Here is a 576716-nt window from a genome sequence, read left to right as displayed (position 1 = left end):
TCTCAGAGAAAGACAAGACTTAGCATGTACTTTGTCCTGGGCATGGGACAGCAAAAACACCTCATGGGTGTTTATGGCTCATGTTTAGCAGGCACAGCTGAAATTCATCATTGCCCAATTGTATTGCTTCTCTATGTCTGTGTAATAGTATTACTACAAATATAAGAGCCTAAAACAGAGCACATTTATGTCCCATGGCACAGCTTGACTGTGTTCTCTGCAAGGGTACAATCAAGGTATTGGCAGGGAGGTCACCTCATCTGAGACACATGATCCTCTTCCCAGATTGCTCAGGTTTTTGGCAGCGTTGGTTTCCTGACAGGTCGTCAGATGGAGGGCTCCAGTTCCTTCCTGGCAGCTGGCCACCTGGCCAAGTGGTTCTCTCCACAGGCAGCTTACAACATGGCAGCTTGCTCCTGTAGGAAAGATCAAAACTTTCCCTCTGAAGGTTTGAATTGAGTTTGCTGAAATGAACTGACAATAGGTAGATTAATGGTAGAAAAGCCATAACAAAATTTATTAATATACATAAGCATGGATGTCATACAAAACATGAATGAAACTCAAAAGAGGGCCAGATGGTTGAAACTTAAATAACAGCATCACAGGGGAGAGGAAAGTGGGATGTGTAGGTAATTTGCAGAAGTAAATGACTTTAAGGGAGATGAAAAGACCTGAGAGACAGAAATTAGCTTGTAAATTATTCCCTTTGGAACTGGAATGAACATAAGAGATAGACGATATCTTGTGACAAAGTCCAAAAGGTGTGAATATATTGCTCAGTCTTTTTTCCCTTCAATGGATAATGAAATTTCAGGGTCAGGGGGCATGGCAGGCAATTGTCTTCTCTTTGGTGGGTCTGGTCTTAAAGCAGATAAGGGAATATCAGAGTAAAGCCTCTTCCAGTATCTGCTGCTCTTCAAGGACCTTCAATTTAAAATAATTAGCATACCAGTGCCATATTCTGGGATATCATTTTCTGAGCTTCAACACTTCTTAAAGCCAGCAACAAGACAGAGGGAGACTCCAATAAGATGGATGTTCCAATTACAAAATCATGTACACATAATGTGACCTCCTGCCATTTTTGCCACATTGAATCTTAATTATAGGCAAGTCATGAGCCCCATTCACATTCAACAAAAAGAGATCATGCAAGAGAATGAACACCAGGAAGTATGCATCATGAGGAGCTGCCCTAACAAATGGCTGCCACACCAGCTACTATCAGGGTATACCCTGATAATTAATTATTTAAATAATTAATTCATGCAACATATATACACTGGGCATTTACCATACCTTGGCCTGGTTCTGGATGCTGGAGCATGGATAGACAAGAGCCCAGGTTTCTGTCCAGAAGCACTCAGATGAGCCAGATTCTTTCCCCAGTTCAGTTGTGCTCTCCTGGGGCTGGCTTCTCCCCCACCCTCATCACACTGTGGCTGGGGCTGAGCCCATGTTCAGTACTCCCCTCCACTTAGGGTTGATGATCCCTTAGGCCTTCAGAATGTAGTCCCCAGATGACTGCCAAAGAATTCAGTACCTCCCTGCATCTCAACTGTCCTTGCTTTGTGCTGATTTGCTTCCCTGTAGCCAGAGGCCTTCTCTGGAGTCCATCCAGTGCTTCATCAGTTCTTTTCCAGAATCTCTGCTGGTATGGTGGGCCAGAGTGGGAGGTGGGGGATACCACACTGTCCTGAGGTTTCTCTAGACCCAGTACATTCTCATCTTGGATTAGGTTCCCAGAAGTGGAATCTGAGGATTCATGTGAAAGTGATTTTGAGGAAAGACTTACAGGGCCATGCAGACATGGTGAGGTTCCTCACTGGTGTGGTATCAAGCTAAGCCCCTTGGAGAGAAACTCTGGAGACAGTGTGAACCATAACACAGAGGACTTATTCTATTTCTGTCCTCATCAGGTCAGTTGTTGGTAAACCCTCTTTCTGCAGGTCACTCAGGCTCTAGCAGATGCAGGGGAGTTTTGTGATGAGATATGTAGGCATACTTGTGAGTAAAAGGACTTGGGAACTGGTGTACACACAACATGATATAGAAATTACAGTGCTATAAGCAGTGTGGGTAGTTTTCCCTGATTAATGTCTCCTTAAATTCCAGCATTTCAGTCAGTCCTCTGTTTTCTCTCAAACCCTGATCAATATCTGCCTAAACAGTAGTCTGCCAACTTCATGCATCCCTCTAAAATTGTACTTAAATCCCCCATGTATGAGTGCTAACTTTTTCTTTAGAATTAAGGTCAATAATAGGTAGCTCTACCTTACACTATTGATATTGAGGCTGCGTCATTCTCTGTGATGGAAGCTGTCCTATGCATCATAGGACATTGAACAGCATCACTGGCCTCCACCTACTAGATGCCTGTAATAACCTCTTTCTAGTTGTGACAACCAAAAATATTTCCAGACATGGGCAAATGTCCCATTGGGTCAGAATCACCCCTGGTTGAGAATCACTGCTTTAGACTGCAAACCTGGCTAGACCTGGAATCCCTGTTTCTTTCATGACCCTGCAAGTGATTAGGAAGGTTTCTCATTTCACTATTGGGGTGGAAACTTCTTGGAGATATACCTTGTGTCTCATCCAATGCCCATGCTTCTTTCAAAAATAAAAAGGATCCCTATCAAGTGCAAGTTTAATCGTAATCATCTATTCAACAATGTTACACAGCTAGATGCCTTAGATATTTGTTGGTGAGCACAAGTATCTGTAGTAAGGGTGACAAGGCTCCACCCCATGCAATCTCCATTGGTTACTAAAGGCAAAGACAGTTCACTGCCTGTCTTCAGAAATTGTGAATGATGATAGATGAATGGATTAAAAAATGTGGCATATATACACAATGGAATATTACTCAGCAATAAAAGAATAAAATCATGGCATTTGCAGGTAAATGGATGGAATTAGAGAAGATAATGCTAAGTGAAGTTAGCCAACCCCCCCAAAACAAATGCAGAATGTTTTCTCTGATATAAGGAGGCTGATTCATAGTGGGTTGGGGAGGGAGAGTGTAGGAGGAATGGATGAACTCTAGGGGTGGGAGGGGAAGGGAGAGGGTATAGAGTTAGAAATGATGGTGGAATGCGATGGACATTATTATCCAAAGTACATGTAGGAAGACATAAATTGGTGTGAATATACTTTGTATATAACCAGAGATATGAAAAATTGTGCTCTATATGTGTAATAAGAATTATAATGCATTCTGCTGTTATATATAAATTAAAAATAATTTAAAAAAGAAATTGTGAATAATGGAGACCTTGAAGGAAGAAAATTGACTGCCTTTATATTTCAAAACCTGGAATCCAATGAATTTAAGTATTAGGATTTTCACTCCTCCCTCTTACCATCATACACACCACCCCTACAAATAGAAAAAGGAGAGGTTGAAACTTGGAGATATTTTACAGTCATTGTCCATAAAAGATTGACCACTCCACAAAGAAAAAGTTGATATTCATGCCTTTATTTGACTAAGTAGTGTCGAATGTGAATTTTTATGTGCATTGTGATCTTCCAAATTTTATAGTATCTTATTTTGACAGTAGAGGTGTGTCTTAAATAAGTTTCAAAACTAAGTTTTCATAAATCACAACAATTTCTTAAATGTATTTTCCCCAATAATTTCCACTTCCAATAACAGTGCTTTCTGTGAATAAATGTGGGTGAAATTTTTATTTCTATCCCCTTTTCTCTCTTCTCTCCCTGCCTTAGTCTGTCTCTTCCTTTCTTCCCCCTCCCCCACCTTCCCTCTTTGATTGTGTTTCTGAAAAAGTTGTTTACATCTAGGCCCATAGAATGCAAATATCACAGAAATAGATTCATTAAACTAAAACAAAATGAAGCTTTACCCATTGGGTGAAATTGGGGTGGTAAGGAGGAAGCCACCATCAGTTAAGCACCTGTGTAATACAAATGTTTTAGCCCAAACCAATGACCCTTCCATAAGCATCCATATAGTGATTTTTTTAATATTTATTTTTTAGTTGTAGTTGAATACAATACCTTTATTTCACTTATTCGTTTTTATGTGGTGCTGAGGATTGAACCCTTTCAATTTCAAGGATTGAACCTTGCACATGCAAGGCCGAGCACTCCACCACTGAGCCACAACCCCAGCCTCTTAGTGATGGTTTTTAAATTTTTTTCAGTTGCAGATGGACACAATATATTTATTTATTTATTTTTACGTGGTATTGAGAATTGAACCCAGTGCCTCACATATGTGAGGCAGGAGTTCTACCACTGAGCTACAGCCCCAGCCCTAGTGATGGTTTTTATAGAAGCATTAGGAAATGGTAGTGTAGTGTAGATTCATTAAAGTTAACTCTTACTTCTAGTATTTTTTAAATGCCTACCTAGATTTCAGATTGACTATAAAAGAAAATGAAGCATGAAAGAGGCAAAATGATTTTGGAGCCCTGTGTAATCCTCCCAATAACATCACTTGTCAAAAGGCAAGCAGGCAACATGAAGAGAGGGCCATGTTTGCTTTTTTTTTTTTTTAATGGTGCTGGGGATTGAACCCAGGCCCTTGTGCATGCAAAGCAAGCACTCTACCAACTGAACTATATCCCCAGCCCCAATGTTTGCCTTTGAGGGCCATCTGGCTCAGGCGTCACCATGCCCAGGTACTCTAAGCACCCAGCTCCCCTTGGGGCACAGATCTGGGTTTCCTCTCCCCTGTTTCCCAGGTTGTGCTGCTTCTTTTTGCACATCTTCAGTAGCCACCTGTGGAAAAGGTGGTTGGTCAGGGAACTTCATTTACATACTTTTCAAATCATTTCCAGCAAGGGCATCCTCTGCCTCCATCTCAGATATGGGGTTTGCTGAATTTTTCACTTTTCAGATTTGGTGCTGAGGATTGCAAACAGCTAGTGTCACTTTGGTTCCTTTTACTGGAAAATAGAAAATCTCTATCTTTGTATAAATGATGTTTACAAAATATTTTAGAATTTTTGACTAAGAGAAACTAAAATGTGAAAAGATCAGTTTCTCAAGTGTTTCACTTGACAACGAATTATATATTGATGCATCATTTATACATTCCTGCAAAAAGTCTGAAAATATTTGCTTGAAAATTTATGGGACAAAATGTATTGAGGTTGTGATGTAAAGCAGGCATCACACCCAGCATTGTGGGCTCAAAGATCCTGCCCTAGAGTGTTTTATCATCTCTTAGAGGAGTCCAGAAATATAAATATCCTTTGGGACTATAAGAAGTTAGAAGGCAGGGCCTAGTGCATAGAAGCCCATGCAGTATCTGTTACACATCATTAGAATGATCTTAAAAATTAGGCTTGAGTGGTCAAAATTGCCAAATATAAGGAACCTGACAAAATCATAACATAAAGTTCAGAAAATAAGCCTTAATGAAACATGAAGGAGAAAAAAAAGACAAAAGGAAGAAAGGAAGATATTTAAAACTCTTAGATATTTACTTCATTGAGGCAGAGAATTGGATCTTAAGGACTATTCTAGTTCTCATGGAAATTCTGCTGGCATCCCTAGTTGAAGCTCAAATTATCTGAATAATCATCTGACCACTTTCATTATTCAAAGAACCACCATTTTTTTCATTTGGAATGGATGAGTAGCCTCTAATGAGGATGTCTATAATGCAGTCACCAGATTCACAGTGACTCAGCCAATGAATACCCTTGTGAAAGTCAGAAGGATTCATTTTCACACCACCTATCAGTCTGGCTTGTTAGTGATCCCAACCCTAAAGTAACTATCCTACTCATAAAACAAAATGCCCAGGTCTCTCCTTTGCTATTTTGGTATTTATCCATAGTCTTTCATCACTTGGTGAAATTACCACAGTCAGTATTCATAGCCAGTATGCAGAAATTCTCAGTTTTTGCAGTTCTCATTTCCAAACCCTTGTCATCCTTAGAACTTTAATGAGTCCCAGCATTGGTATCTTTTTTAGCACATTCTTTCATATTCACTCAGAGAAGTCAGAGCAATATATTCAACAACTTGCACTTCCAACTTTGTAAGAAAATAAAAATCATTTTCTTAAAGTTCAAGAAAATTGAGTCCCTTTTCTTCTTTCTTGGAGGATATACCTTTATAAATGGCTTGGCCAGGTGTGCTTTAAATTAATAGCATACTGAGAAAAGTCTTTTCCATGCAAGAAAATTTCATCACCATCAAATAAGACTAGGGTTTCTTTTTTTCTAAAGTATGCATTGGTGAATTTGAAACAAGTTGGTTTTGGAGGTCCAGGGTGGTGTGTGTTCCCATTGGCATGGATCAGAGCTCGCATTATAGGGGGATCTGCCTCATGGTGAGCCGGCACTGGAGAATTGAGGCTGGACACTCAGATAAACATTCATTTCCCTGTGCTGTGGTCTCAAGTTGATTCTGGATGGATGCATTTTACTTTATGTTCAAGCTCCTTCAGTCTCATTCCTGGGCATCCAATTGTACTTGTCTCTTTCAGGTAATCTTTGAGGTAAACACCTGGTGTTTTATTTGAAGAGCTAGAACCTGAGCCTCTTAATTGGTCTCTGCATTTGGGCTCAGCAGCTGGAAAGCATGTTCACTCACGTTGCACTTACCATACAGGAAATCCTCCAGGGAATGCCGGGTACATGTGTTACCTTTGAAGTACCACAAGCAATTTTCTCTTTCCTATTTTTCCTCCGTGTTTTGTTACATTATTTTAATTGATGTATTTTGTCTGAGAGGAGAGCTTGAAGGATGATGTGTTTAGCATACAATGTCTATTATGATTAACTTTCTTTGTGGAAACACAACACCTCCATTAAGAGTCTGCTCACTACCCCGGTGCTGGGTTGCAGTGACGCAAAACAGTGCTTCGCATAGTGGCAGGAAAATCACTCAGACACCCATCTCTCATGTTACTGCCCCAGAGCTGGAAATTCATAGCTCACATTTGTTTCACCTTTAAAAATTCTAATATTTATGACATGTATTTCCTTCCTTTTGAGTCCTTTTTGTCTAGTGAAGCGTTTGATAATACAAATTTTTATGTATATTCATAAACAAATGTAGTTTGTGGGTAGAAATAGACCTATTTATGATTAAATGACAGGAAAGGCTCCAGAGCTCTGACAAAATTGACCTAATTATCATGTAATTTAAGTCCAAGAAGGGTAAAGACATACTGATGCTGCTAATCTGCATTTTTAGATTGGTTTAAATTTCATTTAATGGTAATTTCTTGAAACGGACAAAGACACCTCTATTCCCCTTTCTTCTTTACACTTTCATCATGCCCAGGGAAAGAAGAAATATCTAGAAGCATCAGTAAGATTCTCTCTGCTCCAGGGAAAAAAATTGAGACCTCCCCCTTCCTTTGCCATAAATATTTAAGTTCAACCAGTTCACAAAGTCACTGGAAGGAATCCTAAGAATAAAAACATAATGCTTATTTAAAACTACTAGATTTTAACCTGACAGATAACAGCAGAGAGGCATAGTCTTAAATACTATTTTACAAATAAAACCTGCAAAAGTGAATGAAAATGGTTTTGTATTTTCTGGCCATTTTAAACCTTTCTTTTGAAATTTCTATGAGTAATTTTTATGTAAATTGTCCTGAAATTAACCTAGAAACATGCATTAACCAATAAATCTCCAAATAATGAATTTATGATGATCTTCTCTCTGTTTAAGCAGTCAGGAAATCTCTGACCTTTGAAACGGTGGAATAGCTTTTATTGTGTTAAGTGAAGCACAAACAAGAGGCCCAGGAAGCCGATTTATGTTTGATTCTATCTCAAGCATGTCAGAGTTGATTCATCCAACCCAGATTAGGGTGAGGGAGAGGCTGAGAATTGCTGAAATTGGAACAAATAAGAGTATTCGGTCTGAGTAGTACACAAACTCCATAAAGAAATCATATGTATTTTTTCAGTTTACAGAATGAGATTCAGGAATTTGGTGCTATAGGTTGACATGAAATATAGTCTGGACTGCATAGCACAAGAGTCTCTAGAATTCACCAGATAAATGGACACGGGTAATTTTATGTTTACTGAGCTTTAAAATGGCCATTCCCCAGTCTGTATTCCAAGAATAGGTACAGCTGGATCCATCTTTTAGGGTTTTAAATCTATACACTTAATGGGAGTGTAATGTCAGAAAACTTAGAAAGTTATTTGATTTACAATAGAAATCCTCCACTGCATTATTTACATGAAAACTTCAGCCCAATTAGGGTTATTCATTTGGAGCCTTTTGTAGGATTCACTAGAATCAAGTATTTGATTGGTGACCACTATGATTTGAACATGGTTTGTCCCCACCAAAAACTCATTTTGAAGTTTGTTGCCAATGTAAGATGTTGGAAACTGTGGCCTTTATGAAGCATTGTTATATTTATCACATTACTGGCTCAGTTCTCCCAGGAATAAATTAGTTACCACAGAGTGGGTTGTTTTTTAAAGAGTCTGGCTCCCTTTGTCCCCATCTGTCTTCCACATGTGCCTTCTTCTGCATTCTTTCATGAGACCTTTACTGGAAGCCAACCAAATGTAGCCACCCAATGTTCGGCTTTTCAGCCTCAGAATTATGAATCATCTTTTCTTTATAAAGTACCCAGTCTGAGGCATTCTGTTATAGCAACAGAAAATGGACTGAGACAGGACCTTTCTCAGCAGCCTAGAATTAACCATCCCTTGGGACTCACTGCCGGCTTCCTACCTCTCTGCAGCCCAGCCTGCCCTTCTACTTAGGTATTAAGAAGTAGGACCATTTCATAGGTGTCTGTGACCATTGACTGCAAAATTTTTGGTTGTAGTTCTGAGTATGTCTAGAGAGCTCTCACAAGAAAAAAAAAAGAAAAGAAATAGGATTACTGATGGGAGGGAGCATGAAGGAAGGAAATGGGTGCAGTAGTGTGTTTCATGTTGCCCCTGGTTGTGTTTATGCTGGCAGCCTGTTTCTTCCTCTGCCTGCTACTACTGCATGGGTCATTATGCTATGACTGAGGGATATCACCGTAGAGGGTCTCTGTTAATAGGTTTCCAAGAATGCTGATTATTTTTTCATCAGCATTTTCGTCTCTGTCCAGAACTATTGTAAAGGTAAAGTGCTTTTGTTCGGTTAAAGAGATACAAATCTATTCTTGATTTCACCAAGGGCAATTTAGTTCTTCAATGACTTTAATGAAACAGTTTATTAAATAAATGATTATTAAATAACTGAAAGAGATTATCTTTTATTATAACCTTCAGTCTGGTTTTACAACCAACATATTAGTCAAAATGTGGCAAAATTCTGTTATCTCCTTCTTCTAGGGAAATTTAGAGTTAAGGCAAATCTCATTTCTGCAGGGGTGTAATGGAGAAAATACAAGGAATAATTGGTTCCATTCATTTTAAAATTCTTTATAATACCATGAGGAATTAATTCATATTCAAAGAGAACTGAACAAAGCCTCAGTGAAAGCCACTGTGTTTCATAGACTTTTTTTTTTTTTTTGGTGGGGGAGAGGTAAGCTTTTATCAGTGATGTGTAGAATTTTCCATAGAAAGTTTATTCATTAGAATTTCATGTCACCCAGGAATCTCTAAGCCTGGAAAAAGGTTGCCACCTCAGGATCCACATATTTTGTCTTATGAATGCAACCCATACAAGCGTGTAGATATGTTTTTGAGTGCTTTACATCCATGGTTCTCAATCATGATTGTGTATCAGAATTATTTCTGGGACTAAGTCTAAACAGGATTTGTTATGCTGCAGTAACAAATGGTCCCCAAGTCTCTTGGTTTACTACAGCAAACTTAGTTCTGACTCACAAAATGCATTTACTGTAGTCACCTGTGACACTTTTCCATCTTGTGTTCACTGTGACACCAAAGTGACCAAATAGACTCCAGCTGAAACATTGCTAGTTGTCAATGTGGGCACCAAAGTGAGAGTCTGGCAATTTTATTTGCAGGGTCAGTCACATGATATAACTTAATGGTGGATCTGAAGAGTGTGATTCTTCCCACTGAGCTATAGTGAATCTATATGAATAATAATATCATCTCCTGCAGGATTATTTAAGGGATATGAATGCTTGATTGACTTTCTAAGTGAAAATCTTGGAATGATACCTGAGGCACTATATGTTTAAAATTTCTCTAGCAAGTTTGATTAGTAGGCAAGGTTGAGGAACACTGGCTTGTAAGAAAAAAGTTTATGTCAGGTCATTACAGTGATTATTATCATTTTTTACATTTGTCACAAAAATATCAGACTGGTGCATGTTTTATTCTTATATAGTTATATATAATAGGGGTGAATTGGGGGATTTAGCAGGTTTTTTAACATTTCAAATATCCTTTTCTGGTGAGACAATCTTAATTTATAAGTGTAAAACAATCTTGTCATTGATGTTTGCTTAATGGAACATTGTGATTTACTTAAAGAACCCTTTCTGATTATAAAGTATGAAAACTCCATGGGTAATGGATGAGATCAGCATTGAAGCAAAAGAAAATTTGAATCCATCTAGGTTCTATCTGAGTGAGTGGCCAGTGGCCTTCCCTTCTAGAAGAGTATTTGTCTGGGATTATTGCTAACATTAGAGTGGTACTTGTACCATCTGTGTGGGTGAGGTAAAGCATCTGTATTTGCTTATAGGTTTAGAGACATCAGAGCTTTGGGTGTTGTGAGTAAATTATACACAGATTAATCCCATTGGAATTCTCACTACAGGTACATAACCACGTGAACCACACTAGTGCAATGGAAAGAAAACTGGATTCAAGTTAGAAATGTACTTTGTGGTTCAGCCATAAATACCTATAATACTTTGTTGTGATGTCTCTTATGACAGTTTTATCTTTCGTGTTGTATATTAGATATGTCTTTATATGAATATTGTGTTGTACACTAGGTATCATGGTAGACTTTCCAACATCTCTTCCATCCTTCTCTGTCCTATAGGAGTTATTCAGTTGGCAGTATTGACTCCACCCAAGCTTCAGTGTGGGGCTCTGACTGGCATATACCAATCCCAAACCCATGGCTTTAGTGATTGCTGTAGGTAACACATGCCTAAGCCAATCAGATTATGGCAGTATCTAACCATAGAGATTGATTCAGGAGTTGTCCTATCAAAATGAAGCTGAGGACTTTTTCTGGTAATCCAGGGATTCAGACTATGTTTCTGTCTCTGTCTCTATGTCTCTCTCCTCTCTCTCTCTCTCCTCTCTCTCTCATGGGATTTATTTATGAAACCTGAAATTCTAGAGTCATTTTCCCACCATGCTGGATATAAGCCTTAGAATAAAGTCAAAAGTGATTATTGAGCCACACTGGAACTTATACTACCTCTAGAATTTACAGAAACATATATTGTTAAATCTCCTTCATTGTGTAAGCCAATCTTGAGGTGCTTTTATTCTGTCATATGCTACCACAAGAAGTCTGAAGTCATACACATTAGCTCTTTGCACATAAACTACATGGATTTTGATCCATTTCTCAGTTCTATACCTAACACAGACCTACCATGTACCTTTGTATTCAGTAGGTGTTCAATAAAAAAATAAATCCAAAATCATGGTCTTATATAGCATTGAAGATTAATCCATTGCATACATAATTTGTGTAAACTTGCAAGTGCTTTGTACCATTCATCTGAATCCCATGTTCTTGGTTTGCTTTGCAGTTGAGACTCAACAGCTGCCCAGCAACTCCAGAAGGCTCTCCCAAGAATAGATGGTTATCCATTCTCTCTTGCTAGCCAACTCCTCTTTGAAGATAGTTTATTGAGTTCTGTTTTTTTTATTTCTTGCCCACTAACCAAATGGAAGTGTAGGGCTCTTTATTTTTTTTATTATTAGTTGTTCAAAACATTACATAGCTCTTGACATATCATATTTCATACATTTGATTGGAGTTCTGGTTTAAAGGAGCTGCTTAGTGATTCCAGGAACTCTCCCAAGAAGAGACAGTGGCCTATAGTATTGGCTTCATTTTTAGCCAACTTCTCTTTGAAGATGTTCATTAAGTTCTGGGATAAATGAGCCATCAACATGTCCTGAAGCATGTTTGCCACATCTACTCTGTACTTAGCAACTAGAGAGAATCAGAACCTTCTTTCACTACTTCATCAGCCTCAGAAACATTGGACTCATGATTGTGGGTCCAAAGCAGGGAGGAAGGCACTCCATTGGTGTTCCCCTACTGACTGCACATACCTGGAGTGACTTGGCCCATGTATACTGAGGTTAGCTCATGGTCAGTTTTCTTCTGCTGTTATAAGACAATAGGTGTGAGGAGCACTCATATCACCTGCACCAGCCTATTGTTGGATCTGCAGCTTTTATTGGGGAAAAATAGGGAATGGTAGAGAGAAGGATTGGAAAGGAACTTAGATAATACTAACTCTGGCCCTTTATTCTGACAGAACCCCAAAATGACACTCACAGAGATTAAATGTTTTACTCCAAATGACTGTAGAGCTAATAATTCTAGAGCTTATGCTCACATGTGGGTTCTGATTCTTTAGCTAATCCCTTTAGGAAATGCCATATACTGAGAAAGCTCTAGCCCAGTGTACCATTGTCCCTTATCTGTACTACAGCAGTGACATTCTCACCTCTATCTCCATATCTACCATACTGCCCCTGTTTTTAAATGGGAAACTTAAGTAATCCCATGCTTCAACATTTATCTGATTCTCCTGAAGGATTTTTTTTCCCTGGTGCCAACATCCTGACAACTATAGCCAATGCAGGTAACCCATACTGGCCCAATTCGTTGATCAACCTTTCTTTATTTCTCTGGGATTATATAGGTGCCGTGGGTTCAAAGACTCAGATGCGGAGGTATGGTCTACTACTGTATACTGTTTCTAGTTTTTTCTGTCACCATATTTATTGGTGAGGTAAATCATTCTCAAATGATCACTTAGATCTCAAAGACCCAAGTTATTGAGGTTATTATAAACATCCTTATGAGATACCATAAATAGATATCTTGGACTGATAGAGCCTATTGATTTTTGTAGTCAAGATAATTGGTACTTAGATAGCTCATGGAGAGTAAACAAAATGTGAATTTATCTAAGATTATGTCTGCTTGGGAACATTGATGTTCTATGTAGTATAGGCCAGTAGTTTCCAATTTGGAATTATTTTGTTCCCTGGGGGATATTTGGAGTCTGAAGACATATTTTCATTGTCACAACTATGTGGGAGGTGTTTAGCAGGCAGAAGCCAAAGATACTGCTACACATCTTATGATGTACAGACAACTACCCACAACAATGAAATGTCTAGCTCAAAATGTCAATAGTGCCAGGTTAATAAACCTTGGCATAACCATATGATTTCTGTGCTGGTAGACTAACAAAATATATAAGCAGTTATTTTATTTTCCTGATGTTGCCAATGTGAATAAATTAACTCTTTCCTTTTGTCAATTTATTTGACAGGAAATACGAGTCTACAAGCTAGCAAGAAGAGAGAGGCACAGAAAAAGAGCAGAGTAGAGAACATTTTCTAATTTATAGAGGATAAAATAATCATTAAATTATGGACCTTGTACTGCCCCTTCTTTTATGGAAATTAAAGCAGTCAGTTGCTCCAAGGAGCTGTTTGTGTCTGTGTATGTGTGTGTGTGTGTGTGTGCGTGCACACACATGCATGCACACACATGCATGGGAGGATGGATAGAGAGAGAACAGTGTCAATGGCATCGGGCTCATGATTTTCAACTTCTCTGGAGCTGAAAATGTCCACAAATTTGCCTTCAAAATCAATGAAAAAAAATTGAGTCAAATGCAGCACAGCTGAAAAATAAGGGCATTACGTAGAAAAACATATCTGTGATATTTTCACTTTTGAATCCTCTATAAGATTTCCATATGCAACAATTGTAATCTGTCTTTAAAGTCTTCCTGCAACATAGGGAGTCAAAGCTGCATTCTGGATGTTTCTGCCTAGACTTTTATGAGTTAAGAGGAAAAAACGTGGGTCCACACAGGCAAGCAGAAAGAACATGAAAGATTGGTGGAATGAAAGAGCAAGAGGGTGGGAAGATGTGTGGACATAAAGAAACAGAGATGTTCTTGCTGGCCCTGTGCAGAGGACAGAAGTGTCTGATTGTCCCAGGACTCTGAGATGAGTCCCTGAAGGTAAGTAAGCAGCAGGGGGACACTGGGCAGGGAGGTGAGGTGGAGACAGTGAAGCAGGCAGGAGGGAGAGCCAGCAGCCAGAGAGGCATTTATCATCTTGGAGGACATTGAAGGGCTTCTGCTGCCTGTCCGGGCAACTGCAGGCATGCTGTTGGCACTGCTACAGCTGAAGCCAATGTGGCTTTTTTAGCCTGAGAAAGCATTTCTTTCAGGAGTTTCTGAAAGAAGGCATGGGAGAGTGGGAGGTGCCTGGCAGGGACAGGGTGGGGGTGCTGGCTCTCTGCAGGCCTTTGGAAGCACACAGTTGTGAATGCTATGAGCCCAGGCAGCAGATCAATATGCCAACACCTTCAACAGCACTTAGCTTTGGGGATTTTCATTTTTTATCTTTTTTGCTATTAGTATTTCTTCATTTGCTATGATACTCTTGGAGTTACATATTGGAGGAACCTCATTTTAAAACAATTTAAAAGTTTCCTTCTTAATGGTAGTCTCTGAACATTGCAACCTTATGCCTACCAGAGTTCTTTGGCACATGATAGGTGTCTATTAATTGTTAAAGGAAAGTCCATTATTGTCCACTAACACCTTATCAGGAATTAATTCAGCACCCTAAATCACATGTCATACTAGACTCAGGAGCTGTGGAATTAGAAATCGTATTCCTCTAGTGAAATCAGACCATAAAACACACTAGGTGGGAATCAGGTACTGAAGATAAAAAGATAAATATAAGCAGTCCTTACCCTCCAGAATCTAGCTGTATTCACAGATTGTAAACAACGTTTGCAGGGACAAGCTTGGTATTCAGAGACTTAGCATTCTCCTTTCTCCATTGGCCTCCAGAGAACTAAACACACTGGCATTTCTAATTGTGTTGAAGTGCAAATGTAAACCAAACTTAAAATAAGGCTGGTGTGTGTGTGTGTGTGTGTGTGTGTGAACAGGCCTGGAGGCTTTGCTTTTATCATAGCATCTGCTGTAACTCTTGTGATGTGATAAAATATTTTGTGTATTCAAACAGGCCTTCACACTATGAATCAGCATATAAACTGGAACAGCCTTTAGGGAGGACAATTTGGCATAACTATCAGAAGCTTTAAAAGCATTCTCATCATTTGAACCAATAATTGCTTGTCTAAGAAATCAGAATAAAGAAATAAGGATGTGTGTACACGAAGGTATATCATCAAGGAATGTCATTAGCACATTGAAATTTTGGAAAAGCTGACCCAATTGCCCAGGAAATAGGCTATGTTGGACAAATAAATTCTGGACCTTCATTAGAGGAAATGCCAGGTCATAAAAACAGGCAGATAGATTTTCAAAGACCATTTAATGATGTGGGGCACTTTTCATGATACATTTTGTGAAGATGCAGTTTACAAAATAGTAGATTCAATGAATTATACTTTTTGTGTAAAAATCAGAGGCCATAACATACACACAAATGAGCCATTATGGAGCTTCCCTTCCAGGTGGTAGGAAGATGTTTCATTTTATGTTTTGTAGTCTTAGATATTCTGCATTTTTAAAAAATTAAGATGAGTTTCTTAGGTAGTCAGAAAAAATATTCAAAACTCAACGTGGCCTCTTTGCTTTTGATTGTGAAACATACACATTAGAAGAGCAGATTAGGCCATGGGATAAGGTACAAAATTCTTTGAGAACATCATTTATTGTCCCAACAACTCAATGGCATGACCACTACCAATCTCTCTATTTTACAGAGGTGGGTGCTGAACTGAGAGAAATTAGGCAATTTTCCTATCATACATGCACACAATGGGGCAAAGTTGGGACTTCTGAGCTGGCCTCCAGAGCTAGGTATACAATACTGAACTCATGTTCTATCTTACAAAGTGAGCTTTTAAATATGAACTTTCTAAACCCAATGAATATGGCACAGCATGTGTCTTAATAAAGGCAGTGAAGGGATATTAACCATGAAAACAAGCCCTTGAATTTGAAGACAGGCCTTCACAAGTCAGTTAATCCAGCCCTGCAGTGAAACATGCGATCCATCCCACTGCCCCAAGCTATTTCCGTGCTATATGAAAAGTGCTTTGCTTGTCTGCTCCTCAGTATAGAGTGGTTTCCTGCTTGGGTCCTGTCAATCTACCCAGGCTGGCAAAACATATTCTTGGCCTTCTACCAACTAATATGACATTGACTAAATTTGTAGCTTAAAAAAACCTCTAAACTTCATCTCCTTGGGGCCCATTATAACAAATGTTCTTTTATTACAAATTTGTGGAAAACATACACTTCAAAAATCACCAGTTTTGAGATTCCATGAAACAAAGGTCAAGGTGGAGTCTTTGAAGGCATTATAAAACTGTTGCCTAATGTGTACACGTGGAGATGTTGTTATTTGTGATATTTTAGAAAATAATAAATTAGAACAATAAAAAGGAAAAAGTTACAAACAGCTGTGCAAAAACTTAGGCTTTAAAAAATCCATTTTTTTTTCAAACTCAGCCAAATAAGGTGATTTTTATATGCAAGTCACTAACCTATTAAACTTGAAGATTTTCAGAAACTAAAAGTATAGCTTTCAAGAGAAAGCCTCCTGGTCTAGCAAACATTAACACTTTATTTATGAGATTTCAGTCCTTATCTTTACCGAGAACAAAACAGAAAAGAATGTATTGTATCCTGTGAATAATATGCTTCTTTTTTTGATGTGGTTATGGATCAACTTTACAACTGGTGACAATTTCCCTCATTCCTATGACTGTTATCAGCATTGAATACATATATTCGAGAGCCAGGGAGAGTCCAGTTGGATTCATCTGGAAATAAACCCTGTGACAAGGGTTTGAGGAGGCCCCAGGACACTGACTGGGGAGAGAGGAATCAAGACAGAGAAGGGAAGACAGAGAATTGCTGAATACAGTGTTTGATACCAAGTAGATTATCATTGTGGCACACTGTGGTTTAATTGTACTGGGAACTCTGAAAATCTGGATAAAACAGATACCTCAGAGTTATCCTATCTGAAGAATGGGGAAGCTGAGGTGTTGATATGCCAACTCCCATCCATCCTTGGTTGAGGGTTGTTCCCAAAGAATGGACCCGATTGCTATTGCTGCCGGGAAAGCAATACCATTTCTGGCAACCAGGCAAAAACCAATGCAAGTGCTGGCAGTTGGGAGCTGGCTGGTTGGCTGAACTGCATTGAAGTGGGAAAGCTGAGGGGCTATGGGTGGGTGCTCACAGCTTCTGCTATGGATTCATTTATCAAATTAGTATTTAGATCCAAAATAAATTTTCTTCTGATGTTCTTTGAAGCTAGAAAGTGTACCTAAAATTTTTCTATTTAAGGGAAGGTAAAGTGGTAGGACCACATTTGAGAGTAGTTTGTTTTCTAGAAACATTGAGGAGAGGCATATCCTATGACCTATCAATTCTCTCCTAATTAGAGGAAAGCATCTCACATGTGCGTTCAGAGACAAGTACCAAATTTTTATTGCCACATTTTTGGTAATGGGGAAAAATAGAAAAAAAAAACATATGCCCTTTAATAGAAAAAGTTGAATGTAAGAATGAAGGTGTTGAATGATGGATCCAGAATATCATGTATATAATGTTTAAAACATGCAAAATAGTATTATATACTGTTTATGAATGCCTACACATGTTGTAAAAGCATAAGGCATGCATGGGAACGATAAATGTCAAATTCTGAAAGGCAGTTTACCTCTCAGGAGAGTGGGAAACAGATGGGATGAGGGAAGAGGGACACCGGGTCCTTGAACTGCATCCAAAATTATTTTTTGAGATCAATTATCTGGAGCAAATATGGCAAAAGTTTAAGATTGTTTTTCCGTGGTTGCATGGATGTTCTTTAAAATACACTCCATACTTTTCTATATGTCTGAAACATTTTATACTAAAACAGAAAAAAGTGAAACCACAAAGAAGATTGAGCTTTTAGTAGCACTTATAATTTTGCCAATTTTTGGAAACAAACTTATGTAACCAAGTGGTAGAATTTGTTTTTCGGCAATGGAATTTCAGTTTGAATTTTATAGTTTCAATTTTGAACTTTCTAGTTTTAATTTTAAATTCTGATGTTGTACATGCTGTATGATGGTATCCACTTAAAATCTGTTTCCTTTCCCCTCTCAGGTTTTTGGGAAATGGAGTTCATTCTGTGAGATGTCTGACACTATTATCTGGTAGTGTTTCCAGTCAAAGCTGTCGATCAGTAGCACCAAACATAAAACACAGGGCCCAACCAATGTGATGCTGCAACCTGTACACTCAGAAAAATGAGAAATTATACCCCATCTGATTCAAATGTATGATGTCAAGATCATTGTACTGTCATGTGTAACTAATTAAAACAAATTTTAAAAAGAAAAAAGAAATGCAAATTTAAAAAAAAGACAATAACTAAACTATAGCTAGATGGTTGGTGGCTTCAATAAACAAGAGTAAGTGACTTCCCCACCCCCCCGCCAAAAAAAAAAAAAAAAAAGAAAAACCCACAGGGCCCAGGCAAGAGAAAGAGAGAATTGCTGCCCTTTAAGACTTTGATTCTTGAATTTTGTATGTTTAAGTATACACTGAATTCCTGTCAAAACACAATCATTTGTGACATTCCAAATTTCTGAGTGAAAAGCAATAAAACAAAGAGCTGGTAGATTCATTATTAGTTACCTGATGAAGTCAGGAGGCAGATCACATGGCCAATAAATCAGCACTAGCTCACCCAGTCTGTTTTGGACTACCTGGCTTCCAGATTTCTCCACACTCCCTCTCTGCTTGGAGTGAGAACAGCCTTAGGCAAAACCAAGAAGAAAGCCAAATTTGTCTTTGGCACACCCACTTCAACACTTCCTGTAGAAGGCCAACCACAAGCTAACAAACCCTCTTAAAAATAGATGATATAGCCGCATGGTATACAATTCAAAAAGTACAAAAGAGTTTGCAATGATAAGTCTCCCTCTCACCTTCCTTCTCTAGGCGCCCATGTCCCCCAACTTGGTGGAAGCCAACTATCACAGATGTCTTATGTACCATTCCAAAAATATGGTAGGGCCATATACACAAATATGTGAATATATATTTTTTTAAAAAATCAGAGAATAATATGCACACATTTCTAAACCTTATGTTTTTCATTGAATATATGTCTTGGGTATTGCATCATACCACTATATTAAAACTTTTTCATTTGTAAAAATGCATAATATTTTATTGTATGGACATACTGTAAGTTATTTAAATAGTTCTCTTTTAGTAGGCATATAAGCTATTTCAAAAATTTGGCTACTACAAATAATGCTATGATGAATAATCTTCATATGTACTAGTGTTTGTAGAAAAAAATCACAAAAGTAGAATTTCTGGGTCAAAAGGTATATGTATTGGGATGGGCTTGTGGCTCAGCGGTAGAGCACTTGCCTACACGTGTGAGGCCCTGGGTTTGATCGTCAGAATCACAAAAATAAATAAATAAATAAAATAAAGATATTGTGTCCAACTACCACTAAAAAATAATTTTTTTAAAAAAAAGGTATATGTATTTTTAATTATGGCAAAAATGGCTAGATTGTGCTCCATAAACATGGTACTTCCCCAAGAACTGTATGGCCCTACTTATTTCTTTAAACTTTTGTTAGTAATTCATTATCAAACTTATTTTTTAAAATATATTTTTAGTTGTCAATGGGCCAATATTTATTTATTTTTATGTGGTTCTAAGAATCGAACCCAGTGACTCACACATGCTAGGCAAGTGCTCTACCACTAAGCCACAAACCCAGCCCTCAAACTTATTTTTTATTTGCTGAATAAATACATGAGAAATGGAATCTCAAAGTGCATTTAATTCGCATTTCTCTTATTGCCTTTTAATTTGTTGTAAGTAATTTCTGACAAGGGAAGTTTGCTTTTCTAGGGAACTAGAAGCTCTAAAAAGTCCTGCTGGTATAACACATTCCATATTCTGGATAAATTATGACATACTTTTTAATGCAGCGCTGAGTTGCTAATAAAGGAAAGGAAAAATATAAATTTGAAATAGCATATTATTAGTAACAGAACAACAAAAGAAATCAGACCAAGGCATTGGGCAGAAAGAAAGCAAGTTTTTGAGTTGTCTAAGGCATGAATGTCATCATTTTGTCAGAAAAAGCTAGGAAACCTTGGGATTCTGGAAAATGAAGATGCTGGCCTTGAAACTCTTGTATTAGGTCAGGGCCATGAAAAGGGATTCTGGGTAAAAAACAATATCAATGACAATTAAGATAATTATAATGATGACTATAATGGCGTCTCTCTTGTAAATCTGCAGTCACAGACCTGATATCACTTAGATTATCATGTTCAAATTTATACTAGTCCTGAATGTGGATAAATTAAAGTAATTCCAGATTAGTCACTCCCAGAGTCCATCAAAAGTTAACCTAAATCTTTGTTAGAGGAAACAACAATAATATATGGTCACCATTAAAAACTTACTAGATACATGAGGAAACAACCAATATGGGTATGTCATCAAAAGAGTAACTAAGAAATACGTTGACTCTCAGAATTTAAAATATTATGATTAGCAGTGACTATCTTTAAAATGCTTAAAGATACAATAAGCTCTTATTATCAGAAAATAATAAGAAACATCCAAGCAGATTTTTAAACTTTATTTGTTTTAATTAGTTATACATGACAATAGAACACATTTATATACTTTGATATATCATACATAGATGGGATATTATTTCTCATTTTTCTGAGTGTACATGTTGCAGATCATATTGGTCATGCAGTCACATGTATACATACAGTAATAATGTCTGTTTCATTCTACTATCTTCGAGCATATTTTTTAAAGAACCAAATTGAACCATTAAAAAATAATTGAAATTAAAACTCTTTCTCTATGCATACATAGATAATAAAACTATATAGAAAAGCAAGGAAGATTTTGCAGGATATATCAGGGAAGTGGTTCCTGTAGTGGAAAAGTAGAAGGAAGGTAATTTAATAGTAATATGTGGAGATTTCCACAGTACTTGTCTTTTTTTTTCCTAAATATTTGCTTTTTAGTTGTAGTTGGACATAATACCTTTGTTTTGTTTATTTATTTTTATGTGGTGCTGAGGATCGAACCCAGGGCCTTGCACGTGCTAGGCAAGTGCTCTACTGCTGAGCCACAATCCCAGCCCCAGTACTTGTTTTAATTGTTGACTTAGGTGGGGGTTACAAAAATATTTGATTTATGGTTACTTAAATTGTTAATATATTTTATATAATTTTTTCTGTGTGTGTTGTATTTTATGATAAAGATGATTAAACTATAGATATTTTAAACAGCAAATTAGGGATGGGCAAAGAATTAGTAAAATTAAATAAATATCTGAAGAAATTACCCAGAATGACACAATGAGTGACAAAAAGCTGCAAAATATAAAAGAGAAGAAAGAGACATGGGAGATAAAGCTTAATTTACATCTAATGGAAGTTCCATAAGGAAAGAACAAAGAGAATGAAGGAGAGAAAATACTTTAAGAGATAATGGCTAAGACTAACCTGAACTGATGTGAATTATGAACTCACACATACACACACACACACACAAACACACACACCACATACCTCACATACAGTGTATGTTAAGAATGGTAAATTAAATAAAAATTCACACCCTAGATACATAGTTATAAAACTATAGCCATTAAAAAATGTTATCATCCTTAAAGTAATAAGATCTTTTAAATGTTGTCAGAAAACAGGACTCAAACTAGGATTGTGTTCTCAGCAAGACTATACTTCTGGAACAATGGTGAATGATGGAAACTTTAAAAAGTTTTATTTTAGGATAAAGGAAAATAAATTCAGAAGAAATGTTTGAGATGTAAGAATAAATGATGATCATATGTAAATGTATAAAAGCACACAGAAATACAAACTTTATATTTAATAATTAATAATATATCTCAAATACTCCAGAAAAGTACTGTGTCAGGAGAGAAGGAGTAATTAAAGCATTCTAGGCCTTTGAATTTTTTTTAGAAAAAGAGTTAACATATGGATTAAATTTACACTTTGTTGAATATTCATGGTAAATTTTTAAGACTTTAACTTCTAAGCCAGTAGGAGGGAGAATGACATTTAAAAAATATCAAACAAATTCTGAATTTATATACCCTTAGCAAAATATTTTAAGTTTTATTTCATACTTTGAAAAGTCTTTGACATTCTAAGACCTCAAAAATTACTGTGTTGTTTCTTGTACTACTTTTTATGTTTTTAGATATATATGATGTAAACATAAAAGTATATATATTTAATTTTTATATGGCATTTATCCTCATATGATGGATTAGTTATGAAAATTTTTGTACTTTTCTCTTTTTTTGATTTTTAAGTTATACTCCATGTATGCACACCTTTATTTTATTTATTTATTTTTATGTGGTGCTGAGGATCAACCCCAGTGCCTCACACATGTTAGGTGAGCACTCTACCCACTGAGTGACAACCCCATCTCCCTTTTCTTTGATTTTTAACCTGTTATACCTTGTCCAATTGATTGACTAATCTATCTCTTTTGTTTTTCATTAATTTGAGATGCCAACTGTATCAGATACTGAAATTTTTACATGTATCTGGGTCTGGATTTTTAATTCTGACTCACTGATCTTTTTATATTTTTATATTTCCATGCTCTACCCTATTTAAAGTGTTGAGGTTTTATAATGTGTTTTAATATGTCTTAGGGTTAGTCTTTATTATTTTTAAGAAACTTTCTATTTTTTTCTTTTTTAGCTTTCTATATCAACCTTAGCTCTTTTATTAAGACTATTGGCTTTAATACTTAGTATAACTCCTATACAAGAATATTGGCATTTTTATTGAAATTTTATATTTTTGGCTTAATCCAGAGCAATCTGACATCTTTAGGCTTTCATCCAACAATGATTTATTGTGCATTTATTATGTGTCTGTAGTGTTATGAATTCAGGGGTGGGGCAGTGAACAAAACAGAAAAAAAAATACTGCTCCTGAGGACTTCACATTTTAGGTGGGAAAGAGGCAATAAACAAGAAGAATGATGCATAAATATATAGTATGCTAGATGGTAATAGGAGCTAGGAGAAAATTGAAGCCAAGATAATTTAGTAGGAGTAGGAAGAAGCGGATTGCAATTTTGGGAAAAGTGGCCAGAGGTATCTTCATTTGTGAAGACGCTTTAAAAAAATTCCTGAAGGAATGAAGGAGCAGACGTGGATATTTTGTGAAAGAGAATTCTAGGCAAAGGGAACAGCTAGTGCATAGGTCTGGAGTCTTTGCATCTCTGGTGTGTTCATGAAAAAAGGAGGCAGTGTGGCTAGAGCAGAACAAACAGAGCAACAGTGGTCAGCATGATGCATACAGAGAAGAGGGGCTGGATCTTGGAAATGTTTAACAATCAGCTCTTTAAAAATAAATCCTGGGCTGGGGTTGTGACTCAGTGATAGAGTGCTTGCCTAGCATGTATGAGGCACTGGGTTTGATCCTCAGCACTACACAAAAAGTAAAGAAATCAAATAAAGTTCAAAAATTTAGAACAAAAAAATAAATAAATCCTGATTTGTAGCATTTCCCAATTTCCATGGTGCAGATACTTTCTCTATGGCAGCTTTAAAGCTACTAATATTAACTTCCTGAAGAGGAATTGGAAAGTGATGTACATCATTGGCTTCCATAAGCTCCAACACAACAAGTGCTATGGTTTGTACATGGCTTGAGCGTGTCCCCCAAGGTGTCATATGTTGAAATGCAATCCCATTGTGAATTGTTAAGAGGGTAGAAACTTAATCAGACTATAGTGTTTAAAGGTGGGGCCATTGGAAGGTGACAAGGATTTGATAATGTCATTAGGATAGGAACCCCCCTAACCCCAGTTTGATTTTGGTGGCTTTATAAGGGAGAAAAAGAGACCAGAAGAGACATATACATACATATGTACTCCTGTCTCCACCGTGTGATGCCCTGTACCTCCTCAGGATTCTGCCAGCAAGAAGCTACCACCAAATGTGACTCTCATCCTTTGACTTCCAGAATCCTAAACCAAAATGTACTTTATATTAAAACTTACTGAGTCTGTGATCTTGTGTTCTTAGCAACAGAAAACAGCCCATGGATTGGGTAGTTTGCTGAATCTAGAAGACTAGAGAGGCTTTATCTACATAATCAGGTTTAATATATGGTGACAGGGACTAAGGATCCAATAATTTCCTGGCAGAAACTCTTCTATCGTAACCTGTTCCTCAATGCCCATGTTGCTATGCAGCAAATGGAGCAACTTCTTAGAAGTTGCTAAAAACAAAAACAAACAAACAAAACAACTCCAAGTGGTTCTATTGTACAATTCTAGTTTCCTGAACATATCAACGAAATCATGTTACTTTTTGCTACCTTTCAGATCCTGGGCCAATTGATCTGTTGGCAGGATATTAGGTCCCATGCAAAAGCCAAGCTGCAAAGAATTTGAAAATTTTCATCTTTCCAGGCTTTTGTTACAGAAAGCCATCCAAAGGCAAATGAATGAGTGTTGGAGAGACACTTTTTGTACCTACTCTACATGGGAAGGGATGGAAGGAAATAAATAAAATAACAAAGTGAAAGATAATGCTGATAAGCTGAAAACCAGCCCAGGGTGTTTGTGGTGGGGGAGTAGGAGCAGAAGGAGGGTGGTGATGTTTCAAATGTAAAGGCCACTTTAAATCCAATTTAGTAATTATCAGGTAAAAATATATCCTACAAAAGAAATGCAAAGTAACCAGGAAAATTATTGGCCCTTTATACAAATAGTTCTGCACAAATGGAAAGAAACTGTGATAGGTGCGTTGAGGAAGGATAAGGGAAGTACAAAGAGAGATTGATTGGCTAATTCATCAGTAATAATGAGTTAATTGGCCAAGTGATCAATTTGGCTAAAGGTATAATTGCCTCAAATTTATATATTTTGTTAATATGTATTGGTTATCATAGGGGATGTGCATTACAGTTTTAACTACCCATTGTCTTTTTTCAAAATATTGTTTTTAGTTGTAGATGGACACAATACCTTTATTTTATTTGTTTTATTTGATTGTGATGCTGGGGATCAAACCCAGTGTGTCACACATGCTGGGCAAGTGCTCTACCACTGAGCCACAACTCCGGTCCCTACCCATTGTCTTTTTAAGAGCTTTTATATCCTTGGAAAAAAATCCATAGGTTATGTGTCCACAGAAGTGTATGACCAATTGTAGTTGTTTGCCTTGGACTGGATATTCCTGGGATGTGGGACTTTAATTGCTAAGATGAGGAAGGTCCTAGACCAATTGGGATGACTTGGTTGCTCTAAACTTTGCCCCTTATTTTGGGAATCAGAATTCAAATTCCCAGCTCTTTGGGGGCTATCAAGGTTCTGTCATTCAGAATAAAAGACACTCAGGACCTCCATTCAGAGATGAGGTAGGATGGAAACAGTGAGCGTTCATCTTGCTGGTAGGGCAACAGCCCAGCTGGCTGCCTTTCAGGGATGGAGCAATGGCTGCAATTTTGAGTACTGATGCAGAAGAGCCAGGGGCTAGAAGCTCTATCATTTGCAATCCATCTGAGGTCTTGGCACCAGGGCTTGGTAGTGGCAGTAGTGGCATCTCCCCCCACCCCCCAAATCAGGTTAATTTGCAGCATGGGTTTTGACATTTTTCCTGGAAGCAATGCCTTGGATTTGTTTCTCCAGCACTCCCAAAGATTCTGATCTACTGACTATCTTTCAATAAATCCCTTTCCTGCTTAAACTTGCCAGAGAATGAATTCCATTGTTTGCCAGTCAGAATCCTGACCAATAAAATAAAATTTGAGTATTTCATATATATAGGATGATGGATATAGCTCCTGTTAAGTATACATTCTTTTCAGTACCTATTCATATAAAAACATTTTCTCTGTAGCTATTTGGAAGAAGAGGTGAGTCAAACTGCCTAAGGGAGAGTCTGTCTTAATTTCATATTCATAACATATATTTATCAAATTTCTGTACCTATAATTATGATTCCTCATTCTTCCTTGTTCTTTTTTTTTCTCCTTTGGCTTTTTGACACTTGTGCCCCATTGAGTTTGCTCAACAAATAGGTGTCTGCTGTGATGACAGGGTGAAAAATGTGACAAATACATAAAGGTGTGTATATTTCCATTACTCATTTTTTCCATTTTTATATATTTAGCTCTTTAACTAATATTTGAAAAGTTTTTTCTTATTTTCCAAAATTTAAATCCATTTTTGTGTTTTTTAAACAATTTTTTATTTTGGAATAATTTTCAATTTACAAAGGTGCCAAAATAGTTGAAAGTGCTTATCTATCCTTCGTCTAAACCTCCCTAATAATCATGGCGTTGCTCCCAATTTCCATTACACCTGAATTATGAATGGAAGACCTTGAAATATCACATACTATCAGTGCCTGGAGAGTATCTTCTCACAATTAGAGGTCATTTGGATTTGAACTGAAACAACTTTGTTTTTAATTCTTTGCTCCTGATCTTGCTGCCTGCAGCCTTGGCTCTGTGTAGAACTCATTCTGGCTTGCTGTTTCTCATTAGCACCAATATCCTTGGATGACGTGTGAAGATCATAATTGGAATGTGAGAAGTCACCAGAGAATATAGTTTATCATTAACAAACATAATCCCAGCATTTTGAAATCTTGTTTACACAGACTGAGAAAAAGAGGAGTCCCTTAGCCACAAAAGCTAGATGTCCAACCCACCTGGCATAGATTTGAGATTCTCTGGTGTTATGTAAAAAAAGGCTTCTGTTCAAGTGCAGATTGTGATTCAGCAGGTCTTGGGTGGAGCTTCAGATTGTACATTTCTAACAAGCTCCCAGTGATGTTCATGCTGCTGGTCTGTGGACTGTACTTTTTCAGTAGCAAGGCCATAATACTGTGCTTCATTGGCTATAATGTAGCTGTTGTAGATGGTATTAAAGGAGGTTTCTTGGCTGGGGATATAGCTCAGTTGGTTGAGTACTTGCCGCACATGCCCAAAGCCCTGGGATTAATCCCTAGCACCACAAAAAAGGAGGTATCTATGCCATAGGTGGTGCTAACACCAATGCTAGAATCAAAAAACTCTATTTTCTTATAATATGGATTAGTATCACTAATTTGTATATTTCTCTTTGTATATGGATAATCTCTGAGAAGAGTTAAATATTACCCCAAAATGTAACATTTAGTTGAACAAATTATGATCATTTAAGTTTATCCTCTAAGAGCCTGGAGAGAAAAACACCTAAACATTTGTGGACCATTTTCCGTGGGACTCAGTACAGGGAGGATGTTAGAAACATTTATAGGCTGGATGAATTTCAGAGTTGAAAATGCCTTCCACAGTCACATACCTCATTTAAAGGTAACATGTAGAACAGAATGAATTATTTTGAATTAGGCCTAACTTTAACATTTCATAGACTTCCCTATAATTTGATAATACTCAGTGGCCAATTATTTAAGGAGTCTGTGATTATATGACAGAAGAGCACACACACAAAAAAAAACCCAGGGTATTTTAGGATATTTAAAAATTAAATTGGTCTGAGCCTGGTGGCACATGCCTGTAATCCCAGTGGCTCTGGATGCTGAGGTAGGAGGATCGCAAGTTCAAAGCCAGCCTCAGCAGAAGCAAGATGCTAAGCAACTCAGTGAGACCCTGTCTCTAAATAAAATACAAAATAGGATTTGGATGTGGTTCTGTGGTTGAGTGCCCCTGAGCTCAATCCCCAGTACTCTCCCCCCCAAATTAAATCAGTTTTCAATGTAAGTCAAAGTAATTTTACTACTGTTTTAGAATTTTTAAGCAAGACCATGAAATGCAAGCTCATGAAATGGAAGGTGCTGCCCATCATATAAAAATACAATTTATATTTAGAAATGAGACAAAACTTCCCCATGAGAGCTAAGGTAATTCTTTGTGTGTTTATGTGAAATTTGTTCTAAAGGAAACAATGTTTGAAACTTCATGCAACACTTCCATTTTCTGTAGGCTATTATTTTCAAACCAAGGACACTAGAATCTGTAGAATAACTCAAATGCCACAAAATGCTCAAGGTTATCATTCTTCAGAATTCATTCCTGTAGTTACTCTACTATGTGGGGAAAGGACATTTTCAGACTATAAACTCTTTGAGTGCTGTGAGAGTTGAGAGGTGTGCTTGAGGGGAACTTTTATACAGTAATTAACTGAGCTGGATAACCAGGCAGGAGTCTGTGTGGATTCATGTGACTCAGAGAAAGGGTGGGCCTCTGACCACAGGCTGTCAGTGCTGGGGACACCCCTGAGGTATTTCCTACTCTGCCAAGGAGACCTCTGGAGCTATGTGAATGTTATTTATATCACAGGAGCTGTGAAGTGGAAAAATCCAGTTTCTTTCTCTACTCAATGTCAAAAACCCACAGAGGGCTTCTCTCTGAATAGTACATACCCTATATGCTAATGTATTCAAGAGTGAAGCTGATGTTTATAGTTATCATAAGAGATTTCAATAGTGGGTATTGGTTTTCCTGCTGCTGCATAATAGTTCACCACAAATTTGGTAGCTTAAAACAACACAGATTGATTATCTCACAGTTTCTTTAGGTCAGGGATCTGGGCATAGCTGAGCTGACTCCTCTCTGCTCAGGGTCTCAGGAAGCCACACCATCAAGGCATCAGCCCGGTTGAGGCATTCTCAAGAGAAGCTTGGCTGGAAAATATTCTGCTTCTAAGCTCCCTTAGCCAATTCCCTTTTGATTGTAGGATGAGGTTTCTAGAATCTGCCTGGCTGTTGACTGGAGCCTGCCCTAAGGTTTCAGAGGCAACTGGTAGTTCCCTGCCAAGCAGCTCTTTCCCTTAGTGCCTCTGAGTTTACTTCTTCAAGTGTCTCTCTCCAATCGGTTAAGATGGAGTTTTTCGTAATATAATCGCAAGATTGATATCCTGGCACGTTTGCTGTGTTCTATCTGAAGCAAATCAAGGCTTCCACTCACAAAAAGGGAGAGAATAACTCCAGGATGTGACTCATTGCATGTCTATCACCAACAGAGAGAAATGGCAGCAAAAGTTGGGACACTGCATTGCTGTTTCTGTTTGAGTGCTTCTGCTTCATTTTACTTCCCCTTGGGGTGGTGCCTCATTCACCTTTAAGTGTCTGGCTCACAGCAAGTGTGTAATGAGCTGAGCGACAGCAATCCTTCTGGAAATGGCTTCCTTGTACTTTTTTCACTGAGAGGTGATGTTGGAGGCAAACAGGAGGGACTATAGGAAAGAAAGTGTTCTTGTGCTACCTCTCAAAGAAACACTGATTGACGACAACATCTTTAAAGACAGGGGAAAGCTTCAAAATCATAAGAAAAATGTCAACTCCATTATTTTCACTACCTCAGTGATTAGAAGAATCATTCTATTACTGTCTGAGTTTTTAAAAGAAATTACTGGGTGACACAATATTTTTTCTACTAACTTCAGTCAAGAACTCAGAGAGTATGGTGGTGACTCTTCACATTTTTGTACCACTTTTGAAAATCGGTTCATCAATGTGGCTTTTAGATGCTACCATAGGCAGTGCATGGGAAGTAAGGCAGCCCAGCATACAGCTGTAGAGATTGTGCCGTGTACAATCCCAGAGGTGCTGTTTACAAAGACCATATTGTCTCTCTCCTAATTTTTCCCCAGTTTCAATATTATTCTCAATAAGAATATTCTGCATATCAGTGAGTCATTTCACATACACATCCAACAGAACTTTGGAACCACCTTTAGAAGTATTGGGGTGCAGGTATATTAACCTTACTCTATAGATGAGGAAACTGAGGCTGAGAGCACTTACGTAAATTACCCAGTGTCTAGCAGCATTAGAAGAGAACAAAGTCTAGAACCCAAGACCAGGGATTTTCCCAAAAGGCCCACTATACTCTTTATAGAGCTGAATTTTTTGTTTTGATTTGTTTTTCCTGTTCTGTTCACAGCTCTTCTCCAAATAAGTCAGGGTTATGCATGCAACTTGTGAAGGTGGTTCCCTCTGCAGGTGTTAGACTCTTTCACCCTGTTAGAATTTCTTCACCCACCTCTAATCCATGAAACAGGGGCTGTAAAACTATATGACCTTCTTCTGGCGGGTGCTTCACCTTTGTTCTTCTATGTTCATTAAATGGCAGCTTATTTACTTTTGAGTGTCTGGCACATGGGTAGACAATGATCTTTATGGAATGGGTTTTCTTTTGATCCCCTTTCATAAGGACACTGACCTTGGAATTTGCCAGTTACCTGACATCTTGAGCAGAATCCATGTGCTTTCAGGTCAACAAACACCATGTTTGGCACCATGTTTTAGTTACCGAGCTAAGAAAAAGCTAGGCCAATGAAAGCTCTCTTTACTCCCACCATCAGGGAATTTTAAGTTGCTTTCTTAATGTCCTAGAGTTTGATGGTATTGTCCTTAGTCCTATAATGATTCCATAGAAGATACATGATTGATTCTTTTAGTAGTGGCACGCTTCACTATATCTTCAGGGAAGATATTTTTCTTTTTCTTTCTTTCGAGTTCAATGTGGTTAGAAAAATCATTGATGGGAATTTAAGAGAGTTTTTTTTCTTTTTAATACATTAGAAGAGAAAAATATTTGGTCAGCTTTTCAAAGTGGAAATAACCGTGGGAAAAAGTATAGCAGCAGGTATTTCCTTTGATTTTTTTTAAAACATTCATACTGCATGTGTTCTTTAGAAGTAGAACCAGAAAGGAAGTGTGGACGGAAATTCTTTTTGTAGGGCTTATCACATGAATATGAAAAGAATGACAAAAGTCATTCATAGGCTGACTGGTGCTCTTTTGAAATACCTGTAGTTTCTCATTTGATTACTAGTATTGGCCTAATAGAATTGAAGTGCATTTACTAGCTAGCATGTCTGTGCTGGATGCATTTACTCATTATCCCAATGCGGTATATAGGATTTTTGTTGAGCAAATATTCTCTCCCCTTCTCTCCACCTGGATCCTATCACCTCTTTGGTATTATATTTCTCTACTTCATTGGGCTTGGCCATGTGACCAGTTTGGGTTCTGAGGCTAAGCCTTAAGAAGGTCAGCCCTCTGGGAGTTTCTGATTTTAGCAATGAGAATTATAAGCCCAAGTAGCTGCCACTTCTCCAGCCCGAGTCCCAGAATAAAATGTATGGAGCACCCTTGGACTCAACCTGCCATCTGAAGCAGAGCTCCCCAGTCACACTGCAGAAGCAGCAAGCAAGCCAAGAGTGAGAAAGTACTGATAGTTGTTTCATGCCCCTGAGACTGGTGATAACATATTTCATAGCTAATGTAATACACCTGGTGATTGCAGGCTCACAAAAGTTTCCAAACAACTACAGTTAATCTTCTCCAGCAATTCTCAGCATTGTGCTCTCATCAAAGTCACTAGGGGGGTTTGTGAAATGCAGATTCCTGCCCTCCGCACTCCAATTGACTCCAGTCAGAGTCAATTGGTCTGTGTTGGGATTCTAAGATTTTTTCATACATCACAAGCTTCTCAGTGCTGCTGGTGCTGCTGGCCCAAGGACCCATTTTGAGAAACTCTGCTATAAACTACTGAATACTAATTGGATTAACCATTTTCAAAGTTCATGCTATACAGATAGAAATGAATGAGCTCTTCAGATGTAGCCATTTTTGATGTGATATAAACTGGGAGCTAGACCAATTATCTAGAGAAAGCAGTCTGAGCAAAGAGAATACAAGTAGTATTAGTGAGAGGGTGGTCAGGTGGTAGGAGAGGAGAATTTTATAAAAATGAATTTGACCTTTGAAAGATGAAGTACAAGGCCCTGAAGGCAATAGTCCAGAGGGGTAGCCCACATAAATTCAGGTACTAAGTGGCCAGATGGGGAGTAGTGGTACATAGACTAGCATTTTAGTCTTGTTAATATTTGTATGTCTTTTATCCTAATCTGAAGACATGGAAACTAAGATCAGAACACTTGGTTTTATTGAAACACTTTTAAAGTATACAGTAAAGATCATGAACATAGGCATCTTCACATTAAGATGAAAAATGAACAACTTAAGGAATCATCTGGAAGTTTTCAAACATCTGCAGACTTGGCCTCATGTTGATTTGCCTGAATACAATAAGCATGTAATTTGGAAATGGGAAGAGACAAGTGTAAAACATTAACTGTTGGATCATCTTGCACATTCTGCTCTCAATGTAGATGAGGTCCCAGTGGCCTGATGCTGATGTATTTATTGATACAATGGGGGTCCGGAAGCTGGTCACAGTTTGGCCAGGCACAATTCCTAGGAAAGTGAAATCAGATCACTTATTTGTAAAATGCTCCAACTCTCTATTACATGGATTCCCCTGATAGCCCAAATTAGTTATATAATGTAGAACATGTTATTGAAATCACTTGATAGGTCAATAGCCAATGTGAGTTTTGAATTAATATTAGCCTATTTGTATTTGCCAATAACTTCTTTTGAAAATAGTCATTGTTGATCCAACTCTAACTCTCACCTCCTAAACTCTAGAACATGGCCTCTCAAACCTTGAAGCATATTAGAACTGCCCAGGAAACTTTGAACATCTGGATGCCAGGCTGCACCCCAGATAAAGTCTGTCAGAATCTCTGGTGGTGGATGCATGCAACGGGATATTTTTTCAACAATTTCCCAAGGGGATTTCAAAGAGCAGCTTTATTTGGGAGCCTGTGCTCACCTTACTATTCAAACTATGATTTGCTCTAGCAGTATTGGCTTCTTTTGAAAACTGGCTGGAATGTCTCAAGCTCCACTCTGGACCTATTGACAGAATCTACTTTTTAAGCAGGTCTCAGGTGATTTACTTGAACATTCAAGGGTGTATGTTAGTCACACAGGATAGGACATCAGCCATGGACTTCAGCTCTGCAAGCTTTTTTCCTGACTTCCAAGCAAAGTGGATCTTTCTGGTACCTCTGCACTTGGCAATGAATAGAGCACTGATTCCCTTACCTGTCTGTTCTTCTCCCTTTGTTTACTGAAAGAATATTGGAATGTTTCAAAGAGAGGAGAAGAAAGAGGGGAGGAAAAGGAGAGGGCAGAGAGAATGAGAGGAATGGTCACCAATGTATATATCTTATTCTAATTCAAAACTTGCCACACCAAGTCCTGGCCATCACAGATCAAAGGAAAATTCCTATTCCTTTTTACCATTTCAAGGACCAGAAGAATGTAACTTTGGGTATGCATTAGAGCAAGTTCTGAAAGATGGAGGTGTGGTTTCTCCTATCCCAGTGGTCAGCAACCTTTTAATATGAAGAGCCCAATAAAAAATATTTTTGTCTATGTGGTTATATAGTCATTGTTAAAACTACTCAACTTTGCTATGTAGCACACACAAAAAAGCCACAGATAATATGTGAACAATGGGCACAGCTGTATTTCAATAAAATTGATTTTTAAAAATAGGCAGCTATTCCATTCCCAATTATACACTGAAAAAAACTGAAAACAGGTATTTAACAAAATCCCTGTGAAGAAATATTCATAGTAGCACTATTAATAATAGCTAAAAAGTGAAAAAAACTTAAATTTCCATTAATGCATGAATGAATAACAAAATGTGGTCTAGTCATACAATGGAATATTATTCGGCCATAAAAAGGAATGAAGTACTGATCCATGCTCCACTGTGAATGAACCTCAAAATAACTATACTTAAAGAAGTCAGACATAAAATGTCACATATTAGATGGATACACTTATATAAAATGTCCAGGATAAGTAAATCCATAGAGACATAAAGCAGATTGGTGGTTGCTAAGGACTGAGAGGTAGGGAATGAAAAGTAACAGTTTAATGGGTATTGGTTTTATTTTGGAGTAATTTGTTGACCTCTGAACTACGCCATTCAGACCCTGCTTTGATAGTTGATAGACTTTCCAACTCTGCCAAGAACCTGTTTCCAAGTCTTCCCTGTGAGTTGATATCATAGCCACATGGTGAAATTCTAGCTGGTCCCCCTCATTTTATCTCTACAGCTGTACATACTCTTTTGAGTACTAGCCTGGTCCTGGCTCCTTCAGTTGGGGAGAAGTTTCCTTATCTTAAAGTATCTTTCACTGTGCATCGTGACTGGTTTTGTAGAAGCCTCCTTTCTTTCCAAAGGCTCTTCATGTCTGATGACCTGCCCTAGCAGTGTGACTTGGCACCTCTCTTTGGTGAAACTCAGCATCTTCACCCCAGCCAGCCTTTAGGTTTCCAATCTGCCAGCCTTAAGGGCAGACAAAATAACTCAGTACACTCCAAGTCTCTTAGGGTCTCTGCTATCACACAACAGACTTCCTATTTTTTCTTTGTTACAAAGAAACCCTGACTAAGATTCTGTTTCTTCTCCAAGGAATTCTAATTCATAGGATGTTATCAATCTCTGTTGATCTGTTGAAGCCTGGCCTACAACAAGCACAGTGAATTACCAAAGATTTTCCAATGTGAGGTTAGGGAATCTGCTGATATAAAGGGTAGGAGATCCAGACTTCAGTATCAGCTCTGCCAATTCTACCTTTGTGGTCTTCAAGTATCATTTAACACTTAGCCTTTTTCTCATCTATTTCTTTTTCTGGTATCTAAATTAAATGCATTAATATGTGAAAAAATGATATCGATGTTAAAACTCTATACTAAGGTAAGTATTATAAACTAAAGATCCCAGGAAAGTAATTTATGGTTGTATATTAAGATTTTATTCTTCATGTAGTAATAATAGGCATATTTTCCAAACTTGAGAGAATAGTCATTCTCCCTATGTTAGTTAGGATAATACTATAGGCTATACTATGTTAACAAATAAACCTTGAAATATTTGTGATTTAATAACATCTTATTTCTTACATCATAGTCAATAAAGATCAGGACACTGACAAATAATGACTCGGGGATCTGAACTAGTTCCATCTTGTTGCTTTTTTATCAGAAACATAGCCTCAGTCTTAGATTGTTGCACTAATGACTACCCAGTGAATTATGTCTCCTTGTAAACTCCCTCCCTTTCCAATGTTTTCTAGTCTCTAACATATGAAGAAGCCCTGGTTAGCCTACTGGAGGATAAGATCACCTGGAGCCAAGATGAACAACCCAGCTATTGTCCTCTTAACCAGACTACCTTTCAGTCAATCCCAGCTGAGTATTGCCAAATGTATGATCCCAAACATGGTCTACAAAAGAACTACCTGGCTGAGCCCTTCTCAAATTGCTGAACTATAGAATCATGAGCCAGTAGAATACTTGTATTTCTTATGAGCCACTAAGTTTTGGGGTGGTTTATTATGCCACAAAGATGGACTGGTAGATATATCCTCTAAAAATTTTTATATTCCTAGCAAGGAAGAGAAGACCAAAGGGTTTGTGAGATATTTTCAAGGACTATGAAGAAAATAACTTGCGACTATATGATACTGCCTAAACTTACTCATATGGTCCCATTTAATTGCAAAGAAAACTGGGAAATGTAGTCTTGTTATATACCCAGGAAAAGGATACAATGTAGCAAAATCAGCTTTGCCTCTACTGTGTATCCATACTAACCACCATAGTTGTTGGTATCTCTTCTCCATATCAACATATTACAATTGACTCCTACGTATAAATAGGCAGAGAGAAGAGTGAGGCCACATTCAATTCATTTTAGGTTTATTTTTTGTTATAAGGCTAATTATCATGAATGGAAATGTCCTGAGAAGAGACAGAGCAATCAGTAAATGATGACTAGCATGATAAAAGTTCATCTCTATTGACTACGTAATCTGTTTTCGTATCCCTCCCCAACTGCATCACTGTAGAAATCCTCATCTTGTCATAAGTTGAGGGGCTGCATCTGTAAAGACTGGAGGAGTAAACCTGCAAATGATAATTTCATTCTCAACAGTTATTGAGGACCTGCCTTCTTTGGGCCCTTGGAAATGAGTTACATGCAACACCTCCTCCTTATTAAAAAAAAAAAAAGGCTCCCTAGAAGATTCTTACTATCCTACAACTTGTCTTGGAGAATAAAATTTAGATCCATGTGTTTTCTAAGTACCAACTACAAGAATATATACATTCTAAAAGTTCTAACTCAGATATTTAAAAAAGGTCATGCTGAGCACAGAAAGTCAATAGAAACTTAAATATAACAGGATGCAGGATACTTTGGGGAGCAAATTAAACATTGCAAGAATAATCCAAAGAAACAAAAGGGGAGAGGAGTATATGTCAGATAATTTTGGAATTTTCACTCTCCTTTAAGGTGAGTGTCCCCAGTTATGATTGTCCTTGTTGCACCTCTCCACTATTTCCCAACTTTTAATCCTCTTTCTAGTGTCTAAATCAGGGATTAGGTTGGGATTTTGAGAGTCTCACCTAACTGGACCCTCAATGTTCCCATGGTAGTCACATTACTCCTCACTAGGAGAACCTAGGAAGCTGAGTAGAAGTTGTTTTCCCTTAAAAACCCTGTAGAAGTATCAGTAGTGTCTTTCTGGAATCTCTAGCCATCTCTTCTTAGGCTCTAAGGACATTAGCTTACTTCAGTGCAGAAATGCTTGTTGATTTGTTCCTCAGTCACTCACCTGGCTCATGGTGAAAAGATCAGAGACCCACAGGGCTGGTGGAGGACATTGCCCACTCTCTTAGCCAGGTGATCCTTTCTTCAAAGGAAATAATACCCAGATGGTCTATGCAGGCCAGAGAATGGCTCAGTGTAGAAAAGTATAGCTAGTGGTAGGCAGTCACTATCCCATTTCCACCCTTCCACAATTCTGAAGAGATTCCAAGCAATTCTATCCAGATTCTTGGCTCAGTTGCCACCAACTTTGGAAGATGAGAGCCTCAACTTCTCTCTGCCTTCACATCCCCTAGGAATTTCTAAAAATCCCCGAAGAGGAGACTCATATGCAACTCAAGGCACTATGTCAGTGGCAGTGCCTTCAGGAGTCTCCAATTTTTCCTCTGGTTCTGGATCTACCTTATTCATCCATTGCTCACAAAGGCACATGGAGATATTTTATAGCTGCCACAATCCCATTTTTCAGAGGTCTGTGTCTACATCAAGGTCTTATCTCCACGTGCTCTCCAAATTTCAAATACTCTAGAGCTGGATTTATTCAGAGGTGAAGAGAAAGTATAAACTTATAGACTGTTAAAGCCAAAATAGACCACCATTTGACTCAGTGTGCATCAATGAAATGTAATAAATTGAAGTAATATAGACTATCTGAGTATTGAAAGATATAATCAGCAATAAGGCCCTCAAGTTCCCCAACATGAGTGCACCTGCCCCAGGGCCTGCCTGCTGCTTGCCTGCAAATGAGGCTCTTGAGTTGTTCTCATTTGCCCTCTGGAGGAAGGAACATGAGCTTGGTTCACTTCAGCTATAAGAGGAATGCTGCAATAGCACTGAGGAATCACATCTCATTTCTGCACTGAGACATCTTTCATTTATTACCAAACCTCATCAAGTCAGTGTCAAAAACTATTCAAACAAACATTAGAGTTAATTCCAATTCAGATCTGACATTTTCCAATGTTGATATTAGGAAATAAGAGAGAGAGAGAGAGACAGAGAGAGAGAGAGAGAGAGAGAGAGAGACAGAGAGAGAGAGAGAGAGAGAGAGAGAGAGAGAGAGAACTATAAGAATTCATCCCCACTCAAAATGAAAGCTTCCACCTTAAAAATTAAGAAGAGATACAGAAGATAGTATTAAAGTTAAATATATATTTAATTGGAGTCTCAAAACAGGGAAGGCAGAAAGAGACAAACTTTGAAAAGTTAATTTTTATCTTTCAGCATGTGAAGCCAATGTTTTAAAATGTGATCTCAGGTATATATCAAATATAATTGCATATTCTGATAAGTAGCTTTAAGCCAGGGCTCATGGGACCAATCTTCCCTACCATCTGTTTTTATAAAATTAATAAAGTTTTATTAGTACACAACCACACCCATTCATATATATATATTGTCTTCTATATCCATTCCTGTACTATAGTGGCAGAACTGAGTAGTTGTGATGGAAACCACATGACTTACAAAGCCTAAAATAGTTACTATCTGGTCTTTCTCAAAAAAAAAAAAATTGGCCAGTCCTTACTCTAAGAAAATGACAATTTCATGATAGTAGTCAAAGATAAATGCATATTCATATTTATCCTCATTATGAAGGAATATCTGGGGTATCTTAGCTCCTCTTGGACTTCCTTATTTTCAAGGTAGAGATTTTTGAGTGGGTGAAATTTCTTCATGTTCAATGAATCTGAGAGTACAACTTGACAATTTGGATATAGTTTTTAATAAGCAAGCATTCCATAAATTTTCCACTGATTTGTTTGTTTACTGGATTAAATCATTTCCAAAATTGAATCTGGATAAGCAGCTTGATAAGTGTAGGCAAAATAAAACTTTTCTGCACTGCAAGAATTTGGTCCCCTAAAAGGTCTGTTTGGTATAGGTTTTTCCGAAGAAAAGGTGTCATTTTCTCTACAAGGATTGATTGAAAACCAAAAGATATGTTTCCCTAAGGTTAGACCATAAGGAATCATGAAATCAATATTTCTAACATTTATGGATTTGCTCTCATTAGTTTTTGGCAATACATAACTTCTTCATTTTTGAAAGAGGTTTACAAAATCGTGCAGAAAGCTTCTGGGATATGAATAAAATATATTTTTTTATAATTTTAGTGTAAACAAATTCCAAACATATGGATTACATTTCCTTTTAAAAATAAAGGGTTTTAGGATTTAATGGGAAAAGCGATTTGCAAAATATGCTTTGGATTTTGCCAAAACCGAATCACTCAAAATGTGCAATTAACTCTAAGTGAAACCAAATTCAACTGTCCCTGCTTCAAATGACTAAAAAAGACATCTCCCTTTGCTGTTCATGCCTTTCAGTTCTCAGATCGTGAAAAGGAGGTCAGAATGTGCTGTGTAATGTACAGCTCTCTCTAAAGTCAGGCAACAAAACATAGTTGAGCAGGAGAATGTTTCGCAGGAGAATCTGTGTGACCTTCTCAAGTGTAAATCTATTTTGACTAGTTATGATGTTTAAGAGGAATCACCAAGAGGAAGTGACATGGTTCCTGGTGTGGGATCGAGCTGTTAATTTCCACCCACTATAAAATACTAAGTTTTGTCCTGGGAGCTAACTAATCTGACAAAAGTCTTCTACATTTTAATGAATTTTTAAATATTTGTAATGAAATCAGTACAGTGGTAATAAATGCACCTTTAAAAATACATTAGGATTTTTTTTATTTTAAGGTTTTTCCTCTTAGATCATATTAATTTGCAGAAATAAACACTGCTATTTTAGAATCAAGTGAGATTGACTAACTGCTAGGGTGATACACCCAAGACTGCTTTCCTGCTTGCAATTTCCAGTTACTCTCAGTTGTAGCAATCCAGCTGATGGGGGCATTGGTACAAACCCAGACCAGGAGCCCTGGGCTCCTGAGGATACTTGTAGCTACAAATCTCTGCTCTGCTCTTAAAATACTACATGGGCCTCCTTTGTGGGAACATAAAATTATGAATTAGGGGTGTTTTGGAATAGGCATGTGATTCTCATGAGAATTTAAATTTTAAATGGAAATTATGGTAGGAAAAGATCTACAAGCCATTTGCAAAGAATTGAAGATGGTAATAAAATTGAGGAGTACATTATAATGATGCAAATAAATTTTTAGTTCTAGACAGTATGGTAAAAACAAAGGGACATTATTTAAATATTGAAATCTAGGAGCATAATTAGAGCAGATGCAAACCCACTTTATACACAGAAGCATATACACAGAAGAATAAATAATATAAATTAATACTCATATGAGAGAGAGGAAGAAAATGATAGGAAAATAAAAGGAGGGAAGTAATGGAGCACTCTGCTTATTTCCTCCCAGCCTTGCATAGCATATTAAAGCATTCATTTTATTGTCTTGCAAATTCTTTCAATTTTCATTTTCTATCCAGCAAAGAGGAGAATTATATATTTTCATATACATTTCTTCAACTCTTTGATGTCACTAAAAGGGCATAATAGCAAAAGTAACATGTAAATCTGGCATCTCAAAGGTCTACTTCTTTCATGTTTCAATAACATATTCTTACAATGTTGGCACTTTCAGAACTCAGCGTGACTAACAATTCTTCATACTATATGTTGATTGTTTAATTGCATATTTCTTAGAAACATCACTGAGCCCATTAATATTTAGGGTTTTATATTTTCATTTTCCAACAAAACTGATCCAAATGCAGAACCTACACACAGTTGACAGAGGAGCGAGGCTGCAAGGGGCAATAATCACCACTGCTCCTTGTGAATCAAAAGCTTTTGCAGTTCAAGGGATTTGTCCCAGCAGTCACATCATTATTTCTTGAGTTGCCCATTATGTGGTTAAAATTTACATAAATATGAGGCATACTCAGTCCCTTCCCTGTGGCTTTTCCAGAAGGACCACATTCCTGTATATTTTATAAGCCACTTTCAAAGCTTCTTGTTGTTATAACTTGCAGAAAGGAGAAAGTCAGAAATATAAAGAAGCCTTAGAGTCACAAAAATCAGTGCTATGTTCACAGAAAATTTCTTAAGTACACACTGAGTTCTAGAAGGAAGTTGTGGTGAGAAAACCTTCATTTCTCTTTCTGGAAAATATTGTGTTATCCATCTCTCTGGTCATTACACACTTCTCCCCCTCTCTTTATTTTTAAGAGTCACTTTCCCTCCTGATGCTGTAGGACAGCTGATGACTCTCCACTTTCCATCAGAGCCCTCTACTTCTCCAGCTTTGTCTCTAACTTTTAACTTCCCTCCTGATTTTCCTGAATTTACATTTTATTGGGACTTATTGCTTACTTCCTCTGTCTGACTTACTCTTCCATTTCTGCTGTTCATGGAAGCATGAGAGCAAGGTCCATTAAACTATTGCCATTTCTTCCTGAACTATCAGAAGACCCTGGCATGGAGTGGGGCATGGATTTGTTGATGTCTGCATGATGGGTTTAGAGCCATGGTGCTGTTCACTCCTTGCAGGCATATCCTCTTAAAAATCTGAAATAATCATCCACCTTCACACTCTCTTTGTGTACTGGCCCAGTTTGGGAGGATTGAGTAGCATGGCTCAAGGTTCTTGAGGATTCTGAGGCTGTAGAGGTTGATAGAACCACAAAATAGAAAGAACTGTGTTGAAATAAAGCCTTGTGATGGAGACATCTGTATTCCACTCTGGGTCAACACAAAAACATCTATTAAGCCACTAAGATTTGGGGACTCTTTGTTACATCAGCTTGTCTGTGCTGATTATCACAGTCATCTCTTCCTGGCCTACAAGATTCAACTTAATAATCATCTCCCCTGTAGATACTTCCTTCCTATGGACTTCTAGAACACTTTGGTTTATATAAAGGTATACAATTTATCCAATCCTTTGAGTTGTTCTTCTTTCGTAAAGACAGTAACTTTGTATTCTAATGCCTACTTCAATACCTAGCACAGAGCAGAAAGATGCCCCTGCCTTGAAAAGAATATATCATACACAGGAGAAGTTCAGGCACTGTAGCCCTTAGGGATGGAGTGGGTTGCATGATAGATGAAGGTGTGTGTGAGGAGTCAGCCATGTGTCCCTCAACATCATAATCTTCTCTGTTTATTATATAAGGAATGATTTGCCATCACTCACTTCAGAGGGAGCATAAAGAAAGGCAAGTTTATACAATATAATGACTGTTCCTTCATAATCATCCATTCAACAGGAACATCTGTCATCTTTAGCCAGGCACTACTCTAGGTAGTAGGGTAAAAAAGGACTGAAAATGATAGATCAGGTCCCTGACTTCCAGGTCAAGCTTCCTGAGCACATACTCCAATGGTGGAATCTTACTAAGTTTATGAAGCTTTGCTCCATTTGCTGAAGATTCATACCTGCCTCATTGGTTTTCTCAGGTGTATTTTCCCACTCTTGCTCCAAAATTCCTTGGCTTCTCTCTCTGTAGGATAAGGATTCTTAACCCAGAGCAATGTTGCCCACCAGGGGTCAGTGGGCTATTTCTGGAGATATTTTTGGTTGTCACAACTGGGGAGAAGGGATACTACTGGCAACTAGTGGGTAGAGGCCAGAGATGCTGCTGCATGTCCTATAGTGGGAACATCTTCCATAATGAAGAATTTTCTGGTCCAAAATGACAATAATGCTAGGTTGAGAAAATCTGCCATTAAGGTATGCCCTTTTGATGACTTATCCTTTTCCAAGCATTTTCCAGGAGTGATCACTTTCTTTCACTGGGCTGTATAGGTCACCCCATCCCCTCTGCCTATCCCAGTCCCTTCAGCCTGGATGGGGGTCAGAGCTCCTCATACTCCTATTGGAGAGTCATCCTTTGCATTGTAAAGAACTGTCTTCTAGGCAGTGTTACCAACAAGACTGTTCCCTTTGAGAGAAATAATCATTTTCTATGGTGCTTTCAAATTCTTTATTTAATACAGATTTTAGCCTGGGAACAAAGGATATGACAATGTATGACCTAACCCTCTATCCAAGCTCCCAGCATCTAAGAAAATAGGCCTATGAATATGCACTTCTAGATAGACTCAGAAGGTGGCAAAAACATTTCTTCACTTTTTAAATGAGTGGCTTTTTAGTTAGGGTTACCAGATAAAATATAGGCTCTGAGTTGTATTAGAGTTTCAGTTAAATGAGTTTTAGTATATGTCTCATGCAATTATAAGATACTCGTTATGTTACAAGGCTATACTTGAGACATACTTATGCTAGGAAGTTATTTGTTATTTGACATTTACCTGTATATCCTGGTTTTTGTTATCGTCCAATTCTGCTGTTTTTTTCATTGTTTCTTAGCTAAATCTGGCAGCTCTATTTTGTCTACATTCAGGGAAGCATCATGTGTGAGTATCTGAGTTCCTTCTTTCCATAGTGGCTCCTTCCCACTTTTCTCTTCCCTACCTTGGATTTCCCAACCCCTCCTTCCTAAGGGGGCTGCAAACGATTTTCTTATAGGCCTCTAGAAAACAGCTCTGAGTAACTTTGATACATTTTAAATTTTCCTGCCCACCCAAAATGGGTATGGGTTAGGAGTGGTTGTGGAATAGACATAAACCTCATTCTAAGCCAATCCCCAAAACCAAAGGCCAAATGTTTTCTCTGATATGCAGTTGCTAATTCACAATGGGGGGATAGGGAAGAATAGAAGTACTTTGGATTAGGCAGAGTGGAGTGAAGAGAGGGGAGGGGGTATGGGGTAGGAAGGATAGTAGAATGAATCAGATATTAATGCCCTATGTGCATATATGACTACACAACTGGTGTGATCCTTCAACATGTACAACTAGAAGAATGAGAAGTTATACTCCATTTATATATGATGTGTCAGAATGCATTCTACTGTCATGTATAACCAATTAGAACAAAAAAGTCCTAAATTTTAAGAAAATGAGATGAATTGAAACTGAATGTAGCTGAACATGGTGTCATATGCCTCTAATCCCAGTGGCTCAGGAAACTGAGACAGGAGGATCACAAGTTTAAAGTTAGCCTCAGGAACTTGGCAAAGCCCTGAGCAACTTAGTGAGACCCTGTCTCAAAATAAAAAATAAAAAGGGGCTGGGGTTGTAGCTCAGTGGAAGAGTGCTTGCCTAGCATGTGTGAGGCACTGGGTTCAATTTTCAGCACCACATAAAATAAATAAAATAAAGGTCCATTGACAACTAAAAATTATTTTCAAATAAATAAAAGGGCTTAGGATGTGGCTCCATCATTAAGCACCCCTGGGATCAATCCCTGGTAAAGAAAAAGAAGGAGGAAGAGGGGGGAGGGGGAGGGGCAGGGGGAGGAGGAGGAGAAGAAGAAGAAGGAGAAGAAAGAAAGAAAGAAACTGAATGTAAACATCTTACTATTTTCATCTAACTTTTTCTTAGAAGTTATTTTTTTTACAACAGATACAAATAAAGAATGATTGAATTCTTCAGATAATTTTTTATATAGTAAACTTCCCTTAGACATTCAACATCTGATTTAATTTACTAATTGGATTATATCATTTTTCAAAAATACAGACACAAGGATATAGGGGACATAAATATTGAAGAAAATATATGGGAAAAAGAAATCTGGGATAAGTAAAAAAATTTCAGCAAAAAATTTCTTGAGCAGTAAATAAATGCCTCAAAGTAAACTCGATACTTGAAAGGGATTATTTGTAAGAAGTACAAAATGAATTTGGAGGAATATGCAATGTTTTTCTCTCAAAGGAGTGACATAAATAGATCATTGCATTCAATAAATGTTTGCTAAACTGAATTAAAGACTTTGTCCTTTTGTCTCCATCCTCATGGAGCTTTTAAGTATTTAAAAGAAGAAAAACAACACAAGTGGAGAAGGTAAATTATAAAGACATGTGTGAACCCTATAATCAGATAGTAGTGTCCTTACAAATGAAGAGTAATTGATGTGATACTAGCCACATGGCAGAATGCATGTGTCTTTTAATAGGCATAAGCAATAAGTAATAAAAGGAGAAAGATATTTTAGTTGAGAAAGTTACACGTGAAAAGGGCAAAAAGAACTGTGCTACAGTAGTTAGACAGGGTAAACTGTGACAGATGGTCTAGACAAGAGAACAGTTCAGTGAAATCCAGAGGTAAATAAGGGGCAGATTGTGAAAGGACTCAATTCTAAGGCTAAGACTTAAGGCCACTGACTCCAGAGATGTGTCTATTTTTAAGCACATTGCTATGCTCCTATCATTTAAACACAGATTTAGACGGTCAGGTTGGAATGTTTGACACTTACTAAAAAAACGATTTCTTAAGAATAAATCAATCCCAGATAAGATGAGAAAGAAGATGATACGGGCTTTGGGAAAACTGACATGAGTCAGAATTGGCTTGTGAATGGCAGCTGTTTCAACAATTAAGTTCAGCACAGTGATTCAGTTTAGTCGAACAAAATCAGGTCTTACATTTCAACTTTTTAATAGCTTCCACTCCTTCAGTGATCTAGGAGAGCTTGGTTTTGGTATAAGACACTGCCACTCTTGTTTAGTCAACATTAAGACAGCAAATCAGAAGGAGAATGTCCGTGCTTGCACTCTTGATAAAATAATCAAATCGCTAATGACTTAATCCCAAGCAACTGGAAGAAGGTAGGCACAGCTGACGCATCCATTGACATTTGTAATTTTTATTGTCGTGCCAAGTCTTATTTCTCATGTAAGTCAACAACTTTTGAAATATCATTAAAACAAGTAAATTTATATGAAATCCTTCTTTCCATCAACTTCTTTCTTTGAAAGTTTGTCTTATAAAAGGATATTTTATCATACAGATGCACTTTAGTCAGTAAATGCTTGTTTCAGACCAGAGGAATTCACTTCCTTCCATTGTCTCTTAGGGACAAAAGAGTTCTGCCAACACAGTGATCCATGGCACAGTGATGACTTAATGCCTGTATTCTGTGGGCACAGGTGTTTTTATAGAGACAAGATCTTGGTTTAAAAGCATCTTTATTCTCAGACTTACCTTCTGGATTTCTTTATAGAACACCAGTTTTATGAAACAAAGGAAATACAAAGGTAGAGGCAGATAAAGGTCTGAAACTTCTCCAGTGCCACAAAGTGACTGGAGTAGGAAAAATAGGTATGATATTCCAATTGTCACCAAAAGACTTGACCTGTGGCTAAAAATCTTTTATCTACCTTTTTGGGTAAAGCTGAGGAAATCAAAAACCTCTGGTTCTTTTATTTCCACTGTTGTTTGAAATGTTCACATGGAAAGAGACATTCTCTCAGACTCTTCTGAATGTGTGGGAGAACAAAAATACACCCACACATCTGGTATCAGAAGTGTTGAGTGACTGTATGAGAGTATAGAGCAGGAAAAAAACCCTGGTTTTTCCTGTATTACTATATTTACAAACTTAATCAATCTCTCTTTTCAGATTCTATTTTTCTAATAAAAAGAAAAAATTCCAAGTTATTGAAAAACTATTTTTTTCCAAATAGAAGAAAATGATAGTCAAAAAAGAACATTACTACTAAATATGATGTAATTGCCATTTGGGATTTTTTTTTTTTTTTTTTTTTTTTTTTTTGCTATTTGGGAATTTTCAAGGCTATAAGAAGCCTTGCCAGGCCAGACACAGTAGCTATGCCTCTAATCCCAATGACTTGGAAGGCTGAGGCAGGAGGATCGCAAGTTCAAAGATAGCGTGCGCAACTTATTGAGGCCCTAAGCGACTTAGGGAGACCCTCTCTCTAAATAGAAACTAAAAAGGACTGGGGATGTGACACAGTGGTTAAGCGCCCATGGGTTTAATCCCTGGTACAAAAAAAGAAAAAAAAAAGCCTTGCCAGGTTGTCTTAGAACACTTGCTCTGGGGACAGAATGCCACCATGCTGTGAAGCAGCTTAAGCTAACCTCATGGAGAAGCCGCCTGGAGAGAAGTACCTAAACAACTCCAACAATCCCAGCCATCCCAGGAACCATATAAGAGAGTGCAAAGGCTTTGGCTGACTCTAGCCCCAAATGCTACCTGACAACAATTACCTGAGACTCTGAGCAAGACCCATTAGCTGAGCCTAGTCCATCCACCAAATGACAGATGATAATGCATGTTTTTAAAGCCACTAAATGATAGGGTGGTTTGCTGTGCAGCAGTAGACAATTGGAGCAGTCCCTGAAATATCTTCAATACACGGATTTGATGTTAGCCAGAGAAAGATGGTACAGAGGTGACTAAGGGTCACAACTTCACTGCCAGGCTACTTGTGTTTGACTCCATGGATTCATATCCAAGAACCATCACCTTGGGAAATTACTTGCCCTCTAAAATACCTCAGCTTCCTGTGTGTAAAGTGTGTATGATGTCAATAATAGTCTCCATGAGTAGTGGTTGTGAGGTACAAACAAATTCATGTCAAGTGGCTAACATTACTTGTCAAAAAAACTAAATAAATTCATTTGTTTTTATTATTAACAAAACTGGCCCAGAGAAACTTAAGGGCCATGAGGAGAAAATAAATTGTTTACTTACTTAGATAGGTGGTTTTGATATTTGGACAATTTATTCTGCTGTTTGCAGTGGCTGACAGACCCTGTGGGAAAGAATCATCTCTAAGAGGCAGAGCATGAAAATGGAGCAGGCACACTCAGAGACTGTTTCTGGGAAGTGAAGTGCTCTGTCTTATGTGAAGGAAAAGCTTAATGTTTCTTTTAAAAACCAACCAATGGAAAAGCAAATACAGAAACGATTCCTAAGGTGTCTGTGGCAAAGTTAGCTCCACTGGGTGCTGGGTAATGTATACTGTGCATTCCAGGAATGGTGCTGCCTTGGAAATTTATTATGTGTAACATTTAATAAAGGGAAGAGTTTAAGAAAACACCCTGGAGACCTGCATTCTAATTGAGTATCTACTTTGATGTCTGACTTAGGGCAAGTCACTGGAGCTCTGTCTCTTATTTCCAACTACTATAAAACAGGATTACAAGCACATTTGTAGCACCCCCAGACAATAAAAAGTATAGTACAGGGGGAGCAGAGCATCTGAAAACATGAATGCAGAAAAGAGAATGGCCAGAAGGTATGCATGATAATACTGTCAACAACAGGTTGGTCTAGAGTCCCTCTGGGTTTCAGCAGGGACACAATGAGGGACATGATGATGTCCTAAAGATATGGATACCTTTCCAGCCTATCACTTATTGAACCAGAATGTTCAGAGACTAGAAAGGACTTCCTTCTTATCTGTGGAATGAATCTGTGCATCATACCATATGATCCATATATCACATATTTGGTGTATACCATATGGTCCATATACCATATTCAGGTATATGTACATCAGAGTGTCATTTTAAAAATGTCAATTGAAATCATACCCACCTGGTTCTGATGAAATACAAACCTTTAAAACCAGTGGAGCTTGTGGTTGACACCCTCTATAGGTCTTTGAAAATTCACCCTATAAAAAGTTTAGAGATTGGAGAATATTCCAATGGCTGGGAAGGTTATGTGTGTTGGATATAGTAATGAGAGGGTATCAACTTCAGAGACCACTTATGATATGTCACTGGGAAGGATCCCTTCCTTTCTACTTTGGGAGAACTGACATTTTGAAGCAAATGTTGACAAATATTTGGATTCTCATATATATATATATATATTATTCCAAGTACTGGTTATAGAATCCAGGAATGTTCTGCCACTAAGCTATATTCCCAGCTCTTTTTATTTTTTATTTTGAGACAGGGTCTCACTAAGTTGCCCAGATCAACCTTGAACTTGCAATCCTCCTGCCTTAGCCTCCCAAGTACCTGGAATTAGAGGTGTGTGCCACCATACTGGGCTTCCATATTTATATTTGTATTCTCATCTCCTATCTCTTGATTCATTGCTTAAGTCAGCTTTGTTAGCATTGTATTTCATTCCAACTTTGGCATATTCTTTTTGTAAAAAGTACCTCTTGCCCAAAATCACATGTCAATTTAGAGGAACTCCAGATTAGCTTGTGTGCAGCTGAACTAAATAAAATCATTTCTATTTAAATATTTTATGATGAAGATCTTTGTAATCGAAATTATCCCCTGAGACTACTAAACTGACCCAGACACTGGAAGATCACTGAAGGCAGATTCAAGTGCTTTGGGCTGTTCATAGCAGAAATTCCAGCACCTGGGACAGTGCCCAGCATGCAGTAGGTGCTCCATAAATACATGTTGAAACAATGGTGGCTTAAGCTGGATGTGGTGGCTTGTGCCTATACTCCCAGCAATTTAGGAGGCTGAGGCAAGAGGATCACAAGTTCATGGTCAGCCTTAGCAACTTAGCAAGATCCTTTCTCAATATTTAAAAACAGAAAAGTCTGGGAATATGACTCAGTGGCTAAGTGCCCAGTTCAATCCCCAGAACAACAACAACTAAAAGAATTGTGATTTAAATCAGGAGTAGGCCAGAGAAGCAGCTGTTTGGTGCAGGTGGAAATGTTAAGGATGTGTGAAATTTAAAGGTCCTTTGGAACAAACAAATGACCACAGAGGAAAAGACAGGAGTTCTCAGGGGCTCTCCCTGGGCCTTTGGGTTGTGAAAGGAAGATTTTAAGACAGAGAAATTGTATGGACAAACTCCTGGGAAACCTCCAGTTTAGGTTTCTGGTGTTTTGAGAAAGAATTTCATCCTGGAGTCAAGAAGTAAAACAACCAGGTATGGTGGTGCACAGCTGTAATCAATGTTACTCAGGAGGCCAAGGTGGTGCACAGCTATAATCAAAGTTACTCAGGAGGCCAAGGCTGAGGCCAACCTCAGCAGTTTTGCAAGACTCTCACAGACTTAGTGAGACTCCGTCTTAACATAAAAAATAAAAATAACTGGAGATGTGGCTCAGTGGTAAAGTTCCATTCCCCTGGGATTAACCCCCAGTATGAGAGGGAGGGAGGGAGGGAACATGACCATCTTGGGTGTGGGAGCTCATGACTGCTGAGGCCTGAGCCCAGTGGAGAAAGTTAGACTCATCCAAATCTCCCCTCAACATTAAAGAAGCTTTAGTTTCCAAAATGACTGTCTTGAGTGGAAATTGGGGAGAGAAGGTACTAATAAGAGAAGATAGGCAGATCCATAATCTTGGTTGGACCACCATCTTGATTGGGTCAGCATTTTTGGTTGGATCACCAAGACATTTGTGATTACTGATTTATCTATGTCAATCATCATTATCATCATTCTCTTCTTGATCTCTAATGGTGCTAAGGGGACTCTTCTAGCCAATGATTGGTTCCATATTTAACCATATTTTTCTAAGTCCTCTGAGTTATTTCTTTTCCTTTTGTCAAATCCTTTTACAAACACAATATTTGGGATTGCAGAACCTTACCATGAAATAAGTGTAAGATTTTTTTGTGGGATTTCAAAACACTTTCACACCATCACCACATCAGATGTTCAACAGATTTGTATGATCGTATAAGTGAGTAACTTAGTGGTCTAATCCAAGAATTGGTGAACTTTTACTGTAAAGGAACTGATTATAAATATTTTCAGCTTTGCAGGTTATACAGTCTCTGCCATGACCACTCAATTTCATGCTGTAGCATGAGAGCAGCCATCAATAACACATTCAAGAACAAATAAGTCTGTGTTCCAATAAAAATTTATTTGTTAAAAAAAACCCAATTTACTCATAGAAATAGACTATTTGCTGACCTTTGATCTATATTCTTGCTATTCAATATGTACTCCATGAACCACTTGTATAAGCATCCCCTGGGAACTTCATAGAATGACAGAATCCTAGTCCCAGACTTCCTCAATCTGAATCTGTATTTTAGCAAGAACATTGTTTGAGGAGCACTGAACTGAATGACATAGGGTTTCATAAGGAATGATCTATTTTTCTCCCAAACTCCTTCCATGTTTAGTCAGGTGGTAAGCAATGCATGGGGCCATAGGGTCAGTCTCAAATCACTTAACAAATCTCATGGAGAGTCCAGCATCAACTATTGTCTTCAGCTTCAGGCCCAGGCCAGAGTTGCAGACAGGGAAATTCCCATACAACAGCTATTCAAAGTGGGTTAATTCCTGTCCCTTTATACACATGAGAGCAGTCAAATTAAGTGACTGGCACAGAGTCAGTAGAACAGGGAAAATGAAAGACCTAAACCCTTGTCTTCAAGATTGGACTGTTCCCCTCCCAAAACTTATTTAACAAACAATTTCTTTTAATCCAAACCTTCCAACTGTTTAAGCCAGAGGTAAAGTTAAAGTTATTTTATTTCCACTAAGGAACTGCCATTACACCATCCTTCCACATATTATGGAGCATAATATGTAGCATAATGCTACAATGATCAGATAAATAAGGAGACAATTTAAAAATTTTTATCACTTAAGAAAATACATATTTTATTTTTTCATGTATATTTTACATATTTTCTGTGTCAAAAACCCAGGATTGAATTGATGGAGAAAAATGTTTGCTCTGGAAAAACCAAAAACAAACAGGTATCTGAACAGAATATATTACATTCTTTCAGTTTTGTTTTTAAAATATACCCACATGCTCATAGAAGTATCTGAAACCATATACATGTTTCCTGTTGTTGTTGGTCTCTGAGGTGGTTTATTGGCACTTCTCTATTTCTACCTATTTCATGCTCTTCTGTAGTATTGGAGATTCATTCCAATGTTTATGCTACTTTTAGAATACAAAGTAAAGCACATACTTATTTTGACAAAATATAGAAAGGAAGACTCTTTCTCTGTTTTTAGCTTTTGTTATCTTCCATTTTCCATTATCTGTAACTTTAGGATCAACCTAGAAAAAGAGAGCAAATTTTGGCAAGTTCTCTTACCTGGAATGTGTAACCTATGTCACGTGAAAAAGAAAAAAAGCAACTGTGAATTTGATTTTCAGGGAAACATGTGATTTCAGGAAAAACTACCCAAAATTCCAAAAAACACTTCATGAAGAAATGTCTCTATGTAGGTTAGGTAAATGTATTTGTGTTGATTCTGGGATGAGCAGGGCCTTAGAATTGGAATCTTCTATGTATCAAAATGAAGCAGGCAGGAGCATGACCCACCTTTATCTTGGATCTGCAGAGTCAAGGTTGAGACTTAGAAATTTGTTGATTTCTCTTCCAGCATTTATTTCTTTTTTCATTTATTTTTCTCTTGTTCTCTTCCTTCTTCTCCTCCTTCTCCTCCTTCTCCTCCTCCTCTTTCTTCTTTTTTTCCTCTTCCTCCTCTTCTTCCTCTTCCCCTTATCCTCCTCCTCCTCTTCTTTTTTTAGTGCTGTGGATTGAACCCAGGGCTTTGCACATGCTAAGCATGTGCTTGACCACTGAGTTATACCCCCAGCTATTTATTTCTTGGTTTCCTGATGGCCAGTTTGAGAACCACCAACTCAGTCCCAAGCCCATAAATTCAGTTTAAATCACCTTACTGAATAATTCTGGGTGACAGTCCATGTTAGTCATAAATTTGAGATGGTGAATGTTGGTAATGTTGAAGGGAAAGGACATCCATCTCATGACCGAATTTGAGTGCTCTTCAGCCTGTGTAGCTCTCCCCAACCTATATACTCTTCACTTGATCTTTGCCCCAACTCATCCTTCCTGCTAAAACATGCCTTTTCCAATGCAGCTGTCAGGCTAGCCCTACCCTTACTACCCCAGTGAGGGAAGAGGAAGTAGTTACTCCATTTTTTTTTAATTCTTCACACTGTGGCTGTTTATTTGCATCTTACCTCCTTTGGGAGTGCATTTCTTGAGCTTAAGAACTATATATTATTAATTATTGGGTTCCCCAAATAATTTAGGGTCTGATACAAAATACACACTCAACTACCTTTCTTTTGGAAGGTAGCTATTATTTTTCCACCGGTTTTGTGTAACTTTAAAAAGTTACATATTTCCACAGATTTGATTGAAAAGCAGAACTCTCCCAGCTTTTATTTTCTACTCCCTCAACTGACTCTTTCGAAAGTCACCTTCATGCCTCTAGGTAGCATACTTATACCACTATTTCTTAATTTTCCACTTTGTGCATTATCCATTAGCTTTCCACTTCAGAGACTGATAATAACAGCTCTCTTCGTGTCACTGCCTTACTGTCCCCCGATTCATACATACATGCCCTATCCTCCATCCTGGAATGGCCTCATTCTGGAACTGTGGTCAGATCGTGATTCTAACTTTGCATGATACAGAGATGGCAATGCTGGCTTAGCTGTTTGTTCTCTCTGGAGATAGAAATGGTCATTTTGTTTTCTGGTTAGCTTAGTTCTTTACACATACATATGATGTGTTCTCAAATACTACCCTTGTTGCATATCTCTCTTTGTGTTATATTCAAACACATCAGGAATTCTATCTGCTTCATCCTCTTGGAGAAATCTATCCAGAGTTGGTGCTTCCTTTGTCTCTCCATCACCCTCATGTCTCCCTTTCTGAATACCTTGGGATTCCCTCCACCCCTTGCCTTGGCTCTCCTGTTTCCTCTGTGTTCTCCTTCTTTTTTACACCCTGTTAGGTGAAGTGCATCCCTTGGGGATTCCTGAGAACCCATGCATGGAATGTAGGTATTTCAAGACACTGCCTGGCAGAAGCTGTCTTTGCCCATTATTGATAGCTTTATCATTCTATGGAATTCCATGCTGTATGTCATTTCCTTTAGAAATTAGAAGACATTATTTTACTTTCTTTTATTTTGAGTGTTGCTATTGGTAAATCCATTATCATTCTGGTTTCTGATCCTTTGAGTGAAATCACTCTTTCTCTTCCAGCTGAATACTTTGCCCATCTTTTGGTGCTTACTGGTCTCACATTTCATGATGAGATATCATGGTATGCTTTTGTTCTGTCAAATGTTGTTCCCTTTGTACCTGATACATTGTGGGGAAGCCTTTCAAATTGGAAAATCACATCTCTCATTTCTAGAGAATTTTCTTGGATTATTTATCCAATAATTTCTAATTGCCCATTTTCAATTGTCTCTGCTTTGCCACTTCTATATTTTGAATTTTATGTTTGGGACCACCCTTTTAATGTTTCCTCCATTTTCCTTGACTCTCTCTTTTACATTTATTTCATGGCAGATTTGTCTCATATTTCCTTCCAACATGTCCAGTCTTTCATATCTGCTATTTTATTTTTAATTTCTAATCACTGTTATTTTATTTGCTAAGTGTTCCTTTTCATAGCATCTGTCCTGTTTCATCCACACAATAGCATCTGTTATTTCTCCAAGGATATTAACATCTTTGAACTTTTACTTTCCTTACATAACCTCCTTTTTCCCCAACTGTTTTTTTTTAATGCTGTCCTTTACATTGCATGCCTCTTCCCTCCACTGTTTGGCAATCCTTAACTGCTTGTATATGAGTGGAGCCCTCAGACTGATAGGAAGCCCTAAGCACATGGTAGAGTTTTCTGTAGGCTTCCTTCTAGAGAGATATGTGTCTGGCTTGTTTTATTGGGAAACTTATGATGTCAGTCTCTTTAGATATTTTTCTCTATGCTAGTAAGATTTTCTGAGAGGACCCCTATACTCCTATTTGTCATGAGCAAGCTGAGGTCCCAGCATTGTGAGTGTGAGAAGGTGGCCAAAGTTACAGTGTTGGCATCTCAGCATCTAAAAGAGATAAAGTTATTAATTCCATTATTTTTAACATGAAATCCTTGCTGTAACCTGGAGATTCACAACCTTGGCACTAAACACATTTTGGGCAGAATGATTCTTCATTTTGGGTGGCTCTGCTGTGCATTGTAGGAAGCTTAGCATCCTTGGCCTCTAACTCACCAGGTGCCAGTAACATCCATTCGTCTGACTGGGACAACCAAAAATGTCTCCAGACATTGTTAAATGTCCCTTGTAAGGGAAAAATCACCCTGGGTTGAGAATTGCTGCTCTAAATCTACCAGACTTGAGGTTCTCTTTCCCTTTCTGAAGAATAAATATCCGTTTTTTGTTCTGGGCTTAGTGAACATTATATCCTGAGTGCTCAGAGGATCTGGGGTTTTAACTATTTCTTAAATAAACATTCCACTAACCCTTCTATCATTAGCTCCACATTTGCACTTTTTGCTGCAGTACCTGGACCAATCAATTCCTGAGCCTTTGGGGGTCTCATAATACTGGGTTTTCCTTAGCTTTTTCCATTGCTGATTTAGGTTCCCACTTTCTTGGGCCTGCTAAATCAATTAGCATATCCATCTGCTCACCAGCTGCAGAAATTCTGTTCCTGTTATCTCCTCTCCTTTTCTTTGTTGTCCTGAGTTTCTGCCTTTTGTTTTGCAAATGTCTTTACAGTCAGGAGAGTGAAGGAAAGGATTTCAGGAAGAGGTAGAGGACACAAGTGTATTCTAGTGAACTGTCTTTAATGAGAAGCTGAGTCAATCAAGTTGTAGAAATGCAGTCTACAATATAATATTTTAGGAGGGAAGGGGACAGGGAGCCACAGCTAAGGACTGTTGGAAGGAGCAGTGGCTACTACGTGTATTCCATATACCATGTTTAAGTGCTAGAGTCCACTGAATGGATGTTAACCTCTTTAAGTACTACCAAGACCACCCAACATGTCATGTTCCTACCAAATTATGTTGTCCACACACAAAGCACTAAAAAAAGGTGGGAGCTGTTATTTGGCTCCCACTTTAGCTCCATGATAAGATTCTTAGTGGATGAGTTTCTCTGTTCTTCAGAATCTGGCTTACCATAGTGAGGTACTAATCCCCTTTCATATTCCATGACTGGACTATGAGGATCTGTCAAAATTTTTCCTGTATGAGAAAAACAGAGAATTGATTCAGGGAAACGTGAACATGATGGGTATAACATATTAGTTCCAGAGGCTATGGCTTCAGACTTTTGCTGCTTTTCACACCCCGCCCCCAACTTCTGTCTATTACAGGAGTAGATGCTTCTTCCTGGCCCCTCCCTCCCTTAGCTCCAGATTTTGTCCTTTCCTTGGCTTACTCCCCCCCCCCCAAGCCATCCAGAGGAATACAAGGTAAAAGGATGAGTCTACTGTGGCTCAGCTGCTTTATCTAACCCAAGGAAACAAATTGACCAATACAGAGTAGACTTCTGACTAGGTTATACTGACTAGTACAAAGCTGTCACTGATGTGGAATATACTCATTGCCTGAATGCTAAATATTAATTTATCTTAACCTCTCTTCTTCAAAGAAAGAGAATCAAAATACTATTTTGTAGAAAACTTCCTCTATAGACTTTCCTCATCTTTTGAGACTAGATAATACCAAATAGAACTTTAAGTATCCTCCTATTAATGTTTTTATGGAACATTTCTCTGTGATTATAGCTTAAATAAATATTAGAGTGGTTATTAAAGTCATCATGAATATGCTATTCTCATTTCTTTCCTGTCAGGCCATAGGATTTCACTCCTAACTGATGGTAGATGTGGACAGATGACTTGCATCTATTAAAAATGATGTGTGGAGAAACTTTAAAATGTGAGTATATAATTTAGCATTTATGCTTACCTGCCCTGTCCAAATGGATTTTCCATCAGCCTGATTTCTTGAGTGACTACAATGAAAAGAGACCCTTGAAAACTTGTTTTGGACATGTAAATTCCATTTGGGGTGAAGAGCTAAGACTTGGAGGAAGCTGCTCGTTACTACACCATAATCTGGTATCTACTGATAATACAAATTAATGGTTAGAGGAGTTTGTATAATTCAGAAGTTTTCATGTTTTAGAGGAATGTGTGTGTGTGTGTGTGTGTGTGTGTGTGTGTAAAATAAGTGAAGCAAAACTTTGTTTGAGTGTGATTTGGAATCTGGAGAGACCCAGATTGGCCTCTTCTTTCCTTCTTGTGAATTCCTAAAACACCTTTATTTTATTTATTTATTTTTATGTGGTGTTGAGGATCAAAACCGGTGCCTCACATGTGCTAGGTGAGTGCTCTACCACCGAGCCACAATCCCAGCCCCCTAAAACACCTTGTTATAGTCTTATCCAAAGACAATTTGAAAACCATTACCAAAGACCTCCAAACTATTATCAATATATCTACATGATTAAGAGTTAGATGCTTCCTTTTTATATAGCAGCAATGTGAAAAATCCATTTCATAATCCCTAAATAATAAGCCCAAACTAATTATAATCAGGAAAAATGAAATAAAACCCAAAACAATGGGGATCTTTTCCCAGTGAATGTATGATAATCACATACACATGGGCTTAGTATGAAGGCAGGGTATGTGTTTGCATTTCCAAAAGCAGCAGAACTTTGAGAATAGGACTAAACATCAGTAAGGGACCCAAGGGATTCCATGTTAGTTTGTCTTAACTTGGGTCTGCTTTCATCTTCTCCTCCTCACCTGATTTCTCAGCTCCTTTGTCAGCTTAGTTATTACATGTTAGTCAAAGCAAAATGTCACAATGCTTTCAAGCATCCACAAACAATACAATGTCTTGGTCCTTTGAGAAACTGAATTAAACCATGCACTTTAGGGGAAAAAATTATATCTATACATTTAAATGTGCATCAAATTGCAAAGATCTTAAGTCTTTCCTAAACCCCAGCTTAAGAAGTCCTGATCAAATAGTTCTCCAAATTTATCCAGAATTAATTTGGCCTTTTCAAATTGTTTGGATTCCTGCACACAATCCCACATATTGTTTATGCATTCATTCATCAATGGATAAATATATTGCTCCTATCTTTTAGCTATTGTGAATAATACTACTATGAACATGAAGTGTACAAATATTTGTTCAAGTCCATGATTTCAATTCTTTTGAGTACATACCCAGAAGCAGACTTGCTGGAACATATAGCAATTCTGGTTTTGGTTTTTTAAGGAAGTGCTGTACTGCTTTCCTTGGCAGTTGCGCAATTTTACATTCTCACCAACAGTACACCAGAGTTCTAACTTCACATTCTTGCCAACACTTATTTTCTGTGTTTTAAAAAATTTCTTCTTCTTAAGATGATAGCCTTACAACTTAAAGGGTATGAGACATTATCTTATTTTGGTTTTGATTTGCATTTCCTGAATTATGTTGAATGTCTTTTCATGTGTTTATTGGTCATTTTCATATCTTTTTTGGAGGAATATATATTTGATATTTATTGCTTCTTTAAATTGGGTTGTTTGATGTTAATTGTTGAGTTGTAGGTATTCTTTATTTCTTCTCAATATTAACCCTTATCTGATATGTTGTTTGCAAACATTTTCTCCCATTCTATGGGTTGCTTTTTTACTTTGTTATAGTTGCTCTTTGATGTGCTAAAATTTAAAAATTTGATGTAGTCTAATTTTGTTGTTGTTGTTGTTGTCTGTGCTTTTAGTGTCATATCCAAGAAATCATTGTCAAATTTAATGTACTGGAGATTTCCCACTATTTTCTTCTAGGAATTTTATAGTTTTAACTCTTGTGTTTAAAGTTCTTTAATCCATTCTGATTTAATTTTTGTATATTGTATGAGGAGCCAACCTAATTCTTTTGTATATAGATATGTAATTTTCCAAACACTATGTGTAGAAAAAAACACATGAATGGTCTTGGCACCTTTGCTGGATATCATTTGACCATATATATGAAGGTTTATATCTGGGATCTTTATTCTGTTCTATTTGATTGAGCTACATATCTGACTTATGCCAGTTCCACACTATTTTGATTATTGATGTTTTGCAATAAGTTTTGAAAACTGGAAGCACAAGACTTTTAACTTTGTTTGTTCTTAAGATTATTTTGACTATTCAGTATCCCGTGAGATTCCATATTGATTTTAGGAGAAATTTTTCTATTTCTACAGAAAGCATTATTGGGATTTCAATATTGTTAGCACTGAATATGTAAATCACTTTAGGTAGTACAGACATCTTAACAATACTAAGTCTTCCAATCCTTGAACATAGGTGTCTTTCCATGTATTTGTGAACTCCTTGATTACTTCCAGCAATGTATTATAGTTTTTAGGGTATGAGTCTTTCACCTCCTTGATTAAGTTTACTCTTAAGTATTTTTGATGCTTTTGGAAATAAAAGTCTTTTAAATTTCCTTTTCATATTGTTAATTGTCAGTACCTAGAAACCCAACTGTTTTGTGTGTAGATTACTGAACAACTTTGCTGAGCTTCTTTTTAAATAAGTGCTGATATATATATATATATATATATATATATATATATATATATATATATATATATATGTGTGTGTGTGTGTGTGTGTGTGTGTGTGTTTGTGTGTGTGTGACACATGCACACTTGTAATCTCTAGGGTTTCCTGCATAAGAGATCATATAATCTGAACAGAGATAAGTTTACCTCTTTTCCAATTTGAATGCTTTCTATTTCTTTTTCTTGCCTAATTCCTGTGACTAGGACTTCTGGTACTATGTTAAATAGAAGTAGCAAAATTTGGCATGCTTGTTTCTGATCTTAGAGGAAAAGTTTTCAGTCTCTTGCCATTAAGTATGTTATTAGTTGTTGGATTTTCGTATATGACCTTAATTATGTTGTACTTTCTTTCTATTCCTGGTTTGTTAAACAGTTTTATCATAAAAGTATGTGTCAATTTGTCAAATGCTGCATCAATGAGATAAGGATGTAGTTTTTTTCTTTCACTATTTTAATGTGGTATATTACATTTATTGTGCATCGTTTTAAAGCATAGAGTTAAAAATTTTTCAAGTAAAATTCAGGCTAAACGAAGTTTTGATAGGTCATCTCATTGTTACCTGTACATCTAGATAAGGCTTCTCCAATCTTTATAAGAAGCACCCGCAGATTTTCTAGAGTTTTATCTATTCTCCTCATTTCCTTTGTGGTCACTTTCTTAAAATATACTTTTCAACTATGAAATATTTTTCTCTTGAAACAGATGCAAATCTGCAACCCTAAAATCACAGATGGTTAAGACTGAAAATAACTTTAGAGTTCATTTTGTCCACCTGGCCTAACACAGAACTTGTTACTTGTTTTTTTTTTTTTTTTAAATGTGCTACTGAGTATATTTTACTGATTTAAAAGGTTATTCTACAGTTTTAATAAGCAAGTCCCTTATTTATAAAGTATCATTTGTATCTTTCTCCCCATCTCCGGTAGTAAAGGCTAGATATAGGTAACTAAACAAAACAAATGTTGCCAGGAAAAGCTAGAGCTAGACCGAGGGAGACAGATAGATTAGCTCAGATAATCATACTCAGTAATCACATAAAAGGAGGATAGAAAAAATAAAAAATCCACTGACAACCATTGGATACTATAATGGTGGATATATGTCCTTAGGCACATTTGTCCAAAGCCTGAGTCATAGTGTACATAGTAGACTGGGTCATAATTATGGGTCAATGTATGTTGATCAAATATGTACCCCTGTGATGGAGATATTGATGAGGCAGGCTATGCATGAATGGGGGTAGTAGGTACTTTGAAAATCTCTGTGCCTTCTACTCAACTTGCTGTGAACCTAATACTGGTCTAAAAAATATAGCCGGAAGGACAGCAGAATAAAATAGACACTACTATTGCTGTATGTATATACGTGACTGTACGACCAATGTGATTCAGCAACCTGTACACTCAGAAAAAGGAGTATACCCCATTTGTTTCAAATGTGTGATATGTCAAGATCATTGTACTGTCATGTGTAACTAATTAAAACGAATAATTTTTTTAAAAAGGAAAAAATATATAGTCTGTTGAAAAAACACAAAACATACAAAAATTTAGGATCTAACACTGATATCATATTAATGGGATCCATTTTGATAATTTGAGAGTATTTAGAGTTTTAGAGTATTTGAAACAGTAGGAAATAATTTATTTTACATTATCATTTACTACTAGTTAAAAGCCTCACAGATGGGCAGTTTCATCATGTATAACTAAAAAGAAGCAATAATAAAAAAAGAGTCAACGGTTGGAATCAGCTGTTACAATTGAGGCAAAAAGGCTTCAGGACAGGAAGGTATTCATCTGGCATTCTGGACAAGATTATGAAATGTAAATCTCTGAAGGGAAAACCATTAAAAATAAAAAATAGGGAAGACCGGCAAATCCACAGAGACGGCTTGTAAATGAGCAGCTGATAGGCTAGGGGTTCCTTCAGCTCTCATTCAGAAAATTTATATAAGCTGGGATTTTATTTATGGTGTCAGAAATAGGATGATTTTTCTAGAATGGAGGGGGATGGATATATGGAGATTGACTATTAAAATGGTAAGAATTTTGCTTTCATGTCATCAGTACTACTGGGGTGAGATGATGTTCTTATCACCTGACACCCTGATTCCAAGATCAAGACCTGGAGCTTGTGGCAGGCATGCCAACAAGGTATATGAACTAAAAAACTTGGTCTGAGCTGCAAGTTAACCTCTTTCTCTATACCAGAGATTCCTATTTTTCTTTGGAGGATGTCAACACTCCCCTGCCCATTAAATCAACAAGGATCTCGGGCAAGGGTCTTTAATGAAAATAGAGGAATCAGAATTTCCTCTGGACATATGTAAGAAAAGCTCCCCAAGGGATTCTAACCCCCCTCCTACTTGGGAAGGACAAGTGTTCTCTGTTGTGAATAACACTTCTCACCAATTTAAGTACAAGGGCTTTACCTGTTGCAAAAGTTAAAATAATACTTTATGAAATAGCATGAAGAATCTGAGTTTCAAGGGGAACTTTTCATACAATTAAAAGTGAAAGAATTTTAAAACAGAAACGTGATGATTTAAATAATTAAATGGATTAACTAAATCATCTTACAGACTATACTCCAAAGTCCCTAGTTTTCTTGACATAGTTCAAATAATTCCACCAAATTCAGTTAAACTTCTGAAGGACACTACTATCATCAATGAAAATAATTCACTCAAATAAAGACTTGTATTTTACTAATATGGGTACTGCATTAAGAAAAATGAATGAAATGCCAGTAAGCAAAGGCAGGAATCTTTTATTCTTTCTATAATGTGCCTAAGCTAGCAATGAAGAATAAACTTTATATGCTGTGTCAAATATAGTTGACTTCCATAACTCCATTGGGTAGAAGATTGAGACACCCTTGCTTAGGGAATTCCAGCAGGCTATCATCAAACTAAAGATGTCTGCCCTGGACACCAACACACATTCCCATACCACACTAAGGGTTCGTTTCTGTGAAGTGATTAGAAATTGCACTCCCAATGCTTGAGTAACTTCCAATCTGGTTTGGGAATTGAAACACAAAAAGGTGAGGAAATAGAACATTTCTCAGGCAATATGGACACTTCCATAAAGCTCTCCTGTGGCCCTCTTGTGGGACTAATTGCTCCTTTCTTGTTACTTCCATTAGCATTTTATGAGCACAGTTACATGACTACTGCTTTTATTATTGTTCTTACAGGATTACTGCTCCCTTGTTAGTTTGCAATGCCCTTGAGGGCAGTGGCTGCGCTCCATTGCTCCATGGCCCTCAGAGCCCTCAGAGCTCTGCTCTATGCTTATGAAGAGGGTTAAAGAAAATCAGATAAATGGGGTGGAAATACCAGGCTTTGCTCTCAGTGACCCAGCACCCCCTTGCTGCCTACCACCCCTAGGCCTATTTCTATAACTTTCCCACAGAGTCTATCAGCTACGCTTGCAAATTCCAAATAAATTCCACTTCTCTTTAAGTTCCTCCAATGTTGTTTCAGTTCTTTGAAACCAAGCACCTTGCCTGGGACATTCCTCCCCAAATATCTAGTGTTTTCTCCCTTTATTCCCTGACTCTCATCACTCACTTCCTCTCTGATGTGACATGGCAGGAGCCACATAACTTAAGGACTGATGAAAATTCCCAAAGCATGGGAATTTCAGTCAAATGACTCCAGGATCAAATTCCAGCTCTCCCACCCACTGTGTGGCCTGGGGTAAGTGAATTCTCTTTATGGACACCCAGTTATCCAGAAAAAATGACTACCTCAGGAAGTAGCCATGAAGGTCAAGGTCATCACATTGAGTTACCTAGCTTCCCAAGCTCCCTTACTCAACTAGATATTTGTGTCATTGCCATGTGAATCTAGTATATCATGACTATTTAAATCCATTATTATTTATCTGATTATAAAACCAATACCTTATTTCCCTCACTGCAGGGGAAAAAAACCTAAGACCTTCACCCCTACCCCACCCCAGACTGGGCAGTATCCTATCCACAGTAGGTTCTTGGTGAATGTATACATTGTGTGAGAGCTTGTGATACATATTCACAGCCACAGGGTGGCCTCATCTTGCTTTACTTCTTGACATTGTACTGCCTGCCGTCTGTGGTCTTGCTGACTGGTCAGATTTATTGTCCGGCTCCTGAAGGGGCTTCTAAGGGTACTAAAGGACAGATCAAGATGATGTCTGGATTTTCCTGGTAGAGCTCCCTGCCTACTGACTCTGGACAGGACAAATGCCCTCTAGCCAAAGACCCTTAAGAACCTACTTTTGCTGAAGAAGTTGGATTTCTTAGTCCTTGCAGCAAGGAATACACACTTTGTGAAGTTGTGGAGTGTCTCAGGATGAGGGTGCTGGAAAAGACTTCCTGTATAGAAAAGAGCTACTATAGCAAGTTGGAGACTGCTATCCTTTCAAAAGCCTGCTACAAGGTTAGCCCTTGTCCTCTATCAGAGAACTTGCAATCTGGGAATAGTCTCACCATTCCCTAACTGGTAAGAATAGCTCCTTGTGCTTAAACTGTGCAAATAATGTGGTTTATGTGGAGCACCTGCTTTCCTTCTGAGAGTCTAAAATTTGGCCTGTGCTAGGCAGAAGCTGGCTATATGACTGGCCCCCAGTAAAACATTGGGCACTACATCTCTAAGGAGCATGCCTGATGACAGTATTGCACACTGTTATCATAACTCAGTGCTGGAGAAATTAAGCACATTCTGTGTAACTCCACTGGGAGAAGACTCTGGAAGCTTAGGCCTGTTTTTTTTTTTTTTTCTAAACTTTGCCCACATACCTTTTACCTTTGCTGATTTCAATGTAACTTTTTACTGTGACAATCACTATATGCTGAGTCTTGCGAACTTTTCTAGTAAATCACCAAATTTGGGAGTGGTCTTAGGGGTGTCTGACATACTTATGATAATATCTGAAGTTACATAAGTGTCTTTGGGGAAGGTGTAAAGGAGTGGGACTTGTTCTAAATCAAATGATCTCAAGGAGCAGGAGCAATTCTGTGATCTGGTATCTCAGGAAATCTTACCTAGGAGGAAAGATGAGAACAAGGCTGAAGCTGAAAGGAGCAGTTGTCACTTATATTAACCAGGAGAGGGGATATTTTGTATTTTGTGACTTGGACAGTGTGTTTTGTCTGTTCAAATGTGGTTATGGAGGAGTCTGGGTTTTGTCTTATTCCATCACAGCCACAGAGTGGCCTTTAAAGTTGATGCTTGGTGAAATTGCACTTGTTCAACAGGAAAACACCCAGACCCAGCTGTGGGTGCCCACCAGCTCCAGAATATCAGTGGCTGCTTTTCTCTTTTCCTAAACTGTAATGCAATCTCAAATCATTTCATCTTTAATGCCATAACTTTCATTTATATAGAAAATTTTCTTTATAATGGTTTAGATTTCTCAGGCCTTTATAATTATTGCAGGCTTCCAATTTCCCATACCTATTGAGTGCCTGTTACCTTTAGTTTTTTTTGATCCTAGTCTTACTGGGGTGAAGTGGTATCTCATTGTAGTTTTGATTTACATTTCCTTGATCATTAGTGATGTTGAACATTTTTTCATGTACCTGTTAGCTGCATTTGTGTCTTCTTTTGAGAAATGTCTGTTTAGGTCTATTGCCCGTTTTTAATAAAGCTATTTTTTTTTGCTATTGAGTTTTTGGAGTTCCTTGTATATTCTGAATATTAATCCCTTATCAGAAGTATAGTTGGCAAATATTTTCTCCCATTCTATAGGTTGTCTCTTCACTTTGATGATTGTTTGCTTCATTGTGCAGAAACTTTTTTGTTTCATGTAATCTCATTTGTCTATTTTTGCTTTTGTTTCTTATGCTTTCAGGGTGTTATCCATTGCCTGTTCCAATGTCCCAAAGCATTTCTCCTATGTATTCCTATTGTAGTGTCATCATTTCAGGTCTTTAATCATTTCTGTCTTTAATTCAGTTTGATTTTTGTAACAGGTGAAAGGTATGGGTCTAGTTCCATTTTTTCACATAAATATCAAAAATTTCTATAAGCACTTTTTGACCTCAGCCTTCAATATCTATCATAAAGGCCTCTTTGGCATCTTCTGGAATAAGAGTTGGGATGCTCATTCTACTGACAGGGCCCCTATTGGCATGTTCCCCAGGGGAGTAGGTAGTTTTGCCAACAGTTGGTAACTACCTCATGATTTTCCTTACAATGAGTCCTAATTTTCAGTTTTGGAGAAGGAGTCCACTCAGCACCTCACACCGGTAATTCTAACTTCATCAATCAGCAAAGTGGAAGACAAAGTCTTAATTTTAGGGAACCATTTACGACTGTGGCAAAGCATCTAAATCTGCACAGTGCAAAACAGTAGGCATTAGCCTTGTGACCATTGTTGAGCCCTTCAAATGTGATTAATCACCACTAAGTTGTGCTGTAATTGTATAATATATACTGGGGCGGGAGGGGGGCTGAGGATATAGCTCAGTGGTATGGTGTTTGCCTCGCATGCAAAGACCCTGGATTCAATCCTCTAGTACCAAAAACAAAACAAAACAACAAAAAAACAAAAACAAAAAAAAAAAAACAACAACCAACAAACAAAAACCAACAACAGAAAAACTACACACCAGATTCCAAAGACATGGTATAAAGAGATTAATAATTTCTGTATTGCTTATGTATTCAATTGGTAATATTTTTGATAAATTGGATTAAATAAAACATTATTGAAATGAATTTTATCTGTTTCTTTTTAATATATTTTTTAATTGGCCACTAGGAAATTTAGTTTTAACTATGTGTCTCACATCATATTTGTCACAGACAGGGCTGTTTTAAACCAGGAGTTGGTAAACCATAGACAACTCAGGCTGATTTATCATGTGACCATACCATTTGATTATGTTTTATCTGCAGCTATAGTGGCTGAGTTGAATACTTGAGATAGAAATTGTATGGCCCACAAAGGACTAGTTGGTCAACCTCTGTTCTAGCCTCTCAAATATAATGTGTTTTTTTAAACTTATGAAATCTATTGCATATTTTTATTCAATATTAAGTATGTACTATTTTATATAGCAGAAAATGAATCTACTTAGGCTAATCCTATCTTAAGCTGGGTAGTTAGATAACCATAACACCCTACTGCCCCAATTAGTGGATATCAGAGAATTTCCCTATTAGTTTTATCATAACAGCATCCTTATGAGACTTTGTGCTGAATTCCTCACTGATTATCACCTCCATACAGTGAAATAATACATGCCCATGGGTTGGGGACTGTACCTGGGGAAAATCCTGATAATAACTTTCATATAAATCACTAGCAGAGCTCCAAATCAAGATAAGTACCAACCGTATGTGAGCAATAGCCATGATGATGAAATGGAAATGCTGGTATCAGCCTCAAATCACAGGCTTCAAGGTACACATGGAAATTACAGTTACAAAGAAAGCAGTATCCTTTCAGAGTGGAGAATGAAATCTTCTGCATTATCAGAGAATCATATCTAACAACATGTGGTCTCCTTTCTTGAAATCGTGCAGCGGAGCCAATTGGCGCAAATGATTATACTCTTCATTTCCCTACTGACCTTTCATCTTTTTTATTCTTGTCAATTTTCCTTGTGAAGCGTTACCATTTTGATGGGGGTGTGGATGTCACGAAAGCACGTTCTGCATCACACTGAAAATTATGGCCGCAAAGCCTTCTTAAATTACACTCTAATAGTATTTTCTTGGAAGTCATTATGAATTTTGGTTCTTCCTAACCTTTGCCACCAGGGATCAAATAGCACAGCTCAACGTTTCCGTTGCTGCATTTTATAATGGCGGTAATGTAAGAATTTACTGGGGACTTTATATACAGAGACAAAAGCATGCCACTTTATGAAGCTATTAAACACCATGGATTTTCCCACATGAGAGATCAAGCTTATTGTATTTCCCAAGTTTCCCAGCAGTTACCCCTCAGCCCAGCTTCATTGTGCGAGATGGTGTGTTTGGCCCAGCCGTGCTCTAACCCAGGGTCATTAGCGTCTTGACTGCAACCCAGCGATATCACCAAGGCATAGCTGCAGAGACGACGAGCCACTCCATCACCATGGGTTGTTACTGCGGGACACCTGGCCAATAAGCAGGAGAGGTTATTATATTCCCTTTTGACAATAGAAGCTTTTCAAGGGCCAACAATACAATTTTTTTATAGCAGAGATTAAAGTTAAAAACACGACAAGCAGAGAGGAGTCTGCTCTTGTGTGCAGACATCCAGACATTCTCAGCCAAAGCAGGCAGTAAGCCGCACCATCAAAATTCTAACTTGAAACTCCCAAGGTTCTCCAATTAGATGCTTATCTTTTCTTTTATGGGTGAGGCTTTGTTTAAAGCAAAATTTCTTAACAGAGAAAATATGGTTTCACTACCAAAATGCATTTGCTATGGAAATGGAAGACTGCTGAAACGTAGGAGGAAAATGATTAACATGAAAAATGATTAAATAATATACCTTTATGTTCACAAGCTCTTAAAATGCAGAATGATATTCTTTCTATTTAGGGGGATCTGTGGTACTCATTAGGACTCTCTTTGGGGGTAATTTAGTTATTAAAATCAATTGTGTCTTATGGAAATCATGAAAACATTTCTTAGATTTGAAGGTTTGTGTTTTTTTTTTTTTTTTAATTAAGAGTACTCTGAATCTGGAGGTATTTACTGTGTGGTTTTAGTCACTGATATAACTCTAAAAATATGTGAAGCTGCCTATGAGATATAAATCATCCGACCGCCAAATGCCCTTGTTGCTTCTTCAATTGGGAGAAGAGGGAAGATTCCCTTTCATGGTCGTCTGGTGGACATAGTGGTCACTGGGGCAACTTCAGGACATCTACTTGGAAACTGCAGCATGCAGTGGCAGCTAACTACATATAAAAAGTGAAATATTGGTTGTATAGAGCTAAATCATGGTTGGGCAGGAACTTCTAAACTACTGAATGGACAGCTCATCAAGGGCACGAAGATTGTGCTTCCAATTCCCCAAAGTTTACAAAGCACAAAAGTTCACCCAGTGACTACTGATTCATGGTGTGATTTTCATTTCCTTTCATGGTTCCCCAGAGACCTGGGCCTATTCCTCTGTGAACCCGTAGGGAAAGCAATTGCACACTGAGTATATGCAACAATTTTGATAGCAGAGATTAATCCTTGTCCACATAAATTTTCCTTGGGATTCCATGTTCAGTCAAGTCTAATGGGAATGACTCTAAGCTGAGAAAAGTGAACACAGCCTTGATGGTGCTTAGATCTAGATGGAGTCACAGAACCTGCTGGGAAGAAATGGCTTCTATTGACTTATATTTGCTGACAGGATGCTGTCAGGGGAACGAAGGTGCTGTCGGAAGGACAGACTTGGCGAACGGGAAATACAAGACATTTTAAGGTCCGTCTCCTGAAAAAATAAATTCAAAAAAAGAGTGAAATGACGGAGGACTTGACCCAATCCTCCAGCACTATTTGGACTGCACATATTTTCAGCATCTGTCATAAAAGCTCACAGTGCTATGAGGGACTTGAAGTTTAATGGTGTGTAAATTTTTTTAACTCTCTTGTTGCCTCTTGGCTGCCGCCTATGAATGTGGAAAAGCATTTTTTTTTTGCATTTAGTTTTAGAAGCACAAAGAGGAAAACACAAAGCACTAAGTGCCTTGAGTTAAATACACTGAGAATTCTGTGCTCAAGAACACATCCAAATGTCAATTCAACTTGACTTTTGGAAATTTCCAGACCCGAGGTTTCCAGAGCCCTGATGCAATTTTTTTTGGCTTGCAAGACCTTCCTATTTGCACCCACCTATAGTCATTATGACTCCAAGTGATTGACTTTCTTATCCTTCAAGTTCTCTAGATATCTGGTCACTGGTGGAGGAAATCACTCCCACGTTCAGCTCTCCCTTGCTCATTTCATCATGTAGCCATTTTGGGAATGTGGGGAATTGAATTCAAGGAGAAATGAGTAGAAAATCATTTTTTAATTTCAAAGGGAATCCCAGGTATCTCTATACTTGAATATATGAATACTATGCAATTTATGAGGTGCTGGGAAATATACTACATTACGTAGAAAGATTTAATGCAATCCATGGAGCTCCAAATGCCCTTTGGAGTGTTTGAAGCCAACATTTACAAATACAATTTTAAATAGAGGATAACTAAATGGGTGTTATTATTCTGTTCTAAGCCTACTAACGAATTCTTAAGAATGTAGCATGAACTGGTTGTCAAGGTAATGTCTGGGAAGGTGGTAGAAACTGTCACTAAGCCAAGTGGAAAAATTAAACCTTCTCTCTGTCATATTCCAGCAATCCTAAAGCAAAAAGAAATTCCTAGACACCTCTCAGAGCCCTTTTGTATTCTCTTCTCTTTCATCCCTCAATCCTCTTTTCCATTTCCCCATAGATGTCCAAACAAAATAGAATGTTCTCCAAGAAAACTCATTTAGAGAAGTTGAGTTTGGGGTCAGTCTTTTTTATTTTATTTTATTTTTCCATCTATGAGTCTTTCTTTTAGTTTATACCCTCTGGGCTGATTCAAACTAGAAGAGCATTTTGGACTCTACAGAGGACACATGGTAGAGTACCCTAAATTGGAAATGCATGTTTCATGATAACAGACATTTCCACTCTTTCTGGGCATTTCCAATTGCTGTAAAGCACCTCTGTGACATTAACTAATCCATAGACCCTCTGGAGACTCAGCAGAGAAACTGAGGCCATGAAAGTGATTACAGGGCCATTAAGCATAAATGGTGGAAAAGAAATTACATTTGAATTTTTTTTCATGTTCTGCTTTCATATAAATTACATAAGACAATGGAAAGAAAAGACCATCTGGGTTTGGATTTCATAAAACGAGACTCACATCTGCTTTGGTATGTCATATAAATATTCCCTCATTAGAGAGTTCAGTCTATGAAACACTTTTTGTCAAAAAAGCACTAAGAAAAAAGGGGGAGAGATTGCATTTCATGGATGCTGATTATGTTTAAATCCTCAGTTCTAAATATCAACCAGCAAACACCTCAGAGGATTGTATGTAACTTTATTTTTAGAAATTCAAGTATCTTAGGCTGTGTCTACTTTGGCCAAGTAATATGCACTACTTTTTTATTTGTTAAGCATGGGATTTGGTGCTTTTCTTCATGAAAATTAAAGGGCCTTTGTGTTTAGTTCAGCTTTTAAAAAGAGCAGAGGATGGAAAGGTGCACAATTGTAGATACATCCTTTGGCCTCATCAACATGAAATGAATGTTTCCAACCATATTGTATTATTTAGCTCTCTGGCCACCATTTGGCTCTTCCTTTTTCTCACCTGCTATCTCTTGGCTCAATCTACTTTGAATTAGTTCCATCTCAAAATTCATGTGATAACAATACAGTGGCAGTAGGTCTAGAATTTGCATCCTCTTAGGTTCAAGTCCAGGCGGAAGAAAAGAGGTGCCTTTTCAAAATATTATTGGTGCTGAATGGGTGACATGCATATCCTGGAACTAATCACCAATCACAAAGCCTAGGGAAGGTAGTATTCTGATTGCCTGGGGCCCAATCACATGCGTCACTTCTGAATCAGGGAAGTGAAACTTACCCAAAGCTTATGGGCCAAGAATGAAGGAGGCATGGTCATTGTAGTGAGCAATTTCTAAGATGGCCCCAATGATCCATGTTTCCTGGTATTTATGCCTTTGAGTAATCCCTTCCCTGTGAGTGTAGGTTGGATCTAGTGACTCACTTCTAACCAACAGAATACAGTAAAGGTGATGGGATATCGTTTCCAAAATTGGGTTACATAAGATAATGACTTATTGCTGGCAGACTCTCACTATTCCCTTCCTGGCTGGCACACTTGGATGAAACAAGCTGCCATGTTGGAGGGACCCATAAGGCTAAGAACTGAGCATGGCCTACAGCCAATAGTCATTGAGGAATGGAGAACTTCAGTCCAAACACCCTCAGGGAACTGAATCCTGGCAATAGCCACCTAAGTGAACTTGGAAGCAGACCCATCAAAATTTCAGATGAGATCCCAGTCTTGGCTGGTTACTTGATTGCAGACCTATGACAGACCATGCAGTAGGGAATACAGCTATGCCATGTTCAAATTCTTAACTCAAAGAAACTGTGCAAAATATATGTTGGTTATGTTGCTAAGTTTGTGGTAGTTTGTCATGTAAGCCATAAATTGCTAATACAGTGTACCATGTAAATTTGGGGTGGATACACTGGAGAGGGGTAACTGAAGTGTGGGTAATAAAAGTAATAACTGCTCACAATAACATATTATAGGCATGATCTAATTAATCCTCCCAGAAACCCTATGAGGTGAGTAACAATTGCTTCCCCCCATGTTTTTAAGATGAGGAGATTAAAGCATAGAGAAATTAAATAACTAGCTCAAGCCTAATGTGGTGGTGCACACCTGTAATCCCAGTGATTTAGGAGGCTGAGACAAGATAATTGCAAGTTTGAGGCCAACCTCAGAAATTTAGCAAGGCCCTAAGAACTTACTGAGACCCAGTCTCAAAAATAAAACATAAAAAAGGAACTCAGTGGTTAAGTGATCCTGGGGTTCACCCCTGGTACCCCCCCCAAAAGTAGCTCAAAATCACATAGTCAAAAAATAACACTATTGAGGCTGGGATTGTGGCTCAACAGTAGAGTACTCACCTATCATGTGCGAGGTGCTGGGTTTGATCCTCAGCACCACATAAAAATAAATAAATTAAAGGTATTGTGTCCAAATACAACTAAAAAAAATTTAAAATAGCACTATTAAAATGAGAATTGAGAGGGTAGAATGTGCTATTGACAGAGCAAATTTTAAACCTTAAGTGGTTTGAAATACAATTGCTTCCTTGTCTTGTCTTTGCATAGATTAAGTTAAGCTCAGAATTTTTCCCCATTTTAAAGATTTTAAGAGCCACACTAAATAGAAATTTTTCTTGGGCAAACTGCTAATCCTTCAAGGTGGATTCAATGACCACACAAGGGGTCTTAAGAATCAACTAAATTTAGTAGCCGCCCCAAAGTAGCAAGAACAACAAATCACTGTCACCTGTTGCCAACCTTCCCTTACTTGCCTAGCCTTGTTCTTTCCTGAAAGTTTTTGGACCAGCCCTGAGCAGGACTGAGACTGTGGTGGAATCTGGAACTTGTTTTGCTTTCCTTCACCCACAGCCTGCATACCAGGGTTTGGTCATGAACACAATGTAACTCCTTTGTCACAGCTGTCCCCAGCCCCTCTTCTCTTGCAACATTATTTCCCTGCCAAGAACTGCATTTCCCTGAATAAGCAGGGTCCCTGGAAGTTAGTGTGTCTGCAATGAATCAAGAGCTCCCCCTTTCAGGGATGTAATAAAGCAATCCAAGCACAAGGACTGAGGTGGATCAGGTGGATTTCAAGGGCTCATCCCATCATGAGAAGATATAGTTCTATGATTGCTTGTCTTGCTCTGTCTTATATTACGGTTTTTATTCTTATTTTATTTCACCTGTGGATTGTGACCTTTTTGAGGTTTGTGACTTCCACATAAATGTTTTTAATTTTTAAAAAATGTATGATTGTTACAGTTTGGATGTGAGGTGTGCCCCAAAAGTCACATGTGAGACAATGCAAGAAGGTTTGGAGGAGAACTGTTTGTCTTATAGCCTTATCCTAATCAGTGAATTAATCACTGATAGGATTAAATGAGTGGTATGTGGAGGCAGGTGGAGTGTGGCTGGAGGAAGTGGTTCATTGGGGGTGTGGCTATGCGGTATATATTTTGTATCTGGAGAGTAGAGTCTTTCTGCTTTCTGATTACCATATGAGGTGCTTCCTTCTGCTACACTCTTCGGCCATGATTTCTGCCTCACCTCAAGCCTGAGTAATGGAGCTGGCCTTCTGTGGACTAAGATCTCTGAAACCATGAATCCCTAAATAAACCTTTCTTCCTTTACAGTTGTTCTGGTCAGATTTTTTAGTCATAGCAGCAAAAAAGCTGACTAAAGCAATGATGCTTGGGCTGGGGATGTTACTCAGAGGTATAGCATTTGTCTAGCATGTGCTAGACCCAGGGTTCAATGACCAGAAATTACATCATTCATATATATACATACATACATATACAAATATACATATATGATATATACATATATATATAATTATATATAATGAAATACATATATGTATAATGCTCATAGTCTCAAATTCTTACTATGTAATAGAAAAATATTTATGAAAAAACACATCCTGAAGAAAAGTAATCTCAGAAATAACCTTTTATTTTTAGAAATGTTTCCCTTTTTTGTTGCTCTTTTATATTTTTTTACTTTATGATTAACTCCAGAAGAACAGAATCATAATATGCTATAACTAATGATGATGGATGTTTTGTTTCAGGTGAAAACAGAAGGCAAATGTGTTCATTAATATTGTTGATTATTTGTAGCATATTATGTATGTCCTAGCCAAGATTATACTGCTTAGTTTTATTTTTAATCTAATGACTGAAAATTTTCACCCTGCTTAGAAAGAAATAATCCCAGATATTATTTCAGTTTTAAAATTTTTATTTGTTCTTTTTAGTTATACATGATAGTTGAGTATATTTTGAAATATTTATACAAACAAGGAGTATATCTTATTCTAATTAGGATCCCAGTCTTATTATTGTACATGATGTGGGGATTCACTGTGGTGTATTCATATAAGTACATAGGAAAATTATGTCATGTTTATTCTGCTGTCTTTTCTATTCCTGTTCTCCCTCCCTTCCCTTCATTCTCTTTTGTCTAATCTATTCCACATAGAGCAGAAGTTGGTAAACTATAGCCCTTAGGAAAATCTGGCCCTCTACTTGTATTTGTAAATAAAGTTTTATTGGAACCCTACCACACCTGTTTATTTACATATTGTCCATGGCTACTTTTGCACTACAATTGTAGTATTGAGTAGTTGTGACCGAGACCTAATGGCCAGCAAAGCTAAAAATATTTCTATTTGAGCTTTAACAGAAAGCATTTGCTGACCTTTGACAGAGTGTGGACACTGCTTCTTAACTTGAAAGGACATTAATAATGTCTAAGCTGTGATTTGATTTGATGGTGCTAATTTCCTTTTGAGCAATGAGCAACTGGTGTTTGTTCAGTACTTTTGTATGATACCTTCCTCTAAAGTATTTAGGTCTGCTTATAGATTTGCACATCTAGTACAAGGTTCATAAGCTCTTTTTCCAAACTCAAAGTGGTTAGTTGTCCTTCACAAGTTGCATATGCTGAGGATAGAAGAAACTCGGAGAACACTTCAGGTTCACAATTGCAAAGTCAGGCCCCTCGTGATGATGATTTGTGTTTGCAGTTGTGTTTTCTGCATTGTACCAAAACTAATGTAAAAGGAAGATATTTAGTTCATCACCTGTTTGTCTACCAGTTATCCTGAATAATACCAATACCAAAATCTGCATGAATACCAATAATCCCACTTCCAGACAGCACATCTTTTCAGAGGCAGTGTCATCTAGTCCATGATGCTTTTTCTAAGTGGCTAAGAATGTGACTTCTGCCCCCTGTGGATCTCCCCAGTCCTTATTCTGAGTCTTATGCTCCCAGGGTCCTCCTTTGTTCATACTTCTCCCCATGCTCAGGATTCTGTTGAGCTAAGTGGATGTGAAACCCATTTATAGATCATACCTCTGGTACCTGAGACCTAGGAATTCCCTGCCCAGGTGTCTTATGTCTGCTTCTGAGTCCATATGGATTCTTCCAAGTGGCCCTCATCTATCTAAGGGTAGGGTGAACAGTGCTGCTGGGTGCACTCCCAGGCCTAAGAGTTGCCTAAGGCAGTGACTATTTGTAGAGCATTCACATGGCAGCTGGATGCATGAGCTGGAGTATCCACTCTCATGTGCATGAGGCCTCTTGTCGTTTATGGTAGATCTGGGGACAAGAAAGAGAAAGGGCTGTGCTCTGGATAGGCTCTGAAAATTCATCATGTTTCTTAAAACCCAGTCTTGATCTTACTGGTTTACAAGCAGTCTCTCTTGACTAAACTGTAAATTCCTGGAATGCAGAGGCCACCTCCTATATTTTCCTATATGGTACTTGTTCGGTGGCTAAGACATCATGGGTGCTCAATAGATACTGGAATACTGAAAGCACCACACAATTGTGTTACTGAACTGACAACCCAATGAAAGTCAATGTTCCTCTTTTTGTTTTATCTAACATGCTAACCCAAACTTAATGCTGCAAAACCACCATTTTATTATGGTCACAGTTCAGTGGGCCAAGGATTTGGAGAGCACAGAAGGATGAATTGTCTCTGTTCCACAAAGTCTAAAAGATTCAAAAGCTGCGATGACTCAACAGCTGGGGCTGAAATCATCTGGAGACCCACTCAACTCATACATTTGGCTGGGAACAGAATAATACATGTAGCCTCTCTCTGTGGCTGCTTGGGCTTCCTTACAGCATGGTGTCTGGGTTTCAAGAATGATCATCCCCAAAATAACAGGCTTGGAAATCATTGCAGTCACAAGCTCAGCAAGGTTCAAGATAAAGGAAAATAGGCTCCCACCTTTGACAAGAGAAAAGGCTAAGATATATTTAAGAAGAGCATGTGGGACAGGAAATGTAGTTGTGGTCCTATCTTCAGTAAAAAAAAATGTGCCATAGTTATGTATTAAGTAGACATTCTTTTAGAAAAATTAACACATCTGCCTCCCAGACCTATGAAGAAGGAGAGTAAACTTTTTCAAATAAATTGAAACATGGAAAAAAATCTGCTTTCACCACACTTTTGTTTAGAGAGATTGCAGTAAAAGGTATGGACTGCCTGTATGAGGTGAGAGGTCTAAAATGTGCCCCACTTAAAATAATGATTAGGGGCTTGCAATGGTTTCTTTCCCACTGAGTGGTTGATCGTTTCATTGTATTCACTGTGTCCCTGTGGTATAGAGTTACTTCTATATGAAGTACTAAAATAGCTTTTCAAAAACAAGACAGGAAGTTTCATGCTCTAATGAACTAATATAGTAAAATGTCAATATCATTAACTGAAAAAAGTAGCAGACAAATGTTTCAGTTAAACTCAGCTAGGAAAGTTCTTTTCTTTGGGAACTTACTTGTATTTAATAATGCTTAATTAGACATTATCAAGAAACACAGTCATCATGATTAATACAAAGAAAATGCTATAAGTAAAGATGTTATGAGTAAAAATATTATAAGATTCTATAGATTTGTTGTCCAAATGGTTTATTTGTAGGGCAAAGAAATGAAATACAATGATTATACGCAGTCTTCGGAAATTTCAGAATGCATGTATTTTGAAAATAACAGTGAGTTGAAAGAGAAGGACCAGTATGAATTGGTGGAGGCCACTCTGACACACCATTGTAAATAGAGTAGCTTCCTACAGTTTCTTAAAGTTTTTAATTTACTCTTTTAGTTTCCAAAATATGCTTCTCTTAAGACAATGGAGACACGTGCCTCCAAGACAGAGTCAGGAGAGATTTTGAATGGTGTCTTCCAGGATCTCCCCTAAAAATATTTTGTTTCTACACCTCACCCTTCTACCAGCTTAACCCACTTAGTGGTTAAGAAATAGGGGATCCCTGATCCTATCATTTATTGAATATCAGATGGAAACCAATTCTTAGGTCCAAAAATGCCAATCTTCTTCCAAGATACCTTTCTACAAATGAAACTTCTGGCAAATACTGGCTTAACAAACACTGGCCTGCCAGACTCTCCAGGGTAAATAGGCAGAACAACTTTACCTTGAGATAAAAGGCACACAAAGATAAATTCAGAAGGACCTTCCAGTTTGATAACCCAGAGGTTTCCAAATCCACTCCACAGAATTAGTGCCCACACGTGGCCAATGGAATTCTGTGCATCCACCAATGTTGAAATCAAATTGGCTCTGGTTTTATCTATTTCATGGATCAGGTTTCCTTACCAGCTTTCATGGGAAAACATTTGAAAACTAGCAGCACCTCACTGTTTGTAACTCATGTTCACATTCACCTCAGTTCTTCCTCATAAATATTGATGTTACAAAACGGATTCTGGGCATCTCTAAATAATTTAGAGAGCTCACTTCATTTCATCTCCCAATCATGGTTTAGCTTAGTTAAGCATTTTTTAACACCATAAACTATTTTATTTTTTTTTAACCAAAGAGATCAATTATTGTTGGAGTCATGGGCAATGTAACAGTATCAAATGCTTTGGATCTCCTCTCCTCTCTTTGGTCCCTAGTTGAAGATTCTCAGGGTATAATCATTCTTTTACTAACTTATTTTAAATTGTTAGATCATTTGAGTATGAAAAATACACAGACTGATATATCTCAAGATGGTGACATATTTTAGCAGTGGCTTGGCTCTGACTGGACCCTTAATACATTGCTTGTTTTATGAGGCAGTTTGGGGAAAAGAACAGAGAAGAATTGAAATGATCACATTGAACCTCAAAGCTGCAATTGAGGAAGATATTGTTCATCTGAATTAAAAAATGTGCAGTGCGGCAGTCCAATTCTTTCCCTTGGATACTATTCTTTATAGTACCTATGGCTTGTTTGAGGTAACACTTTGCTGATTCCTCTATGCAAATCCCAGTACTTATCACAAAGGGGCAGAGAGGAATTTCTACTGCATTATTGCAACTACTTGATCTTACTTAGTTTGGCAGGCTGTCTCTAATATGGCTCCCAATGATCCTTGCTTCCTGATATTCATGCCCTTGTGTAATCCCATCCTCTTTAGTGTGGACTACCCTAGTGAAGTGCTTCTAACCAACATTATGAGAAAGGTTATAGGAAGTCACTTCCATAACTAAGTTACAAGAGATTCTAACTTTAACTTGCTAGCCAGATAGGAAAGGGCTGGTAAATGTTTGTGTGTGTCTCAGTCAGTTTGGACTGCTATAACAGAATACCATAGACTGGATGGCTTAAAAACAGAAATTTATTTCTTACAGTGTCAGAGTCTGGGAAATCCTGCCAGCATTTTCAGGTTCTGGTGAGGGCTCTATTTCTGGTTCACAGATGGTTGTCTTCTTGCTGTGTCCTCATGTGGTAGAGGACAGAAAAAGAGAGGAAGTGACCTCTTTCCTGTCTCTTTTTTTTTCTTTTCCTGATATTCATGCCCTTGTGTAATCCCATTCTTTTTATAAGAGAACTAACCCTGCTGTGAGGGCTCTACCTTCCTTACATAATCACCTTCCAAAGGCTCCATATCTAAGTAGCATCATATTGGAGATTACATTTTCAACATATAAATTTGCAGGGAACACAAATACTCAATCCACAGCAGTGTGGCTCACCAGATCATCCTAGAATGTTATCTCCTCTGGAGGTTCAGGTTTGTGTTGCTTTGGGTGGATTTATTGCTGAAACAAATGGCAACAAAATGTATATTGAATACAATACAATAGAAGTTGGTTTCTTGATCATGAAATAGTACTGGGCAAGTTCAAAGGTTGGAAGGATATCTTTCCCTCCCTCATACAATCATTCAGGGGTCCAGGGTGATAGAGACTCTGTCATCCTAAACATAAAACATTGCTCTGGGATGGAGAGAGTGGCTCATCTTTATTACAGCCAGCAGGAAGGGAAAGAGAACATGATAACCCATGTAGAAGATCTACAGGCCAGACCTTTATGTGAAGTATGTCTCTTCTGATCACATTCCATTGACTGTATCTAATTACCTGACCATATCTCACTGCAAGAGAGCCTGGAAAACGTAGTCTTTTGGCTGAGTGACCATTTCTTAGTGACAACTCCATACCAAGGAAGGAGCCTAAGAAGTTTTGGTGGACAGTCACACATTCTACCATACTGCTTTGGGGAAATTGAACATTTTTCCATGGAATAACCATATTAGTATTCAAATGTGACATGAAAAGTGTAATACTGTAGGCCCATTCAGTAAGGTCTGTTGCTTCCCAACCTTGCCACCAATCCTTTCACATTTTTTTTTCTTCCCACCTAAGAACAATCCAACCAAATCTTTACCTACCAACAATTAATTCATGTTGAAACCAATTCAGGCTGCCTGTATTCCTAAGAATAGTGGGAAATGTGATGTTCTTATTGACTGTACATTGAAGGGTGTCTTTCTTTACTGTTCCTCAGAGCCACCTGCAATTGGGACTGTAGCACCCAGTAATCTGCATCAAGCCAGTGCTAGTAGATTCCTTATGGACCTGCTCCTGAATTTTTCCTCATCATTAGAATTATTTCTTCATTCTCAAGTCATTTCTTCCTTTGGTTTCCTTGGATACTACCTTTTTCTCACTTCTACATTCTCTAATTTTAGATAACCGGGGGTACATTTCTCCTTACACATTTATGGTTTCTAATTTTCTATCTCTAGCCTTAATGTCTCCTTTGAGCTAAAAACTGCCCACTTGACATTTCCAAGTCCATGTTAATGAACAGCACACATATCATATGTTCTCCTCAATGATACCACTCCTGAGAACTGACATTAGCTAATCACTCTCACTCCTTGTCAAAAGTCTAGCTTTCTTTTCTTTGTAATTCTTATCCTTATATGATGTCACTTTCATTTACTTAGTTGTTTATCATCTATATTATATCTATGCACTCTATGGGTGCTAAGTCTTTTTCTAGCTTGTGCAGAGCCTAGCACAATGCTTGAAAGTGCCCTAGAGATATTTGTTGAATGAATACATGAAGAGTTAATTTTAGTGAACTCCCTGGAAGTCATAGGTGCAGGTCAAGGGACAATAAGGTGAAAGTAGCAGACATATTGGCCTGGTGTGTTAGGAATTACTTTCCCTTAAAGACCACTAACAATGGAGGAGAGCATACTGGTCTGCTATCTGATTGGTATACAGCAGTGAAAACTTAAAAGACATTCAGTAAAATTTATAATTATTGCATAGGAAAAAAAGACAGTATTGCATCTTTTCATCCCTAGGTCAGGGTGGGCAGTTTTTCTGTAAAAGGCCATAAATAAATAGTTTAGGACTGGTAAGCCGTAAGGTCTCTTTTGCAGCTATTGAACTCTGCCCTTGTGTTAGGAGAGTAGCCATAAACAACATGTAAGCAAATAGGTGTGACTGTGTTCCAATAAAGTGTTCTTGGAAACTGAAATGTGAATTTTATATAACGTTCACATATCACAAATATTATTATTTTTATTTTTCCAGCCATTTAAAACTATAAAACCATTCTGAGGTCACAGGCCATAGAAATAGAGGCAATGGGCTAGATTTGGTCTGTGGTCCATGGTTTGCTCACCCCTAACCTAGATTGTCAGACAGCTCAGTCTTGTATACATTGGGCATGTTTTTCCAGGTTTCATGGCCACTTTATAAATAATGTTTCATAAAACATTTTTCATGTAATACTCGGACTTGAGTCTCTAGGGGTGTTCTGGGTTGGAGAAAAGACAGTAGAAAAAGAATATCCCAGCCCTAAATGGTTAACATTTATATTGCAACATAAATTATTCTGTGCTCCAGATTGCCTGTAGTATCCATGCAGAATGATTCATGTCAAGATGATAAAATGATGCAGTCTCTTGAATTTGATTCCAGCTGTTCCCATCTTTGATATGATTTGTGAATGACATTTGTATTTTTCACTGGTGATTAGTTAATGCTGGGAAGGACGGCCAGATGATAGCTGTCTAGAATCCTGAAGGCAAAGATTTACTTGGCTGGAAAACTGTTCAATAGAATAGCGTTACAACATTTACCACAAATTCATTTAGCATTTGTCATTAGAAGGTGCTTAGCATCTGGAAAACAACCTGTAACTTGAAGAATTTCTTAGACTATTTGATTATATTGTGATTACTGAATGCTGGTAACCAAAAAAAGACTTCATCCACATGATGCATTGCTCTTGTTTAGAACTCAAATGAACTCTAAAGAAATGATTCCATTTTCTCCAGGAGCCGTTTATTGACTTATTCATGGCTAGAGGAAATCTCAGCTATGCATCACAGTTTGGAAATCAAGTGTCAAAAGTTACTGGATTTAGGTAATAATGATAACAGTGATCCATTTATTAGTTTACTCATAATGTGCCAGCTGCTAAACTATTTTGCACTCATTTTGTCTTCATACCAGTGCTTTGAAACATTATGTTTCCTTGCCAGAATTTTCATCCACCCACCAAGTCATGCGAAGGGCAGGTAGGTAGCTTCCAGTCTTCTATTTTCTTTGCATTCATGTAACCTCTTATATTATGATTCTCAGGGAATACAATGCAGTCAGTATAACTCAATGCTCCTCACCTTCAGTATTATTGACATTTGGGTTCAGACCATTCTTTGTGTGGGGCTGTCCTATGCATTGTAGGATATTTAGTGTGCCCCTGGCCTCAACCCACTAGATGCCAGCAGCACCATCTTTGTACTAGTTATGACAACCAAAATTGTCTTCAGACCTTGCAAATGTCCCTTAGAGAACAAAATCACCCCAAGTAGAGAACCACTAGTTTGACTCAATCTGCTCAGTGCAACATTTGAGTATGTCAAATTGTCCTTGGGGCTTGGCCTGTATTTTCACTTCCTAGGTGAAACCTTCTTGGAATGAGCTTCTCTTTACTTCAGGAATTGAAATGTGAGCTGCATCTAATTTATCATGAATTCTGCTTCATGAAAAACAGAGTTCATTATGATGTTAGCCATAGTGACTGAATTCTCGACTCTAGATCCATATTACAAAGAGGTATCAAGTTTTAAAAAATAAGTAAAAAGAGCAGATTATGTAGGACTCTCCCTCTCTCACACACTCTTTCTCTGTCTCTCTTTCTCCTCTCTCATCTTTGTATGGATCGAAATCTTCATAGCCTCACAGTAAATAAATGAAGTGTTTTCTCTGCATGTGTGTTCTTGGGCATTTATTTTGCTTTCCTTTGTGCTATTCTGTATATTCAAAACTGTCTGAAATAAACATTTAACATTTTTTCTTTTAAGTATGGAGGATTGAATCCGGGGGCAGATACCACTGAATTATATACCCAGTCCTTTTTAATTTTTTTTTATTTTGAGACAGGATCTCACTAAGTTGCTCAAAGTGTCACTAAATTGCTGAGGCTGGCCTTGAACTAATAGTCATCCTGCCTCTGGCTCCTGAGTTTCTAGGATTACAGGTGAGTGCCACCACACCCAGTTTATCTTTTTTTTTTTTTTTGGTACCAGGGATTGAACTCAGGGGCACTGAGCCACATCCCCAACCTTATTTTGTATTTTATTTAGAGACAGGGTCTCACTGAGTTGCTTAGTGCCTTGCTGTTGCTGAGGCTGGCCTTCAACTTATAGTCATCCTGCCTCAGCCTTCCAAGCTGCAGGGATTACAGGCATGTACCACAGTACCCGGCTCTAGTTTATCATTTTTGATAAGACAAAAATTCCTTTTAAACATGGAGTTACTAACCCACATTTAGCATTCTAATTGATAGTAACAATTTATTTAGATACTATGAGGCAGGTTTCTTATCAGAACATGATTGCAATTATATCTCCAATGACAAAACTTCTTATGGAAAACTTGATTGGTGAATATAGGAAAATAATATGTTACTGAATGAAGAAAATAAAATTAGAGCAATGTCCTAAAAATTCAAAATGCCAGGGATCTGCAAAAATAAACATCCCATCTGCCAATTTACATTTTTAATATTTTCATTAAAGAACTATGGAGGACAGGAGCAGCAGTTGCTTTGTATTACATGCTATCTGGGATCAGCAATAGTGGACTAACAAGGTTTTCCTACATTTGAGATGTTTGTCAATGATTGATTGTCGACATTCATATCTACATATGCTTGCCAGGCTCTGGGGGCACAAGGTCTCGAAATGGAGGCCAGGTCTTCTATTGATTTTGCACAAGAGCAGACCACACTGGAGTGTTCTAATGTGCTGGCAGAATATTCTGACCACTGATAACAATGTTCAGATAATTTAGCTTAGAATTTCAAGGCCAAGGAGGAACACAGCTTGGGAACACTGCCTGCCAAGGCTTTTGATGACTGAAAAGCCCCAAGCAAGCACACAGCTTGCCCACTCAGCACAGGCACTTGGCTCCAGCCTGTCATTAAATTGTGGGCATGGACCCAGCCCCAGGCTAGGAAAGCAGCCCCTCCTGGTCCATGAGCAGAGTAGGAAGCCCTGACCATGAATCCTCTGGAAGCTGGGAATGTCACCTCCTGAGTGGCCCTGATGCCAGCTCCCGCATACAGAAGTGGGAGAAGTGATGGCTTTCAGGCTGAGGCCTGTAAAAGCAGAATTCCCCAATTCCCAGCCAAAGAACTTAATCCTGAGGTGGAAAACAAATAAAATTCATACAAAGCAAACCCAACAATTCCCTTTCCTTGTGAGAAAGGAAATGACTGGGTGATGGTTTTGGATGAACACTACCCAGGACCATGGTTCCTCTCCTCCTTGTAGGGGAGGCTGAGGAAACTCTGCTCAGATTAACAGGGTCAGCAAGTTCAAGCTGTTGGTCCTTCTGATCAGCAGCACCTCGATGGGGTTCCCTATGCTATGATAGCAGATTTTGTTTGCTTCTTGATTTTTCTTTAGCTTCTGGTTCTCTGACACCAATAGAAGCAATCGGATTTCTTAACCAGAATTAGATTGTTAAGTCCCTTATTGCACAAGGGAGGAAATATTCTCAAGTAATTTTCATTCAGATGAAATGGGGATAAACCAGTCTTGAAATAGTTAGAAGGAAAGAATTAAAATAGTAACTCTATTCCCAGGTATGTTTTTCTCCCGTAGGAAACAGTGGTTTAAAGTTTATGGAGCAGGTTAATGAGTTGGAGAGCCTTGCCTTTTGGCTCAGGTCCTAAAATAAGACTTTTAAACACACTTCAAAACTATATAGCACTTCTCATTAATGGCAAATAAAGAATCAGGTCCTGAATCAGGATGTAAAGGCAGAGTGATTCATATAGTAATAAGTAGCAGAAATGAGGTTTTATGAAAATGAAAAATTTCATTTATTAAATGATTCCTGGAATGCCATGGGCATTTATTTTGCTGTGTTTTTTTTCCGATAAGCTCTTTGATATTTTTCAGAATTTTCTTCAATAAATATATATTGCTAGAGAAAATGGACTAAACTTAAGAGTTGAAAAACTGATGTGATACAAAAATGATGTTACAAGAAGTAGACAATTGCCTTCAAAAATCTGTAGAAAAAAATGTTTGACTTTGTTCAAAATTTTGGATTGAAGTACTTTTAAACCTATTTTTGTAATTCTAATTCTGTTTATCTTTAATGGGTCCAAAGTAGAAATCTTTGTTCCCTTTTCTAATATTTAAAGTTAATAGAAATGTGTATAACTTGAAAATCTGAGCATCTTTTGAGTTCTTATTGTTGATGACTTTTTCTTGATGTCAGTTTTCATTCATGTGTGCCTTTTGGATCACCCAAACCAGCACATTGATTCTTTTTGTTCTGCATGTAATGCTGGATGTCAGAAGAGATTTTAATGATAAAGCTACTAATATTTATATGGCAATAAATGAGAGCAGTTTTGGCTAACTTTCAATTGAGTAAATATTTTAGAATTTGGAACAAATCTGAATAGTACAAAATGCAAATGTAACATTGATGTCCACCCTTCCTCCCTCCTCTCCTTTTGTCCCCTTTCTTCCTATCTTCTTCCCTCTCTCCCTCCTAGCTTTGTTTCTCTTCCTCCCACCTTCCCTCTTTTCCTCCCTTCCCTACTTTCTTTTTCAGTTATCATTCACTAAAGACATACAACAAAGCAGGGAATATGTTAGGCCTCCAAGATATTAAAATTTGACAATGATGCATAATTCCTACCCTTAGGGAGCTTAGGTTCTAGTGGGGGAAAGTTTCTCACATAAAGGCAACAATTTACAGATTCTTCTGAACTGTGTAAAAGAGAAAGAAAAAAGAAAGAAGGAAAGAAAGAAAAGATGGAAAGAAGGAGAGAGAGAAGAGAAGAGAGCTGTATTTTGGGGCTACTATATTATTTTTAAAAAATACCAAAAAATACCCGCCCCCCCCAATGTCCCACCAGTATTCTAGGAAGGATATGTCTCCAAGATTAACAAAAACAATTATTCTCTCAAGTTAGCCATGGGAAGTGGAGCTTCATAGCAATAACAATGCTGCTCTTAACAATGGTAATTGTCTTAAACACTATTAATAGTGTTGCCTTTAACAGCACAGCAATAGTGCAGCAGAGGTGGCTGTGACCAGAAGTACCTCATCTCTAGATCTAATATAAAAGGTGAACACACCAGTATTTCCTGTGCTGCAAGAATGTCTAGAAATAATCCATTTTTGCAATACAAAAATATTTTGAGAACTTAGGTAGTCTCCTTTTAAGTATTTTTAAAAATACACATGGAAACCTCAATCTCTCTTTTTGCATTAATAATGATTTTAAAAATATTACTAGCAAAAGATCCCTCCATCTAAATTGCACATATGTGAGAAATAGCTCTCTTGAGCATTAGCTCATTGGCAGCCTCCACATCCAGGGAGAAGCTGGAGGTGTTTACTCTCCCCACATCCCTCCCTACCTTACTGGCATCAAATAGGTGGAGTCCAGAGACATTGCTAAACATCCTGCAATGCCCCCAAACAGGACCCACCACAAAGAACCATCCAGCCCCAAATGTCTTCTGAGATGGAGAAATCCTGCTCTAGAGAAAAAGACAGCTGGAGAAAAGACTGAACAACGAGGAAAAGGGGTATCAGAAGGCTTTCTCCCTATAACCAGTGAGGTGAGGAAGGAAAACTATTTATATAAAATGTGCTCAACAGATACTGACTTTCCTGTCCTGTGCGTCCATGAAGGTAGAAGATTGTACTTGGCAATTTCATTAGACCCAAAACACATAAGCAAACAAAGTCTGTAATATCCTGCCTAAATTGAAAATGAAAACTTGACACCCAGACTGTAATTAGCAAGAATGAACAACTTCCTCATTTTCCCCCAATTCACCAGGGCATTTTAACACTCAGTCATCTCATTTCCTCCCAAAGCTGTAAAGGTGTCATGATTTCAATCTCTCTAGTGGAATTTTTCTGCAACACCAAGCCTGGCCCTTCCACTTTAGAGATGTTTATGACGGCTGTGTCCGACAGCATTAAGGAAAATTGGCCACATTTGTGTCTCGGAAGCTGTCATGAGCTGTGTTGATTTTCCTCTAGTCAGAGCTGTCCCTGAGGGTTTCCTGGTTTTAAGGGCAAAACCCTCAGGAAGAACGGGCTGCTTTGAAAGTCAGCCTAGCCGGTAGCTCTCTGAAGTCGGTTCAGACAAAGTCCACTCACAGTGTTGCTTGGAGGCTATTCAGCAGGGAACAGGAGCCCTGTGGCCTTTCTCTCTGGGCTGTCCTCTATTCCTGGGACATCTCCTATGATGCTACGTGCCAGCATAATTTTATCCCCATCCCTCCATCAGCAAATGTTAGCCTTGCTCAAACAAGTCCATCAAGACAAGATTGATTGGCTTAGAATTTTTTTAAAAAATACATGTATATCAGGGCCTAGAAATGAAGCCCAGAAGGGAGCAGGCAACTGTATGTTTTGGACCCTGAATCTGGCGGCATTGCTTAATGAGGAGCGCCTTCCCGATGGGATCAAGGCTTCAGCCTCTGCAGGCCGTTGGCCCTGTGAACTCTGGGGTCAAAGGGTCACGCCCTGGCACTTCTGCTCCCAGTCAGTCATTTGAAGGTTTCAAACATGACCCTAACAGCCACCTTCTCCATTTCAGGACGTCCTGAGTGCTGGGTCTGGAATGCAGAAAGGGAGCAAGAGGCAACCGATAACAGATGCTGGGATTTGGCCACCCCCTTCCTTTCTCTGCCTGCATCAATTCCCTAGGGGCCCAGGGTCAGAAGCTTTGATTGGGCTCATCGTTCCTAGTTGACAGCTGCACGTTTGTTCTTGTCTGAGTCTCTTGCTGCTTCTCAACCTGGCCTCCGAAGATGGACTCATCCAAAGCCTGACATGGAGACTGACTTAGGGTATTCATCTCTGTCATCATCTACATTCACTTATTTATTGGGTGCTGACTACAGGCTCCAAGAAACAGTCGGACCACTGAAAGCTATGCAGCTAACTCCATCTGAATAGGCCTGCTCCAATTTTCCAACTCAGGACTATTTTTCTCACCTGACCCTGTCTTCTCTGTTACTCAAATTCTTTTGGGGGTGAAAAAATGGAAACACAAAGTAGGTAAAACCAAATATGATTTAGGTTGAAAAGCAATCAATTGAAAATTCCTGTATGCAGAACCATTGTCTTATTTAAATATATTTACTTTTTACATTTAAAAAATTGCTCATCAGAGTTTATTCTACCACTCCAGGTGAAAGAACCACAAGAAAAATAAAAAAATATTTTTAATTGACACATAGTAATGTATATATTTATGGAGTGCATGGTGACATTTCAAAACATGTATATTATGTGTGATGATCAGATCAGGGCAATCAGCATATCTGTCACCTCAGATGTTTCTCATTTCTTTGTGTTGGGAACATAGAAAATCCTACTAGCAATTTTGAAATATTAAGTTAGTTGTGGTGACCCATAGTAGTTTTGCTATGCTAGAGAATACCAGGAACTTTTCTTCTTATCCAAGTGCACCCTTGAATCATTAACCATCCTCTCTCCATCCTCCCTCCCAGGCTCTGGTAACTATTATTCTATTCTCTACTTCCACAACTTTTTAGCTTCCACATATGAGTGAGAAAATGTAGTGTTTGTCTTTGTATATCTGACTTATTTCACTTAACATAATGTCATTCAGTTTTATCCATGTTGCTGCAAATGACAGAATTTTTTAATGGCTGAATAATATTTCATTGTGTATGCATACCACATTTTCTTGCCCATTTATTCACACATCTGTAGCTGTTTAAAATGTGATGACTTTCTTGATTTCTTTCTTAGAAATTTTGTTGTTGGTATATAAAAAAGCTACTAATTTGGTATGTTGATTTTGTATCTCTCCACTTTATTTAATTTGTTGATCAGTCCTAAGAGTTTTTCAATAGCATTTTTCCCATGAATAAAATCATGTCACCTTCAAATAGGAATAATTTGAATTCCTCCTTTCCTATTTGGATGTCCTTTATTTCTTTCTCTCTCTTTATTACTCTGGCTAAGTGTTTCAACACTATATTGAATAAGAGTGATGAAAGTAGGCTTCCTTCTGGCAATATATGCATATCCATGTTTATAGCAGCACAATTCACAATACCCAGGCTATGGAACCAGCCCATGTGCTTGTCAACAGATAAATAAATAAAATGTGGTATATATACATAATTGTGTTTTACTCAGCCATAAAGAAGAATGAAATATGTTATTTGGAGGAAAATGGATGGAACTGGAGACATAATTTTGAGCAAGATAAATGAGATTTGAGAGAGAAACATATTGTTATGTTTTCCCTCATATGTGGAAGATAAAGGGGAAAAAGACATATCATAAAAGTAGAAAGGTGACCGTAGTATAGAGGAAGGGGGTCATGGGGAGGAAGGAGGGAAGGGTGGGGGCAAAATTGATCAAGTTGTGTTTCTATATATGTGGGAATATGTCACAATGAAAACCCCCATTCTGTATAATTGAGATGAACTAATGAAAACTTAATAATTTTTAAATGTTTAAAGATGAAATATAATAAAAATTAGTCAAACTATTAAAAAATGGACATCCTTATCTTTTTGTTTAATTTAAATTTTGAGACAGGATCTTGTTAAATTGCTGAAGCTGGCCTTGAACTTGAGATCCTCCTGCCTTGACCTTCTGTATAGCTGGGATTACAGGTGTGCACCATCTTGCCTGGCAGCATCCTGGTCTTGTCCCTGATCTTTGAAGAAAGGTTCAACTTTCCCCCATTCAGTATGATGTTGGCTATGAGTATATCATATCTAGCCTTTGTTACATTGAGGCACATTCCTTACATACCTATTTTTTAGGGTTTTATCATAAAGGGATATCAAATTTTATTGAACACCTTTTCAGCATCTATTAAGATGATCATATGATTTTTATCCTTGATGCTGTTGATGTGATGTATTATGTTTATTGATTTGCATATGTTGAGGCATATCCTTGCATCCCTGGGATAAATTCCACTTGATCATGATCTATAAGTTTTTTGAAGTGTTGTTGGATTTGATTTGATAGTGTTTTGTTGAGAATTTTCACACCTATATTCATCAGGGATATTTTTCTGTAGCTTTCTTTCTCTTTTTTTCCTAGTTGCTGCTGTGTTCTTGTATAGTTTGAGTATCAGAGTAATACTAGACTTATAAAATAAAATTAGAAGTGTTCCCTTCCTTTCCAATTGGAATAGTTTGAGGATAATTGATGTTAGTTTTTTTTTTTTTAAAGTTTTGGTAAAACTCAGCAGCAAAACCATCCAATCCCAGGCTTTACTTTGTTCAGGGACTTTATTACTGACTCAGTTTCATTGCTTGTTATTAGTGTGTTCAGGTTTTCTATGTTCTTGTGGTTCAATTTTTGTAGGTTGCATGTATTGAGAATTTACCCATTTCTCCTAGGTTTTCCAATTTGTAGGCTCATAATTGTTCATCGTAGTTTTCAATGAATCTTATTCTTTCTGTGGTATCAGTTGTAGTGTCCTTTCCTATTTTATTTATTTTGGTCTTCTTTTTTTCTTGGATATTCTAGCTAAAAGTTTCCTAATTATTTTTATCTTCTCAAAAAAGTCTTTTCATTGATCTTTCTTATTTTTTAGTCTCTATTTCATTTATTTATGCTTTGATCTTTGTTATTTCTTTTCTACTAATTTATATTTGGCTTGCTTTTTTTCTTTCTTAATTCCTTATGTTGCATTTTTGTTTATTGATACCTTTTTAAAAATATAGGTACTTGTTTCTCTGAACTTCCCTCTTTGTACTGCTTTTGCTGTACTCTGAACGTTTTGGTACATTGTGTTTTCATTTATTTCAAGAAATTTTTAAATTTCTCTTTTGATTTCTTCATTGACTCATTGGCCATTAGGTAGAATGTTGTTTAATTTTTACATATTTGTACAATATCTAAAGTTCCTCTTTTTATTTCTTGATTTATTCCACTAGAGTCAGATAAGATACATGATTTTGAATTTTTTAAATTTGTTAAGGTTTATGGTCTATCCTGGAGAATGCTCCATGTGTTGAAAAGTGTGAACTATGCAGCTATTGGGTGGACTGTTCTATAAAGTTCTGTTAAGCCCATTTGTTCTAATAGTGCAGTTTTACTTACAGTTTCACACATTTATTATCTTACAGCTTCTGTGTTTCAGGAATTCAGATGTGGTTTAGTTGATTTTCTGCTCAAGGTCTCACAAAGCTTACCTCAGTTTTTCAGCTGGACTACATTCTCATCTGGGGCTTGACTGGAGGAGGTCTGCTTCCAAGTTGGCAAATTTCATTTTCATGTGGCTGTAGAAATGCCAGTTTCTTTCTGGCTGTCGGCTAGAGGCTGCCTTCAGGTTCCAGAGGCCACCCAGAGTTTGCTGCCACATGACTCTCATAATATGGCCACTTGCTCTAGCAAGTGGATACCAAGTAAATACCAAGATGCTGAGTTAGGTGTGCTCTCTGTTTCAGTCAGTTACAGCCTAGGTGTAACAGACAGCTGGAAAGAATCTAACTTTATTTTGAGCAAGAACATTTTTATAGAAATCAACCTCTGCATTGTACACATGTAACAAATGTATTAATGTGTCACATTGTACCTTATATGTATGTGCAATTATTATATTTCAATTTAATAATTTAAAAAATATAGCCACTTGCTTTAAAGCCAGCAATGAGACTCTCTATAGAATATACCAGCGAGATGAAGCTTTATTTAAATATAGTATAATTCTAAGAATGAAATCCCATTATCATTGCCATATTATATTGGTTGCAAGCAACACACAGGTCTTGCTCATGATCAAGGGGAGGGGATTAAACAAGTTGTTAATATCAGCAAGTGGGCATCATGGGACCATCCTAGGTTCTGTCCACTATAGCATTCCAGATGATTCTCGTGTACAAGAAGGGCTGTCTGCAACACCATCTAGAGGATACTTTGTCATTATTGTTTGCATTTTCATTCATGGCATCACATCACTGATAATGCTTGTAGCTCATTTTTATGACTTTTTAATAGCTGTATAAATATTTTGTGGTATGGATAAATGACAATGACTCAACCTTTTCTCAGTCAATTTATATTCAGTTTGTCCCCAGGTTTTTTGCCACTGTGATTTACAGCTTTTTGCATAAATCCTTAAGAAGTGATACTTTAATTTTTAGCAGGCATTGGGATACTATGGTCCCTGGACCAAATCTGCACAGTTGCCTGATTTTGTAGTCTGAGAGCTAAGAAAGGGTTTTTATGGTTCTTTAAAAAAAAGAAATATATATTACAGAGACCATATATGGCCCCCAGTGCCTAAAATAATTACCATTTTGCCCTTTATAGAAAGTTGTCCAATTTATGTTTTATAGAATATATTCCTAAGGAGCAAGAATGTCATGCATTTTGTGAATTTATCATTACCAGATTACTTCCCCCAAAAGATTGCATCAATTCAGAATATCCTGGCAAAGTGCTGAGAGTGACAGAATCTTGATAAACATTGTATATTATTGTTCTTTTCTATTTCAGTTAATCAGTTGGAAGGCAAAATGCATTGGCTTGCTGTTTCATTTTGAACTTCTGTAAAAACTTGACAGAGAGGTTGAACTTTTTCAAATATGTATTGACTTTTGTAGTCAAACATCTATGATTTTTCTTGCTTAGGAAACTCTCCCTACCTCTATTTATACACATTTTCTGCTAAAATTTCTTTTACATTTTAAAATGATTTGACTGATCTACTTGACTATTTTGTACGACTACCCTAATATTTTGTACGACTACCCTAATATTTTCATTACAGAGTCTTTTCAGTACATTTTAATATATCATATGGCAAGTTCTTCTTCTTCTTTCTCTCTCTCTCGATCTCTCTCTTTCCTTCCCTCCCTCCCTCCCTATCCCCTCCCTCCTCCTTAAGCAACTTAGCTAGACCCTGTCTCAAAATAAAAAATAAAAAGGGCTGGGGATGGGGCTCAGTAGTAGAGTAGCCCTGGGTTCAAGGGTTCCTCCTTCCTCTTTTTATTATTAATTATTGACTTTTTAGAAATTTAGTTTTCTACATGAACTTGAAAAATAATTTTATCTAGTTATTTCTGCCCATAAAGATAATTTTGAGCCTTGTTTTTCATCATTTCGTCTTTATTCCTCTCATCCCATTGACAATAACCTAGAGAGAAATGCCATGTGGTGGTAGAACTGAGTATCCCTTGTCTGGCCCTGATTTTGAAAGGACTACTTTGGAATTGCTTCACTTAAAATCATGCTTGGTCAGGCACAGTGGTGCACACCTGTAATCCCAGGAGCTGGGGAGGCTGAAACAGGAGGATTGGGAATTCAAAGCCAGCCTCAGCAACAATGAGGCCCTAAGCAACTCAGTGAGACCCTGTCTCTAAATGAAATACAAAATAGGGCTCAGGATGTAGCTCAGTGGTTGCGTGCCCCTGAGTTCAATCTTCAGTATCAAAAAATAAAATTGTTGGCAGCAGGTCCACCTTGGCCCCTGGAGCCCTACCTCCACTAGTTTGTTCTGCATGCCAGTGTGGCCAGCTCACAAGGCCATGGCGAACTTGCGGTTTTTCTGTTCCTGCTTATCCGTCTGAGACATATGTATCCCACGGGAATGCCTTGACCTTTTCTGGTCTGATGGACTTATTGTTAAGGGAGGTTTCGGTACCTGACAATAATAGATGTTGAAACTAAATTTCTCCCCCCTCCCTCCTGCTTTTGGGTAGTTTTCCACTTCTGCTGCTTGGGGTATAAAAAAAGGTGTGTTAGCAATAAAGATTATTATTGACTCCTGGATGAAGAACCTTGGTGTCCTGTGTGTCTTTTAACCTCGCCGTCCCTCGCCGGACTCGGCTCCCTTGGCCGGACGCGGCATAAAATAAAATAAAATAAAAACACATCATGCTTGTTGTAGGTTTACAGACAAAAATAAATAGTTTTCTTCTATTCCTATTTAACTGAAAATTTATTATGAGTGCCTACTGAAATGTATTAGATTTCTTCTAAAGAATCTGGGTTTTTTTTTTTTTTTTGGTACAGGGGATTGAACCCAGGGCTACTCTACTATTGAGCCCCATTCCTAGCCCTTTTTATTTTTTTATTTTGAGACAGGGACTCACTAAGTTGCTTAAGGCCTTGGAAAATTGTTGAGGCTATCTTGCAGTTTTGATCCTCCTGTCTCAGCCTCCCAAGTGACTGGGATTACATGTGTGCACCACCATGCCTGGCTTAAATAATCTATTTATATATTTGTATTTTTCCTTTTCTTTTTAAAGAAAGTAAAAATGTTGATAGGTTTCATGCTGTTGGAACACTCTATGGTTGATAGGTTTTCTGGCCAATTGAACCCTTTATTATGTGATGTCCCTTTTTATTTCTGGAAATGTTCTTGTATAGAAGTTGACTTTGTCTTCTCTTAATAGAATCATTCTGCTTTGTTTCTATCAGTGTCTATGTACTATATCTTTGGTTACCCTGTTACTTTTCACTTACTATTTGCTGGGAGCCATTAGCCAAGTAGGTATGACAATTTCCTTGCCAGCGTACCCCATGTTGCTGACATGTTGCAGTGACATTGAATGTAAGTGACCTTGCTCAAGGACCAAGGCAGATTAGGGTGTTCCCGGTTTTAAGATAATCGTGTTTAGGGCGTTCCCGGTTTAGGTTCCAGGTTTAAGGTTTAAGATTATTCCTGCTGGGAATAGGGCGTATCCTGCTGCCTGAGTTCCCCTTGAGTTCTCACGGGATTTAGACAATATATTTTGGAGATAGAAGCCCAGTGGAAGTGGATTTGGGCAGAGAACGTGGATTTGGGAAGAGAACGTGGATTTCCCCAGAACGTGATTGTAGACGGCTGGTGTGAGTTCGGGAATAAAGAGTTGCTGTTTGAATCTACAAGCTGTGTGGTGGCTCGTGATTGTGTGCCCAGCCAGACTGCGGCATTTGTGCCCAGCCAGACTGTGGCACTATGTCTTCATTATTTCAAGTGAGGTTCTTATAGACTGAACATAGTTACCAGGACAGGTAAGCGTGGAGTTGTCCTTGAGTCACTGTGTCTTTGGGAAATCTGGGTATGGACCAGTTCATTTAAAGGGATTGAAAGAAAACAGATCTGGGAACACGAGAACAGGCTTTGAAGTGATAAAGAAAAGAAAGAAATCAGCTAATGTAAAGAAGTAGGGCAGAACCCGGCTGCAGTGGCACATGCCTGTAATGCTAGCAGCTAGGGAGGCTGAGACAGTAGGATCACAAGTTCAAAGCCAGCCTTAGCAATGGAGAGGCACTAAGCAACTCAGTGAGACCATGTCTCTAAATAAAATACAGCATAGGGCTGGGGATGTGGCTCAGTGGCCCCTAGGCTGAATCCCTGGTATCAAATAAATAAATAAATAAAAATTAAAAAAATAAGAAGTAGGGCAGAGCACTGAGTTGGTGACCTGAGATGTTGAGCAAACAAGCAACATAGGCATTGGATGGAATTCAAAGCAGACAGCTGCTGCCACCTGGGAAATCCAAAGTTTATACTAGAGATCAAATTAAAAGGGTTCAAGGCCAGAGAATACAGCTACTGAAAACTGAAGGAGGCTGGACTCTGATGCTGCAGCATAGGACAGGGAGTCTGTGTATCTGGGGAACTGAGTGGAGCTACTTGGCGGGGGCATCAAGGTCAAAGAGGACCTGCTTCAAGATGGAGTTAGTGATACCCTAAAGGACACTTCATTTTCACATGGGATGTTTTAGAGTGTGGGATGAGGTGATCCAGCAAATAGGAATTATGTAAGTGCAACTCTAGTCTTAGCATTCAGGTGCAGGAGCCAAGCAGGACATTATAAGATTGATGGGCATGTTTGCTTGCCCAAATTCAGGGTTTTGATTTTGCCTGGTGACCTGAAGATAAGAGAGGATTAAAACAGCCAGAAGGTAGATGTTCTAGATTTTATTTTGATACTATTTTTATTTTGAAGTATATGTGTTTGCTGCCAGTATGAAGCACTTTTTTTAAGAATACAAGTATTTTTAAAAAGCATGGTGGATGCTATGAATTTAACAGAAAGTTAAATGTAAAATATATTCACAAGAAATGGAAATTCTGCTCTAAATATTTATTGTGTACCTACTATATGGCAAACATTGGTCTATGCCAGTCCTGGTCTAAGACTTCAGGGATATTACAGTTTTCGTGCGGGCATATGATCAGAAATGGTTAACAAACATTACACAAACAAATGTTAAATTGCAACTGTTACAAACATTATAAAGGAAGGCACCGATTTCTTTATGAATGAGGGGAATTTGGCTCATACAGAGAGGTCAGGGAAAGATTCTCCAGGAGCTAATGTTGAGAAGCAATGTGAAATATTAATTAAGAAGGTGAGGGAAAAGTGGCCCAAGAAGAGGTCTGTGGCAGATCAGAGCATGGTTACAACAGCCAGTTTGGCCAGAGTGCAGGGAATAAGGAGAGAATGGTCCAAGATGATATTAAGATTTGCAGGCACAAATCCATCAGGAGTGCACTGCAGAAATTTTTCAGAGAAACTATGAGGTTTTTTAGTTAGTATAAGAAATTTGGGAATGAGGATGACAGTGGTGGAATGAGTATGTAGATGTGTGTGACATGATTCGATTTAGAGATGACCTTGGCTGTTCTGGGGGATTAAAAAAAGGAGAAAATGTGATTATAGATTACAGGTAGACTAGTCAGAGGTTATTTCAGTGATAGAGGTTAGAGACATGAAAGCTCAGACTTGAGGTTGTATGCAGAGGCAAAAAGAAGTAGATCAGTAAAACATATTTAAGAGATAAAGTCAACAGGACTTGGTGATGGATTGGACATGAGTGAGAGGGATATCAAACATGAATCTGTAGCTTTGGGTTCATGCAACATGTTGGCTAGGAGGTGGTTTGGGGGAGAGGTCATGAGTGCAGTTCTGGACATACTGAACTTTTTAGGCATTTAAAAATTATCACTAAAAAATAGGTCAATGTGTAGGACTGAACTCAGTGAAGAAATTGAAGCTAGAGATTTGAATTTGGGAGCCTTCTGCACAGATTAGTGAATGAAGTGATGATGTGGACGGCATTGCCTAGGGAGGTATTAAAAAAGAACTAGGTGGTCTATAAAAAAAACTGCTGTATGTCAAGATGAAGCCAAGTGAACATCTGAGAATGTTCTGGTTTTATTGACATGGACGCCATTTTTTATGTCAGCAAGCACTGTTTGGTGGAACAAAAACACTGAACTTCCAATGGGATATGGAGAGGTACAATGATAGGTGAGGAATCAGAAGCAGCAGGTGTGAACAGCCCCTTGAGAAACTTGACAGAGAAGAAAAGGTGAGGGAGGACAGTTGTTGAAGGGAGAATATGATTAGTGAAGGGGAAAATCAGCATTATTATTTGAAATGCTTTAGTTAAATTGAATAGCTTTTAATGACCATAATAAAAATTGAGCTTTGAGAATAAATAGACTGTGCAAAAGAACCAATGTTCATTAAATCATTTTTCTGTGCTGCTTCTTAATTGGTAATTGGTTTTCGGCCCTGACATATTTGCTCGTTAATTGCTAGGCTTCCTATTTAATCATGCTTTAATAATTCTCTCAGGAGGACATGGCTGAAAAAGATCCAAAGAGAGACCTGAATTCCTTTCCATAAATTGCCCATGCTAAGATAGGACAACTACAAGAAAGTTTTCTCTGTAAAATCTCAGCCCTGTTTTTATTTTATGCTCTTAAATGTTCACCCTATAGGGAGAATGATACTCAAGGGAAAAGGGATTTTGCAAGTTCCATGTGCTTCCTTTTTGTGCTCTTATTATAATTACAAGCAACTATCTTTTTTAAACATATTTTACTAGTATATTTTAAAAAAATAGATGGAATGTGAGCTACCCTGTGGAGTGTATGACATGCCCTCAAGTTAACTTTGAAAGGTGATTAATTATAGTGGTGTCTGTTCAGTTTCAAAGTTCAAATTAAATGTACTTCAAAACTCTTATCAAAGGGAATATATTTTACACACCTGTCACTTGTGAGAAGGGCTGATTTGAGTTGAAATTATGAAGGAGGTAAAGCTAATCACTAGAACCCTGGCATACCCCACTCTGGACTGTTGAATGAATGTATCTTCTAATACCCATTGAGAGGCCCTATCTTAAGCACTCCGTAACTAATTCTCCCCAAGTTTATGTGATTTCACAGAATTGATGTAATTCAATGTTGGAAAGGACTTTCAGAGTTCACTGAGGCGTGAAGGAACAAGGCTGAGTCCTGGGTGAGCAAGGGAGTAGAGAATGCCTGAGGGCTTTGGGTTGTCAGCTCAGCATCCACTATAGCAGAGGGCAGCAAACTAGAGCTCACAGGCAAGTCCAGTCCAATGCCTGTTCTTGTAAATAAAGTTTTATTGGAATGCAACCACACCCATTTATTTACATATTCTCAGTGATTGTTTTCCTTCTGTGGCAACCGACATAAATAGTTGCTGTAGAGACCATGTGTATTCACTATCTGACCCTTCAAGTGGCCAGCTATAGCACTGGTTGCCAATCCTGGCTGTACTTTAGAAAGTTCTAGGTTGCTGGGTCACATTCCTGACCTTCTCATCCCTGATCTTTCAGGATGGAATTCAGGAATCAGCATGTGTAAAAAGGATTTTAATGCAAAGTCAAGTGAAGAATCACTGCATTATATCATGCTGCCTCTAAAGCACATTTTGCCTTGAATATCCATTTCAGGTTGCAAGTGCCTCTTTTATATGGGCTGTGAGACTGAAAAAATCTCTCCAGAGCTATGCCCAGCAAACTTTTGCTGGTATTAGAATCTCCTGCCGTGCAGGTTAGAACTCATATTGTCACACCTCCAGACGTTCTGACCAGCAGACCTGGGGTGAGGTAGAGTGAGCCTTTTGAAGAAGCTCACAGTGGTCTTAATGCTGGGGCCCAGTGGACAGCGTAGACCTAGGTAAAAAGGGCTTGCATCTCCAAGATGCCAGAGTCAGGTCCAATAATCCTGGGATGGGAGTGGGCATGTATTTATTTATGGACCATCTGCTGGAACTGTTCTAGACTATATTTGTAAAGACAACCACTCCTCTGCTGATGGTCATTACTTTGCCCTTCTCTATCCCACCTCTGAGACTAAACTTCAAGCAATCTTTGCACTAGGTTTCTATCCTTTTCTATCCCTTAATCACTTATCTTTTATTGTTTTAAAATTGCCTGTGGGGTATTTTTAGTCTTTTTTAAAAAAGTATCTTTTTGACTCAAGATGGGCTGAGGGCAGATATGAAACAGTTTCAGATATTAAAGAAAATGAACCCTCGCAAAATTGTAAGGGAAATCAGAAGTTTGTAAAAATTGTAAATGTGAACACATAAAATGGCAAAAAGGCAACAGAGATAGGCAGAGATCTGTTTCGGTGCCACAAAATTGATTTTATTTTGAACCAGGAAGCAACAGCAATCAAGAGAATAGTCTGGACTAAGGGCGTGGCAGCGTGATTCAAGTACCAAGGAGTGACTTTGTCCAGTGCAAGGTGGAGTAAAGAAAAACAATTTTTCATTCCCAAACTAAGCTCCTCCAAATCATGATACTTTTCAGTGATTCCCATTTACACAGGCTTGGATTATTTTACAGATTTCGGATTTTGTTAAGTAGTTCGTAAACATTTTTGAAGGAGTCACTGCAGAGAACCTTTGAATTGACGACGTCCACTTTTTTTGGTATATCAGGCACTGAATCAATTATAGAAATATTAAAATGTATTTATGCATTAGAGTTTTGCATTTCAAAAAGGCCAACAACCAAGAACGTTTGAACTTGGAAACAAGTGATATTTTGGGCCAGATACCTCTTTGTGGTGGTGGAGCTGCAGGATGTTCAATGCCATCCCTGACCTCTACCCACTAGATGCTGGTAGCACTGCGTCCCCCAAGTTGTGACAAGCAAAATTGACTCCAGACATGGCCAAATGTCTCCTGGGGGGTAAAATAGAGCGCAGAATGAGGAGCACTATTTTCAAAAACTTCCTCCTGCCGTCGTCATTGTCTTTGTGTGCTTTTTGGTATTTCATGAAGGCAGACCAGATGTCAACTTCCCAACACCAGATATACATGTCTGTGAGCACATAGGCATGTGTCTCTGCAGGCAGTTGCAAATGTGCCTGGAGCTGGGATGGAATTCCACGTTGACTAGAGGGCACTAGTTCAGTTCCTCAGAAGTTAAAGGTCAATATAGCAGTACCATAATTAAAAGCCTGTTGATTCAGGCTATCTCCTCTTGTCCAGCAGAAACCATCATCCATATTTGCAGTCAGTTTTTGAAGTCACTTTCTTTAAAGCTGGAAAGAAAATCTTCGCCTAAGTCCACCCTCATCTTAATTCACCATTTAGATTCCTACTTGAATGATACAGCCAGCAATTTTCCACTTTGGATCCAGACTTCTTTCTATCCACTAGGAAGAGAGGTACCATGTTTCTGAGTTCTGCTATCAGGACTGACTACATAATTTGCAGGACCCGGTGCAAAGTGAAAATGCAGGCCCTTTGTTCAAAAATTATTAAGAATTTCATGACAGTGACAGAAGAGCATTGAACCAAGCTTAGGGCCTCTCTGAGCCCAGGGTTCTGGGATACTGAGCTATCATACAACCATGATGCCAGCCCTTGTAACTTTGGTTGGTGCCATGTCAATTTTGTTGTATTCATTTAATTGGCACTGCCATCTCTTTTGCTCCTATATTGAAATGCTTCCGGTGAAGTGAAGACCTCAAAAAAGTAAAATAAAATATTGTGACCCCAATCCATTTGAAGAGAATGCATTATTATACTGCAGCAAATGTTTACAGCATATATTTTTTTAGACTTTCAAAAAAATCCACATGGAAATTTTTTCTACACCATTACAGTAATTAAAACACTGTGGCCTTTCACCATATACATATTTTCCTGTAAATGTGACAACCTGGAAATAGTAGCTGCTACATCCACAATGGTTTTAAGTTAGCCAAAAGTGAGACTTTCACAACAAAATTATAACATAATCTCTTATCCTTATAAAAATAGCCAAAACATACCCTAAACAGCTTGGAGTGAAAACTTGAGTAGTAACATCTTTATATTGAAAAACATTATATTCATGGAAATAGTGTCCTTCCAGTAAATGCTTTCTGTTAACATCATAAGGCAAACTGTAGCATTTATTGGTACCTGGAGACCATGGTTTTAAAAACTCAGAAACTGAGTTTTAGACCCTTATATTCAGAACCTGTAAGTGTACAAAGTGCATTAAAATATCCATTATCCAGTAACCCAAAATGTATGTAAAAATTACTGAGAGAACCCTTTCTATTTATTCAGGGAAGGCAAATACACATTGTTTTACATTGTTAAACAAAAGAAAAAACATTTAGTTGCCAAAAAATGATTCGTTTTTTTTTCATTGAGGTGTCTATTTCTTAGATGTGTAATTGTCTTACATAGCTATCAAAATATTCATCTGGGTATAAATAATGTAGTAAATATATAGAATTTATCCAATAAGAAAAAGGACAGCATCTGCCAGGGAAGAGACAAAAGGACACAGGAAGCTGGCTTGGTCTCCCTCAAAGTCCAGTTTGGCAATCACATAAGCCTTGGCCATGTGGTGCTAAAACAATGGGTCTATTGACTTCAGGGAAACGATTGATTTGGTTAAAAGCAAAATTACTAAAAATGATGCCTAAATCTACCAGTCTGTTTATTTATTGGCTGACTCAGTAGCCCAGATAAATATTTTAGCCATCACAAATCTTTCTAGAAGTCATGCCCTTCATCAAGGTAGAACCAATAGCAAACTTCCAGTCCAAAGACCGCTCCAGAAAGCCTTAATTCAGGGACCATTACAATGTGTCAGAGCAGCATGCAAAGAACCCCATCTGACAGTTGATTAGCAGGTTCTATTTGCAGGTTCTTGCATGCAAATAGTGAGTTTCTTTCTTTTTGTTTTTGTTTTACAATTCTATGTTACTATACTAGAATATGGAGGGACTTCTACATCTTTCAAGATGTGTTTAATTAATGTTTGTTTATAATAACTTGAGACATATATTCTAGTGAATAGTGTTTTATGCAATGTTCCTTGCTATTACTAACTCATAAATATTAAGTGTTTTTCAGTGACTTATTTTTGGACATGGTAGTTGTGATCAGGGCCATGTGCTGATGTCCTAGAGAACAAAATCAATTCAAAGTGTGCTGCCATTCGTGACAGATTGTGTTTATTTATTTCCTCAGCCCCAGAGAAAAGGGAAAAAAATCAATTGGGGAAAGGGGAAATAGGACAACTATTAAATGTAGTGAAGAAATTTCATATGCCTAAAAAAACTATTAAAAGGATAAAATAGGATTATATCATCAAACAGAATCCTGCTTCTGAGAAAACACAAATCAGCCTAAATTTCTGAATAATCTGTAGGATTCAAAGTGACTATTTTCAATTGCAATCTCATTCATAATATTAGCCCAGAATCCTTAGCCCTGTGAGAAGCAGGGTTATGTATGGCCAAAGGTTTCAGAACCTTTCTTCCCAAAGTTATCCCATCAACCACCAGAGAGTAAAGATTGAGCCCTGGCTAAGTCTGAGGTTCAAAGTTCAATTCAAAGTCAATTTTATCCATTCTCCTTCTTACTCTATTCTAGTTGATCCACAAGTTTTTGACATCACAGTTAAAATACTTCAAATTACACCATAGTAAGAAAGCCTGTTTGTTTCCCTACTAGGTTAAAAATTATCTGTATTTAAAATAGCTGCATATTCTGTAATGCACTGTCAAAGTGACAGGACCTACCATGGGCTCAGTATGAAATATTATGTGAGAAAGTGAATAAACATACAAATCTACAAAAGGTTTTTTTGTTTTGTTTTCTTTTCCTTTTTCTTTTTTTGCAAGCCCATAGACAGTGATGAAATAAAAGTTGTAAAGAGCTGGCAAACTTATGGGCCTCTCAATGTGCAAAACCAAGTCATTCCTAACAGTTGTAATCCCGATTATGTTTCTTTTATAAATAATCTATAGGTTTTCCTCTAAATACAAAACAAATTATTAAAGCCTGTACTTAATACAAAACACAGTAAAAGAAAAAGAAATCTCCCATTTGAACCCTATTTTAGCTGATTTATGGACAGTTTGGGGGAGATTTAATCACACTCTTGAAACCTGTGCTTTCTTAATCCCCTAAATAGTGAATAATAGCCTCAAACTTTGTTACTCCTGGAAAGCAGCTTCATGTGGTCAGATGCTCACGGCAGCTGCTCTGTACAGTCCAAATGGTCTGGGATAGGAAGACCAGTTATAATCGTCAAACACTTGTTCCACAAGGTGAAGGTGGGGCACACAGGCTGTGCAAATGCCACATCGAAGGTGTAGAGGTGGATGGAGTTCAAAGCATCATAAAAAGCGATGGAGCCATTATCATAGTCTAGCAGGATGCCAACGCGTCGCAGGTGGGGGGCTGGCTCGATGGGGATCTCCTTGCTGTTGTGTCTCACCACCCAGTTATTGTTACAGCGGCAAAGGGCCCAGGAAGCAGAGTTCTTCCCAATCCATTCATGCTTTGGGGCTGATTTGTAAGCAAGGCCAATGGCATACCTGCAGAGACAAAATAGCAACAACAAAAACAGTGAATGACATTGCGTGTGTGTGTGTACTTAACCTGTTCTATGGTCAATTTTTTTTCCATGGGGTTATAAAAATGTGATCATCTGTTGTCTCTGTTCATTCTCTTTAAGTGAAAGATTAGCTAAGAACCCCAACACCTGTATTCCTCATCTTCTTCTCTCCTAAACATACTGTAGGCAGAAAGGGGCCATTGTATTTGTCCACAGTCTTGTTTTCAGTTCAAACACTGCAAAAGAATCTTCACTACATACTTTGTTGTTTTACTTTCTCTCATGAATTGCCAGTACCAACAGATACAACTTTCTACAATGATTGAAATGTTCTGTTCCATTCAGTACGGTGGCCAGGAGCCACATGGGCTATTCAGGCACTCAACTGGCTAGTCAAACTGAGGAACTCAACTATAAATTTATAGATGGTTCTTGATGGTCCAATTTAAAGATTTTTCAACTTTACAATGGTGTGAAAGTGATATGTATTCACTAGGAACTTTCTTCAAATTTTGAGTTTGGATGTCTTCCTGGGCTAGTCAAATGAAGTATGATCTTCTCTTGCAAAGCCAGGCAGGGGCAGTGAGCCACAGTTCCCAGGCAGTCACATGATCACAAGGGGAAGCAACTGTTCCTGTACTCTTCCATGAAATACATTCAATAAATTGTGCAGTTAATTATACAGTGGGCTTCATGTTAGATCAATTTGCCCAACTGTAGGCTAATTTAAGTGTTCAGAGAACATTTAAAATAGGCTAGGCTAATCTATGATGGTCAGTAGATTATGTGTAGTAAATCCATTTTTCACTTATGATATTTTTCCATTTACTATGGGGTTTTCAGGACGTATCCCCATCATAAGTGGAGGAGCATCTTATTTAATTTTAATTAAGATAATTATTTAAATAGCCACATGTGGTTTATGGCTATGATATTGGACAGTGTAACCTAGACTTGTCCTTTTGATCTTCTTTAAATTTTTCAATTGTAGTTTTCCATGACTTTGAATGCACTTTGCCAAAGGCAAGTGATGAGAATGATTTCCATTTATGAGGATAAATCCCTTGTCATCATTCAGTCTCAGTTTCTCATCTATAACACTGGGACAATAATAGTCTCCATCTCCCAAGCTTATTTTAAGAGGTAAAAGAGAAAAAAAAATGCATTTTAAATCCTGGGCCCAAGGCCTGACATGTAATATTCAGTAACTATTACTTCACTATAATGTCTGATGACACATTAACAGTAAGTACTGGAATCAGAATTTGAACCTAGGATGACTCAAAAGGCCACAAACTTATGACACTTTATAATGCCGTCCCTTACCAGAAATTGTACAAGTCACCACTGCCAAGAGCTCTCCTGATTATATTTCCTAATATTTTTAAATTTTAAAAATATCTTTGAGTGGAGAGATATCCAGTTATCCTAAATGCTCTCACTGTTCAAAACTAAAAATGTTAAGATTTTTTTCTACAATGTTCTAAGCTTCTTAATCTCCTTTAACATCTCTGAGACATGCCCTGTAATATTCAAAGCATTTCACAGTTATTAAGATAAGCAAAACACATCACTCTTAATAGAGTGAATGACTCATAGTTCAACTTTTAATATGTTATAGCAGAAGCCAGTGTAATTGGATATTGACATATGGTACCTTACCCAGTGAAGAGGGGAAAAATTCATTGGTCTTTGTTAAAATGACATTCTTTTAAAAATTACATGTTGAGTTAAAATACAGTCACTTTAAGAGTAGGGAGTTCAAATGAAACTTAATAAAACATGGCATCATCCATTAAATCAATGTGCCAGCCCATCTGTGATGTCAACCCCGCATCCTGTCTTCCCTCATGTTGATCCTCTTCTACTTGTAGAGAGAATTCTTGGTTGCATTTCCCAGAATCCAAAGGTCAGGTTCTGCTATTGCAACGCCCTTGCACAAGATGCAGAAACTGTGAGAGGAGGGGAACTCTGTTCTGATGGTAGACAGTAGATATGAGGCTTGTGGAAGCTTCAGCTGAGCACCTGGCAACACCTGCTTCAGTAGTGGGCAGCCAGTCATGGTGACTCCATGCATAAAGTAGCAGACCAGCTGATTTGTACTCCCAGGGTGCTACAGTCCCATAACTTTTGACTCCCTTCCTTCATGGAGCACCTTGATTGACTTCTGTTAATCTGCCAAGTCTTAACTCATATACTTTGAAATGGTTTTCATTTTGCAATTTAAAATATCTCTCCCAGTGATCTTCTGTATGCCCTGGCAGACGCTATTTCAAGTTTTCAGATAATGTGGGAACTACATTTGCATCACAAAATAACCACATCTGTGTTGTTTCCTTCTTGTTGCTACATACCATATTAATTTTTTATTAAAGAATTTTTATGTTTATTTCCCATTTGAACCTTAACTGAATTCTGTGTAGCTACATCAGGGATGGCTGTATTCAGCAAATAGGAAATATAGAGAAGGTTAAAATTAGGAGCAAACTCCAGAAATCTTCTGCTGCCCTTTTGACTTCTGGTCTAGTAATTGTGGAATGAACTCATTATTATAGGTTTAGTTAACACCATTTCATAAAACACCCAGTGCACATTAACAGCATTAGAGAATAAGAAAATAACCAAGTGCATAGTCCATTAGGCAAAGGAAAATACCATTATATTATCATTAATCTGTAAAACTATGTACATAATTCCATTGAGCTTGAAAGGGGCAAGCACAATGTAATGTTCCATTAAGTTGTGCAGTGAGACATGGAGAATTAAAAAATATATAAAAATTATGTTTCTCAGAGCAATGTTAACATGCCCCATTGCACGGATCATAACATACACGTTAATTTAAAGTCAGGACTATATTTCATGAGAAAATATATGTGTCATTAGCTGTTGTAAGTCAAGGTGTCATAAGCATTTAATAGTAGAGGAACCCCTTCCTTGCTAATTCCTCCCAGGAAATATGAAACTATTCTTGATATGAGGATTTCTCTGAAATTGACACAAACAGGTTTGTAAAGATCCAAAGTGCAGCAATTAATTGTAGAATTTCTTTCCCCCTCAAGAGTTAGTTTTGACATCTGGAGGATGTTTTAAAGGTAATGCTGATCTGTGTTTATGGAACTAAAGTGGTCTGGTGGAATTTCCAGCATTATTCATCAATGGCAATGAGATCATAGTGATCAGCTATCATTTATCATAAATAATTATTAATGGGGTTATAATCATTTAGACATTGAATTCCATCCCAGATTAATATAGCACATTAATTAACTAGAAATGATTGCCTTTTTGCAAGTACATTCATGGTATTTTCCTCTGTGCTTTTCTTTTTATCCAATGCAGCTAAAAATTGCAAATGCCAACCTAGCCCAGAGCCTAGTATGGTGAAGAATTTGCCCTCTACCTTCAGACAGGATGTTGAGAAAAGAAAATGTTCTAGACAAAGAGAATCATGAGGATTACAATAAATGAAATCTACTCACTCATCCAGTAATGGTACCACTATTGGGAGAAATGGGATGCCCAAGCTGATTTTTGCCCACACTAGGAAAGACACATATTGCATTATTTTCATAGATTTGAATTGAAAGGTCTTTTTAAAATGAGAAGTGTTCTATCAATGCCTACACCAAAAGAAACACTGTTATAATACTCACCATCTTCAGGTTATACAGTTTTCAACATTGGTTTTATTTTTAAAGCACAGATGAAGCTATCAGTAAGTATATACTACTATAAGCTCTAAAGAGTAATTAAGCCCTGTGGGGCATGGTGGTGCATGCCTGTAATCCCAGTGGCTGAAGAGGGTGAAGGCAGAAGGATCGCAAGTTCAAAGCCAGCCTCAGAAACTTAGTGAGGCCCTAAGCAACTCAGCAAGACCCTGTCTCTAATAAAATACAAAAAGGGGCCAGGGATGTGGCTCAGTGGTTAAGTGCCCTTGGGTTCCATTCCTGGTACCCCCCCCCCCCAAAAAAAAAGAGTAATTAAGCCATTTCACAAATATGCTGTAAATAGCAGCATAGCACAGTGGTTAAGAGCACAGATCAGCAAATTATAAGGCAGGAATCAACTCTGGTCCTCTGCCGATTTTTATAAATGAAATTTTATTGGCACACAGTCATGCCCATTCATGTATATACTGTCTGTGGCTGCTTTCCCACCACAACAGCAGAGCTAAGGAGTTGACTTGGAACAAAAATTGGCCCATAAAACCAGAAATATTGAGTGTCTGGGTCTTTTATAGATGATATTTGTGGAGTTCTGGCTGAGAGTTTGACCCCTGATTGTGGATTCTTGTCTCTGCCATCTCTTGTGAGTTTCATGACCTTGGGCCTGTGCCTCAGTCACTTCATCTGTGAAAATGGGATAGTATCAAAACCTACTTTTGTAGGGCAGTTAGGATGAAAAAATGAGTAAAATGCTTAGATCAGTGCCTTGCCTGGCACATAGCTGCACCATATGAGGGCTTGTTAAATTAAAGCAAAATAGGTCCCTTTTTGATCAATAGTAAGTCTGCATTTATGAGACAGATGGCCAAAGTAAGGGGTGGAGTTTGTGGCTATGGCGTAGGGAAGGCCAACTTTGCAGTCTTAGCTAATTCTAATGTAGACTTCTTCCTGACTTTGGCACTTAGTTTTAGGGAACCCAGCAGGCTAAGGTCACTGGGCTGGATGAAACAGAACTCTTGAAATTATTCACAAAAGCCTATAATCAGTGCTTCACCTCCACCCATTCTGCCCTTTACTATTTGCACTAATTTTCTAATCTTGAATCACAAAACATACAAGGTAACAAAAATTAGTTTTGTTAAAATAATGAAGAATAATGTTTTTAAGTAGGAATGGCTGATTTTTTTTCTCTAAAAGGCCAGAAAGAAAATATTTTTGGTTTTGTGAACCACATCATTGTCTTAACTACTCAACTCTGCCACTGTGGCCCCTAAATAGCCACAAACAACATGTAAATAAATGGGTATAACTGTGCCCCCATAATGCAGTTTTTAAAATTTATAAAAACAGGCTTTGGAGCTGGGGCTATAGCTCAGTGGCATAGTCCTTGCCTAGCATGTATGAGGCACCGGGTTCAATGCTTAGCATCACATAAAAATAAATAAAATAAAGGCATGCTGTCCATCTACAACTACATTAAAAAAAAAAAAAACAGGCTTTGGGCCATATTTGGCCCAGGGGCTGTAGTCTGCCAACCTGCATTTTAAGGCATCAAAGAACAGTATTTAGATACCAGAGCTCTTCCAGGAACCAGAACTCAATGATCTTGCCTCTAATTCCTGCCATAACTTAAACACACACACACACACACACACACTAATAACAAGTTTTTTTTCCTTATTGGCTGAGGAGTGGGTTAGATGATTGCTTGGCAAATATTCACTCCCTCCTCATGCCTCTGTGGGCTTTGGGATTGGCTATATTAATTTGGCCAATAGGAATTTAGTAGAAATTATAAAAGCAGAGGCTTGAAATGTGCTTGCCTTCTTGGATTCCTTGAGAAGAACATTATGTGGGTGGCCAACACATCCAAGGAGGCTGAAGAGACACAGAACCAGCCTAGTACCAACCTACAGCTTCAAGCAAAGCCTGGTTGAGATTAGCTCTGATCAGCCAACCCCTACATGGGGGTGTTAGTTAGCAATAATAAATGGTTGTTGTTTGAAGCCACTAAACTTTGGGGTATTTGTTATGTAGCATTATTATAGCAATAGCTAACTGATACAGCTTTTCTGCATTTGATTCTTCAGGATGGATGCTTAACAAATTGATGCTCTAACAAAGAACAGAATGAGGGATGGAGATGGGGCTCAAGTGGTAGTGTGCTCGCCTGGCATGCGCGGGGGCTGGGTTTGATCCTCAGCACCACATAAAAATAAAATAAAAGATGTTGTGTCCACTGAAAACTAAAAAATAAATATTAAAAAATTCTCTCTCTCTCTTTCAAAAAAAAAAAAAAGAACAGAATGAGATCTGCCTTTTAATAACAGGAAGAATATAGATAAAAGTTGCCTACCATGTGCTTCCACTTATGACTACTTCCCAGTAATGCCGGCCACTATCAATGAACACATTTCCAGCCACTCCATAGCTCCCTTGGCTGGTGAAGCGTTCAGGCGTATGACTCTTTTTGGATGATGACTCATCACGTTCTACTGTCAAGTTATCATGGGACACCTTTAGTTTTCGATGAGCAGATTTGGGATCCAGTTTAAAAGGTTGGCCTAGAAACAAGTTAAAAAAACAAACAAAAAAAGGAAATGGAAAAACACTGTTTATTTGAACATGACCAATGACATTTTCATAATCAGATTTATAAAACTGGAATAAGTCATCCCTCTCTGAATGATGCCTTCTGTGACAAAGCTATATCTTACATTTTTAAAGTAATTTAAGCATTATAAATAACTTTTAATTTGAAATGGAACCACCATTTGACCCAGCTATCTCACTCCTAGGTTTAAACCCAAAGGACTTTAAATCAGTATACTACAGTGACACAGCCACACTAATGTTTACAACAGCTCAATTCATAATAGCTTACGAATTTAGGAATATTACTTAGCCTTAAAGAAGAATGAAATTATGGCATTTGCCAGTAAATGGATGGAACTGGAGAATATCATGCTAAGAGAAATAAGCCAATCCCAAAGAATCAAAAGCCAAATGCTTTATCTGATATGTGGATGCTAATTCACAATAAGGGGGGGGGGGATAGAGATACTTTGAATTAGACAGAGGGGAATGAAGAGGGGAGGGGTGTGGAGGTAGGAATGATAGTAGAATGAATTGGACATTATTACCGTATGTGCATATATGATTATATGACCTGTGTAATTCTACATCATATACAACCAGAAGAATGAGAAGTTATACTCCATTCATGCATGATATGTCAAAATGCATTCTATTGTCATGTATAACTAATTAAAACAAATTTTAAAAAATAAAATAAAAATAAATAAATAACTTTCAAAGACATTTGCTTACAGTGTTCATGACATTCAAAATATAATTAGGGAGCAGCAACCCTGCATAAAGTATAATGCTAAGCAAGGTAAGAATTAGAACATGGCCCTCCCTTCATGAGCTTCTAGTCCATGAGCTTCTAGCTTCTAGATGGGATCCTGTGGTACTATACTAACTGTACAACAACAGTATGGGCAAGGATCATGGTATGGACTATCTTCAAGGATTCCTGCTGAATACGAGCATCACAGGTACATACTGGCTGTGTAGTGTCCTCAAAAGAAAGAGAAAATGGAGACTTTTTATTTTTAATAAGTACCATATTCAATTGGACCTAAAACATATTTGTGCTCAATAAACTTCAGAAACCAAACAGATCAAGATGTCACATCTTAACATGTAGAATATTCTAAAGGCTTACATTATTCTGAGACTGCTAAAAATTGAAAACCATGAAATTAACCCAACTCAGAAACTCAAAGGTCGAATGTTTTCTCTCATATGTGGAAGCTAGAGCAAAACAAATGAAAGGGAGAGGGAAGGATAAGATTACATAAAGAACCAATCAAATAAAAATTAATAGAAGAGCGAAAGGAAGCCTAGTAGAAGAGTCTAGTAGAGAGACAGGAGGGAGGACTGGAGGGAAAGGGGGAGGTAAAAGGCGGGAAGCATGAATCAATATAGTTTCATGCATGTATGAGTTTTGGGATGAACCCAATTGCTATGTATAACCACAAATCTCTAATAAAAGTTTTAAAACTACTCTTAGGAGTTTAGAATAAGTATAAAATTGTAAAATTTTCGTGTGGCTGTATAACCAATGTGATCCTGCAATCTGTACACGTGGAAAAATGAGAATTCATACCCCATTTGAATCAAATGTATGATATGTCAAGATCATTGTATTGTCTTGAGCAACTAATAAAAAATACAAAAAAATAAAATAAAAAAAATACAAAAAAAGACTAAGTCAATATTTTTGCACATATGCAACTACAAAAATAACAGTGGCATACATCAATAAACACTATTCCTTAGTTAAAAATATTTCAGGTCACAAAATCAGGGAAAAAATATGATAGTAACACTAAGGTTTTCTATTCCTGAGCTTATTCACATATATAATAAATAGGACCCTTTCTACTTCATTATTCATATTTGTATTTTTAAGATTTAACTATTAAAAAATCTTGGCAGAGTGATACTTGGACATTTTGTCATAGCTGTTTTTTCTCTGACAATTCAATATTGGTTTGTATTATTGCCTGTCATTCAACACCACATAGGGTACAAGGCATTTAAAGGCAGGAAATCAGTTACAACCGGATGCAGATACCACAGTATCAAAACTGCACAGCCACTACTGCAGTTGGGTGGCCTTTCTGCCCAACATGCAACTCCCTGACGATTGCAAGAAAAAGTTTGGTAAATCTGACTGGAGTGGGTTGGGGTTGTGGCTTAATGGCAGAGTGCTTGTCTCACACATGTGAGGCACTGGGTTCAATCCTCAGTACCACAGAAAAATAAACAAAGAAACCGTGTCAATGAATCTTTAAAAAGATATTTAAAAAAATTCTGACTAGGGCATCACATGAAGCTGGCTGAGAAATTGATCCAGTAAGCATGGACAGTATGCATTTTGTCATATGGAGGTAAGCCAAAGGATTACCAATGGCTACTTGGATACAAGCATAACATCAGCACCCAGCAGACGTTTTCTACAATGGGCCAGATAGTAAATATTTTCAGCTGTATAGGCCATGTGATTTCTTTGGTAACTATTTAGCTTCAGCATTGTAGTGAGGAAGTAGCTGTAGACAACAGATAAGTGGATGGGCATGGCTACATGGCAATAAAACTTTCTGTACAAAATCAGGGAGCCAGATTTGGCTCTTCAGCTATGGTTTGCTGATTCTTGTTTTAGATTTCTTCCATATAAAAAACAAACCCAAAAGACTTAAAGGGGGGGGAGATAAGAAGACCCTTAAGTGCAAAGTAAGTAGTACCTCACAGGTTGTAAGGACCTACATGTAGTTACACATGTAGTTTAAATTTTGGCTTGTCTTGTTTAAAAAAAATGTTCTAAGGGATGCTCATGCCATCAATTTTTAGGGATTAAACTATGGACTAAGACAAGAAAAAGTAAAAAGATAGCTTTTAAAGCTGAAAGATAAAAGTAAGTAAAACTGATTAGAAGCTAATTGGCAGAGCAGGAAGAAACTCCATCATGGTGCTCATCATTTAAAAAGGCAAAGAACTAGCTACTTGACCTCCTGCCCTTGAGGAATATCAGAATGTTATTGCCATCAGAAAAATTGGACCTGTAATGTTAAAAAACTTCCAGAAATATCTTGCTTGTCTCCGCTCACACTCTTGGCTACTCACACGCAGGGAATGACCCAGCCAGCATCAGTGAGGCCCAGCCCCTGCATTCTCAAAGAGCAAATGCTACCTGTAGCTAAGAAGTTTTCCCAATTACCTACCACTCACTCTTCACAAATGCCAGACTTTTACTTCAATAAGGACAATAAGTAAAGGAGGAAATTACTGGTTACTTCACTAAAGAATTTAATTCATTAGGATATTTGTATAGGGCATGACCCAATTCTTGCCACCAACTTACACAACTCTTACAATATTTCTTTGCTCAGCTGTCAGTCTCCCTTCCTTGGAATCTATTCACCATCATCAACATTATCAAGATCTTATATCACTGTGCAAGAGAACTTTGTTTTATGGAAATGTTCATCCTGCTTCTCTGATTTAAACTCTTCAACCTGCCCCCCACAAACCATTACTCTCCAATGGCCATTGAAGGTTTCACAATCTGGTTCTTGTCTCCAGGATCCTGGCTTGTCCATCCTCCCGACCTATGCCACACTTTCACCATACTGATCTATTTTCTGTTCCACGACATAATCTCCTTGTCTTTGGGCTTTTGCATTAGCAATTCCCTCTGTGTGGAATGCTTCCTCCTTCTCATACATCTTCCCCCACCTGGAAAAGCGCTCAATGCTATGCAGGGGTGCCCCTCACCCCTGTAAATCCAGCATATACATGGTTACTCCTTCATGAACTGAAAGGTAACTAAGCATTTATTTGCTTCATTCCCCCAATATGCTGTGAATCCTTGAGAGAACACATCTTAAGGAGTTGAAGATTCATAGTATTCTCAGCATCTTACACAGTATCTCAAATACACTATGTATTCAAACATACTTTTGAAGGATTAAATACACATTCAAATGCAAATGAAAACTATCCATCCAAGTGTGCATCAAGTATTGTTCTGTGTGTCATGTGGCCATAAAAAACATGCCATCATGTTATGTTTTCTTATGAGAATTATTTATGAGTTTGTCTTCGTGACAGCTTATAAATGAAACTAATATATTCCCATCTTACAAGTGAAGAAACACTAAATGCAACTGAGATTCTAGATTGGATGCTGGGACAGCAATTTAGTTACACCAATGGTGAAATCTGAATAGAATCTACAGTTTAGGTAACGGTAATACACCAATATCAATTTCTTGGTCATGGCAAAGGTATCGAGGTTAGGTAAGATTTTACCATTAGGTGAAGCAGGTGGAAGGGTGTATAGACCTCTGCAGTGTGTGCAGATTTTATGTGAATTTTTAATCTAATGCTCTTGTTCCATCCCTTGATGTTCTTCTAAGGGCCAAAACATGTTCTACAATGCACTGAGAAATCAAAGATATGGTTAAATGAGGGATCCTCTTGAAAGCAATTAATTGTTCCTGTAGACTGGCTGGCAACAGCACAATATGGCGTCATGTAGATACACCCTGATTTGCTTTCTCTGAGGAGGTCTTATGCACAGAAGTACTGTGTTACATTGCATTGCATTTCTAGATCAAAAAGCTGTAAAAGAAAGAGAGGATAAAACAAAACACATGTAGGCAGAGACAGAGACAGAGAGATGACAGTACCATGAGACAAAATTATAGACCAGATCATTCTTTGCACTGGGGGCTGTCCTGTGTATTATGGGATACTTCCCATCATCCCCAGCCTCTACCTGCTAGATGACAGTAGTGCACTCCCCAGTTGTGACAACCAAAAACATCCCCTGGACAGGATGGGAATTGAAAGGGCAGAATCGCCCCTGATTGAGAACAACATACCTAGACAGACATCTTGAATAAAACAGAGAATTTGCTTTGTTTTCTTTTCTCCATCCTTTCCTTCCTCTCTCTCTCCCTCTCCCCACCTGCTACCTCTGTAATGGGAATTAAACCCAGGGGAGCTCTACTACTCTCTACTACTGAGCTACATCCCTAGCCCTTTCTTTATTTTATTTTTATTTCAAGACAGGCAGGGTCTTGTTACATAGCCCCAGCTGGCTTTGAACTTATGATCCTCCTGCCTTGGCCTTCCAAGTAGCTCAGATTACACGTATGCACTACCACACCCAGCTTAATTTGCTTTCCTGCTATAGAAAACTGTCCACCATTTACAGAGCTCCTACTCTATGTCCCCTACTCTATATATTCTATTTCTCATAAGAACTCCTTCAGAATGATTTCCTTGAATATGAAAAAAAGAGAAGACTGAAGTGCTGAGAGATTAACAGCCTCATAGCTTTGAAGGCCTTGAGTCATTTTTGGAACCCAGAGGGAGATGATGCAAATCCCACTACTCCACACTGGTTCTGTATTTTCTTTTTTGAGGTGCCACTGATGTCCAAGACAGGGGGCGGGGGAGGGAGGGAGAAAGAAAGAGGGGAGGTGGGGAGGATGGACAGTGAGAGACAGAGTCAGCTGAAAGGTAAGCAAATGCAAGATGACAACTCTGCTAAATTCACAGCACTTACTGTTTGTCTTCAACTTCCCAGGCTCGCTGCTGCGGCTGCCTGCCTGGTTGATGGCCTTGACCATGAAGATGTACTTGGTGCCACTTTGAAGACCATGCACCGTGTAGTGATTCTGCTTGATGTTGGGCACGATCATCCAGCTATCAGCCGAATTACACAGACCTGTAAAGTCAAACAGATAGGTGCAAGCATGGGCCATGTTTGCATAGTTTTAGGATATCTGAAAGAGTTGGCAAGTAAAGGGCTTAGTCACTTTTTCTAAGGGACACCAATAAATGAGTGCTCTGTGTCCTATCTATGATAGGGGTGCAATCTGTATTACATATTCCTATTGTGTGCTCTGGATGGACCAGTCACTTAGAATTGCTGTATTGCAAATTCTGGTCTTTGTGAATTGGAGCAGCAAAAGTTATTCTATTTGGAATCTTAAGCACTAAACATGTGCATGGTGTGATTTTAGGTGCTGTGGGAATGAAGTGAAAGCAAACATTTATTCCTCCCACTCCACCCTCATCCCCAATATCATGCTGGTTGTCAAATTCTAAATCTCATCAATTCTGAGACACACAGCTCATGAGGAGACCTGAGTCATGGAGAAGAATACTTCACTAATACAAATGTTGTGGATTGTATTTTTGCCTCCAGTTCTTCACCCTGCTGTATCTAGCCCTTCGTGTCTTTGCAGCTGCTCCATCTAGAGAGGTGGGGAATAGTTCTTTCCTTTGACATATGCCTCAAGTCATGTAACTTGCTTTGCCTAATAGGGTGAGGCCAAAACTGACAATGTACCAATTGGAAGAAGAGACACTGCAAGGCCTTGAGGGTTTCTGTTGACCCGCTGCACCTCTGCCATTGCTATGGGGACAACAGTTTTGGTATAGTGTGCTCATCCCAACTGATGAAGCACAGGAACACCCTTACCACCAGGCCAATGTAGAAGCAAGCCCAGGAGAGATCAGTCAACCCCCTACCAATCTCCAATGGGAGAGCTAAGGGTAGTTTGTGATGCTGTATTAATGTGAACTCAGGAATCATATTATGAAAAAAACCCTGGAGCAGCTGCACCTATAGGGAGCTCAGGCCCCAGTGAAGATCTTAGGAAAGCATCCACAGGGAGTTTTGACCAGCTGCATCCTTGAGATGGCTGGTTCCAGAATGGAGAAGACTGCTCCTCTGGCTATATTCTGCAGGATGTGGATTGAGGAGCAGGCCAAGGATTTATGGCACTTGGAAGAACATGTAGGAAAAAGGAAGCTGGTTTTGTTTTGCAGCTGGCCGATGCTGGAAACATCTTTTTGGTATCTGGCCCAACTCTCCTCTCTTCACCCATCAATCTCCACTACAAAAGGACCTTTCCCAGCCCCCTGGTGACTGGGCTGTCATGAAGTTTCCTTTCTGTTGAATTTCCACCACCAGTTCCTAGGAGAGGGCTGGACCTCTTTACTTCCTGAGGTCTCCAAACTCACCTCCCCTATCCTTCCCTTTTGGTTGATTTGCAAGTCAAAAGATTAGTTTCTTTGATCTTGAGGCAACTTATACCTTACCAGGCTCTCAAGAAGCTTCCCCTTATTCTCTCTTTTTTTTTTTGTTGCTGTTTTGTTTTACCTCTGTGAATCTAATAAAAACTTTCTGAAAAAAAAAGAGATTCACAAATGCATACATACATTGAACTACTAATATTTACATAGCAAGATAGGCACAGATCCCTGAAGGCTGTCTTTGAATTGTATTAAATGCTTTCTCAAACTTTTGAGTTAAAATGATTTCTGGTATTCTCACAGATGAGAACTTTTTATTTGTATTTTGTCAGTTGTGAAAACTGACTTCATATGATTTGTACCTTGAGTGCAAAGTATTTTCAGGTATATTCTAGGGAGTATTTGGAAATATATATCTCCATATGGATATACATGGACAGAACATATATATATATAACATATATATCACATAATATATTATATATATCATATATATGATATATTTTATACACACACACATATATCCTTGGCCTTGTGAATTTCCTGTCACCTCTTTTTCATTTCCACCTGTGAACATTTTCACCAGAGGACTTCCAGATTTGAAAAAACAAGCATAAAGGACATAACGAGTTTGAATGTGTGTGAGAGTATGTGAGTGTGAGTATGTGTGTGTGTTGTGTGTGTATGTTTGGAGATTTAGTAGTTCAACTACAGGTACCACCCACTCTTTTCCAGTTTTCCCAAACTCAGCCCTGCATTCTCCTATGAAGTCCCATTTATCTAAGACCCTCCCCTAAAAAGAAAATAATACAGTAACATGGGAATCTCCCTATGATACATCCCTTTTGGGTCTTTCTCACTTTCCCTTTTCTTTGAACTTGTCTGCAATAAATTCTACTTCTGTATAGTGACACAGTGAAATATCAGATTTTAACCTAACCAAAGAAGGGTCATTTTGAGGTTTGAGCCCCAACAGGCCTATAACTCACTTTAATATTTAATAATATTAATATAATAGTAATAAAACAAAAAATTAGCCTTTCTATTGCCTAGGATAATCCAGTTAAATTCCCAGATCTTTGTCAACAGCAGTCAGGCTTGAATAAAAACAATAACAGCATTCAGTAGATTCAAATGAGAATCCTATCAGTGTCACTGGTTTTACACTATTCCTGTTTAATTTCGTATGTTACAATACAGTGACCATTGTGGTCAAAGAAAGCAAATGTAAAAATGTTTCAATAAACTTTAAATCACTGTACAACCCAAGGCTGGGTTTAATGTGGTGGGGAATGCTTTCAGCAACATCATAAAGCAGATGTCTAAAATGGTTGCAAACTGAAACTTGGCTTACAGTCCAAAATCTTAATGAAGATTTAATGTTTCAGAAACCTTTTCCAAACAAAAAAGGGACTCTGACTATCCTGATTATTTTGAAGAGGCCACTAATTTTTGCTTGAATATTAAAAGAACAAAATGTTTATTGAGTACTAAAATTTTATTGGCTAGCCTTACACTGAAGCAATCTACTTTCATAAATACTAACAATTATTACTGTTTCATCTTACCTTTATATTATTATTGCCAGGACATAATTGAGCAGTTGATTAAAAATGCCAAGAAAACATTATTGGCAATTTTCTCTTGGGGGATGGAGGTAAGTGGGTAACTTAACATGTGCTATTATTGCATTGCTAGTGTTGGTCTTAGGCCAGTACCATCTAACTTCTTGCATATGGCGCTGGATGCTGAGTGTGTTTAAGTGAGACGTCTCTGCCTTGACATCCCACTGTGTCAGGACTGGTGACCAGGTTTTATCCATCTTTTTATGAAACACCCACTCAATCATCCTGCCTAAAACTTCACTTTGTTCCAAACTCATTTTCTATCATCTTTGAGGGTGTTCCAATGCTCACCTAATTCAGCTTAAACTACTAAAACAACAATGGAACTTGGAAGATAATTAGTCCATAATGAAGTCTAATTGAGTTTTTCAATTTTGTACTTTTTTTTCATTCACAATGGATCAGAAGCATTTCCCTACATAATGGGTCTCATTCTAAGATCTTAATTACATTTGGGACTTCAGGGCCTTGTAAGACAACTGCCATCTTCCCACAAAATATTATGTATAAAACATCATGCAATATGGACACCTTTTGGAGAGGCTAACATCCTGTGTCTCTTGTAACAGATTGGACATAAATGAACATCCTTTTCCTTCTTTCTTGTAAAAATAGTATGTGTTTAATAACTTTCATGAATGTTTTCAAAATGACTACTATGCCATGATGGCTTAAAGAAATGTGGCTTTTTAAAATATATTAAGTGTAGCTTTGGAAAGCATTGTAAAATTAAATACCCATCTACATATTAATAAGCAATTCATCAACATCTTAATAAGCCATAACTCTATCAATAAAAATAAAAATAAAAAATTAAGATCATTAATGTTGCAATTGGATTGTACATTTCATTAGTGAGCCTATGATTAAACAAGCTTCATTAACATTATCTAATTCTTCTTCACTAAAGCCATTGAAGGCAATTAACTACAGCTCATGCCTAGTGAAGGAACCATGACCTAGTAATAATAAAAGATTTTCTAGTGGCATGAGGAGCAACAGCCAAGTTTTGAACATATCTTTCCATTTTCAGTAGAGTTTTACTGTTAGATCTTGTCATTCAATACAGTATCTGCAAACAACACTTCTCCAATGATACTATGGTACATTCAAGGAAGGCCTTTCACATGCAGATTATCCTGGCAAATTACACAACTGACATTTGTCATATGACATGAAATATCAGCCTTGATATTTTATGACATAAAATATCAGGCAATGGTAGGTGAGTGCAGTTTCTATTTTTCTAGGAATACTAACTTTGAATACAGATGTGTTACCACTGTGGCAAACACAGGGCTAAGGCCTTTACTGTTTATTATCTCAACTAGGTAAGTTAAAGCATTATCCTCTTACAGATGAAGAAACAGATTTGTAGGGCATTAATTTGCCAAAGATTACAGAGCTAGGGAGGTGCAAAGTCAGGTATTGAATGTAGGTTTCCCTTGGTCACTACAAATGCATATGATATTTAAGAAGAAAACAAATTCAAAAATGTTTGCATCTCAGATTTTATCTGAATTTATTCTCTCATTGTTGCAAATTTATCCTGTAGACATCAGGACTTCACTATCTTGGCTAAAATAAAGTATGAACCATCCTATGAGAGTGTCCCAGTTTGATCATCAGCAGCAGCTTTACGTTTTTTAGTTATCTCTAGAAAAAGGGTCTTTTTGGTAACCGTACATTCAACAAGGCAGGTCCATAGTTTTCATGCAGCCATTTGCATTCATTTTCTGGTGGTGACTCATTTCCAGGAACAAAATATCTCCTCTGGAATCACCCACCATAAAGTTGTGAGTTCATCATGGTGAGTAGTTTTGATCTTGTTGAATTTTGTTAGGCATGGCCTTTTTGAGTCATCTATTCCATTTCTGCATCATGGGTTGGTATTATTTTCCACACCAATAACATGAAGTCAAGTCAGTCATAGTTCAGCCAACCAAGAAACCTTGTTTCGAACAATACGTATCTTTCACTTGAATGATGCAATGCAGCACTGGCATTGAGTTAAGGTTCTAAAGTGAATTGCTTCTCAACTCAATTCCTTCCTCCTCACTGTATTCACACCTTTGTCATGTACCTTTACAAGCCCTCTCATTCTCACCTGGGGTGGAACCAGGGAACTTGCTTTGGAGGCTTGAAATGCATGTGTGCAATTGGGCCTGCCCTCATACCTTTACCTCTATAATCCCTAAGAGAATAGATGGAGCTGGATAGCGGGAGGATGAGACAGAAAGCAGCAGGTGAACTGTCCCAGTTATTAGACTGCCATGCGAAGCAGCCATGATCAATAGTCCCTCAAGACACATGAGCAACAAGCATTTATTATGATATTCTACTTAGGTTATTCAGTAAGAACCAAGTGATAAAAGTCCCCTCAGGTCAAGCCAAGACTATCTGCTTCTGAAATTCCCATGATAATCTGATTCAAGAAATATGGGGAGATATATAACCATATAATGTTTTATATGCCATCAAGTAGCCCACAGGATCCCCACTCCCTAATATTCATGACAGGATCCATGATCCACTTCAAAGCTACAGAATATGGCCAAGGGCAATGGTCTGTCACCTTTATTACTCCTGCAATTATATTACATTACATAGCAAAAGTGAAGGGAGTTAGTAGATACAATTAAGGCCCCTAATCAGTCGACTTTGAGCTAATCAAAAGGCAGGTTATTTTGGGTGGGTCTGACCATCAGGTGAGCCCTTTAAACTGAGTTTAGAAGTAACAGACTTGAAGTGACAGACTCTCCCTTGCTGGCTTGAAAAAGCAAGCTGCCATGAATACATAAGAAAACAAAGTTTGCCAACAAACTAAGGAACCTAGGAAAGGAACTCATTCTTAGTTGAGTTGCTAGACAAAAATGCAATTCAGACAACACTTTGATTTCTACCCCACAAAACCCTAAGAGGAGGAACCAGCTCAAATGTGCCTTGATTGCTGACCCACAGAAACTGAAATAATAAATGGTATTGTTTTAAGCTGCTAAGTTTTGATAAATTTATTTCACAGCAGTAGAAAACTGATATTGTTTTTTTTTTTCCTTGAACCAAGCAAAAGTGATTTAAGAGAAATATAATGTTCCACACAGGGGCCAGGAATCACCTTTTGGTATAAAATGACTCCAAATGTTTTTGTTTTCTGGTTGTACTATTCACTCTCCGTCTACCATCTTTTGAATTTCATCTTCATTATGTTGATATGATATCTGGTTTACTTTACCTAATACACTAGTAATGTTGGCCACACAGCATAGGGAAAATAATTCTTTTAAAGAAAAATATATTAATTCTACTTCCTTCTTTTTGTTGTTTTTCCGTCCACATGATATAGCAGTTAATGTGTTACAGTCTCCATATTAGTTAAGTTAGGTCTCAGATTTATTATGTAATTATGTAGATGTTACATGTTTACCTTGCTTTAAATCAGATTTCTTCTGTTAAATTCATGGTATATATGTCCAAGATCAGGGAAATATAAGCTCATACAGCAGGGAAAATGCATTTAAAAATCATATGTCACCTCTATGAAGGGCAATTTGGCAATGTCAACCAAAATTAAAATGCAAATAAATTTTTCCTAGCAATTGCACCTCAAGAGATTATACTAAACATAGAATCCCCCATGTGTGAAAGAGAAATATTCACGAATATTCATTGAGGCAATGTTTTTAAGGTCAAAATATTGGAAACAAGGTAAAGTAATCATCAATAGAACATGGGATAAATTAGCATGTCTTTATGATAGGAGACTACACTGCCTCAAAAATTAATGAAGAAATTGTTTATTTGTGCAGAAATAGAAAGATCTTTCAGACAATAATATTTAGTTAAAAAAAAAAAACACCAAGGCAGAGTACTGTGCATTGTCTGCACATCCACAAAGGGAATTTAGAGAATTAGTACTTCTTCATGATTTGCAGCAGTGTATATATACCTGGAGATTAGGAATGATATTTTTTAGAATTCAAAATCTTGGAAGTAGAATAAAATGATGTTGAACTGTTGCCACTGTAGTGCTTCTCAGACTTGCCTCAAAAAACACTTCAAATATCTGAGGGCAGAAAGATGTTTCCAGGGAAATGGCAAGAGTCAAAGAAGTAATTCTGGAAGTACTATTTCTGACTCAGTGCAACACTATGAATGTCTAGTTGCTATCTCTGCTTCTAGTTCTGCCTTGTTCCACTGCACTCTCCACAGTGCTCCTGGGTCAGTTTCTAATTGTACACCTGAAAAACTCCCAAGCACACAGAGGAAAACAAAACCATGGTGCAGCCTGGATAGTCCTCTGTAATAGAGCTCTTGCCTGTGAGTTAGGATTCAGTGACTGATGACTGATAACATGTGCTTTCTGGAGCAGACTGATATGGATTTGAGTTCTGGCTCTAGTTCTCACTCTTCATTTTCACTTTCTCACCAAAATCCCCAGTGAGCTTTAACCAGGTAAGGTCTCCCAGCAGGGTGCCCAAACTTTATGTCTTTCCAGATTCACTTCTGATGACTCTGCTCTCTGCCATACCCTTAGCTAGCTTCTGGGGAGTCACCGACTCCCCCAAGAATTCTTTTAACTATAACTTCCCCCAAGACTTTCTTGTCTCACATATCACTTCTTCCTCTCTATTGCTTACCTACTTCCAGCTTGCCAAAGCTGTTGTTCACGTGACATTTCATGACTTTCCCCCTTCCACTCAAAGCTTACACATTCTTGGAAAATGACAAGATTTTAATTAAAGTGTCCAAGGCAGAACAACTAGGGGGAGGAAGGTGAGAGAGTAGGGGAAAGGAAACTGGGAAAAGTGGCTTCTGGGATGTAGGGGGAGCCACTGGTTGGCACGGGCATTTACATTTGAGTTACTTACAAGCTGGGATCTTTTTGCATCACTCCTTTAATTAATTCTAAACCTAATTTCTATTTTAAGCATCATGTGCCTCAGAACTACTTGTGCTAGCAAAGAACAGTAAAGAGAGAAAAGATTTATATGATAAAAGCACATTAAGTTGATATGGATTTACTCAAAACATCTCTCTGTTAAAAAGTGACTGCTATTCTATTCTATTCTACTTTGATGTGTTGTATTTTTCATTGCTGCGGAAGTTTCAAACTTGCTCCCCTGAAAAGCCACTTCTTCTGGTCATTTACCATTTCCTGAATTGGACATAAATTATTGTTGGGTATAGGAGTGCTTCCTCTATTTCATCTGAATGGTTACTGCAATTTGAAAACTCCAAACTGTCCATGATGCCAAATATCACACAGGCCTCCACAAGAGTTGGGCCTCCTTGTGTTGCTGGTAAGGTGAGAAATTCTTCCCAGGTGGGGCTGGTTAGTAACATTTGAAGTGATGGCACCAAATTACCTCTGTAGATGACCAGATATTTAGTGCTATTCATTTTATTAAATCCTTTCTTTTTTTAAATTGTGAAATAACACCCCAAATAAGTACATAAAATCAAATGTATGGTTTAATGACTAAAGCATGTAATTACCACTCAGAAATTGCCATTAACCCCATGAACCACCATATACTTATTCCCAGAAATGCCATTCTCCCTCTCATACAACAGGTAACCATCATCCTGGTTAAGTATAGTTTTAACACCTATGAATGCATCTTTAAGCAAACCAGTTTATTTGGATCTTAAGTTACGATTGATAAAATGAACTCACACTGCATATATTCTTTTGTTTCCTGCTTCTTTCCTATAACAATATGTTTGTGAGATTCATCCATGTGGTTTGCTGGAGGTCATTAATTTTCATCGATATTTGGCCAACTATTTTTACTAGTGCAGTATAATTGAGTGCAATCACGTTCTTGGTCAGGAAAGACAAGCCAATAAATATTGTGCATTCTTTCCTTCATTGTCTTCCTTTGATGTTGAATTTCAGAATGCAATCCATCTGAAGACAGCCACAAAATAGAGAAGGAAATAGGCCATGAGATACTCACTAACAACATTGGCTTGCCCGGTGAATATGGTGTACTGAAGCTCATAGGAGACCACACTGAATTCATCATCAGAGGTCCAGTGGACAGTAATTGTGTCATATGAAGCCGTGCAGAGCTCTTCTCTGATTGTGGGAGGGTTGGGAGCTGTGGGGGTCAAGAGTGCTCATCAGTAAAGAACCAAACACCACTGGGATACCATTTTGGAGATGCTTGACTTAAAACAAACCTTTAAAAAATAAGTCCACCAGGATTACTATACGTAACATGGAAAAACTCAATCCAAAAAATATTCGGTTGGCTGGTTACTGCTTTTACTTTTAATAAGTAATGTGTCAAGAGCCAGTCAGTATGGATTTATGTCAGGTTATCATGGAAATATGTTTAGGAGATTTAAGTAGACAATACCTGAACATGAAGCAAGACATGTTAAAAAGTAGAACAGTTGTAGTTTTATTTTTTTTGTGTGTGTTGGGCAAGGATTCAGCTGGCAATTTTTTTTTTTTTAGTAAATTGACCAGTGGTAAATATTTTAGGCTTTCTGGGTCAGACAATTGCTATTCCAACTACTCAACTCTGCTGTTGTGGCATGAAGCAGCTGTAAATAATTTGTAAACAAATGGGAATGACCAGATTCCAATAAAACTTTATTTACAAAAACAGGCAGGGGCTAGATTTGGCCTGTGACCCAAACTTTGGCAACCACCATCTACATGGTGCCAGATAGTTTTATATTTAGGCATCCGACAGGAAAAATGCTGATTTTTTTCCTTTTAGAACTGGGGATTGAACTCAGGGGCACTCAACCACTGAGCCGCATACCCAGCCCTATTTTATATTTTATTTAGAGACAGGGTCTCACTGAATTGCCTAGCACCTTGCTTTTTGCTGAGACTGGCTTTGAACTTGCGATCCTCCTGCCTCAGCCTCTAGAACCACTGGGATTATAGGTGTGAGCCACCATTTATCATTCCTTAACAAATCAGACTAAAATAATTATATGTACATTTTCTTTTATAAGATATCTTTATGTCTTATTTTTTTTTAAATATTGGTACAGATGTATTTTCATTTCTCAATTTATGGGTGATATTTCAAATGCAGAAGACCATAATTAACAATCAATTGTACCTAAGAATATATATTTTCTTTCATAAGGAAAATGATTCCTTGGCATTTGGTTAACTTTATCACTGGGAAGGCCACTGCTTTATTTCTTTAACACATTCTCGAGGAGAGAAGTCTAAATCCTACCCAAACTGTGATTTTTAAATGACTTCCACTAGATTGATTTCAGTAACTGGTTTTATGAGAAGAGTATGTGAGTAAGAAAAAGACTAGGCAATGAGTGTTTTGAATTGGCCATAATATTTTAGAGAGGGGGTTGGCAAACTATGGCTGTCGGCCAAATTTGGCCCACTGCCTGTTTTTGTAAATAAAGTTTTATTGGAACACAGCCAGGCTTATTCAGTCATGTATTGGCTGTGGCTGCGTTCCCACAACAGCAAAGTTGAGTAGTTGTGACCATGTGGCCTGCAAGCCTAATACATCCACCATCTGGCCCATTACAACCAAAGTTAACTGGCCTTTGCTTTAGAGAATTGTCCAGGGCCCTTATTTCTGCTCTTCTGTGTACCAGAACCTGGCTTCAAATAGACAAACATGTGCTCATTCCATAGATCAGGAGCAACCTTTGCTTACACTGTTGCAGGGTTCTTCCTGCTCTAAATTCTGATTAGAATTAATGAGTCCTAAACAAATCCAAAGAGTGGAGAAAATTAATGGAAATGGCAAATTTGAAGTTTGTTTCAGTAGTCTTCACTTTGCACCTGAAATATATCCAGGACAAATGTCATGAGAAGCAAGGCTGGTGTATTAAGTCAATTACATTAGCTTTGCCTGGTGGCTATTGAATTCCACAAACATCACTGAGCATCTACAATGTGGCAGGCACTGCATTAGGTTGTGTGGTAAGATAAGAGGGCTCTACATAACCCTTAGAACATTCTTTCTAACACATATATTTGTACACCTGTCTCCTGAAGTATCCACATGTAAAATTTAGCATCATGGGGTGGAACTTGGATGTTCATGAATCAACCACACCAACCATGAGATGCATTCCCTGTAGGCCCAGCTGCATCGTAAAATTATCATCTGTGTGGTCCTGTTCATGTGGGATCACCCCTACTTGGATCAGTGAAGAAATACATATTCTTTCATAATTTAAACAGTTTGTTAAATTACTTCTCCATCAACCATTGTACAAAGATTCTGTTCTTTCCATATTGTAATATGTGATTAAATATAAAGAAAATGTTAGTTCAAAATAGGCAAGTAGCTGTGAGACACATGGCAGTAGCCGCAATCAGGAAGGAAATGTCACCTCTACGGGTTATTAACTTGACATACCACTTAAAGGCATGTCATAGGGGAAAAAAATCTTGTTTTCACAGCCAGGCAGGCTAACCCTGTTTTGATTGTAAACCCAATGGGTTTGTCCTGAAAAGTCAATACCCAATTTACTGTAAATGAGAACAGCAGCATGCTGCCAATTTCAATACCCACAGAATCAGTACCAGAACTGTTATTTTCTTGCCTTCATCACAAACACCATGCAAGAAATGGCAGGCTAATACTCTACAAACACTTCACTTCCTGCTTATAAATGTCTGATAAACTATTTGGACTCGGCAATATCAGCCAAGCATCATATGTTATGACCAGGATTGATGTTATGTCTAGAAATAGACTGAATTTGTACTTGGGGTTGACAGCTCTGAAGGCATAATACCAGGTACCCAGCATGGCCTTTGGTTTGGCATAAACAGTTATTGGCATGATATATGGTGTGCATGTTACAATTCAATGAAGATTCCACTCAGTTTCCCCTTTAATCAATACTTTTGCCTGACTAGTAGAAATTAAAATGGACATACAGTGTTGAAATATTATTAATTATTGGGAAAGGAGCAGGACACATTTGTCAATGGGACCCTGATCTGGGGCAACATACCCATGTGCCCAGGCAAATATTTAACTTTTCAGTCTTCTCTGACTTTGATGAACTTGTAACATGGATCTGGCCCAGGAGACATAGTTTGCTAGGTGAGTCTTTTGAGCAAGATTCTTGTTTTTCTGACAAAGACAAACTTGACTGGCAGAGCTTTTTGTCCATCATTCCCCTAAGGATACTGTCTTTTTGCTTAGAACTTCAACATATTGATTGGAGGGGGTCACATTATAGTCATGTGGCAAAAAAAACAACAAAAAACAAAAAACAACAAAATGGAGACCCCAGAGCCAGAAACCAGAAAAAGTCTGGTGTCTGAAGTCATCAGCAAGCCACTTCCCAATCCTGGACTGTATGCCTCTATTCTGTTTCTCTCATACAAGCACTCATTGATGGGTTTAGAAACTGCCAGCTGGGTTTTCTGTTGCATGAGACCAAACTCATTCCTAAATGATAAGAGAAAAGGGGTGTTTTGACCAGAATGCCATAATGAAAGCAGTTCAGTAGCCACAAGCTACACGGGGCTGCATTAATTCTAATTGAATTTAAATAAAAAGTTAATAAAAGTAACAATTTTCTAGGTACATTTCAAATTTTCAATAGTCCCATGTGCCTAATGTCTAATATTTTGGATAGTGCAGATATAGAACATTTCTACCATTGTTCTATTGGTGGGGGGTGTTAGTTTCAATAAATCACAGAATTAAAACTAAAAAATGGAGGGTACTATATTCATAAATATTTTAAACCAAGTGTGGTCCCTTACTGCAAATGTTTTTTGAGTTGATTTCTTTCTTCCTTCACACGAATGGTAAGTTTGAAAGAGAATTATATAAAATAAGAGGATACTTGTGGGATGACTTGCCTTCCTTGCAAATGCAGAATAAAGCTAAAAACAGCACGTTGAGTTTTCACAAGGAAAAACTGATTTTCCAGGTATAATGCTCCTTGAATATAGACTCCTAGCTTTACTACCCACAGACTATAAAAATAAACACTACACAACGTCCCCTCTCTCCTGCTCTATCTTTCTAGACCACTTTCCCACAAACATGTACACACAGGACTGGAGTTAAGAAACTGACACCAGGCTCAGTTAGGGATGTGGTTTCTGGAAGGCCACATGTCCTAAGTGCAGTACACATCTGGCTTAACTGTGTACCTTGTGCTTTCCTGAAGGCACAGGCCCTGGTGGCTTTGGCTAACACAAATACTGTTGTCTGAAGAGTCCATATTGTTTTTACCAGTGTTCTCTTAGTTTCTGCTTTAGAGGACAACAGCAAAGAAAAGATTAGATGCACTGCTAAGAATAGGAAAAGCCCTAGTTTTCTTCTTCTATTGTTGTTTTCTAAGCTTGACCAAAAATTTGCCATGGTAAATTTGCCAAAATAAAATTTGGTCTTTTTTTTTTGGGGGGGTCTTTTCTTTATCAGTGCTGGGGATTGAACCCAGGGCTTCATGCATGTGAGACAAAAGCTTTAACACTAATCTACATCCCAGTCCCTGAAATTCATTCAGTATTTTACTAGAAAGAGAAAAGGTCTTAGGCATCTGTACAGACCTGAGCCAAATTCTAATTTTGCTACTCCCTCCCTATCAGATCTCCAGCAAGATGGCTGACTATCATCATGTCCAAAAGAAGGATTATAACATTTTACATAAATTCAACATTGTGAAGGTGGCAAATACAGAGAGCTGGAGCAGGGTGGATACCTAATTAGTTATTTACTATTTTTCTCACTGCTAACATCCTGGGAGAGTCAAATGCTTTCCTAACATGAAATGAAATATACTTATAAAACTTATGTAATACTTATGCCTTTTTTTTTTTTTTTTTTTTTTTTAATATTTATTTATTTTTTTAGTTTTCAGTGGACACAACATCCTTGTTTGTATGTGGTGCTGAGGATCGAACCTGGGCCGCACGCATGCCAGGCGAGCGTGCTACCGCTTGAGCCACATCCCCAGCCCAATACTTATGTCTTTTTGATGGTCATTAGACATATTTATTTTAACACCCCCACATTGAGAGGGAAATAGTAGTAAGTATGCTTTTAATGATCGAGATTCTCTTTTCTCTCCTGTCCTCAACTAAGTCTTGGGCTCTGTTGTTTTGGTTATGAAAAAGAGTGCACAGAAATTGTTCCTGGAAACAGTATTCCTACCTCAAAAGCACACAACTCTGGTTTTCAGGAATCACTGATCTTGTGGCAAAGTGTATCACTGAAAGTAACAATATTAAACAGAACACAAAAGATAATACCTGTAAGGTAATCCAGACATTCCAGCAATTTCTTCTCTCGGGAAAAATCTAAGGCAAAGGTGTCAAATGTGTCATTGAGGTTGATTTCAGGAATTAGGACCTGAGAGGATGCAGTTGCCATGGAGACTCTGTAATTTAAACAAAACAACTTTTTAGAGATGTCAAGATGGTTTTCACCATCACTGTGGAGGCATTTAAAAAAAAAATAAAAGGAAAAGAAATACGATTCTTTTGAAAGTGCCTTCAGAAGAATCTAGATGGCACAACACAGGAACACAAAGAAATTGAATGCAAGCTTTAAAAAAAAAAAAGCAAAGGAATTGGGAAAAACAACAGACTGCCTTCCACCTCTTCCTTTTTACTATCGGAAAAAAAAGTCCCTGTGGAGGTGAAAGAATATTCATATTTCATGTTGCTGTATATTTAACAGCCTGGCCCCATCACATTGAACCAAGCAAGAAGCACATTGCTTCAGGCAGTTCTTCACACATCTGTCTGGGAAGCTGTTTGTTCCTTTCAGGCGCGCCCCTGCTCTACTTCAAAGGGGAGTCTCCAAAATTTCAAACTGCATAAAAGGCAAAGTGAAGATTAAAAAAGAATGTTTCCAGATATTGGATTAGTTTAATCAATTACTAGCCTCTCTCTAAAATAAACATTAAAAAAAGTTTTCGTCTGGCTCGTTTTCATTCTCCTTGTATTCATTTTTTTTGCACCATATTCCCAGCAGATGCCATGGAAAATATTCATAAGCTTTCTCACAAATTCCCCCTGTGGAGGCACTGTTTCTCCTTCTCACTTAGGCTTTCTGGTTAGTTCTCTTGTAAGAACTATAAAGCAAGGAAGGAATTGCTATGTATCAGTCACCTATGTGTCCTGAAATTGATTTGGAAAGTTCAGATATTAAGAGCAGAACATTTTACCTGGTTCAAAATGCAAGGGATTCCCTTAAAACCAAGAAAACTTTGGCCTGAAGTATACTACCTCTGAGTGATCAAACTATGCTGGACTTGTGATTTTTCTGAGTTGGTCATTTTGTTAAATTCTGTCAACATTAGGGCACTGGGAGTTTTTGTGCAAAGAAATGACTTTAAAATGATTTAGCTCTTAATATAGTTACTTATTTTCAAATAAATATCACTGATGCTCATTTATACAAGGCCACAAAGCTGGTGACACCCAGGAGAAGTTTGAGTCTGTATTCTTCCATTTAATCTAGAAATTTTTCAACCCAGTTACCTTCCAAGGGTTATATATTGTCTCGAGGAATACTATTTAGTCTTAAAAAGGAATGAAACACTGACATATATACATCATGGATGAACCTTGAAAACACTGTGCTTAAAAAAGCTAGACACAAAAGATCACATACTGTATGATCTATATGCATGAAATGTCCAGAATAGGCAGATCATTAAATTATATACTTTACAAAGGTTAATTTGCAAAATGTGAATTTTACCTCGATAAAAACAGAATACACTTGTGAAATGCTCAATATTCTTGGAAATACAGTTTCTACAGTTGCATTTCTGGCACATTTTCAGTGTTAAATAGGGAGGGAAGAGGTTAATCAGTAATGTCATAATTGGAATGCTATCGGAATCCATAGATAAACTAATGCTAAAGAGAAATAAACACTGGGAAGTTTTAAGTATATGAATGAGGGTGGAGAACCTAACTTTACCTCCTGATGGGGGTTACAAAAAGTAGTGAATAGAAGGGCTGTATGATTTTGCTGACTAAATATTGCACCTAAGTGAATTACGCTAATTATTGACACCAACAGCTGTTAATTTAGACTGATGTGTATGGGGCTGCTGCTAGTCAAACTACTTTCAACAAATAGTCAACAATCATTTATAATGCCATTAAAGTATCTCACATACTGAAAAGTCCAAGCCATTTGCATCAATACAGAAAAGTCAAAAGATCTGTTATTAGTACTCGCCCCCCCTCAAAAAAAATTTCAAGGGAAAAGCTCTAGTTTATCCTGTTTTATAAACTCTAATAGGGAAAACTGCACTAAGCTATTAGGAAACAAGCACTGAACTTCTGATTGCACTGCTTTGCTGCTTGATGTGGCAGTTTGTGCTAAACAGGTTCGAGATTGCTCTGAACACAGATAACCTGGCTTTGAGATTTCTCTGCTCAATGGCTGAAGCCACTTGTTCAGGCTCATCCCAAATAGACTTTGTTCCCAAGTTTCTCCTGGTCCTATGGCCAACAAACAATTAAATAAAGCATGTTTTTGTCAAATGACATGTTTAAAACAGCTGCCATCTTGATGGTGGGAACCAAAAGAATTAAAGTGCCTAGCCTGGGAGGCAAAGACTGACAACAAGAATCTTTGGAGATTACTGCAGCTTTTAACACCTACATTTTTTTTCCTTGATGGAAGAAGGAAAGATATTTATCTTTGGCAACAATTTCAATTTTTTAATTGGAATGACAGTCAAAGAGGAAATCTGCCAAATGCAATATTGTAGGTCATGTTTTTATTTCTCAAATCCTTAATACCCATCTTCTGGCCTTTTAGATAAATTGCCAATATCCGCCAAGGGCACTCAGGCTGTGCCACTTCCTCAGTTCTTTAAAGTCCTTAAATTCCTAGTGCACGTGTGTGCACATGTGCGTGCACATACACACACACACACACATGTAGGGGTGTGTGTTAAACTCTTCTTAACATATTGGAGCAAAGACCTTGTGTCCCATCATGATGCATAGAAGGTGAGTTGCACATTACTCCCTGTTTCTATTTCTGCTTTGATGTCCCTAATCCATGACACTTAGTTATTAGTGACTACATGGGGCCAGTTTTCCAAAAGGTCTATGTGTCTAGAGCTATACTGTTCACAGGGCTTCTGCCTAACAATGCACATCATCATGGTAAAACCCAGTGAGGTCTCACAGCAAGACAATGTGTTCTACTTTGGTTAGTTTAGGAATTCCCAAACACATTTGGCCCTGTAACTTTCCTATTGTCATAACCTCTCAACATCTTGCAACTACACTTCAAATCCAATGCACAAAATATGCTCTAATTTTTAAAACGAAGCAATGTCTTTCCAGAGTTGACAAATGGTGTCCATAGCTTTATATTCTGGAAAAGTCTGACAAATTTTTGAACTGCCTGTGGCAGATCACCTTGTGCTAGAGAACCTCTTAAGTGTTCTGAAAAATGGATTCCTTTCAGAGAGAATTTTCATTTCACCATCCTTTTGATACACATAATTTGTGATTTTAATTTTAGATTCTTTATAAATGGTAAATCAGCTTTCTTATGCTTGGATTTACCAAACAGTTTTGCTCATTTAGTATGTTAAAAGATGTCTATAAAATCACATCAAAGACATATATATTAATGAATCTATATGTATTAATGAATGTATAACATACTATAGTATATTGTACATTCTATTTGCATTCATCTAGTGAGTGGGAGGAAGGGAATTAGTATTTATTGCATGTTCACTTTGTAACAGGAACTGGACTAATGCTTTTACCATGTTATTTCATTTTATCCTTACAACAACTGGCCCTGTTTACACATCATTCTTTCATTCACTCGTTCATTCACATGGGGAAGTTTGCAATGTGCTGGGGTTATAATAGCCATAATAAGCTCACTAGGATTCCTGCCCACTTGGAACATATAAACAAAATTAGACTCAGAAGTGTTAATGAGCAGTTCCACTGCTATCCATAATTACTAAGCAATTAGCACAGTGCCAAACAGTTAATTCCAAAGCATATGCATCTCCTACAATGTAAAGCTTAAGTGTCTCTCTCTCTCTGTCTGTTTCTGAATTTTAGCCTATAGGAGAACATCTACTTTAACTGAAGTAATGAGGTTGAAAAACCTCATATAAGTCTCATTTTAAGAATGCCTGCAGGATTTGAAGTTTCTTCTGGGTGCCATACTTGAAGAATGAAGATGATTTGGAAGTATACAGGAGCCAAAACCCAAGATAGACACAATAGGAGACAAAACTAGGAAGTCATGTTGTAAAGAGGCATGTTAATCAGCAGGCTGAAGAACAGAGGCAGCTAGACAGAAAGCAGCATCGGAATAAAGACATAACAGGAGGGCTCAGCTGACATCAAAATATGAAAATATACATCCAGCTAGCATTGATGTAGTGTCTATGATGCTTAAGGCCTGTTCTGAAGGGATTTCAACAATGTTATCACAATAGAGATAACTAGTATGAACCATTTTCTAACTACAAAAGAGCTCCAAAGAACCACATTTAAATAGGGGCAGTAATGGGAGATTTGAACTCAGTACTCCCCACTTCTTATCCAAGCCTAGTGCCCCTTTACTACATCACAGTTGCTTCAAAGAAAAAGCCTCATAAATGAACCAAGGAGGTTGATAAATGAGAGATGGGAAGACAGGAGACTACAGAAATAGGGACAAGGGCTTCCAGCAGATTTTTATAGGCACTGTGGACTCAAACTCTAGAGAAGCATACTCTTTATGGAAAAAGAAATTCAAGTCATGTTTCCATTTCTGATAAGTTGGGCTTGTTTACAATGGAGCTGAATGAGACCAGACATGTCTCATCAGAATGGAAGGCATTCATGCACCCATTCATGTGCTTATGCTATGCTTCAAATGCAGGCCTTCTTTTAGCATTACTCTTAGAGGGTCAATTCTCACCCAACTGCTGGTGAGAATTTATTCATGTTTCACATGGTTGAATTTGGAGGGATTGCCGAGGAATGCAGCTCAGAGTAGCCATGTTATCTGGACATGTCCCTGGTAGAGAAATGGTCTTTTGGATCCCAGTTGGGAATCTTGACCTAAGTATAAATGCTATCTATATTATGGTGTTCCGGGTACACTGGAATATTAAAGCTGTTTAAAGTTTTTAACTTTAGGAAGAAGGATGAGCAATTAATTGGATGTGGTCCAGATGACAGCAGTGCAAACAATTAAACATTTGGAACCTGGGAGTCGGAAGGAAAGAAACTGGGCTCTCACAGTGGGGAGGACAGAAAATGGATAATAGCCAGCTGTTATCCATGTTCTTTAGAAGAGATACATATCTAACCAGCTGCAAAAAGAATTCTTCTCAAATATAAGAAATAACACAGTTAAGCTAGTAGACCAGAGTTGCAAAAATACTGTTCACTGATCTTAAAGAACAATGAAAATGGAATTGTCAATGCTTACCTCTAGATGATATTTTGAGAATCGGCACAATGCTCAACACATGCAAGCACTTAATACATGTTAGCTTTCTTTCTACTTTGAAGAAATTCAAGTTATAAGAGGGTGAGTATGGGACTGGGTTTATAGCTCAGTTGGTACAGTGCTTGTCTAGCATGCACAAGGCACTGGGTGCAATTCCCAGAACAAAAAACAAAAAAAATGATGGTGAGCATGCCCCCTCACCAGCCATGGGCTGGCAAAACAGAACCTGTAACCTGTTTGGTAAATTGTTTTACTGACATACAGCCATGCCCATTTGTTTCCATATTACCTCTTGCTGTTGTGAAGTTATACTGGCAGGGTTTACTAGTTGTAACTTAGACCTTATAACCCACAAAGCCAAAAAATTCTTATTCTCTGATCCTTTACAGAAAAAGTTTGCCAATCCCTATTTTGGAATAAACACCAGCATGAACAAGCTCTCTGGGATATTTTAGTGATAGGATTCTATTATCATTTTGCATAAAGGGCAGTTACCTCTGAAAATGAGAATGAATGAAAAGTCAAGGCCATTTCATTGCTCAGAAATGTCATTACATGGTGTTAGTTTTACTCAATCCAGTCTAGATCATCTCTATGGATCCAATGGAATTACTAGAGGTGTTTGCTTGCCATCCATGGAGATGAGTAATTTTTATGACAATCAAGTAGGTGTAGGAAATGAATACTCAACCTTGCCAGTTTCACAGCTGAGCTGACCACTGAGTAAACATCACTTTATAGTTCCCTCCCCTGAAATAGAAAGTATTTTAAAAGAAGACAGGATGAGGTTGACTGATTGGCCCTCTTTCTTCCATATGAGTCAGCCTTGACCTTTTCAGGTGAGGCCAAGCTTCTGAACCAAGTAAAAACAGGCCTCACACAATGACACCTGTGTGATGTTTTTTCAGACAGATGCTGAAGAGTGCAACAGAAGATAAGATCCCCTTTTATGCTTCTGCCTTCATTTTGTTTCTTTGTTACCAAGTGCACAATGAGATAGGGACTAAGATTCACAAGAAATGCTATTCATGTGCCATCAAAAGCTCCCCCTCAAAAAAAGAGGTTGATTTTATTCTTTATAACTGGTGGACTCTTGTTTCAAAGTCCTTGAATACTGAAAGGGCTGACATGTCAAAGGGAAGCATCTTTGGCTGGAGTGAAAGAGCTTGAAACATCTATTGTCTCTGTTCCTCAACCTTGAAAAACAAAAGCACTGAGAGAGCAAGACCAGCCAATCACATCCCATATACAAGGGATCAGCAGCCCAAGAACCTCACACTGGACCCCTAAACTTACCTCTCAGTGATATTCTTAGCAGTCTGTAGGAAGCGGGCATGATCATTCTCCTTCAGAGAGTGTTCTGCTTGGGAGATGAGGGATGCTGACCGCTCAATGCACTGTTTGCAGTTTGCAATCTGCTGAGCCAGTTTGCGAAGCCTCATCACCTTGAACAAAAGAGACAAGGACACATATGGTTACATGGTAAGCGCTTCCAGTGAAAAGGCACCAGACTGGACCATTGTGATGTGTGTGCTCTATAGTATGTAAGCCATCTTTCTATAAAAGTTCAAAAGTAAGCATAGAGATAGCAAAATCAGGTAAAGCCCAGTCATGGAACTCTTGTTAGAGATATACTTTCTCTTCTTGGAGAAGTGTTGCTAATTCATTTTATGAGGAAACACTGAATTGCTAATTGCTTCCCTGTTGATGGGAAAAAAAGGTGTTACCCACTGTCAAATTACAAAGGGTCATCAGATCTCTTCCCTCCACTATTCCACACAATTACTCCAAGAACATAGGGAACTCTGGAAGTTTATTTCAGGTTTTCTTCTGTTCCATTAAGAAAACAAAACAGCTCTATAGGTGCAAATTTGAGGCTTTAGCAAAAATCATTTTCTAGAAACTTCTTTGTAATTCATGTAATAAAATTGTGATATAAATGCATTAGGTATTACTATTTCCCACTCTACCTAAAACTCATGTATTAAATTAACAGAAAGGGAGCATTTTTCCCATTGATTAATATTTTTCCTGTTGAGCAGATGAGAGAACGCCAAAAAAAGCACAGCTGGGCCATTTCCCCTCGCTGGGAACGTCATTTCCAGGCACTTTGTGCTTACTTGATAACTAAGAACTATTTTGATAAGCATTTCCCAGTTGGGATAAAAATGCATATTTGCTTCACAACCTCCATTCCAATTCCCAATTCTGTCTTGCTTGAAAATGACTCTCAAACGTAATAGACCATAACCTCCCAGGCAGGCCAAGATAAGTCCAAGGTAACCCACTTGACCGTCACTCTGGTGCTTGAAATGTGCTGTGAGATGAAGCCCTCTGGCCAGAAGCCAAGTTAAAATTAGACCACTAATTGGAATTGCCGTGTGCCTAGTGCCCCCATCTACACACCCGGGGACAGATTTTGGCTGGCTTTATGATAATTCCGGAATGGAAAATAGCCTTGGGTGAAAGGGTAGGGAGGAGGCCGGTTAATCTGTCTTGCAGACAAGGCTGGCTCAGGCTCCCTCCAAATTCCTGCTAACTCCAAGAAATTTCTTCTTTCTCCAAGTCATCATTATCATCCCCGGACAACTCTAATCGAAGAAAAGGAAGGAAAGAGATGTCAGAACTCTAGGCCTCTAAGGAACATCCAATTCCAAGTATGGACTACAGCAAACAAAGGAAATTCATGCTGAATTGAGAGGCACCAGGCACAAGATATCAGGGTGAGAAAAATTCCTGAAAGTAAAGAGTCAAAGATTGAAATGTCAAAACTTTGGGGCAAATACTATGTGATCTTGAGCCTGGTAAAAGACATAACATCATGATTGTTGTTACTGTCCCCAGAACATTATCTGTGTACCTGAGTTGAATAAAATGACACTTATTTTATACCAAATAGAATTTAGCTTTTGTCATCCTTATACCCACAGGCAAACCCAACAAGGCATCCACTCCAATTCAAATTATTGAACACACCTATTAGAAACTGACAGAGGCAAGAAAAATTCCATGAGGAAAAATAACTTACAGTGCCTAGAATAAACCAAGTGCATGGAATACTTAATTACACAACATAAAGAATAATTTAAATTACATGGCAAAATAGAAGATATTTGATACAATTCTAACAAAAGAAAACAAGGTTGAAATATTCCTGTAGAATAATTTCATGCCAATCATTTATCATTTGGATATGTCTGAGAAGATGACACAGATTACAAATGTGAATGACTGCACTCCAGTTTCATCATTTTCTTCTTCTATCATGATACCAGAAATTAAAAATAACAAAAGAAGAAGAGAAAGAAAAAGCCCCAAATCATGCATGGAAACAAAACAAAAATAAGAGCCTCCTATGAAAATACCAGAATGTTCTACAAAGAACGATTTGGGGCTAATCTTAGCTATACATTAGTGCACAATTCCATCTCATATGACGGACGATCAGAGCTTCTCAAGCACTGTGCAAAAGATGAGTTAGGGATCTTTTCCAAAGAAAAACTGTAGATGTTTGGGCAAATCCTCCAATATTTTAGTTAAGGAATTGTAATTGGCAGAGCGGCAGGAATTTGCATTTTAACAAACAGTGAAGGTTTATTAATAAGCAGGAGATGAATAAATAATATGGTCAGAACATTAAAAAATAAAATAGAAGAAAATAGCAGAGCATATTTCTGGTGGAAAAGGCAAGTTGCATTTTGTAAAACATGTCATGTGTGTTTTACACTTGATTGTGATACCATATGTATTTCTTATGTGGGTTACATTATAAAAATGAGAAATTAAAAACACTGCTCAAAGTTAGGTGTTCACAAATATGGTGTATGGACCAAATCCAGCATCAAGACTGTATAAATAAAGTTTTATTGGCACACTGTCACATTCTTTTGTGTAGGAATCATCTGTGGCTGCTTTCATGTTACAACATTGCCAGAAGTAAGTTGTGGCAACAGAGACTACATGGCAAAACCAAAAGTATTTATTAGCCCTTCACAGAAAAAGTTAACTAACTCCTAGCATAAATGATTCTAGTCAGATGGCCCTGACTCAAACCCATTCTGAAACCCTGTGCTACACGCTACAGCACTTAAAATTCTAACATAGAGCACTGAGCAAAATACTTAATTTTTCATTATACAATACTTTTAATATTTTAGAAATCTGACAACATGAATAAAATCTGGTAATTTAAAAGAAATGTTAGAGCATGACACATAAGAGTCTACATATGCAAGTATCAAAGCCAGGGGAGAAATTTTTCAGCTGACTCTATCCCTTTTGCCTTTAAAAAGTGAGATTGCCACATTGTAACTTTTGAATTTCACTCTATACTCATCATGGAAATATTCTATTAGAATCTCCTTGTAACCAGGCATAGGCCTATTGATATAATTCTATTTTTGGTTTATTATACCTTACATACTGTTTTAAAAGCAGACTTAATTTGCTTTAAATGCATTTTAAATTATTTTAATATGTGCTTTTGTACATTTGTAGTATACACACCCCCAAATAGCTATATGCAATCAGCAAGTCCTCTCAGTTAACAGGACTACCTGAATTGACCATGAGAACTGGACTTAGCACCGTTTTAAGGCCATAAACAATATGACCATTTAGTCCAAGTGAATTCTCTTAAATTATGGAGAATTCGAGTACATAAAGGCAGTGCAACGTGTTTGCACGTTGAAAGAACTCACTTCCTTGGGAGTTTGTTGTGTCTTGACAAAAAATTCACCCTTGACTGCAGAGTAGAAGCAGCAGCATCTTTCTCAGGGAGTCTCATGTGTAGCCTGCAGACTAAGCAGTCTACACCCCCATACAGGCTAGGGAGCTCTTCCAAGAGCATAAAGCAGCAGTATATACTGATGTGCTCCACTATCACCTGCTGGCAACTTCCTTCACCTGCCCATTTCCAAGTGCTTGTCAAAGGGCCCCACTGTCCCTGCTCCTGACTCAGTGACCAGACTGCCCTGCAACTGCCCTGGGCTGCAGGGACCCACCCCACAGAGGGCCCCAGGTCCACACATGGCCTCCCTCCCTGGCACCTCAGATTTCCAGGGTGTTGGCCTTCCCACCCTTCCTCTTGGAAACATGCTTGTGATGCAACATAATGTGACCAGGGACTCAGATCACTGTGCATCCCAGGCTTTGGAGTCAACTAATCCTTGCTCATGCATCAAAGTATTAACCCAAGGGAAAGCCAAACTGTGCCCTCCTCCTTTCCAGTAACATCTGCCACATAATACTGCCTGCTGAGATAATGTCTCCAAGCAAATGGACACTTCAAAAAGTGTACAATTTTAAACATACAGAAAAAATTTAAAGTAATATGATAAACTATCCCGAATGTACTACCAAATCTCAGTATTGTCATAATACCAGCATCAAAATTTTGAAGAGAAGGTAACATCATCAATGGCACTAATGCCCCTGTGTGGCCCTTTCTAACCTCATTCACATCTCTCCAAGAGAAAAGAGCTCCTGAATTCAGAGCTGCTCACCCAAGACGCTTGTGCTTAAACACATATAGGATTTGGGGGTTAGCTTATGAAATCTTATGTAACTCTCCCTATTGTATACAAATCATTATAAGATTTGTTTATGACTTTGTGATTTGTCAACAGTAATTCATATCACTGTAGTTCATTAATTTTAATTTCTGAAGACTTTCACTACATAATTAAAAATCTGTGTCTTATAAAGACAACTTTATTGAGATAACTGACACGACATTGCAAATTTGAAAATTTGAAAAATTTTCCAATATGTATATTCCCATGAAAGAGTATGCTGGTGCCTAAAAAATTCCATTACATTTTTGGAGGTTCCTAGTGCTATGAAGTTTTCCCTTTGACAGATAGGTGATTGTTCCGATGTTTTAATCTTTGATTTATGATTTCTTGTTTTAATGTTTGGTCTCAGAAGTCCTTCTTAACCTGAGAGTATATACATGGTTTCTATTAAACATAGTTAAAATAATGTCAATATTTTAGGTTTGGGAGACTACATAGTATCTCTATCACATATACATTTTTGGTTTTATTTTTGTAAACAACCTTTCAAAAATGGAGGAAACTCCATTTTTAGGAGTTAGGCAATGGGTTGTACTTAGCTGACACCTGTTTTTATTGGGGTGGGGGCTTCTTTAATTTTTATTCTGTTGTGCTTTTTCTAACTTGATTTGAGAGCTCATTCCTTTTAATATGTTTTATTTGTCTTTTGTAAAGAATCGAAGGCAATCACTTTGCATTCAAATAACTTTTGGCTGCTTATTGCTTATGACATACAGCCTGTCATTGCAGTACATTTCTGTGGTTGAACTGAGGGACTCATGCATGCCAGGCAAGTACTCTTCCACTGAACCACATCCCTAGCCCTCATTGTGGTGCATTTCTAAAGTTGTTTTGAAAATGTATTTATTAGTACATTATAAAGTTTCCAAACATTGTAAAAAACATTATTTTCACTGCTGACAGTATCTAATTCATTTCACTGCGTGGTCTTAGAGGAGGGGTTATATGGTGTTCAGTCTTGAACATTTGCTTCCCTTCCAACCAAGTATGAGACATTAAAAGAAAAAAAAAAGAGATACATCTCTAGCAACTTGGGGGGGGGGGCTGAGGCAGGAGGATTGCAATTTCAAGGTCAGCCTCAGAAATTTAAGAAGGCCCTAAGCAACTTAGTCAGTCTCTGTTCAAAATAAACACTAATGAAAAGGGATGGGGATGTGGCTCAGTGGTTGAGCATAGGAAGGAAGGGATGGTGGAAGGGAGGAAGGAAGGAAGGAAGGAAGTCAATGTCCAATGTGCTGGGCATGGTCATATATGCTTATAATCCCAGCAACTTCAGAGGCTGAAACAGGAGGATTGCTAAGGTTAAGGACAGCTTCAACAACTCAGACCCTCAGCAACCTAGTAAGAACCTGTCTCAAAATAAAACACAAAAAAGGTTGGTAATATATATAGCTCAGTGGTGAAGCACCCCTGGGTTCAATTCCCAATACTTCCCACCAAAAAAAAAGTCCCATGTGAAGTTTATATATTACATATATACTTTCCTAGTTTTTGAGTGGAAAAATCAATGGGCATCTGCCATGCTTTAATGCCACTCAGTCTCATTTATGCCTTCTGTATTTATGGGATTCCTCAGGTGGATGTCAAAACTCAGTTTCCAAATTTCTTTTAGAGCTTTTTTTTTTTAAATTCAAGTTTATTTTCAAAACATGTTTACTTTCAAAACTTCTAGTTTGCTGGCTTTGATTTTATTTTTTCTAATTTCATGGTTTCACTTTTTTCTTTGCTTTTTTCGCTTCTTTTATTTTTGTTTTCTTTTTCAGTTTTTCTTTGCTTTTTAAAAAGTTATTTCTTCATTTATCCCTTTCAAATATTTTAAAACTATATCTTTTAAAGTATTTTTGTATTCTTCCACATAACTAATTTCCTCTGGAATAAGATAATAAGATTACTGTATTTGCTTTGGAATTGGGTTTCAGTTTTGAATGGGAGAAGTCATGTATGATTCTTTGCTTTCTCGTTCTTCTTGATCAGGCTGCCCTATCTTGATAGTTTCACAGTTGCCCTCTCCCAGTCTACAGGACATTCAGGAGTCTTATCTCTTTGTTTCTGAGGTTCCTGCTTTGTGAGATATCAGAAAGAGCATGACACAGGCCCCAACCTAGCAACTGACTTGTCCCATAGTTCCAGACCTGAAGTTTGTTAAAAGCTATGACACTAGGCAGAGGTTGGCAATAATCTTTTTCAGTTCCTTTTAATGATCTGAGAAGCCTTCGAAAGCCAGTGAGTAGCATTAAGCAATGATTTCAGTCCCAGTCCTATCTGGGGCACTTCTAGATCCTTTCCCCCAAATCATCAAGAATGACTTAGTGGGGTTGGGGTTGTGGCTCAATGGTAGAATACTCACCTGGCACTTGTGAGGCACTGGGTTTGATTCTCAGTACCACATAAAAATAAATAAATGAAATAAAGGCATTGTATCTATCTACAACTAAAAAATTATTTAAAAAGTATGACTTAGCCATAAGGGTTAAAACTGTACCTGCTTCAGCCTTTTCCAGACCAAATGATGCTAGCCTGTGTTAGCCACAGTCAGGGCTTTGCACTATTTTTATCCCATTTCTGTCCCATGGAGATACTTGTCTTGTTTCAGTCCAGCTATCTCGCTTTGCTTTTCTATTTTATTATGTTCTCTACCAATGTCAAGGGGTTGGGGTAGGGAGAGTGCACCAAAGCAAGTGCCGGCACCATCATGGCTAAAACGGGGACATCCTTCACTACTGTGAGATAAACTGAGATATGAGATAAACTCTCATAGTTCAAATTATGCAAGGGCAAGGCAGGCATGCTGACTGGAAAGTTGTGTATGCCATTGCAGGCCAAATACAGGATCCTCAAAAATGTGCACTGCAATCTTTGAATACATTACCTTACACAGCCAAATAGACTTTGCAAATGTTATTACATTAGGGATTTGGATATTGGGAGGTTGTCTTTGATTATGTAGGAGATTTCAATGTAATCACCAAGGTCTTTATTAAAAATACAACAACAACAACAACAACAACAAAAACAGGGAAGCTCAGGTCCATGAAGAAGGGAGGAGGGAAACAGAGGTCAGAACAAATTGTGGAGCCAAAAAATAAGAATGGCCTGAATGAGCTCAGAAAAGGCAAGGAATTGGTTCTCCCCCAGAGTCCCCCAAAAGAAACAGTGCTCCAAAATCGTGACTTTAACCCAGTGAGACTGACTGTGGTCTTCTGAATTATACAACACTAACATAATAAATCTGAATTGTTTTAAGCCAACAGCATGGTAATTTAGAAACTGATATGAATAGAGTTCTAAGCCTCAACGTTGACAGGAGTAATGAGCTTGTTTGTTTTGTTTTTTTAATTTGAGAGAGATTGCTTAGCTTGAACAGTAAATAATAACGTAGTGTTCATTTCAAAATTGCTAAAACGTTAAATTTCAAATATTCATACCACAGAAAAATCAGTATGAGGTGATGGATATGTTAATTAACTTGGTTTAATTATTCCACCTTATGCTCATCAGTCATAACATCACCTGTACTCCACAATACATATAGTGACAATTTACCTATTTACAATTAAAAATTGAAAACAAACTAATATAAGTATTGAGAGATGATCCCTTTTCCATGCATACTAATTATTACAATTAGTTGAGGCTGAACATCAGGCATCCAGGCATCTGAGAACCTAGAAGGTGTAAGAAATTAAGAGATGTGCCCATGTGGTACATGACAATGATGGAGAGGAAAAAGTACCCTTTAAGGATTCCAGGTGGACACTCAGTGCTCATATCCACTGGACAGCCAGAGTGTTTAGGAAAGTAGCTTCCAGCCCAGGTGAGACCTATTGGCCAGGGAATATTGTCATGTCAATCTGTTAATTCACTATAATAGCTTCAAGATCAATTAACTTGACTTTAATTTTTTGATTAGCATTATAATTTACATGTATACTTTTCAATCTCAATAGAGTAATCTAAAACATTGCACAATATTGGAAGGTACCTGTTAAATTTTGTAGGACACAGAGAAAAGTAACTACATTAGTCCTTGCATGATTACTGTTTTATTTAAGCATTTCTAATTTGTTTTAAGTATACATAGTTCATTAAAGTACAGCTATGAGAAGTAATAATAGAAACTCAAAAATTTCTTGGACCATGAATGTTTCTATTTTTAAAATATTTAGAAAAATTATCCTTTGAATGCAGTAGAAAAATGGGTAAAATGAAAAGGATCATAAGTGTTTCAATTAAATATTACTAATTTGAAAATAGAACAAAGTGAAGAATTCTAAAGTCTAACAGTTTTTGAATCAATTTTTAATAAGTGATTATAAAGGTGAAATATAAAATGATAAATTTCTTTTTGAATATAGTTTGCTGGAAAACCATTTTAAAAAACACAAACATTAGAAAAGAAGTACTACTAATATATTCACAAAGGAGTCTATGATATAATGAAAGTTTTGCCACTATGAGCTTATTTAACCTGTCTTAATTCCCTCAAGGGCATGGGAAAGTAGTTCATAATTTCTATATATATAAAGTTTGTTTCATTTTTAATTTATTTAATGCTTGTATTGATTGCTAGGATATTTCAATAAATATGAAATGAACTCTGCCTCTATGGAACACACAATGGCCAAGCCCTGGAGTTGGCTAGTGGTGCAGCCCTTGATTACAGAAGTGCATAGGAAATCATAATACAAACAAAAAGGGGTGGGGGAACAATTGCCAAACAAGGACCTTTGAACTAAGTATTAAAGACTGCTATGGATTAAATGAAATTTCATCCCCACTCAAACTCATATTGAGGCTTGATCACCACTGTAATGGTTTTGAGAGGTGGTAAGGCCTTTAAGAGGCATTTGGGGTCATAGGGAATACTACACTTAGAAGAGATTAATGGCCATCTCAAAGGAGTAGGTTCAGTCTTGTAGGACTGGATTAGTTACCACATGACTGAGTTGTTATGAAGGAATCCCCCCCCAGCCATGTACTTTATACATGCCTATTTCCCCTTATGCTTCGCAATAATGTCACACAACTAGGGGATCCTTCCTAGATGTGGATACCATGCAGTTTGGTCTTTTTAGTGACCAAAATCATGAGCCAAATAAAACTCTTTTCTTTATACATTATCCAATATCAGGTATTTTGTTATAGCAGTACAAAATAGACTGATATAAAGACGTAAAAAGGAAGTAAAGTAAGTGTAGAAAAAGAGGGTGTTTGTCATTTTCAAAGCCACTGAAATATATGGGAGTATATCTTCTCCAGGAGAAGATACCCTAGAAATCATACCTTCCCTTCTTTGATCTTGGTCCCAATAATTTGTCGTCTTTGCTGAATGATCTCAATGAGAAGATCACACTCCTCTGTCAATTTGGCTTCCTGACGTGATGCATTGACCTATAGGACAAATAAATTAGCAGTTAATTTGGCCTTCATTTCTACTTAGATAATATTTTTCATGTATACTAATTTGTTTCTAGTAATCTTTGAAAGTATATTTTAAATGTTAACTTTTTAAAAATACTTTTTAGTTGTCAGTGGACCTTGTATTTATTTATATGTGGTGCTTAGAATCAAACCCAGTACCTCACACATACTAGGCAAGCACTCTCCCACTGAGCCACAACCCTAGCCCCTAAATGTTAACTCTTTTCTTATTATGCAAGGATGGAAAATACAGGACCTAATTGCCTACTCCCTATCTTGTATCATTGGAAAACATTATTATCCAATGAGAATAAAAAAATTTCTGCTAGGCCAGAAGCAGCCTCAGAACCTTTAGGCATTCGAGGCAAGCACTCTACCAACTGAGCTATATTCCCACCCCACAACCTTTCTTAACATAAGAGGTAAATATCTATTACCTATTAGTTGGAAATTGACATGTGAAATGAAATATATTTGTAATTCCTGCTTTTATATTTTGGGAAAATGTGTCAAACTTGTCCTGTTAAACATAATGAGTAAATTTTCAACAAATCTTATTATTTGATGGAAGACAGAGTACTATCAGTATCTTGTAGAGAAATTTTCCAAAAGCAAATGTAGTCAGCTTACATAACATTTATCTTAAAATTTTTCATTAAATATGGATAAAATATGTAATCAGTAATAAAACACTGAAAAAATACTCAAAAAGATGGTTGGACGTTGTATTTATCTCAAGACATAATTTTAAGTTTCACTCCTGGTAGGCTGAAAAGCCAAGCTTCGAGGGAAGTGCACCATTCTTGTGAAAAGGTGGATCCTCGAAGAATGGCCAGCACTGGAAATTTTTGACTCATTATATGCAAGGGAGAGTTACAATTAGCTCATTCTTGGCAACTTGACTTGGGAAATACTCAGTACATGCTATTTCCTCCACCTCATGACAATTCTGAAAGGCTTATTCACCAACATAAATCACAGCTGTGGGAGATGGAGATAGAATGCACAAGTTTTATTATTTTAGCACAGCCACAGGAGAAGTTGAAATGTTACAAAGAATGACAATGGCACTGATTATTCTAGTATATCTCACAGAAGAGACAAGGCTCTCTTATGAGGCCATTTGATTTGGAGATTTTTACTACTGTAAACTTCATTTTTTATGAATGAGATGCACTGGAAGTAGGGTCATGAGTTCATGATAAAAATCTACAGATCATGGCTCAGAGAAACTATGTCTTGTTTCTAGAGGCTCAGGATCCCTTGAACTTTGTTCCTGGTCCTTATCAGACACAACATAAAGATTACTCAAGATATCTTATTAAGATATCATGATTTCCTGTAAATGGCTGCTGACCATCATCAGCAGCCATTTACAGGAAATCATGATATTATGTCCTACATCAGATTAGCACACATAGGTATTTGCTAAACATTCATTCAATTAACAAAGAAAAAATGTAAATGCATTGATTGACAAGTGCAAAATATGGAATTTATACCAATACTTCAAGAAAGATAAACCTAGTGATTATCTTTCTTGAAGTATTGGCATAAATTCCCATGTATTACTTTTATGTCATCATTTCTAGCACAACTTAAGGTTTTGCACACAAGTTTAGCTGTCTATTGAAATGTTTATTAGTTACCCTCAATAAATTTCTTCTTTCCTTTTGACCTCATACTGAATTTAAAAACTGATCACAGCTGAGCTATGAAAAGGAAGGGATCATACTGATAACATTAGCACAGTCTCAGGAGGCTGAGACAGAAGGATTGCAAATTCAAAGCCAGCCTCAGCAATTTAGTGAGACCCTTCCTCAAAATAAAAAATAAAAGAGCTGGTGATGTGGCTCAGTGGTGAAGCACCCCTGGGTTCAATTCCTGGTTTTAAAAGAAAAAAAAGCACATTATGATGAAGAAAATTAAATTTCTAGAAAGTAGCACTGACAAAGATTCTTAGCTTGGCCAAATTTTAGTCAGGCTCCTGCATCTCGTTCTAGGCCCATCTGTGCACTTCCTTGTAAAATCAACTTTTAGCAAGAAACTTGCTAAGCTGGTTTCATCAGAATCCTTCCCCATACCCAAGGTGATGTCTGATCACCTGGCCTGCTTTTAGCAAGGATTATTTTAGGTTAATTTAGTCAGAACCAACCTTACCCCCTTAATAGTATCCATTTTGCTCTCAAAATCATTGGGATTTGAGTTATTTTAGGTTAGAAAAAAAAAGTTTCAGTTGCCATTATAACACAAGGTTCAATTTAGTACAGATTCTGAATAGTTGATGTTTTGGGGATGAATAGGTTGACTTTATCAAAAAAGTAGACTGTAATCTACTGTGTTGAGCCAAATACATTTAAGAAACCTGATCCATAATCATCATCACCCCGAAATGTAATTCCCAGAAAGTTGGGAACATGATCTATTCATCTTAGGCCAAATATTTTCTCAAGATCATTCAAAGAATACAGGCTGAACTTTTCTTTGAAACCAGGAAGGCTGAATCTCTTTTTCTACTTTGATGAAGTTCCAAATTTTTGTTAACTCTAGCATTCTTATGTTCCTCAAGGTACAATAAAATAAGTGGAATATTATCCTATGTTTTTAAAAGTATTGCACGACAACTAGGTTTTCCACAGATTTGTTGTTTCATGTGTCATTTTAAAAAGTGTTAATGATTTGATTGGACTTCATTTCTCATATGAGCCATTAATTCAAATATAGTAGGGTTTACAGGTTACCTGCAATATGTTCAGGTGTTTCTGGTGCTCAGGTTTGGTTTGGAAACTAGCAGCTCCCGGCTATAATTTTAACTTGTATTTCAGATTCACATCACTTGATTTAAAAAAAATCACTGTAGCTAATGGAAGTGCTCTGAATGGGGCCAAAATTCCTTTCCTTAATCTACACTTAGCACTTTTGTGTCATCAGTCTCTTCCTAGGTCCCTCAGTACAAGGCAAGTGTGGAATGGAGATAATTAGGAGTGCTGCCCAGTCGTAGGTGATTACTATATACCACCTTTGGATCACATTGGAACTAGGGCACACTGTTCCTTTAGCACCCTTGACTTCTCAGGACAAAATTTAACTTAAAATTCAGTCCTCCTCCTATGACAACCTCCTCGATATTTGTTTTTTCCTCAAGTACACTGTTGAACAAATTTCACATCAGCCCCTCAAGTGAAGCTTGGCCATTTTTGTCTGGTCATTCTTTTGGCCTCACCTATTTGCTTAGAGTGCACAGCTCAACATCTACAGTCACAGCTCTCTTTCTTTTAAAAGGCATCATCTTTCCCCCATTGTTTTCTTCTATTCTTTAGGACTAATTTCATCTATTTGCAACATACTATACTTAATTCCTCTAAAGTTAAATCTGACCCAATCTCAATTCTTTCTATATTGAGTACTACCACCTCTTTTCATAGGCCCTAACTTGCTGAGGACACAAGTGCCACAGCCAATGTTGTGCCAGTTTGAGTCCTGACAACTTTTTTAAAATGCTTGCAGCTGGGCACAGTGGCACCCGCCTGTAACCCCAGTGACTTGGGAGGCAGAGGCAGAAGAGGCACAAGTGCAAAGTCAGCCTCAGCAAATTAATGAGGCCCTAAGCAACTCAACAACACCCTGTCTTAAGATAAAAAAATGAAAAATACTGGGGATGCGGCTCAGTGGTTAAGTACTCTGGGTTCAATCCCTGGTACAAAAACAAAACAAAACAAAACAAAACACACTTGCAATGATTCCTTTGAAAAAGCCAATCCGAACTGTTCAATCACTCATTCATTCAAAGGAGAGCTAAAGAATTCTTAATAGTGTATCAGCACTCCAACTGCTGTGCATACAGTGGGTTGCAAGAAAGACAATGTCTCCATTATCACAGAGTTTACACCCAAGTGTAGAAAACCCGCTGAATGAGTAAACAAATAAAAATTTCAGACTTACAGGTGGGGAAAAGAAGTTAGAGGGTAATGTGGTCAAGCATGGGTGAGAGGGGGTTCTTTTTTTTTAATTTTTTATTGTTGGCTGTTCAAAACATTACATAGTTCTTGATATATCATATTTCACAATTTGATTCAAGTGGGTTATGAGCTCCCATTTTTACCCCATATACAGATTGCAGAATCACATCAGTTACACTTATGAGTGGTCAGACAAGAATTCTCTGCTAATACCCTTGGGGGATGAAAAAGAGCCAACCATAAGATGTGGTGAGGGTGTTTGCAGAACTCCAGGCAGAGTCCAGCAGGTTAACCTCCTCCTCCATCACACCCAGTCCATCTGCCTTATTTGCAGATTCTGTATGTATAATTTTTTCTGGCTATGTAATTTAAAAAAAAAAAAATATTTGTAACAACCAAATAATACTTGGGTCCTCTTGCCTCCATTTGCAGACATACACAGAGTATCAAAACTGAATTGCCCTACCTGCACCCAGCTGAGGCTGAACAGGGCAATGCTTTGTCTTATGTGTCAGGTCTCATGCACAAATAACCACAGAATGAACATAATATGGAAGACTCTGGCTTGGAGTCCCAACTCTTGCACTTGTTAGTAGGGTGGCCTAGTAGGGTGGTCTCAGGCTAGTCACTTACTTCTGATCCTTGTTTGCTGTTTTGTAAAATAAAAAAAAAAAAATGGAATCTACCCTGATGGGTTGCTTTTAGAATTTAAGGTTATAATCCTGGTGTGATAGTCTGTATATGTATATGTACTCATATATACAAATTTCTCCTGGCAGCAATGGTTCAGTCCAGTATTCCATAGTTCAGAACTCACAGTGATTTTATAGAATGTAACTATTGCAAATAACAAGCATTGGTTGTTACTCTCTGGTGTGTCATCTTTGCCCTAAGTATTTTGGAAGCAGGGAGGGTAGAATAGGCAGGGAAATTACATAAGAAAAGCACAGTAGAAGAATCTTGCCTGTAGGGAGTTGCTGACTCACTTTCTACTATTCCTAGGGTCATTTTGCCACTTCTCCAATGAGGACCTTTTGATCTTTTACAGTCTGATTGAAATTAGAAAGTTGAATAAGGAAGCAAGTGCAGAAGGCACTCATGCTTGGCCCTCCTCTATCCTTTATCAGAGATCAAACTCTGCTGCATTTTAATACACATATCAGACACCAGTAATCAGTTAGAGTCCCATGTAAATTGTTACTGAATGCATGGTTTACCTTCCTTTTTTGAAATGCAATTACACATAATCATTCTCCAGATTAGTTAATGGTAACATAAATGGGTTAGCTATTTTCTCCAAAGCACTTTGTTAACAAGGTCAGGTAAAGTGTCTCCCTGCCAAGTTTTATGATATAACAACTATAACAGGATTTCATGAAAATGGTAGGGTAAAGAAGACAAATGTTTTTTTCTCGTCAAATATATATAAACATTAAAGGATTTAATTACAAAACACACTAATAATTGGACTACATGTCTAATGTTCTTCAGCAGTCTGTAAATGACTTCTAAGTATTATTTCTGAAAATTTGCTCATTGACTTGCATTCAACTGCAAAATGAGGTGTTCAGTGCAGAGCATAAACATCATTAGATTTCAGACACATGTGGGCTTAAAATCTTTAGAAATATTTTATGGAACTCTCAGAAAGGAACATTAGTGGGGGAGGGCACTATTTGGCCAGTTCTCACAGGTGAATTTGAACATGCATTTGAAAATCCTCATTTTCTCATTTTGCAATGCCTTGTTGAAATGAGTTAGCCATCTACAGACTTTCAGAATAGAACCCTCTAATTTTTCCTGTGAAAAGGCTACACTGACTTGATAGATCATTTCCTGTTTGTACACAGATGGAAACTCTGAAGTGAGCTCAGGACAAGATAAGCCCAATGTGTTGGAGACAGGAAACTTACTTCTGGTGTTGAGGAAAGAGGGGTGTTGTACTGCACAATTCACTTGAAGTTCTGTAAGAATGGTGACCCCACCTCTCCGAACTGTGCATTCCAGGAGCCCTCTGCCACATTGGCTCATTATTAATACATTCTTGAACTGGTCCTCAGGATAAAAGCAAAAGTTGTATCATTCCAGTGATTTAAATTAAGGTGACCTTCAGAAAGGTCACCTTATTTATACAATGTTATGTTAATGCTATTATTGTTGTTTGAATTGAAAAACACTTGTCTCTCTTATTAAGAATATATAACTCTGTCTGAGTCTGTATCCAAATTTAAAGGGGTTAGTGGTAATATCCACTAATCATGGCATAGTCATCTTATCTCACTCAAAAAGAAAAATGCTGAAGGAGTTCATTCCAATCTGGCCAGGGCTGTAGCAACTGAAACACAACTGAACTTTTAGATAAGCTGATATTTGGGCAGTAAGACAAGGATACAAGAAAAAAGTGTGTGCACGTGGGCTCTGTATCCTGCTGCATACTGCTGACCAGGTGCAAAGAGAAATATGAGGATCTGAGGGTGCTATGGGTTTTATTACCAAAGGCAGCTGTGATGAACATTCCAGACCTTGGGGCAGAAGTTAGACAGAGCTGCCAGAAGGAACAATGAAAGGGGTTCTAATGCTTCAGTTTGTATATAAAACTGAGCCAAGGAGAACTGAGTAAGAGCAGACAATATTACTGTAATTCATCTAATATGTTTATATATAATCTTCACCCTGAAACTTTCTCACACCAAAGTCAATTCTTGTGGACCTAGCTCAACTGGATGGGAGGGAGGAGAATGGCCCAGTTCCCACTCTCTGTCATTGGAGAAGAAACAAGAGTACAGGTCAAAAAATCTTAATGTTTAGTATATTAATTTAATATTTTAACTTTTTTTTCAGGGAAGGGGATCAAACCCAGGGCCTTGTGCAGGGAGGCACTTTACCTCTGAGCTACATCGCTAACACCTAATATTTAACATTTATAACTAAAGCTTTATAAACTCCAAGAACAACTTTTCAAAAATAAAATAAAATAAAACATGGAATCCCTTTATGAAATGCTTTTGGTGGGAAATAATACTAATAATACCATGCTTAGAAGCTATATGTAATCTGGCCTTTAGCATAGAGTACCATGGTGAAAGTAATTTGGCCCAGAGGAGATCAATTCTACATATTGATTACCTATCCAGATAGAAATTTGTTATATATCTGCTATGGGATTTTAAAAAAGAGCTCTCAGGAACGTTATGATAAATCCTCTTTTCTTGAATTTCTTAGAGTATGAAACTTGAATGTTGGGTAAGCTAGTGAGATGCCATTAAAAATGGCTACATGCTGTGGTAAGCATTGCAATAAAATTCTCATAAATGAAATACAACTGCAACAAGACAATAAAACTGCTTAGAAAAAAAGCCACTGCTCATGCCTTAAACTTTGAAACTTCACACAAAGGAGTTTTACTCCCAAGTATATCATTACAGAACATGCCCATCTGAGAGGTTGTGTCTAATTTTTCAGGAAAACAAAATCTTCAAATAACGTAAAATAATTTAGAGGGAGTAAAGGCTAAAGAAGCAATTGTTCCTTGCTCAGGGACTTGAGAACATCTTTCTGTGACTGAAATGCCAGGTTTTTCTTATTTATTGTATGTACTTGGGCATTTACTTAAAGTATTCATGTCACAAGTTCCCCATAACATAACAAGGAAAATATCAATTCTTAGCTGACAGAGCAACTGTGATGCTACTAAGCATTCTACAAAGCAGAAGGATAGCCCCTGCTGGCAGCTGGAAGTTTGCTGGGGCCCCTGCAAACTTCCAGCTGCCAGCAAGCCCCCACAACAGAGAACTGGCCATTCCAAAAGCCAGTGAAACATGCCTGGCACACAGGGATTACTATATTTGTGTTGACTCACAATGGTTCACAATCTCTGTTGATCTAGACTGTCCATGCAGAGTTAAAACTGCAGGTTCTAGAACGAATAAACCTGCAATGACTACCTAAAGACTTTCTAGAATGAATGAAAACTATATCTTCCACAGAATCAATGAATTTGGAAGCTAGAACATGAGGAACAACTAGTAGTTTTTGAAGCTACTTTCAAATTTCAAATGGATTCCATGAAGGCTGCTTCCTGATGCAACTGAATGGGAGGGTGAGGAGTAGAAGGACAGAGGAAATTCTTCCAGGGCATAGAACAGGAGTTGGGAAACATTTCTTGCAAAGCACTAGACAGTAAATATTTTAGTCTTGTAGGCCATATGGTCTCTGCACAAACTAACCAACTTTATTGTAGTGCAAAACCAGGCACAGACAAATATGTAACTAAATGGGTGTGACTTGGTTCCAATAAAACTTTATTTACAAAAACAGGTGACAATTCAGTTTGGGTTTAAGTGTCAAAGTTTGCCAACTTCTAGCATAAAGAACAGATTACAGACTTTGGAGTCAAAGAGCAGCAGGTGTGAAAAAATGTGTTGAATTTCTCTGAGTATATTTCCTTATTTGCATGCTTTTGATGAAAATGTCTGTAAACAATCTGGCACAAAGTAGGCACTCTATAACTATTGTCTTCTTTCAAGGCACAAATAGTTGTATTACTGAACTAATAGGATTTCAATTTTAAAATGACAATGGGCTTGCAGTGTGGTTTTTACTTTCCTCACAATATCCTGCTGACTTCTGCCATGGTAATAACAAATATCACTCCTCCTGCAATGTTTTTCCTAGGGCTACTCAGCTGACCCCAACCTTACATTCTTGGCACCAATACCACAGATTTCTTTTTTTCAATTATTTTAGTTGTAGATGGACAGAATGCCTTTTTTTTATTTGTTTATTTTTATGTGGTGGTGAGGATCAGACCCAGTGCCTCACTCATGCTAGGCAAGCGCTCTGACGCTAAGCTACAGCCCCAGCCCCACAGACTTCTTTTTGTGTTTAATGGTAACTTTGTTCAAAGTCTGAAAATGAAGAAGCAGATTGGAAGGTGTTGCTCACAATTCATTCAAAAACAATAATCTCCTCCCTTCCGTTCTTTTATTAATTGCACACTACAAATGATCCACACCCTTCCGTTTGGGCTGAGCACACAGAATGAAGAAAAATATATCTATTACCCTGTCATGGGCACTTATTCCTATCAAATCTGTTTCATAAAGTTTTTGACAAAATGTTAACGTTCTACTAAGCAATTTGCAACAATGTATCTATCAAAAATCATCCTTTTTTGAAGGTAAAAAAATAACTTGCAGAAGATGTTCACTGGTTAGGTGCAGGGGAAATGTAGAGGTGATATGTTTCAGAAAACGGAAGTTATTTCTAATGGAAAAGGAAACTTCTATTCCATGACCTTACATTAATCACTTTCAATCTTACATGTCATTTGTCATTCTGTGACATTCTTTTTAGTTGTGCCATGATTCATGGATACCGATGTACTGGAAAAATACAAAGTTCAACTGTATTCAGACTTTAGTTACTTAAGTACAGGTGCAGTTTACTCCCCTGCAAAGTTCTGGGGAGTGAGACCAGATCCCTGGTCTTTGGTATTCTTTACAGTGAGTAAAATATACTTGATTATACCACTGATAAAACTAGAACTTGGAGCCGGGGGCAGTGATACATGCCTGTAATCCCAGTGGCTTGGAAGGGTGAGGTAGGAAGATGGTTCAAAGCCAGTTCAAAGCCAGCCTCAGCAACTTAGTGAGGCCCTAACCAACTTGGTGAGACCCTGTCTCTGACTAAAATACAAAAAAAGGGCTAGGGATGTTGCTCAGTGGTTAAGTGCCCCTGAGTTTTAATTCCTGGTATTAAAAAAAAAAAAAAAAACCTTGAAAATATATTCTGCTGACTTCTGCCATGGTAATAACAAATATCACTCCTCCTGCAATGTTTTTCCTAGGGCTACTCAACTGATCCCAACCTTACATTCTTGGCACCAATACCACAGACTTCTTTTTTTTTTTTTTTAAATTATTTTAGTTGTAGATGGACAGAATGAAAATATAAGTGGAAAATTCTAAGCTTTGTCCTTTATGGTGTGTCCACAAGTGATATTTATGAGCCATCTTGTCTGGTTGTCACTCTAGCATACCAACAGAAGCTCCAGATTGATTATTAAGTATCTTTGCTGCCCGATGTTTAATATCCATGTTGATTCACTTATAATGAAAGAGAATAGGGTTTATAAAAAGTGAACATAGGAGCTATGGTCATGCTCAAGAAAGGGACTCATGCTGTCATTTCATTTTAGAAGCTGTCCACCATCCTGTTCTCCCTAAAGAGGGGAATAAAAGAAATATGGAAGTACAGATTGTTGCCAAAAAACAGTAAGAGGTGAAGAAGTGAGACAGGGAAAGGTATGAAGCTAATAAAGTGTGCTTTACCAAGAGCACTTAGGGCAACTGGAGATTAATCCCAATGGACAACTCTGGGAAAGAGTACAAAACATTCCAGCCCACGGGGAGGAAGTAAGGGACTTATTGAACCTTGTCCCATCAAGGCTGGCTGGAGGCTGTGGTGGTGAGTGATCAGTAACTCCCCTGTGTAATTTACTGGTCCTGGGAGGCATGGAAAAATTCCCCAGGCCAAGGGAGAGAAGACCAGTGACTGCCACATGGGCATGGCACTAACAGCTAGAGAAAAGAGGACTAATTTGATTAGGCAACTACAAGAAGGATATTTCTTAAGATGAACTCTTGCAGAGGTCAGAGGAAGGTTGTGTCAAAGTCATCCAATTTGTTCTGCAGCTCCAATGTCTTCTGACTAATTGTGAGGCTAAACACAGCCTGCATCTGATAGTGCTTTCTCTATTCACCTTGGTCATTCCTGACTTCAGGGCCACAATCTACCTACAAGTATTTATTTGCAACAGACCATAATTGGGCAATGGCTGATAGAGTTGCTTGGGAAAGAAAACATATGAAATTTAAGAAGTCAGACTAAAATATATATTTCCTTATCTAGACACTCCTTGCTTCCATCATTTCAACTCATTGTGAAATTATTATTGATTTTCTAAAACAGTTGTTTCAAAGTTTTAGGCCTCTGAAGTAAAATTGATTTTTTTAAAGCCTAAGTTAAGGACTGCTTGAAGACATTCACCTTCTCTCTCTTTCTTCCCCTCTCTCCCCATTATCTAAAATGTCAACTCTATTTCTATATACAAGCCTGACAGATGTTGCCTTCTCACCTTCCTACCTGGAAACCAGAAGACTCTGATCAAGTGTGTCAGGATCAGGGTCACGGTGGGGGCTGGGGAGGGCATCCTGCCAGGTAATGGAAACACTGCCTGCTTTAATTTTATTGCCAAGAACAAAGTCTTCTTAATGTTTAATAGAACCCTTAAAGGCGGGCCTCATTGGCATAGTTCTAATTTTTTTGAAACCACAAACAAGGGAAATTCTTTAAGGCCATTTCATGAAAAGCAGAAGGAAAAAATACTCTATTCTACAAAAGTTAAAGCAATCCTTTGTTTCAGCCACTGATCCCAGGTTAACATTTGCATGTGACATCTTTACAGGAGCATCTGTTGGCACTGTCTACCTGTGTGCCCACTCCTTCATTCAGATTAGCTCATGAAAGAACTAACTTATGAAAAAACTGGACAGAAACTATCTTCCTTTAGGATGTCATCTTGTAGCATTATTAGCTTCAGATAACAGGCTAAAAGAAGGAACAGTTTGCACCAGAAACCAACAAGCCAACACTCTCTTCTTGTAAACCACTGAAACTTAACTCAGTGCTTATTTTGATTCTGCCAGAAAACTAAACTTGCTATGGAGTCCTTGAATTCTTAGCTGCAAGTTTTACTTCTTTCTTTTTCTTTCTTTCCTTTTCTTTTCTTTCTTTTTCTTTTTTTGTCAAAGTCTTAATAACCAAGGAATGAAAGTGAGAGGAAATGAGGTCACTCTAGTTTCTCCATGAATGAGGAGGATGCCAGAGATATATATATATATATTTCTTTTTTGCAGTACTGGGGATTGAACCCAGGCATGCTGTACCACTGAACTATATCTTCAGTTCTTTTCAATTTTTTTTGTGATGCTAAGGATTGAACCCAGAGCCTTGTGCATGTGAGGCAAGCACTCTACCAACTGAGCTATATCCACAGCCCTAATTTTAATTTTGAGACAGGATCTCACTAAGTTGCCTGGACTGGCTTGAACTTGCAAGGCCTCCTGCCTCAGCTTCCCAAGTAACTCGTATTACAGGTGTGTATCACCAGTGATAATATGTGAAACAAACCTTATGGACTTCAGATGTCCTTTGGTTTCTGGTTTGAAGATTTTGTATATATGTGTTTTGCATGTATGCATGTGTGCATGTGTGTGTTTAGGGATCAAGAGAGTCTGATATGAAGACATGACCCAATAAGTCATCTTTAGACCCTATTTGACTAAACCATTATACATGCACCAAACATTTTTTTTCAGTGTGTCCCCAAACTTGGGTCAAAGTGGCTATTGGTTCATATCTTCTTTCACAAACCAGAACAGGCAGAGAGGGTGTCCTACAGCATCCAAACGTACAGATTTATAAGGGGAAGACCCACTATGACCTCCCTCAGGGCTCAGCAATGCCCCCATATACAATTCTCCCATTTTTTACTTCCCTTCACCAACTCCATCCAATTAGCCTTTGTCCAGTGGCAGAGCCCCCGTGCTGTGCAAGAGCTCCCCTGTATTCATCCATTATGGTACTTATGTTTCTAGGAATTTGTGGCCACTGAAATGAAATCACAGAAACACTGTCCTTGTACATTCTTCTTAAGAAGGGCCCTTTCTGGGGCTGCAGGTATGGCACAGTGGTAGAGTGCCTGCCTATTCATGTGTGAGGCACTGGGTTCGATCCTCAGCACAACATAAAAAATAAATAAAGGTATTGTGTCCATCCAAAACAAACAAAAATACTTAAAATTATTTTTTAAAAAAGAAGGGTACTTTCTGCCATTTGGGGTAAGATCTATGCAAATCAGCTAGCACTGGAGGGAAGAAGCAGGTGAACTCTGAGAGCATTCCATTCACTCACCTATAGCTAGTGCTGTATGTGACATTTGGGAGATTCTAGGAAGAGTGTCCCACTTTTCAAGTAGTCTGAACCACAAAGAGAGGGAATAGACATGAACTTACAGGCCAAGAGAATTTTTATCCAAGGATTACATCTACATGAACCATTCACTATGTAGTTTTCCTTGACTTTTAAATTCAAATTGTGAATTTCCTTATGTACTCATAAATCTGATAAATTTTTATAAAACCAACAAATAATCACTCATGGGGGTCCCTAAATCAATGTTTGATTAACTCAAGTTGAACAGACAATCAATTACATCTCAATTACATGAGGTCAAATTTATATTCAAGGAAATGTGTCAATCTTAAGGGACAGTACAATGGATTTGAATAACCAATCTAACAGCTCAATCAAGATACAACACATTTGTATAATGCCAGAAAATCCTCCCACCCCCAGTGATCATTTTTCAGATTTTTAACATGAAATTCCTGTAACATTTTAAACTGCATTTATAAATTTACCATGTTCAATTTATAGTATGAGCACTTCAAATGCCTAACAGGATAAAATTAAAGCCAAGTCAATCCTTCCTGAATCCTTAAGTAGCTCTTATAAATCAAAAAATTATTCAATTACAAAAACCATATAGGGAAACTCAAGTTCTCTTGAACACTCCAATATTGTTTTGACTCCCAACTTAAAATCCTAGGGCTAATAAAAATTATATATTTCAAATTTGGAACTTAAAAGCAAATCTATCAAATTTCTATAAGATGCCATTTTTTTCTCAATGCTACAAATTATAAACATATAAATATGTTCAATTCTAAATTCTAATATTGACTCTGTGGTATTGTTAAGGTCTTCATCTTTATATATATAAGTCTCAAAATTCCTGGGGAGAAGGAAAAATAAAAGAATCTGATTGTACTAAAGGAAGCATATTTTTCATCTCAAAGAAGTTGTACCTACCAGGTCTATGATTAACAGTCAAAGATTTGAGAACAACCTGAAGGTTCCCTGCTCTACTAGTACCATAGATGTATACTCACTAAGCCTGTGTGATGGTGGGTCCAACATATTTCAGTAAGAAGCCCCCTAGGACTTTATCTTCTTTCAGTTCTATTATCTGGTTTGGGTAGAAATTCAGTAGCTAATCCAGTTACCATATTTTATTAGTTAGTTGGATTCAACTCATTTCTTCACTGGTTGATTTTTGTTATGTCTGGCTTCAGGCCACATCTATAGTCATTCAAATGCCATTCACATCAAAAGGTTACTGGGATAATTAAATCAGGAAGTGATTGCAAGGGCTTGTCAAATGGTCATAATTGTTTTTACTGCACATTTGCATAGGCCCTACACTTTTGCTTTCCATACCCCACAATCTATACTTTGTTGTGGGACTGTAACATCTTTATACATTAATCTTCTCCTTATGATACCTGCAAGGATGAAGGAGGCGCCACTCTGATGAAAATGGACACAAAGCTTCCTTGAATAAACTTATCCGACAGCCCAATGCCAATATCTCCTAGTCAGGGAATTAGATCACGATGATAGTTTTCATTACTTCATATATGTGAACCTGATGTTCTATCTAGTGAAAACAGTTTTTCAAGTATAGTAAAAGTTCTATCATAAATTCCCAGGCTGAGAAGTTACCTCACTTGGTTGTAAAAACCTTTATGTGTTGCTCCTCACTGTGAGCCTTTTACATCAGTGGTAGCCCCAGGCCTTTTAAATAGCTGAATTTAAAATTTCATATTTCTGTTTCAAACAAAAATAACCAGTACTACAATTGCACTCTTGTTAATGGAAAATTTATATGCATGGCTCAATTATTTTGCTGTGGAATTTCAAAATTAGAACAAAGCTCTTCAGTTTTTCCTATAACACTTGGCAATTAAACATAGAAGTCAATTGAAAGAAAGTAAAAGATGTGTCCTGTTTCTCCCATAATCTATACTTATTTTATACCCAGGCATAATTTTGAGTTGATTCTCATAAAGAAGACAAATTTATATTCATTTTTTGAAAATAGGCTAAACCAAATATTCAATCCATTGATTCAGTGATACCATGCTTGTCTCTGAATAAAATGAAAAAGAGCCACAATGGAACCCAACATTCTACCTGAGAACCAACTGCACACCTGCAATCATCCTCTCTCACCTGGAACCACAAGCTAAGATCATCTCATGTTCAAGTTGAGTTAGAGCTAACTATAATGGTTAGTTTTTTAACATGTGCAAAAACTGTTTCTATTATTCTTTATATCAGAAACATCTCTACTGCTCTAGTCAGTCACATGTCATTATTTCATGACAAGAAAGTTGTGTGTGGAGCAGTATGAGGAAGATATGACACATAACCCTTGTATTGTACATTAAGATGCATCAGAAAAGCCATGCTTTCACTATTCCTTTCTACTGCTCAGCCACTGGCCACTCAATTAAGGCCTATTCCTCCACATCTGAGCGTGGAACTTGGCAATCTGTGCTACATATTCAAACATATCTGAGGAATTATCTTCAGAGGCACACACTAGCGATCAAACTCCAATGTGAGTCACTTAGTAGAATTCTGAATACAACACGATAGTTTATTCCACCCAAACTAGAAAGATTAACAGATGATGAAAAATTTGGATAATGTTTGAAGTTTCAAAGCTGAAATGGAGGGATATTATTCTGAAAGTAATATCAGAAAATTAAGCTTCATTTTTTTTTCATTGATAAGATTAATTCCTTATGCCAAAATACTAGAAGATGCTTCCTGATATCTTCTCATTATTCTTTATGAATATAAACAAGAAAATAATAGTTTTCAATGCCTGTTATAAATCCGTTTATTTTTAAGGCAATGGTGCTGAATCTAAGGGGGTGGGGGAAGTTCAGGTTACTTGTTAGATACTACTTTTATAAACAATTAAATTTAATATTCTCCAAGGAAATAAAGTTTATTTTATAAGCTGTCAAATTTTGTAAACTTGGTGGCATAAACTAGATACATAAGCATTATATACATGCAATAGCCAAAACTTATTTTTCTTCTGAAATGATGAAGTTCTATGTAGACTGACAGTTCATTTTCTCCTCTGTCATGGGAATCCTAAAACTTGAACCTGAGAAATCAACTTTACCATGGTGGTTATCTTAATCCAGTTTCTGAATGTTGCCATATTTGCCCTATCACATCATCATTTCAGAACCATTTACATAGAGAACAATAGCTGAATGGGGTGTGTACGGTATGGTTTAATAAGACCCAGGATCTGACTCTAAATAATCCCTTAAAGCAACCTTCCAGGAAGTGAGATGAGGTAGGAATTTGATCCTTATCTTCAATTGACAATGAATTATAACTTTGGATATTCGAGTTGGCCCCTAGCAGTATATACTTCATCCAAGATCACACATGTCTGTAAGACACATGTGAGTTTGGATGCTGGGCTTCTCTGAATGAAGCAATTGCTAAGGTTTCCATTCAGTCAGAATGCTTTGACATATGAAATTGCACAACAAAATCAATTGAAACAAAATAAAAAAGTTTATCTCACTTTTTAATTCAGTCATTTTTCACTATTTCAAAATTTACAAATAAATGCTTTCAGATCTTGGTCAATGACTTTGAAAGTCTTCCACAGACCCTCATATGTTTCACCAAGATATTTTAAACAATTTTTTATAAGCTACACATCACCCAAGATAACCCATACCCCTCAAACCTCTCAATTTATAGAGCAGAAACCTAACGAAAAGGCACTTAATTCACCCACAAGGAAGTTTGTTGCTCCACACACCAGCAGCACTAGAAAAACTCAGAAAAAAAGTCAATAAGAGAGCAAAACCTCTCATTAAAAAAATTAAAAATGTTTAAAATTTTAGTTAGGAAAACAGTGACAGAAAGTTTTCAAAAAGTGATTAAAAACAAAGATAACCCAGAGGGGCCAAGGCCAGCATTTTGACAGGATTCTGAATTAGAGCATGCTCTTCTAGGATGACTTGGCAAGGACCACATACCCTGCTGGGCCTCTATCTTCCCTAAACAGCTATGACAGTTATTCACCCTTTCCCAGTAGTTCTCTACCACTATTTCACTGGATTTATAGTCACGGTCACCTATAATTCCCAAAAGGTACATCTACTGTGTGTCAAGATGTTGTATTTGCTACAAGAGAATCTGATGAACACTAGTGATGCTAATAAACTAGTCTTCTGATTTTTCTAAGAAAATGGTAAAGAAGAATGGGATGATGAAGAGATAGTCCATATGTGACCTAAAAAGGTAAATTCTGCAGCTGATCCAAATTTTGATCGTTTTGCATAGCTTGTCCTAACATTCCATATAACCTTAACTCCAAACTCACCTGAGGGAACTTTCTACTATCTTTCTCTCCTACAGGAAAAAAACAAAAACAAAAACAAAAAAACAAAGCAGCTAAAAACTCATTTGTTTTTAGAATCCCAGCCATGAAGTTACACAAACATTTCTTGGGTAAACCAAAGTTCCTCTTTCAAAGCCTCTGCCTCCTCAGTCACAAAATGTCTTGGCCTTCATATCCTCTGTTCTCTAGTTTGAATAAGACTTGGCAATTACACAATCAAAAAGCCATTTTGGTTGCTTATCCTCATTTATAAAACAAGCTATGAAAACAATGAGGGTCAGGGGGAAGGCCTTCAAACTCCTCCATTTTAAAGAAAACCAAAGGTGTAAGCCCAGGAGGAGGGGTAGACTTATAAGGATGTGGCATTTCCTCCCTGAGTCCATGGGAAGGAATTCATTGATTTAATTTACAACAATTAGGAGTTGCCCCTGTGCTGGGAGTTTTTTTGGCTCCAGCTGGCATGGGAATTATTTTCTTGAGAAATGCTCAGACCCAAATACAAGGACACCTTCAGGAAGAGGAAAAGGAAGAAGTACAGTCTAGGAACCTCGGATGTGAATCAGGAAATTCTTTTCCACTTCAGTGATTTAAAAGAATAGCATGCTGGTGCCTAACAAATTCCACTAACTTTTTAGAGTTTCCTAGTGCTGTGAAGTTTTCCCTTGCATGGGTGATTGTCTTGCACAAAGACATACATATTATTTTCACACTAACTGAAATTATTATTTCCTCAAAAGAATTAGGGATTTCAATTGTAAGTATGAAACTTACAGAGGTCTGTGTTCCTTCAACATTTGTGAACCTTCAAGGGCAAAGTTCAAACTCAAATGCAATTATGAAAGGCATTCCAGCTCCCATCCCTTCAAAACTGGTTCCTACCTATTCTTCCTTCCTACACATTTTCCATTTCTCCAGATAAAACCATTTGCTCTATATTCATTCAGTCCTTGTTTCCTGTTCCAACACTGCAAGCAGTGTTGTTCCTCTCTCTCTTGGTAAATCCAAATGGTGCCTTCCCTTGAAGGAAGGCTAAGATCACATGTGCCCTCTCCCACCCCTAGCTGGAAGTAATTGTATATTACTCACACCTCACTCATGGCAATTACAGTTTTACTTTTTATTATATTGTAAGTAATCTTTTGTGTTAGTGAAGATAGCTCCCTGTGAACAGGGTTCTCTGCAACTAGCATGGTGCAACATACAGCAGAGTCCAAAGACCAACAGTCTCCACAATAGAAGGTCATCTTAAGCAAAATTAATCAAAACATGGAAATAAGACAAAGAGAAGACAGTGTGCCTTCCAATGTCATACTAGTAATACTCCATGAAGCCAGGCTCAGTCCGGATTACCTGACTCTCCAAACTGGAATGGAACACAGTCGGGCTTTGTATTTGATATTGATCATGGCTTAGACTCCACAAAGGTAGATATGAACTTAGAGAAAACTGGTGTCATGCAACTTACTTTACCCAAATGTTTTTGCCATGTTGTCCTATGGGTCACTGATCAGTGTTGTGGCTAATTTGGCTCTGTCATTCTCGCATTCTTTTTCCCCTACTGCTCCCTGCCCACCCCCACCCCCATGTATATATGGATCAGTTTCTGGGTATCCTCTTTTGAACCATCTTTAACACCATACTGGTTCCTTCATTAATGAGATAAATAAATCTGGTATGTACTCATTCAATTATTATATGAGAACTGATAGGGAATAAATGTAAAACTAGGTACTTCCACTATCATTATTTTTCTACTCATAAATAATTTAATTTTTGTCTAGAGTAAATGTCCTGAATTCCGAATTTACTCACCTGTAAACATTTTTTTCCATTCCAAAAGATTTATACAAAGCAACAGAGAAAGCTACAAATATTCTTTACTCCTTATCTAGAATAACTTCTGATGACATATATGTGTCTATTTGCAAAACTGCAACAATTGACTCAGTAATAGCTTCATTTTAAAAGCCCATATCTCAACTAAAATAATATCTGATATCTTGAAATAAAAATAGTCTGCTTGTCAATTTCTTGAGTTTATCTCTCATCTGAAATTACTGAACATGATAGAATGTAACTTGACATCATGTTAGGATGAATTGCATTTTGTAAATTCAAGTCATATTAATATTGCATTAGGAACAAGGCATTTGTTCTGAAATCACTACCAGTCATAATAGAAACCAGACACTAATGCCTTTAAGAAGTAACTAGCAGAAATTGAATGAAATAATCACCCTATCCATAAAGCATTTATAAGATTTACCATAAAGCACAGGTATTTTTTAACCAATGAAAAATTATTCTTTCTTACTATTCTAAATATCAAATGACATTGCATCATAAAAATAAAATATAGCACACGAATCATTCTATTTTGTTCATCCATTTATTTGTGTGCTACATATTTACTTTACCCTGCCATAATGAAAACATTATGCTTGTTCACTACTACTTCCAATGTTGTTTTATCAATAAGACTCAATGTGTTCCCAGGGGAGATTACTGACACAAGTAAATCCTACTGAAGCAGAAGAATAGAAAGGTCTGGCACAACATGCTGTCTCTGTTGCTGCTGCCTTCACACTTCCTACTTCATCCAACATAATAAAAAGATTGCCTCTACCTTCAAGCTCACATAGTTCTTTAAGTCAAGGGGCTCTATGACGTGAACCACTGAGCTATTTGACCAGCTCTAATCTAGTCTCTCACCACCATTTTGCTCTTATTGCTCCTCCCTTTTCATTGTATATGTCTTTCCATCCCCCACCCATCACAGCCTGCTCATCAGCATAGATTGAATGGCTCAGATAGGGGAGGAGGACACATCTAATTCCTACCCCTTAGATATTATCACAGAAAAGCATAACAAATTAGGAGTTCCAGCTCACATGTTTCTCAGTAACCAATTTTAAACTTTCAATCAAATGAGAGCACTTGTAAGTAAAAGTACAAACTTTATGAACCTAAGTATTTGAAACCTTCCCTCAAAGCACCAGTGTTTGCATAGTAGATATGCTTTTAAGCTGAAAGTACCTGAAAGCAGCATTTACTGATTTTTACCATGCTGAAGAATGTATCACTGCTAAACACCATTGTGTTGTACAAATAAGCTTACCCCCAATGCTGAAGTATTTCTTAAAACAGCTTGTGTGAAATCTACTAAAGTCTCACTCCCCACTAAACCTTCAGCTAAGTTGTGTTCCTCTCTTTTAATTCCCCCTCCACATATCATATTTATCCAATCTAGAATGCTGGAAAATATCTCACTCATATTTTGTGTTAGTAGGAAAGAAAAAAATGCCAACCATTTAACTTGCCCCATTATTAACTTTTTGAAGTTGTAATCTAATTTCAGACAAACTGGTTTGTGAAAAAGCATGCATCTTAAAAAATGCAATAATCTACTAGCTCAGGGCCTCACCTTCTACCACACTGTACTTTAATTGTTATTAGTGTTCAAATTGGCTATTTGCAGTCATTGTGCATATTTGTACAAAACAAATTTCCTGAGCTTTTTTTCTTAATTTTTAGTTGTAAATGAACACAATGCCTTTATTTATTTTGATGTGGGTACTGAGTATTGACTCCAGTGCCTCACATATGCGAGGCAAGTGCTCTACCACTGAGCCACAATCCCAGCCCTTTCCCTGAGCTTTTTTAAAAATTTATTTTAACTGATACATAAAAACATTGAAATCATACATATTTATGGGCTCCTGAGCTTTAACTGTATAAAAATTACTATGCAAGAATCTGGGATTTGAAGATAAACTGCATTTGTTTCCTGTTTTCAAATAACTTATATTCTAATTGGAAAAATGGAAGCAATACATGAAATGGTGATTAAAACTACAAGATTATTGATAAAATGTTATGAGATTCAGAGAAAGGAGGGATGAGTCTGGTTCAGAGAACCATAGAAATATTCACAATTAAAGTATTCCTCAAGTCAGAACTTGGAGGACAGATAGGAATGATTCAGACAACGAGGCATGGGGTACGGGTGAAGCTACCAGGCAGAGGGATCTGTTGGGCTAAAGGCCAGAAGGCTTGAAGGCAGGGTGAATAAGCAATTGTTTCATTTCAGTGTGTGGGGTGTGGGTAGTGGGAAAGCCAGGGTCAGAGAAGTTGGAAAAGGCCTCTAAAATTGCCATAAGCAACTAGCATCCATTTTTCCCATATGAGGTACAGTATCATTGCAGGTTGTTATTGGTGCAATTGTGGTTGATGTATGGAAACATGTTGCAAATAAGAAGCATTTAATATATATGTGTAGTTGGCTAAATTGTGCCTCCCAAAATATGTTCAATGGTACCTATGAATTGGGCCTTTTTGGGAAATGGGGTCTTTGCAGATGTAATCAAGTTACAGTGAAATCATAATGAAGTAAGGTGGGCTTGAATTCAATTACTGGAGTCATTACAGGAAGAAGGAAATTTGGACACAGAGACATATAGGGAAAATGTCATGTGACAACAAAAGCATAGATTCAATGCTGCAGCTGCAAACCAAGGAAGTCCACCAAAAGGTGGGAAGAGACAGGAGGGATCCTCCCTCAGACTTCAGACAGAAGGAGGGCCTTGAATTTTGGACTTCTGGCATCCAGAACTGTAAAAGAATAAATTTCTATTGTTTTATGCTGTCCAAGCTTGTGGTAATTTGTTACAGGAGCCCTAGTAAACTAACAGAATACCTTATAAATAGTGATTTCTTTGACTGTTCTTTGTAGAAGTGATTAAAATCTGTACTTAGGAATGCTATGCAATGCTGGATCAAGGAGAGCTATAAAAAGAGGGGAAACAGTCCTGGATGGGAAGAGATTCGCTGAGGTTCTAGTTCTTTCTAATTTCATCCATCTTATATATTTGGCTTCTTCAGAAGAATCAATTTGAACAAAGATGACTTTGAAATTTGAAAGCATGTGGATATAAAAACGCTGACCTAGAAGTTTTCACAAGGAATATGCCACACAGAGATAGACACTTACTTCGACATGTTGACAGGTTTGGATGAGTTTAGCCAAAAGGGTCTCCAGTTCCGTGTTCCTCTTAATAAGATTGGTGAGGTTACTCTCTAAGTTTTGCTGTTCAAAAAAGAGAGGAAAAATGTTATTCTGCATACTTTCATATTTTAATATATACAAAACTACTCATACTCAGAAAAACTGATACATTTTTCAGAAACCAGTGAAATGGATGCAGCTTCAAGTATTTATAGATTCAAACTGCATTTTCAAAAGTTGCATTTCAAATAACTTTGTAAAAGTACTCAAACTTCATCTTTTTGTTTCTACTTCTTGTACGAACTCTGATATTTAACCAAATAATTAGTTATGGGTTACTGCTAGGTGGTGAACTAGGGAAAAGGAAATAATTGGATTTTTATCCCTTTACCTGAATCTGAAATGGCAATAATATAAAGAACATATTCCCACATCAAATCACCTACTTCTGAATTTTTAGGATTTACCATTTTGTGGTCAGGCGGAGGTAAATCTCTTGAAAGGAAGTTAACTTGATCAGCTATTCCTGACAATATGCCCATTTACAGGCATTTATAAGACGTTCTTGTCTCACACATTTACTCATACTACATTTTATTGTACATGCTTCTATTCTTTGTCTATCAATGCCAAAGAAAATTTCCTTGAACACTCTATTTATATCACTGTCCTGTTTAAGATTATAGAATCATTCCTTATTCCTTTAGAGCATCAGATTTTTAAAGTTCCCTGGAATGAATATTTAATCATATTTTCAACCACAATAACCCTCTGTTCTGGGTAAGACTCATTTAAATTCCTTCTCATTCCATGAGTTCTTCATTTATAACATTCATTCATTTACTTATCCATTCACACAACAAGTACTTATTAAGCTTCTAATATATGTCAGACTCAGAGAATTACTGGAGAAGCAAAAATAAAAGCATCTACTCCCTATTCACAAGGAGATGGCTGTGCAATTGGGAGAGAGATGTTGGAAATAAGGGAAGGGAGAGAATCCATGGCTACTTAAAGGTTTCCCAGGGGGGCAAAGTCTTTTGTCTGAGGGTGGAAGGATGTGTAGAGACTTTTTGTTGGACCCAAATCGTCATTTCTTGGAGAGATTAAATGCAGATGGAAGTGAGCATATGGAAATAGATCAATATCATATAAGGGAAGTATAAGTATAGTGAAAATATATGCTTTAACATATAAGTAGTTCTACAAATACAGTGGAGATATGCAACAAAGGGAAATTTTGTGGAAAAGCTAATAGATCTCAGATTTTTAATGCCATCTGGGAAAGATGATTTGGATGCTGAGGGTGTACTTAGTGGTGGAGTGCTTGCACAAGACCTGTGTTCTATCCCTAGCACACACACCCCCCAAAACAAGATTTGTAAAGAGTGCAGAGAGTTTGAAAACTAAGATTTTCATAAAGGTGATAACCTCTGCATCAGGCTGAAGAATTTATGGAACTTTTAGCTTGTCCTACTTTCCAAAACTTTTTACTTAGAAAGGTGTATTGGAGAAAACAATCACTTTTACCTAGTGCTTAAAATGAAGTCAAAAGCAGAAATCTCTGGTTATAATAAATTAAATTTATTAATCTGACATTTTATTGTCTAGGATTTTTCTTTAATTCCAATGGCTGTATTTTCATTTCAACTAGGTTCTTATCACATCTCCCTTTGTTGAACTGTTTTCTGCTCCTTTTCCAAAGATGCAATTTCCTTCTTCATAATTTCAAGAAAACTAAACATAACTTATTCTTAAGCTCATTTGAGAAAGGGCAATTGCACATTTTCCTGTGTTTGCTTCATGTTTCCAAAGGATCTGATTTTATCTTGTGTCTTGTAAGTTTTGTCTGACAGTTCATCTGATGTTAACTTTCCTCCCCATACTGTGATTTGAGGATTGAGATATCCAGTAAAGTGAAGTGCACACTCTGAGGTTAGGACGTAAGGTTTTTTTCCCCACAAAGAGGGTGCTCCCCTCAGGACACCAGTTTGCCAAGGAAGCTCAGATCCTGGTTTGGCTCAGTGCCTCTATTTCCTTCTGAGAGAATTCCATGTCTGGCTTCAATTCCAGAGGTGTGAGGGGTCCTTTGAGCCTGGTGTGTGTTGGGGGGGGGTCTTTACTTCCAGTTGTATGGGGCTTCTACCACAGGCAGAGTACACTGCCCCATGTGTTCTCTGAAGTCCCCATTGCCCCATCTCATCTCTACTTCTTGAGAGCAGCCTAACTTCAGTTCCCCCCTCACCATTCTACAGTTTCTTTCATTTCTGGTTCCTGGATATTTTCTACTTACATTTAAGGTTGGTTATGAATTCTTCCAAATACACTTTAAAATATTTTGCCTATAATTCTCATGCATTCAGAATGCAGGGTGAGATTTGTGCCTATTTTATCCAGACTGGAATACCAACAAGAAACCATCAATTTTGTATTGGAAACACCAAAAACATCTCAAATATAACTATTTTGAAAGAGAAAACCCCATGTAGAGGATGGGATACAAAGAGAGGCCAGAAAGTCAAAGAGTGATTTAAGTAATGTTTGCATCAAAAATTTTTTTGCTTTCCAAGCTCTGAGGCTTTTGGTGGTGGGGTACCCTTCCCGCTACCCCACCACCAAAAGCCTTAAGTTTTTCTACTGCTTGGATTAAATGAACTCCAACTGGTCTTCACTTTATGGTCAAAGACCAGAAAATAATTCTGAGGTATTGCATTATTTACTGTCCTTGATTTAGATGTGACTATTATAAGGTATATTAGTCAGTTTCTTTTTGTGTGTTAATCTTAGGGAATCCTTTTACTTTTCTTGTTGGCTGACCCTTCATAGCAGGAAATTTCTAGGGAAATACATCATCTAACTGTTTACAGTTCAATTGTCATAGGTATGACTTTTCTAAAGCTAGTCAGAGAGCCAAATAAATGCAGTCCAACACATTAAGATTTTACAAACATCTGCTTGCACCCCCTCCCTTTATTAAGTATACATCATGTATAAAATCTGTTTTTAATCAACTAATACATAGACTAAAGCCTGTGATTTAAACACTTTGACCTATCCAGATCCGTTGGAGTTATTCAAATTTAAATAGTACAAGTGTTACTGAAGTCCGCAAAGAATTATCGAGTCAGTTAGAAGTATAATAAAGGGAAATTATGCTGAGAGAGAGACTTGTTTCCAAGTAGTACCAAAGGTGCTGACAACATCTTTGAAGAGAACGTGGGTAGTGGGAAAGGAAGAAAATCTACTTTTCACTCAGCCATGTGTCCACTTCCACTATAGAGACTTCTCTGGAACATTTTTGGAGGTTAACTCTATTCGTTAACATCCTGTATGGTGGTCAGTAGGTTCGATAACCTTTTGGTTTTGATTGTGCTTTATGCCAAAGAGAGAGAACATTTTTTTGGCATAAGAGTCTTAAGACTAGGTAGACATAACTATCAACTTCACTATGGAAGTCTAAAACCTTCCACAGTACAAAAACTTAAGTTTCCTGTTGTCACATTAAAAACTTCAATATATTTATGTCTCCTTATCAAGCCAAGTTTTTTAGAAACCCAAAAAGTGAGGCATGAGTGATCACATATGAAAGCAAAGAGACTTGAGTTACCACCCTAGCTGGATTCTCTTGGATAAATGATTAGACATGTCTTGGGTTCAGTTTTCCCATCCATATCGAGCAGATCATGATCAATCTACCTATGTATGCTATTTTTAAGATCACAAGAAAAACAGATACACCAGGAAAGTACACGTGTTTGCTAAAATTATGAATTTGAGGATAAAACAGTCTAATCTGGGTACCAGACACCAGAAGGGCCCACTCCTTTATCTCTGGCAGACATGACTCCCAAGCTTGCTGATGGAGTTTTCTACAAGCACCTGGGCCTTTCTGTACTAGGGCTGTGTCTGGCCCCAGGCAGGAAAGGCTGCAGTACTGGGGAGAGTCAGGGGAGGCCAATGCCCCCAAAGCAGCCCTCCATCAGAAACTACTAGAATTGAGGGATGAACAGCACAGCTTCCTCACCTTCTGGGTGGAACCACTCTGAGTCTTGGTCCATAAAATCTCATCCAGGGCCTCACTGGGAGGGGACATGGGTTCCACCTTAACACAACCTCTTTCCTCTTCCTTCCCTCCCATATTTCTTCCCCTTCCAGGTGCTTTCTGGATCACCTCCCAAGTCAAATTCTCAGAGTAGGATTCTAGGAGAACTCCCTTGAGACCATTTCCACAGACAACCTAATATGCTCTTTTCAAATATTCCTCCCTATGAGGAACTGTTACATTGAAAACAACTCTTGGTGCAGCTAGCTGTGGTGGCACATGGCTGTAGTCCCAGGAACTTGAGAGGCTGAGGCAGGAGGATTGCCAAGTTGGAGGTCAGCCTGGGCAACTTAGTGAGCCCCCAAGCAACTTTGTAAGATCTGTCCCAAATAAAAAATAAAATGATCTGAGGATGTGGCTCAGGGGTAAAGTACCCCTGGGTTAATCCTCAGTACCTGCCACTCCCCAAAATATCTTGGTGATACAGAAAGATATTTGCAAATTTCCTCTCTCTCTCTGACTTTTTCTAGATGCCACGTATCCTCCAAATTCCAGACTTTAGATCAGTACTGTCAACAGATATCTAATGTGAGTCAAATTTAAAATTTTCTAATAATCACATTTTTTAAAAGTAGAAATAAGCAAAACTAATTTTAATATTATCATTTCAACATTTAATCAATATTCAAAAGTTGATGAGAAGTTTCCATTCTTTTCCTTTCTTTTTACCAAGTCTTGGAGTCTGATATGTTATATTTATAACCCATCTCAATCTACACCACTCACATTTCAAGCACTCAGCAGCTACATACAGTCAATGGTCACCATATTGGACAATGCAACATTAGAGTCTAGATCTGGGACCTGCAAGCTTTTTATGTAGAGTAATATAGAAAATATTTTTGGCTTTACTAGCTATAAGCTCTCTGCCACAATGACTCAATTCTGTTGCTGTTTTAGAATAAAAGAAACCATAGATAATATGTAAATGAGTGGGCAGGGTTGTGTTCTAATAAAATATTATTTACAAAAAAGGATAGCAAAGATTTGGCCCATGACTATTGTTGGCCCAACTTTGGGCTAGAAGATAAAAACCAAAATGCTGACATTCTCTGGACTCTGGTATGTACACACCTACTCCTGTCAAATACTAACCTTTGTTCCTAACCTTCTGTGTAAGTCTAACCTAGATGCCACTCCATGGGCCTCAGAAAGGCTTTTTCTATGCAATACACTAAGAGATATTTTACTTATATCTGGAAATATTAGCTTGCCAAATTCACAAAAATTTCAAGAAAATTACACAGCATTATGACATATAGATACATTAATCTGAGGAACATAATGCTTAAGCACACAAAGTCTGTGACCAGTCTGCTTGGGTTCCAATACTAGCTCTAAGTCTCTCAACAAGTTCTTAACCTATCTGTGCCTCAGTTTCCTCATGGGGCCAAGGTGATTAGAGATTAAAACCCATGTGAGCCCTTAGAAGAGTTCCTGGCATGTGGTGTGTTCTGTCAGTGCTTTTTAAATGGAATAAAAAACTTGTTTTTCAAGTTTTAAAGTTATACTGACAAAAGCTAAATTTGAATACTCACACCATCACTGTTATAGTTCAGATCTAGAAAGTCCCCCAAAGGCTCATGTGTTAAAGGCTTGACCCCCAGCTGGTGGTGGTATTGGGAGGTGATGAAAACTGCAAGAGGTGGGGCCTTGTTGAGGTAGTGGGTCATTGGAGACATGCCTTTGAATACTTTTCTTTGTCCACATCCCCTATTTTTTTGCCAGCCATGATGTGAGGAGCTTTGCTCCACTAAGCATTTCCCACCATGCTGTTCTCCCTTACCACAAGCCCACAGCAATGGGGCCAAGAGACAACGGACTGAAACCTTTGAAACCATGAGCCAAAATAAAACTTTTCTCCTCCAAGAAAGTTGATTTTTCTTAGGTATTTTGTCACAGTGACAAAAAGCTGGCAAAATCACCAAACTAAAAGTATGCCCCAATATTTCATAAATGTTTCTTCAATAGATTTTCCAATTTAATAGCAGATGGTTACAAGAATATATCCTCCCATTACATTTCCCCAAGACACTGAATCCAATTTGCTCAATATTCTCATGATGTTATGATTACTGTCAGAATTTCCACTGAGACGGCTGGCTCCTATTTGAGACCCATGAATACATATTTTTAAAAGTCCTAAATTTCAATGAATACTAACATCGCCATATGATATCATCTCATCTGTGAAGTCCTCCTCATCACCTAATCCAATGGGTAATTTCTTTTCCTTTAATGCTCTGTCTTGCTCCTATGCTACTCTCCTACCATCCTGAGCCAGCTGGTCTGTGGAGCCAGGCTTGTTCCTAGGCCTGAGCATGGGCACATGCTCTTTGACCTGCCTGGAAACATCTGCATAACAGAAAATAATTCTACTATCAAAGAGAAAGCATAATGCTATACCCATATCATTTTATTCCTTTTATACTACCTACCTTTAAATACTCATGTGGGAATACTTAGCATACTTACAACTGCATACTCATTGGACAAACTTTCTGAAATCCAATGAAGTAAATCAACTCATGAGTTAATTAATTTAACAACTACTATAGATTGCTAAAATAATGCTTACTACTCTTTAGAGCTTTTGCATTGGTAAAGTTGAGTCTGAACCCAAGAGGGAGGGCCTTGGCAGTTTAGAAGCATTCTCAAGGAATGTTATGTAACTCCATTTATATCAAAAGATATCTGGGGAAGACAAATGCAATACCATTGAACAGATTTTTATAAATACAGTTTTATATAAATAGAGATAGTCTAGCAATTTCCATTATCACCAACATACCTATTCAAATCCTATTTAACACAAAAGCAAAGATGCTCCCATCCTTAATTCATTAATCCTTTCCAAGGTGATTTTTGTCACAGTGCTATCATTCTGTGAGAGAAAAAGATGTGGTAACAATGGTGTAATTCAATACCTCTTCCCCCAGTGATTTTTGCCAGTGTTATCATTCTGTGAGGGGAAAGGATGTGCCAGCAGTCATTGTTGATAAAGTAAGTGCTATGGTGTGGGTGTGGTTCAAATGTCCCTCAAGTGTTCACTGTGATTAAAAGACTGGTCCCAGGGCTAGGGATATAGCTCAGTTGGTAGAGTGCTTGCCTTGAATGTACAAGGCCCTGGCTTCAATCCCCAGCACCACACACAAAAAAAGGGTGGTCCCAGAATGGCACTATTGAGAAGTGGGAGGGTCTAGTAAGAGGTCATTGGGTAACTGGGGTATGTTTGCTCTTTCCAGCTTCCATGTGCTAAGGAGCCTGAGTGTGACCCCACCAGTGTGCACACTCTCCCTCCCGCCACCCTTCCTGGCTTAAGATGTTCTGGCTTCCTCCTCCAACATGCACTCTACCATTGCCATCTTCCATTTGCAATGAGGTCCTTACCAGAACTAAGCCAATGCAGGCTCCATACCCTTGAACCCCCAGGACTATGAACTAAATAAACTTTTGCTCTTCATAAAGTTAGCCGTCTCCAGTATTTCATTAAAGCAACAACAAGCTGACACACACAATAAGGTTTAGTAAGTGTGCTACTATTTAATGGAATTCAATACTACCCTCTCACCATCACCACTGAAGTGTCCATATGGTTCTTTGAAGGTAACAATGTAAGTGGGCAGTTTGAGTTTTTTAATATGAACCAAAAGACTGGTTATAGCACAAAGTTGTGAAAGATGAAATTGTAAAACATGTTGCTTAAAGAATGAGGCTCCCCTACCTACTTTATGCAAAAAGGAATGATTAATTTTCCTATCATTTTTGTTTTTAATGCATGCATTTCCAATGCATTCTCATGGCACTCTAATCAACCTCTTTTTCATTCTGTATTTTTTGGTGAGGTTTATTTGACTTCATAATTAAACAACCCATGATAGGACAGCTGATTTTATATCAATCTCAATATGGGCCTGTAGGCAGCATGGATAAGGACACAAGCAGAGAAGAGTAAATCCAACTTAACATATGATCTTTGTACTTCTATATACAGTGATACCCAATCAAATAGCAAAGTAAGCAGACAAATGCCCCTAATTTTAGCCTTTTGAGACCTGTACCTAAGAGTCATGTTGCTGGGAATTAATGACTTGACACTGAATACGACTATTAAAATGTATGCCTGAAATAGGAGATTTCAGTAATTCCTTTTGGGTTTGCCCAGGCCTTAAAGAATGTTTGCCCTTATTCCGAAGCCAGTACTTCAGAATGTCTTTAAAGTATAATATTAGGGCTGGATACCTTTCAAGGCAAACACAGATCTGGCTTGTTTCACTCCATAATATTCAGAACGACATTCAGGAACTGTGTTCCTAGCTCTGACACCCAACACCACCACTCTAGCACCATCAGGATATAGACACGTCGGGTGCCACAACCAGTATATTTTCTTCTAAGGAACTTTAATCACAATCCTTAATATGAAAACACACTTGAATTAACACATGCCACCTGCATAAAAGCATAAATTCTTTATATGTAACTAAACTCTTAAGATGTTTTAATTACATTGCTGGAGTCTGAGGCTATCTTCAGGTTCAACTCATGGCAGACTGCAAATACATGTGATTTATATTGTTTTAATTTTTTAATGCCCTTTTTCATTGGTTATGATAGTTACCATTTCCAAATACCCTGGCAAGACAGGCTGCCCTGGGAAGTTCAAAAACCTAATAAAACACAATCTGCATACAAATTTAAGTCTAATGTTCCATGGACTACAATTTAAGTCATTTTGATATGTGATACTGTATTTACCTTGTCAGGTTTTATTTGAAATTTCTATATTAACACTGCAGAATCTGCTTCATATATTTATAAATTCAATCATCAGGGGTCCAATGCTTATTTTTCTAACCTGGTAGTCAATAATATACAGAGAACAAACTTTAAATACTGTTTATGGTCTAGAAGAGGTTTTGGATTTTAATGAAGGTAAATATATATAGTTGCATAGTTGATGATGACTGGTTATTTCCAGGTATTAGAGATGTGAATGACCTTTTTTGTTCATTCCTCACCCCTAGTCCCATTTCTACCTTTTATTATTAGAGTGATAAGTGATTAATCAGTAAATACACTTGTCAGTTTTGAGAACTAAATGAAGTTCTCAATGAATGTTCTCAAAGTTCGAATGAAGCTGTACTCCTATGAATTTTCAAAATTTTCTGATTTAAAAATAATGGTCCTAGCTGCAAAATTTGTGCCTTGAGAGAAATGTTTCCAAGAATATGACTATAATTTTTTATTAGTGGAACATATAAGAAGCATTTTATAAGGTCACAACATAGGTGTAAGAGCCATGGGCAGTCCAATTTGGCAGCTCTCCTGATACTCCCTCTGTTCATTAGCCTCTACTCAACTTCTGTGTTCTTCTCAATACTACACTCTGGGCTTCTATGGCATATCAAAAGAGGCAACATCAGTTAAGAATTAATATGGCTCAGGAGGCTGAGGCAGGAGAATCATGAGTTCAAAGCCAGCCTTGGCAACAGCAAGGCCCTAAGCAACTCAGTGAGACCCTGTCTCTAAATAAAATACAAAATAGGGCTGGGGATGTGGCTCAGTTGTTGAGTGCCCCCAAGTTCAATCCCTGATACCAAAAACAAAAAGAATTAATATGGTGAAGAAAATATTACTTTTGCTTAAGTGAAAAGCTTTCAAATTGGCAATATATTTAATCTCTTAAACCAGAGATTGGCAAACTATAGTCCAGAGGCCATATCATATCTACTGCCTGTTTTTGTATGGCTTGCCAGCTAAGAATGATTTTTTATATTTATTTTTTAGTTGTATGGACACAATGCCTTTATTTTATTCATTCATTTTTATGTGCTGAGGATTGAAAGTAGGGCCTCGCATGTGCTAGGTGAGGTGCTCTACTGCTGAGCCATAACCCCAGCCCGAGAATGATTTTTACTTACATCTTTAACTAGTTTTTTTTAATGAAAAAAATTTTGTGACATATGAAAAATATTTAAAAAAATTATAGTTCTGTATCCATAAAGTTTCACATGAACAGTCATTCCTTTTCTGTCACACATTGTCTTTTGGTACTTTTGTGCTATACTGATGAAATATTTGCATCAAGCAAGTCAAAATATTTGCTATCCAGCCATTTACTGAAAATTGCTCTCCATATTTTAAAAACAAACAAACTTCTGTCTTTCTTAAGAATCCAAGTACCTTTTATTAATAATGCATAACATTTCCTCTGTTTACCCAAACCATTTAAAAGTGTCAACATAATTCAATTCACTTTACATTTTCAATCCCTACTATAGGAGGTTAGGAGTATGCCTCAAATTCTAATCCTTCAGGTATTTAACATCTAAAAGAGAAGAATCTTTTCCTCTCTTTTTGTTTCATCACCAAAATGATTTTTAACCTCTTATCGGACAAAAGTCACTTTAAATCATGGGTAAAGCCCAATTACTGAAGAAATTCCTGTTTTATGTGTCTTTTGTTCAGAGAAGCAAAAGATTCAGACAAAAGAAGAGTAAAAAAATGTTGATCTTAAATGGGACGAAGGTTACTACAGCAAGAACATGGTCCAAAGTGAGTAAGGCACACATGACACAGGATTAGTTCATTCTTTCCTTTCTGTGAATAAGTATATAGTGCTGGGTTGTGCATGCACACTAAATGTGGAATTATTCCACATTAAATGTGGAATTACTCATCAATTGCTGTCTCTATCAATTCCATTTCCCTCAGTCTCTTTTTTTCTTAACCATGAAATACCCCTTTCAGAGGGCCTTAGCATGCAGGATAATTAATGTCTATAAAATCCCCTGATATTGATGGATGTCATACATGTTGTTTATATATGTCACTTCAAGCTTTACTTCCTCCATCACTCAGGGTTGGAATAATGTTGATCTTATCCCCTTTCTTCCATTGTAAGTAGATGATGACATTGCCAGATACTCATTAATGAACATGTTCTGGCCTTTCTACTTAAACAGGGTTTTAACTGATACCTTCAAACATTTTTACCAGACATGAATGGCAAATTAGTCTCATAGTGGATGCTTATCCCTGGATAGATGAGCACACATTTTTTGTTTTGCAGATATTGGGGAAGAACAAATTTTTCTCTAAGCCAGAACTTCAGAACTGACAGGGACTTTTTATCTATTGAATTGAATATACCAAGTGTATTTCAAGCTAAAACAGTCAAAATCTTTCATCTAATAATGCTCCATAGGTAACTAAGATTTACTTTGTTTCTACAGCATTTTTTTTATCTTCCCAAATTTTTAGTTCTTGGAGGAAAGTAGCTTTTTGGGACCATCTGACAAAAATAATTATTAAAATTCAATACATGGACAGCTTTGCTCATGAATTTGTGTCATTCCCCCACCAAAGGGTCCATATTCACAATACTCTTATCCCCACATGGCTGGTGCAAAAAACGTATTTAGAGCCAATGGAAGTTAAACTCTTTGGCTCAAAAACTAGATTAAAATTCCATTCCATTCAAAGTGGGTCTGGTCTGTTAAGAATTTACAAAATCAATGTTATGTAAGAGAACTCCCCATCCGGGACATCCTGCAGAATCAAAGAAGAGAAAGCATGCCTTTGTTTTTCAGCCCTAAATAACCTTCAAAGACAGACCTTTGGGCTAGGGTTGTGGCTCAGTTGTAAAGTGCTGGACCTTTGCTAGGCCCTGGGTTCAATCCTCAGCACCACATAGAAATAAAAAATAAATAAATAAAATAAAGATATTGTGTCCAGCTACAATTAAAAAATAAATATTAATAGACAGACCTTTGCCTGGGGTTTAGAAAGTCTGAATCTCAAATTTTTAAAATTCATTGCATCCTTTGTTCCTAGACTTCACTACTTTCACTCAACCATTTCCACAAACTTTAGTCAGACTGAAGCTGACTTTGTCCATTCAACATGGTTTGCACTGAGTTGGAATTAAAGAAATGTGGAAGTTATGGAAGCAAGGAAGATAATGACTGACCAATAGATACATAGTTTCCTCCCTGACCTGTACATAGCAATAAGCTGGGGACCTGTGAAAATATGGCACATAGTCTACATCCCTTTCTTATACAGAATCTGAATAACCTAGTCTGTGGAGTGTCCAAAGGGAGTGAGATTTTTAAAAGCTCCTCAAGAGATTGTAATGTACAGCCAAGGTTGAGAACCATTGCTCAAAATGGAGAAACAGGTTCTGTAGTAGAATGAACAAAAGATCACTGATTCATTCAATTTATGAGTTTTGCATTAGAATTTACTTAGGCTAAAAATAATAGTTTGTCATGCAGCTTATATATTTACAACAAGTACAGAAATAAAAGTATATATAGACATACATAAGTATGAATTTATCATAGGAAATCCCAGAAAATTTACTAAAACAATGTCCAGCAGGGAAACACAGATTGTTGCTATTAAAAATTTTAGATGACTCTTTTTTACTTGAAAACATAGAGGAATGCATTGTAGAATCATTCAAGTATTTCCAATGCCTAAGAATAACTCCTGAATGATCACTTCTTTCTATACTTTGCAAAACCATTTGTATCATATAATTTGGTCTGTTGTCATTAACAATAATTATTTCACCATAAGTGTAACAGAATATACTACAGACGTTATAATTCAGCAATATTGTTATACATTAAATTGAAGATTTAGAGAAAAATAATTTTGTAAATTTGATAACAAAAGAATAGATTCATAGCCCTACCCAAATACTTTGAAAGGTCAACTCAGGTGAAACACTGCCCTGAAAACTAGAAACTTGGTAGTGTAAAATATTTGCAATGATTGAAACCAAAGTGATAACAAAGTATTTTTTTGACTTATGGCCACTTGCATGAAATTTTTTTCTGGAGAGTTAATTATTTAACTTACACTACCTTACAAAAAAAAAAAAAAACTATTAAGTCACTTTCCCAGTAAAGTTCATTTGTGTATACAATACAAAAGACAATTTAAGGGTCATTGTATTTCAAAAACAAACTACCTCTCTTTCTTTGGAATACATTTTAGTTTACACACACAATGTTTTGTTAATGAGTCAAAGTCACAGAATACATGTTCCTATTTAAAAAGTCATTTGCTGTTAAGCCAGTAAAGAGAAAAAATATTCAGAGAACAAGGAGGAGACTTGCCAGTTATAACAATTACAAAGTCTCATCTTTCCCACGGGGCCTTGGAGAAAGACCAGGATTTCTTAAAAGGTATCTTGGACAGTAGATGCAATCCCAGGGAGTTGGTGAGAAATACAAATTGTTGGGCCCCACCCTAGACCTACAGACTCCGACTCTGTAGGTGGGGCCCAGCAATCTGTGCTATAAAAAGCCCACCCAAGGGGGCTGGGGTTGTGGCTCAGAGATAGAATGCTTGCCCACCATGTATGAGGCACCAGGTTTGATCCTCAGCACCAATAAAAATAAAATTAAAGTTATTGTGTCCACTTATAACTAAAAAATAAAAAAAACAAAAGCCTTCCCTAGAATCCTGATCTGATTGGGGTTAAAGTTTGAGAACCACTTACCTGCAGTGTTGTGACATCATCGTGTGGGGGGTGAGAGGGGATTAAAATTTTTCTTAGCTTTACAAAAGGAAATTAGAGGAGAAGCTGGGGGTCAAGACACAGGTAAGTGATCCCTCTGCTGCTCTTTTCCCTTTCTCATGGATACTTTGTGATCCCATTATTTACTTGGCCTTTCTCATCAAGCCTTGTTCTCAGGCCTGTCCCCCGATCCTTCAGTCTCCATTGGGGAATAGGAAATACAATGGAAGAGGAAGCTAGCTAAGGTAGAGGGAGAAACATGGGGGGATAGGAGCCAATGCCCTAGAACGTAGAAGGTTCAGGAGTGGATGTGTACCTCGATCACCCATGGTTTTTCCTCTATCACCACTGGCAAACCTGAATTTCTTTTTCTAATAAAAACGCTGATGGAACTCAGATGTTCAGAATGTGTGTTTGGGGTGGGGGGGAGTCTCAGTGAGGTTGCCCCAGTGTATTCTCAATTACTTATAAATGTTGTTTTTAAAAAAACGTTTTTAAGTGGTGTTGAAAGGTGGAGAGGGCATCCAGCCAGCAGAGGACCCAAACTCATCTGTTTATGATGAAAAAATAATGCCCCCCTCACTTGGTTGGAGTCGGTTCACCACTCCAAAATTTGGCTTGACACAAAACATATAAAGCTGAAAGAAAGCACATTAAACTTTGCTCTCAAAAATTTTTAGTGTAACTTTTTATCATTTGATTTTCAAATGTATGTGACCTTGGTCCACAATTTTGTGAAAGGACTGTCTGGGGAGGCAGATGTTAACATGTGGCATCACAGACACAGCTTAATTATTAAGATACAGCTTGATAATAATGGTGACAGTAAATCATATAGAGGACTTCAGTCTTCCACAAACAAATCACTATCTTTCTCTAGAATATAACCCTTATTTGAATAAAGTGTCATAGTATAGCTAATGAACAGATTTTCAAATCAAACACATTTATTGTAATTAAAGGCATACTTATGCACCAATTTTGACTTAAGTGAGTTTTTCACAAATTATGTTAAAAAGATATATCCCCTCAGACAACACATTCTCTTTCACAGCTTCATGCTTTCCTCTGTCCTGATAATAGTCACATTTTGATCTCTGATTCTGACTCTGACCTATATTTTGGTCACTTGTTCCCAGTTCCAGATCAACTGTTACCCCTGGTGCTGCCCTGTTTCCCCCACCTCCCAGTACTGCAGATTAAACACATGACTTTGCACATGCTAGGAAAGCACTCTACCACTGAGCTACATCCCCAGTCCTTAAACTCAACTCCCTTAAATGCATCATCTGTCCCTTGACATGTTTTCCCACCTAACAGATTTACAAAGGTTATTACTACTCTCCATACTTTCCATATTAAAAACCTAACATATCTTTAGACCTTGACCTCTCTTCTACACCTTCTATCTAATCATTCTCTAAAGCTTTGTTGGGTTGTGTTTTTAAAGATGCAAGATTTCAGCCTTCTTGTTCCTTCACAAGGTTGCCATGCAGTCCATTGTCTTCTGAGAAATGCTAGTTTTCATTTCTCTCATTTTTGCCCAATCAGGTCCACACAGAGCCACCAAAGTAATCTTCCCAGTGAGCTTGTATTACTATAGCTTCCTTTTCTCAAAACTCCAATCTTTGTTTATTCTTAAAAGATCAAGTTCAAGTTCCTGAAATGGCAATGCAAGGTCCTCAAAACTATAGTATGTTGAGAATTTCCTCAGTAACAGCCAGCTATGATTACCACTGCACTGCAAAATGAACATGGAACTTCAATGAAACTGGGTTCTTTATTGGCCAATAAGTGCCCCATCTATTGTCCCTCTGAGTACTCACGTGTGTTTTTCCATCAACCTTGAAATTCTTTGTTCCCTCACAGTAGCTCCGCATGTGTCTGTGATGCCACATGTTAACATTTGCCTTAGGCCTAGCTATGCAAATAGAGGTTTCCTTGAAAAAGGATTTCTTGACTTATATTCACATAATGCCAAATCTTAATTCCATTTTGAAATTGGATAGAATTAAATCATATGGTTCTAAAGACACTGATACATATTTGAGGCATCAAGCCACAAGTCGCTCTACTATAAAAACACTGATTAAATTAGTTTCAGAAATTGCTCTCTGGCCAAGGAACTATCTACTACACAATGGACCATGCAATAAATCTTAAGACTACATGTGCTGACAGGTGTAAGATGATTTATTGAATCATGAAACAAGGGATTGTGAAGCATTACTAAGAAATACACACTCTCTTCCAATGCAACATTTGACTTAACACAAGCAATTTAAGTGGAAATCATGCAATTAAAATAATAGCAACCTCTTCCCATGCGCCTCTAATTCTATGTATTAAAAATGTCCAGGAATAAAATCATTAGATGATGCTACTGGCTCTAGATCAGACAGATGATTTAATAATGAACCATCTCCCTGTAACAAAGCTCTGTTAATAATCAGAGAAAGTACATTATCCATGACCTCCAATATTGCTTCAATCATGTTAGCATGAGGATTTTTAATCTTTTCTTGCATTTTTTATAGTGCTATTCTGTTTTACATAAATTAAAAAAATAAACCTCCACTAAAATGGAGATCTTTTTGTTTTTTTAAAACTGGGAATTGAACCCAGGGGTGCTTAACCACTAAGCCATATCCCCTGATCCTTTTTTTATATTTTATTAGAGACAGTGTCTTAGTGAGTTGCTAAGTGCCTCCCTAAGTTGCTGAGACTGGCTTTGAACTTGTGATCCTCCTGCCTCAGCCTTGCGAGCCACTGGAATAACAGGTGTGTGCTACCACATCCGGCTAAAGTGAGATTCTTAAAATTCAACTGTTTTTGAACTCAAAACAACCAACACCAGAAGAAAACCAAAAAAAAAAAAAAAATTGAACCGCACATTTAACTGAATCTTCATATTAAATTTGATTATAATGGTCTCCTGAGTTCCATTAACTAGTTTCCTGAAAATGAAAATCAACAATTTATGGCTATTGTTTCCCAAGAGGTCAACAATCTAAAGATCTGAAATTTTTAAAAAAATGTTGGCTTAATTAAAAATAGCATCTTGGTGCTCAGGACACAAAGGTAACCCACAGGCTAACAGGACTATGCCATGATATATAGGTGCCATGGCTTGGAGGTGTCCCAGTCAGAAAGGCACATTTTACATTGTCAAGATATTACTAGAGAAACTGATATTGCTACTCTTGGTCTTTAGTTTCGAATGAGTATTCTAGTCCTACACAAAATGTGAGGTCAGGAAAAGAGCCTCTTAGGAGCCTGCTCCAGGATAGGATAGCATTCTGACCCTCGATGGAAAGTACCAAATGGCTTATCTGTCTCTACCACTGCAAAAACCTCTAATTCTCTCCTACACTTGAGCTGAGAAGAACGGCCTCATTTCTACTCTGCCCAGAAAGATACCATTACATGTTAGCACATGAAGTTAACAGATGTTTGTTTTTGGATTACAGATAACACAGAGTTCAGGCGCTAGTCTCCCCATGTAACTCACAACTGATGACCACAACTTCTCAACCTCTGAAATCTCTAATTTAAAAACTTGTTTCTGAAGAAAATACTCTTCAGCATATTCTGAGAGAGGCTATGTGTGCACTCTTTTTCAATAACCAATTATATACACCAAAACTGAAAAACAAAAAGTTTAAGTTGTCCATTAACAAGAATTTTCTTTCCTCAATTCCTAAAATATAATACAGTTTAAAAATGAGGACTCTAAAGTAGTTTTAAATTCTTTACATCATGTAGTTTAGTATTTTCTAAACATAAAAACCTGGAATTGTAGTTCAGTACCATTTTAAGCAACTCTCTAGACATGTTAAAGAAAATTACAAAAATGAGTTTAAATCACAAAACACAAAAATCCCAAGTGTGAATTTTCTGAGCATGTGTAGAATTAAGTTAGAGGAATGTGGAGGGGAGTAGAGTTACAAGGGAGAAGCACTTTACCTGAAAGACTTGTGGGACCTTCTTGGCTAGATATTTCCACTGGATTTCCCAAGACTGGCTTATTTATATATAGGCAACCATTTTACCATACTTGAGTAAAATCGATCAGGGGAGTTTTATTCCCATTAATGGATCCTAGTGTGGACAGCATTTTTATGGCATAGAATGGAATTTGGCAAAAGCAATGGCCATTTAAAATGGTTAACAAACTTGGAACATATCAATTACATCCTTCATAGAATTTTAACCTAAATTAAACATTACCAATGTACAACTGGAAGGCATGTTAAAACAAAACAAAACAAAACAAAACAACCCTCAACTCTATACATTACAACTATTAATGTGTTTTGCAGATTTTTTAAGGGCTGGGATAAATCCAAATTGACCATGTGCATGCTGTCTTTGGCAATCATATGGTTTTCCAAAACAATTATAAAAATAAAGGAAACATTTGCTCATTGCTACTAGTATATACAATGTCTCCATAGGGTACTTTGTGCTGTTGGAATAAATGCTTGGGACCTTTAAAAAAATGTTATAGCTCATTACTTACCCATGTCTGCCAGTTGTAAGAAATGCCAGAATCATGAGGAGGGCTAGAGTGGGGAACTTAAGACCTAAGTACTGTGCTAATTAACATCAGAAAGAGTGTCTACACAAAAAGGGGAAAAGTAAAAGGAGTGAAATTGAACCTTTGCTACTCTATAATGAAAAGTAAACTTTTTCAAAAAATCATAAATTAAATAGAGTAGCCAGGTTTATTTGATAGTAACTTCCCTAATGACAGAAGAATCTTTGCACTAATCTTATTGCCTTACTGCCTGGACACAGGGTAGGATAAATATAGATTTGTTGAGTTGCCCTGGAGTATATATGAATGTTAGGGTGGCAGGAATAGGTGAAGTATTCCATTCTATTCTACTCCAAACTTAAAACATTTTAGAGATATTGCAACTAGGTCATATCAGAAGACACCACAATAATTGCATTTGAATTTATTTTTATTTTGAAATTTAAAAAAAAACTTCCTGGACTGGGGACATAGCTCAGTGATAGAGCACCTGCTTACTAGCATGCACAAGGCCCTAGTTATGATCTATAGCACCAAAACTTTTTTCTAATGCAATTACATACCAGTTTACTAAATGAAAGTCTTAACTATCATGTACCAAACACAAAATAACTCTTCCATATATGACAGAATCCCTGGTATATGAACGTTCATAATCATAGTGATACAACAAAATCTTTGAAGTGTGTTGGGTATTTATCAGCTTTGAAAGATCAAATATTGATCATGAGAGAAATCTCAACATCTATGACGATATTAAATTTTGGAAAAGCAATTTTCATGGATAAACAAATTCAACACTGGTAATAAACTCAGGCTCTCCTATCCTCCATGGTCCTATCATTCTTCATAAGTTACTTTTGGTTTTCTCAGATTCCAAAACTCTTGGGCATTCTTCTATAACTGCTAGTGAGGTGGGCTAGAAGGGGGCAATGACTCATTGTTTTGGAAATGAAGGAGGTCATCAATTCACAATAGCCAAGAAATGAAAAGAACCTGAATGTCCATAAAGTAAAGAATGGATAAATAAAATGTAGTGCCTATATACATTGGGAAACTATTCAGCCATAAAAAATAAAATTAAATCATTTACAACAACATGGATGGTTGAAGACAGGTGCAGAAGGACAATTGTTGTGAGATCTCACTCATATGTGGAATCTAAAAACGTTGATCTCATAGAATTTGAGTGTAGAACGGTAGTTCCCAGAGGCTGGGGAGAATAGTGGGAAAGAGTTGGGGAGAGGTTGGTCAATGGGTACTAAGTTACAGCTAGATAGGAGTTAACAGTTCTGATGTGCTTTGGCATAGGAGGATAAGTACAGAATACTGTACTGAATATAGAAGAAAGGATTGAGTGTTTTCATCAAAAACATCAATGTTTGAGGAGATAGCTATGTTTAACCTGATTTAAACATTACACAACATATAGATGTATCAAAACATCACATGGAACTCTATAAATATTATGATCTTAACAAAAGAATTGGAGAAAATAGCTGGGCATAGTGGTGCAGGACTGTAATCTCATGGACTTAAGGCAGGATACCAAGTTCGAAGGCAGCCTCAACAGCTTAGGAAGACCCTGACTCAAACTAAAATGTCTGGGGATATAGGTCAGTGGTCAAGCACCCCTAGGTTCATTCCCCAATACCAAAAAATTTTAAAAAATGGATTCAAAGAGGTGATTTCTCTTTTGCTAGTCCTCCTCATGTAATAGTAGAAGTAACAGGAATCATAATAGTAACAACACTATTAGTAGTTTAGTAGCAGTATTAGTAGTAGTACTACTAGTAGTAATGAAAATGCCAACTAATTTTCCTATTTTATGTCTAGTCCTCTTATTCATGCAATGAGGAATGTATTACTACCCTGCTTTTTATAAATGAAGAAATGCACTCAGATAGGCTCACTTTCCCAAGGTTGCACAGTCTCCATGCCAGTTCTGTAGAATTCCAAAGTTTGTTCTCCTCCTCATACTCCATCCAACTTGTGAAGTAGTTTGATTCCTTGCTTCTTATAGCATTTTCCTCTAAGAAGTCATCTCATCTCATTTGTTTGCTGCCCCATGTAACATCCATAGAAAAAGCTTGCTATGAGTATTGCACTGGTTTGACAGATGGAGAGGCCAAAGTAACAATCAGTGCATCAGAGGGAAAGTTGGAATTGCCATGGTTACACTTAAGGAGAAAGTAAATAAGTGAGATTCATCATCTAAGTGACACTAGTTAGAATCAAGAGGATTTCAGATCTTGGTAAACACTTAGATGTACTATGTGGAAAAAAAAAACTCTTGAGAAATAAGGGCATGTTGGAACTTCCTACCAGGACTTAATTTTAAAACAGCAATCTGATAAATATTTTTCTACCATGAATTGAAACCTTTAGCAGAAGACTGTTTAAAAGAAAGAAGATACAGTTGCACTTCAATATCTAACTCACTGTAAATAAAATTGGGACTGGGCATTGAGTTTATTTAGAACTTCACAAACAATATTACGACTGAATCAAATTTAGGAGTAGAAATTATATATATATATATTATTCTGTGTCAGCATCCCTTTAATACCACAGGTTTCTACCACATTCTTGTAATGGGGGCTTACCTAGATCTACACCAATTATAGGTGGATTTTAATTTGAACTCATAAGAAAATGCTATTAGCTAGGAACAATGGTATACACCTGTAATATCAGCTACTTGAGAGGCTCATGCAGAAGGATGACAAGTTGGAGACCAGCTTCAGCAATTTAGCAAGAGCCTGTCTCAAAATAAAATAAAAAGGGCTGGGGGTATAGATAGTAGAGCAATGCCCTTGGTTCAATCCCCAGCACCCCCGCCGCCACACAAAGTTACTAGATGAACTTAGACCAGGTGAAAAATGTTGCTGACGTGTACAGTAAAAATGCAACCTGCAAATCCATATGTAGCAGAATGAAATTGAGCACTATCTCTCACCATGCACAAAAACTCAACTCAAAGCGGATCAAGGACCTAAGCATTAGACCAGAGACCCCATGCCTACTAGAAGAAAAAGTAGGCCCAACTCTCCATCATGTCGGCTTAGAAACTGACTTCCTCGACAAGACTCCTAAAGCACAAGAAGAAAAATCAAGAATCAATAAATGAAATGGTATTGAACTAAAAAGTTTCTTCATAGCAAAGAAAACAATCAAAAACATGAAGAGAGAGTTTACAGAATGGGAGAAAATCTTGGCCACTTGCACCTCAGATAGAGCATTAATCTACAGGATATATAAAGAACTCAAAAAACTAAACACCAAAAAAAAAAAAAAATCCTCAAATAACCTAATCAATAAATGGGAAACAGAACAGATCAGGCATTTCACACAAGAAGAAATATGAATGGTCAACAAATATATGAAAAAATTGTTCAACATCTCTAGCTATTAGAGAAATGCAAATTAAAATTACATTGAGATTTCATCTCACTCCAGTCAGAATGGCAATTATCGAGAATGCAAGTAACAATAAATGTTGGCAATGATGTGGGGGAAAGGTACACTCATACATTGCTAGTAGGACTGCAAATTGGTGTAACCACTCTGGAAAGCAGTATGGAGCTTTCTCAGAAAACTTGGAAAGGAACCACCATTTGACCCAGTTATACCACTCCTCCATATGCATCCAAAGAATTTAAAATCAGGATAATATAGTGATGTGGCCACATCAATGTTTACAGCAGCTCAATTCACAATAGGTAAGCTATGGAACCAATTTAGGTGCCCTTCAACAGATGAATGGATGAAGAAAATGTGGTATATATACACAATGGAATATTACTCAGCCATAAAAATGACATTTGCCAGTAAATGGATGGAACTGGAGACTATTGTGCTAAAGGAAATAAGCCAATCCCCCAATCCAAAGGCTGAATGTTCTCTCTGATATGTGGATACTAAAACATAATGTGGGGGGCGTGGCAGAGGAAGAATAGAAGTTCATTGGATTAGACAAAGGGAAATGAAGGGAAGGGAGAGCAGATGGGAATAGGAAAGACAGTAGAATGAATCAGACATAACTTTTCCTATGTTCATATATAAATACATGACCAGTGTAACTCCATATCATGTATAACCACAAGAATGGGATCCTATTTAGAATATGTTATATTCTACATATGTATAATGTCAAAATATACTCCATGCCATGTATATCTAAAAAGCACAAATAAAAATGAAAAAACTATAATTTAATTGTGAAAATATAGGCTGTTTCCTTTCAAAGATTAGTTTTACATTACATGTTTACACCTTGACTTATTTTAGAATTTCAACATCAACAAAGAATCTAGGTATAAGTGTCTTTGTAAAACTCCAAATACAGAACATTAAGGAAAGTCTCACCCTTTCTTTCTTTGCCCTTCCTTCTTTCTTATCCTTCTTTCTTCCTATGTGGGCTCTCAAACTCAAATGGATTAGACTTTCATCATGATCCTAATGACAAATGGAAGGTATTTCTGGGAACCTGCATCTTTTGTCTTCCATGATTACAATAAAAAGATAAAATATTAATATTCATCTTTTGCCAACTCTATAATCACATACAGACTCATTTTCTTTTAGTACATCTAATGACCCTTTTGCCTGCTAATATAATGAAAAGTCACACCAATATTCAGCTCACGATATTAAAAAAGAAAGGACAGTTCCTGGTAAACACTTCAAAATGGGATGTTTGCCTGAATACTCTTTCTGGAAGAAGAAGAAAAAGGAGAAAATGAAAGGATAAACCCATTCTAAATAGTGCTAAATTAATGCCCAGTAATAAGTCTGTAGAAAAGCCATGCTCAGTGGTGCATGCCTATAATCCCAGCAGCTCAGGAGGCTGAGACAGGAAGATTGCAAGTTCAAAGCCAGCTTTAGCAAAGTGAGGCGCTAAGCAACTCAGTGAGACCCTGTCTCTAAATAAAAAAAAAAAAAAATAGGGTTGAGGAGGTGGCTCGGTGGTTGAGTGCCCCTTAGTTCAATCCCTGGTGCCAAAAACATAAAATAAAATAAGGCTGTAGATGTTTTGTTCCTTTTTGGAAACTTTTGTCAGTTCATAGTAGTCACTCTGATTGTTACCTTTCATTGCATGGAATTTATTATTTTGGAAAAAATTTAAAAGATATTTAGGGCAATGATTATTTTCAGAGTAACAACAGTAAAAACAAACAGGTTGTGGCTCAGTAAAGTGCTTGCCTACCATGTGTGAGGCACTGGGTTTGATTCTCATCACCACATATAAATAAATGAATAAAATAAAGATCTATCAACATCTAAAAATATTTTTAAAAACAACACAAACAATGTTGAGACACTGTAAAATAAAGAATTGCAGAAGGGAGAAGTTCTGTTTTTGTTTCATGAAAGTTGCTTAAATTCCAGTTGTTTTTAAATCTTCAAGAGTTCTGGGGCATTTAAAAACCATACTCTATAGATTCATATCTTTTTATATATCTTGTTTACAGTTGTTTTCACAATGATACTGTGAAACTACCCAATCTATTTTGTTTGCCACATTTCCTATGGATCTCATCCATTTTACAAAGACTACCTCAAGTGCAGAACTTCCTAGGATAAAGATCAATTCAACCTTCGACAGCTGTCAATTAATACCCCCTTGTCAAAAGAAACTTTCTAAAAAGATAAAATTTACTAGATATTTTTCATCTGCTTTTTTTTTTCCAGAAAAAACTCTTGGTTTTAACAAATATCACTCATCTTCTACGAAACTCCCTTTGGATTAGTTTATTTCATAAAATCTCTTAGGGTTATATATCTCTCAACAGCATTGACTTCCCGCCCCCCAGACTAAGATTAAGGCAGCAGCAGAGCTACTGTCCTCACATATGTGCGAGGGACAGTCATATTCCAGTGTGTCCTTCCTTCTTGCATTTATCCTAACCTTAGATGCTTCCTTGACAAAGGCACAACTTGTGGTCTAGGGTGCACTATGGCAATGGTAGAATAACAATAATGGCCCTGAAGATAATAATTTATCATTCTGTATTGAAAGTCACTGGATTGCCAGGCATTCTCCTCAATTCTTTATGGGCACAATCGCATACATTCCTCATATAAACCATGAGTGGCAGATGTCACTGGACTCATTTTATAACTTGGAATTCAGAATTAGAGATGTTCAGAAACCTTCTTGAGGTCAAGCTTAGCTGAGGCAGAGCCAAAATTCAAATTAAGGTAGAAGAGACTGTGAATCACTACTAAATATGATTAAGGTAAACTTAATAATCCCAGAAGGATTACTGCAGAAAACCTCATAGAGAATCACTTCATTGCAACCACAATTTCTAGTGCCTTTGAAAAGTTGTAAGCTGATGACCATGCATATCATAAAAACCAGGCAAGAAGAGGGAAAGTAGCATGACTTACATGTAAAATGATCTGTTATTATTATGCATATTATAACTGTATGGGCAGGCTTCATAATCATTATTATGTATAGTAATAATTGAGTATTGGATTATTTTAATGTACCCCTGCTGTGTTTCCCATGAACACAAGGTCCCTCTCTGTGAGCATCTCTCTACAGTGCTATTATCAATGATGCCAAATCAATTATGTGATTATCTATGATGGCTCTTTTATGATATCATCATGATGTCCCTCTATGGTATCCCTCCTTCAGTAAACCCAGTTCAATGATGGTATGATAGTGAGGGACATCAATTTCTGGGGAAAAAATTGATTTTGTTTTTCCATTTCCAATGTTTAGCCACCAGAGAAACTATTGATGGAATGCTGTTTTACACTTGTAAATATGACAGCGATTTTTTTTTTCAAGATAGGAAGCACTTTTATTGACTATATAGACACAAAATAGAAGAGGTAGAATTACTTTCCTGAAAGGCATCGATATGAAGGTAACTATTGAACGGAGATAAACCCATCTCCAAAGGAAAAGACTTGACTCAATGCTTTTTTAATCAGGAAACCTATTATAGTGAATGTATTCTGGGGGAAAGGTTACAGAGTGAAAAGGGCCCAAACTGTGATAAGAGCCAAACACATAACTCTCCAAACAACTGTGGTGGTTCATTTCCTCTACCTCAGCCTTAGTCCATGGTCTCTTCCCCAAACATCTCTAGCTATTAGGTATAACACTGTGGGGAGCCATTCTCACACGTGACTGGGCAACTCCCGGTTTAGGTCTGAGGCGCTCTGGCTAAACACTCAAATTTTCTCAGCTTTATTGAGAAGAAATCTGAATAAATTATTTCCCCATGGGTCATCAGCACAATAATAAAGAATTAAGAGATCAATAAATGATTTCTAAACCAAGGGAACAGAATATCAGGTCCCTATTTCCCTCAGCAAAATGTTTTTCCCCCTTCTTGTTTTGATAATCTGATCACATCATCTCATTTTCTGACTTTATGACTGAAACTAAACACTTCTCTTGGATAGGAATATTATTGTCTAAGTTATTCCTTTATTAGCATAGAGAAAGTTATTGTTATTTAAAATGTGGTAAATACATTCAAAGGAAAGGCAGAGAAAATGAAAAAAAAATACAGAGAAAATGGAAATTTCTGCGCTCTAGACTAAGTACCTACACTAAGCAATTACCTAAATCTACATACAGGCATTTATTTAACTTCTGCTGAAACTGGGTATGTCATAGATACTCTCTACAACAGGAAACTGCCACCAAGTGGGAGAAAGACCAATTGTTGATGAATGGCATATCTGTGGTCTAGCAATGGTAAGATCAGGGCTGGGGGTTGGCAACTGGGGCTGATAGATCAAATCCAACCAGCCACCTGCTTTAATAAAGTGTCACTGGAACGAAGCCATAGCCATTTATTTTTGTGCCGTCTATGGCTGCTTTCAAGCTATGGCAGGATCTAGCAGTTCTGACAGAAACCTTATGGCCTACAAAGCCAGAAAGAATTAGTAGCTAGCCTTAGACAGACAATGTTTATGGGACTCCTGCCTTTATGAATTAATCTGGGGCTCAGTTTCCCTTTTTGCAATTGAGAGACTAGAAAAGATTTAAGCTTTTCCACAAAGTTGGCACATCAGAGTTATTTTGGGCAAGTTTGGGGGGAAATTCCCAAGCCTAAGCTGCAAGGCAGATGGTCATGCTCTGTTGGGCTGGGCTCCTGCTCAAGGTGATCCGTGGGCAGCCAGATTGAGAAATGTAGGGATTAGACAATTGCCAGGGCCCTTCGAGCTCAGTGCTTTCAGGACATTGAACTACTTGTGAAGTAAGTAGTATCCGCCAACAGGAACAAACACTTGGAAATTATGCCTAAACAAATTTAGCTTTTGCATTAAAGACTTGTGCTGAGTCTCCAACTAGAGGAGTTTAGAATCTATGGATTTGCAAGGATAAAGATGCAGTATGATATAAATGATTTCTTTGGAAGACAGATTTAAATTAGACTAACAGATTTAATGAGTTAACTTTTGATCTATGAAAATAATTCACTTGTAATATATCACAATTAAAACTATTATATATCAAATATAAGCCATTTGGTGGATGTTCTCAGCTGCCAGCCCATTCCCCACTGATTCTCCACTCGGAGGAAAGCCCCAGGCTCCTATCTGACACAGACGACTACACCTGGAAAGTAGCCCTGGGAATGAGCCGCCAAGAACTAGGAAATCTGAGGGATAGCAGATAATATCAAATGCACCTAAATCATGTTTGGGGAAGGGATTAAAGAATATTTCCTAAGCCTTTGGAGGTTTAAGAATTGCTGAAACAGCCTGAAGGATGGCATGTGCAGGCCCAGACTGCACAGAGACGGCTGGGGGCATGGAGTCGGGGAGCCTGCTGTGCTCAGAACTGTGGGGCAGCTTCCAGGCTGCCAGCCTGAATGGCAGGCTGCAGATGGCAGGGTATAGAGAGGAGGTGGGGGATCCTGCAAAGTCTGGGCTCTTGACATCTCAAGATACACTTGATTTTGGAAGTCATACAAACAAGTAAATGCCTCTAAGAGTGAAACTGATTGTTTCCCTTGTGGTGTTGGCAAAGATGCTTTGGTTCAACTCAGGGGACCTCAGTGTCTCCACTACTGCCATTTGGGGCTGGATGGTTCTCTGTTGTGGGGTTGTCTTGTGCATTTAAGATGTTTAACAGCATTCCTGGCCTCAACCCTCTAGGTTCCAATAGCAGCCCTCTCTCTTTCCAAGTTGGGACAATAAAGCAACAGTATAATGCAAAGATTACCCAATGGTCCTGATGATTTCTTACTGTCCTATCTACAGGTACAATGAAAGTTAACTGTTCTGAGGCAGCAGGGAACAAAACATAACACAAAAAATATCTATACAAATATACATATAGTGTTATTTTATCCTGCTCCTTAAAATGAGAAGTATTTCATCATTACTGCCTAATCTAAAGTTGTAAAAATCAAATAGTCTCTTTATAAGACTTTCTTGAAAGAAATCATTGGGAGGGAATTTGCTTGCTTATATATTTGATATTCAAAAAAATGGCTGGTGGGGGCGAGGGTTTTAGCTCAGTGGTAGAGCTGGCATGTGTGAGGCACTGGATTCGATCCTTAGCACCATGTAAAAATAAATAAAATAAAGGTATTTTAAAAAAGAATGGCTGGTGGACTATGATCTTTTTTGGTGGTGGTGGTGGTGGTGGCAAGGTACCGGGGATTGAATTCAGGGGCACTTGACCACTGAGCCACATCTCCAGCCCTATTTTGTATCTTATTTACAGTCAGGGTCTCAATGAGTTGCTTATGACCTTGCTAAACTGCTGAGGCTGGCTTTGAACTTGCCATCCTCTAACTTAGTCTCCTGAGCCACTGGGATTACAGGCATGTGTTACCGTGCCTTTTTTTTTTTTTTTTTTTAATCTCTTGGGAAAATTCTACCTCCACAATAGATAAGACTATAATTTGGTTAAATTATTACAGATTATAGGTTCTTATATTTGTTTCAAAAAGTATTTATTGCTGGGCTGGGGATATAGCTCAGTTGGCAGAGTGCCTGCCTTGCACGTGTGAGGCACTGGGTTCGATCCTCAGTACCACATAAAAATAAAACAATAAAGAGATCATTTGTTAGATAAATTAATATAAAAAGTATTCATTGCTGATAAATACCGTACAGCTTTTCTAAATGCTCTAGTTGTTGAAAAATGAATTATCAGATACAAAATAACTGCAAGATATACTCACTGGCCTTGGGTAATTGAAAAATATTTGGAGAGAAAAGACATATGCCCAAACAATGCTTATAAAAATAATGCACAAATGTATATAATTATGAAAGGATAGTAAAGACAACAGAGAATGTAGATTAGAGAATTTTGTGACTAGCTAGCTACAGTAGTCAACCATGAGTCTTGAGTTGGTCCTTTAAGACTAGTCAAGATTTGGTAGAGGGAGGACTGGAAGGACTGAGTAGGAAAATAATTCACTTTTATTTATATAAACTATATTGTCTGACTTTTTATAAGAGCATAATTTGTCTTTATAGAAAAAGCTTAATATTTGCAATAAGGCAGGGGGAGTTAGAGCCCTAAGGTAAAAATATTAAAAACAATTAAAAGGATGGGAAAAGAAACCACTATCTTTTGCCCAGAGCTTCCCATGGGTCAAGTATTATAGGGTTTATTTCTGAATTATTATCTCTGTTTTACTGATGCAGAAATGAGGTTTAGAGAATTTAAGACTGTTTTTGTTAGTGTTTTTGTTTTGTTTGCTTGTTTGAATTGAACCCAGAGGCACTCTACCACTGAGCTATGTCCCAGCCTTTTCTTGTCTTTTTCTTTCTTTCTTCTTCTTTTTTTTTTTTTTTAAACAAGGTCATTCTAAATTGCTGAGGCTGAACTTAAACTTGGAATCCTTCTTCCTCAACTTCCTGAGTCACTGGGATTACAGGGGTATGCCACTAAATCTGGCTATATTTGTGATATGCTTGTCTAAGAAACTGATTTCAATCTACAATTCTGACTGATTAGCAATCTTAGAAAGAGGAATGAATACTAGACAAAAAGTTTCATTATTGACTAATATATGGTGACCCTTCTTATTTGTATCTATGCTTTGGCATAAAAAACTAAATATTATTCAAAATTCATTTAAGCCTCTTAAAAGATTGGAAATGTCAAACTTACAGACCAAGAATCTAAAATTATGTATAACCAGTTCAAATAAATGACCATATCGCATGTAATGAAATAAATTTAGGGATCATGGGGCTGGCGATGTGGCTCAAGCAGTAACGTGCTCGCCTGACATGCGTGGGGCCCTGGGTTCGATCCTCAGCACCACATAAAAATAAAGATGCTGTGTCCACTGAAAACTGAAAAATAAATATTTAAAAATTCTCTCTCTCTCTCTCTCTCTCTCTCTCTCTCCTCTCTCTATCTAAAAAAATTTAGGGATCATCAGATTCATTCATTCATTCATTCATTCATTCACATAATGCTTAGGTTCCTAGTAGCTGCAGAATATTTAAATAATTCAACATTATGGTAAGTAAATAAAAATGATTCTACATGGATTTACATATTTCAACCTTGTAATTTTACTTCTTTATATCAATATTGAAAATAGATCCTTTTTAATCAACATCACCACTTTAAAGAAAAATTCTGTGCTCAGTCCAGGGAGCCCAGGTGTCAAAAGTGAATGTAAAAACACTTTGTCTCTCCCTTTCTTTATCACTAATTTTTAAATGTGCTATGTTTGGGTCATTGTTTTTTGGGTTTTGTTTTTTTTTTTTGTTTTTGCAATACTGGGGATTGAACCCAGGGCCTCACGCATGGTAGGCAAGCACTCTACCACTAAGCTATACCCCTAGAGCCTCTATGCTATTCAATTACTCATGACCTTGTGTTTTGTATCACTAAGATGGCTGCTGTGTACCACTGATGTGCTTCTACCCACTAGATGCTAGGCTAAACACTTGGACCTGTATTATCTCATTTAATCCCCCAAGATCCCTAATAAGCAGGTATTATCATTCCCATATTTTTTTAGGAGATGCAGTTGTTCTGACTATCAAATAATACTTGAAAGTGCTTTGCAACCTGTCAATATGGAGAAAAATGAATGCTAGTTTTTATTAGAAATGCTTGGTAATAGCAGGTTCTCAGTGTTGAATCAACAAATATCCTGAACTACATCTCACAACAACTGAAAGCAGTATCTTGAAAGATATTCTGTCTCCATCTACCACCTTCCAGTCCTGGCCTACAAACTTTGTCCTAGACATATGGAGACTGCATGATGGCCTTGCCATATGTTTACAGATGAATTTTCAGAAGAACCGTTGCGACTGCTTCACTGAACGAGCTGACACTAAAATAAATAGATGAAGCCCTTGAATACTGAAACCCTGTACAGTTCAATTTCACAATCCAGGAGCAGGCCTAGCACCTCCTTGGGTGGAGATCATTCAGCCTCTCCAGGTCTCCTAGATCTTTCAGAAGCAACTGGCTATATTCAGCATGAGCCTGAATTTTATCCATTTCACTCTTCCCAGGTTTGAATTTGACCAGGACAACCAAGAGCAATTGACTGAGTTCTGGACAGCTATGTGCTATCCAGGGTCAAAGGAGAAGGAAATAAATGCTCCCTACCACTTCAGGATATTTATCCTAACACTTAAGTTCCTAAAAATTCCATTCAGATAGAGCAAGTCCACCAGCTGGTTTGGTTAACACAATAGCACTTCCTTGAGTTGGCCTCTCATCCCTCTCTTCCTAGAGACCTGGCCTTTCAGAGTGGAAATTGCATTAACTGCTTCTGAGTCTGGATATTTACCTGACCTATTAGCCCTTTTCCGGAAGGATATGGGGACCTCTGAGGAAAGCATGTGAGAAGAGCCAACAGTCCAGCCCGTGAACAGTAGACCTTTAATAAGAAAGCATCCGGCCCAGAGTTTAGTGTGGATCAGAGCCCTCATATTTTGCCCTCACATCACTGCAGAGGAATGAACAGTGTGGATGTCACTGTTTGTCCTCTCTGAATGTTGCTTTCACTGAAATGTGTTTTTGCTTCAGCTTTTCAAATTAGGCAATTTCCAGATATTGGCACCAAAGTCAACAATCTTTGATAATTATTCACATTAAAAATTATCTCATGGATGGAGCTCCATAGTACTCTTTTCATAGTTCCCTTTTATGTGATCTTATTACATGTTATCTGTCATTAGCTCTAGACCATGAAGCAATAACTTTGCTATTCATTTCTACATCCCCAAAATTTACCCAGTTCTTATCTCATAGTAGTTACATAAAAATATCCCTTGGGTGAATAAAAGATTTCTTTTGTGAAAAAAGACTTTGATAAAGCAGATATAAAAAACATTTATAAAGACACAAAAAAGGATAAGTGCTTTCATGATGCTGTTTCATACTTTTCACTAATAAAAACCTGTTCTATCCTGGGGCTGGGGTTGTGGTTCAGCAGTAGAGCACTCGCCTAGCACATGCGAGGCCCTCAGCACCACATAAAAATAAATAAAATAAAGGTATTGTGTCCAACTACAACTAAAAATAAATAAATAAGTATTTTGAAAAAATAAAAACCTATTCTATCACAATGTATATAAAAACCTGTAGTTTTCTAATACCCGCCCCCCATAAAAAGCAAAGGAGATATAAGGGAAGAAGCAGATTGTGCACCACTACTCCTTGCATTGTATACAACTGACACAAAGAGATCACCAAGAACAAAATCCCCAGGGCTACTACAGAGGAGGAGCTGGAAGCTTCTCCCTCTGCAAGTTCCTTTACTTTAGGACTTTCCTTCTGCTACCCTGCCCACTTCCTATTCTAAGGGACACAGCTGTGAACACAGCCCAGAGCCAGCGTGCTACCTCCTTCACGTGCACACCAAGTTCAATCTCTCTCTCTCTCTCTCTCTCTCTCTCTCTCTCTCTCTCTCTCTCTCTCTTTTTAGCTGTAGTTGGACACAATGTCTTCAGTTAATTTATTTTTATGTGGTGCTGAGGATCGAACCCAGCACCTCACACATGCTAGGCGGGCACTCTACCTCTGAGTCACAGCCCTCGCCCCACCAAATGCAATCTTACCACAAAAAAAGAAAGCTGGCCCGCTGAGCCCCTTGTGGCCAATCCAAGCTGCCTGAAAGTAATGCCACCTACATTTTCCTCATCTGTCTAGATGTGTCGAAATGGGACAGCTATTGTATAATCCTAAATCCCAGCTTCCCTTTCCTAGGGAACAATTGTAGATGATTGAGCCCAATAAAGCAGGACCATGAAAGCCCATCCCATCCACATCATCTTCAAAATGGTGTGTGTTTTTAAAGGCATTTGTTTCCATCCACCACTCACTGCTTCTTAAAAGTCCAGTTTACTATTTTGTTTTGTTAAAAAGGACAATAAACCAAAGTTTGGAATTAGGCAATTTCCAGATATGAACACCATATGATTCCCTTGAGGGTTGTTCAAAGTGTCCCATGTCGGCCAGAAACACAAATCAACCCTATAACCAATGAGTAATTTATGATACTGTCAAGAAATCCACGATTGGATTACACCAATGAAGCCTTTATCATAACTGTAAAAGTGCAGATAAAATACTACTTCGTGTTCATCCAATGCTTACTATGTGCCATCACTATGATCAGCAGTTTACTAGCATTTTTCTTTTTGATGAGAAACACAAAATGTGTTTTCCTCTGTTAGCTTAAAAAGCTGTAACTCGTGGATATGCAAAAAGGCATTAAAGTCCCAGAGTCCAAAACATAATGTGAAGAAATTTAAAGTGGATTTTGTAAATGCAGTTGTATCAGATTTTTCCAGAAGGTTTATATCACATAATGAGAGGGGAAAAAAATTTAAAACTTCAGTCATTTACTTTCCCCAGCCACTCACAGCCACTTTATTATTTACCTAGTCAATGTGAAAAAAAAATCACTAGTCTTTCTAAGAATAATTTATGATTTGTCAATGACATAGACTAAAAGGGTTTTGATTATTACAACCTAAAAATCTCCAAAAAAGCCCCACTGCACTTATTTCTGAAAAACTCAAAAAAGGCCACATAGAAGGCTGAAACACTCAAAATGCAATGCTGCCTGTGTTGGCATAGTTAGCTAGGGTAGAAAGTACTGAAAGAGATATAAGACAAACTGAACAGCAAGGGAACTGTGCTTATAATTCAGAATCACTATCTCTTCAAGGTGATTTGAGGCAACTCGGTTTGCCACTCTCAGCCCCAATTTCCACAGCTGTAGAATGGGGTGGAGCAACCTGAGCTCTAAGGTTGCTCCTGGTTCCTACATGTTACTGGGACCTGCAGTAGGTACTTGGAGGATTGAACAGTACTCTCCTTATCATGAATCAAAAGCCAGAAGAAAGTCACACACTATTATCACTGTCTTTCTGGGCCAAAAACACAAGAGAAGCATCATGTTTATGCTTGGATCCAAGAGCTGATCAACACTGACACCTCCTATTTATTCTTAATCTTCAGGGGCAAGACTTTGAATCTCACACTTTGATGCATTTCTGTTGACAGGATGGTGAATTTTGCCAATTAAAGCAAAGACCACAAAATCTAAAGGATTCTTTATTTCTTCTGTGAATGCAGTAACCCTAATCATTCTGATATCCTCTTTCAACATTTCTTAGAGAAAATATACATTGCATTAGCCCCTGTCTCAAAAAGAAATTGCTTCACTATAGCCTTAGAGACAAGAATAAAAATACCCCAAACTCTTAACCTGGCATGTGAAGACTTTCAAAATTTCCATTAAGATGATTCTTCCAGGGCTGGGGTTGGTTGTGGCTCAGTGGTAGAGTGTTTGCCTATCATGTGTGAGGTACTGGGTTCAATTCTTAGCACCACATATAAATAAATAAAAATAAAGTCCCATTGACAACTAAAAGAAATATATTTTAAAAAATGATGATTCTTCCAACAATGCTTCTCTTGGCCCCTCAGTCAGAACCCCACAATCTATTTAGCATTGTCTACAGTCCCAAAGCTATCTCCCGTATTGCTGTAGACAGGTCTCTGCAGGCCTCACTACACCTCTTTGATGCATAATCCACTGATCTGTCAGAGCAGCTTAAATCCCACCACCCTGAAGCAAGGTTTATTGTCTACTCAAACCCAGAGTTATCTCTTCCTCCTCCGAATCCCCACTCATCTAAACCAATCAACTGCACATGTCCATCAACAAGTGTTTATTGTCGTGCCTCTGCCTTTGGCCAGGTGCTTTAGAAATTAAACTACAAAACACATTAAAGTAACAATGTGGACCCCTAGACAAATAATGCAAGCAATGATTTAAAAAAATACCTAGCAGCCCATCTATTGCCAAAGTCCACACACTCAACCAATACACACTCTACCTCCTGGTTTCTAATAGTAGAACTACCATGTATAGCAGACTTTCTCTCGGTCAGCCACAATGTCAAGGGTTTAAATGAAACACTTTATTTTGCTTTCCCAAGTTTCTGTGAAAGTAAGTACAGTATGTTATTCTCCCCGTTTTATAGACGAGTAACATGCAGCATAGAAATGTTAAGCAACATGCCCTAAGAATACATTTGTTACACAGAACCAAGACTAAGAGGTTCCTTGTGTACTTGTCTGTGCATTTTCCGGAACTCCCTGAGTTTATCAAAAAAAATGATCCTAATCATAATAAATTGTCAGGCAATAATGCATTCCTCTCTACAAGTTAAGGAGGGGAGAGGTGACTCATCGGGGAAAAGAGAGGTGAGAAGCAGGGCAGGGAGTGCCCTTGAGCTTTCCATTAAGAACATATTCCCGCAGATATTTCTTTTTACTCGATCCATCATAAATACTTGTTGTACCAAACTAAAAAAATTAAAATAGTTGAATACATTTTACAAATATTTGGAAATCATTTTATCACATGGGAATGTATAAAAAATACATGTTGCAGACTAAAGACATGTGGCCATTGAAATAATCACAAACAATTGCATTTTAAAAGAAATGAGTTGGAAGTGGTGAGACCCCATAAACCAAAACACTTTAGAAAATGTGTGTCTCACTCATATACCACATGATGAAACATCAAATTAGGTATATCTGCATCTTGTGTTAAAATCTAACCTGGAATTATTGTGAACTATTTTGAAAAACTATACAAAGGTTACACTAAGGAGGCCATATGTGGTATGAAGTAAAAACTGAAAGTCCAATAAAAGGAATTTTACAGACATCTAGTAAATTTGACAGTGCTTTTTAATACAAGACTTGGAAATGGTAGGTGTGATGGCCCTTTTTCTGGGAAAAAAAAAAGCATCTCTAATGCTAGGGTCAGTGTCCTTGCTTTGAGAACAATGTGCCTTCCACTAACAGAGAAAATATTTGGCTGTTAGAATTTTCTACTAGAGTATAAGCTGCATAAAGGCAGGGACCATTTCTGTTCATATTCTCTTCACTTAATAAACATATTTAAACTTAATTTTTCATAATTTCCAAAAAACTATATGAACTTACATATTCTTATAGACATAGCTTCAAAAGTTGTAAATTTTAAAAAAAATACTATGAGAACTTGAAATTTTCACTTTCCAGAAATCTTCATTATTAGTAAGAGGTTTAAATGTACCTGTCTAAGTCATTAATTGATTAAGCAGAATAAAACAATGAGGCTATGCTATGGAAAACCTGAAGACACAATTAATAGTCATTCTAGTGTTTTATAAGTAAGACCACATGCAATTGCCTTGAGCAATCTTAAGGTATTTAAATTGGAAATCAATAAATAGAAACATACATTTTTTTTAAAAAAAATACTTATGCTTCCTTGCACGGTACCACATGCCTGTAATTTCAGTGGAGGATCGCAAGTTCAAAGTCAGCCCTAGCAATTTATCAAGGTCCTAAGGACTGTAGTGAGACCCTGTCTCAAAATAAAAAATAAAAAGTGCTGGGGTGTGGTTCAGTTGTTAAGTACCCCTGGGTTCAATCCCCCTGCACCAAAACAAACAAACCAAAAACAAACAAACAAACAACAACAACAACAACAAAAAAACGAGAAACAAAACAAAAAAACCCCTCTCATCCTTGGAACTTTGAAATACAAAGAAAAGAAAAAAAGAAAAAAAAAATCTTTCCTCTAAGTCTACACCAGGTTCAAAAACAACTTCTACCCATCTACCAAACATTTAGAAAATAGATGAAATATTTCAGATATAGCTAACATTGCTCTGTTTTTCGTCATCTCTTGCCTGCAGAATGAAATATGCCTAGAAGAAATAATGGTCTCTTGAATTTGCCTCCATATAATTTGGATTCAGAAAAATTCTGATATTAAAATAAATAAACAAATGAATGTATGCATACATACACATGTATGTTATAGGTATATTTTTACCTCTCTCTTACACACACACACACACACACACACACATCTTACACTAGAACCTGCACAATATCTACAGCTATTCACAGAGAAGTAACCAGCTATAGAAACTCTTAAGGAAAAAGAAAAGGTCTATCTTAGTAGCTACTAAAACTTTCACAGTTACAAATTGGAAAAGACTTTCAAAAATCAATACAATTTAATGAGGCTGGGGTTGTGGCTCAGCAGTAGAGTGCTTTCCTAGCATGTGCAAGGCGCTGGGTTCGATCCTCAGCACCACCTAAATATGGGTTAAATAAAATACTGTATCCAACTACAGCTAAAATATGCATATAAAATCAATTGTTTAAATCTATAATCAATAGATCATAAAAATTATAAACATATTAAAAAATAGAAGGAGTGAAATCTCATGTCTTCCTCCTGATGACAAGCGCTACATAAGGAAGGCTGAGATATAACTGAAAATTTTGATCAGATCATTTAAAAATTACAATAGGAGGGGCTGGGGTTGTGGCTTAGCGGTATGAGCACTCACCTAGCATGTGCAAGGCACTGGGTTCGATCCTCAGCACCACATAAAAATAAACAAACAATAAAATAAAGATATTAAGAATATATATATATATGTTTTTAAAATTACAATAGGATGATCCATTGAAATCTGTATTAAACAAACTCCCTCCTATAGCCAGCCTTTAGAGTTAGAAAAAAAAGACCATGGTTTAGAACTTCAATTCAGCTCATTTGAAGGGGCTATGATGAAAGTGAAGGGCAAGGAAAGGTTAATTGTTCTCCACTGCTATATTTTTATAGGTGTAACTAGAGAAAAGAATCAAGAGTTCCAACATAGTATGCTAGAAGAGAAAAAGAGCTATTACTTCATTGTAATTCCTTGAAAACTCTGGAAGGCATTATATGAAATTCTCTTATATGTTATGTACTTCACAAATCAAAATTTTAATCCATGATTTGGAGGATTGAGAGGCATCTTAAAATTCAATTTGAATAATGAAAAAAAAGTCTGTATTCTGTGTATTCTGATATGCTTCATTTAGAGACTTTGCATTTGGCGTTTCTTAAAATAGGGTTCAGGAAATACTACTTTAATTTTCTATTTAGTTCAATATTTCATGAGTGCTTCTCAACACACAGTTTCTGAAAGCATTAGACTACTGACATGACACTATTTCAGACGATGTGGAGGATTCGATTTGCATGAATTCTACATGTTGGAATATGTTGTCTTTTTTTTTTCTTTTGTGCTTAGGAAAACACTGTGATATATAAAACTATATTCCATTTCTTTTATATAAACACATATCTCTTATACCAAGATCTGATATAACTTAAGAAGGTTCCCCAAAGCTTAGTGTTATTGAAGGAAATAATTATTCTTCATAATCATTGCAGGATTCCCCTCTTTGTATAGTGGACTTTAACAGAGGGACAACTATATTTTCAAGCCAAAGATACCTGGGTCCTTACATCCAAATAACTAAAGTCAGTCTATCATCTTGTCAATGAAAGCATTCTCAAATATCTCTGTGCTTCATCTATGTTTTCACATCATCACAAATTTCTATGAGATCCCAGGACTACAGAAAAAGTGTACAGAGTGCATTTACTCTTTCAAACCAAAGTCACAATTAACAAAAACACACTTCCTTGGTTTTGGTTCTTTCAGTATGCTATTACTTCCTTCAAAAATCAACATTTATATTGTACTGAAATTTTAAACAAAACAAGGAAGTACATATGTTCATACATCTGTGATCACTAAAATTTCACCCAAATGTCCTATATTCTTCTAGTTTTTTTTTATTCTAACATCAGTGGCATGTTTCAGAACAAACATGCCATGCTAGTACGTTATTTGTTGAAATGCTCATAAACACATTTTGCTGAATGGCTGTAAATAATTGCTCATAAGCACATTTTGTTGAATAGCTATAAATGTATTTAGACACATTGGATGCTGTTTATATGCTCATATTTATGTAATTAGAAAATAAAATATACTACATTGTTAATTGTCAGGCCCTCCCTATGATAGCACCAAGGACCGATAACCCACTGGCTTGATTAGGCAAGCAATGATTGAAGATTTTCATTTTCATCACAAAAAGACTAGAGTATGACAGTCTCTCTTCATAAATTTAAAGATGTTAGGTAAATAATTAATAACTGCTGTGACAGTACCCAAGTAATCATCAGAACTTGATTACCAGATTTAAATATCAAGTCTGTCTGAATATGGAACATCATTATGATTATAGTGTTTTAACAAACAATCATTAAAAGATAGCATTAATCCAATCAAAGGAACATATTTTTTTTTTATAAATGAGGGGAAAGGTTTGGGATGTTTACTATAGGAAAACAAAGATCAAACATCTCTGTTCAATGATCCTGAACCTCCTCCCCTCCCAACAACAAAGAAGGGGGTTACAAAAGATCACCTTGGCTTTTAAAAATTGCAGTCATATCGATTTTTGAAGAACTGACTTTAGAAGCACAATTCATGCATGCGTCACCTTTGCGATTAATGACTTTGGTAGTACTTTTTTCTGCTACGGCTGTGCAAAGCACTAAAAAAATACGGGTACCTTTCTCCACTTTTATTTGTCACCTTAACCCTCTTACTTAACTTCCTGTACATGGTTTAAAGATGGATCTGTGCCAGTCACTCTTTGGACACTTGAAATTAAGCACACTGCCCAGGTGATGCTTTTGTTGCCCAAGTGACATTTAAAAGCAGGGATTCACTTCAGTCTGTCATCTTCCCTCAGTGTGTCAAGAAAATAGCCAAGTCAAATCCCAGATGTGATCTGTTAATTCCACCATCACAAACTGTGCTCCCAGTAAACACAACCACCCATTAGCGCTAAGGAGAAGTGATAGGAACCATTTGTTAAAGGTGACGAAGTTCTCCAAGTGATAATACTCTTTGGATCACATGATTCATTTTGTTTGCTCAACCACTTGGTATGTGTTTTTCCTGAGAGGAAGGACTTCAGTATATATTTACTGAGAGCTTTAATTTATACTTCCTTTCCTTTTAATTGGTGTCTTGTGATCTAAAATTAGCTGGTGAACACAGTCTCTCCCTCCAACTCTCTCAGCTGAGTTTTCAATAATTAGCCCCACGGTTGCCTAAAGTTGAACAGACATCTGGAGACAGCTTTTTATTTCTTCCCTGGTGCTTTCTAGCCATATTTAGAGAGTGATTTTTTTATTTGACATATAGTCATATTAATTATTAGCCCCCAAGCTGGAATTAGGGTAATAATTTCATATTAAAAGTTAAGTTAAAACAGTCTTGCCTGTAACTTCGCGGAATAAAACACCTACGTGGAAAGGAATTCTTTCATGAAACCTGAGATTGTCAGAGTGCTCTAGTTAACCAATAAGCTGGATATCATTTAGACAAGAAGAAAAGGTCACGTGTCCTCTAAAATCCCACATTTGCTACAGACATTCCTTCTTCTATTCTTTTGTTTGTGTAGTAACTAGATATAGGTACAATGACAGTGAATTAGTTTTCCCAGATGAGTGAAGAAAATAAATGCCCCGCAAATGCCCACAGCCAGATTCTATCAGGCAATTCTTTTTGCGCTCATTTTCTCATTCTTGCTCACGCGTACTGTCTCTCAAAGCAGCACTCTCTTAGCAAGAACTGCAAAGATTGAAAATGATCCAGAAAAACTGCAAGGATTGAAAATGATCCAGATTTTTAGAATTCACCCTCACCTTGACAACGCTAAAATTACAAGCAGCAGTCAACTTTTACAAGATACCCTTATTGTGTAACATTTATAGGCTGCCAAAAACATGCTAAAACTAATCAGATAACAAAGGTGAAGAGAAAACCTTCACCTGCCATGTAGCTAGCAGTGAATACACTTCTTATTTCCATGACATTTGCTGGCAGAAAGGGGTTGGCTTAAGGCGGATCGGACTAACCTTCAATTTGTCATAGCGCTCACTCAAAGCTGCCACCTGATGATCGCGGTGCCGCCCAACCAGTTTACACAAGGCACAGATTAACTGGTCATCGGTCACACAGTACATATTCACCTTCTCATCCTCGTGCTCCAGGCACATCAGCCCCCGGATGTGCGAGTCCGGGATTGGCTCAATCAGACGATGGCCTGTAAAGGGCTTCTTGTTCGGGTGAGTGGCTTTCAGGCACTCATCACAGTAGGACACTTCACAAGTGACACAGGTCTTCACCGCGTCCTGGGCAGGATCCTGGTCACAGAACTGGCAGAGGACCTTCTCAGCAGAAGACATGGTGCTGGTATCAAAGGCCCGCTCCCGACGGGTCTCACTGGGGGAATTAGGCCCGCTCACTGACGCTTTCTGGAACCTGTCGATGATGTTCTGCAGGGTGACGTTGCGCTTGAGCCCGTCTAGACCTCGCTGGCTGAGCGTGATGACATGCCGGCAGGTGGGGCACTGGAAGGCGCTGATGGACTCCACAGACTCGTTGGTGGCACAGTGTGACACCAAGATGCGGTGGGCGCAGTTGAAGCAGAGGCTGTGTGCGCAGGGCAGCAGGAGAGGGTCCTCAAAGAGCTCCAGACAAATAGGGCAGGTCAGTTCCGACTCCAGTGTTTCCATCTTCAGGCAAAGCTCTCTGGTGTCATCAAAATCCAAGGAAGCTGATCAGCTATCTGGAAACAGAACGCAAGATTTGATTAGGCACGAGGGGGTCAGCCATGGGGGGCTGTCAGCTTTGAATGCATCTCAGAATAATTCCAAACACAGGTCATGGAAGGGTAAATGTGTGTGTACATTCCAAGTCTCTTCTCTTCTCTCTCTCTATTGGGGGGGGCATGGGGGGAAGGGGACATTGTAACGTTTGCTCAAATTTCCAGTAACTGAAAGTAGCAATTTGTTTTTCAGTTTGGTTCTTAAAAGGCCTCACTCCAAACTGGCAAGTAATTGAAACTTGTAATTTTCATAACCTGTGTTTAATCAGAAAAAATTGTATTGTGTCACAGCCAGGCTTTAACCTTGATTGAAAATTAAAACGTAGAAATATTCATTATGAAACTATAGTCATTTATAACTTTGAATTTATGAAGTTACATATTACAATACATGTGTTTTAAGGACTTTTACACTGCAATACCAAACCAGGCTTTCTAATAGTAAAGAAGCAGTCACTGCAGAAATGGGCATTGAGCATAGGTGAAATCAAATGCACATATTTCAGTAGAAATAATTCTGGTTTAAATACAGGATGTCATTTTCTAAATCTATTCGTGAGAAAAACTTTGACTTCCACAAAGATGATTGTGACAAAGGCAATATTTTTGGCATGTGTTTGTTACTTTTCTGAATAATTCTATTGTTTAATTGTGCAGTTGGACGTGGGTGGGCAGAGAGAGATAAAAATATCTGGAGGACGTTTTGGCCGCTACAGTGAGCTTTGGTACCAATGGTTAATATTTAGAACAACAATTTAGCTAATTAGAACAAGGATTTTGGTGGTTATCATATTCATTTGATAAGTTTTAACAATGATAACAAATGCAGCTTAAAAAGCAATTTAAGAAGGCTTGCAAGGGCTGTTGAGCGACCTGTGTAGCCCTCCTGGTCTGAAATCTCCCACTGCGGACTTGTCATTGCTGCCAGCAACAGGCCAAGCTGGCAGGAGGTCCCGCCTCACACTCATAACTGTGCTGGCCTGGACACGACCTCCGTCAGCTTTGTTGCTCCCCTCCAGGCCACCTTGGGGTGGCCCAGCTGCACACTCCCCTTGCCATAAAGACCTTGCTGCTTTTGTGAGCTCCCGCCTGCCTTGCCTTCAAAAAGGGAGGGCAAAAAATCCCACACAAGCCCTGGTTCATTAGGGTGAAGAGGCCTCATACTCATTAGCAGGCCTGGGAACCAAGCCTCTTTGAACCTTCTCCCTTTCAGGACCATTAGCAGAGGTCTGCGGAGCACTGGCGGGCGTATTAGATGCAGCCCACTGCAGGCTGTGGGAGAACAGTGCAGCTCACCCAGTGGTCGGGAAGTTCAAATTACTTGCAAGGGGAGGGGCCCCCCCACCAGATTTATGGGGAGGCTTCATGTCCAAAGCTATGTTTAGTGATTCTGACAATCCATCATTTGTATTCACACCTCTGCTTATTTACCAAATTCACAATTTCTAGAATACCCTGACCTTCTCTGAAACATCATCCGTCCAAAATGCCATGTGATGCTCATCTTGCTACCAACTGAATGGTAAATGATCATTAAAAGTGGAAAGTATGTCCTGAACCTGTTAAAAATTAAAAAGCTACTGGTTTCCTAAAACCCCAGGAGCTTTAAAAAAATTTTCAACCATTTACTAATATTTACTACATAAGAAAGAATAAAGGAGTACCCACAATTTGAAATATTAAAACATAATCATCGTTCCACAGCCTGCAATAGAAACCATAAGGCTATTGTTGTAACAAACTTAATCATTCTACTTCATCCCAGCCAACTCTCCTATAGATGGCTCATAGGAAATTGAAAGGTTTTTTTACATTGTTATTTTGTTTTTACCTATTAAACATTATTTTAGTTAATCATGGAAAAAGAATTATCTTCAAATCAAATTTCTTCTCCCTTCCTATAAGAAGCATAGAAATTGCAGGGGAAAATGTAACCTTTTGCTCTGCTTTGTTCTCAGGTAAAGACAAGAACACCTACTGATGTATCTCCACAGAGGGGGGAGTATCAGATTATGTCTAGAGAGCTATGGTAACTGTGCTGTTAATTTTTTCATTTAATTTTTATTTTTAATTAACATACACTGTTTGTACCTATTTATGGGTACAGCTTTATCATTTGATACATGGAAAAGCAGTATGAAGTTTAAAAAAAAAAAAAACCCTGAAAGTAGACCTACCATATGACCCAGCAATCCCACTACTAGGTATTCAAAGGAAATGAAATCAGTAGGTCAAGAAAACATTTGCACCCCTATGTTCATTGCAGCACTATGCATAATAGCCAAGATATAAAATCAGCATAAGTGCCCGTAAGCTGAGTGGATAAAGAAATGTGGCTCATAGACATGATGGAATATTATTCAGCCACAAAAAGGGGGAAAAAGAATGAATCCTATTGAAGTAGACTGGGTACCCCCACTCCAAAGAACTTTGCCATAATTAAGCTTCTCCTCTGGTCATATCAGCAAGATATCTGCAGAGGTTATTGTGGTTGGTAGTTTCCTCTTTCTTGTAAATGCCAGGTTTGCACACAAAAGACATGACAGAGTTAGTTTGTAAGCTTGTTGTACAAAAAGATATTATCTCTGTTTTCTTGGTAAAAACTCATGAAACCTAAGTGTAGTCTAGGGGATGGAACAGAGATCATGTGTCATGTGAACCTCCAAGCCCAACCTCAGTGGGTATAAAGTTCAAAAAATTTTCCAAAATCTTTGTTCAGAGGAAGAATTCTTAGGTGAGAGCTACCTCTGAACCCTGTAGTCAATAAACCTGCTTCCTGAAAATTCCTTGGATATCCATCCTCTTCTGTTCTACTTCACTATCATCTGCAGCAACATGGATGGAGTTGGAGGACATTATGTTGAGTGAAACAATGAAATAAGTCCAGCACAGAAACAAATACAGCATGATAATTGTATTTTTAGTACAAATGCTAGGATTCCATCCCAGAGTGGTGTCATAAAAATTTCCAGAAGCAGGTGCAGTGTGTACCCTAAAGGAAATGCCAGCATTTTATGCACTCATTCAATAGCTGGCTTGAGAAGCCAGAATCTGGAGTTGTAATCACCACCACCATTATCATGGCCAACCCAGTGCCATCTCCAAGATGGCAAGAATTTTCTAACTTGTCTCCTAGCTTCTGCTCACACTTACACTTCCCCTTATAATCTATCCTCCATTCTGAAGCCACAGACCTTGTTAAAACGTGTCAGATCCTGCTTCTCCTTCACCAGAGGCTTCCCACCTCAGAGAGAAATTCACCAGGATAAAACCAGCCCCAGAAAACCAATTCAGACAGTGAGCTCATTTTCTCCCACACTACCTCTTGCTTGCTTTGCTGTGGGCACATGGCCTCCTGGTGAGTCCTCAAACATGCCAAACATTCCCCATCTTTTGCTTACCCCCACATGGTCTTTTCACATAAACCTAATTCCTCTACTACCACCATGATCACCTGCCCACTGGGCAATCCTCCCCCATCTCATTTTGCTTTTCTCTATGACATTTATTGCTGACACATTCATTCTATTACATGTTGTTCACTGCTCTGTCTCTCCCCATTGTTACCAGCATTAGAACAGAGACTCTACGAGAACAGAAATTTGCTCTTTGGGTGAGGTACCCTCAGCACCTAGAACTGTGTCCAGCCCAATGAGCACTCAAACATTCATTAAATCATCAGTACATTAATTCCATTAAATGTACTACTGATGTTTGGGTTGAAACCAAAAAGAATGAAACATAACTTTTTCCTTTAAGGATCTCTCAATACATTAGAACAGATGTCAGCAAGCTTTTTCTATAAAGGGCAGTACAGTAAACATTTCTGGCTTTGTGGGCTGTAGGATCTCTGCTGCAATTCCTTGATTCCACTAATTGTAATGCAACAGCAATCATATTCAACACATAATGGTGTGAGTGTGGCTGTGTTCCCACACAACTGCATTTACAGGTAATGAGATGGAATTTTCTACAGATCTTATTTTAGAAGACAGAGACACATATAGAAAGCCAGAATATAAAATGAAAATCACCCTCAAGAGGCATGAACAAAATGCTGCGTGGGCAACCGTGGCAATGACAGTAGAGCCAGATTTCGACAAGCACAAACACGTTTCCAGTACTAACAGGAAATAATCTACAATAGATTTCACTTTGCATCAATGGAAACGATGTGAGTTGAGCGAGTGCTTGGGGCAAGTCACATAAGAATGTTTTAATAGCAGCTGTTTAGATGGAGATCTTTTTCATTTATTGCCATAGTGCTTGGCCTGGTGCTTTGGGCCTGTGTGTACACTGTAAATGGCTAACTATATTAAGTAATAACAAAATACCTATGTGGTAAGTGAGTTTCAGCCAATTTTCTAAATCTTCACCTACATTCTGCCAGAAAGGAAGGGGTTTTGACTTGACACCTATACTGGATCCCATTTTATACTTTTATCCACATTTTGCTATAACAGAGATATCATTTTTACTAAGTTACTCAATGTATCTATCTTACTTGTATGCATGCAATTCCGCCTCCAAACAATTAGTATTTTCTAGCTTACTTATAAATATCCTTTGGAGAAATCAAAATATCACTCATTCTTTCACAAAATATTTAAGTCTTTCTATGTGCTTGGTCCCAGACAAGCACTGGTGACACTTGACTCCTCCTTCTGTGGTCTTATGGTTTATTAGGGTGGAGAAAATGTTCTTTTAAATTATTGTGTAGCATAACAGAAGATGCATACCAAAGACAGCTAGAAAAAATTTATAATATATTAGAGGAGAAGGGGACATGGGGAGGCTTCTGGAAGGAGGCAACACATGATGTAGGTTTTAAAAGAGAACAGAGGTTCACCAAGCAGATAGTGGTGGTGAATGGAGATTTTGTGCAAAATGTTATATTTCTTTCATATTCTCTTATCCCTTAGAGTTCAATTTCCATGCCAGAAAAGAAAAACTTTTTAGCCTTCACTACAATGGAAGGAAATCACACGTGCATATTGTTGTCAGGATATTCTATAGCTTAACATTTTTGTGAATGGGCTGAGCAGTCTTCATTCAGAGGAGGATGTAGTTAATCATGAGAACCCCTTGAAACAAACTGGGAATGGCAACAATTCACAGCTCACCCACAACTAGGAGATCTAAACCACAGCACAGTAGTGGGTAAGTTAGGCAAGTGGCCAGAAAAATCTAGGGCATTCAGCATGGCACTTATTAGGTGCCTGAGTGTCCATGGGTGAGGGCCAACAGATGTTCCCTACAATCCCTCTAGCATTCATTCTGATTGCATGCCTAAGCAGGACACTCTTTAATGGCAAGTTACAGTGAAGCCCTGCATCCTGGGACATACTAAATGCTGGACATCTTTTCAAGATACTTTCTTACGGATTCAAGAAAGCACCTCTTTAAAATAGGAAAGTGCAGTGTGCACACTGATAATCCCAGCAACTCCAGAGGCTGACACAGGAGGATCACAGGTTCAAGGCCCTAAACAACTTAGTGAGATCCTGTCTCAAAATAAAAAAGTGTTGGGGATGTAGGTAGAGGTAAAGTGTCTCTGGGTTAACTCCTCAGTAACAAAAAAATAAATTATAAAGTAGGAAAGTAATAAATGTATGTTTTGATGAGAAAAAAATGATGTGAATATTTTCACTCTTCCTCCTTCCCCATTTCTCTCCTTCTCTCATTCTGTGTAACACTGAAATTAGCTTTTTCTGGTTTTTCTTTCTTTAACTGTTTCTGACTTCGTTCTACTGTACGTGAAAGCCTAGGTGTTTTCTAATGGTCGATCATTCCTTCAAAAAAATGCAAAGAGAGCCTGTGTCTCTGAGGGAGGAGAATAATGATCCCAAAGATATCCACAAGCTATACTTCAGAACCTGTTGATATTTTAGTCTACAGGTGCAAAGGGAAATTAATGTTGCAGATATAATTAGGCAACTAAGCATCTGACTTTGAGATCCAAGTATTCTGGATTCTCCAATTGGACCCAGTGGAATCATAAGGCTCCTTAAATAAAAGGAAACCGAGAAATTTGGGAGGCTATGGCAAGAGTACTGCAAGTTGCAGGTCAGCCTAAGCAACTTAGTGAGACTCTGTCACATAATAAAAAATAAAAATGACTGGGAATGTGGCTCAGTAGCAAAGCACCCCTAGATTCAATTCCCATTCAAAAAATATTTTTTTTGGTGGAAGTGGGAGGCAAAAGAGTCAGAGCCAGAGTGATATGATGTGAAGAAGGCTATTCCAGCCATGGCTGCCTCACACATGGAAGAAGGGACCATAAGCCAAGAAGTGCACACAAACTCTAGAAGCTAGAAAAAGAAAATAGATTCTACCCTATGACTCCGGGGAGGAATGAAACCCTGCAGATACCTTTATGTCTAGCCCACAGATCTGCGTTAGACTTCAAACCTCTAGAAATGGAAGACAATAAATCTGTGTTCCTTGAAGCCCTCAACTGTGTGGTAACTTGCTATAGCATCAATAGAAAACTCATACACTCTCCCTTCCAAAAATCCAAATCATTGGCCAAGACTCGGAGATGTCAGGTCTTCATAGCTCTTTGCATTGGTTTCCTTCTCTTTGTTCCCTCTTCCTCTATATTGATCCAGACCCTCTTTGTAGCATTCTTAGGCTATCATGGGCGGGGGGGGCGACTTGCTAATTTGATTCCTTATTGCCAATATTTCCTCCCTCAGTTTAATCTTCATGGGAGTTGGGGGGGGGGGTTGGGGGGCAGCCACTGAGCATCATACCCACCCTTTTCACTCTATTTTGAGACAGGGTCTCATTACGTTTCCCAGGCTGGCCTCGAACTTTCAATCCTCCTGCCTCAGCTGCTGGAGTCACGGGGATAATAGGCCTGGGCCACAATGTGTAGCTCCAGTTTAATCTTTGGAACATGCTTCAGGCATCACGGCTTTTTCCTGTAACTTCCCTCAATGGTCCAAAACACAGAGCAGTTCCCTGTTGCCCGATGTCTGAGTTCTGACATCCTATTTCCTTTTTCAAAGTCTGGCCCAAGTTTCTCTAAAACCACACCTCCAAGTCTATTCTCACTCACTTCCTAAACAGAGACCCAGAAAATGGGACCATTTGCTGTCCCTAGCAGCAATTGCCTTTGCTTTTCTTCCTAGAACAAATGATGTTCCTATGTGAAATTTTTTTATTTGATGTTTGTTCTTTTGTTTTTTTTTTTTTTTCAATTTCTGCTGATTTTTAAAGATGCAAATGGAACCTCCCAGAGGCCCAACAAGTCCTGGCCACTATTGTACTTGGCAAGTTCATATTAAACAAAGAAGAATTGTTTAAAAAAGACAGTTCTAAATAGTGTGACGTGTCTTAAATGTTTACATTTAAAGGTTGCAAAGTAACCCTTTAAGCTGAAAACCACACAGCAATATAATTATCCTATTCACAAAACAACTAAAATATTTAGTTTAAAATATTTCCAAGTACTCACCAGAACAGTCAGTAATATGACCCAGGTTTAAAGATATATAATTCATCTCCTTCTTTCTATATAGTCAGACTCACTATGAACATGTATGTGCTCAGGCACAAGCAGACACACAAACATAAATCTCCTATGTAGGTAACATCTATTATCTCAATTTTAGGCCAAACACTGAGTATGTGGCTTGAGTCAAATGAGTCACCCTTGATAATCTCATGGGAAAACCTCTTAAGGTTCATGCCTTGTGGGGTTAAGGGAAATTAATCAACAGAGATGGAGATCTGGCTAAAGAGTTGCCTGAGCAGATGATTCCTTCCTTTCTCACTCAGGGGTCCAAGTATCTTTATCCTGAGGTATCTTTATGCTGAACAGTAGCACTCATCACAGGAGGAGAATATTTTCCAAAGAGCAAGGTTTATTTTGCCCAAGGTACAGGATATGGGAGAAAACAGCAAGAGGGAAAATTCCTGGTGCAAGAGGAAGGATATAGGGGCTTTCCCAGCTGCAGGGTTTGGTCTTGGGAAGGGAGGAGGGTAACTCAGGATGGACACACTTGTGGATTAGTGTTAGAAGCCAAGGACACAAGGAAGTTAAAGGGGTTCATGGCTGTTGTACTCATCTTTTTTGCTCCTTCCTTTGAAGTCAAAGGCACAAATACTACTTTAACCTGGCAGGTCAATGCAGACAAAACAATTAAGCCCCAGTCTGCACTGTCACAACCCTTGCCACCAACTTTACTCTTTATAGTCTCTCACGACATCTACTATGATACAATCAAGATAGCATGTACCTTGAAGAAATGTCTAGAATCTCTGTGCATACATCATGCAGTGCAGATTCAATTCATGGCTAAATTCATTGGGCAAGCTTTTAGGTTCAGATGCCAAGGGTATGGGAAGATTCACCCATATGCTCAAGAACCAAGTCAAGGATGGGTGCAGTGGTGTACACCTGTAATCCCAGCAGCTCAGGGACTGAGACAGGAGGATCATGAGTTCAAAGCCAGCCTCAGCAAAAGTGAGGTGCTAAGCAACTTAATGAGACCCTGTCTCTAAATAAAATACAAAATAAGGCTGGAGATGTGGCTCAGTGGCTAAGTGCCCCAGGGTTCAATCCCTAGCACCCCCCCAAAAAAAGGACCAGGTCAAAAATTAGAAATCTCCAGACCCCAAACATTCTGTGTGATCAGTTACCCATTAGAACAAAGAGCTAGGTCATCATCATTACATCATCCATTCATGTCTGCATAGTCCAAGAAACATAACTGTTTTCTAATTTAGAGTATATGAAAAACAGCCAGCATGCTACTCTTACAGCACAGCTCTGAAATCCTTCCCAGTCAGGGAAGTTAACGTGGCACTAGACCAAGGAATAATCTTGGGTACCAACCCTGGGTGGCCTGTGATCAACCGTTAATATCAGGTTGCTCTCTGCCACTGCCCCAGTGATTCCCAAGGCATTTCCTCAGATTCTTTTCCAAATATCCTCCAATTATGGAAATTAAGCTTATTAAATTTACCAAAATGTAAGTGAAATGACAAAAACACTTCAACACTACAGTAACGCCAAGTGAAAAAGATATGGTTTCAGAAAAGGAAGCTTCCCAAAATTCTGCAAACAATAAACAGCATTGAAAATAATGAAAATAAACATTACAAATAATTGTGCACATCTTCTGTCCCCTCTTTACCTGAAGAATTCAGAGTTAGCTGACTTATTGGTCTTTGGATTTTTGCTATGAGATTATCCTAACTGGATAGCTACAGGTAGAATATTTTTTAAAGACTGTGGAATGATGTTTCTGTCTTTGATCAGCAGAAATACACACTGTCAGAGGACTAGGGACCACCTAACTGGACAAGGCTTGAAACCAACTTGAGTCAGTGAGGTTGAGACTGAACTTGGAAGGAACTTGCTCTCATCTCATATAAGCACAATTTCTCAATACAGAAGTTATTATAATCAATAAAAACTGACAACTATATCCAAGATAGAATATTTAAAATAACATAATACAAGTGCTTGGCATCTGCATATTCAATCATGTAGTTTAGAATTTAACCTCAAGTTACAAAAACCACTGAATAAACACATTACCCAAATGCTACTTTACTGATCAGTATCCTGGCTGATTTGAGAAGCAGGTGAGTCAATAAAGGTCCAATAAAACAGGGCTACGTATGAAGTGATGGAAAGAGAGGAGGAAACTCAATTGAACTTAACTGGAAATTGATACCATAATACAGGCTGTTTTTCACCCTAAATTATGCCAGAGAGCAATATAATTGCAAAGTGGACCTTAAAGCAACAACATAAATAATACACTGAGTAGGAACAGGTGAAAAAAAAGGCGATCCAGTAACATTCTACAAGTAACTAATGTTACTCTGAAACATCACAGAGGGTAAGCTCTGACTTCCAGCACACCCAAATTCATTTGTTTAATTGGTAAGAGACAACTAAGAATTTCTGCCAACGAAATTACAGGGGACCAAAGACTGACTGAAAAAAAAAAATGACAAGCAGATAAGCATTGAGATGCTAGCCTCTAGTTTTAAAACAATTAATTAGTACAATAGATATTTTGAATAACTTGCCATTTCTTCTTTATTCTAAAGAGTGGTGAAATTAAAATCATTTTGCCTGATACCTGACATGAGACTAGGAGGACTTTTAATTTCACTAAACACCCACCTGGTGGAATTCATGCAAATCAAATTAAATTGTTAACCAAACCTTTTTCTCTACTTCCACATCTGCCTGTAACACGTTCATTTTTAGTAATTGGATCTCTAGGACATTCTTTAAAATAATCACACACTCGCCTGACCATGCAACCTGATTAATAATGAATGAACATTCCTGAAAAAGAATCACTTCGAAGCATGGCAGATGTCTATGGGGATATGAAGGCTTTAATGATCAAAATCAAGGGGAAATGGGAGCTGGGTCACACAGTCTGGTTATTTTAATTGAAACCTAGTCTTCCAAATTTACTTAACAGGATGCTTAAATACTCCTCATGGAGGCTCATTTATACAAGCAGACAAGCAAAAGACACAAATGGCAATGAAAAAGAGCAATCCCAATTCCTCCAGGAACCACTGCCCTATCCCCCTCTGTCTGAATAGCGAAGAAACCCCCCCGACAGGCTTAGAAGTGCCATTCGTTCCTTTGACAGACTGATAAACAGGCTAAAAACAGGAACTAGTACACTGGTCCTTAATAGTTCTTTGAGCACCTCTCGAGATTCTGACAAACAGATCCCCTTGAATACCCACCAATGGACTGCACACTAGTTCTTTTTGAAGAAACATCGCCGTAGGCAGAGGATGGGGACCCACGAAATGACAGACAGGCCACCGAGACCAGATGGTGGGTGGCAGGCAGTGCTGGAACAGTCCTGTGTGTCTGTGAGAGCGTCGACAGTGAAACACAACAGGAAAATCGGCCCAACAATTCCAGGAAGGCCAGCTCCACCTCATCCACTCCGCCAGGGTTGCCCGAGTTGAAGAATCGACTGCCTTTTCCACGGCCCCCGCTGTACTTGCCCTATCCCCTCGCCCACTCGATGCTCAACTGAAACCAAGTAAAAAGGCAGCTCAGGTCAGGTCAACACCCACTGCTTGGTCCAAAATAATGATGACTTGGCACTGGGTTCTGTACTCTCTCTGCTTACAGAGACCAGCAGCGGCCCGGCCAACTGGACGTGGTCCTGCAGTGGAAGGCTGGATTCCAGCTCTCCATGCAGCCAACGGGAGCGGTCCTGCCTAGCTCCTGAAGTGGGAAACTCGCATGCCCTTGCATTGGGGTTCTTTTGGCATCCTGCTGAGCACATTATCACATTATGCTCTGGATACTGCTTTGTTTGTTTTAAAAATAATATACTCATTATTTTGTGCCTTTACCTTCTGAATTAAAGAATAACTTCTAAAAGAAGTTTTTCAACTTAGATCCAGGAGAACAATCTCCTGTACAGAAACAATAAACCAAAATCATCTTTTCTTCCAGAAACAGAGGGTTAAATTGCAATGGATCATCCTGATAAATAATTGAAAAGATATATGCATATGAAACATGTATATACACAAACAAGTTTTAACTTTTTCATAAACATATTACATATATTATGCACACAGATCACATGTATATGCATGCTCTGTGTATACAGCCTTCTTCTGGTATTCACTTGAGATTAATTCCAGAACACTCCCCTAGGATACCAAAGTCTGCGGTTGCTCAAGTTCCTTACATAAAACAGCACAGTACTTTCCTATAACCTTCATTACATCCTCTTGTATACTTCAAATCATCTCCCAATTACTTATGATACCTAAAACAATATAAATGTATATAAGTTGTTGCCATACTGTATTGTTTAGAGAAAAATGACAAGAAAAAAATCTATAAGGATGCAATACAGATGAAATTTTTTTTCACATATTTTTTATTCAAGTTTGGTTGAATTTGCAAATGCAGAACCCACATATATGGAAAACCAACTGTATATACAACTAATATATCTGTACTCCCAGCCACTAGGGAGGCTGAGGCAGGAGGATCGCTTCAGTTTAGGAGTTTGGGGCTAGCCAGGACATAGTGAGACAAAGAAACAAACGTGTGTGTGTGTGTGTGTGTGTGTACATGTGTTTAAAATAAACTGTGGGGGCTGGGGTTGTGGCTCAGAGGTAGAGCACATACCTAGCATGCATGAGGCACTGGGTTTGATCCTTAGCACCACATAAAAATAAAATAAAGATATCGTATCTATCTATGACTAAAGAATAAATATTTTAAAAAGAATTCTATAAAAAATAAACTGTAATGAGTCCAAAATCTTGATTTTATTCTCCAGAATGAAAAAGGAAGGGTATATTGAGAATGAAAAATAATCACTTAAAATTTGATTATGTGAAGAAAGAAAGGGAAGTAGTTTCTTTTGTACTGCACTGCAGTTCTTTGAAGGATGTTGCTTATCACCATGCAAGACAAGAAACTGCAGCTAAAGTAAATCATCAGGAAAGTGTAAAAAAATATCTGCACAACTCAATTTATACTCTAGACATTTGGGCACCATGAAGGTGTTTAAGGAACTGTCGTGATTAAGGGGAAGCAGGAGGCAAGAAGTGCTGTTTCCTTGTGTTGCCCATTTTGCACATTGTAGTGCTTACTTTTCTGCCATTGCAACACTTCATGGTAAACCAAAGTGTGCTTCACATGTCAGGACATAAAAATGCAAACATACATTTTCTCAGCTTATGTCTCTCCAAATCATGACTTTTAACAATACAAGGATTACTCAATTTCACATTTGGACGACTTCCTTAAGAAATTCTTATTATCTAGGGAAAAGACATGCATATACATACATATATCATAAAATAGAATTTTAAAGTACTTTTCATCAATACTTTTTTTTAAAAAAAAACTGCCTCTTTAAAACAACATTGAAAGTATCAGGTTGGGGATGTAGCTCAGTGGTAGAGTGCTTAGCTAGCATGCATCAGGCCTGGGTTTGATCCCCAATAACACTCCCCCCATACCTCCAAAGAAGAAAGACACTATAAAAATTTCTAGACTGGCTTAACATGTTCATATTTTCATATTATAATGGAAAGTTAGCCAGAGCATCCCAAGTTGAAACATCAAGAAACAAACACTATATCTCAAAAGTAAAACAATAATTATTTTAATCTTTTAAAGAACATAATCTGACATCTTTGATACAAAATTTCCAAACATCAAAAGGTGTCAGGCATTTCATTTCTTTTATTATTTATTTTTAAAAATAAAGCATCCAATTTTAAATACAAATGGGACCTATTTTACATTATATTGATAATGACTGATGTTTTCCAGATCTATGCTATACTGGCTGTCATGCAAGAATTTGGTTCTAAAGGCAGTGATAGCAGACCAGAGAGAGAAGGACAAGAGAGAGAACATGTCACACTTAGTCTCCTGGCAGAAATCTAATTCAGCACTCCAAGGGAGCAGACTAACAGTGTGGTAGTCACAGAAATGGAAGCTGCTAATTCCTTTGAAACCACCCACAGATGAAAAGCACATACACTACCTTCCCTGAGTGCTTATAGTTTTTTATACACATTCACAGAATCCTTCCTAAGTCTATATAAAATCCTACATGTTTAAATAGGCACATAAGTGCACACTTGTAATCCCAGCAGCTCAGGAGGCTGAGGCAGTAAGACTGCAAGTTCAAAGCCAGCCTCAGCAACTTAATGAGGCCCCAAGCAACTTAGAGAGACCCTATCTCAAAATAAAAAAAAATAAAATAAAAAAGGCTGGGGATGTGGCCCAATGGCTGAGCACCCCTGGGTGCCCCCCCCCCAAAAAAAATTCCTACATGTTTACAATGGAATTGGTATCATAGGCACATATAAATACTTACATGTACAGAATGACAAACACTCATATGCATACACACACACATATATATAAGTGCCTTTTCACAATTACTTGGGACTTTATAACATTCACTCTTCACAAATCCCTCAGTTTGAGCAGTCCTCCTGTACTAAAGGAACATCCCATTCTCTATATGAGAACAGAAGCATTAGATAATTTGTATTTATTTAAAAAATCAATTGCCTACTCATATTTCAAAAGTCTACATAGAAATGAGCAAAATGATATAAGAAATCTATATTATTCAAAAAAATTTTGGTAGTTATGTACGGACAGCATGCCTTTATTTTATTTGTATGCAGGGCTAAGGATGGAACCCAGTGCCTCACACATACTAGGCAAGCGCTCTGCCACTGAGCTACAGACCCAGCCCAGGAAATCTATATTATTTGAAAGATATACTGGTCCAGTGGGATTTTGCAACAAGTAGATTGTGCCCTGGAAAAAAACACTCACCACTTAGGGAAACTTTTTTCTACTTCATTCACACAACACTCCCCTAGAAGGCAGAGAAGGACATACTCTCCCTTCCCATTTATTCACCAGAAGCAAAATGCATTGATAAATAGTTGCTGATGATGTTCAATGTGACATTATTCTCTGAACACTGGAAAGCTTAAAATTCAACAATAACACATACTCCTGTCTTGTGACTCTGGGGGTAATGACGATGTTACAGAGCAACTGATTCCTACTGTAGGAGCAGATTGAGAAATTCTCTCAAAGAAAATCACTTTTCCCTTTCAACTTCAAAGTTAGCTATACACACACACAAAAAATAAATAAATAAATAAATAAAACTCATGCTCACAATAGCCTGAAGCTACTTCGTGATCTTAAAAAATAAAGAAAACTAACCTTTCTTCACAACTCCTGGTTAACTATTATGGAGAACATGCTTTAAACACTTCCCGTGGTCACTGAAGCTCTACAGTCGGGGGATGTAAGTCTTTTTTTTTTTTTTTTTTCTTTTTTAAGGCAACCAAAAGAGGAGCGATTCTTTTGTTCTGAATTGTTATTGTAAGGCACCACATGAAAGAAGCATACTGAGCATCTGTACAGAACAAAGGCAAGAGGCTTCTCAGGAGAAAATTCACAAAAATACTTTTGCCACATTTAAATGCTAATGGATGAAGGGTAGTTTTTCCATGTAGCACAAAAATTGCAGTACAGATCTTCACATGGGGCAATAAAATTATCACTCACATACACACAGAGAGACACACATACACGAACAAAGGCACACAATTGAAACTAATGCAAAATTAAAACTGCTTTCAAATACATTAAATCACTACCTTTTCAACCCTCGATCAACTTCTTGAAATTTCTGTATCTCTATTTTGCCTGATCTAAAATAAAATGTTGGTTATACTAAATAACTGAGCTAACGGTAGGCAATCCTAAGGAAACTGAATCTACAAAAAGTAAAACAAGAAAACCCTTTCCATTGACCACATAATCTAACTTACACTTTAAATACAATCTTTAAATAGAGTTTTCAAAAATCCTCAGGGATGTGGGCATGGTGACACATGTGACTACAATCCCAGAGACTCAGGAAGCTGAGGCAGGATGATCACAGGTTCAAAGCCAGCCTGAGCATATAGCAAGATTCTCTCAAAATAAAAATTAAAAGGGCTGGGGATGGAGCTCAGTGGTAGAGCACCCTTGGGTTTGATCCCCAGTACCAAAAAAATATTTTAAATCCCCAGGGAAACTATGCAATTGGTATTATATTGGGAAACAAATCATAACAAACTAAGTTGTTAACATTAATAAAGTACACTGGTTTTGCAAGTCACAGTGCATTGTCTTACAGTTTTCTTCAGATGAAAATTCTGTGAAACCTGATAGTGTCATGATTCATTTAATAAGACCTCATCTGACTTTGTATAGTTTGGTGGACCCTTAATACATATTATTTTATTATTTTGTTATCATTGAAGGCTCTAAGATAAAGGAATTTCCAAAAAGTAAGTAGCATCTTGTACTGCATCAAAAAGGTCCATCTTTTTTCTTCTTCTACTACTATTCAACTACTATTCTGTTTTCCCTTTCTCATTCTGTCTTTTCTGTTGTCAGATGACTAATGGACTATTTCAAGTTCTCTGCTAATGAATTTCATTTAGCTTTCTCCATGGTGTGGTGTCAGAAACATGTGGCTAAGCCCTAAACTCAGGGGCCCAAGTGTTCTTAGTCTACTTTTGGGCCAACACCGTCAATGAGGTGTCATATAAAGAAATGTATACCTTGCGTCTAGATAAACCTGAGTTCAACCCCTGGCTCTGCCATTTCCTTGTAAAGGTGATAGGAGCCTGATACTCTACATATCTCCTGCTCACAGATACTCTTCATATCTTATATGTAGTTTCCTTATCTAAAATGTGGACAATGAGAGTGATCTCAAAGTGTCTTTTGAGGAGTAAGTGAGGCAAAGTTTTAAAAGTGCCTGACAAAATTGTCATTCTCACATCCTTCTTCTCCTCTTGTCCTGAATCACCTCTTTCTGTTCATTGAATAAATTCATTATCTGTATTTTTATTGGAATTCTCTGCAAATGATTTTTGAAAGCAGAAAAGATATCAATTCATTTGTTTGCTCAGTAACATTCATGGAGTGTCTTATATGAAGAAATAGTACATACCATTTCTATTCTTCACATTAACAATTGTCTAATAATTGTCTTCACATAAGCAGTTTCATCTATTTCCAGCTACCACTATTTCTATTTCTGCTACATATATTTCTGCTACAACTTCCCACCATGATATTGAGGCTTCACTTCTCTGCTCCCCAAAGAAGGTCTTCTTCTACCTAATGCATTTGTCACCACAATTTTTTATTTTGCAGGAAATAAGAAACCCTGACATAGATGGAGCTTATAAGACTATCAAGAACAGAGAAGAGCTTCAGATTTTTTTCTATTTGCAAGCTAACCAGTTAATCCACCAATTACATGGATGTTGGCAGAAGACACCAGACTCCTTTAACAAAGATAAAGAATGTTCTTACTCAGGGCACAAGTGGTATGTGATTCATGATCTCGTTGGTTCATCTGATCACCCAAGAACCATGTAGAGTCCCAGGTGCATGTCGCAGGGGATTGCATCACAGTTGAGCAATCCCAAGCTTGGAAAATCTGAATCTTGTGTTGTGGACTAAGCAAACCTCCACAACCTTGGAAGGACACATTATATCTAGCCTGTCTGCTATTAAAACACCCTTAAAAAACAGTCTAGAAAAAAGGCTGTCAGCATCTCGGCTCACAAGAGGTACAGAAACGACAGATCCAGCTGGGTATGGTGGTGCATGCCTGTAATCCCAGCAACTCAGGAGCTGAGGCAGGAGGATCACAAGTTCAAGCCAGCTTCAGCAAATTAGTGAGGCCCTAAACAACTTAGCAAAGCTCTGTCTTAAAATAAAAACAAAAAAAGGGGCTAGGGATATGGCAGAGAGTGAAAGAGTGAGAGAGACGAAGGATGGAACGAAAGAAGAAATGAATGAATGAATGAATAAACCACAGAGAATTATTTTGAAATATACACAATTTCTGCCTCCTCCTGGGGATTACAACAATGATAGTAACTAGAAATCAGGTCACCAGTGAGGTGGCTTTCTAGTAGCTATGGTAGAGGTAGAGTTTCATAGGAGCTTTCAAGAAAGTGATGAGGTGTTCTTTACCCCCAAGTCCAAGCTCCTCATCCCTCTCACCCCTAGCATCAGAGGAAACTCCAGAAAAAACACTGCAAGAGAGCAAGGTGGTCCCATGCACAGACTTTGCCCAATAAATAAGAGCACCTATCAATTTCCATCATAGGCCCAAATCAACCTGGGTCTGGTCTGAATCTTCAGCTCTTTACTTTGATCCTAAAGTAGTTTTAAGAGTTTGGATGAGTAAGTTGTTTTTGTTACTTTTATGGCATTAGATATCTTGCATGTACATCAATTTAGCTTTCTTTAAGCATTCTGAAAATTTTAGAACTACTTCTTTTATAGTAAAATATAGAAAGTCATCTCCTTCACTATTCTCTCATTCTACAGGTTATATTTTAGGTCTTGGTATGTGCCGGGAGCTTCTCTGAGCACCAAGAATGTGCTGGCAGATAGGAAACTAAATGCTTATTCTTAAAGAGTTTCCATTTTAATGAAGGGATGAAAAAATAAATGTGTAAAAACAATAATAATTTCAAAAACCCATATGTAATATAAAAGAAATAAAAAGGATGTCATGAAAGAAGGTAGATGGCTGGGTGTTGTCTATTTTAGCAAAGATTTTCTTCATATTTGCATGGTGCTCTTAACAGTTTGGCTTTTTTCCCTGCCAATAAATAAGCAAAGAACTTCTTAATTTCAGTATAAAATTTTCTAGCAATTGAGCAAAGAGCTATGATTTAAATTCTCAAGTTATTAAATATTTAGTTTCAGATATCCTAAAGGACAGATTTCTTTCTCACAGGCATTAAAATATGACTTTTATTATTTCTTATCTGAAAAGGCAATGTGATGAATTCTTGAAAAATAGCAACCTCTTTATATATTTCAGCAACAAAATTTGAGAGGGAAGAGCTGTGAAGATTTGGTGGCCAAAAAGCAGGAACTATTGTGTCTTGGTCCATTTTGTGCTGCTGTAATAGAAAATCTGAGACTGGATAAGGTATAAAGAATAGAAATTTCTTTCTTATGTTCTGGAAGCTGGGAAGTCCAAAATTAAGGTGCCTACAGGTAAAAGTCCTATTTCTCTGGTTCCAAGATGGCGCCCAGAAGGCTGTCTTCTGGAAGGGAGGAACACTATGTCCTTACATGGTAGAAGAACATAAGAGGGAAAACCCACTTATGCAAAACCTTTTTATAGCAACATTGATCCATTCGTGCCCCCCAAGAGGTCCCACCTGCCAACACCACTGCACTAGGGATTAAGTTTCCAACACATGAATTTTGATACATTCAAACCACAGCATATGGAACTGAGAATTACTTTAATGTCTAAATGTTTGATCTTAGGATATTAAACCAAAGTTGAAATGACCATGGATGTGCAATTAAGGTTACAGAAAAGGATAGGAAGAAAATGAATTGAGACAATGGTAGAGTCATTAGTTTTGTCTTTTCTTTCTAACTTGCTTTTGCCTTACTAGGAGAGGAAATTTCAGGAAGAAAAAGGCAGGAAGTAGGGGAATTGTACTGGGGTGGATGAATAAGTGTAAGTACCAAAGATGAGTTGAGACTGGAAGGATAAGTCACCTGACAGCCTCAGTTGGTGTTCTGCTGACAATGACAACATCAAAAAGTATCTCAAAAGAATTCACCAGTTAGGTAAAATTTCCATAGAAGTTCAATCATGATTTTTAGAGCCCACGTCTTTAAGAATGGGCTAAAAGAAAGATGACCACAGAGGCAATTCTGGGGGAGAACACAGGTGATATTGTAGCTAAGCAGAGGCCAAGGGAAGGGTTGGGAAGACTGGGTCGAGGGTATGTGCTCCTCTACAGTGAAGCAGATGAGGTTTGTGGGAAAATAGTAAAGCAGATGAGGTTTGTGTATTGAGGGGTTTATGAACAAGCAGTCTTCTGAAACTACTTCTGAGACCCAACCCAAAGATGTTTCAGCCTAAAAATCAAGATTAAAGTTGCTTCTTTGGAGATTGAATACTTCTACAAAAAGAGTATGTTAAAAATTTTGTAATCTCTTAGAACAAATCTGCTAAAGACTATTATGAAACTCTTAATGAATTTTAAAACATACTCTTATGGCAGGCTAAACTCTGAAATTTTTTTCTTGTATTATCAAAATGTTTCCTTCAGATCAATGGGTAAAAGACATTGTGGTGTACATATACAATAGAGTTTTACCAAGCCATAAAGAAGAATGAAATTGTGTCATTTCCTGGTAAATGCATGAAATCGGAGAACATCATGCTAAGTGAAATAAGCCAGACTCAGAAAGCCAAGGGTCAAATGTTTTCTCTCATATGTGGAAGCTGGAGAGAAAAAGGAGCAAAAACAAGGGGATCTCATAAAAACAGAAAAGAAAAGAATAGAAAAGAAGCAGGACATTAAGGGTTAGGGAAGAGGTGAAGGAAAAGAAAAGGGGGAGGGGAAAATATTTCCTTGTTGTATCTTTAAGAGAGATTATAAATGTTAACTTATAACACATGAATATAAGAAATCATTTTAGAATATAAAAAATACTATCCTGGGGACTTGGCTTAAGAGTGTTTTGCTTTGTGTCTTATATGATCGCTTTTTTTGTGATTTAAAAAAATATATTTCGGGGCTGGGGATGTGGCTCAAGCGGTGGCGCACTCGCCTGGCATGCGTGAGGCCCTGGTTCGATCCTCAGCACCACATACAAACAAGGATGTTGTGTCAGCCGAGAACTAAAAAATAAATATTAAAAAATTCTCTCTCTCTCTCTCTCTCTCTCTCTCTCTCTCTCTCTCTCTCTCTCCCCCCCACTCTTTCTTTAGAAAAAAAATAAATATATATATATTTCAAGCATTTTTTTTGTTTTTTTTTTTTTTAATTTTTTTTTATTGGTTGTTCAAAACATTATAAAGCTCTTGACATATCATATTTCATACATTAGATTCAAGTTGGTTATGAACTCCCAATTTTACCCCAAATACAGATTGCAGAATCACATCGGTTACACATCCACATTTTTACATAATGCCCTATTATCCTTTCATTGAAATGCATTCTAAGTGTGCATTTCATCCTGTACATTTTATCCTTTCATTGAATCAAATTAGATAAGAAGTTGGCTTTTTAAACGTAAGAAAAGGTAAAATTAAAAGAACTTAGTACTTGAAGTGCAGTCTAGGGCTTAAAAATTCACTTGCAAAAAATGTCTAGCTTTAAGAGCAGTGAGGTGGCTACATGTAATACAGTGGAGTTATGTTTATTTTGATAATAAATATGAATGCTAACTGGTGAAAAAGTATCACAAAATTATATGAAAAAACATCATATTTTGAAAACAAATTTTAATGCCTGATTTATCATCTTTATGGTAAAGATTTGTCAGTTATCTCTTGTTATTTAGCTTCTATTGCTTGTCATTATGTAAGTCAAGAGGGGTGCTATGATTCAAGGCACACGTCCAAACAGTTCTACCAGTTGTCTAAATCTCTTCTTTCCATTCCAAATTTCTCCAAGCAAACACTTAGTTTCACAACTTTAGTCATTTTTTTTTGCCTTAGAATACAACTTGGAAATTGCACACTCCTGGGGTTCTGGGAAAAGGGTGCCAGATGATGGCAGGAATGCTGGTGACTTCCCCCAAAAAAGCAGCTTTGTTGTGTGCAAGCTACTGCCAGTTAACCTCCCTGGAACAGGAACTACCAAAGCATCACTGGTCCAAAGAGGGGCGCTCCAATCCCCCTTCCCACCCCTGCCTATCAGCATCCAGAAGCAATTCTTTGCATGGATGCTTCTTCATCCTGATCCTGACTGGCAGCTCTGAGGATTAAGCTCAAGTCCTTTGGAGCAGTCGCTTTATGCACATTAACCCCCTGGGGCGTTGAACTCCAAAACCTCTATTTTCTCCCCCTGGGTCTCTCCTGTATCTCACAAAACCCTAGTTAGCCACTGTGGTACACAGCCTTTCTTCCATTCTAGGCTATCAAAAGAAAACAAAACAAAACACCAGACCTTACAACAATAAGATGAATATGGTAATGATGAGGATCTTTAGGGGAGTGGGCAAATTCCTAGTTCTTTTAAAGCTAAGACTTGGGAATCCATTTTCTTCTTCATCATTAAGACTTCACATTCTCAGCCACAGAATCTAGCTTACACTAGCATAAATCATCACTTGGCTGAATGAAAACAGGGTGTGTGTGTGTGTGTGTGTGTGTGTGTGTGTGTGTGTGTGTGTATTAAACAGTCCCTCAAAACTGCTGAATAAAAATCAAGACAAGTGTTTTCTTAATCAGGCAAAATTTCCTGCTTAAGTAACTGTGTGAAAGAAAAAAAAAAAGACCATCTGGTCTCTCTGCTACTTGAGTATTTTTTTTTCACCTCGCTTTCTGGTTAACTTGAGCAAAACATTATCATATTATATCGAGATTATTTTTACCATGGACCATGGTGCATTTCCTTCTGACTACTAATAAACCACAGAGAAAGCAGTGCTCCACTTCTAGGAAAATACTTTTCAGTTCTAAATGGCCAATTCTGAAAGGAAAAAGTGACTGGAAAGAGGACAACAGAAGTCAGATCATAGCGAGAGCAGACAGTTTATATCTTTGAACACCTTTGTCAGAGAGACTTTGCATTCTCCTCCTCTCTCTCTCTCTCTCTCTCTCTCTCTCTCTCTCTCTCTCTCTCTCTCTCTCTCTCTCTCTCACACACACACACACACACACACACACCAAAAAGCCATTGCTGCCCTGTTCCTTCAAGGTGATGACTATGCTAATAACCCTCTAAGAACTAGGTCATAAAATGGAATTAATTTCCATGTGGAAACTAAGATGACAATAAATGTACGGTGAAAACTCCATTAATTGAAATTTTCTGGAAATTTAAGAGTTCTGGTTAATTTAATTTTCTGGTTAATTGAATCACAAATAGAACATCTTAAAAAAATCCTTATACAATTTTTCTAAAATGCTTGAATCTACCCACTTTACTTGAAACTTATAAACCATACACTACATCTAATTTAAACGTTATTAGGTGATTCCAAATTTTATTTTTCCTTGAGATCATCATTACAAAGATCTTTTTTTTTCATTTGATTATAAATAGACATTTAGGAGATTGACTTGAATGTATCCATGGCCATAAATTTTTACTCTCATTCACAAAATCACCTTCTTCCTTGTATTTTGCATAATATACAACACTGATTAATAAAGAATTGGGAGGGCAAATTTTGTGTAAAGTGAGGCTTTTGCTTGTATGCTAAAGGAAAAATTGTAAAACAAAAAATCTTTCTTTATCTGATGTTTAATAGGTGTGAAAAATGAAAAAGGGTTCAATATAGTACTTCTAATTAATTTTGTTAGCACAAATTAAGGACCATATAACACTCATATATTTCAACTTATTAAGAAAGTGCTAGGGCTGAGATTGGGGCTCAGTGGCAGAGCGCTTGCCTCACACATGAGGCATTGGGTTCAATCCTCGGCACCACATAAAAATAAACAAGTAAAATAAAGGTATTGTGTCCATCTACAACTAAAAAATATTTAAAAAAAGAGAAAGTGCTAGAGTTTATTTAGGTTTATTAGTGGAACACTCAGCTCAAGATTGGCCCCAGAAGTCCTCTTTTCACAGTGTAGTCACAACCAGGAGGTCCATCCTCACTTGGGCTCCCCATTTCAGTTTCTCACAGAAATTTATTCTATGCCACTTTGAACTCTCTAATAACAATACCATATTGAATCAAACGATTGTCCAAGAGAGAGAGAGACCTCTAGTCTTATATCAGATTTCCTGCCCTTTTGTGAAGATGATTGTACAAGAAATTCCTGTCAATACAAGTTAGGACACTAGGAAAATATCAGATAAGATCACTTCCAACTTTATAATTCCAAGTAGTTTATATTATATATGGAAAGATAACACGGGGACTCATGTTCTCTCCCCCTCTCTCTCCCCTTCACCCCTCCATCTCCTACTCACATAAATACGCACATCTTGGTGGAGGGGCAGGCATTATCATGCCCTCATCCCCAAAAGCAGCACTAAGCAAATTTATTTTGAGGTTCTACTACCAGGAATTCTATTAGCTACTGGGCACACAGTAGGGTTTTCATAAATATTTCCAAAAAGAATGAATGCTGTTGAAGGAATCAGCTATACCAAACTTATAGATCCACAAGAGATTTTTATTTTTTGGTGCTGGGAATTGAACCAAGGGCCTTGTGAATGTGGGGGCAACCACTTAGTGAGGACAAATTTAGTGGTAGTGTTGGTATTTCTGCAGAATAACTATTTTGAAAGTAGAATAGTTGTTATACTCTGAACTAGGACTCTAGATAAAGCATACATATCTATCTATCCATGTGTTAATTGCATCAATTAATATATCTGGGGAATAAAAGTGTGGCATATTTTGGAGGATACATGTATTGAATATGCACTTTAAATTAATATATAAGTCAGTATAAACATTGCAAAGACAAGATCAATGGGTTTTTCTTTTTTTAAAAGAGAGAGAGAGAGAGAGAGAATTTCAATATTTATTTTTCAGTTTTCTGCGGACACAACATCTTTGTTTATATGTGGTGCTGAGGATCAAACCCGGGCCGCACGCATGCCAGGCGAGTGCACTACCACTTGAGCCACATCCCCAGCCCCAAGATCAATGGGTTTTTCTTCTCACTCATTTTCTCTTTCTATCTGCTCTGTCTTCTCTCAGTGTCTTTCCCCAAAATCTTGCCCTGAAGAAGGGTAATGCACCCAAAGATTGGATGTTTTTTCTTTCTAAGGACTCCTCAGGGACTATTAATACCAAAACACCTTAGAGAGTTCTGCAGAAACTTTCTAAACTAGGATGCTTCTAAGTGGGGCCAAAGTATCAAGGGTGACTGGACTCCACCATCTGACACCAAGAGTGATTTCTAGGTTAACTGGACGCACATGGCGCACTGGGGCCAAGAATCTGGACAAGTAGTCTCGGCTCATTTAGAATGAATGGCCACTCTTCTGGCTTAATCACAGAAGCAGCATGAGGGAGAACTGCAGATTGTTACCTGCTAACTCAGTGCGAAACTCCCCTTCCTTTAAATATTTAAATACTTTCCTTAAAAAGAGAAATAAAGTCTCATGATCCACTACTTAAGTAACTGTTAAACCTAGGAAAGTAAGGTGCTCATATTATATTGATTCTTCACTGCATAAAACAAAGGATAGTATATATAAAGAAACATTGAGTTCATTGAAATAATATTGATTTGGAGAGTGGAGACATGTTGGCGAAATGAAAAATGCATTTCCAATACCCAAATGATTGATATGTGATTGATAAGCCTTCCTTTGAATTTCCTTTTTTGGAGTCATTCCTTCAACTATCCATAGTCAGTATTTCTTTACAATTTTTATATACATCATATAAATTAACTCTAATCCTACCCAAACCCTCAGTAGCAGTATCAGTCCACCTATTCTGAGGAAACTGAGATTCAGAATATACTGCTCAGGGTCACCCACAGTTGGCCCATGTTGAGTCCACCTTTAGAATCTGAGTTTTTATGATTCTTGACAATCTCAAGAGTCACAAAATAGCTGGGCATAGTGGTACATACCTGTAATTCTAGTGATTTCAGAGGCTGAGTCAGAGGATTACAAGTTTGAGGCCAGCCTCAGCAACATAGCCCTAAACAACTAAGTAACACCTTGTCTCAAAATAAAAAATAAAAAGGTGTGGGGATGGAGCTCAGTGGTAAAGCACCCCTGGGTTCAATTCCCAGTATGGATTAAAAAGTTACAAAATATGTTGCTGTTACATTTGAAATTTTTTTAAATTTAATTTAATTTTTTTTTAGTGGTAGTTTGACACAGTACCTTTATTTATTTGTTTTTATGTGGTGCTGAGCCTCAAACCCAGTGCCTCGCATGTGCTAGCAGAGTGCTCTACTGCTGAGCCACAACCCCAGCCCCTGGAAATTTTTGATATATGAATGTCAAGAAAATTTGGATTGGCAGGCATGGTGGTGCATACCTTTAATCCTAGTGACTTGGGAGACTGAGGCAGGAGGATCACAAGTTCAAAGCCAGCCTCATCAAAAGTGAGGTGCTAAGCAACTCAGTGAGACCTTATCTCTAAATAAAATACAAAATGGGGCTGTGGATATGGCTCAGGGGTTGAGTGCCCCTGACTTCAATCCCTGGTACAAAAAAAAATGGACTCTGCATATTTTGGTGATGCTTCAATGACTTCTAAACTTTAATTTAGAAACACTAAGAGTTTAAGCATTGGTCAAAGGAGCTGGGGTTGTAGCTCAGTTGTAGAGTGCTTGCCTAGCATGTGTGAGACCCTGGGTTTGATCCCCAGCATTACATAAAACTAAATAAACAAAATAAAGGTATTGTGTCCATCTACAACTAAAAATATTTTTAAAATAAAAAAGCATTGGTCAATTGTTCTGCACCAAGAGCCATTCAGGAACATCACGTGCTAACCACTTCTCATTTCTCTTAGAAGGACAGACATCTGGATCATATTGGCAAGTGGGTTCTTTAAACACAAGAGAAAATTAGGAGAAAAACCTAAGACTGGATTATTTCCATGAATCCACTCACCAATACCCCCCCCCAGTACTCTTATTTTTTATAACTAGTTTGTCATTCATCTTTTCCACTTGGTGAACAATGGCGTATGACCTTGCAGTTAGTGAGTTCACAGGAGAAATATATCAGTTATAATTAATGTTTACTAGAATAAATGTAAATATTTAAAAAACAAAACAGTTCCAAGCACATGTGATTTCCATTTCTTTTTATGAAACACTAAAAATCCACTTGTCCACCCCATTAATTATAACCTGCTCTCAGCCCTGACCTGTATATAATTTCCCCTGATGTAAATTGGAACAAGGTGCTCAGAATGGAAGCCGCCTCCACCACAACTGGGTTACACAATGTCAAGTTCCCAAAACTCTCCAAAGTGTAACCTGACATTTTTCAAAGATTAGAGATGGTTTATGAATTTAAAAAGAGGGCTTAAAGACTCACCACAGTTAAACCTTTCAGTAATTCCTGAAATATCCAAAGTAAACAGGACTAAGGAGGCCTTAGGGACACCAAAACCTTGTTTTAGGAGAAGGAACACACTTTAGTAGTTTCTTTACAGAAAATAACGTCCATGTATTCAACCAGAATTAAGAAGAATGCAACAATAAACTTTGAGACTTGAAGCCCTCTAGAGATCTAACAGAGTTTTACATGAATGGGCCCTGTAAAACAGTTCTATGCTCTGCGTGAATGATTGAGTTTACACTGCCCATTCATCCTAAATGTTGAAAGCAAAGAGAATGGCAAACTTTTTTAACAGTACTTTTCTTGACAAAATGTAATATATATTCATTTATCACAGTCCCAAAAGCAAATCACCTAGAAGACCTAACCATTAAGAAGCAGCCTTCTGTGGATTGATCTCTCTAGTTATTTTTCTGTACATCTTAGCCACAAAAAATGGGACTATTTTTATATTCTATTTTGCCAGCTATTAGTTTTAATATAATATATTGGGTGATTTTTCATGTTCACAGACTTCTGACTTCTCAAGATTAATCTTAAGTACCTTTTAGTTCAACTGAAGTGTTACAGCTACTTGCCAAATCAAATAGACCATAAAGCCAAAGATTTAATAAATACTAAAATGAGAACACTTTCCCCTTATTACAACATATGCTATCAGTGGGGGGTGATATTATCCCCAAGAGGTAGAAAATTAGTTCTTAGTGGCAAATAATTTTACTCTTTCATGTATAAATCAGATATGCATAAATCAATATAGTAGAGTTATGGTGTTAAAATTTCATGGGGGGTGGAGTTGTAAAAAGATATTTGAAAAGGTTCTGTGGGAGGGAAGCTGGTAATGAAATAAGTTGCAAATAACTAGAGCATCAGACTTATTTGGAAAAAAACTCATTAGGATCTGAGTTAGGAGGCACATGTTACATAAGGGGCTGTTTTGAAGACCAATGAACAAATCATCTCAGAAAGGGTAAAGACCAAGTGAATCTGCATCTCAACATTTACCAGTTCTTGTTCTGTGCTGCCCTCTTGTGCTGTGGGAGCCCCCAGCACGCCTTCATTTGCCCCAAACAGATGAACAATCAAACCTCCCATGCTTCTTGGCACCGATACCCAGGAGGTGGTCACAGAGGGAAGAGAATGCAAAAAGGGCACATTGCCTCATAGGAATGAGCCAGTGTCAGAGGAAGAAGGAAAAGGCACAGTTTCTCTTCTACCTTATAACCGTAGCAGAGGGTGGGCCCCTTGTCCACAAACCTGCTGTCCTCATGAGTCACACTGCTCACAAAGGAGCAAGGTGGGAGCTGAAACTCTTTATCACCTTCTGTGATAGGCAAACTTTCTAAAATGGCATCCCAACATATCCACCCAGACTCCTGGAACTTGTAAATACAATGAGGGATCATTCTCTTTATTGTGTTGTGTTATGGGGAACAGTTGATGTAAGGAAGGGAGACAGATGATCCAAATGGGCCTCATTATTTGGGCCTTTCAAAGCTGAGATTGATGGTACAAGAGGAATTTAGAGATATGCAGTGTGCCCAAAGTACTCAGTGTGCTGTTGATGCTTTCAGAGTGGAGGCAGCCACATAAGAAGATACAGATGGTCCCCAAGAAGAAAGAGTGGACCCCAGCTGATAGCCTGAAAATGAATTAGTCCCACAACCAGAATGAGCTTGGCAGCAGATTCTTCCCCAGGGCCTCCAGATAAGAGCCTGATTTGGCTGACAGCTTGGTTTCAGCATTGTGAGATACTGAGCAAAAAGTCAGGCCACCCAGCAGAACCATCAGCTAATAAATGGGTGTTATTCTAACCTATCTGTTTATGATAATTTGTTATGCAGCAATGGAAACTAATACATTTTCACCTCTCTGCAACCATTCTGATAGGTGACATCCTGACAATGTTTGTCTCCCAAGTCAGAGACCCTGATGGGTGACAATCAGCTCTCAAAGAATGTTCAATCTTGGGCCTCTGAGTGATTTCTTAACCTTTTGGGAATCTACAATGAATCCTGCCAGACATGCCCTAACTTTTGACCTCTGCTCTGTCCCTTAGGAGGAATTTAACTACCTCCTACTCAATGGTTCATTTCCTAAGGCTCTCCACCTTCCTGCACTCTACCACCTGATTTACTCAAGCCTAGCATCTCCTCCAATTCATGCATCCATCTGGTGTAGGTGTTTTATCTGCTTCAAACTTTTCTTTCTACATCTAGAACATTCACTCTGACCCCAGCTCTCCATGCTTGTTTAATTATATCAAAATGGATACTACCATCATGCATAACTAAAAATAACCAATAACATGTTTAAAAATCCCTAGCAACAAAAATAAAAAGTGAAATTTACAAAAACAAAATGTGAAATTTACACTGAAAATGGCAATGAGCTCAACAAGTTATTTGCTCCTGAATTATCTTATTTATGCTCGTAGTGAATATTTAGAAGTTTAACTATTCTTCAAATTAATAGACCTTAAAACTTCTAACAGAACCGTGATGGGTGTTTGGAGGTTAGGGGGTGTAGAGCAAATGCTTCCCCAAATCCAACATCAGACTTGTGTCAAAATCTAAATATAAACCCAACATGTATAATATAAAAGGGCAAAACATTTTCTTCCTTTTGCTTTTCTGGCTTATTACGCAGGGGGCATTTCCAGTGTCCTACCAGCAGTGTCTTGAGCCAATCATCTCATACTGACTGTGCCTTCTGAGTCTGAACATCAGGGAATTTAACTTTCAAATGTTAAGAGATTTGCCTACTTAAAGACCTTTTCTCTTTTTGTAAATTACTTGTTATTAAAATAACAATGGATGCACTCATTAGTCAAATTAAAGATCATCTTTCTGGAAGTCTATCAAATGCAGATAATGTATAAAGAAGCATTGTTGATAGATCTTTTAATGAATAACTTTGTTGTTAAAATTCAGAAGCCAGGGGCAATGAAAAATTCCCATGGCTTTAAAATACACAACTTTGGCAAACTTCTTAATGGACAAAGTTCAAGATATTCATAGCTTCCTTAACTTAAAAATCTTAAAACCACAGAAGGTACCATTATGATACTCTGAATACTCTTCTTAAAAGTTTCTATTAGCTTATTTTTCATTATTTACTTAAAAATTATTATAATTTGGCCTTGTGAGAGTTCAACATTTAAACATAATGCAGCATGACTGCTTTCCCTTGTACCCTGACTTAAGAAATTTAACATAGTACATTGCTGGAGTAGGGATCTGCAAACTATGGCCCACAGGCAGCCTGTGTGACAGCTCCAACCCTCTGCCTATTCTGGTGTGCTCCACAGCTTAGAATGCTACTTACACTCTTAAGCAGTTAAAAAAATAATATTATTTTGTGATTTGCAAAAATAATATGAAATTAAAATTTCAGTGCCCTATAAATAAAGTGCTTTTTTAAACATGCTTGCCTCTGATTGCTTATATGGTTTATGACTGTGCTAAGGAGTTTGTCAGAGATTAAAATGTCTAAAACATTTATTATCTGGCTCTTTGCAAACAAGGGTGCTAACCCCCTGACTAAGTTGTATAGTCTGACTGTCTCTGTCTCTGTCTCTGTCTCTGTCTCTCTCTCTCTCTCTCTGGACTGAACCCAGGAGCACTTTAACACTGAGGTACATCCCCATCCCTTTCTTTCTTTTTTTATTTTGAGACAGGGTCTCGCTTGCTAAATTTTTGAGAGTAGCCTCAAACTTTCCTCTTGCCTCAGCCTACTAAATTGATGGGATTACAGGTATGTGCCACCATGCCTGGCTAAATCAATCAATCTCTCTCTCTCTCTCTCTCTCTCTCTCTCTCTCTCTCACACACACACACACACACACACACACACATAGTTTGACTATTAGAAATAGTTGTGACAGTATTCTGCTTGTTACTCTTAGAGACATGGAATAGAAAGATTTTTTTTTAAAATTTGAAATAAAAATTGTAACAATTAAACAAGCGGTTCTTGACCTTTAAACCACCAAGCCCCAGTTCTTCCTTTAAAAAAAAAAAAGGCTGGGTGCTTATCATTTTTAAACAGCATAGTGGCATATAATCCCAGTGACTCCAGAGGCTGAGGTAGGGGATCCCAAGTTAGAGGCTAGCCTCAACAACTTAGTGAGACCTTGTCTCCAAAATTAAAAAAAAATAAAAATAAAAGGGGCTGGGGATGTAGTGGTAAAAAGCCCTGGGTTCAATCCCCAGTGCCCAAATATAAAAATTAAAAAGCTTTATTGAAATATAATTCATACATTACACCCATTTAAAGTGTACAATCCAGTGGTTTTAGTTTATTCACAGAGTCCTGCAGCCATCACCACAATCTAATTCCAGAACATTTTCATCACCCCATTAGCAGTCACTCCCCATTCTCTTCTTGCCCCAGCCCCCGGCAACCACTAATCTTTCTGTCTCTATGGATTTGCCTCTTCTGGACATTTCATATAAATGGATCATATATTATGTGGCCCTTTATGACTGGCTTTTCTCACTTAGGATAATTTTTTTAAAAACCAATTAACTTTTAACTTCACAAATCCCCAGGTTTAGGAGTAAGTAACTGATGAAACCATCAATGAAAAGGTAATTGATTGGACAATATTCTTTGGGTTTTCTTAAATGCTGAAAAAAGCCCACAAACTTTCCTTATGGTCCAGAGGGATGCCCGTGAGTCTGGGCCATGCCATTAGAGGAATCACTCTGCTACCATATGTTCACTTTATTGTTTACCCAAATAAATATCAACAGTATATATGCCAATATGGCTCAGGTAGGTATATGCCTCATAACTTCCGATCTAAGCTCTTTACAAACTTCCTTTTTATTACATACTGGCTTGATCTGTCAAACCCTAAATATTCTACTATACTGCCAAAACACTGTGGGTATATTTTCCAGTTTTTGTCTTGTATATGAAATGATATAATTTCTTAAGATTTTCAAAATAAGCCAGACATGGTAGCCTACTCCTGTAATTCCAGCAACAGGGGAGGCTGAGGAGGAGGCACATAAATTCGAGGTCAGCCTAGGCAACTTGACAACCATTTCTCAAAATAAAAAAATAAAATGGGCTGGGGGGGGAGCGTAACTCAGTGATCGAGAGCCTCTGGGTTCAGTCTCCAGTACTGCACCAAATTCAAGTTGCCTTCAACTTTCCAAATATCTGAGTAATGCTCCTGATTCCTCTTCCTCTTCATTTCTTACTTATCAGCCCATATTTTTTTTCTTTCACTCTGGGACTCCTTGATTAAAATTCTGAGTCCTATAATACATGCCACTAATAATATATTGCAATATCCATGGAGTACCAGGCAAGCAAAGAAACAAAATTCAAACCTTGTCCATTCATTTTTTCTTAGTATCTAGATGATTTCCATCATGTTATTGCTTGCTCACAAGCAAAGACTCAGAATTTCCATTACAGAAGTAAGCTAGGCAAAGTCTCTATAATCCAGGCAGAGAGTTTAAAATAGTGCCTTTAAGGTTACTGGGCATTAGAAACTGAATGGTATTTCATGCCTCCAATCAGGTGAAGGTGGGTCTGTCTCCCTTGTGGACAGATCTTTTAAGTGTTTGACACTTGTAGTTACTAACATTGCTTGATCCTGAAGGATAGTCAAAATCAAACACATCTGGACATATTTAACCTGAAAAAATGCCCCAAGAAGGCCACATTAGCTTTGTCTTTGAAGGGTTGTCAGAGACCAGAGTAACCACATGTGTTCTTTGTTGGGTAAGGAGTGCCAAACATGGGTAAAAGCAATGGGGAAGCAGATACAGATTTAATGGAACAAAAAACTTTGCCACTTCTTTGGAATGGATCTCCTGAGAATCCCTTGTTTTCTAGTCTTCCTGGGGGCTGTTAAAAAGGGTTTAGTGGTGCTGTGGTAGAATTCAAACATGACAAGGTTCCAAGCAATAAGCCAAAGATCTTTAACTGTCCATGATGTAGATAGAGTGTGTGTCAAGGGTGATAGCAAGGAACTAGTTTGGGGAGATTCTGCGTTTAAAGCAGCTATGATGGTTCAACCCCAAAGAGCGATGCACTTTTTAAGTGAAAAAGACGATGTCTTAATGTTAAAAGTAACGTATTTTAAAGCATTTATGCAGCAACTTATCAAATGAAAAGGAAAGCTTTAGTTAGCATATATAGGTAAATATTGGAGATTATTTATTGATGCATTGTAATTATACATAATAGTGGCATTTATTATGCCAGATTCATATATGCACATCACATAATTTGATCGATTTCGTTAAGTCTCATTCCCCAGTAGCTTCCCATTCCCTCCCCCCCAGTGTTGGAGATTTTTAACCTGTCCAGATATTTGATATCATATTTAAAAAAGAAAAAAGACATGTAGGCCAAAGCCAAACATATTATTTGTGGAATTAACATATATGTACATATATGAATCACAGCTAATTATTCTTTAAATATAAAAACACAAAGATTTTCTTTTTACAAGAAAATCATGAACTATAGGGAAGAAGGAACCTATTCTGACATTAATTATAAAGAACACAATGATTTAAAATCTAGTAGAACTTCGTTGTCTTAAGCTAGAACTAATCAGAAGTACTCTGCAGTTCTTGAAATTACATTTTCTACCCTTGGTTCAAAGTTTAAAATCTTAAAACTAGTGTACAATTTGGAGAACTTCAAGAAGGTTTTGTTATTAGGAAAAAAAATGAAGCTAGTCTCTGCTATATACATTTTAAGGCTGATAATTAAAATTTTCTTATATTGAATACACTCTTACTATGCTACAACTTAAAGAACTCTGATGAGATTTAGTACTGGCAAGAGTATTTGAAAATATCTACTCTGTCAATTATGATGTTCCAGTACATAGAAATGACATTTTATCCCCAAATAATCAATATGGAATATTTTTAAATTTTACTACTCATTAATTCAGTAATGTACCCATTTGACAAATAAGTAAATTAAGGTAAATTCAGACCATTCACTATACAGGTTTTAAAAACTGAGTTGTTGAACAGAACTGCCAAAAATTGGAGTCTTTTTTATCTTTTCTCAGCTGACATTTTAGACTTGTTAATCTGCCTATCAACCTGAGTTGTAGCTTTTTCAGGAGATAATGCTAAGTTCTGTTACAACCTTAGCCAATGAACTCCAATTTTTGAGACTATATTGTAACCCTAAAAGATCACCTTATTACAATTGGCCTTGCTTTGAACATGTACAACTTTTTTCTTGTGATTAATTTTCTGAATGATATACTCTAACAACTACTTACTTTGTATTAGGAATTTAAGTAATCTAGTGATGATTTTATAGTACACTGGAAGGCTATGCATAGATTATATGCAATGCACTACATTGTTTTATAGAAAGAACCTGAGCATCTGTGAAGTTAGGTATCTGCAGGGGTCCTGGAATCAATCCTATGCAAGAAAAGAAAAAAGGAAGGCAAAGAATGGTGATTTTAGTCTGTGCCAAGTAATTTGTATTCTCATTTAAGAAATAAAAATTCCTCTATGCAATCCAATAAAGGTGGATCATTTTCTTGACTCTTAAGAATATAATGATTCTTCCTTCAAAGCCTTTGATCAACATAATCTACAAATACTTTTGGATTTTTTATATGGAGTCAAGCATTTTAAAAATATCTTTTGAGTATTATTTGTTATGCTATCAAACTAATACATTCACAAATGTATTCCATTATTTCTAAGGGTCAGTCTGTATTTCAGTGTATTTTTTCTTGGTAATTTTCTTATAAATTCATACACTTCTAAGAGGCTTTGCCATGTGGCACTGTTGCTTGAGTTTTGAAAGAGTGGTACTTCCAGGCAGTTCGAAAATCTCTTTCTGAGAAAGGAATGCTTCATTCTGGATGGATTTGGCATTCATTGGGAATTCATATTACAACTCCGTGGTATATTTTTCAGGAAGGGCTACATTCCAGTGCATTAGTGATAACTACTGTCTGAAGCTGGACACACCATAACAACTTAAATTCTTTACTCATAAAATGAGGGAAGGATAAAAAAGAAAAGTGGTATTCAAAATTCCAACTGAGAGTCTGGGGGGATGGCTCAGTAGTAAATCATGTACTTTGTTACAAAATAAAACTCTACTTACAGTATTTTGAACACTAAATATTTGCAACCTATGTTAATTCTAAGATAGGAAAATACATTTACATCATATATTAGCTAACATTTATTATCAATAATGTTTAGAAATATGAGTAAGCATTTATTTAACTCACAAGTCTATGGATTATTTAAATACTGACTGATCTTGGCTGGACTTGTATGTGTTCCATGTATGCTCACACTTCTCAAAAGACTTATCCCTAGGTGAATTATCCTAGGTGTCTGTCTTCTGGTGATGGCAGTAGTATGAGGTAAATATCCTAAATGTACAAGGAATTTTCAAATGTTTAATCAAATCGTACCCAGTATTATTCCATTAGGCTAAGCAAATTTCATGCCTATCCAAAAGTTGAGGGGTGAAAACATGTACATGAAGGAATATGTGAGATCAAATGGCAAAATGTGTTGATACATGGGGTAAGTGTGTGTGTGTGTGTGTAAAGAGATGTATCCTTAATAAAATTAGCCATATTATGATAAAAAAAATAAATAAATATAAAACATGTTAGTTTATTAAAAGTAAAAAAAATACAGTGTTTTCTATAGCTTATATACTAATTATTATTATCATAAGCATAATTTAAATTTTAAGACACTATCATGTTTTTTCTTGTCTGTTTTGGAGGTTCATACAATTCTTTTAAAATCTATTAGAGAATTCGAAGGTTAAACATATTAAATCAAAAGAAGATCTAGGAATTTTTCCAATTTCTTTATGCATATGTAGATATACCCTATTTTATGTTTTGTATTTTCCATTTCTTTCTGGTGTATTATGGGTGCACATAATGGTATGCTTTGTTTTTACATATCCATACATACACACAATATAACAATATAACTTATCCAATGTTGTTCCCCATTATTTCCCTTTTCCTTGCCCTCCTCCCTCTCCCTGGTTCTATCCTCTACTCTACTGATCCTCCCTTCAATTTTCATCCCAACCTCCCTAACTTTCTTTTCCTTTTTCTTCTCTAGCTTCCACATGAGATAAAACATATGATCTTTGAGTTATTATTTTGCTAATTTTGCTTAACAAAATGTTCTCAACTTCCATCTATTTTCCAGCAAATTACATGATTTCATTTTTCTTTATAGTGAAATATAACTTCATTGTGTATATATACCATATTTTCTTTATACATTCTTCCACTGATGGACACAGGCTGGTTCCCTACATACATGGTACATACACAGGTATGCACATATCACCATAGTATGATGATTTAAATTATTTAGGATAAATACCCAGGAGTAGGATAGCTGGAGATATACCCTATTTTATTGCCTATTAAATCTTATATTTTAAAAAATAATCATCATATCATCATGCATCTATATTGCAAAGACAGGGAGATATGCTGAAGGAAAGGAAAATTTCAACAGTCTTGGTAATTTTTACTTAATGTACCTAATATTTCCCAAAGTGAATAGGCGTGTGGGTGAGGGTCTGGCATATAGCGAGCAAGTATCAATTTTTTTAGTTTTTCTGAGTATAATTGATAGCCAATCTAATTTTTAAAGATATTTTGTTCCATTTTTTTTTTTTTGCTCTTGATGTAACAACCAGGCAGGGTTCAACCAAAGACCCAGTAATTGCAAGTATTTTGTAATTCAGTCATTCACCAAGATAAGTCCTTTTGGATAAATGGGAATTTTACCTGGAAGCTATTGAACATACCTACATTGTATTATGAAATATCTTCTTTACCTTTTAATGTCCAATACAAATGCAATAACACCATACACTACTAGAATAGCTAAAATAAAAATAGGGACACCACCAAATGCCAGGAAAGATATAGAGAAATTGGATCACTAATTCATTACTGGTGAAAATATAAAATGGTTCAGCCACTGTGGAATCCAGTTTGGCAGTTTTTTTACAAAACCAAATATGCACTTACCGCAAGCCCCAGAAACTACACTCCTGGGCATTTATCCCAGAGAAATAGAAACTTGCAGTTACACAAATTCTTGTATACAAATGTTCATAGCAATTTTATTTGTAATAGCTCCAAACTGGAAGCAACCCAAATATCCTTCAACAAGGTGAATGGTTAAACTGTGGTACATCCATACCATGAAATTCTATTCAGCAATAAAAGAGAAAAACATGACTGATACACGCAACAACTTCGATGAACCTTCAGAGAATTGAGCTGAATGAAATAAAAGTCAATTGCATTTACAGAATATTCTTAAAGCAATAAAATTATAGAGGTAGAGGGCTACAGGTTTAAGGTCAGTGACAGAGCATGTGCTTAGCAGGCACAAGGCTGTCTTCAATCCCCAGAGCCACTCCCTGCCAAAATTATACAGGTAGAGAACGGATTTCTGGTTACTAGGGGTTACAAACGGGAGACAAAGAGGGTGCAAGAGACTGCCTCCTACATTTTCTTTTGTGCAGCTTCCTAATGGTGTCTAATTACTTCAAAACAACAACAACAACAACAACAAATGAAAACTAGCTGGGAATGGTGGTGTCCATCTGTAATCCCAGAGGCTTGGAAGGCCAGGGCAGGAGGATTTCAGGCATGAAGCTAGCCTCAGCAACTTAGTGAGGCTGTAAGCAACCTAGTGAGACCCTGTCTCAAAATAAAAATTAAAAATAGCTGGAGATGTGGCTCAGTGGTTAAGCACCCTAGGCCCTTCAGTTCAATCCCTGGTACCAAAAAAAAAATTAAAAATTCAAAATTTAAAACAGTTTCTGTAACCAGCAGAGACCTAGGAAACAAGACCATCTGAATGGTTTCATTCATAGTTGTAGTACTGGTCAGTGTTACATTCTTAGTGCTTAGTAGCGGCCATACTTGGCAACATACCTTCTAAAATGCATTCTTTTCCATTTCTACCTTCTGTAGTTATTGCTGTTTGCTTATTATTTTTTAAAGACATAAATATAGAAACATATAAATGCAATTTCATTTCTGAGTATAGTTTTAAATGTAAGATATGTAATATTATAAAAATTTTAACTTTAGCTAAGAAGAAAGTAGATAAAAGAAACAATGCTTGGGCTGGGGATGTGGCTCAAGGGATAGCGCGCTTGCCTGGCATGTGTGGGGCACTGGGTTCGATCTTCAGCATCACATAAAAATAAAATAAAGATGTTGTGTCCACTGGAAACTAAAAAATAAATATTAAAAAATATTCTCTCTCTCTTTTTTTAAAAAAAAGAAACAATGCTTTCTTGGTTTGTAATATGAAAACTAATGACTAAGTGGCCACGTCCATTACATTTGGTGTTTTAGCATATAAGGAACATTAGTCCTATAAGGGTATATTTTCAGCAACAAATTACATTTTTCATACATATATGCACACATGCATTTGCACACACACATACACATGACTAAAGAAATGATTTTGTATCACTATGACTATTTAATATTATCCTATTGTGTATCATGCATATATATATATATATATATATATATATATATATACACACACACACACACACACACACGCCTCTGTATGGGTGTACGTGTAAGATAGAAATATCTAAAAATCTAAATTCTCTTAACCCTCCAGAAAACATGTTTTCATCTCCAGAAAACATGAAGGCAACTTAACATTTCTGAACTGCCTAATATGTAACCAGTAAGTCTATTAAGTGTTTTATGTCATTTTAAAATATGTAATCATTTAACAACTACATAAGCCCTGTGAGCTGTTTCAGTTTTGAAATTACAGAAACTTGAAAGTTTTAAGGAATCAACTCAAGGCCAAAGAGCTAAGAGGTGACACATTAGGGTATTATGGGTTCACAGGGTTCAAAGAGCATACTGTAATCATGGCACTCTGGCATGAATACCTTAAACTTAAGAAGCAGAATTGGAACCAAGGTCTCTGGGACCTTCTCCAGCCCCCTGTGTCACTCCCTTTCCCTCTTGAAGGGTGTGTGTCTGTTGGAGTGGGGCATTCTCTGAATTTCCACTGTTACCAGAGAGACTTTATGTGAATTAATAAGACAGCCTTTGTTCTCCATGCATTTCCTCCCCTCTCTCTCGCAGGCTTGTCTCCACCTCCCCTCAGAGGCTCCAAGCGCCTATTCCTTTCTGTAATTCAAAATACTATTTAAACAGAGCACAGTGCTGAATGCCTGTCATCCCAGCAACCTGGGAGACCTCATCAACTCAGCAAAACCCTATCTCCACATAAAGAATAAAAAAGTACTTGGGATATAGCTCAGTGGTAAAGCACCCCTGGGTTCAATCCCCAGTACCAAAATAAACAAATAAATAAATAAATCTATTTCAGCTTCAACTATCCAACCTTTTAAGTCTCATATTTTCTGAAGCTCCTGTGCATATCATAAAGTTGTATACCGTTTCTCCTGTTAACCTGACTAGGGTCAGTTTATTTCACAGAATCAAATGCTAACCTTCAGAGGGTGAAAGGAAAATTCCCTTTATTCTTAGTGGACTCTAAAGCTTCTAAATCTACTGCCTGGGGCGATTTTCTTGTTAAATAGTAATTTTACCATTGCAATAACATGAAGCATTATTGTATTAAATCTAGCATCTTTTTATTTTTTTTTCCTTCCTTTTTAACAAGAAAAGATGTCAGTCAGTGACTTGGGAAGCAGGAGCATGGAAAGCTCCAGGCCAGACTGGGCGACTTAACAAGAGCTTGTCTCAAATAAAAAAGTAAAAAGGAACAGGTGTAGTAGGACATGCCTGTAATCCCAGTAACTTGGAAGGCTGAGGCAGGAGGATCACAAGTTCAAAGCCAGCATCAGCAACTTAGTGAGGCCCAAAGCAACTTAACAAGACCCTGTCTCAAAATTTTAAACTGGTGATGTGACTCTGTGGTTAAAAGCCATTGGGTTCAATTCCCAGTATCAAAAGATTTAAAAAAAAAAAAGGATTGGGGATGTAGCTTAGTGGTAGAATGTTCCTGGATTCAATACCCAGTACTTAAAAAGGGGGGGGGGTGGTAAAGCCCTGGGTTCAGTACCCAGAACTGCAAGGGGAAAAGAAAGAAAGATGTCTTTGTTCAAATGAAATCTAATCCAGAAGCCCAAGATTTTGGAAGAGCAGAAATCAGCTATTCTTATTGGAATGGCAGAGGACTAGAGGGTGGCTCTTGCTGCCTCATCTCTTCCCTTGTGTCTGGATAACAACTCTTCCCTCTTGCCCCAAGCAGCTATGCATGCAACTTTTCAAGCTTTAAGGATCAAAGGTCAAAAAAGACACTTCATTCAACTACTATTGAAAAAAAATCCTCTGTGAATCCCTTGCATTCCTGCTTATTGTATGAACAGAGGCACTCACTGCTTTTGTTCCAAATTACCATTTCCAGGATTTTTGTATAGTGAGCAATCTTGGAAAAAGGACACAGTGTGTCCCTCCAGACCAATGGGCAGGCATGGTTACTCTCTAATATAAAAGATTCAGGTTCCCTCAGTTCTGGATTTCATAACTGTGAGGCAAACCCACTACCTGTACAGCCTTCATCCAGTCTGTTCTACGTTCCCCTTGTAAGAGACCAGAATATGCCATCCCAGATATGCCTCTGCCAACATCCAAGAATCAGTGGCAGGAAAAGTTGTTAGTGTGGAAGTATAATGAAGTCTCAGACACTTTATAACTCTTGACAACTACCACTCTATAACTTATTTAACACATACTTAAATATTTATAAGAGGTAGACTAAGAAATAGACAAATGCTAATTCAATCTTCATGGCAACCCTATGATATAGGAACTATGCTTTTACAGGAGGTAACTACAATCACAGATTAAGTAGTTGGATCATGACCATAAAATGATAAGTAATTGTGAATATTTTTAAGCACTAAATGATTCTTTATTAAAAGAATAAATATACACTGAAAACTCAGAGCCATGTAAATGTTGTTTAGTTGGCCTTGATCATGAAGTCCAAGACCTCACAAAAGCTGAAACAGAATGACCCTAATGTGCAGAAATATTAAAATCACTTATAAATCATGCATCCTGATATATGGTAACTAAAAAGTAGAGACTTTTTGCCTTAAAGACTCCATATTTTCTGAAGAACAAAGACATCTTTCTTTCTTTTCCCCTTGCAGTTCTGGGTACTGAACCCAGGGCTTTACCACCCCCCCCCCTTTTTAAGTACTGGGTATTGAATCCAGGAACATTCTACCACTAAGCTACATCCCCAATCCTTTTTTTTTTTAATCTTTTGATACTGGGAATTGAACCCAATGGCTTTTAACCACAGAGTCACATCACCAGTTTAAAATTTTGAGACAGGGTCTTGTTAACTTGCTTTGGGCCTCACTAAGTTGCTGATGCTGGCTTTGAACTTGTGATCCTCCTGCCTCAGCCTTCCAAGTTACTGGGATTACAGGCATGTCCTACTACACCTGTTCCTTTTTACTTTTTTATTTGAGACAAGCTCTTGTTAAGTCGCCCAGTCTGGCCTGGAGCTTTCCATGCTCCTGCTTCCCAAGTCACTGACTGACATCTTTTCTTGTTAAAAAGGAAGGAAAAAAAATAAAAAGATGCTAGATTTAATAAAATAATGCTAATTAAAGTGGAACTTCTCACTTCCTTGAAAAATGACCACAATTTCAACAAATTGAGTACTAACAACATAAGCACCTCTTGGAATTAGACCCCCAGAAGCAAGTTTTCAACACTTTGGAAGTTACATGTACTGTACAAAACTGAACCCCTTAACTTTCGATGGCTAGAGAATGAAGGAGAAAATGGAATAGCAAGATGTAGAAATCTAATCTCTCAAATCAATGTTGGCTGTGAAGTAGCTCAACTTCCATTCATGTAACCTACAACACTAAAAGATTTACTTCTGGTGAATGATTATAACATTAGGCTAAGAAATGATTGTCAAGAAAGACCCTAAACAATGGACATTGCACAATAAACACAAATGGCCCTTACCAGCATGCAAAGATGCTCAACATCCCCCAGAAGAGAAGTGAAAAAGTACACAGGAATACCTTCTTTCAAGCATCTGAGAGGTAAAGGTGTACAAGCTGCATATTGTACTCCATTGGTGAGGTTCTAGGGAAGCATTCTCATACATGCCGATTAGATGATTTCACCTATCTATCAAAATTGGAAACCCTTTTCACCCTTTGGCTCAGCATCCCACTTCTGGGATATATAAGACAGATACACCTGCCCTAAACACAGCAATGAATATGAGCTTCTCTACGCACATTGTTTTAATGGCTAAAGACTGGACACCATCCTTGTGAACAGTATGGAAAGGATCAAATCAATTATGTACATTGTCACAATAGAATTTTTATGCAGCTATTTAAAAAAGAGAAAGCTCTCTGAGTACTGTTATGAAAAGGAAAGATCTCCAGGTTATTTCATAAAATAGGAAAAAATCAGGGTGCAAAATAGCATATACAGAAGGTGGCTATTTATGTAAGATGAAGAAAATATATTTTCATCTGCCTTCAACAAGCAGAAAAACTGCTGTAGAAATGGATGTCACCATAGGAGACACATAGTATACAATATCTCACAACTTCTGGCAGGTCAGGAGTGACAATATTTATGTACCAATTAGGGATTCCAGAAATCCTCTAAAGAAGTTTTTCTAAAGCATGTAGTATTCAAATTAGCATAAGGATCAGACATGGAATACAATACTCTGAATTGACTGCTTCAAGCAATGTTGGAGTCCCCTGGGATCACACAATCAGGACTTGTGCTGATCCCAATTACTTTCATACTGTTTCTTTAAATGATCCAAAGCCAATCAGCAATTTACCTGGCTAAAATTCAATGAATCTGGTTGTGTTTTGAAGGGGACACTTATGTATTCTGTATTCAGAGAGAGGATTTGCAAAAGAGCCAACAACAAAGGGATTTTTAACCTTCAAAGCCTTAATTAGAAAACAAAAGCAAATGGTAGATTTTTTGCAGAAGAACCACAAATACATATTCTTGAGGGCTTTTTGCCTGATTAGATTTGTTAATAAGGAATGCCAAAACATGTGCGCCAAAAAACATTCAAGGTCTTTTGGTAGCAAATTAGACTTGTAAATTTGGTGTAAGTTGATCACTAGAAGAACTCACACTCTTTGAAGATTAGGATTCATAAATGTATGAAATAATTAAATGGTTCTTTCCCCTCGTGATATAAAGTATTAAATGGCAGGAAAAAATGTGTTCGAGATCAACTGAGGAAACAATTCATTTTGAAAAGTATTCGGTAAAAATATTAAGTAGGAAAAATATGTTAAGAAACAAAGCAGAAACACAAAGCAAAAGGGCAAATTTAAGGGTCCTGTGCTGAGAAATGTCCCCTCGATCTCACTGTTTTATTTTTTTCATCACTCGAGGATGGCTGGGCAGTGGTAGGCACAGTAATCTATTCCTTACCCATTAGACAAAGAAAGCAAGCCTCATTCTGATCAGCAGAAAATTGGATGGCCTCTTGGAGCCTTCAAGAGGGCAGTGGCTCCTGATCAAGGAGAAACTAATGCCTTTGAAGACACATCTTAGATTGTTTTGTTAATACATAAAATCCTCTCTCTTTATCATGCAGAAGTCTTATTTCAAAAGAAAAATGCAAGTCAATGAGGATTAGTTTGGCTTCTTGGAGGTCAGAACTAGATACACAAAACTAATAATATGACACTGAAATAAACAAGAATGTGAAATTGCTCATCCGTGGGGATGATGTAACTAATACTGACATAATTTCCAAGCAGAAAAGCAAAACTAGGTCAAAGCACGTTGGCCTAACATAATAAGCATTTTTGCTTCCAGATTTTTACCATGTAGGCTGTGTCTGCAGGCATTAATGTCTTCTGTTATCAATGTTCGGGGCTGTCACAAACAATTCATGTCTTATCACTCTTTGTTAGTTAAACCAAAACAATGTAGTTTACACGTGAACTATTCAATTCTGACAGCTGAAATGTTAGAAAGGGGAGAAATATTCAGAAAGTGTCACCTTCAGACTAAGAAGCATTTAGCAATAAATATTCATTAATAGTCTACTATCATGGTTAATAGTCTACTATCATCTACTCAGAAAATCATACCCTTCTCAATTAATTATTCTGATTTTTTTCTTTCTTTCACTCAGAGCCACATAAAGGGCAGAAACATCAATTTCCTTGGAAATTCATTTTAAGCACTGACCATTAAAAATAATCTTGGCTAAATCATACACCAAATAGCAAATTTTGTCTTCCATTTTCCCCCATTACATATTGACCAGAAGAATTCACTTTTTCTGCCTTCTATTTGTTTGATTTCCCTTTCCTGCATTATTTACCCAAAGCACAGCTGACTGTGCTGGGAAAAATGATTTATCTCATATCCTAAATTTTTCTTCTGGATAAAAATATTCCTTCTAGTTTTTACTGTTTGTCATTTTCATACTTATCTAAAATCAGGGCAGAGAATATACACACAAAAAGTAACATAAGACCCAAATATAAGACTATTTAACTACTTGGATTTTTTTCAGATAGTATCTTCTAAAGGTGATAAAGGTGAGACAGTCTTTACTGACTTCACTTATTAGAAACCATCAACCCAAACCAGGCACAGTGGTGTGCACCTATAATCTCAGCTACTTTGAAGGTTGAGGCAGGAAGATCACAAGCTCAAGGCCAATCTGGGCAACTTAGTGAGATCATGTCTCAAAATAAAATAAAAAGAACTGTGTGCATAGCTCAGTGGTAGAGACTTGCCAAGCATACATAAATCCCTGAGTTCAAGCCCCAGTACTACAAACGAGAGAGAGAGAGAGAGAGAGAGAGAGAGAGAGAGAGAGAGAGAGAGAAATTCAATTGTCTTAGAATCTTTTAACATATTATATTACAGCCTGTAACCTGAAAATATCACATCATACTTTACTAGGACATATGCAATATAGATTAAAAAAAGGAAATTTGATGGGGAGTCTAAGTCTTAAGTTCTAGATATAAACTCACTTATAACCTTGCTTTCTTGAGAGGAAACATGTTCCTTGTGCTAAATTTCAATCTACAAATGGTAAACTTTTAACTAGTAATTTTTGCCTGAATTCCTAATGCATTTCCTATAGAAGACTCAGTTCTGTATAAATATGTAAATTTCTATTATTTGGTGGTGTTTTCCATCTACACATTGCTTTATCTAGCCATTTATTTGGTTATTGCTAACTCATATGGACATTCAATAATTTCCATTTGTCTACAAACAACACCCTTCCTCCTGTTTGAGGAAGCCCACTTCCAAATACATATAACCAAAGCAACACTGTAAAACTTGACATATGACATATAACATAGTCTACTGCATGTACCCTTTGAAAATATATTAGCCCTATTGTCTCCCTAAACCAGTGAAGAGCTCTGAAATTTCTATTTCATCATTTTCACCATAACTCTTAAGACAGTCTGTCACACCCAGAGCAGTGAAAATGCTTTATCCAGCACATGTCTTGAATTTCACTATAGAAAATGTGGCTGCCATCTGCCTGGAGTGAAGACTTTGGCCTTCCAGAAACAATCTCTTGGTTGCTGAGTGACCTGAGGCATGCCACTCACCTGGCAAAATAAGCCAACTGCTCAAAGGCCGAAGGCCTAAAATATCAGGCTGCACAAATAAGAGCAAGCAGCACATTTCATCTTGGCTGTTAAGCTTGGAGTCATTGGAAAGCCAGTCTCCTATCAATCATTTCTGCAGCCCCATGAAGCACGTGATAAGCTCTATTCTGGGTTGAGTCCTCACCCAGAACACGATCCAATGGTTAACAAATCACATTCCTCTTTTCTCTGATATCAATAGTTCTTGCTGTCCCCTCAACTTTTCTAAAGCCCTTCCTTTTTCATATTGTATCTGATCTTGGAGAGTATTCTCTTTCCTACTAAAATTTACCCATCATGTGCCTCTAAAACATTTAATAACTCTTATTGTATTCTAGGCACTGTGATTGGGTCCAGTAATTAAGGTGCAACTGTTCTCCAGTAACTCAATCCCAAGATATGCAAACAAATGGCTAAGGGGAAATATGTACAACATCTCAACTGCTGGTGTGGATAAGAGGCTGCAACAGCTATTTTCTGTCATTTATTCTAATCTAAATCGATAGAGCTCAGCATACAGAGTATACTTGCAAAAACCCCAAATCCACAGATGCCACCAATTCCCTCTCACTCAGCCCCCTGTGGTTCCCTGGCTGTCACTCGCAAAGATGCTAGGAAACCCAGAAGTTCTGCAAGATGTTGAGAAGGAAAAAGCAAAGAGGTCTGACCCACGGGCAGATGCACTGGCAAGTCCTCTCTGAAGAAGGTACAAACTGACCCCCAAATATTGTCCCTGAAAGGGCAACCATGTCTTGTAGCTCCAGACTTCACTGCTTGAATTTCCCCAATTAAAGATTCATCCTAAGGGTTAAAGGGCTAAGATGGCTTTGATTCCTCCGTATGGTTTCTCTCTCAACATATGCTGGAGAACTTTGTCTCCAGGAAATAGGAGTGTGGTTTGCAGGTGGGGAAGGGGAGGGTGGGAAGATGGGCAGTTATGAATTCATTGTATATTAGGACAGGCCTGAGTGAGAGGGCTTGGGGGGACCAGAAGATATTAGAAGGATGGAGAGAGAAAGGAAAAATTTGCAGTTTTTTAACCTATTTCAATTGCCAAAACTGTCCTGTTACCAATAGTAGCAACTCTTTTGTTTTCCTTCTGTGCTTTCATACTGTACAAAACAGAAGTTTTATGTATATCTAAAAAGAACAAATAGCTGGGCGTGGTGGCACACGCTCAGGAGGCTGAGACAGGAGCATTGCGAGTTCAAAGCCAGCCTCAGCAAAGGCGAGGCACTAAGCAACTCAGTGAGACCCTGTCTCTAAATAAAATACAAAATAGGGCTGGGGATGTGGCTCAGTGGCTGAGTGCCCCTGATTTCAATCTCCTGTACCAAAACAAAACAAATAAAAAGAATAAATAAAATAAAAAAAAAACAATAACCAGAACAACAACAACAACAAAAACCAGCACCATGTCTCTAAAACTTGGAACTTAAATCTTGATTATTTTTCAAAAGGTTTTTTTTTTTTTTGGAGGGGTACTGGGGATTGAATGCAGGGGCACATTATCACTGAGCTACATCCGCAGTCCTATTTATTGATTTATTTAGACAGGGTCTCGTGAGTTGCTGAGGATGGCCCTGAACTTGTGATTTGTGATCCTTCTGCCTCAGCCTTCCCATTATAGCATCATTTCTCACTGGAAAACTTTCTGGTTTCAAACAACAAATTCTCAGAACACCAAAAAGTTGATCAATGAATTGCAGTTAGATAGGAGTAAGAAGCCCTGGTGTGCTGTTCCCCTGTGGGGTGACTATAGATAGAAATTGTGGACTGTATCTCTTCAAAAAGCTAGAAAAGAGGATTTTGAATGTTTTCACTATAGAGAAGTGATAAATGAGGCTGGAGATGTAGCTCAGTGGTAGAGCCCTTGTCTCGCATGCTCAAGACCCTGGATTTGATTCCCAGGACCACACACACAAAAAGTCACAAATGTTTGAGGAGATAGACATGTTTAGCCTGGTTACACATATACAGGTATTGAAACACCACAGGGTACCCCATTAACATGTACAATTTTTATGTGTTATATATCAGTTAAATTTATGTTTAATTTAAATCTAATTTTAAACTAAATAATAAATTTTTACATATGTAATAGAATAGTACATAAGACATTTCTATATTGGGGATTGCTTCATTGATAATTATGATTAATTTATTTTACAAGGAAATCAAGAATTCCTACAAATGGACACGTAGATAAAAATCAACTAAACTTCATAATTACAAATCAAATCATTTGTCAAATCCCCTAAGTTCATTAAAGCTTTGGATACCATCAGTTATCAAGTGGAACTCTATCCTTACAAATATAGATATCAACAAGCAGCCATTTCGCCCATGCCATAACTCGAATTGGTACAATAAACGGGTACAATAAACTGTACACAAGATTGAAAATTCTTTGAGGGCACAGATCACATAGAAATCATGTTTGGAGCCCAGACATCTCCTGGCATATAATAATCACCATGTAGCTTTACGAATATCTATTCTGTAAGTATTCAGTGAATGTTGAGTGATACAAGCAATGAAGGAGAGCCTTGATATTATGCTCACCATAAACTATTGACTGAATATGAAACCTTCAATATCCACTTATATTAATTATAACTGATCAATACCTCTTCCCTGTTCTTGCCTTTTTTACTCAGAACCTTTCTTTTAAAGCACAAAGCAGATAAGATTTTTAGGGTTTTCTGCTTGCTTTGTTTTGTTTTTTTAAGGAAAGTCTTCTCTGGGTGTTTGCTTCAATTTTTTGAACTCCTTGACACAGCCTGCTGGAGGACAATAAACATCCTCACCTTGTGTCAATGAATGTTTTCCTCTGGAGGAAAAAGAAAATTTTGTAAATCCACATGAATCCCTAATATTGTATCTTTTGGTTTAAAGAAACTTCTAGAGCATTCCAGGTCATAAAACCGGGCAAATAATCTTCTAGAATAAAACTCCTGAGATGAGTTTGGTATGAAATAAAAGGGGTTGATAATGGGCCAGAATCAATAAACTGCCCTATGTGTAAATGGAGATTAGATTCCTGTTTGACCTGCTTTATTGCCCTTGTTTTAATCACAGTGTATTTGTAATCACTGTGCTTTTGTATTTTTAAATGAACTCGTTTTCATAGTAGCTCTGCTCATGAGATTAAAGAATTGCTAACTAATCGTTCCAAATAAGCAGAGTAATTCTCTCTGGCTCTGCCTGGGGCTCCCTGCAGTGGTGCCCACTGCCTGGTCTTCCATCATGGAAACGTCAAGCCTGACCCCTGCAGGTGAATAACTGAAATGCACACCTCCAATCAAATCTGCTCTTTCTTTTAACATCCCATCAAGTTCTGAAAATAAGAACACCCACACTAAGCACAATAAGGATATTGATGACATTGATATATGTTGGACATTCCTTTCAGAAGTTTGCTTTTGGAAAGTAGCAACCACTTGATTAAAAAAATTTAAATTACATCTGCAAAATACTCTGATGTGGTCAGCCATTAATTCTTTTTGCCTATTAGAAAAATACAAACGATTTAGATGAACTGGAATCCTCAAATCATGTGGGTTTAAAATATCCTGATTTGGCCCCATCTTTTTCTAATCAAACAGATTGCTCTTTGTCCAGTGACCAAATCTCCCCCTTTCACCAATGCACAGCTCAGGTTGCCATAGCTACCTTGGATGTCTATTTACCACACAAGGGATCAAAGCCAGGAGACATCCACATACACACTTAGCCTTAAAACTTGCTGGAATGTCTGAGGATAACATACAACTACCAATTAAGGGATTTGCTTGTAGCCCATGTGGTCCATAGCCAAGCAATCTACAAGCACAAGTCACAGCAAATGGCAAGGCAAAGCCAAATTGAAAAAAATTATTTAAAAAAAAAAACAATAAAGGCCTGTCTTTAAATTGACAGTGGGTCCTACAATGATAACATTTTCTGAAAGAGAGATAGCAGGGAAGAAATTAAAATTTCAGCATATGTTGAAGACATTGAGCTCTCTAAACCATGTGCAAAAACTTAAAACATCTGCTGAAAGGGAATGTTTCTCTGATGCATATTTAAAATTCTGGTTAGAGTATCTTCCTATTAGATGTCATAAAAGTGGACTGATCTCAGTGTTGGGACAAATGAGAACAGAAAGGCCTTTTGAACATTTAAAGGCCTGACTTTCAAATGAAGGAAACCACACAACACATTTGGGACACTACATGCTGATTACAGAATGATAAGAAAATGGATGTTACAGGAGAGGTTCTGTGTGTGTTCCTAGAATGCATTTTCAGATCCCAAACCTACACAGGTAATCTTTCTGGGTAGGTGAATATTTTCTGCAGACACTTGCTGTGTCTCTTTATACTTAACCTTTCTGTGCCTTTGCCTCACCATTTGTTCAATGAGGATCAAATTGCCCTTCATTTTCTCCTGGGGATGTGACAGAGAATAAATAGATCATGTTTGTAAAGGGCTTTCTAATCCTCCAAGGAAAGATTAATACGAAGACTTTCATTATTAAGCCAGATGTCCTTGGGCATTTTAATTCCAATCTAAAGAATGCAAAAGGGGCTAATCAAACGGAGTCACAGCCTCCTTGGAACAGCAGCATCCTAGTCTTGCAAGAATTTAGCAGCTATGTGACTCATTTCAGTGGATCAGAAATATAGCCTACACCTCTCAGAGTTTTCTCTGAAGTTTTCAGGGTTCTAAAAGCACAAAATATGTCCAGTAGACAATTTTTTAAAAAATAATTTTAGTTGTCAATGGACCTTTATTTATTTATATGTGGTGCTGAGAATTGAACCCAGTGCCTCACACATGCTAGGCAACTGAGCCACCACGGAGCCACAACCTCAGCCCTCTGGTAGACAATTTTGTCAGGAGAAATCTGATTCTTTCTCCCAGCTTGATAATGAAGTATTTGTCCCTCCCCTGTGTAGGGACAATAGGTAGCTCACTACTTGGGGAAGATATTTGCAGTTGTGGGAATACCATACGCAAACCTGTTGTTTTTGGCCGGGCTTCCAGAACAGGTGGCCATGCCTTTCCTTTTGCCTGGGAACATAGCAAATTCCCTCTCAAGGAAGGTTCAGGAACATTTCCCATTTACAATTAGAGTGCAGAGAAAGGTTGGCACATGCTTTAAAATTAGGAAGTCATACTTTTTTTGCCCTAACTCAGTGTGGCCTTACCAACCCTCAAAGAATTCTATCCTACAGGGTTCCTTTTCTGCCAACCTGGCAGAATCCCAAACCCCTTTGAACCTTATAACTAGCCAGACAGCTTTCTAACTCATTTGGCAATTTCTGGCTACCTTGGATTTCTGGCTAGTCAGTGGCAGGGGTCTCTTCTGGGCTGCCACACCACTGTTCAGCATTTGTGCAGCCCTAGGGACAGATCACTCATCAACAAAAAGATTGAATTTCATTGCTGAGCTGATGACACATGGGTCGGTTTGAAAGTTAACCCTGCAAATCCAGCTGGGGTTGCTGGGCTGGGATGACAAATTGACTGGTGGGTGCGATTCACCCTGCCTGGATGTAGCAGTCAAGTTTTCCCCACATGAAACTAGAATCAAGCTGGAATCAGCCCATGCAATAATGCCACCATCTCAGTTCCCCCTGCATTCTTTTTCTGGAACTAACTGTCTGGGTTTCTTGTATGAACAAAGATCCTCTCCCTCTCTTCTAGATCCTTACTCCATCCCATCCTCTTTTCAATACCCAATGGGCAAAAAAAATTAGGTGTATAGAGATGTGGGATAAAAAGTTGTTCATTCATTAAATAAATAAGGAATTACTACATATATATTTGTATCCTTAAAACTTGAATACTGGGCTGTTTTCCAACCTCATATAAAATGCCACAGCTATTCATGGGAAAAACCATCCCAAGCTTGGGCATCAGGCAAAGGGAATGCCATCATACCAGAGGAATTGTGTGGGCACAGGGATTCTGGAAATTGAGCTCAGATACCACGGAGGAGAGGACAGGTGGCTCCACGCAGGATCAAATGACTTCTTTGTTCCGGCTTAGTCAACAATGTTTTTGCTTTCCCCTTTTTTCCTCTTTAATCCTTTCCAGTTTGCCTTCTTGCTCCTTTCCCCCAACCCATCTGATTACTAGACATTAAAAGAACGAGCCTGGATTGTGAGTTTGTTAAACTTAAAGAAAACCAGCCTCCGCCCAGTCTCCAGCAAGGCAAATGCAATTCATTGAAAGCACACGCATTGCATGTGCTTTTCTGCACTCACTGAAACTTGCCAAGCATGCTTGCTCAAAGAGCAAACAAGGGGACAAGAGGTTGAGGGTCTCTACCTCTGACCATACCATAGGGTCCTCTTTCACCCCCCCACCCAAGCTGCAAGAAAGGGAAAGTTCCAAACGCTCTGCCCCATTTACAATGGAGAAGGTTCACTCCCCCCGACCGACCCCAAAGTGGGCACCAAAGTGGCAAGTACCCACCCCATTTTGGGGAAAAAAAAGTGAAGAGCTTTTCTGGTGACAATACAGATGCTAACTTTCCCACCCAGATTTATTAGCCCTGGCCAAAGTAATATTACTCTTCCATAATCTCTGCCCTTCTCAACCTACTGGTATGGCTTTCCAGTCTTCTCTTCTCCTTAAATGAGTATTGATCTTGACATTTAAATATTGACATAAGATTCTTCCATAACTTTGATGGAGTTGTAAATTACACCCTTTTCTTGGGCTTACTAATCCACTCTTTTCTTTCCTTTCCTTTCTAAAGGGTAAAGCTATAAACCTCTGCCTGGGCTGATAAGGAATTTTATCATCCTGCCCCAGAGCTACGCAAGAAACTGCTGGTTTAGAATTCTTTTCAAAGGCTCCTTTAAGTAATCCCCAAGCCCTTTCTCTGCTCATTACTTTCAAGGCTGTCTATTCACATCCAGAAGCAATACAGTTCCCAAACTGCTAGAACAGAGCAAACAAATCTGCATTTTTCTGGAAGGGCTGTGTGTACCATTCGGACTGGTTAAGCCTTCTCAGCCATAAACACACTAAGTGCTCAGAACTGGGAGCTAAAATGAGATAAGCGGCCCCCTGTAACTCTTTTTCAGGATATTCAGTTGTCTGTATTCTAACCCAAAGCACACGAAAGAAGCTAAAAGCTTGAGATACATCCTGCACAATACATCTCAGCAGCCGTAAACTGGAATGTATTTACGTATTCTACAAATCGCTTTGAGTCCTTTACAATGACTGCCTGACTTCATCAACCACCATTAGAGGCAAAATTGGGGACGGGTGTGGAGGGATGGCTGGTGGGGGGCCCCCCAGGTAATCTGTTTCTTGGGTCGCCTAAGGAAAATGCATCCGTGTCTTTCCTCGGACAGGCATCTGCTAACTCCTCAAGCTCTCGGGAGTAACAGGTCGCAGGAGTCCCGCGCTGCGCCCTCCCTCTCCGGCGCCAGCCCAGCGCAGCCGCCAGCCTTACCTGCCTCATGTTTAGAATTCCATGACCCATCCGGCAGGGAGCAAGCTGCATGGAAGCGCACGCCGCAAGCCTTTAGTGCAGACACTAAAGCCAACAGAAGCCCGCGAGACAAAAGCAACTCGGTGAAATCCACAGGCAGCAAGGAGCACGTTTTCGTCCTCTTTTTCTTTGATCTGTTGCTACACGCACTCTGCCCAAGACAATGTCAAGTTTCTCAACCTTTTCTTTCCCAGCCTATGAAAAGTCGGGCGCAGAGAAGCGAGGACCGCCTGGCTCTTATTTCAAATCAGTTCTCAGGGATGTCGTAGGCGGCTGGCTTGGGCCGCGGAGGAGCCTCGCCAATCAGGAACAGGGGGTGGTCCTGGGAGCCAGCGAGGCTGCCTCCGCGAGGATTAGGGTAGCTTTCAGGAGTCAAATGACTGGAAGCAGCTGGAAACAGTGCCCAGAGCTCCCAAAGTAAAGGATGAGTTCTATTATCTAACAGTCCTGCGTCTGCTCAAAGAATAACTAGCTTCGGGCTTTAAATCCTTGCATTTTTAAGAGCTCCCTAGAAGCATTAAAACATTTGGAAAGTGCAGAATTATTTCAGCCAGGAAAGTTCAACACTCAGTACCCAAGGGTATTTTTAAAAGAGTATCTTGCACTGGATACCTACTTCTGCAAAGACATTGGAGAGGAAAACAAATTGTTATGTTAACACTTTAACTGAAACAAGCTCTCAAAGGAAGGAGCTGCTACCCACCTCATCTCCATAGAAACTGAAGATCCACTCTATGAAAAACAAATCTTAATGGGGCTGTGCACACAAATATTTTGAAATACAGCAAATGAACAAGGATCTTTATCAATGAGGACCCAAGGCATGATTTCAAATAAAAATCTCAATAGAACAATAAATGCTGACTTTTCTAAACAATATTAAGGAAACTTTAATTCCATCTCTAATATGGCTGGCTGACTTGTATGTTTCTAAAAGCAACACTGACATTTTTGTTAAGAAAAAAGTTAAAAATAAGTGCATCTACCTTTCACTATGGTTTCCCTGACCTACACAAGGTTCATCTGCTGAGCTTACTAACAGAGACAAACTGGGATATCATCTCAGCAGGATGGCAGGAGAACCAACTGGCTTCTTAGAAACTTCAACCCAGACTTAAAAAGGAATTTCCAAAGTTTGCTTTCTTAACTCCTTTTAAACAGTAACTCTTTCCAACCCTTAGTATGATTTCAATGAAAATCTACCTCTTGGATTTCATGAAAGAGCAAGTTGAGCAAATACCACTTTGTATAGATCAAATAATATTTTTTTCCCAAAGTGGTGACCACAAATTTGTGAGGATAATTCAATAAATACTTTAAATTTTTTTGGTATTAGAGAAAAAGACAACTTAGTAAATAATGAGTCATTGGCTTCAGGAGTGTCTTCCACATGGGTTCAATATGTGTGAGCTTGGCCCAATTCTATGAAAATTTGCCATCCTGCTGTGTGTTCACAATCTGCCTACTGTCCACAACCCTATCCCAGCCCCAACCCCACCTGAGCACCACTTCTTTTACTTCAGAGACCTTCACTAAGCCCAAGATCAGTGCTTGTGAACCTTGGCACTACTGACATCAGGATCAGTAATTATAGTGGAGCCCCTCAATGTGCTATGGCATGTTTAGCAATATCCCTAAACTCTGCCCACTAGGTGCCAGTAGAACCTCCATGGTCAGGACAATGGATAATGTCTCCCGACTTTACCAGATATTCCCTGGGTAGCAAAATCAGGCATTGAAAGGTTAATTCTTGAACTTGAGACTGCAAGGAAATTTCTAGGAAGTCTGTTAAAAATGTAAATCCTTAGGGCCCTTCTCTAAGGGAATCTGACTGGTAGGTTTGCAGAGGAGCCTGAGAAACAAATTCCTACTGCTGAAGGACTCTGATTCACTTTTAAAAGAGAGACTGCACCTATCCTGGCCCTAGGCATAACCTAGTCCCAGAACATAGGAAGCTACCAGGCCTGCTACCACTGGAGTTAGAACCCACCACACATCTATTTATTTAACAGAAGCTTCTCAGAAGTGTATGTTGTCATCACATCAAAGGTATATATACACATATGTTAGGATTTTCTCTCTCAAGGCTGGTGCCCTTTCAAAGTTTCTGCCACTTTTCTCTCCTTTGACCCATTCTCGCATGATCCTATGATCTCAAATGTCAATATTCTTTAGTGGTTCCCCTAATGCCCCAAGAAAAAGTAATGTCTCCCTTCCTTCTATGCTCATAAAGCAGCTTCTACAACACCAGTGGTATGCAGTGTTTTAACAACCAGCTCTCAAAATAAATAAGTAAATATTTGTAGTAGTAAATAAGTAAATAAGTAAAGATTTGTAGTAGTCCTGCCAATTTCCATGGTATAAATACTCCTTCCTTCCTACAGTGAGGAGAAGGGCTGAACTTGGAGTTGGAAAGGAGATGGGAAGCACCAGCTGAGCAGACCATGATCTGTCTCTGCTGATTCATTTCCAAACTGAAATGCAATCATATATTTTTGAGTCTCTCTCCTATATTTAGTGTGAATGTCTCAATGGCAAGTATATACACAAAGGCACATCAATGTTTATAGCAGTTCAATTCATAATAACTAAGCTAAGGCACCAACCTAGGTGCCCTTCAATAGATGAATTAATAATGAAAATGGAATATTACTCAGCCTTAAGGAAGAATAAAATTATGGCATTTGTAGGTAAATGGATGGAACTGGAGACTATCATGCTAAGTGAAATAAGTCAGTCCCCAAAAAACAAACCAAATGGTCTCTCTGATATGGGGATGCTAACACACAATAAGCAGGGGAAGAGGGTAGAAGTTCACTGGATTAGATAAAAAGAGTGAAGGAACAGAGGGGAGATGGAAATAGGAAAGGCAGTAGAATAAATCAGACATAATTTTCCTGTGTTCATATATGAATACATAACTAGTGTAATGCCACAATATATTCAACCACAAGAATGGGATCCTAATTAGAATAAGTCATACTCTATGTATGTATGTGTCAAAATACACTCTACTGTCATGTATGTCTAAAAAGAACAAATTTAAAATCAAAGAATGGTATCTTATATATCTTTGTAACCTCAGCTATTTTCACCTACCTTCATGTACAAACATTATAGAATGAAAACAAAATGTAGTGACTAGCTTTCCCCTACACATGGAGAACAATCAAAACTCTGCCACTACTACATTATGGAAGAGGAAGGAATCTTTTGGAAAATACAACTCTTACAGTTACCTTTTTACCATAACTTAGGATCTATTCTGAACTTCTGACAACAGTAAACATAATGCCTTCTCCCACCTTAACACTGCTATGTTCAAGCTATATCTAGATTGGAGTGGGGAAGAGACCATCCTCTAGCACAGAACCCCAACTTCATGGACATGTTCATGAGACAATGTATTTTTGTGGTTTTATATGAAGGTACACATACATTTGCATCTGTATACTTATACATCTTCTCAGCCACTGAGCTAGGACTTTGAGGAGGAATCTCTATAATAATCTCTGGTAGGTAAATGAAAGGGGATAAGAAGTAAGAAGTATAAGTAAGAAGTACAGCTATTGATGATGCTTACCTCCATTATTTTCTCATTATGTATTAAGACAGGAATGCTAATGGTGGTGTCTTGGCTATTATGAGCCAAGCACTGTGCCAGGCACATCACAATGTGCACCATTTAATTGCCATCCAAATACCAAAAGGTAGGAATCACCATTGGTAGGCAGGATTATTGGGGCAAAGAAAAGATACTCAAGTCTTACCTTCATGAATGGTTTTACCAAGAATCAAACCTAAGTGTATCAGATTAGAATCATTCTGATTTGTGCCTGCTATGGTCTGAATGTTTGTCCCCTCACCCCAAATTCACATTTTGAAATCCTAGCCTGCAATGTGATGATGTTAAGAGGTGGGGGCCTTTGCAATGTGATTAGGTCACTTCATGAATGGGTTAGTTAGAGCCCTTATAAAAGAGGCCTGAGGTTGTCTGTTTGCCCTTTCTGCCCTGTGAGGATACAGAAACAGGCACCATCTATGGAGCAGAAAGCAAGTCCTTGATCTTGGACTTCCCAGCCTCCAATATTGTGAGCAATAAATTTCTATTGTTTATACATTACCCAGTCTAAGATACTTGGTCTAATAGCCTGAACTAAGTGTTATATAATACGCTGTCTCCAGAAATGATTTGGACGACCTCTAAGAAAAGTGAATGATGGAAATAAGTGAAGTCTTCTTTTGCATTTACATATAAATATAACTTTCTAAAATGTTAAATGAAGGGCTGGGGTTGTGGCTGGTGATAGAATGCTCACCTAGCATGTGTGAGGCCTGGGTTTGATCCTCAGCACCACATAAAGATAAATAAATAAAGGTATTAAAAATGTTAAATGAAATGAATAGCCCTTTGGGGGTTTCCCATTGAGTGAGGATTTCATAATCCACTGGTAACAGTATAAGCCAGTAAAGTGAAGCAAGAAACTTGCTTCCCCCAAAGAAATGGATGTTCTGATCCCAAGTCTGTGATTAACAGTTTGCAAATGTTAGCTAAAAGGATGTTCTAAATCTTGACAGTGCTTCCTTTAAAAAACAGCCCAGATGATAATCCTCTAGAGTTTTGTGCGAGTTTGGTTATACACAGTCCTCTGCAGCAAACTGAACATAAGTTTCTGGGTGGATATTAAGAGACAGGCCCTACTTAGACACAGATGAACATTGATACACACTCCTGAAGGATAACTAACCATACCTGTGCCACTTCCTTCAATGATTTAATAGGTCAAAGCCTACAGAATGGTGAAAAATTGTTGAACTGGGCATGGTGGTGCACTTCTGTAATGCCAGTGGCTCAGGAGGCTGAGGCAGGAGGATCACAAGTTTAAAGCCGGCCTCAACAAAAGTGAGGCCATAAGCAACTAGTGAGACCCTGCCTCTAAATAAAATACAAAATAGGGCTGAGGATGTGGCTCAGTGGTCGAGTGCCCCTGAGTTCAATCCCCAGTACCCCCCGCAAATGGTTGAATATTGTTTTTTTTTGGTTGAATATTGTTAACTTCATATAGTTTATTCTAATGTGTGTCAAGATACATCATCAAAATTCAAGAAAGTTCTTACTTCTGCAGTACACATTGAAATTGGAACAACACAGAGAAGATTAGCATGACCCCTACACAAGGATGGCATACAAATTTGTGAAGCTGGTGACACATGCCTGTAATCCTGGCTACTTGGGAGGCTGGAGCGGGAGGATCACGAGTTTGAGGCCAGCCTGGGCAATTTAGCAAGACCCTTTGTCAAAAAAAAAAAATTAAAAAGGGCTGGGAATGTGTCTCAATAATAGAACACTTGCTTAGCATGTACATGACCCTGGAGTCTGTGGCACCACCAGAAGAAAAATAAAATCGATGAAATTCAAGCTGATGTTGCTACATAGTCACCTAGAAGAATGTGTCCAGTGTAAGGATTCATTCTTGGGGATCTATGAAAATAGTGTTTTTGCTTTTATTCTCCCCAAGAAGTTCTAGAAATCCAGTTGTTTTATTCTTATGATGGCAGAAGAAAATTTGAGAAACACTGTGTTCAAGGTGATTAGTGAAGATAATTTAAGTTGACAACAACATAAGTTCCTGCTTAGAGAAGGAAAATCCTATCTAGAATTCTTATGGAAGCCACAGGAAAGAATTAAGTTTCTGCTCACTGAAGACAGGTCTCATTAAGTTAGTTTCTTTCTGTTGTTAAGGGAAGCAGTGCCACATTACAGTAAGGACAGAGCAAATGGGATTTGGAATCTCTTTGTGGTGCTGACTTGGCTACAACTGACAGATGGACTCCAGGTGAACCAACTGGCATCTCTAAGCCCCAGATTTCTCTGGGGACAGTTGGGCAGATTGAATGAAATCAGGAAGTGTGCCTGGTGCAAGTGCTATTGCTTGTTTCATGAATGTCTCAGATGACTAACTCTGGAAGAAGGGAAGGAATCTGTGAATACAGAAATAAAACACATACACACCAAGAGAAATAGTTTAGGAGAATACCCCCTAAAGGCAGGCTTTCATGCAGGGCAGAACTGACTGAATGGTCATCAGTCAGGGTTTGAAATAAATTAGGCTTGAGAATTCCTCACTTGAAAATTAAAATCTTAAAACAAATCATGTAATTTTAAGTTTCAATTATAACTAATCATTGTATGCATTTAGAGATGAAATGTATAGACAGTTTCTAGATTTTGTTGATTAAGTACAGCTGATTCTTCATTCTCTTTCTCTTAGTAATTTGGTAAATGATGTATGCATGAATTTAGCAAGGGCTTTTTGTTCTTTTCATTTTTGTTATGATTTGGGGGATTTTGTTTTTGTTGGTGCTAGGGATAGAACCCAGGGACTCATACATGTTAGGCAAGCGCTCTACCATTGAGATTTACCCACAGTCCTTTTTTTTTTTTTTTTGGAGACAGGGTCTTGCTATGTTGCCCAGGCTGGCTTCAAACTCCTAGGATCAACTGATCCTCCTGCATCTGCTTCCCAAGTAGCTGAGACTATAGGCTTCGCTGTGCCTGGCTCTAAGGGGTTTTGTAGTCTCCTCTCACTCTCAAAATTTGTCTCCATTCCCAATAGAACCCTTCTGCTTCATTTCAACAAAGTAGTATCCTACTTTCCAGAGTAATTCTACAATTTCTAAGTAATCTACTTTTTGCCATAATTTTCTATTGGAATTTGTAAGAGGAAAATTATTAAATCAATTTTTGGGAGGGGTACTGGGGAACCCACCAATGCTTAGCCACTGAGCCACATCCCCAGCCCTTTTTTATTTTTTATTTTGAGACCGAGTCTCACTAAATTGCTTAGGGCCTCAAAAAGTTGCTAAGGCTGGTCTTGAACTGGTCTTGAAATCCTCCTGCTTCAGTCTCTCAAGTCACAAGGATTACAGGGGTGCACCACAATGCCTGGCTTGAATCAATTATCTTTTACTAATCTTATTATCTGTTCTTCCTAGATGCTGAGCTCATTGAGGCCCATATCAATCAAGACTCTCCAGAGATGCAGAGCCAGTAGGATGCATAATACACATATAAGATTGTTTCAAGCTTGTATGGCTGTAGGGACTTGCGATTCTGGCATTTATAGGGCAGGTCAGTAGGAGCTGACCCTGTGATCTTGAGGCAAAACTTCTTCCTGGGGGGGAATCTCAATTTTGTTGTGAAGGACAAAGTAGGATGAGGCCCACCCACATGATCAAAGATAATCTTCTTAAAGTCAACTAATTGTAGCTGTCAATCACATCTATAAACATCTCCATAGCAAAGTTAATATTTGATTGAAGAAGTGGGTACCATAGCCCAGCCAAGTTAAAAAAAAAATCACATAACCCACACCCAAACATTTATCTCTCTTGCAACAAGAACGTATTAGTTAATAAATGCTTATTGAACTGTTGCAACTAACAATTATAATTTAAAACCTCTATCAGTAGAAGGCTTCTTCATAAAAGATGTAATTTTGCTAAAATATCTATTATATACTTCTCAATGGTATCCCTGGAAGGTAAGAGACATAAAATTTCTTAACCACTGAGCTATATCCCCAGCAATTTTTTAAAATATATTTTATTTTGAGACAGGGTCTCACTAAGTTGTATAGGGCCTCTCTACATTGCAGAGGCAGGCTTTGATATCGTGATCCTCCTGCCTCAGCTTCCAGAGTTGCTGGGATCAGAGGCATGTGCCACTGCACCCAGCAAGAGCAATACAATTTTGAGATACATGATTTCTAATTGACAATTCTATATTATGTCATACTATCAATCAAATGTCAGGATTGTATGCAATTATTTTCACACAAAGTTTGAAAATTTTTGCATCCCATATGTTCCTTTGGAAACCACTCAAAGATGTGTTTTAGCAAAATGAGGGAATTAAACCTGGAAAGATAAGCCAATGAGACTGGGAAAATAGAGGATCCAATATATAGAGAGGTAAGAAAAGTCCAAGATGATAGAGGCATCATTTTAGAAAGGCCCAATTTTAAATTGTAGCAGGAATATGAAGGACTCTGGGAGGTTTAGATCTCTAAAGAGGAAAAAAAATGACACTGATAGATTAAATTTGAGGTTTTAAATTAAACAGGTACACACAAATATAAGAAAAATGTGAGGCTATCATTAACTCCAGGAAAAACAAAAACTGCATGAAAACAGAAGCACAGTCATAGAATGCTCCTTAAATTGACAGTGAACTCTGATACTGATATTGTAGCAGAGACAATTGTAGCAGAGACAATTAGTCATCAGTCCAGTATCCATCTTTCCTTTCTTTCTTTACAAAAGAACTTCAATTAATTTAGGGCAGAAATGTGTGCAAATGAAGAATAGTTCCTAGTTTTCCTTACAGGTATGGGTGATTAAGTGAAACTATTATAGACTTCAAAACGGTAATAGAAGCTCCTATGTAGGACTTTGGGGAAAGATCATTAAAGGGGACACACACTTCTCTTTACCCTTCCCAGATTTCCCCATGAGGAATATGTTTGCAAAGCCTAAGGGCCATAAGGAGCATAAACCACATTGTAAAGACTAGATAACAAAAAAGCTAGAAACATCCTGGATTCCTAATGACATTTTGGAGCCTCTATATGAGCCCTGAGTCCTGAACTTCATGTTTTGTGAGAAAAATTAATCACTAATCTGTTAGAACGAGTTTTTTTTTTTTTTTTTTTGAATGTGGTGCAATACATTTGTATGTATCTGTCATCATCTTGATTCAAGAATGGTCATTTTTTAACTTTTATTTATTTGTGGTGCTGAGGATAGAACCCAGGGCCTCACCCATGCTAGGCAAGTGCTTTCTTGCTAATCTACAACCCCAGCCCTGAACCAGTGTTTTGATATTGGTGAAACTAGGTAAAGTAATTTTGTGACACTATTATATTAGGAAAAGGTGGTATGGGAATGAAAAGGGATAAATTCCATCTTTCTTTGTTTCTTTTTTTTTTTTGTGGTGCTGGGGATCAAACATAGGGAAGGATAATTCCCTTTTGATCATATATAGAATGTTAAAGATAATGTCTAAAATTCATAAGCCAAGAAAGAGCAGTAAAAGGATATTATGGGAAATATGGAAGTACATACCAAAGGAAATATTTACCAGTTGAAAATGATTACCCCTAGGGCGGAGAGGGATGGAACAAAGATTGCTGGTTTTCATTATGAGTCTTTAATACATTTGTACTTTGAACATGTATTACTTTGATAAAAATTAAAATTAGTGAAAAATAAAAAGGCACTCACTTGCAATTAAAGCAATTTTTATCCTTAAATTCATTTCCTGTGAACTAACAGTGTTTTATGATTATTTGACCTATGGTTGACGAAAGAGTCATAGTAGAATTTTAGAGAAATTACATGCCTGATGGCCCATTCTGAACCCCCAAGTGTAATGTCACCATGTAGTGCACATATGAGCTGATTGGCATTTCCTGTTTCCTCCACCACAGCTTTAATTTGCTCAAGGTTTATGACTGATTTGCCATGTGTATCCAGAAATACATATATTAGCCCTGATCCAAACTGTTTTAGACAAACATTCTTTTAGATCTCTAGGAATGAAGATTCTACAACCCAGATGCCTTAATAATTCATTAGCGTAATCAAAACTCCTTTTTCCTTCTTACTAATTTAATGATATCATTCTTGATTTAAAATCTGTTTTTTTTTTTTGTTGTTGTTGTTGTTGTTGTTGGTAGGTTTAAGTGTGGGTAGGAGTAGCTGGTAACCGTTTTCCATATTATAACCATTTTGCTTCTTATTATTCTTTTATCTCACTTTCCTTAAAGGTGAAAAGGATTAGTCCCTCAGGCTTTTAATATTTTAATGCCCCAAACTGGCTTTTAAATTAGTCCTAGAGATTAAAAAATTAACTTTTGTGAATCAGATCTCACTTTTGCATGTTAGAAACAAGCAAATCAGGCTGGATCATTTATAATAACATGGACATAAGAAGGTGATTAGAAATTTTCATCAAAAGAAGCTGTGCACAGGAATTGCACTCCTTGCTTATAAAAATTCAGTGTTTTATCTTGTAGATTGGCACTTCTCAAATGCCCACAAAGATTGCCAGGATGGTAATGTCATTTCTGATTGGTGAAAACCCTCTTCCACTTCACACATAATAGCTAGACTTGGATTTAAGATGATGATAAAGATAAAAACTACTTATGAATCATGGTTTATACATCTCTTTCCTTTGCTAGACACAGATCAGGGTGTTTTTCATCTCATTTAATAGCTGAGGAAAGACTATTTCCTTATAACTGGTTAGATTTTCCTCTGCTAGTAACCACTTATGAATTCACACATACTGAGATAGGCTATCATTTACTGTTCCCCCATGCAAGATAAATATATCAAATTGTTTCAAGGGGAAAAATGAAAACATTGATTATCAGTGCCCTAGCTTTCTCCATATGTATTAAAGAGGACAATTCTTTTTAACCTAGGGGTGCTCTAACACTGAACTATATCCCCTAGACTCTATAGGATATGCAGATATTTGCCCTCTACACACACACACACACACACACACACACACACCCATACATTGAGACATTCCTAAGACCTTAGCTCCTACTGCTGTCACCATTACTCAGTCTCTTCCAACCAAGACAGGCTCTTTGTGTTGCTCTTTGTCCTGGACTCAGAGTTTCTGAGATCACTCTTCCCTGTGCCTGGATAAGTATGTCACTGTCCATTTCCATAGCTGACAGCCTTGCTTTCTCACTTCCTGATATCTCTGTTAAAATGTCACTCCATTAAAAAAGATCAATTCGCTAACCCCAATAGCACTCCCTATCTATATAACCCCTGGCATCATTAGACCTACTACATATTTATTTGTCTCCACTGAAAGTTCTGCTCATAATGGCATGCATAGCCCATTTGTGCCAGTCTATATCACCAGAACCTAGAACAATCCTTGGCATATTGTAGATACTCAGTAAATACTCATTGAATGAATGATTGACTATACTGGCATAAAGAAGGTATACTGTTGAATCTTTGTTAATGTGAAGTTAAGGCATTCAGGTCCCTCGAATTCCTTTGCTTAGAGGAGGTCCTTGTCTCTATGTTTGAGATCTTTTGGATGCCTTGAACATGATGAAAATCAATTCATAGAGATGTATAGATACCTATATGTTGCTAATGAAATCCATGGCTAAACCATTGATGACCCAATTCCCTCTGAATAAGGTAAAAAGCTTCAAGGCTGCATTCAAAACTGTGGGAATGAATCACACAAATTCAAATGTACTATGTTGGGAAAGCCAGCGGGAAATTCTGAATGAAAGGAAATCTCATTCACACTCCTAAAGAAATTTCCCTAAAATCCACATGCTGCCCTGCATAACACAACATCTTTTTCCCTGAGGGCTACCTTATTAATAGGCATATACAATGTTTCTTTCTTACTTACCAATGGTAGGGAGAGCAGAGCCCAAATTTGGAGAACCACTTACAGCAAATAAGAGTTATTAAAGTACATTGATTTGTTTTAAAAGGTAAATAACAAATTCCTGGCTTATCTTGAAGCTGCAAAGTGATTAAAAAAATTGGAGGTGGCTTGTGGTTGGAAATTTCAGTACCATATCAATATCTAAGTGGTAAGATCCCAACAGCCCGGCATGAGGCTCAGGAGATGAGGGAGTGTTTGTGGCCAGTCATGGGTAGACTGGGATTTGATGCCTCATTCCAAAGAGGAACTGCATCTGCAGCAGGTTTGCCACACCACTGCTGGAAAGAACACAGCCTCTGAAGTCAGAGATTGGTCCAATTCCTCATATTTCAACCATACACCTGCCGCATATTCCTGGGAGCCTGACACTGAACTGCTCCATGATAGATATGGGATTTCTTTCATTAGCTCCTTTTTAGTTCAGCCCAAATACCTCCTGGTGGGTTTTACTATATTACATAGCACATCTCTCTAGTGTAGATGTCCATATTTTAATTTCGTTAGACCTTTCAGTGGTTTTGTATTCCCTTAATTGGGATAGATTAATTTGCCCAGTTGAAGATGCATTTACCTGTCTGCCAATTGGTTTATTTCTTTTTCTTTTCTTTTGGTACTGGGGATTGAACCCAGGGGTGCTTAACCACTGAGCCACATCCCTAGCCTTTTTTATTTATTTTTTTTTTATTTTGAGACAGGGTCTCTAAGTTACCTAGGGTCTTGCTAAATTGCTGAGGCTGGATTTGAACTTGTGATCCTCCTGCCTCAGCCTCATTCACTGGGATTACAGGCATGTGCCACTACACCTGGCTAATGGTTTGATTTCTGAAGGTGACCATAACAAAATTACCAGGCCCCATACAGTTTAACAGAAATATTAGTAGGGCCTTTTGATACATCTTAGATAATGTAATAAAAAAGAGTATATTTTGCCCAGCGTAGTGGCCCACACCTGTAATCCCAGTGGCTCAGGAGGCTGAGATACGAAGATTAGCGAGTTCAAAGCCACTCAGCAAAAGCGAATCACTAAGCAACTTAGTATACCCTGTCTCTAAGTACAAAATAGGGCTGGGGATGTGGCTCAATGGTTGAGTGTCCCTGAGTTCACCCCCACTCCAAAGAGCATATTGTGTTCATTGTATGATGTTATTTAAATCCCTCACCTTAACATATCAAATACCATAACTATTTACAAAATAGACAATAAAATCCCTTCCTTTTGTAAATAAATACTTCAAAAGAGAATAAAATGAAACCTCATTTGAATATTATTTCTCAGACATTTAGAACTCTTTAATAGAGCTATGAGTGGTGGCTCATGCCTATAAGCCCAGAGACTCAGGAGGCTGAGCAAGTTCAAGGCCAGCCTAGGCAATTTAGTGAGACCCTATCTCAAAGTTAAAAATAAGGGCCAGGAGTGGTGGTACATACTTGTAATTCCAAACAACTTGGGAGGCTGAGGCAGGAGGATCACACATTTGAGGCCAGCCTTGGCAACTCAGCAATACCCTTTCTCAAAAATATATAAAATAGGGGCTGTGGTTGTCGCTCAGTGGTAGAGCACTCACCTAGCATGTGCAAGGCCCTGGGTTCAATCCTCAGCACCACATAAAAATAAAATAAAGATATTGTCTCCAACTACAACTAAAAGAAATATATATATATATATATATATATATTATATATATTATATATATATATATATATATATATATATATATATATATATATATATATATAAATTTTTTAAAAGAAAAGTGAGCTGAGGGTATAGTTCAGTGATAGAGTGTAAGTGGGTTAAATACCCAGAACCCCGAAAATACACACACACAGATAAATGAAAAGAAGGTCCAGGGATATGTGGATCAAGCCCAGAAGTTTATACTATATGTGGGGAAAAACACTGGCCATAAATATTTGATTCAGTATTCGCAATCAATGTACTATAGAACTGTGGCTGGTAGCCCTGGAAAATAGTCTTAGTCCAAAGATCCACCCTAACACTGATATCTGTGTGAACTTGACCTACTTGCATCATTTTTCTCAAAGTTATTGTGAGAATAAAATTGGGTGATTTGTTTAAAAATAATATCATTTTACATTTTGAGTGCTTACTGGATGCCATGCTTTCCTCCTCCTTTTCCCTATTAGAAATGGTACTAATACCATCCTTCTTTTCTGTGAGGAAAAAAATGAGGCACAGAGAAGCAAAGTAACTTACCAAAGTCACATAGCTAGGAGGCCACAGATGCTGAGTTTATATGCTTGGGTTTATTGGCCCCTGAAAACATGCTCTTAACCCATAATACCATGAGAACATAGCACAGAGCAAACACTCAATAATTATAGCTTATAGCCAGGCACAGTGGCCTGTAATTCCAGTGGCTCAGGAGGCTGAGGCAGGAGGATAGCGAGTTCAAAGCCAGCCTCAGCAAAAGCAAGGTGCTAAGCAACTCAGTGAGACCCTGTCTCTAAATAAAATACAAAATAGGGCTGGGGATGGGGCTCAGTGGCTGAGTGCCCCTGAGTTTAATCCCCAGTACCAAAATAATAATAGCTTATATTATGATCAGGTCACAATAACAATCTCTAGCACTCAGTTTTGTGTGCACACAGCTCCACTTGGAATCATCACATAACTCAACTTGCATCTGTGCCTCACTTTCTCCAGCTCTATTTTGGGTAAACAATCTGCATTCTTTCTTCCTTGGAATGCACAGATAAGGCCTTAGCTGAGAACATCAAAACAAAACACTCATCATTTGAAAGTTCCCTTAAAAAGGCCTGAAGCACAGGAATCCTTAAAAGTCAGAAAATCCATTACAAGCACGCAAATGTTAGGTTTGTTTTTCTGCCATTAATGACATTTAAGATACTCGTTAATGACATTTAAGAAACTGACATATTTACCTGTGTTCAAGATATGGAACAGGAAACAATTGTTGGGATACACTTGTAAGTAGCTCCAGGGCAGGCCACAATTCCTGACATTACCTTACAGTTTGTCATCCTCCTAATCCTGGAGATCTCCATTGGCCCAAAAGTGCTTTCAGATGGGACTTTCCTGCTCCTCTGCATCTTATTTCTTCTAATTAGGGTTGCATTGTCTGGTCTAATGAGTTTCCAAAACTAGATTTTATTTTATTTAGGGCATGTTTCCAGATGTGTATTTAAGCTAATCAGTGCTAAATAAAAGATAACCTGACCCTGAAGTTGCTGGCAAATACAATCCATAACAAATTGTATGAATTTAACCCACATATAGCTAAAAAGAAAAGAAAAGCAAATAGATTATACCTAGCAATTTTTTTCTTGTGTATCTTGAGCAAATCACTCAAAATCTCAGTGCTACAGTTTCCTTATTTGGACAATAAAAGCATTAGTTTCCTTGACTGATCACTGAAATCTAGTGACTCAGGCCTAGATAGTCCCTCATAGTTGCCAATTTAGTTAATCTGGGCCAGTTATTTTCCAAAGAGGATGGAGGCAAAGATTTTCATCTCCAACACTCCTTATTTCAGAGATAAGAGATCTCTGATGCATAGCAATAGGTTTAGATGGGTAGTTCTCAAATTGAAGTCCACATCAGGAATCCTGAAGGGTTTGTTATAACACAGGTTCTTTAGCAAGTCTGGGGTTGGGGCCTGGAAGTTTGCATTTCTGAGGAGTTCCCAGATTGGATGGATGCTGCTGGTCTGAGAAATGCTTCTTTAGATCAGGGGTCTGAAACTTTGGCTCTGTAGCCCAAACCTCCCAACCAAATGTTTTGTACAGTCCACCAGCTGAGAATGTTGTTTAACCTTTTCAAATGGCTAGGAGGAAAATTAGAAAAATTGTATTTCATATCCAGATGTAGTGGTGCATACCTATAATCCCAGAAACTCTGAAGACTGAGGCAAGAGGATCATAAATTCGAGGCTAATTGGAACAAATTAGTGAAACCCTGTCTCAAAATAAAAATACAAAGGGCTGGAGATGTAGCTCAGTGTTTGCCTAGCAAATGGGCAAGGCCCTGGTTCAATCTCTAGTAACACAAACAGAAAAAAATAATTCTATTTCATGAGATGTTAAAAGCAAATGACAGCCAGGTGTGGTGGTACACATCTGTAATCCCAGTGACTCAGGAGGCTGAGACAGGAGAATCGCAAGTTCAAGTCCAGCTTCAACAAATTAGTGAGGCCTTAAGTAACTTAGTGAGACCCTGTCACAAAATAAAAAGTTAAAAAAGGGCTGGGGATGTTGCTAAGTGGTTAGGATTCAATCTCTGTACCCCCCCAAAAAATAGTGAATAAATTCAAATTTCAGTATCCATAAAATTTTATTATAATGTAACCATGCCCATTCAGCCATCATTAAACCCATTGTGACTGGACAGCAGCACAGGTTGCTTGCTCATCAAGTTGGTCCTGACACTGACTAATATAAGCTCCAAGCATGATGTGTTTACATCCCAGAGGGGATAAGAATATGCTACCCCAAAACATGCCTATTTGGGTTATTTTGAGCTAAAGGCAATTGAGAATCAATGGCTATAGAAAGAATTCTTTGCACTCCCCTTATCTGCCTAAAAGCAATGCATAAAATTTTCCTTTGAGGAAGGTGCTCCCCTGTACCAGGGAGAGAAGAGACTCTTATCATCTGAGACAGGGAGTCCTCATCAAGATGAGTTTGCATAAACAGACCTTACCAAAATAGTCCTTATCTTCCATTAGTTTCCTCATATCTTTCCTAGTCACTGCCCCACAACCTAAAACTCTTTCCATTGTTAAAAGGTTATATAAGCTACGTGCCCGTAGTCTAATCATTATTTTGAGTTTCACCCCTTTCCCATGAACTACTGTGCACAAAAATATTAATAAAAATCATGTGCATTTTCCACTACCAGTAGGAATCTGTCTTTTGTTACTTTGTTTCATAGGTCTCTGGTACTGAACCAAAGAGGATGGAGGCAAAGATTTTCTTCTCCAACACTCCTTATTTCAGAGATATGAGAAATTAGCAAGGCACTAGCAGGGCATGGTGCAGATATCTGTAATCCCAGCAACTCAGGGAGGCTGAGGCAGGAGGTTCACAAGTTGGAGACCTTAAGCAAATCCCTAAGCAACTTAGCAAGGCTTTGTCTTGAAGTTTTAAAAAAAAGTGTTTAAAAGAGCTGGGGATATAGTTCAGTAGTAAAGTACCTCTGAGCTCAATCTCCAGTACTTCAAAGAATGAAAAGAGAGAAAGGAGGAAAAAAAGAAGGCCACTCCATCAGATAGCATCTCTTGAAAAACAGGTTTAATGAAGCTGGGTGACCTCACATTAGAAGAACTGTGTACTACTGCACAATACAGCAAAAACTGCAGAGTACTTGTCATGTGAACTAAATGAAGGACCTCTCTAAGAAAATGGTAGGTAGGCATGACATGGATAAGAAGAAAAGGATTATTGATATAACTTCTGAAACCCAAAGTTATTCTATCATACTTTAATAAAAATCCCATTCCTAAGGACCTATCAGTATTAAAGAAGGAATGAAGACACATTTTACTGGAAATAAGCATGTAAGGTTTTTTTTTTTTTTTTTTGTAGTTGTAGATGGACAGAATGTCTTTATTTTATTTGTTTTTCAATTTTTATGTGGTGCTGAGGATTGGACCCAGTGCCTCATGCATGCTAGGCAAGTGCTCTGCCACTAAGCTACAGCCCCAGCCCAAGCATGTAGTTTTTACAAATTTCTTAAAAGCCCCTTCTCCTTCTGAATCATGCCTCTAGTTAAATTTAAATCCAACTAATATCATCCACAGTTAACTAACATGGCTCTCTCTCTCAGAAGACGTGTGTCCTTTTGGGTAACTATGCCCTTAACAAAGAGGTTGCTATGGGTACAACTTTAAAAATTGAGTGCTGGTAGTTTAAAGCCTGTGCAATTTAGTGAAGAATACCTGGCCTGAGGGTTATACTAATTTAAGCGCCTGTCTTTAATGCTAACAATTTTATCTTAATACAGTTGCTCAGTGCATCTGACATATGGTGTTTAAGAGCAGTTGGAAATGGCGTGGGAGTTCCTTAAGGAAAAGCATGTAAGACAAATATCAAACAACCCACCTAACTGCAGTTGAATTGGTGGATGTTTCACTTCCCTGGAATTTATCTGTTCTCCAGTGTTTAATAATGAGTCATGCAATGCATTTGCAAGGCAATGGAGCCACCTCCCAGGGCCCAAGGCCACGTTATGATTTTCTGCCTCTAAGTCCCCCGTCTTTGTTCAGACAGGTCGCTAATGCATCCCACGAAGCTGACCTAATGCTACTTCAGTGGGCCTATTTTTCTTTTGTGGTTCAGTTTGAACGAGATTATTTAGGAAGTCTACTGTCAGGCATGCAAATCCAGAAAAAATATGCCACATTAAATCATGATGGTTTAATAAGGTATTACTCATGGGCAAATGGCTTTTGGTACTCTCCCAGTGGGGGCAAGTTGAGAAGCATAACCTGCCAAACAGAAAGAAACCAGCACTTATATTGACATTCCACTTTTGTCAAAGTGCTCAGTGAAATATGCACGAATTTACATACTACACATGCCACATTCTACCTGAAAATTCAAGCATATAAGCTAAGTATCCTGTTTTAGTCACAAATATTAAGTAACTGCCACAGTCCAGCTGCAGCAAAATAACCGGGGGGTGACAAGCAACTTGTGTACATTGACAGCAGGAGTGGGAGCCATTTATTGTAGCACAGGAGGGGTATATATGCCTTTCACACAGCTTATCTTAATTAACATAAACTAGATATAGCAGTCAACCAATAAGGAATCTCCACACTTAATGGCTCCTTACTTCACAAACCACTCCCTCTGGCAAAATGCCAGGTGCCATCTTGACTTGTTTACAGACCCTAACAAGTAACAATCTTTATTATTATGAATACATTTGGGAAAACTATCAAATATTTCAAATACTTTTTTCTCTTTTTTCTTTTGGTACTGGGGATTAACTCAGGGGCACTGAAACACCGAACCACATCCCCAGTCCTTTTAACTTTTTGTTTTGAGATAGGGTCTCACTAAGTTGCTTAAGGCCTTGCTAAGTTGATGAGGCTGGCTTTGAACTGGTGATCCTTCTGCTTCAGCCTCCTGAGTCACTGGGATTACAGGCATGTGCCACTATGCTGAGCTCAAATGCTTTTTAATTGTAGTTCCACTTTATGAATATAATGAAACTAAACATTGAGGAACATTTCATGGTAACTTGAGAATTTCTTTTCAGAGGAAAAAGAAGTCTTTAAGTTTTCTTCTTTTACCATAAATACAAAGTAATAAAGTAGGCAATCATTTTTCTTTCAGTTCAGCCGATTTTTCTGTAATCTATAGAAAACAAATAATATTTAAGAAGACAATTTTTTGCCTGGCGTGGGGTCACATGCCTGCATTCCCAGTTTTTGGGAGGCTGAGGCAGGAGGCCAGCCTGGGTAACAGGGAGACCCTGTCTCAAAATAAAATTTAAAAAGGGGCTGGGGGTGTAGCTCAGTGGTAGAGCGATAAGCATAAGGTTTCAATCCCCAGTACTGGGGGAGGGGGGAAAGGACACACAGATATGCACTTAAGTTATACCTTTCTCAATTAGATATTGAATTTTTCCAGAAAAGAAGTCTAGAATTAAAGAATTGCAGTGTTGCAATTCCCTAGGTCATCTATACATTGATGACTGCTGAATTATAAATTTGCTATTTGCCATGAATTTAAAACCTTACTTCTTTTATTTGTAGTTGAATATAAACAGCATATATTTGTTTTATTTGTTAATATTATGTGGTGCTGAGGATCAAACTCAGTGCCTCACATGTGCTAGGCAAGTGCTCCACCACTGAGCTATAGCCCCAGCCCCCAAACCTTACTTCTTTATGTAATAATTTACTTTCATAAATATGGAAGCTTAGTGATTAGGGTAGCATATGTAATAATAGCATAAAAAACAGTTGTTATTTATGGGCTGGTCCTTGTCTACCAAATCATGCCTTTGTTTTAGAAGACTGAAAGCAATTTCACATAAAGAAACGGGTTTCATTCTTCAATTAACAATTTAAATCAGTGCTTAGTTGTGCAAGATTAAATACAAAGTGCATTACAGGCATCAAAATTATTTCTAATCCTTTTTACTTAACTACATTTATTCCTTCGTTTAATTTTGGGTTTGTTTTGTTAGATAAAGAAAGACTTAAAGGAGAAAGACAAAGATTTCAAAACATAAAACAGAGGGAACAGCATGAAAGTAACTATAAAATACTGGCAAATGTGGAAGAATAGAAACCATGTGGAAGTAAATATTGAGGAATAAAGTTTTTTTAAGGAAAAAAAAAACATTCAGAAATGTTCTTTGAAACTACCTCAACATGGAGGGGAAAAAATGATGAAAATTTATCCAATGCCAGTAAGAAAGTACCCCCTCTTTCCACCCTAATTCTCTTTGACTTAAAAGAAATTGAACAAGATTAAGAGTTTAAAAATAGAGAGGGGGGTAAAACAGTAATCTGTAGTTCTTTTATTGCTTTCAGCAGTTGCTCTTTAACTATAATTAATCATCTACTCCAAACACCAGACCACCAGGGAACTGCATTGAGCAAGGAAAATTGTGAGCCACTGAAGTACAATCAGTTCTTACAGGTTTCACCAGTGGAATCTGGGCCCAGAGTGAAAAGAGGATAATGGTCTCAGAGCAGCCTCTGGTGGCTGAATGTCAAAAGCTCAAGAAGTCAGAGGCCACCCTAATGGTGTTCTCTAGACCTTGATTCTCCGTGGTCTTAAGATCTTGTGGAAATGGAAGTTGCTATTGAAACAACTGCAAAGCCCAGGCTTGACTTGCTTGGAACTCAAATGAATTCATCAGTCTCAAAGACAATCACAGGTGGAATGTAGATCTGATGCTGACAAAACTGGGTCTTTCTGTCAATGGGTTGGGTTTTCCTTATACTTGCTTTTCAGCTAAATAGTGCTAAATATAAAATAATCCCCAACTCTCCCGAGCATTGCAAATAAATAATGACGGACCAGTGGTGACTAACACATGAAATTCTAATTTTAAAGTAAATGATGTTTTTAAGTGATCTAAATATTTTTAATGCTTAAAAGGTTGTTCAGAGATTTGTCCATTAGAAGCATGTGGGTGCTTTTTTTATTGGTCATCACTTTCCCAGCTGGAAAACATCTGCTTAGGACTGCTTAATTCCAACTGGTAGGTTCCTCATTGAGCCATCTCATCTGAGATGTTTCCAAGGGTCCCTTTTCAAAATTTTGACTCTTCTAATCTCACATGTGTTGAATATCATATTGGAAAGAAGGCTGCCATCTTCCACTCTAAGTTTCTGGGCATATCACATTTATACTTCAGGGTGGAATGTTTTGTACAAACATAGACTTTCTGTGTTTTCAGAAAAGACTTGAAAGTAGCCAGATGTGGTGGCACACACATATAATCACAGTGACTAGAGAAGCAGACACAGGAGAATTTCAAGTTTGAGGCCAGCCTGGGCAACTTAGTAAGATTCTGTCTCAAAATAAAAAGAGCTGGGGATGTGGCTCAATGGTTGAGTGCTCCTGGGTTCAATCCCTGGTACCAAAAATTAAGTAAGTAAGTAAATAAATAAATAGGGCTGAGGATGTGGCTCAGTATTAGAGCGCACCTGGATTCAATCCCTAGAACTACAAAAAAAAAAAAAAAAAGAAAGAAAAATAAAAATTGAACATTTCAAACTGAGTAAAGGTAACTTTGCAAATATTCAAACACATATTTTAAAATTGATTTCAATAGCTGTCAGCTTTATTTATTTTTAGTAATAAACCAGCAATTCCCCAGGGCTTCTAGAAATGATAGGATTCTGATATGGCCACATCGACCTGATCAAATATCTATGGTAATTTCTGTGTATATAATGCTGAATATGTAGAAATCACTTAGTGCTCATTCATAAAGTATCCTAGTTCAATGAAGTATCACCATTAGAATGATCTGGGCTCCTAATGAATGCCTGAAAAATAAGATAGCAACTATTTAGAAGTACAAAGAATCAAAGGTAATACAATCATAAGTACTGAAGGCTCTGTCCGAACAAAGGCATCATGGTTAGTTAGTGAAGCTGTTCACATCAGGGAGCTTGGGTGTGAAATTCTCAGTACTGACTTTGCAACTTTCTGCAAATCTCAAAATGTTCTAAAATCCAAAGTACAAAGAATAATATGGATGACTATACTAAGGGAAAGTGGGAAAGGATGGATGTTTAAAAAAAAAAAGACTTCTAGAAAAAAGATAAAGGCAGGCAAGCATTTAAACAAAATTGTTGCATGTCCTGGGCACTTAATTATGCACCTTAACAACATTAACTCAAAGTGTTGCTCTTTAGGAACACTGAGAAAGGAATCCTATTACCTACTCTGGCAAACAAAAAGAACTAATTCATAGGAAAAAAAAATCTAGAAATGTGGTGCTGAAATTCCAGAAGACAACCTCCCTTTTTCCTTCCTCTCAGCTATCTCCCTATTTTCACCTTCCCTGGGGTCTTACACCCACCCTAAACTCTATATAGCTTCCAACCATGGAATTTATTTTTCATTATTCATGATTGAGTATCAAAATAATTGTTGTACAATTATTCCAATACTCAAATACTTACTTAATTAAACTTAGAGTTCAATAAATTCTAATACCCAAATATTTCAACTTAAGAGTTTGCTGTTATTTTCCACATGAAAAACTAAGGGATAGTGGATATGGCAGTGCCAATACAAGAACCCTAGTTAAAGTAGATCCCTGTCTGACATGGGGTCCCACTGGGAATTCTCTGGATTCATCAGTTCCTCTTCAGCACTCCTCAAGTAACCTAATTAGTATTTCACAGCTATTCTTAGCTCCAGAACAGGGTCCAAAGTTCCCATGATGACAGTCACTCAGCACAGTTTCCAAGTATGACATGAAAACATTACTCCTTTCAAATTCAGAAAATGTAAGAAGCACAGATCACAAGTAAAAAGAGTAGGTATCCAAAACCCTTTTCCCTTTTACACCTCTCTTGCCTTCTTAATTCCACTAAGATTCACTGCATTGCTCATTTAATTATTGATCCTGTTCTATCTTGCATTTGCTTCCTGTTATTACCATTATTGAAGCCAGACATCTCTTTTGAACTTCTTCCCAAACTTTGTGGGTACGGCAGCATGGCACCTTACTCTCATACTTTCATACCACAATAGGGGTACACTAAGTGATGTTGGGCTAAGACAGTGTGATGTGCCTGGAAACCCTAGTAAACAGAGAGTCATGAAGGCTCTCTTCCACTCTCTCTGACACTAGCAGGCTGTGTCCCAGGACAAGCCAGTTAACTTCTCGGGTCTCAAAGTCTTCAGCAAGAAAGTAAATGGTTGGACTTCACAGTTTGTTGAGTACCCTACTAGATACCTCTTGGGCTCCATGTCAAAAGACTCATTGTTTGGGCTGGGGTTGTGGCTCAGTGGTAGAGCACTCGCCTAGCACATGCAAGGCCCTGGGTTCGATCCTCAGCAACACATAAAAATAAATAAAGATATTGAGGGCTGGGGATGTGGCTCAAGTGGTAGCACGCTCGCCTGTCATGCGTGCGGCCCAGGTTCGATCCTCAGCACCACATACAAACAAAGATGTTGTGTCTGCCAATAACTAACTAAAAAAATAAATATTAAAAAAAAGATATTGTGTCCAACCAAAAATAAATAAATAAATATTTTTAAAAAAAGACTCATTGTCACATCTTCACCTCTTGCTCCATGGTGACCACTTCTACATGGCCTTCAACCAGTTTCCCTCAGGTGCAACCTGACAGTGACTTGCCTTTGACTGTACCAAGAACTTCTCCATTTCTACCTGAGGCTTTTCCTATGAAACACGGGGATCTCATCCTTCAGCTTTCCTGAATCTACAACTCGGAAGGGAAGGAAATTGATTCTCATGGGGCCACTCAAGACTGATGGAGCACTCTCCTTCTCAGAGCAGAAGAGTCCTAAGATACATTTGCTAAGCTCTTAAGAACACTCCCTGAGATGAACTTCAGTTGTCCATGGGAGAAGCCAACTTGATAATGCCCTTGGCCTGGCTTTCCAGTTGTGTCAGGCTCAGTATCACCACCCCACATCCCACATGTTTGCTCCCCAAGACCATTTCCCACACAAACTTCCTTCAAAGAGATTTTGCTTCAGGATCTGCTTAGAGTGGACACAGGCTATGACAATCACCTACCCTATATCAGACATCATCATCCTTTCTGCTACAAATTTTGATAGTTCTACAATTGCTTGTTGGCTGAGTTCAATTCTGCCTAGTGGTCCCTATAATAAGAACAGGCTGGGAAGAGAATGAGTGGCCAGGAGCACTGAAAATTACTTCCAGCTTTTTATCTGACTTCAAGAGGCCATTGGGTATAAAGTTCTGGTAAAGTCCCAGATATATTTGTCTATACAACCTAACATAAACAGAAAGGAAATATAACAGAAGGTAATTTAAACTAGAAAATCCCACAAATATTCTTCTTTCTTTTCACTCCTAAGGTTGTTAAAGGAAAAATTCAGGGGAACAAAGTTTTTACCTTTATTGCTGCTCAAAACAAAAGTTTTGAAGTTCAGGAGAAAAACTCAGAGAAACACTTTGTTGTGTGCTGCCAAAAATGAGAGAAGTTGTGCCATTCCTCTTTTGAGAACCAAGTCAAGGGACATTAACAATTATTTGGGCAGGGAATTAAGTCTGGAAAATGAGTTATCTTTTTTTTATGATAAACAGCAAGTTTTCTCAGAGTATTCTTTTACAGGGAAGCTTAAAAAGCAGAATATACCCAATTTATTAATCTACAGTCAATTTTGAAGAACAAGAATATGTGAGGACTCTCTAATTTCACTAGAGAAAAGAAAAGAAGGTTGTCTTTTTCTTTTTTTCTTTCTTTTTTTTTCATGATTTGAATAATGTCCAAAGTGGAGGATATAATAGGTTAATACTCAGTGTTTTTCTGTCACTATGATCCTGATTTAGTACTACTGGATAAGATACACAAATGATCTAATGCTTGCATCACGACTTAGGGTTTCCAAATTTTTCCAGCTCACCCACACCCTTCAATTGAAACAATTCCAGAAGTAGGTCCATTAGGAATTGTTATGGTTTGGATGTGAGGTATCCCAAAAAAATTCACATGTGAGACAATGCAAGAAGGTTCAGAGGAGAAATAATTGAGTTGTAAGAGTCTTAATGAAATCAGTGATTTCATCCTTTGATAGGGATTAACTGAGTGGTAACTGAAGTGGCCGGGTGTGGCTGGAGGAGATGGGAATTGGGGCATGGCTCTGGCTATATAATGTATCTCTCTGCTTTCTGATCACCATGATGTGAGCTTCTTCCCTCTGCCACACACTCTGCTATGATATTCTACCTCACCTTGAGCCCCAAGGAATGTAGCCAGCCTTATATAGATTAAGACCTTTGAAACTGTAAGCCCTCAAATAAACTTTTCCTCCCCTAAAATTGTTCTGGTCAGATCTTTTAGTCACAGCAGGAAAAAAAGCTGACTAAAACAGGAATCCTTACAATTTTTTTTAGTACCAAGTATTTAACCCAGGGATGCTTTAACCTGAGCCTCAACCTTTTTTATTTTTTATTTTGTGACAGGATCTCACTAAATTGCTAAGGCTAGCCTCAAACTTATGATCCTCCTGCCTCGGCTTCAGTCACTGGGATTACAGGCGTGTGCCACCACACCCAGCAAGAATCCTTTTAGTAGAAGACAGATGTTCAATCTCTGCCCATATTTTTTAAAAATATTTTTTTAGTTGTAAATGGATCTTTATTTTATTTATTTATATGCGATGCTGAGAATTGAACCCAGTGCTTCACACATGCTAGACAAGCTCTCTACAACTAAGCCACAACCCCAGCCCCTTTGCCTACATTTAAGTGACAGAGAAGCAGAGCAGGACAACAGATCAAGGCCTCCTACTTCCCAGTATTTTACACTGACACATCTACGTTGTTATATCTGTATTTGTTTGTTTGTTTAGCATACCATTCTATGAAAGAGGAATCATTTTTTTTTCATCTTGTATCATGATTTGGTTTTATTCCCAATATACTCCAACAAAATAATATAAGGGGTTGGGAAGTGTGAAAATCATCACTGGAAAACTACTAAGAGTATTGTAGTGGGGTGTGGTATACCGCAACTGCAATCTTAGTAACTTGGTAGGCTGAGGCAGGAGGGCCAAAAATTCAAGCAATTTAATGAGACTGTCTCAAAATTTTAGAAATGAAATGGGCTGGGGATGTAGCTGACTGATAAGAGTACCATGACCACTGGTGTTCAATTCCTAGTAACACAAAAAAAGAGTATTTAATTCTAAATTTAAATAAAGAATTAGACCCTAGCTGGGTGTGATAGCACACACCTGTAATCCCTGGGGCTTGGGAGGCTGAGACAGTGGAATCACAAGTCCAAAGCTAGCCTCAGCAATGGCAAGGCACTAAACAACTCAGTGAGACCCTGTCTTTAAACAAAAATACAAAATAGGCAGGGGATGTAGCTCAGTGGTCAAGTACCCCTGAGATCAATCCCAGGTACCAAAAAAAAAAAAAAAAAAAAAAGAATTAGATCCTAGAAGGACTGATATTAAAAAGTACTATGGGGACATGGTGGCACAGGTTTGTAATCCCAGTGACTCAGGAAGCTGAAACAGGAGGATTGCAAGTTCAAGGACAGCCTCAACAACTTAGTGAGGCCCTAAGCAGTTTAATGAGACCCTGTTTCAAAATTAAATAAATAAATAGGGCTGTGGGTGTGACTCAGTAGTTAAGTACCCTGGGTTCAAACTTCAGTACTAAAACTAAATAAATAGTGCTAAAAATTAAAAAAAAAAAAACACGAAAACATAACATCAGGATTTGAAGATGAAAGAATAAATGGTATATCCTATTCCCAGTACCAAAAGTAGATAGGTTACCATTTGAGGGTGAGTAATAGGCTTCAGGTTGCACCTGATGCCACGTGTTCCTTGCATGCAGTAAGTCTCCACAGAACAATTCCATTTGTTTGAGCATGAAACCATGGAAAATGTAATCATCACCACTCACATATGGTCCTGGGCAAAATCATCTAGTATCAGAATAGGTATAAACAAAGAGGAACAGAACTGCCACAAATTACCCAGCAACCCTTTTCATTTCTCATTTTAGGCATTTCCCCCAATTGTCAAATTTATTTTCCTTTCATCTTATACACATCACTGTGTGACTATCATCTTTATGAAAAATTATTGAACAAAATTCCTCAATAACTTCCAGCCATAGGTTTTAACTATTCTGGTTCCGGGTTTGTTGTTGTTGATTTAAGCTTTCACCTCTGGCAGAAAAACATGAGATTCTACTTCCAGAAGTTCAGTTTTTACAAAGTTCATGTATGTATACATGAATAGCAATGATAAGAAAGGTTTCTATGAAATTTTCTTCTGTCTGTACATTTCACCATATATGCTTATAGCTTATAGTGTCATTACAATACCTCAGTGATTATGTAACTTTGGGTAAATCTTTGTAACCTCTCTGTTTCAGTTTCTTTTCATAGTTCCAGGACTGTTCTGACAGTTGATTGTGACCAATTGTCAAACACAGTGACCAGGGACTGGAGTTGTGGCTCAATGGTAGAGCACTTGCCTAGCATGTGTGAGGCACTGGGTTTGATTCTCAGTATTGCATAAAAATAAATGAATAAAATAAAGGTCTATCAACATCTAAAAAAAAACAGAGTGAACACCTGTTAAATACTGTGAAGTGCACTATTCTTATATGTAAGACATTGTGCTTGGCAGCAGTGTTTCAAAGATCAATAAGATCTTCTTTTCCCTTGTTCACAATTGATAGGGTAAAAACCATTCAGAAACCAAAATCAGCATAAGTAAGTACTACCTATCATCATCATATTATAGTCAATAGATGAGTATAAAGCAGTGACATGTGTATGTATATGCTGAACAATCTAACACTGAAATCAGTTTGGGTTCCATTTCTTCTTTTATCTGGCTGTGTAATCTGAAAAACGCTAAACTATGTAGGACTCAGTTTATCTATCTGTAAAGTGAAAGTTTTGAATGAAATAATTTCTAAGATTTTTACAAACTCAATATCCTTCCTCCTTGGTACTGGGGTACTGGGGATTGTACCCAGGCATGCCATACCATTGAGCTACATCCCAAGTCATATATATGTGTGTGTGTGTATGTGTGTGTTACTAGGGATCAAACCCATGGTCTTGTGCATGCAAGGCAAGCACTCTACCAACTGAACTATATCCCACCCCCCTTTTTATATTTTATTTTGAGACAGAGTTTTGTCAAATTGCTGAGGGTTTTGTTAAATTGCTGAGGCTGGCCTCAAACTTGGAAAGCCTCCTGCCTCAGCCTCTCCAGTTTCTGGGATTACAGGCTTGTGTCATACTTCCTTTCTTCAGTATCCTTTTGAGACCAGACAGGACAAAATGGTGAATGAACTCACAGACCTTCATTCATAATCTTTACCTGCTAAACCAGGTATGGTAGTGCATACCTGCAATCCCATAACTTGGGAAGCTGAGTCAGGAGTATCACAAGTTCATTGCCAGCCTGAACAAGGCCATAAGAAACTTAGCAAGACCCTGTCTCAAAATTTAAAAGGTTGGGGCTAAGGTTGTAGCTCAGTGGTAGAGCACTTGCTTAGCATATGTGAGGCACTGCGTTCTGTCCTCAGCACCACATAAAAATAAATACATAAGCTGGGCACGGTGGCACATGCCTGTAATCACAGCAGCTCAGGAGGCTGAGGCAAGAGGATCGTGAGTTCAAAGCCAACCTCAGCAAAAGCAAGGTGCTAAGCAACTTAGTGAGACCCTGCCTCTACGTAAAATACAAAATAGGGCTGGGGATGTAGTTCAGTGGTCGAGTGCCCTTGAATTCAATCCCCAGTATAAAAAAACAAATCAGCTAATACACACAATCCAAAGAGGGGAATTCTGGTACAAAACACTTGCTAACTCATCCAGAGGACAAGCTTTATATTGTGAAAGTAAATTTCTTTCAGAATAAGAGACTAAAGGGCTGGGGATGTGACTCAAGTGGTAACGCACTTGCCTGGCATGCGCGGGGCGCTGGGTTCGATCCTCAGCACCACATAAAAATAAAAATGTTGTGTCCACCAAAAACTAAAAAAAAATAAATATTAAAAAATTCTCTCTCTCTCTCTCTCTCTCTCTCTCTCTCTCTCTCTTAATAAAAAGAATAAGAGACTAAGAAGAGTGATACAGGAAAGAAAAGCCTTTTTACAGCTCATCTTTTGTTTCTTCATTTGCAGAATAGAATCCACAGTACATCTACCTCACTGAAATCTTAAGTGCATCAGAGCAAGGTTACACTAATTGCTATTTTATTATACATTAGAAGACTAATGTGGTCAACAATGCTATGTGTCCATTAAATCCTGTTATGATTTGTTTTCCTTCCTGGGAACACAGGAAGACCATTACTTCTCAGCTTCCCATGTATTTAGGCTGTGATCATGTGACTGAGTTCTGGGTTGTGGGAAAAAGTGATGAAATCCGCATGTGGCCTGGTTCTTATTACAATCCCCATGTGATCCCTCTGCCTTCTCTTCCAGTGTCATATTACAGCAATATTTGAATATACAGGTCTAGCTGTCATATGATGACGAGTCTTCGTATTGGCCACTAGATGGACATTGTTTCATTTTATTAAAAGAGTAACAGACTGGGGCTGGGGATGTGGCTCAAGCGGTAGCGCGCTCGCCTGGCATGCGTGCGGCCCAGGTTCGATCCTCAGCACCACATACAAACAAAGATGTTATGTCTGTTGAAAAATAAATATTGAAATATAAATATAAATAAATATTTTTTAAAAAAGAGTAAGAGAAACTATCTTCTTTTCCATACACATATCCTGCTTTTAATGTAAAAGGGAAATTTACATTAATAATTAAGAAAGGTAAATCAAAATACATACTAAAATTAATGTGAGGAAATGGCTTTAAAATTTCAAATGAAGCTGCAAAATCCCTGGGAAAATTCTTTCCAGGGAGGAAAAGCAGCTACTCCCTGGGAAACATGTATGACTGTCTAAGTAGGTGCATGTTAGTAGATATTATTTATGCCTAAACATCTACCAAAGAGAATTGCCTGTAAAGAAAATGATAGCCTGTGATGCCTGTGTGTTTTGTTGTTGTTTGCTTATTTGGTTTGGTTTGGTTTTGCCTTTTCTCAAGTGTGGCCTAACATCTCCTGTAGCTTTTAATAGTCTTTACATTTCCATTCTGTCTGCATGGCTGCTTTAAAGGAAGATGTGGGGTTATGGGAAAATACCGAAGGAGAACTCCCCCTCTCCTAGTTGGATCACATTACAAGAAGGGAGCAAGTTAAAATGTATGTCTCCTAATGTCAATATGGGTTTTTTCACTTTGTGAGTCATATCATGTTTAGAGCAATGTCTTCCTTTTGTAAATAGGCATAGAATTTCTATCCATCTAAATTTTTAAAACTATGAAAATAATTTTAATATTAACCACTAGCTTTTATTTATTTATTTATTGACACTGTGGATTGAATCCAGAGGTGCTTTACAACCGAGCTACATCCCCAGTCCTTTTTCGTTTGTGTTTTGAGCAAATTATCTCACTAAGTTGCTACAGTCTTGCGAAGATGCTGAGGCTTGCCTCAATCTTGTGATTCTCCTGTCTCAATCTCCCAAGCTATTGGGATGACAAGTGTGTGCCACAGTGCAAAGTCATTGTAGCATTAAAAAAAAAAACTTAGTTGCCATAATTTTTATATGAACCATACAATGTGAAATATTTATTATTGACTTAACATAAAAAAAATAACCTTTAAATTTTAGCTTACTGGGTACAGTGGCACATGCCTCTAATTCCAGAGCCTCTTGAAGCTGAGGCAGGAGGATCATGAGTTCAAAGCTAGCCTCAGCAACAGAGAGGTGCTAAGTAACTTAGTGAGACCCTGTCTGTACATAAAATACAAAATAGGGCTGGGGATGTGGCTCAGTGGTTGAGTGCCCCTGAATTCAATAACTGGTAATAAAAAGAAAAAAAAAAGCGTTTTACATCTAAGTGGGTGTTCTTGAACACATGCAGGGGCAGGAAATCAATCCCTTCCTTGCAATCATTTCTACAGTTAGATAGCTCTAAAAGTAGGAATATGTAGTAGTCAGGTTATATCAATCTAGATATATAACAAAAAACTCCCCCAAATCTCCATGGCTTGGCATGAAAAGTATTTATTAATGATCATGTCACAATCCTACATAGAGTTTCTGTTCAGCTAGCTCTTTTCCCAGGCCCAGACTTTTTTCCACCTACCATCTTCTAGGACCTTAGAGTCCTACCTGGGACCTTTGCATCTGGCCAGCAAGCATGGGAACAGAGAAAACTTAGAAGACCTTACAGGAGGCACTAGGGGTCAGGCTTGGAAGTAGCATGCACCAATCTCACTCACAATTATTGACCTGATATAGGCATATGGCCCCACGTAGATAAGATGGGGCTGGGATATATATCATTTCAGGGTCCTGAGCAGGGAGATGAGCTTACAGATGTTGGAGAGTACTGGCAGTGTCTGTTATGGGAAGTTCTCCCTCCATTAATATAAGGGTTTTTTTTTTTTTTCCCAGTACTTTCTACCTATAGGACCCAGCATAACTTTGGGTCATATGGAGTATGTTGACTTTTGCTTTCCCATGATGGCTCTACAGATATTCAAAAGGCAGTTCTTTTATTTTTAAGTCCACTTGCTTCTGAACTATTCACCCAATTAGTCAACTAAATTTTCAGAAAATCCCTTCAAATTAAAAAAAAATACAAAGTTTAATTATTTTGTGGTGGAAATTTTTAAAAAGCACTGTGAAGTCTTGGTCTTTTGCCAAAATTTAGTGGCACTTTTAGAAAACAAAATGTTTCCAACTTATTCCTTTTAAGGCTTTGTTTCATAGGAATATAAAAAAAATTGCCAAAAGATTATATTGTGTAACTTGTTTCTGCCAAACATTCTACTGAAATAAGAAAGTTCTACCAATATTTTCATAGAATTGTTCTTTAGCTTCAATTAACTATACTCCTAAGTGAAGGATTAGAAATGTTTATGCATAACTGGGCATGATGGCCCATACCAGTAATTCCAGTGATTTGGGAGACTGTGGCAGGAGGACTGCAAGTTCAAAGTCAGATTCAGCAGCTTTGTGAGGTCCTAAGCAACTTAGTGAAACTGTCTCAAAATAAAAAAATAGAAAGGGCTGGAGATGTGGTTTAGTGGTTAAATATCCCTGGATTCAATCCCTAGTACAAAAAAAAAGAAAGAAAGTCTATGCATCATTTCTACAGTCATATTCATTTGGACAACAACAACAAATATTTATGAAGAGCATATTTAATACATAACGTGTGAAAAAGGAAAATGATTATTCATAGCAGAGATAGCTTTGGCAAAGATGGAATTTCAACTGGGTCAAGTGAATCTTTAGGATAAAAACATGTGGACATTAATATAGATATATCTAGATACAGATGAAGATATAGCAGAAAGCAAAAAGAATTTAGTTTATTCTATATAATAAATTTATTTATGTATTTCTTCTGACTTGGGAATATAATTTAAAATCAGAAGCCACATTTTTTTTTTGTCCTGAGAAGAATTTTTCCTACTGTGGCATTAGTTACTTGGTCTTTCCCTGGTAATCTAGTTATTCATTTAAGAGCAATTTATGAAGCTCCTACACATGTGACTGGTCAAGGTACTAGAGATATGAAAATGCATAAAATCCTCAAAAACTCACAATGCACTGGGGAGCAGGGGCACAGGAAGGGACAACAGGAGCATGTGCAACAGAAGACTCAACCTGAATCATTCATTCATTTTAGAAATATTTTTAAGTGCCTGCTATGTACCAGATACAGTTCTAGATGCTCAGGAAACATGAAGGAAATAAATAGAAATCTCTGACTTTGTGTGCTTTCATGGCAGGAGAGAAAGACAATAGACAAGACACAGTAGAAACAGACTTATGTAATATCCTCGAAGATAGATAAAGTCTCTTGGGAAATAGAAAATGACATTGGGAAAACTGGTGGCAAAGTATAATTTGTAACTCACATGAGAAGTCAGAGAAGACCTCTTAGGAAGATGACTCATAACTTCTCAATTCACATATTATACCTTTGTTGAGTGATACCAAGGTAGTGGAAAAAAACTTGGTGTCTTTTCTAGTTGACTTGGATCATGTTGTTTAAAAATCTGAGTCAATTTTCCTCTCCACAAAATGGAAACAATGATATTTCTATATTGAATTGTTGGGGAGGGCATAGGGATATAGCTCAATGGTGGAGTGCTTGGCTGGCATACATAAGGCCCTGAATTTGATCATTAGCACTGAAAAAAGTGCTGAGGAGATTGAAATGTTTTCCAACCTCATCCTTTATTTTGACGTTTGCCTGATATAAGTAGATGCTCAATTGATTTTGACTCTGTGCTGTCTTAAACCAAGGGCCACATACATGACAGTGTGGCATTGCATGTTTACATCCATGTCTTCTCAGTCCTACTCAGCTAAACAATTTGTAAGGCCCAGATGTGTCTCTGACTCCTTTTTAGTTCTCCTGAAGGACATAACAAAACCTTGCACATAGTCAAAACTTCCAATTATCTTTAAAAAATAAATGAAAAGGTGTAGATACCAAAATATGGCAGATTGAAAGCCAATTTACATCTGTCCTCAAACCTCCACCAAAAATGACAGGAATGGGATGAAGAGGACAGATCCTACAGTAAAAATGACAAGGAGGAATAAAAAGTGACAAAATGTAAAGGGCCCACAAATTTTTGGAAGCTGGAAAGCAAATAGATGACCCTGTTAGCACAATAAATTAAATTTCTGGGGTCTATATGAATTAAGAAGCCAGCTAAAATCTTGGGAATTGGAGGCACATTCTCTTCTGTATGCTAGAATGAGAGGAGGTTGGAAGAAGTCAGTTGAGAGTTGAACACCCAAGCCTGTCCAGTCAGGAAATGGTTCTCTTCAATACAACAGAATCTTCAAATTTTAATTCCTGGAGAAACCAGAATAGAAGAACTTTGAACTAAAAGCCAGAAGACACAGCCAAGAGCAGCTGTGTAGAATTGCAAATAGCGGAATTAGGTTCATAGCAAAAATAGATGATTTCAGCAACTTTCTCTCATTTAGCTCTCAAAATGCTAAAGGCAAAGCTATGCCTACAAAGAAGTATGAAAGAAAACACCTACTTAAACAAACAAACAAGATGGGCATGTTGGGTAGTGCATGCCTTTAATCCCAGCAGCTTGGGAGGCTAAGGCAGGAGGATCAAGAGTTCAAAGCCAGCCTCAGTAAAAAGTGAGGCACTAAGCAACTCAGTGAGACCCTGTCTCCAAATGAAATACAAAATAGAGCTGGGGATGTGGCTCAGAGGTTGAATGTCCCTGAGTTCAATCCCCGGTACACAAACAAATGAAACCAAATAAACAAAGAAATCTGAAAGCCCTACAACAAACAGGGCTAATTTCTGCTCCATGTCCCCTGGTGTAGCCTCCAACTCATGGAATTTCTTACCAGATTTGAGTGTCTCGTTCATAAATGTGAGCGGGTTTCACTTCACTGGTTTTTCTACCAAAATTGCTTAACCTGAATTTAATAATGAGGACACAGACAAACCTACACTGATCTGTAATCTTAAAGTAAAGATACAAAAACACAAAGAAAGCTAAAGAGCTGCATGAAATGAAATGGAAAGAAAGAAAGAAAGAAAGAAAGAAAGAAAGAACGAACGAACGAACTAAAAAGACAAGCTAACTAAATGCAATGGGTGATTCTGAATTGGCTTCTGGAATGAAAAGAAACTATAAAGAACATAATTGGGACAATTAAATTTGAAGGAACTCTAAGCAATAGTATTTTATCAATGTTAAATTTCTTGATGTTGACAAAATCATTTAAAATTTTCTTTGGATACCTACACACTTTCAAAATATTTCCTCACAGTTTATTTAGTTTCAGAGAAAATGGTATAATGGAGAGGTCCAACAGATAACAACTTTATCATGAACTCAAGTTAACATCACCAACATTGGTACAAATTGACATCTTTTGATGTGATTCACAGAGACAGAGGCCATAACAGCACATACAGAAACCTCCTGCCCAAAATGTCCAACCCAAATTGACATTAGGAAACAGCCACATATCAATTGAGACTCATTCTACAAAACAACTGACCTGAACACTTCAAAATGTTGACATTACAAAAGCAAAAATTACAGGAAATGTTCCAAATTAAAGAAGGTTAAGCCAGAAAAAATAAAAATTATTGATCTTGATAACTGGACTATAATTGTATAAGTGAAGGTCCTTGTTTTTAAGGAAATATACTCTGATGTATTGATTTTCAAAGAGTTCAGAAAAAGTGGTGTTTCCTTTGTTGTTGTGGTTTGTTTTGTTTCGTTTTTGCGGGGCTGGGGAGGTCAAAGCCAGAGCTACATACGTGTCAGGGAATTTCTCTACCACTGATCCACATCCCCAGGCAAGGCACTGTATTTTTTACATATATGATAAAATATATGGGGGAATATGTAAAAACTTGTAAGTTTGGGTAAAGGATGTATGGGGTTATTTGTACTATTCTTGAAAATATTATAAGATTGAAATCATATCAAACTTTGAGGTTATAAAAATGAACATTTTCAGAAAGACTCATGAAAGGTATAGACCAAAGAGCTAGAAAAATAAAAACAAGGGGAAACGGAATGCAGAGAAATAGTTCATAAGTACTCAAGACTCAGAAAGTCAAGGGTTGTCTGTTTTCTCTCATATGTGGAAGCTAAAGAGAAAAAAGGGATCTCAGGAAAATAAAAGGGAGACTAAGAGGAGAGAGGAAGAGGGTGGGGGAGGGAGAAGAGGAGGTTAAAGGAAGGTACTGTATTTAAATTGATCAAATTATGTTATTTGCATTATGAATATGCCACAATAAAACTCACTGTTCTGTATAATTATTATGCACCAATAAAAATATTAAAATGCAACATAGAAAAAAATCAATGAATATCACAGTAGCTAAAAGAAAATGATTAAAGATCTAAATATAAATAGCAAAGCTATCACCATTAGGTGAAAATATTGGAGAAAATGACTTATGACTTTCACTAAAGAATTCCTTCCTAAATAAAACACTATGTATGATTAAATAAAATATAATGAGTTAATTAAAATACTTTATAAGTACTATTATTAATATTTTCATAGTACGACGTAAGAGAAAATAGTCCATGAAAACAGGATAAGGGTGGCAGACGAAGGGTACATTCAAAAAATCAGAAAATTCTCCTGGAAGTTAAAAATTTCAAGAGCAGATTTTTTTTTTTTAAATGAGGCACAGTGGCACATAATCCCAGCAACTTGGGAGGCTGAAACAGAAGGATCAGAAATTGAGGCCAGACTCAGCAATTTAGCAAGACCCTCAGCAACTTAGCAAGACCCCGTCTCAAAATAATTTTTAAAAAAGGAGGGCTGGGATTATAGCTCTGTGCTAGAGCACTTGCCTCACATGTGTGAGGCACTGGGTTTGATTCTCAGCACCACATATAAATAAGTGAATAAAATAAAGGTCCATCAAGAACTAAAATAATATTTTTTAAAAAAGGACTGGGGATGTAGCTCAGTGGTAAAGCACCCCAGTGTTCAATCTCCAATACAAAAAAAAAAAAAAAAAAAAAAAAACGAAATAAATGGGGCTGGGGCTATAGCTCCGTTGGTAGAGTGTTTGCCTTGCATGCACAAGGCCATGGGTTCAATCCCCAGCACCACCAAAAAGAAAAAAGAAAAAAGGAAATAAATGGAACAATAGTGTACTCCTATTACCCCAGCTATTCTAGAGGCTAAGAAAAGAGGACAAGTTTAAGGTCAGCCTGGGCAACTAAGAGAGACCCTGTCGGGGATGCAGCTCAGTGGTAGAGGGCCCCTGAGTTCAATCCCTACTACTGGGGATGGGAAAAAGAGAAAGAAAAGTTGAAAGTTAAAACTGAGGCAAATTCTACAGATGATGATGATGATGGTGGTGGTGGTGGTCGTCGTGATACTGGAGATTGAACCAGGGGTGCTCTAGCACTGAGCTACATTCCCATTTTCATCTTTCAACATGTTAGCCAGGCCAATCAAATTCATTCTCAGGATTTTCTTAATGGGGCCTAATAGTAGAGAGTATTTCCCTCTTGGCTTATGGTGCACTGAGGATGTGAAGCCAAGAGTTGAAAGTGACCCTTGCCCAACCTCCCCAAGAGATTGAAGTTGGTATAGAGAGGAAGATAAGAAAGAGAGAAGCAGACAGACCATTCTATTAATGCCGAGTACCTTCTTCTCTATGTCTTTAGCTGTCTTTTTACAGTAGATTGTAGAAGTTGTCCATGAATTCCATCAAAAGTGAAATGTATCCACTCCTTGAATCTGGGTATGGCCACATGATTCTTACTGGCCAATGGGATGATAGCAAATATGTAGAGACTTTAAAAGTGTTTGTATTTGGGGGCTTGCCCTCTCTTGCAGGGAAACTTTCTGTTAACATATGAAGTGGTCAAGGCTAGTCAACTGTAGGATGAGCCACCTGGTGGAAGCATCTCAGAATGGCGCTTCCTAGGCCAACAAGCCCCCAGGTGGCCTGCCACCTGATGCAGACACAAGTGTCCCCAGATGAGATGAGCAGAAGAATCACTTAGCTGAGTCTAACTAATTGTTGAACAACAGAATCATGAGTTAAAGATTGTTGTTTGAAGCCACTAAATTTTAGGATGGGTGGTTATGCAGCACTGAATAGACTGGGACTCCTCTTACATACACACCAAACACAGAACAAACTTTCCATTTATTACTCAAATAAAACAGGTACATCTATCTGGGGAGAGGGGCATCTACCATCACAGAAGTCCTAACCAGAATCATAGGGCTTCTTGTGCTTCTGTCATTGGCTTGCTGATCTGTTCATCATTTAGTCTATTCTGTAACTCAAACTATGCCCTTGTATCCCAAGCTTCCCCTTCCCACTCCTATACTGTCATTACCCATCTAAGCTTTGTCCTTGAATATTTCCAAAAGACCACCTCCCTTCTCTCTATGCCTGCACCTGGAGGTTGGGCCCCTTCCTGTGGCCTTTGCCAAAGATCTGTACCTGCTACCTTCCTGTTGTCTCTTCTCAATGCCAAGAGCTTGATGATGTGATTATCCATCTGTTACTAATTGCTGGACCTTCTGCCACCATACTTTAGTTGACTGTGCAGATTTCCTCCTGCAAATAGGAGAGCTAGATACCTGCCAAATGCCAATGGTCAGCTTCCTCCCTGGATCCAGACTGTCTCTGGGCTGCTCTGTTCCATTACATTCAGATTCCCACACTCTTTCCCTTCTGGTTTATCCTCAGCTGGAGACACTTGGGCCCAGGAAGGTAGGTGAATGTCTATGAGCTTTCATATCCAGATAACAAATTGAATATAGGAGAAATTGATGACGATTTTTTAAAAAAGATGAGTCATTAGGAAATTACATCTCTTTCTGATAGAAGAACATTGATAGGGACTTGTGTTTTGCCTTGGCAGCTGTAGACAATGAAACTGATTCTCTTCAGAATGAAGAGTCAGGCCAATGCTGTGCTCATATTCCCTTAGGGCTTTCCATTTCCATACCCCATAGCCTGATACCCTGCAACTATCTGTATCTACATCATCTTCTTCTTCATCAACATCTTCTCCTTCATCATCATCTTCTCCTTATTTTTCTTCTTCTTCATCTTCTTTTGGTAGTTAGGACTGAACCCAGGGCGTCCTGCATGCAGGCAAGTGCTCTATAACTGAACTAAATCCCCAGCCCTAGTCTCTACATCTTTTTGCCAGAGAGTCTTCCCTGGAACTGGAGTCAATTTTGCTGACAGATGGCAAAATTGACACAATGGCAGGCCAGATGTGCTAGAGAATGAAAATCTCCTACTCTTACCCCCTGTGCAGTCCTCATCCAGTGAGTAACCGAAGCTGGCATATAAGCAACCCAGCTCGTTTGCCCCTTGGGTGAAGATACCTCTGAGGAGTATGTCTTTCACTGGTTCTCAGGGGTCTGCAATAGGATTAAGCTCCAGTTAATAACACATTCTTTATTGCTTTCCTTCTCTCCCCCATCTGTCACCTCTACATAAATTATAAGCCCTTGAAATTTTGTGTCAAGACTGTATTCAGGAAAACCCAATGGCAAGAGCCTACCTATATGGTGCCTTTTAGGACAGGAGCTGGATCTATGAAAATGGTGACAGCAACTTAGGAGGAAGAGCAGCATAATGATGATGATGATCAGAAACAGACACATGAATGGGGAATAGGTTTATAGCTGCTACTAGGCCCAATTTGTCTTCTGAGAGTCTTTCCTGATGGTAGAGTAACAAAACCAAAGATAAATGTAAGGGAAATTTTGGGTCATTATCTGATTCATCTATCATGTAGGCATCCATCATTTTGACCAATATTCATAGAACAATAAGTTTGAGGACCTTAATGTCTTATAATGTGGCATTATTTTAGAGACTTCTATGGGAGAATGCTGCTCTGATATTGTTGTTACCTAAGAGCAAATACAACTTAAAAAGATAACTAGGGGCCTGGCATACTGGTGCACACCTATTATACCAGCAACTCGGGAGGCTGAGGAAGGAGGATTGAGGCCAGTCTCTGCAATTTAGTGAGACCCTGTCTTAAGAAGAAAAATTATAAAAGAACCGGGCACAAAGGCAAATGCCTATAATATCCCAGTGGCTTGGGAGGCTGAGGTACGAGGATCATGAGTTTGAAGCCATGTGAAATTTGAAGCAAAAGTGAGGCCCTAAGCAACTCAGTGAGACCCTGCCTCTAAATAAAATACAAAATAGGGCTGGGGATGTGGCTCAGTGGCCGAGTACCCCTGAGTTCAATCCCCAGTACCTCCTCCCAAATAAAATAAGTTTTAAAAAATTTATAAAAGGACTAGAGATGTAACTAAGTGGTAGAGAACCCCTGGGTCCAATCCCCAGTACTGAAAAAAAATCAGGGGTGTCCCAAAAACTGTATTCAAATATTTATGAAATACTGACTTTTTGGTTATAGGCTAAAGTACAGAGTTAAATAGATGAATTCTACTGCCAAATGCCTCCAGACTTCATTGACCATTTTGGAATTAGTACAAAAGCAGAGATTAGATCCAAAACTTGAACAGAGATTCTGTGTGGCCCAGAAAATTATGAGTCTTTATTTGTACATGCAAATTAAATTTTACACATTTCCATATTTTGGAACAGTGAGCAACCCATGCATCTGCACTGATTGGGAAAGACCTGTATATGAATTTATGACCTATTCTTCTAACAAAGAGTGGAAAAATTCTTAGTAGTTCTGAATGATAAACTTTCTACAGGAAAAAAATCACAATTTTGGCATGTGGGAGGCAATGCTAACCATATGAATAAGGCTTCCATCTCTTGCAGGCAATACTGCAGCCATTGCTTTGTCAAGGGTTCTGAGATTCCTCAAACATGAAAGGAAGGATAGGGAATCAAATCCTCTCTACTTAATAGGGAACGTCTTAGAACTGCTTCAAAATTAGCTTTGGCTCAGCTTAATGAAATTTCCCCATTGTTGAACAGCAGCCCACCAAATCCGCAGCATTCAAACGACAGACCTTTGACTGTAAAATACTTTGAAAATTAGAGAACATACAGAAATAAAGATTTTTATTCTCTTCCTCATGGTCATAAAAGAAACCCAATCTGTACCCCTTTTGAGTAGGCTAAATATTAGAAGCATCCTAACCCAGGAGGATATGCTAGATTGTCAAAATATGCAATTTAATGCCTAAATACCTATGATGTAGGGCCTCAACATTCTGCAATGAAATTCACCAGCCCTTCTGCTCTCAGGAAATTATTTATTAAAAAGGGGGGGTATAATTTTATAGGATGGAAGAGTAACCATGAGACAAGACTGGAAGCCACTCCTTGATGGTAAAATGGAAGTTTTTCCAGTGGAGTTTTACTAGAAAAGCCTTTCCCCTTGAGATTTCTCCCCAGGTCTGGTTAAATTAATTTGCCTTTATCAGACTGAGATAAAAGAATGACAATTACCTCTCTACCCTCCTTCCCTTCCATTCTGCACCCATGCACAATCTGTGTTTTCAAAACTTATTAAAATATCAGTGTAATATCCAATATCACTTTCTTTATGTACATAACATTTGACACTCAAAGTTCACCTTTTATCACTATCATTTCATCTCCCTTTCTGAACAGGAGTGTGACCAAATTTACAGTCTTTCAGAGCAAAAATCAATGTAGCAATGTAGCAAACAAAGGATCTCCTGATTCAAATTATACCAGTGTCAAATGCTGATGTGTGTAAATAATTAATTGCGTTTTCTCTGGTGAGTCCAGTTTGATCTTTCATTGCTTGGTGACTCCTGGGGTCTTTGGCTCCCTGAGAAGCAGGAACATTTAGGATTCTTCATTACCAGCTCATCACTAATTTATAGATTACTATGGAGTCAGGTGCACAGATTCAGAGCCTCATCTATCACTATAGGCAGCTCCAGAATTAAGAAATGGCTACTTCCCAGAAATTAACCAGAGGGAGAAGAGATGAAGAAAGTGGATAGCATGGCACTGGTGCCATAGAGGGATACCTTTCCAAGCACAAACGTATCAAGGTAAAAAATTTCCTTCACAACCATCCACACAAACCAGAAAGTGCTATAAAACTACTTTGCCTCATACCAAAATACAATTCAGCTATTCAACTGCTATCAGTAATCATTGAAATTCTTTGTTTTTCTTTTCTGCTATGCCTTCTGCAGTGAAATTTTTACCAGAACAACTGCATTAGATTCACACTTGTAGAAAGGTACTCTTGCTTAAGGGCATGCCGGGGCAGGGGTGTACTTCCTTAACAGAAATATTTTATTTTGCCAGGAAATGATCTTGAAAAAAGAGGAAAATATTGGCACTTTATCACAGGTTTGTTAACATATGTGCTGTGTCTCTTGGCCACCAGCATTGAGTGTGGAATTCATTTTCTTCTGATTGTCTAAAGTGTGCCTATGGTGAGGCACATGTTGAGATGTGATAGAAAGAAGCACAAAGCGCAAACACTAAAAAGGCCATTTATTTCGTCCTTCAAGGAAGCCAGCAATGACTTCAGGATGTATATTACATTCCTAAGTTTTACACGATTTCCTGGACAGTGTTAATAGTTTTCTGAAAATGTTCTCAAGAATTCCACTTCCATCACAGCCAAGTATGTATTCCCACCCTCTGACCCCTCAGCCGTGTCTCTCCCAACTTGTGCACAAAGCTCCTTCTCATGGAGCAGAGGAAAGATGGGCTGCGTAAATAAAACCTCAACCCAGTGGAATCTGAAACAAGCACTAGTGGGATAAAGAAATCTCTGAGCATATTCATAAGGAGTGTTTCTTTATGGAACTTTTCTATGTCACAGGGACACCACTGAGGCTGTGCCACATTCTGCAACTGTTGCTATGGCAAAGCGTCTTGTGCTATTGACTACAGAGCACATTGTTGTGTTTAAGTCATGTAAATGATCAGAACACAAAGGAAGCAGCCCAGGCAGCCCCTTCTCCATCCCAGCATGCTGGGGGCTTTCTCCCTTGACACATGCCATTTATGCTGCATGGGAAGGCATTTTTTTTTTCAGAAAGACTCACTCCCTGGGTGCTGCAAACTGGCCTTTGGAGACATTTATGAGATCTCCACATCATTCAGAATCGATTGTGCAGGGGAAAAAGAATACACAATGATGAAGCCCTTTTTTGTTGTTGTTTTAAGGCCATATCTTTCTATAGAAGTTTTGCATTTTCTACCTATTACTACTGTTTTTTTCAGTCTGCTGGTCTTGTCTAATATTTCAACTTTGTATCAGTGTCTGTCACTCAAAAGCGAAGTAAGAGTTTCTCCTTTGTTTCCCACTTATATCTCAAATATGTGTTTTTAATTAAGTATTTTACTACAGCACCAATTCACACTGATTAGACATAATTACAGAAACAAAATATGCAGAATACACTTTAATAATGCCTGGCATCTCTAAGGGAACAATGAGGATCTGATTTAATGATCTAAGTGTTGTTTGAAAGCAACACAGAGTTTTTTTAAAAAGTAATATATTTTTAAGTGGAGCTTATTAGTATTTTTGGATACAAACATAAGATACACTATTATTTAGGTTTCAATGCTTATAATTAAAAGAAACATTTAAGGCAACATTTGCTTATGTGAAGAATCAAATTATACCCTTTAGTAATAAAAACTCCATCCAATGAAAACACTTTGAATTGTGACATGAAATGTGCTGTTAATTTGTAGACCAATTTCTTCTTCTTTTTAAAATATTTTTTAGTTTTAAGTGGACATAGAACCTTTATTTATTTACTTTTATGTGGTGCTTAAGATCGAACCTCACATGTGCTAGGCAAGTGCTATATGGCTGAGCTACAATCCCAGCCCTGTAGCCCAATTTCTAAAGGAAATTTCACCACTAGGAAAATCTATAATTTTTTTTGCGGGTGGCAGGTAGGTACTGGGGATTGAACTCAGGGGCACTCGACCACTGAGCCACATCCCCAGCCCTATTTTGTATTTTATTTAGAGACAGGGTCTCACTGAGTTGCTTAGCATCTCACTGTTGCTGAGGCTGGCTTTGAACCTGCGATCCTCCTATCTCAGCCTCCTGAGCCTCTGGGATTACAGGCCTATGCCACTGCAGCCAGCAAAACCCTATAATTTTCATAGTATTATGTCAATGTCAATTTCCTGTTATGGTTCAGAATGGCAGTACCATTGGGTGAAGTTGCATGAATGGTATCCAGGAACTCTCTGCACCAGTTTTGCAAACAGTTGTGTCTTCAACTATTTCAAAAAATTTTAAAAGTCATTGTAAAAATCTATCTATATATTTTAGTACTGGGGATTGAACTCAGGGGGACTCAACCACTGAGCCACATACCCAGCCCTATTTTGTATTTTATTTAGAGACAGGGTCTCACTGAGTTGCTTAGCACCTAGTTGTTGCTGAGGCTGGCTCTGAACTCCCGATCCTCCTGTCTCAGCCCCCAGAGCAGCTGGGATTATAGGCATGCACCACTGCGCCCAGCACAAAAATCTATTTTTGATGTATTGTAAGAATGTATTTTTCCTACTTATAGAGGAATTTGCTGTGTCAGTAGAGCTCAGAGAATTACTTTTACAGAACCATATGACATTCTTCCAAGCAACTTGTCTCTGCCTCTGGAGTCAAAGGAATTTTGGAAAATGAATTAATTTTCAACAAAAATCCTATTTACTCCCAATTTTAAATTCATTCAAAAAAGAATTCTATAAACAATTATGAATTATAATCTATTTACTTTTACTTCTTTAGATGTTCTTCCAGGAAGTTATTAAAACAGTATTTACAATTCCTATAAATCTGGTGGTATAATTGGATCTCACTTTGTCTTTTGTTTTCTTTTTAAAAATTCTCTGTAGTTAAAACCACAGTTTTGCATTCCTCCCCATGATGAGTAAAGTTCAGAGATTAAAGAACATAATACAAAACATATCAAAAGACCAAAGTTCTATCTAATGTAAATGTCATTCATATTTCATTGGGGTGTGATTGTATATGTATATGTATATGTGAGGGGTATATAAAGAATCCCCTAATTCAACTTCAATATTAGCACATTAAATATACGTAAGATATATATATATATATATATATATATATATATATATATATATATAGCCAATTCTATAAAAATTCTTTGCATTTTCAAAGCCATCAGAGCATACATTTAATTTTATCCTAGCATAATTGTGCAAGCTTACCAGAAATCATTATTCTTAGAAAAATGGGCATCTAAATTTCAATGAGGTCCATTCTTTGCCTCATATTGCACTAGTGAGGATAGCACTTAAAATCCAGATGCTATCCTTGCTCAAAGTACTCATTCCCACCCAAATTCTCCAAAGTTTCAACTGTGCTTATATTGTCATGTATGGTATCTTCAATAGTGACACTTGAAGTAAAAGTTTGTAAAATGGTAACAGGAGTTAGTTTTTTAAAACTGTAACAATTCCATTCATTTTGTGGATGTTCTAAGCACACATAGCTCTGTATCATGAACTCTTTTCCTTTTTCAAAGACAGCTAAGTGGAGTGCTTATCAATCACATCACTTACTGATGAGGATATTTAAAACTTTAGGTTGCACCAAATACATACACACATTTCTGTTGGCCATACCAAGGGGGAAAAAAAGCCAGGCACAGTAGCACATGCCTATGTAATCCCAGTGGCTTTGGAGGCTGAGGCAGGAGGATTGCAAATTCAAAGCCAACTTCAGCAACTTAGTGAGACCCTATCTCAAAATAAAAAATTAAAAGAGCTGGGGATGTGACTGACTCAGTGGTAGAGCATCCCTGGGTTCAATCACCAGTACTGTAAAGGAAAAAAAAAAGAAAAGAAAAAATCCCCAAGGTCATATGAATAAATCTTTCATCATATCACAGATTCTTAAAATTCAGATCAATACAGACCTGGGTTCTAAGGCAAATTGGGACACATTATGGAATTATAAACACTTGTTTGGCACCTGACACATTAAGGAATAATCGGCAGGTGAATTCAATTGTTTTTGTTGTTTGTTTTTCTGGCACTGGAGATTGAACGCAGGGGTGCTTTACAACTGAGGTGCCTCTCAGCCCTTCTTATTTTTTTTGGGGGGACAGGTTTTGCTAAATTGCTAGAGGCCTTGCTAAATTACTGAGGCTGGCCTTGAACTTGCGATCCTCCTGTCTCAGCTTCCTGAGTACCTGGGATTACAGATGTGCAACACCACTCAGGGCTTAGATTGGTTTCTTGACACACAAACTCAGCAACACTCAGATTAGTTTCTTTTGTGTGGTCAGGAAGGTGTGAGCTAGAAGAGGAACGCACATGTTTCCTGGCCCTCCACTGCTGGGCAGTGGGGATACATTCTGTTTTAAATTCTTTCCCCTGATTTTTACATTATTTATCAGTACTTTCGACGTGCTATTATTTGTAATCCATGTGACCTGATTTTAGCTAAACTAGTACAAAACCAGAAGGAAAATCATTTGGGATGTTTCTCTTATTCCATTGTCTTGCCCTGTGTCACTCTTAACTCCAATAACCAAAGTTTCTGAGTAGGGAACAATCTCAAGCAAGGATAGCTAGAAGGTATTAAGTAAAAATGGAAAAGAGGAAGAGGGAAAAGGAAGCAAACACACACAAACACACACACACACACACACACACACATATACAGAAAAAGTGAAATAGAATTTGTTACCACAAGACAAAGGTCAAAACTGAGGGAGGGTGGTAGAGAGCAGAAAAACAAGAGAAATGAGTCAATGGAACCAGGCACAGTGGGGCATGCCTATAACCGCAGGGACTCAGGATGCTGAAACAGGAGGATTGCAAGTTCAAAGCCAGACTCAGCAAGTTAGAAAGGCCCTAAGCAACTTAAATATAAAGAGCTGGAAATGTGGCTCAGTGGTTAAATGCCCCTGGGTTCGATCCCTCTTACCCCTACACCCCTCGATAAAAAGAAAGAAAAGAAGAGAAAGAAATGAGCCCAGGGAGTAAAGGTGTTGGCAAGAGAGAGATTCTCTAGTCCATTGAGGTCTTCATCCCCTTGGATTGCACAATAATTCATTTGAAATGTTCAAATTGAGTTTGCAAATCCTTATTTGAGTTTGCAAGATCCCAAACCTTCACAAAGAATACGAGTAGTATACAGCTTTTCAAAGTGAAATTGTAACTCAAAATGCCCTTGATGAACTGCAAAAAAAAAAAAAAAAAAAACAAGGTAAATAGAAGAAATCCCTTCTGAGTTATAAAATAGCACACAAATAGAAAAAAATCAAATTAATTTTTAAATAGAAGAAGAATAAGCAAAGCTAACCAGCTAACTAATAATAAGCACTGATTCTAAAAGTAAATTAAATATAGAGGTACACTAAAGTATTGGAAATTTATCCTCAGGAAATCTTGCCATTCAAAGTATTTCAAAGGTATTTCGCCTAGTTCTGAGCATCACAATTAAGGAGGGGTGTGCAGAACTTGGAAAGAGTTCAGAGAAAAACCACAAAGATCAAAGATTTGAAGAAAAGGGACCTCAGAGGAAAGAATCAGGGAGCTGAAAAATTCAACCTGAAGAGGAGAAAATTGAGATAATGTAATTATGGTCCACAGTTAAATGAAGAGCTTTTCATAGGTGGCTACCTGTTCATCTATGGATAGACAGAAAGGCAAGGGTCTTATACATGCAATGTGGAAAATTTTAATTAGATATGGGGAATTTCCTGCCATGACCATTGGTAAATAATGCTCCTGATCATGGACAGTAATAAGACATAATCTTTCCTGGTGGTTTTAGAAAATAGATGAGAGGAACTCCAGTGGCACAATTGGTTAGGTCGCAGTACTTATAAGAAAATAGATAAGAGTCTCATGTTTAGGTTGGCTTACAGACCTTGCATCCTAGAGTTAAGGGCAAGTCAGTGGGCATAGTTTAACATTCTAGAAGAATACATTCTGGTGCCTTGGTCTTGCATCACTTGCTTGGCCAAATTGCTCCCATTTCCAGGGCTTTACATAAAATGCCTACCCTGGCATGGAACCATTTCATCTGTGAAAAAGAGCTCTGGAAAATATGTTACAAAGAGTGGGAATTTGTTGAACAACAAAAAAAAAATCAGCTAAATAAGACCCATGGGTGGGGGTGGGGCAAGGCACCTCAGAGTGCATGCTGGGATGAAGGCTAATTAAGATGTTGACTGAATCTATGCTAATCATGTCCCACCAGACTCTGCTGGATTAGTATGTAAATTGGTAAACTCTGTTCTGAAATTGCCCTACCAGCTGAGGTCTAATTACTGACTAGACATAACAAATAATAATGGGATTTGTATTTTAGGATGTTTAATTATGAAAATACATGTCTGGAAAAAATACCAGTTGTATTGCACAAAAAGAGATTTCAAAATGTTTTACTAAAGGTTTATGAAATTTTACACCTTTAATAAGAACACCAGGAACAGGGGTGGGTGGAGGGGATTCCTTTTGGAGAACTGGCATTTGTGAAGGGGGACCAGAATCACAATGATTAATTCACTGCTTGAGTAATTTCCCCAAAGCTTCTCAAAGACTAATTGTTTCATTGCTGATACACAGCATCTTGTGAGCTTTTAGTTCTATCACCAAAAGAACTGGAACTCATCCATGAAGAATAACCAAGATGCCATGGATTTAACTCAACTCCTCTGTGGCAGGCATTAAAATGGAACTAAAAGCAAGAGGCCAACAATATTTGCAGGAAATAAGCCCCTGAAGTAATTTTTCTTCACTGAAATCATTCTGTAATAGAAATCATGAAACTTATAAATTTGAAAGTGGTTATCCAATTCTGAAGCTAGAGTGCATATTGCATGTGGTCGTAGAGAAATGCAGCTACAGCTCTAGAATGCACTGAATGGGCATCTTGGGACAGAAACTTCTTTGCAACCATTTATTACATCATTCTGTGACCCATCTATCCAAAACGTGACATAGGCAGAGTTAGAAATAGAATTTTAGACAGAGTTGTAATAGCTGCCTCTATTTGTCTGCCATACTGCTCCTACCCCCATGATTTTAAAGGCTTATGGGTGACCATTAAATCTTTATTAGGGTTTACGTTATAAAATAAATTATTCATGTCATTCTAATATATATTGAGATTTTTACTGCCTTTCCGCCCACATTTAGTAAACAAACCCATTTGCATGTAATTTCTATTTAAATTTAGGAAAGTTGTTTTTAAAGACAAAAATATAAGGCTTAAAAGCCTATTATGTCCCAATTATGTTCCAATTTCCCACTTTTCTTGGCTCTATACAGTGCATCATAATCAAGAGAAAGTTCATGTAATTAACAAAGATGGATGACTTCCTTTTATTTATAAGTTTTAAAATATTTGCTTTTTTGTTACATGGTACAAGAATAGATACTATCAAATAAAATTCAGTGAGCAAGCTTATGCTTACTGTAACTTGAAACATGAAGCTATACATGTATATTGAAATTAAATTTGTTAATCACCTAAATATGAGTTAGCAAAAAATACAGTCCTACAGGGCATGGTAGCGAATGCCTATAATCCCAGCAGCTCCGGAGGCTGAGGCTGGAGGATCAAGAATTCAAAGCCAGCCTTAGCAATGGTGAAGCGCTAAGCAACTCGGTGATATCCTGACTCTAAATAAAATACAAAATAGGGGTGGGGATATGGCTCAGTGGTTGAGTGCCCCTGAGTTCAATCCTTGATACCCCCCAAAATTTTAAAAAATAAAGAAATTAAAATATAATATTATGCTGAGGATGTAGCTCAGTGGTAGAGTGCTTGCTTAGCATGAGCAAGGTCCTGGGTTCCATTCTCAGTGCAGCAAACAAAAAACGCAGAGAGATCCGATGTGGTAGTGCATGTTTGTAATCCCAGGGACTCTTGAGGCTGAGGCAGGAGGATGGCAAATGCAAAACCAGCCTCAGCAACTTAGGGAGGCCCTAAGGAACTAGTGAGACCCAGTCTCAAAAAAAAAAAAAAAAAAGGATTGGGAATGAGGTTCAGTGGTTAAGCACCCCTGGGTTCAATTCCTGGTACCAAAAAAAAAAAAAAAAGAAAAGAAAATTCTTAATTTATCCTTGTAGTACAGAATATAGGGAAGACTAATACACTACTACTATGATGTAAGGATATCCAAACTTTGTACTGGAAACTTACTGAATTAATTTTTAATTGAGGGCCCATGTTGTTTATCTTCACAGATCTCACTGGCATATTGACATAAATTTAGGTTTCAACTGTGGGTTTCTCATTTTTAAAATTAGTCTTAAAAGTCTAAGACATACTAGGAGGTGTTTGATTCTCTAATAGTTTATGAATAAATCCAAACAAACCTCTCCCTTTCAATATGGTACTCAAGTCTTACCTTCAAATACTGCCATTATGTTTGTATGATGATACCACCCTATAGGCAATTTATTATTGAAAACATTATTTTAATGTACAGTATAATGTACCAATAAAAATATGAAAAAATTATTTTAAATACTATTACCCTATGCTCAAAGGCACCTATCAGTAATTACATATTACTTTGATTTAAAACTAGTTGTGAGGGGATGGAGATATAGCTCAGTGGCAGAGTGTCTACATAGCATACATAAAGTCCTGGGTTCTATCCCCAGTACTGAAAAAAAAAAAAAAAAAACAACTAATTGTGACATACTCTATGCATCAAACCTGGGGTGAGATACTCCGAAATAATTCTAACTCTGCCCCTTTCTTTCATCTCTTATTTTTTGGTATTGGGCATTTAACCCTGGGGCACTTAACCACTGAGCCACATCCCCAGCCATTTTTAGTTTTTATTTTGAAATAGGGTTTTGCTAAGTTGCCAAGGCTGGCTTTGAACTTGCAATCCTTCAGCCTCAGCCTCCCAAATCACTGGGATACAGGTTTATGTCATTGCACCTGGCACTGTCGCTTTCTTCTCATGAGTTTTGGGAGAAGTTAACCTGACATCTCAAAGGTTCATAGAAACTGTTTTGCCAACACATAGGTAAACAGCATTAAATCCGAACAGATGTCATCACAGAGCAAATCTCTCTGGAATTGATTAGGGAGTTATTGGGTTATCATAGTTGTTGGGAATTCTTGCTTTGAAGCACATTATACAGTTTCAGAGAGTAAACTTTTCAATAAATATATTTTAGATTTCTCTTTCCTATCATTAAAGTAAGCTGCAGATTACCTTGATAAATAAGAGTATTAGTTTGAATAACAATAACACAGAGATGATTGTCCCCCAAATGTGCTAACTCTCCTGGTTTGCTGTTCCAAAGAAAGGTCATGGAGTCTTTCTGCAGTGTCTCTGAACACCTGTTTTAGCTGAGTAGGTTAAGGAGCATGGGGCAATTCTTTCAGGCTAAGGAAGTTTGAATGATGCTGTGCCAATTCTGTTGACACTCCTGATTCCACTGTAAAGAGTCTTTCCTGACAAGAATTGCAGGAATAAGTGGTATTAAATGCATGCTCAACACATAATAGACACCAAGCAATTGTTAAATACATGTCCAGTTGAAAAAGGTTAAACAAATCTAAATCTTTGTTACATAAATTAAAATCAAACTTTAAGGACAAGGTCTTATATCTTCATAATGATCAAGCCATAAAACAAAGAAAAAGTAAAACAGCAAACAAACAACAGAAAAAATCCATACTCTGAGTAGAAATATTTCATTTTAACTTAATGATTACTATAGCCCACTTTTAAAGCCCCTAAGGAAATCTTTTAAATTATACATTAAAGTTCCTACAAAGTTTATAGAATAGGTTAATGAAGATAAAAATAGAAAGTTAAAAAGATATCAATGTTTATAGCAGCACAATTCACAATAGCTAAATTGTGGATCCAACCTAGATGCCCTTGAGTAGATGAATGAATAAAGAAAATTCGGTATATATACACAATAGAATATTATGCAGCATTAAAGGAGAATAAAATCAATACATTTGCAGGTATATGGATGGAGTTGGAGAATATAATGATAAGTGAAGCAAGCCAATCCCCCCCAAAACAAATGCCAAATGTTTTCTTTGATATGAGGATGCTGACTCATAATGGGGAAGTTGCGGGGTTCGGGGTGGGGGGAGCATTCGAGGAATGGAGGAACTTTAGATAGAGCAAAGGGGAAGAAGGGGAAGGGAGAGGCCAAGGGGGTAGGAATGACAGTGGAACAAGTTAGACATCATTACTCTAAGTACATGTATGAAGACACAAATGGTGTGAAAATACTTTGCATACAATCAGTGACTTGAAAAATTGTGCTCTATATGAGTAATATGAAATGAACTGCATGCTGCCATCAAGTATAACAAATTAGAATAAGTAAATAATTTTTCAAAAAATGTTTAATACATCTTTCTTGGCAAGGACTCTTTTTTTCCCTTTGATACTGAGGCTTGAACCCAGAGGCATTTTACACCTAAGCTACATCCCCAGTCCTTTTTTTTTTTTTTAATTTTTTGTCAGTTTTGAGATAGGGTCTGGCTAAATTGCTGAGGCTGACCCTCCTGTCTCAGCTTCCAGAGTCACTAGTAGTATTATTTTGCACATAGCAAAGACTATTTCTTTTTAAAAAGACCACCTACATTGAGTGATACTCAAATTGATCAATAATAATGATAATGGAGAACAATCAGGTCAAGATATCAGGACTTCGAGCTGGGGATATAGCTCAGTTGGTAGAGTACTTGCCTCACATGCACAAGGCCCTGGGTTCAATCCCCAGGGGAAAATATATATACATATATATATATATATATATATATATACACACACACACACACACACACACTAAAAATATATACCTTAAAAAATGCACACATCAGCCAAATACAGTGGCACATGCCTATAATCCTAGCCATTCCAGAAGCTGAGGCAGGAGGATCACAAACTCTAGGCCAGCCTCAGCCACTGAGTGAGACCCTGTCTCAAAATGAAAAATAAAAAGGGTTGCTGCTAAGTGGAAGAGTGAACCCCAAGTTCAATCCCTGATACAAAAAAAACAAAAAACAAAAAACAAAAAAAAAAACCCACAATTTTAAGATTCCTTGGGCATTTAAAGGTGGTTCTATCTAGTATGTTGAGCCCAACAGTCTTTAAATATTCACATAGCAGAGTAAAAGACCTTGGGTTCAGTTTTCTCTCTGCTGTGATTTTAAAGCATTGTCATAATTGCATAGCACATTCATTCAATGAGTGGAGACAATGCTCCTGCACCCTATCATCTTGACCTTCTCATGGCCTTGCTTCTTCCCATTCCCTTACAGAAAAAGACCTCAGATTTATCCAGGGGGCCCTGGAACCATTTGATTTTTGATCATCTATTTTTTATGATTGCAATATTTTTTTAACGTGGACATAAATTCTTAGGGAGCAACGAAATAAGCTCTTTTTCTAATTTTGCCCCTAGGCCAAGTCTAGTGATCAATATAAATGTTATATTTTATCATGTATCACACCCTCCTGATGGCTAGGAGTCTACAACAATTTGCCTCAGAAAAATTCACAGTTCATCTTGATAACAGTAATTGCTATCCCTGTGCACCCACCATGGTAATGCACAGATAACTCTCAAAGCAAAAGCTCCACAAAATTTAATTGGTAGTTCAGCAAGGCAGTTGAGTATAAGAATTAAAGCCCTAGACCCTGAAGTCAAAGTACTTAATTTCTAATTCCTTCTCATCCTTTGCAAACTGTGCCAGCTAGGGTTAATCATATATCCTCTCTCTGCCTCAGTTTCTTCTTTTTTTAATAAGTTGAAAAATGGGATGACAACAATAATGATATCCCTCTAAGAGGATTGGTTTGAAGATTAAATGCAATGTACTTGGAATAAGATAAAATACTCAGCCAGGTACAGTGGCATTTGCCAGTAATCCCAGCAGCTCTGGAGGCTGAGGCAGAAGGATTGGAGTTCAAAGGCAGCCTCAGCAATTTGGTGAGGCACTGAGCAACTTAGTGAGACCCTATCTCAAAATAAAATATAAAAGAAGGCTGGGAATGTGGGGATGTAGTTCAGTGGTTAAGTGTCCCCCTGGGTTCAATCCCTGGTACTGAAAAAGATAAATTGTAAAGAATTATCAAATTGATATGGACTCTGGGAAGAAAGACACGGATGGTAAGGGAACAATAGAGAAGTTGGTTCAAAAGTGGTTTGGCAGAGTAGGAGACAGATTTTTTTGCTACCTTAGCAGTCACATAGCATGACTTATTTATTTACTTATTTTTTATTTATTTATTTATTTTTGGTACCAAGGATTGAACTCAGGGGCCCTCAACCACGGAGCCACATCCCCAGCCCTTTTTTGTATTTTATTTAAAGACAGGTCTCACTGAGTTGCTTAGGCCTCACTAAATTGAGGCTGGCTTTGAACTCATAATCCTCCTGCCTCACCATCCCAAGCCACCAGAATTACAGGTGTGCACCAACACACCCAGATTATTTCACTCTTAAATTCTCAAGAACCTCAGTTCCTTCATCCTTTAAAATGGTCATAATCTTTTTCGAAGCACTGTTGAGAAGAATAAGGCAACATAAGTAAAGGAGCCCGGGCAGTGTGGTACATGGGAATTCAAGAAACATTCAATTCTCTCTTATGGTTCCCTTTTTTTATTGACATTATTATCAGTTTTAAATATAAATAAATAGTATATATATATATATATATATATATATATATATATATAGATAGATAGATAGATATCATTGTGATATATCAAACATTTAGTAAAAGCCATCCAACAGAAGAAAACTAATATATCAAAGAACAAATGAGAAGGAATAGTAATTTGCTAGCTGTAAAGATTAAGCTTGCAGAAAGGTTTTGAGCTGTACTTCTGCAACTTGTACAATGGCCAGATTAATTCAAAAGAAACCTTTCTTCTGAATTATTTAAATACCCAGCAATAGTAAGAAAACACAGAGGGTCTTGTGCAATGTGAGAGGACTATTGATTACCCCAGCTCCTGGGTTCTAAGTAGCCAGTAATATATTTTAATATATCAATAATTCAGAAGAATTAGTGGGTTCGTTTTATTGTTTGGTTTTTGGGGGGCGGTTATTGAAGGAACCTTTGCAATTAAGCCACAGTGAACAGGCAAACAATTGTTGGAATGGCAAAAGTTGGTCTAGCCTTGGCTACTTCTCAACTGAGCCCCACCAAAGCAAAGTCTTCTCTCTCACAGCAAATGTAGGCCATACTGGTGACACCCAGGCACTCAGTAATGCATGCCAGATGAATGAAAATCTCAGAAGGCAGTTGTAAAAAACGACCAGAAAAAAAAAAAGTATTTTAAAATATCAACCTGGAAAGAAAATCAATTCTAATAAACTCCATGCTCTTGGGCTCAAATATTATGAAGCTAAAGTCTTTGAAAATGGAATGAACATGGGGCAGAGAATAGTGAATGACATTGATCAAAACCTGAAAACCTCCCAGGCATCCACACAGGCCACAGATAAATTGATTAACTACTATATCACCCTCAGGGCCCCCAAATTAACTGGCAGCATTGTGTAAACAATTTCTAAAGGCAAAGATAATACCATTTGGTTGAATTAGCATTTTCAGTACATAAAGAACAAAAGCCTAAATTGAAAGGGAATTGACTTTCATTTTTTGGCAAAAGGATTACCTTAGGCAAATAATTAGTTCATTAAAACAACAACAACAATAACAACACTTTTCAGACATTCATGTCAATATGCATCCAAAAAATTATATTCAAATAGTTGTATGTAGTCATACATTTTCAAAAAAATCCTGATTTGTTTTAATTAAGTGGCAGACATTTTCAATTTTCAAATATTATAATAATCAGGTCATCTTAAGACTCCAGAAACAAGTAGAAAAAAACCCCATGGACCTAGTTTTAAATGAAGTCAAAGTTGTGAACCTGGGTTAATCCGTGTTGAATCATTTTACTTCATTTTGGAATGGTAATAAATGTATTATTTGGTACCTATGAAGTTTCCAAAGGAAACATCTACCATTGAAATTTTGCAGAGAAAGCTTTTGATTTTTATTTTAATGATGAAAAAAAGGGTAGAGAACCACCTAAATGAGGCAGCATCACAACCATCTTAGGCAATAAGGACAACAAAGATTATCACCCTGTCCTGTGGGTGGGGGAAGGGCATGCAGGGTTTTCAGGAATTTGGTTTTTAGCTACTAGGAGAGAGGCTTCCGGATTTGTCCATCACAGAAACAACAGCCATGTCCGCCACTGTTCTCCACGCATCCCCAACTCTAAACACAGCCCCTAGGAGTGTAGCTTACTTGAGAGATAGTTTGCTTCCAGCTGAGTTAATGTATCTCTAAACTCTTCAGGCTCAAGTTTCCCAGGACATAATAAAAGGATATGTGTGTACATACATATAAAAGTATCCAGAAATCATATTAATAGTGTATATTTATATCTTCATACGAATACCAAAGTCAATTCCAAGAGGAACAGAATGGAAGCAGGGGACAAGAAGCAACATTTGCTAAATAGGGCTGTGTGAGCGAACGGATTCTTTGAAAATGCTGGAGGACATCTGTGGTACCTATTCTGACTCTGGGGCCAGTTCCTAATTCCGTTTTTTTCCAGTGAGAACACTCTCTGTGTAACAAATGGAGAATGTAAAGTTCTTCACGACTAACTCCAGATTCCATTCCCCTCATTTTGATGGGAACACTCTCCCCTACTCTCACATGGCTCAAATTTACTCTTGATTATTCGGATTGTTAGCAGTGATCCTGATCCTCAGGATCTACTTGCAAAACAGGTGAAACACGCAATGGTAAAATACATTCTCACAGGGAACAAATGATTAGGAATTTTCCAAGTAGGCCTGATTATTCTCCCACCCCTATGCAGTTGTGCCTCCAAACTAATCAAATTTAGATAGAAATGCTTGAAAATGTGATCATCCTATAGATAAGTGCATTCCAATATGGGGCCTCGCCTCCGCGTGCGCACGCATTTTGTTTTGGTCGACTGCTCAGAAGTGATGCTAATCAAGTTTGGGGAAACTAAAATTGTTCTATGGCTACAGGCCCTTTGTGCAGGAAACAGCGCCCTTCCCATACACCAGGCAGAGACAATGCAGGATGTCCCCAGAATCGCTAACCAAGTTCCCTTGCTTCCGACCCTGCACTTCAAAAGGCAATCGCAGTAGCATCCCAGAGCAGGAGAAAAATTCGCCTTACCGGTTTCTCCGACGGCTGACCGAAAACCCCGGCTGCTCGAGGCCAGGCAACTGGGCTTCTCAGAGCCACTTGACCGAGGGGACTAGGAAAGCTGAAGTCGTCCTTGCCTCTGTTTGCTTTCTCCCCAGCAACCTCTCCCAGGATTTTTCTCACAAAGCACTCTCCTATTCTTTAATCCTCTCACCAGGAAAACCGGCACACACCAAATGACTTCTGCAGAAGCGCCTCTCCTGGGGAGCGAAGAGGGGAGGGCGCAAGGGCTGTGCTTGCTGTGTTAATTCCTGTCAGGCCAATCCTCAGAGAGGTCTCGAACCCAGCCCTCTGGACTCCTCATCGACTGCATCACCAATGCGCATCGCGGGAGTAGGCAGGCCGCGACCAACATCCAGGTGTGATTGGCTTGCTCCTGTGTCCTCCAGACCCCTTGTTCCCAGGGACCAAAAGGGGAGCCCTCAGCTTGGAACTTCATTTGAGTTTTACAACCCTTTAATACTACCCCCGCCCCAGAACACAAAGATTTCAAGCAAATTATGTCGCAATCAGCTGGAAGCTCCCCCAGTTTACCTAGCACTTTATTTTTAAGAGCCCTTGACAATGTATAGCAGCTGTTTGTTTTTAAATTCATCCCCAAACTGGAAATAAGCTGCAGACAGCAAGAAAAAGTGGAAAAGCTAATATGGAAATGTGTCTCCACTTGAACTGTCAAAGATACCGAGGATTGCTATTTTTACAAAGATTCATTTTTAAAAATCATGTCTTTAAAATATTAAATTTTTAAAAAGGTAAATGTTAGCTTAGTTGTAAGGCATGACTTTTTTTAAAAGGATATAAAGTTTACCTTATCTTCCCAGGACAGGATTCACAGTTCCAATTTCAAAAGCATATTCACACCTTACAAACTCAAATCCGCTTCTAATTTAAGACAAGTACCTTACAGATATTTCCAATATGCTATAAGCAATCTGGAATTCCCCCTTTCTCTTTCAGTTTTTAAAAAGAAGACTTACCTCTTTATTACGTCATTTAAAACCCCCAAACGAATAAATCACAAAGGAGACAAGCAGATGGCACAGTTCTGCATTTCGCAAGGAGGGCTGTTTGCCTTGGAGTCATTATTTCTAAGGAGCCGCGCTGCGCTTGTGTCTGTGTTGGGCAGCACGCCACTGGGCCTTTGAAACAAGATGAATCGCCTTCACACCACCAGCTCCCCTACATACTAACACTTCAGAATGCCCAACTGGGGCATGCTGCCTCTTTCCCTAGTGACCCTGCATAGAATCAGAGGTGATGGTTTGATGGATGAGTTTCCCAAGAGACAAAGCAATCTGTGACATCACAGTTCTGGCTGCGCCCCCACCCCAGTCTCCCATCCTGCCTCTTCTCTCTGCAAAAAAAAAAAAAAAAAAAAAAAAAAATTTCCTCTGCTTGGTGACAAAGCCATCTCAACAGCAAAAATGAGTCTGGTGTGTATAGCAAATGCTATAACTTATCTGTTCTTCTTAACTTTTTTTTTTCTTTTTGTGGTTCTGGGAATGGAACCCAGGGCCTCGTGCATGCTAGGCAAGCACTCTACTGCAGTGCTATACCCTCACTCACTTGACTTCAATTTTCGGATTCTACTTTGTTGGGGAAATGGAAGTAGGATGAGATGTGAGTGTACTGGGTAGAGAATTCAGGCAAAACAAAATTGCAGAATGTAATATGCTAAAAGTATCATGAACACAGAATAGTAACCTTCAAAACAAGTATTTTGGTCTTTGTATCATTTTATTTTTATTTTTTTTTGTAACACTGCTGAACACCTGCACACTGATACTAATGTCTTTCTGTGACATGTAACTTATAGAGATTTTAAATAAAATTGTATGTAAACAACTGCAAAGATATTTAAAGTGTCTGCATAAGGACTTTCAGATTTACTGGAGTGGAGCTCATTTAATAACACATTATTTTTTTTTCCTTCTTTTTTAATTTTTCCAGTACAGAGGAATGAACCCAGGGATGCTCTACCACTCAGCTATGTACCTGGCCATTTTTATTTATTTATTTATTTATTTATTTATTTTAACTTTTTAACTCTTTTTTGAGAGAGAGAGAGAGAGAGAGAGAGAGAGAGAGAGAGAATTTTAATATTTATTTTTTTTAGTTTTTTCGGTGGACACATCTTTGTATGTGGTGCTGAGGATCCAACCCGGGCCGCAGTGCCAGGTGAGTGCGCTACCGCTTGAGCCACATCCCCAGCCCCCAATTTTTAAAATTTACTTACTTTTATGTGGTGCTGAAGATCGAACCCAGTGCCTCGCATGTTCTAGGCAAGTGCTCTACCACTAAGCTAGAACCCCAGCCCTCCTGGCCATTTTTTATTTTTATTTGAAGACACAGTCTCACTAAATTGCTGAGGTTGGCTTCCAATTTGCCACCCTCCTGCCTCAGCCTCCCAATCTCTGGAATTACAACCATAGCACCCAGCTACAATAATTTCTTATGGGGGAGGGAATGAATGTGGTGAAAAGGACAGAAACAGACAGGACATACTTCTATGTTTTACTCATCCTTTTTTGTCAGAGATTGGAAATCTCTGGCCCTCTGCCTGTGTTTGTAAATAAAGGTTTCTTAGAACACAGCCACACCCATTTATTTGCATATTTTCCTTGACAATTTTTGTGGCTACAATGGAGTTCAGTGGTTGTAGAAGCTGAAAATGTTTATTTACCATTTGACCCTTTACAGAAAAAAAAAGTTGCTGACCACTATTCTGTGTGATGAGTTGTTTTGTTTTGTTTTAGGGTACCAGGGATTGAACTCAGAGCATTCAATCACTGATCCACATCCCCAGCCCTGTTTTTTTTTTTTTTTAATATTTATTTTTCAGTGGTAGTTGGACACAATACCTTTATTTTATTTATTTATTTATTTATTTATTTATTTATTTATTTATTTATTTTTAGGTAGTGCTGAGAATCGAACTCAGGGCCTCACATGTGCTAAGCAAGAGCTCTACTACTGAGCCACAACCCTAGCCCCCCCAGCCCTATTTTGTATTTATTTAAAGATAGGGCCTCACTGAGTTGAATGAGGCTGGCTTTGAACTCTTGATCCTCCAGTCTCAGCCACCATGAGCCATCATGCCTGGCTTGTGTGATGAGGTTTAACATAATGCAAATTGCAAACCAAAGAGGACAGATAGAATTCCCAAGTTCTCATTTTTAAAGGGTTCAAGCTGTGACAGTACTTGGGTTCAAGTTCTTGCAGTCTAGGCCTCAAAACTTAATTCGCTTGGACTTGCTTTCTTCATCTATAAAGTGATGAAAATAGGGATGTCCTCTTTGTTTTGTTATGGGGATTAAATGAAACAATGGGATACTAAACTACTATACAAACTTCAGCAATTAGTATTATTCATATTATTAGCTGGGAAGGTGATAGGTAATATACACATGTAATTAGTGACTATAATTGATATTAGAAGGGCAATGGTGCTTTAAAAATTTGCAGCACTTGATACAAAAACATTGCCTTTCAACTTCTTTCTACGTACCATTTTTAGGTAGTAATTATATTGGCAATGGCTACATAGTAAATTCATGCTTCAAGCTGCCATTGTATCTGTTCATCTGACAATAATGATTTTGAAGCAAAGCTCTACTTAGGACAGCGTCTTCTGACTGCAGTAGGATTATTTGGTTTTCAGAAAGCTCAAGGGAAATTTTTAGATTTAAAGATCCCTTAAGTTTTAACAGGTAAAATTTATCAATAAAGGTTACTGTACTATGAAGAATGGTATATTAGTTGACCAAGTGTTTTGGGGATCTGTTTGGAATGTGTATGCGACAAAAACAAAATCAGGCTCCAATAAGGCTCTCACCTTCAAAATTCATATTTACTCTATCACTTTTGTCATAATTTAAATATTTAAAAGTATTATCTTAGAACTTCTTTTTGACAGAACTCTCAGTGGATTTACTATGCTCAGTGATCTTTCCTTTTCAGTCATTGAATTTGTAGCAATTGATTTTACCAAAGCATTTGAAACATTTGAGATATAATTTTCTCTTTTTCTTTCTTTCTCCCTCCCTCCCTCCCTTCCTTCCTTCCTTCCTTCCTTCCTTCTTTTTTTCTTTCCTTTTTGTGGTGCTGGGGAAGGAACCCAGAACCTTGCACATATTAGGGAAGTGTTCTACCACTGATCTACATTCCCAGAACTTTTTATTATTTTTATTTTGAGACAGGGTCTCACTAGGTTCCCAGACTGGCCTCAAGCTTCCTATCCTCCTGTCTCAGCCTCCCAAGTCTCTGGGATTACAAGTGTGCATCAGTATGCCAGGTTTACACATACTATTATATGAATAAAGGATGTTTTTATTTGGAAAGCAACTTTGTAATCATATGAAGCTCTGAAAATAAGAAATTGGCTTTAATTTTTAAAATAAGTGTTGCCACTGCTGTGTAACAATCCATCTGGCTACTTAATGACTTAAAAAAAGCCACATGCATTTTGCTCACAAATCTGTGATATTGGAAGGGTTCAGTGGGTACAGCTGCCTCTTCTGTATTTGTCATAAGCTACTGTGGCTTGAAGGCTAGATACTGGAGTCATCTGACAATTTGCTCATCAGGCACTGACAGTTGATGCTGGCTGATGCCTGAGACCTCAGCTGGGCTATCAGCTGGAATAGCTACCCGCATCCTCTCCTTGTGGTTTGGGCTTTCTCACAACATGCTGGCTGTGTTCCAATGGCCAGAGTCCCAAGAGATGGCTAGGCAGAAGTAATATCACCTTTTATTCTCTCTTGGAATTTAGTGTCATTCATATAGTGTCACATCTGCTGGATTGAGGCAGCCATCAAACTTCACCCAAGTTCAAGCCAAATGGGCATAGATTCTCCCTCTTTATGGGACACAGAAAGGTTCCAAAAGTATATAATGTGGGGCTGGTGAGGTAGCTCAGTGGTAGAGCACTTGACCAGAATAAATAAGCAAGGTTCTGGGTTCCAACTCCAGCACAAGAAGAAGGAGAAGAAGCAGCATGTAGGGTGAATTTAGAAAGTACAATCTGTCATAATTTTGCATGAAGTACATTCAAATGAGAGCTAATGCTGAGTTGGCAGAGTAACAAATATGGTACCATGCTCTAGAAATAACCCTGGCTCTTAAGAGACACTCAACAAACATTTGTTGAATAAATCTTTCTTTTATATTTGTGTATATATTGAAAACATTCTGTCAGATGCTACCCCAAAAAGTTAATATTGGTAATAATTTTGTGATAGGGTTACAATTTAGCCTAAAACAGCAAGTTTATAATATTCTTATAATGAGCATGCATAAAAAATTAAAAGGTGTTTCAAAATGAACCTCAGAGGACAATAACCTGAGTTGATTGTCAGAAAGTTGACCTAATTTTTTTTTTTTTTTAGATAATTGAAAGCTAATTAGGATGCTCTCTAGCAAAGCTCATTTTCTATCTTCTACTTGTTGGAGGAACTTATTGTTCAGGTAAGGTGTGGTGGTACATACCTGTAAACCCAGTGACTCAGGAGGCTAAAGAAGGAGGATCACAAGTTGGAGGCCAGCCTCAGCAACTTAGTGAGATCCTGCCTCAAAATAAAAATTAAAAGGGGGGCCAGGGATGTAGCTCAATGATAAAGTACTCTGGGTTCAATACAAAAAGAACTTTGTTTTCCATTTGTAATAACAAAAGAGCACTAGTCACATAAAATACATTTTTTTTTAAAAAAGAAGATATCTTAAGCTGGGCATGGTGGCACACACCAGTAATACCAACAGCTCCAGAGGTTGAGACTGGAGGATCACGAGTTCAAAGCCAGCCTCAGCAGTGGCAGAGACTAAGCAACTCAGTAAGACCTTGTCTCTAAATAAAATACAAAATAGGGCTGGGATGTGGCTCAGTGGTTGAGTACTCCTGAGTTCAATCCCTAGTACCAAAAAATAAAAAGAAAAAAAAAAGTAAAATAAAAACAAGATATCTTATTAAAATATATATAATTTTCTCCAATTAGTCATAATTGTATGATTAAAATCATAATAAATTCATGTTATAAATTCTGCATTTGTAGGATACAATTTTATAGACACTGGGAGAAGCAGTGTGGTGTTCATGTAATATATTATGTTGCACCTTTTCCCTGAACATTAATATTTTAAAAAACATTAAAATATAAATTAATTTTGGAAGCAAAAATTGCTCACTTTGAAAGTGCTGTTTAACCAAGATGTTAGAAATGCTACCTGGACAAAGTTGAGTATAGGATTACATTGTGACAAGAGGGCAATCCACAGTCAGTGTCAGGTTTGGGGCATTGGTGAGAGCTGATTAAACAAACTTGAAATGATGAGAATCCTTTGTGTGACACTGGAAAGAATATATTTTAACTAAACTTGTAAACCAGTTTAGCAATAATCAGCTTTTTGTTAACTGTGGTGTGTTGTACTCAATTGTAATCACTTTCTGTTCTTTGACCCTGACTGAAATCACTCATACTTAATGCTAAAGTATTACTTGAACCTTGAAAGGTCACTCCTCTGAAAGAATGCATGGATGAACTCACCCCTGATTCTCAAGAAACAAAAAGAGTTCCACTTCAAATGGTTCTATCAACTCATAATGACAGAATCATTATGACCCAAGGAAACATAGCTCCCCTTGTTTCTGGGAGCAGGGACTCTGGTCTTCCTCTTGGGATCTGAAACTTCTCTCACTATTCACTTGAAACACACACACACACACACACACACACACAACACACACACACCTGACTTTATTCACCCAAAGAGTCAATTATTCATATGAAAATGTTATCTCTCATAAGCAATTACTGTATAATGTAACATGTGCTTATTATAGTCTTGATTCTCTGCAGAAGAGGAACTATATATCATCTTTCCAGAAAGGTATTTTTTTCAGTTTATAAGGTTTTTTTTTTTTTTCTTTTGGTATCAGGGATTAAACCCAGGGGTATTGACCATTAAACCACATCCCCAGCCCTATTTTGTATTTCATTTACAGACCCGGTCTCAATGAGTTGCTTAGCACCTCACATTTGTTGAGGCTTGCTTTGAACTCATGATTCTCCTGTCTCAGCCTCCCAAAATGCTGAGATTACAGCCATGCACCACTGTGCCCAGCAAGGTTTTTTTTTTTTTAAATATTATTTTTAGTTATAGATAGACAAAATGACTTTATTTATTTATTTTTATGTGGTGCTGAGGATTGAACCCAGTGCCTCATCCATGCTAGGCGAGCACCCTACAACTAAGTCACAACCCCTGCCCCTCAGTATATAAGTTTATTACTTCAAGTAATAAATGCTCATTAAATAAAATGTAGATATTAAAAATTTATCAGGGGGCTGGGGATGTGGCTCAAGCGGTAGCGCGCTCGCCTGCCATGCGTGCGGCCCGGGTTCGATCCTCAGCACCACATACAAACAAAGATGTTGTGTCCGCCGAAAACTAAAAAATAAATTTAAAATTCTCTCTTTCTCTTCTCTCTCTCTCTCTCTCTTTAAAAAAACTTATCAGAAAAATTCACCATTAAAAACAATTTGATACACATGGAAGATACATATAAGTAGATAAAGATAAAATTCAACTGGTTGTGTATATGTTAAGTGTATATATCTTGATATATAGTCTTTAAGTGTGATTGTTTTGGAATTGCTAACAATTTTATTGGAAAATATTACATATCATAATCACAGTGGCTCAGGAGACTAAGGTAGTAATGCCACAAAAGGCAAACTGTTTTTGAGCTTTATCCATGTTGTAACATATTGCTAAATAATATTCTGTTATATACTTATGCAACAACTTCTAGCTTGTCTTTTTAAATTAATATTTTGTATCATTAAAACTTCATGTAGCTGGTTGTGGTGGTGCATGCCTTTAATCTCAGCAATCATATATATTTAATCATATATATTAAGACAGGAGGATCACAAGTTTAAGGCTAGCTTCAGCAACTTAGTGAGGCACTAAGCAACTCAGAGAGACCCTGTCTCTAAATAAAATATTAAAAATGGCTAGGGATGTGGCTCCATGGTTAAGCATTCCTGGGTTCAGTCTCCAGTACCAAAATAAATGAAATAAAATAAAAAGGGCTACAGAGCTGGGGTTGTAGCTCAGTGGTAGAGTGCTTACCTTGTACTCATGAGGCTCTGGGTTCTATCCTCAGCACCACATAAAAAATAAATAAATAAAAATAAAGATATTGTGTACATCTACAACTAAAAAAAAATTTAAAAGGGGGGGCTGGATATATAGCTGAGTGGGTAAGTGCCCCTGGGTTCAATTCTCAGTACTGAAAAAAAAAACTTTGTGCAAATCTTCATTTCAATGGCCATAGTAGTTCCTCATACCATAATATATTAAATCATTTTTCCTATTTCTGTGCATTTCCTATTGTAAATAATGCTATATTATTGCAGGTTGGGCTCTTTGAAACCAGATGCTGAGAAGAAATTTGGGTGAAGATGTTTATGAGGGATCCACAACTATGAAGAAAAAGGACAGAAGCAGGATTGGGCAGAGAGAGGAGCTGAACTTCCATTTGGCCAGCAAATCCTTAGACAATCTGAAGGGGAACTCTGGATCAAGTATTGTACATTAGAGTTTCTTCATATTGGATGAAAATGGTTGAACTTCTATATCCCTGCTTCTCTCAAGTACCATATGAGGGCAACTCAGGGAAAAAGGGGACATTGGCTGAAGTGGTTATATATCACAGTTGTATAGCCCCTGTGCTATGGGATGGAGATGTCTTTAGACCCCATGCCAGGAGTGGGACAGCAAGTCCTTCCCTGGCAGGGGATTTGGGCAGTGCATCTTGTGTCTGCAAGAACTCTTAGAATCACACATCTTGTATCCATTCTCACTTTTGATTAATGGAACCTCATTTCATCTGCAACAGCAAAATGCTTTATTCATTCATTCATTCATTCATTCATTCATATATATTGTGGTACCAGAGATGTGGTATCAGGGGTGCTTTACCACTGAACTGCACTCTCAATTATTTTTAATTTTTATTTGGAGACAGGAACTCCTTATGTACCAAGGATGACCCTGATCATGGTCCTCCTGACTCAGCCTCCCTAGTCACTGGTTACAGGTTACAGGTTACAGGTTTGCATTTCATGCCCAGCCACTTTTGAAATATTTTCTGCTCTGGTCTTCTTCAAATGAAGGAAGAACCATGTAGCCTAGTTGGGCAATGAGACACAGGGAGGAAATTCCTGACTCATCATCATTTTCTGAATTAAAAGACAAAGCCTCAGGACCAGTGGTAGAGTGCTTGCTTGTGCAAGGCTCTGGGTTCTATCACCAGTGCTACCATAGATAGATAGATAGATAGATAGATAAATCAGGCAAAGCCTCCCAAGGAGAAACAATTTGCTTTTCACACTTCTCCTTTCTCTCAGCCAGGAACTTTAGAGCATGGAGACAAAGTCCCACCCTAAGGAAAGCAGAGCAAAAAGCTGCATGGATGACTTTCTCAAACAACTGGTTTCTTGTTGCCTGGGAAAAATAACCTCTCCCCCTATCTGCTTAATCCATCTTGGTAGGGTTTCTGTTACATGCAGCCAAATGCAATCCTATCTAGCACAATATTTTAAATATCTTGGCATATAAATTAGATGTGCGTTTGTGATTATTTCTTTTAGATGGAGTCCAAGTGGGAATGCTGAGTTAAAACATTTTTCCAAATTATTCAAATAGCTTTACAGGAGGTTTTTCCAAATTTCTATTTCAATCAGTAGGACATGAGATTATCTTAGTAAATTATGCTAGCATTAAACAGCTTTTTATTTTTTGGCATCAGGCATTGAACCCAGGGGCTATTAACCACTGAGCCACATCCCCAGCCCTTTGTATTTATTCATTTATTTATACAGGATCTTGCTAATGCTTAGGGCCTTGCTAAATTGTTAAGGTTGGCTTTGAACTTGTGGTCTTCTTGTCTCAGCCTCCTGAGCCTCTGGGATTATAGGCATGTGCCACCATGCACGCTAAAAAACAGTTTTTTTTTTAAAAAAAGTTCTTTTATTTGGAGAAAGGGAACAAATCATATGGTGTTTGTCAATTTATATATTTGATAGCTTATGTGGTTGTAAAACATTTTCATTTCCTTTTCTCTAGATTGTCTATTCAAGTTGTAACCAGAGTTTTGCTGTTTTTCTTATTAGCTTAGACTCTTTATACAGAATTTCACTTTTTTTAACCATTTCTGAGAGGTATCTTCACTCTCTTTGAGGCTTATTTTTTTATTTTGTTAACATTTGTGATATTTCAGAGGGCAGAAAATTATGTTCATAAATAAATCATTTATTTGCTATTTCGTCTACTGTATTTACCTCTAGACCAGTCTTTTATATTAGCAGCCAAATATATATACAAATCAATTTTACTTCTTTACAGTTCATTTTTTCCCATTTGATTATTTTCATGGGGGAATATTCTCTCTGTTTTCTCTTGGTAATCTATTTTTTTGGTTTAAATTTGCAGCCCTCAGTCACTGAACATAAGAGGGTAGTGGAAAAGTTTTTCCTCTTTAACTATTTTTCCCCCCAGAGGAATCAACTTTTGTGGAGTATAGTGGGAATTAACCTGATAGAGTGAAAGAGGATGATGGAGAGGGAGTATTCCAGGAAGAGAACTTGTACAGAGAGAAAGAAGAGGGAAACTTGGGGCAAAGGAATTGAAAGAAATTAATCAAGGGGTGATTATGAATTTTAGAGGGCAGAGTGAAGAAACAGATGGAATTGAAGAAATAGGAAGAGGCTAGATTGTGCTTATAGAGTAACCACCAGCCCCACTACTAATCATTTGAAATATAGTGTCTTAATTGAGAAATTTTATAAATGTGAAGTTACCCAGAGTTCAAAAAACATAGTATAAATAAAAAATATCTCATGAATAAATTTTAGAATATTGATGACTTATTGAAATAACAACTTTGGAAGATTGAGTTGATTTTAAAAATATTATTATAGTTACATTGATTTACTTTTTCTTTCTTAAATATTGCCACCTGAAAATTTTTAATTATATATGTAGCTTGCATTATATTTCTACTGTATAGTATTGCTTTATACCCGCAGAGGTCTGGAAAACTGTTAGGACTCGTTTGAGAACAACAATATATTAAAAAATAACAGTGAGTATAAAAAGTCTTGCCTGGAACAAATAGGAGGTTGACCCTTGTCTGTAATCAACCCAACTATTTTTTATTTTTTGGTACTGGGGGTTGAACCCAGAGGCACTTTACCACTGAACTACAACCCCAGCTCTTTTTATTTTTATTTTTATTTTGGTACTGGGGATTGAACTCAGGGGTATTTGTATTCGACCACTGAGCCACATCCCCAGCCCTATTTTCTTTTATTTAAAGGCAGGGTCTCACTGAGTTGTCACTAGGATTCATGCACCACTGTGCCTGGCCTTTTTATTTTTTGAGACAGGATTTTTGCTAAATTGTTGGTACTGACTTCCAATTTGTGATCTCCAACTTGCCTCCCAAGTTTGCAGGTGTGTGCCACTGCTCCCAGCCCACCTTTTTCTTTTTTTTTGGTTTTGTTTTGTTTTATAAATTATCCCCATTTCAATTTCCATCTCTAGTAAGAAACCTTTACTTCTTCATGCATTTTCTGCCCTTCCTGCTCCATTTCAAGAAGCACAGGGTGCAGGAACACCTCCAGTATCCCAACACCATTCCTCACATTTGGAAAACAGTTGGGAAATTGGAGACTCAGGAACTAGGAAATACCAGGTGGTTTTGCTTTTCAGTTACAAAAATATGCTGCTTTCTCCCCAAAGTCAAACCAAAGGATTCACAGGACTACTCTCAATAGGTGAAAATGCTGACTGTTCTGCAAAGGGACACCTCTGTGAGCTCTTAATGGTTCTTTAATGATCCATTCAAGGATCAACATTCAAAGGATTGGGTCTCTTAATACCTCAGGGGATGTTCCCTAAACTCAAATTAATCCAAAGGAAACCAAAAGAAATATTGACAGAAACCAAAAGAAGCTTGGAGCAGGGGAAAGGAGGATGAAAACTTTCCCAATTAGCCCTCAAATATATAGAGAGGGGGAGATGATTTATACATGAAAGTCTGTGTCCACTCATCACTGATGACTCTTTTTTCCATGAAAATTCCACTGTCAAGGAGTCTAATAAAAAAGTACAGCTGAAATATCTTTGCTCATGATTCAATGTGGCTGTTTAAAAACACCTAACTAAAAAGAACCAATTAAAAAAAGAAAAAGAAAAACAAACACTGAAGACTTACGAATTGGTTGAAGGGTTTGGTCTTTTTCTAAATATCTGGTGTGGTATTTTTCTAAATATCTGCTGGTGCCTTGCCAGTGGTGGTTTGTTGTTGGAACCGTGGTCAGGAGGCAAGTGTTGGTTACACACAGGGCCTGTGGTGCATGGTCATATAAAGCAGAATTTCTCCATCTCAGTGCTTTTGAGAGCTCTTTAGAGCTGTCCTTTGCATTAGAGGATGGTTGGGAGCATTCCTGGCTTCTACCCACGGAATGCCTCTAGCATTAACCAAATTCCATTTGTGCTGATCAAAAATGTCTCCAGACTTTGCCAAATGTTCCTTGGGGGTAGAATTGCCACCACATCCTACTCAGTTGATAATCACTGATGTACTCCCTTGAAAAAAGGATTTATAGAGATATAGACTTTAAAGTATTGATGTGGGTTTCCCCTGTTGTTTTTTATTCCACAATGTTCTGGTGAGTACCCTTATTCGTGCATTTCAAATATCTTCCCTGCAAGTTGGACAATGGTGGAGAGAGCGTATTTTCCACTGAGTCATGACCCCTTAAGGCTGAAGATTTCAGCTGCTGTCTGGAGGGACCACTTAGTGAAAAGGCTCTGGTCACATGTCGACATACTGATGTAGTGATACCTACCTGCCCCTATCCCTGAACCATACAGAAGGAATACAGAAATGAAGTAGCTGTATCACACCCACGTATGTTCACCCTTGAATTAAATAAAATGTCAATAATGATTTGCCTTAATTTTTTTTTCAAAAACAGATGGCAATTAAATGCATTGTTTGTGTCTCAACAAGCACATGGATCTGGGCAGAGTGTACACATTTAATAGTAAAGTAGGCTGGACTTATATGGGCATACTATTATGAATGCTGTGCCAAAAACAATTCAGAGAGGTAATAGAGCACCATTTTATAATGAGCAAATTGACATCCACATTGTGTCCACTTCTCCCTTTTTCAATCATATCCTCACCAAAGAGGATCAGAATGTCACCCCAAAATATGTTACATTGGTATAAATGAATAAGATAGTATAGCTAATGTGTCCCAATTAAGGCCTTTTAAATGTAATGCATCCCTAGTTAAAGTTGTTTTTTTTTTTCAAATGTAAAGACCACTCCATGAAAATGACCCCTAGAAGCATTCCAAACATTCTAGCCAACTCCTTTGTCCTGGAGCAGTGGAAAAATGGAAGTGGGGGTGGACCTGAATGGAAATTACAGAAAGTTCAAACTCAAAACATTAAAGAGACAGCCAATTAGAAGTTCATGGGCCTAGCCAATAGTCTTGGTACTTTTTCAATATCTGTTTAACATAGATTTTAACCAGTAGCCTTAATACTTTCCCAATACCTGTTCAGCATGGATTTTGATCAGTGCCCCTAACCCAGAAGAGATGGAAGCTCCCATTTAGGTGCAAAACTTGCCATCAGTTCCCTCTGGCTTTGTGGGAGTTCCATCTCTTTTTTTCTCACATAAATAAATCCTACTCAGTTCACTCTTGGCTTCACTATTGTCCTTGGATTTTATTCTTCACATTTGTGAGGCAAGAACCCAGAGAGAAATTGGTGAAGCAGAGAATCTAGTTTCATCTCAAACTATGGTTTCAGAAGGATCATTTTGAGCTGAAGGAAATTGAGAAATAGCAACATGCAAAACCAAAACAAGACAAAAGAAAACAAAAAGCTTTCTACCATTTGTCCCTCTTCAGTTCTCCTGTACCAGGTAGAGGAGATAACTTTTTTTGAGGGGGGCGGTTACTGGGGTTTGGATTCAGGGGCACTCAACCACTGAGCCCCATCCCCAGTCCTATTTTTTGTTTTGTTTAGAGACAGGGTCTGAATTGCTTAGCACTTTTTGCCGAGGCTCAGGATCCTCTTCTCAGCCTCCTTAGCTGCTGAGATTATAGGCAAATGCCATCATGCCCGGCAAGGAGATAATTTTTATCACTGGAGATTGCACTGAATTAAATCCACATACACAAACTTTACTGAAATTAGCTGGTGCAGGGTGTACTCATGTAATCCCAGCAACTCAGTAAACTGAGACAGGAGGATCGCAAGTTCAAAGCCAGCCTCAGCAATTTTGCAAGGCTCTAAGCAACTTAGTGAGACCCAGTCTCAAATTTTAAGAAATAAATAAAAAGGGCTGGGGCTGTAGTTCAGTGATAAAGGGCCCTTAACTTCAATTCTAGTACCAAAAACCAAAACAAGCAAATAAACAAAACAAACTTTACTGAAATAACCTTTGACTTACATTAGTTTTCCTCATATATTCACTTTCCCACTATTGCTGCTCCTAACAAGTCCAAAATGATTTCCCTTTGTCTTGTCATTTCTCCACAAATTGATTGCACTTTTTATTAAAATGATACATGAGCCTCTGGGTCTACCCCTTTTGGAGTTTTCACTTCATTTCTGTGAGGCTCCCAACATATGTATAAAATAACCTTTTTCTTTAGCTTTTCATCAAGTTAATTTTGTAAGGTCCCAGTTGCTGAAGGTAACAAATTAGAGGAAAAAGGTTTCTTTCTTCTTCAACACAATATCAGCACCTGGAAGAAGCCTCCAAGGTGCAGGGAGAACAGATTGAATTGACTGGACATATTGCACCTTTGCAATGAGTGGGAGTAATCTCTCCCATTGAGGTAGAATTTGACAAATACTTTAATACCCACCAGCTAGCCTCTCCAGGTTTAAGCAACACTAAAAAAGGAACTCCTTGGCCACACTTCCTTTTATTCACCTCAAAGAGATGTCCTTTTGAGAAGCAGCTCCATTGCCAGTGGAAGGCTGCAGCTGGGGGCTTTGCCCTTGTAACTTTTGCTTAGAAGCTCACATTGGCCACATCATTTGCTTTTTGAGGTCCTGGTTTTATAGAAGAGGCTACTCTTTCTTCCAGAGCAGTTTCCAGAAGAATTGTGTTGTATTTTTGTTTATTTATTTATTGGGCACTTAGCACAGAGCATCCCCAGCCCTTTTCATTGAGACAGGGTCTTAAATTGCTTAGGACCTTGCTAAATTGCTGAGGCTGGCCTCAAACTTTTGATCCTCCTGCCTCAGTTACCTGAGTTGCTGGGATTACAGACATGCACCACCATGCTGGCATGTTGTAATTCTTATTGGTGCCACCCTCAGTGTCCATGAGGCAAAATAATTTCTGGACATCACAGAGTTTATAACTGTAGCCAAATGATCATTAATATAATTTTTAATATTTATTTTTTAGGTGTAGATGGACACAACACAATGCCTTTATTTTTATGTGGTTCTGAGGATAGAACACGGGTCCCACCCAAGCTAGGTGAATGCTCTATACCACTAAGCCACAATCCCAGCCCCTGAATATAATTTTTGAATAGGTTAAAGAACTGCCAAGATTCTTTCCCTGCATGCAGTATTTACATAGACACTTGTAGGTAGATTATAAATACTCTCTTAGTACTTTATTTAATTTTTTTTTTAGTTTTAAATGAACACAATACATTTATTTTTATTTATTTATTTTTATGTGGTGCTGAAGATTGAACCCAGTGCCTCACATATTGCAGGCAAGTGCTCACAACCCCAGCCCCTCTCTTAATACTTTAATAAAATTTAACTGCAATGCAATTGAAAGTAAAGTCATTCTATAATGTATAAAAAACTGTTATAATTTTCCTTATATTTAATATATTTTATATATCATATGCTATGCAAAATATAAGTATAGGAAACAGGGTAAAAAGAAATTTGCAAAAAGTTATTTATGTTTAGGATAGCACAATTTCAATGATAGGTTAAGGGGCACAATCTTACATAATAGAAGGATAAAGAAAGAGGGTGGTAGCTTTGAGACATCATAGAGAAAGAACTGGATTTGCCTCAGATAGAATTAAAGCAGAGGGCTGGGGATATAGCTCAGTTGCCTCACACATACAAGGCCCTGGGTTTGATCCCCAGCACCACCAAAAAAAAAAAAAAAAAAAGAATTAAAGGAGAATCAGTCAATCTTTTTCTTCTTTCTTTCCTCTGTGAAATCTATATGAGCCATGGTAATTTTTTGTAACATCAGTAAGAAAAATGAATGTGTAAATTTAATGTTTTTGAATGCTATCTACAAAGAAATTTGTTCAAAATTATGAAGATAAAAATTTTTTAAGTCATTTTGTGAGATAACTAAAAAGTGATTTGTAAGCCTGGACACAAACCATTGAGAATGCAGTAGTGGAAGAATTTTTTTTTGTTGTTGTTGTTACATAAAATCCAGAACAGGCAGACCATCAAGCTGGAAAAAAAAGAAATTAATATAACCTCAGAGGCAGGAGGAAAAGCAAATATTCAGGCTAAAGCAGTGGCTGTTGATGAAAGCAAAGGTTAGAGCAACAAGGCTATTTTCTAACAAAGTGTGAATCCCATTAGTGATGAAGTGTTATTCCCTCCTTAGGCCCTTAGTTCTCAGCTAGAACAGATTTAGGCTTTTACTTCCATTTGCAACTCAAGCCTGGTAAGTAGGACCAATGCAGATTTGTAAGATGGTGAAGCCATTCAATAGGCATCTTAAGTCTTCTTATTTTAACATATATATAACAGCAGTATACTGCCGCAGTCTGGCTGGGCACAATCAGGAGCCACTTGTCAAAAGAAACTAACCTTATTTTTAGAACCATACACGCCAAACAAAACAGCCTCTCAGGAAAAACCATCAGAGCCTCAACTGCCAACACCGGCTTTCCACAAGCCTCTCTCTCCCACCCAAGCTTCTCTCCACCTCCCACAATCCTCCTGCTCTTGAGGCCGATTGGCTGGGTCACGTGGGCGGAGCCAAAAAAGTCCCCCAATGAGCAGCTCCGTGGTCTGAAAGGGCAGGGAAACAGCCCAATGAGCATCACCGCAGAGGAGCCAATCAGCTAGATGTTGCTGGGGCCGAGGAGCCAATCAGCTAGATGTTGCTGGGGCCGCTGTGAGCCAATCATCAGCCGGCAGCTGGAAGTTTGCTGGCAGCTGGAAGTTTGCTGGGGCCCCTTTGGCTGTGGCTCTCAACAGTATACAAAGTCTACCAAACACACCTTTAGCATGCTTAGGGGTACAAAATAGGGAGCTGGTCTCTCCTAGTTTCCCAGCTCCCTTGGACACTCCCTGTTGTATATTTCAAAACACACTGTGATGCTGGATGCAGTGGCACAAGCCTGTAATCCCAGCAGCTCAGGAGGCTGAAGCAGGAGGATCATGAGTTCAAAGCCAGCCTCAGCAAAATGAGGCACTAAGAAACTCAATGAGACCCTGTTTCTACATAAAATACAAAATAGGGCTGGGGATGTGGCTCAGTGATTGAGTGTCCCTGAGTTCAATACTGGGTAATCCCCTGCCAAAAACAAACAAACAAACAAACAAACAAAAAAACACTGTGATGCCATTCAAAGATTGGTAAATTAACAACGAAACACTTGGGAAACTTCCTTTGGGGAGCTCAGAATTTAAATTTTGTTACAGTTAAAAAAGAAGGGAAAAGTAGATGATATGCCTCAGCAGTTAAAAAAAAGTAAAACATCTGGAAGTTATCAACAACTTACTTATTTGTGTGCCCAATACCAAGGTGATGCACTAACTTTAATATTGTAGCCAAGTAGACATTGTTTATTACAGCAGTTCATCTTGCAAGGTTCTATAATCTAAAAGTTTGAATTTGTTTTTTCTCTGTATCAAGATCTGTCAAGTGTGTGTCCTATGCCAGATTGTGTCATTGAGTAGAACCAAATAAAACCACAGAATGAAGTTACCTATTCTCATAAAGAAAATCTAATGTAAGGAAAGCTCAAACCTTGGCAAAGATTTTCAACATGGTTGCAATCAAATCATTTTCCAATTGTATAAGTAAATAAAATTGACCACATGAGATATTCTGCCAGAAGTACATAGTTGCTATGATTTTCTTTTATTAAAGGTGTAAAGCTAAGTGTTCAAATTCAAGATTATTGGGTTTCTGCATGGAACATGTGCATGCAGTGAACATAAAATATAATTATACCACTCTGCATTGTCACACAAACAGCATTTCTATCTCAAGGAAAAATTTCTGATTCTCAACTACACAGAGCTGTGCCAACTTGCCAAGAATGGGAAAATAAAAATCCACTGGAAATAACATTTGGTGGTTCACATTAGCATTGAAGATGACTGTGGTTTAGAAATCCCCCCCCACTTTTTTTTTTTTAATTACAGCAAGTAAACTATTTTACCAACTCTCTTTGGGCAGCTCAGTTTTTATCCTAGCTGTCTGACCTGAAAATGAAGCTGTCAAGAGTCCTATGTTGAAATTGTTTTTCTGAGAAGAATATTTATTATAGTATGTATACAAAAGTTGTTGCGGGCATGGTGGCACACGCTTGTAATCCCAGCGGCTCAGGAGGATCATGAGGTCAAAGCCAGCCTCAGCAATGGTGAGGTGCTAAGCAACTCAGTAAGACCCTGTCTCTAATTAAAATACAAAATAGGGCTGGGACGTGGCTCAGTGGTTGAGTGTCCCTCAGTTTAATTCCCAGTACACCTCCCCCCAAAAAAAAGAAAGAAAAACACAATTCAATGAGAGCCCAGGTGCCATGCATTGCTACTGTGTGGTGATTCTTAGCAAGTGTCAAAAAGGCCTCATTCAAAATGGCCTCCTAGCCCTCCAGTCCCCAGTAGCTCTGCCTCTCTGGTCTTTAAACATCCCTAGACTCTTCTAAATGTTGTTGATTTACTTTTTTAAATCCAAAAAACTTCACTAAGCTGGTAAATCATTTGAAGTATTAGTAAAAGTTACAACAGAATCCAAATACCATCATACTGGCAAATATTACTGAAAAAAGAGATGAGCTGAGAAATATTAAACTCAATGGAAGAAAAAGAGAAAGATTAGAATCTCCTAACCTCCTTCCTTGTGATTTTATTTTGTTTTGATTCTCAAAACATTGTTACCTTCAATTTGCTCGATCTTGTTAACCATTAGATGGATGTTGGATAAGGTTTAATAGGAAATTTAAGCCTTTATTAAATCCCTTTGTTACTATGAAGTCCATGTAAGCTTTACAGTACTCTGAGGTTATAGTTTTGTATCTTAGAAATTGACATGGCTATGAAAACAGTAACTAGGTGACTAAACTAAACATTTCCCAGTATGCATCCTGTAGTCTGGCAGTAGAGAAATCCACAGCACCCTTGTAGGAACTTTGGGTCAGATATTGCCTCAAAAGGAACAGAGTACAGTATATAATGATAAAAAGCTTAATATCCATTAGATTCCACAGGGAAGCCATAATGTGACAGACAAATGTAGGCATTCTTCCTTTATAGTAAGTCTAATACTTGCAACTTTCATTTTCAAAGAACAGTACAATATAAGACCAGTGATCCTGTAACCTGCTGAATGTGTTGGCTACAGTACTTTATATACTAAATAAAATATCTGAAAAGTGGGATATTGCCACATTGCTCAATAAACATTGTCAATATTACATAAAATGAGCTCTGGAAAATCAAAAGGGATGACCTTTTCACTTAAAAAAAAATTCTTTCTTTCTTTCTCTTCCTTCCTTCCTTCCTTCCTTCCTTCCTTCCTTCCTTTCTTTCTTTCTTTCTTTCTTTCGTTCTTTCTTTCTCTTTCTCGTTGTAGATGAACAGCATGCCTTTATTTTATTTGTTTATTTTTATGTGGTGCTGAGGACTGAACCCAGTACCTCACACATGAAAGGCAAGTGCTCTCTGCCACTGAGCTACAGCCCCCGCCCCCCCTTTTGATTTTATGTAAAATAGTGAGGTTTCAGGAGTTTCATGAAGAAGTCAATGCCCTGTGATGGGTTTTGGTGCCTTATGATTTCCACACTGTTTGTTCTACTCAATAGCTAAGAAATCTTGAAAATCTTGGGCAGATTACTTGACATCTTTTTTTTTTTTTTTTTTTTTTTATGGTACTGAGGATTGAACCCAGGGACTCAAATATGCTAGGCAAGTACTGTACCACTGAGTTCTGTACTCCTTTGTTTGACATCACTAATGCCCAGTTCCTTATTTTGTTTTAAAAGTCTCATACTACAGGTATTTTTTAAAAGATTAGATAAGATCATGCATCCATCAATGTTTATATCAGCTCAGTTCACAATAGCTAATCTATGGAACCAACCTAGGTGCCTTTTGACAGATGAATGGATAAAGAAAATGTGATTCATATGCACAATGAAATATTACTGAGCCATAAAGAAGAATAAAATTATGGCATTTGCAGGTAAATGGATGGAGTTGGAGACTATCATCCTAAGTGAAATAAACTAATCTCCCCCCCAAAACAAAGACCAAATGGTTTCTCTGGATGCTAACACACAATAAACAGGGCAGGAGTGGGGTTGGGAACAGAAGTTCACTGGATTAGACAAAGGAGAATGAAGGAAAGATAGGGGGGATGGGAATAGAGAAGACAGTGGAATGAATCAAACATAACTTTCCAATGTTCATATATGAATATATGACCAGTGAAACTCCACATCATGTACAACCACAAGACTGGGAAGTTATACTCCATGTATGTGTAATATGTCAAAATATATTTCACTGTCATGTATAACTAAAAAAAAGTAAAGAAAATTTAAAAAGGATTTAAACATAAGATAAAATAAAAAAGATTATGTGCATCCTTAACTGTGTGCCTGGCACATGACAAAACCCAGGAAACATTGTTTCCTCTTAGTAATAATAAAAGTTATATTTGTTAAAGGCATCTCAGGCACTATGCTGAGCATCCCCTATGCTTTATCTCATTTAATCTTTATAAGAGCTCCATTGAGTTGGCATTTTTATTATTCCCAATTTATAGATGAAGAGACTAATATCTAGAAAAGCAGAATCACTTACTCAAGAATGTATTCCTACTGTGCTATAGAGCTCAGGTTCCAACTCCAAATTTCATGTTACCCATTGCCTAAGTATGGCCCCACTGACCTATTTGCTAATTAGGAGAGACTTAGTTTATTTGTTTGGTAAACAAACACTGTTAAATACTGACTATATTTTAGGCACTTTATTAATTGCTGACGATGCAATGATGAGTAAAACAGGTGGCTCTCACCTTCATGAGCTCACAACCTAACTCAGGGTTGCTCAAATTCAATGCTATTGGCATTTGGGGCTGGACACTTTTTTTGTAGTGGGGGGCTATTCTTTTCATTGTACAATATTTAGCAGCAACTCTGGCTTCTACTCACTGGGTGTCAGTAGCATTCCCTGACTACTACTGAAGTTCTGACCATCAAAACTGTCTCCAGATATTGGCAAATGGCTCCTGTGGAGACGATGGCCAAATGAGAAACTCTGCTCTTAGAAATTAATATTAAGTCTCATGTCTAAAAATTAGTGAATCCCTACTCAGCCTGGGGCTCTTTTAAGAAACACAGTTTCTTTCTGAAAATAATTTAAAAATTAATAATAGTCAAATGTCATAATGTAGAGTCTGATTTGTAACTACCATATCAATCATAAAAATGTCTCTCAAGATTTTATGGTACAACTATTTCTAGTTTTGGAAAGGAAATTAATTAATTTTTCTCTATACATGTATATTTGATAGTCAATTTATCTGAAATAGGGTATACCAAAAATTACTGTTTTCAAACAATAAAGAATTATGAAGCTGGGCACCCTGGTGCACGCCCGTGATCTCAATAGCTCGGGAAACTGAGGCAGGAGGATCAAAAGCCAGCCTCAGCAAAAGCAAGGTGCTAAGCAACAGTGAGACCCTGTCTCTAAATAAAATGTAAAACAGGGCTGGGGATGTGGCTTAGTGCTCAAATGCCCCTGAATTCAATCCCCTGTACTCCCCCCGCAAAAAAAATTATGAAGACATAGTGGCTCATGATAGAGTAGGATCTGAGTGTGGTGCTATAAGTGGGTAGGGAGAAAAGCATTGAATTTGGGGAGGCCTGCATCAAGGGTTGCTAAGTTCAACATTCCTAGACTTATCATAATATTTTCAGGTTGTTGGTAGAATTAATAGACCCGGTCAGTTAACTGTTGTAATCCAAAATTTGCACAATGAAAATTTATTTATTTCTTGCTCACACAACTGTTCCACATGGATGATCCTGTTTTTTCAGGTCTTCTGGGAGGCTCCTCTCTACATAGAGACTCAGGGAGCCAGGATCCAGCAGTCTTATTCTTCTGCTCTCCTTCCAGTACTGGGAGTTATTGCCTTTACCACAGAAAATGGAACAGAGAATGTGGGGATTGTAATAAAGTTTTGAGAGACCATAACCAGAATTCTGATTGATTTAAAACTCATGGTCGGGGGCTGAGGTTGTGGCTCAGTGGTAGAGTGCTAACCTACCACTGCATGAGGCACTGGGTTCGATCCTCAGCACCACATAAAAATAAAATAAAGATACCGTGTCTACCTAAAAAACTAAAAAATAAATATTTAAAAAAAAAAACCCCAAACTCATGGTCACCTGATTACCAATAAATATGAGGGAAGGGGACAAATGGAGCTCAGCTGCATATCCGGAAGGCAATGAGAAGTGTTTGGTAAACATCTAGCCATACTTTGCCAATATGGTCAAAAATAATTTTCATTGCCTAAGAGCTATGCTTTAGTCTCATCTTGTGATTTATAAAATCAGGATACACTTCAGAAAGATTCTTTGAGGACTAATGAAGGATATGTAAACGACATTCTTCCCAAAGACTTTGTGTTATGTGTGTATCTGATATCTAGAGAATAATACACTATGGTAATTTATAGCCCCATTATAAATAGACACATTCTTAATCTGTGGCAGACATCATGATATGGCCAATCCATTGTCATTTGTTAAAAAAAGGAGAATGTGCTTTGTAGTCCAGAGTTCATGTCCCCCAGCGATCATGTAATATTTTCTTTTGCTCTCAATGTGTGAATTATTAAAAAATAAGCAAACTACAATGTCATCATTTTTGATTATATCAAAAATGAAGGCAGAGACAGGACTGCTTCCAATCTGTGAAGTTATTTAGCATTTAATATTCCCTTAGGGAAATCAATATGGTTTGAGGGAGATTATTTATATACCACTAGTCAAGTGTGGTTTAAATAAATGTGCTGTGTTGCTAGAGCTATGTGAATGAATCTTTCAACGTCAAGACCTTACTATTGAATAAAGAGATATAATCATAAATCAGCTAATGGGAAAATGGTTAGTGGAAATTATCTGGTCATTTTCCTGATATGGATGAATAAATTGGGTTCTGTTTTTCTGGTATTTATTCAAATCATAGAAATGAATGTCTGGACATTATATAGCAACAATTTAACATTTATTAGTTACTTAAAATGTATATTTCATGAAAGTAATTTTATTTTGGGGGAGTGAAATGTGGACTGGTGGTTCATACATTTATAAATAATTCATGTGCTTTTTTATAATCAGTTAAGTAAAAAAGAATTAACTGAGCTTGAGGTGGTGGTGCATGCCTGTAATTCTAGCAACTCTGGAGGCTGAAGCAGAAGGATCACAAGTTCAAGGCCAGCCTCAGCAATTTAGCAAGGTCCTAAGTGACTCACCACGACCCTGTCTCAGAATTAAAACAATAAAGTGCCCTGGGTTCAATTTCTAGTACCACCCCCCCCCCAAAAAAAAAAAAGAATCAACTGAATGGCAACAAAATAACTCCTGCTCTTAAGCAGTCAGGATTCATTCTGCATAATTCAGATTATGAATCAATTCCTTTCAAGCTTTATGGAAGTTAAGAGCAGAGGATGGTGAGCAGGCCACAAAGAAAAAGGCAAATGAGAGAAGTTTAGGCTCGTCAAGCTAAGAGCTAAGCCACTCATTGGTTAGTTTCTCCTTATGCCACTTAACTAGAATCCTGTCTCCTATTATAAAAAATAAATAAATTCCTGGGTGAAACAAGATAAAAGTGCAAATAAAGGGTTTTTTGAGGGGTCAAGGAATGGGGGGTATGAAACCCTGGGCTTTGCACATACTAGGCAACTGCTCTACCATTGAGCCACACCCCCTGCCAAATTTTGAGCCATCCAAAGCAATTCTGAGGCCACTTTGGAACTGGTAACCTGCAAGTCTCACTTTGAACAGACCAACACTGGCTCTTCCTTTCTCCATTTGTTAGCTCTTGGAGACAATGGATATGCCCCTCTTATGGTTTAGTTATATGGTGTTCCCCCAAATCTCATGTGTGAAACAATGCAAGAAAGTTCAAGGGTGAAGTGATTGGGTTATGAGAGCCTTAACCTAATCAGTGGATTACTCCACTGATAGGAATAAACTGGGTGGTAACTGTAGGTAGGTAGGACATGGCCAGAAGAAGTAGGTCACTGGGGATGTGTCTTTGGGGTTTATATTTTGTCTCTGGTGAGTGGAGCTTACTCTCTACTCCCTTGATGCCTCGTCCCAAGCTGCTTTCCTCCACCATGCCTTTCTGCCATGATGTTCTGCCTCACATTGGGCCCAGACAACACATAGGAGTTGGCTGTCTATGGATTGAGACCTCTGAAACCATGAGGAAAAACAAACTTTTCTCCTCCACATTGTTCTTGTCAAGTCTTTTAGTCACAGTGATGCAAAACTGACTAAAACAGCCTTAATTTAATCAAACAGAACATGGAACCAGAGTGATACATTCATTGATCATTACGAAACTTACAAAGATAATCTACTCGTTACCCTAATATTCAATATAAAAATGTATTTAGTGCATATTCCCCGAAGACAGTGAAAAATACTTTGGCTTATGAAAATTGTTTTCATGTCTTTAAGGTGAATTGTATGGAATTGCCAAAGTTTGAACATTTTTTTCGTCAGCAAAAATGGCTGCTTTTAACATTTTTTAAAATAAATTTTTAGTTGTAGATGGACACAATTTATTTATTTATTTATCTGTGGTGCTAATGATCTAACTCAGTGCCTCATACATGCTAGGCAGGTGTTCTACCAATAAGCTATTTCTCCAGCCCCAGTTTTTAACATTTAATATTAACATTTGGCTTTCCAGGAATTATCTTTTTATAAAGTAAGACATATTCTCCTATGATACCCTACAATAAATCTGATGGGGGAGGGTGGGAATACAGCTCAGTTGGTAGAGTCCTTGCCTCACATGCATAAGGCCCTGGGTTCAATCCCTAGTACCACCAAAAAAAAAAAATCTGATGTGGAAACACTTTAATGGACGAAGGTAATTTAAGGGGTATTATTCCCAGGTAATTCCAAATCTCCAACATTCTGACCACCAATACTGTGTGTGTGTGTGTGTTTGTGTGTGTGTGTGTGGTGCTGGGGATTGAACCTTGTGCATGAGAGGAAAGCACTCTAGCAACTGAGATATATATATATATATATATATATATATATATATATATATATATATATATATATATATATCCCCAGCCTTCTCAGCAACACTCTTTGAGGGCTCAAGAAGTTTTCATATGAAAATGAACATTATCCAACAACTAAGAGATTGATTGTATCAACCTGTAACAACAGCAATAATAAAAAAAAAAGGCAGATCAGTCACTGTTTTTGCTAAAGAAAAAAGGCATCTTTAGCTGATGGTATCTTTCCCTTTCCATAGTTAGAAGTATCATGTGTGCAATGACCTGTGTGGTTGATATTGTAGAGTTCTAGGGCTTTTATCTGGGAGACAGAACCACAGGCTTTAGGCAGTTTAGGTGAGTTTTGCCCTTTCTGGCTCATTTGTCTAAGAAAAAAAATTGGTGACTTGACAAGTTTCTAGAAGTAGATGAAAATTATTTGAGTGAAGGCAGCCAGAGGCAGTTAGCAAATTCTGACCACCATCATAGTTGTCACCCACTGAAATTTAAACTCAAGTCCACATTTATACAAGTGGATTCACTTATACAGTACAGAATTCACATGCTATTTATTAACTATCACTGGGTCCTTTTTTCTGAACCCTGTACATTTTTGGATGGCATGACATTTTGGAAGCTGTAATCCTCTTGTGACAGGTTATAAGAGCCAGTTAAAACTTTCTTATTTTGTTCTAACTTAGTATACCTAGCTTTAATTGTGATGATGATTTTGATTCAGAAGACAAACTTCAGGAAAGGAAGTGAAAAAGTCAGAAAGTCTGGAGAAGGTTGGAGGAGGGAGTGTGTGTAGGATGTGGGGAGAGAGGAAGACAGCAGATTCTTCTTCTTCTTTTTTAAGGGATTACTCACTCCTAAATGAGACAGCTCAATTATACTGCCTCAAATTTATGGGTCTAACCATTGGGGAAGATTATGTGTCTGGAGTCCTTGGGGAAAGAAGCTACCTGGCTGGTCCAACATTCGTGGTCAATTGTTATTACAGGTGTGGGAATGTGTTGCTGACAGTGAAAGAATTTCTAAAGCAGGAAATTCAGATTGAGGTTGGTTCATTGATGGGTAGGTCAGGAAGCAGCCTAAGCCCTATGCCAGTAATGGGTTTAGGTAGCTACTGCAGCCAGTATTTTCTGCTTTGTAGTTTGGAAGAATGCAAGGATGCATTGTCTTTCTCTTTATAGAAATGTATGGCCTATTTTATGTCTCCAGTGGCTTTATTTTCCCCAGAAGTTACATTAAAATAAGAAGCAGCCAATGCTTTTTCTTCTTTCTTGAGTGATGATTATACTGTATTATATTAATAAATTATATAATCATGTGATTAAGTTACATGATGTATGTAGTTAGTAAGTACATTTAGTTATTGGGCAACAACTATATCCTTGCAAGAAAAATCTGTGTATAATGAAATGGCACTTAACAAATGCATGTGTCCTTTAGAATAACCATTGAGAAAAGGCTGTTACCATATTAACCAGTTCATGATCAGATTAAGTAATGATGTGGACACATTGGATGATGATGATGATTGGTACTGGGGATTGAACCCAGGGGCACTCTACCACTGAGCCACATCCTAAGTCCTTTTTCTTTTTTGAGACAGGGTCTTGATAAGTTGCTGAAGCTGACATTGAAATTATGATCCTTCTGCCTCAGCCTCCTCAGTAGCCAGGATCACAGGCATGTGCCACCATTCCCAGCCAGTGGGTTATTTTTTAAATATATTTTCTCCTTTTAAAATTAAAATCATTAGGACTGGGGTTGTGGCTCAGTGGTAGAGCACTCACTTAGTAGGTGCCAGGCCCTGGGTTTGATCCTCAAAACCACATAAAAATAAATAAATAAATTAAATAAAGGTAATGTATCCAACTACAACTAAAAATAAATATTAAAAAAAATTAAAATCATTCATGCTTGTGATTGAACTATTAAAACAAACCAGGGAAATCCAATGAAATAACTCAAAACCACCTTTGAGATAGCCTACCCTTCAAAAACCACTGGTGTAAAATTACAGAGTTTTTCCCATGTAAATATAACATATACATATTTTATATCTACAACTCTATTACCTTCCATTTTTATCATTTTAACTACTGCATAATATTTAATAGTGTGGATGTACCAGACAGTATTTTAGCCAATTTTCATTGGTTCTTCAGGTGATTTATACTCTTGGCTCTAATGTAGATAGATAGCTGTTATCAATATCAATACTCTTTTATTTATTTGTTTTTTTAAAATTTATTTTAGGGGTACTGGGGATTGAACTTAGGGGCACTGCACCACTGAGCCACATCCCCAGCCCTATTTTGTATTTTATTTAGAGACGGGTCTCACTGAATTGCTCAGCACCTAGCTGACTGCTGAGGCTGGCTTTGAACTAGCAATCCTCCTGCTTCAGCCTCCCAAACCACTGGGATTATAGGTGTATGCCTGGTTTTCAATATTCTTTTATTAACAGAGTTGTCCAACTATTTCCTTAGGATAAATTCCTAGAAATAGGATTAATTATAGGTTATAAATTTTATTGCAGATGGTGAAATTATTTTCCTTGAAACTTGTACCTAGTTGGGTGTGGTGGAGCACACTCAGGGGCCTGAGGCAGGATAATTACAAGTTCAAAGCCAGCCTTAACAATTTAGCAAGACCCTAAGCAATTTAGCAAGATTCTGCCTCAAAACAACAACAACAACAACAACAAAAAATTAAAAGGGCTAGGGATGTGGCTCAATGGCTAATTGCCCCTGAGTTCAATTCTCAGCACCAATAAATAAATAAACAAAGAAATTTTTAAAAAGATCCAGGAACATAGCAATGGTAGAGCACCCCTGGGTTCAGTCCCCAGTACAAATAAATAAATAACCAAAAAGCCTTGAATCTGTTGGCAATCCCATCAAACATATGGGAGTTTTTAGTCTATTCCATTTAAACCATTCTTTACTTTGCAAAAGAAAAGGATCGATTTCTTAATTTCCTTCTTTCCTTGTTTCCTTCTTCCTTGTGTCCCTCACTCCCTCCTTTCCCTGACACATTCAGGCACTGGAACCACAATCTCTGATCACATTAGCCAGCATGTATGGGAGAGTAATTATTTCACATGTTCTCTTCTTTTGCCCTCTTACATAATCCATGTAAATATCATGGAAAATTCTAACATGCTAACTTCCAGTATCCCCTTCCCAGATGCTTTTCACATCTGGAAGTAACACAAATTCTTGTCTCAGAATATGCTCCTTGATTTTGCTCTGTGGATGTCACCCTTACTGTGGAAGACAGAGGGAGCTGAACCCTGAATTTATTAGGTAGCTCCTCTTCTTCTCTCTTCCCAAATGATGGTGCCACCTCCACCCACATAGCTCCTGGTCCAAAGCAGTGGAGAGACAAGAGTTCAGTGGAAAGTTTCAGCACCCTTCCTCCCTTATAAGATTCCATATTGGCTGGAGATGCACATAGCTCAGTGGTAGAGTGCTTTAAATTAAAAGACTCTGTATTGTATTAATGAACTATTTTCATGGTGTTGTAAGAAGCCAGGACAAGCATTGGTCTTCTTGACAGGAGAAGCAATAGTCAATGAGAGTTTTCTGTATTAAGTAAGTAGCTCCCACATGCCTTTTCAGTTAGTGAGAGAAACTTCAGAGTTCATTGTAGGTACAGAATACTCTGACAAATTTCTAACAGTTAATGAATAGTTTTCAAGTTCCTATAATATCTGAACTTGTACAGTGACCACTAAAGCAAAACAAACCATTCTAATAATTATTAGTTAATAAAACACATTGAGTTATACTTGGAATGAAAGATAATTAATCACATTGACTCCATGTATAATCATATTTACTCCATGTACTCCATATACAATAGGTATATTAGGAATTTAGGGATTCTGGTCATACCTCTTTCAGGTAGCCCAAGGTAAAATTATGCCATAATTGAACTGTGTTTTATTTCTCTTTTCATGTATTTCCTCTCTTACAGAAGAAGCAAATGCTGGGCATGGTGGTACATGTCTGTCATCCTAGCGGCTTGGGAGGCTGAGATAGGAGGATCACAAGTTCAAAGCCAGCCTCAGCAGTACTGAGGCACTGAGCAACTCAGTGAGACCCTGTCTCCAATAAACTACAAAATAGAGCTGGGGATGTGGCTCAGTAGCCAAGTGACCTTGAATTCAATCCCTGGTACCAAAAAAAGAAGAAGCAAATGTCAACATCATCCAATTGATGAGCCCAAGGACCAAGGGCATAGGCAGGGTATGAATATTTGCACTGGCTGAATGCTAAACATGAAGCTTGGGTAAGTTATGGTGGCATGTGCTTATATATAAATGTACCTTGTAATTCTTTTCTACATTTTAGTGAACTTGTGAGTGATTTAGTATATTCGTTCTCAATAGAGAATGATTTTGTCCTGCAGGTGATATTTGGCAATGTCTGGAACATTTGTGAATATTACAACTTGGGTGTATAGGGGGATACTACTGGCAGGGGACCATCTAGCAGGTGGATGCCAGTGATGCTGGCACACATTTCACTGGACAGTTTTCCTTGCTAAAGAACTGCCAGACCTAAATGTTAATAATGCCAAGATTAGGGCTGGGACTGTGGCTCAGTGGTAGAATGCTCGCCTAGCACATGCGAAGCACTGGATTCAATCCTCAGCACCACATAAAAATAAATAAAGGTATTGTGTCCATTTACAACTAAAAAAATAATGCCAAGATTCAATGTACTTCATGTCCAGTGTGTTGGATTCAAAGTGTGAATAATTATTTCAAGCATTATCATGTGTGATAACATGAGGATTTGTGTGTGTGTGTGTGTTGGGGATTGAACCCAGGAATGCTTAACCAATGAACTACATCCCCAGTCCTTTTAAAAATATTTTTGAGACAAATTTTGAGTAAATTTTTAAGTTGCTTAGGGCCTCACTAAATTACTGAGGCTGGCCTGGAACCTGTGATCTTCCTGCCTCAGCCTCCTGAGTCACTAGGATTATAGGCACGTGCCTTTCTGCCTGGTTGGCTGAGTTCTTTTTTTTTTTTTTATTAGTTCGTTATAGTTATACATAATATTGGAGTTTATTTTGATATAATTATATGAGCATGGAATATAATTTGCTCCATTTCAGTCCCCCTTACTTCCCTGTTTTCAGCAGCTCTTTCACTGCTGTGACTAAAAGATCTGACCAGGCAGAGGCAGTGGTGCACACCTGTAATCCCAGTGGCTCAGGAGGCTGAGGCAGGAGGATCATGAGTTCAAAGCCAGCCTCAGCAAAAAGCAAGGTGCTATGCAACTCGTGAGACTCTGTCTTTAAATAAAATACAAAATTGGGCTGGGGATGAGGCTCAATGGTTGAGTGCACCTAAATTTAATCCCTGGTACCAAAAAACAAAACAATCTGACCAGAATAAGTTTGGAGGAAAACTTTATTTGGGGTCTTATGTTTTCAGAGGTCTCAATCCATAGACAGCAAACTCCATTCCTTGGGGCTCAAGGTGAGGCAGAACATCATGATGTAAGAGTTTGGAGGAGGGAAGCAGCTCACATTAATGATCAGAAGGCAGAGAGAGAGAGAGACTCCACTTGCCAGATACAAATAAGTACCTGAAAGCCACGCCCCCAATTCCCCACCTCCTCCAGCCATACCCCACCTGCCTTTAGTTACCACTCAATCCAATCAGGTGACTGATTCACTGATTAGGTTAAGGCTTTCACAACCATTCACTTCTCTGAACCTTCTTGCATTGTCTTACATGTGAGCTTTTGGGGGATACCACATCCAAACCATAACATTCCCCTTTTCCTCTCTTCTCCTGCCTTTCTGTTCCTTTCTTTAACTGATCTTTCTTCTATTTGTTTATAGACTTTTTAAAAACGTGTGCACTGTGGATATACATAAAGGTGAGATTCACTGTGGCATATTCATATTTGCACCCAGGAAATTCTGCTCAGATTCATTCTACTGTTTTTCCCTTTCTTAGTCTCTTCTCCCTCCCCCTAAATTCCCATTCTGATCCACTGATCTTTCTTCTGTTTTAATGAAATTTCCACCAACCCCCCTTTCTTTTTTACCCTTATTTTGGTCTGGCTTCCATATATGTGGCTGTGTTATTCTTAAGGATAGTAGTTGAGTAAAGAAACTATGAAGAGGATCAATGAGCCAGACACAGTGGCACATGCCTATAATCTCAGTGACTCAGGAGGCTGAAGCAGGAGGATCACAAGTTCACAGCCAGCTTCAGCAACTTAGCGAGGCCCTAAGCAACTTAGTAAGGCCTTAAACAACTTAATAAAACCCTGTCTCAAAATTAAAAAAAAAAGGGCTGGGGATGTGGCTCAGTGGTTAAGTGCCCCTAAGTTCAATCCCCAGTACCAAGAGAGAGAGAGAGAGAGAGAGAGAGAGAGAGAGAGATCAATCTATGAGGCATGTTCCTTTTCTCTTCAACAGACCATAAGATATATTTGTGGGTTCTCAAAAAAAAATGTCATTTGGCTCTTCTCTTTTGTAAACTTATTATTAGGTAAGTGGATAAGGAATCTGAAATCTCCACCGAAAATGTGTAAGCAAACATTAGCTGAAACCCTTCACAAGGAGTATATGAGATTGGCTGGGGGTGTGGCTTGGTGGTAGAGCTCTTGCTTGGCATGCCTCAGGCTCAGGGTTCAATACCCAGTAGTGTCAAAACAAATCATAAGACTGCTATATGTTGAGACTGTAGTTCAGTGGTTCTCAAAGTCATCTTCTTCTTATCATCATCTGAGTACTCATTAGACATGGATTTCTGGGACCTCATACCTATGGCATCAGGAAACAGGTGGGTGGTCTTGCTGTGATCAACATCAGGTGATGATGACAGCATGCCTGAGTTCACACACACTGCTGTAACTTATAAAGTGGTGGAGAGATAAAGAGGGGACACAGAAGAACAGATAAGGAGAATTCTTAAGGAAGATCTAAGTTTGCATTATTCAAGAACAAATCAGTACCTGTAATTCAGAATTGCAAGTTAAGCCTCCTAATTTAGCAAGGCCCTGTCCCCACAAAATGGCAAAAATGGCTGGGGATTTGACTCAGTGGTATAGGGCCTCTGGATTCAATCCCCAGCACCACACAAATTCACAAAGTTAAAAATATAATAAGGCTTAGGGATTTTCACTTAGCATCTTCTTTCCAGTATTATCCATGATCTCTTGGATGTGTAGACTTCACTAGATGAAGCCATCCAAAGATCTCCAGAACCTGTGTGTTGCCATTTATTAAGTGTCAGGCTAGGGGGAGATGGGGAACCCCTCCTTGATTCAATATCCCCAGCAGGTTCATATTTTTTAATCTAAAGAAGGCAGGAGCTAATTCCTATCACTTCTGAATTGATCTCATTCTCAAACTTTGAAAACATGTCATCATGCAAGTCAGTCTTAGTGTGCCTATGACAATGGGACTGGGAATACGGTGGAAAGAAAAGGTCATCTTTCTAGTTACCATTACATCACAGCCCTGGTTTAATCATCCATTCTTCCCAAGGGCAGTGCTGTATTTAGAACACTCGGAATTTTATGCTCTGGCAGAATTCCCTTTTATAGACTCTATAGCAAGATGCCTTTCCATTGCATTTTGAAAGAGTATTTTTAAAAGAAAATAAAAATACAATTAAAGGGTGGGAAGAAAGACTACTTTTGTGATAGTTCCCTGGGATCCAAGCCCTGCTTAAGGTTTAATGGGACAGCATATGGATTGAAGACCCTCAAATCCAAAAGGAGCCCTAAGTCATATGGCTGTTGAACCTGGAGTCCTATAGATCTCACAGTGCCTTTTTATGCCAAAAATCAAGAATTCTTCTTCTTCTTCTTCTTCTTTTTTGCAGAGCTGGGAATTGAACCTAGGGCCACACATACTAGGCAACCATTCTAACACTGAGCTTCACCCCCAGCCATTTTTATTTTCAGGCAGTGTCTTGCTAAATTGCCCAGGTTGGTCTGAAACTTATGATTCTCCCGACTCAGCCTCCTGAGTAGCTGAGATTACCATCCTGCATTACCACACTCAATTCAAGAATTCCTCTTCTCTTTTTTTCTATTTATTTATGTATTTATTGGTACTGGGGATTGAATCCAGGAATGCTTAACCACTGAGCAACATCCCCAGCCCATTTTCTACATTTTATTTAGAGATAGGCTTAAGACCTTGCTAAGTTGATGAGGCTTAAGACCTTGCTAAGTTGATGAGGCTGGCTTTGAACTATGATCCTCCTGCCTCAGACTCCCAAACCTCTGGGTTTACAGGCATGCACCACCAAGTCTGGTAAGAATTCTTCATCTTAGGGCTGGGGTTGTGGCGCAGTGGTAGAGTGCTTGCCTAGCATGTGTGAGGCACTGGGTTCGACTTTCAGCACCACATATAAATAAATGAATAAAATAAAGGTTCATCAACACCTAAAAAATATTATTTTAAAAAAAGAATTCTTCATCTTAAAGATGTACTACAAATTTGCCTTTGACAGTTGCTGATCTTGTGTAGAAGCAGAACTGCCTCTTTAAAATTTGTGGGACATCTATTTTTGTTAATTGAATCTGGAACATGCTAACAGAGTTCTCATTTCAATTATATTAGCCGTGTTGCATTTTAACTATAGCTCATCTTATGATAGCATGGATAAACGTAAGTCACATATACGATGCCAAACATAATGAAAAGAGAATGAAAATGAAGCAATGTCTGGTTGGGCTTGAAAATATTTTACATCCAAGGAGCCTGCCAAAATGTTAACATAAGGGAACAATAGCATCAGACAAAAGGGGAAAAAATAAAAATAACTACCTAAGCAATTAGGGACAATATGTAAAATGCTGAGCTTTGTGTTTTTTTTTTTTTAATTTTACCATTAACATATGACAATACCAAAAAAAGTGTTTGTTGTTCTAAATTCTTTCCAATCAAGAGATGACATTCTCTTTTGTGTACTGTATATATTGCTATCTTTCAAGAAATAAATTAATTAGCATGCATTAGAAAGTTGGTCTTTTCTTAAAAATGAAGTTGGTGTTAAATAAGGTATTTTCAACATATATGTGTGCATGTGAATAGCTCTTTCTCTATAATCAGAACAGCTTTCTCCAGTGTGAATTAAAGAGCAATTAATTCAATACCGTATCCACAGAGCTGAGTAATAACAGATGTAAAAGGTTTGTATGCTTTAAGCTCAGAGATAAGTTTATATAAAGTGTAGTTGTGTGTGTTTCTGGGTTATCAGATCTAAAGATAGAGCATTCTTTGCAAATGTTTCAACAACATTCATCAATCAACATGTAATTTTTGTGGTTATTCTGTGGCCAAAACACAGAATCCAATTTCCTCTCACCCAAAGCACAACCAGAATGTAAGGACTGTGGGGACAAAAACTTCCTTAACCAATGATACTAGCAAAAACTAAGAATTGTTTTCTTGGGCAAAGGGGATTAAATCTAAAAACATACCTTTCTGATGATTAAAGCTGAATCAATAGTTTTGCACTCAATAATACTACCATCTGTAGGGCACAGGCTTACTATTCTGGGATATCTGTAGAAATATTTCCAAACTGCCACCCACTTAGTTCTGTGGCCATCTCCTTATGCTTCTGAATAAATGTATGGTTAGAAAAAACCTTCCAATGTTATCTTATGTCAAGCATAATTTTAAAAGCAAGCATATGACTGCGTAAAGGTCACGTGAGATGCTGCCACCTGTCTAGAGGTTGGGAGACAGGAGACATAAATTTCTCTAAATCTCCTAGTTCTAACATTTTCTTTTGCCATATAAGAGGATCCACCCTACTGCCTTATCTCACTGGTGTGCATGTTGCTATTACAAATACATAGCAAATTAATGAATTTGGAATCTCAAAATTGCCTCTAAGGATATTTAGCAATGCTGGCTACTTATTTATTATTAATCAACTAGAAAAGATAAATCTTTAAATAGTCCTCAAGGACACAAATGACCATTCCAGAGAGATAAAACAAAAATCTAAGACAAACAGGAATTTGTCGATTATTCTCCCCTTGCCCAACCAGCTATGAAATATCATTTTGATTGCCAAGTTAACAAATATATCAGATTTCAAGAGAAAATTTGTCATTTAGTTTACTATACTAGCTTATGTATATTTCAGCAGAAGAGTAGTTTCTGAGATGAATGGAGAACTAGCCCAGAAAATGGACTAGAACAAAGAGAGGCAAGGCATTCAGAAGCCTAGCCCAAATCACTTCTTAAAATTCGGTTTTCCAGACAGAATCCCTCATAGCAACCACTGACAGAGGAACTCCCATGAGAACTGTATAAGCCACTGTCTTTGGGAACTACAACTGTCTTTCTCTTGCTAGATTGATTGTTATTATTTCTTTTATTAGAGGGATTGTGAATACAGGTTGAGGATCTAAACTACCTCTTTGAAGGGTTTGCTGAAGTTATGGGAATGACCAGAACAGATGGAAGTATAATAGTGCCCTCTGCTGGGAAGAATCAGTATTACTATCCAGTAAATTTTCAAAGGGGGCTGAAGTAACTTAGGGGTGTTGTGGGGAGGGGGGGACTCAGGGATGTTTCTGGAACAAAAAGTCCTGACAAGAACTCTGCAAAAAACGTAATTGCAAAACCCCAAACCACATAAAATTAGCTTGATTTTGAGTTGACAGTGGAATATGAAGCCAGCTGTATTTCATCCTAAAATGTTAGCGCTATAAACCCTTCATCAAACCTGGAGACAATTATTTTCTCACTATCTGGACAAGACCACATTTCCAGTGGCTGAATTTTTCCAGGGCAGAATGTGCTCTCTCTCTCTCTCTCATTTTCCTTTTGCAGGGCTCCCCTCTCAGACTTGCATAAACAAACCTCACTCAAGAATGAAGGATGCAACGAAGTTGGGCCCCCATGTGATACTCCTTTATGATGATCACGAAAAATACACATCACATTGACATTCCCAGCCTTCTTAGAAATATAAATAAGGCTAAAAATTGATTTTAAAAGCTCAGGAGACATGTGCTATTTTGTTAAAAGTGTAGTTTCTTCATCTCAGTTCTGGATCCATAACTGAAATATTTAAACAACCTATAACTTAAAATGACTAATAAATAACTAAGGGCCAGTAAAAGGAGACTGCAGATATGCATTACACCCCGCTTGGACCTCTACTAAAAAGCTATAAGATATTAAGGAAACACCTATTTAATTAAAATTAACAAGTAAGAGAAGAAAATATAATTGCCTCAAGGAATCACAAAAGTTGGCTCCTGGCTATAATGATTTTTTTCTTCTCCCTTTGTTATTATTTTAAAATCCAAACCAGACATGACAGCCATGGCTTTGATTGGTTAAGCAAATGCCCCATGGATTCATTTATTCACATGCTAAGTCAACTTATGGGTATGCCACCTGTTAAGTCACACAGAGCCCCATGAAGGGCCCTGAACTTGATTTAATGTTCTGCTGTTACTATCTTGAAGTTCTTATTAATTTTTTAAAAAGGGGTCCTACCTTTTTATTTTGCACTGAATTCTATAAATGATGTGACCTGTGTTCTACATATACTTCTTTAGTATGCCAAATTTTGTTTGTTTGTTTGTTTTGGTTTTGTGGTGCTGGGGATTGAACCCAGGGTCTTGTGCATGTGAGACAAGCACTCTACCAACTGAGCTATATCCCCAGCCCAGTATGTTTTTTTTTTTTTTTTTTTTTTTTTTTGGTACTGGAGATTGAACTCAGGGGCACTCGACTGAGCCATATCCCCAGCCCTATATTGTATAGGGTCTCACTGAGTTGCTTGTGCCTCACTTTTGCTGAGGCTGGCTTTGAACTCATGATCCTTCTGCCTCAGCCTCCCAAGCAGCTGGAATTACAGGCACCCAGCTAATATGTCGTTTTTGAGTACTAAGATGCTGGACTTTCTAGGGAGGACAGTGATGTCTATAGTATGACCAGAAGAGCATATTATCTAAGAAAGGAGATTAAGACACCAGGTGTGGTAGTGAGGCATAGCAGTAATCCCAGTGATTTGGGAGGCTGAGGTAAGAAGGTCACAAGTTAGAGGCCAGCCTGGGTAACTTAAATAGACCCTATCTCAAAATAAAAAATAACTTTAAAAAGGGTTGAGGCAAGGTGAGGTGGCACATGCCTATAATCCCAGGTACTCAAGAGGCTGAGGCAGGAAGATAGCAACTTGAGGCCAGTCTCAGCAATTTAGTGAAGCCCTAAACAACTTTAAACAACTTAGGGAGACCCTGTCTCAAAAAACAAAAGGCCTGGGAATGTGGCTCAGTGGTAGAGCATTCCTGGGTTCCTTTCCCAGTACAGGGGTGGGGGAGGGAGATAAGACATATGCGGACATGCACCCAAATATATGATTCATTAAAAGAGGTTCAGGTGCACTGCAATACAGAAGATAATGGCAAGATCTTTTTGTGCTGGGAACATCCCTAAAAGCTTCCTGAATGGCATGTGACTTGAGCTGGGAGTTTAAAAAAATATTCCTTAGTACTTATTGTTTTGTATGAAAATAGAAAAACAAATAGGTGAGTTTTCCTTTTTTGTCATCTGATTCACCCAGTGACTTGACTGAGTTGTTTTCTTTTGGTACTAGGGATTGAACACAGGGGCACTCGGCCACTGAGCCACATCCCCAGCCCTATTTTGTATTTTGTATAGAGACAGGGTCTCACTGAGTTGCTTAGCGCCTTGCCATTGCTGAGGCTGGCTTTGAACTTGCGATTCTCCTGTCTCAGCCTCACAAACCACTGGGATTATAGGCATATGCCACCATGCCCAGCTCTAATGCTCTTTTACTCATAAAAAACAGTCCTCCAGATATAAAATAGTTTAATTATTTGACGATTGATTTGTATACTATATTCCTGCAATGTTTTCGATGATAAAGAAAGAGGGCTTCTTTTTCAAAATCAGAAGAGGGTTCAATTTGTGCACCCCTTTGCAAGCTTCAGTCAAGATGTGGTGTAAGACAGAGGGGTATTCATTTTCTAAGGGGGTCATTCCATTATGTTATAGCCTCACAGTAATTAGACAGTGACTGTGAACTCAAAACCAATAGCATTGCATAAGGGAACAGTGGCACATTTTCCCTGCAAAGTGGGTCAATCACATCATCTGAATATAGAAGAAAAAAGCACATTTTTTTCCTTCCAGGGATGACATCACTGTGACACCGAGGGTGACAAACCCTTATCTAAAATCCAACTGTGTCTATTTCAGGGCTCTAAATAAGTTCAATGAATAAAATCAGGTGTCAGTCAAATGCTATAGTTGTTTATATCCACAGGATAAGATTACCTCTGTTTTTCCACAAGGGCTTACCTAGCAAACACTCCTCTTTAGAAATTTGGTTTTGAGGAAAGAAAAGAGAACACAATAGTGTATTCTCCATGATCTGATGTAAAAATTATAAATATATTCTTCTTGTGAAGGAGAAAACTGCATGTAATCAATTTTTTAAAAAATTAATTTCTAGGGCTGGGGATATAGCTCCGTTGGTAGAGTGCTTGCTTTGCATGCACAAAGCCTTGGGTTCGATCTCCAGCACTACACACATAAAAAAAATTAATTTCTTTTTTTTAAGTACTACAGATTGAACCCAGGGGTGCTATACCACTGAGCCATATCTTCAGCCCTTTTTATTTTTTCTTTTGAGGCAGCTAAGTTGCTGAGGCTGCCTTTGAACTTGGGATCTTCCTGCCTCAACCTCCCAAATTGCTGGGATTATAGGCATACTTCACCATGCCCAGCTAAAATTTTTTTAAGGTATACTTGTCATGTTAAATATTCTACCATGAAATAATAGTAAATTAAAAAAAAATGTATGTTAGTGAACATAATCTCATGCCATCCTTAGGGTCACAGTGCTTAGAAAAATATCTTGTTGTATAAAAGAAACAGCACAGTCAATGATTATTGCAGAGGACTCAAATGTGTATTTTTTTCCCTGCACTATCTCATGGTTACTCTTGGTATAGTCTTTTTTTAAAAAAAAAATTTAGTTGTAGATGGACACAATATCTTTATTTTTATTTATTTATCTTTATGAGTTACTGAGGATTGAACCCAGTGCCTCATGCTTGTGAGGCAAGCACTCTACCACTGAGCTACAACCCCAGCCCAATATATTCTGTCTTTCTAAAACTTTGCCTCCTTAGTTCTTAATGCAACAAGATTGAAGTTTCTAAAAAACCCATTATATATTTTTAAGCCTCTGATTATAGATAAAATTATGTAAGCAAGTCATATAATAAATCATTTGTTTTGAAATTTGTGTTTTAACCTTTTTCTCACTAGATACTTAGGTTAGCACTAACAAATAGAGACCCTCCGGATATCCAATAAGAACTCTGGTTGGGAGCTGGGCTTGGTGGAGCATTCCTGTAATCCCAACTAATCCCAACTGTTTGGCAGGAGGATCACCTCAGCAACTTAGTGAGGCTCTACACAACTTAGCAAGATCTCGTCTCAAAGTAAAATATGAAAAATGGGCTGGGGCTAGGGCTCAGTGGTTAGGTGTCCCTGGGTTCAATCCCTGGGACAACAAATAAAATAAAATAAAGCCTGGCTAAGGCTGAAGCTCAGTGGCAGAGCACTTGCCTAGCATGTGGCATGTGTGAGACCCTGGATTTGATCTGCAGTGCCACCAAAAAAGAAAAGAAAAAAAGCCTCAGCATTCTTTACAAATGGATAGTTTTGGCATGCCCCATAGAATTCCATATGAAGGCAAAAAAGTAAATGGCTAAACCAAATTATTTACTTGTACTTTGCAACAAAATCAAAACAGAAGAGGAGGCATTTTTAACATTACAGGTTTTATGACTCACATTAAGATCTAGGATTAGGGATTTTAGGTATTCAGTGTGTAATGTAAAATTTACAGTGCTTCTCTGAGAAAAGGAGAATAGAATCATAGGTACATCTGACTAAAACTTATAGCCAAGTCCAGTTGAATGAAACCACTGTCTGGCAGGATTTATGAGAGAAAAATAAAATTGTGTAAGTGGCAGCTGGCTTCAGAAAAAGATGGCATAACAGTACTAGGTCCAAAAACAGCAGGGCTGACCTTTGCCCTCATTCCCCATCTGAAGAACTGTGGGGGCCTCACAAGTTGCATTCTGGCAACTTGCTGACCCACATTTTTTGGTGGCAAAACTGTGGTTAGTGTGGGTCAGGGAGCCAGAAGCTGCTGACTAATCCTTTTCTGAATCTTGTGGCTGCACAGGAACCAGTGGGCAAAGGCTGGACTCTTCTATGCCTGGAGCACATGATAAAGTGAGACTGGGAAGAGATACAATTAGCCAAAGTTACAAGGCTACTTCTGGATCCCAGTGGAATGCTCAGAAAAGCTGAAGTAAAGAACCAAGTCTGCAATCAGATCTTCGTTTATGTAATGCCTGTTATGTGGCAAAATGAAGATCCATGCTTTTTTCTATTTCATCCTTATTTTTAAATTCTGCCCTTTGAATGATGAAGGACTAGCTCATCAGAGCCATATGCAGATGCAAAACTAAATGAAAATTTGTCTTAACTCTGCTATATTAGAGGAATTTGGCAATTTCTTTCAAGACTCCAGAGGGTATTGTCTTTCTAATACCTACAGGTCCCCATGGTCTCAGGATCATCAGCAGCAGGGGGCAGAGGGGAAATGGATAGAAATGCAGACCCTCAGACTCCAGCCTAGTCCTATTGGATCAGAGCTCTGAGCCTGGGCCCAGCAATCTGTTTTTTAGCCTTCCAGGTGATGTTTTTGCAAGCTCATGTTGAGAACCACTGATTTAAAGAATTTTTTTTTTTTTTTTTTGGAGTTGACTTCTGGGACAGCTAGTGATTTGGGCCTCCCAGAAACACTCCAACTTTGTATTTGCCTGTAAACTCATACTACTCTAGTTTAGTTGTAGCAAATCAGTACTCTGCTTTCTCAGATTCAATTTTGACTTTTTTCAAATTTCAATTCCAAAAGATTTTCCCTAAAACTCCAAAACACAGAATAAAATTTGTATTATTGAATGATGGGTCTTTGGGCCATTCTGTGTACATTGTGACTGGTTTCTGTGCAAGGGAGATAGATGTTATTGTTTCTTAGAAATACCTTTTGAAGAGTTATACGCTCAATGAATTTTAGAGGTAGGATGTGTCTTTAAAAATCATCCACCTCCTCTTGTTTTTTAACCCATAAAGAAACACAAGCCACAAAACAATGCCTAGGAGAGTTTATGGAGAGATCATGAGTTAAATGGGGGAAGGTGGCCAGCTGCTAAGCTATGAATCCCTCTTCTGGAATCTGAAAGCAGAGACCATATCTGATTCATCTCTTCCCCCCTCCTTCCACAACACAGTTCTTGGAACAGTGTTGGCACAGTTCAATAAGCGTTTCTTGAAAAATGATATGAAATCAAATGTGTTCCTTTTTCCCCTGATCCTGCAGGAGGGAAAAAGGCATTTTCTTCCACTCTGCCAGAAGGGATGAGTGAAAATGAAAAATTACTTTAGCTTCTATTTAATAATAGGCTGCTTCTTTTAAGCCGCTAACCTAGTAGCCTATGATCATTTAAAATGGATTCTATTAACAGGAGGCCCAGGACACTGAACGGGAATTATCAGGACAAAGATCTGTTGGAAAGGCTCTTTGGAGATGTTTGTGTAGCACATGCTTATTACTACGTCTGGCCCAAGTCAATTTTATTTAGCACCATAAAAACAGACTTAGCTTATGATATTTTAAGCATCTTAAACAAAGCAAGATTTATGCTATTGGGCGTGACTTTGCGCCTTCCACAGCACCCGCTTTTCCGCAGGTCTGCAGAGGCAAGAGACTGTTTCTTTATGCATTGCGAGTACAAAGTGGGAAGCCCCCTCCTTTTCCCTTCTAGTATCACCAGGAATGAATAGGCAGCGTGTTTCCCATAATTCAGCAATAACTGGGCTATTATTCTTTAATGCTTCAGTTTATTAATGTAACCACTGTGTCATTCTTACCATGCCCGTGTAATTAAATTACCCGACAGACATTTGATATGGAGCTCTCAATCCTCACAAAAGCCCAGAATTTCTATGCCCCTTTGTGAGTCCCTAATGAATGGGTGGCACAGACACTTCTGTCATCCATGTTCACTCACTGTCCGCTTGTGACTGCTCTCCTGTGTCATGAAGACTTGCTCCTGCAGACAGACTGAGAACCACTCAAAAGGGCAGGGTAACATTTCCAGCAGCAGCAAGGGAGAGGCATGCTATCACCTTCCTTACTCTTTGTCCCTTTAAGCAGAGGCTGCCTGAATTAAAATTCCAGAACCATGCTGCCCCAGTACATCAAAGGTGCATTGGGAACCCTTGGCTCCTGAGCTAAGCCTTTCTTAAGTCAGGAGCATAAAGGGAAAGTAAACTTAAAACAAAACTTTTTAAAATAAAGCAATTTTTCTGTCTATCTAAATACATGTCACTCTGACTTTTGGAAAAGGGGAAATAATTTTCACTTGAAAATTGTCATTTGAATTTTATCAATGGAACTAGAAAAAATCAAGTCTCAGCTTGATGCTATCCTACTCCAGTTTACAAAAAGTTATCTGTAATTATCAATAAAATAATAGACTCTTTTAAGTCACACAGGTGTTCTTTTCAGGCTGTTAGTTTCAAAATGTGACTCTTTTATTTAAAAAAAATGTTTTAGTTGTAAACGGACACAATATCTTTATTTATTTTTTTTTATGTGGTGCTGTGGATTGAACCCCGTGTCTCACATGTATGAGGCAAGAGCTCTACCACTGACCCAGCTCCGACAATGTGACTCTTTAAGTGTTGTAGAAATTGGACATGAACTCTTTAAAATCAATTTAAAATTACATATGTGTGTGTGTATGTATACATATATTTATATATATATAAAGTAGAGTGTTATCTGTATATGTGAAGATTTCTTTTTTTTTTCTTTTTTGGTACTAGGGATTGAAGCCAGGGTAGCTTAACCACTGAGTCACATCCCCAGCCCTATTTATTTGTTTAATTATTTTTTGGTACCAGGGATTGAACTCAGAGGCACTCAACCACTGACTCACATCCCCAGACCTTTTTATATTCTATTTTAGAGACAAGGTCTCACTGAGTTGCTTATGGCCTCACTAAGTTGCTGAGGCTGGCTTTGAACTTGTGATGCTCCTGTCTCAACCTTCCGAGTTGCTGGGATTATAGGCCTTTGCCACCACACCTGTGCTTATATTTTATTTTGAGAAATAGTCTCACCAAGTTGCTCGGGACATTGCTAAATTGTTGAGGCTGACTTTGAACTGGGGATCCTCCTGCCTCAGCCTCCTGAGCTACTGGGATTACAGGAGTGTGCCATCACACCCAGCTGAATACAATTTTGGGGGGGTGAGAGTTACCAGGGATTGAACTTGGGGTACTCAACCACTGAGTCACATCCCCAGCCATATTTCATATTTCACTTAGAGACAGGGTATCACTGAGTTGCTTAGCACCTCATAGTTGCTGAGGCTGGCTTTGAACTCACGATCCTTCTGTCTCAGCCACCCAAGTGGCTGTGATTACAGGTGTGTGCCACTTCGCCTAGCTGAGTATAAATCTAGATACCTAATTTTTAAAACTTAAATGACATGTTCTATGTATGACAGGAAGAATATGAGGATATGTAAGTATACAGGAGTAACTATTGGGGTCTAATCTCGAAACCTATTACTTTGCTTTCATAAGAAAAAATTAATCAAAATGTGATGCTCAGGTCAAAGAGTGGAAATATTTACAAACAACTAATCTTTTAGATTAGATACTTGAGAGGAGAAATTCCTCATTGGAATATAGATAATTGTAAGTCTGGCTAAAATCAGAGTAACAGTTACTCTATTACTATTATTGCTTTTTTTTTTTTTTGATACTGGGGATTGAACCCAGAGGCACTTAACCACTGAACCACATCCCCCCTGCCCCCTCACCCCCTTTCTTTTGGTATGAGGGATTGAACTCAGGTGCACTTGACCACTGAACCACATCCCCAGCCCTATTTTGTATTTTATTTAGAGACGGGCTCTCACTGAGTTGCTTAGCACCTTGCTTTTTGCAGAGGCTGTCTTTGAACTCGCAATCCTCCCGTCTCAGCCTTCCGAGTCACTGGGATTACAGGCATGTGCCACCACACCCAGCAGCCCTTTTTATTTTTATTTTGAGACATGGTCTTGCTAAATTGCTTAGGGCCTCACTAAGTTGCTGAGGCTGGCACTTGTGATCCTCCTGCCTTAGCCTCCCAAACTGCTGAGATTACAGGCATGTGCCATAGTGCCCAGCTGACTATCATTGCTCTTTAATACTGAAATTTATGTTCTCTATAAGAGATTAACATAAGTTTAATTTATATGATGTCTCAAACAGACAATAGCACAGAAAAAATACTAAGTTTAAGTCCTAAAAATATTTGAGGCAGAAAGAACACTTGCAAATATTTATATCTATTTTGATAGTCCCCAAAGAATGCAATAACAGGGCAAGAAAGCATCTGAAACAGGGGCACAAATAAAACACGAGTAGTAAGGTAGTAGGCCTAATCCCAACAATGCCAATGAGCACATTAAATATAAATGGTCTAAGCTCTCCAACTGGAAGGCAGAGAGTGTCAGAATACCTAAAAATCAAAACAAAACCTAATTGTATGCTGGGTATGAGAGATGGACTTTAAATATAAAGCCAAAAATTGCTTAAATGTAAGAAGATAGAAAAACATATGTTGCACCAATACTCAGCATAAGAAAAGTGGCAGAACTATAATGTTGGGCAAGGTAGTCAATGAATTTTGCCAGGGACAAATACCATTTCATAATGACAAGAGTAAATCATCAGGAAGATAAAATAATAATAAGGATAACTGTGTGTGTACCTCATAGAAAGTCAAAATAAATGAAGAAAGAACTAAAGAAGGAAAAAGTCAAATCTGTGATCATGGTTGCAGATTTGTTTACTTCCTTTTAAGTAACAGATGAAACAACTAGAAAAAAAGGTAGGTATATTTTAAAGCTGCAAATATTTGAAAAATAAATAATATGCTCCTAACTAACCTGTGAGTAAAAGAAGAAATCAAGAACAATTAGAAAATGATTTCAATGGAAATGCATGGTGGGATTTCCTGTGTGTGGAGGTGAAAGTAAGAAGGGAGGGGCATTAAGGGCATTTCTGGGGTGACAGGAAGGCCCTAGTGGTTAGTGCTGTGGTTACATGGGCTTCTATATTCATTAAAACTCATTAACTTGTACACTTATTTGTGAAATTTATCTTTTGTCAGTTTTACCTCAGTCAACAAGTTTTGGCTATTTCTAGACCCTTTGTGTTTGAGCTTAGGGGTGGCTCCCACTGCATCTTTCTCTTGGTCCTGTGTGCCTTGTTGGTCACTGCCTGCTTATTTGAAATTCAACACAGCAAGCTCAGGGATCAACTTCTAATAAAAGCCACTTGCCTTTAGTATCTCTTCCCCTCCATTGTCCACTGGACATAATAGGGCTTATGAAACACATACACTACACACTAAGGCTTCTAATTATAACATAGTTTCTCTGTCTTTAATTATTCTTAGTATTCTTAGTATTAGTATTATATTATACCCAGTTTATGCATAAATTTTGAGCTATCTTCTTCAGGATGTGTTAACTTGTGATATCTTTCTAACCTCTACCACGGAGTAAATGTTGCAAATTAATTAAAATCCATTGTTCTGGGTGCAGTGGTGCACACCCATCATCCCAGTGATTTGGGAAACTAAGGCAGGAGGATCTCAAGCTTGACGCCAGCCTCAGCAACTTAATGAAGCCCTGTCTCAAAATAAAAGACAAAAAGGACTAAGGATGTAGCTCCATGGGAGAGAGCCCCTGTGTTCAATCCCTAGTGCTGATAAACAAATAAAAAAATAAACAAATAAATAACATTGCTTGTAAAAGGATTAGTTGTGATAGCCTTAATTTAAAATTGCTGCCTTTAATTGCTATTCTCACACTGAGTTCGAAATCCAGGGATTTTTGAGGGCATTTATGGGAGGGCTTGTTTTGAAAGCATCTCTTTGCTAAAAGCAGAAAACCATTTTGCCAATGATGTTCCTAAGCCATTTTTCCTTTTTTGTTCAAGACTGTGACTCCTCTTTCTCCTCAAGGAGAATCAACATATGGCTGTTCACATGTATCAGAGTTTGACGATGGGGGGGACATGTTGTTCTCAAGGTCACCAGGCTGTGCTCAGCTCTGGAATATGCAGTGAACAGCAGAAGGGACACACTGACATGTGGATTTAGACCATCCATGAAAGAATTTACAAATTTCTTCATTCTGAGTTTTCTTGGTTTTGCCAGTTTATCTTCCTTTCCTTGATACTAAGGAAAGGCTTCTTTGAATTGTGTGTCATATCCTTTTTCACTTATTTGTGAAAGCTACTTAATACATCATTTTGGGGGGATACCAGGGATTTAACCCAGGGGTGCTTAACCCTGAGCCACATCCCCAGCCCTTTTCATATTTTATTTAGAGACAGAGTCTCACTGAGTTGCTTAGGGCCTTGCAGTTGCTGAGGCTGGCTTTGAACTTTCGGTTCTCCTGCCTCAGCCTCAAGAGCCGCTGAGATTACATGCATGTGCCACTGCGCCCAGTTTAATATATCATTTTTAATGAAAGTACTTACACTTAATTTAAACTTCAACCAAGAGGTGACATAGTATCTTTAATAAAATCAGAAACTCCCAAATTCCTTCTTATTTCATCCCTAGCTATGATAATATCCTAAACTTTCTCTATATAATCAAATATTTGTATATAACCACAGGCTTTAGGGGATTTGTATGTATATGTGCACCATGCTGATTCACATTAAGATATAATTTACATATATAAAATACATTTTTAAAAACAACTTTATTTTATCTATTTATGTTTTTATGTGTTACTAATGATCGAACCCAGTGCCTCACATATGCTAGGCAAGCACTCTATCACTGAGCCACAACGCCAGCCCTAAAATACATTTAAAACAATTTTTTTAGATGTTGCTGGACCTTTATTTTATTCATTTACTTATATGTGGTACTGAGAATTGAATCCAGTGCCTCATACATGCCAGGCAAGTGCTCTACCACTGAGCCACAACACCAACCCCAATACATTTTTGAGGAAGGAAATTTATAGAATTATTGCATTTACATTGTATATTTGTATCTACACACAAATACACATGCACATTCTTATTTCAAAATGCTTTCTGAATCTCCCTTCCAGATTTGGAAAACAAAGAGTGTTAGAATATTGCTCTCCATTTTCAACAAAGAAGTTAGAAAGAGCTAATGAAAACCTTACTTTGATCCCTTCAAAAATATGCTTAGGAACAGACATCAGCTCCAAGGGTAAGAGGGATTTGACTGACTTTTTCCTCTCAGAATTCTTGCAAAACTGCTTTTTGCAGAACCACACAAATGCATTACCCATATACACCCGGACCCTTTCTACACAAGACATTATTGATATACAAGGGATGTGCTCAGAGACTCAGACTTTTGTGTGTGTGTCCTTCAGTCTCTTGCCCTATGGTTGGATCTTGCTGCCTAATTAAACAGTTTGGTGCATAGACTTGAGCCAACCCTGGCTGAACATGCCACTCCACTTTAGTCAGTGGCAGAGCCTGAAAGAGCAAATGTCCCAGCCATCATCTCAGAAATGCCTACTCTGTAGTGTGACACTGACGGGAATTCAAGAGACAGGAAAGGAGGAAGAAAAGATAAATGTGGGATGCAGTAGGTGAAGAGACCAAGAAAGAAGAGAGAGGAGGGAGAAAAGGAGATGAAAAATGAAGGAGGAGAGGCCTGGAGATGAAATGGAAGTCAGATGGGGAATGCTGGAGAGAAAGGTGGGACAGGATTGACCAAAGGATGAGAGGGGAGGGGATCAAGAAGGGAGCTTTAGCAAGAAAGATTTTGAGATAAGGACATTGTTTTTTTTTTTTTTTTTTTTAATTTTGGTGGTAGAGCTGGGGATTGAATCCAGGGCCCTGTTCATGCAAGGCAAACACTCTACCAACTGAGCTACATCCCCAGCCCCCAAGAGGCATTATATTTTCCTATTCCCATTTGGGCTCAGGTTTCCAGAAGAAGGAGCATGAACACAACAGGAAATGCTACAGTAAAGCCTGGGAGTTCTCTGACAGAAAGCAGAAGCCATAACCTTAAAGCAGAACCACCCAGAGCAGCTCTAAGGGCCTCTCATAAGGTCACACGTGGGTGTTTCTTTTGGGGGGGGGTTGGGAAACCAGGGGCACTCAACCATTGAACCACATCCCCAGTCCTATTTTTTTTTTGTATTTTCTATAGAGACTGGTCTCACTGAGTTGTGTAGTGCCTCACTTTTTGCTGAGTCTGGCTTTGAACTCTGTGATCTTCCTGTCTCAGCCTCCTAAACCACTAGGATTATAAACATGCGCCACCACACCCAGCACACATTGGTTTTGATAGTCACAGCACTTGATTGGTATCAGAGGGAGGCCCTGCCTGCCTGGGAAGTGTAAGACCCAATAAGGAAATGACATTAGCTCTGGTTTCTGGACCCTGTGTCTGGGTCTTTCTCCAGGCTGTCTGTGGGCATTTTAGCTAGAATGATCTAGTTTAGCAAACAAACACTCAGAGACACAGTTCAATTTGAATTTCAGATAAACCATAAAAAAGTAGAGGAAATATTTTTTCAGGTTATGTACATCCCATGCAAAGAGAGGAAGAGAGACAAGACACTCTGAAAAAGGATGTAAATGGGAAGCGGGAGAAAAGGCAACAGAGACTGTAGAGGAGACAAAGGGACAGGTATAATTTTGGGGTCACACTGCTACTAAATAGTTATTTGTTGTTTATCTGAAATATCTGTCAAAACTGGGTGTCTTGAATTTTGTATGACAACTCTAGTTTTGGGTCTCTTCCTCTACCCCATTATTTTTCTTAACTATTTTAGCTAATTCAACTGTTTCATCCATCCTTTTTATATTTATTGTTTAATGATAAATACAAGGATTTAGCCTCACAATATAGCAATTTTCTGCTAAAATTTTTCCTTTTGTATCTTTCTTACTTTCTTTTTGCAGTGCTGAGGACAAACCCAGGGCCTCACACATACCAGATAGACCTTCTATCACTGAGCTACATCCCGAATCCAATGCAACAATTTTCTAAGCTCTGATCCTATGTGCCTGGGTACATTTTGCTTTTCATTCTAGCATTTTCCTTAATGCAAGAGATATTTTGCTAGGAGGACAAGCAAAGGACTCACTTCTTCCAATAGCAGAGAATCTGATGTGTGCTGAGAAGGGTGTCAATTTTTTTAAAAAATATTTATTTAGTTGTAGATGAATACACAGTATCTTTATTTATTTTTATGTGGTGCTGAGGATCAAACCCAGTGTCTCACACATAAGAGGCAAGCACTTTCCCACTGGCTACAGCCCCAGCCCAAGAGTGTCAATTTTTGAAGAAAGTGTTCAGTGAAGATCCAAAGAATGGAAATAAAATTGCGGGGGAGGCAGTTAAGGAGGTGGAATCGCACAAATGGGTATTTCCTGTTCCTGGGTGTGGGTAGCATGGATATCCTGTTTCCAAAAGTGTTCAGGAGGAGCTATATTACTGCTTTCCTATAGGAGTGTGAGTGGGAAGTGAGAACAAATGACCTCTAATATTGCATCTAGCTGGAAGATTATTTTTTGGCATTGATTTTTTAAAATGGGCCCCGGTGCATTTTTTTTAAATAATTTTTTTTAAAAGAGAGAGTGAGAGAGGGAGAGAGAGAGAAAGAATTTTAATATTTATTTTTTAGTTATCAGCGGACACAACATCTTTGTATGTGGTGCTGAGGATTGAACCCGGGCCGCACGCATGCCAGGCAAGCGCGCTACCGCTTGAGCCACATCCCAGCCCCCCCCCCGTGCATTCTTAACAGCCTTTAACTCAATAAAAACTTATCAGAGAGCCTCATCATTTCATGGAACACCTACTCTCAGAAGGAGTTAGCATAGGAAGCTTGGGAATGAAAGAAAAAAATGATTAAGCTAAAATTTTATACATTTACATCAAATATTCTCAAAGAATATCAGAGCTCTATGTGGACTTTGGAACAAATCAATCTTTCCTTGGTGAAATGCCAGTGGATTTGGGGGAATGTAGAGGTTAAACCAGGAGGATGAAGTTATGGAGATGTGTTCAGTGGAAGAATGAAAATATAAAATAAAGATGATTAGAAAGAATAACTGGAGCAAAGAACATTCTGACACCATGGAGAAACAGAAAGTCAATTCCAAGAGAAGGAGACATTGTTTAACTTAGAGTACAATGTATATTCCTCCACCACTCAAATGTAGACTCTTTTTCCTATGCATATAACCACAACATTAAAGAATCAGCCAGAGGCTAGGCCTTAGAGAATGGGTTGCATTTGTTTTGAATACTTTCAACGCCCTATGGGTGGGCATTGACCTCCTGTCAGAGAGCTTGAACTGCAACCCAAGAAGATGTATTGATCTAGCAAATGTTTATACAAATGCTCAAATAGTTAAAAACAGATCTTTGGTGATTTTGGCACATAAATTAATAATATTCTAGAACTACACCATCATCACATATTTTTTCTTCTTATTTTGAGAACTGGGTTACAATATGGCATATGGAGAAAATCTAACACATGGAGGGCCATTACCTTAATGGCGTTGCACTTAATTGCCATGGAACTTCTTGCTTTACTTAAGGTTGCTTACCAGTTCACCTGGAATCCTCTCAACAGTGCCACAAGGTAGGAATGCAGGAATCATTGATACCATTTTAGAGATTGGGAAACAGAAAGTAAAGACCCAGTCAGGGAACTATACAAGAGTTCCAAGTTTCAGGTTCGTTGATTTTCTCACCCCACCAGGTGCCTTCCATGATGCCATATGACTGATACAAACTAAGTTGATGTTTTCTTTCCCATTAAAAAAAAAAAAAATATATATATATATATATATATATATATATATGCAATATATATATTTAGTTGTAGATGGACACAATGTCTTTAGTTTTAGTGGCGCTGAGGATAGAACCCAGGGCCTCACACATGCTAAGAAAGTGCTATACCACTGAGCCACAACCCCATCCCAAAATAAATTGATCTTTATGAACTTATGTTGTCCCCAGACAAGTTCCAGAGAATAATGAATAGGGGAAATAATTGCAGTATAGTCATTAATTACTGAGTAATAGAATCAAATCCTTGCTCCATTATTTACTAGCCACATGACCTTGGATAAGTCTTTTCCTTTCTCAGCCTTAATTTTCAAACTGTAAAATGGGCTTAATTACATTATTTTCTTCTCAGTGTTTTTGTGAGAATTAAACAATTCATGTATGTATAGATCTCAGCATAGACAATGCCCATGTACACTTATTATTTTTAGTATCATTATTGTTACCTCAAGGTGTGGATTGTAATCTTTTCTTAATGCAGACTTGTGTTAACAGTCTAGGATGTTACTTGGGGACTTTTATTTTATGGGCTTGGTCTAAAATAATTGGGCATTTTAAAAGGAGAGATTAAGAATTTCACAAAAATGAATTTATTTTGAAGTCTAGTCAAGAGAAATCCATCTAAGTGTTTCCAAACTATTCTTCAGGAGCAGGCAAAATGATAAGAAATCAAATGTGAGATGTGGAACAAAGCATATTGCAACAGTGGAAGCTCTGCTTGCAGGAAATGCACAAAAAAGCGAAAACCTTCATTGTGATCCTGCAAAGGAGGATCTGTGCTTTGTCAACATCAGTTTTGCTTAAATGCTTCCAAATTTTGAAAGCCCACAAGATAACCCTGGACTATTAAAGTCAGGATTTTACTGATAAGATATTAGAAGATGAAACCTCTCATAACACTTATTTAGTTTGGTAAGAAAAGATAGACTTTGGAAATAAGAATAGCTATTTCAACATTGAGAGGGTCAGAGCAAGGAGTTCTGGAAATGTTTTAAGATCAGGAGAAGCCTACACACTAGGGATCCTGGGAAGTGCAGATCAAGACAGTAGCTTCGGGCTCTCAGCTGAATCCTGAATTAATGTAAGTGATAACAATGTAGTGAGGACATACTTTCTTTTCATTTCTTTTTTTCCAAGATGTTCTTTCCTCCTCAGGTTAAAAAAAAAGATTCCAGTCTTTGAAAACAGTCTGTGTTCTCTTTGCACCTATTAAGAATCTAGAGGAGAAAGGCAGTCATTCCAAGCCTGTTCAAGTAGAAAAGGAGACAACTGTTCATAATTTGCTGAGCTTGAAGTGGGAACACCATCAAATAAAGCCAAGCAGAAGATTAATTCCATGTTGGGGGTGGGGATGTCATTTACTAAAGAAGCAACTTGGAAAATGAGTTCCATAAAGTCATATCTTGTGAAGAAAGAGGATTTAAGAAATCCTCTTTGATAACTTAGCAAATGGAGATGCTATACCATTCTAGGAAAATTAGTTTATGAATAAATATATGATATTCAAGGACACAACTGATGGCACCTCTGGAGGAATAAGTGGCTAAAACTAGCTATATTTAAGTGAATACAAATAGCATTTTATTTTAAAAAGTTATTATTATTATTTGTGCTGGGGATTGAACCCAGGGCCTTCTACATGCGAGGCAAACACTCTACCAACTGAGATATAACCCCAGCCCAACATGTTATATTTTTATAAAGTGCCCCCTCCCATTCTTTTTGTGGTACTGGGGATAGAACTCAGGTGCTCTTTACCACTGACCTAAGTCCCCAACCCTTTTTATTTTCTATTGAGACAGCTTCTCACCAAATTCCTTAGGGCCTCACTAAGTTATTGAGACTGGCCTGAAACTTGTGATCTTCCTGTCTCAGCCTCCTGAGTTGCTAGAATTATAGGCATGAGCCACCACACCTGGTTTATAAAGCTCTTGCTAACAAAAAGAAATTGGAACAAGCAAATATGAGAGACACTTGGAAACAAAAGGATTCAATATTGAGGCCTCCATCTTCCACCATGTTTCCTTTTTCTCCATTTCTCTTTAAGTTGCTACCATAGACATTCTCTTAGCCCACCTCTCTATAGGGCTCAGTGACCTCATTATTGCTTGTACTTTTAAAACTAATTCCTGATCTCAGGTGAGGGTCTGAAACTCCAGCACTTAAAATTATAATAACTGATATGACCATGTTTTACCTCTCCCTTTCCAAAACTGCATTTTTATGGTGATCAAAGATAAATGCTAACCTAATGGCTTTATATGGTATTCAAGATTGTGGCTGGAAAGAGGCAAGATGATAAAAAGGGAGTTTGAGGAGGAAAGGACCAACAAAAGAATTTTAATGAAAACACATTATATTTTAAAAATTCCTTTTCTATATAGGGGCACCATTAGCCTGCCAGAGGTATTATGTGCTTACTTTGGAAGGTAGAACTTAGCCTAACAACCAAATAGAAAATCTATTTTCTCAAATATCAAAAAAAGGAGGGGGGGGGAGTGTTTCTATAAAAACTTCTTACCCGCCCCCCCCCATCACCCCCTGTACTAGAAAAACCATTGAGCTACATCTCCAGCCCTTTTTATATTTTATTTTCAAAATAAAATAAAAACAACTACTGAGGGCTTTGCTAAATTGCTTGGGGCCTCACTTAATTGCTGAGATTGCCTTTGAACTTGTGATTCTCCTATTTCAGCCTTCTGAGTCACTGAGATTACTGGCTGAATCACTGGGCCCGGCCTCAAAAGCACTTTTTTTAAAAATATTTTTTTAATTGTAGATGGACACAATACCTTTATTTTGTTTATTTATTTTTATGTGGTTCTGAGGATCAGATCCAGTGCCTCGCATGAACTAGGTGAGCACTCTACTGCTGAGCCACAACCCCAGGCCCTCAAAAGCACTTTTAATCATAGAACAGAAATTGCTTATGGTTTAAACATCCAGAGGGCAAGATACAGTGGTAGTGTGCTTGCCTAGCATGCATGAAGCCCTGGGTTCAATTCCCAACACCATAGAAGAAAATAAATAAATAAATGAATAGGCAAAACATTTTGTCCCCAACTTCTTGATTTCTTCAAATAAGTACAAACTATTCTCAGTAAAAAATTAAACCTTTTTCCCCCCTCAGTTCTATGAGACTGGAGATCTGTCCCCATCCTAACATAAGTGGCCCTGTTGCATTTCAATTCTCTAGTCATTGGAACAATTGGTTTATTTTGGCAGTCTCCATGACTAATGCGTTAACTCCAACCTATCAAGTGAACTAAAACCGACTGTGTTTGAATATTTGGTCTGCAGATAAGCCTTTTGGGGGGCATTCAAACAAATGAGGTGGACGTGACTTTCCTGGTCCTTTCAGATGACATTCAGGGGAAAGGTCACACAACAGTTTATTTGAGCCAAGCCAAAAACATTCATTCCAAAAGCCTTTCTTTAAATAATATACCATCTTTGCATTTTGCTAAATTTTGTTACTTGGAATTAAAAGCTTATTAGGAGCAAGTCTTCCCTGTAAGCTGACATATTCAATTACAGTCATCTGTTCTAGAGAACAGACTGCGTCTAGACAGAAGAATACCACTGTGGCTTAGAAGGAACATGATGCGTTACAGCGGCTGATTCTTGGGCTGGGTGACCGTTTGTGTGATCTATGCTGGGAACGCCATGTGATAAACTGTTTTGCAGCTTCCCAAATGTGTGTAGGTATGAACAATCTCAATGGCTATAGCTGTAAACAAAGTAAGATTGAATTACGGCGATGTGGTGGTGATGAGAGAAAAACACGTAAGCCAAAGAGAAATATGAAACAGCAGCATTAACAATGCAAAATAAAAGCAAACAAGCAAAACCAGATTAATATAAATTAAAGCCAAGAGTACAAGCTTTGTGGGAGAAAGAATCCTAGCCTTTGTTCCATGTTCCAAGGCTCCTAACAACTGTGTTTAGGGTGAAGGGTGTGGGGTTATTTATTCACATGTACGTGGAATCAGAATGAGCATCTGTCTCTGGAAACTTCCTACCAAACAGAACCATACTGAGTGCATACCATATGAAAACGAATAGGCTGGGGGACTAGCTAGCTATTACTGATAGAAAATTGTAAGAAAGCAGTTTTCATGCTTTTAAATGTTTAAGCTAAAATGCATGTCTAGCACTTTAGCAAGTTCCAATGCAGTGGACACATTTGATCTCATGAAGAATCTCAGTTTAAGTCAATTTCCACCAAGATGACTTTACACATGCTCTAAATCACATGTGCTTTATAAAGCCATTGTGAACGTGTAAGAAAAAGATTCTGCTCCCCTCACCCAGTCCCCTGAAATTGGTAATCATTTTGAGAGACTGAAAATGCAATCATTGTCAATTTTCTGGTTTCCAAGCCTTAGAAATCTGAGAAGGCAGGGGTTCATTTCTTTGTAAATTTGCCCCCTAGGTTGGAGAAGGAAAACTCAAATGAAAGGAGAGGACAGGGCGGGTGGTAGTTGCTAAGAAACATGCATCTGAACACAGGCTGCCACTTAATAATGGCCAGAGGGGGTGTGAGCTGTGATAACAGGGGCCATGATCACTCTGCCTCCTGGCCCAGCAGGGGCCACTGCTGTGGGCAAAATGAAAAGGAAGGCAGACTTGTTAGGACAAATGTAAGAAGACCTGAAAAGGGAAATGAAAACCTGAGGCGCTTCCCACCCTGAGCCCAGGCTACAGGCACCCTCCGGCAAGATATGCTTTGGGTTATTTTCTACTGGTAAGGAAGGTGAATGGGATTAGGAATGATTTACACTCTGCTTCTTGCTCACCTGGTAGCTGACAGATCTTCTTTGAAAGACAGGTCCTGTGATTTCATTTATTAGAACTCAATGAGTCCACCACTGTTTCTGGCTTAATCAATCCCATCAAAAGGAGAAAGGAACTTCAGCTCTGGCCAACTGAGCTAACTGACTCCCAGATAGTCTTAAAACAGACATATTATGCTACTGGCATGATTAGCATGGCCCAGAAATCCAGAGTGCATTCTCTGGGGTCTGGCCAACCTGGATCAAGTACTGATCCTTCCACCTTAGGCAAGTTATATGCTCTCCTTAAATCCTGGAGTACTCCCTGTGTTTCATAGGGGCAGAATAATATAACCTCCAAGCATCCTTGTTTTCAAGCCAGCACCAACCACTTTCCTCTTTTCTTCCTATACTACCCACACCCTCTTATTTTGGAGAAAACTCTAGCCACTGTCTGGTTCTACAGGGTGCTACAGATGAGAATGGTAACACTGACAATCCCTACTCTACTTCTGCTATAACAATTGATCCAATGTTTGGGCGATGACTCAGACCAGGCTGATCAGTATCCCACCACTGGGATTTAAAAAACTAGGGTGAGGATTCACATTTGATCAAGAGAAGCCCAGGAAGCCCTTTCTATCTAGTGATGAAGGTGGCTGAGCTGATGATAACCACATTTCTCATCACGTGGATAAAGCTCACTTACAAAGAAGAGGATGGCAGTGATAAGTAAAGGCGGGCAGAGATGGGATAAAGAGACTCCCAGGTTTATTTAAATATCTGACTCCAGTTCCTGAGTTCCCTAGGACCATCCTGGTTCCCATCTTCCAAAGATCTCAATGAGAAGTTGATGGGAAAACTCACTGAAAGCCTTCAGTACAGTGCCTGGTCCTGAGGATATAATTAAATTTTTATATTATTATTGTTGGGTAGAGGATAATCATTCCTCCTCTCTCAGGATTAGGTGAAGAGGTTCTTAGAAGAACTGCTTCTCACCCCATTTGTCAACTGAGCTCCACAGAAGATGGCACACCCAGAATGGAGGAAAGGGGGGACATGTGACAACAGAGTGATGATCAGAGGCTGAGTCGTATTGCTGGTATACACATATCATCATCATCATACCACCTGATTCACTGAAACAAGTAATAGTACTGTGCAAATTTTCTAGCCTTTCCATGAACTGATGCTTAGAGGCAAAGAATTCCTAGTTTTTACCAAGTTAAATGCTAACAGGCAAAAAGAAAAATGCTGGGGGCTGAGGATATAGCTCAGTTGGTAGAGTACTTGCCTTGCATGCACAAGGCCCTGGGTTTGATCCCCAGCACCAAAAACAAAACAAAACAAAAAGAAAAATGCTGAATCGAAGCATTACAGAGACTAGGCAAAGATTAAGTACTAGTGCATGTAAAAGTCATTTCTTTCTTTTTTAATGGGTACTGAGAATTGAATCCAGGGGTGCTCTACTGCTGAGCTACATTCTGAACCCTTTTTATTTTGAGACAGGGCCTCACTAAGTTGTGTCAGCTAGAATCAAACTTGTGATCCTGTTGTCTCTGCCTCCCAAGTAGCTGGAATTATAGGCATGTACCACCATGCCTGGATTGATACTTGTAAATTTGAGGCAAAACATCTCTTTGTGAAGGGGTGGAAATTGAGTTTACTCTTGTGGGATAAGAAGATCTCATCTATTGACATGTATACACTCTAGAAAGCTGGATAATTCATGGGAGGATTGTTAATATTTTCCTAGAGTGGGAGAGAAGAATTGGTGTTTTGATTACGGCCATCTTTACATGCATAAAGAAAAGGGATGAAGCAAGATTTAGCCCATCAATCAATGTATTGAGCACCTTCTGTGTGTGTTTACATTGAGGTTAGAGAAATGTAGCATGACCACTATTCTTGTGATGGTTATAGTCTGTACACTGAAACAGACCCAGAGATGAGGACTAAGAGAGCAGAGAAATCCTAGGAGAAGGGTAATGATTTACACCTGGGAGGAAGCCAGAGACAAACACACAAAAGAGAGAAGATTTGATCTGGGCTTTGATGTTCCCTTGGCAGAGAGGAGGAGGTGGGCATTCCTGAGCAGAATTATATTCAAGAAGTCATGGTGGTGAGAAAGTGTAGAGCAGGCTTAGGAAGAGCCAAAGAGACAACATAGATTGTGGCTAAAATAAGGAGGTATTAATGTAGTAGCTTCACCTTTTTTTTGAAACCACCTAAATCACTGAGAGCCATCTTCCATCCTCAAGGTATCTAAATGATTGACTTGATACCCCATAGTCACATGCACTACCAATTGTGGAGTTTGTGCCAGAGACAAGATTTCTGGGAATTTCCAAGGGGTTAACATTTTTTAAGGTTGTTCAGCCTCCTGAATCCTATACATTTGAACATTGCCTCTTTGATTTTTACATAAAATTCTGTCCCTTTAGTTTCTATCTCAAAAAATCCTTCACACACCTAAACTTACATTCTTAAGTTTAAGAGTCTTTTCTGAAGGTTTTTGTTGGTCATATTGTACAGCCTTCTCTACCTTCCTAACTGTGCTTTCTGTCTTCTATTAAAGTTCTCCTAAAGAACTCACATTCTTCTTCCTGAGAATGAGGAAGAACAACTATCTTCCTTCATTTTCTGTCTCATAGAATAACTATGAGGCAGAACAACTATCTTCCATCCATCCAGGAACAGAACCTATTGTTCTGCTTCTCTCATGGCCAGTGTAGTTTAGTAATTGGTTTTTGTTGGTTGAACAGGCATTGTGGATCTCACTATCCATCCCACCTGGCATATTAAACATACTTCTCTAACACGAATTCAGAAGGACTTAAAAACAGCATACTACAGGGACACAGCCACATCAATGTTATGGTAGCACAATTCACAATAGCTAAACTATGGAGCCAACCTAGGTGCCCTTCAGTGGATGAATGGATAAAAAATGTGACATATATAATGGAATTTTACTCATCAATACAAGAGAATAAATAATGGCATTTGCAGGTAAATGGGTGGCATTGGAGAAGATAATGCTAAGTGAAGTTAGCCAATCCCCAAAAAAACAAATGCCGAATGTTTTCTCCGATATAAGGAGACTGACTCATAGTGGGGCAGGGAGGGGGAGCATGGGAGGAATAGATGAATTCTAGATAGGGAAGAGGGGTAGGAGGGAAAGAGGGGGGGCAGAGGATTAGCAAGGATGGTGGAATGTGATGGACATCATTATCCAAAGTACATGTATGAAGACATGAATTGATGTCAGCATACTTTATGTAAAAAAAGAGATATGAAAAATTGTGCTGTATATGTGTAATAAGAATTACAATGCATTATGCTATCATTTTTTTAAAAAAATCAATAAAAATAAAGTAAAATGGAATGAAAAAGAATTCTGATACCAGCTACAAAATTAATAATAACTTTTCCATCACTCTGCAGACAAACCATAATTTGCCAAATGAAAATAGCATGAGTTGCTATAGAGAGGGTAGGTAATAGGTGATGGAAGAGAGAATAAAGGGCTTGGGAGAAAGATGTGGTTGCACTATCAGTGCTGCTAATGTCCAGATAAGCAGAGGTAGGGGAGGCATGGAAGGCTTTGGAGCTTGGTGCTCAATCTGGTAGTTAGTGGGACCAGCCTGGGAACAGTACAAAGGATGGATGTAATGGAGGTGAAACTAGAGGAAGAAAGAACATTCTGAGGAATTTATAAAAATTGAGGGCAAGGGCTCAGTGGTAGAGAGTATCCTTAGCATGTACAAGGTCATGAGTTTGTGTATATGGCCACAAAATAAAGAAAGAAAGAAAGGAAGGAAGGAAGAAAGGAAGGAAGGAAGGAAGGAAGGAAGGAAGGAAGAAAGAAAGAAAGAAAGGAAGGAGAAAAGGAAAGGAAAAAAGTTGAGGACAGAATTGAGGAGTAGTGTGACATTGAGAGTTAATGCAGTGGCAGCTGGGATATAAAAAATATTCATAGCCCATTATTATTATGATTATTATTTGCAGTACTGAGGATTGAACTCAGGAGCACTTTGCCACTGAGCTATATCCCCAGCCCTCCCCACCCTTTTTAATTTTGACACAGGGTTTCACTAAACTGCTGAAGCTGGCCTTGAACTTGTAATCCTCCTGCCTCAACTTCCTGATTCACTGGGATTATAGGCACACACAACAGTGCTCAACTCACAGTTCATTGTTAACTGTGAATCTCAAAGGACAACATCTATTCCATCTCTTCAAAAGTCACAACCTCATGCCCTCATTTAAGTGATGCATAAATATTCTTCATCTAGTCAAGAAATATGGGTAACAAGAAAATTGAATGATGGCTGATAACTTGATAACTTTTTTTTTGTGTGTGGTTCTGGGGATTGAACCCAGGGCCTTGTGCATGCAAGGCAAGCACTCTACCAAATAAGCTATATCCCCAGCCTGGCTGATAACTTTTGTAATCCATTCTGATCATTTCTTCATGTGCTGTAATTTCTCCAGAAGCCTAAATGGTTTGACTGAGACAGACACTAGAACTTTTTTAGATCTTTTTGCGATTGAAAACAACATCTTTGTATTGGCCTATTAATTTATTACACATAACTCACGATTTACCTGATAAACAATAATTTGTGTTATATGCTTTTAAAACTTTTCTCATGGCCTTAGGCTCATTTCTGCATGAAGTTTTTCTGTCTCATTAACTTCCCTGCTGTGTGAATTTGGAATCAACCCATTATGTATTCCCTCCTTCCAACCCCAAATTTGTGAGTTACTTTATGAGAGGACATGTTTCTGCATTTAAGATATGCCCACACCTTCTAAAAATGCCTCACATAATATCTATGCTCCTTTAAAACCACAAGCTGCCAACACTAAGCCTGATCTTGCTGGAGAAAGAGGAGGATTTCTTTTTAGGTGTGTCAATTTTTAAGCTTCTGGGATCCATTTAGTAAGCTGGAGATGATAATGGTTCATGAGATTCTAGTGGCTCAAATCATTAGGAGCTTATATAGTCTCGCTGCTCTGAGACTAATATATTTCCATTGACAACTGGCTCTAGCTTCTCCCACCCAGCTGGCCTCTCTCCTGTTTGCTGTCCACAGGGCCTCCCTTGGAGCAGCCCTATGGCTCTTTGGCCCAGGCCCATCTAGTAGGCTGTCACAATGCTCAGACATAGATTCAGCAGCAGCGGCAGAGCCAGAGCTTCACTGTCTCAGGTCCAGATTCAATTTATGGCACTCTCCCATGGGACAGGAAACAATTAAATGTGAAAACTCACCTTTGATTTATTAGGTGCACTTTATGGAGTCTGAAATGAAACAAGTAAGTCCGGATAGTGCGAGTCGATACTGCTAGCATTAAAGATTTATATACTATCCTGAATAACTCAGAAAAAGGTCTGAGCTATGGATAAGTGTATATTTATAAGTTATTGATGAATTCACATCAAGAAAAACTTTTCTCTTAATTCATATGAATTGACTTTATTGTTGGGTAGTCATCACCTGAAAAATTTACTGTTATGAATTAACTTGTCCCTGAAAGCTAGTGGGAACTATAATCATTACAGTAAAGTGATTGAATGGAAAACAAAGTAGGGTTCAGGGAGATGTAAAACCAGTTTCAAGGTTATCAATACACTGGTTGGTGGTCATGTATGCAATGTCATCCAAAAGAAGAATAGCCTCATCTACAGTGTACAATAAATGGTAGGTTGTAACCTAGCCAGGGGTCTGACCTGTAGTAGTAAAAACCTCATTAATTAAAATCTGTGTCAGGGAAACCGGTGACAGGTTAATACCATAGGGGATGGGGGGGCACACCCAGGTGATGTAATAAGATAGTCTTTGCTGCTACTATTGCAAGGACCCCTTTTCCATGGCTTCTTTGCCATTAGCTCTGGGATGATGCATGGTTCCAATTTCTTCCAAGTAGATTATTCTGGAGAGTTTTAGGATCATTCTTATGCACAGTTGCATTACATAATGTGAAACATTTTGCAAACCTTCATTATCAGAAAGGCCTGTTAATAGTCCACTATTTCCCCACCCTCTCTTCCAAATGTCTCTGAAATTTCCAGCAAGGAGGCTCTTCCACAATGTTTAACAAGACCTAAAAGAGCTTTGTCCCCAGGATACTGATACACTACAGACATTATGTGGAAGAGGAAGACACAAAGAGTCTAATCAGAGAGGTTGTCACTAGAAAGGGATGAACCGGAGGAAGGCTAGGTTGTTGCTACTGAAAGTGCAGACTGTGGACAAGGAGTGACAGCATCTCCTGAGAGCATGGTAGAACCCAGAATCTCAAGCCCTGCTTCAGGCTGCTGAGTCTGGGATCGGTGATTTGGGAACAGAGATGGCCAAACCAAGAAGACCCAAGAGATGGCTGAACATACATAGGCTGGTTTTGCTGAGAATTCTTCTGGAGCAATGTTCTACTTATTAATTCCCAAAGCAGTTTGGGTCTCTGATTTGTTGCCCACAAAACTACATTTCCAGGTGACATACCAGAGACTCAGATTCTACCATTCTGATGAGGGACACAGGAACCTTCTGGAAATGACTGGTATCTGGATTCCCAATAGGTCATCTTGTGTCCCAACCAGCTGCTCCAGTCTCCCGAGTAATCACAGAAGTTTTCAAACATTTGTAAGATTAGAAAAGACCTTTATACATAAAAAATCTGAAGGAGGTGAGTCCTAGAAGCAACTACTGCTGGTTTTAAGCCATCATTATAACTTTCTGGCCATCAATGTCAGAATCTGGTTGCAGAGTAGCCTAGTAAAATTTTCAAATCCATGCCATCTTCAGACTTCCTCACCATGAAGACTTAAGGCTGTAGACCTCTATTTGAGGTTGTATTTACTAGAGTTTTCTAAGACAGCTGATGAGCTGTGAGTCTTTACTTGAAAGCATTCATTAATACACATTTATCGAAGGGAAAAGCCAGTGGTTCAGAATGTGGGGTGGGCATAGGGCTCTGTCCTTACTTTCACAGTCCTGCTTGATTGTAATATTGGGACTTCATCTGAAAATGATAAGATATCAGTGCAGCATGCATTGTTTTACTCAGATTTTTATTTTATTAAAACATAAAACAGAGGCTTTTATTGTGTGAAATAAAAAGGAAGTTCGAGGCCTCAGCTTTTTTCCTCTCTGGGTCCCTCCTAAGGCTTTAGAAGAAACACTCAGCTGTCCACATAGTATCCATTCTTTCCTAGAATCATAGGAAGCCAGCTCACTTCTCTTGCAAGGGCCCTTGCTTTTCATACCAGCAGAGTTTGGAAACAGTCTTTTGTTTCCTCCAAAGATGCCAACATAAGAGGTCTAGCACAGGAGCCAAGAGTGAATTCTTGGCTTAGTCTGCCTACTTTTAGTCCTACTATCTTCTTTTGAGCTGTGGGACCTTGGGCAAGTTACCCAGAATTCTTGTGCCTCAGATTGCCACCTAGAAACTGGCATAATCACAAAATATGTCACAGAGCTATTGAGAATATTAAATGAGAAAAGGCAAGGCTGTCTATATAGTAGATAGCATTGCCAATCTGCCTCCCAAACAGCCCCTCTACCCAGAGCTCTGAGAGAGCCCATGAATGCCAATTGTATGACATCTTCTTTCTTGGCTTCCTGGATATATAGATTTCTCCAGACTTTGCAGGGAAATTGGTACTCAAGTGGTGCTATTGTTCTTTAGTATAGCTCATTGGTTAAGGGCAGGTTTTCCTACCTCTCTCTTGTTAACTTTAAACTACCAAGTCTTGAACCCACTACAGTTTTCTCTTTTTTTGTAGGGAGGGGGTAGTGGGGATTAAACTCAGAGGCACTAGACTACTGAGCCACATCCCCAGCCCTATTTTATATTTTATTTAGAGACAAAGTCTCACTGAATTGCTTAGGGCCTCACTTTTGCTGAGGCTGGCTTTGAACTCCCCATCCTCCTGCCTCAGCCTCCTGAACCACTGGGATTACAGGCATGCACTATTGTGCCTGGCTCCATTTTCTTTTTAAAAGAAAATTCTCAAAGGATTCCCCTCTAACATGCTTAATTATAACACCTTTGGACTTCCAAAGGCCTTTCCCCTACCTATCCCCAAGTTCCCTTCCATTTGATAGTCTCTGGCCTAAAACCAGAGGATGTACCTTCCTCCTCTGTTAGTACAGGCCTTATTTCAGGTCCTGTTGAATCTAGCCCCTGTTACTCTTGTCTGCTCCAATGGCTTCTGAGACATTAGGGGAAATGGGAATAGGGCATGTTGTGGGGAGGGGAGAGTGGAAGCGGAAATCTTAAAAGACAAAACAAATGAGTGCTGAGCCTCCAGCTTCCATGAGTAAATCCACAGGAGTCACAGGATTGCAGAAGGGTGGCGGGAGTTGGCAGTCTAACTGGGAGGGTGAATGGTATGCTATGTGCTGGTTTGGCTGAAAAGATTGTCTTCCCTAGTAAGCAAATTATTGATTATAAACTGCTATGATTCCTTTGGAGCCCTTGTGGCCAACCATATTATTCCATCTGCTTTAAATGCCTGCTGTGTTCCCATGCCAAAACCCTTATGAAATTTCCACAGAAAAAAAAATGAGTAGCAAATTTGGGTCTCAGTGCTCATATATAATTTCAGATTTCATTAATGGTTATTAAATATATGCCCTGAGGAAGGATAAAGTTCCTCATATGAATGGAAAGAGAATTGAATTTATAAATAAGGTGACTGTTTTCAAGGACTGTTCATTAGACATATCCAGGACACTTCTTAAAAAATACATTTAAATGAAAGGTGTTTAAAGTCTCACAGGATAAAAATGCAATGTTGGGAGAAGATAGCCCTGTTTGAAAAAACTCTAAAATTGACTAAGTCTGACACATTTTTCCCTGTCTGGAGTTTGGAAATTAAGGAAAAATTCAAAAAAGTTGTAAAATATTTTCATACTGTGCCCCAAAGATATCAACATTTAGAAAATGTGAATAGATCTATTGTCAGGTGGCAATCTGGATGCTAAAAAGAATGTTGAAATTTTTTTTATTAATATCCTCTTAAAAACCACAATTACAAAAAGAGTTAAAGAAACTATTTAAGTAATTTTGACTAAGCAGAGCCCTTTGAAGTTTTAGGCTACTAAACCACATAACCTGGACAATATATTCTTAGTAGGAATTGTCAGAAGTCCAAGGAAGAAATTCAAATCCTTTTCAGATCTGTTGCAAATCTCCTGAGAAGCTGTACAAATGGTGTAGTTGTAGCTTAATGTGAATAAGTATATGGAGAATGTTTGAAAGAGCTATTTAAGTTGTCAAAACTGTGGAAGAACAGAGCAGTTGGTTTTTGTTTTTGTTTTTTATGTTACAAGGGCAAATGAAATCTCTGCCTGAGTGCTGAATTCCTAAGGAGAGCCATTGTTGAACCAAAGACACTCCTATCTGCTGAGTTCTCTGATCTTTATTTGCACCAAATTGTTTTATTGGTAAAGAAGAGACAAGAGAATTTCATTGTCATCTGCCAGCCTGCTGTTACATGAGCCGCCATCAGAGATAAAATGTACAGAATGTCTTCAGGAGTTGTGGTTTTGAATGTTAGCTTTTCTCACTAAAAAATGAACTTTGTGATATGTTTTAGCAGAAAAGTACTTGTATAAATAAACTTAATACAAATAAACTGTTGAAGAAATGAAGCCAATTTTTCTATTTAAATTGTATCTCTTAAGATCCTCTAAAATGGAATTTTATTTTTTCAAAGAAGCAATTCATAAACACAGAGAGGCTGAGATCAATAAATCCTCCCCTCCTGCTTCCTTGTGTATTAATTTCCCATGCAAGTTACACTGTGTGAGGGAGATGTGATTAGCCTGACCTGAGGGACAACAGACCACTCTCTATTGCCACTGCAATCTCCATGATCAGTCTAGGGTCTAGGGAACATTTCCTTCTGAAAGTTCACATCATTCCAAATGAAAAGTTTCATTATTCAAAAGCAATAATTATTCAGTTGCAGAATACGTCAAACATAATTCTCATTTTTATTGTCTCATTTTTATTGTTTTGCCAGGTAGCCAAGTTTGAAGAAGTTGGCATCAAACATAGAATACGTTGGGTTTTACATTATCCTATAAATGTCTTGTCTTATAAGTTTGATTTTAAGATATGTGATTTTTACCAGGCTGTTGCTCATACCCAAAGTACAATGCCAGGGATCTTGTAGGAAAAGTTTGAGAAGGTCATCCTAAAGTGACATTGACATAAGGGGATAAGCATGAAAATGCCAGTGTAAATCCTATTAGGAAGTTATAAGGTGGACTGTGGTTAAAATTTGTTTGTAGATTGAAGATTTAAACAGAAATTCTTTGGAAAAATAAGTAAAAGTAATGTGAATTAAAATATGTCCCCATTATGTCATGAAATAGTAAAAGGGATTGATAGATAAAATTATAGAAAACAAATATCTCTTTTCCTCCCTGAAACAGTAATGAAAAGCAGAAAAAAAATGAAGAATATAGAAACAATTTCATTGTCTACTAGATAGATATTTTTGTTTCAGAATTGTTGATGGGAGATAGGAACTAGACTGGCAATGAGCATGGAAAAATGAATTTTAAAAAACAACAAATTAAATGTCAAATGATGGTTTCACGTGGTCGGGACAGTCTTTTTTTCTTCCCCTTTCACATGGAGCATGAGAGAAAGAACAGAGTTACCCCTGTTTCATGGCAGATGACAGCATAGCTAAAACAGAATCCCACCAACCCCTAAGCCAGGGTCCTTATTGGCAGCATAAAAGTTCAGGTGGCAGCTGTGGAATTCCAGATGAACTAATAAATATGGGGCAAGCCAGCCTCCTTCAGCGGGAAAGAATTTCAACAATTTACCCATGGTCGCCTGGGAGTGAGTTGTGAGCACATCTCTTTATAGTTCTCAGAGAAACAGAGGCATATGATGAACAGCTCAGTGAACTAAGAAAGAATTGCAGAAATTGCAAAATGTCAGAAATGGCCCAATGGTGTAAAGAAATTGAAGAGCATTATTAAAGTGAGACAACTAGTAAAAAGTGTACATTCTTGTTTTTATTTTCTATTGCCAAATGCTTTTCCTGCTTGTACATCCACATGCTTAAAATTTTATAAGGAAGCCAGATGTAGTGGTGTACAACCTGGGAGGCTGAGGCAGGAGGATCACAAGTTTGAGGTCAGCCTCAGTACTTTAGTGTGGCCCTAAGCAACTCAGCAAGACCTTGTCTCAAAATAACAACTACAAATGTGTGGGGATGAATGAATTTTACTTTATGGTGAGAATCTGTCACTAATTATTGTGGTGACATGATACCATCTTAAGAAATTAAATGAATAAGATATCAAGGACATAATCATGTTTCTCTATATATGTACCCATGTACACACACAGTCTCATATAGAAAAGCACAATTAAGAGCATAGCAAATAGTCATTTATGATATAGTAGATTTCTTTTCTTTCTTTCTTTTTTTAACCAGGGATTGAGCCCAGGGACACTTTACCACTGAACCATATCCCCAGTCCTTTTTATTTTTTAATTTTGAGAAAGGGTCTAAGTTGTTTAGAGCCTCACTAAGTTGTTGAGGTTGGCTTTGAACTTGCCATCTTCCTGCCTCTGCCTCCTGAGTTGCTGGGATTACAGGCCTGTGCCACCATGCCTGACTATAGTAGATTTCTATAGTCTGTATGAATTAAGCTCCTTTGGAACAAGGCTGGGGGGGGGAGCCCATGGTGTTTATTTATGCAAGTGTTTTCAAACAAGTTTCTCAGCCTATTCGATGATAAGTGTAATGTAATCATATACAAGCAAGTAGTGAAATTAAAAATCAAGGCATTGCATGTTTGGAACAAACTAAAGCAATTTCATAAAGGAGCTTTTATTTCTGAGAAGAACATTTCAAACAGAGTAATAAGATTGATTTTATCTAATTAATATGCTAAATCATGTAGTGAACAAAGGAAGACAAGTAAAAACATGTAGAGTCTGCAGACTCGGAGAGTTTCCAGGCAGAGAGAGGGCCTTTGGGAGTCTCTGGTCCAACTCCCTCATTTTGCAGACAGGAGCCTGAGATCATGGACATTCCTACCATGTGAAGTCATACACACAAACTTGGGTCAAGGCTATGCGTCCAGTCATTTACGGATACATCAGAAGGGGGAGACATACAGAGATGCAAACTCACAGAGAAAGAAAGAACATGCAAAGTAATGCAGTGTACCATTGTGGCAATGTGTTCACCTCCTGGAAGAAAACACATGCCTTACATAAATGAAGCCTTTATCACAAGTGAAGTCAAGCCTTCCAGCTGAGGGCTGAAATCTCAGGTGGCAGATGTGGGTTTTCAGATGCGGTCACCATGATGAGGGGGTAGAATTCACTTGTAAAGGCTGCTGGCAGTTTTCCAGGACACTGGACCTAAATTGCATTGTCAGGCTATCTCTATGTTGTCCTTAGAAACTGGTGGTATTCTCATGCTGTTTAAAAACTACTCCTTCCCCAGAGTTCCACAAATGAAATAGTTTTGCCACCAATACCAGAAGCACTCTGTGTCCCTCTCTCATATTTTTTTATTGCTGCCTATGGTCATTCAGGCATCCTATCCCGAGTTCCCTGCTCAGTTAAGTGTGGGTGGGGCCCTAGAATTCCCATTTTTGACAAGTGTCCAGGTAATGGTGCTGGATCTTGCTCACTGCCCATGCACAATCTAGGTTTATTGAGATTAGAGTACTGAAAAGGATGCTCTCTTATTGGACTGCATAATTAGTCTGTCACCTGCCTGTGAAAGTGGTGGTGAAGTTTGAGGCTTCTAACATTGCCATCAGGAAAATATTGATAAGTATCCATCTGAAAAAAATTTCAAAGGTTTTGAAAAACCTTCATATTCAAGGTCACTGGGATTAAACTGGGCACAGTGACACACGTCTATAATCCCAGAGATTTGGGAGGCTAAGGTAGGAGGATCACAAGTTTGAGGCTAGCCTTTGCAATTTAGTGCAGCCCGATGCAGCTCAGCAAGACCCTGTCTCAAAATAAAAAAAAATAAAAAGGGCTGAGGATGTAGCTTAGTGGTAAAGTGATCCTGAGTTCAATCTCCAGTAACAACAACAACAAAAACGATAGAATTGTTGAATGTCTTTAAAAAGTTGTCTTAGCAATAAAAGTTATAATGGATAATTGCTGCAATTGTGGAAGTTTATACATGCAGTTTCAAGAAGTGTGGGGAATTTTTACAAGACATTTTTGCGTAGAATCATGTATTTCTGAGACAATCTCCTTAGAAGAGTTTTAGATCTATCTATCTATCTATCTATCTATCTATCTATCTATCTATCTATCTATCTATTTATTTTTTGTGGTGCTGGGAATTGAACCCAAGGCCTTGTGCATGCAAGCAAGCACTCTACCAACTGAGCTATATCCCCAGCCCCTATTTTTATTTTTATATTTTTAGTGCTGGAGATTAAATCCATGACAGGCAGGCACTCTACCATTGAGCTACAAACCCAGCCCTGGAAGAGAACTGTGGAACTATTAAACCTTACATCCAAACCCTTACTTTCTAAAGAAAAGCATTACTAAATTAAGCTGGATGTTCTTATCCTAGGGTTTTACTATTCAGTAGAAAATGGAACTTTATCAAAATGAGGAAATAAATGTTCTGCTCAAGCATGCCATTGTAAACAATGTAGTTATTTATAAAGAAAGTTTCTATTTTGACTAACTTAAAATGTACCAGAAAAAATATAATTTACATACAGATTGAGGGCAACTCAAAATTGTATTTGTTAATCCTACTAAGGGTTTTAAACCATATTAATGAACATCATTTGTCTCTTAAATCACTTTATATTTTGCATCAAGACTGGTTTATCTTCAAGACAAGATACAAAGCTGCCTTGTTCTAAATTGATTTATTTATTCTCCACAACCTCATCTGAATCTGTCAGCCATTGATAAAAAGTTTTTTCAAGGCTCCACATGGCTCCATCTCTTCTTGAAAACAATCTTTGAATAGTACTTTTTACTATGTCATTCTCTTCCAAGCATAATTAAAATAGGTTTAACATCTTGTTCTCAAGCTTTAAAAAAAGTTGCAAAAATTTAAAGAATGCAAATCACAAATTATATCTATATAGCAAGCAGATGAAGTGAACTATTTAAAATCTGTACACAGTTAATTAATTTTGCACTGACAGGCAAGTGATTACAGATGTTCCTATAAGGTAACCTTTCCCATTTTGAGTCTTTATCCTGTAAAATACTCATTTCTTTCTCAGGAGCTTCCAGATAGAAAACACTCCTTTTTTCAAGGGACATTAACAACATATGTATACATTATTTTAATTATGAAGGTATGGCTGAAATCATGCAATCTTCTAGTAATTTCTCCTTGGAGATATGTGACAAGATGTTCCCATAGAATGACATTTATTCCTGAGTGAGTGCTGTGGTTCCATTTTGCATAATAGTTTCATATTGAAAGGAGATGGAGGAAAGGCTGGTGATGCAGGGTGGAGGTTCAGCTTTGATGTGGTGCCTCTAGGCTTGGGGGCAAGTGACTGACTCTAATTACTTTCAGAACGTTCTCCTGCAGTGGGAAGGGGTTGGAAACAGGACCACATAGATGAACCAAATCTGCTTTCTTTCTTTCTTTTCTTTTCTTTTTTCTTTTTTTGGTGGTACAGGGGATTAAACCCAGGGATGCTTAACCACTGAGCTATATCCCCAGCTCTTTTTATTTTGAGACATAGTCTTGCTAAGTTACTTAGGGCCTTGCAAATTTTTGCAATCCTCCTGTCTCAGCCTTCTGAGTTGCCGGGATTACAGGTGAGGGTCCACTGTGCCTGGCTCAAATCTGGCTTCTGAAGTGATGTGAGACAGAACATCTCTGTCTCCCTTTCTACCTTCCCCTCCATTGATACCACATTGACCTTCACCCTCAGGATGCTTCCCCTGCCCTCCTTGACAGCCTGTATCTTCTCCCTTGTCTGGGGAAGAGCTCCAATCTCACTTATGTACCACTGCCCCTGTTTCCCCTTTAGCCATCTTTGTCATTTACTTCACTGTGCTACCTGTTCCAACCACAAATCTTTGCATCCATTTCCTATATACAAGTCCCCATTCTCAACTTTTCTTTTCAGGGATAATTCAGCATTAAAATTTTCCGGCCTAAAAAATGTCTGTGTAGCTTGTAAAGCACAACTTCAAGACAGAATTAAAAATTATCCTAAACAAGTGAATTCAGCCACTTCCTATATTAGGCAAGAAGAAGTCAGATAAAAATCTGAGTTGGGGTTGTTGGCTGACTCCCAGGGGTACCATCCCCCTCCTAACATGCTCTCTCCTCTCTGGAGTTGCTGCTGCCAGCTCCTTACAAGTTTCTCCTTTGAGGGACACATAGTCTTTGTCAGTAAAATCCTCAGACTATTATGGGAAGCACTTTTCCAACCAAACTGATGTCGGAGTTAAATGCATGCCACCAACTACACCTCTGACAGATCAATGCTCAGTGTGTGACCAGGCCTAGGTAGTCAAGGGCAGGTGAAGGCTCTCTCTCAGAGGAAAAGAAAAGCACCCCCTGCCCTTTCTAAATCTGGGATTGCACCATTTCCACAATGGTTGCTGCAAATACTGTGTTCAACCTTCTCTTTTCTGCTGGTTTTCTTACTTGAGTGCCCCTCACTAAAAATACAAGGAGAATGTAATATCACTTACATTCTTCATTCCTATAATATAAAGTTAATTTCCTTTTCTCATTTTCTTGGGTATGTCTTGAATAGAAAAAAGAAAAGAGAAGAAAAATTTACATTTCCGTTTTATACAGTCTCTGCAAACAACTCATAAATATGTGCTTTTGCAGCTGTATTATTTGGAAAGGGGAATGTTAATATGGAGTTGTCTTTGTCTTGTCAAAAAGCAAAATAAAAAGAAAATGGCACTATCTTATAAAAAACGTTTTGCGTTGCTCTAAGTGTCTGTTAATCATTGGGAAAAGTCCATAATTGCCTTGCTTGCTCTTCTAGCATGAGTGGAATCTATAGAATATTTACACCAATCAATACCTCCTGCCTTGAAACGAATTGTCTCAGCTTTGCTATCACTTTTATTTTCTATTAATGCCTATATAAGCGCCTGAAAACGGCAGGAAGTTATTATCTTATCACACAGCTCAGATCAACCATTATCTCCCACTCAGAAAAACAGACAGCAGGGAAATGATTCCTTTTACCAAAATGTAGACTAATACTTTTAAGTAAATTGTTTCGAGAGTCTAATTATGTGGATCCTGTGTTTAGTTTCCTCATTTTTTTTTCTTTCAGTACTGAGGATTGAACCTGGGGCATTCTACCATAGAGCCACATCCCCACTCCTTTTTGTCTTTTATTTTGAGAAAGGCCCTCACTAAGTTGCCCAGGCTGGTCGCCAACTTGCCATCCTTCTGCCTCAGCCTCAGTTCCCTCATTTTGTACACACACACATACACACACACACACACACACATACATACTCTTATGCACAACTGAATTTTGTATAGTTCAAGAAGATGCTATTTTTCTTAACTAGTAACAATTCACTTATTTAATCAATGATGATGTATTCAACTAGGCTCCAACAAAGTCTTGCCCTCTAATCAAGTGGCTACTGTCAGACAGAATTTAGTATAAAACAGGACTAAGGTGGTGAAACATGGTCCAAGGAATTCTTTTTGAGTTTTTCCAGGCTCTTCCACATGGACCTCGTATGTTGCTCTTAGGAAGTCTTGGTGCAGAAGAATAATTAGGTGCTTCTTCGGTTACTAGGTAACTTAAATGGAAAATATATCCATAATTTCTGGGTCTGGTTTTCTGATAATCCAAACTTGCTACATTCAGAATAAGGTATTTTCATTTCAATTAAATCTGTGAGTGGAAGATTGGCTCCAGGCTTTATGCGATTTTGTGTGTTTCCCCTTACTCTCTTTAACTTTGCCATTCCCTTAAGAGGGACCTGCTTGGGCTGGCATGATGGCGCCTGCCTGTAATCCCAGCTGCTTGGGAAGCTGAGGCAGGAGGATCGCAAGTTCAAAGCCATTCTCAGCAAAAGTGAGTGAGGTGGTAAGCAATTCAGTGAGACCCAGTCTCTAAATAAAATATAAAAAAGGGCTGGAGATGGGGCTCAGTTGTCTAGTGTTCCTGAGTTCAATCCCCGGTACCTGCTGCATCCCAAAAGAAGGACTTGCCTACCAGCACCCAGAGGAGGATAACAGGCACTTAGAAATGGCCTGCTCCATACCAAGCCCAGATTACCCAACCCCCATCTGATTGGTAGACTAGGGAGACTTAATAAATGGTAGCTGTCCTAAACCACTATGTGGAGGTGGTTTGTCATATGGCATTAGCTAACTGATATGTCATTAAATTAGTATCATGCAGGTTTAGTTTACATCACTCATTGGTAGTGTTTCATTTGATTAGCTTAGTTTTAAATTTGACATAACAATACATTTGTATTATTCAATATAATCTTATGAGAGTGCTAATAGAAACAGATTGGCTCAAAATTCAGAGTCAAATGGTTCTGTATTCACAAGAATGGGAAGTTCCTTCATTTTTCAGAGTCTCAGTTCATGCATATGTAAACCAAGAATCATAATACTTAACTTGAAGTAGGAACCAGTGGATGAAGTATGCAATTTACCCAGCATGTGGTAGAACAATAAATATTCTTTTAATTCAGTATGATGTGCAAGAGACAGTCTATTTATACTTGAATCATTATTTGTATTTTTTCACTTCTTTTAATTTTTTGCTCATTTTCTTCTGGTTTCACTTACACAACTCCTCTCTCCCTTGTCTCAAGTCTTTTGAAAAATTCAAGTATGAAGTCTGCCATTCTTTTTGCCCAGGGCCCAAGAGGGATGATTTACCAAAAATGGTAAGTTGCTCTGAGCTATTTATATGTCTCTGGACACAAGTTTCATGCTATGGACAAATTTTCAAACACAATGTTCTTTTGAAAGAAAATCAAGTGCAGCAGATCACTAAATATCTTCCTTAAATAGTGAATGTTCTGTCTCCTTCCCTGTCCTCCATAAACACTGTCTAATAAGTACTGGGTGTGAGAGGTTCTCTAAACTGGGGCTCTTTGTATATAAAACAAAGACAACAACAAAATGTTTGCTTTCCTTTCTACTATAGTTGCAGAAATAGTCTTAGTTTGGAAAGGGTCATCAGATGGTTTTGCCAGGAGTGGGCAAACTTTTTCTGAAAAGGGTCAGAAAGTATGTATTTTCTGCTTACTAGTCTTACAGTCTCTGTCACAACTATGCTGCTCTGCTGTTGTAGTATGAAAGCAGCCATAGACAACATATAGACAAATTTACATGGCTGTGTTCAAATAGCACTTTGTATACAAAAAATAGGTGGGCATAGTTTATTGGTATAACAATAAACTCTAAGACAAAAATTATGATAATATTAACACAATTTTAGCCACACTAAAGTTTCTTTAATAAAACATCTACACTATATGTAAATATGGCTTGGGCTTATCTTTGAAACATTATAGTACTTTATGTTCTGTGTAGAACAATCACAAGCTTAGGGATTTTTTTGTTTTGTTTTGTTTTTTGGTACCTGGGATTGAATTTAGTGGCACTTAACAACTAATCGCATCCTCCCCAACCCTATTTTGTATTTTAGAGACAGGCTCTCACTGAATTTCTTAGTACCTCCACTGTTGCTGAGGCTAGCTTTGAACTCACAATCCTCCTATCTCAGCCTCCAGAGCTGCTGGGATTATAAACCTGTGCTGCCGCACCTGGCTTAGGTTTTATTCATTGTATCTATTCTCATGGCCAAAGTTTCCCAACATTTGCAGGACAGAATTTCTTAGCACAAATTAGCACATCCATACATCAACATTAGGTCCACATGGTACCAGTATAATAGTTTTCTCTACCTATTGGCATGCTTTGCCATTCTATTTTGATTGTGACCATATTAGATGATACTTTTTGCTTTCCAAATAGCAATCAATAGGGATATCAATGAAAATATATATTTTCCCCCAGGACTTTCATGTGGAATGTGTCTTGACTTCTGATACCTCATTAAGATGGCATTGGATAACACCATTTTTATTTAGCCCTCATCATGTTAACAGGTTCTTGCACAAACTCTGTAATCACTATGGTTCACCCCTGTGATTATTGGCTGACTAATACACTCAGCCCATAAGAAACATGTTAAGGAAAGGCATACACATTCTCTGGGCACACACACTCCAGCTGCCTGGATATTGCTCAGGGAGTGTTCATGTGAAAGCTCAGTTTGGTGTGCAGATGTTAGTGAACGGTTCGTGAAGACCTCCATGATAGCATCAAGCCTGCTGCAATAACCTAGCTCTGGATGAATTTTTCCAGGTTCCCATCATTAAAAATGTTTCATTTACCAAGATGGGTTTTAGCAATCTCACAGTGTGACATTGATTTTATTATGTAATTTAATCTGTTCTTAATTTCAAAGGATAGTATTCTGAGATAAAGCTAGACTTCCCAGTAGATTCCTCTTGTGAGGCAAGATGCAGGTTCCTCCTGTCTTCAGGAAGAAATGATTTATATGTAGCATGTGACTGATCAAGCTATAGGATTCCCTTTCATCTCTGAGCCAGTCTGTACTCCAAGTTTTTAAGTCTGTATCTTCTTTTACTGCCAAGAATTTGATTATTTTTGGTTTCAAACCATTATATCCAAAAATGTTGCCAGTGTGGGCTTTATAAAATTCCAGTTCATCACTGTTAATGTAAAGAAAGAGTCAGAAAATTCATGTGAAACTGGATTCTTGGTTTGGATAACATGCATGTGTAGAAACATCAGTGTTTTAAAAAGCTCACTTTCCCAAACCATATGAAAATAAATGGATGTTTTTAAAAGCAGAATGTGTGTAACAATTGTTAATAAAAGACTAAAAGCTGACACAGAACATTTTTTTTTAAAATCTAGGAAGTGTGCTGTCTAATGTCATGGGTGCTGAAAGACAAAGACTAAAAATAAAATTTTAAAAAATTGACCAAAAATCAATTCCTAGAAACAGAACATTCTGCTTTAGGGCCTTAATAGAGGCATACACTCAAATACACTCAAACACACCCAAACACTCAAGGGGAGACAGGCAGGAAGCAGACCTAAGCTCACTGATGGGATACAAGAAAAAGAGGCATACAATGATGCTACAAGTGGCCCCATGGCTCTGTCTGTCTTGATGGACAGTTGACCATCCCAAGTTAGGGTTCCCAAAACATTTGTGTTATGTGTATGACAGGGTGATTTGGGGGAAATCTGGCAATGTCTAGAGACATTTTTAGTTGTCAGAACTGGGAGGAGTGGTGCTACTGTCATCTAGCAGATAGAGGCTATATAGGAGGCCACTCTAGGTCCTGCATCTCACGATGCACATGACAAGTGCCAAGACTGGATTGTGTGTGGGTAGGGCACGGTTTGGGGATCTGCGATGAACTGCAGAGCACAGGCTTCTCTATAGGAACAACCATTAACCAAGGTTCCAGCTGGTGTGGCCATGTGGGAACTTTCTGTGAAAAAACAGCACCAAATGAAGACTTGAGACTTAGAACAGGGTGAGATGACTTGACTTATCTTTAGAGCAAGATGAGAAAAAATAAAATACATTTAGAGTTTTTTTTTTTTCTTTTCCAGAAAGGCAGTATAAAGACGATTGACTTCTTTTAACACAAATCAGATTAAAGAATTGGGTAAAGAAATGGATTTGGAGTTAAGTGTTGACACAGTGACTCTAAAAAACAATGTCCCTCAGGGTTTGGGGAATACAACCTGGATGATAACAGCTTCTGTATCCCTCTTCATTCAAACCTCTAACCTGAAAGCCATCATGTTCACATCCTTAGCCTGTGATAGAAACTCAATGGAGGTAATAAATGAATTTCATAGTTAATTTTTTTTGATACTGGAGATTAAACCCAGGGATGCCTTACCACTGAGATATATCCCCAGCCCTTTTTATTTTTTGAGACAGAGTCTCATTAAATTGCCCAGGCTGGCCTCAAACTTGCTATTCTCCTGCCTCAGCCTCTCAAGTTGCTAGGATTATAGGCGCATACACAACTGAGCCCAGCTATAGAGTTAATTCTTCTGTTTTAAATTTAGGAATACATTTAGTAATCATGGAGACATGATTATATGATGATTATATGATGGAGACATTTTTATTATTTAAGAGATGTTAAGAGATTATGGCACATTAGAAAATGGGCATATTCATTTAGTTGATAAATACCAAATGACTAAATTTATTAAATTTTTCATTCCAATTTTATTTTTTTTAGTGTGGTACTGGGGATCAAACCCAGGTCTAGAACATGCTAGGCAAAGCACTCTACCACTGCGCTATGTCCCTGGCCATTTTTATTTTTTATTTTGATACAGGATCTTATTAAGTTGCCCAGGCTTACCTCGAACTTGCGATCCTCCTGCTTCAGCCTCCTGAATCACTGGGATTATAGGCAAGGGCCATGGTTCTTAGCTTTTGATTTTAATTTTAAATGTGGGATTAATTTTTAAACTTGTGGTTTTAAGTTTAAATGTATATCAGGATTTGACTATTTGGTAAATAATTTTGGATACATCAGGTGACCTTTCAATTCTCTAAATAATCATGGATATTTAAAATATTTTATATATGAAAATATTTAAAAGTTTCAATGGCAAAAATCTAAATATTTGAAAGTTTTAATGGTAATAAGTTAAAATATTTAAAGTTTAAATAGTAATGAGATTAAACATACACATTTATTGAATAAATGAATACATTTATTAGATTTATAAAAGTTGCTTAAGTTTCTAAAAATATATTGCATGTTGAAGTTGTATTTGTGCAATTTGATAGATATTTGAATGGTTACACAGAAAACTGAATATAGTTTTCTTGTAAGCATAGATTAAAATGTCTAAAGAATTTTAGCTAATTAAGTTTATAAATGAGAGCAATTGTTTGAGTTTAGATTGTTTAACACAAATTGATTCAATGCTAATCAAAACCCTCTGTGAAAGGATTTGTTATTATATACAAAAAGATACTATAATTTTAAGCAAAGAATAAGACTTATAAGTTGAACTTCAATGTTTGAGAACTATTTTGATTTTATGATTTCAATAATTGATATCATTTTAAAGCCTATGAAAATTGAACAGCCCTTTATACCAAAAAGAAAAAAAAATGAACAAAAAGAAAATGCTTGTTTGAGACATTTCAAAAATCACAATAACATGCAACTTTATCTTTTAGCAATCAAGAAATAATGTCATTTTCAATGTGCAGTAGGATTGTTGAGGACACATCCTATGTCACTGGTTCAGAAGCCACATGATTTCTGGAGCCAACCCTATGTGCCCCATTTACCTGCAGGAAACCACAAAGGACTCTGTGGATCTGGGCAGATACAACAATGTTGCTGATTATAGCCCCTTCTCCTAGGAGCTGTTACCACAAAATAGATTATAGGAAGGATGGTTCTGGACATCAGTGGCCTCACCCTTCTGCTCCTGAAGAACCTTTTCCCCTGGTGGGTCATGGCTAGGACTGCTCCCTGGGAGTGGTACCAAATCTCTATCCAAAGCATCCATGTTAGAGGACACTTCCAGCAGGGTTATTTATATATTCTGTGTCCACTACTAATTTGTTAGGGTTCATTCCACAATATTTGCTATTTTTTTTTAAATATAGCAACAACTACAAACCTCAATGAATTCGTTTTCTGTTTGAGCAGATGAGCAACTGGGTGCCATGAAACAAATTGTATAGAGACAACATATTTCTGAGGGGAACATGAAGATGTGGAATCTACTTTTTGCTTGAATTTTCAAAAAGTTGCAAAGGATACCAAGCCTGGGGTACACAATATCATGATATGCAGTTGTTAAAAGAGGTCTATTATTTTATTTTTCTTTCTTTCCTGCTCTGCCTATTTAGAAAACATATCTAAGTGACCCACAATGGCAATTTCTAACAGCTAGACTTAGGCTTATGATCAGTTAGTAAGCTGAAAACAAGAGCAAAACCCCAAGAGGCTCTCAATATAGCACTAAACCAAATAGCACCATCTACTGGTTGTTTGCGTATGCATATTTTCCAACCATGGCCACCAAACAAAGGCATTTGATGCAAGACTAGGAAGAGAAACAGGCTCTTCCCTCAGTTTTCCCTCTTTTCCCAGGACTCCCTGTCATCTGCCTACCTTCTGAAACACAGAGGTGACAAGGCCTCCTTCTATAAGAAAACACTCTCATTTCCCCTTTCTTTCAAAGAAGCATGCATGAAATGAAACTACTTTGGATTTGGCTTGGCCATCCACAAATACATTTCTAAGCAAACAAAGATTATGTTTAACTCCCTCATTTTCTTTTCCCACTCCTGTTATTTTCAATAAAGAGATTAAATACAAGCTTGCCAACAAATCAAGGCAAATGTAGGGAGACTTTGAATCTTGCATTGAAGCTCCATAAGGCCTAGACAGAAGGAGGCAAAAATAATTGAGTTACGACCACTCTAGCATGAAGTGAGCTGGTGGTTTCTACTCACTGGCATCAGGGCAAACTGACTTGTGTAAACACTTAGCTGAGATGAGATAGCTGAGCTTTTGACTGTCCTGTCATTTCCATAGATGAGTTGGCATGAAATATATTTATATTTTAATAAAATATAAATACACTTGAAACAGTCCTTCTAGGAGTTTCTTTTCCTGTGTAACGAGGTGAAATGAGGGAAAACGCTGAACTGCCTAATCAGATTCACCACTCCAAAGAAGCTCAAATGTCATCACTATGGCAACGTGTCAGCCAGGGTCCGCCCTCATCTCTTCTCTCAGACTTGCCATTGCTAATGAATTAATGTAGCAAACATACTAAAAGCAGTGAGTTTGGAGCTATGAGGAAGGGTCTGAAGATTGAACACATTCATGCAAACACTCTTTCCAATTTTTAGTTTTCCTTCTCCAAATTTAGTTTCTGAGTCTCTGCTTCACATAATGGATTCACTCACTTGCTCCCTCACTGTCAGAAGGGTGCCTTTGTTCTGTGATCATTTGTGCTTTCGATCCTTAACTGGGCAAATCTCAGAGAGGAAATGTAATGTAGAAGGTGAGTCTAGTGCATACGTCAGGAGACTCATTTTACCATATTAAGAAACTATGCAAAAGATTATATATTCACTGGAAGATCACATATGGAAAAATATCAGAGTTTTTTGACTAAACTCTTCAAGGCCAGTGTTTATGTAGGCAGCCAATTAGTTTGAAAACCCAGGAGAAATGTCCTTTTCATCAATTATGTGCCTGATATTCATGTTCATTATGAGAGAAAATTAATCTGCATAGCTAGCCTAAATCTTTCATTTTATCATAATTAACCATTTCTTTTTATCTATTCTTAAAATTGTGGGAAATGGCTCAGAACTATCTTCTTTAAGATTCTTTTTGTACTTTATGAGCTTAAATTAGGCTCTCTACCTAGCTTCAGGCAAGCAGGACAATTGAACAAAAACTAATTTTCCAAGAAGCCAAATTTACTGGATTTATTTATTGTTGGTTTAATCACTGTAATGGTTTTAAGTGGAATGTTGGATTTCAGCGACTAATATATATTTTCTGAAAGTTAAGTAAACTAAGGAGAGCAGAAGAATTCTAAAAATGCTGAAGACTGGCAAAAGAAAAGTAAGCATAAACTTCCCATAAGGAAAACTATTTTTTAGCCAAAACCCCTGGCATTTTATATTTAATGAAATTGTTTCAATTATTTATGATATTGTCTAAATAATTTTAAATGACAATCTCTGTTTCACCAAATTTAAATCATTTCTCTGGTTTTCCCTGGATTTATGAGTCATTTCCTAATTTACCTAGCAATTCAAAATTACTAAACTTTAAAATATAAGTTTAGTTAAATATAAATTAAATTAAAAAATAGATCAGATAAAAATCACTTAAAAGAAAACATTCCATGCCTATAATCCCAGGGACTTGGGAGGCTAAAGCAGAGGATTGCAAGATTGTAGACAGCCTCAGCATCTTAGCAAGACTTAACTAAAAAACAAAACAAAAAAACTGGGGAGGTAAGTCAGTAGTAAAGCACCCCTGGATTCAATCATCAATAATAATAAAAAAAGAATGAAATCATTAAACATTAAAATTTAATTTAAATGAATATTTAAATTTAAATTCAAAAATAAAATCTTAAATAGCCAAAACAATTCCATTTTATGATTTGAATTTTCAATGCTGGGGCTTGAACCCAGGGGTTCAATCCTTGGAGCTATATCCCTAACTCTTTTTATTTTTTATTTTTTTTAATTTTTAGACAGTCTTATCAAGTTGCCTAAGCTGGCCTTGAACTTGTGATCTTCCTGCCTCAGCTCTCCAAGTCACTGGGATTACAGGTGTGCATCACTGTGCCTGACTATATATTTTATTTAAAAAATAAGAGAAGGAAAAAAAAAAAGAATAGGAGCCAGGTGCGGTGGCACACACCAGTAATCCCTGCAGCTTGGGAGGATGAGGAGGAGGATTGAGAGTTCAAAGCCATCCTCAGCAATTTAATGAGGCACTTAGCAAATCAGCAAGATCCTGTCTCTAAATAAAATACAAAAAAGGGCCATGGATGTGGCTCAGTGGTTGAGCACCCCAGAGTTCAATCCTCAGTACTGAAAAAAAAAAATTGTAGGAGATACATGTTGAATAAAATGATATGAGCAGTAAAATCATATAAAAGAGTGAGAAGGGATTTTGGAAGCTCAGGAGGGACATATGAAGACTTAAATGAGTGGCAGCTAATCTTTGAAATACATTAACTATAAATATGTAATTGGACATGAAAGATAAAAAATTCCTAAAATACTGAAAGACACTATGAAAACAGAGTATGCTAAAAACATTTTAAAAACTTGTTTTAAAATGAAAACCAATCAATTCTGATATTTTGATTATTGGTAATGAAATATGTAGTTCAGAAAGTATTTAATGTGTTTATTAGTAATTGATTGTAAAGGAAATGTACATATAAACCATAATCCTAATGACTCAGGAGGCTGAGAGAGGAGGATAATAAGTTTGAGGCCAAACTTAGCAACTTAGTAAGGCCTCAACAGCTTAGCAAGACTGTCTCAAAATAATAAATAAATAAATAACAATAACAAAAAGGGCTGAGGATGTAGCTCAGTGGTAAAGCACCCCTGGGTTAAATCACTACAAAAAGTGGTGGAGGGATATTAAGGTGGAATAGTTTTGTTAAAGTTATTAAAATAGTCCTTGCAACACTCCAGTAGTGCTATTTTTAATGTATCAGGAAATTGATTTGTTGGTGAATTGACAGAGCCATTGTGTATATGCATGTGTGCATAAATGTCTGTGTGTGTATGTGTGTGTGTGTATGTGTGCACGTGTGTATTTTAAATCTGGTTAATTCTTACCTCTCCTTGCTTAATCATCAAGTTCTAACCAATGCAGAGAATGACAACACTAATGATTTTTCCATTTTAGATGCTATGATTCTATTAATTGGACCTCAGAGTACATTGTTTGGTCCCCAAGTTCTGCTGTGCCTCATCTTAGAGTTTTTAGTTAACTGATACTGCCAAGTTTCTTTCACTACAACTGACATTAATCCAAATTTTCTAATTCTGCTGTCATGCAGATCTTTTGTGAATTTAAATGCTAGATGTTTTTCCTGATTACATTTTGTCTTGTTTTATACACTATGTTGTATTGTTTGTTGTGCATTAGTTAACTCTGCTCTGCTTTATTGAAACCTCTTGTGAAATCAATGATGTGGCTTCTACCTCTATCATAGTCCCTTTCTCCGTTTTGGCCCAGGGTAGGCTATGCCACAAATCCCTTATGGGGGATTGGTGCACGCTTGCTGATCATAATTGTCCTATCCTCAGAGTGAATAACTCCAATGTCTTCCAAGATTCCACTTACTCAACCCTTTAAAATTAATATTGTCATCTATCCTGGCTTCACTTATTTGAAGTAGAATTATTGAAATGAAAGAACAATGTACTTACAAATGACATTTTGGGAAATACTTAATCAACAAATCGTGCCAAGTTAATTAAAAATGAAAATGAAAACAAACTGATAAAATCATTAATCTTCCTGCAAGTATTTAATTAAAACATAAAGAATATCTTCATTAGCATTAATTTCATAAATATCTTTGTTACACTATCATCATAATCAACTCTTTTTAAGTTTTAGACAACTCTTTAAGTTTTAGATAAAATAAGTGAAAGTTAAAGGGTTTTATATTTTATTGGAGATTTGGGTATATTTCAATTTTTACATATATGCAGCATTCTAAGAACTCACCATAATTAAAAAAACATAATAAAAAAGAAACAAACAATGAACAGGAAACTTCAACTGTTGAATAAGAGAGGAAATTGAAAGTTTTAAATGACCTTAAAGATCTTGAACTTATAATTCTAAAGGATACCAAGAAAGTATTGATTTGCTGGTGGATTCTTCTGAAGTCTCTAGAGTAGCTATTCCTTATGCTAGCAAAACTGTCTGGGAAATAATTATAGCCTCATTTCTAAAACTTGATAAATTTAACAATAAAAAGTTTTAGTGGCCAAATAATAAGTGTAATCTAATAATGCTTTGAAATAACAATATTCCCAAATCCAGGAGGATTTGTTTCAGAAATAGAATATCTTAATAAAATAGAAGTTAACAAATACAGCATTCTATATTCTACTAAGAAAAATCATATAAAAATTTAGTAAATAGAACTAATAAAAAATGAATGCACATTTTCTTAAAGAATTAGATACAGATAGAAATACTGCCCCGGGATGTATCATCACAGATCCATCTTGTACTGAAAGCTAAGAACAATGCCCTGGGAAAGGGCTGCTCAGTAGAATTTCCTGTGATGAGGGAAATGGTCTCTGTCTGCACCATCCCATATGATAACTACTACCCTTGAGTGGCAATAGAGCACTTGATATGTGGCAGGTGTGACTGCAGAGCTGAATTTTTAATTTTATTTAAGTTTTATTCACTTAAGTTAAAAAAGCCACATGTTGCTAGCAGCAGCCATACAGTATAGCAGAGCCCTGGATGATTGGATGATGTTTCTTTATTCAAGGTAGCAGGGGGAGGTAATTTTAAAATTTTTCATGGTTTGGTATTTACTGAGAATCAATTACTAAGATATATATATATATATATATATATATATATATATATATATATATATATAAAACTCATCTGAAACATTATGTTTTTTAAATATGTTTGATTAACATATATTAATTATACATATTAATGGGGTTCATTGTGACATTTCAATACATGCAATAATCAAATCCAGTCTTCCTTTAACCATGTCCTCTGTCCCTGCCTCTAGTAATAACTATTCTATAATCAGGTTGACTTTTTTTTTAATCTTCTACTTCTGGTCATCTTACCTAAAGTAAATGAAATCAATATAACAAAAAGACACCTGTACACTATTCAAAATAGCTAAAACATGAAATCAACCTAGGTGCCAATGGATGAGTGGATATAGACAATATGGTACATAAAATAAGAAGTATTTTTAGAAGGAATAAAATTTCAAAAAAGCAATAGCTTTTAAAGATACCATAATTTCTAGCTAGAAAACCCAAAGGAGTTACCTTTAGAAGACTAAATATAATAAAGAAGAGAGATAAAAGATAAATTTACAGGGGCTGAGACCATAGCTCAGTGGTAAAGTGCTTGCCTTGCATGTGTAAGGCACTGGGTTCAATCCTCAGCACCACATAAAAATAAATAAAGATACTGTGTGTTCATCTACAACTAAATAAATATTAAAAAGAAAAAGATAAATTTACAAAAGTTAATAGTGTCGAGGCACAGGAGCAATATTGAAATTCTGAAAACAGTGGAAAGTAATGTAATTTAGCATAGTGACCAGAAAAAATAAAAATCACTTTTAGCTCTCGGAGTGAATGAAAAATAATATAGTATAGATTACCCAGGAAATGATAGCATTAATCTATCAAAGAATATTCATACATGTATCTTTGGGGTCTGTTTTTCCAACTTCTCAGTCTAAAATGAACCATTCATGCCATTGAAGAAAGCTAACATTGAGTTATGCAAGCCTCACGCTAGAAGTTTAATCTATCTCATCTCATTTCAATGTAACAAGAGATTAATTACTTATTTTCTGTCCCATTTTTCAGGATAAGTTAACTTGAGGCACAGAGAAGTTAAACTATCTATGTTACAATGCTAATAAACAGCACCCTGGGTCTTAACTTTCCAAATCCAATACCCACACCACTATAGCACTATTCCATTTCTCACCTTTCCTTTTCACATCTGTCCTGGTTTATTTCAGAAATCTTTGTATCTGATTTAAAACACCACATTTGGCATCATAGAATGTGTGAAAGCATAACCTCCTGATAGTTGATGCAAAAATAAGTTAAAAAGAAGAGTTTAGAGTTGATATGGGTTATAAATAGGCCTAGTTATATAGGCCAAGGGTGGATATTTAAGTTGGCTATTTGGAGCAGGGAGCACACATGGCATGAAATACAAATAAGAATAAAGATGTAGAACTCCAAAAATTTTTGTTAATGCACACATAGGCCTATACATCTAAATGAGTGTTAGTCCTTAGGAGTCATCTTAAAAGCATAAATGTAAATTCTAATTAAGCTAACCTTGCTCAAGAGTTTCAGAGTAGTTCTTTCAAAAGTTTCTTCAGGGCCACTTTATAAATAACAAGAAAATTAGCTTTCTAGATGTGCCGTGAGAAAATAATTTTAAAAAATTGTGAAAAACAGAAACATAAAATTTAGCAGGATTATTTTCTGATTTATCTTGAACTTTAGTACCATGGAAAAGAAGCTTTAATCAGAAGAAAGTATGGAAGTGGTCAAAAAGGCATTTGTCAAATTCTGAAGGGAGTTTTTCAGCACTTTCAAGAGCTTTACAGACAGATGGCATCCTTAGCCCTTTATTATGCTTAAGTCCACTTGGAATCTCAACAGCATTGGTTTTCTTTGTTAAAATGGCCCAATTATAACTCCTTTACTGTTTCCTCTAGCTCTGAGATTCTTTGTTTTCTATTAAGAAGAAAATCACTTAGTCAATGGATTTTTTGGACATCTAGAGATCTAAATGGAAAGGGGAAAGGATAAAGGTGAGGAAAATGGGAGAGAGAGAGAGAGAGAGAGAGAGAAGAGAGGAATAGAGGGGGGAGAGAGAGGGAGGAGGGGAGAGGGAGAGGGAGGGAGGGAGGGGGAGAAGAAGGAGAAGGAGGGGGAAGAAAAGAGAAAGAAGAAGAAAAAAGAGGAGGAGGAGAAGAGAAAGAGGAGGGGGAGGAGGAGGAGGAGGAGGAGGAGGAGGAGGAGGAGGAGGAGGAGGAGAACAAATGGAGATTTTATAAAGTAACCAGGTAGAAATTGGGAGTGAGAAATGATGGAGAATGGGGATTATAGAGGATGCCTATGAGCAGGGATTGTCTCCAATTAATTGAGCCATAAGAAGACCCAATTGAGTGAGGCGGGGAAGAGAAAGATTGGAAAGAAAGGGAGAAGACAGAGAATCTGGGCTGCAGAATGTCACATTAGACATTTCTCCACATTGAACACCAAAGACCACAAAAACCAGATGAGCTTCAGCTACTTCCTAGCATTGGAGAGAGGAGGGAAAAGGAGGCAAAGAGATAGGAGTTGTTGATGCATTTTTACATATTGGTCAAGTATAATGTTCATTGTCATGAGTGAATTATTTGCTTAAAGATATCACATTGAGAAACCTCATGATGGAAACAGAGCATTAAACATTATGACACAGTATATTGCAGACATTAATGAAACCTCTGCATTACACACAGATATTGTAAGTCTCTTTCCACCTGTCAAGGGATTTTAACACATAGGATGCTGCAAGTTAACCTTGGCCACCCTGAAAACTGGCAACCTCATGGATTCTTTGTTCTTCACAACCCCATTGGGTAATGGCACTCAAGAATGTCAGCATGTATATTAAGATTGAAAATCAGGTGTCCTCAGGAAGAATGACATTTATTTGCTATTTTTTGGAGGGGGAGCACTGGGGATTGAACCTAAGGGTGCTTTACCATAGAGCTTATCCCTGGGTACTTTTTATTTTTTATTTTGAGACAGGGTCTCATTAAGTTGCTAAGGCTGTTCTTGAACTTGTGATTTTCTTGCTTCAACCTCCTGAGTCAGTGGGATTACAGCTGTGAGTCATGCACCCAGTTCTTTGGCTAACTTATTCACTGGTAGCATCAAAGGCTCTTAAACTTCAGGTTTCAAAACAAACAACAACAAACAATTTCTTTCAGGCAATAGGGGAGGAAGCCTGTTCTTTCTTGGAAATTAGTCATGAATTAGAAGCATCAGTAGGAGAGAATAAATAAACTCCTAAAGTAGCTGCAGATTATATAAGGCCCTTAAGGCTTGCCCTGTTTTATTTCTGAATCTGCATGAAGACTTCTAAGAACCTACAAATGAAGTGATTTTTTTTGTTCAAATCAGAATCATAACAATAAATCACACTCAGATAGCAGTTTGTGCATTTCTTCAAGATGTTGTTCCAGCTAGGTCAGTGGTACATAACTACAATCCCAGCAGCTAGTGAGGCTGAGGCAGGAGGATGGCAAGTTCAAAGTCAGCCTCAAAAAAAAAAAAAAAAAAAAAAAAGCGAGGCGCTAAGCAACTCAGTGAGACTCTGTCTCTAAATAAAATACAAAATATAGCCGGGGATGTGGCTCAGGGGTTGAATGCCCTGTGTTCAATCCCTGGTGCCCCCCACCCCCCAAAAAAGATGCTGTTTCACTACTCTGTTTGATCTTCATAATATTATGAGGTAGGCAAGGGCAAACTTTTAAAATGAAGATATAGAAGTTCTAAATGTTAATTGATTAACCCCAAGTCACTTTAAACAAGTTAGTTACAGAATACAGAAAGAACCTAGAAGTTTTATGTCTTGTTCAGTGTTCATGATGCCAGAATATTCAATATCAGGCTTCTCAACTGAATTGAGTTTTTATTCAATTTTATTTAAAATAATTATGGCAACAATGATGAAAAAGAGCATCCAAACTCAACCACACACAATTATTGCATACCTAAAATGTTCAAAATCCTATTTTGTGGATTAGGTTATAACCAACTTGACATAGACTCAACTTTGAGCTTATTGTGATGTCTGGGAGAAAAGAAAACAAAGAAACAGTTAATGGAGTTAGTTAGGGTTTTTGTTTTAAATAATGTTATTGTATTTTTTTATACCTTTATTTTGTTTATATTTACGTGGTGCTGAGAATCAAACCTAGTGTCTCACACATGCTAGGCCAGCAATCTACCATTCAGCTACAGCCCCAACCCTTAATTAGGCTTTTCCAGGATAACATGGCAAATGCTATGCCAGTTCATTTACTGATTTCCAACTATTTTCTCAACAAATATGTTATGCTGCTACTATGTGCCATACAATGTGCTCCTCTGTACTAAGAAAGTACATGATTCCTGCTCTCTAAAATTCCCAGGAGAAAAATACACATGTAAATAGTCAAATGTCACTATTTCTAGGGCAAAGAATTGTGCATAGAAAGAACAATGGGATCTGAGGAAGGAGCTGTAAAGTCTATGTGGGGAGGGAGGAAGAGAAGGTTTCCCTGAGGAGGAATCTGACTCCAAAAGTTACCTTATCTTGCCCTTGAGGAATTTATCACTTAGGCAGAGCAATAGCCTATAAACAGAGAACTATGATAAATGCCACTGCGTTTATAAACACACAGTGCTGTGTGAGCACTCCCTGTGAGTGACCATTTGAGTAAGTGTGGTAGTGCTGAAAACCCAGATGGCCCTTGGAAAAGTCTGTAAGGGAGCTGGGGACACAGCTCAGTGGTAGAGTGCTTGTCTAGCATGTGCAAGGCCCTGGGTTCCATCCCCAGAACTGTCGGGGGGTGAAAAAAAAAAGGCTATCAGGTAGAGAAGGGAGAAAACAAACCATTGCAGGCACAGGGAACACAGAAGCAAAGTCACAAAGGCACGAAATACATGATAATTGGAACTGGGAAATAGGTGTGGAGTTTGCAAACAGAATCTGAGATTTAGTTAAATAGGAGAACAAGAGAGGAGGTGGGGAAGCAAATATGGATGGATTTTATGAGTTCAGGGTAGAAAAGTAGAAGGACTAAACTGTGATGAAGAAGGTGGAGAGAGGAGGTGCCAATGTAGAAACTCTGAGATCTGAGCAATTTTCAATGTAAAGTATGAGACAATGACAGGAGTAGCAGAGGAAGTTTCCAGTTTTGTTGGGTGAGTAGATGAGCAATGGCCCAGCATTTACTGAGATAAGAGGTATAGAGAGGAATAGTTTGGGGGTGTAGTAGACTGAATAGTGGCCCCCAAATATGTTCACATTCTAATCCCTGGAAATTGTGAATATAGACCAGAATATGCCACTCCCAATATGCCTCTTTCACATAAGGATTATTTTGAGATGGTTATATTGTGAAAGAACAGATAGAGAAATTCTGAAAGCAGCATAAATTACCCTTTTTAAAGGTAAATTTACATTTTATAAGGGAAATATCTACTTGGAAGGGTGTCTCCCTCTATGTACACACATTTATCAATGGAGAAGGCACCAATTTAAATTTGTATAACAAACTTTAGTCATATTTGCCATACTTTTTCCTGGTCACCTTCCCATAACCTGTCTTTCTCATACCCTACTTATTTTAGCTGAAACCCCAATTCTAAACCATCTCTTTGGGTGACTTATTTCCCTGAGTTTTTCCCATGTTAACAAACTTCTTTTGTTTTTCTGTTGCTAATCTGTCTTTTGTAAAAGGGCCCCAGCTGGAAATTTAAAAAGGGATTTTTTTTCCTCCCTTACATTACCTTGAGGTGAAAGGGGTCTTTGCAGATGTAATTATGTTAAGGACCTAGAAATGGAGCAATTAGTTTGGATTAGCCAGGAGGACCTAAAGTCATAACAAAAGTATTTTAAGGGGAAGGAAAGAATGAGATATGAAGACAGATGTAGACAAGAGAAAGAAAGAGAGAAAGAGAGAGAGAGAGAGAGAGAGAGAGAGAGAGAGAGAGAGAGAGAGAGAGAGAGAGAGAGAGAGAGACAGAGAAAAATGAAGAAACTTCATTTCTGGCCTTGAAGATGGAAGAAGGGCATAGTATGGTTTCCATGTGAATTGAGTGTCCCTACAAGGGTCCATAGGTCATTGGGTGCATGAGGGTATTCATGTGTGACCCCCTGGGGTTGTTACAAAAAGAGAAATCTTCAACCCTCCCATCCTCTCTGCTTCTTGGATCTGAATGTGACCACTTGCTTCTACTTGGGCTCCACCGTCCACCATCATCCGCCATCCACCATTCACTATCTGCTATGAGGTTCTCACCAGAACTGAACCAATGCAGGCGCCATATCCTTGAAGTCCAAAATTGCTAGCTAAATAAACCTCTTTTTTTTCTTCATAAGCAGACTGTTTAAGGTTTTTCACTGAAGTAATTCAAAGCTGACTAATACAGGACTGTGAGCCAAGGAATACAGGTGACCACTAGAAGATGAAAAAGGCAGATTCTTTCCTGGAGCCTCCAGAAGGAAGGTAGTAATGTTAAGCTATTCTGAATTTCTCATTTTGCTTCAAGCCACTAAATTTAATCCATTAGAGCATCAGTTGGTAACTAATACAAAGCATAAACAGGGAAATAAGTAAGTTTTATATGCAGAATTTGAATGCCTGCAGAGCACCCACCTGGAATTCAGACAAATGCTAGGGTAAAGCATGTTGAATTTGGAATCTTCAGTATATGTAGGTCATAGCAAATGCTAAGGGGATACAAGAGATTAACATCAGGAACAAGAGCTAGTTACAGCTTGGCATATAGCAATTTCAAAGAATTTCACAAGAGGAAAGAGATGTGCAAAATAAATGAAAGGAGCAGTCCAAGAGTTGGGAGGGAAATTTTGAGAGGGCAATATCATAAAAACCTGGTTAGTAAATTAGAAAGGAAATTGTAAAGTTAAGTGTATTTCAAGGTCAAGTGGGAAGACATCACACAGGAGGACATTAGATTTGACAGTATGGCAGTTCTTTGGTGATGTTGGTAAAGGTCGCTCCAATAAAGTTGTGGTATGGAAGCCATGTCAGGTGGAAGAATGAATGGGAGGTGGAAAAGCAGAGAAAATGGCAGCCCATGATTTCTAGAAGCTTCTCTTGAAAGTTATTTGAGCAATGGGGCTAAAACTGGATGGACTGAGGGAGAAGTATTTGAGTAATTATTTGTTTAGTTTTGAAGCCAGGGTCATCTGAGCATGAACATGTGAGGAGAAAGAGGAAATGGTAGATAATGACTGGGTTCCCGGAAGTCCCAAATTAAAAAGTAACAATTTTGAGAGAGCTGTTTTTCATGTGTTTAGTGTGAAGAAATAATGTAAGCCTGGCTTCCAATTGTCTTCCAAGTGTCCATTAGGTTGAGAAATTGGGTGTTTTCTCAATCCTATGGCTTTCACAATTTGTCTTATTAATTTCTATACAATTTGTGGGAGGGGTTCAGAGAACTGAAAGTAGAGATTATATTTGTATAAACTGCAGGGGACATCAGAAGTAAGTAAAAAGCTTAATCCAGGCACTTGGCCTTAAATAAGAGATTAATCTTCTAATGTGTTTTGGGAATGAAACTAAACTGATTGTCAAAAATTAATTTCAGCCAGGAGATTATGTTTAAAGAGAATTTGGGAGGAGAAAAAAAACAATGAATACAACCAGATTAAAAAAAAAAAAAAAACTGAATGAAGGAAGTGGCAATGATTTCTGGGTTCCTGTATTCCAGGTTGGGTATTTGCACTTTAAGCTAAGGATTGAGAATTAAAGTGCCATTAAGTTGATCAGAAAAAAATCCATGTATTTTCTTGAGTTAACCAAAGCAATTTTTAAAAATATCAAATATCCTTTAGTTTGTGAACATACAAGTTTTCAATGATGTAGGAAGTAAACAATACATTTTCTTTTTTCTTTCTTTTTGGTACTGGGGGATTTAATTCAGGGACACTCAACCAAAAATACATTTTCAACTTCTTTTTTTTTTTTTTTTGGTACTGGGGACTGAACCCAGGGTTGCTTTATTGGAGCTATATCACCAGCACTTTTTATTTTTTATTTTGAGCCAGGATATTGCTAAGTTGCTTAGGGTCTTGCAAAATTGCTAAGGCTTGCCTGGAACTTGGTATCTTCCTGCCTCGGCCTTCTGAACTGCTGGGATCACAGGCATGTGCCACTATGCCTGTAATTTTCCACTTTTTAAAAAAGTATATGGAGTAAGATTACATCTGAAAATAAAACCTCCTAGCCTGGCTGGTGTCATAAGAATTTGCCTCAAATACCTCAGAAAACGATATGCCTACTGTATACCCTTGAAAGTAATATTACCTCAAAGAAGGAAGGCTCATTTAGCACAGTGGCAGACACCTATAATCCCAGCTGCTGGGGAGGCTGAGGCAGGAGGATTGCAACTTCAAAGCCAGGCCCAGTAATTTAGCGAGACTCTGTCTCAAAATAAAATACAAAAGGGCTGGGGATGTAGCTTGCTTAGTGGTAAAGTGCTTCTGGATTAAATCTCCAGAACCACCCTCTCCACCCTCCAAAAAGAAGAAAGGCTCACACTACTGTTTGTAGCTTTAAATCTTATAGATGGGTTATAGATATTGAAAAAGAAGAAACAGCATCAAATTGCTTCCAGTGACAAGTATATTACCCAGAGACTTTCTAGTGCATATGATGTTAATTTGGTGTTGCTGAACTTCCCCAATATGACACAACTCTTGTCAAACTCAATGATAATTTCACCAATTTTTTTTCAAAATAGTACCCATTTAACAACTTTCATTACTAGACCTTCATATGTAAATGAAGGATATTTAAGATAATCTTTTAGATGTTGGTAATATATTCCATTAAGTTTCATTAGGTTATCCACTGTTCTTGGGGATGTGATTTTGTATACATAATAAAATGATAAATTTCCAAACATCGAGAGATCATAAAGCTCTCTGGTGTTTCAAGAATTCTGGACTCCTAAGTTTACAAGTCATCCAATGCTTTTTTCTAGTACTTTGGTGGTTACTAGAACATCATTTATTTGTGCCATTTTGAATGTCCCTTTCACAGGCAAATAATCTACACAGGAGTCTATTACCCAACAGGATGTTTTTCTGATGTGTGTAACAATGACTTATAAAGTACACCTCTGAAACAAGAGTCTACTAAGATGGAAGAGAAAAATCACATGGATGAATGAAACCTAAATCTGATCTCAGAGATCACAAAAAGGTTTGCATCTGCACCCCAGTTGAAAATGATTCAGGTGCTTCTTTTGTTTCTTATTTTGTTAATCTCATTGCCACCCTGCCAGTGGCTCAGGATCGAAACCTCCATGTCATCATTAAATCTCTCCTCATCTTCACACCCACATCCAATTAGCTACCCAATCCAGTTTATTCTATGACCTCAATGTGGTTGGCATCTGACCCCTCCTGTCTGGATTTTGTCATGGCCTTGGAATTAATCTTCTCAGTTTGAGTGGCATCCTGGCATCCTTTTTCCATTACTTCGTTCCATTGCTACCACATTTCTCTTTTTATGACTTGGATTATATCATTGTCTTGCTCAAAAGCCCTGAGGAATCACTACTACAAATAGCATAAAAAGTAGGATCCCCAGCTGATACTCAAACTACAACACTGTGGTCCATGTACCAGTGTGGTCTGTGAACCTTTTGGTATGGCTAATGATGGGGGTACATAATAGAATAGAGAGCAAACATTTAGAAACCTGTCTAGGTATTCTTTTCTTTTTTCCCCCTGATTTTATTTTTGAAATGTAATTATATATCTATTGAATCTACCAATATAGCTTTTGATTTTGTACCTTTTAAAAAATTTTAATACCTATTTTCTACTAATTCATTTTTATGGCTGAAACATACATGCATTGGTATGCAACAGGTTGGGAATTTAAAACAGTAATTCTTCATGAAGCACTGTTCTACAGTACTACTCAAAGTGTGGTTCTTGACCTTTCAGCATCAGCATCACTTGGAGCTTTTTAGATAAACAAAATTGCAGGTCCCACCTCAAATGTACTGATGCAGAATCTCTGGGGTTGGGTGCCAGCAGTTGATATTTTTTCAATCCTCAGCTGTTTGAGATATGCTGATTAACAATGCTTTGGCCATTATTTCACCCCTGTCACCCCCAGTGGCTATTAAGCACTTGAAATGTGGCCAGTGTAATTGAGGAAATGATATTTTTAGCTTTTTATTTAATATAAATCTAAATGGGCACATTTGGCTAGTGGCTGCATATTGAACAATACATGTCTGATCTCCCATACTATATTATTAGACAGCCACAGTGTCATTTTTTAACACATCTTTTTAAAATATATATATTTTTAGTTGTAGGGGGACACAATACCTTTATTTTATTTTTTGTGGTGCTGAGGATTGAACCCAGTGCCTCATGCATGCTAGGTGAGCACTCTACCACTGAGCCACAACCCCAGCCCAGTGTCATTGGTTTTTTTTTTTTTTTTTTTTTTTTTTTTTTTAATAGTACTGGGGATTGAACTCAGGGGTACTTTACTACTGAGCTACATACCCAGCCACTTTATTTTTTTTTTTAGACAGGCTCTCCCTAAGTTGCCAAGCTAGCCTCAAACTTGTGATCCTCCTGCCTCAGCCTTCTGAGTTTTTAGGATCATAGGCATGTGCCACCACACCCTGCCAGTGTTATGTTTGTGCTACATTTCAAGCTTTTTAGTTCACCTAAGGATATTTGGTTTCCAACTGCAGTACTTTCATAGCATTTCATTAAATGTTACCTATCTCTTAATGTAAACTGCTATTTCCACATCTTCCAAGAAGACTTTCAGGATCTTTCTTATTTAAGTTAACTTCTTTCTTGTTTTCCTTTTTAGCATTTTCTAGTAATTTTTAATAGAATTTATTATCTTCTTGGTGCCCTAGATAATTAGTGTGGGGGTCTCCTTCCTCCAGATAAAGAGCTCTTGGTTTAATCATCTTTCTATCACAAGATAGCACCTACCTGGTACTTTGCAAATGGAAGACACTCAACAACCATGTAATTGAATGGAACTTACAGGAAACCAGAAAGAAAAGTCCTTAATACCAACAATACATCTTAGTGTTCTTAGAAGTTGAGACAGATCAGAATGTTAATATACACAATTTAGTTTAGAATAGGAAAAATGTTACAGCTCTGGTGAAACATTTGTCACAGGATCAAAATACATTGTTACAAAAATAAACCCAGTGCCTGCCTCATCATTTCTTTAGCAGCAGGAAAGCATTTTTCTTTGGCAATTCTCTACCTCCATCAGAATTGTTCCTTAACTAAATGCAAGATTAAAAACAGGCTTGTAGCTTTTTTTTTTTTTCTTTTTTAATGGCATTCCCACTGGCAGAACCATATTCTTGGCGATATCAAAGCAGTTTCTCCATTAATTTCATGAAAGATCTTAGACTTCTGAATGGATCAATATTTTGCTACAAATAAGAAAAACGATGTTTATTTTTACAGAAAAGTTGAGAAGAAAATGCAATTCATTCTGTTTTATTTCAGGGTTCTATATTTGATGCTGTTTTTTTAGATAGCTATAAAATTAAAATACATGAAATTAACCACAACAAAACAAACATTAAGGTGGTTAATAATTATGTATATTCTGCCATCAATGTAGAAGACGTGTTAGACTTTTATAGGGATTACATACCCACACTGACTCACAAATACAGCACTCCAAACAACTTATACTTCACAATGCCTCTACACAAAAGTGGATGGGAAATGTATGTTACTTTCCAACAATGGGCAAAGGCAGCATTCATATTAGGTTTGAAAAACTGAATGTCAAATATAATTGGCAGTTTTCTTTCTGTGTGCCTTACGCTGTGGGAACTTACCAACTAACATCAATGCCAACTTCTCTTGTGAGTTGTATTTTCAAAAAGTTTAGGTTGTCTGTACCATGTGGAAGAACATATGATATAAGCTCCAAAAGTCTACACATGACACATTTGATGTTCATCTAAATGTGGTTTGAGAAGGCTAGAAAAGATGCAGAATTATTGTGAGCACTTAGACAAGGAATAGACTAGTAAGTCTAAGAAAAAAAACACTATCTATCTCAACAATCCGCCATTTGTTAGACCATAATGACAAAAAAATATTTAAGACTGAAAAAAATGTCATAGTACAAAATATATCATCCTACTTATGCACAAATAAAGTAAATATATGTTGAAGCATAGAAAAAGAACAACAAACTGTTGGTTAAAACTGATTTTCCTTGAGTGATGAGAAAGGGTAGTTGGGGTAATGAGGGATATATTCTTCATAAATCTACTTTATGTAATTTTTTAAAATTTGAATCTTTTTCTAATGGTACTTGGGATTAAACTCAAGGGCACTTGGGCTGTGGCTGTGGCTCAGTGGTAGAGCACTTGCCTCACACGCATGAGGCACTGGGTTCGATCCTCAGCACTACATAAAAATAAATAAATAAAATAAAGATAATATGTCCATCTACAACTAAAAAAAAATTAAAAAAAAACTCAGGGGCACTTGATCACTGAGTCACATCCATAGCCCTATTTTGTATTTTATTTAGAGACAGGGTCTCTCTGAGTTGCTTAGCACCTCACCGTTGCTGTTGCTGGCTTTGAACTCATGATCCTCCTGCCTCAGGATTCAGAGCTGCTAAGATTACGGGTGTGCACCACTGCACCTGGCAGTTTGAATATTTTATAACAATAACTTTCCTTGTTTAACTTGTAACCAAAAGTAAAAATTGTTTTAAGAAAATAAAAACCTTTCTATTTGAGGAAAGGCAATTTTTTCCTAATAGAGGATTTCCCCCTAAAATATGTACAGAAAATCAAGTTGGTAAATAGTTTTAAAAGAAAAACATAGGGCTGGGGACATGGCTCAAGCGGTAGCGCGCTCTCCTGGCATGTGTGCGGTCCAGGTTCGATCCTCAGCACCACATACAAACAAAGATGTTGTGTCTGCCGAGAACAAAAATAAATAAATAAATAAATAAATACTAAAAAATTCTTAAAAAAAAAAAAAGAAAAACATAATAAAAAAATTAAACAGGTTTTCCTAGTGACCTCTGATTAACTCTCACTAATGATAATAAATATTTATATACTACTTTAGAAATTACACTTCATATTCATTGTCACATTTGTTAATTTAAAGGTAAGATAGGTATTACCATAATCATTTTACAGACAATGAAACTGAAATTCAGGCACATTAAATCATTTTGTTGATATTGCCCAGGGTGTAAGTGGCAGGGCCAGAATTTGACAAATTGTGATTTGAAAGCTCAGGTATTAGCCACCATATTCCTCAACTCAAGGACATACAGATCAGATAAACTGGTTAGTTGAAACTGACTAGAGAAATTAAATCACCCAATCCACACAATTATGGATTTATAGTTTAATGGTATTATGTGAATTATGCATGACATAGTAATATTTTCTACAGCCTGCAAGGTCTCCAAGAATTTTCCTCCACATTCTTTCCAGTGATTTTTTTCTTCATTAGAGGAAGCTTCAGTAGGAGAGAAGGACTCAAATTTCCTTGAATCCCAATCCCATCCTCATGGTCCTATCATATTTAAGGTCCATTCATTGTTCATCAATTGTTATGCAAATACATACTGATCTTTTAATACGTTGCTTATTGTGTGTATAGTAAATAGGATCAGGGAGAATGAAGCATCATTCCTGCATTTAGGGAGGCCCAAATTCCTGGGGAAATAATAATCCCATATGGCTAAAAGGAGAGCAACAACAAAATATGTGCTAAGCTGCAGTGGTTTTCAGTTGGGGATGGTCATGCTGCCCAGAAATGTTCAACAATACTGTATATGGAGCTTTTTCGATTGTCACAATTTGAGGGGTGGGTACTTGCTGCTAGCATCTATTGGTAGAGGCCTGAGATGTGGCTAAAATTCTTGTAACTCACAGGAGAGTTCCCAACAGCAAACAAATACCAGGACCAAGCAAATAGTGTCAAGGGTTGGAAATCCTTTGCTATGGCATAACATCATTTCCAGATTTTGAATGAAGAAGTGTATTCCAGGTAAACCAGAGGAATTTACAATTCTATGACACTGAGGAGATTAAAAATATTAAGCAATCTACTCTTGAATCAGTACTCAAATCCTATATTTGTGACATTAAGACAGGGTATAGGGGCTGGAGTTGTAGCTCAGCAGTAGAGCACTTGCCTAGCATATGTGAGGCACTGAATTTGATCCTCAGCACCACATAAAAATAAATAAATAAAATGAAGGTATAAAAAATTCACTAAATGCACAGTTGTCCTTTAAAAAAAAGACAGGATATAACTTTCCTAGAAGTGGGTTTATAATGCATAATTAGGCAGAGTGGGAGAATCCAATTATAGGAGAAAGATTGCCCATCCTTCCACCCTACCCTTAGGTGAGTCCCCATCATCTCATCTCTCCCTCCCCAGACTGCTAGCAACCATGATCAGATTGTCTCCTGATCAACCCTCATTAAGAGATTCCCTACTGTACTTCTGGTTTTTTTTTGTTTGTTTGTTTGTTTGTTTTTGTTTTTGGTTTTTGGTTTTTGTGTGTATGTGTGTGTGTGGTGCTGGGGATTGAACTCGGGCCTTGTCCATATGAGGCAAGCACTGTACCAACTGAGCTATATCTCCAACCACTACTTTACTTCCTTAGCCACTCTCCTTCTTTCTCTCCCCCATGTGTCTGTATGACTCTGGTACCTTTGAAGGCTGGTTCTAGTTTGGGGTAGGCCACTAGGAAGTATCAGGAAGAGGTCTGAGAGCTGCAGATGATGAACATCCATGAGTTTTCCATTCCCTTTCCTACTTGGTTACCATTCTGGGTGTGACTTCCTCCCAATAGTACCAGAACTCCAGCTCTTATGTAGTTTTGGTGTTTCATTCTGTCCTCTTTGTCCCTCCAGCTGATGCTAGTCTTTGAGAAAGTCAATATCTTTCTTATGTTCCTTAAATTCTACCCCCACCTCTGGAAGTAGCCCTTTCATTAACAAATTTCTATTTGATCCATCTGAAGTGAATTTTGTTTAAAGTCAGTGCTCTGACATTCACACTCAATCTAAATCAGTTTTCCTTCATATAGACTTTTGCACAATACCCAATCATTTTTCCTCTGTTTTTTTTATCACATTTTATAAGTGCATATATATGCATTCATAGATACATTTTGATTCTTTATATAATAGCTATCACCTGACTGACACAATTATGTGTGTTCCATAGGGATCATGGTTGTTTTGCTAATGACAGTTGAATTGATAGGTTAAAAGGTAGGCGATATCATCATTGAGGAGAGACCCTTGAATTTTTCATGAACTAAATCATTATTAAAAAGCAATGTTACTATGAGGAGCTTATGGGTGAGAAAATAACATATGTGAAGGAAAATGTTTAAAGCTTTAAGTGCATGCATGCATGATTCAACTGACACTTGTTCAGCACCTCATTTGTACCACACTCTTCATTAAGCATTGAGAATACAGGCATGAGAAAAAAAAAATAGTTTCTTTTGTCAAAGATACATGACTGTTGGGGAAGATAGAAACGTAAAGAGAATGAGGCACATGAGAAACATGAGCCAGGATTACAATGGGGTCAAGAAGGAGGCTGCCTTTAAGGGGGAAGCTTGTAAGGGAGGCATCTGGAAGTAAGAAAATTAAACAAGATCATGTTTCAATTTTGTTCAGAATACATGAGGGATAATATGACTATAAAGTTTTTGTTGATCCTCAATTTAAGGAAGAAAGGAAGGAAGCAACATGCAAGTCAAAAGGTTGCTTTGGGGTAATGTCTCAGCACAGATAAAAGGATGCAATTGGCATTGGAAAGTAGAGGCAATAATAAGAAAATTGTCTCATTTTTACTACAAGCTCCAGATATATGGGTCCTGATAGTAATGGCAGCTCAGATAGGGTGATCTGCAAAGCCTCTAGCAAGAGCTCCTGGGAACTCAGCAATTTCTGAGTTTAGGAAGGTATAAGTAATTTACCCACTGTCAAGTTTTATACATGTGTATGCACAAGCGAGTGGCATGCATGAGTGTGTGTGGTTGCAACATGACATTTATAATCCTCAAGGTAATAGTTATGTTCACCAACAGCCTTAGAATATTAAGAAATATGCTAAAATCTTTTTTTTTTCATTGAAATGATATTTTTTACCCTCCTGTGTAGAGGAAAAAAGTGATTTACACAAATACATTTTAAAAATTTTGTTTTGTAGTTGTAGATAGACAGAATGCCTTTATTTTATTTATTTTTATGTAGTGCTGAGGATCAAACCCAGTGCCTCACACATGCTAGGCAAGTGATCTGCCACTGAGCTATAGCCCCAGCCCAATTTAGACAAATATTTTTTCATGTTTCTGGTTTTCTCAATGAATTTTGCCCCAGCCCAGAGAAGTCTCAATGAGTCACAAATCACTCTGATTAGAACCAAATAACCACTGAGGTCCTGTCCTCAGTCAGACATTAGACCAGAGATCAGCAAACTTTTGTTACACAAAGGGGCAGATAGTAAATAATTTAGTCTTTGTAAATCTCAGTTGTTACAACTCAACATTGTTATTGTAATGTGAAAACAGTCAAAGATAATATGTAAATGAATGGGTGTGTTCCAATAAAACTTTGGTTACAGAAAGAGGTGATAAGCCAGATTTGGCCTGTAAGCTCTAGTTTGACAGCCCTGTACCCACCTATAGAGGAGGAAAAGAAAAATTAAACTAAGAACAGGAGCCCCAGCTCCACAAGAAGTAAGAAAAATAAGATCAGTGATGGTAACACTATGGTGGTACCAAAAGGAGAATATTCTAATTGTAAGATATAGTAAGGTAATAACAATATGTCAATGAACTCTGACTAGCAGAACTCATATGCTCCATACTGATAAAGCAAAACTTATTGGTACAATTTCCTACCTGCCATAACTATTATGCAAAAAAAATCCTATTTTTTTAAATGAATAAACATATAGTTCAGAAATAGGAGCTACTTAACATGGATAAAATAATAAAAATATTATTTAGCATAATACTGAAATAAGCCAGGCAGAAATGTTCAGAAGAGGCAAATCCATAGAGACAGGAAGCAGATTAGTGGTCGCCAGGGGCTGTGGAGAGGGAGGAAATGGGGAGTGACTGCTGATAGGCACAAGATGACTTTTTAGGGTGATTAAAATCTGAATTAGTGGTGATGGTTGTATAACTCTGTGAATATACTAAAACCTACTGATTTGCATATGTTAAAAAGGTAAATTTTATGTTATGAGAATTATATCTCAAAAAAGGGAGTAGGACATATTCATACAATGCTTTGGCATCATCCTTCTGGGAGGCAATGTATATAAACAATCTTAAAATATGAGAAGTAGTAGCTAAGATGTGAAAACTAAAAAGCACAAAAACCAAACAACCCAATATTTCAGCAACTGGGATGGCTCCATATTACTCAGTTTGAACACAAAAGGATCTCTATCTTGTCTGAAGAGTAATTAAAGGTAATGTGTTGCCTTTCCACATCCATGGAAAATGGCCACAGACACTTGATCTGTTTATATGAGTTAACATCAGATATGCCTAGACATAAAATGATTATTGCTGAGCCCTAGGCAAGGAGCTTTTCATACATTGCTCATTTTAGCAGTTTTGCTGTTTATGGATTATAAAGCCCATTTTACAAAGAGCAAACAGATTGGCAAAGGTCATACTCTCTCTCTCTCTCTCTCTCTCTTTTTTTTTTTTTTGGTACTAGAGATTGATCCCAGGGTCACTGTACCACTGAACTATATCCAAGACCTTTTATTTATTTATATTTTGAAACAGGTTCTTGTTGAGTTGCTGAGTGGCTTATTAAGTTGCTGAGGCTGGGATTGAACTTGTGATCCTCCTGTCTCAGTCTCCTGAGTCACTGGGATTATAGGCATCTGCCACTGCACCCAGCAAGGCCATAATCTTTCCTTGTCTCTCTAGATTTCATGGATCTGAGGCAGAAGATACCTCTAATGGAAGAGAGTGTCAGCCTCTGACTCACTCCCTGAACATTCCTCAGCTGTTTTTTCCCCCCAAAAGGGGGTTGCTTGGGAGGCTCTGCAAACAAGTTCATAATGTTGCCATCTGGATTTCACCAGTAGTCCTTCCAACTGGTTTCCCTGCTCCCTCTTCTGCCCATAACTGCCAAAAGGATCTTTAAAAAACTCAAATCAGCACAGGCCCCTCCCTTGCTTTAAAGGCTAAGCTCCTCATCCAAGTTTAGAAGGGGTTGGATGCCCTGGTTCCGCTGGCCATCACATGTGCCACAACCTGCCCTTGCCCTTCCTGCACCGGCCCACAGGCCTTCCTGCCCATCAAGGCTTCAAGGCTTATCCTAGTTGATGCCTCTGCCTGGAATGCCCTTCTTATGGCTGACTTGTCATTCAGGTCACCTCCCACAGAGACTGTCCTTGTCTACTATTCTAAAGTAGCCAAAATTCACTCTATTTTAATCCTTTGCAAAGCTCTTACCATCTGATATTTTCCTCCCACTGCCCTCCTTCTCTCCTCCTATTGTTCCTTCACTCCTTTCCTCCTACCTTCCTTGCTCCTTTCTTCTTTCTTCCATCCCTCCCCGTTTTCCCTTTCTCTCCCTCCCTCCCTCCCTTCCTGCTAGTAGAATATATACTCTATGAGAACATGAACCCTGTGCTGTTCACCTGCTTCTGGCCCATTTTAGGCACTCAAATATTTGTTGAAAGAATTAATGGATGCCAATGAAACTTGGCAAAAGTCCTATGTTTTGCTAAATGATTAAAGATCTAAATCCCACAGCATATGGTTATGGCTCTGCAGAGAGGTAACCAATAAATGGGACTAATGACCACAAACTTCAGAAGGCCCTGACCAATACTGACCATTTACAAGTGCCCCCACCCCAAAGTTCAATGTCTGAGACAAGTTTCAGCTTGAGGTGAGTTTTTATTACCTACTCATAAACCCCTGAATCATGTGGTTTATAGGGCAAGTGCTAATGCAGTCATAATTATATTGGTGTGAATACATTGTCATAGAAATGTAGCAAACATAGACACAGGCATTTAAGAGAAACCAGCTGCTCCCGATACAAGATCAACCGTCGCATAGAAACCAGTCAGCAGGCACACAGCTAAGGAACTTGAACTGAGTGACTGAAGGTGACACACCCTATAAATCAGAGTGAGATGACAGTTTGCACTAGCACCTTGGAGCAACCAATTCACTGCCCAGAGAGCTATGCATTTTGGGTAAATCTGTAATTAAGACATGGATACCACCCTCTCTAAATGGTAACTGCCATTCTTTTTCTGTTTAATTAACCCAAGCACAAAATAAGTGTTAACTTCAGTTCAGTTTCTATTCCTTTGGAAGCTGATCAAGAAACAAGAAGGGACATGACTTTCTTATACATATTCAGCACTTACCTAGGGTTTTTCTTTTCCTTTATGATCTTTGAAATAATAGTTGCTTCATTAAGAGACTCAAGGGTGAAAAATATCAAACCTTTGACCTTTTCTTAATTTACACGTATATTGAGCAAATGAAAATGGATCCACCCTTACCATCTCTCCAGAATTAGCACTTTTCATGCAGTCAGTTGTGACTCTATAGCAGGATTTCTCAGCCTCAGCACTATTGACATTTCGGATCAGACATTAAGTCTTTGTTGTGGAGCTTGTTCTGTGCATTGCTGGATATTAAGCAGCATCCAATGGCCTCTACTCACTAGATGCCAGTAGTACAGCACTACCTACCCCCAAGCTGTGAAAACCCAAAATGTCTCCAAATATTGCTGAATGACCCATGGAGGGAAAAACCACTCCATGCTGAAAAACCATACACTGACACGTTTGATTTCTTGGACACTACTAATTTATCAATCTGAAAAGGACACTCAAAGCCCTTTAATATTTGTTGCTGTGTTTGAGTTGTGGCTATTTCTCATCATCTTCTTGAAATGCCTCAGGGCCAGGATTGCTCTTGTAGGAAGACTCCCTGAAATTCATTGCAAAATTTTATGCCTTCATCAAGCATTGCATGCCAAGATTACATTTCTCAAAAATAACCAGCCTCCATAAATACTTGCTTCTGAGACAGGGCATTATTTGAAATTGATGGAACAATCTAAATTTCAAAGCAGACATTTAAAGATCATAATATTTTTATGAAGATTTCTTTAAAAGGAAAAAAAAGAGAGTTGGCTTTAGTTTGAAACCAATGACAAAACTAGTAATTTGTTTCTGCTTTTTGCTAAAATACCTAATCTTAATGACAAAATATTTAGATTAGCAACAGAAAGAGCAGAACTGCCCTGGTTTCAGCCTTACAAGATTTTATAACCCTGAAAAGGCCATTCATCAGCAAACAATCTATAAAGACAACCCAAAAGAATGTTCCAATGGCCTCATTCCCTTGTCTTGGTTATAATCCAAGAGCAAATCCTCCAAGTCTAAATCTCGCTACCCATAAAACTTCTTATCTGCCTTTACTTGGTAAAGGCCATCAACCAAATCTCTACACACAGTTTTTCCCATAGAGGAATGAGGCTGTAAGTTTGTTCACCAAGAGGCATTAGGCAGGAAGGAAGAATAAGCAAGAAATCTAACATAAATCTTTATCAGGCTTCTCTTGTAAAGCTGACATGGATTTGGAAAAAGCTTTTCTTTGGGGTTTTCATAAACTTTATTATTTGCTCAGCCATCATTTATTCTCATTGAAAAAGTACATTTTAAAAGCTGTCAACAATCGTACACAGATCATTTGACATTGTGCAGGAAGTTGGCCAGGGTAATATACTTCTATGGCATAGTGGCGGTGTCATGTGATTTTGTTCACTTTCACAATTTTCTTGTATGGTATTTTATGGTTATTGATTTTATACCAGATAAACATTTGGAATGAACAATATAACTTTTAAAAGTTGTTCACAGAGAGCTGAAAAGTCAATTAGTATTATTTTTATGCTTTTTTTTTAATGACTTGCTTTGTACACACCTCACATTTTTGTTTGGGCCTGAGAGAAAAATAGTTGACATAGTTCATCTTAATCCAACTTGTGGTTTTTGCTCTAAACCCTCTTCTAGTAGCCTGCACCTTGTGGTCTATTTAATACCTTGCCTTTCTTCTTAGAAAAAAAAGCAAACCAAAAGAAGCCATGTTCAGGATGATTGACTGGAAAGAATGTGGCTCATCCACGATGGTAGGTGTGGACCTAGTATTCTGTAAGAACAGTGTGGTTCACCACAAATGTGAAAGGTGGGGTGTGTGGAAATTTTGGGCCCCTATTCCAATGCTTGAAGGGGCTTTTCCAGTCCTTATTATGGAAAGTTAAACATCCTTCCTTTTTACAGGTATTCCATAAATTAATTTAACAGATATTGGGGTGGGGGACATTTTGACATTTTGGATTCAGTTTAGGAGAAGGTCTCTAAATACTTCCAACTAAACTTCATGTAATTTCTAAAGCAACCCATCACAAATAATGAGCATCTTATAGTACTAAGTCAAGGAAATTAATGATTTGAATACTATCTGATTAAAGTGTGTTATTGTCCCCTCTCCTTAATGAAAATACAGTTATCAATATACTGTTTTTGTAAAACTTTGGGTGCTGATTTTTTTTGTGTGTGTGTGCTTATATGGTGCTGGGGATTGAACCCAGGACCTTGTGCATGCAAGGCAAGTACTCTACCAACTGAGCTATATCTCCAGCCTATGGGTACTAATTTTAAGGCAACCTAACATAAAATAATCCATCCAAACTACTACAGAGTGAATGTCATGGAAGGCCAGGCACTCGTCACATTCTGTCTTCTATTTTCAGATGTAAAATAACTCCAAAAGTGAATTATTTAAGAAGTGTGGCTGCAACAGGAATCCTATTTAGAGTGAAACCAAAAATTGGGCCTGTCCAGCTAAGAAATCTTCTTCAACTTGCCTAACCACTCTCAGAGCAATTCACAACCCATTTGTCATCTCCATATCAATATCAGCTCTCTTTATGTAACAAAGCAATTGACTGATACCACCAGATGAGTGTGTGCTACTGTGTGCATTACTTCATTCAGTTCTCCCCTCACCTTACAAGGGAGGGAGGTACAATGTTTCCCATTTGACCAGAGATTCAGTGGTTTGCCAGAGTAACAAAGGTCATGAAGGGGCTGAAGCAGGCCTTGAAGCCAGCCTTGTCACAGCATATCATAGCCAGTGATTTTCCCACTCCACCTGGAAGAGCAAGTCATCATTCCAAGATGGAGAACTGCTGGCTTCTATTGGGAAGACATGGAGAATATGACCACTGAAATTAGATCCAACAATTGTTGAATAGGGTTTTCCATGCCCTGATGTGAAATCACACATATGCTTTTTTGTTGGGGGGAGGTTGGAGGGGAGTTGGACCCAAGGATGCTCTACCACTGAGCTATACCCCCAACCATTTTTAGTTTTTATTTTGAGACAGAGTTTGCTAAATTTCTGAGGCTGGCCTCAAACTTGTGATCCTTCTGCCTCAGTCTCCTGAATGGCTGCAATTACAGATGTGGGCCACTTATGTATTGAGGAAATCATGAGTCAATAGTGGTATTTGTTACCAAGGGTTAATCCTGTATTTTCCTCTATAAGATAAGAAAATATGCAAAAATCCATGCTGATGTATTTATCATCCTGAAAATCTCCCCAGTGCAGTCCAGTCTAGTCCAGTCAATCCTATTTCTTCTTTACACTTTCCACATCAGGTGTTCTTTATTCTACCAGCTCTTTTAAGTGAACAGAGAGCAGGCACTGGGTAGGGGGCTGGCCTTTGATATTGCCTTGCAATACAGTAGCAGAACTGCAAATTCTGTTACCATTGTTTGGAAACAGGAGTCTGTTTTGTTATCAATGCTTAGAGTACAGCAGTCAGAGCAGGGTGCAATTTGCAGTTGCGCCTTGCTGATAAGGACTTACATTCTGTGGCTACAGCCTAGAGTTTTTTATAGTCTCCTTCTAGAGCATTTATTCTTGGAAGCTCCCCTATCCAAAAATGTGTTCCTGCAAGATTTCTCTTTTTGCTCTGTTTCCTACTAGGTTCACATCTTTGCTGTGATACTTGTCACCTTGGACAGTGAACTTCTCAAAAGCAGATGGATTGCCTAAGGGTCAGGCAACCTTACCTGGTATGCTCAATGCTCTCCTACCTTCTCCTATTTTGTTTTATATTCTCTGAAAATTTTCAACTGAATTCTTTGAACATCATTGGTTAAAGTATCTACCCAGCTTCTCAACTGCCATCTACCACTTTGAGCTCTCACTCTACTTTGCTTCTATCATTCCATTTATTTTCCTTTGGACTTCTACTTTGGCTCAGAAAGATGAAGAACAAGGACTGCTGCCTTTGTGGTCACTGGCCAGCTGTGTGGTGATGACAATATTAACCTCCCTGATCTTATGAAGGTTCTCATTTATATTTTTAAGGAGGGGTTAGAGGAAAGGGGAAGGGAAGAGTAGATAAATCTTTTTGGTTTCTAAGTCTTTTTGATTAACCAGACACAACATTTATGTAATTACACTGCCTTTGAACCACCATAAATACTTTAGTGGTCACCTCCAAGATGGCTTGGAATGGTTCTTGCCTCCCCGGTACTCACAATCTTGTATTTCCCTCCCCTTAAGTAACTCACTTTTATCTAACATAATATGACAATGTTGAGGGGAATCCTTTCCCATATTTGGTCAAAAAGATTGTGACATCTATCTTGCAAGCAGACTCTCCCTAGCTGGCTTTAATGAAGCCAGCCAGCATGTTGGAGAGGCCTACATGGTAAGGAACTTATTGGCTTCTCACCAATAACCAGCAAGGAAATAGAGCCCTCAGTCCTAAACTGAGCAGAGTTCTACCAACAACTGTAGGAGTGAGCTGAGAAGCACATTCTTCCCTTGTTGAAACGCCACATGAGATCCCATGTTCAGTGGACATGCTGGTCCTGGCCTGGTGCCAGATCCTGAGCAGAGGGCACAGTAAAGCTGTATCCTGATCTATGACCCACAAAACTTACGAGAAAAATAAATGTGAATTATTTTAAGTCTCTAAGTTCTGGGAAGTATCTAAATTGTTATGAAGCAAGAGATAACTAAAACAAGGGCTTCATAGAAAGGCCAAATAGAGCCAATTAGTTTGCCACATGTAGCCACCAGAGGAAGAGAATGATGCTAGTTTTTGAATGACAAAACCTCAATTCTTGTACTATAACATACTCAGAAAACAGGCTAAAACAACCACACAGGTGAACATATTGTCCTCTGGGCCTAATATTTTGGCTTAACTTTTGTGTCAAATGCATAAAACAGGATGCAATGACTAGGCAGAAAAATAGTGAATATATATGTGTGTGTGTGTGTGTGTGTGTGTATGTATATATATTTAATATAAATTAACAAAAATAGTACATACCGATGGCAGGAGTTTTAGATATCCCTTAATTTAATCAGGCTAGAGCTAGAAAGAATTCCAACATAATTTGAGGTTTAAAACCAGGAGATAACTGGGCTGGGGCTGTAGCTCAGTGGTAAAGCATTTGCCTTGCATGTGTAAGGCACGTGGTTCAATCTTCCACACCACATAAAAATAAATAAAGATACTGTGTATTCATCTACAACTAAAAAAATTAAAAATAAATTTAAAAATTTTTAAAAAGAACAGGAGAAAACTAAATTATTTGTTCAGGAATCATTCTGGTATCCTGGCTGGCTAGGAAAGCTCCATTTGACTTAGCTACATTATCAGAAACAGTTATTAGGGTCAGATACTTTCCTCTTATTATAGTGCTTTTATTTATCTTTTATTGGTACATCTGCTCTTATTTTTAAATAAATGGATAGTCAAGACTCAGATAAAAAAATTCTCGCTCAATTACATTTGGTAGTACAAGTTATGTTATTTCTCTTGCCTTTAAAAATTAGTGAAAGCTCCAGCTCAGGAGGTTGAGGCAGGAGGATTGCAAGTTCAAAGCCAGCCTTAGCAATGGTAAGGTGCTAAGCAACTCAGTGAGACCCCATCTCTAAATAAAATACAAGAAAAGGCTAGGAATATGGCTCAGTGGTCAACTGCTCCTGAGTTCAATCCCCAGTACCAAAAAAAAAAAAATTAGTCAAAGCTCATTTGTAGTTAGAAAAATTATTCCTATTGGTTTCATTTTCTTTCTTCATTTATTGATTGACCTTTATGTTCAATATCAGTTCCTTCATATAAACATGAGAAGTGATAATGTAGGTTTGACTATTTCTATACTAATAGAATTACTAATCTAAACTTTATTAACAAAAGACAGAGGTTTATAACATTTGTTCTGGTCAGCATTTACTCATTATACTGTTATACCCCATCAGCACTATTTCTTAGTACTTAAAACAGCCTTTGGGGTTAAGAAGCCCCGAGTTTGAATTCTGATCAATTCATTTACTAACTGGGTGGCCTTAACTTCCTTGACACTTTGTTTTATAATCTACAAATGGGGATAAGTATAAAGTCCTTGAGATTGAACCCAGGACCTTATATAAGCCAGGAAGCACTCTACCACTGAGAGGCATCCCCAGCCTCCTATAAAGTCCTTGATAGGGAGGTTAACATACAAGTCAAATGATATAAATAAAATATTTCTTTTATACTTGATTCAAACAGGTATCTGTTACTATATTTTCAAGATTTTCTTTGTTTTTTGATACTGGAGAATGAAGCCAGGTATGATCTACCACTGAGCTACATCTCCAGACCTTTTTATTTTGAGACAGGATCTTGCTAAATTGCCCAGGCTGGCCTTGAATTTGCAATCTTCCTATCTCAATCTCCCATCCTCCCTAATAGCTGGTATTGTAGGTGCGCACCACTGCACCCAGCTGTCATTGAGATTTTTGTATTGTAATTGGTTTTCTGTAGTTTGAATACAATATGGCTAGATGTAGACGTTTGACATTTATCTTGCTTGGTGTTCTCTGAACTTTCTGGATTTGAGGTTTGGTTCCTGGCATTGATTTTGGAAATTGTCAGCAATTATTATTTCAAATATGTTTTCTTTTCTCTCCCTGTCTCCCTCTCTCTTCTTCCTTCTTTGATATTCCCACTATGGATAGGTTATACCTTTGGTACCTCTAATTGTCTTTTAGTATTTGGATATTCTGTTCCTTTTCTCATTATTTTGTCTTTATATTTCAGTTTGTGAAGTTTCTGTTAGCATATCTTTCAGCTCACTGCTCATTTTGCGGGGGGCATGGACAGTCTGCTCATGAGATCATCAAAGGCATTCCTCATTTCTGTTATAGTGTTTTGGTTTGCAGCATTTCCTTTTGATTCCTTCTTGGAGTTTCCATTTCTTCATGTACATTACCCATATGTTCTTGCACATTGTCCACTTTTTTTTCCATCAGAAGCTTTTGTATATTATTGAATTATAGTTATTTTAAAATTCCTGGTTTGATAATTTCAAAATCTCTATCATATCTGAGTCTCGTTCTATGTTTAGCTTATCACTTCAGATTGTGATTTTTCTTGCCTTTTAGAATGCCTTGAATTTTTTTGTTGTTGTTAAGAGCTACACATGATGTATAATAGGAACTGAAGCATATAGGCTTTTAGTGTGAGGTTTTGTGGTGTTTCTGGCTAGAAGCTAGGATGTATTTACTATTTGCTGAAGCTGTAGATGTCAGAGGCTTCAATTTCCTCCCCCATTATTGTCCTTATGTTTCCTTAGAAACTCCTTCCTTTTTTGGGGGGTGGGGGAGACAGAGTACTGGGGATTTAATCCGGGACTTAACCACTGAGCCACGTCCTCAGCCCTTTTTCTTTTTAATTTTGAGACAAAGTCTCACTAAGTTGCTGAGGCTGGTGTTGAACTTGCAATCCTCTTGTCTCAGCCTCTCAAGTTGCTGGGATTACAAGTGTATTCCACTGTGCTCAGCTAGAAACTCCTTTTTTAAAATTGCTTGGAAAAAAATAAAATAAATTGTTTGAGCATTGCAGCTATTTTATATGTATTTTACTGTCATTAAACAGGGGCCTTAATGATGTGGGATATAGTGTAGGGGAAGGAGAAGTGCTTTGTAATCCTGTGATTAGTTCTTGTTCTTAATGTTCCTGTGCCCCTGGGCTGTGACCTTCACAAGTGCTTCCCAGCTTTTATTTTCCCCTTAGGTGAGACAGGAAGGCTACAGAGGGCTGGCAATGTGTAACTTTCCTTCTCAAAAGTCAGATAAGGCTCTGGTACATTCTCCTACATGGCTGCTAAAACGTTTTTTTTTTTTTTTTTTTTTTTTTTTGTGTGTGTGTGTGTGTGTGTGTGTGAGAGAGAGAGAGAGAGAGAGAGAGAGAGAGAGAGAGAGAGAGAGAGAGAATGCTCTGGGCTTATTTTAAAATGGTTCCCTTTCCCTTAGACCTGGTCAAGCAATAGGTGGTTTTTCTCTGATCTTAATCTTAAGAATTTGATGGGGATCCTAGAGGTACAACCCACGAAAATGTTAGTTTTTAACTCTCAAGCTAGTCCATACTTCTACCTACAATTCACTGAAGTTACCAGTTAAGTGTTCCTCCTGGTTACTGGGCATATTTTCTTCTGATTAAGGAAAACTGATCTATATTCCTGGCTTTTTCTGACTGTCCAGTTTTGGGAGTGGGAGTTTATCCTGTAATTTCAATTCTCAGAAGGATTTAAGACAAATCATTGTTTTTTAGTTTGGTCTGCTTTTTCTCCTGTTGAAGGGGCAGGAGTGATGACTTCCAGACTCTCCACATTAAAGTGCAGTGGCACATGCCTATAATACCAACAGCTTGGGAGGCTGAGGCAGGAGGACTGCGAGTTCAAAGGCAGACTCCGCAAAAGTGAGGTGCTAAGCAACTCAGTGAGAACTTGTCTCTAAATAAAATACAAAATAGGGCTGGGGATGTGGCTCAGTGCCCCTGAGTTCAATCCCCAGTATCCCCTCAAGAAAAATCACAGGGGGAATTTAAGGGGAATGGTGAGGAAATTGTTTTTCTATTCAGAATAAAAAAAAAAAAACAATTTGATTAAAATAGTCATTTAAAAAAAACCAGTTCCGAGAACTTTATAGAAGAGAGAGTGACGAATGACATATTGATTTCCTTGTTCCACATAACAAACTACAACAAATTTGGTGAATTAAAATGGTATTTTAAATTTTGTTTACAAATTCACAGTTATGTAGGCTTAAAGGATGGACAGGCTCAACTGGGTTCTATGTCCAGGGTCTCAGAAGACTGAAATTAAAGCATCTGTCAGCCTGGGCTCTTATCTAGAAACTCTGTGCAAAAATCCACTTCCAAGATCACTCAGGTTGCTGGCTGAATTTAGCTCTTTGAGTTTGTAGGACTGAGGTCCCTATTTACTTGCTTTTGTCAGTGGAGGGTTGCTCAGCTCCTCTAGGCTACTGTTCTATCCTTGTGTATCTTCAAAGCCAAAAATGGTTCATCAAATATTTCTTATGGTTCAAAACTCTTACTTCCCCTTTTGTAACAGCCAGAGAATGTTCTCTGCTTCTAAGAGCCCCTGGGATGAAATCACACCTACCCAGAAAACCTCTTCTATATCAAAGTCAACTTGCTGTGTAATGTAACAGTCATGGGAGTAATATCTCATAACATCCACAGGTTCTGAAACAGGGACATCTTTAGAGATCATCCTAGAAATTCTGCCTACTACCAGTGGGTATGCAGAAGACCCTTAGGATGAGAAGTCAAGAACATTCAATGCACCAGATACTTTCCTAAGAGCTAGGCCAGTTCAGTCTGCAGAAGTGAAGAAAGGGCTAACGGGTACTACATTTTTCAATTTGTATGTAGAAGAGATGGTACACATTCATTCACTTTACAAAGTGGATTTGGCCATGAGGGAATCATCAGCAACATCATCTGGGGGCAGTTTTGGTGGGATGATAGAGGTAGGAGCAGGCTATGGTGGGGATGGACTTCATTTATTTCTAGATAACTAAATCTGAGTGGTCATACAGAAAAAAAAATATATTAGTTCATTACCTACATGTGTTTACATTCTGCTTATTGTTTGCCATATTTTTATATAGCTGAAGAAAGAGGCATAACAAAGAAAATAAGTAATTTAAGATATGGCTTTTAAGCAAAAAGATTGGTGAATTCCAAAAATACTCATTTGACCTGATGAAAAAAATCATTTGTTAACTTTTTTCCTTTTTTTTCCTCCCCATCTCTCTCTTTTAGTTATGCCAATATTCTCACAGATCAGAAATTCGATCAACATCAGCTTCTTAAATCTCTCTGGGCATCTCTATGAGGGTCAAAGTCATATTCAGGGATGCACTTCTCCATTAGCATGTGAGCCATTCCAGTCTCTGTCTGCCCCAGATTGAGGAAGATGCCTGAGACTGCATTTTACATTGTTTTATGAGAGTATGTGGCATAGCACACAGTTCATCTGGCTTCCATTTTGACTTTCCCTGAGAAAAGTTTGGTAGGAGACACACACAAGCCATGATTGTACCAACAGAGCATTTTGAATTGAACTTTCATCTATGATGACTGACAAGACCATGTCCTTTTGTGTTTCCTTTCAGATTGTGCAATTTTAGTGCCCAGGTTGTCTTTATAACCTGAAGGGCCAGGAATATTCTAAAGCCTAAATTGGCCTATTCCTGGAGAGCAGTGCTGAGCCTACTGGGATTGCATCAATCTGCAGGTTTCCCTCAGCACTGAAGACATATTTCATCCTATAATTGAAAAATAGATTTGATTTATATTCCATTGTGCCAGAGCCTCCATTCAGTTCTCTTGACAGAGAGGTCTGGGCAGCAGGGAGATGGTCTAGTTTTGAAAAAAGATACTCCATAGACACTTATGAAGGAATGGCAAAAATGGAGGCTGACAGATGTTTATAAAAGGATTTCAATGCCTCTTTTAGATCCCAGCGTTAGATCAAGGGATGGGAAGCACAGAGGGCTCCAGACACAAAAAAAGCAACAAGGGGCCTCCTGACTTGGAACTAGAATTTGCTAAGTCTCACACACACTAAGCACTTGACACATGGGTTCATTGTGTATACCCTCAACATTGCTTCATCTGGGTGTGTTTATCTTGATTTTTCTAAAAGTCCAGAAAGATGGGTAACTTTCTCAGGTCACATGGCTGGCAAATGCTTCAGTGATGATTTAAACTTGCTCTGAGACCTCATTCTTTCTTATGGCCCACAAAAAACATTTGCTGTCCTATGCCCTCCCTAAACAGACATCCATGAACTGAGGTACGTAAAGTGGGATGCTTCTGCCAGAAAGGAAGAATATACAAACAAAACTACCCAAGACACATGCTATTTAGTCAGACAGTGGCACTTAGGACATTTTCCATGGAATTTATGCTGTGAAATGTAGCCATTATTTTCTTCATTTTTCTCAGGGATTACCTGGAAGCCAAGATAATCATTCATCAGGGCTACCTTAGAAAACCTGAGTGATAACGAGAGGTCCTCTCACTCTAAAAAATCTTGGGAAGTTAGGCCTATAGATGCAGAGGTTGGCAAACTTTTTCAGTGTTTTAGGCTTCAGGAGCTAGACAATCTCTGTTGCAACTATTCAACTCTGCTGTTGTAGCATGAAAGCTGCCAGGGACAGTAATATATAAATGAATGGGTGTGGTTGTATTCCAGTAAATTTTATTTATGGACACTGAAGTTTGAATGTAATATAGTTTTCACTTGTCATAAAATATTACTTTTTTTGAAAAATCTAAAAATCAAAAAATATAAGAACCATTCTTAGTTCATGGGCTGTACAGAAGCAGTCAGAGACTTGGATTTAGCCCAGGAACAATAGTTTGCCAATCCCTACTATAAGGAGCATACATTAATTTTTCCTGTATGTTCAATGGTTTAATTTCAGGAAATTCACAAAAGTAGAAGATAAGACCCATTGATAACTTAATTATCAAATACCACTGAATATAACTTGATGTTTGAAAAATATTAAGATCAACTTTAGATCACCAAGGTGGCTCATAATAAAGTTCTTTATTACTTAAAAAACTCTTTTAATTAAAATTTTCATTGATATAATTGGAAATTTGTATTCAGTAGTAACACATAATACAGAAAGACACCTCATCACTTTTGCCCAGTTTTCCCCTATTTAATTATGTCAGTTGGTAAAAATATAGTATCACAACCAAAATCTTGATATCGATGCAACCCACTGATTTTTATTCAGTTTTCCCTAGTTTTACTTGTACTGATATGTGAGTATGTGCATATGTGTGTTTAGTTCTATCACTGCAAGGATCCCTTCTGTTGCCCTTTTATAATTATACCCACCTCCCTTCCTTCCTTCCCCCACCCTGAAGTCTGATGACCATTTATTCTTTTTAAAATTTTGTCATTTAAAGAACATTATATAAATGGAATCATACCACATGTAACTTTTTTTTAGTTGTGGATGTACATAATATCTTTATTTTTATTTGTTTATTTTTATGTGGTGCTGAGGATCAAACCCAGGGCCTCATCCGTGCAAGGCAAGCACTCTACCACTGAGCTACAACCTCAGCCCCACCACATGAAACTTTTTGACATTGATTTTTTCCACCCAGAATAATTCCCTGGAGATTTGTCCAGAGATAAATACTTTATTCCTTTTTTGTTGCTTCTTAGTATTCCACGGGAAAGATGTATCAGTTTGTGTAGACCTTTGGTTACTGAAGGACATTTGGGTTGTTCTAGGATCAGGTTAACATGAATAAAGCTTCTGTGAATGTTTATGTATAGGTTTTTGTGTGACCCTGTATTTCATTTCTCTGAGATAAATGCCAAGAGTGCAATTCCTAGTCTATGTGGTAATTGCATACTCATTACTGTTTAAAAATTCCCTTTGTGCATATTTTAAAATATGATTTTTAAACATTACTACAAAACACTCCATAACAAATGACAACATAGTAAAGGTCCTTTGAATATTCCCTGCCATCTTGCATTCTCATTTTATAGACCCAGAAATTCTAGACTGAAGAACTTCACTGACCCTGCATAGTTGGTCACCAGAGACAGAATGGTCAGTGTTGGCTGAGCCAGGACAAGAAATCACTTCTTCTGTATCTCCCATTAGTGTTCTCAATCCAACATGCTGCACTCATAAAATTACAGACTGAAGCAGCCAGTGACATGGTGTTTCTCATCACAGGAGAAAGAACAGGCTGACTTGGCTCTTAGGGACATTGTGAGCTCATGTCCAATGGCCTGTCCTTGCCACAGCCTCCCTTGAAAGAGCCTTGTGTGGCTTCTTCACTCACAATTTGAAACTTGTCTCATAGCACAGGCAAGTGATCAGGGATAGCAAAGTGTGAACATGCAAACAATTGTTGCTGATTCTCCAGGGTGTGCATGGGAACTGAAAACTGAAGCTCAGCGAAGCTCAGCGACTGCAGCAAATAATCCCTGTCCATCAGGCCCCCAGGGGTTATGCAGCTGTGTGGTTAAGAAGTTGGAAGATACTGATGAGAAACAGAGTTGAACTAGTTTTGATAAACTGCGATTCTTCAAATCTAAACCTCACCAGACATGTTTCCTGAATGATCTAAAGAAGAATTTGTTTCATTTCTACCTTAGACTTGGCAATTGGATTTTAAACTCTGCTAGCCACTACCAGAACTACAGGAATCCTGTTATCTTTTACTCTCTCCTTCTAATGTGGGCAGCATTGCCACAGTGCATCCATGTCTTAAGCCCATACTACAAAGTGGGGTCTTCAGAGCAGCAGCCGCATCACCTGCAGATTTGTTAGACATGTAGACTTTCAGGCCTCATCCCAGGACTGGTTGAAAGAATAGCAGGTGAGGCCCAGCAATCTGCTCTTTTCTCATGTGGAGATTCTCGAGTTCACACTCCAGCTTTAGAAATGCCTTCAACCACATAGAACTTCTTTTGTAGACAACAGAAAAGTAAGTCACAGCTTGCAAAATAATGATAATAAAAGCCCAACCAACAAAATTGTTTCAAGCCTTTTCTGTCAATTACACAGTCTTTATGAGGTCAATATTAATATAAGCAAGCATAAGCCAGAGCTGTTATTTCTGACATTCAACAGATTGTGATTTTCTTCATGTATGCAATATTTGTTATGTTTCTAATGAGAATGTTCAGTTTGTGCTTCTCCTTAGCACCTATTTAAAATTCTTTATCAAACTGTAATTTCCTTGAGGGCAGGAAATGTGTGTCTCTATAGCCTAATAAATAGGTGTCTAATAAATGGTTGTTGAACAAGGGAATGGATTGTATTTTATATTATAGTTGCTTCATCCTCCAATAAACTGTGCATTTTAAGGTTGGAGAAGATGTGAATTTTGTTCATACTGGATTCTTGAAAAGTTTCTCACTATCCCTAAGAAGCCAGCAAACTTCCCTAAACACACTAGCTACATAAAAATAGTTGACCATACAACAACAATAAACAAATAATTTATATTTTTCCTACTACTGCAGAGAATCTAAATAATTTTACTATGGATAGTATTTCCATGGACATGTGAGAAAGATAATATAGTATGTGCCATTTTGAATATTGTTGAACACACAAAATGACTACAAAATGGAACCTGAGAGCACATTTGGGGAGATTTTGGGTGAAAAAGTCACCTGTGACAGAGCTACCCTGTTTCAAAAGGGTCCCTAATGGAACCATGAGGAAGAAAGGAAGCAACAGATAGCCAGGCAAGTTCATGGGCTCCAGCTTCTATAGCGATTTTTCTAATTAAGAAACCAAACCACACAGCCTCATTAGAGATATTATAAGGTAGTGATACTATGGGGCTTTAATGTGAACTTTTATGTTTTTCTGACTTGTTACTTATTCTGTATGATGAAGAGTAACTGATACTTTCACAGAAAGTATTATGAGAAATAAGTACACTTGAAGAATCAGGTATATAAGAAGGAAAAACACAACATCCATACTTAAGAATGTAATGCTTATGGAACCAGCTTAGGTGCCCATCAAAAATGGATGGATAAAAAAATATGGCATTTACACACAATGGAGTTTTGCTCATCCATAAAAAAGAATGAAATGATGTCATTTGTTGGTAAATGGATGGAACTGGAGAACCTCATGCTAAGTGAAATAAGCCAGACCCAGAAAGTCAAGGGTCCCATATTTTCTCTCCTATGTGGAAGCTAGAGAGAAATGAGGAATTAAAAAAATGTGAAGGAATCTCATGAAAGTAGATGGGAGAACAGTACAATAGAGGAAGGCGATAGAGGGAGGGAGGAGGGATAGGAAGGGGAGGAATTTCAAATGAAATTGCCCAAACTATGCTATGTTTTATGTATATCTGTAATGCACCAATTAAAAAACAATAAATGGATAGAAGGAAGACAAATAGAGTAGAGGAAGGGAGCTAGGGAGAGGGAGAAGAAGAGGGAAAGGGGAAGTACTAGGAATTTAAATGGAGCCAATTATGTTATATACATTTATGAATATGTTGAAATGAACCCCACTATTATGTATAACTACAATGCACTAACACAAACATTAAAAAAGAATATAAAATAATGGAGCAAGGAAGAGCTGTCCTCTTTAGTTTTTATCAGAAAAATGGGAAATGCTAAGTGTTTCCCTCAGTGCTCTTTGTAATAGAACATTTCAGAGGGAAACAGGTTTTGTAATCTACCTTTCAGTAAGACAACCAATAAATAATTTGTCTATATTTGAAATCTAAGAGTAGGAAAAAGTAAAATTAGATATGTTTATGATAAATAGACTTTAGTAATGAAATGCTTTGGAAAACTGCTACTGCTATTAACAACTTTTGGATGAGTTCACCTTGGTTTTCTTTTCCATCAAAAGGACAATTCCACAAGAGTCACAGGAAGAAGAAATGGCCATGGACTTATTTACTTTCATTGTATATTGCTGCTGTCTTTGTGTATTTATAGAAATAGGATTTTGTTGTTAATAAGGGATTTTGCTCTATTGAAATGTGTCTTTAGGACATGTATATTTTTAAAATAACTAATATGTTTCTGATCTAAGAGGAACTATCAAACCAGACTAAGCAAACGTCATCTTCCAAACAAAATTTAACTTTGTTTTTAATTCATTCAAGCATTTCACAGAGAATTTGTCTCCAGGCACAACTCTTAAAAGTTACTTTTGAGCCAACATATGTTACAATGGTTGCCTGAAATCACTGAATATTTTAGTAGCATTAATTCAAATTCATTTAAGCAGTATTTCACATAAAAAGCTTCAGCCAGATCTAGTTCCAAGAGTCTTTGAAGGTAGAAAGCTATCCATTGTGAATTGAGTGAACAGTGTAATAGAAAATAAATGTTCACCCCCAACTCTGAGAAATCATCTTTTCTACATGCTATCAATCCCTTTTACCAACTATATTAACAAAGATATCATACCTCCTGCCTGAGTCCACAGGCCTCTGAAGGAAGTCTAAACAATTCTGAGTGATCTGGAGTAAAAGCACTTTTAACTAACAAATTAAAAATCCTCTCGGTGGCCACCCTCTCCCCTCAAGGTGGAGTATTTTCTTGATTTGTCTTTCAGAGAGAGAGTCCCATGCCTCACCTGTTTATCAAACACTGGGCCATCACCCCCTCATAGCTTGGAGGACATGATATCAGCTCTTATGTTCTGAGTATTCACTCTGTGAGGAATGTTTGCACCTACTCCTTCCTCAGTCTTGCCAAATGACCCTGAGAGGCAGGTGGTAAAAGAAATCAATGTCAGAGAGTTCAGAACAGGAAGTCCAGCTGGCAAGCAATTGGCAGAGATTCTAAGTAAGGTCTTGTGGCTCAAAATTTCATCTTCTGTGCAATTCTATACAACCTTACAGGGCATTAAATAGCAAGTGACTGTGGTAAACTGAGTATTATAAAACAAGGTGAGTTCTTCTTTGCTATATCTTCCCCTAGCAACATATAGAACACTAATCTAGTCTTTTCAACTAAATAAATGAAATTAACTTGAACTGAACTGTAATTTATCTCCCTTACTCATACCCCTATATTTGTAATATACAGATTGCTACTTTTTCTTTTTGTTTTTGTAACAGGGATTGAACCCAGGGGTGCTTAACCACTGAAAAATATCCCCAGCCCTTTTTTGTGTTTTATTTAGAAACCAGGTCTCACTGAGTTGCTTAGGGCCTCGCTAAGTTGCTGAGGCTGCCTTTGAATTCACAAATTCACAAATTCCTGCCTCAGCCTCTGGAGCTGTTGAGATTACAGGTATGCACCACCACAACTGGCATTCTTCTGTAATATAATTATGATTGTAATACATTGTAATCGTAATACATTGTAATTGTTAAATATATTGCAATCAATGACTTCAGATTTCTCCATTGCATTCTTTCCTTCCTCAGTCACGTTATGGTGGAGGTTCTTATGTTCTTTTCCCAACCCCTCAATTGTTTCTGTTTGGGACATGCTCTTTTTCTCCCTTGAATTTTCATAAATTCAATATTCAGAACTGAGGTGGGTGGGGAGAGGGGGAGAGGGAGAGGGAGGGAGGGAGAGAGAGAGAGAGCGAGCATGAGCAGAAGAAATCAATCGATGTTAGGTGGAAAGAAATCATCACAATCTAACATTTTTACATTTGTTATTTCTGTTCTCTTGGAGTTGATCAATTATTCCTTTCTTTAATTTTCTGGCAAATTTCAATATCTCTAACAATCTTCATAATTTTCCAATACTCTTCCCTTGGGAATTGCCTAGAAGATTCCTGGCTCTATGTAATCTTAAAACCTGAATAAGAGCTCTATTTTATGGAATAACATGAAAGTACTCTTCCAGATGGGTTATTTTGTAACATTCTACAAGTTACACAAGCCTGTATGTATAGCCATGTCTCCTTGAGTTTTTCTAATCAGTGGGCTAAGGAGAGTCATTTTAGTATTCATTGTACCTTATGCCTATCTTTTCTCAAATCTGGGATCATAATTGGTGTTTTTCATTTTTCCCAGAGATAGAACCTTTGTTTCATGGCTTTGAGGTTCTTGAGTAGTCCCATTGGCTTCAAACCCCTGCTTATCATAAAAGTAAGACAAAATTGCCCATCAAGAGTCCCTGGAATACAGCCTGGCAGTTGGCATTAAAATGATGGTCCTTGCTGCCCTAAAGCTTATCTGCACTGGACATGTGCATAGCCTGGAGGGCAAATAAATTGCCCAACAGCTTACCAGGGCAAGATAAATATATAGGTAAGGAAACAGCAAACATTTGCAAGGCAAACTGAGCTAGGCAAATCCACAAAACTCTGGTCAGTGAGCAAAATATAGCCGGCTGGTTATCTCACATTTAGTTGTCTGCAATGCAGTTTCTTTTGACCTTATGTGCTAACATGGATCTATGATTCATACAGCCCCCAAAGACAACAAATTCCAAAGGCAGGCAGGGTACTTTAGTTAAAATGTCATCCTTAGAAAAGGTCAGCAGAGTAGAAAATATGATCTTTATAATTTTTGTGTACCTAAAGGGCCAATTATCTATTAAACAATCGTAAAGAGTGATTGTTTCAGGGAAACACTAAAAGAGTCTTTAAAAATAGTCAGTAGATTCCGGTGATTTACGTCATAAAGAAACAGACCATCTTAAGTAACACATGGGCAATAAAAGCAAGCAGATGTTTGCATTTTAACCAGGCCACTAATGGAGGTGCTATGGCACTGTATCAAAGTAAAGTTTGCCATCTTCACAATTGCCCACTAGAGTTTTAAATACAGCTGTATAACTGTGAGTCAACAGCCGGCAAGTCTTCCCTGACCACTCTGAGCACCATTCCTTGCTGCAGGTAAGAATTAATAATTCACTGTTAACACTCTGTGTCAAAGTAGTTTTCTGAAATGGGCCTTGAAACATGTGATTGACTGTGAGATGCAAGCTTGCCATAAAAACAATTACTCGGGTTGCTGAATTGCAAAACATAAGTTACTGCAAGGGAAATCACAGTAAAAATGAATGAGCAAGACCAAACCCACAAGAGACTAGATGTGGAATTTCATGTGCAGGCTGTAAGCCTGGCAGTTACCAAGTCAAGCACTGGGTACTTTGGTGAAGCTTAACAACAGAAATGGATTCACATACCATAGCCTTTCCCCTCTCTCTCCCTTGCAGAAATTCAAAACATTTTATAAATATTAAGCCAGGTACTGCTGATTCAATAAATGACTCCTGGGACTATGGAAATCATTTGTAGGATTAACTCTTTAGGCCACCAGGCTATTGTTCACTGAACTAGGATAATCATTCATTAACTCAGGAGGACCCAGCCTCCTCTGGAGTACCTCACAGCTTACAAGCCTTGGATTCCCGCTATACAAGCCTTTTCTACATACTTATTTATTTATTTTTTACACTGTGAATCTGGGGTGCTTAACTACTGAGTCATATCCCCAGTCCTTTTTATTTTTTAATTTTGAGATGGAGTTTTACTAAGTTGTTTAGGGCCTCGCTAAAGTTGCTAGGCTGGCTTTGAACTGGTGATCTTCTTGCCTCAGCCTCCCAAGCCACTAGCCACTTGGTGGCCTAAAGAGTTAATCCTACAAATGCTTTCCATAGTCCCAGGAGTCATTTATTGAACCAGAAGTACCTGGTTTAATATGGGCCACCACACTCTGCTTCAAGTCGGACCATTTAAAAAGCAAATTTCATTCATTCTAATGTGGTAGAATAGGACTAATTACAAAGATTAGACAAGCCTTATCATCTCCAGTGGTCAGCTTCACTGGAATGAACCCCACCAGGACATTATTGCTAAGCCATTCTTAGGGACTCATCTCTTAGCTGGCCATTTTTGAATGTGGGATAATGACAGCCCCTTCACCTTATTTTTGTTTCTTTCTAGTTGGCCACCTTTGTTTTTGTGCTCCCTATTCCTCTCTTCACCCAGAAACCCAGAGAGCAGTGTTTTCTCAGCCACCCATCAACTCAAGCACAGTGTCTGCTTTTGTCAACATTTCTTATTTCTTGATGCATTAATGTTACCTTTTCATTTCGTACTTTCTTCTTTATTTCCCCTTTTTGCTCATTTCATTAACTTTGTAATCATTTTGCCTGAAGTACCTTTCTCATTCTTTCTTTTGTTCTTTCTTTCTCTCTTTCTCTGTCTCCAGTATTTTATAGCAATTTGTGGCTTCTTTTCTTGATCTTTTCATTCTGTACCTATTAGCTGGGATTTGGTTTCTATATGAGAGGCAGACTTGGTTAGAGAGGGGAGAGTGGATTTTTGCTGTTTTAGGACCTCTCTTCCTGGCTGCTTGTCTTTTTCTGTCCTTTTCTTGTTTCTTTATTCTTCCCCACCCCCAACATTTTTGGTCTTCCATTTACGTTCCCAATCTAACCAGTCAAAAATATTATATTCTTTTCTTGTATCTTTTATCTGACTTTGAAAAAAACCATAAAAATGGCTACCCTCCTTAAAACAGAGACTTTCAAATGGACACATTGTATATGTACAAAGATACATATAGTGCTGCTTTATTATTGATAATGACTCTAGTAGATAAAATAAGAACACAAGAACAGAATGGACCAACATCAATATGTAGAAATAATCTACTAGAAATATACAAGTTCTGAAAAGGTCTTTGAAACACTAATACAAATTATTTTTAAAATAAATAAAAATAAACATATTTTGGAATATAACAATATGCATATTTCATTGGAATCACTGATGTTCTAAAACCTAAAGTTAGCTTTGAAATTCCTGACTAAAGGCAATAAATTACACACAACACACACACACACTATAAGAAGTTTGGTCATTTATAAGAAACGTTTGTAAATTTAAAACTCACATATTGACTTATGCTACCAAAATACAGGATGGATTAAGCAGAGAAACAAATAAATCAGATAGACAATTATATATAAAATAGGCTATTTCAGAGATAACAGAGGACAGATTTTATTAACTAATTTATGACCCAAAGTCTGTTGGCAGAGACCTTCTTCCTCCCCAGTTTCAATCTTTCTGAGAAGGTAAACAGACCAGAAGGCTTGATGGTGTGCAAAGCTCACGTCTTTATCTCTGTAAGAACTTGGTTTGGGGTCTAGAAACAGAAGTTCTCACCATTTATCATTGATTGTACTGTTTGATGTGTTTTGTCTTTGCTGTGACCTTCACTTGGAATTATTCTTCCAGGTTCCTTCATTATCTTCAAACTATTAGCAAATGATTTATTAGCAGGTAACTCCATTCATGGACAAAGTGAACTCATTTTCTGTTTGACACTGTCTAGCTCTGGCTCCTTCTGCTGTATTGTGATTCTTAAAACTTCCAGGCTTGGAATAACTGCTATTGCACAGGCTAATTTGAAGTTTCTATGGAATGCTCCTGCTTTGAACTTAGCAAAGCCACAACCAAGATGGTCTTTTTTTTTTTTAGAGAGAGAGAGAAAATTTTTAGTATTTATTCTTTAGTTTTCAGCGTACACAACATCTTTGTTGTTTTGTGGTGCTGAGCATGAACCCGGGCCGCTAGCACACCAGGCGAGTGCGCTACAGCTTGAGCCACATCCCCAGCCCCCAAGATGGTCTTTATGAAGTAAAAATGGCAATCCTTCAATTTAAAATTGACTTTTTACACTGGCATTATATCTTGAAAAGCATTTGCACCAAAACAGGCCACATAGAGCAGACACTATGAAGGAAGGGGAAAGTGGTGGAAAGAGGGAGCTATTAAAAACATGCCTAAAACTTCTATTTCAGATACCAGCTTCTAGTTCACTTCTTTCTCGACCCTTCACAGTCACCCAAATCCAAGTTGGGGTTTATATAGTAAAATCTGACATAACTCAATCCAGACCCAAGAAGAAATAGTCACCTGCAAGTTAATACAAATGCTTCACAATCTTCTCCCCAAACATTATACAAGTGAAATGACAAAATGGAAAGCCTCCCACTCTGTCCTGCATGTGTTTCTATGGCAAAATAAATATTTGTTATGTGTAAACAAATAACCCAATAGGATCCCTTTTTTGAAAAAAAAAATCTTTTTTGTGGTGCTGGGGATCCCAAATAAGAGTTTGATGGCAAATATAACCACCTTAATAATTCAGTGAAAGATAAATGTGGTTTTCATCAACATTTTTACACACATACACCCAAATTGTAGTCATACTATGCAGCTATAAAATAAAGAGACTTAAATATTGTATGCCAAGAGCAAAGGGAAAGAAATGGGCACAATATTTTGTTTACTTATTTTTATGTGGTGCTGAGGATCGAACCCAGTGCTTCACATGTGAGGAGCAAGCACTCTGTCACTGAGCCCGAGCCCCAGCCCCAGCCCAAGGGAAAGAAATGGAACAAGGCAACAGGAAAGAATACTATAGTGATTAGAAAGTACAATAACAGAACACCTGTAGAGGGGGAAGCTAATACCTGGATTCTACAGGTTAACCCCCTCTCACCTGCCCATTCCAAGGTTTTCCTAACTCTATGGCTGCAGCTTTCACCGCTTAGTGATTCTCTTTAATGAAAGAATATTTAGAAGCCAGAAAGGAATTCACTGAGGTCACTCAAGGGCAGTGAAATTACACATGTCATATAAAATGCTCTTGCTAAATGGATGCTAGAAAAACAGAATGGTAAAGCCTTCACCCAAACCCTACAGAAAGTGTGAAGTTAATCAAGTGTGCTCATCTGTTAGTGCAAACTCTTGGGTTACACTTTCTTAAATCCTATAGTCCTCTTACAAGTGATAAGGGATCTCAGCTGAGAGAAGCAGTGTAGCTTGCTCCTATATGGGATCCCTTAATCCAGGTTGAGGGGAGGGGGGAGAGGGGTTGGAATGCAATAGAAGGAATTTACCAGACAGCCGAAGTTAATAGCTGCCCTGTATACTATCAAAAAGGAGAGAACTTCACTTTAGGAAAACTTACAGAGTGTTGAGATCTTGGCTGTCAAGACCCTCACACATGGCCCTACCCCCACTTAGCCCCCAGGAAGTTATTGAAAATAGTCATTCTCCCTGCAGCCTCTGTTGTTGATGAATTTGTGGAGTGATAATAGGAACTCCTGTGTAGGACTTGTAAGGAAGTGATTTGCAGTCAGTTACATCTCTTTTGATTGTCCCAACAGCAATTGAGGTGGATATTTATGGATTTATTTTTAAAGATGAGAGGCTGAGGCTCAGAGAAATTTAGCATCAGACAGCTAGTGAGTGGAAGAGCTAGGACTTAACCCACCTCATGAATTTCAGCCTCAAAGTTCATGCTGTTTCCACTCCATCAGGCCACAATGATTCTTCTCCCTTCCCCAGACCAGGTGGAATTCCATTGTTTTAGACGTCATTAGTGACAGCACTATCTTTCTAGTTATGTCAAATTCTTGAGAGTTTGCCTTGACACCTTCTTACCCCTCGCCATCTTCCATGTCCCATCCATTATTCACCTCCTGTTGACTTCAACTCTGAAATATAACTGAAAGTCATCCACTTTTCTTTACCTTGACCTCCATATTATTAATGCATGTAGATATCATCTTCCCTGGACCACTTTCCTATCTCCTTTTGGGTCCATCTATATTCACTCTGATGCCTCTCAGATCTGATCTATTTTCCAGGTTGCTGCCAGTGTGCACTTTTGGAACAACAAATGTCTTCCTTATTGAAAACTCCCTAATACAGTATGGCCATTTCTTATTCCTCTGATAACATGGACTCATTCTGTTCTTCTAGTTCCCAGTTCAAGCATCCCTTTCTTAGGAAGTTTTCTCTGACTTCTTTGCTGATTAGCAAAATCTTCCTACTACATGCTCATGGCAACATGTAGCTCTTCTTTATAGTTTTATTTCAGGTGCACCTGCCCCTTTGTGTGATGTTTTATCAGTGTTTTCCCCCATATTAGACTGTTAGGTACTTAAATGCGGATTCCATTTTAAGCTCTGGTATTAAATGTCTTGGGTACAGCCGATATTTGATAACTATTCTTGAATGACTTTTGAGCTTCTACTTATTTTTCTCTTCTTCTTGCCTTCTCTACATTGCTATACCCTAACGCTATCCCATTCCTTGTCTCATCCTTACAAGGACCTTACTTTCTTACTAAGTCTTAATTGGGAAGAAGTTCATGCCAAAGCAGTAAATATGGCAACTACAGATCTTGCCCTCCCTAAAGCCATGTGATTTCTGCTAGGATAGAAATGCCTTCTGTATACCTTAAAAGACAACAAAATCCTTCTCTAATGCTGAGATTTCCCTGTGAGATGGGGAAGATATACCCTATTTGATGAGTTCTCAGGGGAAAATCTTTCCTAGTTTCACCTAGCTGGTATAGGGAGGTGTCTTCTATTTATTGCTGTCTAGGCTGCAGTCATGATATAATTGTCATTCCTTGTCTACAACAATTGTTGATCACAGCAGTTCATATTATTATCACTTAAGTTAAATTATAGCCTTTTTTTGGGGGGGGGTACAAAGAATTGAACCCAGGGGTGCTTAAACACTGAGCCACACCCCCAGCATGTTTTTATTTTTTATTTGAGACAAGGTCTTGCTAAGTTGGTCAGGGCCTTGCCAAATTGTTGAGGCTGACTTTGAACTTGCAATCCTTCTGCCTCAGTTCCCTCCCGATTTGCTGAGATTACAGGTGTGCACCACTGTGCCCAGCTATAGGCATTATTTGAATCTAACCTTAGTCATTAGTGGAAGAAAAGTCACCTGGCAGTCTCTCAAAGAAGGATGAAGGAGGATTTTCCCAGAGAGAGAGAGAAAGAGAGAGAGAGAGAGAGAGAGAAGAGAGGAGTCAGCATCTTGGGGCTCAGGTGGTACTGGCAGAAATATAGACACCTGGGAGACATATGGAACTCACCAAGCATGCTGGTTCTTAATGCATTTGTGGACATGTATTAGAAGGATTAAGGAATTAGCTCACAAAGAAGTGTAGTAGTTTGGTGGACATTCTTTGGAGGTACAAATGAATAATTGCATTCTCTCATAAGAGCATCTGGAGAAGAGTCTTAATTGTTCCCTCCTGGTAGAGAATCAGAGATACTGGAGAAGCTCTTTTTAATGAAACACTTAATTTTGGCACAAAGTATATGGCATGGTGCAGAAAAGTGCAGATATGATGACTTGCAGTGTTAAAAAGTTGAAACTTCTTAAGTATATCTTCCCTATATTTTTAATTTTATGTATGCACAGAAGGAATATGTGATTTTAAGTCATCAGCCTACATAAGCCTAAAAGAGTGCTTTCAATAAAGGTAGTATAAAATATTTAAGCACCAAGAAAGCATTGTTATTGATTAATTCAAAATATTTTCTTTCTTAGTGTTGTATCTTATAATAAATGGTACCTGAGATTCAGTGAAAATAAGTGAGATATAGAAAACTACTCAATCTACATTTTGATAAAGCTTCCTCATCACACAAACACCATATGGTCCTCACTTGCCTTAGCAGGGAATGAACTCTTGCCAGTGTATGTCATCCCACAGATATTCTCTCCACATCTTGGGAGCCACATGAGATTAAATATTTCATTCTGCTGGGATGGGGAGCTGGAGAGGGGTCTTGAGGGTAACCTTAGGGGCATAATACCCTTAGAAAGGTTTACCCTCAAGACCCCTGAAAAACCATTGTCATGAACTGAAGCCATGGAGTTGTTCTGCTTATTAAGAAAATTTTCAATAAATTTACTAGTCCATTTCAAGTGTTAAATTAATAGGTATGAAGTAATAATATTTTGCTTTATTTATAAAACATGTTACTTTTGGGAAAACACCTTAAAATGGAGAAACCTATGTGGAGATAACAGAATGCTACAGAAGGAAGATGTCTTTATAACAAGGGTCTCAAACACAATAACCTATAAGGGACAAATAGGAAAAAAAATAAGCAAAGAGGACCAGTAGAAGTGATTAGAAGATATACCCTGCTTCACTGAAACAGAAATTTTAAATCATTGAGGGGCTATGAGTATGTGTCTGCTTCTGTTTCTTCAATCCCTGAATTGTTTACTTTAAGATAATAATGCACCCCCACCTGTTCCACCATTTCAGATCCAACCAATATTAATTGATTGTTCTCATGCTCAGCATTGTTCCAGGTGTGTTCACAGACATGACCATTTTTAATATTCATAACTATTGGATGAAGTATTTATGTTATCATTGATAGATGAGGAACTTGAATTCCTGAGAAGTTGAAAATGAATTGGCCCAACCAACCACTGCTTTGAAATAAACTTGGGAAACACTATCATTTTTTTTTTTTTTTTGGTGTTTCCTAACCTTATGCCAAGGCTATCAGTTTGAGTAAAGTTGTTATCTGTTCTCTGGTAGTTTTTATACTGTTTTGTATCCCAAGGCAATGCATGATGAATGTGTCAGTATAGATATAAATAACTACACAATTAGATACTCAAGGGGGAAAATAATTTTGGTTTAAATAACCAAGGCTTTGTTACAGAATAGTACCCATAAATAATGCAGCATTTCCTGCCTCAAACTCTTTGTCCAAAATTCCATTTCTGTCACGTGTTAAAACTCAAACTGTCAAATTGAGGAGGTTCTGCTTAACTTCATTTGTGTCTCAAGTTTAGACAAGTGAAGAGTATCTCACAAGAGAGTGTGAGTATTCCCACTCACACACAGTTCAAGCCATTCTTAATGTAGATGCAGCTATTAAGTACCAGGCATATATGAGAATGTTAAATTTCCCAAAACATTGGAATCCATTTTATTTTCTTTTTAAATAAAAAACAACATTAACTGAACCCTTGGCATTAACATAAGAAGTACTTAATATCTTTAAAAGGTTAATTCTCAGAAGATTCTCTTATGTGATTACAAATAATTAATTAAAAATGGAAGTATAGTTTTACATATAACTAGAAGTCTTGCCTCTCACCTCACTGACTAACCTTCATTCAAGTATAAATATATTTTAAATTGATTTTTACCAGTGCCCTAGGTACTTGGCAAAACCTACCAGTGCAAACCAGTTATTAATTCTTGTTCCCCAACTTTAAGCTTTACATATATCCTTTTAGAAGTAATGGCAACTGCTCTTATCTTCCTCTTGAAAACTTTTACTGAACCTATACCTTAATACTTTCCAGTGGGCATAAATCAGTATAAAAGCTTTTGAGTTATCTAGTGCTATAGACTTATCTCTTCTCCATGTGGTGTGCCAGGAATCCCTAATAACCCAGGACTTTGCACATACTAAGCAAGTGCTCTGCCACTGAGCTACACTCCCAGCTTCAAAGTGTGGTCTTGAAGATTACATTAACAAAATCTAATGTAGTATCATCTCTCTGTCATCTATAGATGACTTGCAGGGAAATTCAGGTAGTGCCTTTCTTTTATTAGCACATGAAGTTCTTTGTCATCTACTTGGCATCTTGTTTCATGGAAATCATCTGATCAATGAAAGCATAAGTATTTTGATGCTTCAGTTACCCTGGTCACCAGTGCCCACCAGTTGATAACCTCTGACTTAAAAGATGACCAGCAAAAAGTGGGTGATCCAGTAAACTTTCAACAAATTGTACTTCATATGCTGCATACCATTCACGTCATGAGATTTCACTCTGCAGGGGTGTTATCTGTGCATGAAAACTCTGTTTAAGTTCATCTGTCTCTTATATACTCACTTTTATTCCAGAGTACTTAGCATAAGACTTCAAAAGGCACTCAATAAATATTTTCAGAATGAATGTAACAGGAATTAATAACGCAAAATGTTTTTGAAAGGTAATTGATGTCAAATGGTAGGCAGAGAAAGCCAGAGAAAGTTCATCAGGGATAGGAATGCTTAGTACAAATTTGGTACAGTTTCCAAGGAAAAGAATTTGCATTTAATAAATAACCTTTGAAGCCAGGTTCTTTTATGTCCCTTGTCCTTGGAGTAAGCCATACTGGTGGCAGGAGAATCCCAACCAAACAAATAGCAATTTAAGAAAGGAAAGTAGAAGCAATAACCAAACATTAGAAAGAATCTAACAAAGAAACACTCTGCATTTAGCTTTTCAGGAAATCTTTAAGAATAGAACACACACACACACAGTCCAGAACACCTTCTTAAATTCTTCATGGAATAAAGAGGACACATTGGAGGACATACAGAGGGCTTTAACACTCCCATAATCTCACGAAAGATGATATGAATTAGGATATTTTTCTTTTCCTTGAGTCCCAAAGCTCAAGTTAACAGAGTTGTGGCATTTTAACTTGCTCGATCAATATTCTAGACCTAGATTGTCAAAGGCCATTTCCTGTCTCTTATACAATATGACAGATAGAAATTGATCTAATTTGTTAAATAAAGTGAGGAAAACAGAGGCAGCTATGTGGTCCAGAGATAATCTTATGGGAATCCCCTCTATCCAGGCATAGCCTGATAGCCCAGGTGCCAAGAGAGGTAAACAACTGGTCATGTCTACAACCTACTCATTATCTACAATGCTCTGTGGCCTATCCATTGGGAAGCTTTGTCTTACAGAACATTTCTCAGGATAATCAGCCAAAAAAAATGAGCTATCACTAACTTTGCAGCAAATTCTCCTTTGTATGGTGCAAATGATGCCTCTCATGAGGAGTCATAATACTTATGAGCATATTACGGCATCAAGAAGACCAATTTTTGTTGTTGTTTTCCCAGAATTTTTAAATCCCTTTTAACCAGAACATCTACTAACATTGTACAAGCTTAAGGAGGTTGCCAAAAGTCGTATCCTCCATATAAGAACATAGTACCAGTAACTTGAAAAGAGTTAATCCAACAATTCAGCATCCAAACTCTCCTTCATTGGAGGATAGTTTGGACACTAAAATAATGTTAATCTTCAAGAATAAATCCTCTTGCAGTTCTGTTAATGCCAAAGTATTAAATACTATGATCAATATTATTACTCCCAAATGAGCTACCGAGGAACCTGGGATGAGTAGATTCTACAGTCAGGACTCCCAGTCATCTGCAGTAATTCATATGCCACTGGCAAGGAGAATTCTAAACATGAGATCCAAAACCCCCCGTGCATTCCCCCCATCCTCTCCACCCTAAGAGACGTATCTTTCTGGTTATATATTCCCTTGGCTGTTAATGTAATTAGTGTATAATAACTATGTACATATCAACTTGCAGGAAAAACGGCAGACGTGCTGGGTGATTTGGCTTGGGGCCATCTCATCGGCAGGGTGACACAACCTGGTATTAAACCATCTGTTATTAAGCGTATATTTTAAAATAGTGTTTTGTGTCTCCTGGGTTACTCACTCTCATTGATAGCAGCACCATATCAAGACTCCTGTTTTTCTAAGCAGCAGCAAGGAGATAACAAGGTTTAAAAATTTGCATTGTCCCCTCTGCTACTTGTGCTATTAAAATTTTTACTTACTAAAACATCTCCTCTCCTGGAAGCAAGCAAGTTTCATTTAAACTGTGTGACTAAGGATGGTTATGCTTTTTAGAGTTAAGGACCCTAAACAAAATTTGCCAGAGCTTTTGTCCTTATGAACAGACAGTTGCCAGTCTTTGTTTAAGATGACTATGACTTGCCATTAATAAGAGTGGGCATTCTCTCAAATCTTCTTGTTTGCATTGATTACTTTAAGCTAATTTAAGAATTACTTTTTCAATATCAGAAATCTGAAATGGAGTCCTAGTGCCACTTGTTGCAGTCAGTAGTACAATCCTCCTCCCTCAAATTTTTGGATTAAGTCTCTGTTCATGATGAAAAATGACAATATTCCTCTAAAAGATGATCAGACAAATCATTCAATATAATTATCACAGCTAAATCAATTCAGAATATCACCATGCCCCCCCCCAAAAAAAATGATGACACAAATCACTTTTGACAATTATGAAAAACTGACTTTTCAAAAGTTTTACCTATGCCTCCTCACTTGAGGGAAATAGTATTTTGTTTCTTTTCAGTTAAAATTGGCTGTTCCCAAATGTAACCAACATTTTGCCACAAGCCTGTTAAACACTTTCACATTTCTATGTTTAATTACATTCAGATTGAGACTTTTGTATATATATAGAATATAGCCAAATTTTAACTCAATTGACCGCAATGCCCTTGACATAAAGCCTTATTCATTATTCTCGCCTTATATATAAATAGACATATGCTAGTTGACAAAATGCAAGAGGGAACTTCTATACATTGTCTAGAACAAAGAGGGCAGCTCGGCTTCTTTCTTTCCTCAGTGTCTAAGAAGGTGTCCTTTATTACATGTACAGGATGCAAAGATTTTGCTGCTGTGTGAATGAAAAATGTTATCTTCAGACTGCCTTTTTAGTGGCAAATTAAGCTTCTGCAGACTATCACACACTCTGTGGCTTTAAGAACCCCCCGCTTCAATTTATTATTACTTCCTTGGGGACTCAGCGTTCCTCACAAAGCACCCCCAAACTCATTTCCAATGTTTTAGAGTGCAGCAAAGATGAGAAAGTTTGTTCATCGCAACAGTATAGAAACTCTTGCCTTGTAAAAACACTCTCTGGAATGTCTAAGGTGCTAAACTTATTGCCTCGGTGGATTTTTGATGTGCAAAACCGACAGAGAAAGTTGGCTGGAAGTATCCACAAAGCATTGTATTTGTTCAGGAAGGAGCTGTGGGGTGAGGCTGAGCAACGCCTCTCACTTTGCTTCCTGGGTGAGAGCAGTGAGGCGTGCCCCTTAGCAGAAGCAAGCAGAGAGAGAGAGCAGTAAGACTCACCGGCTTCCCCATTTTTCCGAGGACGAAGTTTTTTGTTCCTCAATTGTGATCTGGAAGAGGCAAACCTGTAGGTCCTCCAAGCAGGCTGCTCTGGGGCAAGTGCCGGCTCTGCTCTTTGCCTCGGATCAGCTGAATGGCTGGGGCGTTCAGGAAGCTTGCTCTGTCCAGCTGGGAATCGCTCCCCCTCTCCAGGGTGTGTGCTTACATGCCTCTCAGTCAGCGCAAAAATCCGCCAAACTCAGGTCAGCCTAACAGGTTTCCTTATATAGGTAAACATGAATTGCATTCCTGGTGAAAGAAGTTAACTAGGAACACCGGTAACCTGGTTAACTCTACACACGCCAGAACGGCTCAGTGTCAGCCTGCCTGTATAGGGTTTGGTTGCAGTACAAAGGGATTTGTGCAATTTAATTAAAATCATCTTTATCCTGGCAGTCTGCAAAATTGGCCCTTCTAGTGTAACTGTGAGTCAACAGCTAGTATTTTATATCATGGGCTGTGACCAAACTTACATTATCTGAAGGCATGGTAGGAAGACAATCCAAAGTATAGGGCATTATACAATTTGTCTTTTATGTTTTTAATATCAGGGTAACTGGTCTGGAGATTATTTTCAAAGAAGTAAATAAAACATGAGAGTGTAAACAAACTTTTATGAAATAGGGCTCAAATGCCTTATTTGAGCATAGTAATTAATAGTTATTTCACTTTTGCAGGCCTTTGGCAGATAATGCAGTATGGTTATTTTATGTTTACTCCTTTTACAATACAGTGACTGTTCTTGTATTTTTGATAACTGAAATGGCAGATAATGACATATATTGAAGTAATAACTCTCCTAAGCCCACATATTGACATGCTTTGATAGTTTCAAAATTTTAAGATTTGTGAATTTGCATAATTACGTATACACATTTTAAAACAACTTCTTGGATTTAAGAAGAAAGTAAATCCTTAAATGAACTCTATAGATAAAAGGTCTAACTATAGGTTAGAAATACAATTTTAAATGTAAATAGGTAACCTACATAGATTATCTAATAATTTGTTCTTTTCATCCACATATATCTACCACCAAGTAAAGTTATAATTCTTTTAAATTCTAATACATTCTACTGAAGATTTAATATGAAATAGAGATGTGAGACTTTCCCTTGTATTGTACATGGAGATCGCCTGTTAAATAAGACCTGTCTTTAAAAAATCATTTGTTCTTATTTTGTCCATCTGCTGACTGCTCCTTGAGTAGTGACAACATTATTAAAAATAGCTCAGTGCTGTTTTAGGTCTGTGCACAGGAAAGGGGATAGAGTGAATGTTTACACACCACCTAAGCCAGCACCAACACAAACCAATCTTAAAGAGTTTCTGCCAAAAATAGTAAAGCACAAAAATCATACTTTCAGGAAGGGCAACTAATCTTTGAACAGCATTCTACATTAAGCAAAGACTTTTGCATACAGTTTATCTTCTTATCTCTGCAGGAATGCTGTGAGGTGTGTATTACTTCCTTTTCACAGTAATAAAATTGGCTCACAAAGATAAAGCGATTGGTCCAATGACTTGTGATAAGTTCGTGGCCCATCAAAAATCCCATGATCTTCCAGAATTTAATTCCAATAGTATTTCTGAAGATGGAATCAATTTTAAGAGACAGAACATTACAATGGCAGTTTTCCATGTTCAAATATAATTTTTAATAATCATGTGTCCAGAGAGTTTAAATGCAATATACAAATTGATTAAAATGCTGTTTATAAAGTCATAACTTACTGCTAAAATGGCTGCCTTTAAATACCTCCAGAAATACCATAAAATGAGATAGGAAGTGTATTTTTATTGAATTTGAATTTGGGTTATAAAATATTATGAAAATATAACTTTGCAAATATTGCACACATTTTTTCTGTTCACAGCATACACACCTCTATTGTATCAAGCTAAGACTCATCCTGATTTCCCTACTGAAAGAAATATTATGATTTTCTATTTACTGGGTCTTCACTAATCTTAAGTAAAATTGTGCCATGCTAGGTAAATGATGTTCACTAATATAGTTCATTTATGATCCTGCACCTTTATGTCTTCATATTTCCCGCTGAAGCAAGTTCTGTTTATGCAGGAACTTTAGACTTTATTAACATGTTATTGCAAGACAAAGAATGCATCTTTTTCCAGGGCAGGTTAAACCTTTAAATGCCTTAAGCTGGCCTCCAAATATGTTCTGGCAGTTCTAAGCAAACAATCATGTAGGTTTACACACAAAATATTGTAGGCTATAATTATTGAATTGGAAGGTCAAAATGAAATTTGGGTCTCAAAGTAGCTTATTTTAAAGAGGAAATATAACCCTCTGCTAAATCCATTTTGGGTATCTCACAAAATGGTTTGGGGAAGGCTGCGTCACTAAAGCAGCATGAATTCCATCTAACCATAGAGGACCCCAATGAGAGAGTACTTACAGCTGAGTAATTACACTGTGCTAAAAAATTGCACTTATGGGAAACTAAATAAAATACAGGACCTACTTGAAGGGGAGAAAATATCATTGTGGTTTAAAGAAAATATCAGGGGATAGATTTTAGAAATTTAGATTTTAGAAATTCCCAATGATATATAACTAATGAGTAGTTGAGATATAATTCAATTCAGTCCATCAGACTCTAGAACACTCTCTTGTACTGCATCCTGAGTGTGCCATGCTATCCAAGAAAGTACAAATATCTCAGAGGTAGGAGATGCTTCAAATCTGGTTGATCTCTTGGATGTAGGACCTTGGGTAAATTACTTAATATTTCTGAGCCTCATTTCCAAAGTGGAAATAAAAATGGATGCACATCACATATTTTCATCCATAATGAAAGTTCAATCAATCCACATACATTATCAATGCTTCTTATGGTCCAAGCATTCTATGTCCTGGGAAGATAGCCATAAACAAGCTAGGCATGTCCCCTACTTCATGGAATTTAAATCTTTTAGGAAAGATTATATCTTTATTATTAGATGTGAAACTGTACCATTTCTCTAAATCTCCCACAATACAAGAATGTTTAATTGAAGTTCCACACCAATATAGTAATATTAATAGACAAATAATGTCCAAGGTATACTTTTCACTATAGTTAGTGCAAGCCACTTTTATTAACCAAAAGCTAATCTTATGGTTAGGCCTGGTAGGCCTAGGATGAATCAGGTAAAGTCAATAACATGGAAAGGTAAAACTTGATGAATCAGTCATATGGCGTCAATGTCCTTTTATCTAAGGTTGAGGAGGATCAGTTAATTCAATCAAAAACCATCTTAAAGATGCTCAGAACACTGCATAATCACTGGAGCTATTTTTATCATTAATTCCATACATAAAGAAGTGATAGGGATTGGGGTATAGCTCAGTGGCAGAGCAGTTGTCTAGCATGTGCAAGGTACTGGGTTCCATCTCTAGCACCAAAAAAGAAAGAAAGAAAGAAAGAAAGAAAGAAAGAAAGATTAAGTGATGAAAATGCATAAGAAAGATATCTTAAATATTGTAGCTAGTTTCCAGATGACCAGTCTTTATTTAATTCACTTTTGTGCAAGAAATATTCAATTGGTATGTACTATGGGTAATGATCTGTGCAAGATATATGTAGAAAAAGATTCACCGAATATAAGAATGGTAGAATGGTCTCTAGATTTAATAAAACCTTTTTTTTTTTTTTACATTGAGCCACGTCCATAGCCCTATTTTATTTAGAGACAGGTGTCACTGAGTTGTTTAGTGCCTCACTTTTGCTGAGGCTGGCTTTGAACTCCCAACCCTCCTGCTTTAGCCTCTCAAGCTGCTGTGATTGCAGGTATGTGCCACCACGCCCAGCTTAATAAAACTTTTTAGAAAAATTTATACTTACTGTATCAGGCAGGATAGGTGAGGTTATGCTCTGGTAACAAGCAACCCCAAATCTCAGTGGCTTAGAAAAATAAAGGTGTGTTTTTGGCTCAGGCTACATGTCTACACAGGACAATAGGGAAGGGTCACCTATTCACAGACACTCAGGAGGTATGTAGAAGTATGTGTCACTGTTTTCGACACATACTTCCATGGTTGCTGAGACAGGAAATAGGGACTTGGTGAATCATACACTGGCTTTCAAAACTTCACCCTGTAAGTAACACTTAAATTCCTATTCCTCTCTTCTTGACCAAAGGAAGTTGTCTGACTTTGCTTAAGTTCAAAGAAAGAGAGGAGAACCAGAATAGATGACAAACCCAGATGTGACAGACAGAGCAGATCATCTGGCTGGAGGAGAATGACATTTTGGTTTATTTTATTTAATTTATTTCACCAATTTATTCACTAACACCTATGTGTATAGAATAAATAAAATCACTTGTGATCAGTTTAAGTATCTTACCATTCTGGGACATTTATAATGTGGAAAGGGACCTGGGTTCTACAAAGTCTAGCCTAAAGTTGGCTGTCCAGAACATCCTTTCTAAATGTCACTGTTTCCCTCAAGGTTCACCCAGAGCCACTGATACTCTTTGCATTCACCATGAAGCCCCTGTTCTTAGGGAAACAGGATCTAGTCAGTCATTTCTGAACTTGAAATGCCAATCATTATGCCGTAAGTGGTATTGAAGATACCTACTTAATTGACCTTTTCTTTCAGTGGCTTGGTGACAAAATAAAAGACGAATTGATATAATTTGCAGATGGTGCCAAATTGGATAGCTAGTCGCTCTGAGGATTGAATTATAATTCAAAATGACCTTGAAGATTAGGAAGAAAGTGATGTTATGAAGAGACCTTACGTTCATTAGTGATAGAGGGTATGATTAAAGGTTTAGAAAACACATGGTTGGGAAAACAACTATATTGAGCTAACACTAGCCTATACATTGAATAAATACTGGCAGCTTAGCAATTTTATTTGTAAATGCTTTGGGAATATGTTAAAAAATGTGGTATTAACCATGTAAGTACTGGAAGATAGGCTGTTCTGAGAATGCTGCTTCGTTGAGGATCCACATTTTAAGAAATAAGAAACCAGAGCACATTCAGAAGCAAAAGCAAAAATTTCCAAAAGACTATGTGCCCTATATCTGAGGTCAGCAAAATTTTTCTAGAAAAGGCCAGATAGCAAATACTTTCAAATTTGCCAGACAAAAGGCCTCTCTGTTGCAACTGCTCAACTCTGATACTGTGATCTAAAGAAACCATAGACAACACATAAATGAACAGGTACAGCTGTATTTCAATAAAACTTTACAAAACTGGACAGTTGACCTTGGCTCTACCTTGCAGATTCCTGCTCTCTACATTTTAAAATATCTCCCAGAATGGTAAGGAACTCAGATTGACTGCAAGTACCCAGAAGACAGGAAGGGACCCTCTTTTGGTCATTCCTCCATTGTTCACATTCCTTTAATTGTGTTTTCCACTCTGGTGCTAGTGAATAAATTGGTGAAATAAATTAAATTAACCCAAACTGGTACTTCACCAGCCTCCTTATGAACAAATCATAAGAATTGGAATGTACAATTCTTGACAATGTCATAGAAATAAAAGCTAAATTATAACTTACCTTCTCCATTTGTCAAATATTCATTAATTATATTGTCTTTCAGGGACAAGAATATTAGTGATGATTTAGATTTCAATCACTTAATAGACTTGCTATCTTAATACATATCATTGAGAATCTGCTTATTTATAAATTACCTTTTGTTCATTTGGAAAAAGAAACCAGTAGGCAATATTTTTCTATTGTACATTTCAGAATACTTTTGTCTCATCATTCCTGTTTTAGCTGAAGAATTTAAACACATACACAAAGAATATTAATGATGAAAAATATGATAAAACCTTGAAGAGAAGGATTGTGATGATGAAATTCAAGAGAAGAAAAATTTGAGAAGCAGAATAAATGCATGCAGCCTTTTTAAGTTTATTTTTTTCCCAAGGTCTTTATAACTAGCTAAAGTTGAAGTAAATTTTTTCTTCCTTAGATGGCAGTGAAAACAGAGACAAGGAATAGTTAAATTGATTATCCAATGTCACCAGGTTCCCTGTATTTTCAGTCCTACAGCACAATGAAGGCCAATTGTATAAGGGCTGGGACACAAAAGTGCAGGTAAGGAACACATTTGTTGAAAATATTTGTTACGAAAGTGAGGGTTAGCCAGGTGTGGTGGAATATACCTGTAATCCCAGTGACTCAGGAGTCTGAGGCAGGAAGATGGTTAGTTGGAGGCCAGCCTGGGCATCTTAGCAAGACCCTGTCTCAAAATAAAAATATAAAAAGGCTGGAGATGTAGCTCAGTGGTAGAGCAACCCTGGGTTCAATCCTCAGGTATCACACAAACACACACCAACAAAGAAGAAGAAGGAGGAGGAGGAGGAGGAGGAGGAGGAGGAGGAGGAGGAGGAGGAGGAGGAGGAGGAGGAGAGAGCAAAACAAAAGAAAATACCATAGTCCTTTCAGAAATAAAGCACTGAAAGCTGAAGCCTAGTCATGGATTAGTGTCCATATTTTCCTGAATCTTGATTCTGGTCACTTCTTCTCAACACCTTCACCTTCATTCTAGTCTGAGGCAGCAGCATATCCTGCCCAGTTTCTCAACCTCAGCATTATTGGACTGGATCATTTTTGTTGTGGGGCCATGCTGTGCATTATAAGACATGTAGCAACATCTTTGGTATCCACCCACTAGTTACCAGTTGCACCCTCACCCAAAATCATGACAAATAAAAATGTCTTCAGACATTCCCAGGTGTTTCTGTGGAAGTAGGATCACTCCTGGTTGGAAACCCCTGAGCTAGATTTTGAGAAGCTACAGTAATGGTCTAATTTTACCTTTGCCTCTCTGTAGCTGTTCTTCATAGAGCTATCAAGGTCATCTTGCAAACATATATATCAGATCATGCCACCGCCTTGTCTAAAACCTCTACTGGTATCTTCCCACAATTAAGACATAATCTAATTTTTTTACCATGGATCAGTATAGATTCCAAAATGTCTCTATAATCTGAGCTCTGCCATTCCCTCCAAACTAATGTCAGCACCGTGTCTGGTCTCACTGGCCTTCCTTATCTTTCTCCAACATACTCATCTTGTTTAGAAATTGAGACCTTTGCAAATTACCTTCCCACTGCCTGAAATGTGCTCCTTGGTGTATGGTAGGCAGAAGAGTGACCTCCCAAAGGTGTCTACCTCCTAATCACTAGACTCTGTTGAGTAGATTATATTATGTGGTAATCAGTATTAAGATTGCCTGTGGAATTAAGGTTGCTAATCAGATGACCTTAAGATAAAAAGAATATTCTGGATTATCTGGGCAGTACCAAAGTAATCACAAGTTCATTATAATGTGGAAAAGAGAGGTGAAAGAATCTGTGTCAGAGTGATGTGACATGAGAAAGACTCCAGCAATCATTGCCAGTTTGAAGATAGTGTAAGAAACCATGAGCCAGGAAATGCAATTTCTCGAAGTTGGGAAAGACAAGCAATCAGATTCTCTCCTAGAAGAAGGAACACAGCTCAGCTGATACCTTGATTTTTTGTCCTGTGAGACTTTTGTGGGATTTGGAACTTTGAGAATGGCAAGATGATAAATTTGGACTGTTTTAAACCACTAAGTTTGTCATAATTTGTTACAACTGCCATAGAAAACTCTGCTATGTTTACTGCTAATGCCTCAACTCTCAGAGTCAGCACAAACATCTTTTCCAGCAGGAGGCCCTGACCATGACAACCATGACTGATGTCACTACCCTTTCTACCTCCAGCAGTTCCTCATCACCTTGCCCATTTCACTTCCTTCTAAGCTCTGATTTCTATCTGACATTAATATATTTTATTCATCGATATGCCTGTGTCCCTGTAGTATGCTGTTTTTAAGTCCTTTGGGTATAAGCCAAGGAGTGAGATAGCTGGGTCAAATGGTGGTTCCATTCCCATCTTTCCAAGGAATCTCCATACTGCTTTCCAGATTGGCTGCACCAATTTGCAGTCCCACCAGCAATGTATGAATGTACCTTTTTCCCCACATCAATAGATGAATGGACAGGGAAACTTTGGTATTTATACACAATGGAACATTACTCATTTGCAGGTAAATGAATGAACTTGGAGAATATAATGCTAAGTGAAGCAAGCCAATCCCCCAAAACCAAAGGTTGAATGTTTTCTTTGATATGAGGATGCAGACGTATAATGGTGATTGGTGGAGGGGGAGCATGGGAGGAACAGAGGAATTTTAGATAAAGCAAAGGGGAGAGAAGGGAAAGAAAGGGGCAAGGGCGTAGGAATGAAGGTGGAATGAGTTAGACGTCATTACCCTAAGTGCATGTATAAGACACGAATGGTGTGAAAATACTTTGTGTACAACCAGTCTCTTGAAAAATTGTGCTCTATATGTGTAATATGAAATGAATTTCATTCTGCCATCATGTATAACAAATCATAATAAATAAAATAAAATATATATTTCATTCATTGGAAAGCAAAACTGAAAGAAAAAAAATCCAAAAGCCACCTGAAAAAAAGTACAAAATAATGGATCCAAGATGGCAGTCCAGAGGGAGGCAGCACTCTGTGTCGCTCTGTGACCTGGGACTCAAGTAGTGAGAATACTGCTCCTCTGGAAGCAATATTCCTACTCCCACACAGGAATCACAGCCACAATGCCCATCCAGGGCTCCAGGACTCAGTGTTAGAGTAGGTCTCCCAACTACTTGGCCATGCAGGACTACCAGGTACCCAAGCAGGACCACAGACAACAGCACCCACGCAAAACTTTTGGCCATCCAACCAAGCAGAAATCATAGATGCCACTTCCATGCAGATCACCCGGCAGCTTCCCACACACAGGAACTCTGGTTGCCACTCCCATGTGGACCCCCATCTACCAACGTGGGGCTCCCTGGGTCACCGCCATCTTGGGACTCTGCAGCAGCGCAGATAGTCCCCTACATGCAGTAGCCTACCTGCACCCAGGAACTTCACACAGGTTCTGAAGTCAGCTGACAGTCACACGATGCATGCCACAGAGCTTGAGCTGACAAATAAAGACCACCTCTCTATAGGAGAGAGGCGCCCCCTGAGATGTTTGGGTGTTCAGCTTTTATAGGGTAGGGGTTTGGAGTTGTAGTTGTGGTATAGGCTCAGGGGTGCTTGCATCAGAGCAAGACGGGTGGGGAATAGCATGGATTGGCTTAGGTTGATGGTGCCCTGGGACATTCTAGAGTAAAGAAAGGGGTCATTGCTGTAGTACGGCTGCAGCAAAATAACCGGGGGGTGACGAACAACTTGTGTAGATTGATGCAGCAGGAGTAGGAGCCGTTTATTGTAGGACTGGAGCAGTATTTATACATTCCACACAGCTTATCTAATTAACATAAACTTGATACAGCAGTCAACCAATAAGGAATCTCCACACTTAAGGGCTTGCTGGCGTGACTTCACAAACCACTCCCTCTGGCAAAATGCCAGGCGCCATCCAGACTTGTTTACAGATTCTAACAGGTCATGTCCTTCTAGGATTGGCTTAGGGTTATGGTACCATGTGATAGGTCACTAATGAGGGTGGGAGGAGTTTGGATAAGAGGAAGTACAGGAAATCGAAACTTATCTCTTAAGATGGCAGTTAAGCCAAACAACAATAAGTGTTGGTGAAGATGTGGGGGGAAAGGTACACTTATACACTGCTGGTGGGACTTCAAACTGGTGCAGCCAATATGGAAAGCAGTTTGGAGATTTCTTGGAAAATTGGGAATGGAACCACCATTTTGTCCAGCTATCCCTCTTCTCAGTCTATACCTAAAGAACTTAAAAACAGCATACTACAGGGTCACAGCCACATTAATGTTAATATTACACAATTCACAATAACTAAATGGTGGAACCAACCTAAATGCCAGTTAATAGATGAATAGATAAAACAAATGTGACATATATACACAATGGAATATTACTCAGTAATAAAAGAGAATAACATCACGGCATTTGCAGGTACATGGATGGAGTTAGAGAAGATAATGCTAAGTGAAGTTAGCCAATCCTAAATAACCAAATGCTGAATGTTTTCTTTGATATAAGGAGGCTGATTCATAATGGGATAGGGACAGGGAGCATGGGAGGAATAAATGAACTCTAGATAAGGCAGAGGAGTTGGAGGGGAAGGGAGGGAGCATAGGGTTAGAAAAGATGGTGGATCGTGATGATCATTATTATCTAAAGTACAGGTATGAAGACATGAATTAGTGTGAACATACTTTGTATACAACCAGAGATATGAAAAATTGTGCTGTATATGTGTAATAAGAATTGAAATGCATTCCACTGTCATATAAAACATGGCAATTATTTAAAATGTTTGCTCAAATGTTAAATCAATACCATATAATATCCCCAACATACGTGAAATCAAGTACTTTGCTGAGGACTGGGATGTCTGAATAGTATATTAAAGTTGTGTTGTATATTCTTTTTCCCATCAATTTTCTACTATTTTAACATTTTTAAATTTTTCTTTATATATATATATATATATGTGTGTGTGTGTGTGTTTTATGTACTTTGCTGTCTTCCCACTTTCATGTCTATCCAAAATTACTTCCCCTTTTTCTCCTGCTACTAATCTTCCTCTTTAGATTTCTCTTTCACACTTTCTAAGACATATAAACTCTATATCTTCACCTCCTACCTCCTCAGCATATCATCCTATTTCTTACCCCTAGTTCTTTGTCCACCATCAGAAACTGTAAACCCTTTTACAAAACCTATTGAGTATATTGTAGATAATAATTGAATTCAACATTTCTGTATATTGTGACCCAACTGTAAATGTCTTAATAGCAAACATTTTGTTTTTAGGGTGTATATTGTTTATATTGGGATCTGTTAACATTGTCCTTCATCTCAAAGGAGAGGTATTGGAACCCTACAGGGGCACTATAAGCCTATAGGGTAAAAACGGTAACACCTTGGATCCACTAGTGCTAGAAGGGAAGACACATAAGCAATTTGAAAAGACAAGGGAAGAAAGTTCTCCAAACAAATCAAGATACCACATTATTAGAATCCATAGCAAGTACACCAGAAGGAATTTCAGAGAAGGAGTTCAGGATATACATAATTAAAATGTTCAGTGAATTAAAGGAAGCTATAAGAGAGCAAATACAGGCAGCAAAAGATCATTTTGACAAGAAGCTACATAAACAAATACAGGAAGCAAAACATTACTTCAATAGGGAGATAGAGGTTCTAAAACAAACAAACAAACAAACAAACAAACAGAAATCCTTGAAATGAAAGAAACACTAAACCAAATTAAAAGTTCAATTGAAAGCATTTCCAACATATTAGACTGCTTGGAAGACAGGACCTCAGACCAATGAAGACAAAATATATAATCTTGAAAACAATGTAGACCACACAGTGAAAATGGTAAGAAACCATAAGCAAAACCATCAAGAAATATGGGATAGCAGAAAAAGACCATATTTAAGAGTTATTGGATTAGAAGAAGGCATAGAGTTCCAAACCAAAGGAATGAGCAATCTATTCAATGAAATAATATCAGAACATTTCCAAACATAAAGAATGAATTGGAAAATCAAATTCAAGAGGCTTACAGGACACCAAATGTACAAATCACCACAGATCCACACCAAGACACATTATAATGAAAATGCCTAATATACAGAATAAGGAGAGAATATTAAAAGCCACGAGAGAAAGGAATCAAACAATATATAAGGGGAAACCAATTAGATTATGTGCAGATTTTTCAACCCAGACACTGAAAACTAGAAGATTCTGGAATAACGTATACCAACCAAGAATCTTATATCCAGCAAAATTAAGCTTTACATTTGGTGATGAAATAAAAACCTTCCATGATAAACTAAAGTTAAAAGAATTTACAACTTGAAGAATCCTGAACTACAGAACATCCTCAGCAAAATATTCCATGAAGAGGAACTGAAAAACAATAATGAAAATCAGCAAAGAGAGTTATTACACTAAAGGAAAAACTAATCAAAGGAGAAACCAAGTCAAGTTAAATAAGAAAAATGGCTGAGAATACAAATCATGTCTCAATAATAACCCTGAATGTTAATGGCCTAAATTCACCAATCAAAAGACATAGACTGGCAGATTGTATTTTAAAAAAAAGACCCAACAATATGCTGTTTCCAAGAGACTCAGCTCATAGGAAAAGACATCCACGGACTGAAAGTGAAAGGTTGGGAAAAATAATACCACTCACATGGACTTTGGAGAGGGTTTCCATCCTTATACCAAATAAAATAGATTTCAAGCCAAAGTTAATCAAAGGGATAAAGAAGGATATTTCATACTGCTTAAGGGAAGCATACATCAACAAGACATAACAATCATAAATATATATGCCCTGAACAATGGAGCAGCTATGTTCATCAAACAAATTCTTCTCAAGTTCAAAAGACAAATAGACCACAACATAATAATTCTGGGTGACTTTAACATACCTCTTTCACCACTGGATATATCATCCAAACAAAAGCTGAACAAAGAAACTATAGAAATCAATAATACAATCAATAACTTAAATTTAACTGACATATATCGAATACTTCATCCTTCAGTGAATGAATACACTTTCTTCTCAGCAGCACATGGATCCTTCTCTAAAATAGAGCATATACATTATGCCACAAAGCAACTCTTAGCAAATAGAAAAAAGTAGAGATACTACCCGGAATTCTATTAGATCATAATGGAATGAAATTAGGAATCAATGATAAAATAAAAAATAAAAGCTACTCCAACACCTGGAGACTAAATAATATACTACTGAATGAACAATGGGTTGCAAAAGACATCAAGGAAGAGATTTAAAAATTCTTAGAGGTGAATTAGAACATAGATACAACATATCAACATATCTCTAGGACACTATGAAGGCAGTTCTAATGAACTAAGAGGAAAATTCATTGCATGGAGTTCATTCCTCAAAAGAAGAAAAAGTCAACAAATAAATGACCTATCATTACATCTCAAATCCATAGAAAAAGTAGAAAAATCAACACCAAGAGCAGTAGAAGACAGGAAATAATTAAAATCTGAGCTGAAATCAATGAAACTGAAACAAAAGAAACAATTTTAAAAATTGACAAAACAAAAAGTTGGTTCTTTGAAAAAATAAATAAAATTGACAAACCCTTGGCCATGCTAATGAAGAGAAGGAGAGAGAAAACTCAAATTACTAAATATGTGATGAAAAGGTAAATATCACAACATACACTACAGAAATACAGAATATAATTAGAAATTATTTTGAAAACTTGCACTCCAATAAAATGGAAAATATAAAGACATTGACAAATTTCTAGAGTCATATGATTTGTCCAAATTGAATCAGGATGACATACACAATTAAAACAGATCAATTTCAAGCGCTGAAATAGAAGATGCCATCAGAAGCCCACCATCCAAGAAAAGCCCAGGACTAGATGGATACACAGCCAAGTTCCACAAGACCTTTAAAGAAGAACTAATACCAATACTCTTCAATTTATTTCAGGAAATAGAAAAAGAGGGAGAACTTCCAAACTCATTCTATGAGGCCAATATCACCCTGATTCCAAAACCAGGCAATGACAAATCAAAGAAAGAAAAGTTCAGACCAATATCTCTAATGAACATAGATGCAAATTTCTCAATAAAATTCTAGCAAATTGAATACAAAAACATATCAAAAAGATAGTATGCCATGATCAAGTTGGGTTCAACCCAGGGATGCAAGTTTGATTCAACATACAGAAATCAATAAATGTAATTCATCATATCAATAGACTTTAAGAATCATATGATCATCTCAATAGATGCAGAAAAGGCATTAGAAAAAATACAGCACTCCTTCATGTTCAAACACTAGAAAAACTAGGGATAACAGGAACATATATCAACATTGTAAAAGCTATGTATGCTAAGCCCCAGGCCAACATCATTCTAAATGGAGAAAAATTGAAGGCATTCCCTCTAAGAACTGGAACAAGACAGGGATGTCCTCTTTCACCAATTCCACTTAACATAGTTCTTGAAACACTGGCCAGAGCAATTAGACAGAGGAAAGAAATTAAAGGGATACAGATAGGAAAAGAAGAACTCAAATTAGCACTATTTGATAATGACATGATTCTATACCTAGAAGACCCAAAAAATTCCACCATAAGACTTCTAGAAAATAGTAAATAAATTCAGAAAAGTTCAAAATCAACACCCATATATCAAAGGCATTTCTGTATATCAGTGACAAATCCTCTGAAAGGGAAAAGAGGAAAAATACTCCATTTACAATAGCCTCAAAAAAAATACTTGGGAATCAATCTAACAAAAGAAGTAAAAGAATTCTGCAATGAAAATTACAGAATGATAAAGAAATAAATTAAAGAAGACCTTATAAGATGGAAAGATCTACCTTGTTCTTGGATAGGCAGAATTAATATTGTCAAAATGACCCTACTACCAAAAGCACTATACAGATTTAATGCAATTCCAATCAAAATCCCAATGACATCCCTCATAGAAATAGAAAAAACAGTCATGTAAATCATCTGGAAAAATAAGATACCCATAATAGCTAAAGCAATCCTTAGCAAGAAGAGTGAAGCAGGTGACATCACTATACCAGACCTTAAACTATACTACAGAGCAATAGTAACAAAAACAGCATGGTACTGGCACCAAAATAGACTGGTATACCAATGGTAAAGAATAGAGGACACAGAGATTAACCCACATAATTACAGTTATCTTATATTAGACATAGGCGCCCAAAACACACATTGGAGAACAGATAGCCTCTTCAACAAATGGTGCTGAGAAAACTGGAAATCCATATGCAACAAAATGAAATTAAACCCCTATCTCTCACCATGCACAAAACTCAAGTCAAAGTGGATCAAGGACCTAGGAATTAAATCAGAGACCCTGCATCTAACAGAAGAAAAAGTATGCCCAAAGTTCCATCATAGCGGATTAGGCCCATACTTCCTTAATAAGACTTCTATAGCATAAGAATTATATCAAGAACTAATAAATGGGGTGAATTCAAACTAAAAGGCTTCTTCTCAGCAAAACAAACAATGAGTAAGGTGAATAGAGAGCCTAATCGTGGGAGCAAATTTTTACCACTTGCACATCAGATAGAGCACTAATCTCTAGGGTATATAAAGAATTCAAAAGCTAAACACCAATAAAACAAATAACCCAATCAATAAATGGGCCAAGGAACTTAAAAGACACTTCTCAGAAGGTGATATACAATCAATCAACAAATATATGAAATAATGTTCAATAGCTGTAGCAATTAGAGAGATGCAAATCAAAACTGGTGTAAGATTTCATTTCACTCCAGTCAGAATGGCAGCAATAAGTGTTGATGAGGATGTGGAGGAAAAGGCACACTCATACATTGCTGATGGGATTGCAAAATGGTGCAGCCAGTATGGAAAAAAGTATGGAGATTCTTTGGAAAACTGGGAATGGAACCACCTTTTGACCCAGCTATCCCACTCCTCAGTTTATACCCAAAGGACTTAAAAACAGCATACTACAGGGATACAGGCACATCAATGTTTATTGAAGCACAATTCACAATAGCTAAACTGTAGAATCAACCTAGATGCCCTTCAGAAGATGAATGGATAAAGAGAATGTTGTATATATTCACAATGAAATATTACTCAGTAATAAAAGAGAATAAAATCATGGCATTTACAGGTAAATGGATGGAGTTGGAGAATATAATGCTAAGTTAGCCAATCCCAAAAAACCAAATGCTCAATGTTTTCTTTGATATAAGGAGGCTAATTCATAGTGGGGTAGGGAGGGTGAGCATGGGAAGATTAGATGAACTCTAGATAGGGCAAGGGGATGGAAGGGGAAGGGACAGAGCATGGGGGTACAAAAGAGGGTAGAATGAGAAGGACATCACTATCCTAAGTACATGCATGAAGACATAAATGGTGTGAATATACTTTGTACATAACCAGAGATATGAAAAATTGTGCTGTATATGTGTAATATGAACTATAATGCATCCTGCTGTCATATATAACAAATTAGAATAAAAAAATTAAAACACACACACACAAAGTGCAAAATAATGTCAAACTTGAAAAAATAAAATAAGTGTGGTGTCATTTTATATGCCTCAGATCAGGAATGTTGGATAAAGAACCAGGTTTGGATTAAGCAAGGAACGTTTATGTTGGATAAAAAGAAATTTTTGATGGTAGTTGGAGAAATTGCATAATGAAACATGTTGCCAAGGAAGGGCCACAGAGGCCTAGATTGTGGCAACACTCACAGAAGAGATTAGATAAGGCAAGTCAGGAGAAGAAGTGGAGCTCAGGCTACAGCATTTACTTGATGACCTGCTTGTTCTCCCTCCAGCTTGAAAATGTATGTAGCACAAAGCAATGAATCACAGGACAACATCTGCATGTAATTGCATTTCTGTTCCAATAATAAATGTTTCAACTGCTATGCTATTTACAAAAGCTGTTATCATAAAGAGCCAAGTGGGGGAAATTTGAAACACAAATGCTTATCTTAAGAAACCTTTCCTTTGCAATTCTATGTCCAACTACCCAAACACCAATTTTGCTATAGGATTCAAGTTGTCCTGAGGAGTTTATTTCAAAATTCTATTTAAACTGATTTTTAGGTATTTGCTTCCCTGAAAAAGTCCTTCCTGTTGCCCATGGTTTTCATAATATTTTTTGCACCCAAACAGAACCAAAGTAAAGAAATTTTTCATATTTACCTTATGGACCTATTATCTGAATTTTGGACTCATCATTAGTCTTGGAGAGAGCTAGTTTGCACCTTCTTTTCAGTGAAGACTGTTTGCTTTCCAAACAAAAGACTAGAATTACAGACCTCCTCCCCATCCCAAAAGGCAAATTCCCTAAAAAGGGATTTTTGGCCTTTAATTGCTTGTTAAATGCCAGCACAGTTTAAAATAATTAACAACCAATGTAGAAAAGAATAGGAAATAAGAGACACTCTTACTCCCTCAGGTCAGCCTTGTTCTCTTCACCTCCCCACAGTGGTAGATAAGCTTTCTGTACGTGTTGGCACAAAAGAAGCAGACTTCCTCACGTGACATTATCCAAGTCACCAGTGCCACCAGAAAAGGCCAGCAATTATTTTGGCCTTTTAGACTCAGCTTTTGAGGGAATGCATGTTTCACAAAATAAAACTAGTTTGGATTCTTGAACCATTCACTTTACTTTGCTTCTTTCAATTGCCTCTGTAGGCAGTGTAAAATTCACTGTTTTGGGTAAGGTGAAAAAACTCATCAAGCTATGGATAAAATAAAACCATATCTCCTAAATTTCTGCCTCTTTCCATTTGGCTAGGAAGGTATTTCAAAGTGTTGTTGTTGAGAATTTTTTTTTAATATTTATTTTTTAGTTGTAGTTGGATACAATACCTTTATTTTATTTATTTATTTTTATGTGGTGTTGAGGATCGAACCCAGGGCCTCACACATGCTAGGTGCTCTACTGCTGAGCCACAACCCCAGCCTGAGAGTTTCTTTTTAATGAAATGGAACATGATCATGTGGGATGAAACATCCTCAAAGAGTTAATAAAAGGACCAATTTACCAAAAATGATCCTAAAACACCTCATTTCCCAAGTTTTTAAAAACTTCGGGATGTTTAATTATTTGTTAGCACTATTTAAAACACCAAAGTTGTATATTAAAAGTCAAATGAAAACTTAGAATAGTCATTTAGGGAGATGAACATATATCAGAATTTTTCAAACTTATTATTATTATTTTTTTTGTGGCACCGGGAATTGAAACCAAGGGTACTCTACCACTGAGTTACATCCCCAGTCCTTTTTAATTTTTATTTTTAGATAGGGTTTTACTAAGAGACTGAGGCAAAACTGGAATTTGCAATTCTCCTTCTTTGGCTTCCCAAGTCTGTGGGACTATAGGCATGGCTACCATGCATCGCTCCAAAGTGTTTTTTGTTTGTTTGTTTGTTTTGTTTTTTGTTTTCAGAAAGTCCAGCGGATCCCAAATAGTTTGAACAACATTATGCATACATGATTCAAAAGCCTTCTGCTTTAGTAATTCATAATTCATTCTGTATGCTTCCAGCAATGTGCTGGGGATAAAAACCCATTTATGTTTCATTTTGTTACATAAACTATAATTAAGGCCAATGTGCAAGCTAAGAAAAATAGATGACAGATCTGTATTTATACTTACTTTTTTTATCAGAAAATTATAATTATATATGGTATTTGGGTTCATTTTGACAAATTATACATACAAGGAATTTGATTTCAATCCCCATTCCCCCCCTCTCTTCCCCTCCCTCTTTTCTCCCTCCTCTACTGATCTTCTTTTCACTCTATTAATCTATTTTTATTTATTTATTTTTGATACCAGGGATTGAACCCAGGGGCACCTAACCATTGAGCTACATCCCCTGCCCTTTTAATTTTGAGACAGGGTCTTGCTAAGTTGCTGAGGCTGGCTTTGAACTTCTTTATTTTTGATTTTTGATTGGTGCTTTCTATGTATACATGAAGGTGAAATTCCTTTTGGTACATTCGTATGAATTCAACATGATTTTCTTAACTTCATCCCATATTTCTTCCCCTTTCCCTTCCTTCTTCCCTCATTTTCCTTCTATTCTACTGATCTTCCCTTTTGTTATGATATGTGATCCCCTCCCCGATTGCTTTCTTTCCCTTATTTTGTTCTAGTTTCCATATCTGAGAGAAAACATTCAACCCTTGATTTTCTGAGCCTGGCTTATTTCAGTTAGCATGATGTTCTCCATTTCCATCCAGTTACTGGAAAATGCCATTATTTTGTTCTTTATGACTGAGTAAAACTCCATTGTGTATATATATCACATTGTCTTGACCCATTCATCCATTGATGGGCATCTGGATTGATTCCATAATTTGGCTATTGTGAATTGTCCTACTATAAATATTGAAATGTCTGTATTACTATAGTATACTGATTTTAGTTATTTTGAATAAATAACAAGGAGTGGAATAGCTAGGTTATATGGTGATTCCATTCCTAGCTTTTTGTGCCCCTTTTCATATAGTTGTTGGCCATTTGGGTTTCTTTTGAAAAATTTCTGCTTCATTTTTTTCCCATTTATTGATTGGGTTATTTGTTTTTTGACATTGAGGTTTTTTTTTGTTTTGTTTTGTTTTTTTTTTTTTAGTTCTTTATATATTTTGGACATTAATCCACTGTTAGAGGAATAGCTGGCAAAGATCTTTTTCCCATTCCATAGACTTTCTTTTCACTCTCTTAATTTTTTCCTTTGCTGTGCAGAAGTTTTTTTTTTTTTTTTTTTTTAACTTGATGACATCCCACTTATTGATTCTTGGTTTTATTTCTTGAACTTTAGGGGCCTTGTTGAGGAAGCTGATGCCAGCATCTATATGATGCAGTGTTGACCCTATGATTTCTTCTAGCAGTTGCAAGGTTTCTCATCAAATTCCTAAGTCTTTGATCCATTTTGATTTGACTGTTGTGCTGGGTGGAACCTAAGGTTCTAATTTCATTCTTCTACATAAATGTATCCAGTTTGTCTCGCACCATTTGTTAAAAAGGTTATCTTTATTTCCAACATATATATTTGGCACTTTTGTCAAGTATCAGATGGCTCTAAGTATGAGTTTATCTCTGTGTCTCCTACTCTATTCCATTGGTCTTCATGTCTATTTTGATACCAATATCATGCTGTTTTGCTACAACATCTTTGTAGTATAATTTGAGATTGGATATTGTGATGCCCTTTGCATCACTTTTCTTATTCAGAATTGTTTGGGCTAGTATGGGTCTCCTATTCTTCCAAATTAATATAAGGACTGCCTTTTCTAGTTCTTTGAGGAATATTATTGGTATTTTTATGGGGGTTGCATTGAATGTGGATATTGTGTTTGGTAGTATGGCCATTTTGACTATATTAATTCTGTCTATCCAAGAACATGGGAGGTCTTTCCATTTTCTCAAATTTCTCTCTTCAGTATTCTACAGTTTTCACTGTAGAGCTCTTTCATCTCCATAGTTAGATTAATTCCCAGGTATTTTATTTCTTAAGGATATTGTAAAAAGGATGGTTTCCTGATTTCTTTCTCAGCTTAATTGCTGTTGGAATATAGAAAAGATATTGACTTACAAGTATTGATCTTGTATCCTGCTACTTTTCTAAACTCATTTGTCAGTTCTAGAAGTCTTCTAGTGGAATTTTTGGGGGTCTTCTAGATATAGGATCATGTAATCAGCAGTGATAGTTGGACTTTTTCTTTGCCTATTTGTATCCTTCCATTTTCTTCTCCTGCCTGATTGCTCTGGCTAGAGTCTTGAGAATTACATTGAACAGAAGTGATGAGAGTGTACATCCTTGTCTTATTCCTGATTTTAGAGGAAACACTTTCAGTTTTTCTTTATTCAGTATGATGTTGGCTTTGGAGTTGTCATATATAGCCTTTATAATGTTGAGGAAAGTTAGTTCTATCCCTAGTTTCTCCAGCATTTTTAACATGAATGGTTGCTGTATATTTATCAAAGGCTTTTTTTCTGCATCTACTGAGATGATGATACGGTTCTTGTTTTTCATTTTATTTAAGTGGTGAATTACATTTATTAATTTGTGTATACTGAACCAACTTGTATCTCTGGGATAAAGACCACTTGGTCATGATGTATTGTATGTTTTTTAATGTGGGTTGCTAATGTTTTATTAAGGATTTTTGCATCTATGTTCATCATGAAGACTGGTTTGTAGTTTTCTTTCGTAGATGCGTATTTGTCTGGTTTTGGTATCAGGATTATACTGGCTTCATAGAATATATTTGCAAGTGTTCGTTCCCTTTCTATTTAATGGAATAATTTGAGAAAGACCAGTGTTAGTTCTTCTTTTCAGGCCTGGTAGAACTCAGCTCCATCTGATCCTGAGCTTTTCTTTGTTGGTAGGCTTTTAATTGCTGTTTAAAATTTCATTACTTGATATTGGTCTATTTAGGTTTTCTGTATCTTCCTGGTTCAATTTATGCAGGTTACATGTGCTAGAAACTTGTCAGTGTCTTCTAGATTTTGCAATTTGTTAGAGTATAAATTTTCAAAATAGTTTCTAATTATCCTCAGGTTTTCAGAAGTGTCTGTGGTGATATCTCCTTTTTATCTCTAATTTTGTTGATCTAGATTTCTCTTTCTTTCTTTTCATTAGTTTGACTAGGAATTTTTCAATCTTATTAACTTTGTGAGGAACCAACTCTTTGTTGTATTGATCCTGTGTATTGTTTTTCTTCTTCTCAATTTCATTAATTTTGACTCATATCTTTATTACTTCCTGTCTTCTATTGATTTTGGAGTTAGTTTCTTCTTTTTATTGCCTTGAGATAGAGTATAAGCTTATTTATTTGGGAATATCTCAATTTTTTAATGTAAGCATTCAATGCAGTAAATTTTCCTATTAGTGCTACTTTCATACCATCCCAGAGATTTTGATATATTGTATCTTTTGTTTTCATTTGTTTCTAAGAATTTTCCAAATTCACTTTTAATGAACTCTTTATAACCCAAATTTATAACAGTGTTTGTATCATGAAATAGCATCTAGGCAGTTTATTACTTCTTTTTCCCTCCTAGGTACCCTGATCCATGATATAGGTGAGGATGGAGACAAATAGAGATATTATTAAAAAAATCATGTTGGGTAGTTTCTATGTGTCAGACATATGTTCATATTTTAGGGTAGATAAAGCAACCTAAGTAAAGGTCGAAAGAGTTTAAAAATTTAAGCTTTAGTGAAACATATAAGGCATTGCATTTCTCAGTTTTAAATTAAGAGCAATGTACATGTAGTGGTATTAAAATGCATGAATGTTTTTAGTGACTTTCATAGCATATATCCCATTATGATGTGATGAGAATGATCATTATCTTTCACAGTAGTTTTCTTCAAACCTACAACCTCATTCAATCATGTGAAAACAATAGGTAAACCTAAATAGAAGAACATCAATGAAAAACCTGACCAATGCTCAAAACTGTTAAATTCTTAAAAAGGAAGGACAAGAGAAAAGAACTGTCCCAGTTCCAGGGAGCCCAAGGAGATGCAATGACTAAATGCAATGTGGTATCTTGGATGAGATCCTAGAACAGGCTAAGGACATTTTGAGAAAACTGGAGAAATCCAAATAAAGTCCAGAGTTTAGTTTATAGTAATGAGCTGACATTGGTTTCTTCATTTTAACAAATACTGCATATGTAAGATGTTGACACCAGCATTTCTTTGTACTGTATTTGTTACTTTTTCATTAATCTAAAACTATTCAAAAATTAAAAGGTTATTGTAAAAAATGCAGCAACCAAACAATATGAAGATGATAACTGGCACAATGGTTCAACTTATAATTTTTTAAATTCATGATGGAGTGAAAGCAGTTTGCATTCAGTAGAAATTATACTTCAAATTTTGAATTTGGGTCTTTATCCAGACACATAGTATGCAATAGGATCCTCTCTTTCTTAATGCTAAGCAATGCAGATAGTTGCAGCTCTCAGACATCCACAGGATCATGAGGTAGTGTGGGGGGTGTGAAAAACTGATACTAGACTGTGTTGCTAACTTATCATGTTTGGCAGGGTAGGTGTTTTAAATGATATTTTTGACTTACAATGGGTTTATCAGGACATAATCCCACTGTAAGTGAAGATCTATACCACATTAGTTTAACATTGTGGCCAGAAAAACAAAATGGAGAAAGAATCCACTGAAAACAAGGATAGAGACACCAAGGCAAGGATAGAAAAATAGAAACAGACATATACAGAAGCAGACTGATGGCTCCAGGTAGGTGTTAGAGCTCAATGGCCTTGTTATGGGACTCCCTGCTACTCTCTTGGGCTATCAGAATCAGAGAAACAAATGATTCAAGAACTGAGAAACTTGACATAGGCTTGAAACATCTATTTGAGTGCATAAAGTTTCCTACTTTTGTTTATTTTCAAATGTTAGGTATGATTTCTATGACATTCTGAAGGTTTTGCACATGAATGAATGGATAGCTTTGGTTTAGCAAGTTTTTCAGGAGCCTTAGAGAGACTTATTGCCAATCTTTTGACAATGAAAGTTGTCATGTGCCATAATTTTTTTTGAGAAACCCACACTTTACAGTGTTCCAATGCCAGCAGGATACATTTAGAATTGGCCTTGATTTTATCCTAATGGGAAGATCTATTTAGAAATATATCTAGGTTTTCATCTACCTGAGAATAGATATAATAGGAAGCAAAAAAAGTACTTTAAAATTCTGTGAGGTTAATATTTAAGTTTCCACAGTTGAACATATGAAATCTTTAGGGGGTCTCTTCTTAACAGAAAAGTCCCAGTATTTCACAGATGATTCCCTGATCATTTAACTCCGCAATTAATCTGTAACTCACACATTTTAAACATTTCAGTAGACCAGCATGGACTCACACTGTCTGTGATGTTTTTTAGAAAAGGATCTTGAATCATTACTAACCATGAATCAGGGTAGACTTGACAGGTTAAGTGTGAGATATTAACAACCAATCAAAGGTATTTGATTACTGGGTGTCCTAAATCAGTCCAAACATGTACTTCATAGATGCACTCAGGTCTCCAAATCTCTCTCTCTCTCTCTCTCTGACTTGAACTCAGGGCCTTGAACAAATAAGACAAGCACTCTACCACAGAGCTATACCCCCAGTCCTCTCCAAATCTTTTATTGAAATTGATCAGAGAACTCACATACCATATTACACAAAAGAGATCTCTATCTGGAAACTGAGGTTTTAGTAATGACTGGTGTGCTGGAATTGGGAGAGTAGGGAGATAGATTTGTGAAGACATCTCAGGGAGATGCATATTTCCTCTTGAATTAGTTTTATATAATAAATGTGAAGTTCTTGTAAGCTTGGATTTAAACTTTAATGTGGCAAATTACATAAACTCTTTAGTAAGAGCCAAAGTTCTAAAGTGCCCTCTTATATTTGTTTTCTTTTTCCACTGAAACAGCATACCAAATCTGAATCTGATTAAGCCTGCTGAATTTGTTATCAGCGTTAGGAACTATGTATTCTGTCCAAAAAATTAACTTCACTTTGAAATGCATGTTTTGATGGTTTTATTCCTAAAAAATGATGGTTAGAAGGGCAATGGATTCTGAAAAATCAGGTTTCATTTTTTCCCAATAAAGAATTGGACTTTCACATAGGCTGAAAACAGGGCTGGGATTCTGAAATGTAAAGACACAAAATACTTTTTGCATTAAGTTAAGCTGTCAGTGAAAGATGCCCTGGTTTTTCTCTGCCTAGCACCATATCTGTCACTTAGAAATATATCCAGCTTTATTTCTATGTATCTGTCATCTATCTCAAAGCTTCTCAACCTCAGCACTATTGCCATGTTAGATTAGATAATTTTTTGTTGTGCATATGTGTTGGGGGGGATTGTCATGTATATTATAGGACATTGAACAGTACCCCTAGTCTCTACCCACTGGAGGCCAGTAGCATTCCCACACATAGTTATGACATACAAATATGTCTCTGAACACTGCCAAATGTTCCATGAAGGGCAGAATTGCCTCCAGTTAAGAATCAGGGATATCTATATATATCTATATCTATGCCAATAATTATATATTTACTCATAAAATAAAGAAATGAATGAATGGATTTGATAGTAAAACACCCCGGCTTCAACTTGATATGATCAACTGGGAAGGTAAGAAAGCTCATTGTGATTATATAGTAACATATTATATTATATTATATTATAGTAATAAACTAAAATAATATGTAATAAATTCAAGATAATATTTTGGAATCTCCATGTTTCTTTCTCAATGTCTTCTACTAATTACCCTTCTCCATGTACCAAGTGACAATAAACTTTTCCCAAGATACTTTTTAGAATATGAAAATCAATTGTCTTAATGAATCAAGTTAGTAGATCCAGAGTATATCATGACAATCTGAAAATCAAAGCTTGTTTGATATATAAGGACTAGGATTTTTTGAGAGGGAATTAGGATTTTTTTAATTAAAAAAACACTTTTCTTTAAATATCAAGAGCCAGAGCTTTAGTTTTCTCAAAGCAAAGAGTTCTGTTGTATTTCCCATCTGGAAGAGAAGAGGTAGCTTTGTGGAGGTGCCTTGCCCCATTAGATGGTAGCCAGAGTGAAACAGAAGTAAAGGAAAGGTCTTAGCTGGCTGGCCTCAAGTTTTTCTTGGCTACTCCTTGATGAGGAGGAAATAGGAGATGTTCCTGTGTCACCATGAGTGGAATGGATGGAGTAGCTAGAATTTGAGAGCTGGGAACCTGCTAAAATGTGTGTATGCTGTAATTCTAGACAAGAAATCCCATACCATAGGCTATGATAAGGGGGATTTTTTAGGCTGTGAGCCATGAAAGGATGAGGCTGAATTGCAGAGCCCATATAGAGAACAAAATAGCAGGGCCAAAAGTCAAGGGCATGGCTTACCTCACCTCTATCCATATTACATCAATAAATTAACCTTCCTGCCCAACATTCCCATTGTCAGACCACCCTTCCTAGAATACTGCAGTAGTTAGTAGAAGAGAAATTCTCAGGTTAGCTGGGGTTAATCTCTAAATGGACCACATTTTGAACAAGAAGTGGCCTTTCTCATTGAATTAACAAAGATTCTTATGCTAAGTGGAAACAGGGGATTCAACTGAATTTAGTTTTAATGAAATATAGAAAGATATTAATACACCTTAATGATGTGACTATAAAGTTTTAAACTTCCTATAAGTATAGAATTTATTAAAATAGCTAAATCCCAAAATGATGAAGAATAACATATGCAAAAGATGATTCACATTTGTAGTGAGATCCTCAGCACCAGAAAAAGTACCTGGCACCAGGAAAGAATTCAACATTTTGTTGAATGAAGGCACACATTCTCAGGAGAAGGTTATTGAGTAGAATAGTAAAACTATAGGTTCTGGAGTCATTCAACCTGTGATCAAATTCTCTCTTTACCACTCATTTATGATTTTGAGTAAGACACTCAATGACCCTGAATCTTAGTTTCTTTATTTATAAAAACAGCAGACTCATGCCTACCTCTAGGATTATTTGGGGATGAAATAAAAAACTGTCTGGAAAATGTTTCCCCTAGTCTTACACACAGTAGGTATCCAAACATTATTACTTAAGATAAATCATAATCTAGGTACAGTGGTGCATGCCTGTAATCCCAGTTACTTGGAAGCCTGAGGCAGGAGGATTGTGAGTTCGAGGCCAGCCTGGGCATCATAGTAAAATTCTATCTCAAAAAGTTATCATAGCACATTTTAAAAAATATTTTTTAGATGTTGATAGACCTTTATTTTATTTATTTATATGCAGTGCTGAGAATTGAATCCAGTGCCTCACACATGCCAAGTCAGTGTGCTACCACTGAGCCACAGCAAATACATAACTTATTGTTTAGATATGAGGTGTTCCCCAAAAGCTTATGTGTGAGACAAAGCAAGAAGTCTTAAAGGAGAAATGATTGGATCATGAAAGCCTTAACCCAATCAATACATTAAACCCCTCCGATGGGATTAGTGGGTCAATGAGGGCATACCTTTGGGTATATATATTTTGTCAGTGATGAGGAGAATCAATCAATCTCTCTCTCTCTCTCTCTCTCTCTCTCTCTCTCTCTCTCTCTCTCTCCCTCTCTCCCTCCTTCCCCCCCTCTCCTTCTTGGTGCCATGTTCCCAGATGCTTTCCTCCACCAAACCCTTCTGCCATGATGTTCTACTTCACCTTAAGCCCCAAGGAATGGAGCCAGCAATCTATGGGCTGAAACCTCTGAAACTGTGAGTGCCAAATAAACTTTTCATCTTCTAAAATTGTTCTTGTCAGGTCTTTTGGTCACAGTGATGAAAAAACTGACTTAAACAACTGGTATCATTTTATTCTAAACTTTGTCTTAAACAAGACCATAATTAGAAAAACTTGGGTTACTTTCTTTGAATCAAAATTCCTGGTTCTGTATTTTCATTATACATTAGACCCTTTGGTACTATAACTACTGCATAATGAGTGGAATATAGACATTAGACTCAGAAGTAGATAAATGACCTTGGGCAGGCCATTAAAAGTTGTTGAGGCTCTATGATTCTATCATCTATAACAAGGAAATGATGTTAATTTTTACTTCTTATGTTTTCTTTGAAGATGAAATTTGTTCAACAAGAACAAATGCCTTATAATAAACGTTTGTTAGGTTTTTGATTAATTCCCCTGGAGTCTGACTGGCTTCCATGGCCAACTGCTTTGAATGCAGTAGCAAAATGTATTTCTCTCTGTGCTTGAATCATGAACATATACATAAAAGCCTGATGACAAGAGTAAAACATGATACAAATGTAGGCAGCAGTGTGTGCTGTATCTAACCTTTGACATAATTCATCAGCCTTAACTCTCTTTATTATTATTATTATTATTTAGTATTTATTCTTGAAAATACTTCATATTTAATTTGCTTATTCTCCACACCTCTTTTCTTATTGGTTCTTTTTAATTATACTTAACATCAGAATTTATTTTCACATACTTATAAAAGCATAGAATATAATTTGCTTTAATTTAGCCCCCAGCATTTTCCCTTTCCCTTCCTTCTTCCTACTCCCTTTTCCCTTCTCTCTACTCTACTGATCTTTTGGCTATTTACTTTTAGTTTTTTTAAAAATGTTAAGTGCCTTATGGGATACAGATAATGGTGAGATTCACTGTGGTATATTCATATATGTACATAGGAAAGTTAGGTCAGATTCATTCTGCTGTTCTTCCCTTATCCTGTCCCTTCCCCTTCCCCTTCAGTCACTTTCATCTAGTCCACTGATCTTTCTTCTATTTTGATGGAATCCCCCCTTTTGCTTTCTCTTTTTCCCTCTTCCCCCTTATTTTGGACTAGCTTCTGCAAGTCAAAGAAAACATTCTACCTTTGACTTTCTGAGTCTGGCTTATTTCACTTAGCATGATAGTCTCCAGTTCCCTCCATTTACCAGCAAAGCATAATTTCATAAATTGTTGGTGGGACTGCAAATTAGTGCAACCACTCTGGAAAGCAGTATGAAGATTTCTCAAAAAGCTAGGAATGGAACTACCATATGATCTAGCTATCCCACTCCTCGGTATATATCCAAAAGATCTAATGTCAGCATACTATAGGGATATAGCCACATCAATGTTTATAGCAGCATAATTCATCATAGCCAAGCTATAGAACCAATCAATGTGTTCTTCCACAGATGAATTGATAAAGAAAATGTGGAATATATACACAATGGAGTATTACTTAGTTTATCTCCCTTTAAATAGGAGCAAGGTGCACTTGAAACTATTGCATTTCTTTTTAACCCTGACCATTCTTTAAGAACCTTAGGCCACCTAATCTTGGGAGTCAAACATGGTAAAGACCAGCATCAACCTAAAGTCATAATAGAACTATTTGTTCAGAGCTGCCCTGACTGACCCTACCATACTGACCCTTGTCTAATTCCATAAGTATGGCACACTTACCTGTTCCATTGATCCCTGGTTTAAATAACCTCCATGGTTTTGTTTGCTCACTTTCTCATTCATTCACTTATTTCTTCACTGATTGAACTACATTCAAACTATAGTTGAGCACTGATATTGAGTCTTCTGGAAGATAAGAGGATGTGCCCTTACACATCTTGGAGCCTGAAGGGATAAGAAGACACACAGATGCATTGGTACATTTAAATACCTGCTCATACTACTTGAATATATATATGCTATATAAGTGTATGCATATATATATGCATGCTATATAAGTGTATGCATATATATATACACACTTATATACATATATACACATACAAGCACACACAGATGTTACATGAGATAAGAATATAGCTAAGGTGCTGTTAGAATTAGATTAAAAAAAGATTACAAATAAGGGGATCATGTCACAAGGACATTTGAACTGGTTTTTGAGGCATGGACAGAGTTTGGGCATAAGGAGAGAGTAGTTATACAGGTATTCATTTTATAAAAACTTGCTAAGCTGCACATATATGTTTAACTTCAAAACATTTTGTCAGAAACTTTAATCGTCATGTTCTTACGTTTGCATTACATTCTCTGCTCCTCTGATGATTCCAGAATGTGGTATCTGAAATATATATTTTAATTAGGCTAACAAAATTATTTTGTCAAAGCACCTCTAACAATAATTGGGGTTTACTGATGAAATGGAAACCCAGGATTGGGATTCATCCATCTAAGTCATCTAAAACCCTGAAACCAAGATAATTTTCCCAAAGAAATAGAATGTATAGCTCTCTGTGTTCTTTGACTCAATATTTCCTCTTGTAACATATGGATAATATTATTCATCTCCCTGAGGTGTGTGGCTATTATGAGAGTTTCTAAGGCAATTTGTTCGAGTACTTTAATGAGCCTAGTATATGTGAAATCAGTTCAGAGGATCTTTCTTCCATGGGCAGCCTGACCAAGGGTTCAAAAACTAGTTCATCCATCACAGCATAAAGGGTCTTAGCAGAATCTATTCAATGGGTGAAGGGTGAACTTCTCCCCTGTAGTCCCTTGAGGGAAATTGACAAGTAGATTGGTGAATGTCTTAGAGGCCAGATATGGGTGTGGGGAGGACAGAGGTAAAGGTAGAGTGAGATATAAGAGAGAAAATCCAGGTAGCAAATAAGAAAATATTTCATTTGAAGGTGCCTTAGAAGAGGCTAGGAATTGGGAGACTTAAGGGTTAAGTCTCAATGTGGGGATTTACATATACCAGTCTGTTTCAAAAATCAATTTATAAGTAACATAAACAAAACAACATGGACAACATGGGAACAACATAATGAAACTGGACAAATTCTGCTTCTCCTCTTCCTCTTCCTCTTTCCCTTCCCCTTTTCTTTCCTCATTTTTGTGGTCCTGGGGATAGAATCCAGGATCTTGAACAAGCTAGGTAAGCATTATATCCCAGCCTTAATTAAGGATCTTTAAATGGAAAGATTGGCCTAAATTATCATGGTGGGCCCAATGAAATCACAAGAGTCTTTAAATGGGAATAAAAGAGGCAGGAGGATCAGAGTCAGATAAGTGGAAGTATTGAGGTCAGGGTAAGACCATGGTTTGAATAGTGGCTATGAGCCAAAGAATGTAGTAGCTTCTAGAAGCTAGGAGTGGTAAGGAAACAAATTACCTTAGAGCCTCCTGAAAAAACCAGCACAGCTATAACCTTTATTTTAGCCTAATGACACCCATTTTCAGACCTTGTGATTACCAGAATTACAAAATAAATCCATGTGTTTTAATCCACTAAATTTGTGCTTATTATAGCAGCAATAGAAAACAAATAAAAATTTATTTTTATAATTGACTATGAGAACAATAATTAAATATTACTGTCAGGTTACTTCTCTTTGGAGTGAAAATAATATGGCTGAGTTATGTAACTTCCAGAAAGGCTATTTGGATATAAGAAGCCAGATTTATCAGAATCATCTGAGATGATAGTGAACAATTCAAATTCTCACGTCCTTCTCCATTCCTGCCAAACAGATTCTATGACTAGGACCCAGGAATCTGTATTAGCATTGGGAACAGTTATAATTGTTGCATACAAGTTATCACAAAATTAGCAGCTCAACATACACATACTTATTATTTCAGTCTCTGTAGGTCAGGAAGCTGATTTCTCAGCTTCAGGGTTTCATAATGTGGCAGCCAAGTAACCTACTGGGGTTAAAATCTCATCAATGGTTTGACATGGGAAGAATTTGCTTTTAAGTTCATGGTTCTTGGTAGAATTCAGTTATTTAAGAGACATTTGACTGAGGGTCTAGATTCCTTGTTGGCATTTGGTTGGAGGCTGCTCTTAGTTCCTTAACAGGTGAGCTTCTCCAATATGGTAGTTTACCTTATCAAAGCCAGTAAGAGAGAGTCTGCTAGCAAGATAGTGACTAGAATCTTAGTAATGTGATCATGGAAGTGATGTCCTTTCACCTTTGCAATATTCTATTGGTTAGAAGCAAGTCACAGGTCCCTCCCACATTGAAGGTGGGGATTATGTAATGGTGAGAACACCAAAGAGGAGGTGATTAATAGGGGTCATCCTAAAGCCTGTCTACCCATCTGGTATCCAAGGGGATTCTTAGATCTAACAAGTTGGGAGACACTAACCTAGGAGAACAATAATTAGAAGGAATTAACTATTCAGTTGGGTTTTTGACAAGAAGTATGTGTGAAACAATTCAAAACTGGCTCTAGTGATGTCTCAGCCACATCCTTTCTGTAACAGCTGCTGTGGGTTAGCACAAATACTGTGTCTGGAAGCTGAGATGGCTATTACCATTACTCCTAGGACCCTCTCTGCTGCCACACCAGTTGCTCACTGTCCCCAAGCTGACCTCAGCATCTCAGAGGAGCAACCAAAGCAAAGAGGAATGAAGGAAAGAGGGAGGAAAAACTGACATGGGAAGAGTGGGTCTCCATAGAATTCATAAGTTTTGATTATTTTTAGTTTCTTGTCAAAAAGTGTAAATTTTGCCCTGTCAAAATATAAAGAGAATCCATTTCCTAATTTACACAGCTGATTTTAAATACTATCCTATTTCAAGTTCCATCACATTTTCCTCAGATATTAAAATGTTATTCTGGCAGAAATATTGGCATGTGCTTGCCAAGCCCTCCTGGGCACACAACTAAACATTTCCAAGCTCCTTATAGTTAAGTGAGGCCAGGGAGTAGAATGGGCCTGTGGAAAGTGGCCTGGCTCCCGAGGCCTCCTGCATGGCCCTTGAAATTCTCTCTTCATTCATCTCCTGGCCTGAAGTTGAGAACACAGCAAAGGCCTCTGAGGCCTTAGTTATAGCACCACCACTAGATTGAAGGAGCCTGGGGTTTCACATATCTTCATGGACTCCTCTTCTACTCTCACTGTCCAATTCCACTGGAGTCAAATGTAAGCAAGAAATGAGTGATTGCTGTGTTTATTCACTGTTGACTTATGGCAGCTGGCATTACCTACTCTGAATAAAATATTTGTGTTGTTTTCTTCTATGTCACACATGCTGGGTGTGGAGGGACATAGAATAAGTCATGGGGGTGGTGTTTGGGGCATATTCCCTTTCTTTTCTTCCCTTCCAAACAATACATTAACATGGATTGTTCTAGACATCAATTTTTTATCTATGGAATTTAAGGTCTTTTTTCAGTGTGTCTGTAGGATAACATGGGTTCTCCTATTATGACTCAGACATTGATTCTAAGGGATCTCTTTACCTGGAATAGCCAAATTGTCACCAATGTGATTTGAAATAATGACACTGCTACCATCTCCTCTGCAACCTGACCAGACCAGAGAGCTTTTGCACTGATTCCTATCTGGTCCAAGTATATGTTGGCTATACTCTTCCACTTAAAGAGTCAGTGAGTCCTTCCACTTAAGGGCCCAGTTTTGATTTTTTACATCAAAACACCAGTCTGGGCCATTAAAGTACCAAGCCTGTCTTGTGTTAAAAGCCAAAACTTATGCTTTTAAAAAGAATAAAAAACACTTTGATGTCATCAAACAGTAAAGTTCTCAATCTGCAATAATACAGTTCTTGGAGGAAGCAACTATTGGAAAATGCACTGCTTCCTACTGAGTTTTTTAGAGTAGTGGTGATGATAATAAACTCTGTGACAAAAATATCATTTAATGTGTGTCAGTACCTGTGATCCGTATACATCATGTTTTATTTAAATGTCTAGGTAACCTATTAGTATTATATTACCACATGCTGATAAGAAAAGTGAATTTCACAGATGTTGCCACACTGCTAATAAGAAGGGGGATCTGGGATTAGGAAGCAAATCGAATTCCAAAGGCAATACTATTAACTGAGTGTGTATAAGGAATAGATTTTAAAACATATACGTATGTATTGATAGTATCTAAACCATGTATACAGCTGCATGTATATGTGTGTATAAAATAGACTTTAAGCCATACACATTGAAAAGAATTTAAACCATCCTTCTCTCTCTTTATATATATACACACACACATATATACACATATATATGTATGTGTATGTGTGTATACATACACACACATATATATGTATATATATATAAAATGGACTTTAAACAATATATATATATATAAATGTGTATATATGTACATATATTTAATAGAATTTAAACCACATATATATGTATATGTGTATACACTGAATATAATTTAAGCAATGTATTTATGTGCATGTGTGTGTGTGTGTGCATATGTTCATAAGGAAATGGAGTCTCTGAAGAAGGGATACTGACTTGGTAAAGGTCACAATTAGTGACATTGGTGAAAAGCCATTTGGCTGGCTTAAAATCTGACTAGCTTAAAATCTTAGATATTAACATTTTTCAGAGTAGTTTCTAAAAATTGTAGCACATGTTTGTAATGCTTTGCAAAGGGTCAGAAAAAATATACTTTTTACATAATTCAAATAGAAAAAGCCATGAGAGGTCCCGGAACCGCCCTGGCTCAGGGCTGCGGAGCCCGCGGAGGCTGCTTCTTGGACCCTGCTACTATCAGAGCATACACCAAACACTAAGCGGCCGAATTCCGGCTCCCGGAACTGAGCCCGCGGGGGCTGCTTCTTGGAGCCTACACTTATAGGAGCTTACACCGAGCACGGAGCGGCCGAGTTCCGGCTCCCGGAACTTCCCTGGACCGGGGCTAGGAGCCCGCGGAAACTGTGTCTCGGTCCGGGTCCTGCTGAGGGCAGGTCAGGACTCACCCATTGCTTGGGTTGCCTGGCAAGGGGAACGAAATGCTGCCATTCGCATAGGATACCAACATGGCAGAGATCTGATGTCAGCAGAAAGCGGTGGAGGAGAGATCTTCATCAATACCAGCAGTGACATAAGCAGTTGGTCTCCTGGTAAGGGGGGTGAGGCTCAGTCACCCGAGTCTCCTCAATTTGTCCTCGAGCCAGAGGGAAGGAACCGGGCCGCCGCCAGCCCCCGGAGCAGGCCCAGCGGCTCGCCAGCGTGGTGACCGCGTGACCCCAATTGGAGAGGGGGCGGAGCGGAGCCGCCACCCACACCCGCCAGGTGGGCAGACCCACGACCCAGTAGTACATGGGCGTGGTAGGAGGGGCAGGGCAGAGCCGCCCTTCGCGCTTGCAAGGTAAACAGACCTGTGACAGCCTGGCGGGTCAGGCCCAGTGGCCTGCCAGTGTGGTACACACGTCACCCCAACTCGAGTAGGGGCAGAGCAGATCCTTATCCCACGCCCGGATCAGGCCCTGCCGGTGTGGTGGTCACGTGACCCCAATTGGAGTGGGGGTGGAGCGGAACCGCCACCCGTGCCCGCAGGGTGAGCAGACCAGTGATCAACCTGCAGATCAGGCCCAGGGGTCCGCAGGCGTGGTAGGAGGGGCAGGGCAGATCCGCCGCCCGCGCCTTCAAGGTAGGCAGACCTACAACAGACCGGCGGATCAGGCCCAGGAGCCTGCCGGCGGGGTACAAACACCACCCTAATTGGAGTAGTGACAGAGCAGAGTCGCCTCCCTTGCCAGGAACAGACCCAGCATCCTGCAGGCGGGGTAGTCACGACACCCCAATTGGAGTAGGGGCAAAGCAGAGCCTCCACTCGTGCCCGAAAGGTGGGCAGATCTGCGACCGACCAGCAGGACAGGCCCAGTGGCCTGCTGGTACAACAGACACGTCACCCCAATTGGAGTAGGGGCAGAACAGAGCCGCCACCAGCTCCCAGAACAGGCCCAGTGACCTGCCGGCGTGGTAGCCACGACACCCCAATTGGAATAAGGAGAGAGCAGAGCCGCCGCCCGCACCTGCAGGAAAGATACGCAAGCAGTATGAAAAGACAAGGAAAGAAAGGACCACAAGCAATGCAGGTCAACGCAACTTTAGAAGAGGTAACAGCTGCAGCAGATGGAATGTCAGATAAAGAATTCAGGATATACATGCTTCAGATGATCTGGAGTATCAAGGAAGACATTAAACAGCAAAATCAGACAATGAAAGATCACTTCGACAACGAATTACGCAAACAAATCCAGGAAGCAAAGGATCAACTATACAGGGAGATAGAGGTTATAAAAAACAAGCAATCAGAAATCCTAGAAATGCAGGAAGCAATAAACCAACTTAAAAACTCAATGGAGAATACTACCAACAGAGTAGAACACTTAGAAGATAGAACATCAGACAATGAAGACAAAGTATTTCAACTGGAAAAGAACATAGACAGCTCAGCAAGACTGTTAAGAAACCATGAGCAGAACATCCAAGAAATATGGGATAACATTAAGAGACCAAACTTAAGAGTCATTGGGATACAGGAAGGTACAGAGCTCCAAACCAAAGGAATGAGCAGTCTATTCCATGAAATAATACAAGAAAACTTCCCAGACTTGAAGAATGAGACAGAATCCCAAATCCTAGAAGCCTACAGGACGCCGAATGTGCAAAATCATAAGAGATCCACACCTAGACACATTATAATGAAGATGCCCAACATACAGAATAAGGAGAGAATTTTAAAAGCTACAAGAGAAAGGAAGCAGATTACATTTAGGGGCAAGCCAATCAGGATAACAGCTGATCTTTCAACACAGACTCTGAAAGCTAGAAGATCCTGGAATAACATATTTCAAACACTGAAAGATAATGGGTTCCAACCAAGAATTGTGTATCCAGCGAAATTAAGCTTCAGGATGGAGAATGAAATTAAAACCTTCCACGATAAACAAAAGTTTAAAGAATTCGCAGCTAGAAAACCATCTCTTCAAAACATCCTAGCCAAAGTATTACAGGAAGAGGAAATGGAAAATAACAATGAAAACCAACAGTGGGAGGTAGGACAGTAAAGGGGGGGGGAAACAATCAAAGAGGAAAACAAACAATGTTTAGTAACAGAAATAAACAAATATGGCTGGAAGAACAACCCATATCTCAATAATAACCCTAAATGTTAATGGCTTAAACTCACCAATTAAGAGACACAGGCTAGTAGAATGGATCACAAAACAAGACCCAACAATATGCTGCCTACAGGAGACGCATTTGATAGGAAAAGACATACATAGGCTGAAGGTGAAAGGTTGGGAAAAATCATATCACTCATATGGACTTCGGAAACAAGCAGGCGTGTCCATACTCATATCAAATAAAATAGATTTCAAGCCAAAGTTAATCAAAAGAGATAAAGAGGGACACTACATACTGCTTAAGGGAACCATACACCAACAAGACATAACAATCATAAATATTTATGCCCCAAACAATGGTGCAGCTATGTTCGTCAAACAAACTCTTCTCAAGTTCAAGAGTCTAATAGACCACCACACCATAATCATGGGAGACTTCAACACACCTCTCTCGCCACTGGACAGATCTTCCAAACAAAAGTTGAATAAGGAAACTATAGAACTCAATAACACTATTAATAACCTAGACCTAATTGACATATATAGAGTATACCACCCAACATCAAGCAGTTACACTTTTTTCTCAGCAGCACATGGATCCTTCTCAAAAATAGATCATATATTATGTCACAGGGAAACTCTTAGACAATATAAAGGAGTAGAGATATTACCATGCATCTTATCTGATCATAATGGAATGAAACTGAAAATCAATGATAAAAGAAGGAAGGAAAAAGCATACATCAATTGGAGAATGAACAATAGGTTACTGAATGATCAATGGGTTATAGAAGACATCAAGGAGGAAATTAAAAAATTCTTAGAGATAAATGAAAACACAGACACAACATATCGGAATCTATGGGACACATTGAAAGCAGTTCTAAGAGGAAAATTCATTGCTTGGAGTTCATTCCTTAAAAAAAGAAAAAACCAACAAATAAATGATCTCATACTTCATCTCAAAATCCTTGAAAAAGAAGAGCAAAACAACAGCAAAAGAAGTAGAAGGCAAGAAATAATTAAAATCAGAGCTGAAATTAATGAAATCGAAACAAAAGAAACAATTGAAAAAATTGACAAAACTAAAAGTTGGTTCTTTGAAAAAATAAACAAAATCGACAGACCCTTAGCGATGCTAGTGAAGAGAAGAAGAGAGAGAACTCAAATTACTAGCATACGGGATGAAAAAGGCAATATCACAACAGACACTTCAGAAATACAGAAGATAATCAAAAACTATTTTGAATCCTTATACTCCAATAAATTAGAAGATAGTGAAGGCATAGATAAATTTCTTAAGTCATATGATCTGCCCAGATTGAGTCAGGAGGATATAGAAAACCTAAACAGACCAATATCAATTGAGGAGATAGAAGAAACCATAAAAAGACTACCAACTAAGAAAAGCCCAGGTCCCGATGGGTATACAGCAGAATTTTACAAAACCTTTAAAGAAGAACTAATACCAATACTTTTCAAGCTACTTCAGGAAATAGAAAAGGAGGGAGAACTTCCAAATTCATTCTATGAGGCCAACATCACCCTGATACCTAAACCAGACAAAGACACTTCAAAGAAAGAAAACTACAGACCAATATCTCTAATGAACCTAGATGCAAAAATCCTCAATAAAATTCTGGCGAATCGGATACAAAAACATATAAAAAAATTGTACACCATGATCAAGTAGGATTCATCCCTGGGATGCAAGGCTGGTTCAATATACGGAAATCAATAAATGTTATTCACCACATCAATAGACTTAAAAATAAGAACCATATGATCATCTCGATAGATGCGGAAAAAGCATTTGACAAAGTACAGCATCCCTTTATGTTCAAAACTCTAGAAAAACTAGGGATAACAGGAACATACCTCAATATTGTAAAAGCAATCTATGCTAAGCCTCAAGCTAGCATTATTCTGAATGGAGAAAAACTGAAGGCATTCCCTCTAAAATCTGGAACAAGACAGGGATGCCCTCTCTCTCCACTTCTCTTCAACATAGTTCTCGAAACACTGGCCAGAGCAATTAGACAGACGAAAGAAATTAAAGGCATAAAAATAGGAAAAGAAGAAATTAAATTATCACTATTTGCAGATGATATGATTCTATATCTAGCAGACCCAAAAGGCTCTACAAAGAAACTATTAGAGCTAATAAATGAATTCAGCAAAGTGGCAGGATTTAAAATCAACACGCATAAATCAAAGGCATTCCTGTATATCAGCGACAAATCCTCTGAAATGGAAATGAGGACAACCACTCCATTCAAAATATCTTCAAAAAAAATAAAATACTTGGGAATCAACCTAACAAAAGAGGTGAAAGACTTATACAATGAAAACTACAGAACCCTAAAGAGAGAAATAGAAGAAGATCTTAGAAGATGGAAAAATATACCCTGTTCATGGATAGGCAGAACTAACATCATCAAAATGGCGATATTACCAAAAGTTCTCTATAGGTTTAATGCAATGCCAATCAAAATCCCAATGGCATTTCTTGTAGAAATAGAGAAAGCAATCATGAAATTCATATGGAAAAATAAAAGACCCAGAATAGCAAAAACAATGCTAAGCAAGAAGTGTGAATCAGGCGGTATAGCGATACCAGACTTCAAACTATACTACAGAGCAATAGTAACAAAAACAGCATGGTACTGGTACCAAAACAGGCGTGTGGACCAATGGTACAGAATAGAGGACACAGAAACCAATCCACAAAACTACAACTATCTTATATTTGATAAAGGGGCTAAAAGCATGCAATGGAGGAAGGATAGCATCTTCAACAAATGGTGCTGGGAAAACTGGAAATCCATATGCAACAAAATGAAACTGAATCCCTTTCTCTCGCCATGCACAAAAGTGAATTCAAAATGGATCAAGGAACTTGATATCAAATCAGAGACGCGCCGTCTGATAGAAGAAAAAGTTGGCTACGATCTACAGTCGGTGGGGTCGGGCTCCAAATTCCTCAATAGGACACCCATAGCACAAAAGTTAATAACTAGAATCAACAAATGGGACTTACTCAAACTAAGAAGTTTTTTCTCAGCAAAAGAAACAATAAGAGAGGTAAATAGGGAGCCTACATCCTGGGAACAAATCTTTACTCCTCACACTTCAGATAGAGCCCTAATATCCAGAGTATACAAAGAACTCAAAAAATTAGACAATAAGAGAACAAACAACCCAATCAACAAATGGGCCAAGGACCTGAACAGACACTTCACAGAGGAGGACATACAGTCAATCAACAAGTACATGAAAAAATGCTCAACATCTCTAGCTGTCAGAGAAATGCAAATCAAAACCACCCTAAGATACCATCTCACTCCAGTAAGATTGGCAGCCATTAGGAAGTCAAACAACAACAAGTGCTGGCGAGGATGTGGGGAAAAGGGTACACTTGTACATTGCTGGTGGGACTGCAGATTGGTGCAGCCAATTTGGAAAGCAGTATGGAGATTTCTTGGAAAGCTGGGAATGGAGCCACCATTTGACCCAGCTATTCCCCTTCTTGGTCTATTCCCTAAAGACCTAAAAAGAGCATGCTACAGGGACACTGCTACATCGATGTTCATAGCAGCACAGTTCACAATAGCAAGACTGTGGAACCAACCTAGATGCCCTTCAATAGACGAATGGATAAAAAAAATGTGGCATTTATACACAATGGAGTATTACTCTGCATTAAAAAATGACAAAATCATAGAATTTACAGGGAAATGGATGGCATTAGAGCAGATTATGCTAAATGAAGCTAGCCAATCCCTAAAAAACAAATGCCAAATGTCTTCTTTGATATAAGGAAAGTAACTAAGAACAGAGTAGGGACGAAGAACAGGAGAAGAAGATTAACATTTAACAGGGATGAGAGGTGGGAGGGAAAGGGAGAGAGAAGGTAAATTGCACGGTAATGGAAGGAGACCCTCAGGGTTATACAGTGGAGGGGGTAGAGAGAGAGGAGGGGAGGGGAGGGGAGAGGTGGGGAGGGGGGAGGGTGGATGATGGGAAAGGCAGCGGAGCACAACAGACACTAGTATGGCAATTTGTAAATCAATGGATGTGTAACTGATGTGAATCTGCAATCTGTGTATGGGGTGAAGGTGGGAGTTCATAACCCACTAGAATCAAAGTGTGGAATATGATATGTCAAGAAATTTGTAATGTTTTGAACAACCCACAATAAAAAATTAAAAAAAAAAAAAAAAAATCACAGTCACCATTTCTGACCCAACCACAGGGGCGCCTGGGGTCAAGGCACCCCTTCAGAGATTTGACGCCCTGAAGCTTCTCTCTTTGCAGGGCTCTTAATCAATCCCTCCCAGGGCAGGAAGGACATCAAACAACTAAGACCTCTGAGAAGCACTCTGAGAAATGGTGCAAATGGCTCAGCTTCTGCTTGGAAGAAAGAATTTCTTAGAAATTCTGCCTCATTGTAAGTGACTTTTCTGATTATTTGGAGACAGGGGAGAAACTGACAGGAGACAGAAGAGATCATTCCAAATAACACAAATGATTAGAAACCAAGAGCAAAGACAGTAAATATCACCCATCTGACCCAGTTCACTCTTCCTTAGAGTAGAGATAATAACTGCTTCCTAGTGTCCCTGAGAGGACTCCAGGGACAGCAGCCCAGCACAGCTGATGTCTCATCTCACTAGTCATACTGCCTCAGTCAGATTCTCGCTCTTCATACCTCAGTTTTTCTCATCTGCAAAATGATAATAATTCTAGTACCTACCTCACAGGGTTGTTGTGACAATTTAATGATAAGGGACATCCAATGTGCTTAGAATAGGCTGCTATATACTAAGTGCTCAAAAAAAGGGGAGCAATCGTTGTAAGATGTGCCAAGTCCCTCACGTATCTAGACCCTCCCTGAAAGGTAAGTCCTAAAAAAAAAAAAAAAAAAAAAAAGCCATGAGAATATAAAACTGGAGTGTGCTGTGGATTAAAAAACAACATTAAAGGTTATTTCTATAATTCATTTGAAGTTTCTGTTTAAAAAACAAACACATGATATCTCACACAATGAATCCAGAGCCTGTGGAATCCATGTATTAACATGTACAATAATTTTATAAAGTACAATTCTTAAGTTTTTGGATGTAGAGGTTTTAAAAATATATATCATCTTTGGCTGAAGACCTCCCACCAACTCACCCTCCCGTCAGGCTCTGAAGCAGCCTGTGCAGGCACTGAAGTGGTCAGTACAGCTCTATCAAAAATTATCCAGGGGCTGGAGTTGTGGCTCAATGGTAGAGCACTCACCTAACACGTGTGAGGCACTGGGTTCGATTCTCAGCACCACATACTTATAAATAAATAAAATAGGCCCATTTTCAACTTAAAATAAATAAATAAAAAATATTCAAAACTTGGAAATAAGGCAAAAGGGTGTGTGGCACATCCTTTCAGTGTCACAGAAAGGTGAAGGGCACTCAAGGGATATCTAGGGAATTGTGTTTAGTTCAGCTCACAGTTTACTATTGATTCAAAGTCCCAATGTTAGTAAAATAACAAATAACTTGCTGATTTTATCCACTAGAGGTACAAATAATTTCTATCCAATAAACCCCAAAGTTTATATTTGTGGGCTTATTGAACATTAACTCATTTTGGATCTAACCCAGAAATCTCTTACCATTTCTTTTTTTTTTGTTTTGTTTTTGTAATTAGTTATACATGACAGTAGAATGCATATCAACACATCATATATGTAAATGGAGTATAACTTCTCATTCTTTTGGTGTCATTACAAGGTGGGAATCTCCTCCCATCTCCATAGGGAGCTAAAGGGAGGGAGTCTAAGTCTGGGCCAGTGGGTTCCATGTGTGGTGAGTAGCAGTAGGTTGGGTTGGAGAACTTTGCTGGTCAGAGACCAACCTTACAGCCCCATCAACTTAAAAAAATATTTGAACTGTCCAAACATACAACAAAATAGAATTTGATCTTATCCTTTTCCAATCTTTTTTGCTAGAATATATTAAAGATTTTACACACACACACACACACACACACACACACACACACTCTTTATCTTAGTCTTCACACAGAGAGAGCTTTGGAATGTCATTGGCTATAACATAATTGGCAAAAATACTTAGAGCTCAGGCAGAAAATTTTCTTAGTTGGCATTCAATTAATGTTTACTTTTTTGACTGAATAAATGGATGACCAAATGAATGAATTAATGATATGAGAAGGCATGCTATTAAATGTGGAGTACAATTAAACCTATGAAATATATACCAGAGATTTTCCTGAGTAAAACAAGATAAATCAAACAATACTATGAGCCACATATTGTGTAACTAAAAATGTCTCCCTGCATTTGCCATTTGCTCCTGGTGGACTCAGTTGCCTTGCTGGAGAACCACAAATGTAGAAGAATGCAGGAGAATGTTCCAAGAGCTCAGAGCCTGATCAACAGGGAGCTCTAATCTCTTGAGTTGGACTCAGTTGCTGCTATCAGCTTTTATTTGACAGAAACTCAGAATCTTCATATTTCTTTAGATTCTTAGTGGGTTCCAGGCCTCTTCTCCACAGGGTATCCTAAGCTTAACCAATGACCTCTTATAATTTCTCTATCAGTTTAAATTCTGACCATGTGGTTAAGACTTTTTCCCCCATCAGTATAGCTAAGGTTTAAAGTTGAATCCTCATCAAACTCTTTTGTAATCTCACAGAGTTACTTGAAAAAGAATGTGCTACTTGAAAAATTACTTAGATGGGAAGAGATATTAAACTTGAGGCTTTTTACTTTGTTGACATCTGACAGCTATTTTTAAAAATAACCTGATGAGCATTCATGTTTAAATGTAATTTCTTTCTAAACAGAATTTTCCAAGTTAAAATTCTCTTTTGCCTACAATTAGAGGAGGTTTTAATGTGTCATTAATATTGCTATAAGATGTGTAGCAACATTTATGTTTTATTTTCAGTGACATAGGAATCTATAATTTTTACTCAGGGAAAATAAAGCCTCCAAAATCACCTTACTACATTATAGCAATGGTTAATTATATATGCTAGAGGTTAATATTTTACCCCAGGGATAAATTGAAGAATATTTCTTATTCTAAAGAACAAATGGAGCTAAATCCTTAAATTATTAAGAAAAAATTATTTTCTCTAATATTCTCTGTGAGTTAAATCACATCTGAAATTCTATAATACAAAGGCATTATGTACTAAATGGGTATGCATAGTTTAAATAAAGAAATGCCTATAGTTAATTATGTCTCTACACAAAAAGTTCTCCCTTCTGCAAGTTTCTGTGTCCAGATTTCCAAATGCTATTGTCAACAAAATCCTCTCAACATTTTAGGCTTATCTTCTCCTGGTAAATCCCTAATAAATTTATTTGGAACCAAGATGTTATTTCAAGCTCCAAGATCTTCACACTCAGCATGAGAAATCTGGGTTGGCTTCTATCTGCCTCTTAACTCTTCTCTCTTATTAACAAGCCAGTAATCCAATTTTAGCTTGCATTTTACTCAGTACTCTATCAGGCAGTACAGAATCCAGTTTGTTCACTTGCTTCCCAAGTGCTCAAGCTCAAAAATGTCTTATTATTGTCAAAGCAAACAATAATCTTGAAGACTTATAAAGAATTAAAAGGAAAAGAAAGAAAATGAGGCCCTAATAAGTTCAACATGTAATCTCTTGTTTTTTCTTAAAAGATAACAGAATGTGACTTTATTTTCAATACAAGGTAGAACTGTAAAAAAAACTTCTTTGAGTAAGGAAATTTCTCAGGTACTCCAAGGATGACTCTCAAGGGCCCAGGAATGACCTATGATAATACTGAGAAGATATATTAATCAACAATTAATACCAAAATCTCCTTTTTGCCACCTCAACTTGCCTGTATTATTAAGCCTCACAGCTAAAACTAGTGTGCCAGCATATATTTGTCCCTCTCTGCACAAAACTCTTAGCTTATATTCTGTTTCAGATAATCTCCCTCAAGATACTTTATGCAGAACAAATATCTTTCTTTAAATCAAATGTTCCAGGTCTCAGCTTGAAATCTGTGATGTGCTGAGAGCATTTATGTGGGGCAAAACTCCACTACATCTGCCTACCAGCTGTCAGAAATGTAAATGCACAGTATGAATTTTATATCAGAAAGGCAGGTAATTCTGATCTCTTAGAAAATGCAATACAGAGAAAACCTGTTATAGAACAGGAAAGAAACAGTACATTAAGAGTGTTCCTCTTTTTACCCTGCCCTAGTTGTCCCTCACCCCATCCCAAATTCCTAAAAGTCATCTTATAATTCAGAACTCCAGGACTCAGACTTCTCATGTTCTTGTTTTGGCTTCTGACCTTCCAGCTGACCTACTGATAACCCAGCAGAAGATAGATTAACTAACCTTATGCTGAAAGGTTCAACCATCCCATAGGGGGTATCAAACTACTTGGAGAACTCTATGTCCTGGCAGGGGAAACACAGTCTAACCCAATTTTCTTACCACTACATGCATTTCATGGGTCTGGGAAAAATGGATCTTCTTACTTGTTTTACCAAACTCCATCAAAACGAGACTAGGTGTCGCCCAAACAACCAATCAGAGCCTGGATTTTATTGCAGCTCCAGGGGAAAGCAGAAAGATCATTGACATTTTCTTGGCTCTCAAGCTACCTCTGGGGAAACCTCACAACCCAAACATCCCTCAAGGGATACCAAATGTCACTATACTTGATGTGGAAGGGAATATTAGCTCAAGAACCCAGATATCCTTATTCTTGTTTTGGAAAATTGATTGACAAATATGAAGACAGTCATATTTGACAGAAATTACACTGCACTTGCTGTTAGTACCTTCTTAGATTTTAGTCCAAAATATCAAGCTAATTCTCAAAGACTCTCTTCTGATCCCAGAAAATGTGTATGCAAGAATTTTCTGCATTACAATCAGCAGAAAGCTACTGCTACATCTAAAGTCAGTGCCTGCTGGGGTAACTTCCCTTCCAGATCTGGAGATCTCTGCCTTCCAGCAAAGTAAGCATCCTATGCCAGACTGGCAAAGAACCAATAATAATAAATAAATAAATAAATAGATTAATGTTAAAACCTTAAAAAAAAAAGAACCATGGACTTTCTCTTCATGCCTTTTGGTCAAGGTGCAAAATTTCCCAGTCATTACAGTCAATCACAGTGGAATTACCAGTTTCAACCAGTTCTTGCAGCATCCCTGACACCCCTTCATGGTGAAGCCATCATCCTATCTTCCTTTCAGTACCACAGTAGCTTTTTGTTTTGGTAAGAGTTGTTTAGGTGTGATTTACGTATCACAGAATTTCACCTGTGTATGTGTATGTATTAAGGATTTATAATAAGTTTACCAAGTTGTACAAACATCACCTTAACCCAGTTTTTGATCATTTCCATTACACTAGAATGACCTCTCATGTTTATTACACTTAATTTACATTCCCATCCCCAGCTCTGGAAAACCACAAATCTACTTTCTGTCTCTAGAGTTTTGCCTTTTTTGGAAATTTCATATAAAAATAATCATATTATATGTGGCATGTTGTGACTGACACCTTTAATTTAGCGTAATGATATTAAGGTTAATCTATATTGTACCATGAATTAGTACTTCATCTATTTATGGCTGAGTAATATTCCATCATATGGATAGACCACATTTTATTTATCAAGATACCCATTGATGGACATTGGGGTTGTTCTCACTTTTGGGCTATTAATAATAATATCGCTACAAACATTCACATGTAAGTCTTTAAGTGGGCATACATTTCATTTCTAACATTAGAATTGCTGTATCCTATGGAAAATTTATGTCCCACAGTCTCTTATCCCTTCTTTTCTCACATCTCTACCCACCTACAGACCTTCTCTCTACTATGTTTAGAATAATCTGTTGAAACTCAAAATTCAGACCTTTTTGCCTAGTTAAAATGTTCTAGAAGCTTTCTATTATTCTTGAGTTAAAACCAAAAATTTGGAGACTTGAATGATATGTTTTCACTTCTGCAACTTGTAATCTCACTTCACCTCACTTTACCAGGATCCTTCTCCTTCTCTATATTAACCTGACTAAATTTTAGTTTCTGAAGACTGCTGTCTTAAGGCCTTAGCCTTAGAATGTTCCCTCTACTTTGAAATCTCCTTACTTTAGGGTAGTAGTTAAGAGGACAGCTCTGGATTTGGATGCTTGAATTCACCAATTAAATATGTGTGACTTTAGGCAAGTTATATCTCTGTATATTAAATAGCCCATCTCTAAATAAGGGAAAATAAGGGTTCTTGCAAAGATTCGATGCATTGAAATATGGAGGCTCTTAAATAGTCCTCAATACCAGTTAGCCATAGTCAATGACTTCATGTTTTGGCTTAGATTTAACCCTTCTAGAAGCCTTCTCTTATTCAACTATGGGATTGCTCCTACAAGTGTTTCTATAATACTCTGTTCTTGCTGTATCATAATGTCATTGCCAGATTACTTGTTTATCTTCCTTTACATCTCTGTGTTTTGTGAGGTAAACTACAGCACTTTTATCCCTAGTATCTAACATAGAGCATGCTCATTAAAATGTTTGCTGAATTGGAAAAACATGCTAGATAGCATTTATGTACCATCCATTCCCACCCTTCTTTGTCCAGTTGTCTCTCTAATGAGACCTCCATAGAACTTGTCATCCAGACTATTTACCAGCTGTGGTAAGGTAGTTTTGCTGGGTTTCCTAAAAAGGAGGGGCTGTCAAGAATAGATGGGTAGGTGGAGAAAAGACTAGATGGATGGCTTTTCCCAGTCCTCCCTGCCATAGTTCTGCCAGTGGCTGCATTCTATTATAGATACAGCTCTTGTCAGGATATTCCATCCCCACAGCATTAGCTTTCTGATGTAAGTGAGAATATTCCCTTACCTTACTCCTTTAGACGTAGGAGTGATATAAGCAGTTTCCCATTTTTACTAATTCCTTGGTACTTTCCTATCCCTCAATCTTGCCCAACCATCCATAAAATGTTCAATAATTTCTTCCCAAGAAAAGCCATTTGAATGTGCCATCTTCTTCCAGTTGGGACCCTGAAGGGTACAATGATTGAACATAGTTATTATTATACAATTCAGATTTCTTCTAGGGGTCTCAGGTGGCAGAGGGGGACTCTTTGGTGTATTTCATCAGAGAGGCAGTGGTGAGGAAGAATACAGCTTCACTATTAAAACAGCTTGCAATGTTTACAGTTCTTATTTTTATACATATACATGTCAGTTGCTATGTGCCGGGATGTGTTATTATCAATGGTTTCCATATGAACTGCTCTTAAAGCATTTTGCTGTTGGACCATTATTTACAGCATACTTTGTAGTTAAAATTGGGTAGCAGTACTTGACTTGATTAATAGAAAATCATAGTCCATCTAGAGTGCTAAGATTCTTCAAGTATCACAATTCTTTCCAGTTTCAGCTGATGGTACTTTCCCCAAGCTATTATTGCTTGTTCTATTTGAGAAACAATATGGGATATGTGAACCCACAAGTTTCAGAAATGAGTTTCAGATAGCCAATCATAAGACTATGAAACCAGAAAGATCTGTAAGTCCAAAGACCACCTCCTGGACATCTGGAGCTTTGTGTTCATACGTAAACATGTATTCAGCATATACTCTTTACAGAGAGCATAGTGCTATTTGCTCTTTTCCCCAAAATTAGGAAACTTGGGCTGAACCCTCAGATACTTTATAATGTAATTATTGCTCCAAGGTAAATAGCTATCTTTTTGCAAATGAACTTCAATTTATAAAGAGTCAACCACAAGGACTTGGTGTTATTATCCAATTTTCATGATTTAAAATGATTCTGTAATCATCAAAGCTCAGATTTCAGTAACTCTAACTAAACCACTTTGGTAAAGTCATTAAAATATGCCATGAGATTAATGTTAAAAGTTATATAGAAGAACTGATTTTAAAAAAACACATTCTAAAATGACAGCTATATTTGTTTCCTACAGCTGCTGTAACAATTTATCACTAATTTATTGACTTAAAATGAAGCATATTTATTATTTTATATATCTGAAAGTACAAAATCTGGAAGGGTCTCACTGGGCTAAAATCAAGATGTTGGTAGTGCTGTGTTCTTTCTGGAAACTCTAGGGGATAAACAGTTTCCTTGCCTCTTCCAGCTTCTAGAGGTTGCCTACATTCCTTAGCTCATAGCCCCTTCCTCCATCTTCAAAGCCTGCAATGCTGATTGAGTCTTCCTCCCACTACATCACTTTGATACCATTTCCATCATTATATCTCCTTCTCTGACTCTCTTGTCTATTGACACTTATAATAACTCTTTTCATTACATTGGGCCCACTTGGAAAATCCAGGATAATCTCATCTCAAGATTCCTACTAAATCACATATGTAAGCTCCATCTTGTCATGTAAAGTAATATACTCATGGGTTCCTGGGATTAAGATGTAGGCAATTTTGGAGTCACTATTCTGCTCACCATTGCACTTACCAAATAGCTATTTATATTTTTTTCATTGGTATTTGCTATTACAAATAATTTTTAAAAATGATGGAAATAAAAACTAAAAAATATTTGATGGGTGTTTTACATTTTTTTCCTGGGCCAATAGAAAAAAGCAACCATAAACATACTCAGTTGCCTTGAAGACACATTGTGTTGTCTTGAAATTGAAATAAACACAACCGCTTGCAAGGATTTAACTTTTAAAAATTAAATGATAAGTAAAATTACTGAAGGAGAGAAAGTGGTCAAAAAATAGTCCTCTATTCACGCATATAATTTTTATATTTCCTGATTTAGAAAAAATAAAAATTTCAGTAGCTGTAATTATAACTGGGTTTTGGATATTATTTTGGGATTTGGAAAGCTCCAAGAAATAATTCCATAGCTTGTATCCCCTCATCTTCAAAATTCATAGAGAAGAGGTACATTTTTTGATCCTATATTTTTTACTTAAGTAGCTTTGGGTTTGGCTCTCTACAAGATAGGAACTAGAAAAAATTTTTTAGTTTTTGTGGTAGAAGCTAAAATTTCTTCAACTTCACAAGCCAACTCTCTTATGTGATTATTCATTTTGGCAACTGAAAAGATAATTGAAAAGCTTGAAGAAGACTAGAATGTATCTCTTAGCACCAAAAAGTACAATAGCCATGACTCTGTATAGAGTACAGTGAAGTAAATGGCTAGCTAAGCAAACTTACATTAATCAACAAGAAAATTGATAGTTCAGGATGTGGCTCATTGGTAGAGGGCCTGGGTTCAATTCCAAGAGCCGAAAAAATGGATAACTGTTCACCAAATCAGGGAACAGGAGAAACATGAAGAGATAAAGCACTTGATTTTGTGGTGCCTACATTCTAATGAGGGATGAGAGGGAAATAATACACGAATAGAAATGTGAGCCAATATACAAACAAAATACATCCCGAGAATTGTAAAGGTTAATTTGCCACTGATATGCCAGACTGTGTCTATGACAGAAGGAAGGCTACTCTAAGGGAAGATGTCTCTGGGAAGGGAACATTCAAGCTGTCACTTGATTATAAGTGGTTCATCCTGAAGGTCTTTGAGAGACCAAATTCCTGATCTCCAGAGTTGGGTATGTAGACCAATGAGGGCAAGCAAGAGAATCTATTGGAGCATGAGGAAGAAAGATCAGAACTTCTATCCATATTTATTTTTTATTTAGGAAATAAATAAAGTAAACTTTGCTAATGTAGTGGAGAAAATTATTTCTTTTTCTTTCCCATTGCTAGGCTTGTGGCAGAAGCCTCTATGACAGAACACAGATTATTAACCAGAGAAAAGTATGGAAATTTGCTTAATATAAGTTTTACATGATACAAGATCCTCTAGAAATGAAAGTTGAAGAAAAAGGTAAATTTATGTATTCATCTTTTTTCATTGTAGATGGACACAATACTTACTTTATTTATGAATATTTTTATGTGGTACTGAGGATTGAACTCAGTGCCTCAAATGTGCTAGGCAAGTGTTCTACCACTGAGCCACAACCCCGCCCCTAAACTTATGTATTTTTAAGCTTAGTCTTGATCAAGAATGGACAATCATAAAGAAATATGTTTGGAGGACAAAAGGATATGATCTAGTGGAAATTATCTGGGGGAAACTTATCAAGACCTGTGTGTTAAGATTTTTCTCTGTGACTTTGTGTTTTCAGAAATAAGAATATTGCTTTCCTCCTGGTGCAGTGAGGGCATCTCTCAAATAAGTCTTATGACCTACTTCAGGAGAAACTGTTTGGGGGAAAAGGTCAGAGAGTGACTGTTTTAGTCAGTGTTGTATCACTGTGACCAGAAGACATGATAAGAAGAATTTAGAGGAGGAAAAGTTTATTTTGGCTCATGGTTTCAGAGGTTCAGTCTATGGTTGGCCAACTCCATAGCTCTGGGCCTGAGTGACGCAGAACATCATGGCGGAGGGTTGTGGCAAAGGAAAGCTGCTCAGGCATAAGAAAAAATTCTGCTCACCAGGGACAAAATATAAACTCCAAAGGCATGTTCCCAGTGACCTATCTCCTGCAACCACTCCTACATACCTATAGTTATTGTCTAGTTAAACTTTATCAGTGGATTAAGCCACTGATTAGGTTACAGGCTCATAATTGAATGATTTCATTGCTGAACATTCTTGCATTGCTTCACACAGGAGCTTTTGAGGAACAACTCATATCTAAGCTATAACACTCACCACCACCACTACCACCACCAACAACAACAGCAAAAAACATTTTCAAAGGCTAGAAAATGTGATATAAACCTTAACAGTGACCTTCCTAGGTTTCCCTGCTTCAGGGGAGAATGGTAAGGGGAAGGTGAGGATGACCTTCCTGGTTCCTTCTAGTTCTTCAAATTTGAAAATTTGAAGGCTAACTTTTGTTTTCAGAATAATCAACATGGTCAGAAGCATAGAATCTGGAAGAATCTAGAGGGAGTGCTCATCCCTTAATGCTTTGGAAGGAACATTCTGATCCCACCTAGAAGCTGCTGGGAAACTGTGCCCATACTTGAAGCAGTGCTATAATTCTTGTGGTTCTTATACCATGATGGTCATGGATCCTCTGCAAATGTATCTTTCAAAAATACAGAAAATAGAATTCCATGAGTTTATATGGGTTCCAGTTACTGACAAGTTTTATGTGAGTCAGTGTATGTATGTGTGCCTACATTCATGAACACATATGAACCAAAGTGACACCAACCAAATTTCCTTGGGACCCTTGTAATTTCATCAAATGCCTTTGAGATGCTTGCATGCTGGCCTTAATTTAACATAGTTAAAGCATTTCATAAAAGAGGTTATTACTTTCTTTAACCAATAGCCAATAAAATCCAGAATGTAACTATAAGCATATTTAGAATTATAAGAATTAAATGTGTTTTGAAGTGTGCATTTTACTCTAAGTGGCATTGTTGAAATAAATTGCAATTTTGTTTGCCCTTAATTATAGACACTAAAGGCAGCAAGTTCTCAGATGCTCGAGCACTATAGGTGGCTTGTGGTAAATAGAAACCAGTGATCTTTAGAGATTTCTGGGTGATTAGGTTGGGAATACTTCAACATGTACAACAGAATGCATTCACAGGAGATAGGGGACAGTGAAGGTTCGAAGTTGCCTCCGGGCTTCCATGTCCCAAATCCCTCATTTATCAAAGTAGTAACTGTACGATCAAAGGATTTTTCTCTCATTCTTTTTTCCTGCTCCCCTTGTGCCCTCATCAGTTAGGCATGTGTACCCAGTTCTTGGAATGTAGACAAACCCATTTTAGAAATATAACCAGTATAGAGTTACCAAAGACTCAACCAGTTGTCAGCTTTTTCTGAGGTCTGGTGCATTTTATGCCCTTTTTCATTGATTTCTCTATAGCTTCCCATGCTTTTAAGACCAGTGCCACATAAAGGGCATTAATAAAAGCACATTGTGTAGATAAACACATATGTGCATGTTCAGATTATGGTGTCCAATCTTCTTGGAGTGATAGTTAACTTCATAGGAGTGTTCTTAGGAAGTCACTGCTCTGTGCATTAGCCGTGGTAGAGTATGTGTGAGTGCAGAGTGAGGGACTAGGCTTTCATAGAAAAACATGTTTCCCATGCTGTGAGAAAGAAAAAAGATAGGTTCAAAGTATCTTGAATACTACTTGAAAGTCCACACTAGGCACACAAAACTATAAAAGTGGCTTGAATAATCCATGAAAACTGTACATTTGGACCTGATTATTTGTTCTTTGGAAAATCTCTTCTACCCCTTTCTTATTTTAAATTAACCTGAAGATAGATTCTGGATTGAAGGTTTGGGGAATCTGTGAGTTCTAAATCTATTTTAACAAAAATATTTTCAATTCTAAGCAATTCAGGGTCAATGAAAAGCTAGCCCCTATCTGGGTGAGACAGTTGGTTCAGAGAGGCTCGTTTGATCAGTGGCAGGAAGGGAAAGGATGGAAATGAAGCCTCAATGACACTTTGTGCTCTTCTTTCTTCTCCATAGAGACCCTCTTAATAACTTCAGTCTTTCTATATTGAAGTCCTAGTGGACTTAGCCTGGAAAGGACAACTTCCCAGAGGGTTTGCAAAGCCTAAGTTCTAAGCCAAAAATACAGAATCCTAAATGCCCTAAATGCCTTGTCGTCACAATAAACATGTACCACCATAGGATGGTTTAATTTATTTTTCATGTGTAAGATTTTATCACATTTAAAGTAGACTGGGTACACAGTTGTTTCATGCAGCTGCAGTTTGTGATGGGGGTAACCCAAAACACATGACCACATATAAAATAATGTAATGGAGTGGACACAAGGTTGGAAAGCAATCCTTTGTGTAAATAAGAGCTGGCCTCACATAATGGTATATACTTGTGGGTTTAACATCCAAGGAAACATGAATTTTCCCAGGATGTCATTATCTGCATAATAAACATGATTCCAAATGCTCTTACATAAATACTGTCATGAAAAGCCTGGATATCTATCTTGCTCCGTCATCATCTGTTCACAGAAAATTTAAATCTGGAAATGACTGGAGGGGTGTTTTATTCTTATGAAGGAATTTTTGTCAGCATTTGCACTGCTGTGACTATAAGACCCAACAAGAGCCAGGTGTGGTGGTGCACACCTGTAATTCCAGTGGCTTGGGAAGCTGAGGCAGGAGGATCGGGAGTTCAAAGCCAGCCTCAGCAACAGTTAAGCACTAAGCAACTCAGTGAGACTCTGACTCAGTGGTTGAATGCTCCTGAGTTCAACCCCTGATACCCACCCCCCAACCCGAAAAAAGATCCAACAAGAACAATTTTAGGGGAGGAAAAGTTTATTTGAGACAGACTCCATTCCTTGTGGCTCAAGGTGAGGCTGAATATCATGGCGGAAGAATGTGGCAGAGGGAAGCAGCTCATATGGTGATCAGAAAGCAAAGAGAGAGACAGACTCCACTCACCAGATACAAAATATATACCCCATAGCTATGCCCTCAATGAAATACTTCCTCCAGCCTCATCCTACCTGCCTTCTGTTACCAGTTAATCCTATCAGGGATCATTTCACTGATTGGGTTAAGTCTATAACCCAATCATTTTTCCTCTGAATCTTCTTGCATTGTCTTAAATGTGAACTTTTTGGATCACCTCACATCCAAACCATAATAGAAGGTAAATTCAAAAAAGATTCTAGCATCTTTTTTTCCTACCATTTTTATTAGAGCATTATAATTAATTATATATAGTATTGGGTTCATTTTGATCAAATCACACATTCAAGGAATTTGATTTCAACCCCTTTCCCCCTCTTTTCCTCCCCTCCTCCCTCCCCCTAGTCTCCCTCCTTTACTAAACTTCCTTTCTTCTACATAAAGATGAAATTCCTTTTGGAATCTTTATATATGACTATAAAGTGATTTTTCTGTAATTCCCTTACAAATATTTCTTTCCCTGGATAATGCATTTCTTTCTTGTAGTTTGACAGTATGAGAAAAGGCTCTATGTCAAACTGTGGATATAGCATGAATGTTCTAAGTAATTCAAAGTTCATTAGTAAGGATTGTTCTCTGAGCTAAAATCTTAGCCCAAGGCACAAATTTTTAGGAGGTCCTAGAGGATGACTTCAAGGTAGAAAGATCTCATGGGCTGTTATTCCATGGGATCCCAGCTCTCCTATTATTTCTGTCTGCCTTTGCTTTTGTTTTTGGTGGTTGAGACTTCTATTCACCCATATCTGGACATCTTCCTCTCTGAAACTATGGGAAGGTATACACCTAATCAGCCCCTTGCTGTTGGTTAGAGACATGTGACTAATAATGGCCAACAGACTTTGGGCAGAAGTAACTAGTGTCATCTTGGAAACTTTATTGCCATAGCAAGACCCTGAAGCACTCTTCCCACTGATGTCAAGATTGGTGGTGTTCTTCGATTATTCTTGAGTCCAAAAGGCAGGAAGATATAGAGTACCATCTTTCTTGGATGTTTGTTATTTATGTAACATGATAAAAAACTTTATTTTTTATGTAACTCAGAATTTTGGGTTGATTGTTAATGTAGCATAAACTGCACTATCTTTAGTATCTTATGTTTTCTCATGATTTTATCCTTCACACAAAAGGACCACACCATTGTGACAACATGTGTCACATTCATCAGCATCCTCATGCTTACTTGAGATTCAGTGAAGGGAGGTAAGTGAATCATACTTTTAATTTCTTTTTCTCTGAGCCTCTCACTAACATATGAAGCTATGGAAAATCATATGTAACTATCATCCTCTCTCTCTCTCTTTCCCCCTCACACACACTTGACACAACATTAACTGGTGAGAATACACATAATCAGAGTTCTAATACCTTTTTATAACTTGAGTAATATACCATCATTTTGGGCTGCATTTTGCTAATCTATAAAGTATGAATAAGAGTGATATTTCCAATGTTGGTTATGAGAGTGCATGTGTGTGGGTATGGATACGGAGGTGTTAGGGGAAATGTGCTATATTTTGCATAAATTGAGCTGTAATTAAAAAGGCTCTCCATTCTAAACATGCAATTGGAAGAACCAAAGACATCCAGAGCAAACTGGATTCTCTTTCCTATATTCCCACATTTGTTACATGCTAAAGTTGTTTGGTGTCCATTCCACAGTGACATAGTTGGCCCCAGTGGTAGGTACTGAAACACAAACTTGCTACAATTAATAACTGATTTAAGAATGGCAGCTAATCCAATGAGAAAGAAGATAATAGTTATATCAGTTTGAGGAAGTAATAAAAATGTGTTACTTCAAATTCTAAATACTTTATTTTTTCTTATTTTATTTATAAAATAACTGGCTATATATATATATATATATATATATATATATATATATTTGATGGACTTTTATTTATTTATCTATTTATTTATTTATTTATATGTGGTGCTGAGACTCGAACCCAGTGCCTCACACATGCCAGGAAAGTGCTTTACCACTCAGCCACAACCCCAGCCCCAACTGACCACTTCTGAATACAACATTAATATATTCATGCTATGCTAAAAATAATAATTCAGCTTATAAAAATATATGCAGAGGCAAGCACTCTGCCACTGAGCTACAGTCCCAGCCCTGACATCATTATCTAAAGTACATGTATGAAGACATGAATTGGTGTCAAAATACTTTATATACAACCAGAGATATAAAAATTGTGCTGTATATGTGTAATAAGAATTGTAATGCATTTTGCTGTCATTTATTTTTTTTAAATCAATAAAAAAAGATATGCAGAGACAACTACATTTCATTTCCACTCCAGTCATCCAAGTTGCAGGCCTCCCTAGAAGCAATCCTTATTACTATAATAAATATATGTGTGTGGATGTATACATTTATACACACATATTTTCTGTATAATATTTAAAGCCTACCCCTCCTCAAATTTACTCACATAAATAGGAGGAAAACATGCACATTCTTCTTGATCTTGCTGTTTTTTAAACTTAATAATGTTATGTTACTCATTGTTCTTTAGTCTAAAAATATTGACCCATTTTTTTCTAGTGGATCAATCATATTTCACTGTACATTTAGGACCTAATTAATGGTACAGGTGGCCAAGCTGGAGTGCTATATGTAGGCTTAACTCAAAATCACAAGATTTGATCAAAACTACATCAAGATCTCATCTCACTCCAGTCAGAATGGCAATTATCAAGAATACAAGCAAGCAACAATAAATGTTGGTGAGGATGCAGGGGAAAAAGGTTCACTTATACGTTGCTAGTAAGACTGCAAACTGGTACAACCCTTAAGGAAAGCAGTATGGAGATTCCTGAGAAAATTTGAAATGGAACCAACATTTGACCCAACTACCCCACTCCTCGGTTTATACACAGAATTTAGAATCAGCATACATACTGCCATACTAGTGTCTGTGTATTCTGCTGCCCTTCCTATCAAAGTGGATGTGGAACCGATGTGAATCTGCAATATGTATACGGGGTAAAAATGGGAGTTCATAATCTGCTTGAATCAAATGTATGAAATATGATATGTCAAGAGCTTTGTAATGTTTTGAACAACTAATAATAAAAAAAAAGAAAAAAAAATAGAATACAATCAGCATACTACAGTGACACAGCCACATCAATGTTTATAGCAGCTCAACCCACAATAGCTAAACTATGGAGCCAAACTAGGTGCCCTTCAAGAGATGAATGGATAAAGAAAATGTGGTATATATATACAATGGAATATTACTTAGCCTTAAAGAAGAATGAAATTATGGCATTTGCAGGTAAGTGAGTGGAGCTGGAGAATATCATGCCAACTGAAATAAGCCAATCCTAAAGAATAAAAGGCCAAATGTTTACTCTGATATGTGGATGCTAATTCACAATAAGGGAGGGCTAGGGAAGATTAGACAGAGGGGAGAGGGTATGGGAAACAAAGGATAGTAGAATGAATCAGACATTATTACCCTATGTGCATATATGATTACATTACCAGTGTAATTCTACATCATATACAACCAGAAGAATGAGAAATTATACTCCATTTAGGTATTATGTGTCAAAATGCATTCCACAGCTATGTATAACTAATTTGATCAAATAAAAAAATCACAAGATTTGATTCTTGTAGCACTGTTATGCTACATTAACAAGCAATGATGGATATTTGTGTTTCTATTTTTGTCTGAGGCTATAGTAGATGTATCATGAAAATCTTGCTTTACATTTGCATATATGTGCAAGGTCATCTAAAGAATACTCTTAACAATATAGAGTTGCTGACATAAAGGTTTCTTATTTTAAACAATGTTTATCTGCAATGAAATGTACCTTCTTTTTTAATGTTTTTTTAAGAGAGAGAGAGAATGAGAGAGAGAGAGAATTTTTAAATATTTATTATTTTTTTTAGTTTTCAGTGGACACAACATCTTTATTTTATTTTTATGTGGTGCTGAGGATTGAACCCAGTGCCCTGCACATGCCAGGTGAGCACGTTACCGCTTGAGCCACATCCCCAGCCCCAAAATGTACCTTCTTTTACTGTGCAGTTTGTGTATACCCATGTTACCATTAAAGCAATTAAGACAGAATATTTTTATTTCACTAGGTTTTATTATTATTTAGATATGGTAATGTCAACCGGTCAGAAGATGACTGCCAGTGAAAAGATAGTTTATTGTACTCATAGTCCCAAGAGAGGGAGTGCACATCATACCAGAGGGAAGCCTTGAGGGTAAAGTAGTTGATCCACAAGATCCTCTCCTTTGCAACTTCCTGGTTTCATTTATGTATTGTGTATTATTATTATTATTATTAGGCTAGATATTGACAAGAGTGGCCCCATTTTTATTTTGACACCTTTGGCACAGATGTCTCAAGAACACAATCAGGTTGTCTACAACAAGGTATGCCAGGCACATGCATGCAGGGTAGATGTTAAAGCGCCAAGTTTACAGAAGCCAGAATACAACTTCCATTGCTGCATAAGTTCCCTCACTACCTGTTTCAGAAAATCTTTCCCCAACTTCTGGTTCCAGGCAACCACTTAATTGCTCACTATCATTATAGCTTTGCCTATTTTATAATTTCATATAAATGGGATTATACAGTATGTATTATATCTGGCTTCTGGTTCTCAGTATGCTTTTAAAATTTATTCATGTTGTTTTGTTTTTTAATTGATGGATATACCACAGTATTTTTTATCCATTCATCTTTGATGAACATTTGAATTGTGTCTGGTATGGGGCTATATATGAATATTGCTGTTATGAATATTCTTGAAAATACCTTTCATAGACACAATGTACATTTCTCTTGGGAAAATACCCAGAAATGTTTGGGTATATTTTTAACTTTGTAAGAAACTGCCAGATGATTTTCTCAATGTGGCTGTGCCATTTTATATTCACAGCTGTGTCTGAGAATTGCAGTTGTTCCAAATCCTTCCCAATACTTCATATAGTCAGTTGGCTTTTGTGTGTGTGTGTGTGTGTGTGTGGTGCTGGGGATTGAACCCAGGGCCTTGTGCATGCAAGGCAAGCACTCTACCAACTGAGCTATATCCCTAGCCAATATAGTCAGTTGGGATGTGCATTTTCATAAATATATTTCTCTCCAAATGTGTATCAAACAGTGCTGGTTATCTAAAAAAAATGGTTGTTTTGACCCCCTTTCTCTCTCATCACCACTATTAAGCTAACATATTTCTAGTCTCCCTTGCATCTATGACATTTAAACTCCAGTAGTGTTTAACTTAAAGTCTGCCAGGACCTATGTAGATAAATTTTTACTTAACCTAATAAAGGGATAGGTGTGCTATCACTGCTTCTTCCTTCTCCTTGCTCAGTACTGATGAAGCAGGCATAGTGTGGTGCATCACCTTGTCACCATGTGAGAAAGACCAAGAGAACCACAGCAGATAATGACAACACTAAGACACCAAACATGAAGCCACCTATCTCTAAAACTTCTAATTATGTGAGAAAAGTAAACAGGGAATTATTTAAACCATTGTGTCCCAAGTATTCTCTTATTTGTAGGCGCTATTAAACCAAAAGTCCTCAATTCTTATTCATTTAAGCAATAGGAAAAGGACTCAATAGCTGATTGCCTAGTGAATGAGAATGCCTACTTCTTTAAGGGTGCTATGTAATTTTAATTTTTAGTATTTTGTAATTTTAATATATATTTCTTCTTTTAAAGTTTATGTTTTCATTAGTGCATTACAGTTTTTCACAATTGTGGGTTTCATTTTGACATATTTATAAATGCATATAACATAACTTCATTTCAAACCCAAGTATTTCCTCTTTCCCTTTCCTCCTCACTCCCCCCGTCCCCTTCCTATCCTCTATTGGTCTTCCTTCTACTAATTTATTTTTTTAATTGGTGAATTGATCGTCATGATTATTGTTATTTAAATGGGTTCATTTTAATATATTCATATATTTACATAGCACAATTGGTCAATTATATTCCTTAGTTCCTCCCCTTTTTCATCCCTCCTTCCCTCTCAACCCCTTTCCTCTATTATACTGTTTTCCCCTCTGTTATCATGAGATCCTCTCTTAAAAAAATTCCTTATTTCTTTCTAACGTCTGCATATGAGAGAAAACATTTGACCCTTGATTGTCTGAGTCTGTAGTATTTCATTTAGCACAATGTTCTCCAGTTCCTAATTATGACTCACGATGGAATTTCATTTGCTTAAAAACTACTCATTGTCTTTTCTATTATATGCCTGTACACATTTTTTGGGTATCAATTTGTAAAAATTCTTTTTATCTTAATAAATTAGTACTTCATTTGAATTTTTCTTTCAAGGTTTGTTTATGACAGGGTTTTAATTGGCTAAATAGACTTTTTGTAGTCTTAATATAATGTGCTTTCAAATGAGACATCCTATATTCAAATATTGTTTTTGGTCCTTACTAGAGCTATGATTTAGAGGCTATTAACCTTGTTGCCTACACTTACTATAGGGGGAATATTCTTCCTAGGGCTCCTTTGAGGATAAAATTAACCAATACATACATGACATTACATTATTGTCTGCAAATAATGAGCACACAAAGTTAGCTGCCACTGTTATAATTTATGATGATGCTATTTGTGTTATTATTGGGGTACAAATTACTTCCCTTTATGTCCTTTTTAGACTCTGTGTCTTAGAAATCTGTTTCAATTATAAAATTATGTTTTTAAAAATTTTCCCATCTGTTGAAAATTTTTTTTGTGTTTTCAAAAAGCTGCTAAAATTACTATGGGAACCTTTTTTTGCAGTGAAAGAACACAGTCATAAATGGCAAAGAGCAAAAGAATAAAGTTTTTTTCTTGGGATGGTAGACTATGGATAGATATTGCAAATGGTTTAAGCTGATGTTTTTGTAGATAAGTGGAATAGCATGAAAAACATGAGACTCGTGGCTTTCCTGTGAACAGGGAACTTGCTTAGGTAGCAGATGTAAATGCAAAATATCTTGGGAAGTATTTTATGTTTGATTTGTAGGTTCTTATAAAATGAAATGAGGGGGCTGAGGCTGTGGCTCAGCAATAGAGTGCTCACCTAGAATGTGCAAGGCGCTGGGTTCGATCCTCAGCACCACATATAAGTAAATAAAATAAAGTTATAAAAATCACATTAATCTTTAAAAAAATAAATAAAATGAAATGAGGCATAAATTGTACTGAGTGAAACACAGGAAGGGATGAATGTCCTGGATAACCTCCCAAGTAGCACCAGCCTCTGGGGAACACACAGTTGAAAGATCTAAGCCAGGTGATAGAGTGTTTAGAACTATCTGAAAAATGTCATCCTGATTACTTTAAATATATATTAAGAAGACAGTCCATGCAACCAGATTGTTCTGGATTCAAGTCTCAGCTTCTTTTCCATACTATGTTAGAGGACCTTAGGGTATTGCTTGTCCTCGGTAAGGATTTCATCCTCTGTAAAAATGGAATAAATATGAGTCCCTATTTCATCAGATGATTGTGATGACGGAACAAGATCATGCAGTACACTTAATCCAATGCCTCTTCTGGTACACACCATGCACCCAAGAAGTGTTACCTATAATTAGTATCCATACAACACCACCAGGTAGATATTATCACCCTCATTTTGTAAGTAGTTGAGTACAGTCCAGAGATTTAAATTTGTTTTCCCAGATTTACGAAGCTAGTAAGTTGTGCTGGGATTTGAAACTAGGTCTGCCTGTCTCCAGAACCCATGATCTTGCAACTATGTACAAAAGTATATCAAATCCTGCATATTATACCCTCACATTCCATTGGCATGCATAGTGTTAAGGTCATTTTTCTAAGGTAAACCATACCTGAAGTTGTAGATAAGACTGGCCTTTTCAGAACTCATACTTTTGATCTTTGCACAAATGTGGCTCCCCTATGGTTTCATCTATAGGTTATGAAGAAATATGTAAGTCATCTTTCTAAGAGAAATTATACCTACATGCTGAAAAATAATGGCTTTTGGGCTTGGAATGTAGCTCAGTGGTAGAGCACTTGCCTAGTATGTGCAAGGCCCTGGGTTTAATCCCTAGTACAGTTAAAAAAAAAAAAACTAGTTTATAGAAAGATTGTACTCAGATTTCCAATCCTTTCTAGTAATGTGGCTCCTCTATTAATTTATCTGTAGGACACATACAGGTATGTGTTAGATTCAGGTTGTTCTCACAAGATTGAATTTTGTCTCTCCTTTGATGGTGTCTTCTAAAAAAATTTGTTTTAGTTTATCAAATCTTTCTGTTAAAAAAGTCCAAAAATGTTATCAACAGTATAAATTATTATTAACACAAAGATTTAAGAACCATAAATAATCTGCTTAGTGTGTGCTTTTCTTTCCCCTCTATGACAATCTACAGGTGACAGTTTCAATATTTTAACCTACATAAAATTAGAATTTTATATTACTTTCCAAATAAAATAAGCCTTTTCCTCAGTCCCATCCATTTTAGATTGTGATTTTGCTTTGGCTTACATTTGAATAAAGTTGGCTTTCTTACTTCTTCTGCATCTGGAAATTCCCCATTGGCTTTGTCGTGTTGTGAACCAAAATAGTAATTCAGTTGTACTGAATTTGCTTAGAGGAATAAACCACCACTTTTGCATTTTCCTTCCTTGTAATTTACTGATTTTTCAAGATGTGCCACAATATAGATATATATTTATTTATATGTGTGTGTGTATGTGTGTGTGTGTGTGGGTGTACACAACTGAAATTAAAGCAAGAGTTGAGTTCATAGTTGAGCTTACCATTTATTTCATTTTTCATATAGTAGGTCCAGGGAATGAGAAACTGAATAAAACCAACTTCAAGAGAGAACAAATAGTAAATGTACATGGGAAGTGTTGACAACACAATTGTTTTTATCCTTTCATTGTTTCTAGAAGATAAGCAACATTTTATTATGTGTTCAGTATTTAATTTTAAAGAATATATGCTATAGAATCAATAACTCCAGGTAAATCCACCAGATAACTCATATCATATGACTCGTAAATATTCGAAATAACATGACAGAAATCCAAGCTATCTAAAGGGGTTATGTTCTTTTCCTACCTTTGAAAGTCATCTCATTTGCTTAGGATTGGGGATATTCCCAAGATGTGGGACTTTCAGTGTCCGGGAAAGTTCTGGGCAAACCACAATGAGTTGGTTAGCCTACATCAGGAAAACTTGTCATGAGTGTTACAAATTGCCCTCATCTGGGTTTGATTTTGGAACACATGACTGTCCTTTAAGTGCCCAGAACTGAGATCATCTCTGGAAATGTTCTTAGTGTTTAAATGGAGGAAAGAGTTCTGAAATTACAATAAAACCTAAGGTTTTAAAAGAATGAAATTAGCCTTTTTTATAGTTCAATTTTTTTAGAGTATTCATGATATTGATGTAAACACAAGATATTATAAATTAAATTCAATCAGAGAAAACCAACCCTCCATAAGTGTCAAGTCTAAAGTGCACAGTAATTTAGTGCTTTGCTATGAGGGGAAAAGGGACATATATGGTATGAGTGAAACTGCAATATAATGTTTAGAAAGCAATTCAGAAAGTAGCTTCTATCATTATGAGCATTACATTCTCTAAGACAATTGACAATATCATCAGTGGTTAATATTCTGGCAGCAACTTTCAAAAAAGCTATACATGAATATGCTATTGTTGCCCACATCCAGCTATGCCCAGAATTGGGAACCATATCTACATGCATCTGGTGTGAAGCAAAGACCTCTGGAAAGAAGATATTTAAGCTCAGAGATAAAATCTTAAGTACTCTTAAAACAACTAGACAGCATTCTTATCTCTTGTTCACAATTAGTCATTTTATAGAAAGTATTTTATTTGAGATCTTTAAAATCTAGTTTTGGTTTGATGGTACTGTTAGACAACATGCACAGTTGAGAGAGAACTTTCTCCTTTTTATTCTATAAGAAGTATCAGGGGATTACCCAGATGTCAGCCAAGGCAGGTTTACCATTTAGGTTCTCATTAAATTGGTTTGTATCTCCATTCCAGTCACAGTAGAGATAATCTAGGGATTAATGGTGTGGGGTGTGCTTGGGCCTTGGATTTCTCTTAGTTGTTTCAGAAATCAGTTCTTGCTTCTGATGAATTAGTTCAGTGTTTGGATCAGTCTCCCCTACTGGGCCTATCATCTTTGGTGGGCATGGAGTTTTGCCACTTCATCTCCCTTTAAGAGAACCTGCTACCAGCTGGGTGCATTGGGGCACATGTGTAATCTTAGTAACTGGGAGGCTGAGACAGAATTGCATATTCAGCCAAGCCTTGGAAACTTAGTGAGACCCTGACTCAAAAGAAAAAATACAAAGGGCTAGGGTCTAGTACAGTGTTAGCATGCTCTTGGATTCAATCCCCAGTATACTGCAAAAATCAAGAGGTAGGGAGAGGGAAAGAGAAATTGCTGCCAGGAACAGGAGTGTAGTTCACAGAAAGCCACATGCTCTTGTACCTAAAAAGCCTCCATGGCATTTATGCTAAGGCTTGATTGACTTGGGGCCACTCCCAGTCAATGAATGAATATGGCAGGGGACTGGAGGCAGACCCTTGTGTGATGTGGACTCCTCTAATGGGACAAATTTGTTCAAGAGGAGCCTTTAATTCTTGATGCAGTTCTGACACCTGTGAGAGCAAAGAAAGAAGGAAGGGAGATTGGGGCAGAAGAGGCCTATCCTGTAGTGTAGTTCCAAGAACATCCTGACCTGGCCTTTGGGGATCCCCTATGCAAAGAGCCATTGTTCCATTGCTATATTTATCTACATTAATATCAATTTAATACTATAATGATTATACTAGCTTTATAATAAATATTGACATTTGGTAATGTTATTCCACTTTTTTTTGTTCTACTTTTTGTAAGTTCTTTTGGTTATACTAGGTTCTTTGCACTTTCATATGAATTTTAGAATTAACTCATCAATTCCTAATAAGCAATTCTGCTGGGATTTTTATTAGGATTGCATTGAATGTATAGGTAGCAAATTTTAGGGAAACTGACATCTTAAAAGCATTGAGTCTTCTGACCCTTGAAAAAAGATGTATCTAGCTATATTTACACAGGTAATTATTTAATTCTTCTTAGTGAAGTTTTAGTTTTAGCTTTACATGTCTTTTAAGTATTTTGTTCAGTTTATCCCTAAGCATCTCATACTTTTATGCTATTGTGAATGATTTGTGTTCGAATTTCTATTGTCAGTATACAGTACAATTATTTTTTTCCTCAAGGGCAATTATTTTTTGTATATTCTTCTTGTACCCTGCAATTCTGCTCAACTTATTATCAGGAGCTTTTTAATAGATTCCATCAGACTTTTTACATAGACTATCATGTCATCTGTGAATATGGACATTTTTTCTTCTCAATTGGGATGCCTCTAATTCTTCTCCTTAACACATTCCTCTCGCTAGAATCTCCAGTACAATGTTAAACAGAGGCGGTGAAAATGAACATTCTGAAATTGTTTCTGATTTTAGAAAGTTTTCAGTCTTTCACCATTAAGTATGGTGTTAGTTGTGGGTTTTGCAGAGATGTTCTTTATCAGGTTGAGCAATTCCCCTTCTTCTGTTAGCTCAGAGGTTTTTGTCAGGAATGGATGGTGGATTCTGACAAATGCTTTTTCTGTGCATTTTAAGATAATCATATGGATTTTTCTTTTTTAGTTTGTTAATATAATGAATTACATTGATTTATTTTCATATTTCATGCTAACCTACATTCCTTGGATTAACCTTGCATGGTCATGATGTATATTATCCTTTTTTTATATTGTTAGGTTCGACTTGTTGACACTTTGTTTAGAATGTTTTAAAGAAACTCTAATCTAGCACATATTAAATATTCATGAAATATTAGTGACCTCCTTCCTCAAATGCACATCTCTCTTTCATAGTTGCTGTTTTTGTGGAGTGTGATAAACAGAGTTATAAAAAGAGTGAGAAATGTATTCTGGTGAAGTAATTATAAGTCTTCCTGAAAATAAAAATATAAATAATGAGGTAAAAAATGTCCAGCACTGTATCTAAGTACCTGGGCAAATTCAATTAGCTTGTTAGGAGTTGTCATAGGGTTTTTAGATTCAATTACATTTAAACTTAAATTGAACTTCTATTTCTGAGCTACAAGAAAATAATGAGCACATGTCCCTTCCTGTCTATAACAAAGGGGTTTTGGAGCTAAACCTTTCCCTGCAAACCCCAGTTTCTTTCTTTCTTTCTTTCTTTTTTGCTTCTATTGTCAGTTTCAGACTTATACAAATAGCAGATAATCCCCACCTTTCAAAACCATAGCTAAGAGATTCTTCACATTCATGTGGGACAGAGGGGTCAGGCTTCCAGTAGAGAAAACTGGGAAAATTCATCCAAATGTATTATGGCCTGTTAAAACTCACATGTGAGATCCATTCACTATTGAGCACACAATATATCCAATTCATATCCTAGGTAAACAGGCTGTTCTGCAAATTGACAATCTACAGAAATTCTAGCACCTGTGACCGTCTAACCCTTTCTTACACATAAAGCAAAACCAGGGACAACTTGATGCAAGAGCAGAATTTGTCTTCAGATTTAGTCCTTTGTGTTATTACCTTGCAACATTTCCTGGATTAGTGTCCTGAGCTGAGTAGCATAGCCAAACTGCCCTAACAGAAGGGAAAGTAGTCCCTCTGTTAACAACCACAGACTGCTGGCATGACAGCTATGCAGACCCCTGAACAGCAGCTGAGTAACAGGAAGTCTGGGGAGAAGGGAGACAGCAAAAACGTCAACAAATCTTAGTGGGTATTAGGAGAGACATCAGTTGCACCATAAGATATAATACAATTTAATCTAAAAAAATCTCCAGTTAGAAAACATTTATGCTTAGCATATTTGTGTTCAAGAACCTTACAGTTACATTGAATATTAATTAGGCTGAAGCATTCAGGGTGTGATAGCAATTTAATACTGATGGTCTCAAGTACCTGTAAAGCAGTCTTGTTTGGTCTTTCAATTTGTCTTCTGAATATCTTTTGAGTAATCCCATTTGGTGTTTTAGAGAGACTAGATTTTAAAATTTTGCAATCCATTTCAGCTATGGTTGAATGGACGTACATTTGTAAAATGAATCATAGCCCTATGGTTAGCCTCATTTTTTTTCTTTTCTGTGCTATTTACTATAATTATATTCTGGGAAAAGATAGAATGGTAAATTAGTAGAGGTTTTACTGACTGGGACATCGTGCTAAGAAATCTCTGAGCTATTTCTCATGAATAAATATTTTATAATTTATATTGGTGCTGGCATTACATAAAAAGGAAACATATATTTTCTAAATGTTATATGCATACCATAAAATTATATATATATATATATATGTGTGTGTGTGTGTGTGTGTGTGTATACATACACATACACATACATATATACTAGTTGTGGATGGACACAATACCTTTATTATTTTTTATTATTGTTATGTAGTGCTGAGGATCAACCCAGTGCCTCATGCGTGCCAGGTGAGTGCGCTATTACTGATCCACAGCCCTAGCACTCCCAACATAAATTTAAACATAGTTTTATGCCATCTTTCATTCAACTTTAAAAAAAAAAGCCCACCTGGTGCACAATGCAAAGTTTCTGTTTTTAAAATAATAAGCAATTTACAAAGATAATATATTTATTTTTCAGACACCAGTATATCTAAGACAATGCAAAGACTCTTACAAAATTTCCAGAAATACTTGTAAAGAATTTGGAAAACTGTTAGTGCAACAGTTTTTGTTCATTGGACATTTGATCCAGTGGTTTCCTTAACTCTTATTTTCCATGATTTTTATCATAGACATATCCTTCTTCCACTCAAGCAGGAAGGTGGTTCTCTTTTAAATAAATACATTAACACATAAATTTATAGAAGAAACATTTTATAAGCTTATATATTTATTTGTATATATCCACATTTATTTATTGGTTTATTTATTTATTTCCTTCTGAAAATACACTTGGCTACAATCATGAAAAAAGGAGATTGCCAGAGACCACACTCTGTGTTTTGAATAACACTTTGACGGGATTTTACAAGCTATGATTCTCCTGGAAGAAGGAAGCTCAGAGTGGCAGAAATGCTGCATGGATATATCTAATAATACTCTTTTTTCTCGCATTCATGAGGCAGTTTCCATTGTGACAGAAAATATCTTCAACCCAAACAGGTTGGGCCATAAAAGGCAGAAGTGGATCATCTGAAATTTATTTTTGTTAAATGAAGTTTGGAGGGAGCATTTCAAGAGAAATAATCTGGACAACCTGCCTGGTGCCTCAGTGCAACATTTAAACAGCTATGATATTTAAAAATGTGACTGTTTTGCAGATAAGCTCACATAACAAAAGGAAGATTCGGACATCACATGTACACACCATGCTTATATATCTGGATTATCTTTCCTCTGCATCCCTCTACATTCCATAGTTAATAAAGAGCCAACAGAAGTAATATGTCTGTTCCTTATCCCCATCTCACTGCATTATTTATTAGCATAGAAAGAATCATGATGCTACTAATCTTATGGTTCTGTACAGCCTGGCCTGTCTCTTGGGAAATACTCCCAGGGTTAGAGTCTACCAATACTAGCTTTGTCTTAATAATCTACAATTGGCCAGTCATTCGCTGTATATATCAAACAAGAGAGAGATTCCCAATCAACTAAATCAGAAAGAAAGATAAGAGAAAGCTTAAAGACAGCCCCAAAGGGCAAAATGGCCCAATGAATAGCCTTAGACCCAATTCTCATCACCTCTCCATGTCTCAGTATCCTTCTTTAAATAATAATTGGGAAATTCCAGTGTCCTTCTAGTCATAGAAGTGCACAAACTAAGTTTATGAATACAAATCTTGAATGATACCAGTGCCTATTCAGACTCCCAATTTGATATTGCATCCTTTAAAATTGTACCCCTTGTGTTTTACATCACTAGTCTATTTGGGTAAAAAAAAATTCAGTTCAGAAACCAACTAGAAAGCATAAAATAAAATGACATGGTGAACGTTGTGTCAATGGGTGGGGAAAGGGATTGTCCAATTTGTTAACACCTCATTTTATGGATTAGCCCCTTCATAAGCACCCTTCTCAATCCTCAGAAAGAACAAGAACACAATCTATTTTAATAGGGCTTATTGGATAAGTCCAAATCCTTCTCAGAAGATTTGGTGCCTTGAAGTCTAGATTTTCAGTGCACATATGAAGTGACACTTAAATGTGTTCCAATTCTAAAGTCTGCCATTTAAAGGAACCATGTTCTTATCCTGTTTTTGTTTTGTTTTATTTCAGTTTACTGAGGTTTCTTCACATCTGGCAAATGTCTGTATGGTAGGGGAGAAAGGCAAGGAGATGAAATGGGAAGAAAGAAATAACTTGGGATAGGAGGGGGAGAGTTTCTGAAATATTTTCCATGCAAGTTTCTATAGTAAGGCAATGGTAATCAGGACTTGCTACATACTAGGCACTGGGTGAGGCATACAAGGCACCATGCTAACTGGACATCAAAAAGAGACCAATGAAACACAACAGCTTGGCAGATGCTTCTGACTTAAAAAAAAAAAAACCACACATTTGCACAGGCTTGAGAGAGCCTGTTGTCCCGTGGGGAGGCTTTGGCATAGCCAGAAGCAAACATCAAAGACACTACAGACTTCAAATCTCCTCCAAGGGTGCAATCAGCAGGACAGGAAATGGGGAAGTCATCCTAAAAGGGATTTGGAAGGGAAGGAGTTTACCCAAGGATGCTCCCAGACTGACATATGAGCTTTGCCATGTGGACATTTAACAGAGGTGATATGGTGGACAGCTTGGCACCCCGTCAGTAGCAAGTCTTGCCCTAGGCTCCCACTGAGAAACTGCGGGACTAAGGCGACACAAAAAAGGTAATTCAAGAAGGATGTTTTGTCATCTTCATGGTTGACTTAATATTTTGAAAGGATACCATGGAGGAGGGAAGCCTGCATTCTAAAACAACAGAAGCAGAAATAAATATCCAAAGATAGAACCCCAAAGGGATAGGAGAAAACCAAAGCCAACCAAGAGAATCTGAACAAGTAGGGTTTGCTTGAAATAATATCTGGCATGCTAGACTGGAACTCCTGGTCACTCAGCAGGGTCGCTTCATGCTTATAGTACCTCAGTATGACTAAGGAACCAAGAGTTGCCAATAAACACAAGGAAAGGCCTTTAATTCCATGTCACTGGGAAATAATGACAGACTATGATATCTGTACATATGTAGAGCCTAAACAAGATTGAAATTTCACATGTGGCCTGCCATTGAATTTGGATCATAAAAATGAATGCAGATAAGCTTTTTTTTAAAGAAACAAAGAGTTCTTACAAAAGCAAGAAATTAAGAGCTTCCTTGAAGAGATAGGAATGTAAAAACAAATATATGAGATGATACATATATAGATATGTATTGGCTGTGCATGTGTTGTTTATGTTGATTAAATCAAATAATATACCACATGTATTTTAAGTTGAGCAAAACTGATATTTTATAGTAAAAGTCACAGCAAATGGGGACTTGTGTTTTTTGTACTTTCTTGTTTATTGCAATAATATTCAAAATAAACAAGATAAACAACCTAAGAAAATGTAATTTTTATATATGTGTGTATATGTGTGTATGCAAGCGTGTGTGTGTGTATGTATACATATATACTTACACATATTGTATATATAAACATATATATATATATATATATTCATATACTGGACTATTATTCAATGAAAAGAAATCTTGCTATATGACATTATGGATAAACTTGGAAGGCACTATTGTGTTTAATAAAACAACCCACACCAGACCAAAAAAGACAAAATACAGTGTGGCATCACTTACATGTGGAATCTAGAAAAAATACCAAATTCACAGAGAGCAAAATCATGATTTCTGGGTGCTGGGTGCTGGGTCAAATGGGGAAGTTTGGATAAAGGGTCAACATTTTCAGTGATAAGATGAATAAATACCAAAAATCTCATGTACAGCATTGTGATTATAGTTCATAATATTGTATTGTGTACTTGAGATTTGCTAAGAGTAAATCTCAGGCATTCTCACAAAAAATAAAAAAGTTATATGAGGTAATGAAATGTATTAATTAATTTGATTGTGATAATCATTTCATAATGTATATAATTTTTTTACATTTTAAACATATGTAGTTTTGTCAATTAGCACTCAATAATGGTAGGTTAAAAAACAATGTTATTGGATTTCATCTTAATTTTTGATTTTTCATTGCTAGTATGTAATAAGTTTTGATTATTGATTTTATATCCAACAATCTTGCTAAACTCATTATTTATAATACTTTGTTTTAAATCATATAATCTTAGCAGCATAAAAATCATTATCATATTATTGCTACATGAAATATTTATTTATTCACTATTATTCTCCTTTGAGGGATATATCTCTATATCTATCTATCTATCTATCTATCTATCTATCTATCTATCTATATCTGTTTGAAGTTATTCCTCATCTAATTGGGCTACTTTTTGTGTTTTGGATTATTTTTTCACTCTGTGTTTTATTGTGGATTTTTTTATTGCTATGTCTTCAAGTATACTAATCTATACTTCTTTTTATGTAAATTTTTTAGTTATATATGACAGCAGAATGCATTACAATTCTTATTACATATATAGAGCCCAGTCTTTCATATCTCTGGTTGTATACATAGTATATTCACACCAATTCATGTCTTCATACATGTATTTTGGATAGTAATGATCATCACATTCCACCATCATTAATTACCCCGTGCCTGCTGCTTTCCCCTCCCACCCCTCTGCCCTATCTAGAGTTCGTCTATTCCTCCCATGCTCCCGCTCCCTATACCGCTATGAATCAGCCTCCTTATATCAAAGAAAACAATAGGCATTTGGTTTTTTGGGATTGGCTAACTTCACTTAGCATTATCTTCTCCGTCCATTTACCTGCAAATGCCATGATTTTATTCTCTTTTATTGCTGAGTAATATTCCATTGTGTATATATGCCACATTTTTTTATCCATTCATCTACTAAAGTGCATCTAGGTTGGTTCCACAGTTTATCTATTGTGAATTGTGCTGCTATAAACATTGATGTGGCTGTGTCCCTGTAGTATGCTGTTTTTAAGTCCTTTGGGTATAGACCAAGGAGAGGGATAGCTGGGTCAAATGGTGGTTTCATTCCCAATTTTTCAAGAAATCTCCATGCTGCTTTCCATATTGGCCACACCAATTTGCAGTCCCACCAGCAGTGTATGAGTGTACCTTTTTCCCCACATCCTCACCAATACTTATTATTGTTTGTCTTCATAATAGCTGCCATTCAGACTGGAGTGAGATGAAATTTTAGAGTGGTTTTAATTTGCATCTTTCTAATTGTTATGATGAATATTTTTTCTTGTATTTGTTGATTGATTGTACATCATCTTCTGAGAAGTGTCTCTTCAGGTCCTTGGCCCATTTATTGATTGAGTTATTTGTTTTTTTGGTTTTAGCTTTTTGAGTTCTTTATATACCCTAGTTATTAGTGCTCTATCTGTTGTGTGAGGGGTAGAAATTTGCTCCCAAGATGTAGGCTCTTTATTCACCTCACAGATTGTTTATTTTGCTGAGAAGAAGCTTCTTAATTTGAGTCCATCCCATGGGAAATTGTTGTATGAGCTCCCAAACCTGATAATTTTTTCTTATGCATTCCTCATGCAATAACTCATGCACAAAATTTGGTGGCTATATACTATCATGGCCATGGCCAGGCTTGGAATTTCTGGAGTAGAAGCTGGCCTTAGATGATAGCTTCACTACTATCAGTGTCACTTGGAAAAGTTCCTGAAACAGACTTTAGACAACATGACTATAATATCAGCACTTAGCTTGTATGACTACTGGAGGGACTAAATGAAAGAATATATGTAAAGCACTATATTTGACCCTAACACACATTACAAATTCAACAAATATTCACTATTAACATCACAAATCTATGACAAGCTCTGTGTCCTATATGTCTTTGTAGTATTAACAGCAGCTAACAACTAAAGAGTAGAAACAGTATTTAATAAATGTCTGTTGCTTAATTTAGAAATTAGAGCCCCATGACTTGATTTCCTAAATTCTATAATATAAGTGATGACAAATAAAAGTAGAAATTTTATTTTCTTTTTTCTATGTGGTTATTTCCATTGGTTATTGAACAATGGCATCTTTCAGTGAATCTAATTTTTAAATTTAATTTAATCTTCTTATAACAGAGTTAATGCTTGGTCTTTGTCATCAGTATTAAATCCCATCACTTACTCTCCTGGAAGCCATGAAAAAAATCAGTACCTTAGCACAACATTCTTCAAGATTTCTCCAAGGAGCAGATTCTCTAGATGTAAAGAGATATTCCTATTCTATAATATTTTGAGAAATGTTAAATGAAACAATGCAGACATACAGGACTTATCAGAGCCTCAAATATGTTGGGTCCTGTGGATCTCCAAGGGATACATTTAAAATGCCATGTGCTCCACAATTCATATGTCCACACAACTCCTTTTTCATGGAATTACCCTTCTCACAGAATTAATGGCCCCAGACAGAATTAATGCTCTATGGTAGCTACATCTTTTATTTGAAGAATTAGCAAAAACAGTACAGGGAAGTAAACAATAATTAAAAAGAAATTTCTGGAGCTAATTTTGTTAACATGATTCCTACTACAGGAAACCTCTCAGGAATCAAGATGCAATTTCTTTTTAATAAATAACCTGTTCTTGGAGATAATTTTAGACTTATAGAAAAGTTTCAAACACAATACAGAGAGTTCCCTTTATAGCCTTCAGCTAGTTTCTCCTATCCTTAACATCTTATGTAACCATGGGTTTTTTTAATCAAAACTAAGAAATTCACTTTAACATAATACTATTAACCAAAGTACAGAACTTAATGAGATTTCTAGTTTTATCATCAATATCTTTTGTTTGTCCTATTCAATATTCCACATTGCATTAACTTGTCATGTCTCCTTAGTCTCTTCTGATCTGAGTTCCTGTATCTTTCCTTGTTTTTCAGCACTGGCACTTTGGAAGTATACCAGTTTTTTCTGGTGTAGAATGTGCCTTAGATTTTTTTTTATCTTCTCTAAATTGGGTGGCAGTATATGCATTAGGAGCAAGATTACTATACAAGTGATACATTCTTCTCAGTGCATCATATCTGGGGTGCATGGTGTTCATAGCCATTATGGGTGATATTAACTTTGATTTCTTGGCTAAGTTGATGTCTGAAAAATTTTAGACTATTAACTTATGATTTTTACCTTAGTAATGACCAAATATGTTGGAAGAAATACTACTTAAGTCAATATACTGTTTCTCCCTGTAGTGTTTCCCAAACATTCTAACACTGATTGGTGAATTTTTCCTGTTAAAATTATCATTGTAGTTTTTGAATTCTATTTTTGAACTATTCAGTTGAAAAATTCTTTCTATTTCCATTATCATTATTTCTATTTCCTTTCATCAGTATTTTTCTGGAAGGAAGAAATGATGCTTCTTTCCCATTAAGGACAGAAACAGGCTACATAATTTGAGGTACACCAGTAAGGCAGCATGTGTAGTTGCTTGGGTCTTCAGAATACAATGTTATATTGCTGTACCCTGATGGTATTCTATTCTAAGATAAGCAAAAACATGCCCAGGACATTCAAGTCTTAGAGTTTAAACTCCTGGTGGTGTTGATCTGAAGAATACAGACCTTTTAACAAGGGAAAAAAGAATTTCTGAGTCTCAGAGAGATAGAAAAGGCTAAGGTAGATGGCCATTGGATGCTTCATCAAAAAGAAGTCACTTCCAAAAGAGTACAAACAAAAGTTGACAGGGCCAGTGCAGAAATTCTAGAAGAAACATAAACCAAGCTCTTTACGGGATTAAGATTACCTACAGAGAAGTCTGGTTGACAACAAGGAAGCCAGGCAAATGTGATAGATCCAGAAATTTAAAAGATTAGCTGGTATCATCAGAATTGTTCTCTGTGCTAGAGAATAAATAGTTTGGGCTCTGTTCACAAATTCAGTTCTGCACCTATTACATGAATGTGGCCATAGACAATACATAAGGGAATAAGTATGGTAAGACTTGACTTGCAGTATTCAAATTTGGGCCGTGGACCATATACTGCAAAACCAGAAACAAAGTCAATAGTGTGCTCAGGGCCAGATCACTATTTAGGCACTATACAACTTACCTCTTGATAAGTCCTGTCTTGATTTAAATACATCCCAAGGGGCAGAAAACTAAAAATGACTGTAGTTACTTAAAACAAAGCACAGTGATTTTAGAAATTTTGGCTAATGAGGGACCTTTGATTTACTTTAACTATTGCTTTTTATCTGGATAGAGGGGTAAGTTTTACTTTGGAATTTAATCAAATTATGTTTATAATATACTTACCCAATTAGATACATTATTCATTTGGAAGATAGATTTTAGAAGTATTTTATGTTAGGGATTCTTGAGATGTTTTGACACAAATTGAACGTAAACCACTGTTATTATTAAATGTCCTCTTAACTTGGAATTTTATGATATGAGTAATTTGCACCAAATCCTTATTCTAAATTATTTCAGTAAGTTGAAGTAAAGGAAAGATTAACATTTTCTCTATCCTTTGAGTCATCTCTGGTCTGGTGTTTTGTTTAATGTTATCCTTAAACATTATGCCTTTGAAATATAAGCTTTTAGATGATGGCTAAATAGAGAAGGATAAATCGGGGAGAATTCAAAATAATTTCACTGTAGGAGAGTTAATATATATTAAAAATTGTAATATATAGATTAAAAAACTGTGTGTGTGTTAAGGAAAGAAAAAAAAAAAAAATATATATATATATATATATATATATATATATATATATATATATATAAACTTTAAACAAACTCTTTTGGAAGTGAAGTATCAATTCTATTTCCCTTGTAACCTCTGGGCTTTTCTTGAATCTTTGAATTCCTTTTATTATAACCAAAATTCTTATGAAGATATTTCTGTATATTTATTCTCAAGTAGCATAAAATACTTTAGATATCTTTTATACCTTAATTTTATGATAATTTGCAATTTTAAGAGCCTTGAAAGTTATATAGATGCAAACAAAATGCAAGATAAGCAAAATGCATGACCATTTACTAGCGGATAAGTAAAAGGAGAAAATAACTTTCAATATTTTCAGTTTTCACAATGTCCTATTAGTTGTCTGGAAATTTAATTTCAACCCATGCCATACTTTACATATTTGATTTTATGTAAAAGATTTCAGTAAAATGTCAAAATGTTTTCACATTTTAAAATTAATTAGACTGAGTATTAGAATAGGACATACAGGATTCATGTGTCTCTCTGATATTTTGTATCATTGGAGTTGAAATATCAAGAAAGTTCCTTTTCATTTAAGAATTTTGTTAATAATTTTTTATATTAACATTTTTTATTTTTTCTAATTGGTTATACATAACAGCAGAATGCATTTGTTTTTACCTTGTTAAAAAAAATAACAGTTGTGGGCTGTGGGTGTGGCTCAAGTGATAATGCGCTTGCCTGGCATGCGCGGGGCTCTGGGTTCCATCCTCAGCACCACATAAAAATAAAATAAAGATGTTGTGTCCACCAAAAACTGAAAAATAAATATTAAAAAATTCTCTCTCTCTCTTCTCTCTCTCTCTCTCTCTAAAAAAAATGACAGTTTCACTAAAACACAGTAAACAAAGTAGAATCATTCTGATTTTTATATTCATGAATTTCTTTGGACATGAATTAAGTAGAACACACGCCAGACTTGGAGAGTGACCACAGCTCAATAAACCTATGGTTCAGCAGATGTGGTTGTAAGATATGGCTTCACTGAAAATATTTACCACTAAGCAATTTGAGGACTCCACTCTGACGTTTTGATTTAAAAAACTTGAAATTTTCAATAGAAAAGAAGTGGGTTTACCATCATTTTGGTCTTGGGGTACAGAAACTTTCAGTTATCTCAAATAAGCCATAATGTGAATCAAAAACTATTTTCCTTGCAGTTTTTTTTATAAATCTGCAAGGTATGAGCTGGGAAAGGTTGTCAGTACATGCAATGACCATATTTCAGTTTCTTTTTGCTTACTTCAAGATACCCAGGGACTTTTCTCAATACATATGTTAAAAAGCCTTCATGAAGAACATTTATTTTGAAATATCAGCTTAATATCTGAGTAAATTATTTGAATAGTGTATTCTCTGATTAGTAAGATAATAGGTGTATTCTCAATTAAATGTCAGATTATTGAAGTGTTCCAAGATTTTAAAGGGAATTTCATAACCACAACAATTTCCTGGGCTATAGATTTGAATACAATCATTCATAATATACATTGAAAAAAATCCCATAAAATCATGAAATACATGGGAACTAAATACCTACACATGTATGAGAATAGGGACAAAGGAATTTCAGAAACACAGTCAGCTTTATGCTTCAAAGGTTTGGGTTAATAAAAACGGAGTCAGACCAGCAATACTACTTTGATCTAGATCAAAACTTCCCACTGTCATTTCTTGGCTGTGAGAGGAAGTGAATTTCCAGATTTCTTTTAATAAAAGAAAAAAAAGAAGAAGCAGCCTGAAAAATGCTGACATACTTTCTCAATGGATTCAGAACATTTGTTTAAATTTATGAAATTTGTTGAGTTACAATCTAATATTTCCATAAGAGAGGCAGGACTGATTAAACAAAGATGACCAAAAGTTGCTAAGACAAAGTGGATTGCAGTATCACAACTTCAGTGGGTGCTGGTTCCCCGCATAGGGGAGAATTCCTACCTGGTGAAACATTTGGTTCATGGAAACTCTTTGAGTTGTTCTAATTTCCCTCTAACTTTCTCATAGAATATTCAGAGAATATTCTGAATAAGAATACTGGTTTTATTAGTCAGAATTCTTTGTTTGTTTGATCATGTCAATATTCATTTATTTATTTTTATTAATTTATTTATTCTAATTAGGTATATATGACAGCAGAATGAATTTTGATTCATTGTACACACTTGCAGCACAACTTTTCATTTCTCTGGTTGTACATGATGTAGCATCACACCATATGTGCAGTCATATATGTACCTGGGGTAATGATGTCCATCTCATTCCACCATCTTTCCTGTCCCCATGTCCCCTCCCATTCCTCCCACCCCTTTGCCCAAAGTTCTTCCCACCCATTATGGATCAGCATCCACTTATCAGAGAAAACATTTGGCCTTTGATTTTTTGGGATTGGTTTACTTCTCTTAGCATGATATTCTCCAGCTCCATCCATTTACCTGCAAATGCCATTATTTTATTCTCTTTTAATGCTGAGTAATATTCCATTGTGTATATATAACACAGTTTCTTTATCCATTCATATACAGAAGGGCATCTAGGTTGGTTCCATAGTTTACTATTGTGAATTGAGCTGCTATAAACATTGATGGGGCGGAGTTACTATAGTGTGTCATTTTAAGTCCTTTGGGTATAGACCAAGGAGTAGGATAGATGGGTCAAATGGTGATTCCATTCCAAGTTTTCTAAGGAATCTCCATACTGCTTTTCATATTGGTTGAACCAATTTGTAGGCTCAACAGCAATGTATGAGTGTGCCTTTCTCCCCCACATCTTTGTCAATACTTACTGTTGTTTGTATTCTTGATAACTGCCATTCTGAGTGGCATGAGATGAAATCTTAGAGTAGTTTTGATTTGAATTTCTGTGATTACTAGAGATGTTGAACATTTTTTCATATATTTATTGATTGAATGTATATCTTCTTCTGAGAAGTGTCTGTTCAGCTCCTTTGCCCATTTATTGATTGGGCTATTTGGTTTTTGCTATTAAGTTTTTTGAGTTCTTTATATATCCCGGAGATCAGTACTCTATCTGACATGCATGTGGCAAAAATTTGTTCCCAAAATGTAGGCTCTCTCTTCACTTCATTGATTGTTTCTTTTGCTGAGAAGAAGCTTTTTAGTTTGAATCCATCCCATTTATTAACTCTGACAAAACAAAAAGCTGGTTCTTTGAAAAAAATAAATAAAATTGACCAAACCTTAGCCACTCTAATGAAAAGAAGGAAAGAAAAAACCCAAATTACTAAAATTCTTGATGAAAAAGGAAATATTTCAAACAATATTAAAATACAAAAGACAATTAGAAACTATTTTGAAAACTTATATTCCAGTAAAATAGAAAACCTCAATGACAGTATTTATTTTTAAGTGTTCCTGTTGACTAGATGTGTCCTTAAAAATGATCATGTAAAACCCACAGCACTCACTCATGTAGATAAATGAAGACCCAGAAGAACAAAACTCTTATTTCCATTGCCTCAGAAACAATAAGAGAGGTAAATAGGGAGCCTACATCATGGGAACAAATCTTTACTCCTCACACTTCAGATAGAGCCCTAATATCCAGAGTATACAAAGAACTCAAAAAATTAAACAATAAGAAAACAAACAACCCAATCAACAAATGGGCCAAGGACCTGAACAGACACTTCTCAGAGGAGGACATACAGTCAATCAACAAGTACATGAAAAAATGCTCACCATCTCTAGCAGTCACAGAAATGAAAATCAAAACCACCCTAAGATACCATCTCACTCCAGTAAGATTGGCAGCCATTATGAAGTCAAACAACAACAAGTGCTGGCGAGGATGTGGGGAAAACGGTACTCTTGTACATTGCTGGTGGGACTGCAAATTGGTGCAGCCAATTTGGAAAGCAGTATGGAGATTCCTGGGAAAGCTGAGAATGGAACCACTATTTGACCCAGCTATTCCCCTTCTCAGACTAGTCCCTAAAGACCTTAAAAGAGCGTACTATAGGGATACTGCTACATTGATGTTCATAGCAGCACAATTCACAATAGCTAGACTGTGGAACCAACCCGGATGCCCTTCGATACATGAATGGATAAAAAAACATGTGGCATTTATACACAATGGAGTATTACTCTGCACTAAAAAATGACAAAATCATGGCATTTGCAGGGAAATGGATGGCACTAGAGCAGATTATGCTAAGTGAAGCTAGCCAATCCCTAAAAAACAAATGCCAAATGTCTTCTTTGATATAAGGAGAGTAACTAAGAACAGAGCAGGGAGGAAGAACATGAGAAGAAGATTAACATTAAACAGGGACGAGAGGTGGGAGGGAAAGGGAGAGAGAAGGAAAATTGCATGGAAATGGAAGGAGACCCTCATTGTTATACAAAATTACATATAAGAGGAAGTGAGGGGAAAGGGGAAAAAAACAAGGGAGAGAAATGAATTACAGTAGATGGGGTAGAGAGAGAAGATGGGAGGGGAGGGGAGGGGGGATAGTAGAGGATAGGAAAGGCAGCAGAATACAACAGACACTAGTATGGCAATATGTAAATCAGTGGATGTGTAACCGATGTGATTCTGCAATCTGTATACGGGGTAAAAATGGGAGTTCATAACCCACTTGAATCAAATGTATGAAATATGATATGTCAAGAGCTATGTAATGTTTTGAACAACTAATAATAAAAAAAGAAGTTATCTGTGTCCCCTCACTAGACTCTAAGTTCTGTAAGAATCGGGAGATTAAGTATGCATCCTTCAAGGTTTCATCAGCACAAGTATGGTTGTTTACACATAATATAGAAACTCAATAAATATTTCAGTTTGATTGATTTCATCTAACAGCTCCAATGCAATGTGTTGCCTCTATTTATTATCAATTAAAATTCACTATGACTTAGGCAATATTATTATCATTTTACAAAGCCCGAAGTTCACCAAGTGGGAGAACACAAGAAATGGGATTAGAACCTTGAAAAATTATTCAGTTGACACTACTAGGTTCAAAATCTTTTCTTAACCCAGGAAATAAAGGAGGATATTAGTTTTTCTTATTTTTGCCTAAATACGTAACATAGGAATCCTTCCTTGGCCACAGAAAAAGAGGTGTTTTGAAATTTTTTGTTCCTTTTAATTTTGTAGGAAAAGAAAGTCTTCAGTTAATTATTTAGAGAAAAGACTTCCCAAACCCCTTTCCAATATTTTCCTAATCATGTTCCTTATTGGGGCATAGGCACTGAATTTGGAACTTGAAGCCCATTTCCTGTCTAAAATGGTTTTCATTCATTGACTGTGAACACTTGTTTTTTATTGCAAAGTTGTTTGCAAAGCTGAGCTGCTGGAATACATTTCTTTTTAATGAACAAAAGAGTGATGGAATATTTAGCTGGAAGGAATTCACAGAGAGTCGCATGCAACTAGCAAATAGTTCTAAAATTAAAAGTTTTAGTTCTAATGTAGCTTCTTGGTTCAAACTGGAGCAATATGCAGGTAAAATTTTGTTAATGGAAGAATTGAGTAATGGAGGAAAGAAAGATTGATAATCTCTTTAAACTGAACAGAGCTTGCTCTTATCTCAAAGAATAACTTATTCAGTAAACATTAATGCATACAAAATCCTTGCTACATGGTAGGCATCAAGATACAAAGTTCACTGACTGAAACCTACTCATGAGAGATAATCAATAATTTATATTTTCATAAAAGTGACATGACTGCTATTCTTAAAGGTAATTCATACAAGTGAGAGCAAATTATACTGAGAATCCCAGAGTTTAGAATGATAAAAGCAACACATAATGTTAAGATCAACTGTATATACAAGCCACTTTGAAGGCAAGAACCTGACTGGTACTAAACCTATAGAAATATGTATCCAATGAAAGTGTTTCTTTTTTTTTTCAATTGGGGAAGCTTCTGTCTTTTTATTTGAGATAAAATTCACAAACTATAAAATTCATCTATTAAACTGAACAACTCAATGGTTTTTAGTATACTAATAGAGTTGTGCAAACATCACCACCATCTAATTTCAGAACACTGGAATTACTCCAGTAAGAAACTCTGGACCCTGTAAGCAGTTAGACACCAACCCCTTCTTTCCTCAAGCCCTGGCAATCACTATTCTATTTTCTATTGTGTAGATTTTCCTATTTAGGACATTTCATATAAATGGAATCATACAATATGTGGTCTTTTGTGATAGACTCCTTTACTCAGCTTAATGCTTTGAGATTCATCCACCATGTAGCATGAATCATTACTTCATTTCTCTTTTAGCTGAATAATATTCCATGATGGACCAACATTTTGTTCATCCATTCGTGTGTGTGTGTGTGTGTGTGTGTATGTATATATATATATATATATATATATATATTTCAGTTGTAGGTGGACACAATACCTTTATTATTATTTATGTGGTGCTGAGGATTTAACCCAGGGCCTTGAACATGCTAGGTGAGTGCTCTACCGCTGAGCCACAACCCCAGCCCTTGTCCATTCATCTTCAGTTGATGTTCATTTGGATTGTTTACACCTTCTGACTATTATGAATAATGGTGCTATGAACATTTTTGTACAAGTTTGTGTGTGTGTGAACATATTCCTTTGATAAAGTTGACTTAGAAAAAAATAAAAGCAAGAGTCAGACAGTTATCAATGGGCTAGAGAGCAAATGGCCTATTGGAAATTCATAAACGAGCATTCTAATATCCCCTACTTATTCTAAAGATTAGTCATTATGTCCCTTGCTAAAAAAAAAAACATGTTCATGGTGTGAGCTGATCAACTGATTTCAATAACTATCAATATTTGTTCACTTGTTTTATCAATTACCATGACCATTTTTGTTTGCTGCTGGAGGTCTTCAAAGGAAATCTTGCTCTGGGTTGTAGCTCAGTGGTAGAGCACTTGTTTTGTATGTACAAGGCCCTGGGTTCAATCCCCAGCAAAAAAAGAAAAAAAAGAAAGAAAGAAAATAGAAACAAATCTTATTTCATTTCACTAGTAAGTATTTCAATATGGATCCCTTGAAAGACTTTAAAAATTTTTAAAAATTAATAATGTGTAACAAAATTAATAATAATATTTATGTTCAAATATCTCCAATTGCCTTAGGGACTTGTGCACGCAAAGTAAGCATTCTACCAACTGAGCTATATCCCCAGCCTTCCAACTGCCTTAAAAGTGTCTTTTTAAAAATTGCTTTAAGTTTAATTTACTCAAACATGAAGTGGAAGCTGAAACATCCAAGGTTGTTACTTTCTTCCAATATTGTGATTCCACTCAATTTTCAGAAATAGTTTGAATTTAGTTCAGCTTTTACTAAAGCTATGATTTATCCATTTCAAATTATATTTTCATTACACAATAGCAATTGGGGATTATAAGGCTGATATTAAGAGTATTGAGTTGGCATATCATTTAACCTACAGATCAAAATACTTACAACATGTCTGCTACTATTAGTAAAGCCAGTTGATTCTGTTAGCAGTGAATACACAGTTTGACACTATTGCCTAGGGTAGCAGGAGAGGACAAATGCAGTGGTGGGTGTATAGGAAGGGATTCTTTTTTGGCTATAGGACAGATAGACCGGCTTTTTCACCTCACTTTATTCTCAGCAAGGATTATTTATAGTAGGCCTTCAATGCAACTGTAGAATTGATAAAACACTGTGAAGAGGTTTGTATGTGTGTGCATGCATGCAGGGAAAACTAAATGAAAATTTGGTTTTATTTTGACTAAAAGAATTTTGCCATGCCAGTTTTCTCTTTCAGTTTACTCAGTAAATAGACATGAATCAATTATGAATTGTTTTGTTCATCTTTTAAAAAGTTGGTTTAATTCATAGTCAGGTCATCCAAAAATAAACGAAATTAATTTTTAGATTAGAAGATCAGAAACTTGATGTTTTTTGTTCTAATTTTTTTAAAAAAAATAATAATGGTTGAGTTTAAATTTCTGGTTGGAACAAGACTTTTCTTCAGTTTAAACCTTAGTTCCATATTACATGGATCTTTCCAGCTCCTGAGCAATTTTTTAACATTGGCACAAATGTATTTGCTTGCTCTATTACCATTGAGTACAGATAACAAGGCTCAAGCAAATGTAGCTTGCACAACAAGAATATAATCTCTGTTTAAAATCAAACTTCAGAGCAGGTCAACATGGCATAATCTCCTGTCCAAATGATCTGTAATTTGCCTCTACAGATAGTCATCTTGGCCCCAATGTAGTTTAAAAGGTAGTGGCTGCCAAAATGTTAACCATTAAACAAAGGATTGCTTTTCTTTTATGTGGTAGAAACAAAGGTGCACTTCTAAATCTGTGTCTAAAAAATGTATTGGTTTTGAATCCAATCTACTTTATAACCTTTGTTTTTGGTTTTCTAGGGCGAGCCTGCTAAGAGTTCTAAGAGTTCTGTTTGGTTTTATTCCTGCAGGCAAAGTTGACATAAGAAAACTTGGAAAAACCCAAGGGAGTCCTGAAAGGAGATTACATTATATTGGAATGTATTCCATCAACTGCCAAAATATTTATGAACACTGAGTCATCATGGAGGATGTCCCCTTTCTAAGGGCATTGATGGGGTTTTAATTATAGAGAAGATTCATCTCTCTTATTGAACTGTGGTGCTATTTAGCAGTCCCCATATTTGCCTTTCATGGTAGCTAAAAGAAAATACTAATATATTTTGCTCATTTTTCAATTTTACAAAATCAGCCCACTTCATTTCTTCCAGATTCACACAATTCTCTAGTTTTACTTTCCAGGTAACTCTAGAAGACACAGCATTTTAAGCACCAGGGGATTCCAGACACTTACACACCCAGCATCTCATGGATTCAATTAGGCACCATTAGAACCTGAAAGTCCAAGTTTCTACTTAGATATCTATGTTCAAGGAAGGTTTCTCCCAGGGCATTGTGTCTTTTCATAATTACATTTGGTTTTTGCCAAGTTCTCCTTTTGAGATTTGGAATGTCATTTTAACCCTTCACAAGTAAAAGGACAGTGCCAGGTTTTTCATTAGTGTAATGGACCCATGTGCCAAAGTCAGGGAGATATAATGTTACTTTTCAAATTCCTTGGAGTAAACATATTGGCAAAGTCATAGCTTTTTTCCTACCTAATAAATTTGTGTTTTTTTTACTACCAGATAAGAGAGACAAAGAGAGTGAAGTGATCTTTTATGACCAGGGTTTTTCAACTATCCTGGCTTTATGAGCATTTGGGGCTGGAAAATTATTTTTTGTAGTGAGCTGTCCTATGCTTTGTAGAGTGTTTAGCAGCATCCTGGCCTCTCACACCTACATGCCAGTACCCAAACCACCCAACAAGTCCTATCAGCAACAAACGTTTTCAAATATTGCCAAGTGTCTCCTACTGGTCAAAGTTGCCCACTGGCAAGAACCAGTTTTATAAATAGAAGAAAAGTTATTCTTTTTATTATAAAAATTGTTTATTTCTTAATAACTCCACAGTCAAGTACTGCGTAAAGGATGGTGCCAGATATGAGGCAGCATTAGGTATGATCCTGAGGCTGGGGTATAGCTCAGAGATAGAGCATGTATTTGGCATGGAAGAGGTGAGGCCCTGGATTCCATCACAAGCAATACAAACACACACACACATACACACACACACGGTGGCTCTATAGCACAATGGATAGCACATTTGACTTCTAGGTATGGTCCTTGCAGAGCTTATGGATTAGCCTAGGAAACTCATAGTCTAGCCTCATCCCCTTAGCAAGAATCCTAAACTATGTCAGTATAAGCTAGGATTCATTCTGTGAAATCATACCTTGATGTGCCTCATGACCTTCTCATTTGCCCCCAAGTCTCTACACAGGAACACCTGTGTGGTCTTAATGGGTGCTCCTAGAAGATGATCCTATTCTTTTCAGCTTTTTCAGGGTATTGGGTTTATACCTTTGGATATCTATGGCCCAGCTTATAGATACTATGTAAAGTTTATCATTTAATTATTCCTAATGACTAGCACCTTCTTAAGATAGATATCTGGATGAATGCTTGGGTTAATTATTGTGGAGCACTTTGGGAACCAAACAAATGGGTTTAGAGATTTTTTGTTTTAGTATGGCAATGATACACTTATTCAGTAATATTATTCATTATTCATCACACTGGAAATATTTAGAAAAGGGAAAATCTAAAGCCAAGGAGATAATAATGAAGATATTTCATATTTCTCCTAGGGAATCAATAAAATACAGTAGCTGATAGTGTCAACATGAATGAAAAACAAAGGAACAAACAGGAGAGCCATTTCAAATAAATAAAAAAAATAAGTTTTAGGAAGAAAAAAATACAATCATCATAGAGGAATTAAAAATCAAGGACTCTAAGGTTTGAAATGTAGGGATCTGGAAATGTGATTTTTCCATTAGACACAAGGAAATCTGGAGATGAGTCAGTGATGTGGTAGTATACTGAATATATGGAGGTCAGCATTTCTTATGTAACTTTCTTTGTTGAAAGTACTATCCCTTTTTATAAACCTTTCTTCTATGTCATGTAATTTTTTTATTAGTTTATTTTAGTTACACATAACATTAGGGTTAATTTTGACATAATTATATAAACATGGAATATAATTTGCTCCAATTCAGTTCCCAGTACTTCCTATTTCTCTCTCACCTCTTCTCTCCCATTTCCCCATCCTCTACTGATTATATATATTATACATATCTATATCCTCCTCTATCCCCCATAATCCCCTTCCTCTATTCAACTGATCTCTTTTGTATTTTCATGGGATTCACCCATCCACTGCTCTTTTCATTTATTTTGGTCTAGTTTCCATAGAGTAGTTAAAACATTTGACAATTGGCTATTGACTTTATGGGTTTGGCTTATTTCACTTAGCATGATGTTCTCAAGTTCCATCCATTTAACAGTAAGTGTCATAATCTCATTCCTTATGGCTGAGTAAAACTCCATTGTGTATATATGACACATTTCCTTTATACATTCATCTGTCGATGGATATCTGGGCTGGTTCTATAGCTTGGCTATTGTGAATTGTGCTGCTATAAAAATTGATTTGGCTGTATGAGTATAGTAAGTTGATTTTAGCTCTTTTGGATATATACCAAGGAGTGGAATAGCTGGATCATATAGTGGTTCCATTTCATTTTTTTTAGGTATTTTATTTTATTTTATTTTTTATTGGTTGTTCAAAACATTACAAAACTCTTGACATGTCATATTTCATACATCAGATTCAAGTGGGTTATGAACTCCCATTTTTACCCTGTATACAGATTGCAGAATCACATCGGTTACACATCCACATTTTTACATAATGCCATATTAGTAACTGTTGTATTCTGCTACCTTTCCTATCCTCTACTATCCCCCCTTCCCTCCACTCCCATCTTCACTCTCTACCCCATCTACTGTAATTCATTTCTCTCCTTGTTTTTTTCCCATTCCCCTCATAACCTCTTATATGAAATTTTGTATAACAATGAGGGTCTCCTTCCATTTCCATGCAATTTCCCTTTTCTCTACCTTTCCCTCCCACCTCGTGTCTCTGTTTAATGTTAATCTTTTCCTCCTGCTCTTCCTCCCTGCTCTGTTTTTAGTTGCTCTCATTATATCAAAGAAGACATTTGGCATTTGTTTTTTAGGGATTGGCTAGCTTCACTTAGCATAATCTGCTCTAGTGTCATCCATTTCCCTGCAAATGCCATGATTTTGTCATTTTTTAGTGCTGCGTAATACTCCATTGTGTATAAATGCCACATTTTTTTTTTATCCATTCATCTATCGAAGGGCATCCGGGTTGGTTCCACAGTCTAGCTATTGTGAATTGTGTTGCTATGAACATCGATGTGGCAGTATCCCTGTAGTACGCTCTTTTAAGGTCTTCAGGGAATAGTCCAAGAAGGGCAATAGCTGGGTCAAATGATGGTTCCATTCCCAGCTTTCCCAGGAATCTCCATACTGCTTTCCAAATTGGCCGCACCAATTTGTAGTCCCACCAGCAATGTACAAGAGTACCGTTTTCCCCACATCCTCGCCAGCACTTGTTGTTGTTTGACTTCATAATGGCTGCCAATCTTACTGGAGTGAGATGGTATCTTAGGGTGGTTTTGATTTTCATTTCTCTGACTGCTAGAGATGGTGAGCATTTTTTCATGTACTTGTTGATTGATTGTATGTCCTCCTCTGAGAAGTGTCTGTTCAGGTCCTTGGCCCATTTGTTGATTGGGTTATTTGTTCTCTTATTGTCTAATTTTTTGAGTTCTTTGTATACTCTGGATATTAGGGCTCTATCTGAAGTGTGAGGAGTAAGGATTTGTTCCCATGATGTAGGCTCCCTATTTACCTCTCTTATTGCTTCTCTTGCTGAGAAAAAACTTTTTAGTTTAAGTAAGTCCCATTTGTTGATTCTAGTTATTAACTCTTGGGCTATGGGTGTCCTATTAAGGAATTTGGAGCCCAACCCCACAATATGTAGATCGGAGCCAACTATTTCTTCTGTCAGATGCAGAGTCTCTGATTTGATATCAAGCTCCTTGATCCATTTTGAGTTAACTTTTGTGCATGGTGAGAGAAAGGGATTCAGTTTCATTTTGTTGCATATGGATTTCCAGTTTTCCCAGCACCATTTGTTGAAGATGCTATCCTTCCTCCATTGCATGCTTTTAGCCCCTTTATCAAATATAAGATAGTTGTAACTTTGTGGATTAGTCTCTGTGTCCTCTATTCTGTACCATTGGTCCAGCTGCCTGTTTTGGTACCAGTACCATGCTGTTTTTGTTACTATTGCTCTGTAATATAGTTTGAAATCTGGTATCGCTATACCGCCTGATTCACACTTCCTGCTTAGAGTTGCTTTTGCTATTCTGGGTCTTTTATTTTTCCATATGAATTTCATAATTGCTTTATCTATTTCTACAAGAAATGCTGTTGGGATTTTGATTGGCATTGCATTAAACCTATAGAGAACTTTTGGTAATATCGTCATTTTGATGATGTTAGTTCTGCCTATCCATGAACAGGGTATATTTTTCCATCTTCTAAGATCTTCTTCTATTTCTCTCTTTAGGGTTCTGTAGTTTTCATTGTATAAATCTTTCACCTCTTTTGTTAGGTTGATTCCCAAGTATTTTATTTTTTTTTTGAGGATATTGTGAATGGGGTGTTTTTCCTCATTTCCGTTTCAGAAGTTTTGTCGCTGATATACAGAAATGCCTTTGATTTATGCATGTTGATTTTATATCCTGCCTCTTTGCTGAATTAATTTATTAGTTCTAGTAGTTTTTTTGTAGACCCTTTTGGGTCTTCTAGGTATAGAATCATGTCTCCCGCAAATAGTGATAATTTAAGTTCTTCTTTTCCTATTTTGATGCCTTTAATTTCTTTCGTCTGTCTAATTGCTCTGGCCAGTGTTTCGAGAACTATATTTAATAGAAGTGGTGAGAGAGGGCATCCCTGTCTTGTTCCAGATTTTAGAGGGAATGCCTTCAATTTTTCTCCATTCAGAATGATGCTAGCCTGAGGCTTAGCATAGATAGCTTTTACAATGTTGAGGTAAGTTCCTGTTATCCCTAGTTTTTCTAATGTTTTGAACATAAAGGGATGCTGTACTTTGTCGAATGCTTTTTCTGCGTCTATCGAGATGATCATATAGTTCTTATCTTTAAGTCTATTGATGTGGTGAATAACATTTATTGATTTCCGTATATTGAACCATCCTTGCATCCCAGGGATGAATCCTACTTGATCATGGTGCATAATTTTTTTGATGTGTTTTGTATCCGATTCGCCAGAATTTTATTGAGGATTTTTGCATCTAGGTTCATTAGAGATATTGGTCTGTAGTTTTCTTTCTTTGAGGTGTCTTTGGTTTCAGAATCAGGGTGATGTTGGCCTCATAGAATGAATTTGGAAGGGCTCCCTCTTTTTCTATTTCCTGAAATAACTTGAAAATTATTGGTATTAATTCTTCTTTAAAGGTTTTGTAAAACTCTGCTGTATACCCATCCGGTCCAGGGCTTTTCTTGGTTGGTAGTCTTTTGATTGCTTCTTCTATTTCATCCATTGATATTGGTCTGTTCAAATTGTGTGTATCCTCCTGGCTCAGTCTGGGCAAATCATATGACTTAAGAAATTTATCGATGTCTTCACTATCTTCTATTTTATTGGAATATAGGTTTTCAAAATAATTCCTAATTATCTTCTGTATTTCTGTAGTATCTGTTGTGATGTTGCCTTTTTCATCCCGTATGTTAGTAATTTGAGTTCTCTCTCTTCTCTTCGTTAGCATGGCTAAGGGTCTGTCGATCTTATTTAATTTTTCGAAGAACCAACTTTTAGTTTTGTCAATTTTTTCAATAGTTTCTTTTGTTTCCATTTCGTTGATTTCCGCTCTGATTTTGATTATTTCTTGCCTTCTGCTACACTTGCTGTTGTTTTGCTCTTCCTTTTCTAGGGCTTTGAGATGAAGTGTGAGCTCATTTATTTGTTGGTTTTTTCTTTTTTTTGAGGAATGACCACCAGGCGATGAATTTCCCTCTTAAAACTGCTTTCATTGTGTCCCGTAGATTCTGATATGTTGTGTCTGTATTTTCATTTATCTCTAAGAATTTTTTGATTTCCTCCTTTATGTCTTCTGTAACCCATTGATCATTCAGTAACATATTGTTCATTTTCCATGTGATGTAGGATTTTTCCTTCCTTCTTTTATCATTGATTTCCAGTTTCATTCCATTATGATCAGATAAAATGCATGGTATTATCTCCACCCCTTTGTATTTACTGAGGGTTGCCCTATGGCATAATATATGGTCTATTTTTGAGAAGGATCCATGTGCTGCTGAGAAAAAGGTATATCCACTTGATGATGGTTGATATATTCTATATATGTCAGTTAAGTCTAGGTTATTGATTGTGATATTGAGTTCTATAGTTTCTTTATTCAACTTTTGTTTGGAGGATCTGTCCAATGGTGAGAGAGGTGTATTGAAGTCACACATAATTATTGTGTTGTGGTCTATTTGATTCTGTAACTTGAGGAGAATTTGTTTTATGAACGTCGCAGCACCATTATTTGGTGCAAAAATATTGATAATTGTTATGTCTTGTTAGTGAATGGTTCCTTTTAACAGTATATAATGTCCTTCCTTATCCCTTTTGATTAACTTAGTCTTGAAGTCGATTTTATTCGATATGAGGATGGCCACCCCCGCTTGCTTACGAGGACCGTGTGTGTGGTATATTTTTTCCCAACCTTTCACCTTCAGCCTGTGTATGTCTTTTCCAATCAGATATGTCTCCTGGAGGCAGCATATTGTTGGATTTGTTTTTTTAATCCATGTTACCAGCCTATGTTGCTTTATTGGAGAGTTTAGGCCATTAACGTTTAGAGTTACTGTTGATAGATGGTTTATACTTCCAGCCATCTTTGATTATTTATCTTTTTTTTTTAGATTTAGTTTGTTTCTCCATGATTAGTTTCCCCCCCACCCTCTGTCTTTACTGAGGCACTTCCCACTGATGGTTTTGGTTATTGTTTTTCATTTCTTCCTTGTGTAGTGTTTTGCTCAAGATGCTTTGCAATGCTGGTTTTCTGGCTGCAAATTCTTTTAACTTTTGTTTATCATGAAAGATTTTTATTTCGTTGTCATACCTGAAGCTTAATTTTGCTGGATACAAAATTCTTGGTTGGCATCCATTGTCTTTCAGTGTTTGAAATACGTTGTTCCAGGATCTTCTCTCTTTCAGCGTCTGTGATGAAAAATCCGTTGTTAACCTTATTGGTTTACCCCTGAATGTAATCTGCCTCCTTTCTCTTGTAGCTTTTAATATTTTCTCTTTGTTCTGTATATTGGATATCTTCATAACAATGTGTCTTTCATTGGTCTACTGTGATTTTGTATGCTCGGTGTCCTCTATGCATCTACAATTTGTATATACGTTTCCTTTTTTATTTCTGGAAAATTTTTCTATAATTATCTCATTCAGCAGGTTGCTCATTCCCTTGGTTTGAACCTCTATACCTTCCTCTATCCCGATGTCTCTTAAGTTTGTTTTTTTTATGTTATCCCATATCTGTGGGATGTTTTCCTCGTGATTTTTTACCAGCCTTTCTGAGTTGGCTAGACTCTTTTCAAGATGATATATTTTGTCTTCATTATCTGACGTTCTGGCTTCTACTTGCTCCACTCTGTTAGTGATACTCTCATTTGAGTTTTTAATTTGGTTTATAGTTTCCTTCATTTCTAGAATTATTGTTTGATTTTTTTTATAATCTCTATCTCCTGATAAAGATGCTTAATTTCTTCTTCTATCTGTTTATGTAATTCATTTTTAATGTGTTCTTTCACTGTTTGAATTTGCTGTCTCGTATCCTCTTTAAGTTTCCATTCCATCTGTCTAAGGTAATCCTTGAGTTCTTTATTTGACCATTTTTCTGATGCCTCTAGTTCCTCCTGAATATTTAGGCTGTCCTGCATTGTTTGTACTCCTTTTCTTCCTTGCTTTTTCATGCTGCTCATGTTACTTCTTGTTCTGTTTAACTGCTGAGTTACTGTTTACTCCTATAAATTTATTTGATGCTTGGGAGGAAAGGTATTAGAAGGGAAGGGAAGAAGTCACTAAAGAGAATGAGAGTAAGCAGGTAGAATTCAAGGAAGGGGGAATAAGGAAATTGAAAAGAAATGAAAAGACAAAAGGAAAAAAATAGAAAAGAAAAAAAATTAAAATTAAAATTAAAAAAATAATAAAAAAAATTTAAAAAAATTAAAAAACAAGAAGAAATGAAAATGAAAAAAAAACAAATTAAAAAAAATTAATAAATGCAGTCTTAGAGTTTGATTAACTTCTCTTCCAGTAGATGGAGCTGTGCCCACCGGGCCAAGCTTCTCCTCTCAATACGCAGGAACCAATCACTGTGCAGCAGCTCCTCCTCCCAGACTGGGTGGGCCTCCAATCCTGAGTGCCTAGGGCCTTCTCTTGTGTCTAGTCACTTCCCCACTTTTCCTCAAGCCAGGCCCCGCTCACCGGTGACGCTCACCACAGTACTGGCTATACGCCAGGTCTGCTGCTCCCGGGAGCCCTATTTTCATGAACGACTGGGCCCACTCTCCCTGTTTGCCATTCCCTCAGACCCTAAGTTTGTAGAGCTTGGGGCTGAGAACCCTCAGCGAATTTTGCTTGCCCTCCGGTAGCCACGCCCCTGGTAGCTGGTGCAAGAGACCTCAGTTGTCAGCACTGGTGGGAGCGGTATCCGGGAGTTGCGCGCCGCGGGTCCCGCGCCACTCCTGATTCCCTTGGTCTGGCTATCGCACTCACGGGAGAGCTGGGAGGGGCCCTTATGGGAGAGCTGGGAGTGGCCCTTAAGGTTTCCCCACTGTGTGGAGAGGGAAGGCTAGGGGGTTACACACCTGTCGCCGCCGGTTTCATTGGAGTTATCTCCTCCGCCACATTCTGGTGACATCAGTTCTCTGCCATGGTCGTATCCCATGCAAATGGCGACAGTTCGTTCCCTTTGCCGGGTGACCAATGCAACCGGTGGGTCCTGACTGTCTCTCCCAAGCCCCGTTTCAATCCTGTGGCCACTGCCTATGAAGGCTCGGTTGGCATTAACCTCCATAGATTCAGAAGGGCTGACGAGTTGTTTCAGCGGGATCGTTTATTGCTGAGTCACAGCAAGGGAGCTTGAATGCATTTCATTTTTTTAAAAGGAATTTCCATACTGCTTTTCAGAGTAGTTGTACTAATTTTTAGTTCCACCAACAATGTATGAGTGTAACTTTTCCATCAACAACATTTATTATTATTTGTATTCTTGATAATTGCCATTATGACTGGTATAAAATGAAATCTCAATGTACTTTTGATTTTCATTTCTCTGATTACTAGAGATGTTGAACATTTTTCACATATTTGCCATTTATATTTCTTCCTTTGAGAAGTGTCTCTTTAGTTATTTTGCCCATTTATTAAATTTTTTGGTGTTAACTTTTTTTGAGTTCTTTATATATTCTGGATGTTAATGCCCTATATGAGGAGCAGGTGGTAAAGATCTTCTTCCATTCTGTGGGCTCTCTCTTATCTTAATTTTTTCCTTTGTTGTACAGAAGCTTTTTAGAAGAAGCCATCCTACTTATTGACTTGGCTTTGTTTCTTGCATTTTAGGAGTCTTGTTAAGGAAGTAAGAAATGGGTGAAAAAATGATAAAAAGTATGTATATGTATACACATACATATATATGTGTGTGTATACATATAGTATACACATAAATATACATATATGTATGTAATGTGTATGTATGTGTTTTTAGGCTATTGTGAACATAATAGTTTTCATTGTTTTTCTCAGAAAATACATGTAAATCAATAATTCATTACATAATCAAATCAAGGACAAAAATCACATGATCATCTCAATAGATGCAGAAAAAGGCTTTAACAAAATTGAGCACCTATTCATGTTAAAAACACTAAAGAAACTAGATAAAGATGGAATATAACTAAATATCATAAAGGCTATATATGACAATTCCATAGTCAACATCATACTCAATGGAAAAATACTGAAAGTATTTCCTCAAAAGTGAGGAACAAGACAAGAATGTCTACTCCCAACCCTCCTATTCAATATAGTTCTTGAAACTTTAGCTAGAGCAATAAGGAGAAGGCAATAAAAGAGAGAAGTAGGAAAAGAAAAAGCCAACTATGATTGTTTTTAATGACATGGTTCTATACTAGAAGACCAAAAAAACTCTTCCAGAAGACTTCTAGAATTGATAAGAAATTCAGTGAAGTTCCAGAATACAAGATTAACACATGGAAATTAATAGCTCTTTTATACTCCAACAATGAATTTTCTGAGAAAAATAATGAAACTATTCTGTTCACAATAGCCTATAAACAGTGGAAATAAAATGAAGGAAGTGAAAGACTGCTACAATGAAAATTATAAAGCACTGACAAAAGAAACTGAATAAGACTTTACAAGATGAAAAAACCTACCATTTGTTCATTGATTAATATTGTCAAAATGGTCACAATCTACAGAATCAATGCAATCCCCATCAAAATACATGATATTCTTCACAGAACTAGAAAAAACAGTCCTAAAATTTCATGGATCAAGACCCATAAAAGGTAAAGAAATCCTCAGCAATACGAGTGAGGCTGGAGGCATTATGATACTTGATCACAAATTGTACTACAGAGTTATAGTCACAGAAGAGTATGATATTGACATAAAACAGATGTAAAGACCAATGGAATAGACTAGAAGACATGGAGACAAAAATGACGTAAATATAGTTAACTAATCCTTGAAAATCCTGCCAAAAGCATAAGTTGGAGAAAAGATAGCCTCTTTAACAAATGGTACTGGGAAAACTGGGTAGCTACCTATAAAATAAAGAATGAAACAAAATATCTATTTTTCACCTTCAAAAAAAAAATCAACTCAGAGTGAACCAAAGACATGGGAATTAGAACAGAAACAGTGAAACTGCCAGGAAGAATTATAGGGAAACACTCCAACACAGTGGCATAGGCACTGACTTCCTTGCAACCACTATGGAAAGTAGTATGAAAATTCCTCAAAAAAATAGGAATGGGCTAGGTGCAGTGGTGCCCGCCTGAAATCCCAGTGGCTTAGGAGGCTGAGACAGGAGGATTGTGAGTTCAAAGCCAGCCTCAGCAATTTAGCAAGGGCCTAAACAACTCAGTGAGATCCTATCTCTAAATAAAATATACAAAAAGGGCCGGGGATGTGGCTCAGTGGTTAAGTGTCCTTGTGTTCAAGCCCTAGTACCAAAACAAAACAAAAACAAAACAAAACACCCTAGGAATGGAACAATCACCATTTGATCCAGTTATCCCACTTCTCAGTATGTGTCAACAGGAGTTAAACTCAGCATACTACAGTGATACAGCCACATCAATGTTTATAGCAGCACAATTCAATATAGCAAAGCTATGGAACCAATCTAGATGCCCATCAACAGATAAATGGACATAGAAATAGTGTGTATGTGTGTATATACACACACACAAACACAGAATGGAATATTATTCAGCCATAAAGAAGAATGTCTTTATGATATTCATTGGTAAATGTATGAATCTGGAGACTATCATGGTAAGTGAAATAATCCAATCCCCCCCCCCCAAAAAAAAAAAAAAAGGTCAAGTGTTTTCTCTGATAAGTTAATGCTAACCCACAATAAGCAGGGGAGGTAAAGAATAGAAGTTCAGTGGATTAGACAAAGGGGAGTGAAGGAAAGAGAGTGGGGATAGGAATCGGAAAGACAGTGGAATGAATCTGACATAATTTTCCTATGTCCATATATGTATACACCACAGTGAAATTCACCATCGTGTACATTCACAAGACTGGGATCCTAATTAGAATAATATATATTTCGTGTTTGTATATCAAAATAGACTCTACTGTCATGTATAACTAAAAAGAACTAATAAAAAAGACACCTAACGCTCAAAAATTAAAGCAAGAATCTATAAGTAGAATAGCATTAAATTTAAAAAAAAGCTTCTGTAAAGCAAAGGAAAAAATTCCCAGCATAAAGAGAAAGATGGAGCCTACAAATTGAAAAAAAAGATCTTTGTCAGCTACACTTCTAACAGGGATTAATAACCAGAACATAAAAAGAACTCAAAAAGCTTAGCACCAAACAATTAATAACCCACTCAAATTGGGCAAAAGATCTAGAGATACATTTCTTAAAAGAAATGCAAATGGCCAACTAATACATGAAAAAATGTTCAACACCCTTAGCAATCAGGGAGATGCAAATCAAAAGTACACTGAGATTTCATTTCACCCCAATCAGAATGATAATAATCAAGAAATCAAAGAACAAAATTGCTGGCAGTGATGTGAGGGAAAAGGCACACTCATATATTATTGGTGGTACCTAAAATTAATACAATCACTTTGGAAAGCAGTATGGAAATTCCTCAAAAGATTAAGAATGGAACTGCCATATTACCTAATTACCCCTCTTCCTGGTATTTATCTGAAACATCTAACATCATCATACTATAATAATATAGGCATATCGATATTTATATCAGCAGAATCCGAATAGTCAAGATTTGGAACCAATCTAGGTGCCCATCAATAGACAAATGGATTAAAACATGTGTTATACATACACAATAGAGTTGTACTCAGCCATAAAGAACAAAATTATGGCATTTGCTGGTAAATGGATAGACCTGGAGAGCATCATAAGCCAGACTCAGAAAGTCAAGGGTTGATTTTTTTTTCTCATACATGGAAGCTAGAGAGAAAAAGGGAATAAAATGAAGATCTCATAAAGAAAGGAGGGAGAACAGTAATGTAGAAGCAGGGAACCAAAATTAAGGGAGGAGGGAAGGTAAAGGGGAAGAACTTGGGTATAAAGTTGACTAAATTATGCCAAAAGGAAAAAAAATGCATCTAGGGCAAATGTCTAACTACATTGTAGGAAAGTTCTAGTGAAAAATAGCTCTGTTGTTACTATCCATTCTTACATTATGACTGGTACTTGAAGATGTGCTAGGCTTGTCTCAGATAAAGCAAGTGTCTCAGCCATCATGGTAGATGACCCTTTCTTTCCTGAGTCATGACTGTGCCTAAATCTTTTTGTTTGTTTGTTTGTTTGTTTTTGATACTGGGGATGGAACCCAGGGACTCGGCTGAGAAAAATCCCCAGCACTTTAAAATATTTTATTTAGAGACAAGTGTAGGAGAGATTGAGAAAGAGTAAAGTGGATATAATGAGTATAAAGAGATATGTGGTATGTCAAGTTGTGGGGGAACAAACGGGACTGAAGAAAAGTCTTTTTTAATGGGAAGGATTTAAAAATGAAGATGAAGAGGAGAGCATAAAATAGCCATATTTTAAAATAACCCAATCAAATTGTACATTTTAAATTTTGTCTCTTTTAGAGAAGTTGATTTGTTTCCTGATTTTTGTAAATATTGTGGTTTTTGAACATTGTTCCTAATTACTTGGAATGCCCCCATGAGGAGTGCCAAGGGATTTCTGTTTAACAGCCAGCTGACCTCTGAACCTTGGTACAGTCAAAGACAATTGTCCTTTCAGGAGAAGCTTGAATAAGATCAGAGACATCAATTGTACAGAAAGGAAAGTACTACTCTTTGTAATCTGTAGGAATTCACTTTAGAAAGTGATAGAATATGAATATTGTGCTTTAAAAATATGTACCTCTTCATCTGCTGAAACAAAACTACTATGAAACAGAATGAGTAAATACTTTCATTCAACATTCCCTGTTCTCCCTTAAGGAACATGTTTGAAGGGTTAAGTGATTTGGTCACCTTTAATACATTTTCATTTTCACATTATACTCTTGACAATTCAAATGCCACAAATTCTTCAGTTTATCTCTAGCACTTCTTATTTATTTATTTAGTGGTACTTGGGATTGAACCCAGGGCCTCACACATGTTAGGCAAGTGTTCCACCACTGAGCTACATCCCTGGCCCAAATTCCTCCATTAAACTTTTCCCCTGGTTATCTCTATCTTTTCACAAACTATTTTTAGTTGTTAACATTATCTTGCCTATGGAGATTAAATTTATTGCTAGGACACATCAGAGAATATTTTAAAAGATGATACTTAATTTAACAATTGTAGGAGTGTTCATTCATATCTCTAAATATCAAAAGGATCAGAAGTCATTTGGGTTTTTTCCTCATATATTTTGGATAATAACTCTTTATCAAAAACCCAGTTTGAAATATTTTTCCCATTCTATTTTGTTGACTGTCTTCTCCACTGTGAAAAAGGTTTCTAGTTTGAAGTAGTACCACTTGTTTTTGTTTTTGGTGTTACCAGAAAATCATTACCAAGATAAATGTTGATTAGCTTTTCTCCTACATTTTTTCTAGGAGTTTTACAATCCTAGCAATCTGGCATTTAAATTAATTATATTTTATTAAGAAAAGGATCCAATTTCATTCTTTGCCCGTGGATATTCAGTTTTCTCTCCACTATTGATTTATTTATTTTGGTACCAGAGATTGAACTCAGGTGTGCTTAACCACCGAGCCACATCCCCAGCCACCTTTTATAATTTATCTAGAGATAAGGTGTCATTCAATTGCTTAGGTCCTTGCTAACTTGCTGAGGCTGGCTTTGAACTCACAACCCTCCTGCCTCAGCCTCCTGAGCTGCTGGGATTACAGGCATGCACCACAGCACCCATCTCCGTATACCATTTATTGAAAAGATTATCCTTTCATCTTTGTGTACTCTTGGCACCTTCGTCAAATATTAGTTGACCATAGTTGACTATGGGTGCACAGGTTTATTTTTGGACTCTTGTCTTTGTTTCAGTGGTCTATGTGAAGGTTTTTATGCCAGTACCATATTATTTTGATTGCTAGAGTTTTATAATATATGATATCTACAGCTTTGCTCAACATTGCTTGGGGTATTCTGCAACTTTGTGGTTCCCTAGGAATCTTAGGATTTTTTTTTCCACATTTTTGTGAAAAATGCCACTGAAATTTTGACAGGAATTTCATTGAATCTATAGGTCACTTTGGGTAGTATAGGCATTTTTACAATATTAAGTCTTCTGATTCATGAACAGACAATACCATTTCCTTTTTGTTTTCAACTTCTTTCATCAATGTTTTATAGTTTTCATTGTACATATCTTTCATTGTTTTGGGTCAGTTTATTTCCTATTATATTATTATATTTGGTGGTCTTATGAATGGGATTATTTTATTTCTTTTTTAAAAATTTGTGTGCTGGGGATTGAATCCAGGACCTTGCACATTTTAAGCATGTACTCTACCACTGAGCCACAACCCTAGCCACATTTTATTTGTTTTTAAGATAGTTTGTTGTTAGTTGTGGATAGACACAATACCTTTATTTTATTTATTTTTATGTGATGCTAAGGATTAAACCCAGTGCCTCACATATACTAGGCAAGTGCTCTACCACTGAGCCACAACTCCAGCCCCAGTATATGATCTTTTTAATGTGCTGTTGAATTTCAAATAATTTAATTTGTAGAGGCTTATTTTATGGCCCACAATAAGGTCTATATGTTTATTGCGCTTCTTTACTACAGAAATATTTATATCATACATTTCATGGGCCTCCCCAGCCTCCACTGTGTGTTTTATATGATATGCACTGTACGTACAATATTCTCCTAATCTGGAAAAATGTGTGTATAAAATATGTGGTTCCAGGGATTTTGAAGAGGACATTTCTGGTTTTATTATCATCCTTGTGCTCCAGAATATGTTTATATTGTTTTTAGATTATCATTGACATAAAAACACATATATTAAAAAATTTCATGGAAAAACTTGCTGACTCTGATGAATATTTCCATTGATCACAGGGTCTATGGTTCCCAGCTTAAAAATTTAGCAATGACAAATTTATGAGAGTACAATAGGACACCCATAGCACAAAAGTTAATAACTAGAATCAACCAATGGGACTTACTCAAACTAAAAAGTTTTTTCTCAGCAAAAGAAACAATAAGAGAGGTAAATAGGGAGTCTACACCCTGGGAACAAATCTTTACTCCTCACACTTCAGATAGAGCCCTAATATCCAGAGTATACAAAGAACTCAAAAAATTAGACAATAAGAGAACAAACAACCCAATCAACAAATGGGCCAAGGACCTGAACAGACACTTCTCAGAGGAGGACATACAGTCAATCAACAAGTACATGAAAAAATGCTCAACATCTCTAGCTGTCAGAGAAATGCAAATCAAAACCACCCTAAGATACCATCTCACTCCAGTAAGATTGGCAGCCATTATGAAGTCAAACAACAACAAGTGCTGGCGAGGATGTGGGGAAAAGGGTACACTTGTACATTGCTGGTGGGACTGCAGATTGGTGCAGCCAATTTGGAAAGCAGTATGGAGATTTCTTGGAAAGCTGGGAATGGAGCCACCATTTGACCCAGCTATTCCCCTTCTTGGTCTATTCCCTAAAGACCTAAAAAGAGCATGCTACAGGGACACTGCTACATCGATGTTCATAGCAGCACAGTTCACAATAGCAAGACTGTGGAACCAACCTAGATGCCCTTCAATAGATGAATGGATAAAAAAAATGTGGCATTTATACACAATGGAGTATTACTCTGCATTAAAAAATGACAAAATCATAGAATTTACAGGGAAATGGATGGCATTAGAGCAGATTATGCTAAGTGAAGCTAGCCAATCCCTAAAAAACAAATGCCAAATGTCTTCTTTGATATAAGGAAAGTAACTAAGAACAGAGTAGGGACGAAGAGCAGGAGAAGAAGATTAACATTTAACAGGGATGAGAGGTGGGAGGGAAAGGGAGAGAGAAGGGAAATTGCACGGTAATGGAAGGAGACCCTCAGGGTTATACAGTGGAGGGGGTAGAGAGAGAGGAGGGGAGGGGAGGGGAGAGGTGGGGAGAGGGGAGGGTGGAGGATGGGAAAGGCAGCGGAGCACAACAGACACTAGTATGGCAATTTGTAAATCAATGGATGTGTAACTGATGTGATTCTGCAATCTGTGTATGGGGTGAAGGTGGGAGTTCATAACCCACTTGAATCAAAGTGTGGAATATGATATGTCAAGAAATTTGTAATGTTTTGAACAACCCACAATAAAAAATTAAAAAAAAAATTTATGAGAGTAGTGTTGAGGGTTTTTGTTTGTTTGTTTTAGCTGCTTTTCTCTGTAAAGACCTCCTTTGAAATGCTAAATAATCTGATAGGCAGGTTTGGTTGGCACTTTTGCTTCAAATTCTGTTGGATATGATCAGAATTGTCAGAAGTAATTTTTTATAGCTAAAAATAATAGTTGGGTTCATTTGGCAAAATCATAAATGCATGGAATTTAATTTGCTCCATTTCAATCCCTGGTCCCCCAATTTTCCTCCCCTACTTCCTCCTTCTATTCTTTCTTTACTGGCCTTTATTCACTTATTTTTTAAAATATTTTTTAGTTGTCAGTATACCTTTACTTTATTTATATGTGGTGCTGAGAATTGAACCCAGTGCCTCACACATGCTAGGAAAGCGCTCCATCACTGAGCCATAGCCCCAGCCCCTCACTTATTTATTTATTTTTGATTGGTGTTTTCTACATATACATAAAGGTGAAATTCACTGTAATGTATTTATCTAAGGTAATTATGCTGCTCTTCTTGATGATTACCAAGTTTCCAAGGGAACCCCTAAGGAGAGAGGGAAGTTGAACAGTTCATGGCAAATATCAATCTCATTCTAGATTGGAGTCATCTTGCTCATTGAAATTCTATGTCACTGATGTTCATCATCACTAGCAATTAGAGAAATGCAAATCAAAACTACTCTAAGATACCATCTCACTCCAGTCAGAATGGCAGCTATTATGAAGACAAACAAAAATAAGTATTGGTGAGGATGTGGAGGAAAGGGCACACTCATACATTGCTGTTGGGACTGCAAATTGGTGCAGCCAATATGGAAAGAAGTATGGAGAGTTCTTGGAAAATTGAGAATGGAACCACCGTTTGACCCAGCTATCCGTCCCCTGGGTCTATACCCAAAGGACTTAGAAACAGCATACTACAGGGATACAGCCACATCAATGTTTATAGCAGCACATAGTTCCACAATGGCTAAACTGTGGAACCAACCTAGCTGCCCTTCAATAGATGGATGGATAAAAAAACCTGTGGCTTATATAAACAATGTAATATTACTCAGAAATAAAAGAGAATAAAATCATGGCATTTGCAAGTAAATGGATGGAGTTAGAGAAGATAATGCTAAGTGAAGTTAGCCAATCCCCCCTCCCCCTCCCAAAAAAACCAAAACAAATGCTGGATGTTTTCTTTGATATAAGGAAGCAGATTCATAGTGGGATAGGGAGAGGGGGCATGGGAGGAATAGACAAACTCTGGATAGGGCAGAGAGCTGGGAGGGGAAGGGAAGGGGCATGGGGTTATTAATGATAGTGAAATGTGATGATTATTATTATCCAAAGTACAGGTATGAAGACAGGAATTGGTGTGAATATACTGTGTATACAACCAGAGATATGAAAAATTGTGCTCTATATGTATAATAAGAATTGTAATGCATTCCGCTGTCATATATAAATAAAAAATAAATTAAAAAATAAAAAAAGAAACCCCATGTCACTGAAACTAAAAAAAAAATTGAAACCAAGAAAGTTGGTAGTTTTAGAAGAAATTCATACTAATATTATCCCCAAATCTCTGGTAATTAACCAGAGGCAAAACACACACACACACACACACACACACATCCTTAAATTGTAATTCTTAGCCCAAACTTAATAATACCAATATTTATAAAAATTATTGTAGAATGGAAATGATCAATCAAGAGGTCTGTATTGAGTAGAATAAAGGGAGAAAGCCTCAAGACCAGCTGGTGGCAGTTAAATAAATAAATATCACAGACACTATGGAAGTCAGCCAAACCTTTGGACAGGAGAATGACAATGCAGGTAGAGAAAATAGGTAAAGCTGTGGTGATTTCTGTTCTTTTAACCACAAGAATTTGGGAAACCAAGAGACCCCCCTCAGAAATTGACTAGGTATCATCGATGTTGAAGGAACAACTACTTTATACCTCTTCTACTTCTGGTTTCCCAGAAACTAAAACTCTTACCTTATACCTTATTTCCACAACATTATAGAAAAACTAGTATGTTAAAAAGGGGGACAATGATTGGGGGTGGAGCAGTAGATCATCTGATTGGCTCCATCTTGACAAAATTTTAAGCAAGAGGTTGGATTTGATATCATCAAGAGGAAGAATATTAAAAGTTACTTTTAACTGAGTGCTGCTGATGTGTTGCTTCCCTCTGGGATCTGGGTGGACTCCATGTTAAATAATAAAAGTGATATGGTTATGCATTGAAGTTGAGTGGCATGATCTGCTTTGGATTTCGGTTTGTGAGGAAAAGTTCAGGAAGCAACCCAGAACTGGAAACAGACAGATGACAAACTTCCTAGAGCACCTTCCCAGATGGTCTTTGTCAGTGCCTCTAGTATTGTAATGCCCATTTCCACCATTGTGCTGCAGAGAGGGCCTGGTGCAAAGACAATCAACAGACCCTGTACAGCATTCTTGACCGAGTGTTCATTTTTTTTTACTTATATTTTATCTAGACTTTTTAAAACAACAACAAAAACAAGGGAATCAGAGCTTTCTAAAAACAAGTTACTAAATCCTATGCTTAGTCATGGATGTGACTTAGAAATCTTGTTCTGATTCCCCTTTCATTTAAAATTTAAGAAACATGCTTGCTGCTCTGCCTTAGTCTCCTCCATATATGGAATAAATGTTTGAGGCAGAATGGAGGTTTTGTTAAGTAAAGGGTAGGTATGCATAGCATGCTTTGAAGAGGGAAAAATGCAGAGCCAGTGCTATGGACAGTCATGAGTCGAATTCTTAAGCTCCATGGGAATTAATCTGTGCATGATTCTGTTCTACAGTGACTACTCTTGGTTGCATGAAGTGACCACTTCTAGCGAAAGCCAAGTTCAGCTACCCAAACTGCACCTGACTGTTCTGGAAAGTGGTCTTTATTTTCTTTCCCTTCAAAAACCTACAGACTGTTGGCCAGGTAAAATAATAGAACATATGGTCTTTATTTCGTTTTTTTGTGCTCACCGCCAAGACTAAGAGGAGGGTGAAGAGTGAAGATCTCTCGGCTGTCTCCAATGCTTTCCTTTAATCTTACTTTGTTTGCTAAGAGCTAATAAAAAAAATCTGAAGTGCTTAGCTCTCAAGTGTTGCTTTTCTTTTGGGCATTAGTATTTGATTTGTTTCTTGGCTTAAACCCCCTTACCCTTTTTACCTTCAAATGTGCCATTGTGAACAAACATACCTTTCAGTATTGTGTGCATTCTCCTTTCTCAAGTCTATTTTTCAGCTTCTGAACATGGATGTCTTTTCCCACTCTTATTTAGATCACTGTTATTTTAAACTATAATTGTACTGGGTGTATAAAAGTAAAATAATTTAATTATAAAAGTATAATTCATGAACAATTTCAAAAAAAGAGGAGAAAATATTTTATAAAATTACTGCCCAATTACAATAGCTCTTGATTTATTCTCTTTGAATGTGTTTTGCATTTTGCATACCAATGGTGAGAATGTGCTTAGAATTCTGCTCCAAATATCTTTCACCCATTATCCTATCAATATGATTCCATGTTTGCCAACTCTTCTTTGTAATTATCAGGTTGGATAGTCCACTGTGTGACATTGCCTCAATTTACTTAACCATGCTGCTATCTGTGGGACATTAAGACGGATAATATTTGCTTTTAAGGCTATGTTAACACCAACAGGAATCATTTCCTTGTTTGTTTGTTACCAGAGATGGAACCTGGGGGTGCCTAACCACTGAGTCACATCCTCAGTTTTTTTTTTTTTTTTTAATGTGTGTGTGTGTGTGGTGCTGGGGAATGAATCCAGAACCTTGTGTATGTGAGGCAACTGAGCTATGTCCCCAGCCCTCCCCGCCATTTTTTAATATTTTATTTAGAGACAGGGTCTTGCTGAGATGCTTAGGGCCTTGCTAAATTTCTGGGGTTGGCTTTGAACTCACAAACTTCCTGCCCCAGCCTCCCGAGCCACTGGGATTATAGGCGTGTGCCACTGTGCCTGGCTTTCTGCTGGGAGCCATTAGCCAAGTAGGTATGACAATTTCCTTGCCAGCGTACCCCATGTTGCTGACATGTTGCAGTGACATTGAATGTACGTGACCTTGCTCAAGGACCAAGGCAGATTAGGGTGTTCCCGGTTTTAAGATAATCGTGTTTAGGGCGTTCCCAGTTTAGGTTTAAGGTTTAAGATTATTCCTGCTGGGAACAGGGCGTATCCTGCTGCCTGAGTTCCCCTTGAGTTCTCACGGGATTCAGACAGTATATTTTGGAGATAGAAGCCCAGTGGAGGGGGATTTGGGCAGAGAACGTGGATTTCCCCAGAACGTGATTGTAGACGGCTGGTGTGAGTTCGGGAATAAAGAGTTGCTGTTTGAATCTACAAGTGTGTGGTGGCTCGTGATTGTGTGCCCAGCCAGACTGCGGCATTTGTGCCCAGCCAGACTGCGGCATTTGGCGTCCCGTGCGGGGAACTTCTGAAGCTTAAAGGTAAGTGAAATTTCTCACCCCTGAAGAAGAGCAAAAGAATGGGTGACCAATTCAAAAAACAATGTGTTCTTGTTTGACTTATTTTGTTTTTATTTCAAGTTGCCTGTTCCTAGAACTTTCTCAGGCAAACTGGGGAAAATGGTTAACTCAAGGTTTGAAGTTGTTCACCTCCGAGCAAGAGAAATTGTTAGAGGAAAGAGGCACCCCAGTAAGACCAAGAACAGTTAAGGCATATGTTGATACAATACAAAAATGTAGCCCATGGCTTTTTAAAGACGAGTTATTAAGTATATCAATGGGACCATCATGGTATCCTATAGAAGGATTTTTCTTCAACAAGAAAGAGATGGCTAGTTCTGTTTACTACATTTGTCTAAGATCTTGGTTTTTTACAGACATCTGATTAATTTACAAAGCTAAAGTGTTAAAATATCAACCACTAAATATGAAATCAAGTACTCTTTACTTATAAGTTCCATAAGGTAATATATTTAAACATTATGTGTGTTTTCATAAATTGGTAAATGGAAAAAGTTTAATATTGCTTTGTGTCTGTGTCTTTGCTAAAACAAGGTTACTAAGAGTTAAGATTCTATCATGTGTAATTTATATACAAAGAGTAGAAAAATTTTCAGTTGGGTTTCAATTATAGTATTATAGTATCATAAAAAACATGAAAGTCTTTCATCTTATTAAAGTGGAGTAATTTGTCTAAATCAGAAATTTTATAAGAGTTGTTTCAGAATGTGAATTTATAAAAAGGGTTAACGGTTAAAAAAGAGATAGAAAAAGATTCAAGATGTGGAAATATATTTTAATATGGAAGGTTAAAAGAAATGTTTCTAGATGAGATAATCTCTGTGTGGTAAAGTAAAAAGTTGTAAAATGTCATTTAAAAAATTTTGAGGAAACTAGACTTACTTTAAAAGCTTGAGAAAGGAAGAAAGAAGAAAAAGGTATTTTGTACATGGCAGATTGAGACAAAGCTTCTCAATGGAGTTAAAAAAAAAAAAAAGCCTTTGGTTGAAGGGCAGCCATGTAAACTAACATTGAAGCGATTTAAACAAAATCTAAGCCTCATTTAAAAGAGTGAAGCTGTAGGTGGTGAAAAAGTACATTTAAAAGTACAGTATAGATGATAATTGGAAGGCTTTAAAAGGTTAAATTGAAGGTGGTTAAAATGCCTTCATGACGGAGAAAAGATTGCGTGATTCGAAGCCTAGTTAATCGTAAAGACATTACTTAAAAAAAATGGGAAGATAATAGGATAAAATATATTTAGATAAAGAAAATTAAAAATTTGAAGTGAAAAACTTTAAAGACAGAAGTATAGAAAGTTAAAAACAAAAAAAGATAGAAAAGATGTAGGAAGATAAAAAAGATGTAGGAAGACAAGAATTTTAAACCCACAAAATAGGAAAAATAGGAGGAAAATAAGCAACTAAGGGTAAAAATACAAACCTTAGGAAAAAAAACTAGAAGATAGAAATAAGATAGAAAATGGTTGAAAATGTCAAGTAAGGTATTTCAGATAGAAAATGCAAAAAGCTAAGACAACTATTAGATACAGACATATACTTATTAAAGCAAAAAGAGGGAATTGGAAGGGGGTATATATCCCCCAAAGATAAACTTAAAATAACCCTTTTTACTCTAAACTTTTTAAATTTGGATTCATCAGGACTTAGTGCTGCGGAAAGGCATATGTATCCAAAAAATGTACATAAGCCTAAAGTACTTTGGAAAGATATTCTAACAGGACAATGGAAAGGTCCTGACCCAGTGATTGTCTGGAGTCGGGGGTCTGTTTGTATTTTTCCACAGGGAGAACAGCAGCCCATTTGGATTCCAGAGAGATTAACTAAAACAGTTTCTACAGATCGAAAAGAAGATGATTTGACTCAAATCCATAACAGCTGATATCCAGAACTCCAGCTTGGCCATTCTTACATCTGCGACAGTGATTAACCAGGATGCTTTTTTCAATAGCTATTTTATTATTGCTTTTCCCCATAACATGAAGTTCTATTTTTATTTTTTGAGCTCATACAAACCTAGGTTAATGTTTTTCTGATCAGTTTTATTTTTTGACTGTGGAGTTTTTAAACATTGCAATGGAGATTTCACCTAGGTAAAGCTACAAGGCCTTTACTATTTTCTTATGTGTTGTACGTTTGTGTACACTCTTGTGTTTTGTGTTGTATGTCTGTATGTGCGTATGTCCATATTTCTTATATGAGGAGCGCTCATGAAAAAATGGATCCGAATTATTATTATTTTTTTATTCACGTGATTTAAATGGTTTAATTTAAATTATGTAAACAGCTGTTAAGGATTGTTTTTAAAGGTGGTTAACAGATCTGTTTGTTTACTAATTTAAATTAGGTAAAAAGCTGTTAAGGATTGTTTTTAAAGTAGGTTAACAGATCTGTTTGTTTACTTTCACCTTTCCTTTTCATTATATTTAATAATTCTTTTCAGGATAATGTCTCTTTAGCATCATTGCCAGAATTCCTATCTCCATCCCAGTGCCGGTGAAGAACTCAACAAGTAATGCTCAAAGAGTCAACTTACTTTGGGAGGAAACGGATTTTGGGAGGAAATGGACATATTGATAGATTCCTCTGCTTTGAACTGCTTGCAGAACTTGCCTGGACTATGTAACTATCGTTTGGTGCAGCGAATTGTGGTAATGCTGGCATATCTTTGCTGATGGTGTCACCAGTGATGCAATTTTTCCCAAGGAGCCGTCAATTGGCTTGGTGTCGTGGCATTTCTGTATCCTCCTCCCTTCTGCTAGTGATGGTCTAAAATTTGGGGGCCAATGGCTTATGCTGGACCGGTAGTCAGTGACGGGTATGATCCAATTGCAGTGGTATCAACCTAAGACAGGAGGCTGACGCCTAAAGGTCAGTTTTCCGATGACGGGTAAGAACCATATGTTGAATTGGACAACCTACCAGGCACGGTCCATAAGCCACATTAACCTCACTCCCCCACTGGCACCAAGGCCAAATTTGGGGGCCAACAGAGGTGAGGCAAAGAACCTCACCCCCCCACTGGTGCATAGACCTATCCACAAGTATGGCTGTATGCTGGACCGGTAGTCAGTGACGGGTATGATTCAATTGCAGTGGTATCAACCTAAGACAGGAGGCTGACGCCTAAAGGTCAGTTTTTCCCATGACGGGTAAGAACCATATGTTGAATTGGACAACCTACCAGGCACGGTCCTTAAGCCACATTGCTTGTTGTTTAATTAATCAGAAGCGGGGAGATGCTGGGAGCCATTAGCCAAGTAGGTATGACAATTTCCTTGCCAGCGTACCCCATGTTGCTGACATGTTGCAGTGACATTGAATGTACGTGACCTTGCTCAAGGACCAAGGCAGATTAGGGTGTTCCCGGTTTTAAGATAATCGTGTTTAGGGCGTTCCCAGTTTAGGTTTAAGGTTTAAGATTATTCCTGCTGGGAATAGGGCGTATCCTGCTGCCTGAGTTCCCCTTGAGTTCTCACACGGGATTCAGACAGTATATTTTGGAGATAGAAGCCCAGTGGAGGGGGATTTGGGCAGAGAACGTGGATTTCCCCAGAACGTGATTGTAGACGGCTGGTGTGAGTTCGGGAATAAAGAGTTGCTGTTTGAATCTACAAGCTGTGTGGTGGCTCGTGATTGTGTGCCCAGCCAGACTGCGGCAGCTTTCCAACAGGAGCTTTGTAAAGTCATCAAACCTGTGCAAAATTAACATGTAAGGGCTAATAAGAGACAGATCTGGATATGAAAATGACAAGTTATGCCAGGCACAGTGGTGCATGCCTGTAATCCCAGTGGCTTGGGAGGCTGAGACAGGAGGATCACGAGTTCAAAGCCAGCCTCAGCAAAAGTGAGGCACTAAGCAACTCAGTTTCACCGTCTCTAAATAAAATACAAAATAGGGCTGAGTATGTGGCTCAGTGGTCTAGTGCCCCTGATTTCAATCTCTGGTACAAAAAAAAGACAAGTTATAAAAACTTTGTGGCTAATAATCCAACAAAAAGACAACTCTCCTTAATGATTTTCAAGCACAGAGTTGTAAAGTAGGGAATTAAACATAGATATGACTAAAGTATTGGCATTCTTTAAAAAAAAAAAGTATTACCAATAATATCATCCATAATCATGGATGCCACATCTTTGTTGCCAAATATTTTCTGTAATTTATCCTTTTGTGACTCTTGATATACCAAACTCCTGAGTCAAACTAATTATCTTTATAACAAAACCTTTAATATTTGTATAATTTACCTTATATTCCTATCAATTTCAGAATTGATAAATTAAATATTTGTCTCCTTATCAATTATATAATGAATATCCTTTTAAGTACAGTCCCTCATTCTAACATTTACACATTCTAATATTTTATTTGTAGTGAATTAAAGTTTAAATTTAGAATGTGAATATTAGAATGAGGGACTGTGCTTTAAAACAGCATACTACAGTGACACAGCCACATCCATGTTTAAAGCAACTTAACTCCCAAAAGCCAAGCTATGGAAATAACCTAGGTGTCCTTCAATGGATGAATGAATAAAGAAAATGTGATATATATACATATGCAATGGAATATTACTCAGCCATAAAGAAGAATGAAATTATGGCATTTGCTGGAAAATATCATGGTAAGTGAAATAAGCCAATTCCAAAAAAACAAAGGCTGAATGTTCTCTCTGATTTGTGGATGTTAACCCGAAACAAGAGAGGTTGGGGAGAGGAATAATAGAAATCCACTGGACTAGACAAAGGGAAATGAGGAGAAGGGAGGGAATGGGAATAGAAAAGACAGTAGAATTAATTGGACATAACTTTCCTAGCCTTGTATTTGTATGTACGACCAGGTAACTCCACATCATGTATGACCACAAGAGTGGGAACCTAAATAGAAATGTTATACTTTTTGTATGGATATTCTGCCAAAATATATTCTACTGTCATGTATAACTAATTTTTTTTTTTAAATGTGAAAAAGTTTGAACTTCTCTTCTAAAAGATTTGTGTTTTACTGTAGGCACTAAAAATTGAGAATAAAAGCTTAATAAATCTGACTACCTCATTATTTTCAACCTTAATCACCTTGTTTTCCTTTGACAATTACTGAAGTACCTCTTTTTAAATTTTATGCTTCTTAGTCTGGATATCAATAAACATATTTTACTAATACCCCCACAATGGTTGTAATTTTATGAGGTGTTCTGATTTTGTGTAATTGAAAATGACCTGACTTTGCGTTTCTTTAGAATGATAGTTAACCACATTTAAAATCCTGTGTTAGCATTTACCCTCAACTGTTTGAGGTTATTAATGTGTTGTTATCTTCTGGCATCTATTTCCAATTATGAAGAAATGTGCTTAGAGTCTAATCAACAAAATTAGACTCTCTTTCTTGTCTCTGGAAACTTTTCAGATCCTTTGAATGTTACATTTCATACTCTGTAGTTTCGCTACCAGGTGTCTAGGTGTGGATTTATTTCCATTTATCATATTAGGTAATTGGGTTACTCTTTTACATTGAGGACTTATGTCTCTTTTCAACTTAGATATTTTTCAGCAATTAGAACATTATTTCTTTCATTCTCAGCTCTCCACTTCTCTGACACCACTTCAGCTGAGTCAGTGGCTCAGTCCCCCCAAGTGGGATTGGGGAGCTTGGGACACCTCCTTACACCCTGGCTCGGAGGAGGTCCAGGCTCTGTACTCTACCTTTGCTGACATGGTGGGAGGTACAGCTGCAGGGGTGTATGTGGGTGGTGTTTCCCTTGAGTGGAGCAATTAGTGTCTATAAGTTCTTTATATTATCAGTCTATCTCTTTCCTAGTCCTTTGCTGAGAGAGAACCCACTTTTCTCAGGAATTTTTGTCCATGCCTATTGGCATTTTCAGGTATCTAGTCTGAAATACATGATACTAAAAGAAAACCTTTGGTCCTGAAAACTATAGCTGATCTACCTTCTTTTCCCCACTGCTCATAGGCTTGTGATGTTTGTTTTATGTGTAATGTTCAGTGGTTTTAAGGATACTTAGCTTTAGAAATACAGAAAACTATGTCTATTCTAACTTTCTGGAAGCAAAGCCTATGAGTTTTTTTTAAAAGCATTCTTTTTTTTAACCTTTCTTTATTTATTTTTATGTGGTGCTGAGGATCAAACCCAGTGCCTCACATGTGCTAGGCAAGTAAGTGCTCTGCCACTGAGCCACAACCCCATTCCTAAGCCTATGTATTTTTAAAGTGCTTATCAGGTTTCTCTATAAATTAATTTTAAGTTGTAACTTTAATGATATATTTGTCCATATTTTGGCTATGTTCCTAGAATTAGATTTCTTCACTTGTTTTATCACATTTTTGTTGGTGCATTTTAGTTATGCATAACCATGGGATTTGTTGTTATATATTCTTATTTACACAATATAACAACAGAATTTGACCAATAACACTCCCCAGCACTTCCCTTTCTTTCCCTCTTCACTTTGCATTTTGGTTTGCAAGCTCATTTTGAGAGACTTTGTGGGCACTCTCCAGCTCCTACCTCCACACCATCCCCTTACCCCATCTCTCAAAGACTACCTGTCTCTTTTCTAATCATTTTCTTTCCTTTTCTGAACACTAGAATTAAACTTTTTAACCAGGTTTAAAATGTTTTTCATGTTGCTTTCCTTTTAAAGTGAGCTAGAATTATCACAGACCTGGGTCTCAAGCCATTTGGTGATTTGGCTAATCTTTTAGTGAATCAAACATCTCTGAGTCTAGGCAATAAGTGGCAGTTGGTTTTTCAGCCTGTTTTCATTAGTGGGGAAAGAGGAGACTCCACCTCAGCCCTAGCTTTAAAAAGTCAGCTTGTCCCAAGACATAGAGATAGAGAATCAGAGGGTACCTTAGACTTTCTTTAATTGCAGAAGCCCAATTCTCTGCTATCAGATACAAATTTCAAGAGATCACTGTCTTCACCTCTGCCTAATGTTTTCGCCATTTTATGATATTTTTGGATCACAGGTATATTTATTCTCATCATGAGTTCTTTTTTTTAAAAAAAATCTTTTTTGGTCTCTTATTGCTGTGTTGGTAGTAGAAACTGTAGACCAAAGCATGAACTTCCTAGGTCATCTTGATGGAAAATCTCAACTTTTCTTGATCATCTTTTGGGAAACATATAGGGAAATAGCTTACACAAGATAACAAGCTACAAAACCTAGAATTAGCTCAGATTAAGTTAATTTCAGAACCAATTTTTAGGTGACATCATCTATTTAGTAGTCATTTTGGTATATAATTATGTAGTTCTCTTATATCCCCCTTTGCTTCAACTCATCATCCATATATGTAGGTCATAACTTTGTGTTAAATTGTTTTTCTGTATTATTGGGTAAATATGAGACAAATGTGTATTATAATTAAGTTAACTTTCTTGTATACCTCTCAAATCCACTTTAAGATGTTACAAGTGCCCCTGCCCCCCAGTTTCAAGCTTCTCTGAGTTCAATATATTCATGGAACATGAGCTCTTGACTGTGGAGAAATAATTACCAGATTTAAAAAAAAAAAAAAAAAAAGCTATGGCAGGGTTATGGAAGCTGAGCAGTTTTAGCTGATTGGAATGGTCAACATTTCCATGGTTTTGCAGATCAAGTGATGTATTAGTTCCTTTGGCCAAACATGATCAACAATGGAGAGATAGTAAGTGGGATGTAGTTTTGGATCCTATCTACTTGGCCTTCCTATAAGATAGGAAGATTCCAGTAACAAGGAGTGAAAGATAACAGATTGATTGGGCATCTCACTTTGGGGTTTTCTGAGAACAGAGTCTGAGAAAATACCTTGAATGGAGTTGTTTTGTGAGGTGATACTTAAAAGTAGAAAGAGAAAATGAGGACATTGAGATAAGGAAGAGAGGAAAGAAAACAGGAAATGGTAAATTATTCAGTTGCTAAATAGTGTGAAAAAGCCACAAAAGAATGAATCATTCCTAGAGCCTTGGGAGGGTAAAACAGGAGGATTATGAGTATAAAGCCAGCCTCAGCAACTTAGTGAGGCCATAAACAACTTAGGGAGACCCTGTCTCTAAATAAAAAAATTAAAAAGTGCTAGAGATGTGGCTCAGTGGTTAAGCACCTCTGTGTTCAACCTCTGGTGGGAGGGGGGGGGAGAGAGAGAGAGGGAGGGGGAGGGAGAGGGAGAGGGAGAAGGAGAGGGAGAGAGAGAGAAAAGAATTATTCAATTGATAAATAGTATGGACAACTGGGACTCAAGTTCAATGAGGACCATTCAGGGAACTAGTAGAAGAGATCTCAGAATTGTCATATTAAGCTGGGCACAGTGGTGCATACCTGTAATCCCAGCAGCTCAGGAGGTTAAGGCAAGAGGATCACAAGTTCAAAGCCAGCCTCAGCAATTTAGAAAGGCCTTAAGAAACTCAGAGAGATCCTGTCTCTGAATAAAATATAAAAAAAGGGCTGGGAAATGTGACTCAGTAGTTAAGCACCCCTGGGTCAAATACCCAGAAAAAAAAAAAATCTTGTCACATAAAAATTAAATGGGAGTTTATCTATTTACTCTCATTGGCTTTGTGTGTGTGTGTGTGTGTGTGTGTGTGTTACTCCTGGGTCATTAACATTCCCTCATGTTTCAGGGCAATGTCTGTTCAAGGCCTATAATGTCTTCTGTTTGGGGGAAAGTCCTGAACATGTAAGCAAGGAGATGGAGGTATGGCATGTTGTCAGGAAGCATCGACTATCCATCTCAGCTGCATGGAGACGAGATAGGCTATGGACACACAGTGAAAGACGAGTATCTGCTACTTGGGGGTGGTGGAATGTGCTTATACAAGTGACCAAACAGAAGGGAAAAGTATTTGCCTAGCTCAAGGGGATCAGAGTCAGGTGGTTCAAGTAGAGATCCTCCAAAAAACCCTCCAAAAGGCTCACATGATAAAAGACACACTTTAAATATCTTCTAGGCTTGGAGAAAGTGAAACCAGCTCAGAAGGGACCAAATCCATTCCTCTCTTTTCCCTTTCCCACTCCCTCTCATGCTCAGACCATTGAATGATCAGGACCACATGCTGGAGGATTGGGGGAGAAGAGAAATTCAAGTTCATGCCTCCTTTTTTGATTGGAGGCTTTAAAGTTGGGAGAGAGATTAAGTATTGCCTTTAAATTGGGTTTACATTTTTTATTTAGATATTGGATCAGACACTGATATATAAACTGAGACTTTGGAACTGTATGTAATCAAAAGAACTATATATTACCTAAGAAGAAATAGAAAAACTTCACATCAGAGTAGGGACACTCAAGTTTTCCAAATAAAGTTCTATCAGAAATGTAAATAGTGAAATAAAGTTGCATTGTTATTGTAGCATTGGTTGTCCTTATCTGACCTATATGTATTTTCTTTTCCTCCTTGGAGGCATTTTCAAAAAAAAAAAAAAAAGCAATAAAGGATATGGCAAACCAAAAATTTGGCTTGAGGTTATAAGAATGAATCCAAATTTTTAACCAGTGTTCATAAGTCTAGGTTTGGTCCTAAGTCCTCTTAGCCCTCTTAGTCATATGACCTTTCTTCCTTAAATTCTTGACTCCAACCCAGGGAGATTCCTTCCCTTCCTGCAGACCACTAGGATGTAGTTCCAACCCCAGATCTCCCCCACTTCTCCCACTTCTCTTTTAAATTTTGTGCTGGGGATTGAACCCTAGGACACTTTACCACAGAGCTATATTCCACAACCTCCTTGTTTTTACTTTTGCTTTTGAAACAGGACTGCTAAGTTGCTAAGGCTGGCCTTGAACTTGAGATGCTCCTGCCTTAGCCTCCCAAGTTGCTGAGATCACAGGTGTGTGCCACCACACCTGGCTTTCTCACCTCTTCTTCTGGTCACTTGAGTACTTACAATTCACTAGGTGTCCACAAGCACCCAAATTTATGTTACATCTCTTTTAAGTACTGGCATAACTCCCTGTGTTTCTTCCATTGTATCTCTTTTTACTATTATCTTTACTTGTTCATTTTGTAGTGTACTATCTGCCAACACCCATTACCACAACTCTGTAAGAAATAGTTTGTCTGGTTCACTCATGTATCCCCCAAATATAGGATAGTGCCTGGAATACTATGGAAACTTACTGTCAAAAGAATCGATTTGTTGTGTATTTACATAAAATGTCTGAGAAATGTACACATATTAAGCTATAGATTTTAAACATGAACTTTATAAAAAGGAACAAAACTATAAGATTGAAATTCTTCTGGAAAATTTAGGATTTATGCTGCTATATAGCATGTATCCTTTAACCAGCAGCATCACCTTGGATCTTGTTAGAAATGCAACTTAGTGGCATGGCACCCCACCCTACTCTACTTCCCAAATCAGAAACTTTGGTGGAAGAACCTAGCATCTGTGTTTCACAAGCCCTTCAGGGCATGATCAAGTTTGAGAAGCATTGCTCTAATGTTTGAAATGTCCCTCCCTGAAAAGTGCTTAAGTCATATTTGGGAGGAGATGGTGTATCTATTAAACATCCCTGAAAATTGAGAACCATATGATCTCCTTCTTGATGTCATTCAAGTTAACCATCCAAACTAAAGACTGTCCAACACAGTCCATTACAAGAGGACTCAGCTGGAAAGGATTACAACTGCACACTACTGTCAACATCTACAAACGGTCTCCAGGTGTGTGCATCTGGCATGCCTGGCTAGGAAATCACAGGATTACTTGCTTCATTTAGTTCTGCATTTTAACAGTCTGGCATTTTACACTACATGGCTGGATTTTTAATCAGATGGGTTGGTTTCTTTACCTATCTTGGCATGACAATTTACTTTGTGGGAGAGTTGAATTAGCAAAGGTGTTAAGCCCCAAGTTTGGCCAAGGGGAGAGGAAGTGACACTTGAAATGTATGGTTTATTCATATGGGACTTGAGATCAAAGCCTTTGGTTGGACAAAGACAGTGAAGAGTCATATAGAAATCCTCCAAAACCTTCAGTGAATATTTGCTGATACTTTCACCCAAGGAAGTTGCATATTCTTGAGTCCTATCAAGTTCAGGTAGAAGAGAAATCTTGTATCTTGAGTCAGACTCTGTTTTGTCCATGAGGGTCACCAAAAAGACCCAAGACAGAAGGAAAATAAGTCTTTCAATGCATTCAAAACAAACAAACAAACAACCCCCCCATACACACACACAAAAAAAACAAGAGACAAGGACTGGGGTTGTAGCTCAGTGTAGCACTGGGTTCGATCCTCAGTATCACATAAATAAATAAATAAATAAATAAAACAAAGATATTGTGTCCATCTACAACTAAAGAAAACGTGTTTTTTTTTAAAAAAGAAACAAGAAGAGCCAAATAAAGGGAGAAAAAAGTGAAAAATTTTCAGTTTAGGTTAACAAAAATAAATAGTAAATAACAGACCAAAAAAAGTCACAGACACTATATAGGGGAGAATGAAAGAGAGAAGAGTAATGATAACCACTGTCTTAGTTGCCAAATGCTATCTAATTATTCTCTATAATAACCTTGTCCAATAAGGAAACTACTAGCCACATAAAGGCTATTAAAATTAAAATCAATTCAAATTACATAAAATTAAAAATTTACTGCATATATTACATAAGCCAAATTTCAATTGCTCAATAACCACATGTGGCTACCATATTGAATGGTGGAGATCTGAACATTCTCAATATTATAGAAAGTTCTGTTGGACAATACTGCTTTAGAACTTTAACATCAAACTTGTTCATTTCTCTATCCTTCCAGGGAAACTTAAATTCATAAAATATGGAAAATCAGAAGGTTAATGGCCAGGGATATAATTTTGCCTTGTTGATATATTTGAATCCCTCCTGAAATTCAGTGCAAATATGGCCTGGTTTGTTTATCTACACATTTGTCAAGAACACATTCAACACAATTTGACATGATAAATGTTAACATGGATCACTGCTCAGGGAACACATAGTCCCCATTCTCTACAGTATCTTGACAGAGCCTATAAGACCAGGACACAACTATAATGTGAAATAAAAAAAAAATGGTGCATTGGGAAAGGTATAAATTAAGGCATGCATCTCCAGTATTGTTGTATACATAATTGCCTTGTTAAAATACAATGTCCATCCCCATCCCCAACAGGCATATTTGTTAGTTCTGGAAGAAGCTTTTAGCATCAGGCATGTACCTCCTTCATGGAGGCATATGCCTGTAAGTTGGCTGTGGAGCCCGAAGAGAGAAGTATTGGTGAATGAATATTGGTATGGAGGTCAAGATAGGGAGATTTATAAATTAGCTCTGACAAACATTTCTATTTCTCTCTCTCTCCATCCCTCCTTCCCTGCCTCCCCGCCTCCCCTCAATCCCCATGTCTGTGTGTGTGTGTGTGTGTGTGTGTGTGTGTGTGTTTGAATTGGTCCTGAGTATTATACCCAGGGACACTTTACCACAGAACTACATGCCCAGTCCTTTTTTATATGTTTTATTTTGAGGCAAGGTCTGCTAAGTTTCTTAGGGTCTTGCTCAGTTGCTGAGACTGGCCTTGAATTTGTGATCCTCCTGCCTCAGCCTCCTGAGTTGCTGGGATTACAGGCATGTGCCACCATACTTGGCCCATTAATATGTTGTTAATCAAACCTCTTTGGAAACTTGGCTAGTAACTGTTGTCAAAATGGCTGATTATGATTTATTTTTTTCAATCTTCACATGAAAAAAGAACAATTTAAAATCCTTGAGTAGGAAAACAAACTCAGTTGATGAGATCTAAATGGAATTAACAGGAAAACCAAGTCATAAAGTGATCTGAAGTGGGCCTCAAGCCAAATTACAAGACACTATAGACAATTTTGGGGGGACAGAGGAGATATATATTATACTTTTCAAGCTTTTATTGAATATAGATGGATTAGCAATCAGTAAAGGAAGATTACATTTTTATATATAGAATAACTATGAAATTCAGAAAAACATTCCCACAGATGCAATTTATAAAGCTGACAATAGGTGGAAAAATTATGTCCCAAGATGATGCACTTATCAGATGACAAAACACCAAGAGTGGGAACCAGTGAGTAACTTTCTGAGCATACAGGCAATAGATATCTCCAATTTCACCCCTTGGCAAGTAGCTATTTGACTTGGACCAGTGTGATAGACACCACTCCTGTGGTTGGGCAAAATCAGAGAAATCAACACTGTTTGTAGTTGATTTTGATAACATCATTGTGTAGAAATCACTTAAATATTAAAATTTTAACTTATCCATCCTCATCCTGTATTTCTCTTTTATCTACCTATTCCAAGATATTGTAAATCTTACTTCTTTCCTTCTCTATACTCCCCTTTCTTTCATTTCTCCTTTCTTCCTTCTTTGCTTCTTTCCTTCCTTCTCTATTTTCAGATTGGCAATAAAGGAGCTTGCTGTTTCTTAATTGGGTAAAGTAGGTAAAGAATAAGAATGTCAGCTCACTTAAGGTTGTCCTAATTTCCTTTATTTGAACATATCCCTTCACCACCAACAGAATGCCTTCTCTAATGACAAACAATTTCCTGCTGTACCAGATTCCAAGACTTTAATCCTTGTGAAGGGCCATGCAAATGTTCAATTTGTAAGTTTTCTAAGGAATTTTTATTGAGTTTCATTGGATGTGCAGTCTAAAATGCAATTTCTGGCTTTTATTACACACTAAAAGTCTGTGTTTCAACTAACTCAGCAAAGAAAAATTTGGGTGCAATACATAGCAGATGGGAGGCAAGACCATTATATAAGATCATTTTCTTTGTACCAAGTTGGTGACACTTGTTCCTAAACTTATGATTTGTCCCAAAGAAATTGGAGTGCTTCACTCCCCATTCAACTTAGGGAGCCCACTGAGAAGAAAGCATGTGTTAATTTCTGATGCCCTGTTATGCTCTTGGTATGCAGTGGTTGTCCAATAAATATAGATAGAAAATAACCCAACCATATCATAGGGTATATCAATATGAGATAAGGACTTGGGATTTCCCCCCTTCTGTCAAACTTTCAATTAAGTCAAATCAACATAGACATCTCAGCCAGGCAGACTGTGAGCCTGGGTTTTCTGATTTCAATTGTGTTCTTAGTGAACACATAAAGAGCAGTTTCCTGATATTGTAATATGACAGAAGAGGACATTTAAACAAATAATGATATTTGCAGCAAAAGACCCATGATCTCATGTTTTGAGTCCAATCTTATAAACACTTGAAAGTAGCTTTATAGGTGTCTTGGGCTAATTCTGAGAGAGCATATAGTTTTTGTGCAGTCATTGGAAAGAAAACACAGTATCCTGTTCCAATAAAAGTTTCAGACACGGCAGTAAATCAGGCTCGCCTTTCAGAACGCAACATTAGGCCATGAGTTTGGGCATAACATTTGGTAATATCATTGAGATATGGTAGGCAGTTGCCATAACCCACATGTATCCACAGTTCCAAGGGCAGCTTTATGTGAAATCCAGAACATGACAATAGCATGCAGCTTCTTACCTGGTATAGAGGAAACCATAGAGATAGCCCACCAGTAATCCATTCATAAAATTAACCTTTGCCTTGATTTTGGGGGACTAGCTTTATGAAAGTTCAAAAAATATCTTCATATCTCCACTGAAAAGTTTGCAATGATGGAGGAAATTCTTACTTTATTTTACTCAGCCTAACTTAATTAAGTGAGATTGTAAAAATGTTCATTGACCTGAATTTAATTGCACCATAGCTTTCTCTTATTAATGACAATGTGATCAGCAATAGTGAGGATAGTTGACCTCCAAAAGTGACCTTTCATAATCTGGCTTACATTTTCAGCTTGTATTTAAATGAGAAAATCTTACTTCCAATATTCTTTTGGCTTTGGGGCTATTTTAATGTTTCACAAATTCTGATTCCAGAATAGCTACACAAAATTTGGTCATTCGTGACAGCAGGGGTATAAGTTAGAGAAATATTAGCCTCCAAATTTCTTTGGAGAACAAATTCAGATTTAATGCTAGCAATACCCTATATTTTGGGGAGAAATATGCTCTAGTGATCACATTCACCTATAGAGATATTCAAGAAAATAAATATACCCATTTATGAGTCTCTCAATTTACTCCATAGTCTCATTACTTTAGATTCTGATGATCTTGGAATATACTGGGCTATTTCAATGCTTAATTTTTCATGATTTCTTGAGACTTTCAACAAAACAAATATGCTCTACAGATGCAAATAACTGAATCTTACAACATAAGTATAAATATCTTTACAAGTGAACATATTTCTCTATTTGCTTTGCACACAGTTGTCCAGTGAATATTTTCTGAAAAGAATGAATAGTTCTATAAATATTTCCCCATATCAGTCAGCCAAAATATGTTAAGGCCAGACTGTGACTTGGATCATTTTCAAACATACTTCCAATTGTAAAATGCAATTTAACCCACTCAGTATTTTTAGTCCTCTGGAGTCTCTCTGGTCCCCAGGTCTAAGTTCTCTCACAGGCCAGTCCAGCTCCCAGGAATAGTCAGTAAAGAGATTGTATCAGGCTCTCTTCACATAGTGACCCCATTCTCCAAACCAAGTGAATATTTACTCTTCTCTGCCCTTCACTACCCCCCAAGTAGCTATCTCTCTCCTCTCCCATGGAGATGACTTCATGCCCCCTATAAAGATCCTTCTCCAGAACAAAAGACTTAAGTCTGTACTAGTTTTTAGAGTCGACCTTTATCTTCATTGGGAGGATTTAGAAATTCTGGTTCAATATTTGGAACATCATTTCATACCTTCCTAACTGCTATTTTGGCTCTAATTTTGTTCCTGGTTATTATAACTGGATTTCTTTGTTCCCAGGATGATCACTTTACCTTGTAGCCTCCTAGCTTATCTCCTGAGCTCAACCTGTATCTTGGTAATAAGAATCAGCTCAGTATTATTAGGATTATATTATCTTCATCCCTCCTAGGTTCACTTCAGCAATGAAGAAGGATTCCCTTATACCCCATCATCTTGGGGAAGGACCTTCCAGAAATATCCTGCTTGCCTTCTGCTGAGATTGCTAAGGTCCCCACTGACTTTTGCATTTTTTGCTGTCATGCTCTTCCCATTTGTCATACGTTCTACTGGATCTCCTAACCTCTGTTTTCTGTAGTCACAATGGTTAGTTCTCTCTGTGTTAGTTCACATCCTTTAAGCAGATGCCAAGACAGAAAGAAGTGTGTAAGGATTTCATTAGGGGACATGCTTGTTTAAAAAGAACTAGGATGGAAAATGGAGAAGGCTGGAAGAGCATTCAATTGTAATACATATTGTGTTCTAGTGAAGGAGTTAAAAAATGGTAGAGCTCTAGGTATCATTCAGTCTTAGGAATGTATAAGAAAGCCATCAGGACAACTCAGCCAGAGTCACCCACCAAAGGGGTACCATGTGTTTCAGGGACAAGTCAGTCTTAGAATTCTCCCATCACACTTAGCCATTGTCAGGGAGCATACAGTGGTGGTGTGTGCATGGTGTATAAACCCAGTAATGGATTCTAGAGTAGATGGGGTCTTCAGTCAGTTACTAGTCATGCTCCCTATAGTAGTAGGACCAACAGGTGCAGGCACATGGCTTTTACAACTTGCCAAGCTGAACTTTCTTCCAGCATGCAAAGTTGGATCTGTACCACCAAAAGCTAGCCTTAGCCTTCAAACATGCTATTTTACCTCCATAGTATAGTTTCTCACAGCCTGCCCTATCCAACTGAAGTCAATAGACTGCCAGGTCAGGTCTTATCATGAATAATGTTTTCCTGTGTGAATTTCCTCCTGACATTTCTCGGGAAATTTCTATGTATTTCTAAAACCCAAATTCTAGGAAAAATTAGTTGAGACATCCAGGAAATGAGAAAATCTATTATGATTGTCCTCTAAAAATTAAAACTGGAAATCAACATAGAGACATAAGTGATTTGATAGAAGCCATTGATACAAAGTCAAAAATAAGAGCAGGAAACTCAGACAGAATCAAAGATCAAGGTTGGCATTTCTGGAACTAAGACAAGAGTACAAAAAAGTGGTGGCAAGCTAACCAGTCGGCCTTGCTTGCAGCTGTTTCTATGTTACATAAGTGTTCATTGCAAATAAAATGAATCTTAATAAGTTTATATACCTAGTATATGTTATACAAATCGTATGCTTGATATCCCAAGAAAGAAATTTTTGAAGCAATATAAGTACTTCAATTGGTGCTATGATTTGAATATGATTTGTTCCCACCAAAACTCATGTTGAGGCTTGGTCCCCAGTGTAAGTGTTGGGAAGAACTGGGACATTTAACAGATTAAAACTTTTCTTGAAGGAGTGACTTCTTATTCTCATGATATTGCCTTGGTTAACATGAAAGTGCATTATTCGAAAGCAAGCCTAGCATTTTTCCTTGGTCTCTCTTGCACATGTGATCTATTCCCTTCTACTTTTTCACCATGAGTTGATGCAACATGAGGTTCTTACCAGAGGTCAACCAGATGCCAGTGCCATGTTCTTGAATTTCTAGAATTATGAACTAAATAGACCTCTATTATTTATAAATAACTTCCAACCTCACGTATTTTGTTATAGCAATACAATATTGACTGATGATTGGCATTTTCCACATGTATCTGTAAGTAGCTATGTTAATCTTATTAGGATATCTGAATATGACATTATTCAGACAATACCCAATAGCATCTACCAGTATTTCCCAGGGTTTAAATGTTTGTTATAGGCCACAATTCCTGCAACATAATACTAAACTGAAAATTCCTTATTTGTTAAGTAATTTTAACATCATAGTAATTGATAAAGAACATGAAGAATGGTGAAAGTGTTTTGAGAATAACCTAGGAAATTTCTGAGAATTTTAATTATTATTCTGAGCCCTGAAGATTGGAAATACTTTGAGATCAAGCTTGGTAATTCTCCAGGATTGAGAAATGACCATAACTAAAATGACCATAGTATCTTCTCCTTTATCCAATCAGAGTTAAAACCCTTTAGCTAATCACAAGTTTGATCTCAATGATCTCTGAACCTAATGTAACTTTTCCCTCATAATAAGGAAAATAGTGTAGGCTTCAATTGTGAATCTTCCATACTTAAAAAAAAAGGCCACCATAGTTTTAAAGTATTTGTCCTTTACAAGGCTTGGCAATAACATGACTAAATAGGAAAGAGATACTACAATAAAAAGAAAAAGAAAAAAACACATCACTTTAGCCATGATATTTCTGTGGAATTCTTAGAATACTTGACCTTTGAAGAATATATCATCTCTCAAAATGTCTATTCCTAGTTCTACACTAGAGTTTTTGTCTACTCAGGCTGCCATAACAAAATAGCATAGACCAGATGGTTTAAAAATGGACACATTTCCTCACAGTTCTGGAGGATGGGAAGTCAGTTGGGTTCTAGTCAGGTCTCTCTTCATATCTTGCTGATGGCCACCCTCAGACTGTGTCTTTACATAGGAGAGAGAGAGAGAGAGAGAGAGAGAGAGAGAGAGAGAGAGAGAACAAACTTTCTTGTGCCTCCTCTTTTATGGCATTAGTCACATCATGAGGGCCCAAACCTCATGACTTCATCTAACCCTAATTATCTCCCAAGGGCCCCCATTCAATACCATAATGTTGGAGGTTAAGGATTCAACATGTAAATTTGGGGGAGGCACAAATATTCACTCCATAACATCCAGCATAACACTCCTGAGACCAGAGCAAGCTCATGGATAAAGAGCCCAGTTAGGGAAGGGTAACTGGACAGTTTCTACCTCTTCTCCATGATGTTCCTTATTCCTTTGCAAGTAAAAAACCCTTAGTGCCCTCATGGGGTCTCAATATGGGATTTGAGGAGCAAGAGAAGAGGGGAGGCACACTCCCATGTATTGAGGGCAGACCACATGC

General features: G+C 37.5%; 1 protein-coding gene, 1 long non-coding RNA gene and 1 other non-coding gene across 9 annotated transcripts; 2 read left to right on the top strand and 1 right to left on the bottom strand.

Annotated features, from left to right (window-relative positions):
- Positions 1-81840: 81840 nt before the first annotated feature.
- LOC124079113 (uncharacterized) lies at positions 81841-88331 on the top strand. Of its 2 annotated transcripts, none has more exons than XR_006847147.2 (3): positions 81841-81975; positions 85453-85591; positions 86584-88331. It is a non-coding gene; the product is annotated as an uncharacterized LOC124079113 (long non-coding RNA). The 2 variants fall into 2 exon arrangements; XR_009224892.1 differs by having other exon boundaries at positions 84514-85591.
- Positions 88332-98377: 10046 nt separating this feature from the next.
- Positions 98378-452327, bottom strand: Mid1 (midline 1). 6 transcript variants are annotated; one of them, XM_046424292.2, is made up of 10 exons: positions 452107-452327; positions 207866-208464; positions 167265-167360; positions 144824-144931; positions 135261-135409; positions 128762-128889; positions 123489-123632; positions 114426-114587; positions 108636-108843; positions 98378-102591 (listed from the first exon to the last, which is right to left on the bottom strand). In XM_046424292.2, exons 2-10 carry the CDS (start codon positions 208409-208411, stop codon positions 102243-102245), a joined length of 1890 nt encoding a protein of 629 aa, XP_046280248.1. In that variant the 5' UTR covers positions 208412-208464; positions 452107-452327; the 3' UTR covers positions 98378-102242. The 6 variants fall into 6 exon arrangements, with proteins under 6 accessions (XP_046280248.1, XP_046280245.1, XP_058428577.1 ...); XM_046424289.2 differs by having other exon boundaries at positions 207752-208464; positions 452107-452323; XM_058572594.1 differs by lacking the exon at positions 452107-452327 and adding an exon at positions 318781-319099 and having other exon boundaries at positions 207752-208464.
- Positions 266415-266519, top strand: LOC124079130 (U6 spliceosomal RNA). Its single transcript, XR_006847152.1, has one exon. It is a non-coding gene; the product is annotated as a U6 spliceosomal RNA (small nuclear RNA).
- Positions 452328-576716: the final 124389 nt, after the last annotated feature.

This window comes from Marmota monax, unplaced genomic scaffold (assembly GCF_021218885.2).
Source record: "Marmota monax isolate L192 unplaced genomic scaffold, Marmota_monax_Labrador192_F-V1.1 WCK01_AAM20220418_F8-fsc00089, whole genome shotgun sequence".
Taxonomy (NCBI): domain Eukaryota; kingdom Metazoa; phylum Chordata; class Mammalia; order Rodentia; family Sciuridae; genus Marmota; species Marmota monax.
The sequence above is the reverse complement of the archived record's forward strand: the minus strand, read 5'-3'. Positions and strand labels throughout refer to the sequence as shown.

Excerpts from the sequence above, each read along its gene's own strand:
- Mid1 (XM_046424289.2), bottom strand. The coding sequence starts at position 208,411 with ATGGAAACACTGGAGTCGGAACTGACCTGCCCTATTTGTCTGGAGCTC. Across the intron at positions 144,932-167,264 it reads AAACCTGTCAACATGTCGAA|GTCAATGCATCACGTCAGGA; the intron begins GTAAGTGTCTAT and ends TTTGTCCTATAG. Across the intron at positions 123,633-128,761 it reads ATGTCTGGATTACCTTACAG|CTCCCAACCCTCCCACAATC; the intron begins GTATTATCTTTT and ends TGACCCCCACAG.